Raw genomic sequence first — 474,042 nt, 5'->3', positions numbered from 1 at the left:
AATGTTAGGTCAGGTTTTTGCTTTAAAATTGCAATATGCTCGAAAGGATTAGGGTCCAGGTAGAATTATGCTTTTTAATATTTCAAAGGTGGAAAGATAGGTTAGGATTTTGCTTTGAAATTGCAATATGCTGGAAGGGATTAGAGGTTTTTCAAATAGTTATGTTGATTGATGTTTTAAATGTAAAAGGGAAGGTTAAGGGTTCGGTTTTTGTTTTGAAATGACAATATGCTGACTTAGTTATAGTGTTTTTTAACATCAGTTAAATAACAACTGTTATATTTTTCAAAAGTACTCTTTCTTTTATGAAATAAAATGATAATATATTGACTATTATATTGAATTTAATGATAAATCATCATTGGATAATAATATCTTCATCAAATAGAATGACGATTGGCTCCAGTTACAGTGCTCGGTAACCATCATCACAAAGAACGATACTGTAGCCTGGTGATGATTACAAGCTGCTTGGCAATATTAATTTCACTGATCCTTGCTTCTCCCAAATATTCACAACATTCATTAAACACTTCAATCAATTATTGACATATAATGTCCGGCTAGACAAATAGCAAAATAACAAATAAAGTGAGCTGGAACGGTATGGCTTGTACACTCTTGATTCTGTCTGCTTTCTTTCCCGATTGAGAAGAAAAAACCTAGGCTGATGACAGTTTTCGACAATCCACCACCAGGAGGCAGCACCGCATGGAACAGCGCTACATGGACGCGCTCAAGCGGGAAGAATGGCCACAACATTCCCCCCCCCACCTGAAAAGATATTTTCCAGCTAGGGCAAAGACAAAAATGATGATTATATAATACAAAAATGCAATCATGCAACCACAACCAAGAACACAAAAAAAACCAAGATTCATGACTACTCCCTCCACTATTAAGTGGGTAGTGGGAAAAGTTTAGGGACTGGTCATTTAAGACACCCATTCTTCAAACGCACCAGAGCCACTCTCACTTGGCCGTCCATCCCTGGAAAAACTTGTTCCATGATACCTAGTGGCCACTGCAGTGGAGGGAGGTTCGGCTGATCCACAATTACAACAGTGCCTAATTCAAGTGGAGTAGACGATTCCCACCATTTTCCTCGTTCCTGAAGCTCATGAAGATATTCTACTCGCCACCTGCGCCAAAAGGATTGCACTAGTTGATTCACCAGCTGAAAGCGAGTAAGACAATTGACAGGAGAATCAACAACATCTTCCATTGGAAAAGCTTTCAATGGGGTAAGTTTGAGAAAATGTGCTGGTGTTAATGCAAGTGGTTCACTGGGATCTTCACTCATAGAGCACAGTGGTCTCGAGTTCAGTACAGCTTCGACCTGAACTAAAACGGTATTCATCTCTTCGTACGTTAACAATTGAGTACCAATCACACAAAATAGATGTGATTTTGTTGCCTTTATGTTCGCTTCCCAGATGCCACCAAAATGCTCCTGGCGGAATAAATTTCCAGTTGATTCTATAATCAGACAAATCACCTATAAGACTGGTTTGGAACGTAGAAGAGTTAACAAATTTCGAAAGCTGAACTAATTGCTTGTGAGCGCCAACAAAATTGGTTCCACAATCTGAGTAGATTACTCTACAAGGCCCACGTCGAGACAGAAAACGTTGAAAAGCAGCCAAGAATGCTGGAGTAGACAAATAAGAGACGAGTTCAATATGTACTGCTTTTGTAGACATGCATACAAACAGACATATATAGGCCTTCAAAATGACGGGATTACGTTGTTTAGCCATAGTAACTCGTATTGGTCCAGTGTAGTCAACTCCACAATGCTCAAAAGGTTTCAATTGTGTTACTCTACTAGCTGGTAAATTACCCATTTTAGGGGGTGAAATCTTTGGTTTACACCGTAAAACATTTATTACAAAGATAAACACATTTACGAACAACAAGACGACCAGACAGAATCCAAAACTTTTGCCTGATTAAGGATAACAGCAGATGGGGCCCAGCGTGACAATTCTTCACATGAAAATTATTCACCAATAACGTGACAAAATTGTCCTTTTTCGGCAAGATGATAGGATGACAATTATCAAAACCAAGATTAGCTGTTGACAATCGACTGCTGACTCAAATCACTTCATTCTCTAGGAATGGAGACAAACGCTGCATACGAACTGAACAACACTTTCCTGTTTTCAATTGAGACAATTCATTAGTAAAATGGATTTTCTGTACTAGTCTACATAGATACATTTCAGCTACATTCAAATCAGACTCACCCTGTTTAGATAATACACAAACAAATTTCAAAATCACAATTACTACATGTAACAAACGATGGTAGCTTGAACAGCATTGAATCAATGAATATATCACATTATCACAAGTCGCATCTGTGTGAAGGGTTGTGAGAACATTAGTTTTAGCTTCCAGTGGATTTTCAACTTCGACAAGGTCCACTTTCACTGGCCAACTATTTTCCTCTTTTTCCAACCAAGTAGGGCCGTTCCACCACAATTTATGACTCACAAGCTCGGCTGGTGTTAAACCACGTGACAAACAATCTGACGGATTCTCTGAGTCACTAACGTGCTTCCACTGTTGCACGTTACAATCTTGAATTTTCGATACACGATTTGAAACAAAAGTGGTCCAGCGTGACAGTGGGGCCTGAATCCAATAGAGAGCCACCGTTGAGTCTGATAAGGCTATCACACGAGACACACGACACCTTTCACTAATGATGTTATAGGTAGCCACAGCCACAGAGCCAACAAACCACTCTCTGTCTCAGACAGCACCGTATCGCGCATGCGTTAGCAACGGGTTTTTCCCGTTCCATTCAGTCAGTTCTTTGAATTAACGTTCTTTGTGATGATGGTTACCGAGCACTGTAACTGGAGCCAATCGTCATTCTATTTGATGAAGATATTATTATCCAATGATGATTTATCATTAAATTCAATATAATAATCAATATATTATCATTTTATTTCATAAAAGAAAGAGTACTTTTGAAAAATATAACAGTTGTTATTTAACTGATGTTAAAAAACACTATAACTAAGTCAGCATATTGTCATTTCAAAACAAAAACCGAACCCTTAACCTTCCCTTTTACATTTAAAACATCAATCAACATAACTATTTGAAAAACCTCTAATCCCTTCCAGCATATTGCAATTTCAAAGCAAAATCCTAACCTATCTTTCCACCTTTGAAATATTAAAAAGCATAATTCTACCTGGACCCTAATCCTTTCGAGCATATTGCAATTTTAAAAAAAAAACCTGACCTAACATTATTGAATATAATCCAAAAAAACCTAACCACTAACCCCTAACCCCTTCACATTTAATAATTTAGATTTCAAAGCAAAATCCTTACCCCCTAACCTAACCTTTCACATTTGAAACATCTAAAAACATAACTCTAACTGCACCCTAGCCCCTTCTAGCATATTGCAATTTCAAAGCAAAAACCTAACCTACCCTAATAACACATTATTAAATATAACCTAAATTAAACCTAACCTCTAACCCTTTCACATTTAATACTTTAGATTTATTTGTCATCTTTAGAACAAAGCATTAACATGTGGTTCAATTCATGAACATGTTCACAAACATGTGGTTAATTTCATGAACATGTTCACAAACATGTGGTTCAAAGCAAAATCCTAACCCCCTAACCTATCCTTTTACCTTTGAAACATCAAAAAACATAACTCTACCCAGACCCTAGCCCCTTCTAGCATAATATTGTAATTTTAAAGCCATGTAACCCATGTAACAAGCATTACAATCATCACATTTAAGTTTGTACACCCCGCTTTTATCCCAAATATCAATTTGTATGTTTTATCATATTTGATATTTATCATTTAATTGATATTTGGGATAAAAGCGGGGTGTACAAACTTAAATGTGATGATTGTAATGCTTGTTACGTGGGTCAGACAGGTAGAAGTTTCAAAAGTAGAATTAAAGAAAACATCAGAGATTGGAATAAACAAAATGGGGAATCTAACTTTGCAGAACATTATTGATAACAAATAATCACAAGTTCACAGTTAAGGAGAATGTTGAGTTTCTGCATGTTAATAACAAAGGCAGATCTTTGAATATTCTAGAGGCTTTAGAAATAACAAGAGTAATTAAGGAAAATCCCCAGTATAGTTTAAATGACCAGATTCATTTCAACCAGTACAACACTACGAATTTAGTTTTATTATAAACATGTAAGCATACATTAGTCAATAGTTTTTCCATTTACATATTTGTTTTATTATCTTTCACATTTGTTTTCTTGGTTCTTATTTTGTACTAAACAGTAAATTTTATTATCATGGCGATTCTGTTGCTTAAGCCGCCATTTTGTCACACCGTTGAGGGGGAGGAGACTGTCTAGCTAGGCCAATGGCAGGCGTTCATGCCCTCGACCAATAGCAGTACTCGCCTACTAGTATAAATTCTGCTGCTCTTGTATTGAGTTTTAGTTTATCAGAGATTGACAATGGTGTAACCGAAACCGGTCTTTCTAATTATCAATAAATCTGTGGTTTTTTGACAATTTCTTAGTCTTTTTCATTCAATATGGATAATTACCACAATATCAACTTCTCAACTACACAAAAATTGTAGTTATTGTTTTATAGCTTTGTACTTGAATGAGTCTGCTTTTCACTCGACTGATTGGAAGTAAAGAAACATAATGGTGGTGTACGATTTGCAATGGTGCTGCTATCCTTGTCTATCATTCAACAAATGTTAAAGAGTTAGGGGTTAGGTTTTATTTAGGATATATTTGATAATGTTTTATTAGGATAGGTTAGGTTTTTGCTTTAAAATTACAATATTATGCTAGAAGGGGCTAGGGTCTAGGTAGAGTTATGTTTTTTGATGTTTCAAAGGTAAAAGGATAGGTTAGGGGTTAGGATTTTGCTTTGAACCACATGTTTGTGAACATGTTCATGAAATGAACCACATGTTTGTGAACATGTTCATGAATTGAACCACATGTTAATCTAGCTTTAATCAGGCTTTAGAAATAACAAGAGTAATTAAGGAAAATCCCTCTGACGAAACTCTGACGAAAATCTTTGAGTGCTATTAATGCTAGGATTTACCAAGTCAGTCAAATAAAATCTGATATAATGTTCAAAACATGCACTGGCTGACACTGGACTGGGGTAAATCACCCATATAGGTGATTTTGTTTTGTGGTTGGATTTGAACCCGGGCCTCTGAATCATAAAGCCAGCATCTAGTCCAATCGACTATGGCCACTCCATATCACAGTCTTTAGATGAAAACGGTAGGGGTCATGAAATGTGTGCGTAGTGGCCAGCCAGCTAGATTGCGTCATCGCCACCAATCAAGGTTTTTAACACCTATTGTTGAAATTTATGAAACTTATTTATTAAAAACAGATGATTATATATCATAAAATGACGTCAGCTACACCGGAAATTTAGCACAAACATGCGCGTGACACCTACCGTCTTCTTCTATATACCGTGCTCCATATCATGTTTGAAATTGAACATACTTCTGTGCAACTGGGCATACATGTGTTATTCAATCACGAACATATAGGTGTAGTTTTTACTGTAATCTTGACTTACCTTATTTCAAAATAATTGAACATTTTTCGATTCTGCATGGTACAGTATACATTTAAAACATTGTAATATGAAATAAAAAAACACCACAATTATTGCAGATTCACAATAAAAAGTATTTGGCTACTATGAATTGATTCATTGAAGATGTCATTCCCATCATAAGTAGTCAAATTTGATTTGAAAGCTCTACAAAAAAAAGGTTTTACAGAATAAATGAGTGAATCAGCTCCCCTATAAAGGAAACAAAATGTTGACACAGTTGTTGAATTGAGCACATCAAATATAATGGATTGGTGTGCTACAAACAATTTGTGTCTTAACCTCCTGAAAACCTGTGACCTACAGTTTAGCTTTAACCCTAGGTTTACTGGCACATCTTCTCTCAAATTCCTGGGTATCATGCTTGACTCGAATTTAAATTGGAAAAAGCACATTGATTATACAGCTGGTAAACTAAGTAAGGGTTTGTTTGTCCTACGTAGATTAACTCACATAGTTAATCATGAAGTTTTAATGAGTGTCTTTTATGCTCTCATCCATAGCCATTTAGCCTATGGGATTCAGCTCTGGGGAAATTGTTCGGCATCTATTAAACTTTTCAGACTCCAGAAGGCCATTCGAATAATTTGTCAGGCCTTTGTCTCCCTAGCAACATGTAGGCCGCTTTTTCGTAAACTAGGCATCTTGACTCTCCCATCTTTATATGTTTCTACTTGTCTGATGTACATGAAAAAAAAACCTCAATGAATATAGTCGAAATGGTGACATACATAATTATCATACCAGAGGAAGGTTAAATCTCAGAATTGATTCTCACCAATATGCGAGTACCCATAGGAATTGGAGAAACATGTCCATTAAGCTATTCAATGAGCTTGCCCCTGAAGTAAGACTGTTGAGTACCTCACTATTCAAGTCACACATAAAAGGCTTACTTACAGAAAGATGTCTTTATTCTGTTGGAGAATTTTTTGAATAGCTTCAGTGTTCATCTGTTTAACTGTAACAGCCTTGTTGTGACTTGTGTTGGATCCCGTTTTAATACCTGCTATTTATCAATTGCTGTTGTTTATTACTATTTGCCAATTTAGATGTAAAATTTTTTTTACAAAAATACTACTTTGACTATATTATTATTATTTTAAAAACATTTTGACTGTTTTAATTTTATTGTATATTGACGTTTGTTACAACACTTTGTGTTTTATGACAATAAAGGATTATTGATTGATATTGATTGATTGATTGATATAAAACATGTGAGGCTATTCAAAATTCATTACAAATTAATAATTAATCAAACAAGGCTTGGCCGAGCCATAATGTTGATACATTTGAATTATACTTCTATAGCTTGGCCTTGGTTTAGGCATACTTATTGCAAAGACAGACATGCAAATGTCAAAGGCTCCACTTGAAACAAAGCCTTCACTTCTCAGTCGATTACTGTTTATTCATCCCATAATATGATTATTATTCGTTTTCTATAATGCTATAGCTAGATACTGAAGCTCTCTGTAATATCAGAATAAATCCATGCCCAATGAATAACCTGATTCTCTGAATAGATTATTGGTAAAATGATGTAAAAAATGATTGATAAACAGAGAATGGAAATTTGCTAGGAATAATATGACTATGGATGATATAGTATGAATACTGTGACACTGAACTTACGACTTGTTAATGGGATAAATATAATTGTAATAATAGTAGATAAGTTTTGCAATACAATATTTATTCAATTACATGAATATATTTCTGTATATTTAACAACAAATAACAATTGTTATGGACATTCAATTTTTGTCCGACTATTCTTGATAAAAGTATTTTATTTTTTACACACACACACACACACACACACACACACACACACACACACCACACACACACACAACACACACACACACACACCACACACACACACACACACACACACACACATACACACACACACACACACAACACACACACACACACACACACACACACACACACACACACACACACACACACACACACACCACACACACACACACACCACACACACACCACACACACACCACACACACACACACACACACACACACACACACACACACACACACACACACACCACACACACACACACACACACACACACATATATATATATATATGACATAGCTCAGGTGGATGGCAGGTGTGTTGTCTGTTATGCGGATGATACCACCTCCTTCAATGCTGGTCGCGAGATGGGAAGGCTGAGGCCAGCTATGGTCGATATGGACTGATTCTCTGCCGATCGCTTCCTTCTCAATGAAGACAAAACACAGTCTATTGTGTTCAGTCTCAGAAATGGGAATGAGAACAATTTTGCCCCCGTCAAACTGTTAGGGTTTACCCTTGACAGGAAGCTTTCATGGGGCGAGCACATTGAGACAGTCTGCGCCAGGTTGAGCAGAGTGGTTTTCCTGAGTGGTCTCCAGAAGAGAGCACTGAGGATTATTTTGGGCTGGTAGATTAGCCCACTGTTGCCCGCTCTTTATCAAAGAGAGGATCCTCACTGTCTTCTCCCTCTATGTTCTTCATACACTTTGCAGAGCACATGCAAACGTGGGGTTGCTCGTAGCCCGTCAGAGCTTCCACCCGTATGAGACTAGAGGTAGACTGAGGCTGGATTTACCCTACACCTAGTGCCGCAGTGCAGGATGGTTTCTTACAGCTTGGCGTTGTTGTCATTCGAGATGGGTGTCTGGCTTGGAAGTGTTTTGGCCGCATTGCAGGATGACTGTTAACGGTTGCCGAAAGATCAACAGCTGGATCTTTTTTGTTATTTTTCGTGATAGAGAAATTCTGATTGCAGATTCGTTCTCAGCGACCCCAAGTTTAGCCTAAAGGCTCAGAATGTCAACAATGTTTTTAAATAATTAAAAATCATCATGAAAAGTCATTAATATGGTAGTACACCACGTTTCTGGGAACTTTTTACTGGTGACTGGAGTTATTATTGACACAAAAATCAAAATAATCGTGAGAAAGAAAACTGCTGATGAACGCGAATAAGACCGCCACTACATTGTTCTATTGTCTCGGCTGCTTGGCTGAGCCTGGCTGGAGGGATCAAATAACCGACTGGTTTGATCTTTCGTCTGTCCGCTAGGCAGAACTACGCCAACCATTGCTGGGTGGAAGATGTTACTGCGGCCGCACGCATTCCCATCAACACTGCTATTATTTGCTGTCTCAGCGCCTAGTCCGATTCAGCCAAGCAACCAGCCTGCACTGCGGAGCTAGGTTACCAGAGGCTGAGCAGAACTCGGACTGGTCTGGCCCATAAGTCTATTAGCCTCTATAAGGCCAGTTTCACATGGCAGAGACCTCGCTCCTGGAATATCATATTACAGAAGATCATATTTCATATTTTGCAGCTCTCCTGCACTTTCACATGGGGATCTTACAAATAAGCCAACAGATCTAACAACTACGCCGACGTTTGCTCAAAGTATGACTCATCACTTTTTCTCAAAGTCTAACTTCCTTAAAAATATAGATAGACGATTTATGATTTCGGATTTGGATTCAGCGACCCCAAATTCTTTAAAGCGTAAGTCCCATTTTCAAAAATACCCGAAAACAAGGGAGTTATAGCTGTTTTTAATATAGCTTTCCATTATCATATGATTATATAGTACATACTAAGATAATAATACTCCTGCCTCACAAAGGGACAGGCAAAGGTTTTAAGAAGTTTTTGAACACCTGAGAAGTTTATACATAAACATTTTTAATTTTTAAAAGTTCTAGTTTTCCAAAAAAATATTGAACTATGAAAAGATGAATCCAAATATGAAATCATAAATCATCTCCACTCATCACCCAATAAAATAGGAGGAAAAGGAATGTTGTACAGTAAAATTCACTGAATTTCAATTGTCATTCAACAATCCAATTTATCAGGTTCAAATCGTTGAATATCACTTTAAATTCCCAGCAATTATTGACTATTTCTTTTTACAATCAGAAAAATCTATTATGAACATACAGTATAAACATTGTGCTGATCTGAATTGATCTATGGTAGTAATAGGCATTGAAAGAATAGAAAATGTCGTGGCATTCCAAGTAGTGATGTCTGTGTATTAGAACTGCTGAGTTGATAATGCATACTGAAAAAAAGTCATGAATAGCTCAGACCAGCCTGGCCTGTGATGAACCTGTATAAACAATTCATAGAATTCTTAGAATTCATAGGAACGGTAAAAAATCAATTTTACGAAAATCGATGTACATGTAACTGGATTTAGAAGATCAATACGATAATGTTCTCTATCATAATTTAATCATAGAAATGTTTAAGTGAAAACGTTGGGCGAAAACCTTCTGCCATGAGGAGACAAATAAATTTATGAAAAGCTTGATAGCTTGAATAGTGATCTGATATTTGTTACACGTTTTTATTCTAAGACATAATATGTCTTAGACTAATTTTTAATGTTTCTTCAATCGGCAGGAAAACTTTGGTTTTTCAAAGTTATCTTACTCCCTTATTTTGGGGTATTTTCAGAAATCAAAATAAATAACCTACCAAATTTCCTACACGAATACAGTGTAAGTTGTATTATAATAGCTACAGTACTTACGTACTGTATAGTACAGTACCTGTTCGTTTTTACCGTATAATTATATGATAATAGAAAGCTTTATTAAAAACAGCCATAACTTCCTTGTTTTCAGATATTTTCGAAAACGGGACTTACACTTTAAAGAATTTGGGGTCGCTGAATCCAAATCCGAAATCAGAAATCTTCTATCTATATTTTTAAAGAAGTTAGACTTTGAGAAAAAAGTGATGAGTCATACTTTGAGCAAACGGCGGCGTAGTTGTTAGATCTTGCCTCTGCTTGCCTCGAGGGGAAAAGACGTGACAAACCGAGGTTCCTGGATAGGAGTCACCATGTGAAAGACACGATTTGACTCAATGTACTTCGACAAAAAAACGTGAACACTGTTCAGTGTTCAAGTTGCACGTCTCCTATCGTGTGAAAGTAGCCTAACAGGCTGCCTCTGTTGGCCATGGATCTGCCTGCTATGCGGTTTCGAGGGGCTCTGAAGAGCCTGCTGACGGATCACCCTCTGTACTCACTACGTGAGTTTTTATGTTGGAGAGCAGTGTGGTGAGTGTCTATTTTCTTATTTGATTTCTGCCTTAGGGCAGTTGTTTTTCTTTTACTTTTATGACGTGTCCCAGTGGGCTTCACCTTAGTGATCCCTTTTATGGACCTAATTAATTAAATACTAAAAAAATACAGAATACTATTCTTCAGCGCTCCAAGGTGGTCTTATTTCATAATATATCACATGTTCAAAACTTTAAAAAATTTAGAATTAAATGATTCGAATTTTTTTTGAAAGTCCTACATTTCAAGTTTCAGATTTTTTATCTCTTTAACCGTGCATCCTCGCTCAAAAGTGTAAAGAACTTCTATTTCTCAGCGTCCTCCACCGATCCTATTGCATATATATCATCATACTCTAAATCCAATTTGTATCTGTGTTTGTGTGTGAGTAGTGATGTTAGTGAGTGTAGCGAGTTCTACTGTTCTCCGAACTACTAGTTAATTGTATGCAATTAATAACTCAAAGTAACATTCTCTCGACCTGTTTCTGCTTCCAATTCGGGCTGAACAGCTGCCAGTAAGTCTTGAAGGAAATTGGCTTTTGCTGATAGTACTTGTTTACAACAGATGATAAGCATTTTCGATATACCAACCCGAATAGCAAAATCCAAAGACTTTAAAGATGTCTCTTTAAGGTCTTTGGCAGAATCAGCCATTAGCCGTTTTCACACCGATAGGTATCTCACCGACACGACAGGACAGAATTTACTCTGATGGACAGTATTAGAGGACGCAGTGGTTTTGCTATAACTGCGCGAGGTCTACTGTTCACAGAGCTACTAGTAGACGTGGATTGTAAAGACGCCTGCACACAGTGACAATAGTTATCAGCGTATTGTTATATGAGTGCTACTTGGATACTGTCCAATATATGTTGCTGTACTAAAGTATTTATCTGCAAATAAATAAGTTATCAATGAGGTTTGGATGAAAAACTCAAACACTTTTAATTAATAAATAGATTTATTTTTTATTCACACTGAAAAAGTGTTCCAAGAAGGCATATTGTTTACACATTATAAAGAGTTAGTAGGAAAAAAGTTTGTTTTCCACAAACAATAAATAACATGAATTCTTTATTATTAATCTATACACTCAAAAGTAAAACACACTGATGGTTAATGGCAATTATTTTATTTTTTATATTATTTATTAATTTCTTCTCATTGAACTCGTTCCACTCATCTTGTTACCTTCTTTGATAAGCTTAACTAAGCAACTAAAAAAATAACACAACACTATGATATACCTAATGTATTGACTTTTTATTAATTTATATAATATAGAACTAACAAAATGAGCCTAATCATTGAATACTGTTGCCAAATACATAAACCATCCAATGCTCCTCTGTTTCGGGGTACAGTATAATAACAACAATAAAATATTAAATAAATTCTCACGAAGGTTAATATCCTCAACAATAGCATCAAACAATTCATAACAAACTGCTAATAATATAATTATTATTATTATCTTCAATAGAATATTGCAAACAAAGAGAATCAATAAATGTTACAATAACATATATATATTATTATCCTTACACTAACAATCGCTATATAGTAATATTACAATCAGAATACCTTACTTTTAACTTTAGTTAAAACAAAGCAAATTAACTACAATAGAAATATCAATCGTAAACAAAATACTAAATTAAAATCTTATTTTATTAATTATAAATTTCAACATGCAACGTCCAGCGTATGCTTCATTCATATTAATAATATAATAACTTTTTCATTATCATTAAAACTTTACCTACAACTGTTACCTTTAGGTTTGATTTTTGATTAATAATATTGAAAGATTCAAACGTCAAGGGAACTAGAAAGGGAAAAGAACAATTATAATAATACACATTCAGGTTTGTTCAGTGATCAAAACATTGCGAAATGGGACATACCAGTCAGTTTTGTTGAGTTTTTTATTTTAATTATTGTATTTTTTAGTTAAAGTTGAGGCTTTTCATCACCGACACTTATAAAAATCATATTGAAATAAAACATTGTATCCTTCTATTATTAGGAAATATATCCATTAATGAACATTCTCTTTGATAACAGTGTCGAATAATAATATTATTGTATCGAATTTTCAACAAAAATAACATACCGTATTTATGAGGTCACATAATTTTTATTATTGGTCTCCAATATTATTTCATTCTCTTTCATATTTTTGTTGTTTTCATATTTTCTTTGTCATTCCGTGTTATACCTACGATTTTCTTCTTTGTTCAATCTCCTTAACAATTAAAAGTAGTTTTTTCTAATTCTCTTAAATTTGATATTCAATTTAGAATAGCAACAGATCTTGATGAACTTCGCTGCTACTTTTAATTATATATTTTTTGGATCCACTCATTTCTGTACCTACTTTAATCCTCATCTACTTGTTTCCTTCTCCTTAATATTTTCGCTTTTATGTTTTTGAATTTCTACACAACAGTTGATATCAATACAAATTTATTTCATCTCTGAATGTAACTAGAAATAAATCAACATTAATCTATATATTACTTCATACCGAAATAAGTGATGTAATTGTAAGGCGGTGGTGGTATTCATATAAATACAATAATTATTATTACACTATTATTATTATAAAAAATACAAAAAAATGTCCTGCATTTTTTTAGCCTTTGGTAACATTGCGATATGTCCAGCATGCCGCTTTAAAGTCATTAAACTCTCTACATTTAAATAAATTAAAATTATAACTATCACTGCATGCCTATCGGATATGTGACAATATTTACATGAATATCTGTAATGATAGATCGTACTTTTACATATAGGCCTACACTCGTCTCACCTTCCCATTACCCACGAGCAAGCCTGCATAAAGCTTATGTATTATGGGCATCATCTTCCACCTAATAAAAGGTATTTTAATTCCATTCACAAAAAAGGAAAGATTTTTTAAAACTCATGACACCTATTGAGATCGTAATATTTATTTATTTACAATGCAAATAATACTAATGTAATAACATTGTCAGATAAAATAATAAGGTAGTCCTCGTGCTATTTTCTTCCAAATTTATAGGTGACGAAGTCCAAGATGAGGTCAGAATTTCAATATTATTTAGTTTAGATATTGGCTCAACTTGCACGCGGTTTGCGGCTAGCTTTAAGCCAGTGGCTTATTGACAAAACTTAAATTTACTACGGTACTTGAATTATATTTCAAGATAGAGTATTGAATAAGGAGACGGCATGTTTTCAAATAAAGGAAGAGACGCTGTAGAACCAGTTTTAAATTGAAATAGTTTGGTATACAAAGAAACATAATACAATTCAATACTACGAGGAAATTAGATCCGTAAGTTAATTCAATGTGTCAATAAATGGATAAATAAATAAACGAAGTCATACAATTTCCTCTTATATACCTCATAAAGTAGGTACTGTATATAGCTTGCCTCATATTTATCATTTCTATAATGTATTATCACAGACTTTCATGTAATTTATGGTCACATATTCCTGCAAATTACAAAACTGTATTTCGGTATGAAAGAAATAATAGATATCTAACTGGAGTCTCATTTATCAAAATAAATAACACTGAACAAAACCTTCAACATTCATTAACACTACGTTTAAAGATTAAATAGGATCGAGAAGTTTGTTTCTGCAATAATTGTTGGTAAGTGAAACCGCAATTCATTCACCAAGAACATCATTGTCTATGGTTTTGTCAGTCAGTCTCAGTACTTAGATGTACAGCACGGGGTTAGTAGGATTGTTGATATTGTTTTTCTACAGTAGGACTCTCACTAAAGTATTACAATCGTGGTTTGCTGTTCATTGAGATTTTTTATGGCGACGGAAATATTTATTTCATCAAGGACAAAGTGCAAGATAGCCAACACATTGAATAGGAAGATAGAAGATAGTAAAATGAGGATATTTTAATTTCATTCCTCTGTTGGACATTAATTTTCAAATTTGAATACTCCAGAATAATTATATGTGTCAAGCGGGCTTCAAGTTAAATTATTACTTATTACATTTCAATTAGCAAAGGTTAGAAAGATGGGAAAGTTATTCTGAATTCCAACAAAATATAAACAAAAATATGCACAATAGGTACTGATTGAATGGTCAGGAGCTTTTAATAGATGCTAACTTAAACGCTAATTAGGGTTTTGGAGTTGATCTCCAAATTGGAGATATATTGGAGTTTGATCTTCGATTAACTGCAATATTACATAAACACTGTAATATTTCTCATCATAATTTGAAAAAACCAAGTGACATCAATAATTATCACTGTATTATTATTTTTACGTTATGAGAATTCCTCCAACCAGTGATCGTAGATTAAAACTCATCTCAACTAGAAGTTAATTGTGATAGATTTCAGTTTAATTAGTGAACAGTTGACACGGTAGTAGGCTACGATTGGGAGATACAAAGAGACTACAAATTTCAGCGTTGAAGTGTGAACGGGTTTAGATTTTGAAAAAATTGTTAATCCCAACATGTACATTCAATCACAAGCATTACTTGAGTGCGAAGAAGAGTCTGTATGACTTGTTTTTCATTGGATCTGCCAATTTCTTTACGATGCTAGAGAAAAAAAAGATTTCTAGCGATAGTTTTATGAATTTCAAGCTTCAAATTGACTTTAATATTTTCTGTACGAAATATTTTTTATTGAAATTTATTCTCAAGTATGTCCTTTCCTTGATTTTTCCATTAACATCCATCCTCGAATTTAACATTCTTGCATCATTTACCATAAAATAGTGTTGAATAATAACATTATCAGAGCATTTTTCTATTGAAGAATCACACAATATTATTATTATGAGAGTACCGGCTTATGGTTTTGAATTTTTTTTTATTATAGACTTGTTAATCCTCTCTTAGTTTTCTATTTACGAACACTTGGATATTTCACACAACTTCCCTTATTGGCCCATAATGTCATACTTTAAAATAATTATGATAATATATGATTTTTATATTATTTGTGACAGTTTTTTTCAAATCCTTCTAATGACACAAACATGCGTCAGTTTTTTTCAGTTTCCTTACATATCCCACACATAACTCTTCATTATTTTCTATTCAAACTGATGGCACAAATAAATTTGCAATACTATCTTAGCTTAAACCAATATAAATTCCTAGTACCTCTTCCATCCAACATGCAAACATAAAACAATCTGAACATTTCTTTCTCTCCCACCCTCACAACACAACATCAAAAACACATTACATAGACTTTCGAAAACAGAAAGACTTTACAACACTTTAGACACAGGACATTAAATTGCCTTCTATTTTACGGTACAGTATATCTATGGTTTTATCCAGAAACATTCTTTTGTTTCTTACTAACATGTTTTATCACTATCTACAAAACCGCTACACATCGAGTGGATAATAATAGACTGTCAACTACAAGAAGTATAAAACATAAATAAAAATCTAGTTTATAAGTTAATTCTATCCTGTAGCCACACAAAGCAGTAAACAAACTCTATTCATTATTATTTTCACTTTTGTAATAACATTGACTTTTCTAAGGTGGGACCTTCTCGCAAGGGAATCCTCACCAATAAAAGCCACATTAATTTACTTTTTACTGACTTTTCCAAAAATATACGTTTCAGGGATTCAAATGAAATAAAAATGACGTTTTAATGAAATACTGTACATTTTTCACAAGATCTCAAGAAAAGAAGTTGATATTCTCAATGAATATTCTGTAATACTTGGTTTATTTGGAATAAATTCAAATGAACTTAATCCAGATTGTATTAAATTGTTGACATGTTTTGGAATAGTAAGTTAAGATAGACAGATTGATAATTGTTAAATTCTAAACAGACTCTCTGAAGAGAACGACATAATTCTCAATATTATCAACAACAATTCTGTTCTAATAATTACATAAATTTGTAAACTAGATCTTTTGTAGCTTTCAACATGGCGTAATTTGTAGATAGAACTACCCATAGGGGTCTTACCATCAATGGAGGGTATGTACTGATTTTTAACAAAAAAAAAAATCAACAGAATTTAGCAAAGTAGGTACAGTATTCCACAACATGATTCAACTGAAAAACATATTGAATATCGCACATTTTGAAAGTACAGTCCGGTACTTACCTCAAGATATGAAACATCATATTATATGCGAATATGATGTACGTTGGAGTAATTTAAATTGATATCATCGAATTGATTTCAATAATAGAGAGGTTTGAAGTTGAATTTTTCAAAAACTTTTTCAAATTCTTTCAAAAATAATAAATGGAGAAGTCTTAGAGTAACATGTTTAGTTTATTGAAGGTGAACCCAGCAAAAAGTAACACAGATTTCAATATTTCATCCACATTGGATGATTAGTTGGATTAATCAGAATGGAAAATTATTATAGTTTTTGATAGGCTTTTTATGAGCTTGCTCGGTGAAATTATTCAAGAAGAGTTAACATCAAAACTCATTAAAATATTGGATTATGTATGCCAATAACTGTAGTTAAAACAAATGTATTTCCATGGTAGACTATTATATCAATTTGAGAAACCCTGGTTCTTTGGTAAAATGATGCTTTAAAGAGGGTGTAATAGTAGAGACTCACAATAACTTACTTGGAAGGAGAAGATATACAACTACTTTCTTCAGTCACAGTTATAGCAAATCATCAACGTGTCTCAAAAAAAGTTCAAAACTTTTTTACAAAACCAAACCTTAATGGTCAGACTTTTCGAAATTCGCTCACAAATAAGGTATACAATAGTAAATAGTAGTTTCAGACTGTATAGTAATTACACATATTGTAGGGACACACGCTTTAGGTCTGACACTAAAAAGATACAACTCACCATTCTAAATATAGTTCGGGCGTACATATTGAGAAAAAATACATAGCTCTTTGGTTGATGTTCTATACATACAGTATTGTATTATGTAGTAGTTATACAAGTGTAAATATTTATATATTTATAAGAAGCTCACTAGTGAGAAAATTATGGGCTATGGAAATTAACTCTACTACCTTATCAACATACTTAGCGCTGGAAATTTCCTGAAACTTCCTAATTCATTATATTAATACGGGAACAAATCATATACAGAGTGTTCCAAAACCAAGTACACAATTTCGATAATAATTCAAATGAATTTATAAAAAAACGGACCTGTAATCAGTGTTGTTTTAGAGGGAAACACATCAAGATTTCGTCAGTTTCAAAAAATGAAATAAGATGATATTTTTTAAAGAGTTTACCTTACCGTACTAATTGTTGATGAAGGTGAACATACTTTCAACAGACAACCATACAGAAGTCATAATATATACAACCGTTTGCACAATCGTCAATCAAGAATAATCTCGGATCAATTACTGTTTTTGGAGATCAAACCCTGATTAAGTTTGCAAGACTGGTCGTTAATCGAGAGGAATAATATTTAAGCTATACATTGATATAAGAGAGTACGGTAATTATCTGTTAAATGTTTTAAACAATAGAAAATAGTTGAGATACACAGTGTTAGTATGGGTTTTAGATATTTTGCACAAGAAACTTGGATATGGTTGACGAAAAGGGGGCTCATTCCTTTAATATACTAAGAAAAAGGTGGGGCTATTCAAAGAGCTGAGTACATATTTTTCATTATTGCTGTTTACGCTATCCAACCGCTGGATTATACAAATATCACCTAACCTAGTTTTAAATTAATAATATCGAATTGTAAGCAGGCTATATTTGATGATGAAACTTCAAATGCAAAGCGAAATGCTGTTATGATAGTTTTAAACATGACTTGGCTCACATGATTTGATTATTAATGCGGGTACCAGTAAGAATATTTAATTAGGAATGATTATTTGAAAGGAATAAGAAAGTAAAGATGGATGGATTTTAATGTGAAAATGAATATTCGTATAAAAATTGAATTCTCACAGTATTATCAAGAATTGGAAAACTGTCGAGTGTTTTAATAAGTAAATTTTAAAATTTCTATTAGAATTTATTTTCCACATCAAGTAAACAATACATTGAATTCTGATAATGATTATTATAATATTTCCATCTCAAGCCTGAACTGAAGTTCCTAAACTTCAGACAACATAAGATAGCCAATAGGTCATTAGTTGTTATACGGGAAGCATGTTAAAAGCTACCAACTTGTAGCTGCTGAACTGTTGCTACATTATACAATAATATTATAATGTTGCTATATTATATTATACTCGCAAAAGAAGTTCAAATTAATTTATGTGAGGTGAAAGCCCTCAAGCATAAATTATTTTAAGGAGTAGATTGACAAGAATCCAAAAAGATCACTGAGATATGGCACAAGCTTTATGATTCTTAACTTTCTGATAATTCATAATCATTGTACAAATTAAATTATTTAAGCTATTATTAATATTATGATGGTGTTCTTCCAATTTACAAAACTTGGGAAATGATTATTATTTACCAAGCTTAAAATATTAAAAAAAGAGAGTATATATAAGTTAGTATCCTTATATGAGAATATCAAGTTTAAAGACACACATATATTTTACGAATTAATTTGGACGATCATAAATATAATGATATAATATGATAACCGACTATTATTTTTAAAATTCACATCACACATTATTTATAACATTACAACTTTAATAGATGGATGAGTGGTGTGGAGGGATCGAAAAGGAAATTTAAATTTTGTTTAATATATTATATATTTATCACAGACTCTAATTGAAGTTTACTACATTGGAGGAAGAAATTTAACTTCTGTATGGTTGAAATTTTTTGGGACATCTTCCTTTAAAAAATGGATTTTAAGTAGGTAGCATAATTGGAAAATCTCAAGTATTTCATGATTATTATAAAATTGGTAACTCTTTTTTTGGAGTCAAAACTAGAGATTCATTAATAATGGATATTTATTTGCTCAGCCAATTGTGATTTGAATTGAGTTCTCCAAAAATATAATAATAAGATTTATTATTTTGTACTTGATAGGAGACATGCTACTCTCTTCCAATAAAAAGTATTCATCTCTTGAATTAATCTTCATTCTCATTTCCCCACAACACATTCTGGCAAAAATTACCTTTTTGAATTTTTTCCCAGTTTATATGCAATCGCTTTTAATTCCATAGTAGAAAGGGTAATATTTTATACAAAGCGAATTTTGATCAACCACATATTAAAACCATTTTTGCTGGCTAATAAATTCTATCTTTAATTATTTCACTTCAGACTTTGCGCTAAGTATGTTAACTTGTCTTCTAAAATTGACTCTAAAGAAATCTCGTCAAATTTGGATATGATGAAGATTTACAAGAATGAAAAAACATCAACTATTTGGAAACATCATTTCCAAAAAAGTTATGTCAAAATAAAGTTAAAACCCAATGTTATCTCTCAAAAACATTTTTTCTCTCAATTGACATCACTAGAGTAATTGAACCCACATCAAGCAGAGTTATATCGACATTGAAAATTTAGAATCTAGAAAAACATAACTACCATAATATCTAGTACAATTTAAAGCGTTTAAAATAGAATTAGACACATTCATGCTGCACCGGGTTTTAAATATAACTATGAACAAAACAGAAACTTTCAAAATTTGAAACAAAGTCGAAAAAAGAATATTTCCAGTGAAGCTCCCTAAGCTAACAAAAACGTCTTCATTAAAACTCAAGAGTTACGGTATTTTATAAGGATTCGGTTTTCCAAAAATCCTTGACTATTTTTACCACAAATTTGTGATGTACTACCGGTAATTAGTGTAATGGGATTCATAGGCCCGGTTGCACAAAGGCCGGTTGAATTTTAACCGTGATTAATTCCACGAGAACCAATCAGAGAAGACCTTTTTGATAAGACGACTTCTCTGATTGATTCTCGTGGAATTAATCACGATTACAATTTAACCGGCTTTTGTGCAACCGGCACATAATTGTAGAATATTTATGATGAATTTTTAGGGCTAAAAGAGAACCAAAGGGTATCAAGCTATTCATTAAAAATAGTATTGTGGTAATTCACAATTAACATTTCGGTATAACATTGAAACTGGAAAATCTTTGAGTGCACAATATACCGGTAGTCATCCGAAGACGAACAGTTATAATTTGTAACTTTTTACATTATAAAAATAACGGTTACTATCCGTTACTTTCCAAGTACGGCATTCTCTAAAAAAATCCTAGGGTTCCAGATGGTGCACTTGAATGTATTGAACATTATTATCATGGTTATAATATCATGTCCCAATGTAGGTATTGGGATCCATGATTCTATGATATTATTGATACTGTGGAACCCCTTTTTAACGAAAGAAATAATCAATATCATCAGACATACCAAATGGAAAAAAAATATGAAGCAATCTCAATACTTTACAATATCTACTTTACAATTAATAAAAACATGAATTAACCTTTTATTTAAACATTTCAAACTTTAAAACAGGTTTGAAATGTTTTTAATAAAAGGGTACTTTATGTTTTATATTGTTTTTATTAATTTAATAAAGTAGCCCGTCCAAATGAAGTGATTTTACTTCACAATGTATCAGACCTGTTCCAGCCAGGTCCAAAAATATCACTACATTAATTACTTCTCCACATTAAATGAAACATCTCATTTATAATCCTGTCTTGCTTCTAGTTTCTGATATTCACCATTTTGAAACTATAATTGTTAAAATCACATTACGATACATTTACTGACTTTACACTCCGATTGTAGTTGGCAAGCCTGTTGTTCCTTCCTAATCATATTTATATGTTACTTCCTAAATCATATTTATATGATTTGTGATTGTATCTACGAATACATGAATAAATAAATGTCGATTAATAGTGGAGAAATTAATGCAAGTTTTACAAAATTGAGAAACTTGAGTTTATTTCATTGTTCAAAATAAATTTAAGTTTTAATTTAATATATTTTTTTCTAGAAAATAAAGAAACATTATTAGTAGATTTTATTTTCTTAATGAGAGTTCCACAACATTATTAATTTCTACAAGGAGTAACATTTTTTACAGAAATAAAAATGTGTTTTACATCAGAATTGATATTCCATTAACCATGGGACTTCACTGGAAACAACCTCGTAATTGAACCAATATTACAGCATCTCTACTACAATTATAATACCCCAGTTATAGAAAACATTTCAAATACATACACATGTATATTGCGAGAGAACAGAACAAATTTTTACAGTCTAACTACACATGTTATTATTTATTATCTATCATACAAGGTTTGGTTTTACTTACGGGGGGACAGTAGGGGGGATATTATTTTTCGACATTTTTACGATTTTCTGATATAATATTGTATTATTTAGATTACCCCCATAATCGATTAGTCTAAATGTTTGTTTTATTCTAGATTACTTTTTTGTGAACGTCGATAGGGTTCTCCTTACCTTTCTTGTTGTTTTTCTAGAATATTCATTCATTTAGTACTAGAATATTCTAGAATGATCTTCTTCTATGATATTGTCGTCTTCCCGGGTTTTTGCGGCTTCTTCTTGTTGATTTAGCAGTCTTGTGGTAGTTTGGTGAGGGTGAGAGAGGGGTGGTGGGCAGTTATTTATGAACTGGTCCCCCTCCCCACCAGAACCAAACCTTTTTGCGTAGTTTTCTGCAGATTTCCACAAGTCTCCGTCACATTCCTCCCGCTCCCGATTCCCCCTCTTCTCCTTCCGCCTCCTCCTCTTCCTCATCGTCCTCATCCTCCTCTCCTTCTCCCTCCTCGACGGTTACCTGAAAGTACAGCTACTATTTGAATCGCTTTCTAATTTCAATGTATATACGAGAGTATATGAGAATAATGTATATGAGTTTTCAACTTATGAATGAATGTAATACAACAATAAAGAATAAAGAATACATAACTCCACCATAGCTCATCGTTCCACATTTTGTTTTCTCGCGCCCCGATCCAGAACTGTGTCAATACAATTTTATAATAAATAGAATTTAAGGAATTTTCAAGTGCTTCTATGGGCACCTATATACAGAGTGAGTCATATGTATGGGAATCCTTCAATAAGTTGGCGACTGTTGTAGATATAATACTGTAACTTTCAGGATAAGTTATTGGTCGAATACACCACCTTTTGACGTACAACTGAATTTTAACCCCTCATAAGTGGATGACTTAGGGGTTGTAACTCGAATATTTCGAATGTAAATACCCATTACAATGGTGGTACATCATTGATGTGGTAGATGTGGTACATCATTTTAAAGGCCTTTTCATAACAAGAAAGATGGTATCAATAAAACAGTTCTATGATGCTTGTATCCAAACTTTTCCCTCTATAAACTCCCGTTGACTAGACTATCTGGTTCTTTCATAAGGCACCTGTGAAAGTGCTTCAATAAGTGCTTCGAAAGTGCTTCAACAATTGTTGTAAAGGATTGTACTATTTATTTTGAATTCTCATTGTAAATGGCAATTATTTAGTGATGTATAATATTATGTTCAATTAGTAAGTTACTAGTCCACTGAATTGTTTCCACTGGTTGATTGCTAATACTATAATTATAATTTGAATACTCAAAAATTCATTGATAATGATTTTAACAAAACTATAATTTCTATCAAATAATTTTCTGAATCGTTAAGATTTTTTTTTCATTTTTTTCTCAATAGAATTTTATTTTGTAATAATTGTAACACTTTTTAATATTGTATCTGTCTGTATTTTCTTTTAAAGAATTTTTATACATTTTTCTCAATCGAATGCATTTGTGATAAAGAAAAATATGGGATTATCTGTTGTTTCCATACGTAAAAAATAAACAATCAGAATGTTTATAATGAGATTAATGATTATAATGGTTCAGAGTGACAATAACTATAATCAGAATGTTTCTTTAGTGAGGTCCATGTTATAATGGCAGTATTTGATTAACATTGGTGTTGCTAACCATCATTCAATAGAGATAGCGCAGATAGCGATGTCCTCTTCTAGCTCTGCAACATTGCCAGATCGTTTTCCAACAATGCAGAAAAATACTAAATTAACAGCATATTTTATCTCAATAATGAAAATTTATTATTTAAATTATTGAAAAATATATTATTTTCTTGATGAATAAAAAATATGATTGGGTAGTTGAGAAGTTGATATTGTGGTAATTATTAATATTGAATAAAAAGATTAAGGAATTGTCAAAAACCAAATATTTTATTGAAAGTTGGTAAGACCGGTTTCGGTTGTTACACTATTGCCAATCACTGATAAACTGAGTTTATTAAATCTTATAGATAGATAGAAAAACTAGTTTATCAGAGATTGACAATGATGTAACAACCGAAACCGGTCTTACTAACTTTCAATAAAATTTGTTGATTTTGACAATTTCTTAGTCTTTTTATATAAAATATAATAGATTATTTTAAACAAGAATTAACAGCTAATATCACATCAGATATACCCTCAGTCTTAGAGATATACCCTTAGGGAGTATCAACTATATTATCCTCTATAGAAGGCAAAGAACGCTGTTCTCTTATCTTTCTCCACTGCCATTATAATGTGGATCTCTCTATAGTCACTTTTAGCCAAATACAGCCGAAACTACAGTGACTAAAATGAGTAGTAGATACAAGGTTTTGAATGTTAAAGGTATATTTCTGTTTACTTTGATTTTAGAAAATCACCTCAGCAAAAAATATTTAGTTATGAAAGTAAATCGTTGTGATTTAAGGAATGAGAGGTATGTTGTAACATTCACTTGGAATAATTTAGCCAGAAACACCTTAATCTACATTGTATACCAAAAACGTTCAATGATTTTATCCGATAATTGTGCTGAGTTTGTTAATATGCGCCTGTTGAAAAGAAATTTAAAGATTTGGTTGAATAATTACACTTTAGATGTAACATAATGTAATTCATTATCAATGTATTGTATTTGTAATTCGATCTGTTCTATTTTTTGTATGTAAGTTCAGGTTGACTATATATTATAAAACTTTTGAGAGCTGAGCCAACAATCAATTAATTAATAGCATTATTATTTTTACTGTTAAGTAAGTTCTGTAAGTAAATTTAACAGCATAATAAACTGATAAGTAAATTTAACTGTTAAGTAAAAATAAAGTTCACTGATATTTATGTATATTTATATTAGAATTTACATGATTTGTATATGGTACCTTGTCAAGCAGCCTCTTTGAGGTTCGCTTAAGGTAGCTTATTTATTCAATAAACGTTTTTATATTCTATTCAATTCTAGTAGGCTAACATAGTAGACATCTTCATCTTCATCTGCCAGGAAGGCTGACAGTGTAAAGTGAATGTGACTGTACCTGGAAGCGTATGTCCTCAGAGCGGCCGGGTTCCTCGTCGTCATCCGCGTTCAGAGTTCCCGCGTTCGACGTGTCGTCGCCGTGGCCGCCATCTTGACTTCCGCCTTTCGACGCCTCGTTAGACGGTGGGCTCGGCGGGATCATACCTGCAATTCAATTCCATGAATAACTATGTTCAAGTGACTTTTGTCTATGCATTCAATGTTTGTTAATGACAATATTATCAAAATTCGACTTGATTTGAAATTAATAATAATTGGAGAATAAATTATATTACAGCATAGAGAAACAATAGCGTAAGTAGATATCCCATGGTATGGGGAATTTATGTCGCAACTTTTACTGTTATCTCAAGCCGATTACTGCCGATTATTGTCAATTTTTACTGTTTTGTTGGGGAGATAGTGTATGAACGGCTCAATTTGAGAGACTACCAGCGTCACACAGCTGCATAGGAAAGAACTATGTGAACTATCGGCTTGGGATAACAGTAAAAGTTGCGACATAAACGCCCTATACCATGGGATATCTACTTATGCTATCGTTTATCTATGATTACAGTGAGAAGAGTATGGAAATATATTAGTAAAATATGAATCAAATTATATTGGCCCAGTTTCTAGTACATTTATTAAATCTAATGAATCATTAAACCCAACGTTAGTAGACAGTAAGGGGGTTAAACGACGATGTATTTGAAGCTACAGTGAATAAACTCAGTCTGGTTACTCTATTAGTTTCTTACTACACGTGACGTCCCGCTAGCATTCCCCCACCACTTTGAATCATAGACATGCGAGTGTTCAACCTTTTGTCTACTAACGTTTCATGAAACCCACATTGAGTCTATGGATCTAATGACCATTAGATATAAGAAGTGTCCTATAAACCGGGAATGAAGATCTATCGAAAAATATGAAACTGGATCGTGCCTGCCAATTGAAATTCATTGATTTATTAATAGATAAATAAAAAATGAATCAAATGAAAATCTATATAATTGTATAATTAAAATGATAAAATAAAAAAAAAAATTGAATAAATAATATTACAGTGAGAAGAATATGAAAATATATTGGTAAAATATGAATTAAATAATATTGTCCCGGTTTCTTTCTAGAACATTTATTGAATCTAATGGATCATTAAACCTACATTGAATCTATGGATCTAATGACCATTAGACATAATAAGTGTCCTTCAAACCGGGCCTTGAAGATCTATCTATAAATATGAAACTGAATCATGTCTGCCAATTGAAATCCATCAAAATTGATCAATCAAATCAAAATCTATATTTGATTTAAAAAATAACTGTAAAAAGATACAGTTCAAACTTTTATCATTAATTCCTTATAAATAACATCACATCAGTGCTTTCCATTCAATCAATGTTGACAGACTGAAGTGAATCTCAAATATGGTAGCCTACATTAAATTATCAATGAATGAAAGAAATGAATAATGAAAAAATTAATAAACATTCCAGAACCACTAATAACAATAATAGAATCACAACCTTCAATAAAATTTTAGCTTCACTAACGAAAATTAAAAAAAGGGAGCATAAAAATCTATACATGGTTTTATTCAAGCTTTCAAACACTGCTACTATAAGAATAGTTAAAACAAACATACTCGTAGTTCTATTTAGATTCTACACTAATAACTATTGTATCTTTAGTCAATTAAACACGCTTATGCGAGCTTTCAAACACAGCACCTAGAATAGTCAGTACAACCGTAGTTCTATTCAGCTTCTATACTTGAAGCTTCAGTAACTTAAAGAATATATATTTCATTAGGAAGCTTTGATCAGGATATATAGATAATCGATGTATAGAAAATTGACATTTGAAAGTGCTGCAGAGCTATAGTGAGGTCCACGTTATAATGACAGTATTTGTTCAACTTTGGTTTTGCTATCCTTGTCTATCATTCGACAAAGCCGGTGGTAATATCCTTTTCTAGGTCCACAACGATGCCAATTATGTTTTTGACAGTGTCATTATAAAGTGGACCTCACTATAGGAGAGGATAGCTGTGCCTAAAGACAGAAAAGGATAGCATACCAATGTTTGTCAGGTAATTTTATTTCTGTTTGGCTGAATCCTTCTTACAGCATTTCTTCTGTCTAAGGGTTTTCATTTTTTATAAATTTTATCTATTTACCGGCTTCGCAAGTTAGTTAATTATTTCTTTATCCTTTTATTGTTATAATTGTTAATTTTACTATCATTGACATTGTTGGTTCATGTCGGTCTGAATATCGCTTTCATTATTATAATTGAATACATTTTTTTTCTGACATTATAAAATGTTACTATATCCAGAGATAAATTGTCAAGGGACAATATTTGAACATTATATTAACTCTATGCTACAGCCGACCTTTTTCTCGTGACTCAAGCTATTATCACTCAATGGTAACCAAACTATTTTTGTAATTTCCAATGTTAGTTTTGAATAATATTATTACATGTCAGAAAGGTTTTTCAATGTTCGCGTTTCAATGAAATGTCCTGTTAATCAATAATTTATTTTTAAAATGTATGAATTCTGGGCTACTTCCTTTCATTTATAAAATATAATTATAGTACCCTTTGAAATAAATAAAATAGATTAAGAATACAAATTATAACAACTAGTTTCAATGTTCACACCATCGTCAGGTTATAAAAATAAATTTCAAATAAACGTTTACTCAAAAGTTCAAGTAAACGTTTATTTGAAATTTATTTTTATAATCAGACGATGGTGTGAATACTGAAACTAGTTGTTATAATTTGTATTCTTAGTGTCAGTCAGTGTCATAGTGATTAATTCCACGAGAACCAATCAGAGAGAAGCTGTCTTTTCAAAAACGCCTTCTCTGCTTGGTTCTTGTAGGATTAATTACGGTTAAAATTTAACCGGCTGTTGTGCGACCGGGCCTTATAATCTGTTATTATTTTATTAATTTCAAAGGGTACTAGGCTTATAATTCTATTTTATAATTATTAATAATTGATTTATGTATTTGATTAAGATAGCAACTCCTATTTGTATGAGTACTTGCTCAATAACAAAAAATAAAACTAATTGATTTGAATAAAGCAGTCAAATCAGCGATTGCTAACTCCTATGCACTAAAGGCAAAAACACAGAATCGCAACAATAAATCTAGGTTTGAGTAGTTGGTAGTAGGTTAGGTATTGGAAGACACAACTCACTTAACTCACCTTGGTACCAATCCCTGTTCTCCTCCAGGGTGTCGAGGATATCCTGCGCGTCCGGATGCACCAGATCCGCCCACGTCTCCCACAGAGGGTGCACGATGTAGTCTATGAACCCGACCTGCAACCAAACAGCCAAACAAGTTGATCATTTATCCGACATTTTATAAGGTATAAAATTTGTTGTAATTTTAATTTTTATAAAATTTTATAAAGTTGAAATCAACTATCACCTTCTCAAATTACTATCGTTATTAGCGTATGGCTTTTAATGGTGGGGAGACCCAAGGATAGTGCCACCTCGCCGTATATTATAGTCCAAAGTTCCCTAATGGGAAAACGGACACTGATGTTATAGTGAGCACACTACTTTAAATTTACACTTTTCACTTCAAAATAAAGCTATTTTTGATGTTAAAAAGTCCAAACATATATACAAAACCGAAATAAAGCACAAAACCACTAAGTCAAATTTATAAAATATTAAATTTAGAGCCGACAATTTATATCACGTTACAATATTCAATTGTGTCATGTCAATTATTAGCTGGTATTGGATTTTCGGTGGATACATTCTTTAGTGAGGTTCGTATTATAATGGCAGTGGAGAAAATTGGAGAACATTCTCCATTGATATAGAGAATAAGATTAAGAAGAGCGAAGTCCGCTATGATGCCACTGCGCTAGTGTAGCTACCAGAAATTTCGGGCAAGAAGTCGGGTATTTGTATTTGCTGTGTAGAAAAAGAGCCTTTTTCAAATGATAATATTTTTTTATTGAAGCAATGAAAAATATTCAAAGTATGGTAGTTTCATGCAGTGCTTATGGATGTACGAATCTGCATGCACCAGATAAAAATATTTCTTTTCATACATAAGTATTTTTATATTTTCATCGGTCATGTTTCATGCAGGCTAAGCCTAGTGCCAAATGATCGTTTCAAGGAATATTGTGCTTAGGTTGATTCATTATCATTTGCCAAGTAATAAAATATAAGTTTCGGTAATATTATAATAAATATTTTATTTCCATAGATCCAATATAGGTATCCATATTCAATTCCATTAATTTGTCTTCTATTGTATATTTTGTGAACTATGAAAATATTGTATGCTAAATTTGTATTATAAAAAATATTATTTGCTAAAATTGTCTATAAATTCTTCATCATTGCTATTGTTTTATTTTTCCCATTCTCATAATATGTAATTATTTATTATCTTATATTAAATATAGGAGTATAGAGTATAGTTAGTACCTATAGGTACTTAAGTTGCAAAACGAATGGAAACAGTTTCACGAAATATTGTGATAACAGTTGATTATTATTATTTGCCATCTAATAAAATATACGGTAATATTAGCATCCTATAATAAATGTTTTATTTTCCATATCCTAAATACATGGTAATAGGAAAATATTGTAAAAATGAGATTCATTTGCTAATAGAATGGATCAAAATCTGTAGTGAGGTAGGTTCACTAAATTAGATGTTTGGTCGAGTTAAAAATAATGTTCAATGAACAAATCATTGTATCATATGGTAATGGAAATGACGAAAAGTTGAAAAAAAATTATATTGAAATCCATCAAGTATGTCGAAAGATATAACGCAATGAAAGTCGATGTTTTCCCATATAAGTCTGTCTGGGCGCCTGACTTCTTGCCCGATATTCAATGGCGACGAGAAATGAAGGAGGCATCATGCTTCCAAACGCTTGAAGGTATAGCTTAGTCATCTAACTATATATATCAATGACATTCTCTGCCTTGCCACTGCCTTCTATACATAGAGGATAGCTGATACCGGTATATCTCATGTAATATCAACTGTTCATTATTGTTTAAAATCATCAATTATATTTCATTTGTTAAGAAAATATATTTTTCAATGACTGAATAATACATTTTCATAATTGAGATTAAATATTTTGCCAAGTGATTGCATTTCAACATAATTAAACAATGTTCTGGCAGCGTTTCAGAGCTAGAAACGGTATCTGAACGAAAAGGATAGCAACACTAAATAATGCCATTAAAATGTGGACCTCACTATAGTTCTATACCTTGTAGTTTTATGCAGATCAATGTAGAATTTTCCTATTTCTTTAGGTATTTTCCTATCACAGAAGAAGGAAACACCTCTTTGTAGCTTTTTACCTCATTGTTCCACGCCGATCAACGAAAAATGATTCAATTTTATGAGCTTTTTTGTCGAATGATAGACAAGGTTAGCTACACCAATGTTAATCAAATACTGCCATCAAAAAGTGGACCTCACAATATAGTTCTCTATTTTGTGCTTCTATGCAGATAAATAACTTATCTTTCAATTTTTTGAGGTCATTTTCTAGCGCAGAAGAAAGAAATACCTTTTTGTAGACCTCCACCACAGAATACGATACAAAATGGAAAGTTGGCTACTATCCTGTCGCAAAAATCCGCCATCTTGAAAGAAAGTTCAGCATTGTAATAGTATAGATGGGAGGTTCGGATCACTTTACTGATCCGGGTCAATCGGTCTCGTTCACTGCCGCGAGCCAATGAAAAGAACAGGATTGCGGTAATTTTGATTTCTAACAAGATGGCGCAGTCACGTGACGTGGTCTTGGTGCACTCAAGTATTGGCGACATGTAAAAAGCATTGGTTGGATAGGCGTTTGATTGATACTTTCCATTTTGTATGTATTCTGTGCATCCACCTCGTGTTTCTATGAAGATCAATGAAAAATTATCCACTTTTTGTAGTTATATTCCTCGTGGTTTTATGCAGATCAATGAAACATCTTTCAATTTTATGAGGTTTTTCTCCATCACAGAAGAAGGAAACCACATTTTTGTAGTTTTCTCCCTCGTGTTTCAATGGAAAATGGTGGTTTGAATTAGTTGAGGTTACCTGTGACTTTTCGATGGTAGCCGTGTGCCGGTCGCACATGGGCGATATCTCCAGATTGCCCTCTCTCTCCTTGTCTCCCTGCTGGAAGAACTCCTCCATGAGCAGAGCGACCCAGCGGCGGTAGAGAGGCAGTGGCTTTGTCGGGTTGCTCAGGTCGGCACAATGCACCAGGTTTTCCAGCACCTAAACACAAAAACATAATAATGATGAATTATGTGTTCACAGAAGAAGAAGATAAAGAAGAAGAAGGTGAGGGTGAGGAAGAGGACGAGGACGAGAATGAGCAAGCGGAAGAAGAAGAATGGAAGGAAGAGGTAGAGGAAGAGGAATAGTAAGAAGATGAGGATGAGGAAGAGAAAGATGAAGAGGAAGAGGATGAGGATGTGGAAGAGAAGAGGGAGAGGAAGAAGGAGAAGAAGAGGATGAGGAACAGGAAGAAGAAGAGGAAGGGGAAGAGGAAGAGGAAGAGGAATAAGAAAAGGAAGGGGAAGAGAAAGAGGAAGAGGAAGAGAAAGAGGATGTGGAAGAGGATGAGGAATAGGAAGAAGGAGAGAAAGAGGAATAAGAAGAGGAAGGGGAAGAAAAAGAGGAAGGATATGTGGGAAAGGCCGAGAATGAGGAATAGGAGGAAGAAGAAGAAGAGGAAGAGGAAGAGGGAGATGAAGAGGATGTGGAAGAGGAAGAGGATGTGGAAGAGGAAGAGGATGAGGAAGAGGAATAAAAAAGGAAGAGAAAGAGGGTGATGAAGAGGATGTGGAAGAGGAAGAAGGGTTAGAAGAAGAGGAAGAGGATGATATGAAGAAGTAGAGAAGGAAGAAGAGGAAGATCGAGAAGAAAAAGAGGAAGAGGAAAAGGGTGAGGAGGAAGAAGAAGAGGAAGAGAAGGAAGAAGAGGCAGAGGAAACGGAAGAAGGAGAAGAAGAAGAAGAAGAAGAAAAGGAGGGAGAGGATTAAGAAGAAGAGAAAGAGGTCGTGGAAGAGGAAGAAGTTTTCTAAATTCTAATCAAAACTATGGAATGCTTGATAGTGATAGAAATGCTTCTATTTGAAATAACTTAGATAGTTTGAATAGTATTTATAGCTCACCTGTATCCTATCAGTGTAGTTGTCTAATAATAAAACTCCGGATCCCGCTACTTTTTTCGTTTCTACCATAGTCTTCAAATCCGCTAAAAGACTCATGTGTTTTGACATGTCTGTCGATAATACCTGAAACAAACAAATCAACAACATATTTTAAATACCGTACTGTAATATAATCATCGAATATATTTAGTAAACAATGATATTAGTAATACAATATATTATCATGAAATACGTATAAATTTGTATACAGGAGAAGAAAACAGAGTTCAATTGTATAAAAAATTGAATAAAATTGATAGTAAATAAAGTAGACAGTAATTTTACTAATCTAGTAATCTTGCGTTGCACGTCAGTCAATTAAATTCAACCACCGTAAAATAACGTCATCTCATAGTCATTATCAATGGTTATCCTGTCATTGCTTCCGTTAGATGACATAATTTTACGAAGGGCAAGTAAAGTAGATAATGTGGAACCGTGCATTAGGTGATAAACTTAGGTATAGAGAATGCATTCGTCAACTGAAAACATTTTCGATTAAGCTTTTGATAACAAATATTTTTCACAACATAATCTTCATGGAAGCTCTATGAGAATACTGGTTCAATAAGAGAAAAGAAGTGCGTGTAATATAGGTTATATATAACAATTGTGCGAGCTATTGACGGTTAAAATGTATAGGTATATCATTCTGTATAATGCTATGTGGGACATCTCCGTTAGGAGCTTCTCATCGACAAAAAGCCATTGGAATATTTTTATCATATCAAAACAGATGATAGACTCAAGGTAGTTTGAATACCCCAAACTCCTGGTAGATTTCCTAATATCTGTATTCTAAATATTTTGGATAGAATTAATATTTTCCTAGCAAAATAAAAATCAATAGAAAATAAAATATTCCAAGAATAATTTTATATACCAATATATCAATCTCTTTTTTCATAGAGTTACTACGATAGGAATTGTAGGAATGATTAGTTAGTATTAATCTATACTTTAATAAAGGAAAGAAATGGCTTATACACGTATGGGATGGGTAAATTATGTTTGACGCATCATCACGTCTAAACTACTGGACTGAAATTTTGCATATAGATTCTTAATCAACCGAGGATGTTTATAGACCTATTTTCAATTCTTCAAGTTACAATAAGTTACAATATAGACCCTTGCGGAGCAAGGGTTACCTGCTTGTAAATAATAATCACTAATATTAATAATAGCTAATAATTATTAGTATAGTGGGATTATTACAGGCCACAGTAGTACCCGTTATTTCCGGAGATACAACCGGTTATCAAACAATAAAAACAATAAAGGATACTCAAGGATGGTATATAGCTATACATCATTCTTGAAGGGTACTAGCAGATAAAACCAATACTGTATACTGAACTTCTATATTGGATTGTTCACTCTATAGTACTAGTAATTCTGCAAAAAACTGTTGAGTATGCTTGTAGAAATAAATTTAATTCATGGCATAAATATAATCATACTATACTTCTGTTCAACCTACTATAAAATAGATTAATATAAAAACATACAAATTGTGATTCGAATCTACAAAAAATTAACAATAATAATTGAAAAAAGTTTACCATATCGATGACCATCTTCCTAAGCGTTTGTCTCTGTTTCTTAGTCATATTTAGGAATATATCGCAGCCTTCATTTTGTAATAATTTGAAAGCAACTGCTAGATGGTGATTCTCCAATACTGACTCGTCATTGTACATAAGCGCTAATTCTGAACCTGCAAAAGAAAAATAGAATATTAAACATTATGAAGTCGCAGTTTAAAACTGAATTTCCAAATATCAGTATCAATGACAGTGACTGGCACAGTGGAATTATAATTCCCATTGGACTATTCTCATTTGGACTAGCCGAGCAAGTATCAATAGATTGTTAGAGGCTATTAGAGACTCTCTAAGACTATTAGCAGAGATCACAGAAACAATTCTTTATTTAATATTAATTAATAATATTATATTATAATATTTCTTTACTTTATGCAATTAGGGACTTGAAGTCTCTTATATACTTTAGAACTTTTGGGAATAATATTGACTCGGTAAGAGACACGTTCACTGATCCTTATTTATTCTGAACTTGAATCTAATCTTTTTTCTACCAAGAAGCGAACCGATTCATTCAGTAAGTTGAATAATTTTTCAATTTTTGTAACATGATCATTATAATTTGATGTGTGACATATTACAAGTTGATAGTCAATTATTGGAAAACCAATTTATATTGATACCACAGAAAAATATAAATTACTAAAAATGTTTGAAGAGACTAACAATTTTAGGAAAAGAATAACTCTAAAAATTCTTGGAGAATTATGCGTGAGTGATGACAAGAATGATGTATGATGGATTGATTAGTTGATAAAGGATTGAAAAAAGGAATTTAAGACAAACCACATTTTCTAAGTAACAAACATTCCTAATATTAACATAAAATTAATATAATAGTAACATAAAAATATTAAATATCATAATATGTGATAATAACCTAATATTTACTAACTATAATATACAGAGTGTCCCATCAAGGTTGTAACAGCCGTTGACCATAGATTCTTCACAACATTTCTGACAAAAAATGTTCAGTAAACTTATTTCCTATCGACCTTAGTTTTCGAGATATATCGATTTTTCGATATTTTCAGAATATGCCTACATTCGGTCATTAAATACTCAATAACTCGAAAACTACTGGTCAAATTTCAATGTCAAGGGTATTGTTGGAAAGAGAAAAACATTTCAAACAAGATTGATGTAATTTTATTTGCTGCTAGATATTTTGTAGTTTTTTATTAGGGCTTAAGCTTGAAAAAAGGCTATTTTTCAAATTCAAAGTCAAATTTCAAACCGTTTTTCTCGATTATAGTAGTTTCAATATCTCAAAAACTTCTCCATTTCATAAGCTTTCGAATGAATATAAATTCGAAAAGGTAAGCTCCTTGATAAAGTGTTCAAAACTGTTAATATCTGGAATGAACACCTTCAAAATGAGGAAATTCACAATGTATGTATGTAATTATTGTATGCTGGCTTTGTGATTCAGAGGCCCGGGTTCAAATCCCGGCCCGGGCAAGATATTTATCTCGGGCCACTCCCGTGTTTCGGATGGACACGTTAAGCCGTCGGTCCCGGCTGCCTAAAAAGTAGTCGTTAGGTCATGTCAGAGGCCCTGAAATTGATCAGTTGCGACCTGAAAACTCTGACACTAGACCTGAGCCAGCCAGGTCACTCGATATTATTATTATTATTATTATTATTATTATTATTGTAAACTATCTACTATTTTCTGTAATTGATGTAGTAGTTTTAGTTTTTTTTTAAATAAACATTCATTTATTTATATTTATTATTGGAAAACTAACATTTTCAGAGTATTTTAGAATAGTGCTTAGTGATGAGGTGAAAAAGGGTGTAAGATAGCTCAAAACTCTCTGGGAACTTTTCATCGTACATTGCTTCAATTTTGGGGACTTCTCCAAATACTGGATTGACTTTCAAATTCTCAAACACTGAAGTAGATTACGCTTTTTCAAAATGCTATGTTCAGTAATTTTATTGCAAACAAATTCCCGAACAAAGCTTCACAGCTTCAGACTGCTATCACTGCACTGGTCATGGGTTCGATCCACTAAATTTCCGGCATTTTAGTTTCATTCACATCTCACAAGTCATTCTGTACTTATGATGACATCATCAGTTTAACTTGTTAGACATTCATTCAAAACATTTCCCTCATCCAAAACCACACAAGTCAAAGACATCATCAGTTGAACTTGTCTAACTTGTTACACATCCATTCAAAACGTTTCCCTCATTCAAAAGTTTTTCCATAAAACGATAAAAGTTTATGAATGAGATCAATGCTCCAAGTGCCATACATGACGTTAGAACATGACATTAAGCTCTAAAACTTTTGCTGGAATTGAGCTTCCACTAATGAATGAATGTTCTCTCAGACAGTAAAAGCAAAACCAAATGGCCATTGGTGTCAAGTAGGTAATTGGCATAGTTTCATTAAACTTTTGCTCTCTCAATCACCCACACATTATCGCTCTCACTCACTGACTCCTTCACTCTCTCTCTCTCTGTTACACATTCTCTCTCACACACTCACCCTCTCTCTCTCTCTCTCACACACTCTCTATCTCTCTCTCACACACATACTCTCTATCTCTTACACAAACTCACTCTCTGTTACACATTCTCTCTCTCTCTCACACACACTCACTCTCTGTTACACATTCTCTCTCACACACACACACTCACTCACTCTCACTCACTCTGCTACACATCCTTTCTGTCTCTCACACACTCACACTCTCTGTTTCTCACACACTCACACTCTTACTCTCACTCACTCTGTTATACATTCTCTCTGTCTCACACACACACCCTCTCTCTCTCTCTCTGTTACACATTCTCTCTCACACACACACTCACTCACTCTCTCTCTGTTACACATCTCTCTGTCTCTCACACACTGACTCTTTAATGTAAGACGAATTAAATAAATATCAAATATCTCTCCGTCTCTCTCTGTCAGACACTCTCTCTCTCACCCATACTCTCTCTCTCTCTCTCTCACCCATAATCTCTATCTCTCACACACACTCACTCTCTCTCTGTTACACATTCTCTCTCACACACACACTCACTCACTCTCTCTCTGTTACACATCTCTCTGTCTCTCACACACTGACTCTTTAATGTAAGACGAATTAAATAAATATCAAATATCTCTCCGTCTCTCTCTGTCAGACACTCTCTCTCTCACCCATACTCTCTCTCTCTCTCACACACACTCTCTCTCTCACCCATACTCTCTCTCTCTCTCTCTCTCTCTCTCTCACCCATAATCTCTATCTCTCACACACACTCACTCTCTCTCTGTTACACATTCTCTCTCACTCTCTCTCATACACATACACTCTATCTCTCTCACCCATAATCTCTATCTCTCACACACACTCTCTCTCTCTGTTACACATTCTCTCTCACTCTCTCTCATACACATACATTCTATCTCTCTCACACAATAATTTTTCTCACACACTCTCTCTGTCTCTCTCTCATACACATACTCTCTATCTCTCTCACACAATATTTTTTTCTCACACACACTCTCTCTGTCTCTCTTCAGCTGCGGTCCCGCTGTCACTCACTCTCATTTCCAGACTCATTCTTCTCTCTCACTCTTTACTCTCTCAGTTGCGGTATAATATTGCATTAATTGGATTCAGTACAGCGAGTGAAGCTAGTTAAAAGTTGACGAACTCTGGTGAGTAGCTGAATGGATGATCATTCAGCTCTACAAGCCTTAGCTGAGTAGTTGAGCTGTAGCTAGCTGAAGCCAGCTTAGCTGAAGTGTTGGGTTCCGTTTAGAATATTATTCCAGCCGCCTCTTTAGCTGCCCTTTACACATCAACTCCCTTAGTGACTTATGATGAAGATACTCTTGAGAGGAGAGAGAGAGAGAATGAGAAAGAAAGTGATGGAGGAAGATAGCGTGAGAGAGATTTAGATTAGATGGAAGTTAGATGTAGAATCATGTGAGTTACAAGAGAGTTAGAGTGTGACAGGGGGAGAGAAAGATGAGAAAGAGAGAGAGAGAGTGAGACAGAGAGAGAGTGTGTGTGTCAGAGAAGACACCATCATGTTGATGAGAGTTTCATGAGTCCCTGGAGGGGTTGAAGAGCCAACTTTGCATGCAAAATTTGCATGATTGTTTAGCTGGGTGTGTAATTGGTTACTTAGTATTCAAGTGATGCAAGAGATTGCTTGACATTTTGGAAAGACTATGGATTTGAATCAGGACATCATTGAAAAAATCATGCATTGACAATTGAATCATAATAAAAACTGTGTTACCGAAGATAAAACTCACAAGTCGTGTTGAATAAAGTTCGTTTTATTATGTTGAGTGAATAGTAATATGTTTCTGGTTGAACTGAGGGGTGAAATCCACTTTATGAAGATCTCAGTTGATCAAGAACCATCCCGGGTAGACAACTTCGATTCGTCAAATTTTCAAATGCTTCAAAATAAGCATCTGATGAACTGGGATCTATACTACCTGAGACCCTATCGAATTGCGTTTTATTGAGCCTGTATTTATTTGTGATGAATCATCATGTGGTTTATGCATGGTGGATTTACAGTTACTGTAAAGAGCATAACGTAACCTTATACAGTTACTGTAGTTGGGTTGAGGCGAATAATTCATTTTTCTACAACAGCGCGTAAAAAAAGAATTTACATACTCAATTCTCCTTGTAAAATAGCTTATTTCTGAGGAGAATCTACTTTTTTGCTAGCTAACCATCTGCGCATGCGCAGTAGATTTTCTTTACACTCACTAATCATTCGCGCATGCGCAGAAGAGTTTCTTTACGCTCGCTAATCAGCTGATGATAAGCAGCTCGCCGAAAGTAGGTCAGATCTTAACCTAAAAAGTCGGTAATTCGACCGGTTCTGCACTCTGCAGCAATGATGGATATCAGTGAAGACGAATTATTATTAACTCCGCCAGATATAAGTAATTTAACAGGTTTGGGCAGTTGTAGAAAAAATTTTGTATGTAATTCGTGCATAATGCTTCGTTATCGCTCTTGCACTTAGTGTCGCATGATAACTGTTTTGCATGAGCGATAAAGTCGCGCATTATGATCTTAATACATAAATAGCTATTTTCGATTATTTTAATTATTGATATAGTATTTCAATTATTGTACTCTATACACTTTGTTCAATACTGTGTTGAATTGTTCCAAGTTTTGTATGATTATGTTGTGCTCTGTGCTGAGTTGACAAGCTTTGTAGGCTATTTTTTGGATAAGTAAGTTGAGATGTGAAAAATTATTAGTGTAGTGTATGTATTGAATGATTAACTTGGGTTGATATGGTACTATCTTAGAGAAAAATAGCGAAAGTAGTTATCCCATGGTACAAGGACGTTCATGTCGCAACTTTTACTGTTATCTCAAGCCGATTATTGTCGATTTCTACTGTTTGGACCGGGTAAGAGTGTATGAACTGCACAATATGAGACTACCAGCGTCATAAAGCTTCACGGGAAATAACTACGTGGACTATAGGCTTGAGATAACAGTAGAAGTTGCGACATAAACGCCCTATACCATGGGATATCTACTTATGCTATTGTTTCTCTATGGTTGAGGCGAATAATTCATTTTTCGATTATTTTAATTATTGATATAGTATTTCAATTATTATATTCTATACACTTTGTTCAATATTGTGTTGAATTGTTTCAAGTTTTGTATAATTATTTTGTGCTCTGTGCTGAGTTGACAAGATTTGTAGGCTATTTTTTGGATAAGTGAGTTTAGATGTGTAGTAAATTATTAGTGTAGTGCATTGTATTGAATGATTAACTGGGGTTGATATGGTACTAGCTTGGAGAAAAATAGCGTTAGTAGATATCCCATGATACAAGGACGTTTATGTCGCAACTTTTACTGTTAACTCAAGCCGATTACTGTCGATTATTGTCGATTTTTACTGTTTGGACCGGGTTAGAGTGTATGAACTGCACAATATGAGACTACCAGCGTCATAAAGCTTCACGGGAAAGAACTACGTGGACCATGGGCTTGAGTTGAAAGTAAAAGTTGCGACATAAACGCCCTATACCATGGGATATCTACTTACGCTATTGTTTCTCTATGGTACTAAAGTGCAAGATAAATTACTTTTAACACGGCTCTTTCTCGAAGACAGAGAGGTCCGATGCTCTATCCTCCACTAATCACTCCCACTACCTAGCAGCATTCTCCTTCTTTTGTGTCTGAGTGAGAGAGCTTTGAAACGCGACGCGGCAACACTCCCCTCCATCTATTGCTGGCAATGTTCCAAGTAGTGTACTGGTCAGCAGGTATATTGGTTTGTGTATGTTACAGAGATGTTTTCGTTATAAGAACATGAAGCAAAATGACACGGCGGCGCATCCAATTGTGCGCAGGATGTCCGTCTGTGTCTACGCTACAAACTGTGGAGGGAGAAATGGGTTTCTCCTCTTCATGTTAAAAGTAGTTTATCTCGCACTTCAGTTAGTATATTTATCTTGCATGTCATACATATCTATTATGGTACTGATAGCTTCAGTAGAGGAATTATTAAAAATAATTAGGTGAATTCGATGAATTTTGAGAATTTGATGACTTACTTGAGTTGATAAGGTACTGGTTGGTGAGGCCAGGATGATCTACATCGTGGACTGTGGCTGCAAACAAGGCTGCCGTGATTTCCAATGGAGTGAACACAGACTGTAAACACATAAAAATCCAACTTATAATTTTTTCTATCTCTTTTCCACTTTTCAAACTTGAACTGTTGGTCAGATATCTCTGACATATCTAATTCAAATTCTTTTCACTTCTTCTAATCTATAACCATAGAGTAAAGATTCCGTTTAACGATACCTAAATTACTTGTCTCTGTTTATAACTCTGAAAAATTATTGTAGGACAAATGAGAGAGTAAAATATTATGTGTTCTGTACTAGTTGAATAGATTTCAAATGAAATTAGCTTGCTTGAGATTGACAGAATTCACTTCGACGGCTTCAAACTAAATGAAGTGGTTTGTTCATTTGCATTTTTCATAATTTTTAGTCACTCCCATTATCCTTGAAGTGAGTATGTTGATGTCTTGACGACATCTCTGATATTTCCAGCAGCTCGCAATCACTCTTTCAAAAATTTTATGTAGTCATTCCTTCAGGACTCTTGAATGTTCCTAATATTTAATTATCATAAAAAGATACTTGTACCCCTTTTATACTTTTTTACAGTAACACTAGTTACGAGCACTCATGCCGGGAAGGGTACTATCAATTTCTATAATTGGACAATCTAATTTCCTAATATTATTACAAGCTCTGTTTGATAATAATAAGTTCCTAATATTATTAATCAAGAGCTCTGTTTGAAAATAAATAATAGGAAAACTAAAGCACGCTGCATATAGGACAATAGTACCAGAGTTCACCAAACAGGTAATATACCTTTGGACTTTATTGTTTCTGAATGATAATAAAATTATTTTGTAAATTTTCCATACAATGTAAAATTATGGGACAGTAAAGAAGTTTAAAAAAAATCAAAATCGAATCAGATTGAATAATTTATAGTGGCAGAGATCAAAATATAATATAGATTATTATTTTCTCTATGATATTAGCCTCCACTAGTTACCACAGGAACGCGGAATTGGAAATGTCATCTACATTTTTGAGTTCCGGACATTTCTGATTCCGAGTTCCCGCGGTAGCTATTGGAAGCTACTATTGTCCCTATGTGCAGCCTGCTTTACGAATGCAACGTATTATTTGTTAATATACATATTATTTATCAGTTTATTGGAATACAACTGACTTCGAGGGCCGGAGAGTTGAGTAAGACGTTGGTGGACTGAGTGACGTCAGCCGCATGCGTGCTGTTGTGGAACGGATTGTCTTTGACGTAATGATCCTCCAGAGTCATCATGAACGAGATGAACGTCTTCGCCGGAATCATAAACGCTTTCAGCAGTTCACGATTCTGAAACAAACACAACAATCAATAAGCAATATAGAAAAATACTACAAAATTACTAATAATTGATTAAGAAAAATGAGAGCGATATGACAAGAGGATCGGCAATACATTTATACGAAACAAAGATACTCAATCATCTTAGAGATAATCATCATCGAACTACTCTTTTCTAGCTAGAGGGGCTTGGAGTTTGGGTATCAGTCTTAATAATGCTTAATAACAATAGAGATTGTAGACAGTTTCAAATATCTAGGTGAAATCATAACCTACAATCTCAATGAGAATCGAACGTGGGACAGTAGACTGAATAACTTGAGAAGAGCACAGTATGCCACAAAGAACACTTACAACAAGAAATCACTATCAATAGCCACAAAATTGAAGCATTACAAGACAGTCACTCAACCGGTAATAACTTACGCAAGTGAAACCATCTTTAAAACTACCAATACCATCGCAATAGACAAATTACTAAAACTCGAAAGAAGAATCATCAGAACCTGTATTAACAAGAACTACCAAGTAGATGGACACTGGAGATTAGCTTCCAACGAAACTGTTTACAAAGAAATTGAACCTGTCACAAGTACAATAAAAAAAAAGCGAATATCTTTCTTCGGTCACCTGATTAGAGCTTCGGAGGACAGACTAAGCAGAAGAATTATTGAAAAGTTGTGGAAAAGTAAAACAAATATAAAATGGATTGACGAACTCAAGGAGGATATGAGAGAGTTGAATATAACATTCGAAGATTTGAAGAACAAGTCGGACAACATCAGAATCCTGAAGGACAAACAGACCAGACTGCAGATCAAAGTCAGACACAGAATGGGAAGAGTGATTTCGGACGAGGAAAGGAAATTAATTTCTGAACGAATGAAGAAATATTGGGCTGAGAGAGGACGGAGTAAAGGTGGAAGATACTGACTACAGTGGTCCAATGAAGGCCATAAAATTATAATAATAATAATAATAATAATAATAATAATAATGCTTTGCCCTGAGTACATTAAAATTTGAGGATTTAAAAAACTTGAAAGTGAATTGAAAAAGAGCTAATTAAATAATTATTATTTAACGAAAATCCCAAATAAATGCTGCAAATCACCCCGAAGACCTCTGCTACTGCAGACATTGACAACAGGGTTAACAGCTAGATGGAAATTCGATGAGAACTACTATCCAAAAATTATTTGCCAGCCCGGGAATCGAACCCGGTACCTCCCAATTGCTAGTAAGGAATGCTTACCCTTACACCAAACTGACAATCTCTGGATAGCAGCGCTCATTTTATACGAAGCCATAGCGGCCAACCAGTTTACAGATGGAATTAAATAGAGTATGCATTTATTCAAATGCTAATTAATATATAATTATTATTTAACGAGAATCCCAAATAAATGCTGCAAAATCACCCCGAAGACGTCTGCTACTGCAGACATTGACAACAGGGTTAACAGCTAGATGGAAGTTTTGTATTATTACAGAAACATTATATATTGACATTTTTCAAGTTTTTGCATAATAATTGAACATCTTGTAAAACCATACTCCCTTAAAATTTCTCGATGAAATCAAGTTTGCTATTTACCTAGTAGGTTATAGGTAACTAGTACTACACATCAGATATGTTCTATGCAATGCTGCATAACATGCTCATTTAATCAAAAGGAAATGTTAACAAATTTGATTGATATTGAAATATTAAATACTGCATTGAAAAGGTCTCACCTGGAAAGCTATATACGCTACACATGTTAGAGGGCGATTGCTGGTTAGCTCTGCTATCCTGAATATGTCGATGCCCCACCGGTCGATTTCCGTTATCAACTGAAACGTGAAATAATCGATTTTTAATTTCGATACTGAAGAACATTATACAAATATTGTGGATTAATATTATTACATAATCATTGTTATATAAAGTACAAATACAATCATATGCATATCAGTATGTGTATAATAAATCACAATATGAATAATATCACTTATACATAATTACATCATTATCATAATAAATTGCTCTTTTAATGCTTTTCCATCGAGGCTTCATCGAATCTAACACAGAATTCAACATAGCACGTGGAGCATTGAATTCAACCAAGTATCTATGCGTATTTCTCTTGCATTCATTACACTATTGACATCAGCCCTGATACCAGATCTTGGTATATTTATTTATTTATTCGTGGACAGAATCACAAATCATAAAAATATGATTAGGAAGGAACAACAGGCTTGGCCCAAATCTATTCCATTCCCAAATTTTGATAAATTAATAAAATGTTCAAAAAATAGGTTATGTTTCTACTGTAAAACGTTCAAGTTCAATTTTTGTCCAAAAATATATATAAGCTAAACATTTAAGCTATCACTCTGACATAGGTGGGACAACGGTCGTGTCCCACTGGTGTCCATGGGACACCATGTTATGGTCCAATCATGGTTAGCACAGACACCACTGGTGGTGTCTCAATTGTAATGGGCCTTTTAACCTCTTACGTGGCATGCGTTTTTCGGCTGGAATGAGTAATTTTGAATCATTGATTGATAGAAGGTCTATGCAGAGGTAGGCTACTCCTTAAACATAGATGGACATGAAAGATATACTGCAGTTTTGGGAGTATTTTTATATATTTGATAGTATTCTTCTTGCATTATTTTTAGATGTTATAATATTATATAACATCTAATTGTGTATGTTTTGAGAAATAAATTTGAATTTGAGAATGTTCACCGGTGTGTCACTGGTGTTGTCTTTGGACAAGGAAGCATGAAGTGGTTTTCTTATGCCGCATCTTGGCCCAATGAAGGCCAACGTCGGCCAGCATCAATGTGTGGATGGGTTGCTTGCCAACGCTGGAGATCATCTAGCACTGGCCAAATTGCAGACAAGGCCAGACAGGGTCAGCTTACTGGGCCAGCGACTGGGCCAAGTGTGAACTAGGCATTAGACGTTTTTGCACTGGCGACGGACGAGTTAGCAGGGCAGAAAGATTTCTGATTGGTAGATTATCAGCTGATTCTCGAACGCCAACCCAATCAGTTGATTCTCAGCCAATCGGAGATCTTCCTGCCCTGCCGACTCATCCGTCGTCAATGCAAGAACTCCTGAATTCCTGAAACGCTTCATGTGGCTTGACACTTAGACGCCACCAGTGAGACACCGGTGAACATTCTATCAATGAGTCATTAACCTACTTTAGCCGAAAAATACATGCAATACAACATACGGTACTAAGGCTCATATGTGGCTTGGTCCTGAATATATTACGGACTTTGGTATGTTGTGTTGCATCGGTTGAATGAGTTATTGACTGATTAAATGAATGTGGGTTGATGACTTACCTTGCCAAGTTCATCCTCATGTAGAGTTTCGACTCCGTACTTGGGCAGTTTTTCTCCGGTGAAGCTGTTGGTGTGGGTGAGAGGCCGCTTGACCCCCGATATGTGGACATGGGAGTAGGCCTGCCCACCCTCTCTTTCTTCTTGACGGCGCCGGTCCGGCCGGGCAGACCTTCAGGAAGACCTTCATCCGTTCGCAAACTGGGCAGGTCGAGTTCTTGCTGTTTATCTGCGGAAAAAGGACAGACATTGTCGAAAATTACACTCAAAAATGTCCAAGTTCTATAGTGAGATCAGCACTTCAAACTGTATGGGTACGAACAAAACGGTTTGGTCGATATGTAGCTTCCAGTGAATGTCGCGCTCGCGATCAACCCTCATTTACACACTGTAAAGCATTGTACACATTGTAAAAGCATTTCATTGTAAACCCAGACACATTGTAAAGCATGGGAGTGGTCTGTACGGTTGGGATTCGATTTCCGTTCACCACGATGACATCCAAATGGTTTTATCATTGCCAGCTGAATAGTGGCATTAATTATTGAAACTAAAATCTACAACGCGACCCACTCGTTCTGTTCGCACTTTTTGGCCCGCCCCAAAGTAGACCCACGTTAATCCACGAAAAGCAACCAACGCCGTGTTTTGTAAACCATTGTGTCACCTGGTCATATGGGACATATATATGAATCATATATTTATCTCATATTGATCAGGATTTTAGAGTTTTAAATTGTAAACGTTTAATGAACAGTCAGTGGTTTTGTCCTTGAACAATTTTTGTCATCGACAGAAAGATTGTTTATTTCATTTGTTGTCAAAATTAACGTAGCTTCTCTTTTGTTTTTAATAGCAAACGTGCCGCTTGTGCGACGGATAAAAATATGTACTTGAGATGGCTTTCATGTTTGGCATTGACTGAGTTTATATTTAATACCCAAAACATTTTACTTTTGGTGTGTGTCAGGGTGTGTGAGCTCGTTCGAGAGGACTGTGAGTAACGTCCGGCTGTTCTGGTGAAGGGGATAGATTTTGCTCTTGTTTTATAATACAGTTTTCCTGTCGCAGTTCGGGCAGTTTAAAGAGAATTGTATTATTGAATAGGACGGGATCTGAACCCACTTAATTAGATCAGTTATTTTGATTTTTAATTAATAATTAACGCCGCGAAATACCAGTGGATGCCAAAGTGGGAAGCTACTTCAAAAAGGTAGGTGACTACTGAGTCATTGTTCTTAAATTTTTCATAACCACAAACATTGAATCCTCATTAGCAGCAAAGCGAGTAGCCCCTGAAATATTCATCTGATTATTATTATTTCGTAATTTCTAATTTTGTAATAAATAATTTATTGTTTTGTTTTAAATATCAAAAACCTGTACGATCTTTTCTTGTGTTTTTTTTTTCATTTTCCCACCCTTACATATTTGGTGAAGGCAAATATATCGTGCTTACAATTGCTACAGAGTTTTTCATGATCAATCAGCTGTAATGTATCAGCTGTTCATTGCATGTATTACACTGATGTCTGGAGAAGCTTAGCAATGGTTTACAAAACATCCCACGGCGTGGGTTGCTTTTCGTAGATTAGCGTGGGTCTACTTTGCGGCGAGCTCGTTTACACAGTCAAAGCTCAAACTAATCAGCTGATAGCTAAAACTAAAAATGAATCACATTTGTAACGGACAAGACTTATTCTAAACTGTCACTGTGCAAACGACACTTGAAATCATAGAATCATTGAAGCCATGAAATCATTCCATACATTTTATTGTGAATTTCTTTCAAGTTTACTGAACCTAGTAGGCATTCATTTTAGGCCAGGTTATCCTACTTAAAGCGAACGCACACAGCGGCAGACAAACGTATGCAGATAGGTGAAGAAAAAACCAAACGTCTGCAGACGTGACCAGATATAAATGTTGACTGGCGGACGTTTTCTGCAACATTTAAACACCTGGGGAGGGATTTTTCCTTAGTCTCTCTGCATACATCCGTCTGTAGCTCTTAATTATTTGCTCTTATTATTTGCGTTATTTAGCTCTTTATTATTTTTAGCTCTTATTATTTGCGTTTGCCTTTCGAGGGATAGAATAATTTCGTAATTTTCATTGTAAGTTTCTTTCACGTTCACTCGCTTCATGAACCTTGTTATGCAACATTACCAGTTCCCTCAAATCAGCACATCCTAACTGACGATGCCTGTAAACACACATCCTTTCACAGCTCCCACACATTTCGAGTTCCACTATACAACGCACATTAATTATTTACAAGTCCTCCAAGTTTACAGTACCCAGACACCAAAGTCAACCGAGCTTAAACGCACATCAGTCTACAAATTCCTAGCGGTTGATCACTGCTCAAATATATTCGATCGACGTCTGTGAAACTGTACATCTTAGTACACTGATCACACATTCCTGTACAGATATCACTTCACACTGTCAGCATTGGTTAAATGGGTAGCATTGATGCTATTTATCAGGAATGCTGTCAATTTGACATGAATTTCTAAGTGATAGATCCACTTTAAACTGACAGCTTTGGTTAAAAGGGAAGGATTGATGCTCTTTATTAGGAATTCTGACAGCTTGAAGTGAATCTGAGAATGTAATATTCACTTTAAACTGTCAGCTCTGGTTGAATGTGAAGCATTGAAGTTATTTATTAGGAATTCTGACAGTATGTAGTGAATCTGTAATAGTTATTTGTGCAACTAGTGCGCAAAGTGACAGTTTGCTGCACCGAAAGAAACGTTTACGCCCGAGCCGTAGGCGAGGGCGGAATGGTTTCTTGAGTGCAGCAGAGGTACTTTGCGCACGTATTTCACATTAAGTTTTTCCTACAGTTACCATTGAATATGAAAAGTGGGTAATTATGGGTAAAATTGCCTGAAATGCATCAAATGTTTTTCTGTGTAATTTTATTATTGATAAAAGCCTTAATATTTATTGTCAAATTGAATAAAAATGTTGTCCTTGGTTATAATATATAATAGTAATAATTAGCGCGTTGTGCTTCGTTGCACCTCTGCTCACTATAGCAGCCACAGCAGTCACTGTTACCAACTTCATTTTGATTTTGCTGCACTGTTGCTCCATATAACCTACTAAGTATTTTGCGTTGTCATGTTGCAAATCTGGAGTGCAGAAAAATTTTTCCCGCACTAGAGCGGAAAAGTGATTCTTTGCGTTCTGTAACCAGTGCAGCAATGGCCACTTTTCAACGTAACTGTAGGAAAATGTAATTTTCACTTTAACTGTCAGCTCTGGTTGAATGTGGAGCATTGAAGTTATTTATTAGGAATTCTGACAGTATGTAGTGAATCTGTAAATGTAATTTTCACTTTAACTGTCAGTATTGATTGAATGGGGAACATTGAAGTTTTGGTTATAAGCAAAGCTGACAGTTTCTAGTGAATCTACCTTTAACCCAATTTAACATGAGCCCTATCCTTGCAGTGCAACTGATCCAAGTTGAGGCATCCCTTTAATACAAGTCGGCTCTTTGATGTGACTACTGTGTAGTGAGTATCAAACGGTTCTGATAATAACAGTAATTCCAGCTCCATCCAGCCTTCAGTTAGTTCTCTGGCATCTGGTTTCTCACATTCTCACTATACTAACTCGATTTCACTCGATTCTCTCTATCACCTTATTCTGAGATCATTCTCTTCTTCCATCTCCAATTCTCTTCTTCGTCTTCCTATCTCTGTATTTGAAAATTTGATTTAAACCATGACAACGGATTGCTAGAATTTTTTTTCCTACAGTTACGTTGAAAAGTGGCCATTGCTGCACTGATTACAGAACGCAAAGAATCACTTTTCCGCTCTAGTGCGGGAAAAATTTTTTCTGCACTCCAGATTTGCAACGCAAAATAGTTAGTAGGTTATATGGAGCACCAGTGCAGCAAAATCAAAATTAAGTTGGTAACTGTGACTGGTGCACTTTATAATAATATTAAGGACACCGAGTTCGAGGACAGCCACCACATCAGTGACAGCCGCCCCGCCATTCATTTACTACTACATTATTCTATTTTATTCATTAATAATAAAATTACACAGAAAAACATTTGATGCATTTCAGGGAATTTTTATTCATTCATTCATTTATTCATTCATTTCATTGACAATTACAAATCATTTTACTCACTTTTCATATTCAATGGTAACTGTAGGAAAAATTAAATGTGAAATACGTGCGCAAAGTTCCTCTGCTGCACTCAAGAAACCATTCCTCCCTCGTCATTCCGGCTCGGGCGCAAACGTTTCTTTCGGTCACTTTGCGCACTAGTTGCACAAATAACTATTCTGGTACTGTACTAAATTTTTTCCATGAATTGACTTCCAAGGATATGAGTGTAATATTTGTTTGGTGTGTTTTTTGACTTCCATATTAAGCTCTTAAATTCAAAATTTGGGATGAATGTGGTGTTTTGTTTCAATGTGGAAATTGGTGAAGAATTGGAAAGTCGCACATAACCTTTATTTGGACAATTTATTTTATGAAATTGGGATAAAAAGAAGTTTTGGACTGTAGTCTGCTTCTTTGTCATCAAGTTGATTGTGAATGATGAATAAGTAAGTAAGTATTTTCATATATTATAATTTTTCTCAAGTTCCTGCCAGCCTGATGGCATTTTCTGTCTCCTCAACTACTCCCTCGATTCTCTCATCATAAGTGTCTCATTTTCTCATTCTTTGAATTTCACCTATTCCTCTTTTTATATCATTCTATCTTCCATAACATTTATTCTTTTTGTCTTGTATACATATCTTGCTTCTTTTGTCAAAATTTCCTGAATTTTTGTTTGTTAACGTCTCTGATCTGTCCTCCCTTTGAACTCTTTCTCTGAATAGCTCAACAATTACTCTAATATGATCTTCATTATCGAAATTACTCTAAGTAATTAATATGATGATTTTATTCTGTATCTACTAAGTATGAATATTGTAACCAAAGAGTATAGCATATATTCATCCTCCATGCTGCTACTTCCTCCTCTTTCTCCTCCTGCTACTCCTCCTCCTCCTCCTCCTCCTTCGCCTCATCCTCGTCTTCCTCCTCTTCAGAAAATCAAATCAATCTTCCTTCTCCTTCGCCTTCAACTCCTACTTCTCTCTTACTTCTTTCCTTCTATATCCATCTTCACCATCTCTTCATCACCTCTTTCTTTATTTCCCCTCCACTCCTCTACTTTTTACTTAAGCCAGGGAATAAGCATACATAGTTTCTTTCCTCTGTGCTTAAGCTTTTTCTTTTTTACAACCTCCTCCCCCACGATCTTCCTCCTTCTCCTCCTCTTTCTCCTTCTCCACCAGCACCTCATCCACCTCATCATCATCTCATTCTTTGCCTCCCTTTTCCTCTTCAATCTTTCTTATAACCTCTCTCTTCTTCTCCCATTATCTTCCTTTTTCTCCTCTTCCTCCGCCTCCTCCTCTTTCTCCTTCCCAACCTGCACCTCCACCACCTCTTCTTCACCTCTTTTCTTTTCCTCCCCTTCCCTCCTTTATTTATCTCATAACCTCTCTCTTCTTCACATCATTCTTCTTCACCACCTTTTCCTCCTCCTTCTCACCGCACCAAAACAATTTCGCTTAGAACAGAAGCGATGGTCGTTTAATAGAGAAGCGATCTGTGCTTTGATGTGTAGCTTCATTTCTCTTACACCCTTTATAACTCAGCTACCTCAACACTAAACTCAGATTCACTTAAAACTGTCAGCATTCCTCGCATCTAACACTTTAACGCTTCCCATTCAAACAACGCTGACAACATCACATTCGCTTTTCACTCACTAAATTCGTCTCAAACTGTCAGAGCCTGTTATGAGTCTAACAACAATACATCCCATTCATGTATTGCTGACAGTTCAAAGTAAAACTCGCTGTCATCAAACGTGGATTGAACGAGAATTCACTCCTCTTCACCCTCTTCTTCCTCCTCCTGCTTCTTATCCTTCCCCTTATCCACCTCCTCCTCCTCCTCATCCACCTCCTTCTTCTCTTCTTCTTTCTTCTCATTCTTCATCACTTCCTCCTTCTCTCCCACTTCCACCTTATAACTTTCCTCCTCATCTTATTTCTTCTCATCATCATCCTCTTTTTCTCCCTCCAGATCCTCCTCCTTCAACTCCTTTACTTCTTCTTCTACTTCTTCTTATTTTCCTCCTTCTTCTTCTTCTTCTTTCCCTCCTCACCCTTCTCCTTCAACTCCACTACTTCTTCTCCTCCTCCTCCTCCTCCTCCTCCTCCTTTTCTTTCTCCTTATCCTCCTCCTCCTTATACTCCACCTCCTCCTACTCTTTCATCCTACTCCCCCATGATCTTCCTCCTCCTTCTTTTCCTTCTCTTCCTCCTCCTCCTTCACTTCCAGCTCCTCTTCCTCCTCCCTTTCTTCGACCTTTACCACCTCTTCATCACCTCTTTCTTTTCCTCCCTTTCACTCCTTTATCTTTCTCATAACCTCTCTCCTCTTCCTCCTCCTTCAAACTCCTCTATTACTTCTTCTACATCTTCTTCTACTCCTTATCCTCCTCCTCCTCCACCCCCTCCTTCATCCTCTTCTCCTTCTTCTCAATCCTCTTCTCTTCCTCCTCCTCCTTCTCCTTCTTCTTCTTTTTCTTCTTCATCTTCTTCTTCTTCAACTACTCTATGTCTTCTTCTACTTCTCATCCTCTTCCTCCTCCTTCCCCTCCCCATCCTTCCTCCTCCTCTCCTCCCACTACCTCCGTAAACAGAGGAGGTTCACGGAGGTAGTGCTCCTCCTCCTTCTTCTCATTCCTCTTCTTTTCCTCCTTCTTCTTCTCCTTCAACTCCCAGTAGCATGTCCCATGGATAACATCAAATTGCTCCACATTCATCAAAAAGTGACAGTGTGAAGTGAATCTAGCTGACATCAAACGTGGATTGGGGCGCAGCTGCTCATCCAATAAATGCCGTTCATTGGAGCGTGTCTCAATTAACCTGGCACTATGCTAAATCCACTCACACATCACATATACTTCGATAAAACCAATGTACCTAGAATACATTATACAGAGTGGGTGAAAAGTCCGAGAACGGCTCAATATACTTAATACTTAATAAGATAATACTTATGTATACTAATATAGATAATACTTAATACTTCATCACATAATTTTTATCATCCTCAGTTTAAAATTTCACTGTAATCACCTATCATATTTCATTCTTCTCCCATATATATATTTCTTTTTTATTTTATTTCATTTTGTTCAGTTTTTTTTTCTTTTTCCTCATAATACTGGATTTCAATATCTTATACCAAAACGTTAGAGGTCTGCGTTCCAAGTTCCAAGCTTTTTCCGGAAGGTTTTAGAGTGTGATGCTGATGCAATTGTTCTCACTGAAACATGGTTGTACGATGGAATTCATAATGAGGAATTGTTCGATGAGCGGTACACTGTCTTCCGCAGGGATAGGTCTGGTGATCAGGGGTTGAGGGGTGGTGGAGTACTTGTTGCTGTTCGCAGTTCTCTTAAGGCGTATTATTATCAGAATTTTCATCACCGGTTTTTGAATCTATCTGGATTAAGATTTTATTAAATAATAAAGATCCGTACTACATCAATGCTGTTTATTTTAAACCATCGACTCCCTATGAGACTTATCTTAGATATTTTGAATCGATCGAATCATTCAATGAAATTTCAAATAGCAATGTAATAGTCATTGGTGACTGGAATATTCCCGAAATAGGTGGCTCTAACTTTGACTTCAGTAGAGGGTCTCGTCTGGCAGCTGCATTGGGACTTTTCATGGGGGTGATGGGCTTAGAGTCTTATAATGGAATTGTCAATTGTAATAATCGGACTTTGGATTTGGTTCTTAGCTCGTTCCATGTTAATGTTTCAAGATGCGATGACTGTTTGGTTCCCGAGGATAACCATCATCCTACGCTTTCCATTTCTTTTCCATTGCTTCACATGAGGGCAGATCACGGAGATGAATCAAATGACAAACTTCAATATGTTTTCAAGAGAGCTGATTTTCTTCGCTTGTATGAATCTCTGAGAGACGCTGATTGGACCGCTGTCTATTCATGTTCAGAAGTCAATGAGGCAACTGAAGTTTTCTATAACATAGTTTACTCATGTTTTGACCTGTGTGTTCCTAGAAGAGCCGCTGGTGATCGGATTGGCAGGTACCCTCGGTGGTATACTAGGGATATAATTCAAGACATCAAACGAAAGGAGAAATGTGCCCGAAAGAGGAGAGTCTCTGCTTATCACGACGAGGAATTTAGAAGATTGAGATCTGCTTTGAAACTTAAAATTTCTCAAGCTTATCAGGCTTATATGAATTCAGTTCAGACAAGTATTGGTGGTGACATGAGGAATTTCTGGTCTTATATAATAATAATCGAAAGGGTAAGCGGTCAGAGAATTTTATGAGATGGAATAATACTTTTGTCGCAGGTACTGAGATTCCAGAGGCGTTTGCAGATTATTTCTCATCTGTTTTCAACAGAAGCGACAATCATGCTGGAGTTTTTGATGACACAATTGGTCACTCCCCTTCCACTTGAATTCTGTCTCAAGGGCTGATATAGTTAATTCTATACGGAGCTTGAAAGGTAATGGATCTGTTGGTCCAGACTTGGTTCCACCGTATGTCATCAGGGGCTGCTCCGATTTGTTTATTGAACCGCTTGAGTTCATTTTCAATCTAGCACTGAAAACATCCACGTTTCCTGATATGTGGAAGCAAGCCAAAGTAATTCCCATTTTTAAAGCTGGGAGCAGACAATCTGTTGAAAACTACCGTCCATATCCATTATTAATTGTTTTGCAAAGATTTTCGAAAAATGTATTTATAAAAAAATATTCAATCATATAGAACCGTGGATTGCTGATTGCCAGCATGGATTTTTGCCAGGCAGGTCTACAGTGACTAATTTATTGCATTTCGGAGTGAGGTATCAGCTTGTCTTGATGCAGGTACTCGTGTTGACACTGTGTATACAGATTTATCAAAAGCTTTTGATACTTTAAACCATACAATTTTGGTCCGGAAATTGTCATCCTTTGGGTTTTCACTGTCAAGTGCTAGATTTATTCTTTCCTATCTGTCTGATCGGAATCAATTTGTTTCTGTTGGTGGTCTTCATTCCAGATCTTTCAGTAGCCCATCAGGCGTTCCACAGGGTTCAAATTTGGGGCCTTTGCTCTTCATAATTTTCATAAACGATTTGCCGGCTGTCATAAAGCATTCGTCTTGTCTGCTGTATGCAGATGATGTGAAGATCTTCAGGGTGATTAGGTCTGAAACTGATTGTCAGCTGCTTCAAAGTGATGTGGATAGTTTTTTTGATTGGTGCTTGAGAAATCAGCTCAGAGTTAATATTGGTAAATGTGCTACGCTGTCTTTCACAAGACAAAGAGATCCGCAAATTCCCATCTATAGCATCAATAACCAAATAATTAAGAGAGTGGACCATTTTAAAGACCTTGGTGTAATTTTTGATCCTGAGCTCAATTTCAATCATCATGTGAGAAGTTTATGTTCCAGAGCATGTCAACAGATTGGATTCATTCGGAGAACCTGCTCTCAATTTGATAATCACAATATTCTTATTCTATTATATAAGACACTTATCAGAAGTTTATTAAACTACTGCTCTGAAGTATGGCATCCATATCTCGCCTCTCATGAGCTGGAATTAGAAAGAATTCAAAGTAAATTTCTAAGGTTTGTATATTTCAAGCGTTTTAAAATGTTCTGTCCTTTCAATTTTCCCACAGCTAACCTAAGAGCCATATTCGATATTCAATCCCTGGAAGCATCTAGGAGCTGTAAATTGCTTTTGTTCCTATATAATATATTGAACAACCGTGTCCAATCAACCTACCTCCTTTCATTGCTGAATATATATGTGTCTTCAGTTTCACGGCGTTCCGGCTTCAGATTTCTTCCTCCCCAATGCAATTCCAATAGTCACTTCAATTCTCCAATCAACCGCATGATGAATCTTATAATTACCATAGTTTTCACCTAGACCTTTTTCATATGAATCCCAGTCAGTTCAAGAAGGCATGTAAGCGGCTCCACCCAATGTGACACCTTTTTTCCCACGCTAGACCTCATCAACTTACATAGAGTACCATATTTAGTAGATGACTTCCTTTCATTCTTAGCTCTGTTATCATTTATCTCATTATTGGAATGTTATTTGTATTTTCTTGATTCTCCTCTCATTATTTTCTCATATTGTAAATGGTTTCTAGTACAGTATAATAATAGTATAGTATCTAGTATTTAGTATATTAAGTTTTCAGTATATTTAGATTCTCATCACATTTTTTTTTCTCTTCACAAATATGAAATAGTTTTTTCCTTATGTCTTTCTCTCTATTTTTAAGTTTTTTTGTAAAGTGCTTATTGTAATTTTTTTGATTGGGGAGCAATTTTTGGGTTTTCCCGTGTGCTCCCATATTGTTGTAAATAAATATCTCATACACAAAGGTAATTTGACGGTGGGTGTGATTGGGGATCCTACTCAAATTGAAATAATACTACTTTTTCTATGACTTTGAAAATCTGGTCCGCAATCTTGGATCCGCCATTTTGAATGCAACTTTATTTTTTTTAAATAGGAACGTGGTCATGCGATACATGATTTCGATACAGAATCATAAGAAAAAATGAATGGCGAAAACCGCACATCGATATCTCAAACCGTTCAGAAGATATTCACATTATTAATCAATACCACTCATGTATCAATTCATTTCTGATTTGCATGGTACTGCATGGTTTGCAGGAGTGAGAGATTGGATTAGATTTCTTTATTTATGTATGATACAATATTTACTGGCTTATACACTTTTTACATAAAATGACGGTAATGCTTATTCAAGAAATTTTACACGGTATAGAGAATAAAGATTGATTCAATCAATGAGAATAAAGATTGAATGCAATTAGAATAACGATGATATTATATTGTGATGTAACTTCATAGATCGGCGGTGTTTCAACAAATAATTTTCGATTCTCTAAGAAGGATATAAAATAATATTAATAATATATAATAATAAATAATATATAAATAATAAAATAATATACGACCGGGAGAGAGAGAGAGGAGAGAGAGAGAGAGAGAGAGAGAATTAAAATCTGATGGGGTTGAAAATCCGGAAAAGGATGGTTGTATGTGTAAGATAGATTTAAAGCGAAGGGAGTGAGTGAATGTCTGGGGGAACAGAATGTCTGGAGCTGGTTCAAAACTTGTAGAATGGTTACAGGAAAAAGTTCAGACCGAAATTGTGAGTCGAGTAAAGTATTAATGGGTTTGTCCGAGTCAATCGCGGAGCAATAAAAAAAGTTACAATAATTGAATTTTGTTCCGTTGTATTCCGCTGATTTAGAGGAAGTTGTGTACGGTACTTACTTTTCGCGTGAGGTTTTGCAAAGGGGAAACTGTTTGAACGTGTTTTGGTTTGGGGGTTGTAGAGTAGACGATTTTTTTCACAAGTTGAATGGAGCTTTTTGAAAAAGATGTTGTGGAATGAGTGGATTTCTATCAAGGATATTTTAATTGTATCAAATCGGTCGTCCAAATTAATACTAATATCATAAATGGAAGAAGCGTGAAATGACTATCTATTCTCAATGCATTTGATTCAACCTATTCCTTTCAAGTTTCTCTTGCTTCCAGTTGTATCTGATAAATAATGACTAACTTACTTATGCATTATTACAATTTTCCTGAAGCCGGAACATCCCAAAGTTAGTAGACATCCGTCTACTAACGTTAGGAAAATCCTAATTATAGTGCTATTTATATTAAACTATCAGTATTGCACTATCAGTATTGCACTATCAGTATTGCACTATCAGTATTGCACTATCAGTATTGCTGCTAAATAGCGTAGTTGCTTATTACAGAATTAAAATAATTGAATAGAAAAAATAATTCCTGCTTGAAAAATTATTGCTTTCCATTCAACAAAATCTGGCACTTTGAAGTGAATCCCAATATGTATTTTCTTTCCATACCTTCTTTTTTCAATATCTCATCTCTTAATCTTCTTCCTATATCTTATTTTTTTTCTATCTTCTATAGCCCTGCACAAACACATCGATTTCTGTTCATACGATATTTTGCCGTCCTTATGAATTCTATCAGATTGATAGGAACTTGACAAACATCATCTGTTTGAAATCATCTGTTCTATCCAATATAATTTATAAGGACGAAAGAATATCGTGCGAACAAATTCGATGTGTGTGTAGCTAGAAGGTAGTCTAACTCTTCAGAACTACTACTACTATTCAATCTTGGATAGTAGTTCTCATCGAATTTCCATCTAGCTGTTAACCCTGTTGTCAATGTCTGCAGTAGCAGAGGTCTTCGGGGTGATTTGCAGCATTTATTTAGGATTTTTTTTATTTAATAATTAGCATTTGAATAAATGCATTCTCTATTTAATTCCATCTGAATCTCAATATGTTCAAAGCTCAGTTGAGTTCTATGATGTATCTGACTTTAATATTAGAACTCAGTCTATTATAATTTAGTATACTAGAAATCAGCAGCCACATTATTTTCTTGCATTATTTAATACTATAGTGAGGTCCACGATATAATGGCAGTATTTGATTAGCAATGGTATGGATATCCGTGTCTATCATTCAACAAAACGGATAGCGCTATCTCTTTCTCGCTTTTCTCTGTTGCCAGATCGTCTTTCAACAATGTAGAATTAATAATCAATTGACAAAATATTTCATTTTAATTATGAAATTATTGAAAAATATTATTTCCCACTTGGTAAAATATAATTGATAATTTTAAACGAGAATGAACAGTTAATATTACATCTATAAACCTGTATCTGCTACTGTCAATAGAAGGCATTGACAACATGGAGGTTCGGCAACGTTTTCCTCCTATCTTTCTCCACTGCCATTATTACGTGAACCTCAATATAGTAGCCTGCTCTAAATTCTGTTAAAAAGAGAAGATAAACTCAATGTCACCACGAAAATGATACGAAGTTAATTTGCAGTTGTCTGGTATGATATGATACATAAATTCCATAGTAAGATTCTATTCATCCTGCCAGCTTTATTTCACTCTCTCTCTCTCTCTCTCCGCTTTAAATCCATCTTACAAATACACTCATCCTTTTTCGTATCGAAATTTCATTTTCTCTATCGCTATATCTCTCTCTTTCCTATTCTATTCTATATCTTTCTTATTCTCTTATTCACACTTACCGAGGAAGGTTGAACAGATGTATTCAGAAATCTGGTTGCCCGATTTGCTAGACTCAGAAAAGTGGCTCAGCTCCTTGTTCAGCATACGTTTGAACTGTGAACACAAAATATTAAGAACACATTAGAATTATGATAATTGTTGGTCTTATTCATTCAATTATGCAAAATTACGCCCAAAGAAAAGGAAAACTGGCCATGATATTAATAAATATCATACCAGAATATAGATGGAAATTAATAAGAAATTGAATTTATTAAAATGGAAATTTATGAGAAATTGCATATAACTATTATTTAACGAAAATCCTAAATAAATGCTACACAAATCACCCCGAATACTTCTGCTACTGCAGACATTGACAACAGGGTTAACAGCTAGATGGAAATTCGATGAGAACTACTATCCAAAGATTAGTTGCCAGCCCGGGAATCGAACCCGGTACCTCCCAATTGCTAGTCAGGAATGCTTACCCTTACACCAAACTGACAATCTCTGGATAGCAGCGCTCATTTTATACGAAGCCATAGCGGCCAACCAGTTATAGATGGAATTAAATAGAGAAAATTTATTCAATTAGAGGATTTAAATTTATGTAAATGCTAATTAATGGATAATTATTATTAAACGAAGATTCAAATTGAATGCTGTAAATCACACTGAAGGCTACTGAAAATATTGATAACAGGGTTAAAAGCATGGTGGAAATGAAATAAATTTACAGCATTCAATTTGAATTTTTGTTGAATAATATATATACCATACCATTATATTATCACCAAGCATCAAACATATCAATCTATATCGATATCTATAATATAATAAAGGAGAAGCATTGTCTTATACACGTACGGGAGAGGAAATTCACGAATGACGCATCACCACGTCTGAACTACTAGACTGATAAACTTGAAATTTTGCATACAGATGTTTGATTTACCAGGGATGGTTATAGACCTATTTCGAAGTCTTCAAGATTTCACTAGGTCAAGTTTTCCGTTTTTCAAGTTTTTAAGTGAACCCTTGTGGAGTTCGGGTTACCTGCTAGTCTATATATAATATAGGAAAGAATCGGCTCATACACAAACGGGATAGGAAATTCACGAATGATGCATCATCACGTCATGAACTACTGATCATCTTGAAATTTTGCTTAAAGATTCTGAATCTACTGAGGATGGACATAGGCTTATTCCATTGCTATTGGTCAATCAATTCAATTTTATAATTAGAACGAATTTATTCAATTTGTGATATAATGTTCACATAACTATGAAAGCCCAAACAGGTGACTCCGTAGCTTTGTTGGTAGCGAGCGCGGTTCTTGAATCGGGTTCGAGTCCTGCCAGGGATGATTATTTCAAATTCTTCAAGATTTCAGTAGGTCAAGTTTTTAGTTTGTCAAGTTTTTAAGTAGACCCTTGCGGAGAACGGGTTACCTGCTAGTCTATATAATATATAATATAGGGAAGAATCGGCTTATACGTTATGTACGGAATAGGAGATTCTTCACATCTGAACTGTTGGACTGATCAACTAGAAATTTTGCATAAAGATTTTGAATCTACTGAGGATGGACATAGGTTCATTTTCATTGCTATTAATCAATTAATTCAACGTAACTATAAATGCCCAACCATACAGGGTTATCTCCAAGTGACTCCGTAGCTTAGTTGGTGGCGAGCGCGGTTCATGAATTTAAGTTTACGGGTTCGAGACCTTTCAAACTCAATGTTTTTGCTGGAAATTTCCAACTCTTATAAAGATTATTCACGTAATTCTGAACAATATAATCGACAATAATAAATTATCCTCCGTATCATGGGCATACAGAGATTGCATTTCACAACACCAAATTTTCCCCGGTGCAAAGCACGGGTTACCTGCTAGATTTATATGAATACTTATTTCATGATATTGGGAAAAATTCAAGTATATATTCCATTCCATCTTCCAAGTTCAAGATATTTCAACAAAATTTTTCTTGGTTATTTTGCAGACATTCTGTGTCATCATTAAACTTTCAACAAATGAAGTATATATGGGAATAAAACTCACATTCCACTACCTCTCTCCCTCCATCTTTCTCTTACCCTCTTTCTCTTCCACACACACATGCACTATAGAACAAACATTGGCCAATACGCAATATTGCGTAAATATTGACAGAAGAGCTTCATTGTAGTGTGTAGGCCACCGTATATGCTTTTCAGCTTCGGTACTGTACTGACATTCACTTTAAACTGGCAGCGTTTCTCATAAATGCGTTCAATGCTACCCATTCAACTAATGCTGACAGTAACATCTAAAAATCTCACTGTAGTTTCATCTCATGAGATTCGCTTCAAACTGTCAGAATTTCTCATGAATGCGTTCAATGCTACCCATTCAACTAATGCTGACAGTTAGATGTTGAATCTCATGAGAGTGGGCGATTGATATGGCTCTTTATGACGTCATTACTGAACTTGAATCATTCTCACGCTCTCACTCTCTCTCTCTCTCTCTCTCTCTCTCTCTCTCTCTCTCTCTCTCTCTCTCTAGATATTACTTTTCAATCATTAGATATGTGTATGATTTTGTAATAACAGTAAAGTGAACACCTAAATGTAATTAGAATGAATTAATATTTTCGCCACACTGCACAAAAAGCAGCTATTTTCCAGTCCCTACGTAGATCTGAAAGACCTTGTTTGCAGACGACGTCAGAAAAGGGTTTCTTTTCCGGTCTAGGCCAGAAAGTTGTCTCTTTCCAGCCGCTCATGGAAGTAGTTAATAAGTCATCCGCTAGATCGGGCGAGTGTCCACTTTCATCATCAGCTGAAGTCGCCATGATTTCAGTTCCAGTTTCGAATCAAACTAATTCGCTTCGCAACCAGTTTTATTCAATTATTTATTGTTGATTAGTGCATTCCGAATTTTCAAAAATGCTTGAAGATGACTGTGGTATTCCAAGTGAAATTTTAAAAGAATCTGAAATCCTGACTGCAAATCTTCTGCCACTAAAATCAAGAGATAGGTACGATAGCTTAACGAGTATTCTTTATTTTGTAGTCTTTATTTATTTTGTCAGCAATACCTGTAGTGTGGCGAAGAATATCGTTCGCACCACGGGCAAAAATGTTTTTCAGCTCTCAATCTATTCGAAAACCGATTTCGAGCTGGAAAAATCTCATTTTCTGCTCTAGGTGCGAAATATACTATTTCAATAAGGCTAGTTATACACACACATCGATTTTTATTCGTACGATATTTTGCCGTACTTATAAAGTCTATTAGATTAAACAGATGATGTTTTCTAAGTTCCGTTCAATTTGATAGAATTCATAAGGACGGCAAAATCTATTGCGAACAAAAATCGATGTGTGCGTATAGCTAGTAGGTATTAGTATCTCAGAAACTATGAGAGATATGGAAAAAATGTAAGGAAAAAGCTTGTTCGTAATTTTGTGAGCTTCAATTTTTTACAGAACACAAATGTTCATAAGATGCATAGTTTCCGAGATATATGCGAAAAATGAAAAAAAAGGTACTTTCAAACCACCCCCACCCCTTTAGCACAGGGGATGGGGGTGAGGACTTTTGATTTTTCAATCCTTTTACTATTCTTAAAAAAGCTGTGGAGTTGAAAATTGTGTTCCAAACTTTTCCCTCTATAATCTTTCGTTGACTGGACTAAATAGAATGTAATAATTCTTTACAAGTATTGATTTGAAATTTATATTCTGCATGACAGCAAAAGAACACCATTAGCTCTTAGGGAAGAGTTTACACATTGGCAGAATGAAAACGTGTGAACACTCCCATAAGAATCAATGGTTTTCTTAATCTGCCCAACCGGGCAGAATTTCACCAGAAAGCAGAGCTGTAAACTTTCAAATGCCAGACAATTGTAGTCTTGAAGGAAGGAGTACCTAAAGAAATATCTCAACTAGATAGTATCTTAGATCAGATGAGCAGCGCTATACACTTCCAAATACTAAAAAATTTTAGTTTTGAAGTAAGGAGCACCATAGTATTTTAACTTAGATATTCTAGATGATCTGGTGAGAGACGAAAATCAGAACCAAAGCTAATAAATTATTTTTGAAGAAAATTGGAACAGGGATGGAATCTAATGAGAAATATGTGTTGATTCTACTTTCAATAGATAAGTTGAGAATTGAAAAAATATCTACGTTGCCGAATTGTGCTACATTACTATCATCTCATTTGGAGGAGTAAGAGAACGAGAAGAAGAAAAAGAAAAAGAAAAAGAAGAAGACGAAGAAGAAGAAGAAGGAGAAGAAGAAGGAGGAGAAGGAGGAGGAGAAAGATGAAGATGAGATGAAGTTGGATTGATTGATTGATTGATTGAGTACTCTATTTATGTAGATTACAACATATACTGGCTTGTCCTTGACCTCTTGAGAAAATATTTATCTCAGATTTATACAAACTCACATAGAGCTGCTCTTACAGCCTTGGGCAAATACACGAGGGACATCACAGGAGGCAGAGCAAGCAGAAAGGGAAAAGTAGACGTAGGAGTGACGTAGGTGGAGCGTTCAAGAGAAAGACGAATGGGAGGAAAAAGGAAAAACATTAGATGAGAAAAGGTAAGAATAGGAGGGAGAAATAGGTTGAAAAAAGACAGAGCAAGAAGAGGAAGAGAAGGAATAGCAGGAAAAGTGGAGAAAGAGAAGGCAGAGCAAGATAAAGAAAAGTAGAAGAAGAGTAGACAAATTGATTGATTGATTGATTGAGTACTTTATTTATGTAGATTACAATATATACTGGATATACACTTATATATAGTAGCTTACAATACAGCAAAATTATAGATGAATTTACATAATATAGACTAAGAAAATAATTATTGAACTGTATATGATATGAAAAAGCAGTTTGTAATATAATAACTCTAGATAATAATCATATTGTTATGCATCTACATAAATTGGCGGAGCTTTGGACATATCAATGTCCATTCTTCGGAAAGAATAAATCAGGGAGAATGAGAGGAAGGTAAGAGAGGAAAAAAGGAAACGAGAGAATAGAAGTCCAAGGAATAGAAAGTGATGGAATCGAAAAGAAGAGGACGAAGAAAACAAAGAGGTGGAAAAACAGAGGTTGTAAGAGAAGGACGAAGAGTTGGAAGTGAAAAAGGAGGAGCAGACGGAGAAGAGGAAAGAGAATTCGGAAAGAAGGAGGAAGGTTTGTGATGGAGCAGGAGGTGGTGAAGAATTAAATTGAATAGGGAAAATAAAATTGGAAGGTGGTGGAAGGAAAATTATAGAAGGTGTGGGAGTAAAAAGAGAGGAGAAGAGAAGTGTGGAGAAGGTAGGGAGATAAGTGGTAGAGAGTTGCAGAAGGAAGAATGATAGAGAAAAACCAAAGGGGAGTAAGGAATGAATTAGATTAGGAAAAAAAGTAGAAAACTAAAGGGAGAGGAAAAGTTTGAAAAAAATAACAAGGAGTAAACTCATAATCAGAGGAATCATAGAAAATGAAAGACTGAGATGGGAAAAACATGGAAATGATAGGAATTTCAATTTCAAAATCAATTCATTCATTTCAAAATACAATCTCAATAAAAACAGTATACATAATATGGAAATGAAATATATTATATTTCAATTTATCTAGCTTTCAGCTATTTGAAGGAGTTCTGAAACTTGAATGAATCCTGGAAGGTGAGCTGGAAAAGGAACACTCTACAACGTGAGAGAAGGATTGTACGCGTAGGAGAGGATAAGGAAACGAAAGAGGAGGAAAAAGAGAAAATCGAAAATATGAAGATCAAAGATGACAGGGAGATGATCAAGGAATGAAAAGAGACACACAATAAGAAGGAGAAGAACAACAGTAGACGAAGCAAAATGTTTAGAAAGAGTTTCTCTCGTCCAAGTCTTCAGTACCATAGAGAAATAATAGCATGAGTAGATATCCCATGGTATAGGGCGCAACTTTTACTGTTATCTCAAGCCGATAGTCCACGTAGTTCTTTCCCGTGAAGCTTTATGACGCTGGTAGTCTCTCATATTGTGCCGTTCATACACTCTCACCCCAACAAAACAGTAAAAACCGACAGTAATCGATAATAATCGGCTTGAGATAACAGTAAAAGTTGCGACATAAACGCCCTATACCATGGGATATCTACTTATGTTATTGTTCATCTATGACAGTACTCTACAACATCAAAGTAGAATGTAACACATAGGAGAAGATAAGGAAACAAAATAACTGTCATATTGCTGAATTATTTGTAGCACAAAAACTGATAATTAAAACTATATTAAACAAACCCAGGCTCTATCCAACGGATATGGTTTTTAGTGATTTTGAGGTCATGACTATACGTCAATTATACATAAAAACCGTAATTGAGTACTTAATAAAATATAGATCCGATTTTCCTCTCACAATAAACTCTACTCTTAATTATTATAATCTAAGGGCCACTGCTAACAAATATGTAACCTATAACACTAATATTGAATGTATAAGGAGGCAATTATTTACATAGGTACTAAAATAATAACCTCATTCCGAATCACTTTCTCATGGACAATAAGGTCAGCGGAAAAATTAAACTGGATATAAAAAACTGGACATACAGTAATTTCTTCTTCCATTTAGATATATGACTCGAGATTTCTGCTCCAGCATTTTTTATTTTTCTTTTTCATTAGTTTTTTCATTTTTCAGTGGACTCGCTTACCTTTATTTTGAGTACCTATTCCTCTGTTTTCTTCCTTCCCCCCATTTCTCCCTTCCTTTTTTCCTCATTACTTCTCTTCTCTTCTTTGCCTGCCTATTACATGGGAAACCATAGTTGGCTAGGTATCTTCCTCTCTTTTTTCTCTTCTCCAACACACCCAAACACTAAGCCCATGGTTTTTTTATATTTGTAACATTTTATTGTGTTTTATTTGTTTCGTAAATCTTTGTAATTTTGTTTTGTCTTGTTTTGTGTGTTTTTAATAAATTGAATTGAATAAAAAGAGGAGAATAAAGAAAAAAAGCAAAAATATAAAGATCAAAGATGACAGGGAGGTGATGAACAAGATGAAGGAGAAGAACAACAATAGACGAAGCAAAATTTTAAGAAAGAGTTACTCCCGTCCAAAGCTACAACTCTACAACATAAAAGTAGGATATAGACTACCAGGTAGGTAAGTAAATAAAAGAGGAGAATAAAGAGAAAATCACAAATATAAATATAAAAAATGACAGGGAGATGAAGAAGTAGTGAAAAGAGAGACACAACAGGAAGGAGAAGAACAACAGGAGACGAAGCAAAATGTTAAGAAAGAGTAAGTTATTCCCGTCCAAGTGGCATAGAATTCAACACTTTGCAGGTAGGCTCAGTTCAGCATCTAAGGTTTCATCATAAAGCGCCTCTTTACTTCGAGTCCTGTTGAAAGTTTCCTTCAGTGTAATTCACTTCATAATTGTCAGCATTGGTTGAATGGTTAGCCCTGATGTCCTTTATAATGTATACTGACAGTATAGAAAGTGAGGCACGTGGCTCGTGGCCTAAACACTGAAACTAATACTGTAGATTATTTGTAGTGGGATTCACTCGAAACTGGCAGGTTGGCAGCATTGGTTGGATGGGAGGTATTGATGTAGCTTATGGGAAATGCTGACAGTTTACAGTGAATTGAACTATAAGTACATACAACTTGCCACTTCAACTAGCTGTGTGATCAACAGTACTTGCTTCATAAACAAACTCTCTGACCCCGTTTCAATGGTCGGCTACTCTTGAAACCTTAATTCAATAGTGGGAGATTGCATTGAAAACTGCTGTGTTGAATCAATATAGGTATCTTTCAAGATGTATTCATTTATTCCTCATTTCAACAAATATCACTTGTCATCAATGATAATGTCAAAAAAGGTAAGAAAGAGAGGTGAAAAGATTAACCTTCCGGTAGTCGCGCCCTGCTCAATCACACGAGCAGTCACGTGTTGTATTTTGTACAACATCCAACTTTCCAAGTAGTGTTATGTACTCTGTTTACTGTCAAAACATATTAATTAATTGTATAATTTATTACTTTTTCCATCTTCTTGGGATATTTTACGCCTATGAACATTTGGATGATTACCATTTCATAGCCCAATAAGGTACATCAAGCAAAGCCATCAATTCTGTGTTATTGGTTCGTTTACAGTCACCGTATACAGTCTTTCCCTATCTTATGCACAGTCCACAGTGCGACTTATGCACTGTCGCGACTAAATGGCACCTAAAGACTGAACCACTGCTCGGTTGATATTGAAATTCAGTGAAATGCATAGATGACTCATTCACTGACACCACCCCATTCAATAGTTTTGTGCAGCAAAAAAACTGACTATGTTGTACTTTTTGCAACAGCGTGACTGCCGGAAGGTTAACCTTGAGCTACATTTCTCTACCGAATTTTCATAGAATATCAAAGTCTGATACAAGTTTATATTTTCACTTTCATGAACAAGTATAACATTATTCATACATAGGAGAATGTTGTATTTAGTTAGATGTATGAAATAACAAATCAAATTTGGATATTTCAGTCAATCAACATCCAATATAATAACATCTAGAAATTTCTATCATAATTTTTTACGAGTTGAATGAAGGTGTTTTAACGTTCAGCTGCTAACCTCTTCAAGATTTTTATATATGCATGAATTTAGGATGAATTAGCAATGTAAATTCTTCTCGCAAAACAAATATAGGCGATGATATCCCAGCAATTAACTCTTATCCATGAGGTGGAATCATATTTATATTTATGCTACTTCACTTCTAGACTTTGGGTGAACTTGAGTATCAAATCAAAACTGTCCTTAATCAGACAATTGTTCAAAATTTCCTCTCAACTATCAGAACAAATCAAAAACCGCAGATTTTTGAGCAATCTCGAACAATTATCTGTCAAAAGCATGACAATAAGAATCCCTCAACATTCTCAGAAAAGCTTGGCAAACTCAGTTCTTCCTATTTTTGCATGTATTTCTATTAGAAAAAAACCAATTTTTCGTTCTATAATTGCATTTACTGTATTTTCAAATCCGATCTGAAAGCATTTCCAATAGGTCCAACTTAAAATTCCGACAGATTTGGAAGACTTTTGTTCAGTATCTATAGATTCTAAGAATATGATATTACAGATTCTTTGGGCTGTTGAGTGAGTAAATCAATGTTTGAAAGCCATTTCGCTTTCATAAACATATAAATCTGAGATATAAAGGTGCGTACAGATATACGCGCCGCGAACATGAGCAATTCACTTTTAATCAGCTGACTATATCTGTATTTTTACAGAAATGGTATAAGATATAGATACAAAAAGCTTGGCATCAGCTGATTAAAAGTAAATTGCTCATGTTCGCGGCGCGTAAATCTGTACGCACCTTTAGGTAGAAAGCTTTGAATGCCAATCAATCATACATTACAATCAATCTCCCAACCGCCCTAATAACTGTCAATAAGTCATGTAATCCAAGTTCTTAGAACAGTACTAATCCTCACCGCACACAAGATGAAGCTGTAAATAATTAAGTTGCAAAGTTTCCAGCAGATAAACTTGACAAGTCGCTCCAATAAAAGCTCAACTTGTCGCTGCCAACTTATCTGTGTGATGATGAACTTACCTCGTGTAAGTTGGCAACTTAAACTAAGTTAGAAGAGTCATTGTTGCTTCGCCTTCTAACTGATAAAACTCACAGCGGATTATAACGAGATTCACTTTCAACTGACAGAATTAGTTTAATCGGGAAGATGAATGTTATTTATGAGAAATTCTGACAGTTTAAAGTAGATGCCATATCCGTAAGTTTCACTTTCAACTGACAGCATTAGTTTAACCTAAATAATTGATGTTACTTATGAGGAATACTGACAGAATAAGGTGAATTTCACAATACTGAGATTCACTATTAACTGGCAGCGTTAGTTGAATAGAAACCTTGGTTTTACTTATGAGGAATTATGACAGTTTGGAGTGGATGACATCTGAGGAGATTCACTTGAAACTGGCAGAATTAATTGAATAGAAAACATAGATGTTATTTATAATGAATACTGTCTGCTTGAAGTGAATATCACTAGAGAAGAACATCGTCTAACACAACTTGATACTTTTTGAATATTCATTAATTTTGAATAGTACCCAGAGTTAATTAAATGAAATTTGCATCTTTTGTGGGCGTCTTCGTTAGAGAGAATTATGGTAGTTTGGTTGTCGCCAAAGAATAATGGAGATTCTTATAAGAATACTTCGTAGCTGCCATAGTTTCATGAAAGTTAGCCACAGCTTAATTGATGCAAGCACTTAAAACTTGAGTCTACTATGAAGTATTTCTAATAAGTATTTTAAAAAAATCTGGTGTATTTTGAAAAACACTCACACAACTTTCCATGCACTTATGAAAATTTCCATTATACTCGTAGGTGCATTACGCAAAAACCGCCTCGTGTGTCTCCAGCGTAAGAACCAGCTGACAAGATCAACTCTGTTATCTCTTCCAGTGAATGATTTAATAGAATTAACAGTTGCCTCTCTAATCAAGTTTGCATTTGAATAATCACATTTTCTCAAATCTCGAGCTTATATTCAATTTTGGGTGAAAATATTACTGGAAAGTTTCCTATCTGAACGAATTTTTGTTCTATGAAATCGTGTGACATTTCTAAGGCTAGGGCCACACAAGCGCACATAGTGCGTCCGTTGCAACTTGACGTCCGTTGTAGAAATACATAGTAGTGAATTGGTGACAACAAACGAGGTACGTGCGTACCAAGTAACGAAAGTCGTAACGGACGGTGATTTTTGAACTGCGCAGAAATGCTACAACGCACGTCGAGACATGCAAAAGTTATTGCTTCGTCTGGTTCAATTGCGTAAAGCCAACTGACTTTGACGCACCACACTCAACGCTCGTGTGGTGTCATTGGCGACGGCCGCAAAAAGTAAGTTGCAACGGACGCACTATGTGCGCTCGTTTGGCCCTAGCCAAACGGAGTGTTTCTAAAATATACCGACAAACTTCTTGAGTGGTTTTCTGATGAATTGGAATGAACAAAATGTTCCAGTTTATATGGGTCCTAAAATTCTTTTTACCTGGATTATAATGCTGGCGAAAGATTGCAAATTTTTCGCCAGCTTTTGAACTCATTAATTTGTGGCAGCCTCATGAGGGATCAGGATACTTGAATGATTGACACTTATGTGAAATTAGCTTATAAATCAAATGAAAGAATTAGAAGTATGCAACTACAATGGTTATCGAGATAATGGGAATTGAGACTGTTCTGCGATTTTATCTTCATCGCATTTGATTTTTCCATTTGTTTTTGAATTCCATCTATGCTTTTAGTGAGCTGAATTCTACAGTTTTCCGCCGTGAAAGTCGTATAGAATATTGATGGGATTTAGAATAATTTTCACAAATTTGAACTGTAATTTTTATTCAAAAAATACAGTATTATCACTTTTCTATAATTTGTTATAATTTATACAAATCATCATTGAAATCTACGGAACTCATGGTTTAATTTCAAATCGGTTCGGAAAGCCCGTTAGATGAGCATTTCCTTCCTGAGGAATTCTTGGAGCAGAATTTTAATGTTTGAATGAAGAAGGGAAAATGAGTATGACGTCATCTTTATCCTTTGAAGGGTTCGCATTAAATGAACGGCCTCTGCACTAAGCTCCACTGCAAACATACTTAACACGCCTTTCCCACCATTTTCCAGCTTTTATTCCTCTAATTCCTTTCTCCTCATCCTCCTTCACCTCTTCCTCTTTCTTCCACTCCTCCTCTTCATCAACCACCTCCTCCTCCTCCTACACCTCTTTATCCTTCTTATTTTTCACCTTTTTTTCTTCTCCACTTCTATCTACTTTTTCAATTTTTCCTTATTTTCGCTTTCCCTGATGCAGTACTCCCACTCCTAATCTCCAGCTCTTGATTTCTTTTTATTTTTCTCCTCCTCCTTCTTCTTCTCCTCTTCTTTTTCTTTTTCTTCTTCTTCATCTTCTTCATCATCATCATCATCATCATCATCATCATCATCTTCTTCTTCCTCTTCTTCTTCTACTTCTCCTTCTTCAAATCTCCCTCTTCTCACACCAAACCTCTTCAAGTTATTCCTGTCACTCTCTCATCTCTCAATGATACCTCTCACTCTTCCTGTTCCTATACTCCCTTAATAACACTCATTTAAAATTTACCTGCTATGAGTATCTCAATTTTCTTTAATAGTTGTGAGGAAATTTAGTAAATTGAAGATACTTTTCAGAAGAGGGGCAATATTTTCTTCAATAAATGTGAAGAAATTTAGTGAATTGAAGATAGTATTCAGGCCAGGGGTGATATTTTCTAGCATGAGAAACTAATTCTACTGTTCCATGTGAATATATCACTCATCCATATTAGAATTGTTGATGATATTACTTAATAAATTGTTCATCCTATTCGAGCCATTATGATTTGTGATTTACGAGTAAACGAGTAGATGACTCAATGGATGAATTAATGGACAATGATATATAAATCATAAATAAATTAATAGCTGAATGGAATGAATTCTTGAATGAATGATCAAAGATACACCTGAATGACTTTTCTCGGCGCTTTTCATATCTCGGCGGAGTTTTCATAGAAATAGAATAATTGGAGGAGTATGGAAAACACTCTATTGCCAATACCTACTAATATTATGATAAATTATTGATTTCAAAATATTGAATAACTTGAATCAATGAATAAATTTATTAATTCGTAAATAAATGAATGGGAAAATACATGAATGACTTAGCTCGGCGCACTGACTTTTCATAGAAATAGAGTAATAATTGGAGAAGTATGGAGAGCAGTCTATTGCCAATACCTACTGATATCATGATTTAGTATTTATGAATTTTAATGAAATGAACTCTATTTTCCAAAAAAACATTACAATTGAGACATCACATTAAAATTGATCATTAATATCAATTAAAATCAATATTTATCATTGATCAAATTATCAATTAAATCAATGATTTAATGTATCAAATCAAATCATTTATTGTTGAAAAACATTGGAAATGTTACAACAACGTCAAGATATTAATGGAAAATATTAACACAAAAACATATAACACGCCAATCAAAAGTCAACTGCGAAAATCTTATCCACCGTATGTACAGACATTTGCCGATTAACAAGTCCCTCAAATACGTCCTGTAAGATGCGATATTCGTCACTCTCACGGACTCAGGTAGGCAGTTGAATAATTTTATGGGCATTTGTTGCCAGCTCTGTTTAGATAAATTGTAACAGCAGTGCTGACTCTAACTATGTATTTGTTTCGAGTGTTGTGACCATGGAAGTCAGATTTTATTCCAAAATCTGGAATGTTTCTCCTAATGTAAAGCAAGCATTCAAATACATATAAAGATGGCAATGCTAAGACACCCCTTTCTATGAATAAATTCCTACATGGTGTGCGAGGGGGCTTTCTACATAAAATTCTCAATGATTTTTTTTCTGTAACCTGAAAAGAATGATTGCAGGAGAGTAATTTCCCCATAAACGAATACCACACACAAAATGACTGTGTATGTATGAAAAATAAACATTCATTAGTACAGGCAAACCCACAATTCCATTAAGACTTCGCTGAAGGAATATACCTTCATTTACTTCTTTGGCAATGTATCAATTTCCAATGAAAATTAAGAAATGAAATTATAAGGGCTAGACCTGTTTTTTCTAATCACAAATAATTCTATAATAATGTGTCTTTATCATAGATTTAATAAACGAATAATGAAATATTGTTAATGCTATTGATATTTGTTGAAATTTCTATTCTACTGTGATTATTTTGAGAACAAAATAGATGTGTTTAAAAGTGATGAAGAATCATAACCTCTTTTGGACTAATATTAAATCAAAATTTGGGAATGGAATAGAAAGGGCAATAAGCCTCTTCTTTCATTTCCAGTCATTTTATGAATAAATAATGATTTCCAATCATTGTTTAATAAATAATTGAACTACAGTGGTGGGAAATAATATATGAGGGAGTAAATTAAATGGATAGGTTGCGATCAATAACATTGACTTATATGTCACCAATGACTAATAAATAATGACGCACAGTATATGTGACAGTAAATAATATAGGACAGTTTATGACAGTACATGACATTTACTACGACTATTGTGTGTGAGAAGCCTCTAATAATGTACTACCATGGTACATAATACAATTTACAGAACTATAGTATAGTACATTGTGTATGTGGGATATGTAGGGATATGTAGGGATATGTAGGGACATGTAGGGACATTTGTGTGAGGAATATGTAGGGAACAGCAACGGTATCCATCAATTTACCTACACGTCAGGATCGTTAATCACTTGGGCTTAGCTGTTAAGCACCGGGACTTATCCTTTGACACCTGATGGCAAATCATGTACAGAGCTGGCTAAATTCCACCGGTGAACTTGAACTTCGTTAAGTTGTCTATGAAGTTTGGTTGGAGCTTGTTCTGCAGAGAAATTGTATAGATGACATAGCTCGCTAAAATAATAATTGATATAGCTCCCTGAATTCCACTAGTGAACTAGAACTTCGACAATTTCTCATTTTGTGAGTTGGGTTGTAACTAGTTTTGCACAGTGATTGTATTGATGACTGTGTCGTCGACATTTTTAAATTTTGGAAAAAATTGTTTTTTTGGATTTTGGAAATTTATAAAATAATTGGCTACATTAAACACAGAAAATTTCCACACATAAAAAACTAAACAAGTAGAGGACACATTAAAATAATTTTTTGTAACTAACTATTGTATGTAATATTGTAATTTATCTAATATTTTGTGTAATTGATGTTGTAGTTTTAGTTTTTTTGGGAAATAAACATTTATTTATTTATTAAGCCAGTTTAAACGTACATCAATTTTCGGAAGTTCGATTTTTGCCGTCATCAGATGTTTGACATCTTCTGTTTAATCTAATATAATTTATATGGACGGGAAAAATTGGTCGTCCAAAAATTGATCTGTGAGTAACTAGCCTTACAACTACTTATATGTCGGCTATATACGGGTCTACTGAAAAAAGAGAGCTTAACAGATTTTGTCTATTTTCATGCGTTTTGTATGTAATTGTGATACATTCTGTGATTCATTTAAAGTATAAAATCAACCTTTAAAATTCAAAATTTTAAATCATCATTCCTGGATCGAAAATCAAGTAACGAAGCAGTGTGTGATTACATATATAACCTTATCTTTTGGACAACATTAACATTTTATCAAAATTTTTGGAGAGAAATAGTACAGGCTCAGCCTAGTTTTTCCTCCAATGACATAATTGTATTGTGATTATAGTATTTTATACAATAAATAAATTATAAATTATAAAATCATAAATTAAGAACTATTTTTTAAAGGTTGCGTTTGTCTATTATAGACTTATTTCACATATTTCTCTTCGAAATTCAATTTTCTACAAGTTCTGTTGAAAAATTTGTTGGGTTTATTGTAAACATAGTAAATCTGCTTCAAACCTTGAAGGAACTTGTTTTCCGGACCAAGTTTCGCGTATTTCGTCACATATCTCAAAAATTACTGTAGCTACAGGTCTGGAAATGGTTTCATTTTGTTTTTCAGTTCATTTTACATAAAGTAAGCTTAATTAACAACCAACAAATACCAGTAGTAGGGCTTCGTTTCAGCAGGGGAACTGAAATTCAGACAAAATCTTCCACTCTGTATAACTTGGTAACCAAGCATTTTCGGACCTATGTTAATTGGAACGTTTTTTCTTCTTTCGATGTAAGGAATCACGCCCTGACTTATAGGCACCTTTTTTCAGAACACTCTGTATAGTGTGAGTTAGGTTGGAACTAATATTGTACAGAAATCGGTAGTTGGAATGAAGCTTAGTAAAATCAAAAATGAGTTCACTAGGATGTTGTTTGTGATATCTGATTGGAAACGATTTTAGTACCGTTGAATTAAAATGATAAAGTTGGAAATAAACTCACCTGCCAACAGGAATTTAAACTAAATTGGTACAGGAGTTATTGGTAGTAAGATAAAATCTTAGTGAAACTAAACACAAACTTGATATGTAGTCGTAAATAACATTATTTTGTAAACCAACTTCAACAAATTACTTCAACTCCATCTCACAAATGACTAGATGATATTACTGATCATTAAATCAATAGTAATGTGGTGAGGCTAGAAAAAAACATGTGATGTCTGAACGCTCTCTGATAGAGTGAATTGATTTCAACAGTTTTATTAATAGTTACCAAGGAAATTTTTTTTTCACTACCGGTTTTCCCATATTTTGCCCCTTTTTACTACCTCGTGACTGGACTATATAGATGAAATGAATAAATTTCCAATAGTTGCATTAATTAAGGGAATATCTTTCTTCTACTGAGGATGATGCCCACATAAACCCTATACTTGTGCATGATTAATAGGAGGCATAATGATAAAGAGATTGGTTCTATTTGTATGTGATTGCGCTATAACACCATATCGATCTAAAACTTTTTGATACTTCGAAATTGGTGAGAAACTAGACAAAAAGGAGGTGGATTTCAACAGAGAACGATTTTAAAACATTTCAAGTTTGTTGTAATTGTAGAGATTCAATTATTAATTTTACTCTATTAGAACAACAATAACACTAACAAAGGTTCTTATAAGAATCTTGAGTGTACTAATTAGAGATTCTCTGTTGTATTACGTCAATTTCTATTTATGGTAGAACAACTGTTGTAACTTATCTTGGATTAAATTGAAATTCCAGATACTTTCAGGAGTTAAAAAATATTAATAAATGAGAGCCACCCATACCTACCCAATTTTAAAAACCTTACCAACAATTTGACACGAACATTGGACAATAAAAGACATTCAAAAACCCAATGTCAGGGAAAAATAGCAACCATCATTTTCCCTAAGACACGATCACCTCTCCTCTAAAAGCCATAAAAGTTTAATGACAGCAGAGTTCCTGGCTTTTAATGGTGACGGTCATAAAGTCCCATGTTCTTGGCTCACCTCCAGAAGTCCACAGTAGGAAATGGGCAAAGCCGTGTTTTTATGTTATTACTGGCAAACAAATATTTGTTATCAGTGAGGTATATTGCCATGTTAACAGTTGTATTATGAAAGTGTGGTATGTTTTAAGTAGAAGATGTGAAAGAGTTTATTGAATATCTATTGAATCACATTTTGACACTGTCTTGATAACGGGCAGAATCTATCGAATTTAGTCGGGTTCAGAATAATATAAAAGAATAATCCGATATATTTTTTGTAATTGATTCTATTGTGTAATTGAATGTGATTATGAGAAGAAGGTGTAAGCTAGAGAAGGAACACTAGAGAAGAGTAAAGGAACCTGAAGATCAGGAGGGGAAACAGAAAGAGAAAAAACAAGATAAAAAGAAAAATAGATAAGGAAAAAAAATAAAAGTTGAGAAGATTATAAATAGAAGTTGAAGATGAAAAAAAAGAAGAAACAAAGTTAATTATATGGAATATGGAACTCTCCACAAATTAGAAGTAGAGTAGGCCTATAGAGGAAATGTAGGTATAGATATAGTAGTTTTTTGATTTTGTATTAAAACTTTTCGAATAAGTGCACTATTTCTTGAGTTTTTAATTTATTGTGATACATACTGTGATTCATTTAGAGTATAAAATCAACCTTAAAAGTTCAAAATTTCCAAATCATTATTCCTGGATTGAAAATCAAGAGACGACAACAAGTCGATGTTGTCAAGTGACAACATGAACATTTTATCAAAATTTTTGGAGAGAAATAGTACAGGCTCAGCCTAGTTTTTCCTCCAATGTCATAATTTTATTATGACTATGGTGTTTTATACAATAAATAAATAAAATAAAATAAGATAACAGAGAATGAAGAACAGAGAGATAAGTGAAGGAACCCAAATCTCAGGAGAAGCATAGAAAAAGATAAAAAATAAGGGAGAGAAAGCAGAGTTAGAGGAAATGTTGAAATGAAAGAGCTAAAGACAGTGGAAGGGTGGTGAATAATAGAGATATAGAACTCTTTAAGATTGAGTGAGAAAGAATAGAAGAAAAGGCAATATAAAGGAGATGAAATTAAATTTAAAGCAGAGAAGAAATGGAAATGGCAATGGAGATGGAACTAAATGTTGAGTGTATAATGAGAAAGTTGGAGTTCACAGTATTCAGAGACAAAAATTCTTGATGAATTATGAAGATAAAAGACATCTCTGACGTCACAATTCTGTGGATTTCGTACTTCAAAAAAGAGGAAAGATTCAATTGAAAGTTGGGGAAAGCACTTCTCAAGTTCCCAGTTGACATCAAGTTTTCAGCTGATTCAATTTGACTTGCAAGAGACAATGGTGGGTTTTGGGGCAAGTCAAGATAGGACGACAAAGTGATCACAAGTCAAAAGAACTGCAAAGGAATCGAAGGTATGCTAACAATCAACCACTGTTAGTGTGGATATAAACTACTTATCAATTTGTCAGAATAAAGTAAGTTTATCAGTATTTAAATATTTTTGAAATAGAGCAGAGTTTTTCATTTATTTCATTCATATACGAAGAATATTTATTAGCTATACACACACATCGATTTTTGTTCGTACGATATTTTGCCATCCTTATGAATTCTAGCAGATTGAACGGAGCTTGACAAACATCATATGTTTAACGCAATAGAATTTATAAGGACGGAAAAATATCGTTCGATGTGTGTAGCTAGCCTAACAGTATTCAGTTTGATTGTAGTTATAAAATAAGTTTTTAAAGGACATGGTGTAAGTGCTTTTATTAGATTTAACGTTGATTAACTGCTGATTGAAAGCCATCTTCATCTTCATCTATATGTGAATATATAGTTAGTTTATCAGCAAGTGGTTAAACAATACTGAATCAAAGTATTCAGAATGTCCTCAAATGCCAGGTTAGGAGTGCTTTAACTGGATTTTTAACTGAGATTTAAAATATTCAACTACTAGCAGGTAACCCGTGCTCCGCTAGGGTTTATTTTGAAACTTTACAAACTGAAAACTTGGCATAATGAAATATTGAAAATAAGCCTATAACCATCCTCGGTTAATAAAGAATCTTTATGCAAACATATTAATTCTGAAAAATCTAGAAGAAAAACTGAAATATGGGCTGCGAGGTGCACGAGATTGATATTGTTAGAATCTATGTGCAAAATTTGGAGATCTAAATCATCCGGTATGCAATCCACAAGTTGACATGTATTGATGCGAACAAACGATCAAACACAACCCTTCTCTCTCTTATTATATAGATTGTTTGATTGAAGGTTGTTTTCAGTTTCTCTGTATTCAGCTGATTATGTCATCTTCATGTTCATGCTAATCTCTATCTCTATATGAATATTGTGAATGTTTATCAGCAGTTGGTCTAACAATCCCAAATATAACAGTATATTTAGATTTATCGTGGTTATAAAATAGATTTTCGAATACCAGGTTGCACGTACTTTTATCATATTTTATCAAAGTGATTTAACTGCTGATTAAAAATCGTCTTCAGCATCTCTAATTGGCTTTGTAAAGCTGCGTACAGACTTAAACTGAATGTGCTATCAGTATGGAAAAATCCGGCTACACTAGAATCATTCTATGGGAGAGAGAGGTTTTTCTAACTTGTTTGAACAAAATTTGTTATCAGTAGATGTGAATGTGTGTACAGATTTATGCGCCTCGGAAACGGGCATTTCACTTTCCATCAGCTGATTATATCTGTATTTGTACAGAAACAGTAAAGGTAGCATCAGCTGATGAAAAATTACATTTTTCGACGTGTTCGCGACGCTCAAGTCTGTACGCAGCTAAAGATGACGCTTTTCTTCAAATTAATCATGTTCAAACTTGATAGACATGCGAGCAAACGGGAGAATATAGAATATTTACGTTTCAACCAAAACGTAAAAGTGGACATGAATAAATTAACGCTTATGAATGGACATGAATCAGACTAAATTCAAAAAGTGGAACCAGTACGCAAATGAACAAACCAACTCTTACCAAAATTCTACTCCAAGTTGAATTTAACAAGACGATTGTGCAATTCAAATAAATTTCCAACTTGAAACAATAAACCATTCGTTTTCTACAAGGAACAGTAATACTGTTCACCATAAATCTTAGTATACTGACGTCACTACTGTCTTGAATCAATACAAAAGACACAATTCACAGGTAGAGATTTGTTCACAGCGCTCGGAAATGAATGCTGGAAATGATGTTGATAGAGGGTGTTTCACCTCAAGCTGTCAGCATCTTTTGAAACTAAGGGTTGGTAAGGTGTACTGACAGTGTCAAGTGAGTCTAAGCATTGATGGAACATGGAAGATGCTATGAAAACAGACGTACAACAATTTATTAGCAACGATATTGATGTTGAACGGAGACAGTACGAAGATGGGAAGGAGAAGGGAGATGGAGAAATGACTAAAAAAGGAAGTGTATCCAGTTTTTTGATTCTCTCCCAATTTTTACGACAGAAGAGTATCAACAATAAAAAATACAACGGTATTGATTCGATGGCGGAGTATATCCTGTTTTTCTATTTCTGGAAGAATTTTATTGACAATCTTTATTGCCAGATTGATACGTCAATCGGAGTTTTTGCTCCGCTTAGAGATTCAGGGAATATTGTAGCTGGAGGGAAGGAGAGATAATACTCTTAGAGAAAAGAGATATGCTCGAGCTTGGAAACGTTTCTCTTCTCAAATGATTTGTTGTTATTCTCTTACTATTATTTACTATGGTACAGTGGTAATATTATCACTACTAATATTATTACTGTAGTAGTATTATTCACTCGAATCATGCTAATGTTATTACGCCTTTTTGTGTATATTTTGAGGTTTTCTGTGTTCTTTGTAACTTTTTGTTCTTTGAGCTTTGTTATCTGTAATCTTATGGACCTTTGTTCTAAAGCTGCGTTTACACCAAAGTTTTTAACAAAATGTTGATAAATTAATCCTTATAGATTCTATTAGATTGAACATAACTTATCATACACAAATGATGAACATATATTTGTCAAGTTCCATTCAATCTAATATAATCTATAAGGATTAAGTTATTAACATTCTGTTAATAACTTTGGTGTAGACGCAGCTTTAGAGTAAAAACTCTGTTCTTGGCATATAATATAACTCTGTTAAGTTGTCCATTTGTTACCACTTACATAAAATTCATAATAGACAATCACAGTATTCTTTCAAACTACAGAACTCATTATTTTTTCATTATTTCTCCCATACAGGATAGAGTTCAAATTACAAAACATATTAATTGGATTATTTTTTTCCCATACATGGTAGAATTCTGTCTTTAATTTCATTATTAATTTGTTTTTAGGATGTTCATGGATGAATAATATTATTGTTTCACTGTTCATGATAACAATTATTTTCTCAAAAAATTCGTGTAAAGAATCCGAAATAATTAGATGAAACACAATAATACTGCACGAGAATTTAATTCCCTGGAATTCAGTCTAATAAATCAGATTTTGTGCTCTCATTCACAGAATGAAGTAATTGTGGATTTATGTTAATATAATCTGATAACAATATTATCTTGAAATAAGCTCTAAAAACTTTCTTCCATACAATTATGGTACTGTAACTAGATTCTAATGGTGCATACAGACGTATGCGACACAAGCTGCCGTGTTTCGCTTTTAAGGCTGTGCAAAGGATAAAAATAAACTCTCTACTGGTGATATTTTTCAAAGTTTTTCGATTTGTATACTCTCAAGCTATCAAAATGAAAAAGTTTTCTCAGGAAAACTTTTTTTTTCCGATCATTACTTTTTTAGATATGAGCGCCTAAAGTTTAAATTTTTGGGACAACATTTCAAGTTCGGTAAGAGATAAATCCATGAAATTTAGAGGATAGATTCTTCATGGTATTGTTGATCTAGTGAAACAGAACTTTTCTGAAAATATCAATTTTTGAGAAAATTACTCAATTTACCAAAACTTACCGAAAATAACTCTACTAAAAGTTTTTTCTGGTAATTTTTAGTAAATTGAATAACTTTATCAAAAATTGATATTTTCAGAAAAGTTTTGTTCTACTATATCAACAATACCATGAAGAATCTATCCTCTGAACCTCATGGATTCATCTCTTACTGAACTTGAAATGTTCTGTCCAAAAAATGTGAACTTTAGGCGCTCATATCTCAAAAAGTAATGATCAGAAAAATAATCTTTTCCTAAGAAAACTTTTCCATTTTGATAGCTTGATAGTATACAAATCGAATAACTTTGAATTTAATTTTAAATATCACTAGTAGAAAGTTTTTTTTAGCCTTTGCACAGCCTTAATCAGTTGATTATCTGTATCTTTACCGTATCTTTACTATTCCATCATACCGTATCTTTCCTTCACGTCTATTTCATCATACAATACATATTTACATACTTACATATTTCTCCTCTCTCATATTACATCTCTTCTCTTAGTATTTTCATCAGCAGATGAAAAGTTAAATGCGCGTGTTTGTGGCGCATAAGTCTGTACACACATTCACACATACAGATAACAAATTTTGTTCAATCAAGTTAGAAAACCTCTCTCCCATAGAATGATGCTAGTATAGCCAGATTCTCCCATACTGATAACACATTTAGTTCAAAAAAGAAAACCAGGCACTCTTTCTAAAGATTCAATCCAACCGACGCTTAATTTAGGTGCGGTTAAACCTCCATCAAGCAGCTTTTCAACTTTTCATCTCATTACGTTAATTTGCAGCTCATGTGGCATACTCAGAAAAGGACCATTCTGACTTTTAATCCTTGAGAGTGGTTAGGCACAGAGGGAGAGAGAGAAAAAAATGAAGAGTGCGAGAAAGATGGAGTCAGAGAGAGTGAAAGAGAGAGAGAGAGAGATAGAGAGAGAGAGAGAGAGAGAGAGAGAGAGAGAGAGAGAGAGAGAGAGAGAGAGAGAGTGAGTGAGAGAGGGGAACCCCTGGAGAACTCCAGGTACTTACGCTACTCCAGTCAGAATCAGTTCTGTAGGACGGGGTGTGGGGAGGGGTGTTTCCTGGAGGGGAAAGAATTTCTGGAATGAGGGAGGAAGGAGGGAACCTCAAAGAAAACACTCTCACACAAACGCATATTGTATCGTTTGTAGAGAGCCGAGAGAGCTGTTACGTTCTTCCGGGTAAGAGCTTGCGCAGTCCGGGGGATATTTGATCAATACATTGAGAGAGCATTCGACGCCCTCCCCCCCAACCCTCAATGGTGCAATCCACCATTTTCCTCACCCCTGACCAACATTTTGGGGGGAAGGGGTGAGTAAAGCATACCGTTTTGAAAGCGTCTCCCTCCACTTCTTCACACCATTCAGAACGGAGGTTTAAGTGAGGAGGTACCTCAGGGTTGGCCTCTCACCCCCAACAAAAAGCTGATACAACTTTTCTCTCATCAATGTGTCTCTCTGTCTCTGTCCTGTCGCGTCGACCGTGTATGCATTTGTCCACCTTTCCACACTCTCTGTCTCAATCTTCATTTCTCATCGTAGCACTCTTCTTCTCCTCCTCTTCCTCTTTTTATCTATTCTCTCTTTTCAACCTTGCTCTTGTTCATTTTCTTATTGCTGTTGTTCTTCTTTTTCGTGTTGTTATTGTTGTTGTTGTTGCTCTTCATCTTAGATGACTTAGATGAAGATTTTATTTTCATTTATATAATATTCATTCATTGTATAAAATACTATAATCATGATACAATTATGACTTTGGAGGAAAAACTAGGCTGAGCCTGTACTATTTCTCTCCAAAACTTTTGACAAAATGTTAATGTTGTCCAAAAGATAAGGTTATGTAATCACACACTGCTTCGTCACTTGATTTTCGGTCCAGGAATGATGATTTGAAATTTTGAATTTCGAAGGTTGATTTTATACTCTAAATGAATCACAGAATGTATCACAATGAATTAAAAGCTTTAGAAATATTGCACTTATTAAGAAATTTTTAATACAAAATCAAAAACCTATCTTGTTGTTGTTGTTCTCCTTCTTGTTCTTGTTCTTGTTCTTCTTCTTCTTCTTTTTTCCTCCTTTTTATCTCCTTCTTTTTGTTCTCCTTCTTTTCCTTCCTCTTTCTCTCTTCTTGCAACCTCTTTACCATTCTTTTTATTCATGATTTTATCATGTTCGTCCTGCGTTCCTTTCTCTCTATTGTCTTCTGTTATACAGTATTTCCTCCTGCATATTTTCCATATAATATTTTCTCCTTCGTCCTGAATCTTATTCTCTCTCTACCTCCTGATAACTTACTTGATCTTACTGATAAGTTTCCACCTCTCATATGTCTCTCATTTTTCCTATTTACGTTTTTCTATATTTAATCTTATATACAAATATTTCATTTTTTCCACATTCGTTTCTTCTCACTAATATCTTTTAGTTGTATTCATTCATGCCTGTATTCTGCTTCCTTTAGAATCCTTTTTCTTCTTCTATTTCTTGTTACAATTGCTTAAAATATATACCCTCCCATTTCTCCACATAAACTTATCTATTTTTCTCTCTATTTAATGATATCATCTCCACTTCATTACAATCAATTCTATAACTTCATTGTTTCAACCATTGTTCCACATTTTAAAATTTTGGTCCAGTATCTCTGTTGTCTGCTTATTTATGCAATTTATCCAGTATAATTTAGTCATTTTTATATTCAGTTTCAAACATTTCCCCACATTTAAATCTTCTCGCTTATTATTCTGTCCCTTCCTAATTTCATCCTCCTCCATATTTCTCTACTTTCTTACCACTTCCTTCTTTCTTCTCCAGCCTTCCACAGATATGCAACACTATCTTCTTCTCGTCTTCAACTCCATTCTTACATCATGATCATGTACTCCTCCATTCTCACACGCCTCTGTATTCCTCATCCATCCCATTTCCTCTCTCATACTCACCCCCACTCTTTTCCTTACTCAACAATTTCATTTCCTCAACTTTCTCTCTTGAATTCTCCATCCATCACTGTCTGTCTTCACTTTATCCTCATCTTCTTTCCCTCTCCGTTTCCCAGAAGACCAGCCCATCAAAAGCTCATTTCTACTCCGGTTCTCTTTTCATTTTCTTCGCCATTCATCCATCAACCCCCCACCTTCCTTCCACTTATTTCCCTCTACTTTTCTCCCTTTTTTCCCCCACGTTGTTTCAAACGTGGTCCTGGAACTGACCCATCTTTTACTCGTCCTCTCGAGGTAGTAAAACAGCCTCAATATCGCCACACTCAAGCTAGGTAGGAGACTTACAGCCGACGCTCCACCTTATCCTTTTCATTTTTCTTCTCCTCCTCCTTCTTTTCCTTTTTTCTCTTCATCTTATATATTTATTTATTCGTTGATATAATTACCAATCATATGAATATGATCGGGATAGAACAACAGGCATAGCCCAAAACTATTCTGTTCCCAAATTTTGATAAATAATGAAATGTCCGAAAAAATAGGTTACGTTCTTACTGAGGAAATTTAAAGTTCAAAGTTATCTTCTTCTTCTTTGTCTTCATAATCATCTTCTTCTTCTTTGTCTTCATAATCTTCTTCTTCTTCTTCTTCTTCCACTTCTTCTTCCACTTCTTCTTCTTCTTCTTCTTCTTCTTCTTCTACCCTTCTCCCTCCACTTCTTCTCCTCCTTCACTCACTCCTACTCAAATTGCTACTCCTCCATATAATCCGTTGTTCATCAACCACTTTCTCTCTCCATCTAATTCTTCTCTTCCTTTCACTCATTCTCCTCTCCACCAGCTTCTCCCACTCCTACTCCTTCCACACTTCTCCACATCCTTCATCATCGAGCTTTCCTTCTTAATCTTTTTTGCATCCCTTCCCTCCAAACTCCCTCTGTCCATTTTTCTTCTTCCCCTTCAAATTCATCGTACACTCCTCTTTGTGCCACTCACTTATTTATATGCCTTCTCCTAGATCTATCATAATTATTCGCCTGATTCATTTCCTCTGAATACTACATATTTTCTTGTATTTTCCCCGTTTCTCTCTTCTCCAGGTATCTTTGTAGTTTTTTATTTGCGTTCACTCATTCATCCCTTCTCATTGCCACCTTGAAACCAATTGGAAGACCTCCCTTTCCTTTCAACTACTTTAGTTCAGGACTACTCGTATGTTTAATTAAAAATTGAAAAATCATAGTAACTAGTAGTTCTGTGAACAGTAGACCTCGCACAGTTATGAACCACAGTCTCCTCTGATACTGTCCATCAGAGTAAATTCTGTCCTGTCATGTCGTGTCGCCGAGATATCGGCGTATAAGCGACTAATTATTGTTGATTGGGTTGTTGTATCGACAATGCTAATAATTTGATGTAAACAGCTATATGCTACTATCATCAAAAGCTTACCGAGTTGAAAGCAGAGAAAAGTCGTGAGAAAATAATATGCTACTTCAAGCTCTGCATGCAATTAATATTCGACACAACATAATTATGTTTTATCACCAAGTTACATTGAGATATTGAATTGCATGCAATTTATAAACCACTCGACAGCTGATTTATGATGAATAATTCTATAGTCTAATTTTTACTCTAGTATTAACGTATTAAGAAGGCTCCTTTTCTTTTCATATTATCCTTGAAATGCAACATTTTCGAAAACCTTGTATATACGTCGACGCGCAATTTAAAAAGGAACCTACCTGTCAAATTCCATGAAAATCTATTGCTGCGTTTCGCTGTAAATGCGCAACATATAAACATAAAGAGAAATGCGAAACCGTCGACTTGACTCGACACTCACTTTGCTCGGTCATTTGAAAATGGTTTTTAAGTAGAAACACATCGTGAATACTAGAAAATATATGTTAAAGTATTCTTTGATTCTTCAATTTACATTCTAATAACCTGCCCTACTCTAAACTTCTATGCATCGGAAGAAGTACTTCTTATTATCTCAGTTTTCCATTACATCTCCTTTTTCTTCTTTCTCTTCAATTCCTCCTCACCTGTCACTCCATCTCCTTCTTCTCGTTTCTCTCTAATTCCTTCTCATCATCTTCTCCAAATATGTTTGTCACTGTAAGAAGAAGAAGCTCCCACAATTTTTTTGTCACTTCATTTCCGAGACCTATATCAACTACAGCTCTCTCACTAAGTCTCTCTCTCTTCACTCACTCACTGCCTCACCCTCCACCTCACTCACTCTTTCTCTCTCTCTTTGTCTCTCTATTTCATCCCCTCTCTCAGTCACGCGATCGTGTGAATGGTATGTGTAGTATGTTTGTCAGTATGGCTTAACCCACTGAAAAGAATGAGCACCTTTCTAGATGACCAACATACATGCGATAGTCCAGCTAACAAATTGCTAGAAGACATAGTGAGATTCACTTTTAACTGTCAGCATAATGTTAAATGGGAGGCACTTATGTTATTCTCATTGGGAGTGCTGACATCGAGGAGGGAATCTCACTGCAGTAAAACGGACAGTGAAAATGAGAGTAGGAGACGAAATTCATAGGAGACAAAGTTTCTTGAATTATTTGAACTGTTATTTGTATGTCTGTTATTCTTGCTTATCATATGTCACTCAAGTTTCAATTACCTAGAATTTATATAATTAAATTACATGATAGTTGTTAATTTGATTTATCACACACGATAATTATCATTACAATTACATAAGAGTACAATGTCCGAGATTTCCTACAGTTCAACTCAATAGAAGGTTAAAGACTAGAATTAAGTATAAGTCTGTTACATTTTAACTTGAAAATGACCTATGGTCGAAACGAGTCGTAATAATATATTTTAAAGTTTTTTAATAAAAGGGTACTAAAAGTTTTTATATTGTTTTATTTAATAGAAGGTGTTTTTCTATGGGAGTTCAGAATGTGTTATCGTTCCTTCTTGGTTTCTAGCTGTTCTCTTTTTCCCTGTTTATTCCAGCCAAATGATAGTTTTCATCAGGAAGGAACCCCGAAAAAATGTTCTCGACGCTTCTTTATATATTTTGGGGCGCTGAGTTTGAATAAGAAATTTGCACGCCAGAGAGCGGTATCACCTCTAAAAATTCGAAAAACTTTCAAATTTTGGGACAAAATCTAAAAACATATCAGTTGTGAATAATATCACTTCACTTATATGGGCTACTTTCGTTAAAATTGATAGAAACAATATAAAAACTTGTAGTACCCTCTATTGAAAACTTCAAAATATTGTTGTCAATTATTATATCTGCAGTCGCAGAAGTCTTGTGGTCAGTTGTAGCATATATTCAGATTTTTGTCCAATAATTGACCGGGCGAAGTGAGGTCTAAGATTCAAGTCGACGGTTTGGCATTTCTCTTAATGTTTAAATGTTTGAATGTGTAAATGTTGCGCATTTACGAATGCGGTAATAGATTTTCATGAAATTTGAAAGGTATGTTCCTTTTTAAATTGCGCGTGGACGTATATACAAGGTTTTTGGAAATTTTCCATTTCAAGGATAATACAATGAACGCCAATATTACCGTGAAAATCAGACTTTAGAATTATTCATAGTAGATCAGCTGTCTAGTGGACTATAATACTACCCGTTCAAAAACATCGAACATCTTGAAAATGTATCTTTCCATCAACGTTGCAGCCAGACCTGATAACAGTGCTCACTCTCACATTCCGGAACGACACGTCACGGTACGATAGGACAGAAAGCTCTATGTTTATTTAGGATTTCTTCTAAACATTTTTAATTGATAAATATTTATTAATTTTTGAGAAAACATAACAACAGGTTAATGTAACTTACTGACCGCGAGGTCTACTGTTCACAGAACTACTAGTAATAATTATTTTGTGAATTGTTTTTGTAACATATGGTGTTAGAATACATCCCTTTGATGTCTCATACACTTAGATGTCTCATACATCCACCATACATCCCTTTGATGTCACTTAGGACCAGACCATTTTAAGCGGTTTTTAGGAGTTGATCCAAGCAACAACCCAATCAACCAATCGGAGAGCTTCCTGCTCTGCCTACTCTAAAACGCCGTCTGAACACGCCTGAAAAACGCTTAATATGGTTTGGCCCTTATTCTGTACCATATTTGAGAATTCAACTAAAACTTTCAATAGTACAAATCAGCAAACAAAAGCAATACAAGATGAGTTCAAACAATCTAAATTCCAGCAAACAGATTAATCTTCAACCCAATATTTGAACACAGTACACTTTGAAACAATTATGACGATCCAATACAAATTTGATTACAATAATCTCGAATCAACATACAAACTAATCCAACATCAATAACATCACATAGGATACATTTACATTCACTTCAACTGAGAAACCTCAATCTGATAATCATATCAATATTCAACATAGTGTGTGTGTACATACAAATCATACTTCAATATCAATTCACATGCATTTAGCACTAATACCTAATCTCACATGATAAGTTAACTCACATGATTTACTGATTTGAAACTACATATATATCGTGATTAATCAAGCTGTCAGCATTGGCTAAATGGGAAGCGTTCATGTTATATATTAGGAATGCTGTCAATGTTGAGTGAATTTCATTGTAGGTAACTAGATAGAGATGGATTTTCACAAAGTGACAATCGACCGGAATATATCGATATATGTGTGGTGTATCGATACACCGAGTATGTCGACTGAAATTCAATCAGAGACACACGCAATGTTGCACATCAAGTGCATCAGGAGTGGCGGCATATCGAATAATCAGTGGCTTTGTTGTCCACGGAATCCATTGATCTAGTCTGCGGTCTCTCTTCTCAAATATATTCTCTCACTTGGCGTTTCTCTCTGTTTCCCTTTTCCCTTCAAATTTCTCGTTTATCTCTCTACTTCATTCCCTCATTTTGGAGTTTCTCTCGGCTTCTGTATCCGGTTTTATCCCTTATCACTTCAAATCAATCCTCCTCCTCGCAAATTCATTCTCTAATTTTGAAGTTTCTCTCTGCTTTTGTTTCCGATTTCCCTTTTTCCTTCAAATCTCACTTCTATCTCTCAAATTCATTATTTCATTTTGGAGTCTCTCTCAGCTTTCTTCTCCGATTTTATCCCTTATATCTTGAAATACCTCTTCCTTCTCTCAAGTTCATTGTCTTTTTTGGAGTTTCTCTCTGCTTATGTCTCTCATTTTATCCCTTTTCCCTTCAAATCTCGCATTTTTCTCTCAAATTCATTCTCCTATTTTTGAGTTTCTCTCTGATTCTGTGTCCGATTCTATCCCTTTTCTTTTTAAATCTCTCTTTCTTCTCTCAAGTTGATTCTCTCAATTTGAAGTTTCTCTCTGCTTTTGCCTCTGATTCTATCCCTTTTCCCCCCAAATCTCTCTTTCTTCTATCAAATTCATTCTCTCACTTTGGAGTTTCTCTCTGCTTCTGTCTCTGATTTAATCGCCTGTTCCTTCAAATCTATCTTCATTCTCTCACTTTGGTTTTTCTCTCTGCTTCCGTCTCTAATTTTATCATTTTCATTCGAAATCTATCTTTCTTCTCTCAAGTTGATTCTCTCAACTTGGATTTTCTCTCTGCTTTTGTTTCCGATTTCAAATTGATTTTCTAATTTTAGGGTTTCCATCTGCTTTTGACTCTAATTCCTTTTATCTCCAAATCACTCGTTTTTTCTCTTAAATTCATTCTCTCTGCTTTCGTCTCTGATTTTAATCCTTTCTCCTTTCAAATCACTCTTTTTTCTCTCAAATTCATTTTCTCATTTTGGCATTTTTCTCTGCTTCTGTCTTCAATTTAATCGCCTGTTCCTTCAAATCTATCCGTATTCTATCACTTTGGTGTTTTCCTCTGCTTCCGTCTCCAATTTTATCATTTTCGTTCGAAATCTCTCTTTCTTCTCTCAAGTTGATTCTCTCAATTTGGAGTTTCTCTCTGCTTTTGTATCTGAATCTATCCCATTCCCCTCAAATCTATCTTCTCTCAAATTAATTTTCTATTTTGGAGTTTCCCTCTGCTTCTGTATCCGATTTTATCCCTTTTCCTTTAAATTACTCTTAATCCTCTCGAATTTATTTTCTCATTCTGGAGGTTCTCTGCTTTTGTTTCCGATTTGATCCCTTCTCATTTCAGATCTCTCTTTCTTATTTCATATTATTTCACTCATTTTGGAGTTTCCTTCTGCTTCTGATTCTGATTCATTCCCTTCTCCCTTCAAACCTCTTGTTTTTCTCTCGAATTCATTCTCTCATTTTTGAGTTTCTCTCTACTTCTGGGAATTATCTCACCCTCTTTCCTTCTCTGTCCCTGTCGTGTGTTGATGAGATGGATATTATTTCACATCCTTCTTAAAGAATCGACAATTTGTTGAAACACCGCCGATTTATGTAGTTACATCACAATATTATATTAACGTTATTCAAATTGCATCCAATCTCTATTCTTATGTATTACTTTTCCATACTTTGTAAATTTCGTTGGATGATTAGCAATATTGTTAATAATTTATTATTCAATGTAAATAAGAGTATAAGCCAGTATATATTTTAACATACTTTAATAAATAATTCTGTTATGTAATATGTGTCACTTCATATGCGACTGTCGGCCTCAGTAATTACTTTTTAGCGCTAGTTTTTCAATAATTGTTCTTATATTACCATCTTAAAAGGGTCTAATACCTCGAGATGCAAATTTACTCAACTGGCATTTCATTTTATTTTGTAATAATATTTTTCATTGTTGTCAAATTTGTGTTTCTTTTATTGAGTATTTCTAAGATTTAGTAATATTCTATTTCTGCCAATAAAACATTTCATTTCATTAAATAACTCTAATCTAATCTCTCTTTTCTCCCTCTCTCTAACACCTTCTCCCATTCTGTATCTCTTTCTTTCTCTTCATCTTTCTCATTTTCTCCTTCTCTCACTCTCTCTTCCACACAAAACCCAAACTCCAGCTCTGATAGGTCAGCTATTTCGGTTTCGAATGCAACCCAGCTCTATTATTCCATTTACACCACCAGCTCCACCTCCACAATTTGTAAAGCGTCAAATCAGTCGCACAATATAATACACACGATATAATACTTGTTCTGTATTGTGTCTGTATTGAATTGTACATCTATAATAAATATGATAAAGGAAAGAACTGGCTTATACTTGTACGGGATAGAAAAGAACATTCAAAACTAAACAAAAATGGATAGGAGATAGGAAAATACAGTACTGTAATTTAATAGAATTTGATTTAGAATTTAACTGCAATATACTCGACATAACTTTGAAATCAACAATAAAGAATTGCGTCCATCAATCAGGTATGATAAAGAAAACAGGTTTAAGCACAGCACCAATCAGCCGTGGTATGATAGGGAATGTAGAGAGTTGAAGAGGAAGCTGAGAAAAACATACAGAGAGCTGAAAAGGAGCAACTTCAACGAAACTATATTGAATAATTTCATTTCAGAGAAGAAAAAGTACAAAGAATTCGTTCGACAGAAGAAGGCAGCTTATCAGAATGAATGGAGAGATAGATTATCTAACGTTAGGTCGAGTAAGGAGTTTTGGTTATCTGTGAAACATTTCAACATAAGGAAACCAAAGTGTGAAAATATAGAGACAGAGATATGGGTCAATCACTTCCGTGAAAAATATAAATTAGAAGGAGAATTTGTGGAATTTTATTTTTCAGACGCAAGACATCCTTTTTTGGACGTAGATTTCAGTAGAGACGAGATTATTGCAGTAATTAAGAATCTTAAAAAAGTAATAAAGCACCGGGCGAGGATGGTATTCTAAATGAATTCTATAAGGCTTCACCAGACAACGGGATAGAGTATTTGACGACGCATCATCACGACTGAACTACTCTCAACTGATTAACTTCAAATTTCGGATATAGATTCTCAATTTACCGAGGATGATTATAGGCCTTTTTGAAATTCATCAAGATTTCAGAAATCCCTGCTTTCAGTTTGTCAAGTATTCAATTAGAAACCTTGCGGGGCGTGGGTTACCCGCTATAGTGAGGTCCACGCTATAATGGCAGTATACGATTGACAATACTGTAGCTGTCCTTTTCTATCATACAACAAAATAGATAGCGCTATCTCTCTCTCGCTTTGCAATGTTGTCAGTTTGCTAGAATATTTTATTTTTACTTTTGACAGTGACTGTATAAAAGTAGACAAACAATTTTCAGCCGCCAATTTTTTCTTCATTCTGTCAAAATACTTGAGTACACAAGTCGTATAATTTATTTAAATGTATTTTTGAAACAATGAAATAATTTTCAGACATTACCGTATGAGAAACACAAATTAAAATACCTGAAATGACATTTCAAAAGTTGATAACTAACCATCCTAGACTCCATCCATGCTTCAGTAGGGTACACGTATAGGTTAGACCTACTCGTACTGGTATAAATAATATTGAAAGGCTATTTCAGAATTATTTACATTAAAATTACTTTTTTGGATAGGATTTCTCTTTTTCTATTATCTTTGAAAGGAATTGGAGTAGAATACCTACCAAATAACTTATTTCTGTTGTTTTGAAGTTCAAATTGTTGTATCACAGCTTTTTAAATTAGCCGCCATTTCAGATTAGTATAAAAATGAGAATCTGATCTCAGTAATGAAAGCGAATTTTTGAATCAAATTATGAAAAAAAATATATTTTCTTGATTAATTTGACATTAAATTGATTATTTTATCGAGGAAATTGTAATTATTATTAGATCAATTTAATGGGATGAATTGAGTAACAGCTGTGTACACTCAGTGGCAAAATGGAGGGACTTGGCAACGTTTTTCTCCTATCTTTCTTCACTGCCATTATAACGTGGACTCACTATAACAGAAATAAGGGAAGGTCTGATTTATGAGATAAGAAAGATCTGATAAGTAATGAGTTCTCTCTGCTGCTAGTATCCAATAAATATAGGACGTTTCCCATTACTATTTTCAAGCCTGAGCCTATTTTTAACACTATAAAAACATTTTGATTACACTATTGAAGAGCTTTTTTCATTTTTATTGTATTTCATTTAACGCAATTTCAATTGCATTCGAGCTCAATACGAAATTATGCAAACTAATCAGAATAACCATAGGGGAAAGATAGCATAAGAAGATGTCCCATCATATAAGTATTTTATTTTTCTAATTTCAAGCAGATCTCTTGTTAATTCAAGCTGATTATCATCGACTACTGCCTATTATTACTGTTTTGTTGGGGTGAGAGTGAAAGAACGGCACATTATTAGAGACTAGTGTCACATAGGTTCACGAAAAACAACTACCTAAGTATATCATCGGCTTGAGTTAATAGTGGAATTTGCAACATAATCGCCCTATACCATGGAATATCTTCTTATGCTATCTTTTCTCTATGATAATACTCATTTTTGATCTGTGTTCTCTATTCCCAATAACGATAACAATGAGAACTAATTCGAATATCACTTTCATCTTTGTTATTTATGATTGGTCGGACTAAACAATGTGATTTTCATTTTCAAAAAAATCTGACTTTTATTATTTGTGAGAAAAAATCTGTAACAATTTCAGCTGAATGAATTGCGATTGTCTGAAAAGTCATCCGATTCTTTTGTGGGTGGAAAGTATTGACTGGGAGAACAAAGCCACCACCTCATTCCAGTGGGCTTCGAATTGAAACCCCGGAAGCTGAGTGGATTTTCCATTAATACCCCGTAGAGATTTGGATTTGTTTAAAAGGTTCTCCGCTAAGTCAAAAAAGCTCTTCATCATTTCCTATTCTCTCGCTTCTACTGGTTTATCATTTTTCCTGGCCCTAATCTACCTCTAATCTACTTTCTACTGTTCTATTCTTCTCCTCTTTAGTTACCCTCTCACTTTTCCTCCTCCTAAACCTTCTCCTCCTTCCTACTTCTCATTATTTTTCTTCCTCTCTAGCTACCTCTTATCTTCTTTTTACTGTTTCACTCTTCTTCTTCTTCTTCTTCTTCTTCTTCTTCTTCTTCTTCTTCTTCTTCTTCTTCTTTGTCTTCCTTCTACTTTTCTCCATCTATTAACCTTATACTCCTTCTTCTTTCTCATTTTTGTCTTGCTCTTAAGCTTCCTCTTATCTCCTTTTACTGTTTTACCCTAATCCTTATCCTAGTCTTTCTCTCACTTTACGCCTTCTGAACCTTCATAAGTTTATTCTTTTTCCTCTTTCCTCTCCTTTCCCTATCATCAATCTCAATTTCTGATTCACTTCCTCTTCTTCTCTCTATTGTTCTTGTTGTTGTTCTATCCTTCTTCTTCTTCTCATTATTCTTCTCCTTATTTTTCTTCTTCTTTTTCTTATTGTTCTTCTTCTTCTTCTTCTTTTTCTTATTAATCTTCCCTTTTTCTTCTCCTTGGTCTTGTTCTCCTTGTACTTCTTCATCTTGTTATACTTTTCCTTCTTCTGTTGCCTGTACGTGTAAACGTGTTCTCGTCTTCTCGTGTTTCTCTTCTACATCTTTTTTTTTGCTATTGTTCTTCTTTTCCTCCTCTCTCTTGCTCTTCTCCTACAACCTTCACCTATCCTTCTTGAAACCCTCTTCCTGTCTATTTCTTCACTTCTACACAATCCTTCCCTCCTGTTCTGTTGTATGAAGATATTTATTGAAGTTGTCAGACATTTTTTATTTGACTTTGCAGGTTCTGAAATATTACAATACATGAAAATCCACTGTAGGCAGTTCTCTCTATTATCACATTCTCTTATAAGGACACTACCAGAATTAAACCTTAAGCATTAATCTTTTCGCCACACTGCACAGAAAGCAGCTGTTCTCCAGTCCCTACGTAGATCTGAAAGACATTGTTTGCAGACGACTCTCGTCTGACGCCAGAACAGGTTTCTTTCCGGCCTAGGCCGGAAAGAGTACCCTTTCCAGCCGCTAACATGGAACTAAGAAAGGTGATCAAAAAACAGCTGATCAAAAAAACTTTTCATTATTTGTGTTCATTATTCAATAATTAAAACTTTAATAAAATATCATCTTATTGTCATTTGAATGAATAAAACTCAACCTCCCACATAATTGAACATCATCTTTTAGGTTATTTAGACAAATCAGAGTAAAAAATAAAATACTTGAACAATTTCCTGATATTCAGATTACCTCAGATTTGCTAGAGCCATCACCTTCCACTTCTGCTTTCGGAAGTGCTTAGTAAACAACTATTCTCATATATATATTGTTTATTTTTGTGTGTGGCGAAAAATAGCGTTCGCACCACGGGCAAAAATGTTTTTCCGGCTCTCAATCTTTTCTAGTCCTCGGCCTACGGCCTCGGACTTGAAAACCGATTTCGAGCTGGAAAAATCTCATTTTCTGCTCTAGGTGCGAAATATACTATTCTCTCCATGAAGAACGGCAGGATAAATGTACGCACAGTTATATGAGCCAATCAAGCTAAGCTGACCTTGTGTGGCACTGTCTATCCCTGAGTTGAGATCCCAGCCAAGTTTGGCAGTTTCGTGCATAACTATTGAAGTATCATAGCTATTTTCTTTTCTTCTTTCTCACGCTTGCTTTTGTTTTTGACAATAACTGGCAGAGCCGCTTTTCATCATTCATCTCTCTCTTTTCATTTTCAACATAGATTAATGTTCATTGTCATAACCTCATTCTTCATATTCTCTTGAAAAAAAAAAACTTCAGTTTTACACTACAATATTCTACTAGACATAAGGTAGCACTGTCTCCATCATTCACTTTCATTTTTTATTCAAATATTAATAACTTTTGTAAAAATTCCGACTGTAAGCTCTTTTGTTAGAATATTTACATTTCATGGTTTAAGTTAATTTATTTTTAATTGATTGCATCAAATAAATTATACAAATGGACTTTGATGGCAACTCCCAAAATAGAATTTTTCTCGGGAGTGTCTTCTCAATAGAATAATTATTTCTTGTAGTAATGTTGTGTTTGTAATGAATGCTTATTGAGAAATAAAATTATTATTATTATTATTATTATTATTATTATTTCTGAGGCGATGTTCTGCTACCATACAATCGATTAACCTTCTATCAATATTCAAATATGTACAAACAATCGAAAATTCCCCAACTTGATTGACAGTCTGTTTGCCAAAAGAGTTCAAATATTGGTAGAGTACCATGCTATAGACCTTAATATCCTCTTGATATATCATGAACTGCTATTATGTTATCATTACCATGTTAAACAGCATTTAACTGATATCGTGCTTTAATATCAAGTCATTATCTTCATTATTATCATCATCAATATTATATTATTAAATGTTATCATGGAAATTCTACACTCGTACTAATCTTCCAATCGTCTTCTAGACTCGTGTTGGACTTCAGATTCTTGGACCTTAGAACGAATTATACTTTGTATTCTATTGTACATCAAAACGGATAAAATTTCCAAATCCTTAGTCCGTTACAAGGATTGTTGGATAATGAGTCAAATAATAGCAAGATAAAGTTAAAGTGAAAAGCAATGGATTGTATAATTTGGCTACGATACGTAAAAAATTGCGAAAAGTATGTTCCAACAAAAAATATTTGGATTAATGATATCCGAACTTTGCTAATCCCTTTTTACTTTGGAAATGCTCAATCGCACAAATAAAATACTTATTACAACTTCTGCCCAGACGTTTTAAGTAGGAAAAGATACTTAAAATAAATAAATAAAAATAAAGTTCCCGTTTCAACTTATATTACTCATTACTCACGACATGTTTTGGCTTCAAATCCATTTTCAAATACACAATTTCACAGGTTTCCTCACAATTATACTGTAATCATATACTTTGATGCACTCATATCATGTGGGCAGTGAAGATAGGCAATATATATGCAGCACAATGCTTTTTTGTTTTTTCTACTATATAATTTATGGTAAATTATCCATCTATTCTTGAGGGCACAATGAACGATCAACGCTAATCTACAATTACATGAAATTATTGTATTAAAATTTGCTTCATTCCGGGTTTGAACCATCAGCTGATTTATTCCCGTTTAAACCAAAATGGTGCATACGGGAATAGACCATCTGATGGTTCAAACCAGGAATTTTATTCATATTTTTTTTTATCTAATTTATTTATTTATATTTTTACAAAGAAACACTGAATGAAACAAATTTTAATACAATAACTTCATGTAATCGTAGATTAGCGTTGATCGTTCATTGTGCCCTCAAGAATAGATGGATTATTTACTATAAATGATATACTAGAAAAAACAACAGAGCATAAGACTTAAATAGACCTAAATATTACCAAATAGACCAAATATTATCGAAAAATAGTGCCTTATAACATCAGATAACTTCTTTTAACGTCAGATTCTCAGTGTCTACAATGTGTTCAATAATATAGTAGTGTGGTCTGTTGTTATAGGCAGATACCATATTGTACAATAACATTGAATGTCTAGGAACAGCTTAGTTGATAATATTTCTTACACACTCTGTAAAATTACCTATATACCGTATGTAAAAATAGTTTATTTCCCCAATCTTGCAACATTGAATCTGATAGGTACAAGAATAACAAAACCTTCATTGTAACAAATCAAATTCACTGTCAAAAAGATATTAAAGCCGAACCAACTCTTTCCAGTTGATAATATTGTTTTCTAGTATAATAGTATAATAGAATCTAACCTCAAACCTCCTAGTTACAGCGTTTATCACGGAACATGGTGGATAAACGGAATCATTTTATGCTTCTAGAATTCAATAAAGTATTCTGCAATAATATACTATCATTTTATTTGGATGAATAAAATACAGATAAGATATATATTATAAACTATTCAAATAATTCGATTTTCAGAGTAGGATAGAACTTCTAACCTAAACTTCCGTTGACATTCAGATTGGCCAAATTTCAAGTATGCTAAAACAGCTGATCAAAAACTTTTCATTATTTGTGTTTATCATTCAATAATCAAAACATTTATAATAATATCGTCTTATTGTCATTTGAAAGAATAAAAAGTATAAACTCAACCTCTTACATAATCTTTTAGAATCAGAATAAAAAATAAAAATACTTGGACAATTTCTTGATATTCAGATTACCTCAGATTTGCTAGAGCTATGACCTTCCACTTTTGCTTTCAGAAGTGCTTATAATAGACAATTATTCTCATATATATATATTGTTTATTTTTCTGTGTGGCGAAAAATAACATTCTCACCATGGGCAAAAATGTTTTTCCGGCTCTCAATCTTTTCTAGTCCTCGGCCTACAGCCTCGGACTTGAAAACCGATTTCGAGCCAGAAAAGTCTCATTTTCGGCCCTAGGTGCAAAATATACTATTACACACTCCGTAAAATTACCTATACCGTATGTAAAAATAGTTTATTTCCCCAATCTTGCAACATTGAATCTGATAGGTAGAAAAGTAACAAAACCTTCATTTAAACAAATCAAATTCACTGTCAAAAGGATGTTGAAGCTAAACCAACCAACTCTCTTTTCACTGCAGGGAAGCTTCATTGAATAGAATTACAGTGGTTGGGGTTGATACCACAACACACGCTATAAGCTAGTCGTTATTGATTCTAGGCATCCATAGTATATAATGTATATACATGTGTGTAAAGACCTATATACATGTATTGGATATATACATGTCATACATATACATATGTGTTGGATATATAAGTGTTAGATGGTAGCGACTCCATAGGGATTTGCATACGGGGTGAACTGCTTTGGTTTACTATATACTGAGATTCAATTTAAATGGTCAGTAGTGATTGCATGGGAAGCATATATGAAGGAAAGCTGACAGTTTAGGGTGAACCTTACTGTAGACCCAATTCATAGTAGACCAGCCCTTAAGCCTCTTAAGCTCGCCCTTTGCCAATGCTAGGCCCAATGTACCCTGTTTTGATTTAGGGCATGGAATCAGATGGAAGGAAGATTTAGTTGTAATGTAAATTGAATAGGAGGAGTTGAAAGTGGAAGAAAGATGCAGGATAAGGAATTGGGGGTTTTTTGTATAATATATTCTGAAAAACCAATTTAATTTCATTCAAATGTTTTCTAGATCTTATAATTTTTACCTATTTCTCCATGCATCTTCTCTATTTCCATTTTGGAACTCAATTTACACTTAATTGGGATTTTTTAACTTCTCCCTAGAGCTAGATTCCCACACAACAGTGACAGAGAACAGTGCAAATATAATTTCCATATGTTCTAATTAGCTTATTTTCATTCAGTCGGACCAAGAGAATATGAATAACCCAAACCCTATTATACTTATCCAGCTATATACTGGTTGCACATATTGTAAATTGTAGGTTGTAAATTGTAATCATGATTAATTCCACGAGAACCAATCAGAGAAGCTGTCTTTCCAAAAATCGCGTTCTCTGATTGGTTCCCGTGAAATTAATCATGATTAAAGCTTAACGGAGTCTTTTTAAGGCTGTGCAAAGGCTAAAAATAAGCTTTGTACTCGTGATATTTTTCAAAGTTTTTCGATTCGTATATCATCAAGCTATCAAAATGAAAAAAGTTTCTCATCATTACTTTTTGAGATATGAGCGCCTGAAGTTTGAATTTTTGGGACAGAACATTTCAAATTCGGTAGGATATAAATCCATGAGATTTAGAGGATGGGTTCTTCATGGTATTGTTGATCCAGTAAAACAAAAATTTTCTCAAAATATCAATTTTTGAAAAAGTTATTCAATTTACCAAAAATAAATCAACTAAAAGTTATTTTTGGTTATTTTCGGTTTCGGTTTCGATCGATGCCACTAATCAGCTGTAGATGATGAAATCATTTTAATGTCATTGTGCTAAACCGAAATCAAGACATAACCGTATTGTGGTGACCCATGCTTTGCAATGTGTTTGTGTTAAATGGATGTCGATCGTGAGCACAACCTACATTGAAAGTTTAGCATCGACCTGACCGTTCTGTACGTATCCTTACTCTGAAATGGTGAAGAGTAGATGCAAAAGTTTGTAAAAGTCATCATCATCATCTTCTTACAAGGATTAGGCTCTATTGGCCTGTACCGGCATCCATTTCTTCTTGGTCTTCCTATGCCTCGCTTTCCTTCGGGTTTGTATTTCCATGCTAATATTGGGAGACTATTGGATGGCATTCTGAATAAATGAGTGGACCAATTTTCTCGATATTTCTTCAGAATATCCAATAGCGGTTCTACATTCAATTCAGCTCTTATGTTGACATTTTTTATCCAGTCTACTACAACATTTGACCGCTCGTAAAAATCTCATTTAAGCAGCTTGTATACGAGATTCAGTTTGTCTGTTCGCTACCGTATGCTATTAACGGTATTACCATTGTTCTGTAAAACTTCAGCTGGTATCTTGTCTCGTTCGCCTTCCTATAGCTCGTCTTAAGTGCCACAGACCGCACTGAATCTCGCCACTTTTTCACCAACATCTTCTTCCTTATCGAATGAAATACGGCATCCCAAGTAGCTGAAGTCTCTCACTTGATTTAATGCTTGATTGTCTATCACGATTTTCGATCTGACTGGCCACTTTCCTCTGAATGCCATTATCTTGGATTTTTGAGGTGAGATTTTCATGCTGAAGTCCGACCCAACTTCGTTTAGCTTGAAAAAAGGTTGTGAAAGTAGAGAGACAAAGAAAAAGAATGAGAAGAGAGGAATAATAAAAAAGAAGGAAGGAGAGAATGAGTGGTAGCAGTGGAGGGAGTTGGAAACTAGGAAAGAAATGAGAGTTATGTTGTGGCTTGAAGAAGGGTGGGAGTAGAAAAAAAATACGTGTAAGAAGTGGAGAAGCGAGTCGGAGATAGAAAAACTTGTGGGGAGAGAGCGAGAAGAATGAAAAGTTTCTACCTGTCAATCACTACTTGTTTAGACCTATATCAAGTATCACGAATAGGCACTGTTTGAAGAGAATTTTTGATAAAAATATTATGCCGTGGAGAAAAAGTTTGATACATCGTTTCATTGGATTGATGGGTCAAAGTTTCCATAATATCTATCAATCATGCGTTCAACTTACTCAAAATGTTCATGTTTTTCTTCATTTGTTGACAAGTTCTAAATTCAATTACATGTAAACTTTTACATCGATCCTTCCATGTTGAAGAACTTATGAAGAATTCTTCATTTCAAAATCCAGGAGCCTTATCATTATAACGATTTTGTAGCCTTGTCAAATAGACAATGCAGATTGTACACGATTCATGAAAGAATAATCGTATCCAATCGAACAAAATAAAGTCGTGAATGCTTATATTGGTAGAATTCAAAAAAGAAGGACTGGGAGGGATATGAGGAGCATGCATTTGAATCCGTGGTATATTTTTAGAGAAATTAATCCATCTTAAATCGTAGAGTTTCAACAGATCAGAGAGTTATGCATACTAAAGATGACGATGATTTGAAATTGGAGTTTCTTCAAATTCTTGAATCCGCGGTAAATTTTTAGAGAAATTAATCCATCTTAAATCGTAGAGTTTCAACAAATCAGAGAGTGATGCTTACTAAAGATCACGATGATCTGAGATGAAAGTTTCTCCTAATTCTTGAATCCGTGGTATATTTTTAAAGAAATTGAACCATCTAAAATCGTAGAGTTTTCCAAATCAGAAAGTTATGCCTAATACAGAATGATTAAGATGTTCCGCGATTAGAATTGTTTTTGGCGACCCAGATTGAAGATTGTAAGAAGGTGAAATCCTTGATTCGAAAAGAAATGAGAGTTGAAAAATTGAAGGTAATTTTCAAATTCCTACCTTGAGCGACGCCATGTCAGAGACGGACCGATGTGTCTGGATGGTTTCCAGTTGATCCAAGCACCAGTCTAGCTCCTCCATTGTTTCAATTGACAGTTTCATGTAAGCTTCGTCTGCAACAAGAACATTTAGAACATTTTAATCAAACTGTGAACTAATCATTTCAAAGTAACTAAGATAAATTATCCGGCTGACGGTCTTAGACCAAGCCGTATAGTGTATGCAATATTTTAAGTAATACCTCTTGAAAAATATAGTTTTTTTCAAAAAAGCACTAGAAAAAAACATAAGATAAATTAACAATCAAAAGCGATGTATACAATAAACATTCTGTACTCCCTGGATGCACACCGAGGGAACGAGCTTCATACAGTCACAGTAAAGATAATACAAGAGAAAAATGCTTGTATATATTATTCATATAATTGTAGTAATAATACTTGTATAATGGCAATCAGACAAACTTATGTTCTCCTGATCAAAAACTACACATTTCGAAGAAATTAAAAAAATATAGTGTTGTATATGTGGACATTTGAGACTCATGAGCTTTATATGTGTTGTGTATCTGCCATACGCTAAATAAATAATAAATACTTGTATAATTTACTCTCTGATATAGCCTACCAGTAGTAAAGTTAAGAAATGTATTGGATTTACTCCAGTTCCGGATTGATAGATGAAGAAGATGTGGTTTTCCAGAGAGAGAATAGTGCACTGGGTTAATCAAAAGACTAGATTCGAGTGTGGAAAAGGAACATAAATCGGAATCTAGGATCTGAGTTCTATTGAATGCGGTTCACTAAAACGCAGTTGGCTGAAATTCGAAGTCATTTTGAAGCTATTAACATATTCTTGCTACATTATATACTCTGATTCTTATAACTAAAAAAAAGCTATAAAAATTAGATCTTAGGTACAGGAACCTCCAGAAAGTGATTTTGGAGCTATCGACACAAACATTCCATCTACATTCTATACTAGATTTTTCGAATTCAAAATTAGTGTTAACACATATTCATAAGGATGATGTGGAACGCGATCTAAGGACGCTTGGAGTTCGTAACTGGAGGCGGCAGGCCGAGGATCAAGACAGATGGAGAGGCTACGTGAGGGAGGCCAAGGGTTGTGAAGCCCTGTAGAGCTGAGATTTAGTAACATATTTATAAGATAGATCCCCTATCTGGATATTCCAAATCGGAAGTTATAAAATTTGGAATACAACCACAGGAGTCTCCATGGAGTGATTTTGGAGCTATCAACAAATATACATCCAATCTACATTTCTGATACAACTAGACAAGAAATAACCTCTGGAATCAGTAGACTCGCTTCGCTCGCTAACCTCATCCTATCTTGAATCAAAACATCAACTTCAATCCTTCCTCTTCACGTCTGGAGAGGAAAGCATCTATTGTCCAGGGAGAGACTTCAAGGCATTTGAGCAGAGAGCGTAAACCGCTTGACACGAGGAAGACATAATTCGAAGAGAAACGTGGTTGTGTTTTAGAGGAGAATAATGGTTAAGAGAAAGTCAGTTGGGAAGGGAGTATTCCAATTTAGTTAGGAGTATTCCAGTTTAATTCAGAGGGTGAGTTAGAGGTGAATGGTTAAGAGAAATTCAGTTGATTTAGGGGTATTGCAGTTGTGTTAGGAGTATTTCAGTTGACTTCTGAGGGTGAGTTAGAGGTGAATAGTTGAGGAAAACTCAGTTGATTATTCCAGTTGAGTTAGTAGTTTTTCATTTGAATTCTGAGGTGAAAAGATAGAGGTGAATAGTTGAGAAAAAACAGTTGATTATTCCAGTTGAGTTGGTAGTTTTTCATTTGAATTCTGAGGGTGATTTAGAGGTGAATAGTTGAGAGAAATTCAGTTGAGTTGGGAGTATATTAGTCAAGTTAAGAGAATTTCAGTTCAACTCGGAGGGTGAGTTAGAGGTATATAATTGAGAGAAATTCAGTTGGGTTGAGAGTATTCTAGTTGATTTAGGAGTATTCCAGTTGAATTCTGAGGATGAGTTAGAGGTGAATACTGAATAGTTGAAGAAAATTCAGTTAATTTAGGGGTATTGCAGTTGTGTAAGGAGTATTTCAGTTGACTTCTGAGGGTGAGTTAGAGGTGAATAGTTGAGAGAAATTCAGTTGGGTTGAGAGTATTCTAGTTGAGTTTAGAGAATTCCAGTTGAATTTTGAGGGTGAGTCAGAGGTGAATAGTTGAGAGAAATTCAGTTGAGTTGGGAGTATATTAGTTGAGTTAAGAGAATTTCAGTTCAATTCGGAGGGTGAGTTAGAGGTGAATGATTGAGAGATATTCATTTGAGTTAGGGGTATTCTAGTTGGGTTAGGAGTATTTCAGTTGAATTCTGAGGATGCGTTAGAGGTGAATAGTTGAAGAAAATTCATTTGAGTTAGGGGTATTCTAGTTGTGTTAGGAGTATTTCAGTTGACTTCTGAGGGTGAGTTAGAGTTGAATAATTCAGAGAAATTCAGTTGGGTTGGGAGTATTCTAGTTGAGTTAGGAGTATTTCAGTTGAATCCTGAGGGTGAGTTAGAGGTGAATAGTTGAGGAAAATTCAGTTAATTAAGGGGGTATTGCAGTTGTGTTAGGAGTTTTTCAGTTGGAAGCAAAAGCTGTTTGAATGGAGTGATTACAATTGGAGCAATAAATCGAAATGAGACGAGAGGCAAGGTCGGTGAATAGGTGATGGGGGGATGTTCAATGGGGTTAACCGCCCCCACCTCCAAACTGTTATATTTTAATGATTATCTTTATTTGTAAAAATATTTCTTGTACTTGGGAATAGATTCATTACTCATTTGTGACAATTCTGAGGGTGAGTTAGAGGTGAATAGTTGAGAGAAATTCAGTTAAGTTAGTGGTATTTCAGTGGGAATCCTGAGTATTCAACTTGAGTTGATTTCGAATGAACAGCCTCACTTAGGAGACATGTTAAGGTCCTTCAGAAGAGCGGCCTAACTAAAATGAGATTCACTTTGCAATGTCAGCATTCCTCATAAAATAACAGCTTCACTTCCTATTCAGCCAATGCTACGAGGTTGACGTGAACCTGCCCATAGAACCAGCTTGTACCAAATCGTATTACTGCGTCAAAACAGCTCAGCTAATGCGTTTTCAGTAGTGGCCCTTGGTGCGGCATCAAAGCTTTAAGAAATGTTGAGGCTTTTATGTCGTTCGAATAGACGTAGGTCAACTACAAGGATTGTATATAGGTCCTTTATACTATTGGATATATACTTGAATCTGGAGTAAATAGAACAATTGAAGAAGGATGTGAGATGTACCAACTACAGTGACCTCACGAGGGTGACAGAGAGGCATGGAGTGTTGCTGCCAACCAGCCCAACGGCTATTGTTAACCAAAGAAGAATATACTATTAATAAAAAATGAAGTGCTCTTTTATTTAAAACATTTTAAAACTTTCATTAAAACTGTACTTCATGTTCTTATATTGTTTTTATTAATTTTAATGAAGTAGTTAATACAAATGAAGTGATTTTAAGAAGATACTATTATATATCTACCTTTATACCTATTATATAAATAATAGATCATCTTGGATCATCAATTATGAGATTCCCTGTCAGTATTCCTTCAGAATAATATTGATGCTTCTTATTTAACCAACTGGTGACAGTTTGAAGTGATTCACTGTAGAAAACTGTCTGTTATTCCTAGGATCCTAGGTTAGGTGCTTTGGGCGCTCTCTGTTGAGAAGGCGGTCATTTTGTATATTTTTTTAGTAAGAATTTGATTTCTGGTGGGGATTTGATACCAAAAAGTAAAAGATAATTTTTACGAATAAAAATATCATTCCTGTATTCTTAACTGCTGCTCATTAGGGTACTTGTCAGAAAAATCTGAGTTCTATATAGCACACCTTTTCTAATGATCGAACGCAACTTACTTCACTCCAATTTTATACCTCGAATTTCATTCCAAAAAGTTATTTGGGTTTCTATTCTACATAATATTCAATTGATGTGTGAGAAAAATTAACACTACACTATGTATTACCACCATATCCTGAATTATATATTTCAAACATCAACGATTCCCAAAACTGGAACTCTCTTGAAACTACTCATCTCAACTCAAACTTTTAAGGAAGAATCGATCAAGCAGTTTATGAAATGTTTACATGCCACTGCCAAAATCTATTCTTGTACTGAACGTATACAATGGATCTATAGTGTGAGCTAAGTTTAGATTTAGCCAATCGATCTATGATAGAAGCTAAATTTAGATTATTGGAATTTGTGGGTTGGAATGGACCAAAAAAAAAAAAAAACGGTTTTCAAAAGAATTCTAGCAATATAAATCTGTCAAATCAACCAATTTGATAGGTATATTAAAAAATTATCTCTTGAGGAATGCAGCTAGGATTTCCATTGTAATTCATTATTCGTTATTCTTCTAATAATATAAGATTGTTATTTTTCAACCTCCCATCACATATATGGCATCATATTGGAGGTTGAAAAACCAATAACCCTCGTAATTCCTATAACATAAGGTATATTGCAATTTGCTTTTAGTCATGAACATGAATGATAAATAATCTGATAAGCACAGTTTGAAGATCATTCGTACAATTAGAACAAAAATAACTTTACTTTTAGAATGGAACTCGTAAAATTGAACTCACCTCCAGGTGTCAAGTTCCTAGGTTGCGGAGTACCGCTCCCCGCAGCACCGGAAGATCTTCTTGATCTAAAAAAAAAAAAACATTTTGAAATTATTCTTGAAATAATTTTCACGAAATAAAACTTTATTCAAAATGAGAAATCATTAGTTTCAGTTGATACAATAACACAATAATACAACTAGATTCAAATTCTAGTACTAAATACGTCATTTCAAACCAGAAACGGATACAATGTAAAATAAGTTCAGACTTGGGATTTCATTAGATCGAATATAGATAGCTTTTCTAGTTTGCGTGAAATCAAAAGTTTTCTTAAGCAAGTTCATCTTACTGAATATAATAATATTCAATATGACAACGTTGCAGTATCTGATAGTGTTTATTGAATACTCTCGTTGATTGAATAGTGTTCATTGGATAATCTCGTTCACAAATATGGGATAAAATTAGAAACTCGTATTTTCACACAATCTAGTAATGTAGACTACTAGCGTAGTCGAGTAATTATTACTATAACAAGGACTAAAATAGTAGATATACTATATTTGATAGTCTGAAGACCAAATTTCAATTTATTTTGTTCAGAGTATAGTAGTATATGTATAGTAATATATCTATAGTGTGATTAACTTTTAAATTAGGGCTACTTTCAAAATGATCAAGGAATGAAAATGGAAAATCTAACCTCAAAATTGTTTCAGCAATCAAATTTTTAATTTAAATATGTGTAACGCTAGTTTGCCTCCATGGTGCACATTGGGTAACGCTAAATGGACTAGCAAATAATGGCGGTCAGACAAACTTATGTTCTCCTGACCGAAAACTACACAACATCTCAAAGAATTTGGATATAATTATACAGTGTATATCTAGGCTTTCGAGATTCATGAGCTATATATGTGTTGTATATCTGTCATACGCTAAATAAATAGAAAATCTTAATAATTTAAAAAAAATGTAAATAGGGTACTCGAATTTTCATTTTTATTTCTTCACTACAGTGAGATTCATTTCAAACTGTAAACATAGGGAGCATTGAATAGGGATTTTTTTTATAACTGACATACTGACAGTTTGAAGATTAAACTCAATTCAACTAATTAAAGTTTGATACAATTTAACTGTTTATAATGAATGGGTTACTAGTATTATTAATAATTGCGTTTATTATTTATTAGTATTATTTTAATAGTGTATTCAAAAAATACAACTGTTTTATATGAAATAATGATCTAAATAACACACTTTTTTTATGTATTTGAACACGACATGCTGTCGATTATTAAGTAAATATTAAAAACTTTTACTTACTGACTGGAGTACTTTCAATCGTCTGGCGATCATTTTCAACAGTGTAGACCGGAAATGTTTTGATGGTTAGGAAGATTTGTGGTGTTTATTATGTGATCAAAAAGTTTGTTGGATTTGAAATTTAGCTGTTCATTTAGTATGTTGTTACTGTCTAGGATGGTGGCTTTATAAATTTCAAACTGTTCTGTTGTATTTAATTCATGTCCATTTCTTTTTACTTTCAATATTGTAGGGTTGGTATCTATGTTTGTGTAGGTGTGCCCGGTTTCATTTAATCAGCTTTTGCAACACATTTAAATGAAACCGAGCACACCTACACAAACATAGATACCAACCTTACAATATTGAAAGTAAAAAGAAATGGACATGAATTAAATACAACAGAACAGTTTGAAATTTATAAAGCCACCATCCTAGACAGTAACAACATACTAAATGAACAGCTAAATTTCAAATCCAACAAACTTTTTGATCACATAATAAACACCACAAATCTTCCTAACCATCAAAACATTTCCGGTCTACACTGTTGAAAATGATCGCCAGACGATTGAAAGTACTCCAGTCAGTAAGTAAAAGTTTTTAATATTTACTTAATAATCGACTGCATGTCGTGTTCCAATACATAAAAAAAGTATGTTTATACAAAGCAGCTCGGAATGGATCAAGAAATCATCACATCTAAATAACCTTTCATTCTCGAATTGCATTATTTTTCCTCAATTGTAATCCAAAAAATTAATTTCATTCCTTCATTCAGAATACGAATTACAAGGTTGTACTTCTGAATTCGGAATTCCTTCATTGAGAATCACTCAGTTGGGTTCCACCACAACTCCATAACCAATATAATTAAACAAACGAACTGTTCCAAATTGAAGCAGGAGGCAACCAAATTTAAACGGCTTACAATAATAATATCATATTGAGGAAGCCATACATAATAATGAAATTCCTCGCTGCCTTTGAGAGAGAAGCTGGCTGTAATTGCTTTTATAAATCTCTCCCCTTCCATCGTCGGCTTCACTTTGAAATGACAGCATTCCTTGCAGATAAACACTGTTGCTATCCATTCAACGAATAGTGACAGTTTGTTCTTCTATCATGCCATAGTGAGCTTGGCTTTGATATGTCAGAATTCCTTGTAAATAAATAACAATGTTATCCGTTCAATTAATACTGACAGTTTAAAATGAACTTTACAGTACGTATTTCATGAAGATTACGACAAGCAGAGTCTCTTCACTTTGAGATAGCTTTGTTTTGAACGCTACTCTGTGTTGCTTCAGTTGCAAGACAGAAAGAGAAGAAGAAGAAGAAGAAGAAGAAGAAGAAGAAGGAGAAGAAGAAGAAGGAGAAAAATAAGAAGAAGAAGAAGAAGAAGAAGAAGAAGAAGAAGAAGAAGAAGAAGAAGAAGAAGAGAAGAAGAAGAAGAAGAAGAATTAGAAGAAGAAGAAGAAGAAGAAAAGAAGAAGAAGAAAGAAGAAGAAGAAGAAGAAGAAGAAGAAGAAGACGAAGAAGAAGAAGAAGAAGAAGAAGAAGAAGAAGAAGAAGAAGAAGAAGAAGAAGAAGAAGAAGAAGAAGAAGAAGAAGAAGAAGAAGAAGAAGAAGAAGAAGAAGAAGAAGAAGAAGAAGAAGAAGGAGGAGAAGAAGAAGAAGAAGAAGAAGGGGAAGATTATTGTGGTGGAGGGAGAGAGAGTGAGGAATAGGAATAGATGGAGAGAAGTTAGTGAGAGATGGAGAATAGAGGGAAAGAGAGAAGTAGAAAGAGAACAATAGGAGGATAGTCGATAAGGAGGAAGAGGAGGAGTAAGATAAGGAGAGGGTGGTGGAGAAGGAGGTGGAGGAGAGCGACGAGGAGGAGGATGAAGAGAGTGGGGAATATGAATGGATGGAGAGAGGGGAATGAGAGAATGAGATGAATAGGAATACGATTGAGCAAGAGGAGATAGCATATTGAGAAGTGGTGGTGAAATGGGAGAAAAAGAATGAAGAGAGAAAGAAGGAGAAAAAAATAATAAATCGGGGGAAAAAAGGAAGACGATTGGTAAGAAGGAGGGACTGTAGTATTGGAATACAAGAAGAGAGGGTAATCAGGAAAAGAGAATATAGGGGTTGATAAAAAAAGCGATGAGAAATATATCATATCGTTTTATATTTTTTCATCGCTTTTTTATCAACCCCTATATTCTCTTTTCCTGATTCTCTTCTTTCCTCTTCTTCTATTCTTATAAGGAAATATAAGAAATATTGAGAGAAGGATCGAAGGAGAAGAGGGAATGAGAGAGAAGAAAAAGGGTGGAATTGAAAGAGAGGAAAAAGATGGAGAGTCGAGGGAGTTGATCGGGTGATGTTTTTGGAAAATGTAAGGAGAGGAAACAAGAAGCGAGTGTGGAAAAAATAGAAAGGAAATGGAATAAAAAGAAAAGAAAGAGATAGGCCAAGACAGATAGAACATGAAGAAGAAAGAGGAGAAGAAGAAGGAGGAGAAGAAGAAGAAGAAGAAGAAGAAGAAGAAGAAGAAGAAGAAGGAGGAGAAGAAGAAGAAGAAGAAGGAAGAAGGAAGAAAGGGGAAGTAGGAGGAGAAGAAAAAGGAGAAGAAGAAGAAGAAGAAGAAGAAGAAGAAGAAGAAGATGAAGAAGAAGAGGAAGAAGAAGGAGAAGGAAGAAAGGGGGAGAAGGAGGAGAAGAAGAAAGAAAGGGGAAGTAGGAGGAGAAGAAAGAGAATGAGGAGGTTAGGTTGTACATATACATTTATGAAGAGATTCATTTTATAAATAAGATGAACTTACATTAGGTTACTATGAAAACTTTGAAAGTAAGATAAGATATACAGTTATGAAGAGATATACTACAAATTTCAATTCATTCATAACTAATGAAGGTAGAGATAAATTCATTCGGATTAAGATATCAATAAATCTTGGTTATAAATTGGAATGAATCTTCATTAAAAGAGCAAGTTATTACTCAACTTTTGAGTGAGGTAGAGCGGAGCTTTTTGTTTAATTGGAGCAAGCATTTTGAATGACTAAGACGCAAATCTCATCAGATACCTGCAACTTTTCAAGGAATGTTTCTGGAAGAAGAGTAAGTGAAAAAAACAAAGTAGAAGAAGAAGAAGAAGAAGAAGAAGAAGAAGAAGAAGGAAGAGAATGAGTGGGAATATATAGAGAAGGAGAGAAGGGAAGAGTAGGAGAAGGTGGTGGTGGTGGTGGAGAAGTTGGATAAAGAGGATAAATAGGAGTTTACAAGGAAGAAGAGGAATCTAAACAACGTGAAGAGGTGGAAAGCAGAATGTATAATATAGCAAGAAAGGTTGTAAGTACGAAGAGATATAGCTAACAAGATGAACAATAATAAATTGAAGATACTGAACTAATTAAGGCAGCCTTTAAAGAGATGCACCCTTTTTTCTTATCAGCTTTGAAGGGCTTGGCTCAGGAAAAAACAAGAGAGGCGATATGAACGAAAAAAAGCATCAGCAGCAGAAGAGGAAACAAAAAGAGGAGAAGAGGGAGAAGGAGGAGAAGATGAAGAAGGAGAAGAAAGTGGAGGGGAAGTAAAGTGGAAGACCGTTTTCCTAAATGATAAAGTGAGCAAGTAAATGTGAAAAAGTTGGAGGAACACTAAGTAAGAACAGTAATTAGAATGGAATACAGTACTTTACTTCTCCAACCCAAAAGGATCTTACATTGATTGTAGTCTGAAGCTTACTGGAGTATACTTCTATCTTCTCCCTTTCTCTCTCCGATCTGTCCTTATCAATCTCTCCTTTCTCCTCATTCTCCTTCCTCCTCTTTTGTTGTTCCTTCTCCTGCTCCCACTCCTCCTCGTGCTCCTTCCACTTCTTACTCCTCCTCCTCCTCTTTTTCTTTTTCTTCTTCTTCTTCTCCTTTGATTCCTCCACTCACTCTTCTTCAAAAACATTCCTTGAAAAGTTGCAGGTATCTGATGGGATTTGCGTCTCACTCATTCAAAATGTTTGCTCCAATTAAACAGAAAGCTTTACCTCACTCAAAAGTTGAGTAATAACTTGCTCTTTTAATGAAGATTCATTCCAATTTATAACCAAGATTTATTGATATCTTAATCTGAATGAATTTATCTCTACCTTCATTTGTTATGAATGAATTAAAATTTGTATATCTTATCTTACTTTCAAAGTGTACATAGTAACCTAATGTAAGTTCATCTTATTTATAAAATGAATCTCTTTATTTATTTATTTTTATTAATATTATTATAATATTTTCGATTTGCAACGGTCACTAGCGGGCTAAGTTTATTCTTTTGCTGGTGATGCCATATATAATACGTAAATTATATATACATAAAGAGATATTTATGATTTTGTATTATTATTTTCTTATTTTTAAGTTAACACTTGTTTTTTGTTTAAATTTATTGTTCATCATATTCGATTTGCTCTTTATTGGTGATTGTTTTTTTAAATGGCGAAATAAATGATTTTATTTGATTTGATAATCCAGATTTATTGATATCTTGATCTCAATGAATTTATTTCTTCCTTCACCTGTTTTGAATGAATTGAAATTTGTCGTATATCTCTCTTCATAACTGTATATATCAACTTATTTCCAGAGTGAACATAGTAACCTATTGTAAATAAAAATATAAATCTTAGTACCATTTTAAATTATTTTGTTACAACATGAAAATGGCATTAGCGTCCGAAACATGTTGTGACAAAATAATTTAAAAGTGTACTGCGATTTATATTTTTATTTATATTAAAAGTAGCCCTAAAGAAAAAAGACAATAATCTAATGTGAGTCTATCTTATTTATACTTAATCTCTCCATAACTGTCTATGTACAACCGAGACAACATTCTGAATTCTCACAATATCGCATTTTGAAATTGAATCCAGCAATGAGTTATTGATGAGGGTAATCGTGTATTGCCTTCTCAGAAGAGATTCATTCAATTTTATTATATTTCCTAATTTATGAATCACTTGATGTCAATAGATTGAGAATCCAGTTTCTATTTCATCTATCTACTAATTTATGAATATCTTGACCTGAATGAATTGAATCCAGATTCTATCTTATATATTTCATTTCATTTCATATTTCTTAATTTATGAATATCTTGATCTAGATTGAAAATCAAGGATATCTCTTTGAGTACGTATAATCAATGCGAAATATGTATTATTACAATTCAGTGTGAACTCTTGAAATTAAGTTGATTTGAACTATGATCAGTCTATTCAATTGTATTGTATTTTATTCATTCTCGCCAATAATACTCAATTACTCGAGTACTTGAGTACTAAAAACTATGTCCGCCAATTAACGTTGAAACATGTTCAAATACCACACGTTATCAAAGAATTCTAATATCCAAGATTCAATTATAAAAATCAAGGTTACTCGATCTTAGTTACTTGGTCTTAGTTTACTTGATTTCAGTTAACTGTGGAGTGTATCACAGTCTGATGGACGAAGGAAAATATGAGGTATGTAGGCTCCAAATTCAATATTCTGTGGTTTATTCATTATTATTATTTTGTGGTAATTTGATGAATAAATTCTTCCATTAATTTTAAGTGATCTAGAGAAAATTTGATATTTTTCACTTACTTAGGCGTTGGCACATTGGTGAGACTGAGAAAATTGTTTCTGACGCTTCTAAGACTGGCCAAGATCTGAGCAAACGGAGTAACAATGAGGTCCTCTCCATGACTGCAAAACAAAAACCAAAATTATTAGATTTCTCATTAAAATACTCATAGAAAATCACAAAATTTATAATAAAAATCGGAGAATTACTCACGATCATAATGTACTTCATCTCAAGCTGCCAGTATAATTTAATTTAATCTAATTTACCAGTATAAATATTAGTAGTGTCCATTTGCTACTAAGGGAACGCGGAATTGGAAAAGTTCGGACCTCAGATGGATTTGACGTTTTCAATTTCGTTTTCCCATAGCAGCTAGTGAACGCTACTCATGTACATTCAGCTGCGTACTTTAGCCTAAACTCACCAGTACTTTTATCTGTGGAATATTAGTTAAAATTGACATGCATCTTACAAGCATACAATCAATTTGTTTCATACGATGGAATATGATGAATTATTTACTTTGTTTTTTGACAATTGAAAATTTCTATGATTGTTCGATAAAAACGTATTAAAAACAATATAAAACTTGTAGTACCCTTCTATTAAAACATTTTAAAAACTTGAAATAGTATATTTCGCACCTTAAAAAGGCCGAAAATGAGACTTTTCCGGCTCGAAATCGGTTTTCAAGTCCACCCTTCAAGGTTCGGCCTCCATATGACGCACGAAAACCAGCTCATTACATCCAAGTAGGGCGAAAACATTTTAACCTAGTTTCGACCTACTTTGGCCATTTTCAAGTTAAAATTTAACATTAATTAAAGTCAAAATTAGTTGTTTAAGTGTTTTATGGCCGGTTTCCGAGCTCGGGATTTAGCGAAGTCCTAGACTTTGAGCAGCTGGAGTAAGAAAATTGTTTTTCCGAAACGGGGCGTAGCCGCAGTCATTGTCATAGTCACGTTTGAATTAAATTTAGAGAAACTAGAAAATTGAACACAAAATAAAATAAAGAGAAAATAGTGTAAAGTTTCAGCTATTTTGAATTATTTAGGAATGTCTAATTTCGTCAAGGAAAAACGTTTCCAATTATAGAAATGAGAATATAAAAACTACGACTACTGTTATAAAAGCTGCGACTACGCCCCGTTTTGGAAAGACAAATTTCTGACTCCAGATGTTTAAAGTCTAGGACTTAGCTAAATCCCGAGCTCGGAAACCGGCCCTTAAAGTTTTTAAAATGTTTTAATAAAAGGGTACTACAAGTTTTGTATTGTTTTTATAATTTTGAATAAATTAGCCTATATAAGTGAAGTGATTTTATAAAAACCTATTCTACAGTTGATCCCTAAGGCCCCAAGCCACACGAGGCGTAAGCTCTCCGATTGGCTGATTTATCGGTACGGCAACCCAATCAGCCAATCAGAGAGCTTCCTGTCCTGATGTGCCGTGCCGACTCGACTGAAAAAGCAACTACTGTGCTCAGCGCCTTACATAAACCTTCAAAATGTGTTTTTCATATGAGTATTATGCCTGGTTTCTATGACACTTATCAAATTGAATTGATCATTTCTATATCAAATCTATGAGTTTTTTGGTTCATTAGATTTCATAAGTTTACTAGAAACCAGGCCTTGATGATTCGGCTGTATTTTGAGACGTTATCGTATTTTCTATTGAACAGACCTCAGAACATTTTGATCTTGTCAAGAATTTGCTATGTTTGCAGCATATAACATCTGAAAGCATCTATACAATACAATATTTATCATTGATATCATAATATCAAAGTTATTTAACAAATACAATGTTCAATTCAATTCAATTTTTTTTCCTTCTGAATACAATTCAAAGCAGTTACATAGAATCTTGAGCAATAAAGTTTATACAATTCAAGAAACGATATAATATACTTACTAAAAACAAACAACAAAATATTGAACTATATACTAAACAATAAAACTCTTGAGCTATCACAATTTTATTCTTGTATAAAATTCTTGTATCAGATAGGAAAGAGCTTACATAGGCAACAAAGGCCTCGAGTTATCATATCAATATGCGTTATATCTATAATTATAAAGAGAGATCTCAATTTTTATTAGAGATCTAAACTACATTAAAATAATTTTCAATGATGAATCTATAATCCCCATGCATTTAAGAAGGGATAAAAAAAGAAGAGAACTAAATTATGAATAACTTTAAATTTATAAATAAAAGATGATGAAAACCAAGGAATAGCGAACATTTCAATGTTCTATTTAATTTCATTTTTCCAATTTTGGAAAACATTTTTCTATTGTATGAAAATACGATAGAACTTTAAGAAATCCATTGACTCAAAGAAATTTATGACTAAACTGGAAACCGATAGAACTAACAAACAACCACAACTCATTTCACCTTTTAATTGACTTCCCTCACAAGCCAAGGTCAATAATATCTGAGGAGGAGCAGCTCTACTGAGGAGGAGTGATGAGGAGTAACCCCACGTAAAGGTCAGAGACGCCCTCAAATCATCCTCCTCTTTCTTTTCCGCCTTATCCTCCTCCTCAGCCTCCTCCTCCTCCTTCTGATCCTCATCCTACTCCTTCTCCTCCACTTCTCCGCTGCAGCCTCCTCCTTCTTCAACCCAACTTTCTCTTCCTCTTCCTACACATCCTACTCCTTCTCCTTCTGCTCCTTCTTCTTCTCCTCCTCCTCCTCCTCCTCCTCCTCCTCCTCCTCCTCCTCCTCGGTGGAACCGAGGTGAAATGAAATAAGCAGCGCCTTTCAAACGTTGAAAGGAAAACTGAAAGTTTCTGAATTATTGAACGACTGAATCAGGCCACTAGGAAATAGACCAATGTATTCTCAGAACTCCTTTCAGTTTTCCTTTCAGTTTGCTTGTCCTGCTTTTAGCCTGCCTCGCTTTTCACCTGTCCTGTTTCTAGCCGTTAGGAGAATTCTGTTGGCTGTCTTAAATATTTCAAAACTCATTTTGAGAATTTGCTGTTGAATTTTGGACTGTGCAAGAAAGGGTTTCTTAACGATGGAGATTACAAAAATTCTGTGGTCCTGTATTTTCTTAGATGAAAATTATCATATTCTTGATTCTTAATATTTGGCCACCATGTTTCAATATTTATTACATTTTTTATATGAATTCACAAATTGTTCGAATTTTTCCTCACTGGAAAAAGCCTAAATATTTCCACAATTATTTACACATTATTCGAAAATTTATTCAACGCCTTTACTTATTATACAGCGGTCTTCTATTATATTTCCTATACCTAATAAATTCCTCTCTCATCGTTTTGGGCTCAAACCTGTGTACTTATGGAAAATGTGTTATGTTGAATGTTGAATGAATGAATAAATAACTATCTCTTGATTTCCATCTACATGCTATACATTCACAGCATGATTTTTCACAAACGAAATTGTTTATATATTAAAGATAAATACAAATCTCAGTACCCTTTTTGAAATAGTTCATCACAACATGTTTCGGACATTTATGCCATTTTCAAATGATATGAAGTGAATAAATAAATACTACTGGAAGATTCTTATTTTGATCATATGTTAGTGTATTCATATGTTTTTATGAACTTGGACTGTAAATTTGGGTTTAAATTCTCATGATTCTATCAAAAATACAAGTAGCCCTATACAGAAAAGAGAGAAATTGTTCATACATCATTCGATTGAAAATATTTAACAACCGTCAACACTTATCAAAACAGCGTTTTTAATTTTTTCAGATATCCCAATCATTCAGTGACTAATCAACCACCTCTTCTCCTCAATTGTTTTTTGCTTCAAAACATTTATCTCTTCACAAAACATTTCCCGAATGAAAAATCCACAACCGTCACTTCTATCAACCATCAACCAAACAAGAATCCAGAACAGCGGTTATCATGCTTTCCGGACCTCTTTCATCAAACGGTGATTACACCATCCCTTCCAATCCCTTTCTATTCCTGCACATTATTCCCTACATGCGTCAAATCCTCACAAATTATTCACAATTTCAGGGATCAATTCGTCCATTCAACAGAGATTTAGGTCAAGGACACCTTTTGAAAACGTTTCCAGTTATCAATTAAAACTGTCAGCTTTGTTTGTGAATCGGTATTGATGTGTTATAGATAACACACAGTTATTAGTATTGATGTGTTATAGATAACACACAGATATTAGTATTGATGTGTTTTAGATAGAAATTCAAACTTCCAGCATCAGTTGAATGTATAGCATTGATGGATGTTATCTCTATAAGAAATCCACGTAAAACTGTCAGCTTTGATTGGAAGTAGCATTGATTGGTCGAGTTGTTAGCGTTGATGCTATATCTATAAGTAATCCACGTGGAACTTTCAGTATTGGATGAATGGTTAGCATTGATGCAATTCATAAGCACTACTGACATTTTAAAGTGAATCTGTAAGTATTATATTCACTTCAAAGTGTCAGCATTGATTGAATGTTTAGCATTGATGTTATTTTATAAGGAATACTGACATTTTAAAGTGAATCTGTAAGTGAGATATTCACTTCAAACTGTCAGCATTTATTGAATGGGGACCATTGATGCTATTTTATAAGTGGAACCGACAGTTTGAAGTGATTCTAGCTACAGTACTGTATGGAAGGACTAAAACCGCCGTTGATCCGTGTTTTCCCTCAACTCTTAATTAACAATTAATAACGGGTTCGTTTGTAGATTAGTGGCAGGTAGCAATTTGGTGACCGTTTCAAAAGGGCTTCAGTTTCACAAAATTGTGTGATTGGAAACTGGGAAAACGCTGTGGGGTTGGAGTTTTATTGCTGTAAAAGTGTCTTTTTGTGAGTGATATTTGTATGCCTGTTATTGTATACTCTGACCATTTTCATGCTTACGAAAATTAAAGGAAGCTCTTCAGTTCAAAATAGAATCAAAATTCTATTATTAAAAACTTCAAGTTTCTACATAAAATTCTAAATTAACCCTACAGAGACACACTTACTTTATGCTAACACAGTAGACACACTAAGGTGTTGAACACCCCAATTTAATTTTGCATTTTTCTTTGAAAAATATTAAAAAACAAGTACTTAGACAATACTTCATCATTTCTTAATAATTTTTGTTCCAAGTGCATACAGAAATCAAAAGTAAAGCACTGCTTATCAATATTTATACTAGTTTTAGAAGTAAGTATGTTCCGCCCAAGTGTTGGAGCTCCTAATCCGGTTTGAACGAATTGCTTGATCATTGCCAATGACAACTTCATCAAAAACTCACGTCTCTTCATTTTATTGTATTGAATCTCAAGTTGTAGAGAATCATAACATTTATTCCAATCTGATCCATCATCCCATACCACATTCGTAGTGACAATACAAGTAAATCTTTGTAATAAAAGTGTTTGATAAAACTCCTACGTAAAAGACACTTTGGGGTGTTAGACACCCCAAACGAAGAACAAGATGAGCTGGTGACCTTGTAGAATGCTATTACTGACTGGAAGTGGTGGATAGTAGTTGACAATACTACAAACCTAATTTAGACTGGGCATAAATTCCCATCTGTTTGATATTGTCAACTGCAGAACAGAGAAAAAAATCACTGGGGTGTGAAACACCCCAGTGTGTCTCTTTAGGTTTAATTGAGAAAACTACTGTATACTGTATAACAGGTGCAAAAGCTCTTTGTATTCTTATTGTATAATGATCTTGTATTGTTGTATTTGTGAAGGAGATACAAGCACAGCTCATTGTATTTTTATTGTATTACTGTAATCTTGTATTATTGTATTTGTGAAGGATACTCTTAATCTTAAGGGACAACCTTATGTCCCTATAAATAAATAGCAATTATCAATCTCTGGTAAATACTCAGTTCTCTCAGTACAATTTTGTGTAACAAAATTCTCTTGTAAGAGATTTTACATTCTCAATTTTACTGGATAGAAACTCTACTAATCGATTCTAGCTCAAATAAGTTAAAACAGCCCAACAATACATGTGTTGTACAAATGATAAGGATCCGATTTTCAATTTTGTTCTCTCAGATCACTTTAAGGCAAGCACACCAGTTAGTGAAGACAAGAGTAGTCACATTTAGTCACAATACTTCACATAGCTGCTTATAGAGAGATGTCTAATTGCAATGACTAATCAGTGTGAGTTGCAACAATGTGAAGAATTGTGACTAAACGTGTCTGATCATGTTTTGTCTTGTATTGACTAACTGGTGTGCGCCTAGCATTATATTTTGGGGTATTGTATTCTGAAGTTCTCTATTCACCCTTTTGAACAAAATATCAGAAATGACGTTTCTTTGAAATTTCTTCAATAAAACCAATGCATTTTTTACTTTCCTTGCCCTACTACCATAGGTAAGGAAAGTATTGCTTTCCAAAAAAATTAAGGTACCCCAATTTCAAGTTTTCTATACGTTTCAAGGTCCCCTGAGTCCAAAAACATGATTTTTGGGTGTTGGTCTGTGTGTGTGTATGAGTGTATGTGTGTTTGTCTGTAAACACGATAACTCTATTCCTAATTAACCGATTGACTTGAAATTTTAAACTTAAGGTCCTTATACCGTGAGGACCCGAAAATAAGAAATTCAATAAATTTTAATTCAAGATGGCGGAAAAAATGGCGGATAATTACTAAAGAACCATGTTTTTCACGGTTTTCTAGAAAACGGCTTTAACGATTTTCTTCAAATTTATACCATGGGTAGCTATTTATAAGCCCTATTAACTGACATGAGTCTCATTTCTTGGAAAATTGCAGGAGCTCCGTAATATTCTTGAGAAAAATGGCGGATAGTTACTAAAATACCATGTTTTTCTCAAAAATGACTTGACCGATTTATTTCAAATTCATACCCTGTATAGTTATTCATCAGCTCTATCAACTGGCACGAGTTTATTTCCTGGGAAACTAATGGGGTCCACCCCATCCTTGAGAAATGAACTTTGTAAACTGACATGAGTCTTTTGTCCTTCTCGTGGTAGGTAGAGCAGTTTATGAGAAGAACACATAGTCGAGATATTTCATCTGTAGAACAGCTGTTTTGACGACTTTCAAGAAATCATCGAATTTCACAATTCACACAAAGGAAAAAGTACTCTCAAAACAATTATATTTAAACTTATACAGTAGTCTGATCGTAGTTTCAAATATGTTGCCGCCAATTGTCATTATGTTATTCCCCTAGATTATTCTCGTTTAAGAATGAGGATTACAGTTCAATGAGCAAGGAAAGTTGTGTGAGTGTACCACACCAGATTTTTAGAAAATTGTATCGCTTAATTCAATCGATGTTAGTAACAAAGAGGCTACTTTATGTGGTAACAACTTTATTACGTTGTATTATAGTCTATTGATATATGATAATATTCCATCTTTCAATCATATCCAATTAACCAATAAATTGATCGATAATGAATTTATGCTTCATCAACTCCAATCAACCAATCAATTATTCGATAATCAATTATGCTTGATTATAGCTGGTCAATCTCGAAATACTGTTTCAAATCAATCAAAAACTTTTTCCTCAATCAATTTCACAACGTACTGACGTTGTATTACATTCTCATATTTTTCGATCCGGAAATTTCGAGTTGATGAAGTTTCTATTTAGAATAACATATTGCATTCATGCTATAATAGTAATTAATTTCGATTTTCTTTGAATATTTATAAGTTCTTATTCAATGAATCCAAACACTAATTTAGTAATTATGATCAACCGATCACCAACCAGTTACGAACAGTACAGAAACACTGTTCATTACATCATTTTCCAAAAAAGTGTGAAAATAGAGTTTTATATGTCTAGAGTTTCCTCTTTTTCCTCTCAGTTGAAGAGCAGGTTCGGAAAATGGGATTTTCCTCACAGTTTTCTTTTTCCAAACATCCAGAGCTTAATGTTGCCTCTAATAGCACACTGCAAATGACACCGGTGGTTCACACCCTTCACCTCTTCTCCTTCATTTTCTCTTTGTTTTTCTTCCATTTCCCCCTGTTCTCCCTCTCATCTGCGCCACAGCGATTGAGATAAACGATGAAAACCGCTCCACAGCGGTAACAGCAGATTGTCTTAATCGGGGAACACATGAAATTAGATCCATGTCCAATAGAGACAATGCTTCTTTTTCTTCTTCTTCTTCTTCTTCTTCTTCTCCTTCTTCTTCTTCTTTTCCTCATGCTTATTGCTTCCTTCCAAATTACGTAAGGTTATAGTTGAGAAGAAATGTGTAGAACCGTTGTGCCTCATCATTATTAATATTATAAATTTTCTTTTCAGGGTGGCAGGAGGAACATTTGAATCCACTCATTCCCATATTAGATAATGTAAGATAGTAAGATAGAGTGTTAGATAATGTAACATTGAAAAAGGAGCTGAAAATCTCTTGAAGAAAATCGAGTATTAAGTACCTAAATTATTGATTTCGTTACAAGGAAACTAGAGAAGATTTAAACAAAGAAACATTGTTATTCTAAACGATGAGTTTAATAAGGAGATTGATTGGCCAGAAACCTTATTTATTTATTTATTCGTGGACAGAATCACAAAATCATATAAATATTATTAGGAAGGAACAACAGACTTGGCCCAAATCTATTCCATTCCCAAATTTTGATAAATTAATAAAATGTTCAAAAAATAGGTTATGTTTCTACTTTCAATTTTCAACGTTCAAGTTCATTATTATTTAATAACAACGTTACTCCGATATTACATAATAAAAAAAGAGACCCTTCCTAACGTTGATATAGTTATATTAGAAATGGTATCTGGATCCAATGAGCGGTTTTGTTACGACGTTTACTGAATGTTCGCTTCTGATTGGCTTTAATAATAAAATGGCGGTTGTCCAACCAATTGCCCAATCAGAGTGCTTCTTGAAAATGCTCGTATCTGATTGGTTTAGATAGTAATATGGCAGTCGTCCGGCACATAAGCCAACCAGAGTTCTTCTTGAAACTTATAGCTTCAACTATCATTTCAGAATTCATCTATACTATTTATCAATTCGAATTTGTCAGAAATCATCAAGTTAAGAGTTCCGCTGATAAGTCAATCTAATTGAAATCTTATTGACTACTGTTTCACTTCTGTTGTCTAGTTGGTTTTTTCTTATCTTCGTAGCTAATCTCGGTTAGGTGTTATACCATTTCTTGAATTATTTATTGAATCTCGTCTATTAATAACTATTTGTAAACTCATACATTTGTATTACTGTATCAACTGTTTTGCAGTATTACTGTATTGTATTCATCAAAACTGATTATTTAGTTAAGAATCTTATTACAATTTTGGAAAAGACAAATAATTTCAATAGTATATTTAAGTAAGCTTCAACAGCATTTCGGTATCGATTAGAAAAAATGGGGAAAAAACTCCCAACCCGCTCACTTGAAATCAAAGTGCCCTCCCGTTGAGTTCAATTTTGAATAGCATAGTAAACATTGAGGGATTCTCATATAGTGAATTCTATAGGACTTTGTTCTATTCTGTGAGTCTCAAATTATCTCACTATCTTTTTTTTTACATTCATTCCTCTCTTTATCTACTTCCATAATATAATTCTGATATCTTTCATTCATTCCTCTCTCTCTCTATCTACTTTTATACTTTAATTCTGATTTCTTACATTTATTCCTCTCTCTCTATTTTCATACTTTAATTCTGATTTTTTATATTCATTGCTCTCTCTCTATCTATTTTCATACTTCAATTCTGATTTCTGACATTCATTCCACTCCATACTTTCATTCTCATTTCTTATCCCTTTTCACTTCTTGTCTATCTTTGCCGAAGATTGGTTGGAGATCAAACTGAAAGCAGGCTCTCCTATATATTTTTTCTCTTTCTCTCCCTCTCAACGGGCAGAGTTGTTTGGCAGAGAGGACCTAGAGTCCTAACTCCGCCCTTAAGGCAATTATTCAATTCAACACATTAAAGATTGATTGGAGATCAATCTCAAAGTAGATTATCCAGTTTTTCTCTCTTTCTCTTTCACTATTTTTTCATATTCTTTCTCACTCTTTCTTTTTGTCACAGATTGATTGAAAGATTCTTGATAAGATCCTCATTGTCATTCAGTTCATTGAAGTGAAGTTGAAATTTATTTATTTAATTAATTATTTATTTATGTATTTATTGTCAGCATTCGTCATAAACAACATTAATGCTTCCCATTCAATGAATCATGACAGTTTAATATGAATCTAACTATTAAAGGATCTCTACTATATAGGACTATATGAATCTTTACTATATAGGACCGGTAGCTGTCAGGGGGGGTGAAGTGGGGTTATATTGGTGAGAAACTAACAATCTCATTATTTCAGGGGGGAGAGGGTTAGTGGGGGTGGAAACTCCCTGAAGTATGTCAATAAAGTTTGACCTTTGCTATGAAGAGATTCTTTCCAAACTGTCAGAAATTGTAATAGATAACAGCAAAGCTTACCATTCGACCAACGCTGGAAGTTTGGAGTGAATCTCGCTTCAAAGGAAGCTACCGTCAAGAATAATTAATTATTTGCACTAACTTTATCTAGCCATCTTTCTTACTCTATGTCTATCATAATTCATTAGTTTTTCAGTTTTTATCTCTTTCTTATACTCCGTCGTTTTCCTCACCTTCTTCCTTTAGCTAATAATTTTCTGTTTCTTTCTACTACCCTACTTTTCTCAAGTTTCATTCCCCTACCTAACTTTCTCCTAGCAGTCTCTCCCTTACTCTTCCTTCTATGTCTATCTACTACCCTACTTTTACTTGAAATTCCTTTCCATCTAATAACAAGTATTCCACTTGTTCAAACTCTTCTAAATATTTCTATTACCCTATTTTATCTTACTTTAAATTTTTCATCTAGTCTTAGCCTCAGACATTAGTGGTCATTAAGTTTGTAATGTAAACATTTTCTGTTGTTTTTCTAGTCCTCGTCTTGTTCACCCCCTTCTATGTATTTCTCTCACCCTACTTTCTCTTGCTTTCCCTTCCTCCACCTAACAGTCTATCTCTTGCTAATCCTCTTCTTTGTCTTACTATGGGTACGTACAGACCTATACGCCACAAACACGCGCATTTCTTTTTCCATCATCGGATGCTATCCTTTATTATATCTGTATCTTACTGTTTCTCTTCAAATACGAGATAAATAGCATAGCATCAGCTGATGAAAAGTGAATTACGCGTGTTCGTGGCGCATAAGTCTTTTCGCACTTTATTGCCTACCAAACTTTCCTCCTAACCTATCCATCATACTCTCATTGAATAAAAATATTAAGAAATTGTCAAGAAAGCCATAGGTCTGTGTTTTTTGACAATTTCTTAGTATTTTTATAAAATATGAATAATTACCACAATATCAACTTTTCAACTACACAATAAGTGATCATACTCTCACTCATCCTCCCTAATTTATTCCTTACCCTGATATTTCTCTGGGTTATTATTGCAGTAATATTCACTCTGAATTGGTATAATTGATTGAATGAGAAGCATCAGTGTCATAAATCAGGAATACCAAAAGTTTGTAGTGAACTTCACTATGGCACTCGATATTTTTCAGTTTTAATTTGTTCCTCATCACTCGAAAATGCTTCTGATGTAGTATAATTAAACGTTTCATTTTCACCATAATCTTGCTTCTGATAATTCTTTATTTTTTATTGATTTAATGCTATATTTCTTTTTTATTATTAAACGAAAATCCAAATTAAATGCTGTAATTCACCCCGAAGATATCTGTTACTGCAAATATTGACAACAGGGTAAACAGCTAGATGGAATCTCGATGAGCGCTACTATTCAAAAATAATAATTTTCATCTATATTTCTTTGTTTTGATCCTTTGTTGACTGAACGAAGTGAGGTGTAAGATTCAAGTTAACGGTTTGGCATTTCTCTTAATGTATAAATGTTTGAATGTTTGAATGTTTAAATGTTTAAATGTTCGAATGTCTATAAATGTTTATATGTTGCGCATTTACGGCGAAACGCGGTAAAATTTGACAGGTATATTCCTTTTTTAATTGCGCGTCGACGTATATACAAGGGTTTTGGAAATTTTGCATTTCAAGGATAATATAAAAGGAAAAGGGAGCCTCCTTCATACGCCAATATTAGAGTAAAAATCAGACTATAGAATTATTCATCATAAATCAGCTGACAAGTGACTACACAGATGTGTGGAGAAGCCAGTCTATTGCTGTATTTCCATAGGGTCTATAGTTTCAATCAGGTTCTTGTGGATGAGAATACTGCGTGAGGTCTACTGTTCACAGTACTACTAGTTACATGAAACGCTATCCCCCAATTTACTACATCATATATTTTTTATCAATTAATTCTCTCAATTTTTCTTATTGAAATCACAATGATTTATTCTCCTAAATTTCATCCTCTCTTCAAACAAGCTTCTTCATGCTCTTCAAAAAATCTTTATTTTCATCATTGTTCCCAACATTCTTCCTCATTTCATTCACACACCCACACTCTCTCATTCTCTATCATACTCGCTCACTTTTCTTCTTTTCTGTGTCTCTCTCCCTCCACTCTCTCTTCTCTCACTTTCTCCAACATCCTCTTCTATTTTCCTTATCTCTCACCTTACAACTCTTTTCCTCCCATAGTGAGATTCACTTGAAAAATGTCAATATTGGTTGGATGGGCAGGTTCAGTTTTATTCATGAGGAAAACTGACAGTTGAAAATGAAAGTGTCTATAGCTGAGAACATCCTCCATTGTTCTTCGAGCCGTGATAAACTCAGACAATACCTTTAGAAACTAATAAAATCCTCTTTCTCATAACGCAGCTGTAGTAAATGAATTAAGATGGAGATTTTACTGCGGAATAATGCAATTCAAGGTGATAACTCTGAAGACTTTCTGATTCAAGCTACAAAATTTACTTTTGTAGCTAGGATCTGAAAGACCTCTACGAATTTAAGCTACGGGTGCTGCTTTTCTCTTGTAAGTAAGTTTATATAGCCTCTTTGTTGTTTTGTGAAATGATGACAAAGTGGTATTCCTCCTTGGAAAGCATAGTCTCTCAATGTTTTATATTAAGCTAAAGGGTTTCCAAATATCTTAGAAACAAAGTTCAGGGGATTTAATCTGAATTATAAAGTTTCACCCCTAAAACTTACTCCAGTATATCAAATTATAGTTTCTAGTTGGGATAAATTGGAAGAATACCTCAGCTTATGGTAGTGAGGTTGTTGTATAATTTGGCTAATTTATTTTCAACTCGCTATCAACTATCAACTAGTGTAAAATTGAATTCCAAGTGAGTGTGTCTCATCCATCTAGATTGAAAATGTTCACTTTCTTCATTTTTGGACAGACAATTAGACACAAATTTTTGGTGGTGGAATAGTTGTCTTTTTAAAATGATGATATTTTAGAGAAGTCTGTTCTCTCAGTCATAACTATATGATTTAGAATTGAATTAATGGAAAAATATGATGAATAAAAAGTAGAATCCCAATAAATCCTTTCCAATGAAAAAGTAAAAAGTGAACAACGGACATTTTTCATCTTTTCAGTAATTTAAGTGAAACTCAATTTTCAGAGGTCATGGAGGAGTAGTATTTTAATGCGGTATATAGTAATGTAATTGCCACTCTGAATTGAAATCCTAGAAGAATATTCTATAAATAGTTCTATTAGTGTATGTTCATCTATGAGATCATCCAATTTTCCAATGGGCTTTGGGTTTTTCCAGGTTCACAAGATAGAGTATTAAAATATCAATCACAAAGGAAAAAATGGGAATAAATTCTGAAGTATAAAATATTTAAACCGTTTTGAATTATTATTGATGACACTACAGTCTAAGACTAGTGTTTTCGAATAAGTACACTAAATAGACTTTGATGTCGTCGAAAAAAGTTCGAAGTACTTGCAGTTTGTCATGGAATGTGAAATAGATGAGTAAAATTGAAACATCAATAATTCAAAGAGGTAAAATAGGAGTAAATTATTATAAAGAAGGAGAATGTTTCATTGGAGAATGAGAGCATTCCTCCTTGAAGAAATACTGAGGAAGGAGTGAGTGAGGAAGGGAATATTGAAAAGAAATAGGCTTTGAGAGAGAGGAAAAATAGAACTTGATAGAGTGGGATCAAAAACTTATCGAAATCGATAATTCTGACGGTTCTTTCGACATAGCATGATAGGGCATATTTTTGATAGAGTGCGTGAGCAACCTATCGTTCAATCTACACGTTTTTTACACTTCAAGTTTTCTTCTTATATGCTCTATATTCTTCTTCTTCATTCTACTTACTAGATCTTCACAAACTTTCCCCTTCTCAATTACTGTCACACTATTCTGCTAGTAATTTCTCCCTTTCCTTCTTCCCCTATGTTGTTACCTTCTTTCTTACTCAACACTTTTCTTGACACTCTCATTTCGTCTTCTTCACATTCTCTTCGCCTCTACTTCACACTCTCTTCTCCTTTTCTTCGCACTCTCTCTTCCTCTTCTTCACACTCTCTTCTCCTCTTTTTTACACTCTCTTCTTCTCTTCGTCACACTATCTTCTCCTCTTCTTCACACTCTCTTCTCCTCTTCTTCACATTCTCTTTTCCTCTTCTCCACACTCTCTTCTCCTCTTCTCCACACTCTCTTGTCCTCTCCTTCACACTCTCATATTTCTCTTTTACCTTCAAATCATCTTTTACTCTAATAGTTCTCCATCCTCTACCTTCCATTTAATTTAAACTTTTCTCTTTTCATTTCTATCCTTCCAAACAATGAGCTCCCATTCTTCCCAGTACTGCCAAAATTTTCCCTTAAAAGAAGAATTTATACAATATGAGAAGTGGGCCATCTTGATAGGAGAATAGGGGCCTAGTTCAGATCTGTATGACTAGATTCACTTAATACTGTCAGCATTCCTAAAAAATAACATAATCGCTTCCCATTAAAACAATACTGACAGCTTGAATGAAGAGAATATCACTGCAGTTCTCTTTTTTCTTTAGGGCTACTTTTGAATATAAATAAAAATATAATTCTGAGTATATACCAATCACTATAAATCAGATTTTCCAATCACTTGGAATAATGGCATAATGTAGCTGAAACAATGCGTGACAAAATAATTTTAAAAAGATACTCACTTTTATATTTTTATTTACACTGTAGTTCTATATTATATTGTTCTCTAGGTCCATGATTTACGAGTATTTCTGCTCCCATATTCAGCTTATTTCCTAAATTACTACTCCCATAATATTTTCTATAAACAGGCACAATGTAATATTTTCCACAACAATGTGATATCTGGATCTCATGAAGTGAGCAAAAACTCCAACATGAGATTCGACTGGATCCATGGTTTGGTAAAGTTTTCTGTCATAATAATTGCAACAACTAATATTATGCATATGCACTCATAGGCCAATGCAAAAATTAAAAACATTCGAACAGTCAATAACTTGTTTGGCCTATGTAGCCGGGAGAAATTGCTATGTCCGGCCTGCTTAAACTGATCTTCAAATTGAGAATTCAAAATCCACTCATAATGTAATAAAACTTCCATTTCAAGGTTGGAATACATTTGTAATCTTGCCTTTGAAATTTCTTCATGAGAAATTCACTTCCAAAAAAACTTTTTGTTCTTAAACATTTAGAACTATTTGATAAGAACTTATAAAACATAAAATTTGTCCAAAAAATGAGATAAATATTAAATTTTGTTATACAACTAGGAACAATAATAATCAACAACTAATAATGGATGAAATAAGATAATAAGTTCTATTTTTCCGGCTCTAAATTTTGTAAAATTACGTGGAAATGTTTAAATTATCAGTGATTTGAGTGTAATATTTTTGTATCCTATCCAGTTTCTTAACCTTCAAAATTCAAAATTTTTAGTTTTAGTTGTATTTGAGTGGAAAAGAACTAAATTTCAGAAAAGTGGAATCATAACCTCATTTCAGACTTTTAAATTATTATCTAAATTTGGGAGAGAAATAATACAAGGACTATCCTTAGTTTTTCTCTCCATTCAGTGCTTCTTGTAAAAATTTGAATAATGATAAAAATTATAATAATAATAAATAATAAAAATTATGTTATTATTTGAATTGATTTCGGTCACTGGTATTGACCGAAAATACAATATTATAATTGTACAATGGAAGAATAAATTAGGGAACCAAAAACGATTTACATACTTGGTAAGTAACACTTTCAAATTACTGGATTTGACAGAAACTCAATTTGAATTCCATTGAAATCAAATTAGAAAACCTAGAAACGGGGTTCACTCTGGGAAATTATCAAACCAAACCTGTATGACAAAATCATTTGGGTATAAAGTATTCAATACCTTGTCAATCATCACGTACTTTTGAGTATTCAAAACAATGAAAATTGTCCATTGTGCTCTGTTTGATTCACTGGTGGTATTGATGGCAAAACCAATGAGTCATGCATTTGGAAAATTCAACACAAAACCTTGACATTTCCACAAAAAAGAATCAGAAACGGTCATTCACTTAGTGAGATTGACATTCATGATTTATGAGGTCAATATAAACAATTACATGACCTGTAGCGATTGTGAGTGTTTGCTGATTGATAGAACAATTGATGACAAATGTGTGGAATGCGGATTCGATGTTATCAATAAAATTCCTTACTTACTAAGGAATCTCCCATCTAGATTCTGTCTATAACAAGACAGACTTACAAATGACATGTGTTGGAGTACTATTAGAGTATCATCAATGTATCAAAATATTATTGTTGTAAGAAGAGATATCAATAGGGCAATAGGAAAATACCAATTTGAATAAAAAGTAAATTAAGTGAAGGTTACTAAAATTTAATTAATACAGTAACAGTAAAGCCGATGATACATAATTGAACTCAAAGTGGAAAACTGAAAGGGAGATTAGAATACGGTACCAAAAAAAGGAAGTTGATACAAATGCGAAATAGTGAGAGAACAAATTTATTACCTACATGGCATAGCACAATAGGACACTCGAGCCCAATTTGGAGTTGCTAATAAGAAATTAATAAAGACTCTAATGAGAAGAGTTAAAACTTAATATAAGTATAAATAAAAATATAAATTTGAGTACCCTTTTTTAAATTATTTATCACTTGATAATGACATTATATAGCCGAAACATGTCGTGACTGAATAATTTTAAATAAGGTACTCAGGTCTACATTTTTTATATTTAAAAGTAGCCCTAAAGGGAAAAAGACAACTTGATATAATATATATTTTGATTGAGCTACTTGGAATGTTTAATTACAGAGAATCACAAGCATGGGTTAAAAAATACAATAAGTGTAGCCTAGTTGTGATTTCCTTCAATTTTAATTTGAAATTGATTTCCCAAAAACCTATTTAAAAATGTATTTCAAATTTCACCTCTCCCCCACGATACTTCTGTCAGGTCGGGAACTTAAAAAGGCACTAGAAATAACGTTCTATGGAAGTACAATATGGAATATGGAAGTACATGGATAAGCAATATGGAAGTACATAGTACCGTACCATAGCCACCTCTAATACAAGGCCCCGGCCTACGATATTGCAACGTCGCAGCGTAGGCCTAGAATCTAATACATGATTGGTGAAAAAGATCAGCTGGTATTTTTTTAAATCTTTTTCACCAATCTTTTTCATGTATTAGATTCTACGATATTGCAACGTCGCAGTGTAGGCCTAGAATCTAATACATGAAAAAGATTGGTGAAAAAGATTTAAAAAATACCAGCTGATCTTTTTCACCAATCATGTATTAGATTCTAGGCCTACACTGCGACGTTGCAATATCGTAGGCCGGGGTCTCATATTAGAGGTGGCTATGACCGTACTCATATCTGATTTATGAAACATAGGTAAATGTACGGACAAAAATGTCATATTCTTGAAAATAGACGATGGAAATTTTCTCACAGTTAGTCATGGAGTTTACAAACTCGGTTATTTCAATGAATATGAAGTAATCAATAATTTTTTTTACGATGCAATCCATCAAATAAAGAATCAAAACAAACAAACTCAACAATTACGAAGTTTTGGTGAAAAGTAATGACGATAACCAAAAAGGTTATGTACTGTTTTCAAAAGGAACTCGATGAACGCCAAAAAATCAACAAACACTAGTTGTTATAGAGGGGTAAAACTGATGCGGTATTTTTTTATTTTATGGGGGTATCAACAAATTCCAGGAGAAGAGGAAAAACAATTTATGACGAACAAAACCAATGTCATGATGAGGGAACTCAAAAACCCACGCAATTCAACGATCTTACCAGCTACGATTGTTCTGTTTACTTCACCTTGTTTGTCTTTCCAATAAGCTATAAAAGAAGAAGAAAGAAATAAGAGAATAATCATAAATGATAAAGAGAAAATATTCCGTAAATTATAGTAAGCAATACTAACTTATGCTATGTTTCAATGATACTAAGAAAGTAATGTAGAGAGAATTTTCAAATCTTGAACGTGTCATGCATGAACGTGACAATGAATATCACAGACTGTTTACGTAACAGTCTGTAATGATTCAATGAATCCCAACAATGAATCTCATATGATTGCAAAGAACGCTCCAGTGAGTGAATATTTCAAATTTTTCACTATCATTTTAGTCTACAAGTAGTCATTGTAGTGTTGAAACTTGATATTCACTGCATATGTGAACAATAATGGTGCTACAGCCGATCCAATTTTTTTTCTTTGATAGATACGTTGTTCAGAAATTTCCAAGTCTATTCATTCAATATCAGCAACAGTATCAGCAGTCATCATTCTCCCTCAGAATGATGTACAATTCCAACGTAAAGAATCATCTTTTTTCGAGAAATTCTTATAATTTTCATAAAAACGTTTTCAATTATTCAAACTGAATATTGGATGTTGGGCCACTATTTTATAAATCCATTCATGTCTCTTTACTTACAAATTATTTCATTTGTATTTATATCGTAACCATACATTTTGCTACGAGTTATAATGTTTCTTTTTTCAATTATTACTACCAAACAAAATTCATTTTATTCTGCCTCTTTTATTATTCCAAATTATTTTCCTCCAACTACTATATCACGGCATTAATTTCAGCCTGTCCCTTAAATCACGTTTCCCAAACCCCAATGAGTATTTCCAATCAAAACCAAATTCAACATTAATTTTATTCTTCTCCCTACATTTATCACACTCTTCATAAATTGAGAATCACCTTAACTTGCCAGAATCGGTTGAATGGTTAGTATTGATATTATTCACGAGAAATGCTGACTGTTTGGATTGTATCTTATTAATCACATTATTAATCACATCCACTATTTTCAATCAAATCAAATCAGTATCTGCTTAGGACACTCAATTCTACTTTTCATTAACCTCTTTTTCAAATCTCTAGTGAGTTTTTTACTTTCAACTTTCAGCACGGTTTGAATGGGACGCATTGATGCAATCCAATAGGAGACGCTGACTGTTTTAAGAGAACTTACAATGGAAGAAGCTGATTTATAAAGCGTGTATAACTGTCAGCATTGATAGAATGTAAAACATCAATGTTATTCGATAAGGAATGCTGACAGATTTTAAAGTGAATTCAACTCAAATTCAGTGCTATCAATGGAATTGAAACGAGAGGAAAAAAGATACAACTGCAACCAAAATGAGCATTTCTAGTGAATGGCAGCTGGTTCACAAATACGGGCCGTAATTAAGTCGAATTAATTGGGGTCGAAGCCATCAGAATTATCAATTATAGCTGCCAAACCATCCATTGGAATTAATTGGCTAGTGCTACAGCTTGCATAATTATTATTACTGAGCAAGAATGTCGAGATACTCGAATTCGTCGCTACTGAAGATATGCGCCTCTAAAACTTCTCTAAAACTTTGCTTGACATCTGTACTAACACTATAAACTTCTTTTTTCCCGCCTCTCATGATCTCTATTCGTTGGTGTTCTTTAATTGTTTCAGCACTGGATTTTTCCTAGAACAGCACAATCCTTGATAATTGATACAATATCTTCATTAATTTTATTCATATTTGATTCAATTCCTCATTAATAGAAGATCCTCCTCTAATCATATCCTTGTACGATAAAATAAGTTTGGAACCGCATCGAAAATATCATTGTAATTTATGCTGAAACAAATGAGTAATAAGTGACTCTCATACAATATTCTTCACTCATATCACTGAGTGAAGATTTTCATTCATCAGATTCTTATCATTGATTCAGATTTTACAAGTCTGACTGAATCGCCCTGTTATGGATTTGAAGAATCATATTTTTATCTAATATTCGCTAAGGTCAAAACATATAGTGAAGTTAGGTAGAGTGTAGCACTCTCTTATCTTACTGTAATTCTACTTATCCTTATACTATTACTCTCACATAGCCTATGTGTATTGATGTTCCAATCAAAAAAAGAACAAGGTGTCATAAGGTTTGTCCTCAAACAATGATCCAATTTAGATTTTCATATTGAACTATGTTATATCATATTTCATAATCATTGTACTATAGTATCAAAGACTCATCAAAGCAAAATACTCATCATGCAAAATTCTGAAAACATTGAACATCACCATTATTCATTGCAAGCCATGCACAACTAAATAATTTGAAGCAAACATTTTACACATTAATCATGATCACACTTGTGAGACAAAGCAACAGAGAAATAAGCAAGATTGACAGTAATTCAACAATCACTGAATTGCATTGATTAAGATTTCACAAGTCTGAATAGCAGAAAATTTAGCTGAGAGATTTTGAATATTGTATGGAGTCAAATGTGGCAGAACATAGTGAAGCAGCAAAGGTAGCGTAGAAAGTTGAAGAAAAAAGCAGAGATTATTAAACATTATTTAAATATTCTCAGCAACCTTCTCTGATACACTCTACTTATAATACTCGTATGGCTTTTATTGGTGGGGAGTTCCTCATGGAAGTTCCACCTCGCCTGAATTCATTTAAGCCATCAATGGGCCAAGAAGTACTCTACTTATGTTTGACGCTGTTTCACTATGTTTCAACTTTTTCTCTTCTACATTCTTTCCTACCTTATCTGATTCACTTTATTATGTTTTGACTCTATTTCAGTGAAGCAAGCAATCATAATCTACAACATGCACTACATACATGATATATAAAATGAACCAACGTTTCTCGCCTGTGACGGTCCTCCCAAAACTTATCCCAGAACGAGGATCGGTGCTTGATCCTCAACACACTGGTGCTCAGGGTACGAGGTAGGGGCATCTGTACTGAGGGCATGCCCTCCTGGGCCCCGCCCTCAGACATGGCCGACACCAGGGAGGCGGAGGGGGCCAGCCCCAGCTGGTAGCGGCCGCCCTTGATGTGACCTTGGAGTTGACCTTGGGAGGAGGCATCGTCACCTTCAGAGGAAGATGAGGAGTCGCCAAGTCTTATGAGTGGACCTCTCACTGGGGGAGGCTGAGAGGAGCCTCCCGCCCCGAAGGAGGAGGACGAGGAAGCCGTTGTGGGCGGGGCTTACAGGCGAGAGGGCGGAGTCAGAAAGTGGGAGGAGTCAGAAAAAGGGAGGAGTTAGAGGAGAGGGATCCAGCTACACTAGCGCCAGCAACCGAACAGCCAATGATACACCATTTTTGCATTGAAGGCAAACTTTACAGCACTTGATTTCCATTTTTCCACTATTTATATTCCCTTTTCACACCACTATAGCAGAGACAGTTCTTGCAATGAACAACAATACTTTCAAAGATGAATGATATCAACTGGTGGTTTGAATAATATCAATAATTATCACAGCACATACACTTTGATTTGAACTTTTTTGTAGCAGTTGATCACTTGACTTGACTAATATTTAACACTTGATGATAATAATAATAATAATTAACACCGAATAACTGGGGCTAAATGCATGTGATTGATGGTGAATTAATAGATTTGCTATTATGTTTCTAGTCAACAGGATCAAAAATACTACTCTATATTACTCTAGTTCTTCGTTACTACTTATTCTAACTTGTATCACTTGATTCTATCAATATTTAAATGGGTTATTTGAAAATGCTAAAACGAGAGACCTCTTCAGTTGATAATTTGAATAAACTCTTCGAATACATCATACACTGCAACGTTTGGGGTGGAGACATATAATGCAATAGAAGTTGTGTTATGTGTGGGGGGGATGAAGTGAGTATAATGATGGTTTTAAAAGTAATATATAACATAATTAAGTCTGTTCGGTACACCTTTTCATTTTTATTTAAATTGAATAATCTTTTCCAAAATCATTGTTGAGATCATTATAAGAGTGAGAAAAAGTGGCAACTGGAATTTTTAAGTGGTCTAATAAGCGAAGTATGGGTTGTTGAAGTGCTAAACTCCGTTTTCTTTCCAGATCATAAACGGTTTCGAATTTTCCATTGGAGTTCTTTTTAATGGATTCAGTATATCATTGGCTTTGTTATAATATGCGTTTTTTACAAAAAAATGTTACTTTTCTATTTATGAACGATATGGGGAATAAAATGTTTTAGTTTGGGAAGATACATTTTTTGAATTTTCAAAAGAAGTTCTAATAATATAGTCGAAACTGTTTATGATCTGGAAAGTTAGCACTTCAACAACCCATAACTCGCTTATTAGACCACTTAAAAATTTCAGTTGCCACTTTTTCTCACTCTTATAATGATGTTAATGATTATATTGAAAAAGATTATCCAATTTAAACAATAAAAAAAGAGTATCAAACAGCCTTAACAGTATCTTTTCTCTATGAGAGAACCTAGCAACCTACATTCCAGTTAACTAAACTTTTAATGATTTTGAATCGACAAATTCTAGTACAGTTATGTGCCATAAATCATAGCTGATGACGAAAGCAGAGTGACAGTGAACAGTTATCAGTCAGGTGCATCTGACTGAAGATAAGATCGCTCAAAATTCGGTGCCAGAATGAGAATAGGAGTGGGCACTCGTGTAAAAATAGCCACAACTCCACTATTTTCAAAGCAAAGCTGCTGTTCCATCCGACTGTGGCTTCTCGCTTGGGCCTACAATAAAATTCTCAAAGTCTCAGAAAAGTTTACAAATCTCAATACTTCTGTATATCTTCTCTAAGATAATAATCTTACTGCTTTGGATACTCTCTTGACGAAATCAACAAGATGGTACCTCCCGGGCTGGCAACTAATTTTTGGATAGTAGTTCTCATCGAATTTCCATCTAGCTGTTAACCCTGTTGTCAATGTCTGCAGTAGCAGAGGTCTTCGGGGTGATTTGCAGCATTAATTTTAGGATTTTCGTTAAATAATAATTATATAGTAATTAGCATTTGAATAAATGCATTCTCTATTTAATTCCATCTTTATTTATTGATTGATTCTTTATTGATTCATACAATAAGTACATCATCAAAATGATAGAGAGAGAAAAATAAGGTAGGTAACCTTGTGCCAAAAGGCCCTAAGGTCCTAAGGTACCAAAGGTCCCTTGATCCTAAGGTACCAAATTTGAATAAGGTACACATAGTCCAAAATAGATTAAGTCTTGCAGTTGTTCACTTCACAAAATTTTCAGTCCGTAATTATTTTCACAAAGTAGATTTTCAAATTTAGGTGCTTCAATACCAAACATAAGTTTAAGTATATGTTTTTGGTGTCTCCTGGTATCTAGGACACTCACTTGATTTAATAAATACCTACTATAATTCTCAAAGTGTCAGAAAGTTTACAAATCCTTATACTTTTTGAATCTTCTCAAACATAATTTCACTGCTTTGGATACTCTTTTGACGAACTGAACAAGAGCAAAGTAAGTTTGCTTCTTTAAGTTTAATTAATATTATGATGTTTTAGGCCAGGTTTATAGGACACATATTTAATCGAGTGAACTTTAATGGCTTCTTTATAATAAACAATAGTTTGACTCAGATGTAATGCGATTCAAAGACCATATATGAATCATGAAATATATTGATAAGCTGGATTGAAATCTGCGATATTCTTGTAACGAACAGTGGAGAATTGCACTCGATTCATATTCAATTTAAGGACTCATGAGTGTGAATCATGGAGTATATTAAAAAACGTATATAAGAAAAAGTGGAGAATTCTAGTCTAGAACCATAAGTGAATTATGAAATATATTGATAACATGAATTTATGAAAAGTATATTTTTAAGAAAATCAAGTATAAATAATGAATAGAACAGGTATAAAGGTAGAAGAAAGTTAGAATAAAGGAATAAAGGTATATACAGGTAACAGGTAAAGGTAACAGGTAGAAGTATGAATAGAACAGGTATAAAATCTGCACAACTCTTCTAACAGAAAATGTAGAATGAAGAGTTTCATTCATTTCAAGGATACATGCATGGATCATGAAGTATTTACAAGGAAATATTCATCAAATTAGCGACATTCAAGTAACAAAAAGTGAAGAATTCCATAGAATTCAAATTGAATTCAAGGACCCATACATGAAACAAGGAATATTTTGATGAAAATACAAATCCTTAAGTACTCTTCATGTAGTAGCCCTATCAAGGTATAGTAGATGAAAAGATACTTAAATCACTTTACTTATATGGGCTACTTTTTTAAAATAAATAAAAACAAAAAAACTTGTTACTGCAAGTTTAATATTGTTTTTATTAATTTTTATTCAAGATAATACTGAATATTGATAAGGAGAATTGAAATCTTTGACATTCTTCTAACAAAATGTGAAGAATTCCCTTCAATCTAAGTATTTCAAGTAAACACCTTCCAATATTCAGATAAGGAATGCTAGCTGATTCAATTTCCTGATTACAGTCATAAATTTAACAGTGGCCACTATTGGCTCACATCATAATAATCGAATGAATGAATCGACGACGATATTAAGTGAATTGATGCATGAATTATTCATCATTATTCACTAGACCCGGCCGCTGATGAATTTCGTATTCAACGTGGGTAATGTATGATAATGAATTTGTCCGCCTCTGGCAAACGCGAAAGAAGTATTGATGAGATTCACTACAAAATGTCAGCATTAGTTAAATACGAAGTATATATTTAAATACTAAGAAATTTACTGTCAGTAAGATTTACTATATACAGTAGATTCAGTATAGTGAAATTCACCGGTTTTGTCAGCATTATTTGAATGGGGAGCGCTGATGTAACACTAATAAGGAATGCTGACAGATGATTGTGAATCTCGCTGTACAACTAACATTGATGATGGGTAAAGGTTGTGGCGGAACTCATTTTTTACGGTTACCGAAAATTTGGGCCCCAAATTTGAATTTCAAATTTTGGAAAGGTCGACCTGGTTTGGTTGGTTGGATGAGAGAACAAGAGAAGATGAGACTAAAGAGAGAGGGTGTGAGAGAGGAAGAGAGAGAAAGAGAGAGCAGCATCCTGACTTCAGAGCATGATAATGGAGCAAATTGATCAAATACTGTAGTAGACTATATGAGATGAATAAATTACTACACTATATTTGTAACTGTGACTTCCTCTTCTTATTTACTGACTACTACTTTCTTTTTTTTCTACTTTTTAGCTTGTTCTCTTCCTCTTATTTTTTCATTTCACTTTACTTCTCATTCTGGTACGTAGTGTGCTATTCTCCTTATCTACTTGTTACAACAACGTTTCCCCCTACTTCTATTTCATTTTTTTCTAATTTCTTACCGCTCTCTCTATCTTTCACATTTCCTCCTCCTTTTCCATCTTCTAACATACAATTTTTTTTCATTCCCTCCTTATTCTTCTTCTTCTTTTTCTTTATTCTCTTCTTTTCCTTCATCCTCATTTTTCTCTTCTTCTTCTTCTTCTTCTTCGTCTCCTACTTCTTTCTCGTCTCCTTCTTCATCATCGTGTTTTTCTCCTCCCCCTTTTCTATCTTCTGACAAGAATTTTCTCCATCCCCTTCTTATTCTTCTTCTTCTTCTTCTCCTTTTTCTTTATCTCTTTTTCTTCTTCTTCTTCTTCTTTTTCTTTATTCTCTTTTCTCCTTCATCTTCATCTTTCTCTTCATTCTCTTCTTCTTCTTCTTCTTCTTCTTCTTTCTAGTCTTCTCCTTCGACCTCGGTTTTTTCTTTTTGTTCTTTCTTCTTCTTCATTCTCGTTTTTTCTTCTCCCCACCTCCTCTTTTCACATTTTACACTTTTCCCTCACCTCATCTGTAACCCTCCAAACTCTTGATAAAATATTGCATTCATATTTATTTGTGAAAACATGATCCCAAATAAAGTAGAGTAAATATAAACTTGGAGCAAGAAAGTAAGGGGAAAACAATAGACAATTAAGACTTATTTAGTGTCAACTATTTTGAATCTTGATTAAGCAACAACAATATATTTCTTACAGTAAGAACATATATCTCCAAAGAGTATGAATAAATTCATAATTCGTATTATATTTATGATTTATTTAGCGTATGACAGATACACAACACATATAAAGCTCATAAGTCTCAAATTTCTACATATACACTACCTACATATATATATATATATATATTCAAATTCATTGAGATGTTGTCTAGTTTTCGGTCAGGAGACCATAAGTTTGTCTGACCGCCATCATTTGCTAGTCCATTTAGCGTTACCCAATGTGCACCATGGAGGCGAACTAGCGTTACACATAATTGAGTAAAAAGTCTGATAGCTGTAACAATAAATTTGTCTCTTTTCTGTTCAGGTCTACTTGTAATAAAAATTGAGATGCAAATCTTATTACCCCTTTTTTGAATCATTTTATCACTTAGTGATAAAATAATTAAAAAAAGGGTACTGAGATTTGTATTTCAATTTTCTGTAACAATTTATATTTTTAATCTATTATTTCTTTAATTTCATAAAAGGGTGCTATAAATCTATTTTATAGATCTCCAAAGAGTATTTCTTCAGATGAACTAAAAAAAAAGTTTCTAAGAAGACAAAAGTAAGCATAAGATATTGTGAACTCTCAGTTAGAGAGAAACATATTATTCACACTGTGATTTTCAATACTCATGGCATCATCGTCAGTGACAGGTATCTTCTACACGACTTGTCATCTCACAATGACTTGTAATATCATAACAGAAGTCACAAACACGGCCGCTTTAGTGCCAAAACAAGCAGTGTCCTCTCCTTGTTCTTTCCTTTCAGTCGTTCGTCCTCCAATAGGTCACCAACAACATTTTGTTGTGACGTCAGAAGCCGATTTAAGTTGGTCAATATCAGTACGACACACGCGGTATTTGGGCTTAGGCGGGTCGTTGACTTTCGCCAATTATGACCTTCAAAGGCCAACTTCCCACAATAGCAACGCAATATTGTTGCTCCGTAATTGAGATTCATAATATTTGACTTCAGCCATAGAGTAAAACAATTTTATCGATAAGTTTCTCTGCTCTAGCTTTGTCTAATGGATAATATTTGACAAAAATTTCGTTCAATTGTCTTCCCCCTCATATTTTTCTAGTTCATCTAGAGAGATACTGATCAAAAATACTTCATGAAAGCCATTTTATCAAATAAAAATGCAGTGTTGCTCTCTAAACGAGATATTCGAATTTCCATCTAGCTGTTTACCCTATTGTCAATATTTGCAGTAGCGGAGGTCTTCTGGGTGATTTACAGCATTTAATTTGGATTTTCGTTTAATGATAATTATTTAATAATTATATATTTATAATATTTGACACTGAGTTTGGTCTTCTTGTTCATCTCTTCCAGTTCTGGAGGAATACTCTTTAAAGATATTATGTTCCTACAGTAAAAAAAAAAACTAAATAAGACGATAATCTATAACTGTCTATAATCAGGTTTTATCAGTCTATTATCATCTATGAGTTGATCAGTCTATAACTAGGGTTTCATATCAGTATAAGTTCATCTAATCAGTTAATAAGTTGAGTCTAAGCAGTTAAGAAATGGAACAAAAGTTGAGATTGGTTATAATATGATTAAAGATATTATGTTCATATAGTAAAAATAGATTTAAATAAGACGTTAATGTATAATAAGTTTTTATCAGTCTGTTATCATCTATAAGCTGTCTATAATTACGAGTTTATATCAGTAATAAGTTCAGCTAATTGGTTTATAAGTTAATTCTAATCAGTTAAGAAATGGAAAAAATGAGATTGATTACGATATGATTAAAGATATTATGTTCATTTATAGTAAAAAAAATTTAAATAAGACGTTAATGTATCTTCTTCTTCTGCTAGTGCCTATTCGTTCCGAATATTGGCGATCAGCCTGACTATGGATATCTTATTTACAGCATCCTGAAAAGTTTTGTAATGTATAACGGTTTATAATCGGTTTTTATTAGTCTATACTCTATTATCATCTATAAATTAGTCTATAACTACGAGTTTATATCAGTAGTTCATCTAATCAGTTTATAATCAGTTCATAATATGAACTGATTAGATAGATATGAACTGATTATCCGAACTGATTCATAGTACTTCATATTATGAACTACTGAGTTCATAATCAGCAGTAGTTCATCTAATCAGTTTATAAGTTGGGTCTAATCAATTAAGAAATGGAACAAAAGTAGAGATTGCGAAACGTCGAATTTCGAAAGTAGAAACACTGAAGAGGAAAGGACAGTCTCTTATTTTGGCACTATGAGTGACCGAGTTTCGTTAATTTTAGTGCCTTCTGTTACCAAATTACAAGTCACTGTGAGTTATCAAATCTTATAACTTGGAGGACGTCCATCATAAAATGGAACATGACATAATTGTATTAACACCAAAATACAATTGAATCAATCTCATTGCGCAATTCTACCAAACTAAATTTCTAACCTTTCGCACTGATTATGGACATGTGTGCCATACTGTGGGCTAAATTATAGAGAAAAGGTAGCATAAGAGGATATTACATGGTATAGGTCGTTCATGTTTCAATCTTTGGTGTCAACTCAAACCGATAGTCCTAGTAGTTCGTTTTGGTGAAGCTGGTAGGTAGCACAGGTAAAATAAGTAATATTATTGCCCAGAATATATCCAGAAATAAGTTGACGAAAAGAGAAACTTAATGAATGTTATGAAATAAAATGAATTAGAGGAATGAATCGAGAAACTGGAACAAGAGAAAGATATGGAATATTGAAGGAATTTACTATAATATCGTGACATAGGTCTGGATTTTAAATAGCTGATTCGATTATCAGTTATTAGTATTTATCAGTTAATATCTGTATCTTTTATACATATATTAGATAAAATACAAATAAAGATTAAATATCTTTATCTATTAACACAGATATTATCTATTATTCAAAGTGCGGTGATATTAAGTGCAAAATTTGACTATAATTTGGTATTTTAATCATTCTAAATTCAAAATTTCTAGCTAATATATATTCTTGGACAGAACTCTGAACTTTAAATTTCCTCAGTAAGAACATAACCTATTTTTCGGACATTTCATTATTTATCAAAATTTGGGAACAGAATAGTTTTGGGCTATGCCTGTTGTTCTATCCCGATCATATTCATATGATTTTGTAATTATTTCAACGAATAGATAAATAAAATAGTAGTAATAATAAATAGTAGTAAATATAATAGTAATAATAATAGGTCCTCTAATTACTAACTAAAAAATTCTACTAATTACTACCAGAGACAAGAATAATATAGGATAAAATAAGGATAACTTAATTATCCTTCATCTATGTTACTACTAAAAAATAATTATCGATTCCTCTTTGCTGGTAATCTCTCATACTGTGCTGTTCTCACACTCTCACTCGGCCTGAACATTAATATAGTCTAATAGACAGTAGTCGACAGTAATCGTGTTAAGTTAACAAACAATCAGCTTGAAATTTGGAAAATACACAACCTAAACCATGGGATATCTTCTAATGCTATCTTTTCTTTATGACTATAAGCGCTCCAAATTACAGTTACTATATAAAGTAACTGTGCTCGGAATGAGTGTGAGGTTATGAATGAAATATAAAGGATATGAAGGATGTGAATGATATGAATGGCAAGAAAAAGTAAGAAAGTAAGGGAAGGCGTCATCAATGAATTGATTGAAGATTTGTTAGTTTTTTAAAAGTGTAAATTGTTATTTTGATAAGTGATAGTAGCTTAACCTACATTTTGATTTGGACTGTAGTATGACTTTGAGAAGGGACAGTTTTGGGTAGTAATAATAATAATATCGAGTGACCTGGCTGGCTCAGGTCTGGTGTCAGAGTTTTTAGGTCGCAACTGATCAATTTCAGGGCCTCTGACATAACCTAACGACTGCTTTTTAAGCAGCCGGGACCGATGTCTTAACGTGTCCATCCGAAACACGGATATTTTGGGTATAAGCTCATTTTGTTGTGTCTTCTCACATAAGTGTAATAATTGTCCTTGTCTGAATAAGTAGATAAAGAAACAATTGAAAATTGGGATGCATATGGAGAAAAAAGGATGAGAAAAGAGGTTGAAGGATGTGATCGAATAAATGCAGTAAAAATTGCAACAAAGATAAGATATGGAGGAGAGAAAAGAATTTTCTTAAATAACTCATTATTATTCGTTACAAGTGGTAATTGAGTGGAATATTTCTAAACAATTTATTAATCCAAACCATCTAAATTCAAAATTTATAGTTTTCATGATTATTTTGGACTAAAATTTCATAAAAATTGTACACGAGAAATTTTAACCTTATCTTGGACAATGTCACTTATAAATTTGGAAGAAAAATACCACAAGGACTACCTTATTATCTACCAATGTTATTACATTAGTGTAATTTGCATTGTAAATAAATAAATACATAGTGAATATGCAATAGAGAATACTGTTAACAGTAGAACAAGTCCTTATCTAGTTCACTCAACTCCTCTGCATTTTGTACCCGGCTCAGATTTCTTATCAGCTAAGAAAATTTGAAATCTCTTGCGCAGATTGTAGACATGCATTGTGTCACATAGAATGCAAAACATCCTATTGATGCAGCAAATAACTCACTGTGAGATACACTTAATACGGTCAGTATTGGTTGAATTAGAAGCATTGATGTTATATCTATACGAAATGCTGACAGAATGTAGTGAATCTTACTATAGCCACTTATGACGTCAGAGCAGTTTATGGGTCTTTATGAAGAATGATGCACGCCTACTATTTCTTAAAGCGACGTGACTAGCAGCTGAATAGAATTTCAGATCGGATATCTGTCTAGCTCTTATTTATTTTCCTTGGTACTCATTTTTCTATTTGTTTTGCTCATTTTTGAGATTGTGATTTCATCTAACATTCATGATATTCGGGAGGATTTCATCATTATTTGTTGTTGGGGGAAAATATTTTAAAATTATGAGAATATTATCATTTCGTGACTAAAAACCTCATATCTTCTTAGTATAATATTCCAGTGGAACTCGTGGAATCAAGGTTTCAAAATAGTCCAAGAAGGTAGAACAATTCATGAACTGGAATTACTTTTCAAAACGTGGGTGAGAAGTTTCATTGTTACATACATTACGGATATCTCTCTTGCTTTTATTACTTTCTTTGTTACTAATTTTTCCATCTGTTTTGACTACTTTTCTATTTGTTTTCACCACTTTTTCCATTTATTTTGACTCATTTTTCCACTTGTTTTGCCTATTTTTGAGGTTAAGATTAACATCCATGATATTCGAGAGAATGTCACATCGTATTTTTAGGAAAAAATATTGAAAAAAAATTATTAAAAAATTAATAGTGAGGAATACTTAGATAAGAAACAGAATAGGGGAACTGGACACTAAAGTAGAGCAGATTAAAAAGAAGCTTCTTGTATACACAGAGGATGAGAGATGAGATGTGGCCCAAGTGGATACTGCATTGGGATACAACTAATAATAACAATATCGAGTGACCTGGCTGTCTCAGGTCGGTGTCAGAGTTTTCAGGTCGCAACTGATCAATTTCAGGGCCTCTGACATGACCTAACGACTGCTTTTGGGATCCAACTGGAAAAAGAGAGGTGGATCGCTCGAACTATGGAACAAACAGGCGTTCAATATATCGATGAATAGGAATCTGGTCCAGGGCGACTCGAATAATCGGAATAAATGGCAGATAGGATGCCAGAAACAGCTGGAGCTGTAGAATAAACTCGCTTATAAACTTATGTTAAATAATTATGAGGCCCATAATTTACATTACGAAGAACCTTAAATACTTATAGTATATAAGAGCCTCATAGTATAATATCCTATAGTGAGGTCCACGTTATAATGGCAGTGGAGAAAGATAGGAGAAAAACGTTGCTGATCCTTTGATTTGTCAATGCCTACTATAAACGGTAGCTGCTACAGGTTAATTGATTTAATAGTAACGGTTCATTCTCGTTTAAAATAATCAATTATATTTTATTAAGCAAGGAATTATATATCTCTTTCCTGTATAGGGCTACTTGTAATAAAAATAGGAAGAAAAATAAAAATATCAGTACCCTTTTTGAATTATTTAATCACTATCTATTAAATAATTAAGAGTGATTGAATAATTCAAAAAGGGTACTAAGAAATTATATCTTTCAGTAATTTCATAATGAATTTTCATAACTAAGATGAAATATTTAGTTAATTGATTATTAACTCTACAATGTTGGAAGACGAACAAAGCGAAGCGAGAAAGAGATAGCGCTATCCCCTTTGTAGGATGTTGGACAAGAATGGCAATACCAATGCTAATCAAACACTTCCATTATAACGTGGACCTCAATATAGAATAAACTTGCTCATGTATTTATGATGCCCATAATTTTCATTACGAGGAACCTCTTATCTCTCTAGTATAATATCCTGGAGGAGCTGAAAACCAAGATTTTAAAATAGTCCAAAAAGGTAGAGCAATTTATAAACTTGAATTACTTCCCAGTAAAGAACCGAGTAAGAAGTTTCATTGCACTGTACATTATAGACCGCAATATCAACTCTTTATTCCATTAAACTTCGAGCATTTCTGTTCCTTATATAAAAACATCAATTCCATTCCCACTGAGCCATAGCTGGAAGTTCGAGGTTGATGTCACTACAGAAAGTAATCAAAGCACGAGGAACGGTAAGAAATATTTTCAAAATTTTTCACCTCCGATCGCAAAGTCATCAAAGGAAACTTCTAACATTGATCGAAGATTGAACGTCCAAAGAAAAAGGTCAGAATCTTTCATTTTAATTCCAGAAGGTCACAGGTCGTATAAATGAATCAGAGACGCAATAGAGAGTTTTACTGGAAAATACATTACTTCGAGAATTTGTAGGGAATGTAAATCAGGCTGGTAGCCAACTTAATTCGATTTTCTTTCCAAATTATAAACAGAGAATTCTGGGAAAACCTTTCTAAAATCTCAAACTCCAAATTCTCAGGACAACATGTTTTTCCGAGGAATCTCATTTTCAAACTTCAAGTACTCAATCAACGAAAAGAGTATAAATATTAATACATTTCTCTCTGAGTTTTCAGTTGAATATGAGGACATGTTTTCTGCTCAAACATGTATAAAACACTCGGTTTAAGAGGATTTTGGAATGAAACTTTAATTTTAATAAGGCTTACGAATCCTAAAGATGATTCTGTTGTTCTAAGTATCAGATTCTATGGAGGGTTCTTCACAGTGATAAAAGGAGTGAAAGCTCCATCATTTTCCTGTAGAAAATTATCATCTGAGGCACCTTTCAAAGAAGAATACTGTATGATGAACGAAGGCTATGCAATAAGATCCAACTCAATGAAAACTTGATACAACTTAATATGATGAAGAGCTTGGAGATTTCTCTCTTGGAAAAAAATTCTGGAAGTATGTGAAAGGAGATAGAGCACCTAAAATATTAACTAGCAGGTGACCCATGCTCCGCACGGGTCTGTTCATAGAACAAATATTGAAAGGCATTGAAACAATCAATGTTACCTCTTCATTCAGAAATGTCGCTTACTAAAATTGATTAAAAAATACTACTATAATGTTTGATTCAGTACATAAAATTGTTATTTTATGTACATTGGATTCCTTGTGTTATGACGAAGAGATAAAGAATAAGAATGAACGAAAAAGAGAGAAAGAGGGAGAGAGCACACTGGTGAATTATTGCAATGTGATTGACAACATATATGATTGATGTTCCATTTACTTTCAGGGCCATTTATATTCAGGCTGACATTTACTCATATCGACAATCACCTCCATCTTGATCTATCTTATAGGTCTTCCTATTCTTACCTGTCACTACATCTCCTCTTCTCCATCTTCTTCTCTTCCTTCCCGTCTTCTTTCTCCTCGAACTCCTGCTTCTCCACCTCCTCCTCATCTCTCTCCTCCTCCATCTCCTCCTCCTCCTCCACCTCCACCTCCTCCTCCTCCTCCTCCTCCACCACCTCCTCCTCCTCCTCCTAATCCTCCACCTCCTCCTCCTCCTCCTCCTCCTCCTCCTCCTCCTCCTCCTCCTCATTCTTCTTCCTACTCCTCCTCCTCCTCCTCCTCATGTTTTTGGTAGAGAGTTAGTGGGAAGGATATTTTGAATATTCTTTCCAAAGAATGGACATTGATAAGTCCAAAGCTCCGCCAATTTGTGTTGATGCATAACAATATTATCTATAGCTATTACCAAATGCTTTTTTCATATCATTGCTTTTTTCAATAATTATTTTCTCAGTCTATATTATGTAAATTCATCTGTATTTTTTCTGTATTGTAAGCTATTGTATATAAGTGTAAAAGCCAGTATATATTGTAATCTACATAAATAAAGTACTCAATCAATCAATCAATCTTTCTCTCTCTCTCTCTATCTATTTTCATACTTCAATAAAATTCTAATTTCTGACATTCATTCCGCTCGCAATCTGTCTCCATACTTTCATTCTCATTTCTTATCCCTCTTCACTTCTTGTCTATCTTTGCCAAAGATTGGTTGGAGATCAAACTGAAAGCAGGCTCTCCTATATATTTTTTCTCTTTCTCTCTTTCTCTCTCTTTTTCTATTTATGTAGATTACAATATATACTTATTGTAATCTACATAAATAAAGTACTCAATCAATCAATCCTCCTCATCCTCCTCATATTCATATTGTTTATTTAAATTATTCCATCATAATATTTCCTTGTGTACTGAATCGTCAATAAAAATGTTTTCCGAGAACCTTCGAATCGGTCACTGATATTCAGCTCAAATTTGAAACACCTATTTAAACACTTCCCACACTCACCCTCATCTGATATTGTTCTTGTCAAAGTTTCATCTGAGATTTCAGTGAAGAATATTTCCAAGTGAAGCAAAAATGTTCTCTTGTGAGTTCTGTCCCTGATCAACCATTAAAAATTGGGTATTAAAAGTTTAATGTGAAGCTTGAAGAACTTATAGCTCACGCCAAGTTCTAGAAATCGTCCAATGGGAATTATAGGCTATTCAAAATTCATCCGTTTTAATCTCCGACTCAGAGAATGTTGCTAGAATTCACATTCGTTATATCAACATACGTTGTTGATACGTTGTATCTAATCCAGTATTGATCAGAATCTTTATTCTTTATTGATTCATACAATAAGTACATAATCAAAATGATAGGGAGAGAAAAAATAAGGTAAACCTTGTGCTATTCCTCTCCCAAATAAGGTTACACATAGTCTGAAATGGGTTGCCTAGTAGTTGTTCACAAAATTATTTTGTGAAATGTATTGAAGTAAAAAAATTGGAGAACAGCTTATTCATGTATTGTATTCACAATATTATATGGTTGAACTATCAATCAAGTTGGAGTCAGTAAACTATATAAAATATTATAATAGTGGAAGGAATAGATTTTCAAGTCTTGCAGATTCCTACTGTACCAAAGCAAGATGTTGAAAAACTTTTAGAAAAAATGGCTAACAGAAAAATTATAATAAACTATTGCAAGGATCCAAGGATTTCTATTTACCGTGATCCAAACTAAGTCCATAAGCCTAAGTTTGATTATGAGCCAAATTTTAAGTACAAAATGAAAGAACTCTGGCTCAGTTTTCATTGCAATCAACGCCACTTGAGGATACTATTCAAAATAAGTATTAATTTGTTCAAATGAGAAAACTGTTGGTGGTACTAGTACTTGTGAGTCCCATTGATAAACTTAATAATTAAACCTAGTGATTAATCAAGTTTCATGAAACCATTCTCAACATTTTCTCGCAAGCGCAACAGCGCTTATCGTAAACAAATCGTTTATCACACCAAATGAATGAATGACTGCATATTTTTGTTTGAAGGACAAAATAGTGTTAAAATGAGTCGCAGTTTGGAATGGATCATGATGCCATAATTCATTAAATTCATAATCCATTGGATTTATTCATTAAATTATCTATGCCTATTAAGCAATAATTCAATGCATAAAACTTCTTTGTTATATTTTTATTGAATTTTATAGTATTGAAATTTGTATTATAATTGTTTTTTTTTTTGTGTAGTTGAGAAGTTGATATTGTGGTAATTATTCATATCAAATAAAAATACTTAGAAATTTTCAAAAGCCACAGATTTAAAAAATTTCTTAGTATTTTTATTTAATAGTAATTGTTTTTGATGAATAAACTTTGATTTGATTTTGACTTTGACCATAATCTTGATTCTTCCCCTAAAGTAGCCTACTGCAGATTGCATTTACGCATTGAAGCAACATTTTCTTCTATAGCTTGAGGATTCACAGTTACTGAAATTGTCAACTACAATATTATAACAAATGAGAGTAGGGGAAAGTAGAGATTCTCAACTAACTCATCAACTAAACTCACCGTTAATTATTTGCTTTTTGAAAAATTAGTTGAAATTTGTTAACTTTGTTCTAACAAAGGAGAGGGAGAGTTGAGAAAAGTGTAGCGAATGTTAGGAGCTCTAACGAGCAAATTCTTCCAAAGAGATGTTCAAAGATGGGATAAAAGAAGACTATCAGTAAAGTGAAGCTGGAGCCAAGAAGATGCGAGACGCATATTTCGAAAGTTTGTCTTCAACAAGACCGGTCTAATCATCTCTTTTTGTTACCCATCTTTCTCACTTTCACTGGTTCTCTTTCATCTTTGTTGTCAGGTAGCTGTTACGTCGATATCATTCTTGCTCTCACAATGATTAGTTTAATACTTCTTCTTTTTTATTTAGTTCTTTTTTACTTTTTTTCAGTTCTTTTTACTTTTTTCTCAGTTCTTTTCAAATTTTTCTCAGTTCTTCTTACTTTTCTCTCAGTTCTTCTTGTAGTTCCTTGTGATCTTTCTAGTTATCGTTCTTGCTCTCATTTCGATTCTCTTCATCTTCTCTCTCAGTTTTCATTATATTTTTTTATCATGTTTAATCCACTCCTTGTTCACCTTTTCTTATCTCTGTCTTCTTCAAATTATTAATTCATTTATCTACATTTAATATGCATTCATTTATCTACATTTCATAATACACAAATCAAATACATGATTTAAAAAAGGACCAACAGACCTAGTCCAAAACTTTTCCCTTTCCGAGTTTTGATTGAAGTAGGTCTGAAACTCTATTCTCTAAGTCCTTTGACATTTCTAATGAGAGTAATTTGAAGAGTCCAGAAGTTGAATAATATTAACATGTTGACTCACTATACATTCACTATAATTCTTTTTCTTGGTCATTACTACATCTTCTTATCAAGTACATATAATTGACCGAGCGAAGTGAGGTTCAAGATTCAACTCGACGGTTTTGCATTTCTCTTCATGTTTATATGTTTTTTGTTTCTATTTATGTTTATATGTTCCGCATTTACAGCGAAACGCAGCAATAGATTTTCATTAAATTTGACAGGTATGTTCCTTTTTGAATTTCGCGTCGACGTATACATACGGTTTTTTGAAATTTTGCATTTTAAGGATAATAAAAAAGGAAAAGGAGTCCTCTTTGAACGCCAATATTAATGTAAAAATCAGACTTTAGAATTATTCATCATAAATCAGCTGTCTAGTGGACTATAATACTACCCGTTCAAAAACATCGAACATCTTGAAAATGTATCTTTCCATCAACGTTGTAGGCAGTTGCAGTCAGATCTGAATACACACTCACATTCCGGGACGACACGTTACGGTACGATAGGACAGAAAGCTCTATGTTTATTTAGGATTTTTTCTAGACATTTCAAATTGATAAAATTATTTATTAATTTTTGAGAAAACATAACAACAGGTCAATGTAACTTACTGAGCGCGACGTCTACTGTTCACAGAGCCACTAGTTACTGAGCATGTATTAGCATTACTAACGAGAAATCATTCAATTTTTCTATTTTATCGATAAGCATTAAAAATACTTAATACAGTAGGCCTACCTACGAATATGCTTTCAGAAGAATAAATTTCTTTCATAAATGAATAATTGATATCACGATTTTAAATTAAAATACTAGCTCTCGAGTACGAAATTTTAAATAATTTTGACAGTGATATTCTTGTTTAAACTTCTTGAAAGTTTAAGAAGTGATATTCTACTTAAACTGGTATTCTTGTTCAAACTACTTGAAAATTCACTTGAACTTTTTGACGTAATCCTTAAATTTTGCTATTAAATTTTCATCATTTTGTCAAATTAAGTAGATGATCAATGTTTTCAATCAAAGATCTCATCTTAACATCTTTGAAACAAACTATCTTTTTTTATCTGAAAACCTCTAAAATTAAAACATGATTATTAAATACTTGGAATCATTCTACACGTCACAAGACTAATTAAAGACGCCCACGTTGTTTCATCAGAAGAAAATATTCAGCAAGTACTTCAAAATCCTCGACAGAGCACTTCTTTGATACTGAAATGGAAATGGTCCAGATCATTTTCAAATCTGTTAATCTCTAGAGATTATTCTTGTACCGTACTCAAATATTAGGCAATGCGGGTTATGATGTTCTGAATTTTCTCATCATTAATCTTATTAGAGAAGCTTTCTGAATAGTATTATACAAACTGTATCCGATGATTTTAATTCACATGTTCTATTATGTATTCTGAAAAATATAATCTTTGCCATGTTAAAAGTAGCCTGATAAATCATTCCCAATCATTATCGCAGACTTATTCATTCTTTATTAATCTATTACGTAACACCAGAGACAACTGATACAATGTGTAATTAATTAAATAATTGAACAGTATCTTTACTGTTTGGTAACACTTACGGAAAAGAACAACAGTCTCAGGCCCAAAACTGTTCATTTCTTAATTTATACTACAACAAAGTTAATTATTATTATTAATAATATATAAGCGTATGGTGTCGCGGTGGTTGGGGCAACAAAAGTCAAGAGTAAAAATAGAGCCTACCAATTTGGATTTGTCATTACATAAAATATTAATTAATATACATGAAACTAACAACGAACAGTTTTTTCGGATTAACATCAAATGCCGTTCAACTCCCTCAGCCAGAGCACAGCCTCCTCATCCGCCAGGTGCAATCTAGGCAACCCTCCAGGAAAATGATACAATAATGATATGGAAAGTTAATTATTAATTATCATATGATTTTCATAGATGTGAAAGTAGTTGGGAGAGAAGCAATACACTTAACTTCAAGCTGTTTTTCTCCCTCATAATAGGCCTAATAAATGTTATAATTAGAATAGTGTTATCCTATCATCTACAAACTATAACTTCTAACTAAACGGCTCACAGAACAAAGGAAAAAGAATGGAATGAATCTAGAAGAGAATTTTCGAAAGCTCATTGTCACCGACGCTGAAATATTGGCGAAAAAGAGCTCGTAAATAACCAGCCGACAAAATCTCAGAAAGAAAATCGGGATTGAAAAATCTAAGTAAAAAAATCTGGAATGAAAAAGCAGAAAGAAAATCTCGACCGGAACTTTCAACAGTGTGAAAAATCATGAGATTCACTGCAGCATTAGTTGAATGGAAAGTGTTGGTATGATTTACAAGGAATACTGACAGATTAAAGTGAGTCTCATTGTGGAGTTCGGAGTCTATTGAGCCGGCTCAAGCATTGTTATCACCCAATTCGGAAAATAGAGCTCGGAAAACTGTTATATTGAGGAATAGAATGTCAAGTGCTCGAGATCTGAAGTCTATGGGGAATGAATTCTTTTCAATCGAGTCCCATTCTTGGAAATATGATTGCATTTTCTCCAAGGGAAAACTTTTGTTACGAGAAGCATTGTTTGGGATGGATACTATACCAAATTTCTTGTGCAGTTTTTTATAAGGAGAATTGTAATTTATTAGAATTATATATCAATATGTCAATGCAAACCTACAGAGTTTATTCGGTTTTCTCTTTTAATAGAAATCGTGAACAAAAAAGGATTGTTTGAGGTTACGACTATTTTGTGAATGGAGATTTTAGTATATATGATATCCACTCTATAAAAAATGATAATATTGTGTGTTTTATATTGCTCATTCACATAGCTTTATTTGGAACATTATAGGAAGGGCTCTGGAGTAATATAGAGGTCCACGGCAGTGTGTAATTTGCAATGGTATTGCTATCTTTGTCTATCGTTCAACAAAGCAGATGGCGCTATCTCTCTCACGCATTGCGATGTTGCCACATCGTTTAACAACAATGTAGAAATTCAACTAATTGACAAAATATTCAATATCAATCATGAAAATTTACAATCACATCTTTAAAAAATATATTTTCTTGACAAATAAAATATGATTAACCATTTTTAACAATAATGAACAGTTAAATTGATCACATATACCAGTATCAGCTGTTTGGGTGGCAAGGCTGAGATCTGGCAACCCTTTTCTCCTATCCTCCCACACTGCCATTATAACATGGACACCACTTTACAAAAAAATCACCTTTAGCGCTCCAGGTGGAAGATTTGTCAACTTCCACAAAATTCCTGATTCGGAATTTGTAAACTAGGTTATGTTTATAGAATGCATGTAGTATCTTCAGCACAAGCAGGTAATGTTTTCTATTTCTCAATTACTCTTCTTTAGATTATTATGACATAAATAGTGTACGTTACTTGGACTTGAATGTCTTTTGCAGTGCTCGAATGAAATTCTAGTCTCGGCTGACGCCTGTGTGGTTTTGTATATGAGTTTTGTATTGATTATTTTTATCATTTATGCTTATAATACATCCATTACTAAGTGTTAAGTCAATCAGCTTTTCCGATTTTATTTCTTGAGCTGCGTTTACACCAAAATTTATTAACAATATGTTAATAACTTAATCTTCATAGATTCTATCAGATTGAACATAACTTATCAATTTATCATACACATGATGAACATATGTGTTTGTCAAGTTTCGTTCAATCTAATAGAATCCATAAGGATTGAGTTATTAAAATTTTGTTAATAGCTTTGGTGTAAACGCAGCTTTAGACATCTTCTACAGAAGCTACAAATATTATATATGATTCAAAAAGTCTGTATAATTTACAGTACCTACAATACAATTCTGAGTTTTCAATAGAAAAATTAATCTTGAAAATAATTGAAAGATCAACAACTCATTTCCTGAATTTTTTCACTCGAATTCGTACTTCACTTGTTCAAGAATAATATTGGGACTGATGATAAATTCAATGTTATCATTGCTACTGGGAATAGGTCATAAATTACAACTGAAATGTCATCTGATTGATAATGATGAAATTGTGAGAATTACTACAATAATTCATCTGTCAAGCATTCACTGAAGAGCATCAATTTCCGGAGTTTTTATCGCAAAACTAATGAATCTGCTATCAAATTTCTTTTTTCCAACACATCTTGAAAACTGTTTTATTTTAAAGTGGAATTTGAAAGTATATAGAGAAGTGTATGGACTGAATGTAGATTGAGTCTGGATCTACGTGCCGTAGAAAAATACTGACTATTAGAGAAGTTGAAAAAACTGACAATAAAAATCGGCTACTGAATCCTTAGGACTAAAATACTTAAAAATGGGATACCAAATACTTTTTCTATATGTCTTACACCTCTTCGTTCTCTTCTATAGTACTGGACATGCACTTCATTATTCCAATTGACAAAAATAAATTCCAATCAAGAGAAGGCAGGCCTCTTGTAAACAGGAAGGTATCACTTAAGCGGGAGTTCACATATTCTTATCTCTCTTCCATCCTCTCTCGTTTATGTCGCAAGTTTTACTGTTATCCCAAGCCGATAGTACACATAGTTCTTTCCTATGCAGCTGTGTGACGCTGGTAGTCTCTCAAATTGTGCTGTTCATACACTATCACCCCAACATAACAGTAAAAATTTACAATAATCGACAGTAATCGGCTTGAGATAACAGTAAAAGTTGCGACATGAATTCCTTATACCATGGGATATCTACTTACGCCATTGTTTCTCTATGCTAGAAATCTATCTCTCACTTCATCTTCTCAATCATTCCCTCTCCATCACTCTTTCTCTCACTCACTCTCTCTACAACTATTGTAACATACATAAATAAAGAACTTTAATCTAATCTAATCACTCTCACTCTCTCTTACTCATACACCCTCTCTTACGCTCTCTTCTACGTACCCTTTCCACTTTCTCGTCCTTCATCTTCTCTCTACTTCTCCGCATTCGTATTTTTCGCTCTCTCAAATCCTCTCTCCTTCCCACCTCATCAATCCCCACTCTCTCCATCTACTCCTCTCTTCACCACCCATTTCACGAAACTGCTACTCCGAAATTAATTGATTGAACTACTTGAGTCGATCCATTCTTTAGTTGATGTATTGAATGCATTCCGGGTCTACCAATTAAAACCCTCTCCTTTCAATAAGGGAACAGTAGGTCCACTATACTATGCAGTATCCACTCCATTCATTGCCAGTATTCCTCATAAATGACTTCAACGATTCTCATTCAACAGATGCTGACAATTTGAAGTGGATAGCTCACTGTAGCTGTGGACTACCATCATTAATTCAAGAACTGAGTATTGGTTAGTTGAATAAAGAACCAGTGCACTTTGAATGTTGTGAACGAAACTCTATTCATTAAACTAGTTCTTTCTTCCCAAAACTCATTGATCTATTCATTGAACTAGTTCTTTCTTTCTAAAAGATACATTGATCGATAGTATTGAAACCTTGAGATGAAGCAAACTAGAATTTTTTAACCTGGGGATATAAGTGAGTATTTGATGTGTTGAAATTATAGCCCAACTAATGACTTTATTAGTTTTTTTCAAACGAGATTTCAGCAGATTAGTATTATTGAATCTGCTGAAACTGAAAATATAACAAGAAACCATTCGGTTGAGGTGAACTAATCTGAGTTTTAGCTCCTAGGTATTATCATAGAGGAACGATAGCGTAAGTAGATTATTCCATGGTATAGGGCGTTTATGTCGCAACTTTTACTGTTATCCCAAGCCGATAGTGTTCACGTAGTTCTTTCCCATGCAGCTGTGTGACGCTGGTAGTCTCTCAAATTGTGCCGTTCCCACAACTTCACCCCAACAAAACAGTAAAAATTGACAATAATCGACAGTAATCGGCTTGAGATAACAGTAAAAGTTGCGACATAATTCCCTATACCATGGGATATCTACTTAAGCTATTGTTTCTCTATGGTATTATCTAGTTCCATTCCCTAGGTATTATCTATTTTCAGATTTTAGTATCTTAAGATCTTCTAGTCTCGGGGATTATTCCTTGATCGAGTTCCACAGTTTAGGCTAGATCGGATTCAATTCATTGTATTGAGTGTTCAAATTTTGGAATATTATAAAAATTGGCAGTTTATTTGAAATGTTCGAATTGTCAGTTGCTACGGATAGCACTATATGGTTTGAAATTCAATCCAATTTTTGAAATAATAAAGTGAAGTAGGTCTACTATACAGCACCAGAACAATAACTGAAAGTTAGAGGATCTTGACTATTTTATAAACCAAGGATGAAATAATAGTGAGTAGGTTTTTGAATTTATATTAAAAATTTAAAATAAGTGCAATATTTCTAAAGTTTTTAATTTATTTTGATACATTCTGTGATTTATTTAGAGTAAAAAATCAACCTTCAAAATTCAAAATTTTAAATCATCATTTCTGGACCGAAAATCAAGTGACGAAGCAGTGTGTGATTACATATATAACCTTATCTTTTGGACAACATTAACATTTTATCAAAATTTTTGGAGAGAAATAGCACAGGCTCAGCCTAGTTTTTCCTCCAATGTCATAATTGTATTATGATTATAATATTTTATACAATAAATGAAATTAAACAAAATGAAGACGTTCGAATACAAAATTTATGGCGTTCACTAATGTAACTAATTAACCTTTTTTATTATTATTTTTTGAGCAATCCAATATCCTCTGTATGTAATAATTATTATATAAAATATGATTCTGATTGCATCAAAATTAGTGTTTCCTTTCTCTCTATCAAACTTATAATATGCAACTCTGGTTTGCGCACAGGCATTTTTTACCCATGCAGACCATTTTCTAAAGATTTATTTGGCTTAGTTTATTCATGAGGTTGTTTTTATTCTTTGTTGTTGTTTTATATTGAAAATGAGTACATAAGATTATTACTTAGTGAAGTGCATTTTTTAAAAAATAAATATCTTTTGTCTGTCTGTCAACTACAACCATATCATTCACGATTTCAATTGAAGTAATTCTAGAAGATTTGGATCATGTTATGATTTTATAACTCATTTTTCTGTTATTCATCTATACTAGCCGAGAAGAGCGATAAGAATTATTCATTTATATCATAGGGCACATTGTGCTTAGAAGCCATGTGGAAAGCCCTAAATATTTCCCTGAAAAGCCACCAATCATGAACAACCTTCGGAAATCTGCTTACAGAAGTTCAGTGAAATACAGAAATACTGTTGCCTCAATTGAAACGCATTTGATAAGATGAAAACCAGTGACTGCTATAATCATATCAACTACAAACACCAGACTCAATCGAGACTGTGATGCTTTGAGAATATTACGATTTCAACAAAAATCTATTGAAATTTATAGGAATTCGAAAAAAAATCATTAGGTTTTCCAATATTACAAGGCGACACTTGTGAAGGGATTAAAAACAGTGACATTACACTCTCAAAACAGCTCCAAAGAGAGTCTTTATAAACAAAACACACTGACAGTAAACAAACTATCAGTATGTGTGATAAGATAAAACCACACATGTGCACTATATCTATATGGGTCACCGCTGCAGTGTATAGATGTATCCTCCACAAGATTAACAATAAATTAAATATAAAAAACACCTTATCACATATATACACAACACACAACCTCTTCAGCTTCTGTGAGATTAATTTTTTTTTACTTTCCAACACACGACACGCACGAATTGATAACACCGGGGAATTTTTGGGGGCGTAGAGAGAAATTTTGACGTATTTTAGGTTAGTTGTTAGGGCACGTGTTCACTCTGCGACCAGCGCGGAGAAACTGGCAGCCTGGCCAACACAAACCCATAGTAAAATTCGGCGCTGCCAACACAACCGCCGGAAATATCCTTAGAAGTACGAAAGTTCCCTTGCTTTTGGAAAATGAGGGACACGGTTTCCCGTGGTTTCGCGCTTTTGGGAAAGTGAGTGGAAGGGGTGGGAAAGAATAATTGAATCATTTGAGACAGAAAAGTTTGATGAACAGTGGAAAATTAAAATTTACTACGAATTATTTCTGTACTGTTGAACTGTTAAAGTCTGGATTCGGGTGAGAAATAGTAAAGGGGTTGGCCCTTTCTCCAATTCTCAATATTATTTCAATGATTTGGGTCTTCTGTACAAATAGATGAGTGAATATTTCAATTCAACAATTACTTGAAAAATTAATGTAAGAAAGACGCAATAGAGCAAGAGCAAGCTCGGGTGGCTCAAAAATAGAACACCATTATTTTTGTTCCAATGGCAGTGTTCACACATGAGTATGAATAAGTAAGTGTGAAAAGCCTCATAAGATTCAATAGTATTCTCGCCCAGAATGTAAAGAATATGTAAGAAAATACAATAAGATGGTCAGAAAGATTGGATGAAATAAAGATGAAAGTAGAAAAAATCAAATTGTTATGTAAAGTGGTTGAGTGACGAGTAACAGAAAATAGCAGATGACAAATGGTAGAAAAATCAATAATTATTGTGGAAGTGAAGAATAGTTAGGAAATGGTAAGTGTCAGGTTGAAAAGGAATATCCAAGGGATAATAGGAAGAATATGAATGGATGAATGGCAGAATATGGAGATAGAGAAAGATGGGGATAGAGGTGTTAGAACGAGGTAAGGAGAAGAGTGAGATCGATAGTAGAACAGAGACACATAGAAGTTTCAGAGTATGACTAAAATGAAGATTATCTATTCATAAAAAAAAGATTCATCAAGGACATTATAATAAGGAGTGATTGATTGATTATTTGCCTTTATTGGGGCGGAGTTATGACTCCTGGTCCTCTCTGCCACAATCAGGGAAGGATACTTCGAATATTCTTTCCGAAGAATGGACATTGATATGTCCAAAGCTCCGCCAATTTATGTAGATGCACAACTATTTTATCTATAGTTATTACAAATTGCTTTTTTTCATATGATATACAGCTCAATAATTATTTTCTTAGTTCATATTTTGTAGATTCATCTATAATTTTGCTATATTGTAAGCTATTGTATATAAGTGTATAAGCCAGTATATATTGTAATCTACACAAATAAAGTACTCAATCAATCAATCAACCACACAACTTTACAAAATAAAAAAATTACATAAGAATACAAAAATAATAGATTACATATTATGTAATAAGATCACATAAGATTAAAAGAAACTAAATCTAGTGAGTGAGAGAAAGGAAAAGAGAGTCTGTTAATTGAATTACATTGGATTATTGCCTTCATTGAGGGCGGAGTTAGGACAGTAGGTCCTCTCTGTCACAATGTGAGATAGAGATTGATTGATAAATAGGGAGTGAGTGAAAATAGAGTGAGAAAGTGAGAGAATGTGAGAGGAACAGAGAAAAAGGGGATGAGTGAGTGAGAGGAAGATTGATTGATTTAGTACTTTATTTATGTAGATTACAATATATACTGGCTTATACACTTATATACAATAGCTTACAATACAGCAAAGTTATAGATGAATTTACATAATATAGACTAAGAAAATAACTATTGAACTGTATATGATATGAAAAAGCAATTTGTAATATAATAACTATAGATAATAATCATATTGTTATGCATCTACATAAATTGGCGGAGCTTTGGACATATCAATGTCCATTCTTTGGGAAGAATATTAAAAATATCCTCCCCACTAACTCTCTACCAAAACGTTAATTTCGTTATTTAAACTAAGGATTTATTTATTAATGGAAATATTGTAAAAGTTTTAATCAATATGAATATTGAAGAGAAAAAACAAAAAATTGATAAAGTAAAATAATTATATAGGTAGATAAGATCAAATAATTGATTAATAAAATGAAGTAGGCTGAAAGTAGATCAGGGTTATCAAATTTCAGTAATATACAGCAGTATGTAGTGGATAATTGAAAAAACATGAGTTTATATAATATATATATATATAATATATATATATATATATATATATATATATATTATATATATATATATATATATATATATATATATATATATATATATACATTTCGTTTTATAACATGGTTTAAAGGTTTATATTGGTGGAATGGGTGAGGGATGGTTGTCATGTGATCGTTCTAGGGCCGGACAGTTTCAGTCATTTGTTCCAAAATATGTTTTTTTAAAGTCAGGTTGAAGCTCGCTCGGCTCTCGATAGACCTGATAGAAACAGGAAGTGTATTCCATGCACGACAGGCACTGACTAAGAAGGATTTTGTGAAAATAGTAGTTCGATGATTGGGTATCCTTAAAGTACTTTCTCCGGTTCTAGTATGTGAAGCATCTATCCTCCTACCTTCAGAGACAAATTTGAAATCATCTTTAAAATAGTTCGGATTACCGTATTTCAAGATATCTCTAACAAGCTTGACTATTCGAAAAAGCCTCTGATCGGGAAGCTTCAATGTTGAACTAGCAATGTGGGCTGGGGTGATATGATCATGGCGTTGGAGAGAGTAGACGAAACGTAGACAATAATTTTGGCAACGCTGTAGTTTATCATTCAGAGTGACTTGCATATCATTAAGAACAGAATTACAATACATTAAATGTGGGAAGATGAGAGATTGAACCAATAATAATTTAATGTTTCTAGGGAGGATATCGTGCATTTTCTGCAATGCATGCATGGCTGAGAATACCTTTTTACAAGTTTTGTTCACTTGTTCTGACCAGTCAAGAGTATTATTCATAATAATGCCTAAATTTTTAACTGAGCTACAGTAAGGAATGTCATTACCGTCTACACTAATTTTGTGAATCGATTCAAGGTCAATATTGTTTATAAGACGAGAATATCCAATTATAATGGGTTGTGTTTTGATGGGATTAAGCTTAAGGCCATTTTTCTTTGTCCATTCCACTATCGAATTCATATCCTGATTCTCTGAAGAGAGAGAGAAAGAGACAGAAATAGAGTGTCTGAAATAGAGAGAGAGAGAGAGAGAGAATAGAATAGAATCGCTGCCTTTTTTTTAACTAGGAGGGCGTCGAGAGATAGATATTTGATATTTATACGATTCGTCTTACATTGCCAGGTCAGACAAGACCAATATGGTAAACACTTATAAAATTAAACAAAAAAATCTGGTGTGGTACACTCACACAACTTTCCTTGCTCATTAAACTGGGAGCCTCATTCTTAAACGACAATAATTTAGAGAAATAACATGATGACGATTGGCGGCAACATAATTATTTGAAACTACGATCAGACTACTGTATATGTGTGTATATAATTGTTTTCAGAGTACTTTTTCCTTTGTGTAAATTGTGAAATCCGATGATTTTTTAAAAATCGTCAAAACAGCTGTTCTACAGATGAAATATCTCGACTATGTGTTATTTTTATAGACTGCTCTACCTACCTACCACATGCACGAGAAGGAGGTTACAAAGTCCATTTCTGAAGGATGGGGTGAACCCCCCATTAGTTTCCCAGAAAGGAGACTCATGCCAGTTGATGGAGCTGATAAATAACAATACAGAGTATGAATTTTAAATAAATCAGTCGAGTAATTTTTGAGAAAATCGTGAAAAACATGGTTTTTCGGTAATTATTCGCCATTTTTCTCGAGAATATTACGCAGCTCCTGCAATTTTCCTAGAAATGAGGCTCATGTCAGTTGATAGGGCTTATAAATAGCTATCCATGGTATAAATTTGAAGAAAATCGTTAGAGCCGTTTTCGAGAAAACCGTGAAAACATGGTTTTTTAGTGATTATCCGCCATTTTTCTCAATAATATTACGGAGCTCCTGGAATTTTTCCAGAAATGAGACTCATGTCAGTTGATAGGGCTTATAAATAGCTATCCATGGTATAAATTTGAAGAAAATCGTTGGAACCGTTTTCGAGAGAACCGTGAAAAACATGTTTTTTTAGAGATTATCCGTCATTTTTCTCAATAATATTACGGAGCTCCTGAAATTTTCCCAGAAATGAGACTCATGTCAGTTGATAGGGCTTATAAATAGCTATCCATGGTATGAATTTGAAGAAAATCGTTAGAGCCATTTTCGAGAAAAACGTGAAAAACATGGTTTTTTAGTAATTATCCGCCATTTTTTCCGCCATCTTGAATTGAATTTTATTGAATTTCTTATTGTCGGGTCCTCATGGTATAAGGACCTTAAGTTTAAAATTTCAAGTCAATCGGTTAATTAGGAATGGAGTTATCGTGTTCACAGACATACACACACACACATACACACACACAGACCAATACCCAAAAATAATGTTTTTGGGCTCAGGGGACCTTGAAACGTATAGAAAACTTGATATTGGGGTAACTTAATTTTTTTTTCCTTACCTATGGTAATAGGGCAAGGAAAGTAAAAATAGCACTTCTAAATTAAAATACAATTAATAGTTAAAAATATTAGTGGAAATTAATACAATTGATAAAAATAATCTAGGCTAATTTATTGGATGGGCAGAATTTACAGGGAGGTGGAAATTTGTAAAGTACAAGTGGGAGGATATAAAGACTTGGTGAGCGGTAAGGATGTAGAATAATATGGAGGATTATGGATATAAAGGAGCCCGGATTTTCGGTGGGGTTCTAGAGAGAGTGAGTGAAAGGAAGAGAGAGAGTGAGTGAGAGAAAGAGAGAGAGTGAGTGAGTGAGAGAAAGAGAGTGAGTGAGTGAGTGAGAGAAAGAGAGAGAGAGTGAGTGAGTGAGAGAAAGAGAGAGATAAATAGAGGAGGAGTAAGAGAGTGAGAGAAGAAGGAGTGAGAGAAGATAGAGTGAGAACGTAGCAGAGAGAGAAGGAGACCATCAATCACTGGCCCAATTTCTAATTAATCTTGCCAAAAATTTATCCAGGGTGGGATTACTTTAACAATACTGCATTTTGATGTAGCTCAAGTCATCAATATAATGGAGACAGGAGATAGACAGCTCTAAAACATGGGTTTAACAAATTGACTTGAGGCTAAGCTAGCTGGCGATTAAACAGTGATATTGCTAAATGTCACTATTTCAAAACAATACAGTGAATTGATGAGTTTTCCCAATTTTTCATTTGATAGACGCTTTTGCTGGTGGAAAACTCTGATGGAAAGATCAGACAATTTTTTAAAATGTGACCAAGAATGATGAAATCCTTTTTACTCTTTGTTATCACATGAAAACCGTTATGAAGAATTATTGATGAGAAAAAAGTGAATTAACCCTTGTTTTTTTTCAAATACTACAAAAAATACATTTTTGCTGAATTATTCATCAAACTATTATTGCTCTACTTGAAATCTTCTTCTTCTTCTTAGGGTGCCTTTCCGTTTCTAACGTTGGCGATCTCTTTGTTAGAGATCTAATACATTCTACTATACTTTAATATATTACTTTAATCAGTGATTCTGAAACTGTAGTATGGGTCTCTCAAGGATGACGGAAAATGGTATGAATCGTAGTTTAGGTTTATTTTGGCGAATTTGACGTTGCTGTTTATGGTGCTGTTTATGTTTCTAGATTCGGTAGTTACAATAAGTACCCGCCAACTTCACACTAATCGATATGAATAGGACATCAAAGATAAATATGTAGATGATGGATAAAAGACGAAAGTGAACATGAAGAAGGAGATGGAAAAATTGAATTGAATAATTGCCTTTATAAGGGCGGAGTTAGGATGGAGAAGGAGAGATAATAAGACGATGGAAATAAAGGTAGGGATGGAGAAAAATATGAGAAATCCCTTTCGAGGAATTTTAGAAGAAGAATCACATATATATATATCCTAATTTCTTGAATTGCAGCTGAATATGTCCCGAAATGAAGTGCTCTCATTTAATCTTCAATGGTTTAATAATTTGGTGAAGTTTATGGTTTTTAAAAAGAAGTGAATGTTGCTTTCTTAAAAAAGGGTACTATTTCAATTTTATTTCTACTACCAGAAGAGTGGAAGTAGGTAGCCCTTGTTATTAAGAACTAAGGTGAACAGTGCTACGCTAAAGTCCAATTGAAAATTTGACAAACTGGAAAGTTGATCTAGACACTGAAATCTTGAAGTATCATACCATTAGTTAAGACGTGATGAAGCGTTATTCGTAAATTTCCTTTTTCGTACATGGTATAAGCCAATTCTTTCCTTCAATATATTATAGATTACATCTCCACAGTGTATCACAATACAACTCATATCATGATTCTACAGAGCATTCAAAGTTTTGAAACATCTGGGAGCTAGTTGAAGTTGTGTGGCTTATTTTGAGCTTGATATGTTGCCAATAGTCTGAAGTCTGGAGAGCCAGTGCAACTTGGTTGACTACATTCGAAACACACAAATCAATATGACAGACGAAATTGACTTTGCTGTTCCAAGTATATGCAAGGGAATTGCGACAATGTGATAGCAAACCGCTGTCTCGAATATGTGTATGAAGACAGTTTCAAGGGAAATATACAGCAATACATTTTATATATATAGTAAATAGTGCACAGAGCATACAATTTTTGTGATGAAAGGTGATGATAATCATTACAATGGAGAGAGTCTCACCATAGAGAAACAATAACATAAGTAGATATCCCATGGTATAGGGCGTTTATGTCGCAACTTTTACTGTTATCTCAAGCCGATAGTCCACGTAGTTCTTCCCCATGAAGCTGTGTGACAGTGGTGGTCTCTCATATTGTATCGTTCATACACTCTCACCCGAACAAAACAGTGAGATTGGACAATAATCGGCTTGAGTTAACAGTGAAAGTTGCGATATAAACGCTCTTATACCATGAAATATCTACTTATGCTAAGATATCTTCTCTATGGTCTCAGTAATGTGGGCTTAGCTTGCTGAGCTTAAATCTGTTCGTAAATGCACTCTTCCATGAAAATACAGTGATGATAGATAACATGCTTGGATAGTCAGAGGTTTACTGACTGTTAGTAGTTAATTGGAAGTTTAGTTGTGATTTATTTAGTCTGAAGGTCACAATATTTAATTGGAAGTTTAAAAATCAGAATAAAAATGAATGAAGAATCCTACTCCAATATAACAGTGAAGGAAAATATTTGAATCTTGCAACAATAAGTCTGAAAGCCATCGGCCAATAGAGAACAAGACACGTTGCTACCACACAGTTATACTGAGATCACTGTACTTAAATTTACTCTCAACTTCCCCCACTCACTCATGATTGAGTGGCAAAGTGAGAAATACTTAACTTAGAATTCTGCCAATAGGTAGCAGCACTTTTTGGGTCACTAATTCACTCTCGACTCTCTCCTGATTGGATAACAGTTCTAACTCGAAATTCTGCCACTAGATGGCGGCAAATGCTGGTTAGTATTTTAAACCCCGCCTGCTATCTCCTGATTGGTGTAAACGCGGTTTGTATTGTAATGAATGTAGTTCTAGAACCTGCCAATAGGTTGCAGTATTTGGAGCAGTATGAATGAGTAAATTTAGTAGAATAATGAATGAATTAATTGATAATTAATTCTTAATTCATAAGTTTTCCATCGAACATTTGCTATGTATTTAGTTGAGAGTATGGAGATTGAGTCTGCATGAAAGAACGGAACAGACTTAATATTCTTCTCCAAATAATTTTCAAAAATTCAGTATCTATTTTTGGAAAAATTGATAAATTCATTTAGGAATTCAGTTTTCTTCTATGATGATTCGAAGAAATTCTTGAAAAAACTGAACAGTGATACCTCAAAATTAGAGAAAGGAGTTCTAAAATTCGTGCTGCAATGAAACTATAGATCTTACTCACTATGAAGTTATTCATTCACTAGCATGACTAGTTCTACCATTAATATTATGTTTTGGGCATCATTTGTTGAAGAAATGAAAACTCTGTTCATGAAGAATGATCCTCATTCTCTCTCTCTCTTAAAAAAAACTTAACAGTGAAAGCTCAAAACTAGAGACCAGAGTTAGAAATTTTGATCTAGAACAAAACTAACAAAAATCACACTCACTGTAAAAAAATCCACTACGAATTACATCCGTAGTATTTCAAACTCCGCCTACTCTCTGTTGATTGGTAGACAGTTTGTATTGTGATGAATGTAGTTCTAGAACCTGCCAATAGGTTGTAGCATTTGAACCAATAGGACACAAGTGCCATGAATGATTAAATTTAAGAATAATGAATTAATTATTGATTGATAATTAATTCTCAAATTCTTAATTCATAAGTTCTTTAACGAACTTATGTGCTTTGTATTTAGTTGGGGATATGGAGATTGAGATTGACTTCAGTACCTATTGTTGGAAAAATTTATAAATTTATTTGAGAATTTAGTTTTTTTCTATGATGATTCAAAGAGTTTTCAAAACAACTGAACAGTGATAACTCAAAATTAGAGAAAGGAGTTCTAAAATCCGTGCTGCAATGAAACTATACATCTCACTTCATCGATCTTACTCACTATGAAGTAATTCATTAACTAGCATGACTAGTTCTACCATTGATATTATGTTTTGGGTATCATTTGTTGAAGAAATGAAAACTCTGTTCATGAATAATGATCCTAATTCTCTCTCTCGAAAAAAAAACTTAACAATGAAAGCTCAAAACTAGATATCAGAGTTAGAAATTTTGATCTAGAACAAAACTAACAAAAATCACACTCACTGTAGAAAAATCCACTACGAATTACATCCGTAGTATTTCAAACTCCGCCTATTCTCTGTTGATTGGTAGACAGTTTGTATTGTGATGAATGTAGTTCTAGAACCTGCCAATAGGTTGTAGCATTTGAACCAATAGGACACAAGTGCCATGAATGATTAAATTTAAGAATAATGAATGAATTGATTGATAATTAATTCTTAATTCATAAGTACTTTAACGAACTTATGTGCTTTGTATTTAGTTGGGGATATGGAGATTGAGACTGCATGAAAGAACGGAAACACTTGATATTCTTCTACAAATAATTTTCAAAACTTCAGTACCTATTGTTGGAAAAATTTATAAATTTATTTGAGAATTCAGTTTTTTTCTATGATGATTCAAAGAGTTTTCAAAACAACTAAACAGTGATACCTCAAAATTAGAGAAAGGAGTTCTAAAATTCGTGCAGCAATGAAACTATAGATCTCACTTTATAGATTTTATATTACTCACTATGAAGAAATTCATCCACTAGCATGACTAGTTCTACAACTGATATTATTTTTTGGGAATCATTTGTTGAAGAAATGAAAAATCTGTTCATGAAGAATGATGATCCTAATTCTCTCTTTCTCTCAAAAAAAAACTTGACAGTGAAAGCTCAAAACTAGAGGCCAAAGTTAGAAATTTTGATCTAGAACAAAACTAACAAAAATCACACTCACTGTAAAAAATCCACTACGAATTACATCCGTAGTATTTCAAACTCCGCCTACTCTCTGTTGATTGGTAGACAGTTTGTATTGTGATGAATGTAGTTCTCACTTTTTGTGTAGTTGAGAAGTTGATATTGTGGTAATTATTCATATTGAATGAAAAAGACTAAGAAATTGTCAAAAAACCACTGATTGACAAGCAAAACCAAATCAGTGGTTTTTTGACAATTTCTTAGTATTTTTCATTCAGAATGTAGTTCTAGAACCTGCCAATAGGTTGCAGTTTTTGGAGCAATATGACACAAGTGCCGTGAATGAGTAAATTGAGTAGAATAATGAATAAACTGATTGATAATTAATTCTTATTTCATAAGTTTTTACGAATCCATTACGAATCAACTCAAATCTTCCCATCCAACCAATCCTGGCACTTCTCAGTGTCTCTCTCTCTTAGCCAACTAGCACAACAAACACGTGATATGTAGTTTAATGCAACGAAGACAGAACGAGTGTCAGAAATCAGAAAGCTGTCTAGCTGTGAGATTAACTGGGTCAGCATTGATTCGAATGGGAAACATTGAAGCTACAAACGAGAAATACTGACAGATTAAAGTGGATCTCGCTCCAGAAATCAGAGCACTTGGTGTGTCAGCATTAGTTGAATGAGAAGCATTGGTGTTATTGTATAAGAAATGGTGACAGTTTTGAAGTGAATTTGAGAATGCCTCAGTTGTGAGCCGAGGTGTCTCACGCAGAAGTGCTCTATTACAGTAGCCTCACCCCAACTTGTCAGCTTTCCTGATAAATAACATAAATATCCTTGCTATTTAACTAATGCTGACTGTTTTAGGGTGAATCCAGTTCTACTCAGCTTACAGCATTCAAATTGAGGCAGAGGTACGTGTTCGTTTAGTGGGAAATGTTGAATTTCATCAGATCTCGAGACGGCCACGGCTGAGATTTGCTACCGGGCGAGGTCTTGAATAGGAATCAGGATTGAGGAGGTGAATGAGGCGAAGAGGAGAATGAGGCGAAAAGGAGAATGACGGGATAGTGAGGGAGAGGATGTCTATAGAAAGAAGAGGTCAAGAGAAAGAGGAGGAAATGGAGAAGGTGTGTTTAAGAGAGAGAGACAGAGGAAGTGAGAAATGACAGGGTAGTGAGGGAGGGGGTGTCCAAACAAAGAGAAGGTGGAGAGAAGGAGGAGGAAATAAAGGAGGTGTGTTAAGAGAGAGAGACAGAGGAAGTGAGAAATGACAGGGTAGTGAGGGAGGGGGTGTCCAAACAAAGAGAAGGTCAAGAGAAGGAGGAGGAAATTGATTGATTGAGTACTTTATTTATGTAGATTACAATATATACTGGCTTATACACTTATATACAATAGCTTACAATACAGCAAAATTATAGATGAATTCACATAATATAGACTAAGAAAATAATTATTGAACTGTATATGATATGAAAAAGTAATTTGTAATATAATAACTATAGATAATTATATTGTTATGCATCTACATAAATTGGCGGAGCTTTGGACATATCAATGTCCATTCTTCGGAAAGAATATTAAAAATTTCCTTCCCACTAACTCTCTACCAAATGAAGGAGAGGTGGTTAAGAGAGAGAGGAACAGAGAAGTGACAGGGTAGTGGGATATCTGAAGAAAGAGAAGGTCAAGAGAAAGAGGGGTAAATGAAGGACATGTGGTTAAGAGAAAGAGGAAGAGAGAAGTAGCAGCGTAGTGGGACAGAGAATGTCCAAAGAAAGAGAAGGTCATGAGAAAGAGGAGGAAATGAAGGAGAGGGGTTGAGAGAAATGGGGAGTGATAAGGTGAATATGATATATATATATATATAGAGGAGATGAAAGAATCAGGTGGTAGTAAGGGAGAGGATGTCCAAAAAAAGAGGAGGTAAATAAAAAGAAAATGAAATGAAGAAGAGGTGGTTTAGAAGAATATGAGAGAAAAGGTGAATACGATAAATATGGAGAAGGTGGGAGAATGACGGGGTAGTGAAAGAGAGGATGTCCAAAGAAAGAGAGCGGAGATCAAAAAAAGAGGAGGGAATGAAGGAAAAGTGGTTTAGAGGAATAGAGAAAGTAAAGTTGAATAAGATAAATATGGGGAAGGTGTGAGAATGACGGGGTAGTGAGGGGGAGAATGTCTGAAGAAAGAGGAGGTCAAGAGAAAGAGGAGGAAATGGAGGAAAGGTGGTTGAGAGAGAGAGAAGGTGGGAGAAGGTAAATACGATAAATATAGAGGAGATGGGAGAATCAGGTACTAGAGAGGGAGAGGATGCCCGAAGAAAGAGGAGGTCAAGAGAAAGAGGAGAGAATGAAGGAGATGGGTTGAGAGAAATAGGAAGAGAGAAGATAAATATTGAGGAGATGGGAGAATCAGGTGGTAGTGAGGGAAAGGATGTCCAAAGAGAGAGGAGGTCAAATATAAAGAGAAAAAAATGGAGAAGTTGTGGTAGAGAGGTAGAGAAAATAATAATACGATAAATGAAGAGTGAGTGAGATAAAGAGTAAGGTATTGAGAAAAATTGAGCAGAATCTGTAATAGCAAGCAGGTTTGAGGGGATGTGAGAATTTATTTATTCATTCATTTATTAGGTTAGCACAAACAATACAACGATTGGAAAAGAAAAAAAAACAGGCTGTTGCCCAAAACCTCTTCAATTTCCTAATTTAGTTTTAAATTGTCCAAATATTACACATAGGTTATGAGGGGGAAGTAAAGAGGAGGTGGTTAAGGAAAAGAGAAAGAGAGAAGATAAGTACGATAGAGATTGGAGAAGAGAGTGAGAGAGAATAAATAATATACAGGTTAGGAGAGACTACCTGTAGAATATTGACAGAAATAATTGAGGTAAAATGGATAAGACAGAGTTGGTTGAGGGAGGTATTCAAAGAAATAGATAGACTGCCTCTATTTTAACCTGGACGGCGAAGTTAAGGTGCAGCCGGCCCTCTCCCTCACATGAAGAGTGATAGAGGAATGTGGAGAGTGTTAGGTTGAAGCAAGTAGAGAGAGTAATATTGGTGGGAGAAGCAAGAGAGAATTGAATTGAATTAAATTGAATAATAAATGTATTTATTTTAAACCTAAGAGGTATTTTCTTACTTCCTTACACTTGACCCTTCAATACAATAATTAGAATACTGAGTTACAAAGAGAGAGAGAGAGAGAGAGTGAGATCGCGAGAGAGAGGAAGAGAGAGAGATAGAGAGAGAGGCGATTGATTAATTGACTAGCTGCCTTTATTGAAAACCTAGGAAGGCGAAGTTAGGGTGCAGCCGGCCCTCTCTTACACTTAGCCCTCCAATGAAATTATTGCAAATAAAAATAGAACACTATAAAACAAAGATTATAAGATCAAGGAAGCAAAAAATCAACAAAATGTAAAAATTATAAAATAAAAAATAGCGAATGAAAGGAAGAAAAATGATTCAAATTTCTTTGGAATTTAAGCCAGTGAGAAGAAAGAGAAGTGAGAGAGAGAAGAGAGAGAGAGAAGAGAGAGAGAGAAGAGAGAGAGAGGTTTGGAAAGGAGAATGAATGAATGAATCACAGAATAAATCGATTTATATTACAGATATGAGTAAAGCCTAAGAGCTATTTCTCACTCATATACACATAACAAGATACTAGTTCACATAGAGAGTGAGAAGGTAAACGAATGATTGAAAGATAATTCGGGAGAGAAAACTACAGTTATTAGTAGCAGCTAGAAGGAGATATCGAAATCGTATTTCCCTCGAAAACCCAAGGAATTGTCGGCAGAAACTCGACAGAAACGGACGCCATCTTGTTTTTCAATAGATCCAATTTGTTCGAATCAGTTGACATAAGCTCAATTTTCGTCGAATTTCTCCGGGGACGCGCACCGCACAAATTTCGCACCTTTTGCAAACACGACACTACTACGACGACAACAATTTATTTCCGCTCTAACGAATTTTCGGTCGCATTATTGGCTGCTTTCAAAATTCACCGAACAGAGTTTCACTTTCAACAGTCAGCATTAGTTAAATGACAAGCATTAATATGATCATTATGAGTGAAGCTGACAGTTGAATTTGAATCTCACCAAGAAGTTTTCAGAGAGATTCACTGACAACTGTCAGTAAGGGTTAAAAGAGAAGCGTTAATGCTATTCAATTAGGGATGCTGACTGTTTGAAGTGTATTTCACAATAGAGTTTTCCGGGTAAGGTATGAGGCGTTATGGCGAAGTGAAATGTGAATTGGAAATATATGCTTCAGACACCTCAGGATTAAAGAGTTGTAGAGTGAAAGGAAGTGAGAGAGATTGAGTGTGAGTGTGTAAGAGAGAAAGTGTCAGAGAGAGAGAGAGAGAGAGATCGATCTTTGATTGATTGATTTATTTATCACACGCCAGGTCTTGAAAAACCTATTGAATTCATACAATTACAATTATACATTGCGAATTTACAAATTAATAATAAATTTAAAAAATTATTCTAAATATAGAAAAGGAAGAGAGAGAATAAAAAGAGAGAGAGAGTGAGGAAGAGAAAGAGAGAGAATAATATCTATTCAGTCACCAAAGCGCAAAGAGAGAGAAAACGAAAGGGATAGATAGATTGGGAGAGAGAGTGAGTGTGTGTGTGTGTGTGATTGATTGATTGATTGAGTACTTTATTTATGTAGATTACAATATATACTGGCTTATACATTTATATACAATAGCTTACAATACAGCAAAATTATAGATGAATTTACATAATATAGACTAAGAAAATAATTATTGAACTGTATAATTATAATATGAAAAAGCAATTTTTGTAATATAATAACGGTAGATAATTAAATTGTTATGCATATACAAAAATTGGCAGAGATTTGGACATATCAATGTCCATTCTTCGGAAAGAATATTGAAAATATCCTCCCCACTAACTCTCTACCAAACCAGAGAGAGAGATTGATTTTTGATTGATTGCTTTATTTATCACATGCCAGGTCTTGAAAACCCTATTGCATTTATACAATCACAATTATTTCATACATTGCGAATTTACAAAATAATAATAAATTAAAAATATTATTCTAAATATAGGAAAAAAGAGAGAGTGAGTAAAAAGCGCATAGAGAAATGAAGAGAAAGGGTGGATGGTGAAGAGAAAGAGGGAGTGAAAGAGAGATCTGCACCAGTCAACAAATCCTATTGAGAGTAACCGTGAGAATATTCAATGCTATCTGAATTTCAGTCTCAGAATTTTCAATATGTTTTCATCAAACATTGGAAATAACGTGTATGGGTGAAGAAGAAGGGAGGATGTGTTTTGTGAGAGAAATATCAAAATAAAGAGAGAGGGGGTGATCGTGAGAGATGAACCAAGAGAGAGAAGGTGTGATTCAATTTATGGTATCGACCCAGCTTAAGTCTCGGTGAGTGTTTAATATTATTTGAATAGCAGTATCAGAACATTTAATAGAATGCGAATCCCAATATCGAATATTTTGAAGGTGTGAGAGAATAATACGTTTTAAACATCCAACCACACGAAAATCCTTGTATTTTGGTAGAGTGCTCAATATTATTTGAATAAACGTTTCCCCAAGTAGATACCACACATAAAGGTTTAGATACTTTAGTTTGGATACATATTTGTAGATACCACACAAAGAGCGGTCAACGGTCTGATCTGTCGTATACTGAGGATATATTATACGAGTATTTTTGACAAATATATTAGTAAACAGATTATTTGAACGTTTATCTTTAAAACCAGAAGTTGATGTGAAACATCGAAACTATAATTGTTTTTATTTACGTTTTTAATCTGTTATTTTATATAGAAAACTTTTCGAAGAAAGGGTACTATGGTGTTATTCTACAAATACACGAGTAGATATCCATGATTTACATACATTATTTTCTTTACTTTCTTTTGCTGATGATGAAGCCCACATCAGCTCGGCTTCTGCGTGGGTAACGGATGTGATGATAATGAGAGGTCATAACCTACAGCTTTAGGTGGGTTCAGAACCACCGGGGAGCGATTGTAAACTTATAAATGGTATTCTAGAGGAGTTCGGTTCTAAGAAGATGTATTCTGTGATGATATCTAAATCTTTCTAAGACCGCTATAGTGAGGTCCACGTTATAATGGCAGTGGAGAAAGATGGGAGAGCAACGTTGCCGATCCTCTGTCTATCTTGTCAAACATAATTAAGATGAAGTATTTTTTAAATCATTTATCATTCCACATTGTTAAAGACCATCTGGCAACAGAGCAAAGAGAGAAAGGGATAGCGCTATCCACTTTGTTGAATGATAGACAAGGATAGCAATACCATTGCTAACCAAACACTGCCATTATAACGTGGACCTCACTGTAGAAATCGGAACGTCCGGCAGATAGTTCTCCACTACTTACTTCATCTGGGCTAATTGAGAATATTGAGAGAATGGATTGTCCCAACTTATCAATTAAGTCTTATTCATGTCTTAACATTCAGGGATATCTGCCGTAATTAAGCTCAAATTTTTCAATTTTGTTTCAATTTCTGGATTTAAATCAGATTTTGAATGTCAAAATTTGAATAATTTGACATTGCGAAAATACCATTAAATCTTAGTATTTGAATGCAGTGTAATACAGTGAACAACAATCAATGTGATGAACATCACTGGATAAAAAATTAGAACAAAATATAATCCAAGAAACGTTAAACTATCATTGTAGATGAAGATTTTTTTATACAAGGGCTAGTATTATATAACTCAGCTGAAGGAAATTTATTTCCTTATTCCTCACAAGCTTTTTGCTTGTGCGTGGGTAATGGGGAGTGAGAGGGTGAGGTTTTGAGATGATGGAACGTCCATGCCTAATCGATGGGATTCGGCGGGATTCGAACCCGCGACAAGGTAGCACTAGCAGACTAAAGCCTTGTCAACTCGGCTATCTGGCCGGCCAAATTGTTGAGTTTTCATATTGAATGAGTTTGTTAAAAATTTGAAAGTGATGAAGTTATTCAAACAGTTCAGTATCTATCTCATGCTCACTAGAATCACAAAATATACTATTTCTACTATTCGAATGCAGAGCAAGCATCACATTTACATAGAAAACTAGCTAACAAGTAGTGAGAGGTGAACATGACATCTAGTTACTACGAGAGACAAGAACATGGAATTTCTACTAACTACAAAAAAAATCAACGCAAACAAACAAAACGAACATAGACACACAACATTGAAACATTGTTTGAATGTTGAAATGCTACATACGGCCTCTCTATTATTGGTGCTTCTGCCTCCTTTAGCCTGCAAAATTACAAACATTTTCAGTAAAATTCCAACTTTCACCGCAGAAAACCGATTCACAAGTTTTGAAAGAATGTTTTCAAAATTGAGTGTTTTTGTGATAGGGCTTCAACAATTTTTTAAATTACTTATTTTTCTACAAAAAATACTCACCACTACTAACTAGAAGGTGAGTCTGGTGTTAGTTTCTAGAATTTGTAAAGACGTGTTAAACATGTATTAATTCTAGTATATTGTGCCACTAGAGTAACTAATTTCATACTTTTAATTTTACACGTATTACACGTATAATTTTACAACCAATTTTACACGTATTAATTCTATTATATTGTGCCACTAGAATAACTAATTCATAAGGACAGGTACCTACTACAATCCATTCAAAATTACTTTTGACTTGGAGTGACATTCGCAGCAGAGAAAGGTAGGGAAACAGCGGCGGCGATGTTGCCGTTCTAAACCGGCCAGCGTTCTCTAATTTCTAGTAAGTGTTCAAGTGCTCATGATACACTTACGAAGTTTCCTCTCTGAAAGTAGACTAGTCAACTGAGTCTAATCGACAAATTGGCAACTGCGCTTCTACTTATGACTATCCATCACTGTATAATTGGCTGATCTACCTCCATTTCTTTGCTCCGCATATTCCTCCAAGTCAAAATTATTGATTTTATATTTTTCCGTTGGTACTACTCTTGAATAGAAATAGAAAACTAAAAACTAATTACCCTTTTTTGAATTGTACTAATTGTATAATTTTTTTAAACAATTTAAAGAAAAAGGGTACTTGGGTTTTAATTTTTTATTTCAAAGGTGATTTGTATGGAATAAATTTGAATGACTGGGCTCTCAACTCAGTTCACAGGAAGGGGTATAAGCTTGTCAGACTTGTCTGTGCTTAAATGTATTTTGTCGTCCTTTATGGTAAAAATACGAGTAAACTAATTCAAGGCTATTCTATTACAATAGTAAGACTGTACAATTATTTGAATACGATTCTAGATATATTCGCTGATAATTTGCGCAATTTTAGTGAAAAATGTTATCAAGCTCTTAAATTATAAATGCTTAATCAATTTTGCAGACCAGAAAAATTCAAATTTCAAATTCTTCTTCTGAAAATAGGCTTGCTACCTATTCTCTTTTTTCGATTAGTCTATTTTTTTATTACTCCTCCAGTCTTTTTTCTATTTTCTATTGTGTCTTGTGTTATTTTCTATTTTTAATGTTTCTTCCAAACTATTTTTATTGCTATTTTTCGTTTTTTCTTTCTTACTAATTTAGTTTCAGTTTGTGTAAACAATTGATTTTCAATGAGGCTTCTTTTGGCATGTAAGCCTTCATATGTTGTTGTAATTTTTATATTGATGTAAATGAATAAATAAATAAGTTTTTTAATAAATAAATAATTCTATAAAAATTGTGGTGAACGTGCTCGGCCATACTCCAAAGATTTGATAATCTCCACAGAAAACGGCAAGCTATTTTCAGCAAGTTATTTGATGTATTCATTTAAAAATGTTATTGATTTCAATGACTCTGTCCTGGTTTCGAGAACACTTATCTAGTTAAATGGACCTTTAAACCTATAGACTCTATATAGATTCAATGGCCCATCAGATTTAATGAGTGTCCTTGAAACCGGGCCCCATCTTGTGAAGTACATTGTCATGACCAAGGTATTTCAATCTGGAGTTTTTGCATTATCACAATGATTATTATAGGGCTCACCAGGACTCAAAAAACATTCATCTATACAGCGATAAAATTATATAATGTTTTACCTCCTTCAATCAGGAACCTAGAGATTAAAAATAATAAAAATAAATGAAAAGCAATTTTGTCAGAAAATTGTATTTATACAATAGATGTATTTTTCGAAATAAATCTTGAAGTGGAATAGCCTTATAACTTGATTGTTATAATGAGATCAGAGAAAACCTATGTATAGCAGTACACAGAATAGTTATTTGTGCATCTAGTGAGCAAAGTGACAGTTTGCTGCACCGAAAGAAAAGTTCACACACGAGCCGTAGGCGAGGGCAGAATGGTTTCTTGAGTTCAGCAGAGGAACTTTGCGCACATATTTCACATTAAATTTTTCCTTCAGTTACCATTGAATATGAAATGTGGTTGATTATGGGTAAAATGATGGCTGAAATCCATCAAATGTTTGTCTGTATGATTTTGTTATTAATAACAGCTTTAATTTATTTTAAACTTGATAATCCAATTGAAAATTAATAATCGATAATTTATTCAAATTAATTCAATTAATTTGAAAATTTGAATAATTTTGAGTGAATCTTAATTACTAAATAATTTTTCAACCTATCAATTTATGAATGAAAAATTTTTATTTGAAATAATGAATAATTAATAATATTCAAAATGTATAATTTGATGAGTTCTCATTTTTATTTATTTGAAAATCGGAAAAAATATAGATAGAACAAATTCGCATTCAAAATACAAACCAACAATGTCAACAGCTGATTGGAATGGCTGCAAGATAATACGCAAAGTATTAAGAGTACGCAAAGTTATACTTTGCGCACTAGAGCGGAAAAGTCATTCTTTGCGTTCTGTAATCAGTGCAGGAATGGTCACTTTTCAAGGTAACTGTAGGGAAAATTGATTTTCATGTTGTTTTCGAAGACTGATTGATTCTAAAAGTATCAATTACTCAGTGAAACACAAATCGTATCCATCGTGGAGTTATGAATTTCAAACAGAATTGGGTGGTGGGATTCAGAACTGAAATCCTCACAAAATTCTGACCAAACCCCATTTCAAAGGCTCCCTTTCAATCAGCAGATGGCTGCTAATCAATTAACCAACTTAATTTCGACCTACACAGAGATTCACTTCAAATTTTCAGCATTCCACATGAGGAAACATCAATGCGCCCCCTTCAAATAATGCTGACAGGTTTAAGTGGAGTGAGATCCACTTCATACTGTCAGTATTCCTCATAAACAAACATCAATGGTTGCCATTCAATCAATTCTGACAGTTTTAAGTGAAGTGAGATCAATTCCAAACTTTCAGCATTCCAAGTGAAACAATATCAACGCTTCTCATTAAATAGATGCCGACAGTTTGAAGTGGGCATTTCACCGTAGCTACTGTTGTTGCAGACGAATTATATCCAGCTATTGTCCACTTGTCAAGAACAGCTGTTGGAAACAATACAGAAGAGTAAACAACCCTACAAAACATGGTGGCTCATTTATCAATTAAACTTTTTCCCCTTATCAGATACAGACAAGCGGCTGTCATTGTCAGATGGTATCATCAGTATAATAATTGAGTCTCATCTTTCCTTCCACAAATCTCAGTGAGAATATGGGAGAGAGATCTCTATGATCTCCACTAAGAGTATATAGATCTCTAGATAGAGTATAGAGTTCTATTATATCTCATATTGGAGATATCCAGAGGTCTCTAAATAGAGTATAGAGTTCTATTATATCTCATATTGGAGATATCCAGAGATCTCTAAATAGAGTACAGAGTTCTATTATATCTCATATTGGAGATATCCAGAGATCTCTAAATATAGACTATAGAGTTCTATTATATCTGATATTGGAGATATCCAGAGATCTCTAAATATAGAGTATAGAGTTCTATTATATCTCATATTGGAGATATCCTGAGATCTCTAAATAGAGTTTGGTGTTCTATCATAGAGAAACGATAGCATATGTAGATATCCCATGGTATAGGGCGTTTATGTCGCAAGTTTTACTGTTATCCCAAGCCGATAGTTCACGTAGTTCTTTCCTATGCAGCTGTGTGACGCTGGTAGTCTCTCAAATTGTGCCGTTCTTACACTATCACAACAACAAAACAGTAAAAATTGACAATAATCGACAGTAAAAGCTGCGACATAAATTCCCTATATCATGGGATATCTACTTACGCTATTGTTTCTCTATGGTTCTATTATTTTATCTCATATTGGAGATATCCAGAGATCTCTAAATATAGACTATAGAGTTCTATTATATCTCATATTGGAGATATCCAGAGATCTCTAAATATAGACTATAGAGTTCTATTATATCTCATATTGGAGATATCCAGAGATCTCTAAATATAGACTATAGAGTTTTATTATATCTCATATTGGAGATATCTAGACCTCTTGTATACAGTACTATTTCTAGGCTTTTAAACCTTTTCTAGGCTTGATATATCATTGGAATAGAATAGATTCATTCCGTATTTATGGTCGGGTACTGGGTGATATTTTCACAACCTCTCATTGTAGATATTCGTTAAAGATCTTGAAATTCACCTACGCTGATAAAAGCTTAGAGCCATTATCAGAATACATAAGATATCAATTTAATGATCAATTTCCATTTTATTGCCAAACTTGATTCAGAATGATAACTTTAAATCTTTTCCCCTACAACAATATGATAGAATGCTCAATTTTGTTGGCCTGTCAGTTTTTAATTAAAATCCTATTTATCAACAGAAGAAACTTATTTTTAAGTATTTTAATAGATTTTGTAATACATTTGATTGATGAATAAATGGAGAAAAATATGAAATAATTATATAATACATAAATCTTGCTGGGGTAACCCAGTTACCCCACTTGGTATTTCGTGTATGTGAAAAACGTTGGTAGTGGAAGGGATAAATGCTTTCGACTGTATAAGTTAGGATAAATACAATAAATTTCTCTCATTTTTCAAACAGTATTCAACAATATGATTTTCTCGAAAAACACAACAGGTAGTTTTGATAACCTTGAGTATTTTCCAGGAAAACAGTCAAGAACAAATAAATTGAAAAAAAAGAAAACGATACGCATGTCATTATTCACGTTGTTCTCAGAACTACGGGTTAGAAAACCACCAAAACCAAGACATAATATCACTAAAATTTCAACATCTCAATTTCTGTATTAAATTCCTTGACATTTTCCATTCCGTGTGTCAACAACTCATGTTCAAGATGCGAATTACGTGATTTGCAGTTGAACATTCGACTCGTAATGTTTGAAAACAATTTCAGGAAAGTTGAAAAACACAGGATTTTCCATCCGGAAGATGCGTAGTTTTACAAACACGTGCTTCACAAAAGAGATCCTTGTTTTATTCTTTGTGCGCGTGTGTAACTAACTCAAAAAAGTTTATTTCAACTCCGCTTCGCCTCTCTTTTTTTACCTGTTTCATCACTGTCTCTTGCTTTCAACATCATTATCTATTCTCCTATTTGTCACACACTATCAGATTCTTCATTCTCCAAATTCTATAATCTGGTTTAATATCAGTATCTTCGACACTTTTGGACAATAGCCTGTTCTTTCTTTTCCGACTTTTGTATTGTTTGCTCTATCCAATAAATAAAAATAAATACTCTTTCTCTGTTAAGCTACTTCATATTTCATCTTTTCTGAATCCGAAGAATTTCTCCACTTGTAAAAATGTCATTTATGGTCTTAATTACACATAAACTATACATAAACTGATTGACTGAATGATATTTTAAATTGAGGTTTAAATCAGTTTTGGGAGAATGCATGTTGTTTTTAGCTGAATTCTATGAATAATGAATGAATGTATTTGAATTTGAATGTGTTTCTAAATAAATAAATTATGTCTTTCTAACCGACAGGTTGTTAAATCAAAATTCATAATGAGATTCATTCCAAACTCTCAGCGTTTGAAGATAATTATAATGAATGCTGATAAATGAACCCCATAATGCTGATTAATGTGAGCCTCATAGGATATTTTTCTACTCTTAATCCTGAACTTCAATATTCTCGTCAGATTGGAATACTTTCTCAATAACTATGATTTTTTGCAGCTTTAGATAATTTGTATAGATGATAGACTCAATAAAAGATTACATGGGCCTACTCAACCCTATAGTTTATTTTAGCAACCTATTGAGGATTTATAAATTATAAAAAAAATCATTATTCTATTTTGAAAAATCTTTGACTACAGGTGATGGAGTGCCTTCATTCTGGCCTCTATTCATTTCCATGTTTTCGTTATATATTCATGATCTAGATTAGATCCTATGATATACGGTTCAAGTAACTTCATCGTTGAATAGACTTAGAACGTTGTCAAAAATCCACTTTAATTGAATAAAAATTAATATTTTACAGGAGCTTTCGTGATGATGATGATGTGTGAGCACACACGAAAGCATGCTCCTGTAAAATATTAATTTTTATTCAATTAAAGTGGATTTTTGACAATGTTCTAAGTCTATTCAATTATGGAAAAGTTCCACAACATCAACATTCACACTACAAACTTAATTAACTTCATCGTTATTGTGCGAGATAGACCTAGGCTCAACTCACACTTACGCGACTCAGGTCGAGAAGAGACTCGACTCTTCTCATTATTGGGGAATGTGATTTCCCATTATTGTGTAAAAACAACAGATCATAAAGGGGTTACCTTACAAAACTTCGTAATCCAATTATTCTCTAAAAAGCCATGAGCCCTATCCAATAACTAAAGTACTCAAGTGAGAAATTAATCTCATTAATTCAGATTGAGTAATGTTGAAAATTGTTTCGAACCAGAAGCGTTAGTTCTTGAAGAAGTAGGGGATGAAATGTGAGAGTTTTCTTCTAGGTATTAACAATGTTGTTTCAAAGCCAAAGTAAATTGGCAGGATCTAATTTTGAAATCGGTGTGTGGAAAGTGTATTTTGATTCAGTTAATCTACTAAATACTACTATTCAGTTCAATTCACTAAACAAGGAAAAAGCGGTTTTCCAAATCTCAATTAATAAATCAAGCTTTAATTTCATTTATATTAGTAGAGTATTATTCTTACTTGCAGAAACTCTCTATAAATAAATATTGTGATAGTTGGTAGTCGAAATAATCAATGTTCTTTTCAAGTTGAAAAAACCTCAAAGATTACAGAGAGCAGAAGAATATTACCTATGGACTGACGCAAAAGATTAAAGCCTACAGCTGGGTTTACACCAAAGTTATTAGCGAAATGTTAATAACTTAATCCATTTAGATTCTATTAGATTGAACGGAACGTGACAAACACATAAATATTCATCATGCGTATGATAAGATATGTTCAATCCAATATAATCTATAAGGATTTAATTATTAACATTTTGTTATTAACTTTGGTGTAAACGCAGCTTAAAGCTTTTCATTTCAGTTTAGATCAGTGCATATAAGATAATGAGTGAAATTTAAATGTAATCACAAATATTGTAAGAAAAAGCTAAGCTGTTACTAAGGTCCAGTTAAATAAAAAACAAACTTTCACAAAACATATCAGCTTTAACTACGTATTGTGAAAACAAAAAATTAATTATTATTCAAAGTAGCCTAAATGAAAAATGTTGTGCTGTTGAAATTAAATGAAGATAAGTCCAGCTACAATATTAAATTTACCATATAACGTTTCCATTACTATAAAAAGTAAGGAGACGGCTGAAAATTTTCAACACGCAAGAAATTCTCATTGTGGGTTGGAGAAAACCCTTGAATATCACACTAAACATCTATTGATTAGAAGGACCACTTGTGTTATGCACCAAATCACTGTTACCGGGCAAAATGGAGCTTCACGACATCTAGCGGCAGAAACACGAACTAGCGTTGAAGTTTCTAGCTTTTGCCGCTAGAGCACAGGCAAGTACAGCTTGTTGATCATTTTGAACATGGAGAATGATGTTCAGGACTATTTTCTGGACTTACAGGACTTTTTAAAGGAATAATTTGACATATATCATATGATTATATGCAATAATAATTTTTGTCCTATTTAAGATTCATCAACTCTGATTAGACTAATTGTCATAGAGAGAAAAGGATCATAAACGGCAAAAATTATTCGCAAATAAAAAGGAGAGAGAGATTTTCCTGAGGCATCCTACAATCAGAATATTCAGGACTGTTTCATCTTCACTAAGTGCCCACGAAATCCCTTGAGTAACCCTACTGTGAAGAATATATAAGTCGAAAAATGCTACGCCTACACAAAAAATAGTCAATGTTTTGTCCATATACGCAATTGGAAGACTATGCTATAAGAAAAGTGAAGAACCAATATATAGTTGCTCTTATGATTCTGTCGAATATAATAAATCATTTTTGCAACATAATACCATAGAATAAGAATAGATCTTATTCTTCTTCACTTCAAGGATTAGGTCTATTGATAATATTAGGTCTGTTGTTAATATTTTGTATAAATTTCGAGTGAATGAAAAATTTTATTTGATTTGATTATTAACCTCTGTTCCGGTATCCATCTTTTCCTCGGCCTTCCTACATCTCTTTTCCCAGTTGGTTCATATAATATTGGACTTCAAAACGAATTATTTTTCCTGAAGGTATCATAAATAAGAATAGTTAAACTCTTAATTTTTAAGAGACTCTCCAACCTCCATCCATGATCGTGGATACTTTTTGGGGGATGAACACATTTAAATAATACCAAAGGTCTTCTTGCAATACCCTCATTTTTTTGAGGATATACTCGTTTAAACAATCGTACAAAGCCTTTTCATGGAACTTTTGTGATCATCAATATCATAGAATAAGCATAGGCTACCAGGAAACTCACAACGGTTTAGTAGCATGAGCCCATACTTATTTAAATATTTCAAAAGTTAGCCTAATAAACCATGTTACAAGTTACCACATTAGTCCCCAGATGTACAAAAACAACAATATTACAGAGTACATTATTTTTATTATTTCAATACTGAGGTCCACGTTATAATGGCAGTGTTTGATTAGTAATGGTATTGCTTTTCTTGTCTATCATCCAACAAAGCGGATAGCGCTATCTCTTTCTCGCTTTGCTCTGTTGCCAGGTCGTCTTTCAACAATGTAGAATTAATAATTAGTTAACAAAATATTTCATATTAATTATGGAAATTCATCATGAAATTATTGAAAAATATAATTTATTGCTTAATAAAATATAATTGATTAAATTTTAAATGAGAATGAACAGTAGAAATTCCATCAATAAACCTGTATCAGCTACCGTCTATAGAAGGCATTGACAAGACAGAGGATGGACAACGTTGCTCTCCTATCATTCTCCACTGCCATTATAACGTGGACCTCACTATAGGTATAGTATAGTAAGATAGGAGGAAATGGTTGCCAGATCTCAGCCTTGCCACGCAAACAGCTGAATCTGGTATATCTGATAAATTCAACTGTTCATTATTGTTGAAAATAGTTAATCATATTTTATTTGTCAAGAAAATATATTTTTTGAAGATGTAATAATAAATTTTCACGATTGAGATGAAATATTTAGTCAATTAGTTGAATTTCTACATTGTTGATAAACGATGTGGCAACATCGCAATGCGTGAAAGAGATAGCGCCATCTGCTTTGTTGAACGATAGACAAGGTTAGCAACACTATTGCAATTCACACACTGCCATTATAACGTGGACCTCACTGCCATTATAACGTGGACCTTAATATAGTTGGGTATTTATCAGACGTTCGTCCTCACCCAGTAATTTAGTCCCAGGATGCACACATAACGATAAACCACACACAAATAGCTACGATTTCTAGTTAGTAATCAAATTCTGGGACTGACCTTTCGCTGGCGATCGACGAATTGCGGGACATGGACTTGGGGGACATCTCGAAGTCTGAATCGGAGCGGTAGAGGAAGGACTCCCTGCGCTGTGGCAGGTTCTGGAGGACGAGCCCCGCCGAGGGGGACGCCCCCCCGCCTCCATCCAGGGGCGACCGGCCCGGGCTTGCTCCGTTCTCCACATCGAAACTGAAAAACACCAAAAAACACACTCATTATTATTGTATAATAAGCTTAAAATTATCAAACTGAAGATGACATCATAGGTGTTGAAGCATGTTTGTAACTTTTTAATAAATACGTGATATTTTAAGACAATCATTCTAGTGTTTTATTCTGGACTAGCAGGTAGCCTGTGCTACGCAAGGATCTATTTTAAAACTTGACAAACTGAAATCTTGAAGAATCGAAAATGGGTCTATAACCATCCAAGGTTAATTAAGAATCTATAATATTATTATGTAAAATTTTAGGTTAATCAGTCCAGTAGCTCAGACGTGATGATGCGTCAACCTCCTATCCTGTACGTGTATAAGCCAGTTATCTCACTAGATCGTACAGTTAGATCACTATATCTCACAGTATCTGAAGTCAAAACTAATTATTATTCTTTTGAATCACAAATTCATTATTGATTTCATCAATATTATTAATTCAAATCCTCACAAAACCTACGCAGCACTACAAAGAATTAGAACTTGTAAAAACTAAGGATTTCTCTACACCTAACTGCGCTACGCTGAAATACGTCCTGTCTCCCAATTTTAAATCCAAGGTACGTATCTGTCCAGTTCACATCAGCGTAGCGTAGCTTTCAATATTGGAAGATGAGACGGCTTCGTCTTCTGAAAATGTATTTTAGCGTAGTGAAGTTAGATGTAATAAGTATGAGGCCTTAAATAGGTGTCTGTATATAAGACCTAAGTAAGCAAAAACTCGCTAATTATCGGTGTGTTAGTTTTGGCTGATTGATTGAAAGATTCATTGGTTCAAGGTTTCAGTGATTGAATACAATGTGACTCCAATTTTAGAACAAGAGTTCACTACTTACATCATTTAAGAAATCTATTTCATAAGAGATCATTATTTTTTGATCTCCTCCATCCTTCACCACTTCATCCTTTGTTCCTTCCTGCTTCTGTTCTTACCATCAACGTCTTTTCTACCTCTTTTATTGTTGCCCATCATCTTATTGTTCTAATTCGTTCATTTGCTATTCTTCCTCATCCTATTTTTCTTCTCTTATCGTAACTTCCATCATCCATCCCATTTCCTTAATCCTTTGACACCCTTCTTTATAAAACGCTAGAAAATTGTGTCCCTCCCCATTCATAACCACGACCTTCCTATTCCACCTTTATAATTTTCCTCCCAACATTGTAACTTTATTTTTAAAAATACCTTTCTTCAATTCTCTTTGTGTTACTCTATAGTCTTCCTCTTCCTCCCTATCCCTGACCTTGAATGATTCTCTTTTACTATTATTTTGCTTTCATAATTCATCTTTGCAGCTCTCTTTTTCTAATTCTTTTTTAAAATTATGCACGACTTCCGTCATTTACTCTCCCCCACAACCCCTCCCGTACACGAAAATCCACTATTGTTGCACATACAAACAAATAACTCCATCAGTCTCTCAAAGCATCTAGAGCATGGGTGAGACTCACTCAAAATTGTCAGCATTTGTCGAATGGGAGGCATTCGTTTTAAGTCTAGTGAATGCTGACTGCCAGCCTTGGTAACTGACTGTATTATGTGAGGAAACTGTCAGTCAGCAATGATTAAATGGGAAGAATTGGTGCTATTTCTCGAGGAATGCTGACAATTTAAAGTGAATCTCACCATAATATAGCTCTGTTTCAAAGAGCTGCTGCTCTCTTATAGAAATAAATGGGGGAATGATTGATAGTGGCTGTGCTGTCTCTCTCTCACTCTATATCCGAAAGTTTTGTTCTATCTAATGAAGATGGATTAGTAGCTGATGAATGCGTGCGCATGTTGTTATAAACATTACTCTGCTCTATGGTGGAATTCATTTGGAACCGACAGCATTCCACTAAATTTTATTCTCAATGCTTCCTATTTAACTTATACTGATAGTATGGAGTGAATCTCAAGTTAAAGTTGTTGCTGAAATCGACTTAAACCTTTTTTTAATGGATTTAGAGCAGGGAACTGACTGTAGGTTAGAAAAGTTAACATTGGAAGAGAGTTTGGAGACTTTGGAGGATAAGGAAATTGAGACAGAAAGAAGGAGAAAGAGAAAGGAAGAGAGAGAGAGTTGAATAAGTCAGGAAAAGTGAATTCAGTGAATTCTAATAAAAAATTTGATTGTGCCTAGAGTCAGCCGCAGTAGCCAATATCAAAAGAGAAAAATAGTCAAAATAAGTCATACATTACTAGGATCATGTTTCATTAATGAAAACCATTTCCACTTCAGTAGCATGCCTACCAGCTTCAGAATAATAAAAATACCATTGTTCTGAGCAAATTTCTCAAGTGTTTGAGGTAATGTTTAGAAGGCGATTCTTCAAGATTTCTGCCGATTCCTCATTTTTAATTTTTCCAAGAAAACGCGAGCCAAATTATTATTTATTATATAATTTTATTATAAAATTATATAATAATTATATATAGGAGTGGCCGTAGCCGAGTGGATCAGATGCTGGCTTTGTGATTCAGAGGCCTGGGTTCAAATCCCGGCCCGGGCAAGATATTTATCTCGGGCCACTCCCGTGTTTCGGATGGACACGTTAAGCCGTCGGTCCCGGCTGCCTAAAAAGTAGTCGTTAGGTCATGTCAGAGGACCTGAAATTGATCAGTTGCGACCTGAAAACTCTGACACCAGACCTGAGCCAGCCAGGTCACTCGATATTATTATTATTATTAAACTGAAGGCGCTGAATCCAAGCTAAGTTAAGTTATTAAGCTATTAAATTAGAATATTCTTCTATCTCCAATTTACACGATTTAGGTTTTTGATGAGAGAACTTTATCGAAAACGTCTGCTCGGATGCCTGGAGAAAATCACTTCCAGAGCAATTCGAAAACATTTGTATGCCAGCAGAGTTTTCTTGGAAACCTCGGCTGGCAGATACGCAGAGGTTGGTGTGAACACCTGCATTGCTTAAGCCGGCGACAGATCTTTTTCCATTCATCCATCCACAGACTCTGCAGAGCTACCGAGTTTGGTGTGAACATTACAGTGGGAGTCGGAAGAAGTACTCCAATTAAAATACTGATCATGCTTCGCAAGGGGGTGAAGATAAATTCCTTGACCGAGCGAAGTGAGGTCTAAGATTCAAGGCGACGGTTTGGCATTTCTCTTAATGTTTGAATGTTTTAATGTATATGTTCATATGTTTAATGTTTATATGTTGCGCATTTACGGCGAAACGCGGTAATAGATTTTCATGAAATTTGACAGGTATGTTCCTTTTTTAATTGCGCGTCGACTTATATACAAGGTTTTTGGAACTTTTGCATTTCAAGGATAATATAAAAGGAAAAGGGAGCCTCCTTCATACGCCAATATTAGAGTAAAAATCAGACTATAGTATTTATTCATCATAAATCAGCTGACAAGTGATTACACAGATGTGTGGAGAAGCCAATCTATTGCTGTATTTCCATAAGGTATATAATTTCAATCAGGTACTATTGTGGATGAGAATACTGCGTGAGGTCTACTGTTCACAGAACTACTAGTCATTATTATTCGTATTCAAAATACACTAGTAACAAACCGCTCCCAAAACGCAGCAACTGTTACGTACATGTCGGGATAGTGACTCCAGAAGTAGGACACCTCAGCACCGGCGGAGACCGGTGTACATGTGCCGGAATTGCTGGTACTAGTTGATGAAGTCCTCCTCCTGATCACAACTGACATGGCTCCCGAGTCCCTCCTCACAAATCGCGATCTCCGCTTTTCGGGCGCCATATTTGATTTTGTTGTCATCGAATTATATCACACAGAATGTTCCCACTTTCTCAACCATACGGTGCACTGATTTTTCAATTAGCCTACCAATCTATATTGAGAATATTGTTGATATTAACAATGCCAATTATTGTCAACTATTGAAAAAGCACAAAACAAGACAAAACAAAATAACAAAGAATTACAAAACAAATAAATGTTACCAATATTGAAAACCATGGGCTTTGTGGTTGGGTGTGTTGGAGAAAAGAAATAATTGCTCTTATCTGAACTGCTATGCATTTTAATTCATAGTTGATACAATCGGGATCAAATCATAGTTGAAAGTCACGAGAACCAATGAGAGAAACGACGACGTCTACAATCAGCAGTTGATCACGGTTAAATTTAATAGACCTACATGCAACCGGGCATAATATTGTATGTAAATGTTGTGATTGTAGATTCTTATCTAGCAAAACCTGTTCAATTTGATGTACTTGAAATCTCCTAATCAGATTTCTCTGCTACAGCTTTAAGTAGAGCATAGTAGAGTTCCTCAAGATTATTTTTTTCTGTCAAAACTCTTAATTTAATTCTCAAAAATAAGTGAAGTTCAACAAATCTTTTGAAAATGTTACTGTCTATAAAATTTGGGAGAAGACCATTTTTGGGATAAGCCTGTTACTCTCTCCCATTCATCACTATAATTATGATTTGTAATTGTATTAAAAGATGAATAAATAATACTAAATAATATTAAATTATTCAATAGTTGCAATCCTCCTCTAAGGTCTTATTGTTTCAATATTCTGAGGTGACTGAGAGGTGACTCCCAGAGCTACATAAAAATTAACGCCCATTTGAAATATTTCTAATCAATTATGATAAACTTAAAAGCCATTTACAAACACATCGATTTTTGGACATACAGTACTATTTTTTCTGTCCTTATGATTTCAATCAGATTAAACAGACTTTGACAAACATCATCTCTTTAATCTTATAGAATTTATAAGGACGAAAAATTAATACGTCCAAAAAACGATGAGTGTGTAGCTAGCTTATTGCTATGTGTTTTCTATTATAGGTAAGAGTAAGTCATTCCCCTCCGAGAATTCCAAATAATCGCCAAGAATCGTTCACATTCAATCAACATGAAAGATAATGAAGCATAATAATTGCTTTATTACATAACATAGAGATAAAAAAGCATGATTGATTCACATGATGTTATCAATTCAATTCCGTATCACTATACAATCTTTACTTCCAATAACAAAGATTGGAGATCATAATAGTCGAACAAACACTTCAAACACCAATTTAGTCCATAAAGCTAAAAGCATACTTAAAGGCCAATCTCCTGAATTGGATATCGACTATTAGAAACGTTTTCAGGTCTCGCGAAGATTAAAGGCTGAAAGTTGAGAAAGGGAGGAAATGGAGTGGAATCAGAGGGGAGGAGATGAATTGGTGTGAATTAAATCAAAGAAAAGAAAAACTAACAGAGGTGCATCAGGAAATGATTATGTAGAGAGGAGAGGAAAGAAAAACAATTCAGGGGAATTGAAAAGAGACAATGAAGGAGAAAAGTGACGAAAAAAGCAGGAAACAGGATAGGAGAAAAATGGAGAAAAATGGACGGTAATAGATTGAGGTTAAGAAACAACGGGAGAAAATTGGAAATCAATGTTTGAGAGGTAGAAAATCTTTGAATGAATAAAGAAGGGAATTGAACAGCCATGTGAAAATATAGATGATCGGAATGAGAAAGAAAGATAAAGAAGAATATAAAGGTAGAAACAAAAGAATTGGTAGAGATCTAAAAGAATTGGTAGAGATCTAATGGGAAGTGATATAATAGGAAGCCAGAAAGGATTTTCTATTGGAGATCTACAATATCAGAAGGATTTCCTATTCGAAGAGAGAAGTCGAGTGGGATTTGGAAGAAGAAATTAGAAGATTTGGAAGAACATTTTGGTATTTGGAGGTGGATTATGGAAAGAGAGCTGTACAAACATGAAGTATTATTCTCTCCATTACTTATATATATTACTTGACATATTGATCTACTTATTACTCCACTCATTAATTTTTCATTATTTCAACTGCAATGTGTCATACATGGCAACAGATTTAATTCAATTTTATTGAAATATTATTTTTTGAGTTGGAAATCTGGTCGCGGATTTAATTATTGAATGTAATTGATAAAACGAGAAGATCTCCAATGTGCAAAGATGAAACGTGTGTTTTATCACGTTTCCTGAAGGCAATATTATGATTTTTAGCTCTTGCTATACAAACAAGAGTGAGTCGACTTTTGGTCTGTGAATCAAGGCTGCATGTTTTTTCACATAAATAGATTTTGAATTTTTCTTTCGAGGCTCGTATTCTTCAAACCGTTTGTGAAGTATAGTTGTTAAGGCATTGCTTACCTAAAGGTTTCTGTCTTTAGAATTAAATTATAGGCTGTCACAGTTCGGGCAGTTTAAACCTGCATAATTGTGTTTTCGAGATTTGAATCTTTTAGGGTAAGCTGGTGCTTTGATTCAATCAGCTGGCAGAAGTTTTTTTATATATATTTATTTATTTAAAAGTCGGGAGTGGTTTTAACCGGACCTTTGAGGATCAGGCCAAGGGACAATTTCAAAGGTAAAAATAAGATAATAGTTAATTGTACTTTTTTTTCAGACCCATAATTTATTTGAATAATAATTTATTATTATCAAAAACCTGAACGACCTTCCTTTCTTTCTTCTTTTCCCATCCTTTACAAATGGCAAAGAGGTAAGACGATCGATAGCATAAAATGTAGAAGGAACCAGAGTAATAAAATTGGAATTTGTAAAAGATAAAGGGAGAAAAACAGAAAGACTGAAAAAATTAATGAAGAAGCAGATAATACGAAATTGATAGTAAGAAACTAAGGATGATAATGAAGTCAAAGACAGGAGGAAATATTTTTAGAAAATGAGAAAGAAAGAAAATATAATAGGTAGAAAAAGAGGAAGAAGATGAAGTGTCTTATGAAAAATGATAGAAAACAGAGAACCTAGAGAAGAGATGAGGAAATTGGAAGAACAAAGAAAGAAGAAGGAATAAGTAGCTTAAGTATATGGGAAATCAAAAAAGACAGAAAGAAATGAAGAAGATAATCAGAGAGATGGGATGGTTGCAGGAGCGGAAGGACATGAAGAAGGAAACACGAAAAAGTAGCAAAAGAAAAACAGGAGAGAAGCTTAGAAAGAAGATAATACTTTGCGAATAAGATAAGATAATATATTTATTGACAATTGTTACTAGGCTGTTGCCTATGGTAACATTTAAAAAATTGACATTATAAAATTAAATAAAACTTAAGAAATAAATAATTATTCTCAGTTCCGCGAATAGAGTGATGAAGAAAGGGCAAAAATAAATTATGTAGATAATTTAAGGAAGAAGATTGAGGAAGTAGCAAAGGTAGGAAGATGAAAAAGAAAACTCAAACGTAATATGAAAAAGAGAGGTAAAGCTGTGAAGAGCTCGAGTACAGCTTGAGAATGGATGAAGAAACTGTGAGAAAGGAATAAAGAGATTATCGGAGGTAAATTTTGGTAGAAGACGAAATAAATAGAAGAGTATTACGAAGTGAAATAGAAGGGAGCCAGGAGAGCAGCTGAGAAAGGAGATAGAACTTGAAAATAGATAAAGAAACTGTAAAAAGAGAATGGGTAGTGCAGTCTTTGAAAAGTCTAAATCCTATTAACGAATCCATCTAGGCTAAGGTTTTAATTTCGATAAAAGCTTCGATAATGCCCGCAATCGCTATTCAAAGAAAGTCTGAGCGAAAAAATACGTCACGTTGGGTTTTCACACAAGAAGTTCACAGAAGAACTGCATACAAAAGACTTTGAGTAATGTGATGGGAAGCACAGTGTGAGAATCGAATTTGAGAAAAACTGGCGAATGATTTGAATGATCAATGGAGGTTTTGGTGACGTGGTATGGGGGAGGAGGAGGATTAGACAAGGAGAAAAGAGGGTAGTAATTCGGAGATGAGGAGAGAAATTTGGGCCAAGAAATTAAATTAATTAGGTTCGAATTGGATGGGATACAATGATTAATTGGTTGTTTTTGGGAAATTTTTTTCAGATTCATGTCCACTTCACGAGTTGAAATCTCCTTCTTCTTAGAAGAATAATCGAATGGCACGATCAAGTTCAATAAAACAGATTTGAGATTATCAACTTATTTGAAATTAACACTTTACACAGAGATGTTGTGGAATATCTCCATATCAAGGTGGAATAAACAGTTGTCGATTCCACAAAATTTATTTGAGTCCAAAATAGTTTCCAAGATGCCAAGTGCATCGAAACTAGTTTGGACTCAAATAAATTTTGAGGAATTGACAACATCTTTTTATTTCACCTCAATTTATTTAGTTTGTTGTGATATTTGCTGAGAGATGAGAAGAATTTGAATCAATTTGTAGAATTCTAATTGCGGTTTCTTGTATCTCATTATATTATACGTTTTTCTTAGTGAAAAACAGGAGTGTCTCATTATCCCAATAGGTTATCCTATTATCTCAATGGAATGTTAAGTGTTCCATCATAGGCTAGCTACGTTTGAAAACGTTTGAATAATATGAATAAAAATAAATAACTATAATTTGACGAAAATCCAAAGTCAAATACTCTAAACCACACCGAAGACTTCTGCTACCGCAAATATTGGCCACAGGGTTAACAGCTAGATGAAAATTCAATGAGAGCTACTATCCAAAAATTATCTTGCAGTAGCAGAAGTCTTCGGGGTCGTTTACAGAATTTAACTTTTGATTTTCCTCGAATAATAATAATTATTTATCGACTAGAATTTGAATAAATGCAATTTATCATCAATTTCCACCTGGAAAATGAATAATATCAATCAAGCCTATGAAAATAAGAAACTGTGTTTACGAATTATTGTAATAGTTAAAGTAAATTGGCATGGTTTTTGTTGGTGAGGAGTCCCTTGCGGGAAGGTCCCACCGCCTGAATATATAATTTAAGCTGTCAATGGGCCTTACAACTGTCATACTTCAGCCGGGACCGACAGTTTAACGTGCCCATCCAATAACACGGGAGTGATCTGGTTAAAAAACTTTTGGTTATGAGAGGGATTAAACCCGGGATCTTTATGCTGCTAAGCAAGCACTCTATCCACTAGACCACGGATCACTCCATCATTGTAATAAATTCAATCAATTATTAGAACTTTTAAAAATAAATCCAAGAGGAATATTGTGCGAATGTCTGACATTTCTCTCTCATTCTCTTATATTGTATTTGTTCTTCTTATGCAATGAATAACTATTGTTCAATTCTGGAGGATTGGAAACGACCAGAAGAAATAAGCAATCAACAATAATATTATCAACTAATTGAAGTATATTATACTGTACAATTACTTTTTAGTCAATTTTATTGTTTCATAATTTCAAGAAGTTTTCGTGTTGTTTTTGGATGCGAAATGTGTTTTCGATGTGAAAAGGATAGTATATCCGTTCTATTGATTGTATCACAAATACTCTTTTAATACATCCCCATGACATTTTCATGACAAAAAAAAAAAAAAACAATTAGATTGATCCTATGCTATATCATATTGTTACGCAATAGTTCAGATGATGAATGTAGTTAGTACAAGACATGAGTCTCCCAGTAGTTCTTAAGAAATTCCTACACAAAAATCTAAAAAAAGAATCCGAGTAAACAGTTTTTCATTTAGCGGAAGCAACACTCTAGCAATCACTGAGCTGCAGCGAATAAATGAAAATGTCTTTGTAGAGCTCACAACGGAATCTGAATGGATATTCTGTTTGCCAAATATATATAGAGGAGTGAGGAAAGTATACATGAAATAATATGGAGAGAAAATCAAGTGAGAGGGTGTGAGGCTGGTGATAGAGATGAGGTGAGAGAGAGATAGAGAGAGAGAGAGAGAGAGAGAGAGAGAGAGAGAGAGAGAGAGAGAGAGAGAGAGAGAGAGAGAGAGAGAGAGAGAGAGAGAGAGAGAGAGAGAGAGAGAGAGAGAGAGAGAGAGAGAGAGAGGGGGAGAGAGAGAGAGAGAGCCTGAGAGAGAGTGAGAGAGAGATGACGAGAAAGAGGTAGAAGAGTTTCAACGAATAGGACAGCAATAAAATTATTCTTGAATTATACAGTCTGTTCACATAATCATCCCACGCTTGGATTTTGTACTGTATTCCAAAAAATGGAACAAATACAAACTGATTTTTCAACTTGAACTATTCCCCTCTGGAGCTCAGAAACTCTGGGGAAACTATGAAAATTCAATGGAAGCATCCGGAGGATTTCCACGTGTTTTTCAAATAATTTTCATCTCTTGTTCCATGGGAAATAGTAGGTACCGTGTATAATATTTTGATGTTGATAAATTCATTTTTATAATGTTGGATTTTTATTTTCATCATGATGGATTCCTGATAATATATACCATCATGAGTTGGAGCAATTCCCTATTCTAAAGTAATATCAGATCTGTTTCCTTGTATCAAATACGTTCTTCATAAAAAATGAATCAAGAGTGAAGAATCAATTAACGAACCCATCAATCAGATACGGATTGATTGGATCATCAATGTGGTCTGATCATTCCATCAATTCATTATGCTCATTATCCAGATTTGATAATGAACAGCAAATTAATCGTTTGAATGGGGGAAATCGCACTCAGAGATAAAAACACGATATTACGAATATCATCGATAAAACTTCTAGACTAAACCGATACAGTATTAAAAATCTCTGTTTTTTTAGAGAGGTTCACCTGGAACTGAAATACTGAGGCCCGGTTGCACAAAAGCCGGTTAAATTTTAATCGTGGATAATTTCACGAAAACCAATCAGAGAAGGCATTTTTAAAAGACGGCTTTTCTGATTGGTTCTTGTAGAATTAACCAAGATTAAAACTTAGCCTGCTTTTATGCAAACGGCCCGTACAAATTGATTTATTATTGTATAAAAGCAGGCTAAGTTTTAATCTTGGTTAATTCCACAAGAATCAATCAGAGAAGACGTCTTTTAAAAATGTCTTCTCTGATTGGTTTTCGTGATATTATCCACGATTAAAATTTAACCGGCTTTTGTGCAACCGGGCCTCAGTATTCTAGTTCCAGGTGAATCTCTCTATCTCTAATAAACTGAGATTTTTAATACTGTATCGGTTTACGATTTGTAAACGGGCCGAACAGTTTAAAATGAATCTCTAAATCCAACTTCAGAATATAACTGTCAGCACTCGTCATATATAACATCAATGCTCCTAATTCAAACAATACTGACAGTGAGAAATGAATCTCTAAATCCAACCTCAGAATATAATAGCTGTCAGCACTCGTCATAATAAAACATCAATGCTCCTAATTCAAATAATACTGACAGTTTAAAATGAATCTCACTAAACACTTCCCTGTCCTTCACACTTCATCAACTAGGTCATACTGTGACCAACCTGTCCGAAAAGAGATGAAAATAGAAGTATGGGGAGAGAAAAGAAAGAGAGCAGCATGTAATTGAGAGAATTATTGTAATTACAGTTGTTACACTACAATTTTGGAGCACCTTGAACTGAACGGAAACTGTAAGGTGTTATTTGGTCCATCGGAACATAGTAATTCAAAACGAATTGATTGCTCGAGGTTACCATGCCATTGAAACCTTTAAGTATTGTCTGTTTACTTTATACACTTTTTTCAATATTCTTTACTCCATACATCTTCCTTAATTTAAAACGTGAATTTAGTTTAAAACTTTCAAAATGAATGAAGAGTGAACTAAAATTCAATAATGATGATAAATTAGTATTATTTTCGAAATAATACTACTTTAAGTTTTATTCTTTACAGATAATAATTTCTATTAATAACATTCTTTTGGAGCAATATTAAGGAAATCATTGGATATTTAATAAATTTACGAGCATGGTTTGACTCTAGAAAATCACAATTCGAAATAATACTCCAAGTTCGATTCTTTACAGATAATTATAATCAATAACATTCTTTTGGAGCAATATTCAGGAAATCATTGCATATTTAAAAAATTCCGAGCATTTACTGTTTAGACTTTAGAGAAATCACAATCAGATAGTAGAGAGTCTTTTAAAACTACTCTTTCGAAGAATTAATTGGAAAGAAAAATCATCTTGAAAGGTTTTGAACATTTTCTATCATTACGTTGAGAGAATTTCAAGAAATATCTAGCTTATATTATGAAAACGTGCATATTGGAGAAAATATTCTTCAATCAAATCTATTTATTATCTCAGAATGTTTGAAAACAAACTGAATCTAACTCGTTATAAAGAATAATAACATTTCATGAAATTTATAAACGATTCTATTTTACTTCATAGAAGACAATGTCCATTGAACATGTGAATCAACTCTTTCTGAAAAACAATTCAAGGATATTTTCAATGATTTTAGTTTCTTGAATAAAGGGACGTTTAAACCTCAATTTGAGTCCTAATAATTCAACGAATTTTCAACTTTTTTAGTTTCTCAAATAAAGGGACGTTGAAAACTCAAACTGATTCCTAATAATTCAACAAATTTTTCAACTTTACTACTTTCTCAAATAAAGGGACGTTTAAAACTCAATATGAGTCCTAATAATTCACGTTTTGAGTTTTTCAAATAAAGGGACGTTAAAAACTTAATATGAGTCTTAAAAATTCAACGTTTTCAGTTTCTCAAATGAAGGAACGTTAGAAACTCAATCTGAGTCCTAATAATATTCAACGTTTTGAGTTTCTCAAATAAAGGGACGTTAAAAACTTAATCCGAGTCCTCATAGAGAATAATTTCAGTAATTTCATGAATTACTCTATAATCATGTATTGGACATTGAGCACCCTTCAATATTTGCTAAATCATTGTCGGAAAAATAATCCACCTATTGTTAATACTCATAATAAATGCATACTGTTACAAATGGAGTACCCCAAAAATCTCAATAATTTATTATCTGATCCAATGCCAATTGAAAGAATAATCCTCTTTTAATAATAATCAGACAATTGGTGAACTGGTTGCGGGATCCACACAGTGGGATACATAGTGCGATCATAGTGAAAACATAGAAATATAGAAATATAGAAACATGGAAACATAGAAACATAGAAACATAGTGGGGCCCACTTCAAACAACTGTCATCACCTGTTGAATGGGAAGCATTGTTTTCATATAGAATGAATGCTGACAGTTTAAAATGAATGGATAACAACAGACAACGCAAAACCAGTAATTTTGTCGATTAAATTATAGACCTGCTCCAATTCAATCTACTGACATTGAAATAAATCGGACACGATAATAATTTACATTGCCAATATTCAAATCAGATACCGGCATCGCTGTCCATTGAACTGAGTGGGTCGACGCTTTGATTATAGATGATTGAAATGAATCATAAACTCATGAATTATGCAGTTTAATACGATTATTACGGCTGGTTACGTAAGAGCGTTGAAAGTATCCATTATCGCTGATGTTGTTAATTTGGTTAATCATATTAACGATCTGAAAATGTTTTATCAATCGGTATGGTATTTTTGGGTTCTGAATTTTTTCATCAATCGAGAATGTTTGAAATAGAGATTTAGGATCTTGAAATATTAATTAATTGCTTGTGTTTCAAAGAATATGGAATTCGGTGTGATTCATCGTATATCGCATATTTCGTGGACCATCTATTGACAATCAACATCTATGAACGCATTAAATTCTTCTTTGAAACACTGATTTAAACTATCAATTTTATCTTTAATTCAACACTTCACTGATAAATTAATATTACTACCAATTGATTGAGAAGAATATGTTTTCGGAATAATAAAGGCTGCATGACTAAGCACATAGTAAGTCCATATTGAAATGTAATAAAAATATTGATTGTCAGATAAATTTCATGATTCACCAAATAAAGTCAAGTATGACATGAGATACATTGACTTTTTGCCGGTACGAAGTTCGCTGGGCCAGCTAAGAGTTTTATATTTATTCCATATAATATATTTTCCTAGAATAAATAGAGCTTTTGTTTTGTGAACTAGCACTTAGAAGATGAACGTATCATGAGTAAGAATGATTTCTGCTCAAGTGCTATAAAATAAATAATAAAATAAAATACTTACTTGAGAAATACAGAATTAACTTTTGAAACTAAAATGAGATTCTCTTTGAATGATGTTCATTTGTATGAGGAATACTTACAGCTAAAAGTTTAGTTTACGTCTTTTATCCTGCACAACTTCACTGTGAACATTGTTATACTTATATTTCAATAGTATACTTACAATCAACTGTATTTCATTCTATTTTTTTTTATTCTTGTTATATTTTACTTTCTAGTTATCAAAGTTAATATATTTCTTAATTAAGCTCACGAACGGACTCATGTCTTGTGAGCTTTACATTCTCTTGTACTTTGATTTTTTGTCTTTATACATTGAACATGTCAATTTGATTATTTTTGTAATATTGTACAAGGAATGAATAAATTTGAATTTGAAAGTAGATTGCAATTTGCAATAAATGGAATGTTAGCCAATTAATTGTTATAAGTAAATTATGAGCAATATGATTATCAAGAGCCAATAATACTGAGGTTGATGGGGATTTAACTCCAATTTGAATATGTTTCATATAAGTGATCGAGTATTGTTGCCTAGAAATTTTAGGTTTGAAGATACTGTAATATATCTGAATGTTAATATAAATATAATAAACAAGTTTGAAACTAATATCAACAAAAACTCTATGATGAATTTTTATCGGTCTGAATATTGAAGAAACAGGTTCCGAAACAATATTGGAGGAACAGGAAGAAACAGCTAAGATTCCATGATCACTTGACATTCAAGAACATCAAGAAATCGACTCAAGGAAACAGGGGATAGATCAGCATATGATATCACGGAAATATCCGTGGGAGAAATTTGAAGAATGGGGGTGCTATAGTTTTGTGTCATAGCGAAGATTTAGGACCCCAGAAAGGTTCCCTTTAATAACAGGGCGATCAATTTGTGCTTGACTTTCAATTTCCGATATTCACAGGACCGAAACCGTTCTTCAGGTACCGTGTTTTCCGCTATTCTATGCGAATTTATATTGGTCTCCATAGATTTAAGAGGTATCTGGAATATTGAATTCACCTTATTCATATTATATAATATCTCTCTCCTGAACTGTGTGCTATGGTGAGCAGTCATAGGTAGAAATATGTACTTATAGAACTGAATAATAGAAACAATATATAAACCTTGTAGTGACCTTTTATTATTAAAAAAATTATAATATTTCTACATAATTTAGGTCATTTTCAAGTTAGGGTCGAAACTAGTCGTTGTTGAAATATTATAAGTTTTTAATAATAAAGGGTACTACAAGGTTTTTGTATATTGTTTTCATTAATTTGTACAAAAGTAGCCCATGAAAGTGAAGTGTTTTCTTTAAAGAACTGATTATGATTATTTTGAATACAATTTTCAAAAGATGAATAATTGTTGTTCACTTGACTGAGAAGTAGGAGAATTAAATTAATATTCGAATAGAAGAGAGAATCAGAGGGAATAAACTGTAAAACTGTACGAAAGAACTGAATGAGGAAACTGTACGGACGAACTGGTAGAAAACAACAAAAATTGATTGACTAGAGACACTAAAAAGAGTGAGGGAACAATAAGCAAGAGAAACTGATAGAAAGGAAGAGATGCTGAGCCTGAGATACTGGAAGGAGAAAAGTGAAAGAGCAAGAGAGATTGAAGGAGAGGAAAATTATGAAATGAAAACTGAAGTAGGTAATGGAGCATTGAAAATAGTTCAAAATATGACAATAGTAGTAGAAAATGGATGATAGACTAATTTAAAAGAAAAAATAGTTTCAGAAGGAGAAGGAGAATGTGGAAAGGAGAGATGGAAGTTAAAGAGTGAATAGGAATGGATGAAAGGTGGAGAGAGGAGGCTGTAAACAAATCAATGAGGGAATCTGTGCTTAGATGAAATTGAGAAATAAACTAAGAATCGAAGTAAAACTACAGTTTTTGATGTAATTCAAACAACTGAGGATTCAATCTAAAGCCAAGATTGACTCTTGATTATCGAATATAAAGATTACAATAATGATAAAACGCGAGAAGGAGAAGAAGATAAGAGACAAGGAGAAGGAATAAGAGAAGAATACAGTAGAAACGTATCGCGACATAACGTGCTTGACACGTTTGCCTAGAAATTGAAAAGATAACGGACTTTCAAAATGTAATAAAACTGAAGTTTTGAATCGTAAACAAGCAGCCAATAAATCTTTCCTACCAGTGGATTTGTAAACCCTTGATTAAAAAGTGAAAATTACAAAATTATACCACTAGGGATCATTATGAAATCCACAAATTTTACTGTTCTTAGTTCCCTTACCATTTTCTTTGAAAAGATACCTACTCATTCTCAGTAGTACTTGAATGATAATCCGCCATATATGTCAACAAGCTACAAACTTGAAATTATATTATGAGTAAGTTAATCTTTTCATTCAGATAATGTTCAAGTGTTTTCTAAATCGAGCGATTCTTGCTAATTTTATACGATTGAATCTTGAATTTGAAGTTGAACTATCATAGAAGATGACGCACATCTCAAACTCTCAAAGTGAATTCCCTAAATTAGAGTGGAGAGGATAACAGTATTTTTCAAGTTAGACCAGCCTTATAGAAATGCATTTAGTAATTTATGGATTCTTGACAAATAATACATTTCAATATTAATTTCAAAGTGGACTTAGCCCAAGATAGTAAGTAGTAGGTTCTCCAATGTATTCAGACTGTATTGTTTGATGTGATCAATAATGTAACAGAGTAAAAACTAATGAATTGAGGCCCGGTTGCGCAAAAGCCGGTTAAATTTTAATCCTGATTAATTCCACAAGAACCAATTAGAGAAGACAATTTTTAAAAGACGGCTTCTCTGATTGGTTTTCGTGGAATGTTTCAGGATTAAAATTTAACCGGCTTTTGTGCAACCGGCACTAAGACTGTCAAAAACTGTGTACTAAATTTATCCCGCAGTTCTATTTACCGGCTATATAGCACAGTAATGAACAATATCTCTTCACTGAGCATTATTATATATGGTTGATTCATCATTCATCGTATATAGACTGACTGACCTATATAGCTTTTGAACGCCCCCCATTCCATATAAGGAGGTAGTTCTGGTTTCCCAACATTCTCGTTCAATAAGCTTTCGTTGTCGTCTTGCCTTAAACCTGTGCTAATCTTTCTCACTTGAAACATTGAAAATAGACTACAGACCATACTATGAGTTCGATATTGGGAGTGGACATTTTGGTTCATCGTCAATAAGTGTTTGAAGAACACTAATTAGAGAAACCATTCACTTGTCATTGATTTCAGTGACTTGAAAAATCTTAATATTGAAGTGAAATTTGGGTCTAGAAAAATACTAAATATAGATAGTTCCCACTCACCGTTGATTTAAATAGCTTGATTTATTTATACAGTTAGAGCAGGTTTCATTGAAGGAGTTCATAAAATTTCAGAAATGAGTTTGATTTCCTATCTATGAGGTGTATTTTATAAAGCTCAATCAACAGGAATCATTTTCAGAAAATACAGAGAATATATTAATTTTTAAAGTTTTGTTTTTTATATTTTGTCGTAAATTCTATGCAATTCTCACTTACATTATTCGACACATGATAGCCCAATATTGATGCTATCCTTATAGATTCTTTAGAGTCTAGTAGCTTTTAGTTAAATCTTCAGTAATAATTTTCGAAATTCAATTAGAAGAGTTAAAAATACACTTGTGAGAGAGCTCTTTGAAGAATGGAATTCAATAAATCGAAATTATAAAATAATAATAGTAATAATGAAACTAGTTAAAATAATCTATTCTCTATAATTCTGGAATTTGCAATATGTGAACTCCCTCTACCCACTATTTTTCGAAGTGTTCACATTAAATGTATTCTGCTAAAATGATACATGTATGAATAAAAAAGTATTGGAGTGTTTTTTTTTTGGAAAAATCTGATTGAGCTTCCTCTGAAGCTCCTGAAAGCCCTGATTAAACAGAACAGTTAAATTTCACAATAAATCGCAATGGAATTAGTAAGTACGGATCCATTAATTCAAGGAAAACTTTGGAGAAAGCTTATTTTGAAATTCCAGTTTAAGCATAATCCTCCCACTAGACGTTTCTCAGCAATGATAATAGGAAAGTTTCATGACTCCTTTCAGAGTTATTAATATTATCTTATTAGAATCTCGACTTGAAAAAACAATATATTAATGCCTGATACCATAGCCACCTCTAATACCTCTGTATTAGAGGTGGCTATGCTGATAATGTAGGCCTATGTAACCGTGTGACTTCAATGAACTTCATATAGGGATGAGTTATTGCCAACAGCTCTGTATCTGAACGATGGCCAATTATATGATATATATGATATTCTTCAAATCATCCTTACACCTTAATAAGTACTGAAATTTATCGATAAAGATTGGCATAATCCTCAATATTATAAATCAATAAGTACTGAAATTTATCGATAAAGATCGGCATGATCTTCCTTCCATATATATCTCAAATGAGGGTTAAGTGTAGGAGAGGGCCGACTGCGCCCTAACTTCGCCCTCCCAGGTATAAAATAAAGGCAGCCATTCTGTTCTATTCAAATAGTGAGAATTGAAAAACTTCCCTTTGCAAATTGCTTAAAAATTCCTGAGAAAATCTATCACTCACAACATCCAAAAACATTAGGCAAGCCTTGACTAAATGGAATTTCAAAACGACAAAAATAAACAACAACTAGTCTAGTTTAACAGAGGTGACAATAATTGGCACTTTCTATTGGGATTTTACACTTCACTACACTAGAACACTAACACAAATAAACTAACAGATGACTGACACTAACACAGATGAATTTCCACCAACACAGAGACGATTTCACACAAAAACTATGAAACAACGATCAGAACCATGCCTCGCGTAAAAATAACAGTTTTTCAACGAAAAGCTCTTGCCCCATCTTATCACTAACCGAGTTAACAGACGACTAAATACAACTTCAGTCCAAACTACGCGCTACTCTCAAAATGACAGTGTTGCCAGCTGGTGAAAAAACAAACAGAAATTCCCTTTCACCGTCCAAGAAAAAACGTGACACATCAATCTCAGCTGAGTGAGTAGCGTGGTAATTTTTTCTGAAATTTTTTAGCGCGAATTTCTAATTTCCGGTAGAGTGACGTTGAACCGGATATGAGAAAACGGCGGGAAAATTAGAATATAATCTTTTAATAAGCCTTACCGAGTTTTCATCGCCTGTTCACCTTATTTGGATAACTATTATTGGATAATTATTACTCTTAACAAGATAAGAAGAGATTACATGCTACTCGTATTTTACGTTGCATCTCATGTCAGATTCTTCTTTACATAAGTAAAAAACTACTTTACATAAGTAATTTGATGTCCATTTCTATAATCTTGAATATTGTATTTCACTGATGTTAACATACTTTGTCTTTATATCTGCTACCTATGTTATTTAACATAGATAATTTTATCCCAATTCTCAAGAAATTATTATTACTTGAACAGTTTTGATGGTCCTTGAAATAATATTCCGAATCATAAAAATGTTATATAAAATATTCACGCCCCTATGTCCCTCCACAACAGAGAACCAATTTCTTCATGCAAAATTTCCTTGTGCTAGATACAGAGTGGCCCAAAAACCTCGTATTTTCGACTCATTTTCCAGTTTTCAGCTATTTCTGCCAAATCTCGTAATCGGACAGAAAAATTTGCTCCTGCATTTTTTTTAGATTATAAAATCATGAATGAGATGAGAGCATTTGGAACTCTCCATCTCCAATGGGTACTGAGTTACGGTTTTTCAAAAATGAGTGAAATTTGAAAGAAAAAATCAATTTTGATGAATTTTAGTTTTTGATCAACAATATCATTCTATTGTTACCATCTAGATGTATAATTCAAAATCCCTCCAGGCGTATTTTTGTGCTCTACAATCTGAGATCAGGTAGAGTGCTCTATCCAATATAGATTTCCAGGTACACCTGACAACAATGCTCCTTGTATTGTGAATGATACCTAATTTTCAGTTTCAAACATCATCACCAACTTCATTGTCCTCACATTGATATTTCGCACAATGACATTATGAGTTCATGACATTATGTTCTATGAGAATCGCCCGTTAGATGCAGTATTCCTTCATTTCAGTATTTCCTAGTGGAGAGGCGCACTCAAGGACACCTCAAGGATCAAAATTTCAAACACTTATAACTTTTGACACAATGCTGAGATTTCATCGTACTACAATTCATTCTTGTCGGCTCGTCAAGGCGGTCCAAAACAATGCATCAAGAGTCAAATTCGGTCGGAAAATGGAAAATTCATTGTTGAGTGTACTTAAGCCCATATTCCAATACACAAGAAATGGCCAATTTCTATATTCAAAGCTGCATGTCTTGTGAAATACTTCTGATGAAATTTCCAAATCTGGTGAGGATGCGAAAATTGTCCCCTTCTACCCACTCCAATAAATAATACTTTCGATTCCAATACAATTCGAAAGTTACGGAGGATTTAAAAAATGGCGATTTCAGTTTTTACATTTTTTTCGTGATTTTACTGTTGATTAATAGTATTTTTCATACTTTGTAACATTCGTTGAATAATCAGCTATATTGTAAACTAATGTTAATTAGTGTATAAGCCAGTATGGAGGCTATTGTCACATACATGAATAAAGAACTCCAGTCTAATCGGATCCTTCTTTCTCCATCTCTTTCTCTGTCCTCCTCCTCCTTAACATTTAATCTCTCTTTTCATCTCTCTCATTCCCTCTTCCACTTCCTCCTTTCACTGAAATTAATAGTGTCGCAGCGACGAAGAAATAAATACACTCGAGGCGTTCAATAAGAGGCATTCCGAAAGTAATAAAGACTCAGCTATTGCTTTGTACCGAGCGTTGCCAAAGAAAACGCCTTTATCTGAAAAACTCCCAGGAATTATAGTGAGATTCACTCAAAATTGCCAGCATTCCTCACATATACCGTCAATGCTTCCCACTCAAACCAAAGCTGTAGCAGTCTTTGGTGAGTTTTACTTTAGCTATAATTTATTTTCGTCCTAGAAATAAGAAAACCTTATAAAGAATCTATGAAAGCTGGAGTCTAACCATCCAAGGTAAAAAGACATAAAACACACAGATTTCACTGACTTATAATTATAAGAAAATGAAAATCCAGAGACCTTTTTAAAAGGAAAAGGAAAGGGAATCTGGAGAAAAGAATCTAAGGCTTTCCTTCAGAATGAAATCTAAGAGGGAAGGGGTGGTTTTGAAACTTCTAAATTTATAGGAAGATTTATCAGAGTATTAGTTGATTTAACCGTGGACACATTGTTATCATTATCTCTCAGATATTTATTTATTTATACATTGATAGATACAAAATTCTCAACTATGAATGATTATTGGAAAAATTGAAAAAATTCCATTCCATTCTGGACTGGTTTCAATCGATTGGTGAATGGAACTGTAATAATATTAGACCATCTTATTCCATACTAAACTAGTAGAATTCAGTACAAACAATCAGAATTGATTGAATAAGAAGCAATGACGTCATTCAAAATGAATGCTGATAGTTAAAATAAACCCCACTGAAATCGAATTAAATTCTACATGAATAAATTGGTATCATTCGACCACCTCATTTCATCTAAAACTAGTAGATCTTCTTCTACATTAACTAGTTAAATTATAGTTTACTCATTGTTCACTGGTGTAATTGGATTGTGAATACTTGTTGAGAAGTTTTTGACTGAAATTCAACTGCTCTATTCAATTCTCAACTAGTTTTATTCCATTGGGGTACAGTGCAATTAATTCAATTCTAGACTAGTTTTACCCCATCGGGATACAATACAATTAACTATAGTGAGACCCACGTTATAATGGCAATGGAGGAAGAAAGGAGAAAAACGTTGTCGATCCTCTGTCTTGTCAATGCATTCTATAGACGGTAGCTGATACAGGTTCATTGATGTGAAATTAACTGTTCATTCTCGTTAAAAAATGATCAATTATGTTCTATTACACAAGAAATTATATTTTTCCAATGATTTCATAATGAATTTTAATAATTAAGATGAAATATTTTGTTAATTAATAATTATCAATTATACATTTTGAAATAGAAACACACATATGTTGTCAAATCCTACACAGTTTTTTTTTGGTATAGGACAATGGATTCGTGACCACACAGGTAGTGAAATATTATGAAACATTAAATTTTATACTATACTATGTCACTATTATCAATACCTGTGTGGTCACGAAACCTGGTTCTGTACCAAATGAAACAGTGTAGAATTTGACAATATTATGTGTGTTTCTATTGCATTTACAGCTGTGCTAATACTGAAGTTGTGTTTCTTTTCTGGCTCAAAATTTTACAAAATTACTCAAAAATTTCCAATTTATAGAGATTTCAGTGAAATATTTTTGTTATTAATCAGTTTTTAAATATCAAAATTTTTAGTTCAGTCATTAGTTTTGAAGTGGAAATTGGACTTTTTGAAGTGAAAGTGAAATTTTAACCTTTGTAAAAATTTGGGAGAAGACAGTTTTGGGTTATGCCTGTTGTCTTCTCCCAATCATATTACATTTATTATAATTATGATTTGTAATTGTCAATGAAATGAATAAATAAATAAATAAATTTTGGAACGGTTCTACAACATTGACAGTGACTCAGTCCAATTATACATTAGAAGACGTTGAATAAATTACGTTAATACATTAAATTAAATGAAGTTACAAGACAATTTCGCAAAAGAGCAAAGGGAGAAAAAGATAGCGCTATCCGCTTTGTCGAATGATAGACAAGGATAGCAATACTATTGCTAATCAAACACTGCCATTATAACGTAGACCTCACTTTAGTACTGAATCCAGTAATTCCAAATATCGGTCTGATTCACTAATAGATGATGGAGAAGTAGTGCATGAATTTAGTCTGTTATTACCAGAGAGTATAGAATGTAATTCTATTTATCTATTTCCTGTATAGGGCTACTTGTAATATAAATATAAAGAAAATAAAAATCTCAGTACCCTTTTTTTAAATATTTTATCACTAACATGTTTCGGTCATTTATGCCATTTTCAAGTGATATGAATTAAATAAATACTACTGGAAGATTCTTATTTTGATCATATGTTAGTGTATTCTAGAATCTTCCATTAGTATCTATTTATTCAATTCATATCACTTGAAAATGGCATAAATGTCTGAAACATGTTGTGATAAAATATTTCAAAAAAAGGGTACTGAGATTTTTATTTTCTTTATATTTATAATGTAATTCTATCCTCACTGGTATAGAGTGTATTCTATCCTGAGAGTATAGAAGAGAGTTAGAGTATAGAATTAGTATAGATAGAGTATAAATATAATTAGTATATAAGAGTATATATTAGATATTATACAAGATTAGTATATACAAGATTAGTATATAAGAGTATATATAGAATTATTATAGTATAGTATTCTATAGTGAGAGTATAGAATGTAATTATATCCTCACTGGTTATTACATTCAGTGATGCTTATAATAAACTTATAATTTTCAGCATTAGTTTATAATAATTACCATTCTGTCAGCCTTCATCTCAGTCTTGTGATATTCAATATAGTGCATGAATTTAGTCTGTTATTACATTCAGTAATCCTTATAATAAACCTTATAATCTTCACCATTAGTTTATAATAATCACCATTCTGTTAGCCTTCATCTCAGACTATACTAGTGAAATTCAATCTGAAACGATGTTCAAAATTCTATTATTCTGTAATAATAATTGAGACGTGTAATGAAACTAACTACTCCAATAATATATCCTATAATGGGATTCACCATAATGGGAAGCATTTGAAAGGAATGTCATTCAAAGCATAAATAAAGCATTAATAGTATCTTGAGTCACAAGGATGGGAAATGCCGTTTTGCAAGAATGATGTTTCTAGTCGAGGCGTTAGCCGAGACCTGGAATTTCATTCGAGCACTGCAAAAGACATTCACGTCCAAGTAACTTACACTATTTTTTGTCATAATAATCTAGAAAAGAATAATTGAGAAACAGAAAACATTACCTGCTTGTGCTGACATTACTACATGCATTCTATAAACATAACGTTTCGAATCGGGAATTTCTTGATTGTAGTTGAAAAAAATTCCACCTGGAGCGCTAAAAAGCGGCTTTAGGAACAGTTTTGCTGTACCAAATTCGGAACTAGGAAACATACTCGATTGTAAAGAAAACATATGATTTTATTACAGTATAGTATGCTATAATGAGAATCATATGTTTTTTGTTCTATAATCAGCTGTTTACCGGCTTGATTTCATGGATGTAAAACAGCTGAAATTGAATGACTATGACAAAAAAGCATAAACATAAAGCTTAATAGGAAGCATTGATATTATTTCAATAGAATCCTGACAATTTAAAGTGAATCTATAGTCTGCTCCAGAGAAAATTTAAAGGAAATTGAAATTAAAATTAAATTAAATAGTATAAAAATTGTATACTATGAGCATACTATGATTATACTCGAGCTGAAACTTTTTTTCTATCCTCAGTTTTAAAATTTTTCATTATAATAAACTTTGCTATTATTCTTTTGAATGTCATTATTATTCATAGTTTGTAATTTGTTTTCATTATTCCTGTGTTTTGCTCTGTCTGATCTAGTTTTACCCCTCCTTTCAGACGGACAAATCATCCATGCAGAGAGAATATTAATGTAATTCACAACACTGTTATATCTTGTAAATATATAATTTTTTATCAATAAACTAATTTGAATTTGAAATACTTAGATTGTTTGTTGAGAATTCAATTTATTTTATTCAATGTCTGTACAGTAGGATTAACGATGAACTATCATAATTAGTTAAATGTGAAGCGTGGACGTTGTTCTATAGGGATTGATGTCACTTTGAACTGAATCTCACTATACTATCATTAAGTACACAACCTTTATTACATCCTTGTTTAATTACACTTCTCATTAAACTCTAGTGTCATTAGCACTACCCTGTTACCACAGAAGAAAAAAACACAACACGTTCTCTACTCCGTGCTATATTACATACTAGACCATCAGCTACAGTGAGGTCCACGTTATAATGGCAGTATTTGATTAACACTGGTGTTGCTATCCTTGTCTATCATTCAACAAAGCAGGTAGCACCATGCTTTTCTAACTCCGAAACGTTAACAAATCTGTATTTGACAATTTAGAAATGTAATTAATTAAGGTAGAGAATCGGCAACGCCGTTCTACTGCCATTATAACGTGGATTTCACTATATATTGTAATTACAGGTGACCATAATAATGATAATAATTAAACGGGACTACCGATCAATAGATAGTTAGTTTCAGCTAATCCTGTCAGCACTACATTTGTATAACACCCAGTGCTACACACTCAAACCATACTGACAGAATCTCACTACCATGATATATTATTATTACCGGTATCCTTTTAGAGAGATTCAATTCTTAAGGCTGTGCAAAAGCTGAAGATAAACTTTCTACTGGTGATATTTTTCAAAATTTTTTGAGTTGTATATCATCAAGCTATCAAAATGAAAAAGTTTTCTCAGGAAAACATTTTTCCTACAGTTACCTTGGACAGTGGCCATTCCTGCACTGATTACAGAACGCAAAGGATCACTTTTCCGCTCTAGTGCGGGATAAATTTTTTCTGCACTCCAGATTTGCAACATGTCAACGCAAAATAGTTAGTAGGCTATATGGAGCACCAGTGCAGCAGAATCAAAATGAAGTTGGTAACAGTGACTGTGTTGGTATAGTGTTGTGGTGCACGTTATAATAATGAAGACTGGGACAGCTACCACATTCAGCACACAGCCGCCCCTTCATTCAAACACTACTACATTATTATTCAATTTGACAATAAATTAAGGTTTTTATTAATAATAAAATCACACGGAAAAACATTTGATGGATTTCAGGCAATTTTACCCATAATTACTCACTTTTCATATTTAATGTTAACTGTAGGAAACATTTTATGTGAAATACGTGCGCAAAGTTCCTCTGCTGCACTCAAGAAACCTTCCGCCCTCACCTACGGCGTAAACGTTTCTTTTGGTGCAGCAAACTGTCACTTTGTGCACTAGTTGCACAAATAACTATTTCCGATCATTACTTCTTGAGATATGAACACCTGAAGTTTAAATTTTTGGGACAGAAGAATTCAAATTCGATAACACATATATCGATGAGATTTGAAGGATAAATTCTTCATAGTATTGTTGATTGATATTTTCTGAAAATATCAATTTTTGAAAAAGTTATTCAATCTACTAAAAATGACCAAAAATAATTCAACTAAATGTTATTTTTAGCCTTTGCACAGCGTTAAAACTTGTCATTATTACTTATAACATCTATGCTTCTCATTCAACCTATGGTGACAGCTTATAATGAATCTCACAATGACGATAAGAATTATTATTTATTAGTACTTATTTATACGATCAGACTTATTTATTTAATTAATTATTTAACAGAGACAAACACATAATCATGAAATGATTGGAAATGGAAAGACAGGCGTATAGCCCTTACTGTTCCATTCCCAAATTTTGATTGAAAATGAGTTCAAAAGAGCTTATGATTTGTCAGCACTTTTAAACACAAATATTTTTGGTCCCAGAATAATTAAAAAAATTTGAATTCAGAACGATAAAATGGAAAATTAATGCGAACATTTCACTCTAGTAGACCTAAGCCCAGAGAAGCCTAAGTAAACCAACCAGAGAAGCCATCTTTCCAAAAACGCCTTCTCTGATTGGTTTTCATGAAATTAATCACGTTCAAAATTTAACCGTCGGTTGTGCAACCGGGCCCTAATGTATTAAAACTTAGAAAATATGATGGAGAGATACTTTAAGCCAACAGCGTTCCTTGGGAATAACGTCAATGCTTTCCATTCAAATATTGCTGACATTTTTAAGTGAACCTCAAACTAACTACAATTGTATGAAAAGAGACTACTATTACTGTATGAGTAACCATATCTAAATTTGGGAGAGAAATAGCACAAGGTTAACTTATTTTTCCTCTCCGTATAATTTGGTTTATTCACTTATTGTATTAGTCAACTAGCTGGCCCGGTGAACTTCGTACCGCCAAATAATTAATGCATCTTATGACAAACTTTAGCTGGATGCACCTAAGGAGGCACAATGCGGCATTTTCCATCCAAGTGTTTCTTGCTTATTGGTTTTGAATAGCAGATGCTATTATTAATATTATCAATTTTAATGGATTTCATTTATAAAGATAATTTTCCAACTGCAAAATAAATAATTTACTAAAAATCAATTAATTCTAACCACCGAAGACATCACAATTATTCGAAACAAAGCAATGTCTTTAGCGCATGTAAGTCTTCAACCTGAGGCCGCACTGCTGGATGGTTACACACAGAATAGACATTTTGTTTTTAATCGAGGCATTTGGAATAAAATACAAATATGGGGCGGTTATAGAGCAACATACAATCTTGTCTACTATCTACCGACGGCTGTTGGATGACGCAATGATTATAATAGCTGTTTTTTATTTTGTGTGTGGCCAGCTCAAAAATCTTCTCCCATAAGGATTATATGTGAACTTTGAAGGACCGTAGGAAAAAGTCCTAGAGTCAGATCATAAATCTGATAGGCCATAAACCTGGTCCTGAACATAACGAATACAACTAAAGAAATTCATCAAATTCGGTGCACACATTAAAAAGTTATTGAACGTCAAAATTTGAAGCTCGATTTTTATTTATATAGATAGATAGAGAGTAGAGAGACTCTTTGAACTGTTAGAATTCTCTGCATTATAACGTAAATGCAGCCTTTCTCAATCCGATGTTGTGAGTTCACAGTGGATTTCACTAATAACATTGTGGTTGGATAGATTTAATTAGTGTAATCGCTGGTAAAAACGAACGGTGGACTGTTATAATATAGTTGGCAATATTGGCGGCGCGCTGCTAGTTTGACGGTGCTGCCTCATTTACATTTTATTGGAAAATCTCCTGCCGGGGCCGCGAAATATGAGGAAAAGCCAGTTTTCCACGCCAGTGGCTCTGTGATTGGCCGGGGGAAATTGACAGGTGGGGAACGAGAGAATGATGATGAGGGGAGGGGAGAAGTACGTTAAAGCATGGAAGGATACATCTGGGAAGGAAGAGGAGAAGGAGAAAGAAGAAAGAAATAAAGATGAGAAATTATGAGGGATAGAAGAATAAAAGAAGGGGAAGTTGAGAAGAGAAATTATATGAGAAAAGGGGAAAGGAGTCAAAGTAAAGATGAAAAGTTATAAGCAAAAGAAGGAGAAAAAAGACAAAGTGAGAGAAGAAAATTATGAGAGATGAAAAAGAGGAAAATCATGGAAAACTCATGAGGGAGATTGAAGAAAAGTGTTTGTGACAAATCATTTTGATGATGTACCTATTGTATGAATTGATAATTAATTAATGAAAAAATATATTCAAGAGAAAGTATAGATTGAAAAAGAGACAGTAGAATAGGTTTCAGGTCGAAGAAGAGGTGTATAGAGAAGCAAAGAGATGAATAGATAGAATCAAGCAAAGAAGGAATATATAGCATAATCAAGCAAAGAGAGAAAAGAATGATGACAATGACGATCCTTAAGCAAGGAGAGACATAAGAAGGGACGAAGACAGAGAGTAGAGGAAAGACAGAGTGAGTAGAGGTGAAGGAGGAACAGATGCAGTGAATAAAAATGCATTTAATGAAGTAAATAGAATGTTGAAAATAAAATTAATGATGATGAAGAAAAGGGTGAAAGATTATGGGACGTCGAACGGAGACAAAAATATTTAGGATGCATCGAGAATCTGAAAAAAGGGGATGAGGAGGAAGATGAGGAAGAGACAACGAATATGAATAAGAGGGAACGTGAGAAGATCATGAAAGGAACAAAGATAGATAAGAGGAGAAAAAGATTGGAAAGTTATCAGAGATGACGATGGAGAAAGTAGAGGGTGGAGGCGGAAAGAATGTTGAGAGAGTGAGAGAATAGGGAGGAGAAGAAATCTGTGCGAAGTAATTGGTAGTTAACGTTTTAGTGGTCCTCTAGGAATATTGAAATAATCTGGAAGGCTCATATTGAAATTTGTAATAAGCTTTCCCGTAAATTATTATGGTTGGTTTTGCTTTAATGAAGAAGTATTCTATAAAATTTGCAAAATTTTATCACAAACCAGTAATAAACTGAATCCCGTCAAATTACCTCGTACGTCAATCCCGTTCTTCAATTTAGATGAAACCTCACTATTAATCACCAGAAGATATGATTGATATAATGAAAATTGAATATGGAAGATAATATGATCAGGTCTTCGCCTCAATTACCCACGCACATGCCTAGATTCGCATGGCATCACTATCATAGCGAATATTATTTTGAATACTATTTCCTATTTCCAATATTGCAGGAATCAGAAGCCAATCTGCAAAGAGCAATATACCAACTTCATCTCCTGAGCTCAGAATATAATATGAAGATTTCCTTGCACAAAACAAAAGTGATGGCGTTTCTGGGGAAGTCTCCAACACATAGTAAAATAGTTCTCAACAACAGAATACTGGAACAGGTATCACATTTAAAATATTTGGGATGTGATATTACATACGAGGAAGATCACGACTTGAATGCAAAAATTAACAGATTCCAGTACATATGCGGAACTATTAACAGAACTCTCAAAAATAAAGCCCGAAAAGAGACGAATCTCAAATTTTTTAAAGTAATGGCCGTCCCTACACTTTTGTATGGCTCTGAAACCTGGATACCGAAGAAAAGGGAGTGGAGCGGGTTATAGGCGGCCGAAATGAGTTTTTTAAGGTCAGTGAAGGGATGCACCAGAAAGGACAGGCTTTATAATATCGATATCCGTAGAGAGCTCAATGTGATCTCCATACCTCAACAAGTTGACGAGAATCGACAACAGTGGAGAGAACACGTTGAGAGAATGGGAAATGGAAGAATTCCGAAAGCTGTCATTGCTTACAAGCCACAAGGGAAGAGAAGTATTGGTAGACCAAGAAAAAGATGGGAGAATGTTTGAAGGCGGAACAGGTATTAATGCCTACCCCTGTAAGAAGACGATAATATTCCTATAGGTTTTTTTTTGGTATTTTATAGATCCTAAAATTGAATTTTTCTAGAACTAATCGGATTTGGTTGTGTAGATGAGATTTTCGAAACATTTTATTACAAATGCCACTCTCAAAACCTTTTCCAATATGATCAAGTCAAATCCATGATGAAATATAATATTATGATGAATTCGAGGTTGCACTTGAAAGCTGATACTAATAACAATATGAATTATGGTCAAACTGATCAATAGTATGAAGATTATGATGTAGGTGTCAAAAGTGATATAATGGATTATTAAAATTTAATATTAAATATTGTCACCCAAAGCTGTATAAATGAACAATTTATTACATCCCATCCTATCAACTTCGATAATATTATAAACTCTATATCATATCATAGAAGTGCAAGGCGAAATTTGTTCCAAGCTGATGGACTCATATCAATGAGTTCATCAATGGATGAAGTAAAATTGATGATATTGATAAATTATTTGATGATACGGAGTTCGTTAAAAAGTTAATCTATAGACTACTGTAATATAATAAAGGAAAGAGCTGGCTTACGGGATAGGAAAATTATGTTTGACGCATCATCACGTTTGAACTACTCAACTGATTAACTTGAGATTTTTCATAATATAGATTCTTGATTAACCGAGCATGGTTATAGGCCTATTTCCAATTATCCAAGATTTCATTATGTCAAGTTTTCAGTTTGCCAAGTTTTGAAGAACACCCTTGTGGAGCACGGGTTACCTGTTAGTCAATTATATCAATACGTCATGTGAAATGATGGTTATAGGCCTATTTTCAATTCTCCAAGATTTCATTATGTCTAGTTTTCAATTTGTCAAGTTTTGAAATAGACCCTTGCGGAGCACAGGTTACCTGCTAGTCAATAATATTAATACCTCATGTGAAATTGATATTGATCAATTATTGCTTCATCCTTGCACTTTAAATTCAATTGTGAATAATTACCATTTAAGGCCCACTGCAAATAGATCACTTATCACACCAATATTAAATGTTTAAGGAAACAGATGATATATAAAGGCACCAAAATAATAAACCTTATTCCGGACCACTTCCGCATAGGCTCAAAGATTAGTGGAAAAACTAAACTAGAAATAAAAACCTGGACATACAGTAACTTTTTCTTCCATATCGACGTATTATGAATCTCGAGATTTCTGTTCAAACTACTGTTTGCAAGGCCATTTCTTTTAGATACATATTTATTGAAAGTAGACTCGTTTACAAATTTTGCACATTTTTTTATCTTTTTTCCTACTATCTTCTCCAATATTTCCCTCTTTCTTCTTCTCTTCACCACTTCTTTCCTTACTTTTATACCCTCTACCTGCGTATTTCATGGAAACCATAGTTGGCTAGGTGTTTTTCCTCCTTTCTTTCTTTTCAGCACACCCCGCCATGAAGCCTGTTTTTGTATTTAATTGGAAGTTTATTTTTTATTGTGATTTTTTTGTGTTTTGATTTCTTCTATGTATATTGTATTGTGCTGATTAGAATAAAAATTGATTGATTGCTGCATGGAAGTACAAATGGCTCAAAAATATTTTTTTACTTGAGCAATACTTCCTTGGATATCAATGATCCGTATTATCAATTTGCCTGCTTGGTAGGTGCATTGAATCAATTGATAAGAGACGAATAGCATAGAATTGGGAATTAGCATTTAAAATAGATCCGGTTTTGCGAATTGAAACCTATTGAAACGCGTGGCAGGTTGCACATAGAAACGTTGAAATCCGTTTTCAATGGAAAATAGACCAAGAATTGAAATGCGACTGATCCTCTTATACAGTGAAGGGTGAAAATCCTTCAAAGGACGCTAAACTACAATGGATAGTAATCGGTTTGAATAGAGGAATTAGAAGGACAGGAAATATGAGGAATGAAAGGAAACGAAGAAATGAGGTGTATAAGAGTAGGATAAGTGAAAGAGGAGATTAATCTGAAGATTTCACACAAAGATATCGTTGGATGTTTTCAATCGTATGATTTCTTCCTAGCCGAATTTTCTTGATACTTTGTTTGGTGAATTGGATTTGTAAGGTATTGAAAACTTTATCACTTAATTTTCAGGTATTCAAGAGATTCAGGGAATCTAAGTAGAGGGAAAGAGGATGTTGTAAAGATCTGAGAAAGATACTTTTCAATGAAAATGTCATTCATCTATTAAGGCTGTGCAAAGACTAAAAATAAACTTTATACTCGTGATATTTTTCGAAGTTTTTCGATTTGTATATCATCAAGCTATCAAAATGAAAAAGTTTTCACAGGAAAACATTTTTTTTCGATCATTACTTTTTGAGATATGAGCGACTGAAGTTTGAATTTTTGGGACAGAAAATTTCAAATTTGGTAAGAGATATATCCATGATATTTAGAGGATGGATTTTCCATAGTATTGTCGATCTAGTAGAACAAACATTTTCCGAAAATATCAATTTTTAATATAGTTATTCAATTTACTAAAAATAACCAAAAATAACTTTTAGTTGAGTTATTTTTGGTAAATTGAATAACTTTTCCAAAAATTGATATTTTCAGAAAAGTTTTGTTTTATTAGATCAACAATACCATGAAGAATCCATCCTCTGAATCTCATGGTTTATATTGTACCGAATTTGAAATGTTCTGTTCCAAAAATTCAAACTTCAGTCACTCATGTCTCAAAAAGTAATGATCGGAAAAAAATGTTTTCCTGAGAAAACATTTTATTTTGATAGCTTGATGATATATAAATCGAAAAACTTGGGAAAATATCACTAGTGGAAAGTTTATTATTAGCCTTTGCACAGCCTTAACTTATTGATCTATAACCAACTATCAACTCAGAAGTTGTGAATATCGTTAATTTGTCTCTCAATTCTTGTCAAGAAACTGTTGTGCATGATATGCAAAATTTAATTGAGATTGTCTTTTTTTCATTAGGGCTACTTCTAATATAAATAAAAATATAAATCGGAGTACCCGTTTTAAATTATAACGTCATGACATGTCTCAGGCTACTAACGCCATTTTAAAGTCTATTTTTTTTAATAAGATCGTTTGTATGTTAAGGTTTGATATACGAGTAATTGAGAATACTAGTTTGAAAATAATAATTAAATTCAATCACTTTTATATTTAAAATCGTTTTCAATACGATTATTGAAACTTGTTGACGACTACACTTAATTAACGGTTACTCCATCATACATCCAATTTTCCTTCTTCTACTCATGCATATGGTTAGTAAGACCAGGCGCAAACCAGTTAGTCAAGACAGTGCAAGACATGATCAGTCACAATACTTCACATAGTTGCTTATGACGCAACTCACACTGATTAGTCACTGCAATTAGACATGTCTTCATAAGCAACTATGTGAAGTATTGTGACTAAACGTGTCTGAACATGTCTTGTCTTATCTTGACTAACTGGTGTGCGCCTAGATTTAGATTTCAAATATTGAGTGATTAAAATTTCAACTCTCTTGGAAGGATATCAATACAATTTAACCAAATCTACTAACAGAGATCATGATTTTTGATCTGTGATTCAGTGATTTCCATTCCTTACATAGTGTAAAAATGGTATATTACGGTTAATTCAATCCAATCTTCCAGAGATTGGATTCTGTGACAAGAAAGTTGGTGAATATAGAATTGAAAAGTACTGGATTACATCGCAAATGTTGGTGAAGGAGAATGTGGAGAGAAGAATGAGGTGGGGAAGGAGGAGTGAAAGAAGAAACAGAAGAAAGAGAAGAATGAGGAGGAGTCAGAGGAGGAGGAGGAAGAAACGCAGCAAGATAAAAAACCCGCTTCAAATTTTCATGTCAGATAAAACTGCTGCGGAGATTTCGGCATCTTCCGGAAATTAGACGGAAAGAATAGATTTTCGATCAACGACGCATTTTCCGAAAAGAAAATTGCCTGGGAAATTGGCCATGGTCGCCCTCCCACTTTCCAAAGTTTAATTTCCCCCCAAGAATAAGAATCGCTACTCTTCAAAGAACACATCATCTACTACTGATGTCATATTTCCTTTTTTCTAAAATAATATGTTTTGTTATCAAAAGAAGTGAGGATAAAAGTAGAAGCAGTTTTGGGCAAATGCCTGTTGTTTTTACCTGGATTGTATTTGCAAATAAATAAAATAAAAAGGAGTATGTAGCGGGCAGAAGAATATTATAATGCTGTAACTATATCACAATGATGGAATTTGATAGAGGAGATAATTGTTCAATGAAAAATTCTGGAAAGTTTAACAGTAATATCCTCTATTCCTTTATCAATTTTTTTTTATTATAGGTAGAATATGAATATTTACGAACTGCTCTTATAGATTCAGTATCCAGCATGAATTATCACGAAAAAATGGAAGAGTTTCTAGTGATTATCAGAAGTTTCTTAAACTTTAGTAAAATATGAATATTTTTCGATTATCGCGCATTGAGGGTAGATTAAAATTATTGTGCCTCTATAAAAATTAAACTTACTTTGCGTGTCCAAACAAGCAATCATTAGATAATAAGGTCCCATGTGGAAAAAATAATAAAAAAAATATACATAAACATTGGATCAAACATTATCATTAAATTACATGTTTCCAAAAATTTGCAACCGATTGGGCTTTGTCATTTGCTTTAAAGAGATCCTTCTTACTACATTGTACATAAAAGAAATATCACTAAATAGAATTATCATTTCAGAGAATGATAATTCCTCTACATAATCTTACATTATCATTTCCAGTTAATCAAGGTCATTGGAAAGTTGAAGGAAAAAAATAAGAGGGAGATGATGACGAGGAGAAGGAGATGAAGGTGGAGGGTTCGGAGAAGGAGGACGTGATGAGAAGAGGGAGAAAGGGGAGGAGTAATAGAAAGAGGAAGAAAAAGGAGGAGGAGCTGGAGGAAATTTGTGAGGAAGAAACAAGCTTCAAGGAATAGAAAGAGTTGGAAATTGTATTAGTAACAGAAAATGAAATAGAATTTCGTGTGAAAAGTGAAGGGAATAGTGAACAAGCAAAAATACTAGAAATATTGAAAATTTTAAACAAGGAGAGCTCAGAATAAGGGAAGGAAGGACGGAGAAAATTGCATGCATAATGATGTTTATCATGGTACTGTGAGATTCATTCCATTTATCAGCATTTGTTGGATGTGAAGAATTGATTTAATTTGTGCTGACAGATTAAACTGAATCCCACTACAGTTGCATGAGACCGTCCCTAGTGCCTCAATTTGCATCCTTCCTCAAATTATCCTGCGTCAGCAAATATTTGCATTTATAACCCAAATTTAAGCTCTCTCAATTTCCCGCCTGACCCTATTTTTCTAGCATTAGCTTTCTCTCACAGTGTATTTATCATAAACACCCAACCATTTTTACAGGAATACATTATCTACGGTACAAAAATTCATGATAAGCGAACTTACATTTTCTATTCTGATGGAGTCTATTCTATTGGCATGAAGTTGATACTTGTTTCTGAACTGTATTGTCTCGAAGTTGTTCACCTATTTCCTATATAACTTCAAACTCAGAACAAGGAGAACACACCGGGAAGAACAATTAAATTATTTATTTAATTTCTTTCCTATTCATTTAAATTACAAATGACACTAATGGTAGATTGCAAAACATTGGTAGATAAAATAATAAGGTAGTCCTTGTGCTATTTTTCTTCCAAATTCATAGGTGACAAAGTCCAAGATAAGGTTAGAATTTCACGTGTACAATTTCTATAATGTTTAAGTCCAAAATAAACATGAAACTATAAATTTAGGATTTAGATGTCTTGAATTATTGAATTGATTAAAAATATTCCACTCAATTACCATTTGTAACGAATAATATTGAGTTATTTAAGAAAATTTGGAGCCATTATAGTTATAAACAAATATTATTATTATTAGTTTTTGAACTATTTTGTCTCAAAATTATTTATCTATTTGACAAATAAATTCAAACTCAGGAAAAGGAGAAAACTCCTGGAAGAACATTTGAATCGCTAATTGCAGAAAGGCAACATGTCCAGCTTTCATAATTTTACAGGAGAGACAAAAAACTTATCTAAACTTGAACCTAAACCTGTAGTAAACAATATTTTCAAAACGTCGTCATTACAATGCTTTCAGTTGGACATGTATCCTTCCTACAGTAAACGATGTATCTTACATTAAATAGTTGATTTTTTGAAAAAAAAAAAATTTGTAAAAGTTGGACATGTTTCCTTTTTGCAATTAGCGATTCATTTGGATTATTATTAAGGACTAGCAGGAAATCCGTAGTCCGCAAGGATAATTTTAAAACCTGACAAAATGTAAACTTGACGTTATAAAATTTTTAAGGATTGAAAATAGGCCTGTAACAATCCTCGGTTAATTAAGGCTGTGCAAAGGCTAAAAATAAACTTTCTAATCGTGATATTTTTCTCAGTTTTTCGTTTTGTATCAAGCCATGTATTAGCCATCAAGCTATCAAAGTGAAAAAGTTTTCCCATGAAAACATTTTTTTCCGATCATTACTTTTTGAGATATGAGTGTCTGAAGTTTGAATTTTTGGGACAGAACATTTCAAATTCGGTGAGATATGAATCCATGAGATTCAGAGGATAAATTCTTCATGGTATTGTTGATCTAGTGGAACAAAAATTTTCTGAAAATATCAATTTTGGAAAAAGTTATTCAAATTACAAAAAATATCTCAGCTAAAAGTTATTTTTAGTAAATCGAATAACTATCTTAAGAATTGATATTTTTAGGAAACATTTGTTCTACTAGATCAAAAATACCATGAAGAATATCCTCTAAATCTCATGGATTTATCTCCTAACGAATTTGAAATGTTCTGTCCCAAAAATTTAATCTTTAGGCGCTCATATCTCAAAAAGTAATGATCGAAAAAAAATGTTTTCCTGTAAAAACTTTTTCATTTTGATAGCTTAATGATATACAAATCGAAGAACTTTGAAAAATAACACGAGTAAAAAGTTTATTTTAGGCTTTGCACAGCCTTAAGAATCTATATGCAAAATTTCAAGTTAATCAGTCCAGTAGTTCAGTCGTGATGATGCGTCAAACATTTTCCTATCCCGTACGTTTCTAAGCCTGTATGTTCCTTCATCTATATCTATATTCTATATAATTATATAAAAGCTAAATGGCACTCACTCACTCACTCGCAGAACTAAAAATCTACCGGACCAAAAACGTTCAAATTTGGTAGGTATGTTCAGTTGGCCCTTTAGAGGCGCACTAAGAAATCTTTTGGCAATATTTTAACTCTGAGGGTGGTTTTCAAGGGTTTAAAGTTCGTCTTTTAATTTATTGAAAAAATCTCTTAATTATAATTGAAAAAAGCCTTAACATATGTTAATATAGAACTATAATCTAGAGAGAGTACCTCTTCGAAACAGTTGTTGTTAACTGGTAACTAAATTAATAATTTTGTCAGGTTGGCATTAAGTTGAGCTGACTTTGTTAGGTTGTCACTAAGTTGAAGATTTAAATGCATTTATCGCGGAAAAATTGATTGGGCACTGCTACTTCAATCAGAGCTATTCCTGATATTATATAATATTACTAGCCGTCAGGCTCGCTTCGCTCGCCATATCCGTTCAGCCAGACGTTTAGTCTGGACCCCCGACTGGATCGTCCTAACATATGATAAAAATGCTCAAATGAAAAATGCAGGCGAGCGAAGCGAGCCTGCTGATCTCATTCTTGGACGATCCAGTCGGGGGTCCAGGCTAGACGGATATGGCGAGCGAAGCGATCCTGACGGCTAGTTATAGTATAGATTCATCATTCCAGCAGGATCTAATTCTGCGTAAAGTAATCGATATCCCCAATATTTTTCCCCGAGAAAAACATTTCCTGTGAGATTTTTGATTGGGCATCTGCATCCAATTTACGATATTTCCGCAGCAGAAAATATTGAGAACAGAAAGGATAAATCGGGTTTCCCATTAAAATGTCCGTTCCAATCATTTCAGGGCAATTCAAACAAGAGCTGTCATTCCTGTTTCTGAAAACTACCTTGAATATATTCTGGAATAAAATGAGTTTGACCATAGTGCAAGTCACTTCATACTGTCATCATTTTCCATAGATGAAATCGATGCTTCCCATTCATACAATGCTGACAGTCAGGAGTGAATCTCACTATAGAATCTGGACTGAAGTGTGTGGTCTGAAAAAAACGACTTTTCCAAACTGAAAAATAATGTCTGAGGAGAAAAAACCGAATGAAGTTTTGGTAAATTTGATCGGGGAACTGGAGATGATGTGATTGTTTCGTACAATATCCAGCTTCAAGCACAGATATTCTATTTGAAAAGAGATTTTTCTACAAATTTTGGAGAATTCTTCAATAATTGAAATTCAGATGATTGGAAAATTGTTAACTTGTCAATATCATGAGGTCTTCTATATATTAATTATTGAAATGTGTCACAAAGATAGATTATTGGAATAGATTATGAATAATGATTATGATATTGAATTATATTATGAGCAATTATTATTGTAATAGATTGAGGGGAATTGAATGAGATTCTTAGTCTTGTCTTTATTATAGGAACTGTAGTCCTGAATTGGAATAAAATTAATGCGATTATGAGAAAAAACTGTGGTAGGTATTTCAGACTTTTACAGTACTAGTATGTTACTAGTCCGGTTTATAAGTTCCAACGCATATGTCATAAATCATAGCAACTTAAAACTCAAAACACAAGTTATTAATTACTACTTTTAGATTATAACTCACCACCTCCCTCAACTTATCTCTCACAATGGTTTAGGATCTCACCTGAAAATAAAAGAGAAAACTTCGTCAATAATTTTGTTCAATTCATTTTGATACAAACACGACTTTTAATGAAAATTTACAAAAAACTTCATTTAATTCTTCAAAGCAAATAAAAATCATTCGATGATGTTGACGGAGCAACAAGAATCATTTCTGAATAACTTAACTCACTCAACTAACTCACGATCCTCAACTAAATCTCAATTATTAACTCTCAGGCTGGGCACACACCAGTTAGTCAATACAAGACAAGACATGTTCAGTCACAATACATCACATAGTTGCTTATGAAGCAGCACACACCGATTAGTCATTGTAATTATACAAGTCTTCATAAGAAACAATGTGAAGTATTGTGACTAAACGTGTCTGATCATGTCTTGTCTTGTCTTGACTAACTGGTGTGCGCCTAGCCTTAGGTAACACCTATTAACTCACACCTTACACTAATTGAAATGCGAAGCTTAACAGATGTTTAAAACGATCAATTTTAACAAATAATTGATGAATATTTGGAAATGGATTCAGAATTTAGATTTTTCACAATTGGGTTTTAAACTCCACACTCTTCCCACCTCTGTTTATACGTTTTTAACCTCTACAATCAACATAATAAATGAGAACGATTCCGAAAAAAAGAGATTAATGCCATGTCCCATCACCTAATCGGAACAATTTACCCCTAATACAACAACATCAATCCCCCATAAAAACCCACAGCCCCTACATTAACAAACACTAACACCTATTCTACAAACATGTTCAATTATTCCGCATACAATAACTCTCTCCACACATGTATGCATTGTTCATAGTAAACGTGTTGAATACATTTATACACACATGCTTTGAACACCGGTCTCTAATAGCTACAATGGAGGTAAGTAGCTTAGGCAGCCTATACTCAACTAAAACATTACATACAATCATAGTAGATATATCTATATATAACACAGCCGAGTTGCATTAGATAGATGGGAGATATATCTATCTATAACACAACCAAACTGAATGCATATATGGGAAATAATATATCTATTTATAAGAAAACCGAGTTCCATTAGATACATGGGATATAACTATATCTATCTATAACAAAACCGAGAGACAGATGAATGGAAAATAATATATCTATTTATAAGACAACCGAATTGCGTATATACATGGAAGATATATCTATTCATTACACAAACAAATTTCAATGTTACTTTACATACTCAACAGTAGATGGGAGGTATATATATATATATATATGTGTGTTACAATGGTATGTTATGTATACAGAGCAACAGAGTTTTCAAGTGTTTTGATTCGTGGAGCTTATTGCAAGCTGTAGTGAGATTATCTTCAAACTGACAGAATTGGTTGAATGCTTGAATGGAGAGCATTGTTGTTATAATGCTGACAGTATAAGTGGATTTCACTATATGGAAGCTTATCATTAATGTGCTGATGATGCTGAACAGGTGTGTTTGGGTTTTGAGCGGGAAGGGACAATGTTGTCCAAAAGTTGAATTAAGGGGGAAATCTATTTATCCTTTTATTTATTTATTCAATCATACACTAAACGCTATTTATTAAAATGATTAGGGGAGGACCAACAGGCAGCCCAAAACTGTTCCTTCCCCGAATTTCGATTCATACACTAGTAAAAAAGTTGATTATGTTTCATTCACTTTTGAATTTGACAAAAGTGGGTCCAATTTTTAGTACAAATCATGAACACTGAATAGATTGGAAATATATTCACAAATTATATGAATGAGGCTATTCATTCATTTAATTTATTAAATCATTCAGAATTACACAACTTTCAGAAAAGTACCACAGGCTTATAAGCCCAAAACGGTTCCAATTATAATTTATATAACAATCCAAATGTAGCTAGGTTATGTGGCACTCAACCAGCATATCATTAATTAATGTGCTGTTGATGCAGAATGATTGAGAATGGTGGAGCCCAAAACTGTACCATTTCCAAATTTTGATATGGAGAGTTTTCAAAAGTTATGCTTTTTTACTAGAATGAATTTGAGTCAAATTTTGAGTACAGAATAATATTCTATACAATAGATATACAATCTAGAAACTTTGAATTAAGATAGATTGAAAACTGAGAAGCTATATACATTATGAAACATGCTGAATACATATTCATATTGTGGGTCTTTCCTCTAATTTAGCAACACTAATGTGTTTGTGAGTTCTTAAATATTTGTGGGTGAGGAAAAGAGAAACCATAGAAAACATGGACCATTGAAAAGAGAACAATATTTTGATTTCTTCTTTGTATGGTTAGATCCATCGATATTGCTCCTGATTTTATGATCTCATGAAGCTCGATCATCTCTCTCAAAGATAAGCTGAAATAAAATTGATTAATATGGAATATTGAAAGAATAGTGCAATATTTATTAATAAATATTTACTAATATTTATTTTATAATAGTGAATATTTTTTTAAATAAGTGCAATATTCTAAAGTTTTCAATTTATTGTGATACATTCTGTGATTCATTTAGAGTATAAAATCAACCTTTAAAATTTAAAATTTTAAATGATCTTTCCTGGACCGAAAATCAAGTGACGAAGCAGTGTGTGATTACATAACCTTATCTTTTGGACAACATTAACATTTTATCAAAATTTTTGGAGAGAAATAGTACAGGCTCAGCTAGTTTTCCTCCAATGTCATAATTATATTATGATTATAGTATTTCATACATAAATGAATAAATGAATAAATGAATAGTAGCTACTATCTCTGATGTAACGGATTGTATAGCCTATCCTTGAATGAGAATTTCGACGCCCGAGTCCCATTCATAGCGTCTGCCTATCCTGTTATTCTAAACAATGGTTGCTGGTCTACTTTTCTCATGATCGATCATTGGACGACACCCTTTGGATCTACCCTCACACTTAAAGACTTAATAGTCACCGCGCTCATAATATCCTTCATTCAGAAAAATTCCAACATAAACTGTATGATAATATATTATTATATCAAAGGAAACCTAAAATTTTATGGTAAAAAATAATATTCTCTATAATATCATATAATCAATAACACATGATTGAATGACCCAGTGAGACCCACCTCAGCACTGGTCGAATAATATTACAGCATTTAGGAATAATGTTGATGATGATATGAGATTCAGATCTTATAATAGATCACTTTTGAAAATAATGAGAGCTGCTCTTTATAAATGTTCAAGAATTAGCTATCACTTTCCCATTACTACTAAAAGAATGATCTACTACTCAATGGTGCAGAGCACTCTCTTCTACGGAATCACCATCCATTATTAGCACCCAAATATATAAAACAGCCACTGCATAGGGCCGTAGAGAGATTAATAAAAACACTTTTTAATGGTGTTGAACGTCACTTGTTCGGAATTATGTCGGTGGAAGCTTTAGCCAGGTTCACAGATTTGTCACGAAACTACTATAAGAACGAATATAGAGAAATGAACGAAATAGAATATACATTGAGACATAGGAATTATAGAACCCAGAGATATAATAATGCCTATGGTAAAAGAGCTCCAGAATTCAGAATACCATTTCTGTTGAATTCATTGCCATTAGAGCTGACAATGTTACAGAGTAGGAATGAGATTCAAACAAAACTCAAAGTGCACTTCATAAGGATAAATCATTTTGATTAGTTTCAGGAAATTAGTTGAGTTTTGTTTTTTGTGTTTATTCCAGTTTATGAATTTTTTATTGACTATCTATTATATTTTTTGAGTTTAAAATAATTTTAAATGATAATTTAAATAAATAATTTTTAAATTTTTAATTTTTAATAATTAATAATTTTTGGTTTAATAAATATTTATGTTCAGAGTGAGTAACATTAGGTAATATCCCAGAGTGATTATCTTGTTAATTGTCGCTTACCAAGTAAAGTCTTTTTTTATAAGTCTTATTTCGTTTAGTTAAGTCGGTTTAGGTTATGTTCATACTCTAGACAAATTGAAACTCGCATTTCTGACAAATAGTCACCGCTCCATAATATCGTGCATTCAAATAACGATTCCTACATAATATATTATTCTTTTCTCGTTAGGGCTACTCTTGAATAGAAATAGAAAAAAAATGTAAGTATCACTCTTTTTTAAAAATAATTATTTACGACATGTATCGGCCATGATGCCATTATCAAGTAATCGGAAAAATAAATAAAAATAGCATTGAATAAATAATTTCCATGTTATTATATTGCTATAACTATCAGACAAGACTCCCAATTCCATAGTCCCGAATTCATATTTACTATATTATTATCAATCTATTATGCTTATGCTCATTCACTTTTTCAATATGCGATTGAGGTATGGGGTGGAACTTACGACACCCACTTCAATAAAATTTTTACTTCACAAAAACATTTGATTAGAGCAGCCTTAAGTAAACCAAGACTATACCCTAGTAGACAATTATTTGTTGACCTTGATGTACCGACACTTAGACAAACGTATGTTGTTAGAACTATCTTGTACCTTAATAAAAATGTTCAACATCTTGAGTCCAGAAGAACGCCTTACCTTACCCGTCCAGCAACTACAAATGCATTTAATGCCAATCTAATAAAACTATCTGTATGTAGACACCAGTTCACATACTACTATAATCTACTTCCTAATAAAATTCCTTTCAAATTCATCAGTAATAAAATCACAAAAACTCTTTTAAACGAAATAAATCACTGGACTAAACAGCACATTTACTTCTCATTACCTAAAGTATAAATTCTAATAACCAAATATATATGTATAACAACCACAATTATGTTAAATCACAGAATATTCATCAATTGTACTCTGTCTTAAAACCGAAATTCTTATTATATTTTTTATTCTTTATTTTTGTCTCCACGAATGTAATAGTTAATTTTCAGCTTTTGAACTCGCAGCATGCGCTCAGGTTTTCCTTGCCGGCTGTGCCAACAAGTAATATTTATTTTGTTCTATTGTAAAAAACTTAAATTATTCGAATTGTATTGTATAATTTAAATTATAGTAAGTTTTATAATGTAATTTTGTTTTTGGCAAATAAATTATTATATTATATATTATTATGCAACATACAACACATAATTTGGACAGTATAGTATAAATTGGAAATGGGACAGTTTTGGGCATGAACCTCTTGTGCCTATCCTCATGTTAAGTATTTGTACGCAATGTGATAAATAAATAACTCAATGATTCATAGTGAAACCAACCTCAGCACTAATTAAACTAGAAGCATTGATATCATTCATGAAGAATTATGACAGTGCAAAGTAATACCATAGAGAAACGATAGCATAGGTAGATATCCCATGGTATAGGGCGTTTATGTCGCAACTTTTACTGTTATCCCAAGCCGATAGTTCACTTAGTTCTTTCCCATGCAGCTGTGTGACGCTGGTAGTCTCTCAAATTGTGCTGTTCTCACACTCTCACCCCAACAAAACAGAAAAAATTTACAATAATCGACAGTAATCGGCTTGAGATAACAGTAAAAGTTGGGACATAAATTTCCTATACCATTGGATATCTACTTACGCTATTGTTTCTCTATGGTAATACTCACAGTAGCTACATCATACCAAATTTCCCTCAATATTTCTCGTATCACACTTCTGATACTTCCTTCATAAATTACAGACGCCTCCAAATTTCATAGTCACCAGTTCATAATATTCTCTACTCTACAAGGAATATATCACCTTCCAATTTAATGGCCTACACTGAGACGATTCACTTCAACCTTTCAGAACTGGTTGAACTTGTGTACATGGATGTTACTCATAAGGAATTCTGACATTCCATAGCAATACTCACTGTATCTACCTTACACTTGACTTCCTTCCAATATTTTACATATCGCTTCCAAATTTCTCTCCACTTCAGTAACCTCTGTAGACAACATATTCTACAGAACCACTTCATTACTGTGAATGCTAGCTTTGTTTCAATTTTGTACCTAAGTCAAGTCAGTTTCCCAGCAGCCAAATTCCTTGAGGCAGCAATCTATCACATGTGTGCGAGTATGTGTGAGCCATCCATCATAGTAGACAATACACCCTACGCTTTTACTCATGTCAAGTAAATTCGAACAGTAAATCATGGACGCAGAATGTAAAGAGGCTCTCGTTGCTCGTACAAGCTAGCTCTCAAAAGAGAACGGCTTGGGCGAGAATGAGATGATGAAAGATAAAGATGAAGAGAGAATGAGAGGAACAGGAAGAGGATGGGGAAGAAAGAGAGAGAGAGAGAGAGAAAGAGAGAGTGACAGAGAGAATGAATGGAACAGAAAGAGGATGAGAGAGAAAGAGTGGGAATGGAGGAGAAAGAGTGACAGAGAGAATGAATGGAACTGAAAGAGGATGAGAGAGAGAGGGAAAGAGGGAGAAAGAGTGACAGAGAGAATGAAAGGAACAGGAAGAGGATGGGGAAGAAAGAGAGAGAGAGAGAGAAAGAGAGAGTGACAGAGAGAATGAATGGAACAGAAAGAGGATGAGAGAGAAAGAGTGGGAATGGAGGAGAAAGAGTGACAGAGAGAATGAATGGAACTGAAAGAGGATGAGAGAGAGAGGGAAAGAGGGAGAAAGAGTGACAGAGAGAATGAAAGGAACAGGAAGAGGATGAGAGGATGAGAGAAGAAGAGGGAGTGAGAGAGTGACCGACAGAATGAAGAAAGTAGATGGTGTCTTTGCAACTTTGAAAACTCGCGCCGAAAAGCCAGCGAAGCGAGCGGAATAATTGAATTTGTGTCTCAGTTGAGTTGCAGTGAGAGAAGTTTCACTACAAACTGTCAGCATTGATTGAGTGTGAAGCATTGATGTTATTCATAAGGAGCACTGACAGCTTGATGTGTGATTTAGTATTGTTAGATTCATTTCATACAGTCAGCATTGGTTGTATGTGGAACATTGATTTTTATTATGAGGGATGATGACAGTTTCAAGTGAATATCACTCACTATTTCTCCCTTCTCAAACAGCGTTTGTTTTGAGGCGTGACAAGTGATGGTTGAAGGAGAGGAGAGAGGGGAATGGGTAGTAGAGTAGAGAGAGAGAGAGAGAGAGAGAGAGAGAGAATTGAAGAGAGGTTTAATGTTATGATAGTTGGTGAATACATAGTAGCCGAATGGAGAGATCTGGAGTCGTATAAATATTGTTAGCTTTGGTGAAAGAAGTTAGGAACTGTGGTAGAAATGAATAGGGAGGAAGAGAGAGAAAGAGAGAGAGAGAAGTGAAAATAGGGATTCAAGAGAGAAAGAGTGAGAGTGATCATGAGGAGGTTTGAGATAAGGGGCGGTGTCCGAGTTGTGAGATCAGAGGCGGAGTAATATAATTATTGCAGATTTGGTTAAATAGGCAAAGTTAGCTGTATTTTCTTAAACTAGGTTACATATTTTGTTGAAAGACCGCTCAATAGACTCTTGCCAGACGGCCTGAAGGCCATTGCTGTAGAAACTTTATCAAGTGATTAATAGTTATTCGTATATCTAAAGTGAAAAGTACTGTTTTTTCTCCCTGAGGGGAAAGTTTGAAGACCGAGGCGAAGCCGAGGGCAACAATTTTCCTGAGGGAGAAAAAACATTTTTGAATCGTGATATACACAACATTTTTCGTCCACCTACATTTTTATAAAAAACTGCAAATAAAATAATTCTTAAAAACGTACGTGACCAAACAATGTGTTACAACATAATCTAAAAAGTAAATAGAAACAGCTGGCTTGTAATCACAGTCATATGCCAACAGCGCTATCTGAAGCAAAAGTTGTAACAACAATGGCCGCCACAACTACAGATCCAAAAAAGTGGTTTTTCTGGATAGAAGTGGATAGAAATCAATCTGAATTAACAATAATTATTATTGACAATATAATGTCCAGCTTCACCAAGCTCGGTTGAGACATTTGAACAAGATGAAGCCGGTATCTCTTTCAACCTGGAAAGTGACAAATAAATCAATTGATCTTTCTTTCTATATGCTTCATCTCTCTCTATCCCGTTCGTCAGTTAATGAGGAGGATATGATTTTATATCCTTTTCAAAGAGCCCACAATATTATTTGTTGAAAAATCGCCAATACTCATTTAATATATAATAACGTCATCACAATATTAGGTTATCGTTATTCAAATCGCATTCAATCTTCATTTTGATTATAGTATCTTACGTCACATGCACGGAAGGGGCCTTTTGCAGGCGAGAATGATGTTTCTAGTCGAGGCGTTAGCCGAGACTAGAGTTTTATTTGAGCACTGCAAAAGACATTCACGTCCAAGTAACGTGCACTATTTTTTGTCATAATAATCTAAAGAAGAATAATTGAGAAATAGAAAACATCACCTGCTTGTGCTGAAGTTACCACATGCATTCTATAAACATAATCTAGTTCACAAATTCCGAATCAAAAATTTTGTGGAAGTTGTAAATTTTCCACCTGGAGTGGTGAAGGTGGTTTTTTTGTAGCAGTTCTGCTGTTCCTATTTTTGAACTAGGAAACATACTCGACTGTAAAGAAAACATATGGGTTCATTACAGTAGAGTATGCTGTAATGAGAATCATATGTTTATTTGTTCTGCAAACAGCTGTTTACCGGCTTGATTTCATGCATGGAAAACAGCTGAGATTGAATAACTATGGCAAAAATAGTTTTTTACTTTCCTTGCCCTATTACCATAGGTAAGGAAAGTATTGCTTTCCGAAAAAATTAAGGTACCTCAATTTCTAAATTTCAATACGTTTCAAGGTTCCCTGAGTCCAAAAAAGTGGTTTTTGGGTATTGGTCTGTATGTGTGTGTATGTGTGTGTATGTGTGTGTGTGTGTGTGTGTGTGTGTGTGTGTGTGTGTGTGTGTGTGTGTGTGTGTGTGTGTGTGTGTGTCGGTTGCACAAGAGCCAATTAAATTTTAATCGTGATTAATTCTTACGAGAACCAATCAGAGAATGCTTTTTTGAAGAGAGGGCTTCTCGGAATGGTTCTTCTGGAATTAATCACGGTTAGAATTGAATTGGGCTTTTGTGCAACCGGACCTCAATCTCTGCTTTGAGAATCCAGACATGAAGGAGGCATTTGACATTGTCATGATGTGTCCCCAGCTTAGCCACCCTTTAACACTGGTTGCATACCCACTAAACTGTCCAGTGCTCCCCAACAGTAAACTAGAATATTGGACAGATAGAGAGACAGAGACAGAGACAGAGACAGAGACATAGAGATAGAGATATATAGAGACAGAGACAGAGAAGACTGGAATTTTGTCATAGAGAAACTTGCTTTAGTCTATCCATGGTCTAGGCCAGGGGTCTCCAACCTTTTTTTATCCAAGGGCCACATTGTTAATTCTTGGGAGGCTTAGAGGGCCAATAACAAGGATGTACGTGGAATTTGACTTGTGGGGACACACACGACGGGGGATTTGGGAGGTGTAAAATTATTATATTTTCATTAAAATAATATGAGGAGTTTCAAGTAGGTTTAATAAAAACACAGGAAGAAACAAACCAATTAATTCATTTCATTTCAATACAAAGTCCAATCTATTGAGTGTAAAAAGATCATAAGAAAACTTGAAAATGCATGAATTTAGCAAGTTAAACAAAATGATAATAACTCTTTTATAGTAATAAGACAACTTGACAATACACGAATTCACAGGAAGTTAACAAGCTAAAAGAGAATATTACTCTTATTTTTAGTGAGAAGATTGCATTTCTTTTCCACTTGAAATGTCCGCCCATTTAAGATCAAACTTTGTGGTTCCGATCATTAAAATTGCTTTAAAATGTTCATCTGACAAGGAAGATATGTTTTTTATGTTTTTAGAGTATTTTTCTGGGAGAGACATGTACAGTCCGTACAAACCTTTTGCTAATATCTCGCAATGGTTGATCGCTGCTTGTTTACCGCTAATTTTACACTTATTAAGAAATGGAGTGGCTAGTAAGAGAAGAGTACTGAACTCACAGTTGTTGTCAAAAATGTGTATAAAGATATATTTTTTAGAAATCTGTAGCAATAACTCTCGGCGGGCCGGACAAAATCTATCCACGGGCCGGATGTGGCCCGCGGGCCGTAGGTTGGAGAGCCCTGGTCTAGGCCATCTAGAATACCGATAATCTGCATCCTCACACCTTATTGTGACTTCACATGAGCTTCCCAGTTTTGTTTTGAACCTTGAATCATTCTCAGGTTTTGTTGACTTATGAGACTTCCTCAATTCTCATTACTATTATTATAAGCTTGTACGGTCTATTATCTTTCAAACATTATTCATTTTCATCAAACTTAATTAATGATTTTCCACTACCCCATCCACAACTCCACTCGGTTGATAGATGATTGAATTATTTGTCTGGTTTGACTACTCTGAATTCCTGGATATATACTCGAAATACGTACTGTATAATGATTATTATAAATTAGTATATTGGAACTTTAAGCAAAGAATTATTGACCGAACAAAGTGAGGTTGAGAGATTCAAGTCGACGGTTTGGCATTTCTCTTAATGTTTAAATGTTTGAAAGTTTAAATGTTTATATGTTCATATATTTATATGTTGCGCATTTACGGCGGAACGCGTTAAGAGATTTTCATGAAATTTGACAGGTAATTTCTTTTTTTAATTGCGCGTCAACGTATATACAAGGTTTTTAGAAATTTTGCATTTCAAGGATAATATAAAAGGAAAGAGGAGCCTCCTTCATACGCCAATATTTGAGTATAAATCAGACTATTCATCATAAATCAGCTGACAAGTGATTACCTAGATGTGTGGAGGAGCCAGTCTATTACTGTATTTGTATAAGGTCTATAGTTTCAATCAAAGACATTAAAGAGGTATGCATCTTTAAGCTGCGTTTACACCAAAGTTATTAACAAAATGGTTAGAACTTAATCCTTATAGATTCTATTAGATTGAACGGAAGTTGACAAACACATATGTTCATCATGTGTATGATAAGTTAAGTTCAATCTAATATAATCTAAGAGGATTTTGTTATTAACATTCTTTAAATAAATTTGGTCTAATCGCAGCTTTAAGGTCTTTGGTTTCAATATTTTGTTTTGCAGTCATGGTATTATTATGCCTGCCCATCAGTATCAATATTCTCACATTCGAAAAAACTAATTTGAAAGGTGAATAAAAATAAACAAATGAACTAAATAATGCTGGATAAATTATAATTTCTTTGATTCAAAAAAATAAATTTTCATCAGATAGAAAAATCATCACGGAACTGAATGAATTATATCATATGAAATACAAATTCAAACGTGAACTGAGTTTGTTAACATTTAAAACAGTTGACATCTGGTACTTGTGGATGAGAACACTGCGTGAGATCTACTGTTCACAGAACTACTAGTGTATTCACTGGTACATAGTTCACATTGTTCACAACCAATTATAATTGAGGGGTAAGAGCAGCAAGCTAGTTCCTTGGGTTGTATGAACGAATGATGTATGTCAAATCATTGATCGGGATTCAGGCAGTTGGAGAGTGGTTTTAAAACATCGATCTCCAACAACCCAGTTCCTCTCTAGACGTTGAAAGCTGTCGGCTGAGTTGAGAGTTGAGAGGGCAGTCAGCCTCTATGATGAGACAGAGAGAGAGAGAGTGAGTGAGGAAAGATCAGAGTGCTATCGGCCTCTATGATGGAACAGAGTGAGTTCGAGAGCGAGAAAGAGAGGGTAAGAGTGTGTGAGAGTGTGTGAGAGAGTGAGAGAGCGAGTGAGAGAGCAGATCAGAGGGATGATAGGGCTATCGGCCTCTATGACGAGACAGAGAGGGTGCAGATCAGTGGACCGGTCAACTGTGAACAATTTATCGCCTGTATGACGACATCCTCTCAGGTGAGGACGTCTCTTCGACGCTGGAGCATGCTTCACTAAACTTGTGTGGGGGAAGGTGTGTGTCGGTCTCTACACTTGGACCATGATTATAGCCATATATCTGTATACATGGTAAAAATTGTACACCATAATATCGGCATCAATACTACTGAGCTAAATAACAGCCAGGCTTGGTTTTCAGGCTAAATAACAGCCATGCTTGGTTTTCAGTCACTACAGGGTGGCGTAGGAAAGTGAGCAATTTTGAAATGGTGTCATTTACATCGAAAAACTTCATAAAACTAGCTGAGTACCAATGGAATCGCATGTATTTCTTATGCTATTTATGCTTCTACAATCAAACATTTTTTTTTTTTTGATTGCAGATGATGCCCACATGAGCTTTCTGTTTGTGCGTGGGTAATGAGAAGCGCAAGGGTATGGAGATGTTCAAACGTCCATGTCCATTCGATGGTAATCGTCGGGATTCGAACCCGTGACCAGGTAGCACTAGCAGACTGAAGGGTGCAACGCCTTAGTCAACTCGGCTTATATACAAAAGTAACTCTTTACTTTGCAAGATGATATAGGAAAGCTGTACTCACATTTGGTGTTCACAGCCTGTTATGGGTGGTGGTGCAAGGTGCGGTAAATGTTGAAATAATTTATTTATTTACATGAATAGGCCCAAGTCATAAAACTAGTAAACTATTATTGAAATGACATGTATTCAACAAGTCATTTGATATGATGCTACAATTAAAATGTCTAAAATTTCCTGTTTCGTTTACAAGATGATAGGAACAATGTTGTCTCATTCGTCGTTTGCAACATGTTGTACTGTCTGTTGTGCAAACTCTGGAATGACTTGCAAATCTTGGGAAATGACAGTGGATGTGTTCCAATTACAATCAATGGATCAATTTTAGTATTGAAGTAGACTAATGGATCTCTATTGATTATAGAGTAGATTTTCAATTCAATTATGCAGAGTTGAATGATTGACCGAGCGAAGTGAGGTCTAAGATTAAAGTCGACGGTTTGGCATTTCTCTTAATGTTTAAATGTTTGAATGTTTAAATGTTTATATGTTTTTATGTTGCGCATTTACGGCGGAATTTGACAGGTATGTTCCTTTTTCAATTGCGCGTCGACGTATATGCAAGGTTTTTGGAAATTTTGCATTTCAAGGATAATATAAAAGGAAAAAGGAGCCTCCTTCATAAGCCAATATTACCGTAAAAATCAAACTATAGAATTATTCATCATAAATCAGCTGTCTAGTGGACTATAATACTACCCATTCAAAAACATCGAACATCTTGAAAATTGTATCTTTCCATCAACGTTGTGGACAGTTGCAGCCAGACCTGATAACAGCGCTCACACTCACATTCCGGGACGACACGTCACGGTACCATATAGGACAGAAAGCTCTAGGTTTATTTAGGATTTTTTCTAGACATTTTTAATTGATACATTTTTTAATAATTTTTGAGAAACCATAACAACAGGTCAATGTAACTCACTGAGCGCGAGGTCTACTGTTCACAGAACTACTAGTTGAGGTTATGATCTATATTGAAGTAGATATACTGATAACATTCACATGACAGAAGTCATTATCAACGTGTGAACTTACTTATCTATAATTTTTTATTCTTTATTGATTCATAAATAAGTACATCATTAAAATGATAAGGAAAGAAAATATAAGGTAACTTTGTGCTATTCCTCTCCCAAATTTAGATAAGGCTACACATAGTCCGAAATAGGTTGAGTCTTGTAGTTTTTCACTTAACAAAATTCACAGTCCTTAACTATTTTCCTGTTGTTTGAAGAAGTAAGTAAATTTCATACCAAATCGAGTGAGCTTCCATGATCACCTTCAAGTTAATGTCTTTTTTATCTACCCTGAATTTCAATGCGAGCAGTATGATTACATCAACATCATGATAGCACATCAGAAAATTCCTGTCACATACTAAAAATATGCTTCGATCCCATATCTTATCAGCACACCGAACCGATGCGGAAAATATTCAAGAAAATCATGATCTTGCAGAAAATCTTCCTTCATCGAATGTAGGATGCAGACATCATGAATGATTCATGAGAAACAAACGTGTCAAAGTATATAAATGTCAATATTTAAGCCAGGGTCTACACTGGGGTTTCATAGACGTCATTTATGATAATTTTTGCAAAATTTATGCTGGAGTGGAGTGTTATGCTGTGTTGAAGTTGATACCAATAATACATCAGGTGACTTTATGAAGACTTGGGTACTCTTGGTCAAGTGGGTTATTCCTATATGAAAAAGGTCCACATCTAGACCTCGTTAAAGTTTTTTCTTCAGTACATTTTAAGAATAATTTTCCTTGCCTTATATCTCATTCTATTTCTCTACCCAATACGTGAGCTATGATATTATTGATATATTCTGATGTTAGTGATATATTGATTTCTGTGATGTTTACTATTATATACTCAGTAATATTACTGTTTATTGCAGTACAGTCTACAAAGTATCTATGAAATAATATTCCAAGACTATGATCATAATATTATTCTCCATTGTCAACATTCAACCTCCTTCTGTTATCAACAGGAAAACCATATATAATATCACATTCCAACATGTAACTTATTTCTTTACAGCCTTATCCAATATGCATGTCTCTGAAGTTTTATTGATTCATTTTCCAAATAAAAAACCATCAATTCATGAACAATAGATATTCCCAACTCCACAAGATTAATTTTCACAATTTTACAATTATTTTCTCTCTCCTTTTTCTCACGGAAACTTACATTTTCTATCTTCAAGATTTCTCAACATCTTCACTTCCATGTTTCCGTTCTTCTAGTCCTAGATCACCTTTTCATCATTTCTTTATTTCTTTCTTTCTTCTTCTTCTTCTTCTTTTTCTATTTCTTCTTCATCTTCTTGTTCTTCTCCTCCTCCTCCTCCTTTTTCTTCTTCTTCTTCTTCTTCTTCTTGTTCTTTTTGATCTTCTTGTTCTTCTTGTTGTTGTTGTTCTTCTTCTTTTTCTTCTTGTTCTTCTTCTTCTTCTTCTTCTTCTTCTTCTTCTTCTTCTTCTTCTTCTGCTTCTTCTCTACATTTCCTTTCCATCCTCTCTTTCAACTCCATCCCTACCGTTACCTTGTTTCAGCACATCCTTCAAGCTTAGGCACACTCTTGTTCCCCGGAGGGAGAAAACCATTAACCTAATGATAGTCCCAAATCTCAGCCATCATCTCTCCTGTGTAGTTCTGTAGTGAGATTCATTTCAAACAGACAGCATTCCTTACAAAAAACATCAATGTATCCCATCCAACCAATGCTGACACACTGGTGTCTCCTTAGTCAGCCTCCTCCTCCTCCTCTTCCTCCTCCTCCTCCTTCTCCTCCTCCTCCTTCTCCTCCTCCTCCTCCTCCTTCTCCTCCTCCTACCACTCCTCCTCCTCCTCCTCCTCCTCTTCCTCCTCCTCATACTCTTACTCCTCCTCCTTTACCGATTCCTCCACCTCCTACTTAACGATAGATGACTCCCCACAAAGATTCAATTTATACTGCCATCAGCATTCCTAATAAACACCAATGCTTGTCATTCAACTGACGCTGACATATTTAAGTAGATCCAACTCTAACGACTACAGAGAGATTCAGTTATTACTGTCAGCATACCTTATGCAATGCGCCAATGCTTCACATTCAAGTAATGCAGACACCTTAAAGTGAATCTAACTCTAACTACTACAGGGAGATTCAGTTTAAACTGTCAGCCCTCCTTATGCACTGCGTCAATGCTTCTCATTCACCTCATTGTGACAGTTTGAAGTGAATGTGACTGTAATCGTTTTGTCATCTTTGGGCCGTGTCAATTTGAGGTTATGTGGTTTTGCGACGTGCGCTTTGATGGCAATTGGAGTTGGCGCCAACAGTTTCGGCAACCACTGATCGAAGTTGGTGATTTGGGGTGGGTTGTTCCAATATTCCAAGTGGAGGTTCCAACTTTGATTTCACAGAAAATTGAGTTCCACTTGAGATATCATGTGTTAGGGGCTTCATGATTCTTGTAAATTTCTGTAATAGATATTTGGGGTTTGCGATATAATGATGTGTAGTTTTCAAAGAGTGAGAAACGTAAAGGAAGATTGCTTCATTTGAGCAATGGTTATGGATCGTTTTGAAAATGAAAAACTATGACTTTAAAATCAAGCAATGATTTAACGATGATTTAAAAATGATTCAACGATGATTTAACGATGAAGATTGATAAAACGATGAATATAAAATCAAGCAACGATTAAAGGAATATATTGGAGGGTCCTTTCTAGAACACTATGGAACATTCATCACATAGCTTTGATAGTACTTTAGATTTGATAACAATGTTCTAGAGAAGATACCGAGAAATTCTTCTGTTGAAAATTATTAAGAATGGTACAATGATATAAACTTCAGATAATGTATGCTTGAATATTGATCTCTTATCACTATCTTCATAAAATGTGAAAAGTTGTAGAAGTTTAACTATTGTACAAATGATAGGTGTGAAACTTGTTTGTCCACATCAAATCTAATTTCAAAAAGGGCTAATATTCCAAGAAGGGCTAATTCCAAAAAGATCTTCACTTCTTAGAACAAAAAAAAAACGAATTGCTGCTCTTCATCTACTATAAAACGTGGATCAAAATCATTGGCACTAACCTCTATCAAAATGATGAATGTCAAGATCCAAATCATTAATTTGATAATGTGATTGTGGAATGTAATAAATAAATAAATAGAATTGACTCATATATTGGAACAAGGAGTTTATTGACATGCATGATTGGAGCAGAATAGAATAATAATTGAAAAATGATGTAGGCCTATATTCGATATTACTTGAGTTCTTTGAACTTTGAAGAATCTCCAACCCAGAATTATTATTCAGAACTTTTTTCTTTGCAGAGGGTGATTCCCACATGAGCTCTAGCTTGTGCGTGAGTTGTGGAAGTGATTATGAGAGATGAATGTACCTGCAGATCCAGGTGGGCTCCGAACCACCGGGAAACGATTTGGCACTTGGGCTCATTTTTCCATCTTGGTTTAAACGGAGGTAGATCAGCTGTTGGTTTAAGCTAGGAATGGAGCTGATTATAATAAATGCGATCATACATTCATGTAATTGTAAATCCTATACTATTGAACAAGCAATTTCTGTTTATATGTTTAGATGTTTATATGTCTGTATGTGACCGGATCTCTAAAACGGCTCTAACGATTCTCACGAAATTTGGAACAAAGTAGGTTAATTATATGGAAATTCGATTACACTAGATCTCAACCCTGGAATAACTCGCGGAAGGACATTAAAAGGATAAATACGTCCTTGGAAAAACAGCTGGAAATTTTTTCGTCTGTCGAGAAGAGTAATAATGCAAGAAAAACTTTTTTGGTTTATTTTTTTTAGAAAACATGTTTACTTCAGATAGTCCAAAATAGTAACTAGATGCTGTTAGTGTAGAAAAGTACATAGTATATAAACAAATATTGTAGCAAACATAGTAGGCTATATCGTTCTAAATCGAATTCATAGTACAACTTTTTGTAATTGATGATGTGTTTGTTTTTTGAAGTGTGAATGAATTGTTCTTTTGATCAGTGATAGTAGCTTAACCTAGATTTTGATTTGGACTGTAGTATAGATTTGAAAAGGGACAAGAGTTTTGGGCATAAGCCTGTTGTGCCTCCTCATATAATTGTAAAAATAGTTGTACGACTGAAAAATTAATAAATAAATATAAACCACCGTATCAATTAAATCTTTCTTTACAAATTTTCTATGCTTTTACACTCCAGAGCGAAACTCGGTCCCCCGATATTTAGCGTTAAACTTAGATGGTGCATATTATGGTCATAAGGGTAATTTTCTTAAAAAAAGCTAAACTAAAATGGTTGTTTAAACGATCACGTGATTCAATTAAGACACATATATTTATTCATACGAGATACAAATTACACTGATGTGATAGCATTCGGAAAATAAAATAAAAGGTAGTCCTTGTCCTCCAAATTTATAGGTGTTGACACAGTCTAAGATAAGGTTAGAATATATATTGATACCAATGAGCTCAATAGTTGAACCAGCTTTGGATAAAACAACCCTTGGTTGAATAGTCAAAAGTCTCAGGATGGATGAAACTCAAAAATGATTCATCCATTGAAAAACCTTTACCTATTTCTTTCCTAGTTTTATCTACTCGTACATTACATCACACAAACTACACCCCTTATCATCAGTACATCATTCAACATGACTCTATAACTCCATAATTGTTCGTAACCTGTGAGGGACGTCATATTGATTCCCTTTCAGACTTGACAGCAGCATTCAAATTTAATCTCTTTTCAGCACAAGCCTTTGTCAGGCGGCGGCGCATCATCAGAGAGCAGGAACACCTCAATGGCTTCCCTCCTATTATTCCAGAGTCCATTATTTTTGGGGTCGAATTGGAATAGCCAATCACAGCGTCTGAATGGGACTACCTGTTCTATTGGTTTAGAATTGTCCTGATTGGAATTCTCTATTCTGAACAATGGGGAGAGTTGGATATTTTTGAGCATGACACTGTGTTGTGATAAATTTATATTTTACAAAATTTTCTCGACTACTTGTGAATCTTATGACAGCTCCATTAGGAATCACTATTTACTATTCTGTACAATGAGATGGATTGGTAACGTTAGTATACTACTACTGGAATTGATTCCCAATCATCTTTTTAATAAAATGAATTCGAATATGATTCTCAAATAACTATTCCTGGACAGAAAAATTAATGACCCATATGAATAAAACCAGAGCAAATGCTCATGAGCAAGAGCATAGAGCATAAGGTTTTGCTCATGAGCAAAAGGTAGGAGCAAAAGCATTTGCTCATTTTTATATGAATAATCTTTACCATACTCTTACCTTATGCTCCTAAACTCTGAAGCAAATGCTCACGCATTTTAAAGATTTTTCATCAGCTGATTCGCTTTTATATCAGTTTTATCATGGTTGAATCTAAAAAGAGTTTTATAGTTCTCAACTATTGGTTGTGATCGTATCTGGTATAGTTTTATTCTTCCTCATACAAACTAGTTGAGCAATTTTACTATGAGCAAAAGGTGATAAGCTGCTTAGACTAGACTCACCTTTTTTGAAGCATTTGCTTCAAAAGTTGAGCAAATGCTCAAACTATTTTTTTGATGAGCATAAGCAAAAGGTTAGGCTCACTTTTATTCATAGAAAATGAAGCAAATGCTCCATATTTTAGAAGTATAAGCAAATGCTCAACTTTATTCAATGTGGCGAAGCATAATATGTAATTTCATAGCCTAATTATTAGACATTGGACAACATAAATTTTCATCAACATTTTGGATAAAAATGTTATCGGCTCAGCCTAGTTTTTCCTTTAGGGTCATCATCGAAAATCCGGGTTTCTCCATATCCATAATCCTCCATATTTTACATCCTTACCCCTCACCAAGCCTTAATATCCTCCCACTTGTACTTTACATAGTTTCCATTTCCCTGTGAATTCTGCCCATCCAATCAATTAGCCTACATTGGTTTCATAATTTTTATGAATTTTCACTAATATTTTTCACTATGTATCGTATTTAAATTTAGAAGTGTTATTTTTTGTTTTGTTTGATTTTATAAGTGTTTGCCATAGATTTTGTTGGACCTGGCAATGTAAGATGAATTGAATATCAAATATCATATCATCATAATATATCATGATTATAGTGTAAAAAAAAGTTGGAGATTCTTGCGTATAGCTGTCTTGTGGAAAAAATACATCTTTGTGTTTCCCTTGAAAACTAGTGAGACTGTCATCAGGTTCTCAACGCTATAATCTATGTATCACCAACAATTAGATTAATTCTATTACTCATAGGGAGTGGAATACCCTTTCATCATCTTCGTTCCTTTGCTTTCAGTATTATTTTCGGTTCTAGTATTCCAGTTGGTTTTGTTGATTTGTTTGTTTCTCAAATTTCGTCTTATTCTCTAAATTTATTGTTTATTGAAAACTAGTTATTAATGTCGGTTTGATAATAATTAGAAACATTGTATTCGTCTATAGTGTGGTCCACCTTATAATGGCAGTGGATAAAGATAGAAGAATAACGATGCCGATTCTCTGCATTAATTAATTATATTTTTACACTGAGAAAAACATTATTGTCATCGTCGTGGACCTAGAAAAGGATAGCAAAACCAAAAAATCAAATACTGTCATTATAACGTGAACCTCACTATAGTACAAAAATTCACAATACGTTTGAAGGTACAATACGGGATTGATTCAGAAGTTTGCATCTAATATACAATATTTAGGCCCGCCGCAAAGTAGACTCACGCTAGTCCACGAAAAGCAACCCACGCCGTGGGATGTTTTGTGAACCATTGCTATAGAATTATTCATAATCAATCAGCTGACAAGTGAATTATTCATTGCATGCATTACACAGATGTCTGGAGAAACCTAGCAATGGTTTATAAAACATCCCACGGGCTGCTTTTCGTGGATTAGCGTGGATCTACTTTGCGGCGGGCATAAATGTGGTACATCATAGAGTGAAGAAAAATATATTATTAGCATTATTTTCTTCTGTGAATAATACAATTATTTCTTCTTCAATTGAATATTCTATTCCTTCGATAGAACTTCTTATGAACTAAAAAAGATTATTTCTTTCATCTCTGGTTACACTCTAGATAATCACATACAATTCACATTGGCACTAAAAATGCATTGTAAGAGTCTTGCAAACTCAGAATACTAAACCTATTCCACACACTGATATGCAAGCACTGACTATATTTTCAGCTGCATCAGAACCTCATTCATCCATAACATTTCAGGATTCAAAATAAAATTCCAGCACCCGACTTGGCCTAGATAATGAGATCATCTTTTGCTCCCCTAACGAGTTGCATTGAAAATCAGGTCCATTTCTACAGATTGATTCATATTGAACTGTCATCGTCATCCTTATAAAAAACGCTGATATTTCTCATTCAACCAATGCTGACAGGGAATCTCACTGCAGTTGAGAGATTTTCTATAGTTTGTTTCATTTTAAATTGTCAGTGATCCTCATAAACAAAACAAATGCTTCCCATTTCACTAATGCTGACAGTGAGGGAGATTTACTATAGTTGGAAGAAGATTTTCAAGGTTCAGTTGGAAAATGCCTTATGAATTAACATTAATTCCTTTCAATGATTTCCTTTCGAGTCCGATTGAATAGACTGAGTCCATAATAGAAGAGTAATGATGCCTCCTTTCCAATTTCTCAAGTTTAACGACTGCTCTTGTGAGTTCATTGAGAGAGAGGGTTAAGGAGTGAGAGGAAGTGGATGGAAAATTTATGAAACAGGAAAGGATTGAAAAATAGGGAGGAGAGATTGAAAGTGGAGGGTGAATGAAAAAGGAGAGGGAATGAGTGGAGGTAGATCAATAGGAAGGAGTGATGGTGGAAGAAAGACAGAGAAAGAATTAGAGTGTGAGCGAATTGAAGAGAAGGACAGCGAAAGAGAGAGAGAGAGTGAGTGAGGGAGAGAATGATGAAAATTGCTAAAAAGAGAGCAAGTGAAGTTGTAAGAAGGTGGTGGAAGATAAAAATGAAGAAAGAAAGTGCAAGTGTTGAGGATGTATTTTGAGCTGAGAAATTTGTTGAATGGATAAAGATGATCATGAATAGTATTCAGTTGATGGGCATTCTTGAGGGGATAATTTTCTCTGACCTACATTCAGATCCTTTAAAGAGTTCATTCAAATTCTTTCCAGTGTTTGATAAAATGAGATCAGTTTGATAATTGTGAGTAAATTGTTGGAGTTTTGGAAGAGTTAAATTAAATTTGTAGTCTGAATTTATTCTTTTGTATGAACATCTCCATTCATTGTATTCAATAGCTGGATTGGAAGAGCCGTGTTCAATCCATCAATTCATCCGTTGTAATCATGAATAGTATATAATTATCTATTATGATTGAGAGAGTACATCAGGCTTTGCTCAAAACATTACTCCTCAGAACTTTTATAAAAAAAGGAACAAAACCCAAAAGATAGGCCATGTCTCACAAACTTACAATACTCCTTCCAGAAATCAATATCATAGCTATAGAGTTTGAATTGAGCATTAACCGTACTCGAATTTCAGTTTGAATGTAGACACTTGATGAGAATTCTAATATCAAACTTGATGAATACAGCAGACTGAAAAGTTGAGTGATTTCGAAGGAAAAAAGTTGAAAAATGGAGATTGGAATTGTGTTTGTATCAAATGACTGAATTGAAATGAGAGAGTATAGAATGTAATACATTCTATCCTCACTGATTGAAATAGTTGAGAATGCTTTTTGAATTGAATATTGTTGTTGAGATGCTGAACGTAACCCTAATTTTCACAATTTATAGGAGTAAATGTAAAAACAGAATAATAATTTTGTGCTATAGTTCCCCAAACGAAAATGGGTCTCTCAAGGCCACTGCAATGTTGCCACTGGTGACCATATCAGAAAGTTGTTGTTTACATGAAATTCAGAAAGAAGTTCATCCATTATATCATTATTTGTATTGTTTCATTCGAAAATGAATGCGATTGGATCCGGGAACAAAATGTTGGTTAATTTTAATTGCTTGTTTACTCTCTTAATCCTCTATTCTTTACTATTTCAAATATATAATAATATTAATGTTTGTAATCATATCCAAGATGAACATCACATTAATGAACATGATATTATGAACCACATGGATGAGAGGAAACTAATTCTATATGGTTTTCAAGTGAGAAATATAGCGAGAGTAACCAAGTAAAACAACAAGTATCTAGGCTAGATTCCCAGCTACATAGAAACATCATCTAGCACTCTCTTGACTCATCATAAATTAAATTAGGCATGACAGGAGTCCTAGAGAATAAATGCATGGTATTGCATCCACTCACTCTCCTTCCAAATGCACAACTTTTCACTCAACCTCTGTTAGTTAGATGTCAATTATCAACCTTACACCAAAGTTACATCAAATTCACGCATTCAAATTATTAATAACATGTTAAACAGTTCAGCTCACTATATCTTATCATAATAAGAATACTATACAACTGGAGAAGTTCCTTTGTTAGTTGGATGTCAATTAGAACCTTACACCAAAACTACATTCACAAAATTTGAATAATTGATGACTATGGTACCATGTAAAATAGTCTAGCTCATTATATTCCATCGTAGGAATATTATACAACCAGAGAGGTTACTCCAAGAGCAATAAAATGTAGTTTATATAATGTGAGGTACTAGGGAAAACTCTTTGAACAACATTAGGTGCAAAGTAGCTTGATAGTTCCATCCTAATTCTCTTAATAAACATAAGTTTGTAGGTATTATAATAATCACAGCTACTCAGTTCATACATTAGGGCTTTTGTGCATTTTCAGGGTAGCATGATTCACAACAGTATATACGAAGAAACATGTTCAATAGAATGTATATCGAACTGTAAGGCTGAAGAAATTGTTTTTGGTATCTTTATTTTATTGGAATTTCTGATTCTGTTACCATTATTTTGGAACATGTACCATTTAAGAAACATGTTCATTAGCATGTATATTGCAAGATAAAGTTTAAGAAATTGTTTCTGGTCTGTTTATTTTATTACAATTTCTTATTCTGTTACCAATATTTTGATTACAAATCAATCACTCGTTCAATTTGAATTCATCTCATTAATTCGTTTAGAGTATTGCATTATTAATCACGATTAAAGTTTCAAGTTCAATAGAAATACTTGATGATATCACAAATATAACAAATCACATATCACAAATATTTATCATATTAATTTGAAAACAAGATTCTGTATTAGTTGCAACAACATTGTGAATCTCTGTTGAACTTAAACTGAAATACCGAGCAGCAGAATAGAATAGCAATGATCAAGCACTGTGATAGGTAGATTAATGACCAATCGTGAACATCTGTCATAGGCCTAAACAAGCCACTCCCACAATGAACGACTCATTGAGATGCCACAGCAATGGCAATTCATAACCAGACATATTGATTCGAGTCAGTAAATAAGAGAAAACTAGAATGTAGCAAGAAATCAAATTACGTAGATATCAAGTGGAAAATTAAAGAATTGTCGAGATGAACCAAAGAAAGTAACAATATTACTTTATTTATCTGATCTCAGTGATTGGATATGCTGATACCTGATAACCCATCGGTTACCAATTTCTCTGATCCTAAATATTCCAGGAATGGATTGAATGGAATCTTTTTGAAGAAGTGTTGACAGAGAAAAACACCTGAGAAAGGGGAGCTCATTTATTCTAATGGCTTTCATCAACAGAGAGATACTTTTGGATATTCCGCCTTTTCGTATTACCCAATGTCATTTCCTATCAACACTCAAGTTTATAGGTTATGTATTGGGTTCCTCATGTTCTCTCACTAAAAGTTTGCACTTTGACTTACTGAGTTTTTATTTTTTCAAGTTATATACTAATCAAGGAAACTATTTCTAAACACAAATTCACATTTAGAAAATAAATTGTAATTTATGAAAACCTCTTATGGTTTTAAATGAAAAAGACTGAGAAAATTTAAAAAAACCACAGATTTATTGATACCTAGAAAGACCAATCAGAGATTGACAATGGTGTAGTAACCGAAACCGGTCTCACTAAGTATTAATAAATCTGTGGTTTTTTGACAATTTCTTATTCTTTTTCATTTAATATGAATAATCATCACAATATCAACTTCTCAACTACACTCCTATGATTTCATGTTATTTTTCACATTCAAATACCTAGTATGTAGTTTTAGTTTATCAGAGATTAACAATGGTGTAATACCCGAAACCGGTCCTTCTAAGTATCAATAAAACAGTGGTTTTTGGATAATTTTTCAGTCTTTTTCATTTAACATGAATAATTACCACAATATCAACTTCTCAACTACACTCTTATGATTTCATGTTGTTTTTCACATTCAAATTGTGGCCATGAATAAAATTTTGATCGCAGCTTATAAATTATTAATACTGCTATCAATTTTCTTTAATTGAATGTTATTAATATTATCAATTAAAGGGGAGCTCAATCGAATGTAACCTTGATATTACCTAGAGAGACAATCTAGAGAGGTATTTATTGAGATAGAGGCAGTTGTGGGAGGTAGAGAGAGTGAGAGAGAACTAAGTGTGGTGAACTGTAGGGAGGCAAAGAACAATGAAACTACAGCAAAATATCACAAATAAACAGCAGAGAACTTCAAGATTGTTAGATAAAGCGAGAACACTGCGCCAGATTTACTTCCACGATACTTTACTTTTAATGAGTTTATCGCGTTTCAAACGCACCACGTCAATCACAAAGGAAATGTCTTGCTGTTTTAGAAAGAAATTCCGACGCATTTCGGTATCTTTCGCTACGTTATCTTCACCTTTCTTCAGGGTGTGGAACCGCATAGAGTAAGAGAGTACCAATTTTTCGTTTGATGAGATAATTCCGCCTCCAATAACGTAGAATAATTCCATCCCTATTCATTTTTTTTTATTATTCAATCCAAATTCTTAATCGAATCCAGGAACAAGGGACATATTTTCTCTCTCTCTATCTCGCATTTTTCCAACCGTCAGTGCAATGGTCATAAACTTTCAACTCAATGAATTGTTAATGGGGAATCTAACTGTGCAGAACACTTCATAACAAATAATCACAAGTTCACAGTTGAGGAGAATATTGAGTTTCTGCATGTTAATAACAAAGGCAGTTCTCTGAATATTATAGAGTCTTTAGAAATAACAATAGTAATTAAGGATAATTCCCAATATAGTTTAAATGAACAGATTACTTTCAACCAATACAACACTACAAATTTAGTTTTATCACAACATTAAAAGCATACATTAGTCAATAGTTTTTCTATTTACATATTTGTTTTATTATATTTCACTTTTTTTCTTGCTTCTTAATTTGTACTGAAAGTAAATTTCAGTACAATGGCAATACAATTTTATCATGGCGAGCCTGTTGCTTAAGCCGCCATTTTGGGACACCGTTAAGTGGGAGGAGACTGTCTAGCTGGGCCAATGGCAGGCGTTCATGTCCTTGACCAATAGCAGTACTCGCTCAAGGATAGTGTATAGCAATACACTATTTCACACTTTCATTAACTATATACTATTCTTGGTACTCGCCTACTAGTATATACTCTGCTGCTCTTGTATTCAGTTTAAGTTTATCAGAGATTGACAATGGTGTAACAACCGAAATCGGTCTTTCCTAGTATCAATAAATCTGTGGGTTTTGACAATTTCGTAGTATTTTTATTTAATTTAATCATGAAATTGTCTTCATTCATACCAGTTCTTATCAAATTGAATGGAATACTTCTTGCTTTGAAAAAACGATGTTTTTGCTTCAAAATCTTTGACCCCGGATCACGTAAAATACAGTTTGTTTCACTTAACTTTGAAATTAATCCTTTTCAATAGAATCCTCTCTTCTACAAAAATGAAGCTGCTCCACATTATAATATAGTTATATTATGTTATAATCAATGTAACATAATATGATTATTATATTAAGTTATATTAAATATAACCATATCATGGAAATAATACTGATGAATTCCAACTTACTACGCTGCAAAGAGAAGTCTTCTTCAAGCAACGAATGAAACTCACCTGAAATCAAAAGAAAAACATTTTAATTAGTTTACCAAATTCTATGATAATGAATACAAGGAATGAATACATACAATGAATGAATGCAATGAATACATACTATGATAATGAATTAATTCTACAAATTAATAAAAAAATATTGAAACTTGAAGTACCCTCGACTATTTAAAATATTACAACCTTTTTTTTTTTTAAATAATGGGAAGAAGTGAGAGATCTTGCATTTGAAGGGTTGAAGTCTGTTAAGTCATGGTTAGATATGCACAAGCTTACTTTGAATCATAAAAAGAGTTCATTTATTGCTTTTTCCCCAAATGCTGGATCCAGATAAATAAATTTAAGACCAATAAATTTAAGTTTCAAAATTCATAATTTGTCATGTCGTTTGCCTGCGCTGGCCCCTTGCCGGTGCCCTGTACTTGAGGAGGTGGATCATGCCAGGTATTTAGGTGTTATAATTGATTCCTATCTAAGGTGGAACTACCATATTGATGAAAAATGTAAAAAATTGAAGCATCTAATTTTCAGATTCTATAAGATTAATTTGTTAAATGACATAGATATAGCTAAATTGATCTATGTGGCATATGCACAGTCTGTCTTGCAGTATGGGATACTGGCCTGGGTGGGGGGGGAGCGGCCAGCTGTCATATGAACAAAATTTTTGTGGTGCAGAAACACATAATAAGAGCATCCATGGGTAAACCTAGACGCTATCCAAGTAATGAACTTTTTAGAGTATTGGGAGTGCTCACTGTTAAAGAATTGTATTTTTAAAATTTGATTCAATATATAATTAAATGTAATTTGAGGCTCAACATGAGAGACACACCATACAACCTAAGACCAATGACCATAAACCAGGTTAGGATGGATCTAAATGTATGCAGGCAACAATTCAAATACAAAATTGATAAAGTTATGCTCCTGATTCCAGCGAGGATCGTAGAAATCAGCTGCAAAAAATATTATTCTAAAGAAATAGGTCACTGGTTAAGGGAAAATGGTGATATACTGGAATCTTTTTGATGATCTTAAAAAATAGTTGTTCACCCCAAAACAGAAATAATCATACAAAAAACCGTAATAATTGAAATAGTAATGAAAAAATAACAAATCGAAATAGTAATAAATCTAACTGAATTAATGGTAATAATAAAACATAAAAACTAATAGTAATAATCAAAACAGAAAAAATCACACAAAATAAAACATAAAAATAATAGCAATAAAAGTTGCTGTATCGGGAGAAATTTTTCAATAGGTTTCTTTTGTTATTCATGTTTAGTAATATGTCAATTATGAGTAATTTTTAGTAATATTGTATTTTTTGTTTTTGTTCTTAGGATAGAATTATAATTAAATTTCTTTTTAGTTTTATGAAATAGCACAACTCGCATCCGCGCTCAGATTCTTTCTTTGCGGATGCTAATCCTTCCATAAAATTGTAATTTATATTATGTTTGTTAACTGTTTTTGAATGGAAATAAATTTGAAAAAAAATTAAAATAAATAAAAATAAAGGGTACTTCAAGTTCCAATATTATTTTATTAATAAGGAATCTAAAATACATCGTGATTCATATTCAAAATTATTTATGATTCTTGTTTCCATAATAAAAATCTTACAATGAATTCTCGATTCTTTATAATAGAACCTTTGCATTAGAAGACGAATGAGACGCCCTCTTCTATAGAAATAAAGTATATGATAAAGAAATAATATGAATGAATTCGATCTCATCAAATTGCTATGGGTTGGCTATTCTACAAAACTACTAGCTCTGAAGCTGTGTTTTTTGTGAAACGTCTTATATTAATTTTATACTCATATTAAAAATAGAAATAGAATGAATTGGCTCTCCTGGGTGTTTTCAGTTGAAAAAAGTTTATACATCAATCAATCAATCAGATAATCACTTACACTTGTACAGATTTCCATGATAGCTTATTTATTGATGAAAACCTTCAGTTATTTTACGCTTCTGGCTGTTTCGTGACTCTTCAAGTGGAGAAACAAAGTTCGCATTTCACTTATTCTTCTTCTTCTTCTTCTTCTTCTTCTTCTTCTTCTTCTTCTTCTTCTTCTTCTTCTTCTTCTTCTTCTTCTGCTTTCTTTTTATTTTTCTTCTTCTTCCTTCTTCTTCTTCTTCTTCTTCTTTTTCTTTTTCTTCTTCTCATCCTTATTCTCCCTCTTCTTCCTCTTTTTCTTCTTCTCATCCTCCTTCCTGTTTTTCCTCCTCTTCCTCTTCTTTTAATCGATTCCTAAGTTCGTGATAATAGCAGGTATTCTGCAATTCATATTATGCAGAAGAACAGTGTGCGAGATCTCTCCTATTGATCTAGACACAAATTCTACACCACTAATAAACAGTTCAGTATAGAAAGATTCACATCAAGAATTCTATTAGCATTCCTCATATTGCTATATTATGGTATCTATGCTTCCCAATCAACAATATTATTGGTACATAGTTTTTTGGTAGGCTAATAACATAGTTCGTAGCTTTCCAGTAATTGCATTCGACCTGTAACTAGGTTGTATCATAGAGAAAAAAAATAGCATAAGAAGATATCCCATGGTATAGGGCGTTTATGTTCCGAATTTCACTGTTAACTCAAGCCTATAGTCCACGTATTGATTTTGTGGAGTTATGTGACGCTGATAGTCTCTCATATTGTAATCGTTCGACACACTCACACGGCCAAACTAGTAGCCTAATAACAGTAGTAATAATAGTAGTCAACATTAATACTACCTCAGTGAACCATAGTGCATTCTGGTGACGAGATCACAGGTAGGAATGCCACCACCTCCTACACCAATAAAAACACCAACTCACATCTATATCAGATAGTGTTTTTATTGGTGTAGGAGGTGGTGAGTGGCCCTACCTGTGCTGACGTCACCAGATTGCACTATGGCTTTGTTTACGAAGGTAGTACATTAATCGGCTTGAGATTTGGAGCATAAACGATCTATACCATGGGATATCTTCTTATGCTATCATTTCTCAATTGCTGTTTACAGTATAGTTTAAACGTTTGTATATAATTTGTCAAGCTGACAAAAACTCAGTTTTGATATTAAGTTTGCAAGCATTATTATATTCTAGTCATATATATTTTCAGTTGCATGATAATAACATTTTATCAAAAACTTGTTTTTATGAGTTTTTTTATCAAAATTAGGAAGAAAGACAGTTTTGGGTCTATCCTGTTGTTTCTCTCCCAATCATTGATCTGATATTGAGATTGTGGAATGTATTGAATAAATAAATGAATGAATTAATTTATAAATTAGATCATAACACATTGAAATTTCTGTGCTCATGTATGATTTATTGAACTCTATAATGAGTAATAACTACATTAAGAAACGAAAAGAATGGAGAGTAAAGTTCAAAATTGATTTTACTTCAATAATAATTATTACGAATGAGCAAAAAAATAGCAAAGGTAGTTTGAACATACACAATGAAATAACACTAGAAAATAGTGCTACAGTTCTATATGCCAATATACTGTGATTGTATTATAATAAGATAATGGCAAACATAATTAAGGTATGGTAATAATTGTGGGGAGTCCCGTAGAATGTTGCACTCAGCCGACATAACCCCAATCATCCATTGTGATTGTAATAATGCTACATAGTGTAGTTCATATAGATTTGTTTTGAATATAGATTTTCAGTCTAGTGTTTTATCAGTTCTGAGAGACGATAAAACTTCTCCAAAGCTTGCGTGACCAACTATCATTTCGCAGTTCAAATATAGAAATAACTGTTCAAATATTGATCAACTTACGGTGCATCCTTACATTATTTTCTGCATTATTCATTTATCTGATCTTTGAGTTTGCTCATGAATCATCACCATCGACATAATCATCATCATCATCATTTTCGATAATAATTATCTTTATTGATTGATGCAATAAGTAGTACATCATCAAAATGATAGGGAGAGGGGTAATAAGTTAATCTTGTGCTATTCCTCTCCCTAATAATTGTATTGATTATTGTAATCTTATATATGACTATGAGTAACCCTATCTGAATTTGGGAGCGGAATAGCACAAAGTTAACTTATTTTTCCTCTCCCTATAATTTTGATGATGTACTCATTGTGTCAATCAATAAAGAATAAAGAATATTGATTTGGAAAGTTGGAAAGTGGACTTCAGTTGATTGATCGATCGTTGAAGTTTTTGGAGTTGAATTCACTTTAATCTGTCAGAATTCCTTAAAGATAACATCAATGATGCTAGTTCAACCAATGCTGAAAGAGAACTTCAACGTGGAAAGGAGATGATAGCACCATCAATATCAATTTTGTTGTTGGGAGAAACTATACCACTTTCCTCTGTATTGTTCTGCCCTTAGTCTGGATTCCGCCATTTTTTTCCTGCTTTTCAGGTTTTCTCTTTCTCATCCACTCTTAGTTTTCTTTATTTTTTTTTACATCATTCTTTATCCTTGTTCATCCTTAGAGCATGTTACATCTAGAGACTACTCTATGTAGTTTCCCTCTTCACCGTCTTTATCTCATTAAAACCTCATCTCCTTCTTTTCTCACTCATTCTCACATCCCATCACTCTATTTCTTCCACTTCTATCTGAATCCAAACTGTCAATTATTGTAATTGAGGGAATTGTATTAAATCATGAAACTGCATAGTAAATAAGTGTATATATTAGTTATTTAATGTGAAGATTCTATATGAAATTGTATTCGTCTTCTGGTCGTGTAGTATTTTGCTCTTGTACATGTACATAATAAAATAAATAAAACAAAATAAATCTTATAGCACCTATTTTTTAAAAAAACGTTAAAATAGTTGAACAACTAGTTCCGGTTTACACCACCTTCAGGTTGTTAGTTAATAGTTGTTCAACTATTTTAAAGTTTTTTAAAAATAAAGGGTGCTATAAGATTAATTTCGTTTTATTAATTTAAAAGTAGCCCCTGTCAATAAGTGTTTAATGTACATAATATTATATAATTACTTTTCAATTGAACTCACTATACTGGCGCTTAAAAGTGTTACTTTTGTCAGAAGAGCCAGAATTCTATTATTAGGTACTTTGCTTAATATTATCACATGGTCTTGTTAATTCTATTGTACTGTATACTTCTAAAATTTTGTACTTTTGTTAACTTTATTATTGTTATTATTTTGTGATTTTAGAAATGACTGTGAAATTATTTGGCAAATGAATTCAAATTTCAATTTCCTACCTCTAAGTTATTTCTCACTTAGCTACTGCTCCTTTTCCATTCTATTTTTCGTCTCCAGTTTGTCTCTTTTTTGTATATTTCCAGTTTCTTCCTGTCTCTCTCCCTCTTCGGCTGGGCGTTGATGGGAAAGATAATATTTTTTAACCTTTCCAGAGAGTTGACGATTATTTTTTGAAACACCATCGATTCATGTAGTTACTTTACAATATTATATTACCGAAATTCAATCTACATTATAAATAATAATTTTTGATACTTCTTAAAATTCTTTGGATAATATTGGCTTTAATGTAAATTAATGTAAATGAGTGTATAAGCCAGAATATATTGTAACTTACATGAATCCATTCAAGAACTCTTTCGAATCTCATCTCTCCTATTCTATCCTCCAATCTTTCTCTCATTTTAGAGTGGTAGAACCCCGCCGGAAATTTGGGTTCCTCTATATCCATAATCCTCTATATTCTACATCCTTACCCCCACCAAGCTCTAATATCCTCTCACTTGTAGGCTACCTTTCATATTTTCCACTTCCCTGTAAATTTTGCAGATTTAATTCATTCATATCACAAACCATTTTTATTTCCAGCATGCATTTTCACAAATATGTTATTATGTCCTATTATTGTAATTGATTTTTTCATAGAAGTGTTATTATTTTGTTTATTATCACCAGCGTTTCTTGTCAGACCTGGCAATGTGATAGGTATTAAATAAATATCAAATATCTCTCTCTCTCCAGTGCTTTTCAGAGAGTTGACGATTTTTTGGTAAAACACCACCAATACATGAAGTTACATTACAATATTATATTATGCCGACTGTGAACTCTATGGTATGATCCACTTTTATCTGTCAGCACTGATTCAATGGGGGAGAATCGCGTTATTCATATACAATGCTGACAGTATTTAGTGGATCTAACTATAGTATGTTTTCAAATCCCCTTCCACCAATTTCCAATCAAAGTGAAGCTTCAAAAACTGAAGGACTTTTGAAATAAATGTTTGATAAGCTGATGTCAGTCTACTCATGACAGCCCTCTCCCATTTATTTCTATGAATGGATAATTGCGAGAAAAAAATGTGATATTGTGTATTGCAAACAATATTTATGTTCTGATTATTTTCGAACTCAAATCAAATATTTCTTATTGAAATTAACAAACATGTATCGACCACGTCAATGTAACATAGAAGCTGAAACACTACACATTAAAATTTGTGTACATGATATTTTAAAATAGAAAATTAGAAAAGTCGTACACAGAGAGAATAGAATATAACTATTCTAGAATAGAATAGAATAGAATATACTATTCTATTCTCTCTGGTCGTACAGGTCTTCTAACTCAAATCTAAAAGTTTACATCTGTATTCTCAGAGAACTCCTCAATACTATAGAAAGGATTTTCAACTAGTCAAACATGATGGATTAGTGTGGAATAACGGATAACACGATAAATGCATAAGTTAGGAATAAACAAGTTTTCAACATTCTTGAAAGGATGAGATTTTCAACCTGAAAACCTAGGAGCTAGTACCCTCGATACTAACTACAAATTCAGAGCCCTGGTTGATGTTCCAAGTTTACAATGGAACCTCGAGATTTGTAACTCCAATCACTCATTACAACTCTGAAACCCCTGTTATCTTAATCAAAAAGACATTGCGATTTGAAACGTCGATATTAAAATTTGTTATAATCACAAAAACTGACACCATGATCTAGATTTGAAACAACAAATACCTTCATTTTATGGATTCTTTATTTATTCATACAATAAAAACATCATGTAAATGATAGTCCGGAATAGGTTAAGTCTTGTAGTTGTCATACTTCATGCTTTCCAAGGAATTCATCGCAAGGAAAATGGGTCACCCAAAAAGCCTTTGCAAACGAAAAAGGCCTCTCGACATTTTCTGTTGACAACTGAGTAGGCCGTTGACTAAACATGAAAATCGTTTTAAAATGGCTGTTTATTCTCGAAAAATTAGACAGATATTAATGGACAATGCTTGAAGGGATTTGTTGGGACAATGATCCAGATCAATTTTCTTCTGGCTCAGCTCCAGAAAAGGAAGGTTTATAGACAATAGATTCTTTCGCTGTTCCCCAATTTCTCGCAGACGTATTTAACTCTCCCTTTCTCAACCCTTTCTCTCCCTATTTCTCTCACACTCTCTCCCTCACTCTCTCTTTCTCTCTCTCACTCTCTCTTACTCTATCCTTCTCTTCCTTCCTGTTTTAATCCTTTCCGAATTTCACTTCTCATCAGCATCAAAGCCTCATTACGTTGCTCAGCTTAATCTCACACCTAAGACCCTTCCATAACTCACAAAGCTCAGGGTCCAAGACCCCACCATTTTCTACTATCCTTCTCTCTCTCATATCTAGTTCATATCACTCAATCCTATTTAGTTCATTATTTACTTCAACCTTTTCTCTCTCATCCAATTCATATTCGCTTCTCATAATCGTTGAGTTTTAATTTGAGAGTTCACATTCTCAACATTTTTTTCTATCCTTCAGTCAATTCTCATTTTATACATCTCTGTATTTTATCTGAATCTCTCTGTATTGGGGTTGTGTGTCAGAGAGGACCTATAGTCCTAACTCCACCCTTAATAAAGGCAATTATTCAATTCCCTTTCTCTGTCTCTCCCTCTCTAAATTTAATGTCCTTGAATTGCATCTTTTTTCTCATAATTTATAGTTCAATAATTATTATTTCAGTTCACATTATGTAATTACTGACTCCCAATCATAGAGAAACAATAGCATATTAGGTATAGGGCGTTTATGTCGCAACTTTTACTGTTATCCCAAGCCGATAGTTCACGTAGTTCTTTCCCATGCAGCTGTGTGACGCTGGTAGTCTCTCAAATTGTGCCGTTCATACACTCTCACACCAACAAAACAGTAAAAATTGACAATAATCGACAGTAATCGGCTTGAGATAACAGTAAAAGTTGCGACATAAATTCCCTATACCATGGGATATCTACTTACACTATTTTTTTCTCTATGGTTATATGTATATTCTTGGCTCGATATTTTCGGAAAGCCAATTTTCTGACTCCAGCTGTTTAAAGTCTAGAACTTAGCTAAATCCCGAGCATGGAGAGTTTGTGAGAGAATGAATGAGACCAGAAACAAACCTCGTTGGTCAAAGAAAAGTATTTGTAGTGAGATACTCTCCACACTGTCAGCAAAATAAATGACACCAATGCTGGAACCAAGAATGTTTCGTGATACACAAGAATACAGAATAGAGTCTCATCCAGAATTTTCCTATTGTTTGAATTCTAATAATTTGATTCTATGGGAGGAGAAGTTGTAGTATTTCTCCATAATTGATAGAATACGACGATGATGTCGTCAAAATAATATTTATATATTTATAATATTTGAACAAATATAGTGATATATACAACATCAACGTCAATTCAATGATTGAATTCTCTTGAATTTTCCTAACTTGAAGATTCAGAAGAAATTGCAATGATCGTGTGTGTATATTGTTAAAGATTACAATACAATCATTCCATTAGAAACACTTTCATAAAACATTTCACATTTTTCTCAAACCTCACCCGTGTTTCGGATAGACACGTTATCCCGTCCGTTCCGGCTGCCTAAACAGCAGTTGTTAGGTCATGTCAGAGACCCTGAAATTGATCAGTTACGACCTGAAAACTCTGACACTATAGTGAGGTCCACGTTATAATGACAGTATTTGTTCAACTTTGGAATTGCTATCCTTGTCTATCATTCGACAAAGCCGGTGGTACTACCCTTTTTTAGGTCCACAACGATGTCAATTATGTTTTTGACAGTGTAGAATATAATTAACTAATGCAGAGAATCGGCATCGCTATTCTCCTATCTTTATCCACTGTCATTAAAACGTGGACCTCACTATAGACCTTAGCCAACCAGGTCACTCGATATTATCATTATTATTATCAACCTCACCCAATACAACTTGATCTACTTCTTCATTCATAAATAGAGGCACACATTCCAAACACAATGAGAACTATTGGCTGAGCTCAGAACTGTATCCCTTCCGAATTTTAATAAATTATAGAGTTCCCAGAGAATAGGGTCATTAAATGTAAATTATTTGAAGACTATAATCTTTTACAGTTACGAAACTCAATAAATATAAAGAATAATTCACTAGATACTAATCATGAGCTACAAAATTTGAGAGCTATTCTGCTCAGCTCGGGAACAACTACTGAAACTCTTCAGCCCCCCGTAGAGAGGTGAAAAGCAAATGTACCTGCGATATTAAAACGATCCTGCTCTCCCTATAGTGGGGCACAACTTGAAATGCCACCATTCCTTGTAAATAACACACCTTCGCTTCTCATTCAACTTATCCTGACACTTTTAAGTGAATTCCAGACGTTGAAGAGACTAGTAGACTGTCAGCATTCCTTATGAAATAACATTGGTGCTTACCATTCAAGCAATGCTGACAGTTTAAAGTGAATCTTACTATAGTGAGGCAAACTGACAGCGTTCCTCATAAAATGACATTAATGCTTCTCATATGACTAGTTCTGACAGTTTGCAGTGAATATCATTACAGCCCCAATCCCGATTTAGACCCAGCCTAACCACAAACGAGTGATATTATCATTTCTGCCCCACTCTGCTCACACCTACTGGGTTATGGATTTCTATAACGGTTCTTGGATGAGTTCCAACTTGAACGTACCCCCTCCCACCACAATGTTCACCCTGGATTTTCCCTCCATCCCTCCCCACCCACTTCTGTCTGCATTCCCTTTTCCTGCTGCCTGGTTTTCCCAGTAACCTATTTTCCCTATTCCATTCATTTTTCGCATTCCAACTTTTTCTGGTTCACCTGCTCTGTTTCTCACATCTCACATACTCTGCGTCATGCTTTGGTATTATTAAAATTTATGGCTGTGGATAAATAAATTGGTCGAACAAGTAGGGCTATTTTCTAGACTCAAATCCAGTTGTAGGCTGATTTGGTATAGGTTCTATTATTTTAATTTATGGATGTGATTGAATAATTAGTCAAACGTTGGTCTATTTTCTTGATTCAAATCCAGGTATAGGATCAAAACTAGGTCTACGAATAGGTTAAATTGGGTTTTTATTTCAATAATTCACTAACTTTAGTCAGTTTTATAATATAAAAAGCTGCAAAAATAATTTGGATATGCATGCAAAATATGGGAATTACATAAATCATATTATATGATAATATCGGGGCACGGAGCTTCGCTCGTTATTTTTATTCATTGATAAACAGAACACAATTCTCTAAAATGATCGTGTTCATATTTCACAGCTGGCTATACTTCATCTTATGAATTTCGGGGATGCGATATTTTATTTTTCACATACTCGCTCACTCACTTTTTTACTATCCACAGCTGTTTCAGCCAGGGATGAATTATCATTTTAATGTGGTTCAGCGAGTTTTCCCAAGGATGAGACCTAGTGCAATCGAATCTTTATATCATAAACCTGCTATGTTCCAAATTTCGTGAAAATCGTTAGAGCCGTTTTCGAGATCCGTTAAACATAAATAACCAGATATAAAAATAGCCAGATATAAAAATAGACATATAAAAATAATCAGATTTAAAAATAACCAGTTATATAGATACAAAACTTGCTCGTCTTAATATAATAGGATATATGATTCAAGTAACTGGACTTACTCCAGGGGTTCTCCATGATTATCAATTGATAATCTAAAAATGTTATTGGAGAAGCCAAGGAACCATAGAAATCACGTCAGATTGGTTGAGAACGTTATCATCTCAGAATAAATATTAAGTTTCTCTCACTATCATCTCTATGAATTCGTGATTCATGATTGGGGCCCATCTACGTTTAATGCTAATCTACGATTACATAGTTACATTTAATTTAACGTGTCTCATTTCTAGTTCAGATCTACAGTTGATCTATCTCCGCTCAAACCAAGAACGTGCTGAGTCAATAAAGATCAACTATACTGTATAACCAAGTTGATCGTATCAAATCGTGTTCGTTTTGACATGCAGAATTGAGCAATGGATACTAAATACAAAATGAAAAATGTTTTGTTATAAGGGAATCTTGATAAAGTTTCTCTATAATTTGAAACCCAGTCATTGTTTCACACTCTCAACTACTTCCTAGCAAGAAAGTAACTATTTCAATATTCTGTTCCGGAGACTGATATTTTACTGTAGATAGCTGATGGGGGGGGATGAAAGTTCATAACACAATCTCATGCATTGCATCAAAAAGGATAAGAATAGAATGATTCTATTATTTGATAACCTGGCGAAGTTTAGAGAGTAATGTAAACTCTTACTCTCAATTAACCATAACGAATGGGAAGAGAATCTTGAAAGAATAAGTATAATCATATTAATATTATTCTATAAATATCACTATTTTCTATGATTGTAGCTGGAATGTATATGGCTGTGAGGTTGGCAGACTATATGGATTGCGCTCTCAGTTGGAATTGAAGGTTAGGCCAAGAATTGTGCATGTAATTATTATGAATGGACTAAATAAAGTAACTTATTTTGGTATTGGTGTATTATTTAATACAACCAGACTTCAAAGTACCCAATGCTAGACAATATACTCATCTCAACAGTTTTAACAATCCCTACAAATAAATGAATTGAAGTTATAAATCGACTGAATAAAGTTACTCATGTATTGGTGTTCTAATCATTATCGAAAGACAACAGTTTCTGATGCTGCAAAATATTCTTATCTTATCAAATAAACTCATTGGATATTATCTCGAAGTTCATTCCAAGTATTAAAAGTCTAGAAATCATATTTACCTCTTCGCTCTCCTATTGGCCGGTGGCAGTCTTATCCTATAATGGCGTACATGAGTCTTACTCGATGATCTCCTCCTTATCACAGGTAGCACATCATCCTTCTCCTCCATACTAATGCTGGGCACCGCCCTAAGACTCGACGCACCCGAGGAATCACCTGATTGGCTGTTGCTCGACCAACGGAAATCAGACAGCAGAATGGCGCACTCTGATTGGCCGGCGCTTGTTTCCGTCGACCTATCAGCGTCCGCGTTTTCTTCCTCTTCGCCAATCATTGGTGATTAATCATATTACTCCACTATATGATAGACACTATGGGAACGTATTGATGTTTGTACCATTTCCGAGTTTGTATGGTTTCTTTATTTACGTTTTCTGGATAGTTTTTCCACTAGTAAAGAGTCATCAATCATATTACTGTATTTCCCTGATTACTAAACACTATGGAGAATAATATTGATAGTTTATCATTTTCGAGTTTGTATGATTCGCTAATTTAGGTTTGCTGAGTAGTTTTCCTGCCAATCATGAGCCACCACAGATTATCATCACAATATTAGTTCAAAAATTGTCATAAACTGGAAAAAACTACTTTTTGTAGCCCTATTATTTCTTAGTTTCACTTTTCTTGAATAGTCTTAACTTTGGGTAGGAAATTGCCAAGATCATTGTAATATAGTTTCATTGTTCAGATTATTTTTTGGATAATTATTCACCAAGTATCAAACTCTTTACTTATTAAGCAGTAAAAGAATACAACATAGAAACAAACTAAAAGATACGAGGCTGTCTTGATTACAATACACGTTCATCGTTCACCTTAATCAAATTTTTTGTACACTACTCCACTACTGTTATTAAGATGCGCACTTGAGAAGAAATGATTTTTATAATATAGTTTCATACTTTATGTTGTTTCTTTATTAAGATTTGTTTGTTAGTTCTCATTATAAATGGTATCTATATGATAGAAATAGCCTGTATAGTAATAATCTTGATAGTATTGAATAATTTCATTGTTTATTTGTTCAGGTTTCTTGAAATGTTTGGAATTTTGTTGTTATGTAAAGTTTCATTGTTCACTCCATATTGCAATGCTATACTAAATCAGAAATAAGATCACTTCACAGATAACTCACTAGTTAGAGAATAGTTTGAATATGGTGAGGATTCATAGTTCACTTTGTTCAGTTTTTTTTTCAAAATAATGTTTTAGTTTGGAAGAATCATGCTGTATAAATGTATAGTTCGAAACAAGGTCCTTTACCAGTGTGAGTTGAAAATATCGTATTTCAACAAAGAATTTGAAATTGTTCAATACAAGGTCCTTTACCTGTGTAAGTTAAAAATATCGTATTTCAACAAAGAATTTAAAATTAGCTCCAACACTCAAATAAGTGGAAATTACATATGAGCGATAAAAAGTTTTTTTCTATTTCCAAAAGTTGATAAAATTTTTAAACATTCTAAATACAAACTCTAGAAAAAGGATAAGCAACATGGTGGATGATGCTTAGCGAAAGACTAACTAACTAACGATGATGAAAGCGACAGAGTTTTCTTCTAAATTGATTATGCAGTCAAGAAAGAAAATGTCAAAATCGTAAATTCATGCATGATGAAGCACTAAACTGAGAGACATCTTTCGCATCCACTGTTAAACTGTACTCAATATCATGAAACAGACGTCATTCCACGTTCAATGAGAGAGGGAGAAAACAAGCTCACTCTAGCTTTCTCAAATGTCATCTCATTGCTCATTAATATTCCATCCACTTTTAACTTAGCAGATTCTTCACCAATTGGAGAAAAATTATATGAAAGAAATGTAAGAAAATGAGAAAGAAAACAGGAAATGTAAATAGTGGGAGAGAAGTAGGGGTATGAGGATAGAAAGAGGCAGAAGGATAAAAAGTGGTAGGGAAATGGGTGATGAAGAGGGAGGAGTTGTGAAGAGGGGGTGGGAAAGGCCGAGAGGGTGATGAAGGAGTGGAGTGGGAAAGCTGTGGAGGATGCAAATGCAAGGAAAATGAAGAGTAGGATGAGGAGGAGGATGAGGTGGAGGAGGAGAAAGGGGAGGAGGAAGAGGAGGAGGAGGAGGAGGAGGAGGAGGAGGAGGAGGAGGAGGAGGAGGACGTAGAGGAGCAGGACGTGTAGGTGTAGAAGGATGAGAAGGAGAAGGAAGAAGAGGAAGAAGAGTTGAAAGCGGGAGGAGAAGAAGAAGAAGAAGAGGAAGAAGAATAAGAGGAAGAAGAAGAAGTAGCAGAAGAAAGAGTTTATGGTGAGTAATTGGGTTGGTTCCACTGTGTACACTCGAACCATTAAATTCAACAGCATAAATACACAAGTTTGTTTAAATGAATGGCCAAAGTTTGAAACTTGTTTTTAACTCGTCAATTAGAGGTTTACCCAGATTTTGAAACTCTGTAGAGAATCACATGAACCCAAACGGAACAGAGGGTTGTTCAGCTTGTATTGAAGTCTGTGGGTGTTTCATGAGACTCTCAACATCATCATATTTTTGAATTCAAGTCGAGGTCCTATTGAATTATATCGAAAATTATGAATTGCATGTCACCTTTTCCAACCAAATTAAATAATCAAATTCGATCTAAAAGATATGTCAATGGACATATCCATTCATCAATTGAATTCTTTTGAGTTAGAATCCAGTTTCAAAGTTGATCTGAAATAGATATAAATTTTAACATAGAAACTTATTCATCTAATCATTATTGTATCTGGGTTATAATGCAGTTGAAAATAAATAAGGGATGGAATAGAATAAATTCTTGATGCGCGTGAACACTAACGTCAGGTGATTAATTTTCATAACGGCAAGGAAAGTTGTGTGAGTGTGCCACACCAAATTTTTGTTTTTATTTCAACCTGATATCGTGATTATCTGTTTCAAAATTTTTCAAGTTAAAATCATATGGTCAATTCATTCCTGTTAGTTCACAGGAACATTTTTTTCTCAATGAATAGTTTTCTGAAAAATATGAAAGATATAAATTAAAACTCAGGGAGAATTTTTATCATTTTCATTTTTCCACGAATATTACATGATTTCAACAATGGAGAGAAGAGATGGAGTTTATATACCAAGTGTCAAAACAAGGAACAAATTTGCAATTTAAAAAAATAATCTCTCTGAGCATCCAAAATTAACATAATCAAAAAGAAAATATTCAAATAATTCACAATTTTTAATTCAATTTAAAATTTTGTTGTTCAAGAAATAACATCTTACAATTTAACACCAGTTGTTATATTTAAATATAACAGCATGAACTGTGAAAATCCAAACACAGCTGTGTTTGAGAAGAAAATAACTAATTAGAACCGTACGAATTGAAACCTGACATGTATGAAAGCCTCATTCGTTTTCGGTAACGAACCGAACCGAACCGAAAACGAACCGAACCGAACCGAAAACGAACCGAACCGAACCAAAAACGAACCGAACCGAATAAAACCGAAGGCGTGTGAAGCTAGCCTTATAGTGAACAGGAGCTAATATTTTTCGATTAATGGTTGAAAGTTTATTCTGACCGTTATAAGTAATATGTACCAGCAAAAATATTTATTCATTTATACAATATGATAATTAGCACTGATGAGTTTGGTTCTAGACCAAAATAAAAAAATAGCACTGTGCATTTTATTCATGCACATGATGTAAAAATGAGTAAATTCGAGTATTAGTACTTTAATATACTAGTTACTAGGTATAATCATAGATAAACAATAGAGTAAGTAGATATCCCATGGTATAGGGCGTTTATTTCGCAACTTTTACTGTTATCTCAAGTGGATTTTTGTCAATTTTTACTGTTTTGTTGGAGTGAGAGTGTATGAACGACAAAGTATAAGAGACTACCAGCGTCACGGGAAAGAACTACGTGAACTATCAGCTTGAGATAACAGTAAAAGCTGGGACATAAACGCCCCATACCATTGGATATCTACTTATGCTATTGTTTCTCTATGGTATAATATAGTTGCAGTACTAGTTATAATTATCGAGAAATCTGAAAAAAATAACTTGAATTGAAATAAGGACATGAAAAAGCATGATTTGATAAAGATAAGTACAAAAAGATTAATTACATAGAATTTCTAGTGTCCTTACTCTATTTTATTTCAGACACGACTAGTTTGGGCTGAACTTGCCATTATCAAAACTTTCTATGCGGAAGAAAGATTAATTAGGGAAAGAATAATAATTATTAGATGACGAATTAATAAGCTGGAAGATTAACAAAGCAGATCCTGAATTGAATGGCAGTCCGGGATAATGAAAGGAGAAAAAGAAGGAGAGATTAAATCTTCGAGGCGAACACGATTAATGAGAAGATGAACAGAGAGAATAGATAATTAAATAAGCTCGAGACTCATTGTAGTCCTGATTAAGAAAAGATTTCTGAAGATCTCTTATTGTTGGTACGAGGCTTTGCACGGATCACATCCTATCTCCAAGGCATTGGATTAAATTCTGACCGGTGCCGGAGAAATCAAATTATTTGGACGCGAGAAGAAAGAAGAAAGATGTTAAGTAGGAAGGAAAGAGATGAAGTGGGAGAGGAAAAGGAGATGTTAGAGAGAGAGAGTAAGAGAGGGGGTGAGAGAGCGAGAGAGAAAGAGCGAGAGAGTGAAAGAGATAGATTGATTGATTGATTGAGTACTTTATTTATATAGATTACAATATATACTGGCTTATACACTCAAGTAATAGCTTACAATACAGCAAAGTTTTAGAGAGAGAGAGAGAGAGAGAGAGAGAGAGAGAGAAGAATAGAATGACTGCCTTTATTTTATACCTAGAGAGTGAGAGAGCAAGCTATGAATAAGAAGTAAAAGAAAGGAATGTGTGAAGTTAGAGATGAAGAAGGTGATGAAGAAGAAGAAGAAGAAGAAGAAGAAGAAGAAGAAGAAGAAGAAGAAGAAGAAGAAGAAGAAGTGAACGGAAAAGAAGGGTATTTTTCTGAGTTTGAGAAGTAATTAGCTGAATAGATGTTCTCTGAGAGATGAACTTCTCAGAATTGAATAAAAAACTACAAATTCAATCCACTGACAACCTTTTTATGTAGATTCAGTTTGCTCGTTGGAAATACACGAGTTAGAACTTCAATACACTTGATTGGTTGGTAAAAAGCTAAAAAAAGTAGAATACATTATTAACTTATGTTAAACAATGGGGAATTATCTGAATCCATTAAATGAAATATCATATAACAACACTGTATGGCTAATAAAATCTGGTGTGGGCACTCACACAACTTTCCTTGCCGTTATGAAAATTGATCAACTGACGCTAGTGTTCCCGCGCATCTCAAGTCTACTTTTCTAAGATATAAGCCAGCTGGTGACTGGACTATAGCGCTGCAGACACACGAAGTCTGCTATCTCTTCGTAGTGAATCTATATTAAAAGCGAAATGGCACTCACTCACTGACTGACTGATTGACTGACTGACTGACTGACTCACTCACTCACTCACTCACTCGCAGAACTAAAAATCTACCAGACCAAAAACGTTCAAATTTGGTAGGTATGTTCAGTTGGCCCTTTAGAGGCGCACTAAGAAATCTTTTGGCGATATTTTTACTCTAAGGGTGGTTTTTAAGGGTTTAAAGTTCTTTTAGCATGTATATTCTTCTTATTCCAATATCTTAAAATTATAATATTGAAATGTCCATACCATATGTTGATATGGAACTATAATCTAGAGAGAGTACCTCTTCGAAACAGTTGTTCTGGTAACTAAATTAATAATTTTGTCAGGTTGGCATTAAGTTGAGTTGACTTTGTAAGGTTAGCACCAAGTTGAAGATTGAAATGCATTTATTGCGGAAAAATTGATTGGGCACTGCTACTTTAATCAGAGCTATTCCTAGGAATATAATATTACTAGCCGTCAAGCTCGCTTCGCTCGCCATATCCGTTTAGCCAGACGTTTAGTCTGGAACCCCGATTGGATCGTCCTAACATATGATAAAAATGCTCAAATGAAAAATGCAGGCGAGCGAAGCGAGCCTGCTGATCTCATTCTTGGATGATCCAGTCGGGGGTCCAGGGGGCGGAGCCCCCTGGCTAGACGGATATGACTAGCCAAACGCTTAGTCTGTACCCCCGACTGGATCGTCCTAACATATGATAAAAATGCCCAAATTAAAAATGCAGGCGAGCGAAGCGAGCCTGATGGCTAGTGATTTAATAGAATCAACAGTTGCCAACTACAGTTTGCAATTGAATAATCTTATTTCCTCGAATTTCGAGCTTATTCTCAATTTTAGGTGAAAATGTTACAAAACATTAATTGTAGAGATTTTTATGCTCAATCTTTTCCACTTAAAAATTTTTGTGTTCAAATTGTATCTGAAGCCTGATGATTGGGAATCTAAAATCAAACGTATAGAAATTTAGAAATTGGGGTACCTTGATTTTTTTTTACCTATGGTAATAGGGCAAGGAAATTGAAAATATTGATTTCCTCGTAACCATAGGTTACTTTCATCACTTCCCCGATCATCTTCTGAGATAACCTGCGATATACTCTTGAGAATTCTCCAGTCTTGAATCACTCTGAAAATGAATTATTGGAAAAGTTTAATTAAGAAATCCTAATTCCTCAGTGGCAAAAGAGAAAAAGTGACATCTAAGAAACCGTTATCTCTCGAGACTAGAAAATTAATTGGAATTTTTTCTAAGCTCGTGTAATTAAGAAATGCATAATGTCGTTATGTACACGAGGATTAACTTCCAAGTACAGGACACGGAAAAGTTATAATGCCGTACTTAATACCACAGTAAAGCTGAATCTTTAATATACTGTAATTAATTTCAAGGATCAATGAGGAAAAGTCATAAATACTCAACCAGAGATTTTCTTCAAGAATCTAGACAAGGAGTTATTCTAAATTAATCGTATAAATCGTCTAGTTAATTTTTTAATGGTTAAATCTAATTAATGGGTAAATTAATCTACATCTTTTCCAACTGTATTTGAGAGAGTATCAATTCTAATTGAGAATAGTCATTTGTATTTGAGAAAACATCAGATGTAAATGACAATAGTCAATTGTATTTGAGAAGTCATCACTTTAATTGAGAATAGTTAATTTTATATGAGATAGTATCATTTAAATTTGAGAACATACGATTTCAAATCGAGAAGATGTCAGTTGTAATTGGGAAATGATTTTAAATTTATCTTAGCTGTGAGTCTCAACTTATATTTATGTATGATGATCAGCTAGCTACATTAAATATAAATATACTTTGGTGTACAGGATGAGGAGTAGCAATTTTTTATTCTAAATATGTCTACTTCCAGTACTTGAATTTTCCATAAATTTATTCATATAAAATAATATTATGATTATGTATTTAATATTCCAATAAAAAGTTTTTGTAAGAAAAGAAGATTTTCAAGCCCCAAAATCCATTGAAGAATTGCGAATTGATCAAGAGATTCAATTGATTGATGATAATGTTCAATTGCGCCGTAGACATAGAGAATTTGATCTTCATCAAGTGCAATATTTCACAAAATGTTCGGAGAAAAGTCGCGTTGCCAACACATAGCTACATAGAAATTATACACATCCGTCATTCGTGAACAGTACAGCGGAAATACTTTCACCATTGAAAATATTTATTTGCCTGTGGTAGTAATTGAAATACTGTGTATATAGTACAGTATCCTTTCCTTCTCAAATCAAACCTGTACTGTAGGCTACAGAAGAGTCTCTTCATATCAATTAGAAAATTTTATCATTTTCAATTGATATCTTCTCATTTACATTTGACGATTTCTCAAATACAATTCACTACTCTCAATTACATGTGATGACTTCTCAAATACAATTGACTATTCTCATTTACATATGACATTCTCTCAATTACAAGTGACTATTCTCAAATACAATTCATACTTTCTCAAATTAACTTGATACTTTCTCGAATACAATTGGAAAAGGTGTAGAATACGTTTATTGATCGTATAAGTCGTCCAGTTAATTTTTTAATGGTTCAGAAGTTGACATTAATAATTATTTGATACCGGGGAGCTCAGTCGAACAAGATTCCATATAATCATGACTGGAACGACTGGATGACTTCAATTCTCAAGTACAGAAACATTGAAACAGTTCCGATAAAAAAAATCATGCTCATATTAGATTGAAAAGAGTGTAGAGTTTCAAGTTTCCATTAGATGTTTAAGTGGTCTATTGATTCAATTTAGATTGCGAAGATATTGATTGATATTGTAATTGATAATATTCAATTGAGTGGAATATTTCTAATCAATTTATTAATTCAAGCCATCAAAATTTAAAATTTATAGTTTTCTTGTTTATTTTGGAATAAAATTATATAAAAAATTGTCACGTGAAATTCCAACCTTATCTTGGACTCTGTCATCACCTATGAATTTGGAAGAAAAATAGCACAAGCTGATAAGGTATTAAATTCAGTAACATTACATATTATTTTTCATACATTTTCAATAATATAACAATATTCAAGGTTTACAAAATGATACCTCACTATATAATATATGTGTCGAGGTTATCATCAAATTAATACAAATTTATGCTACAACAGATAATACAAAAATTCCAAAAGATCTAAAACGGTATCTATTACCCTAAGCATCACCTAGCACAATGATACTAAACCGAGGTACTATTTTCTACCTATAAATTACATTATTAAAAAAGAATACTACTTGAATCTAAATCCTACTTACTATTAGTTCCTCACTACTTTGTATCCCAATACTGAATAACCAATGTCTAATTTTTCTTTTGAAGCTATTGAAATTTTCGTCTCCTTTGATTTCCAATGGTATTCTATTAGATATTGTAGGCCCTAAATATCCTAGTTATCTTTGCCCAAATGCTGTATTCATTCTTCGTACTTCTTGGTTGTAACGTTCTCTTATCCTAGTATTATGGCTATGATTTATGATATGGTTCCTATTTTGATGTTTTTCCATATACCCTAATAACAACAATATATACATTTGCCTAACGCTGAGTACTCTATTTTCTATAAATAATTCTACAGTTGGAAACCAGATTTCCCTGTTTCCCATTATTTTCAAAATGCTCTTGATCCTCTTCTTTTGTCTGTAATGATGTGTATTGCTCTCCATATGTTTTTGTAGAATTTCTAGGAACTTTTCGTAACCTAGGACCTTATTATTTTATCTACCGATGTTATTATATTAGTGTTATTTGCACTGTAAATAAATAGATTAGAAATGAAAAAAAACAATGTTTGGGATTTTTTTGGTAATTTGATGAATATTGAAATTTATGCACTGTCAGGGAATGTAATGAAATGGAATGTAATGGGGTTCCATAATGAAGAATTCCATTGTTGACCTATAAACTATCTTTCCTATAAAATGAGATACCACTCGGTGTGATTAAGACTGTTTTCATCTAATAATATTGACCTGGAATAACTTGAAAAACTGATATATTTTTGAAAATGAACTACCTTTTTGCTAATTTTCAGCCTCAATCAAAAACCAAACTTAATCGATCACTACTGCAATAATTGATAGAGCAACGTTCTGTGAAAAACCTTCAGAAGTACAACATTTAATCTCAATAAAGACATCAAAAAACCAAGCACGGAAAAAAACACAAAAATCTAATTGACCACGGAAAAGAGGCATATTACATGGAATTCTCCTCGAAGTATCTTTCAATGCTTTTGGAGGGTTTTAGGAACTGACCACCGATGATTGAAGAGGATAGAGAAATCTGTAATCAAGTTACCAGGAACCCTTCATCCTTTTCAAGAGGAACGACAGCACAATAAACAGAATTTTCAAATTTTTTGTAGTGAGAGGCTTAAAACCTTGTTAGTCCTATCAGGTTTTTCACAAATAGGGTTCACTTCATAAACGTGGGCTACAGCTTTTTCATCTAACTCAAACATCAAGCCATTCTTTGTGATATAAAAAATCTGGTGTGGTGTACTCACACAACTTTTCTTGCCGTTATGAAAATTGATCAACTGACGCTAGTGTTCCCGTGCATCTCAAGTCCACTTTTCTAAGATCTGAGCCAGCTGGTGACAGGACTATAACGCTGGAGACACACGAGGTCTGCTATCTCTTCAGAGCGGAAAAAATGGCGAATAATAGCTAAAAAACCATGTTTTTCACGGTTTTCTCGAAAACGGCTTAAAAAAAATGTGTACCATGGATAGCTAGAATCAACAGTTGCCAACAGTTTGCAATTGAATGATCTTATTTTCTCTAATTTCGAGCTTATTTTCAATTTTAGGTGAAAATGTTACTCAACATTAGTTGTAGAGATTTCCATGCTCAATCTTTTCCAATAGAAATTTTTTGTTTATATTGTATCTGAAACCTGATAATTGAAAATCTAAAATCAAACTTTGCATAGATGGTGCAGTGCTCCTGAAATTTTTACAGATATTGGACTTGTGGCAGTTGATAGAGCTTTCCAATTACCATTGTAGATATATATTTGATCAAAATCGTTGGAGCCGTTTTCGAGAAAATCCTGAAAAACCCTATTTTTGACAACATTTTCGCAATTTTAGCCGCTATCTTGAATTGCATTTCATCGAAATTGTTCGTGTCGGATCCTTATAGTGTAAGGACCTTAAGTTCCAAATTTCAAGTCATTCCGTTAATTGGGAGATGAGATATCGTGTACACAGACGCACATACACTCATACACACACACACACACACACACACACACACACATACAGATTAATACCCAAAACCCACGTTTTTGGACTCAGGGGACCTTGAAACGTATAGAAATGTAGAAATTGGGGTACCTTAATTTTTTTCGGAAAGCAATATTTTCCTTACCTATGGTAATAGGGCAAGGAAAGTAAAAATATCTCTACTATTCTCATGTGGACTTGTAAAGGCTCAGGGTTTTCCAAGAATATCCATAGAGAAATATCTGAGGGACCTTTAGAGATTTCTCAATAATTATATGCCTATATCCTAGCGATATATCATCTATGTTACGTATAGCTTCTACATCAATCTTATAAAGGCTAAGGACATAATATTGGAGACTTTAGTGAGGTCCACATTATAATGGCAGTGTACGATTGACAATACTGTCGCTGTCCTTTTCTATCATACAACAGAGCAGATAGCACTATCTCTCTCTCGCTCTGCAATGTTGTCTATTTGCCAGAATATTCTATACTCACTTTTGAGAGTGACTGTACAAAACTGACCAAACAATTCTCAGCCGCCATTTTTTTCTTCATTCTATCAAAATACTGAGTACACAAGTCGTATGATTGATTTGAAATGTATTTTTGAAACAATGAAATAATTTTTGAACATTACCGTATGAGAAACACAAATTAAAATATCTGAAGTGATATTTTAAAAGTTGATAACTAACCATCCTGGACTCCATCCATGCCTCAGTTAGCCTACCCGTATGGGTTAGACCTACTCGTACCGGTATAAATAATATTGAAATATTATTTCAGAATATTAATCCATTGAAATTACTTATTTTTGAATAGGATTTCTGTTCTCAGTTAGCCTACCCGTAAAGGTTAGACCTACTCGTACCGGTATAAATAATATTGAAATATGTTATTTCTGAATTAATCCATTGAAATTACTTATTTTTGAATAGGATTTCTGTTTTTCTATCATTTTTAAAAGAATTGGGATAAAATAACTACTAAATAGCTTAATCTCTGTTGTTTTAAAATTCAGATTGTTGTATCACAGCTTTTTAAATTAGCCGCCATTCCAGGTTTGTACAAAAATAAAAATTTGATCTCAGGTATGAAAGCAAATTTTTGAATCAAATTATGAAAAGATAAAATTTTTTGATTAATTTTACATTAAATTGATCATTTTATCAAGGAAATGATAATTATTATTATATTAAAAATTTAATGGGATGAATTGAGTAACAGTTGTGTACAGTCAGTGGAAAAATGGAGAGACTTGGCAACGTTTTTCTTCTATCTTCCTTCACTGTCATTATAACGTGGACCTCACTACAGCAGGTAACCCGTACTCTGTAAGGGTCTAATTGAAAACTAGAAAATTTGACCAACTGGAATCTTGAAGAATTTAAAATAGGCCTATAACCAACCTCAGTGAATTGAGAATCTATGTGCAAAATTTCAAGTTAAGTAGTTGAGACGTGATGATGCGTCATTCGTGAATTTCTTTAAAATTCCCTTTAGGAAACTATTCCCTATATTATATTTATTATATAGAATATAAATAGGTGAATGTCTGAGGGATGTGGTTGAATTTCATTCATCATCTTAATTGATTATTGATTCATACAATAAGAACATCATCAAAATCATCATATACCAATCTATAAGTGCTGTTATTCATGATATCCATATCCTACCTATATTAAACCCTGTATTATTTCATCTGAACTTGTGAAAGCTCAAAAATTTTGGATGTTGGATACTGGATAGATTTTCGAGGATATTGAAAGACTACTACGTAATTGAAAAAAAAGTTCGTAAGTTAGAAATATTTTTTTGGGAATATATTGAGAGCCTACCTTATTGGAAAAAGCGAACAGCTACTAGATTTTGTTTGGGCTTGATAGGAAGTTTTTCACGGACAAAAAACGAGCAACCTGATTAATTTTTCAGATGTGGCCACTCACTTTTTCATGAGAAAAATAATAATTGTATTAGCAGCCTTGAGAGTCTTTTCCGACCGACGTAAAACTGAATTTTCATGGATCGAAAACTGTCAAAGAGGCATGATTCCATTGGTTATAGTGGGATTCATAGTAAACTGTCAGCATTGATTGGATTGTTAGAGTTGGGGTTTTCTATGAGAAATGCTGACAGTGGGAAATGTGGATCTTCAGTAGTATAACGTCTCTGGCTATCTTTTTACAGTTTGAAATCTGTCACCATATTGATATTATTTTTAGAACACTATTTTCAATAAATTTTCTTGGAAATTTGATTGCAAATGAAGATTAAATCACTCCAATTTTTGGAGAGTGAGAAAAAGCTATGAACAAACCTCCTGTAGTACACTTTATATTTCGTTCCAATCCATGAGTTGATGTGAAATGGTTACACTAAAAATATTGTGCGCCGAACAAAGAACAATGATTTTATTCTTTTTGAAATTGAAGTCCTTCAACAATATTACCATGTCAATAATAATGTCCTGTTATGGATATTGAGAATGCACATTTGCAGACAAGAGAACTATAATAATAATATCGTTTGACCTGGCTGACTCAGGTCTGGTGTCAGAGTTTTCAGGTCGCAACTGATCAATTTTAGGGCCTCTGACATGACCTAACGACTGCTTTTTAGGCAGCCGGGACCGACGGCTTAACGTTTCCATCCGAAACACGGAAGTGGCCCGAGAAAAATATCTTGCCCGGGCTGGGATTCGAACCCGGGTCTTTGGATTAATTACAAAGCCAGCATCTAATCCCCTCGACTACGGCCACTCCACTGTCAGGGAATAGGACTGTCCACTGTCACTCCACAAGAGAACTGAATACCTGAGATGTGTTTCTCATTTCTGAATTATCATGCTAATATTGGACAATTTGAGACAGAATTACGAAATAATTGAAGAAGTTTTGGGCAATGATAAAAATGGGCGAAAATAAATCTTTACAAATAGAAATAGTTATATTTCAATGAGAGGTGAATGAAATTAGGATTATTTGGCCATAAAATGGAAGAGAAATGTTCTCTGAAACTCAAATTTGACAGAAAGAGCAATAGGGAAGCCAAATCGATTCAATTGGAGAGATTCAGGATAGAAAGTATCTGAATATACTATATAATTAGGGAAATATCATGTAACAGTAACATTCATGAGGTACTCCAAAGATAATTCTTTAGTTTTTCCTCTCTTTTGTATATCATGTTTGTAGATATGAGATATGTTGGAAAGCTTTCAATGGTCTTTGTTTGTGAGTAGGGTTTTCTATCGAATAATGGATGGAAATAAATTATGATTGACGATGTTTTCAAAACTGATGAAGTAACGATGTTTTGGGTTCATCAGAATCAATTGAATAATCAATAACAAGTCATCATTTATTATAAAATCAATAGAAAAACTGAGTCTCATGACGAAATACTGGCACAGTTATTCAAAAAGAATTTCAACTCAAAGAAAACGAGCAAATCAATCAGGAAAAAGCTGGTAATAATAGGGCAGACTTTCAATGGAAACAAAAGATAATGGAAAACACCAATAATCAACGAGAAAAAGCATTCAAATAATAACTTATTTCAAATAACTACCCTAACAAAAAATTATCTCTCGACATTGCAATAACCTTTACAGACTATGATTACAGGGAAGCTCAGCTAAGTACAATGAATAACCAACGAAGTTCATCAATAATTCATTCTGAAATGAATGACTTAACATCACAGTGAATAGAGGATAAGCACCTTAAGAAACATTTTCAAGACAAGAACTGCGTTGCATGTATTCGGTTGGTTACCATGGATATTAAACTGAGAATCAATATCACCCCCTCTTTCCTTGCCATAATAAATGCACATTATCCTACATAATGGCCGGTTCCTGGATAATATGAGGTAGATTGTAAAGAGGGTGTGTAATATGTTAAGAAGGTGTCCAAACTTCTATAGGAATCGATTTTCGGATCAAATCAACGATTAAACCTTTGAAACTTCTAGCTTATTCTGCTACAGTGGTACCTCGATATTATAGTACATCTAAAGGGATCGTTCACAAAATATACTATCACGAGGTCGGTACTAACAAAATATACTATCACGATGTCTGTACTAAATAGTGATATACTATATTAAGGATGAAATCTATTTGGACGTTTTTAGGGGTTACAGAATCCACTATAACGGGGTATACTATATCGAGATTATCTGTTTGTTTAATAAGGGCTACTCTTGAATAGAAATAAAAATTCAAGCACCCTTGGTTTTCAATTATTTGTTCACGCTATTTTTTGCAATAAAGTCATTATAAGGTAATTGAATAGAATAGAATAGATTTATTATTTTGATGTATTTTAATAGAATTTTTATTATAACGTTTTTTTAAAATGTATGAATTCAGGACTACTCTCTTGTATTTATAAAATATAATCATAAAAATGACCCTTTGAAATTAATTAAATAATAGATAATTTATTGGTAATTTAATAAATTATTTATTATTTAATTTTTTCAATTAAAACAAATTAATAATAATTTGTATTCTTATTTTATTAATCTTAAAGGGTATTATAATTCTATTCTATTAATTTATCATGATTAAGACTGAATATTTTAGTAGTTCATCATATTATTTCGACATAGGTAGTCTACAAACTATTTGGCTACGGTGTGAAGTTAGAGAATGATGAAGCTATTCGCCTTGTCTAACGACAGATAAGGATAGCAACTCAATGTCAATCAGGTGCTGACTCTATAACATGAATCTCCCTATATATTTGTCCAGGAATCATCCAGATAGTAGAGTAGGTAGCCTATCAATGACAATATTCTAGAAACTCAACGTAGAGTAATTGATTTTCCCAGATAACATTCCCGATGGAATATATAATAATTATAAGCATAGAAGTAGGATATATTCAACATGGATTTGACAAATAAGATTAACTAATGATCAATTTCAGAACGAAGTTTTACAAAACAACTTTGAAAAATAATATTCAGAACTAATTTTCATCTCCGAACAATATGCTTCACCAATGAAAAAAAGTGGAAACGAAAATTAATTCTGTACATCAAATCTGGATAATAAATCTCGTTATTCCACATACTTTACGATGACCGTCATAAAATGAATGCTGTATGTAGTAGCCTCTCCCACCAAGTACTCCATTAAAATATCCCAAAACGTCACAGTATATGACCAAAGGGCCATACAGTCTACAATTTATAATTGGCAATAAAATCCACACCATTATTGATAATATAGTTGCCGGTGGAAAATTAGAATGGCAGGTGTCACTATTGGAAAATGAATGTCGAATGGGGTGAGAAGGAAATGGTGGGTATTAAGATGAGGGAGTGAAAGAGGGAGAGGAGAGTTCAGAGAACTATGATGAAGAGTAGAGGGAGAGGATGAAGAGAACGGAAATGAGAAAGATGGGAACAGGATGAGGTTTTTGCAGACGAGTGAGAGAGAATAAAGGGATGATGAGAGGATAGGAGAAACTTAGGGGAAGATGGAGGAGTGAGGAGAGGAGAAGATGAAGAGATTTGTGATTGGAAAAGTAGAAGAAGATGAGGGAAACAAAGGTGAGAAAAAAGAGAAGATGGAATACCAAAGATGAGAAAGAAGATGGAGAGATGAGATGAAGAGATAAAGATGAGGATGAAGATGGAGGATACAATAGTGCAAAAGAGAAGAAGGAAAAAGCGAAGGTGAGAACGAAGATGAAGAGATTGAATATGGGAAAGAGAAGAATGAAGGAACAGAGATACATTTTTTATAATATAATTCATATAAGGACGATACTCGAATTGTGAATATAACTGAGAAGAGAGGAAAGTGAAGAGAAACGGAAAGAAGATGAAGGAGGATAGGGATAGAATCAGGACACTTCTTATAATAGAGTTGCATTGTTTTCATGAGCAGATGCAGTATGCAACAAAGATAGAAAGGTAGAAAGGATGGAGAGAGAAAAATAGAAAAAACGGGAATTGTTGGATGGAGGCTGTAAATAGGAGGAAAAGTGATAGAGAGGAATATAATTGATGAATGGATATTTGCCTTCATTAAGGTCGGGGAAGAGAAGAAAAGATGGAAAACTAAGGAAGAAGAATAACATATTTTGGGAAGATATAAAAAGGTGGTAATTTTGGAAACAGAAGGAGATAGAAATAGGATGAAAGGGATAAAAAAGCATTAATAGGAATAAAATAGGAAATATGAAGATATAAATGAATGAAAAATTGCCTTGATCAAGGACGGAGGATAGAAAAAATGATAATAAACTGAGGAAGAGGAATAACATATTTTGGGAAGATATAAAAAGGTGATAATTTTGGAAACAGAAGGAGATAGAAATAGGATGAAAGGGATGAAAAAGCATTAAAAGGAATAAAATATGAAATATAAAGATGAATTGATAGGAAGATATAAATGGATGAAAAATTGCCTTTATTAAGGACGGAGGAGAGAAACAATGATAAACTGAGGAAGAAGTGTAACATATTCCACAGAGATGTAAAGAGGATGTATTTTGGAAACTGAAGGAGATAGAAAAAAGACTGACGGAGTTTAAAATCATTAGTTGGTGGGAGGATGGAGACGACTGGAGAAAGAGAAGGAGCAAGTGTGAGAAAATGAGGAATGAATGGAGAGTAGAAGAAAACAAAGAGAGAATGAACTAATAAGAGAGTGAATCATATTCCAACTAACGATGGAACAGTAATTTCAAGATTAATATCAGCATTTACTGCCCATTACTTTACATGGTCCAGATTTCAGCATTTCATGTGGGGAGTCCACTAAAAATATTAATGCTCAATGACATATGGAAACTGAATTCATTATTATTCATCTTGACTGAATTCATTATTATTCATTTCGACTGAATTCATTATTATTCATTTTGACTGAATTCAATATTATCCATTTTGTTTCATATGGAAAATTCAATAAAAATATTAATGCTGGATAACGTATGAGAACTGAATCATATCGTGCAATGGCATAGTAAATGGCATAGTAGGCTTATAGTTACATTTTTTGATGTATGCGTTTGTTTGTTTATTGTTTATTGCAACAAAAATATAATCCTACAATCAGTGAAATCGCTGAAATTGATTTGCAACTCTATCTATAATTCAGATGTGTGTGTCATATGGTTCTAGTTAATATGATCAATCAATAATAAGGAATTTTGAGGGAGAAACGAGTTGACTGGAAGGATAGAAGACTGATTGCAAATCTGTACATGTCCCAGGAAGTGAAAATAAAAATAGGAGATGAAATGTCACAAGGAAGTAGAATTGGGAGAAGAGTGAGACAGGGTTGCAGCTTTTCCCCAACATTATTCAACTGCTACCTGGAGGAAATGATTGGAAAGAGTTTGTCAGGTAAAAGGGGGGGGTGAAAATTGGAGGGAGAAGGATAGAATGTATCAAGTTTGCAGATGACATGGCTGTGCTGGCTGAAAATGAGCGCCCAATGAATGATATGTTAAAACATATCAATCACTGTTGTGAAGAGTATGGGATGAGAGTGAATGTGAAGAAAACAAAAAGTATGGTCAGCAAGACTCCAAAGAAAGCAACAATCAACATAGGATTGCATCACATTGAACAGGTGTCATCATTCAGGTACCTTGGGTGTATGATTAAAGAGGATATGCGATGTGATTTAGAAGTAAAAGTGAGAATTGCAAGAGCAAAGGAGGCATTCAGCAATATAAGAAGATTGGTGAGTAGCAAAATGCAAATAGAACTGCGGAAGAAGATGGCCAAGTGTTCTGTGTGGAGCGTGGCTCTCTATGGAGCGGAAACCTGGACTCTCAGAATACAGGAAGAGAAGAGATTGGAGGCCTTTGAAATGTGGGTGTGGAGGAGGATGGAGAGGATCAGCTGGATGGATAAAGTGAGGAATGAGGAGGTACTGCGTAGAGTAGGAGAGGAAAGGAATATTATGGCAGTGATAAGGAGACGAAAGCGGAACTGGCTGGGACACTTGCTGAGGCATGGCGGACTACTTGTGGAGACAATGGAAGGGACTGTGCAAGGAGGGAGGGTGCTGGGACGAAAAAGAGTGAAGTTAGTGGATGATATCAGGGACGAGGGAAAGTACTCCAAGATGAAGAGAATTACACAGGACAGAGAGGAATGGAGAAGGAGGAATGATGTTTAGACCTGCCCTAGGGCAGAACACCAGTTATAATAATAATAATGAATAAATATAAGGACTGCACCAAAAGAATTGAAAACTAATCGATACTAACAAATATAAGGACTCCTTTAAAAGAGACGAAAATTAATCAATGATAAGGAATATAAGGATTGCTTGGAAAAAATTTAAAATCAATCAATAATAAGGGATATAAGGAATATAATGACTGCTTCAAAAGAACCGAAATTAATTTGAATCAAGCTAGTGATACATCTATCAGCATCATAGTTATAGATCCGGAGATAAGATAGACTGGAAATAAGATCCGGAAAGTAATAGAACGGATTATAGGTCTGAGTACATAAATGGCTCTAGTTTAGTTCTCTAATGATTTTATTCTCAATTTTGACTGAATTCTTTACTTTACATACGTTGATTGTTACGAGTATGTTTCTCAAATTTCCTCATATCAAATCAATTTTCAGGCTTGATAACGAGAAAAAAACCTTATTTTTGAATCTTCAGCAGAAAAAAGGCAATAACGATGATTCTAACGAGGTATAACTAGAACGAGTATAGAATACATACAGTGATAAAACCACTATATACTGGTATAGCTCTCTGGGTATTTCAACTGACAGTCAGAATCAAGAAACGAACACCATAATTGATTTAAAAATCGGTTTCAGATTTCAAAAATGCCCTCACGGCATTTTCAGTCTGTAATAAAAGAATATCAAATCCCTCTATGAAAAATCGAAAAGTAAAAAAGTTAAAACCGTTGCAGGTATTGAAATCTATACCTCTCTTTCGGATGATGAATGGTTTCCTGTGCAGTTGCAAAAAAGAATCACATGACATGGAAAAACCTTTATGTCATTTTTAATGGGTTTGTCGATGACAGATCAATGAAAAAGTTCCAAGTCATCCAGCATTGGGTTTTACCATACAGAAAATGACAATTCATCCATTTTAAATATATGGTACTCGTGTGTCGTTTGAGAGAGGGTTCAATTGATTTCATTTTGGGTGAATCAATATGAGTGTTTATGAATTTTTTTTTGGTTCAAACTTCAATTATAATTTTATTAATATTGAATTTTTAACACAATATCTAGGTTTTCCAGGTGTATTTGATGCTACATTGAGTTCGCTTCAAACTGTCAGAATTCCCAACGAATTAATTTAAATTTCCTATTCACTCAATGCTGACCGTTCAAAGTGGATATCACTATGAAAGTGGCCTTTAATAAAATAATAATTTTTTTTTCATAATATCATATAATCTGAATATTTGGTCTTTGTCATTCAGTGAATTGATTGGAGTAATTCATTGTCCAGCTTACTTAATTAAAATGTTCCAGACTATAATTTTATCTATATATATAAAAGCGAAATGGCACTCACTCACTGACTGACTGACTCACTCACTCACTCGCAGAACTAAAAATCTACCGGACCAAAAACGTTCAAATTTGGTAGGTATGTTCAGTTGGCCCTTTAGAGGCGCACTAAAAAATCTTTTGGCAATATTTTAACTCTAAGGGTGGTTTTTAAGGGTTTAAAGTTCGTCTTTTAGCATGCATATTCTTCTTATTCCAATCTCTTAATTATAATTGAAAAATGTCCATACCATATGTTAATATAGAACTATAATCTAGAGAGAGTAGCTCTTCGAAACAGTTGTTAACTGGTAGCTAAATTAATAATTTTGTCGGGTTGGCACTAAGTTGAGTTGATTGGGCACTGCTACTTCAATCAGAGCTATCCCTGGGAGTATTATATTACTAGTCGTCCGGCTCGCTTCGCTCGCCATATCCGTTTAGCCAGACGTTTAGTCTGGACCCCCGACTGGATCGTCCTAACATATGATAAAAATGCTCAAATGAAAAATGCTCAAATGAAAAATGCAGGCGAGCGAAGCGAGCCTGACGGCTAGTAATAGTATACTATTTCAAGACAGTTTTAGATAATCCATAATGTAGTGGGATGTCAAGTGATTTGTAATGTTTTGGACTTTGAATAATTTCTATGATAATAGTGTATTCCAGTAAACATACATAGTATTCCAGATTTGCAAACATATTATTATCTGAATATTGGTTTGTTATGTTGTGATTTATTGTATTAATGTATAGAAATTCAATATTTAAACAAATATTGAGATCATTATCTGAAAAATGAATTTAATTCTCAATAAATACATCACGTTTTTATAAAAGAAGTTGATCTATTCAACCCATAGATCCTTTCCCAATTGTCCCACTGTCCATCATGATTTCACAAGTAACGCAAGAGGTTTTCTTATACATCACTGAAAATTATTTTTTGCCAAAGAGTGATAAAGCTTCATAATATCTCATAGTCAATCGATCTATTGGTCAATAATACAAGACATTAAATATATCTCATGAAATCTAATAAAAGTGGAATAACAACTACCACCAGAAATTTCGAAAAATGATTCAAATAAACGCATCACATGATCTACGAACACCATCAGGAAAATGCGGGAAATTGAATTTCCCACTACAAGTATCTGGAAAACCCTATCCACACATGGACCACTTTTCCGCCAGTTCAGAAAAGTGTTGGCCTCTCTACGAAAGCACTCAATTCACATTTCGCTTAGCTTGGAAAACTCTTCGGAAAATTCTCGGGAAATTCTCACCTGCGTCAATAGCTATTGACTTTTCCTGACTCAGTGTTCACATCATTTAGACAGTTTTTAGATTTGTTGAAAGTAAGTTAGTAGATTTCTTCTAAGCTCCGATAATAATCGTGCAGAAAATTGTTCGAGTGATGGAGTGAACAAAATTCAAGTTAAGAGTAAAGTTGACTACAACTTCTCAAATTATTTTAATGGTTCTCTAAAACAAAATTTTTTGAGGAAGTTCCAAGTCTCGAGGAAACTCTAGATTAATTACACCAGAAAATATCCATGGAAAGAAGGGATGTAATTGAGTTTATTTTGTGAAGTTTTAAACAGGGCAGAATGATGCTTGCAGCACAATCATTACAACAGCGTAAAGTAAAAATTCAAGAATTCTGGAGGAAATCAATTCAAGGCAGGTCGATAACAAAAAAAAAATGATATTGAGAATTGACTTCCATGTAAACAGATTCTCTTAAAACTTTGTGGTTCCTCATCAAAGATAATGAGGAACCAATACCAGTCTATCCAAGGGAAGCAACTAATTTTACAAGTCTGGGATTGAGAAGTCTGAAGTGCCCAACATACTTTTTCAAAAACTACTGAACAAGTAATAATCAGAAATTGGTGCATCCTCCTAACTATACCATGGCATTGTGTAGTATATTCTCGGCGACTTTCCACTCCTTCTTCTCATCCTCCTCCTCCTACTCCTCCTCTTTCTCCTCCTTCTCCTCCTTCTCCTCCCACTTCTTCTCCTACTCCTCCTCCTCCTCCTCCTCCTCTTACTCCTCCACCTCCTACTTTTTCACCTCCTCCTCCTCATACTCCTCCTTTTTCTTCTTCACCTCCTCCTTCTTCTCCTCCTCCTCCTTCTTTTCCTCCTCTTTCTCCTCCACCTCCTTCTTTTCCACCTCCTCTTCATCATACTCCTCCTTTTTCTACTCCACCTCCTCCTTTTTCTCCTCCTCCTCATCCTCCTCCTTCTCCTTTTTCTCCTCCTTCTACTTCTTCTCTTCCTTCTCCTTTATATCTTCCTTCTCCTTTCTATCCTCCTTCTCCTTGTTATTTTCTCTCTCCTCCTCCATTTGTTCATCTCCTTCTTCTTCTCCTCCTCCTTCCTCTTCTTCTTCTTCTTCTTCTTCTCTTTCTCCTTCTCCTTCTCCTTCTTCTTCTTCTTCTCTTTCTCCTTCTCCTTCTTCTTCTTCTTCTTCTTCTTCTTCTTCTTCTTCTTCTTCTTCTTCTTCTTCTTCTTCTTCTTCTTCTTCTTCTTCTTCTTCTCCTTCTTCTTCTCCTTCTTCTTTTTCATTTTCTTTTTCTTCTTCTTTCTTTTTCTTCTTCTTTTTCTTCTTCTTTTTCTTCTTCTTCTTCTTCTTCTCATCCACCTCCTTCGCCTTCTCCTTCTCCTTCTTCTCCTCCTGTCCCTCCTCCTCCTCATCCACCTCCTCCTCCTCATCTTACACCTCCTTTTCTTCCTCCTCATCCCCGTCCTCCTCTTCCTTCTCCTCTATGGCAGCTATTCAGGAATGAACAAGGAGTTGAACAGTTGAACAGCAACTAATATATGAACTGGCGAGAATATTGGAGAAGTTGTGTAAACAGAAGTTCGAGGCAAAAGAAGACGGCTACAAACTTTTTCGATATTACAGCTGCAAAACAGGAACTTTTCTGGTTCCGGAGCGCAAAGACCAATCCACTGTTTTTCGGGAGTTCATCCGGTGACACAGAGTCAAACAGGATACATTTTTTCGTGTTGAAGAAAGAGGAGAAACTTATCTTGGCAAAGGAACAAAGACAATGATAATAGGAAAAGAGAATATTCACCATTGTAAGATGAAGCGCATAGAATATAAAGGAACTCATGTGATTTAAGAGAAATGATAAGGCAGAGAATTGAATGAATAGATGGAATTTATAAAATTATCAGATGAAACGCATAAAATACAGCAGAAGTGGTGTAAAAAAAATGAATGAAGCTGAGAATTCAATGAATATAGAGAAATAAGGTGGAAAAAAGGGGAAAAAATTATGACAGTGAAAAAGAAATTGTGGAGAGAAGAGATGTGGGTCAAACTGGTAGAAGTTTCAAAAGTAGAATTAAAGAACACATCAGAGATTGGAATAAACAAAATGGGGAATCTAACTTTGCAGAACATTTGATAACAAATAATCACAAGTTCACAGTTAAGGAGAATGTTGATTTTCTGCATGTTAATAACAAAGGCAGATCCTTGAATATTATAAGACCAATAGCAGTGCTCGCCTACCAGTATAAATTATTCTGCTGCTCTTGTATTTAATTTTAGTTTATCAGAGATTGACAATGGCGTAATAACCGGAACCGGTCTTTCTATGTATGAATGAATCTGTGGTTTTTGAGAATTTCTTAGTCTTTTTCATTCAATATGAATAATTACAACAATATCTACTTCTCAACTACACAAAAAAGAAAAATTACGAAGTATACAAAAGTTAAGGTACTACTGAAATGTTTTCACATGAAACGGTGAAATTTGCACCTTAAGAACTCCATTCTCACAGAGGGTATCTCAGAGAGACAAAGAAAAAGAGATATAGAGAGAGAGTGAGTGAGAGAGAGAGAGAGAAACGGGAAGGAAGAGAGGAAGGAGCTCAACAAGAGATTGAGAGAATGCGATCTTAACAAAACAGCGAATAGGGAGAAATAGAAGGGGAGAAAAATATTATGATAGACTAGAATTTAAGCAGATATAAGATAATTGAAATTATTGAATTTTAATTCAATTCGAAATTTAGAGAGAAGAGAAAGAGAGAGAGAGAGAGAGAAACTGGAAAGAAGAGAGGAAGGAGCTTAACAAGCAATGGAGAGGATGCGATAATACCAAAACAGCGAATGGGAAGAAATAAAAGGGGAGAAAATATATTATGAAAGACTAGAATTTAAGCAGATATAAGATAATTGAAATTATTGTCTTTCAACACAATCAACAAGATAAAGATTACGTTCAAGAAAACAAAATTATAACTAAGAAGTGGTTGTGACAATATTATCAAAATTGGAATAATTTAGAATCGGAGAATGTGAGTGTGAATGAAAATTTAGCGGGAAAAGAGTCAATGAAAAAAGGAAAGAATTAAGGAGAAATAGTGACATAAAGTTCAGGTGATATAGTAATGAAATTTTAATAACAAAGGAAAATGATATGAAAGATGTTGAAATTCAATAAGGAGTACTGTTTCAATAAAAATTATGACAAAAACATGTTGAACAACTTGGAAGGAAAAAAATCCAAGATTTTCTATCAAGGAAGGTAGGTAGATCAGATCAAGCATAGAGGTAATAATGTGAGGAGTTCCAGAAAAAGAAGTTGTAGAAGAGAAAATAAAAAAGAATAAGCCAAGGTGCAGATAAAAAGTATTGGAAATTGGAAAAAGAGAGCAGAAAAAAGAGAGAGAACGCAAACTAGAGTTGTTGACTAGAAGAAAACAAGAAACTTGGCATGCTGTTATCGCGATATTACTTTTTATTGTTCCCAGGGAATATTGACATCAATATTCACTCTTTTTTGTTCACTCTCAAAAGAAATCACTTTTATGAAGAGTTCTGGGAGAAGAATAAGAAACAATAGGAAAACAATCTTTTCTCGGAGAGAAAAGTAGAGGAAATGGCAGCACATAGAGATGGATAGATAAACTGAAAGGAAAGGCAAGATAATATATTTATAACTCGTAAGAATAGAACTAGAATAAAACACAAGAAAAAGGATTACAAAAGATGAAGTGAATAGAGATGGATGGTTAGAGATTGATAAGAAACGGAGACAAAATCCAAGATTGGAAGGAAACCAATATACAGAGAGAGATTGTGAGAATCAATTGGTGAATTGAAAATACTTGAGAAATAATAACTAGTTTATAAAACTACCAAATTTAATTATTAATAAAATCAATTCTGAAACTTGATCAAAGAAACATAATTGATCGGTTGATTGATAAAATTAGTATTTACCAGATTAGAAAAGAATGGAAGAGAGATGTAAAATGAAAAGGGAAAAAAGATAATTATGGAGTTTAATATACTCAATGAAACGAATGGAGAACAAAATAGCGATTGAGAAAGATTATGGAAGACGTATTAGTAGGGGACAAATAGTTAGAATATTATATTGATCAAATTAGGAATAAGATAGGAAAGTAGAATATTCAAGATTGTGCCTTGTTAAACGAGAATTATAGAAAAGAATTAGGATGAGGAAAGATAACAGTGAGAGAGGAGATTAGAGGAAGAATGAGAAGTGAAATCAGAAATGAGGTTGCAGAGATAAAATTTCAGAGCATAGAAATTGTTGGAAAGAAAGGATGGAAAAGAGAATGAGGTTAGAAGAATGAATAAAGATAAAAGAAGAGATGAGAAAGTGTAGAAGATGGAAAGAAAAGCTATGTTCTATTGATCATGACAACGGACAACGAATTAGAGCGAGAAGACGAAGTAGTTGATTGGGATGAAGGAGAAGGAAGAAAAGAGAAGGAATAGTTCAGGAGATAGGAAAAGAAGATATGCTCAATCCATCACTGAAGAGACGGAAAATGATGGAAAAGGAGAAACCAGGTGATAAAGAGGAAAAAGGAGGATGTGAAACTGTAGGATGAGATAAGAAGACAGGATATGATAACATATTGAGAAAAGTTGTAAAAGGTAGGAAGAGAAGCTCACAAGAAAGACAAATGAGAGAGAAACAGATTTGATGAAGAGATCAAAGAGGTAGAAGAATGAGAAGAGATAATAAATCATACTATATATTCTACATCCTGATAGGAATAATGTATAAATAAAAGAAAATAATATGTAGAAGATGAACCTAGAAGGAAAGCTGTATTGATAGGAGAGAAAAAGAAATATGGAAAAGGTGAACTAAACTCTAATTGAAGGAAATATTGAGGAAATAAAGAGTGAGAAGAGAATAAACATACAAAGTAGAACTTAATTTGAGGAAAACGTGAAGAAAATTAGAAAGAAAACAAAAATAGACCAACAACACTGAAAAGAGCTGTTGGTATACAATGAATGATGATAGAAAAAGAATAAGAGAGGGACATTAACTTCTTCTTAACTCTTTCAACAACAGCAATATTTCAGCTGAGAAAACAATCGTTTGACATGGGACTACACCAAATAAGTTCTAGATAAAGACGCCTAATTACAGTTGAAAAGAACTGTAAATTTTACATTTCAAAGACTCTACGACTTGTCTAACTTTGATTTCACCTTGAAAACTTACTTCTAGAACGATTCTGCTACTTGCTTTCCACTTGGCTACCAAATCACGCTCTTCAAGAATGAAAAAGTTTATTTTTGCAAAAGCTATGCTCAAAATAATGAGGACAGTAATTCTAATATTTTGAAGAGAGCATTTGAAAAGAATGAAAACTTTTGAAACTGACTAGATGGTCTCCAACAGAAGCCGAATGACCTTTGAATGCTCAAATAATACATAATTTATGGTGGATATTGGAATATTATTTATATATGAGCGTAGCTATAGTGAGGTCCACGTTATAATGACAGTATTTGATCAATTTTGGTTTTGCTATCCTTGTCTATCATTCGACAAAGCCGGTGGTACTATCCTTTTCTAGGTCCACAACGGTGCCAATTATGTTTTTGACAGTGTAGAAATATGATTAATTAATGCAGAGAATCTATCTTTATCCACTGTCATTATAACGTGGATCTCACTATAGTTGCTACTTCCGACTAGAATCTGGAGTCCGTTTCTGAGTTGGTTTTTGATTTTGTCCGGGAAAGTATGTTTGTATGTTCGACGATAACTTGTCATGTTTACATCAATCCACTTCATTTTTTCAACATTGGTGTATTGTTTGAACCACAATAATAATACAGATCAAGTTTGTTGGCCAACGAATTGACTCACTCCTTCGTCCTCTCCTTGAATATAACAGGATTACATTAAAACTGCATGAGGAAAAATTGTCGTAATTCATCATTACAAATTAGGTGTCAGCTGAATTATCAATCGCTTATAGTCAAGGAATCTAGGATACAATCATTCCATTTCAGATTATTCTACATCGTCCTTAGTCCTATATTCATTGCTTGGAATGACTCAGGTAATTGATAAATCTATGAAATTTCAAATTTATCTCTCTTCACTCTCCACTGCTTTCAATGGAACAACTAACAGAACTTCAGCTGCATTTTAAGCGACTTCTCCAACCCGAGAGCTCTATAGTTGACCGAACGTAGTGAGGTCTATGTTTCAACTAGATTTGCTTTTGTCTGTCTGTATGTAACGCGATTACGGCCAAACGCGTTGATAGAATTCGATGAGATTTGGCAGGAATATTCCTTTTTCAACTGCGCGTCGATGTATACACAAAGTTTTTTGAAATTTTGCATTTTAAAGTAAATATGGAAAGAAAAGGAATTCCTCCATACTTTGATATCACTATCATCTACTTTGAAGATAGGATCAATCAGACTATAGAATTATTCATAATCAATCAGCTGACAAGTGGATTATTCATTGCATGTATTAAGGTGCGTACAGATATACGCGCCGCAAACATGAGCAATTCACTTTTAATCAGCTGACTATATCATCTGTATTTTTACAGAAACGGTAAGATACAGATATAAAAAGCTTGGCATCAGCTAATTAAAAGTGAATTGCTCATGTTCGCGGCGCGTATATCTGTACGCACCTTCACACAGATCATTGTCTGGCCGTGTCCATTTCTATATAAAAGGTAGGGTTTCAATATTTTTTATGATGCGTGCCCATCAATATTCTCACATTTGAAAAACAAGTTTAATTGGTGATTGTAAATAAATGATTACACGAACTGAATAATGCCGAAGAAATTATAATATTCTTGATTGAAAACAAAATTTTAAATAGTTGAGAATTATTTCATCAGATTGAAAGATTATCACGAAACTGGATAAATCATCATATGGGATACAAATTCAAACGTAAACTGAGTTTATTAACGAAAGTGAGTTTCTGATCTTGGAGAAAACAAATAACAGTTTTTAAGAATAAGTTATGATTCAACTGTGAATTAATGTGATTCAACTGAATCAACTAAAACAGGTGACATCAGATACTTATGGATGAAAAAACTGCGTGAGGTCTACTGTTCACAGAACTACTAGTATAAGTTATGTTCAGTAATTGGGATGCTTATTCCACCCGTTCATATATACCTGGTTATCCTTAAAATAATACAGATTCCAGTAGAAAGATGAATTTTACTTTCAAAATAATAGTAAACGTTCCTCTACAATATTGAATATATTCTCTAATAGGTAATTTTCTGAGTAGTAAAAATACTAAAAATCCTTTCGAACAGTAAAAATGATCGACAAAAATTAATAGTATTCTAATGTTTGCTAGTTTGATAATGAACTATGATCACAATAGTAGATTAAAGTGACCGGATAATTGATGACAACATGCTCACTGTTCCTGAAAATATGAAACAACCAATAAATCCCTTTCCCTCTATCCCTATCTATCCCTAACACAGAACATCCATTCCCTGCGATTGCATACAGTTGCCAGTACATGCGAGTTTAGTGGCTTCGACCTATCCCTACTGTCTATTCCCTATCATTAATCTCAATTGCAGTGCTAGCTAGCAATTCGCCAGAAGACAGCCTGTGATTTACATATAAATCACCTCATAACCCACCAAACTACAATGCAACTTCACCATTTGTATCGATTGCCTATTGTGTAGTTGAGAAGTTGATATTGTGGTAATTATTCATATTGAATAGATGAAATAAATTTATTCATACATTGATAGATACAATATCATTCTCAACTATGAATGATTGGGAGAGGAACAACAGGCTTTAAGCCCAAAACTGGTACTTTCCAAATTTAGATATAAATTGTCCAAAAATAGGTTATGTTTACACTTCTTGATTTTTGTCCAATTTTGAGACTAAATTGTCGAAAAACACATAGGCTATATTATTGAAAGTTGTCTTTCTAACTTTCAATGAAATCTGTGCATCAGATATTGTCAATGGTAACAACCAAAACCAGTCTTTCTAACTTTCAATAAAATCGATGGTTTTTAACAATTTCTTAGTCTTTTGATTCAATATGTATCGATTGCAATAGATTCTATTGAGAACTAGCAGCTAACCCGTGCTCCGCAAGGGTCTAATTAAAAACTTGACATACTGAAAACTGTACCTACTGGAATATTGAAGAATTTTAAATAGGCCTATAACCATCCTCTGTGAAATGAGAATCTAAATGCGAAATTTCAAGTTAATCAGTTGAGTAGTTGAGACGTGATGATGCGTCATTCGTGATCTTCCTATCCAGTACGTGTATAAACTAGTTCTTTCCTTTATTATATTAGCCTATAGATGAGCTATATTAAAAATGAGCTCAATTTAAAATTGAGTTTTAACCTTCTTTAACCTCAAAACTGTTCCAGCAATCAGATTTTCAACTTAAATATGAGTAACGCTAGTTCGCCTCCATGGTGCACATTGGGTAACACTAAGTGCCGATTGCACAGTCACAGTTTAAACTAAATTTCATTTTAAACTGGATTGAATCCGTGTCAATCGTGTCTCGTTTGTTATAATGTGTTCCATTTTGAGTTTAAGCCACCAGCTGATTTAATTTCGTTTAAGTTTTGACTGTGCAATCGTCCCTAAATGGACTAGCAAATAATGGCGGTCAGACTAACTTATGTTCTCCTTTTTGGAAATATACAGTGTATATCTAAACATTTGAGACTCATGAGCTATATATTTGTTGTGTATCTGCCATACGCTTAATAATAATAATATAGATGAGCCATGATAGACTTATTGGATTTGTGTGTGGACACATCTTAATGTGTCCTGTAATATTATATTCTCAGAAATCTGAACAGTTCTCATCGAATATTTTTGATCCCCTATCAGACATTGAAGAGACTTATGATGAAACATTCATTCCAATGTGTGCCGAAGCACAGTCACTCATATTTTTAAACATATTATTTGTCCAACTTCCATCAATGATTTGATTTCCAATAAAACATTGGAAAGATATGTGATGAATAATTCTCTCAATGTGTTCTATGACATTCATTTATAATATGGTCATGAATTACATTTTTTTTGTTACGGCCACTCTTAAATAGAAAGAAATAAAATTCCAAGCACCTTTTTTTCAAAATTGTTCACTTACGACAAAGTAGATTGTTTATGACAAATTGTTTTTTCTTCTAAATTGCCGAAATATATTGGAACAGTTTCAAAAAAGGGTACTTGAGCTGTTTTTACACCAAAGTTATTAACAAAATGTTAATTTCTCGGTCCTTATAGATTCTATTAGATTGAACATAACTTATCATACATTTGATGATCATAAGTGTTTGTCAAGCTCCGTTCAATGTAATAGAATATATAAGGACGGAAAAATAAACATTCTGTTTGTAACTTTGGTGTAAACGCAGCTTTAGATTTGTATTTCTTTCTATGGTCATAAATGATACAACATCTATCTATCAAACATTTGATTCCCAATTGTACGTTAACCAGATAGAAAATAATGTCCAATGTATTCATAGCACAGTCTTCTATTTGTCATAGATATTTGATAAACTTTTATCAGATATTTGATTCCCTATTAGTCTCAATATAGAAGTAGTAGTACTGCACTACTAAAAATATGTGTTCTACATTGAAGATAATATTGTGTTGTACTATTACAGAAGTACCTAGAAAATAGTTGTAGTTGAGTATGTTCAACACTACAGTTTGAAAATACAAGGACTGAAGTAACTACATGACTGATTATTAATACAATAGAACTAATTTTCGATCAACAAAAATAATGAAGAACCTAATCACAGCAGCCACAAAGTAATCAAGTATTTTAGCAAGTTGAGATCAATTGAATCCAATTGTAAAGTTGAAACAGGTGTGATTCAAACAACAAAAAGAGAATTCCTATAGTTTTCGTTGCTGGGGAAAATCACATCTGTCCTGAATATTGCATTGAACCCGTCAATGTTTACATAAACAATATTTGTTCATAAAGTTTATAGCCTATCAGTTGATTTTCTCCTAAAATGAACTATCGGTTCCGACTGACGTGTGAAGCCGTGTCCACACTGAACAAATGTTCGACAAACATGTTTGTTGGAATAGTTTGGGCAAATTTTATTATGTTTGACAAACAATGTTTGCCCGTCGCCAGTGTGGACGCGTCACCAGACAAAATATTTGTGAGGAGAACAGGTTTTATGTTTCACAGCTGTCAACACTGAAAATGTTTGAAAAAACAGTAATTTTTTTTGACAAATAATGATTGTCCAAACTTTTAAAATGTTTGTCCCTGAGCTCCTCAACAAACATGTTTGCCGAACATGTATGTCGTACATATTTGTTCAGTGTAGACATGGCTTAAGAGTCGTAAATCTTTGATAGGTGGACATATTGATCCGATGTAAACCAAATGAACGAGTACCGGTATAATGTAAACTAGAAATTACAAATTCAAAGACTGCAAAGTGAACTCATGAATCTCCAAATGATAATCTACTTTTCACAAAACACAATCAAATGTTGTATCAAGTCTATTCTAATCTTGATACTAGAAATACAAATACTGCAGAGAATTTGTTTTTAAAACTTTTCAACTATTTTTAGAATCAACTACAATCTAAAACTCAATTTTTGAAACTATTCTCAAACTAAACAAGATTTACCGCTCAATTTCCCAAATCTCAATTAGAATTCACTACACAAACTAATCTCTAAACAAACTTTTGAACATAATAATGCTTCAAATTCACAGTTTGAGGATCCAATATTGGAACCCTATTGTTCTAAGTGATTAGTTATTTTGAAAATTCAAAAATAATCTTTGAAACATCACCAATATAACCGGTACACAACACGTGATCAACTTTTTCAAACTTCACGAATCTCCCCGGAGTTTCTCGTCGAAGAGTCAAAAAGCGACTGAAGCCTGAAGAGAAACCGACCTCTGCGCGTTACGAGGAAAACTCGCCACTGCGCATGCGCGGGAATTTCCCGAACAAAGCCACTGTCAGACTGGATGACAGGCTTTATCATCGGTTGGTTAGCACACTACAAACTGATAATGGAAGAGAACTGTATGCCAAGTGATAAATAATTTATCTGCAGCCACCAATGCTGCCTGCAGATATCAAGTTTGATAATATAACGCCGTCAATATGTCTGTCTCTGTCTGTAGTTGGGTATCGGCAATGTATTTGTTTTATGTATCTGTCTATAGTTGGGTGCCGTCAATATGATGTGTATCCCTGTCTATTGTTGGTGATATAACGTCGTCAATATGTCTATCCCTGTCTATAATTTGGTGAAGCCATTATACTTATATCTGTCTATAGTTTGGTGTTGATATGTCTGTCTCTATCTTTAGTTTAGCTCCGTCAATATTTCTGTATTACTTATATCTGTCTATAGTTTGGTGTCAATATGCCTGTCTCTATCTTTAGTTTGACTCCATCAATATTTCTGTCTCTGTCTGTAGCTGGATGACAGCTTACAAAAGGTAGGATGACAATGTTTGGGAAGTTTCGGTGGCTTGTGAACGGATGATATTATTTGGCGATATTTTGATTGCGAGCATGATTTTCGAAAGTCAATAATTATTGTGAGATAATGATCTCCATTTATTTAAAAATATACTCATATCGTAAAAGTTTAAACACACTACTTTGCTATTATAATATATTCTTTAGCTGGGGTTCATGTCGAAATAAACTCTAGGCTTGGGCGTGGGAAATGAGAGGAATGATGATGTGATGAGTAGATTTAACTCTAAAGTTCACGGAGATTGTTTACTAAGAAATTTAAAGCAATTGAATTCAAACAACGTCAGCTTCCTCTCTTTAGAAGCCTAAGAATGTAAGCTTATGGTAGAGATTCGAAGTGGAATTCATTCACCAAGGTAATACAGTACAAAAGAGAATAAGAAATATATAAAATACAAAGCATATTAGTAATTCCCCCCGGCCCGGGCAAGATATTTATGTCGGGCCACTCCCGTGTTTCGGATGGATACGTTAAGTTGTCGGTCCCGGCTGCATAAAAAGCAGTCGTTAGGTCATGTCAGAGGCCCTGAAATTGATCAGATTTCAGACCTGAAAACTCTGACACCAGACCTGAGCAAGCCAGGTCACTCGATATTATTATTACTATAATTATTATAGTAATTCCCCATTAGTGATCTTTCAGAAACATCAAGAACATAGTAAAATTCAATAACAGAATTGAAATTACACATTCCTTCTCTTTCATAGATTGTGAGATCTACGGGAGATTTGAGTAGTCTATAAAGCTGCGTTTACACCAAAGTTGATAACAAAATGTTTATTTTTCCGTCCTTATAGATTCTATTAGATTAAACGGAGCTTGACAAACACATACGCACATAATGTGTATGGTAAGTTATGTTCAATCTAATAGAATCTATAAAGATGGAAAAATAGAAATTTTGTTATCAACTTTGGTGTAAACAAAGCTTAACGTACGACCTGTTATATACAATCTATACTAGAAAAATAATAATTGAACCTGAATATTCCAGGCTTACTTTACTCTTCAGATATGGAGGAATTTATATCAATAAAAACGAATGAAAAATAATTTGAGAAATTCTATTGAAAAAATTGAACCTCAATTCCAAACAACAGTAAAATTCAATGAAACCTCATTTACATTGCTTCATTATCAAGCATTGTTCAAGCTGTTATTTGAACTAATTTTCCACTGGAATCAATTGAATTGAGCAGGAATCCATTACATGTTTTCAATGTAAAATAAACAAAAAGTTCAATAGCATTGCTTAGTTTTGAATTATTCTCATATTATACGAGATGTGAATTTATTCGGGATAATTTGCTGGATGCATGGACTATTTTTGAGTGGCCTCTTCTCGATTGGATTTCAATTGCTGGCATAGAAAAGGAAAAACGCAAGAAACCCACAATCATTTATATAATATTGATCTGACTCTATGATCCTCCATGTTGAGAAAATCCGTTGAATATCCATCCAATTTCACGCAATAATAATCTCACTACAGTGAAATCCAGCTCATTCTGTCAGCATTCCTCATAAACGACATCAAAGCCTCCCATTCAACTAATGCTGACAGTTTAAAGTGAATCCCACTCCACCCCAACAGAACTCTACCACTCTGATAAAACTCGAGGGACGTCTAGAAAATTCCCTCATGCATGAAACAATAGGGAAAACACTATTTTCCTACTGGAAAATTTCCTCGTCAAAAAAATTCTAACCGAGAAATTTTCCTTGCAATATTATAGCTAGCTTATCGGTTATAAATTATTTTATAACACTGTTATGAAATGAGGTTTCCACAGAATCTATTTTCAATGCAGAGCCTCTCATCTATATGTATGGATAACAAGGTGAACTCTGTTTAGCTGAAGATAAAATGATACATAGCACAAGGTTACCTTATATTTTCTCCCCATCATTTTTATGATGTACTTATTGCATGAATCAATAAAGTATGAATCGATAAAGAATAATATATTAATAATTGCAGGAAGGTGGGAAGGTACGAAGATAGGAAGTCCCCACCTATATTATTTCAATAATTGAGTAATATTTCAATGATTTCAGGAAGGTAGGAAGGCAGAATAAAAGAACGTTTTTCATATTTTAAAACCAACATCAGATTAGTGAAAAAAACTAGCTTCGTTCCTTAATTATCGCCACTACCTCTACCATAAAATCAACGCGTTCTGAAAATTGCTTTCAGATGATAATCTTGATGAAACAATGTTGTTAATAACTCCATTAATAGAATACCACAATCGTCATAATCCTTCACAAATTATCACATTTTGGTTCCACCAAACAAACAATTACTGCCGGTTGCACAAGAGTCGGTTAAATTTTAATATGATTAATTCCACAAGAACCAATCAGAGAAGCCGTTTTCTCAAAAACGCCTTCTTTGATTGGTTCTTGTGAACTTAATATCGATTAAAATTTAACCGGCTGTTGTGCAACCGGGCCTTATTATTGTATTCTATAATGCTCACTTGAGTATGACAAAAAAACAAAGGAGTCAAACTAATCTAGAAGTTCAAAGTAATGTTCAACTTGGAGAAGATCAACTTTTAATCTGAAAGTTCAACTCATGTATATTTCAATTAATGTTGCTCTTAGTATAGTTAATGATATTAAAGTGGATATACTTGCGATTATTGAACAATTATATTCCGATTGATCCATTGAATCATCAATAAGAGACATGTCAAGTGGGACTTGGGAATGGAAAAAGGATAGAATTTACTGCTTTGTAATATGACATACAAGGATGGCAAACCAATGTTGATCGGTTGCTGACTTTTTAAAATGGATCTCACATCACTGAATGTGACCATGTAAATTTATTGATCTTTTTATTTATTAATCCATAAATTCATTTGATAGGAAATAAGAGAAAAAATAACATCTTTTCAACCTAAAAAAATAACTGCAGACAGAAATATCTCAATGGAGGATGCCCACATCAATAGCATATTCTAGTTGAATATAGCAACACCATACACGAAATAAACAGACCTCTCAGAACATGTAACAAACTTAATATGTTATTCATTCATTCAATTTCTTAGGATATCCCAGGATGATACTTCAGCTTCTCTGCTAAAACCCTCAGGACTATACCAATCCATAAATGTCAGCATAATCTATAATATGTTCTACCTTCATTTATTGAAGACGTGACGTAATACTGTGAATGCATTCTCCAGATGGAATTGAATGAAACATTGTATTTGTTTAAAAAAAATCGTCATATCGCATCGCATTTGGTTATATCAAATACTAGCCGTCAGGCTCGCTTCGCTCGCCTTATCCGTCTAGCCAGGGGCTCCGCCCCCTGATCTTCCAAAAATGAGATCAGCGGGCTCGCTTGCATTTTTCATTTGAGCATGCTTCATTCTATCAGAAAGTCACAGTACTTCCTTGCTCGATTCAATCACCGATTAATTTTAATTATTTAGTGCGGGGTGGAAAACTTCGTTAGGATATTATGAGAATTATTGTACTTCAGTGTAGCCTTTAAAATTGTCCCACCTCAGCTAGACCTGTGTACTGAATTTTTGAATATATTTCCTTCTAACACATTATTACACCCTCGCTGAGCTTCTGTAGTAAATTTGGACAATTTCTGTTCGTTTGTTCTCGATAAAGCTGAGAAAACGCTGGAAAAACGCAGATTTTGGGCGTATCTTTGGAGATTTTTCCAAATCCGTTCTTTGTGCGCCTCTAAAGGGCCAACTGAACATACCCACCAGATTTGAACGTTTTTGGTCCGGTAGATTTTTAGTTCTGCGAGTGAGTGAGTGAGTTAGTCAGTCAGTCAGTGAGTGAGTGCCATTTCGCTTTTATATATATATATATATATATATATATATAGATTGTGTAATGATTGTGTACTATCTAATATTGTAAATACACTCCTGGAAAAAAATGCGCTACTCACTTATTCAAATTGGGAACTAAATTATTGATTAATGATCAATTTGATTATTTCTTGAGAAATTGTAGAAATCAAGAAAAATGAAAAATGAGTAGAACAACATAAGAGAAAAAAGTTGAGTGAAGAAATCTTGAAGCTCCAAGTTCAAATAAATTTTACCCTTATTTGTAGGCTAATACTCTTCACATCTTGTGATAAAGTAAAAATATTATTGAATTTATCAGTAGTAATACTCATCCATTAGAGATTAGAGAATCTTCGCCTCTGGTTGCGAATCTATACTGTACGAACAATAAATTTTACCTTAATTAAATGACGGTTTAATACCACGAGAATCAATGCGAAAAACAGATGATCTTTTCATCATCAGTTAATCACGGTTAAACTCAATAGACGTTCGTGCAACCGAGAGTAAGATCAGAAAATAGTACATATCGCAGGTTTCAAACTATCTTTACTGACAAGGAATAGGCTTACATAGATCTATGAAAAATATTGAATATTAAGCTTAATATTTGAATAGTTAAATATGAATCGTAGTGATTCTTCAGAAAGGAATAATAAGTGTAAACATAACCTATTTTTGTATCTAAATTTGGGAAGGAACAGTTTTGGGCTTTGAGCCTGTTGTTCCCTCCACAATCATTCATAGTTGAAAATGATTATTGTATCTATCAATGTATAGATAAATAAATAAATAATATCATATTCAAAATTATTTCTATGAACCTCATCTGTGTTTGTCTCATATTTATTGAACGATGTAAAATAGAAAACATGAGATATATCCAATAGAATCCCTTTTTCAACAGGTGACATTCACTTCAAACCGTCAGCAACCCCTATCAATAGAATCAGTGCTCCCCATTGAACCAATGCTGTCACTTTGTAGTGAATATCACTATATTATTTCTTCCGTGACAAACCCCAATGACACAATTCAAAGTAAAGGCGCAAAATTGAAGTTATTGCACAACGTCTTGTTTCGAATTCAATCGATGGAATGAGAAAGGGTGACTGTTCATCCATATTTGATGTCAGAGTTCGGTTATTACATAAAATATAGAATGACAAGACATGCAAAGTCTTCGAGAACGAGACATTGCTTCAACAGATATTTATTTTGTATGGTATCTCTGTTTCATATTGATTCTACCATAGAGAAACGATAGCTCAAGTAGATATCCCATGGTATAGAGGGCGTTTATGTTGCAACGTTTACTGTTACCCCAAGCCGATAGTTCACGTAGTTCTTTCCCATGCAGGTGTGTGACGCTGGAAGTCTCTCAAATTGTGCCGTTCATACACTCTCACCCCAACAAAACAGTAAAAATTGACAATAACCGACTGTAATCGACTTGGGATAACATTAAAAGTTGCGACATAAATTCCCTATACCATGGGATATCTACTTACGCTATTGTTTCTCTATGATTCTACGTACAAGTGAAGTAGAAATAGTGGGAGAGTTATTTATTGTATGAGCTATAGTGGTTTGAACATAGCTTACAGATTTTTGTTGTGATTATTGCCACTTGAAAATGACATGAAATCCGTACTTGAAACATGATTTAGTTTTAAAAGAAAAACAGAGATTTATTGAATTCAATAAATTTAAATCAATTACTTTAATTCAATCAATTTATATTTATTCAATTCAAAAACGATCAAGTAGTCTTGGATAAAAAAATGAATAGATGGATCATCTACTTTCCTCTCAAAATAGAATACAGAAGAATAGCATGAAACACTCATGAGATTTATAGATAGAGATAGAGTTGATACTGGTCTACTGGTTCGTGTACTTCTTAATTTTTATTTAGTCTCCAATATTTGATGTGGAAACTTACCACTAATGTTTTAAAACATTAGTCCACGTCCACGGTTGTGGACTGAACAACCATAGTCAAATTTAGTTTCTCTAGTGTCAGAATTGGATGAATTGAAAATATAAATGTTATTAACGAGAAATACTGTCAGTTCGCAGTGATGATCGCTATGCTATAAAAGAAAAAGCTAATGACGTGTTCAGCCGTAGTCCATAGATATTTCGAATTCAAAACATTTTGAAGAGAAAAAATGAATGAAAATAAATGAATCTCTAATAATGTAGCTTTCCACTTCCAAATCACCATTATACAAGACTTGACCTATTTCGGACAATGTGTGACCTTATCTGAATTTGGGAGAGAAATAGCACAAGCTTACCTTATTTAATTTTTCTCTCCCTAATATTTTTATGATGTACTTATTGTATGAACAATAAAGAATAAAGAATAATAAACTATGCTTGAATCAAATTCCCACTTTTAAAAACTGCCAGGGATGAACAACTCGATTATTTTCATTATCAGGGACTGAACTATAAAAGAAAAAGTCCATGGATATCCGAATTTAGAAAATTTTGGAACAAGAAATGCATAGAAATAAATTACTCTCTTATTATGTAGCTTTCTACTCTCCAATCACCATTGGTGATATGGTTGAGATTTTCACTTAACTGGTTGAAGTTTCAGATTTCAACTTAGAAAACGTCTCAGGTTTTGAAACTATCATACTATTATCAGGGGAATCCCGGGTTCTATTGGATCTGATATAATGGTAGAAGGGTAGAACCATGGAATTTTTCATAAATCAACAAAATTTCGCAGCACTGAATACTACCAGAGAGTATTGATAGTTTAGTTATTTTATGTTACCACCTATTAAAAATCTTATCAACTCCGTAACAGACACGATGGTTAGTGTCCCTACTCTAAATTAACCACAAAAAAGCCTCACATTGAGGGTGGACGGGAATCAAGTTTAATAATCGACATTGACAGACATAAAAGGGTGAGGGAGGCTCTGAAAAAATTATTCCCACAAGAGGCGTCTCTTATAATATATTCAAATACCCTTTGACAAGCAGGAGGCATGAAGGTTTTCAACGATGTGCTTCTATCATGTCACATCGATCTAGAATAAAATATTCTAGAAGCCTGTGACGTCACTATGCAATAAGAAGGGAAATGAAGGTGATTTTAAACGGAAAGAAGTAAATTAATGAATCAATTATATTAATTAGAGAAACTCAATAATAGTAATATTGTGATTGATAATAGTAAATTGATCGATTAGATTTGAGAAAACACATTGGTTCTTCGAGAGGAATATTCTAATGCATTTCTATTGAATCAAATCTAATAGTGAAGTTGTGTTTTTTCTGGCTCAAAAATTTGCAAAATCACTCAAACACGTCTAATTAGTAATTCGAGTGTAATATTTTTGTTTTGATTAGTTTTCAAAGATCAAAATTTGGCAGTTTTAGTTTATTCATTAGTTTTGAAGTGAAAATTGGACTGAAGTGAGAAGTGAAATATTATAATAACATCATTCTTTTTCGTAACTTTCATTCATCAAAATTTGGGAGAAATTCAGTTTTGGGCTTTGCCTGTTAACTTCTCCCAATCACATTATATTGCGTTAATGATTGTGATTTGTGATTGTCACTAGAAGAAATAAATAACTAAATAAATATTGAGTATTCTTTAAAGTAAAATGTAGCCTATATTTTGGAAATGCTACTGTTTATAAAATTTGGGAAGAGAGCAATAATTTTGGTCTGAGCCTGTTGCTCTTACCCAATCATAGCTAGAATACAGAATCTGACACCAAAGAGAAACCACACAATGTATGTATACTCATTCTTGGTCTATCAAAAACTGAAAAAATCGTATTCAGTTCCCCTTAAATCAAAAATGTTATCCATGAACAGCCCTTGTGAAAAGGGCCACACCTCCACACATTCAACCCTGATGTACATGTCAGCATAAATTTACCAAGAAGACGCTGAATAACTTGAAGGGTGGGCTCGTAATTTTATTGACAACATTACATTCTTATCTTGAAGAACTGTCGAAAGAACCGTGAAAAAAACCTAAAAAGGAAAATCGTAGTAGTAAGGTGAAGAATCTTTATTATTGAGAGTGTGTACACACAGAGAGTGGTCAGGCGTTCCTAGTTCTGCGTCATTTCTATTGACAAAATGGTGGCGGTCAAATAATACGAGTGTTCTAGTTGGATTTCTCAATAATTGAGGAAAACTTGAGGAGAAAGAGATACTATTAGACAGAGAGCTAGTGTCTGTAGCTTTAGTATCGATTCAATTATACCATGAGCGTCTCTCCCTTGATTGATTGATGCATACAATAAATACAGGATGATTCAAAAAGTGCTTTACAACTTTGAAAATTCATATAAATCTTATTAAACAAGGTACAGAGCTGGTTTTGGTGTTATTTAAAGGAAAACACTTCAAGTTTTTTTACCTTAAACTAAATAAAATATGTTCTATGTGACTTCCGTTGGTTATCCTGCAGACATCCAATCGATAGTCGATTTCTTCCCAGACTCGCACTAGCATTTCAGGTGTAACTTGCTCAACAGCAGCGCAAAACTTTGCTCTAATTGATAAATTGATAAATTATTTATTAATTTTTGAGAAAACATAACAACAGGTCAATGTAACTTACTGAGCGCGAGGTCTACTGTTCACAGAACTACTAGTGATAATTTTTATTAATTTTGAAACAGTACAATAGCTGATCCTAAGTTCAGGTAGAGTGGCTGGCAAAGGAGGTAAGTACACCATATCTCTTATGAAACCCCACAAGAAAAAATCCAGCGGTGTTAGGTCTGGGGAGCGATTAGCGCATTACGACCAATCCACTGATATGAATCAATCAATCAATCAATCATTTATTTCTTTCCAAAACATACATGAAAATGTACATGAAAAAGTCAAAAATTAACTTAAAGCTGAAGAGAAATTAGTGACTGTATAAAATTCATTTTTTTACAGTAAACTCGTCTATACTGTAGCATGCTAAATCCATCAAATATGCTCTCAGCAATTCCTTAAATTTTGATCTATCAGGTTCATGTCTCATGCAACCTGGGAGACAACCAATAAATTTTATTCCCATGTACGTTGGACTTTGTTTATATTTTTCCTTATTGTGTTTCTTTATTGTAAAATTATTTTTATTTCTTGTGTTGTAATTATGTATATCTAATTGCCGTGGGAATCTAGATTCGTTAGTTTTTATATATAATATTGTCCTATAAATGTACAGGCTGTACACCGTCATGAACTTCAGCTTACTGAAGGATGGCTTGCATGATCGCTCTCTATCAAGATTTAGAATTATTCTTATTGCTTCTTTTTGTAATAGGAGTATTTTATTTAAGTTTGAGATGCTTGTTCCTCCATATATTTCAACTCCATATGAAATGTGGGAGTGGATCATTGCAAAGTACACTGCTTTTCGTTTCATTGCAACGTTTCTAAGTTCGAAATTTTTGCTGGTCGTCTCAGCAAGAAAATTCCTGAGCTTAATTTTTTACATATTTTTTGAATGTGAAGGACCAACTAAGTGTGTTTTCAAGATATAGACCTAAAATTTTGATTTCTTCCTTATTATTTACGGAATAAGTTGTTTTACCTCTGAATTTCTACAAGTAAAATGGAGGAACTTTGTTTTGTTATCATTAAGTAGCAGATGTCTATGATTTAGGTACTTTTTAGTTAATGATATAGAATTGTTACATTTAATTTCTGTTGTGTTCCAGTCCTTATCAGCAATGCACATAGCTGACCGTCAGCGGTCATTAAGAGAATCCCGGACGACAGTCGGTAAGTGTCGTGGTGCGCCATCTTGCATAAAGAAAACTTTGCATTCTCGGTTATCTTCATCGATCTGTGGTATCAAAATTTTTTGCAACATATCAAGGTACACTATGCCGTTAGTGCGAGTTGCCGTACTATGCTAGTGCGAGTCTGGAAAGACATCGATGGGATGTTCGCAGGATAACCAACGGAAGTCACATAGAACATCTTTAGTTTAAGGTAAAACTTTAAACTTGAAGTGTTTTCTTCAATACAACACCAAAACCATCTGTGTACATTGTTTAATAAGATTTATATGAATTTTCAAAGTTGTAAAGTACTTTTTGAATCACCCGGTACATCATCAAAATGATAGGAAGAGAAAAAATAAGGTAAACCTTGTTAAATTTGAATTAAAGATTTCAGAATTATTTCAGCTTCCATGTCATTCAAATAAATTTTTCAAAACCACGTAATTCGGCACGATTTTCTGCTAAATGTGACTTCAGTCCCTCAAAGACTTGTTTCAGTGTAAGAATTATACTTATGATAACTATCTCTTTTCTGTATAGGGCTACTTTTATAGAAATAGAAAGTAAAAGATAAATCTTGGTACCCTTTTTGAAAATATTTTATTTAGTGATTAAGGTTTATTTAGGGTACTAAGATTTTTATTTTTCTTTCTATTTTTATGATAACTACTACATGATCAAAACTGCATGATATTATAATGATAGCAATGTTATGATTGTTAAGTTCAGGCATCATGTAAATTGAAAAAATGCCTTTGTCTCTTTTTCTAGCACCTTGTCTTAGGTTGTGAACTATTTAACCTGAGAGTTTAATTTTTGTAATGAGTATTCCAACGCGTTAGTTCAACCTTTATATTGATAGAATCAATATTAAATCTATCAATGAATTTCAATGGGAAATCAATCAATTCCATTGATTCAAGAGAATCACTGATCCCAGTTAAGATCATGAGAATTCTAATTTTTGTAATGAATATTCTAACGCGTTAGTTCAACTTTTATATTGATAGAATCAATATTAAATCCATCAATGAACTTCAATGGAAAATCAATCAATTTCATTGATTCATGAGAATCACTGATCCCAGTTAAGATCATGAGAATTCTAATTTTTGTAATGAATATTCCAACGCGTTAGTTCAACCTTTATGTTGATAGAATCAATATTAAATTCATCAATAAATTTCAATGAGAAATCAATCAATTTCATTGATTCTCATGAATCAATCCCAGTTAAGTGCATCATCCTATATACATAAAATTATCAGTACAAGTTTCCTAAAGAATAATGTTGTCAACACAATATTGATAAGTACTGGAAATATAAATACTCGTGTATCTAATTATATTTATTGCAATCTAGACTTCACTTCAGTCTTCACATGGTAGCTTTACTCTACAGTAAAGCTACATTACTTGTTTCAGATGGACACGTTAAGCCGAAGGTCTCGGCTGCCTGAAAAAACAGTCTTGAGGCCGTCTGAAATTGATCAGGTGCGACCTGGAAACTCCAGACCTGATCCAGCCAGGTCACTCGATATTATAATCCACTTTACAGTTCAGCCAAGATTTATTACAAGTATTACATAAATAAGAAGAAGTATTACATTAATAAAATGGGGTACAGAAATAAAAATACAAAACAGGAGTTTCAATCTGTACCATTTTTTCCACGAATTTTCCTCTGAAAATCAACATTCCTCCTATTTCCACTTCTCTATTTTTCCAAGTTTAGGATAAAAGCCGAGTAAAGTGCTGTTTATTCTTTAATGGAGCCTAAAAGCAATGCATTTTTCTTCTCATCACCTTTCCTCTTCAACCTATCTTCTCATTCTCTTCTCTCTTTATCCTTTTTTTTTGCATCTTTCCTTTCATATATCATATATTCCTCACCATATACGTTTTGTTAACTCATGTGAAACCTTCCTACTTCTCTATTGGTCTATAGATGACCTCAGAGTTCTTCTTCTTCTTCTTCTTCTTCTTCTTCTCTTCTTCTTCTTCTTCTTCTTCTTCTTCTTCTTCTTCTTCTTCTTCTTCTTCTTCTTCTTCTTCTTCTCTTCTTCTTCTTCTTCTTCTTCCTTCTTCTTTCTTCTTCTTCTTCTTCTTCTTCTTCTCCTCTTATTTTTATTCCTATGAGGACGAGAATGTTGCAAGAGTTCTCCCTCTTCCTCCTCTTTTCCATTCTTCCTACTTCTTTTTTCCCTCTTTACTCCTCTTTTTTCCTCTTTCTTCCTCCATTTTCGGTTTTTCAACCTTCTCAACCCTTCTCTTCCTCTATTAGGACGAAAATGACCTAAAAATAAACGGAATTCTGTAATAAAGTCAGCGGAGGACTGTCATCTGGTATGTTAATTGCAATTTCCAGCAAGCGTCTTCAAAGCAAAAAGTAATTTTAATGAGAATTTTCCATTTTCGCAAGAATTCTCAAGGCTGTCTCACTAGGATTACCTGGGGGATTCTCAGCCTTGAATAAAGTGCTGACTCGCATGTAAGTAAATATCGGATTTTCTTTGAAGAAGATGAAAAATTATTAGATTGTCTGACAAAATATCAAGGGAGTTCATTTTGGACCGATGAAAAATAGCTGATTAGATTATTATTTTGATAATAATCAGTGGAAAAGACAGAAGCAGAATTAAGGAAATATTTTCTTCAGATTATCAAGACAGTATTTCTGCAACGCATTCTCAGGTTCCCGGTCCTTTGTTAGAGAGTTAGTGGGAAGGATATTTTTAATATTCTTTCCGAAGAATGGACATTGATATGTCCAAAGCCTATTTATGTAGATGCATAACAATATATTTATTATCTATAGTTATTATATTACAAATTGCTTTCTCATATCATATACTGTTCAATAATTATTTTCTTAGTCTATATTATGTAAATTCATCTATAATTTTGCTGTATTGTAAGCTATTGTATATAAGTGTATAAGCCAGTATATACTGTAATCTAAAGTACTCAATCAATCAATCAATCAATCAATCCTGAACTTGACATGTTGCATGCCACTTGAGCCTTGCTCAAAAATGTGTGGCTTCACGCAACTGAATTGTAATAAATAAATAAATAAATAATAAATAAAGTATTAAGCAACACAGCTGAAGATGTGGCGCGTTACGTCATAAGCTGAGTACAGACTTTTGCGTTGCGAACACGCACATTTTGCTTTACATCAGCTGAATATAACTGTATTTGTGCAGAAACGGTGAGATACAAATATAATAAGCGTAGCATCAGCTGATGAAAAGTGAAATGCTCGTGTTCGTGGCGCGTAAGGCTGTAACATTTTTAAAATTATAGAGTGTGATTCACTAGAATCGTAATACATTTACAGGTGGCTGAATAATAAAAAAATGATGTAATATTGCTTAGCTCTGTCTGAATAAGCACATATAGAAACTTGTTCTGTTTTGTATATATTTGAAACATTGACCATTAGTTGACAATACATATACATTTAATTCTCTTGACAATAAATATTCTCATGCAAGGGAAGCTTCCCTGTACGCATGGAGGAGTTGCTGCACACCCTAGAAACATGACAATTTCTAGATGACTCCCATTTTTATAAAAAATATATTGTAGACAAGGCGTGCTTAGCTTGCTAAGCTCATATCTATCCATAAAACCATACAGACGTCCTATATGAGGGAACATTATTCAATTCAATTCATAATTTGAGAGTAAGAATATTGAGAGAGTTTTTAACGCATATCGAAATTGATTTGAAGTTATTGGATCAAAACAATCCTTTTGAACCACCATATATTTTTGTGTAGATGTGGATGATATTTGTCGATGTATTTGTTCAATGAATCATAGAAGAATCATATGAATGATTGAGGAAGCTACAGCAGGCTAAGCCTGGAACTGTCCTTCATCTAATTTTTGATAGAAATAGTCAAAAACTATAGGAGTGGCCGTAGTCGAGTGGATCAGATGCTGGCTTTATGATTCAGAGGGCCGGGTTCAAATCCCGGCCCGGGCAATATATTTATCTCGGGCCACTCCCGTGTTTCGGATGGACACGTTGAGCCGTCGGTCCCGGCTGCCTAAGAAGCAGTCGTTAGGTCATGTCAGAGGCCCTGAAATTGATCAGGTGCGACCTGAAAACTCTGACACCAGACCTGAGCCAGCCAGGTCACTCGATATTATTATTATTACTAGGTTATGGTCCGAAACTTAATCAATATTGAGATTATCCGTATTGGATAGAATGAATTGGAGTTGTCACCACATATTTATTAAAATATCGAGAATTCCGGTTTAAATCATCACATCATTATCAATCACTGGTGAACAGCAATATTTATAATTATTGTGATTGATTGATTGAGAACTTTATTTATGTAGATTACAATATATACTGGCTTTTACACTCAAATTCAATACATAATTGTGATGAGATATCACAATAAGGTATCTAATGGCAAACAGAAACAATAGCGTAAGTAGATACCCCATGGTATAGGGCGTTTATGTCGCAACTTCTACTATTAACTCAAGCCGATTATTGTCGATTACTGTCGATTATTGACGATCTTTACTGTTTTGGCCGGGTGAGAGTGTATGAACGGCACAATATGAGAGACTACCAGCCTTAAGGCCATTCCACACAGCACGTGGCGTGCGTGGCTGGACGCACGCCACGCCGGCCACGCTAGCCACATGCCAATTCACACCGCCACGACTGTTGCGATGCTATACCGGCCACGTTTCCCGTCAGTATGCAGGAAGATGTCAACTCCGACGGTCCCGTGGTGGATTTTCTTGTGGCTTACCTTGGTTTGATGACTCCAGCAGCAGCAGTAGTAGTGATAATGAGCTGGTTTTATTGTATTCGGTGACAGCACGGGACCAGTGGGTACATCCAATCAATAAAAAAAGGAAGACCTATGGCGAATTCCATCATTTAATGCGCGACCTTGCGGCTGACAATGATAGTATACGTTCTATACGATAGTATACGTCAAGTATACGTTCTGCGCATGCTCGGACCAAAACGTGGCCGGACACGTTTGAAAAGATCGCTCAGAGAGCGAACGGTAGCCACGCGTGGCTAGTATAGCAAGCGTTGCCGCGTGGCCGTGGCTGCTATGTGAATTGCTTCATTTGATTAGCTGGGAAGCGATGTTTTGAAAAGTAGCTAGCGTGCGTCCAGCCACGCACGACACGTGCTGTGTGGAATGGCCTTCTCACATACACAGCTTCACGGGAAAGAACTACGTGGACTATCGGCTTGAGTTAACAATGAAAGTTTCGACAAAAACGCCCTATACCATGGGATATCTACTTACGCAATTGTTTCTCTATGCTAATAGTGACAAACAATGGAATGAAACTTATCAGACACTCTACTTTTGGTTCAAGATGACATGATAATAATATGTAAAAATGTTTCAATGTCACTTACATGAACGAAACTCCTGGGAAAATCTTGGGGATTCATAATATGGTACTGACCTGAAAAGAGCAAGAAAATAATATATGAGCAAAACACAGTATAATCATTGATATTCAACAAATAAGGAATTTACACACATATCATACAAGAAAAATATTCATGTAAAATAAGATAAAGCAAATCAAATCATGTCATTCCTTTTTCATGAGTAACGATTTGAATACATTTCCTGATAGAGCTTCAAGCGGATTCACACGAAGTCACTCTTCTTACACATAAAGTGTTACGTAGTTTAGTTTTTGTCATAGTCATTCAATTTCAGCAGTTTCACATCCATGGAATCAAGCCGGTAAACAGCAGATTGTAGAACAAATAAACATATGATTCTCATTACAGCATACTATACTGTAATAAAATCATATGTTTTCTTCACAGTCGAGTATGTTTCCTAGTTCCGAAATAGGAACAGCCAAACTGGTACAAAAACCGCCTTTTAGCTTTCCAGGAGGAAGTTTTGTCAACTACAATCAAGAAATTCTTGATTCGAAACTTGTAAACTAGGTTATGTTTATAGAATGCATGTAGTAATGTCAGCACAAACAGGTAATGTTTTCTGTTTCTTAATTATTATTTTTTAGATTATGATCACAAGAAATAGTGTGAGTTACTTGGACGTGAATGTCTTTTGCAGTGCTAGAATGAAACTCTAGTCTTCGCTAGCGCCTCGTCTGGAAACATCATTCTCGCCTGCAAAAGGTCCCTTCCCGTCCATGTGACATAAGATACTATTAACATAATACGAGAATGGTCATTATAAAAGGGTCACCAGACCTGTTCAGGATGAATTCTATGCAACCTCAGTAAAGTATCAGTACTCACTAGAAAGTAAAGAGTAGAGAAAAGTGCGTACTATATAAAAATCTGATTGTGATATGATTGAGTATTATTTTTCAATAGTTGGGTAAAATAATAGCTGAGTTGGTATTTTCTTTTTTGTAGCAACACTGACTCAATTTTCTCAGCTCTCTGTTCTCTCTCTCTCGTTTTTCCAATTCAATTATTGATTCTGGTGATATTGATTGCTGGATTTGATGACGCAGCAACAAATGATCGAGACGAGACTCAATCAAGCTGGCAGACTTCAGATGTGCCACAGGGGGATAATAATTTCTGCCAACGGAACGCTATAAGCACCAAATGATATTAGAAAAGGAGAAGTGGCGAGAAAATAGACAAAGATCTAAGAAGAGGAGGAAGTAGAGGAGTTGAATAAGAATAAAGGATCGAGGAAAGAGATATGAGAAGAAAAGGGATTAAAAGAGATTAAGGCCCGGTTGCACAACAGCCAGTTAAATTTCAACCGTGGTAAATTCATGAGAACCAATCAGATAAGCCTCCTTATCAAAAATACCTTGACTGATTGGTTTTCATGAATTTAACCACGGTTAAAGTTTAACTGGGTGTTGTGCAACCGGGCCTTAATCTCGTTTAATCCCTCCTTTTCCCATAAAAACAATCAGTCAGGGTATTTTTGATAAGGCGGTTTATCTGTTTAGTTCTTGTGGAATTGATCACGGTTTAAATATAACCGGATTTTGTGCAACCAGCACTTTGAGACTTAAATATTGAGAGATCGAAAAATAGAAAGGAAGACGGGGAGAGAAAGACAAAATCTTCAAAAGAAAAGAGGATGAAGAGGAGTGAGAGAAGAAAGAAAGGAGAGAGAAGCCTAAAGTAGGAGAAGATGATGAGTGAAGGGGAAAGATGAGAATGATAAAAGACAGAAGAAGAAAGTTGAGAGAGGAAAGAGAAAGACGAGGACGAGGAGAAAGAGGAGCACAGAGAGAGAGAGAGATTGAGAAAGGAAAATACAGGGAAAGAAGAGAGAGAATAAGTAAATAGGATAGTAGATAGACGAGAGGTTGAGAGAGTAAAGTGAGAGGAGATTATAGGTGAAAAAGGAATATAAGAGTAAAGAGAGAGAGAGAGAGTGAGAGAGTGAGAGGAGGTGAAGATGAGAGTAAGGAGAGAGAAGGAAGAAGAAGATGAGAAGAATGGAAAAGATAGGAAGACGAAGGAGAACGAGCTTTCATTGAGAGAGATTGATTATATGCCTTTATTAGGGCGGAGTTAGGACTCCTGGTTCTCTCTGCCAGAGAGAGAGAGAGAGAGAGAGAGAGTGCGAGAGCGAAACAGAGAGTGGAGAATGGACAATACAATGTCAAAACTTTCCTCATCTGGATTTATCCCTTATCTGGGATTCTGGAAGAAATCAAAGGGAACAGGATACTAATGAAAATGTGGGAGGAAATTGATCAAGTTGAGAAAATCGAAGAAGAAGAAGAAGAAGAAGATAAATTATGAGAATGGCAAGACATAGAGAAATAGAAATAGAAAAAATGATGCGATCTAGAAATTATTGTGAAAACTTGGTAGCAATTTTCCAAATGTGTGAGAAGTTGAAACTAGATTTGAAAGAGACAGATGAAGTTGAATAGAAGTAATTAGGATTACATACAATAGTAAAAGAAGGGGGAATGAGGAATAGAAAAGAAAGAAATAAGAGGAAGAACTGAAGAGAATCCTTCAAGTTAAATTGAGACTCAGTCCAAATTTCAGAATTTCTGAGTTTATAAGAAACGCTTGAATAAAATTTGTTGTAGGTTATGTCATAGGATAAAACAATCTTTTAATCTATTATATCTTTTTAATCTATAAGTTGAAGTTTACAATCTATAGGTGAAGTTTCTCTTTCATCTAGTTATGCTGGAAGTGATAGGTAAGGGCTAGACCATAGTAATAATAATAATAATATCGAGTGACCTGGCTGGCTCAGGTCTAGTGTCAGGTCTAGTGTAGGTCTAGTTTTCAGGTCGCAACTGATCAATTTCAGGGCGTCTGACATGACATAACGACTGCTTTTTAGGCAGCGGGGACCGACGGCTTAACGTGTCCATCCGAAACACGGGAGTGGCCCGAGATCAATATATTTAGCCCGGGCCGGGATTGAAACCCGGGCCTCTGAATCATAAAGAGAGTATCTGATCCATTCAGACCTTTCTATAAAGCTTGTTTTAAAATAGCGTTTTTAGAGTCGGTAGGACAGGAAGCTCTTCAATAGGCTGATCGAGAATGGCTGTCCATACAAGTTGATTAAGAAATTAATGAGAAATTGATGGTAAGAGAGAAAAAAAGAAAAGCAAAGAAAGGACAGATGAATAAAAGAAAGCAATAAGTCACAGAAAGTGAAAGATTATTACCGTACGAAATACAGAAAAATGACACAGGAGATAGAGAAAAATAAACAAGAAAAAATAAAACTGGAAATAAATATGTCGAGATACACTTAAATCTGTCAGTATTTTTAGATAGTAGCATTGATGCTCTCCATTCAACTACATCTGACAGTTTTTGATGAATCCCACTTTAGGAGCAAGGCACCTCTTTCCAAAGGGACTACAGACGTCACAGATCAAACTCTTCACGATTATTTCTTTGGGATTCTTACCCTCTCTTTCTTCCACCCGTTCTCCCACATCCCTCTTACACTCTCACACCCTCTCTTTCTCACTATTCTCACCCTTCATAAGCCACTATTTCTCTCTTCAAGGATCACTCTCTCTTCATTCTCTTTTAAAACCACTATTCTCTCTCTAGAAGGGTTAATCTTTTTTCTCTCCCTTTTACGGCCAGTATTTTTCTCTCCAATACTTATCACGTTCTCTCCATCAACTCTCGACCAATGATTCTGGAAATAGAAGTCGACGTCTGCCGTTGGGACGAATGACCATCAAACTTCCAAGATCCCATCATTCGCCAGTCTGTCATCGTAAAATAGGATTGTATTTCGTATGGAAGAAGGAGAAGAAGAAGGAGAAGAAGGAGAAGAAGAAGGAGGAAGGGAAAGAAGGAGAAGAAGGAGAAAAAGGAGAAGAAGGAGATGAAGGAGAAGAAGGAGAAAAAGAAGGAGGAGAAAAAGGAGATAAAGGAGAAGAAGGGAAAGAGGGAGAAGACGGAGATGAGTGAGAAGATGGAAGAAAGAAGAAGAAGAAGAAGAAGAAGAAGAAGAAGAAGGAGAAGGAGGAGAAGAAGGAGAAGAAGGAGAATAAGGAGAAGAGGTAGAATAAGGAGAAGAAGGAGAAAAAGGAGAAGAAGAAGAAGAAGGAGAAGATGGAGAAGAACGAGAAGAACGAGAAGAAGGAAAAGAAGTAGAAGGAGAAGGAGGAGAAGGAGGAGAAGAAGGAGAAGAAGGAGAATAAGGAAGAAGTAGATGAAGAAAAAAGAAGAAGGAGAAGAAGAAGAAGGGGAAGAGGGAGAGAATGGAGAAGAAGGAAGAGAAGGAGAAGGAAGAGAAGAAGGAGAAGAAGAAGAAGAAGAAGAAGAAGGAGAAGAAGAAGAAGAAGAAGATGATGACGATGATTATGATGATGAAGATGGAAAAGAATTGGACGGAAGATCAGTATGAAATTAGGTAAAGTAGGAATAAAAGGGAATGAATTGGGAGGAGGAGAATGAGGAGTGAGAGCAGAATAAGAAGGAAGAGAAGTAGAAGGAGGAGAAGCATATATGGGTAGTAGGAGGGCAAATAAATGACAAAAGAAGGAGGTAAAGCAGAGGTGGAAAAGAAGAGGTGGAGAAGAGGAACGTCGAAGAATAATTAGAGGAAGTTGGAGAGAACCACTAAGGACGAATTAGTAGTTCCTCCATCTTTGCAATAGAGAAATGAAATTGAAAGTTCATGAATATGGAATTAAGAGAAGAAAACTAAGAAGTAGACAAGAAAAAGAAGAATACCAGAAAAAGCGAGTAATATACACAATGAATATGGAGCCAAGATGAGAAAACCAAGAAGAAGGCCAAAAAGATTAGACCAGAGAAAGTGAAAAAGACATAAAAATGATCAATATAGAGTCAAAAAAGTAGAACCAAGAAATAGACAAGGAGAAGAAGATCAGAGAAAGTGAGAAAGACACAAAAGTAATAAATATAGAGTCAAGAAAAGAAACAAGAAGTAGACAATAAGAAGAAAACCAGAAAAAGTGAGAGAGATACAAAAGTAATGAATATGGAGCCAAAAGAAGAAAATCAAGAATTAGACAGAATAGAGAAAGACCAGAAAAAAGTGAGAATGATGCAAAAAAATCTGGTGTGGCGCACTCACACAACTTTCCTTGCCGTTATGAAAATTGATCACCTGACGCTAGTGTTCACGCGCATCTCAAGTCTACTTATAAACAAAGATCTGAGCTAGCTGGTGACAGGACAATAACGCTGGAGACCTACGAGGTCTGCTATCTCTTCATAGTGAATGATTCAATAGAATTAACACTTGCCAACAGTTTGCAATTGAATGATCACATTTTCTCGAATTTCGAGCTTATTTTCAATTTTAGGTGAAAATGTTACTGAACATTAATTGTAGAGATTTTCATGCTCAATCTTTTCCACTTGAAATTTTCTTTTCAAATTGTATCTGAAGCCTGATAATTGGGAATCTAAAATCAAACTTTGCATTGATGAGGTGGAGCTCCTGACAAATATTTCCTTACAGATATGAGACTTTTGGCAGTTGATAGAGCTTATCAATGACTATTCTAGGTATAAATTTGATCAAAATCATTGGAGCCGTTTTCGAGAAAATCGCGAAAACCCCTGTTTTTGACAACATTTTCTCCATTTTAGCCGCCATCGTGAATTGCATTTGATCGAAATTGTTCGTGTCGGATCCTTATATTGTGAGGACCTTAAGTTCCAAATTCCAAGTCATTCCGTTACTTGGGAGATGAGATATTATGTACACACATACACACACAGACACACACACACACACACACACACACACACACACACACACACACACACACACACACTCACATACTGACCAATACCCAAAAACCACTTTTTTGGACTCAGGGGAGTCCTTGAAACGTATAGGAATTTAGAAATTGGGGTACCTTAATTTTTTTCGGAAAGCAATACTTTCCTTACCTATGGTAATAGGGCAAGGAAAGTAATTAATGAATATAGATAAATTGATGAGTCAAGATAAGAAAGCCAAGAATTAGACCAGAGAAAGTGAGAAAGATACAAAAAGTATTGAATATGAAGTCAAGAGAAGTAAAAAAAGAAGTCAGAAGAGATGAAGACCAGACAGAAGAGATGAGAAAGATACTAAAGTAAGATTATTTCTTGCACTGACTCAGAATCCCCATGGACTCATTCTTTGTTGGACTTTCTGTTGCTACCCCTAAGCTCTCATTATACTTTTGACATTTCACCTCCAACTTTCCCAACTTTTTATTTCCAACCAGGGAACTTGGCAGACAATAGGTTTCCATGACAATAATACATCCAACTTTCACGGGATGTGAAGTTTCAGCTTGATAGTTCTGGTATCAAGACAGACAGACTAGTAAGAATTGATGATGGTTTCTGTGGAAACCCAAAAACTTTCAAATGATTGGAGCTAGTCTCTAAAACCAACAATATTCCCTGGAGATTATTGCTTCCAATATAAGATTTTCTCTGCAGCTCGATAAACTTGGGAATAATATTCTCAACACGAGAAAAAATCTTTCCTGGAAGAAGAATATTGAAAAAATAGAAATCGAAATCAGTTTCTCTTACTTTCTTGTTCTTTCCATCTCATTTGAATGCTAATATTATTCAATTGATTTCTAGATTATCTAGTGATGCGGTCTGAGAAATCATGCCTTAAGTCGGCAGAGCAAAAATGTCAGTAGACCACAAAATAGCTTTACAGGTTGGAAATCATGATTTTGAGATTGTCATGCCATCTGTTGAATTAGTTTATCAACTAAATGCTAGTGGCAGTCACAGTGTTACCAACATTCTCTTTTAATACTAAAAACCACGTTCAAAATCATATGACACTCTGGTGAAATCATACCTCAAGTCAGTAATGTTAAATCCCCATAGCGACTTGAGGCATGTTTTTTTTTGTGCTTGCTGTTCAAGAGTATAGGTTAGAAAAGTGTCCAAGTACCTAAGTTAGATGAATTTTGCTCTTTTATTCTTATTATTATTAGACTTGATTGAGTTAGGTTGTAATAATACCTTTAGTTTATGTACATTGAAAACATTTTCATTAATTGGAACACTGACTACTATAATTTATGAGTACAAAAAGTAAACTCCACCATCGAATTAAGTGCAATTTTTATTTTCAAGTTCACTTTTACACACAAAGCATGCAGAATTTTCATCAAAAAAATTTTTAGTTACTATAATCTTATTCTACATGACTTACTGAACATTTTGATTACCAATTTCTTACACTTATCTCGATTTATCTCTTTCCTGTATAGGGCTACTTGTAATATAGATATAAAGAAAATAAAAATCTCCGTACCCTTTTTTTTAAATATTTTATCACAACATGTTTCGGTCATTTATGCCATTTTCAAGTGATATGAATTAAATAAATAAATACTACTGGAAGATTCTTATTTTGATCATATGTTGATTCAACATATTTTTTTTAAATATTTAAAAAAAAGGGTACTGAGATTTTTATTTCCTTTATACTTATCTTCGAGTATGTGTGAAAGCTATGAATTTTTCAATACTAAAAAGTTTACGGCCAATTTTTCGCATATTGCAAATTTAAACAATGGATTTTTAAAAATTCATATAAAATTCATTTTCAACGTTAGAAGGATGAATCAAGTGTTGAATTGTTCAGAATTTTGTGCTCTATCAAGATAAAATAGAAAACAAAAAACTGAAAATCCGACTTAAGGCATGGTTTCTCAAGCTGCATCACCGTACAGTGTAGCCTATTAATTGAAGGTAATGTTCATTGCTCATAATTTTATCATATCTTTTCATTGCTGAGAAAGAAAGTTACCAATAAATTCAATAATTCTTTCGAATAGATCTATCTTATTCAATATGCAAAATTCAATTTGATACAAATTTGTACGTTTTGATAGTATTGATTGCACGAAAAATCTCAATTTTCTTGCACGAGGAATAAACATAACTTATCTACCAATAGCATATACATAAATTCGTATCAAAACCTTCTAACATAGAAACCTTCTGAATAGTAGCCTATATTAGAAGCTATAATATTGTATGAACTACAATATTGAAAGTAACCCTCAACTCTTTCCTTATTGAAAAAGAGTGTATCTCACATTCAATGTGCATTGTGATCAAAACAATATCAGATTTATGTGGCCTAATAGATAACTGAAATTAGTGTCATGGAACAGTGATTATACAGGATGAAAATGAATGACAAATTCTTCAAATAGTCAGTCTTTCAACTGATGATGCAATAGAAGACAGAAAGTGAGAGAGAGAAATATAAAGAGTAAGAGTGAGAGGAAGAGGAAGAGGAAGAGGAAGAGGAAGAGGATGAGGAAGAGGGAGTGGAAGAGAAAGAGGAATTGGAAGAGGCCGAGGGAGTGGAAGAGAAAGAGGAAGGGGAAGAGGGAGTGGAAAAGAAAGAGGAAGAGGAAGAATTGAATTGAATCGCCTTTATTTGAATCCAAGTAGGGCGAATTTAAGTTGAGACTCTCTTTTGAAGAGAGAGATTGATTGATTGATTGATTGATTAATTGAGTACTTTATTTATGTAGATTACAATATATACTGGCTTATACACTTAAATACAATAGCTTACAATACAGCAAAATCATAGACGAATTTACATAATATAGACTAAGAGAATAATTATTGGACTGCATATGATATGAGAAAGCAATTTGTAATATAATAACTATAGATAATTATATTGTTATGCATCTACATAAATTGGTGGAGTTTTGGACATATCAATGTCCATTCTTCGGAAAGAATATTAAAAATATCCTCCCCACTAACTCTCTACCAATCTCTCTACTAACTCTTTACCAGAGAGAGAGAGAGAGAGAGAGAGAGAGAGAGAGAGAGAGAGAAAGAAAGAAAAAGAGACAGATAGATTTTATATTTATCTGATTACATATCGTAGTAAAAGTGTGGATGACGAACTCTACGAATGATCATTCTCACAACAACCAGATACAGCCAAAGAGAGAAAGAGAGAGAGTGTGAGTGTGTGAGAGAGGTAGAGAGAGAGAGAGAGTGAGAGAGAATTGAAGTGTCATCCTGTAGATGGTAGCCCATTATTGCCGATCAATTTCCAATTATAGAGCATTCAGCCAGCGGAGATGGACACAGTGTGATGGACCAATCGGCGTGCTCCATTTCGGCTATTAGCATTCAGCTCGCTTCCTATTGGTCGAGCTATTAGGTTACGACATGTCTAAGCTAGTAATGCACTTCCAGTTCATTTGGGAGCTGGTGATAGAATTGACGGCCGTTGAATTTGAATCGGTTCTTGGGTTGTGCAGATGTGACTGGACGGGATTCTAGTTCTGCATTCGATAAGTGAATTGCACCAATGCAATTTTGTGCAGGAAGTCTTTCAGATCCTATGGAATACTGATGAGTGAATATAAATATTGATGTCTTCAGGCCTGAATTAAAAAAAAAAAAACAATATGTATTGAGGCCTTAATTTTCGAATATTGGAAAGTAATAGTTTCGAATTGTAGGCTACCTTTGAAAATGTTTCATATTGTAAGTGAATTGCACCATTGCAATTTTATGCAGGAAGTCTTTCAGATCTCATGAAGTGCTAATACTAATTGATGTCTTCAGGCCTTGATTTTGAGAGACGTAATAGTTTTGAAATGTACTCTAACTTTGAATTTTACAGATTATAAGTGGACCAGCCGTCAGGCTCGCATCGCTTGCCATATCCGTCTAGCCAGGTGGTTCCACCCCCTGGACCCCCGACTTAATCGTCCAAAAATGTGATCAGCGGGCTCGCTTCGCTCGCCTGAATTTTTCATTTAAGCATGTTTCATTCCATCAGAAAGTCAAAGTACTGAGAAAACGCAGAAAAACTGAGAAAAACGTTGGATAAACGCTGATTTTGGGCGTATCTTTGATGAAATATTAAAGTCACCTCATCACAAAATGTTAAGATCCTAGCTAAGCCTCTGTACCATATTTGAACATTTTCTGTCTATTACTTGATGAAAGGACTGAGAAAACGCAAAAAACCGCTAATTTTGGGCGTATCTTTGGCGTAATTTCAAAATCCTTCTAACACAACATTATTACACCCTAGCTTAGCTTCTGTACTGAATTTGAACATTTTCTCTTCATTTGTTCTCGATAAAGCTGAAAAAACACTAAAAAACGCTAGAAAAACGCAGATTTTGGGCGTCTCTTTGGAATTTTTTTCAAATCCGTTCTCAGTGCGCCTCTAAATGGCCAACTGAACATACCTACCAAATTTGAACGTTCTTAGTCCGGTAGATTTTTAGTTTTGCGAGTGAGTGAGTGCCATTTCGCTTTTATATAAATTGGACCACTTAAAATTGCCCAGGGAGTCTTTCAGGTCCTTGCAACAGATGATACTCATTCATTTAGACCTCAACTTTGAGTAAAGAAAGTAGTTTCGAATGATTCTTCCAACATGTATTATTGTAGGAGTGAAATGGACCGATCAATTTTTGTCCCGGAAGTCTTTCGGATCCTAGGGCCAGCTGATCTTCTTCTTTCCAGGGCTAGGCGTACACACCTGTTCCGGTTTCAAAGGATATAACTTGTACACCTACCATCTTTTTAGAGGTCTATCAATATCTCTTCTACTATAAGGTCTAAATTCCATTACAGCTTTAGGATTCTATTATCTGGCATCCGTTCAACATGATTCTTCCATCTCTTTTCTGTATAGGGCTACTTTTATAAAAATAGAAAGAAAAATAAAAATCTTAGTACCCTTTTTGAAATATTTAATCACTAAAAAATATTTCAAAAAGGATACTGAGATTTTTATTTTTCTTTCTATGATTCTTCCAGTTTAATCTGTTCATTTCAAGCTGTACAGCCAATAATAATATGCCCACCTCATTTCTGATCTTATTATTACGGAATCTGTGCAATTTTGTGCAACGCACACTTTTCAAAATTCGAAGAAAACGCATCTCTGCTGATTGAATGTTAATGTTTCTATCTTTGCCTCCCAAGTTTCCGCTCCTTATAATAAATTGGTACCGCCATCAATTTTTATAGAGACAGTTGATACTGATTCATCTATACTGATGTGAAAGTCTTGAGATTCACCACACCTGTTAAGCCGCGTTTACACTGAACAAATGTTGAACAAACATGTTTGTTGGAAAAGTTTGGGCAAATTTTATTAAGCTTGACTAATCAATGTTTGCCCGTGGCCAGTGTGAACGCGTAACCAAACAAAATATTTGTAAGTGGGAAGAACAGGTTTCATGTTTTACAGCTATCAACATTGAAAATGTTTGGAGAAGAAGTAATTTCTTGTTTGACAAACAATGATTGTCAAAACGTTTTAAAATGTTTGTCTCTGAGCTCCTCAACAAACATGTTTGCCGATCATGTATGTCGAACATTTGTTCAGTGTGGACACGGCTTTAGAGCATTTAATCGGATGGAGAGCAATGATTTTTTTCCAACATGAAATGATGATTTACATAAAAATCTGGTGTGGTGCACTCACACAACTTTCCTTGCCGTTATGAAAATTGAACAACTGACGCTAGTGTTCCCGTGCATCTCAAGTCTACTTTTCTAAGATCTGAGCCAGCTGGTGACAGGACAATAGCGCTGCAGACACTCGAAGTCTGCTATCTCATTATAGTGAATGATTTAATAGAATCAACAGTTGTCAACAGTTTGCAATTGAATAATCTTATTTTCTCGAATTTCGAGCTTATTTTCAATTTTAGGTGAAAATGCTACTGAACATTGATTGTAGAGATTTTTATGCTCAATCTTTTTCATGTAAAATTTTCTGTTTAAATTGTATCTGAAGCCTGACAATTGAGAATCTAAAATCAAACTTTGCATAGATGGTGCAGTGCTCCTGAAATTTTTACAGATATGAGACTTGTGGCAGTTGATAGAACTTATCAATGACTTTTCTAGGTATGAATTTTATCAAAATCGTTGGAGCCGTTTTCGAGAAAATCACGAAAAACTCTGCTTTTGACAACATTTACGCCATTTTATCCGCCATCTTGAATTGCATTCGATCGAAAATGTTCGTGTCGTATCCTTATAGTGTAAGGACCTTAATTTCCAAATTTCAAGTCATTCCGTTAATTGGGAGATGAGATATCGTGTACACAGACGCACATACACACACACACACACACACACACACACACACACACACACACACACACACCACACCACACACACACACACACACACACACACACACACACACACACACACATATATATATATATATATATATATATATATATATATATAGACCAATACCCAAAAACCACTTTTTTGGACTCAGGGGACCTTGAAACGTATAGAAGTTTAGAAATTGGGGTACCTTAATTTTTTTCGGAAAGCAATACTTTCCTTACCTATGGTAATAGGGCAAGGAAAGTAAAAATTTGAAATGAAAGTACCCTTTCTTCCCACTAAAATAATTATGAAATGATTGTAAATAGGGAATCTCAGTAGAGATGGCCGTGGCAAAAATCAAGGTCTGTAGACCTTCGACGAAATTGGAGCACTGCGCGACACCTATTGGAGTCCCAGTGAACTACTCGCATCCTACTCAATCAATATCAGCTACCCTTGCTGCTTACAAACAGCTGAGCAACTATACTGAGATCCACTTTAAACTGTCAGTATCCCTCATACAAAACACTATCGCTTCCCACTCAACTACCTCTGACAGTCCAAAGTGAATCCCACAACAGCTGCTACAGTCAGTTTCACTTTAGATTGTCAGTTTTTCTCATAAAAAACATTCACGTTTTTCATTCAAACCAATTGTGACAGTATAAAGTGAATTCAACTACAGCCAATTCTCTTTAATGTGTCAGCATTTCTTATACGAAATATCAATGCTAAACATTTAACCAACGCTGTCTGTTTGAGATGAATGTCAATGTCACTACTGCCATATAGTTGATGGTGTCTTTCTGCTTGAAATAAACGCAGCCCATTATAGCACAGATGACTGCCCCCTGTACCCCCTGCCATCTGTATTCCCCTGTACCCCCCAAGCTGCTCCCCTCATTTTCTCACCCTCTTTCTCTCTCCCCTGACTGCCCCCTGGAATCCCCTGTACCCCCAAAGGTTCTCCCCTCATTTTATCTCCCTCTTTCTCCCATGACTGTCCCCTGCACCGCTGCCCACTGTATTACCCACCAAGTTTCTCCCCCTTTTTCTCCCATGACTGCCCCCTGTACCCCCTACCATCTGTATTCCCCTGTACCCCACAACTTTCTCCCTCTAGTTTCTCTCCCTCTTTCTCCAATGACTGCTCCCTGTGCCCCCTAAAAGTTTCTGCCCCTATTTTTTCTCCCCCTGAGCAGGAATGTTAGGGGGAGGGGGATTGCTAAGAGACATCTCGTCTAATTCCTTCTGGCTGGAAAGCTGCTCAGTAGAATGAGAGTAAACTCTCCTGGAGTGCCCCCTCTCGCAACTCTCTCAACTCTCTATAAACTCTCTATCATCTCTCTAAACACTCTCTCATCTCTCTTAACTCTCTCTCATCTCTCTAAACTTTCTCTTATCTCTCAAACTCTCTCTCATCCCAATCCTCAACTCTTACAGCTAATCTCTTTCTGTCTTCCTTCACTCTCAACCCTCTCTTAGTTTCTCTCACTCTCTTTAAATCATCCTTATCTCTTTCCCTCCCCAACACTAAGTGTGATTTTTTTCTGTAAATCATTTACACTTTTTATCCCCACAGTGTGTTCAAATATTTCTAACTGAAATTCTCTTTCTCTCTCCTTCACGGTCTTTAGAATATCATTCTATTTTGTACCTCACTCTCTCTTTTCCTTCTCGCATACTTTTCATACTCTTTTGATCTATCTTACCTTCTCACACTTTGACAACCCCTTCAATATCTTTTCCCTCACACATCCAATATTATTCCTCTTATTTGAATTTTCTCTTGCAATTATTTTAGAATAAAACAATATTCTATTTTAATCCCACTTCTCTCTTTTTCTTATCTTTAGCTTTGTTGATTTTTCTGACATTATCAATCTGATAAGCGTTTCTACCAAACCATAAAATATTTGAATCACCTAAAATGTATTAATTCAAGGCTACTTTATTGTATTTATAAAATAGGATTTTAGTACCCTTTGAAATTAAAATAATGATAGAATAATTCTTATTCTATTATTTTCTTAATATCAAAGGGTTCTAAAATTATATTTTAGATCGTCTAATATATCATAATATTGTCGTACCACAATTTAACTTGATTCATGGTTCAATTGGTTTGATAGTTGGGCTGCGCCTATTCCTTTTCCAATCACTTTTGGAATCACATGATTTCTACGATAATTTTCTCACTTGAATCAATGAATCAACGAATGAATAAACTGATCTCTCTCTTCACTCATCCTATACTTCCGTTATAGGAATATAATAGTATTCCTTCTCACTTACCCAGTTTCTCCATTTTTCTCACCGTATTCTCATTTCTTTCCACTCTGGTTTCCTCTCTTAAGCAAGTTTAAGGCTAGGTGCACACCAGTTAGACAAGACAAGACTAGTCACGATTAGTCACAATACTTCACATAGTTGCGTATGAAGCAACACACACCGATTAGTCATTGCAATTAGACAAGTCTTTATAAGCAACTATGTGAAGTACAAAGTACTATGTGACTAAACGTGTCTTGTCTTTTCTTGACTAACTGTTGTGTGCCTAGCCTTAGTCATTGCAATTAGACAAGTCTTTATAAGCAACTATGTGAAGTATTGTGACTAAACGTGTCTTGTCTTTTCTTGACTAACTGTTGTGTGCCTAGCCTTAGTCATTGCAATTAGACAAGCCTTTATAAGCAACTATGTGAAGTATTGTGACTAAACGTGTCTTGTCTTTTCTTGACTAACTGTTGTGTGCCTAGCCTAACTCTCATACCCCATCAACATTATGAAACTGAAGACTCTTTCAAAAAGCTATCTGATCAATTTGGAGGGAATTCTAAAAACACTAATTTAATGAAAAATAATGTAATCTCAATGGAGTAACTTCATATCAGCTTCAATGAGTTGATTTTTCAAAAACGTTGGAGGTGTTTTTATTATAGAATAAAAGTATCTTACTATAATAGCTTCAATTTTTCCCTACCAATTGTACATACATAATGAAAATATGATCATTGTATTGTTTGTTGTATCTAGATAAACAAATATTATCATAATGTGTCTTTCATTAGAAAGAGACAACTTGATGGCAGTGAAGTGAAACTGAGTATAATAATATTCTACTGTACAAACTGCAAAGCATGCATACACTTACTATAATATATTCTAAAACAAGATAAAACCGTTCTGGGCTCAAGATTGTGGAAGTTATGTAATTTTATATGATTGAATAAATGAATATTCTTCATAGGGAAATCATTGGCCTCCATCAATCTCAAAAATCTTTTGATGTGTCGAATGCGATTTGAACTGTTCAAAACCTATTTTCTCCAATTTCCTTGAGGAAACCCTATTTCCTTGTGCAATCATATAATTATGTATGTATATGATTTTAGAAGGAAACTTCATTCCCAAGTCGTTGTGAACCAAGGAAAATTATTGAAAAATTCTCAAAATATATTGGACCTTATTTTTGTAAGTTACTCTGCCTATTTTCAGTTTTCAAGGAGAGTTTCGTGATATATATCTTTGATTATATATTATAACTATTGAATGATCCAATAATGGTAGTAAAGCAGCATAATAACTATATATTATGATGAATAATACATACAATAAGGAGGATAGTATATAATGAGTTCTACGTTGTAAAGACGGTGGAAATGATTGGACGGCATAGTTGCCACGTTAATTTTTTCACCGCCCTCTACATAAAATTCAACATCAAAAGTATTTTATTCTTCAAGATAACATAATTATTTCTTCCATTTCTTGAATAATACATTATCATAATTGAGTTTTGATATTTTGGTAGTTCATCATATTAGTTCTGAATAGTCCACAAATCCACAAAAATGTTGACAATGGTGTACCAGAACATTCTTCAACTCCAGTAAATTCTTCAACTTCTCAAGTTGAAGAATTTTATAGCTACCTGCTTTGTCCAATGATAGACCAGGTTAGCAAACCAGGTTAATCAGGCGCTGACTTTATAACTTGGATCTTACTATACGAAAAGCCTACTTTTTGTGGTGAAATATGGAAATATTTATCCATGATAAAACACTAGGATACTGTCTAAATATATCACGTATAATTTATTAAATATTAATACATAATATTGTCAAAATATCTCACGAATAATCTATTAAAAAGTTACAAACATGCTTCAACACCTATGGTGTCATCTTCAGTGTGACCTGAAGTAACTTTCCAACTTTTGTAACTTTTTGATAACTTAATGATATATTTAGGCCATATTCTAGTGTTTTATTATACCACGTGTATATATAATATCATTATAATCTCTATAAAATTGATAGAATTTTAAAAGCCAAATCCTCACCGATTATTGTTGTCATTCTTGGATGATCGTATGGTGAAACTACACAACGTACATGAGTTCTGGCTTCGCTTTCGCTTATTGCTCCGCACACACCACTCCTGGCCCATACCTTCTGATGTTCAGCAAAACTCTCTGATAGATTCTGCTGATCACCTCCAACACTTTCTGATAGATTTCGCCTCATTTGGTCCCTCAACAAACAGTCACTCACTCAATCACTACTCTGCGCATGCGCGAAAAATACATTAATTTATTGTAAGAGAGTTTTCTTTGGTTTTTGTGGAACATGAACAACGGATTTACTTCCAGCTGGGAAACGGTGGGAGACTACAAGAGCACTTGAAGAGTTAATGGAGTTTGATATGGTGAGATTCACTTGAAACTGTCAACGTTGATTCAATGGGGAGCATTGAGGTTATCCTACAAGGAATGTTGACAGTTTGAAATGTATCTCTATGTATTAAGTGTGTGGTGAATGGTGTTGTGATTTTTAATAGTGATGGGAAAATATATTTGAGAATGGTGTCAATAAAATGATTGAATGATAGGACTTTTGTGGAAAACTTTATGGGCCGGTTTCCGTGCTCGGGATTTAGCCAAGTCCTAGACTTTAAACAGCTGGAGTCAGAAAATTGGCTTTCCAAAATGGGGCGTAGTCGCAGCTTTTATAATAGTAGTCGTAGTTTTTAAATTCTCATTTCTATAAATTGGAAACGTTTCTCCTTGACGAAATTAGACATTCCTAAATAATTCAGAATAGCTGAAACTTTACACTATTTTATCTTTATTTTATTTTGTGTTCAATTTTCTAGTTTTTCGAAATTCAATTCAAACGTGACTCTGACAATGACTGCGACTTCGCCCCGTTTTAGAAAACCAATTTTCTGACTCCAGTTGTTTAATGTCTAGGTCTTAGCTAAATCCCGAGCTCGGAAACCAGCCCCTATATTCATGAAGTGAATTACTCAAACATAATGATCTAAATAGTCTTTTTTGTGAACTGAGAGGTGATTTATGGTGTGATTCATAATAGTGTTTCTAGGAAAAAGTTCTATTCCTGATTCAATATGATTAATGTTTTGAAATTCACACACTATTGTGGTGAATATATAGTTAAGTTCTTCTGAGTTCAGGCTCATGCGAAATTTCACTGGTATTTCCTCGAGTTTTTACATTGCAAATCAATAAAAGAAGTTTAGTGTTCTTGTCAACAATTTTGTGTTGGGAAAATAAATAATATCTACGTGATCTGAATGTTGGAAATAGAGGTTTGAGAGTGATGGAATAGAAATTATCAGATATTGATTAAAATTGTTATTCTAGTGAAAGATCAATGAATCACAGATTAAGACATAATAATGGAAAACTAGAGGTTTTGGGTAATGGAAGAAGACCGATTCAATTGTATTGTAGAATCTAATAAACTTATTGATAAGACCATCTTTCAAGATTGAGAAGTATGAAATATGCTCTAATATACATGGAATGGGAATAATGAGAACGTGAGGTTGATGTAAGGATCTAGAAGAGAGAACGATGTTATATGAAAATTATGAGAATCTCATAGTAGGAATCAGAATAGATGGAGAGTATCCAGATAGTGTACATGAAAATGTTAGAAAAATAGTTCGTTTGTGAATAAAAATTAGAAATCTGACAACCCTTTTTAATGATAAAAAATAACTTTCCATAGAATTGAATATTTAATAATACTGTATTTCTAACATTTAAGAGTAGATTTGAGAGAATTTATACAATTCACTTATTAAGGAATGGCCCTGAAGGAAAAAGACTGCTCATTTGTCTATCGAACAGAAATTCAAGGAAATAAATGATTATTTTGAAACAACCATACATGAATGTTGTGTCATAAATCCTAGTTTAATGAGGTTGGGAAGTTTTTATCAAACTGTGTCCATAGTTTAATACTTTTTGTGTAGTTGAGAAGTTGATATTGTGGTAATTATTCATATTGGATGAAAAAGACTAAGAAATTGTCCAAAAATCACAGATTTATTGATACTTAGAAAGACCGGTTTCGGTTATTACACCATTGTCAACCTCTGATGAAACTCTGTTTATCAAAAACTCTGCTGATGAAACTCTGTTTATCAGAGATTGACAATGGTGTAATAACCGAATCCGGTCTTTCTAAGTATCAATAAATCTGTGGTTTTTGACAATTTCTTAGACTTTTTCATTCAACAATGTTTAATAACATTTCACAATCGATATTATTGTAACCTGCACATAAATTGTTATTTTTGGTGCGTTTGAAGTAGAAATCTCTGATAGGTTGGCGGCATATTGTGACCTAACCTCAACTTGAACAATATTATTATATTTATCCAGTGCAATGAGTCATTATACAGTGAGAAATAGCTTTACAAAGTATTCCAATTCGTTCTCAAACTGAATTACTTGTATTCGAAAAAGCTTTAAATGATTTATTTAATTATTGATGAGTCCGGAATATGGAAATACCAGATAATCTATATCTTCATCTGAAAATACCACAGGGTTCTAATTAATGACAAGGGAATGATACTTTTCTAAGAAAGAAGATTACTTTTGTACTCTCCAATCAATACAGGGACAATTTGTCATTGTTATTATCGAAAAATAGTGATGATTCTATTATTCATTTCAGATACTAACCAATACTTTCATTCATCACTTACATTTGGTTTCGTTCACAGTTAGGATTTGCTACTCATTATTATGGGAGAGATGTGAAAATGCCTGTAAGAGAAGAGAGATGTGGGGTGCCAGTGAGAGAAGAGAACAGAACTACGGAATTGAATGGGATTTTAGATAGAAGTCGAAAGTTTATAGTATAGTATTATGCAGGAACAGATAATAAAATGCTTGACAGGATAATATTAATAATGGAGATTCATTTATTTTCATCTTCATATTTACAAGCACATTAGCATTGGAATGATTGGGATTAGGAGAACAGTTGAACCCTCAACTGTCCCTGTTCAAAATTATGATGGAAATAGTTGAAAATGATGATAGAAAAATTCAGACCATGATTGAGGTTCCTGGACAAAAGAGGTTGGTTGCTCTTATGAGAAGTAGCTTGACTATCTATGCTTCCATGATTTGACACCTCTTTGAATACCTTTATTTGTGCTCAAGAAAGAAGTGCAGAGGAAATGAAAGAGAATGGAAGAAGACGAAGTACGAGAAGAAGAAGGAAGTAAAGAAAAAATTACACTGGAGTGAAATGAACTAGTCAATTCAATATCAACTCAAACTCAAAGTCACGTGTGTGAGTAATTCATAAAATAAATAAAAATGAGCTACACAAAATGAATTCTCATGATAACTTACTTATCCCTACACAAGGAAGAAATAGGTAGAAAAATATAATGTGAATCTCTTCATTGATAACAACAAACCTAACCTAACAACTCTCCAGTACTCACTACGTAAAGCTCACTTCCTCATGAATCAAAACAATCATCACCCATCAATGAACGCTCAGAGAGGTACAGTCAGCGATATTTTACATTCGGGCCCCTCACGTTAATAGAAAACTCACGAAAAGTACACTCACGTTCCGCTAAAAATGGACCTTGCGCGCCAAAACTACGCGATCAATCTTGGCCCTGAAACTTGAATGGGATGAGGTTGTTCACAACACGACCCTGATCTCTCCTCTGAGAACACCCAAAACCACGTGACAACAACGTTTGTGTCAATCATAAAACCACAAGAATCCACCCACGTTTTAGTCAATTTTTTCGGATCTCGGTTAATCAATTGAGGTTTTTTAAAGTGCGGTTAGTTGGCTACACACTATGAGGAAATGTGCTTTCCAGCCGACACTAGCGCTCCTAGCGGGGGTGGCCGGTACTAGCCAGGGCTGCTGCCATCTTGCCGGGAAGTTCACATCCTGCGAAATCGGGGGATGAGTTCAGTGGGACACGGTGAGATGAATTAGTGCGAGTCGATCAACTCATTCCAGGTCCTGATCAATGCTCAATGAGTTGATGAGCTCAGCGAATTTCACATCTTTCACAACATTCTGAGAATTTCTTCGAATTTAAAATGTATCAAGCTACGTTGATGTTAATTTACACCCAATAACACTTTATCATCAACATTGTATTCCTAGCTACATTTGGACTGTTGTAAAAATTAGAATTGGAACCGTTTTGGGCGTAAGCCTGTAGAACTTTTCTGTAAGTTGTGTAATTCTGAATGATTGAATTAATAAATGAATCATCGATCGTTATCATTTTTGAAATATCCAGGTGTCGCAGGCTGAAATATACCTGGGATACAGACTGTGAAATTCTTGGGGAGGACCCAAAAATGTTTTTGGATATCCAGGGTCATTGGTATTGTGACATTGGAGCCCTCTAGAAAGTACTGCACTATAAAAATAGTCATAATTCGAATGTGGGAGAGGATTACAAATTTAATTTGACTGGGGGGTACTGAACAACCTAATTAGGCTGACATGATTATCATTATGTAAATTGTATTTTCATTTTCATTGGAGATCTTTAATGTAGTTAGAACTTGAGTGAGAGCTGAGAAGGCTTTGATAATAATTTATATAGCTTGAACTCCCCAAAGGAATCTCAATTCATACATGTTAATTGGAATCCATAACTATATCTTCTATGTTTGGTTTTGAAGCATCTAAATTTAAAAATCTACTTTGTGAAAATAATTAAGAACTGGAAATTTGTATGTGAAATGAATTAAAATTTTCTTTGATACTTGTATGTATTGATGTGTATGTAGTTTCTATTCATGTATTATTTAATGAATGAATCTGAATTTGAAAATCTACTTTGGAAAAATATTTAATTAAGGACTAAAATGAAGTGAAGTGAACAACTACAAGACTTATTTCGGACGATGAGTAACCTTATCTAAATTTGGGAGAGGAATAGCACAAGATTACCTTATTTTTCTCTCCCTATTATTTAGGTGATGTATTTATTGTTTGAATCAATAACCCTAATTTCGACTCCATTCCATTCTGTCATTATTGAGAGAAGGATGCGCTTTCTCACCTACTTGAAATTAGAATCAACGGTATTCGAAGAAGGCGTGATTTTCCTATTGATTTCCACCAGCATTAAGGGTGATGTAGAAACATTGACTGGAGGTTGATGGTGGCTGACGTAGAGGGGATCTCAACTTAAATATATCGACTTCAAAAATCATAAAAATTATTGTTCAAAAACAATAAAAATTCGAAAGATAAAACATAGAACAAGTAGTGTCATGTTGAAGACTCGTAACTTAAACATACCGACTTCAAAAATGATACTAATTGACCGAACGAAGTGAGGTCTAAGATACAAGTCGACGGTTTGGCATTTCTCTTAATGTTTATATGTTGCGCATTTACGGCGAAACGCGGTGTTTTCATGAAATTTGACAGGTATGTTCCTTTTTAAATTGCGCGTCGACGTATATACAAGGTTTTTGAAAATTTTGCATTTCAAGGATAATATAAAAGGAAAAAGGAGCCTCCTTCATACGCCTATAGTATAGTATAGAGTAATAATAATAATAATATCGTGTAACCTGGCTGGCTCAGGTCTGGTGTAAAAAGCAGGTCTGGTGTATATTAGAGTAAAAATCAGACTTTAGAATTATTCATCATAAATCAGCTGACAAGTGATTATACAGATGTGTGGAGAAGCCAGTCTATTACTGTATTTGTATAAGGTCTATAGATTCAATCAAAGACATTACAGAGGTATGCATCTTTAAGCTGGGTTCACACCAAAGTAATTAACAAAATGGTTATAACTTAATCCTTAAAGATTCTATTAGATTGAACGGAAGTTGACAAACACATACGTTCATCATGTGTATGATAAGTTATGTTCAATCTAATATAATCTATAAGGATTGAGTTATTAACATTTTGTTAATAACTTTGGTCTAATCGCAGCTCTAAGGTCTTTGGTTTCAATATTTTGTTTTGCAGTCATGGTATTATTATGCGTGCCCATCAGTATCAATATTCTCACATTCGAAAAAACTAATTTAATAGGTGGATAAAAATGAACAGATGAACTAAATAATGCTGGAGAAATTATAATATTTTTGATTCTAAAAAATTAATTTTCATCTTATAGAAAGATCATCACGGAACTGGATGAATTATATCATATTGAATACAAATTCAAACGTGAACTGTGTTTGTTAAGATTTAAAACAGTTGACATCTGGTACTTGTGGATGAGAATACTGCGTGAGGTCTACTGTTCACAGAACTACTAGTGAATTATTGTTCAAAAAATATATAAATTCAAAAGATAAAACCTAGAAAAAGTGCTTCGCATTCAATCAGTGCTAACAGATTTGAGAGACTGGTAGAAAGATACTTGTCAACTGTCAGTATCTGTCATGAACAACAACAATGCTTCACATCAAATCAATGGTGACAGTTTTTGAAGAGATGGTCCGGGAAACTGCTTTGAAAAGCAAGCACCCTAGTTCTGGGGATGTCATTGAATATTGGGAGTGAGACAGCCAAGTGCCGGATTTCTCACCACCCGGGAGAACTTTCTCCTTCTCGTCCTCCTTCGCCACCTCTTCCTACTCCTTTCCCTCCCACTCATCCTCCTCCACCACCTCCTCTTCCTCTTCTTCAACCTCCTCCACCGCCACAACATCCTCCTCTTCCTTCTCTTCGTCATCCTCCTCCACCACCTCTTCCTCCTCTACCACCTACTCCTCCTCATCCTCAAAGCCACCCCCAGCTCATGCAGGTGCCTGCGCGTCCACAGAACTGTGTTAAGAGGTTGAGAGGCGGGCCAACCTTTTGTTTTGAAGGTTTATCGGCTCTGGCCGGGATTTTCACATCTAGCCATACTGGCTGGCTGCTCTCTCTCATTCACACCATCTCTCTCAATCACACTCTTTCTCTCTCCCTGAATCACTCACACACTCTTTCTGTAGGATTAGGCCCGGTCGCACAACAGCCGGTTAAATTTTAACCGTGATTAATTTCAAGAGAACCAATCAGAGAAGGCGTTTTTGTAGAGACGCCTTCTCTGATTGGTTCTCTGATTGTTTGCACAACAGCCGGTTAAATTTTAACCTTGATTAATTTCAAGAGAACCAATCAGATAAGGCGTCTCTTCAAAAACGCCTTCTCTGATTGGTTCTCGTGGAACTAATCACGGTTAAAATTTAACCGGCTGTTGTGCAAACGGCACTTTGTCTCCTAGGCTGGCTGCTCCATTCACTCTCTCCCTTCATCTCTCTCTCTCTCTCCTCTCTTGGATCAGTCCACTTCAATGAGAATCACTTTGTGATGGCAGTATTTTTTATAAATAACATCAATATTCCCCATTCAACCAAAGCTGACAGTTTGAAGTTGGTCTCACTTCATCTCTCCTAAAGGCTTTGTAGTCTTAACGTCAAAGGCTGACACATGTGTCAGATTTTCATATTCTCTCAAACTTCATCTTTTATGTTGATTGTTTTCGTTCAACTGTATTTTTTTGTTCGTCTGTATTATTTAGATCCAGTTTCTAGGACTCAGATATAATGAACCATTAGATCAATATACAATTTGAAGATTTGAAAAATGTGCCTTGAAAACCAGGCCTTCCAATAATGAATAAGGATCACTCTTTACGACTTGGTCTGTAATTTGATATCAGCTCATTTGATATAGCCTTTACTATCAAATATATTGAATGATGGATATAGAGCTATAAACAGTGGAATAGTTGCATTCAATCGTGTGTCGATACCAATCAAAAATGCTCCAAAATATTGGCTACTAACTACATCCATAGACTATAAAATTATGAAGTGACTATTGAGTATGAGAGGAGAATTCTCTTCTAGGAGAGCATAGTTTTTAAAAAATAAGAAATCTATTATCTGGATCAGATAATAGTGATGAGAAAATCTACTATCATAATTTATCAACTCCCATTTTCACTTTCCTTAGGTAAGGAAAATATTGCATTGCGAAAAAAATTAAGGTACCCCAATTTCTAGATTACTATACGTTTCAAGGTCCCCTGAGTCAAAAAAGTGGTTTTTGGGTGCGTGTGTGTGTGTGTGTGTGTGTGTGTGTGTGTGTGTGTGTTGTGTGTGTGTGTGTGTGTGTCTGTGTACACGATATCTCATCTCCCAATTAACGGAATGACTTGAAATTTGGAACGTAAGGTCCTTACAATATAAGGATCCGACACGAACAATTTCGATCAAATGCAATTCAAGATGGCGGCTAAAATGGAGAAAATGTCAAAAACAGGGTTTTTCGCGATTTTCTCGAAAACGTCTCCAACGATTTTGGAAAAATCGTATAAATATATAAAATATATCAAATTTATACCTAGAATAGTCATTGATAAGCTCTATCAACTGCAACAAGTCCCATATCTGTAAAAATTTCAGGAGCTCCGCCCCATCTGTGCAAAGTTTGATTTTAGATTCCCAATCATCAGGCTTCAGATACAATTTGAACAAAAAAAATTAAGTGGAAAAGATTGAGCAGGGAAATCTCTATGATTAATTTCCAGTGACATTTCCAGCTAAAACTGGAAATAAGCTCGAGATTCGAGAAAATGTGTTTATGCAATAATGCAAACTGTTGGCAACTGTTGATTCTCATAAATGATTCACTATGAAGAGATAGCACACCTCGTGTGTCTCCACCGTTATTGCCCTGTCACCAGCTGGCTCAAATCTTTGAATAGTAGACTTTAGATGCGCGGGAACACTAGCGTCAGGTGATCAATTTTCATAACGGCAAGGAAAGTTGTGTGAGTGCGCCACACCAGATTTTTTATCTATGATCTGCGACAGATTTGATTTGATGTTATTCTATTGGAAATATGCTGACAAATTAAAATAAATCCGACTTTATAAAGTTCTATTCTTTCTGCAATCACCTCATCCCACTTCTCTTCCAACAGAAATTCTATCAAAAAATAACAGCTGACCAATGGAAACCGCCAACTTTCCTTGACGTGTCATAACCTAATTCCATCTTATGCCAACTTTTCTACGACTTTGAAACTCATTCACAGCATCGTACACTGAATTTTCTCAATTTTCCTCACGTTGAAAATTGTTTTTCTTGCCGAGAAAACTTGCACGGTGGAGTTTTCTCATTCATTGATGAATTTTCCACCTAGTGAGAGTCACTTAACACTGTCAGCATCTTTTAGATGGGGAGCATTGTTGTTATTGATAAGGCATGCTGAAAGTTTGACGTGAATCTCCATTATAGTGAGATGCACTACAAACTGACAGCATTTGTTGTATGGTTAGCATAGATGTTATTTTCAAGGGATGATGACAGTTTAAAGTGAATATCATCATGAAAGTTTCTTCAAATGCCCTATTCACATTACAGTTTAGAAAAGGCCTTTCATAAGCGATAGTATAGCAGGCTGAAAGGTAACTCTGAAATTGGTTTTCAACATAGTTGAATGTACTTTACGTCTGTTAGAAAATCTTTTTATAGCTGATCATCACACCTGGGTTCTCCTATAGCTGTAGACTATGGACGAAAAGAAAACAATAGCTTGAATGGGGTTTACAGTACTTTGTACCTGTATCACTCTTCAAAACTTATAAAAAATAATCATAGAACTCACACAGAAAATAGTGGGAAGAAATTGCCACCTTGATTTAGGTATTTAAGAAGAAGAAGAAGAAGAGAAGAAGAAGAAGAGGAAGAAGAAGAAGAAGAAGAAGAAGAAGAAGAAGGAGAAGAAGAAGGAGAAGAAGAAGAAGAAGAAGAAGAAGAAGAAGGAGAAGAAGAAGGAGAAGAAGAAGAAGAAGAATTTAAGTGAAAAATTAGGTTTTCATATTGAAAACTGCATAATTTAAGTGAAAGTAGCTTCTATACAGGGTTCCTACAAAGAAGTATAGCTCACATATTATCTTACTGTGGCTATCAAATCATCTTGTGTTTGTTTTATTATGTTATCAATCAGAGTTGGTAGTTAAAATTGTAATCTTCAATATGATATTATATGTTTTAGATAGCTAGGCTATCCATAGAGAGATTTATTCAAACTTTGAACTGGTATTCCTCAAAGGTGAATCTTGAAGCTAATCTTTTGGAGAATCTTGTTTTGTCATGTGTATGAGCAGAGTTAGTTTAAAATGGGCAGCAATTCAGTATTTGATTCAATTTATGGCTAATTCCGTTAAAGAAGACTGTCAATTTTGTAGGACAGTGTTTCAAGTGCTTTGATTAGGTCATCAAAACTTCTGGAATTATTGTAGAAATTTTCTTTTTTGAGGTTCAGAATAGATATTGGAAACCAACAAATGAATCGCCTAATGCCAAGAATATCAAAGTTAGGGCCAATCGTTCTTGTAAAGTTATTGCTTCCCTCATGATGGTATCATTTGTTTGGATAACTAGTTGGATTAGATTCAGTATATTAACAAAATAATGTTTTGACATCCCAATAAAGTTTGAATTGACAATCTCATATCTTATGTCATGTAGCAATTCATTTCCTTACTTCAACTTACAATCGTTCAATCCACCAACATCGTTTGTTAAGTTTTATTTTACAAGTCATTGAAATAAATTATACAGCTGCATTTTGTAATAATTATCTTCAAAGATGGAATGACGCCATTGTTGTCATGATGTGGAAAATTTACATCTACCATGTCTTCGTGTCGTCTTCAAATCAGATAGCTTTTTGAATGCCGAGGCATACGGAACGCGTCCACAAGGACGTACAGTGAATGCCGAGGCATGTGTACATACGATTGTTCGCGCGAATCTGTACGGACGTGTGTACAAGGCTTTAGGTTAAGATCTGACTTTTTGGCGAGCTGCTTACAATCAGCTGATTAGGGAGCGTAAAGAAACTCTTCTGCGCATGCGCGAATGATTTGGGAGCATAAAGTAAATCTACTGCGCATGCGCGGATGGTTAGCGAGCGAAAAAGTAGATTCTCCTCAGAAATAAGCTGTTTTACGAGGAGAATTGAGTGTGTAAATTCTTTCTCTACGCGCAGTTGTAGAAAAAATGATTTAAACTTCAATTCAAAGATAATAATAGAGAATTTCCACTCTCGAAATATCATATTCTACTTTAAAACATGGTATTTTTCCATGTATATTAAAAGTTATCGAGGAGTGTTCAAAAATTTGTCTCAGGAAGGACATAAAATTGAATCCGAATAGTGGTGAAGGATTGAAACAGCTCAACCAATACAAATTCGCACAGTATCAAAGAGTATCCTCTCTTCAACCATTCCAAAACTGGGCTGCGCACGCATTTTGTGGACAGGAATACTCCGATCGAACCCCTATCATATAGGTACACTAGGGTTTCTGCATGGGATAAATTTATCTCATAATATCATCCCACCCACGTTTATGGCTACACTTCAAAGATGGATTATATAGGTCATAAAACACTCAGCTGGACCAAACACACCATGCGACAACATTATGTTAACAGATTATGGTTTTGAAGGGATTATGGTGACATTATTATAATTTTTAGTGTCGATAAAATAAGTAGTTGAAAATTGTTACAGCTAATCATAGTCTGAGTAGTGTAAGCTACTATTACTACATGGTTACGCGACGTACAGCCGCGTTTGTATCAGATTTTTCAACAAATTTCGCCAATTTCTTTAATAGCACATCAACATTTTGTTGTCAACTTGTTGGAATCATGTTAACTATGGTAAGGTATGTTTGAACTCGTGGCTAGAGCTCAAGATACTTTTTTTAGCCACGGCAATAATTTAACAAAAAAAATATATATTCATTTTATTGTAACACTGTCACATATTGGTGAGTGAATTTGATTTGATTTTCTTTGTTTTCAACAAAAATAGTCACTTTATGAACACTGAGAAAGTTGCTAAATGTTCCCCCTCTAAAAGTCCACGCCGATCACGCTCTCTGGGAAAAAAATTGACAACTCCTGTTGCTCTACATTTGAGAACAGCAACTTGTTTTCTACCAAGAAATCGACAAATTTTTTGTAGAAAAATTTTTTGAAGACTATTTTGTTGACAACTTTGGTGTAAACGCAATTTGATAGAAAACTGTAGTGAGAATCAATTTGAAATTTGAAAATTCCTCATAAACAATACCGCTTCCACTCGACCAATGACAAAAGTTGGAAGTGAATGTCACTTTTTGAGGGAATTCCCTTCTGGGACAGTTCAGTTTGTTTCAGATGAAAATTTCACGTTTAATTTGAATGAAATAATAACAGTAACATTCACTATCATGATGCTACCTTTGGATAATTGGTCATGGAAATAGATACGATAATAGAAAAATTTAAATTCAACTACTCACAAAAACACACAATTTGTCAGCTTTGAACATACCTGGAACAGAAGAAAAAAATCAAATTATTTTTAAATAATGACTATTAATTATTCAATAATAGTGCCAAATTGTTGGCTCTGATTGAAGCATGGAGCTTTTGTAATATTACTATGAACACATTGATATTACCATGTGATATTATCATAATTCAGCACATTCTTGCAATTATAATAATATGAAAGTCGTATTCTATACTGATGTAGTACATCAGTTAGTGTAGTACATCAATTAGTACAGAAAAAATAACACGCCTGGGATTCTTAAATTGTTATAGATTATTGGTTACATCAAGAACTGTTCAACTCACATTTATTTATTGATGAATTAATATATTAATTTGAAGATTTTACGACTTAATTAAACATCCTACCATTCACAGACTCTTCGACATGAAACTATCCAAAGTTTAATGGATATGATTGAAATTGATGATGTTCTTGAGATAATAACTTGAAACAATATTATTGAAGGCAATGTAACCTGCTGAATATATTTTATTTTATTTTTTTATTACCATGCAGAAAAACATAATTGACAAATCGAGAGCTAAATCAAGAATAATTATTCTATCCGAGGGACTCACACAATACAACAGAATGATTGTCACTTATAGCAACAATTCAAGGGATGCCGCATTATCTAGCGGTGGGGTTTGTAACTACGGAGAGCTCGCCGAGTTGAAGAAGCTCTCCAACCACCCGCTAGGTGACAGCACTAGCCTGAATTTTCACAACCCCTTCATGAATCACCCTCAGAAGTGGAAAATTGAAGATTTTGTGCATTTCCCAGTGGAAATTTAAATTTATTTTTTACATTGTTTACCATATAGCAGAAAAAAATGAGCATGAGTAAAGAGCATTCCTACACTTAACCACCCACTTAGAATATTAAAGAACTATAATTCCAGGTAATATTAGATTTGTTCAAAACAAGATTCTATTGAACCAGAAAAATTTGTAAGACTGTGAAGTTCTGGAATGAGAAATTGTGGAATAGACAAATTATATATAGTCCATTCACTATATACATTGGTGCATGCAATTTATATTGTAGTTCTGATTCTCTATATATTATTTTGGTACATGAGCGAAGTACAGAACCAATTTCTTCATACAAAATTTCCTTGTGCTAGATACAGAATGGCCCAAAAACCTCCTATTCTCGGCTATTCCCGCCAAATCTTGTGAACGGACAGATTTGCTATAACCTTTCTTTCAGACTATACAATTCTGAATAGAATGAGATCATTTCGAACTCTCTATCTCCAATGAGTACTAAGTTATGATTTTTTTAAAATGAGTGAAATTTGAAGAAGAAATCTATTTTGATGAATTTTAGTTTTTGATCAACAATATCTTCCGATTGTTACCATTCAGATGTATAATTCAAAATCCCTCTGGGCTTATTTTTGTGCTCTACAATCTGAGATCAGATAAAGCGCTCTATTACATATAGATTACAAGGTACATCTGACAACAATGCTCCTTGTATTGTGAAAAAAACCTAATTTTCAGCTTCAAGCATCATCACCAACTACATTGTTCGCACAATGAAATAAGTTCATTAGATTATGTTCTATGAGAATTACCCGTTAGATGCACTTAATTTCAGTATTTCCTAGTGAAGAGGCGCGCTTAAGGACATCTCAAGGATCAACATTTCAAACACTTATAACTTTTGACACAACGCTCAGATTTCATCGTACTACACGTCATTCTTCTCGGCTCGTCAAGGCGGTTCAAAATCATGTATCATGAGTCAAATTCGGTCGAAAAATGGAAAATTTATTGCTGAGTGTACTCAAGCGCATTTTCCAATACACAAAAAATTGCCAATTTCTATATTCGAAGCTGCATGTCTTGTGAAATACCACTGATAAAATTCCCAAATCTAGTGAGGATGTGAGAATTGTTCCCCTCTACCCACTTCAATAAATAATACTTTCGATTCCAATACAATTCAAAGCTACAGAAGATTTTAAAAATCAAGAAATCGAGTTTAGCAAGTCGACAAAAGAACAGAGAGCAATAATTATAACCAAGTTTCCAATTGGATTCTGGTTGAAGAGGACAATTTTCCATAGTCAGCAAATTTTTAATTGGGGTTTTCAACTTTTTCAATGATAATTGATTATTATAATAATTTTCATGAAGTTTTCATTTAAAAATGTAAATGAGATGAATCAGAGAGAGAAGAATGATGACAACATGATCATCAAAGCAAGAACCACTTTCCACAATATCTCTCACCAGACGACAACCTCGTAAACAAACACTAGCAACTCATCACTCCCCAGACATACCTCACATTATTTGACGTCCTCAATAATTAATCAACAAATGGCCAAGTTTCATAAGTGTGTTGACAAAGGTACACACTACATCCACCACCATCCATACTGGAATTCACTTGAAACTGACACCATTGGTTAGATGAGAAACATCGGTGCTGTTCCTAAGGAACGGTGACAACCTAGATCAAATCTCACTATAGAGAGACTCACTTAAATATGTCAGTATTAGTTGAATGGAAATCTTTGGTGTTATTTATATGGGATACTGACAGTTTAAATAGAATTTCACCAAATAGGACTCCAACACCATCTATAGTAGAATTCACTTCAATCTGGCACCATTGGTTAGTAGGAACGCATTGGTGCTGTTCCTAAGGAACGGTGACAGCCTAGATCAAATCTCACTATAGAGAGACTCACTTAAATATGTCAGCATTAGTTGAATGGTCCTCCAATTCCTGGGAGGACGTGCGCCTTAGCGCAGAAAATGGTCTCAGAGTAGCACAATCATGGCTCGATGAACATCTGCCTACTTCAAATGCTTCTAAAAGCGTATTCATGACTTTCTCACCCAATGCCCAAACACAACCTCATGAAATAGAAAGTATTAAAATACACCAAGTAAACTGCAATTGTCAACAATCAACAAATCACTGCTTTTGTCCTGAAATTCGAAAAAATGACCGAGTAAAATACCTGGGAATACTGTTGGATCCATATCTGAGATGGAATATTCATATAAACAGCATGTGTTTAAAAATAAAATCTCTAATATATAAATTTCATCAAATTAGAGAACTGAATAACTTGAAAATAGCTCGATTAATCTACTTCTCTTATGCACAAGCTGTCTTACAATATGGAATAAGAGCTTGGGGTGGAGCCTTGAACACACATTTTGAAAAACTTTTCATAATTCAAAAATATATTATTAAAACAATTCTAGGCAAACCCAGACTTTATCCTACAAGCGATCTTTTCAATGAATTCAAAGTACTAACTGTTCGACAGCTGTACATAAAAAATTTGATAATATATATTTAGAAGAATAAAAATAAATTTCTTCTTCGTGAAAGAAACTTGAATTTAAATTTATGTCCTATAAGAGAAACATTCCATCAAGACAGGATGGATTTGAATGTATGTAGAAGACAATTCACTTACTTATCACAGAGGATGATAAATCTTGTTCCTACTCATTTTGTTGCCAATACAAGCCGGAGCAAAAAACTAAATTGCGAGATTGAGGAATGGATAAGATCAAATAAAACTGAAGAAAAAATCTTCTAAGCACCAACTGTTTCTTGTTTTTATGTTTTTTTCTATCATAGAATAATAATAATTATTGTGTTTTACTAACTTTTATCTAATTTAATCTACAAAATTATATTTGTGTGTAAGTTCCACTAATCTTTGTCCTTATTTTGGTTTAATTTCTTAGTTTATATTGAATAAATATATTACTGCAACTTAGGTCCACGCACAGGTTTTACCTTGTAGGCTACTCCTTAAACATACATGGACATAAAAAAAATATACTGCAGTTTTGGGATCATTTCATATATTTAATAGTATTTTTCTTGTATTATTTTTAGATGTTATAATACTAGATTATTATAATTGTGTATGTTTTATGAGAAATAAATTTGAATTTGAAAAATGGGAAGAATTGGTGCTCTTCATGAGAGAAGCGGACAGATTGAATAGAATTTCATCACAGCAAGACTCACTTAATAGTGTCAGTATCAGTTGAATGTGAAGAATAATTAGTGCTATTCATAAGGGAAGCTGAAAGTTTAAATAGAGTTTCACTGTATGGTGATTGATGTGTGCTTCTATGATGTGTTCCACGTACATCTGTCAGCATTAGTTATATGGGGAACGATGGTGTAGTTCATAAGCTGAACGCTGACAGTTTAGACTGTGTTTGCTGCTATTTGAGTCGTTGCGTTGGTAGGTGGAGATCAAACTTCCATCGTAAGATTCACTTTAATCTGTCAGTATTACTCATAAACAACATGATTGCTTCTCATTTAATCAATGCTGACAGTTTGAAACGAACCTCACTTTACCTATCTACCCATCTGCTACTTACAATTTACAGTGGAATTCACTTGAAACTGTCAGAATCCCTTATAAACGAAATTAAGGCTTCCCATTCTATCAATTCTGACAGATTCTCATCACAGGAGCACAGCCACTTTTACTATTATAGTGGAATTCACTTGAAATTGTCAGAAATCCTCATAAACAACTTCAAGGCTTCTCATTCATCCAATGCTGACAGTTTCTCACAGCCTTCACCTTAGTGAGATTCATTTGAAACTGTCAGAATTCCTCATAAACAACTTCAAGGCATCCTATTCTATCAATGCTGACAGATTCTTATGACAGAAGCACCATTTCTAAAGTGGAATTCACTTGAAACTGACAGAAATCCTCATAAACAACTTCAAGGCGTCCTATTCAATCAATGCTGACTTTTTCTCACAGCCTTTACCTTGGTGAGATTCCCTTTAAACTGTCAGAATTCCAGATGTATAACTTCAAGGCTTCCAACTCAACTAATGCTGACAGGGAGCAATGTTGTTTGCCAATGCAATTGGCATCCCTAGCTTCTAGACTCAATTTCGCCTCTAGACATGCTTTGACATGACATGGTGTAAATTTCACTCATATGTCATAGGAGGTGTTCTCTTAATTCTCTTAATATGGTAGTATACGATATACGACTTGTACGAAATGCGAGTAGTACGGTTACTGTGTGTGAGTCATGCTGCTTGGCATGTTGAACTTACTTGATACTATTACATTACCAAGATTTACGTTGTAAAGTTAGTGGAATGATGGGACGCATAGTTGCCAAACTCCACTTTCAATAATATAGCCTACAGAATCAAGTGTGCCAGGTATACCTGATCTGGTATACATTGTTAATTCTTGTTGATGTTCAATAATTATATGGATGGGAATTGCATTTGTTCAAATGTTCGAAATTAATCAATAATTTACTGATTGGGATTTTTGTTTATACATAAATATCAATAAATTATATCCGGAATATATTAAATTAACTAGCCGTCAGGCTCGCTTCACTCGCCATATCCGTCTAGCCAGGGGTTCCGCCACCTGAACCCCGGCTGGATCGTCCAAAAATGAGATCAGCAGTGCATTTTTCATTTGAGCATTTTTATCATATTATGATACATTGTTAATTCTTGTTGATATTCAATAATTATATGGAAATAAATTGGGAATATTATGATAAAAATGCTCAAATGAAAAATGCACTGCTGATCTCATTTTTGGACGATCCAGCCGGGGGTCCAGAGGGCGGAGCCCCCTGGCTAGACGGATTATGTTAGGACGATCCGTTCGGCGGTCCAGACTAAACGTCTGGCTAAAAGGAAAGTGCGAGCGAAGCGAGCCTGACTGCTAGTAATATTATATTCCCTGGAATAGCTCTGATTGAAGTAGCAGTGCCCAATCAATTTTTCCGCGATAAATGCATTTTAATATTCAACTTGGTGCCAACCAAACAAAGTCAACTCAACTTAATGCCAACCTGACGAAATTATTAATTTAGTTACCAGTTAACAACTGTTTCAAAGATGTACTCTCTCTAGATTATAGTTCTATATTAACATATGATATGGACATTTTTCAATTTTAATTAAGAGAATAAGAAGAATATACATGCTAAAAAACGAACTTCAAACCCTTAAAAACCACCCTTAGATTTAAAATATTGCCAAAAGATTTCTTAGTGCGCTTCTAAAGGGCCAACTGAACATACCTACCAAATTTGAACGTTTTTGGTCTGGTAGATTTTTAGTTCTGCGAGTGAGTGAGTGAGTCAGTCAGAAAATAGGTCATCTTTCCATGATTTAATATAATTATTATTATGAATATGGTCATTAACTATGATGAAATATTTTGGGAATTCATTACAGATTTTCCACATAGTCTACAAGCGATTTGAGAACGGGGCAGGGATGGAGAAGGATAGATATCTATTTTCTCCGATCACAGACAGTGGAAGCAAACCAATATCAATTAGGTGCTGACTTTAATACGTGAATCTTTCCATAGAATTGTCAGTTAACGGCTTATTTATTTGATAGAGCAAACAATACAATGATCGGAAAACAAGAAACAGGCTATTGCCCAAAACTTCTTCTATTTTCTGATTTTGTCACAAACCTTCCAACACTTTAATTTTAATTAAAGTGGTGTCCACTTTAATTTCAACACCAAATCTTCGATCTGAAACTATAAATCAGACTAGGCAAAACAAAGAACTTCAAATTTAGATTGATTGATAATAAAACTTCCGTAAAAACATGAAACAAACTTTAAATATTTACAAAATATAAATTTTGAGCTTGAAATTATCACTTTCACCATAGCTACAACAGCCTTATGTGTGCATAATCAGCAAAAAAGGTTACTCCCCAAAGCTTTTTCTTCTCATCAAAGAAGAAAGGTTTCTCCCCAGCTGGAGGACTTTATTTTGCTTCCTACTCAGTCCACGAATATCCATATTAAATTATGATTTTTACCACAATAGAATTCAAAATATACAAAACGATGATTCAGCATTGTCACCCGGATTGTTCTACACACTGAGATTCATTGTCAGCATTTCCCCAAAACAACACAAATGCTCCCCATTCAACAAATACTGTCAGTTGAAGTGAATCTCACACAATTTATTTCGGTCTCGTCTCCACCGCTCCTATTCGGGCTCCCGCCTTTTTTCTCCCGCTCAAACACTGTTGCCAATCTACAAAACCAGTCGCTCCTCCTCATTGTAGCTCTTGCATACACAATTTGCGCCATTCCAGTTGGCAGCATTGTATTGCGTCTCCACCATGCTGGAATGGAATGGTCACACATGACAGAACTTCCATCAATATTCCTGTGAATGGAGAAGCGCTAATTCCAGTTATCACAATGTAACCTGGCTGTGAGTGCTTCAGAAACCCCATGGATGCTTTAGAAATTTGAAGCTGCATTGTTTCTATGATTTTGCTAGGTTTTTCATCTAGTGTAACGTTCTATATAGTGGGATTTATCTAGAATTCTTAGCATCAGGTTGAATAGGAATATTATGATTGGTGTTATCTAATGGGGGAACTTGTGGACAGTTTGGAGTGAATCTCTATGGACACTATTCATCTGGTAAAACCACTACCTCCGTAAACAAAGCCGCAGTGCATTCATGTGACGTCAGCACAGGTAGGGCTACACCAACAAAAACACTAGCTGATATAGATCAGCTGAAATCAACGAATTTTGATTGGTGTAGGAGCCCTACCTGTGCTGACGTCACATGAATGCACTATGGCTTTGTTTACGGAGGTAGTGGTAAAACCCAGTTGAATGCAGTTCTATAGTGAGATTGATTTATAAAGCCAGTTGAAATGATAGGAAGGCTTAGTTTGCATTTCCTTTCCGACCTCCTTCTATATAGAAAAAGCTATGAATCAAGTCATCTCGGTAAAAATCTGATCTGATATAAAAACTGTCAATTCTTGAGGATAATGATCAATTTATCTCAATTATATTAATATATTCATGACAAGAATAATATTCCCATTATTAAATATCAAACTTCCATACTTGAGATTGCATAGACTGGTATTTTGACACACCCTAAAAATTGAATGATGCGGAGTTGGAAAAGGATAGAACTATCTGCTTTGTCTAATGGCAGACAAGGATAGCCAACCAATTTCAATAATTCATTATTGATTCAGAATATGAGTCCCAATTTTAAAATTTTAATAACTGTTTCACATTTTTGCAGGAACTGTTATAAATGTTAGAAAATGTTCCTTATGAATACAGTACTTCAAGGAGACTGTAGCTGTATTGAATGTGGATGCATTTTTATAATGAGACAAAGAGGTCGTCCTGATTGAGAATATCGAGGCTGTAGATGATGATAATAATTTTGGAGTAAGTTCAATTCTAGTAACTGTTTCACATTTTTGCAAGAACTGTTATAAATGTTAAAAAATGCCTTTTATGAATACAGTACTTCAAGGAGACTGTTACTGTATTGAATGTCAATGCATTTTTATAATGAGACCAAGAAGTCGTCCTGATTGAGAATATCGAGGCTGTAGATGATGATAATGAATACTGGTAATGATTTTGGAGTGGGTTTCTTGTCAAGAACAGAAATGTGCGAGAGAGAAAAAGATGATTGATTGATAAGTTTTTCATTTTGTTCTGACCTGTTCGCAACAAATGTTGCTGATATAATTCGAATGATTGATCGATGTCTTCACCTAATCTACTATAGAGTTCCTCATACTTTGATTGATTGGGATTGAAAAGAGATATTGCAACCGCATAATATTGTTCTTACATTTCAACTGTGTTTGAGATGTTGTGCTATTGATAAAATAATGTGATGAGCTTTTAATACTTTGCCATAGACTGTCAATCTGTATAAATGGCTATTAATACCATAGACCATCAAGATACACCACCTCCTTTCATCATTATTTCTCAAGAAACTATGAAATTTCGGATTGTAGATTTTCGTGACCTATGACTTCTCTACTAATAAGTATGAACTATTTATTTATTCATTCATTATTCTTTTCTTACAATGAAGCACAGATTGGAAGAGGAAATCTAAGAATACCTTGTACTATTTCTCTCCAAAATTTAGGAAACATTAAAAGTCCAAATGAGGTTATGTCATCTAGATTTCCACAGAACTATCAATTGGAACTGAGAACGTAGATTTCTATGAATGTATAATTTCCTCGATTGTTCAAGAAAATATTTGGATATACGAAAACTATACCGTTGACTACCATACCACAGAATAGAGTACAGAATGGAAACTTGTAATCAAACGTCTATCTAACCAATGCTTTTTACATGACGCCAATACTAAACACGTCTCGTGACCTTGGGAAGTTCCAATCCTGGTCCTCTGATTGGCTCGTGGCAGTGAACGAGATCAATTGATCCGGATCATTAAAGTGATCCGAACCTACCATCAATACTATTACAATGCGGCGCTTCCTAACAAGATGGCGGATTTTAGCGTCAGGGTACTAGCCAAGTTTCCATACTGTATGTATACTGTGACCATACATCACGTTTCAATACAAGATTACTGAGTGAGAATGATAAGAAACTTCAGGTACCTAAACAGCTACATTCACTACTTCAGGTACATTTCAATAGAATGTATATCGTGAGTAAGTTCTAGTTTTATTCATATTTTTCAATTTCATAATTTATACTGGGACAGATAAGAGACAAGAAAAAAAACAAATATGGTTTTCGAGCGAAATTCTTAGAAAATCTGAATCACACTACATACAAGAAAATAGGATAACGGTAAGTAGCTTGAAGACATAGCAAGAAAATACACATGGAAATGGATTATGATACACTGACATGAGATAAGAACGGATTGTATTGTTGAAATGAGAATAATAGAAGGTGAAGAATGATAGGGAAAGAAAATCGCATTCTCTAAAAACGCCTAAAAATATGAGATAACACAAAATGGCTTACAAACACTTACATGAGGAAGAGTATATCACATCAGACACAATATTGGATAGTGAGAAATGAGATGTGGGAAAGACAAGGAGGATAATATATAAGGATAAGTTCGAAGAATGAGGTGGGAATAAGCAACAAATACGGAAGGAGAAGAAAAAAAAGAAGACTTATGCTATAGCATGAGAGAAGTAGAGAATATTAAATTATTTTAAAATAGTTAATAATGATTCAGTAATAGTAGTTGTGGAAAAGATAAGTAGGCTATGAAGTTGTAGAGGATGAAAACATAGTGAAGCGTCGAAGTTAGAAGTTAGCAAGCAGAAAAGGTTGCTGAGAGTTTTGAAAAGTAATGCATGTATTCAAATGCATGTCTCCGCTTCACTCTACCTTCTACCCTACCTTGGAAGCTACATGTGTGACATATTTAAATACATGCATTACTCAAATCTATTTATCCTGCTACAATCTATCTTTGCCACACTATGTGACGTATAGTCTTCTTGGGGGAATTCCACGCCATCTGTATACTAACATTGATGTAATAATATATCATTTTCTATTCAATGTATTGTATTGATGATTGAATTTATGTAATTCCACATACTGTTGGGATGAAATGTGGGAGAAGTAAATTGATTTGATTTGATGTAGTGATATATTTTTGAATGCATTCATTACTTAACAACACTCTCAACTCCCGTCTTTCTTCACCGCTCCATAAATGTTTAATGTTGAAGGCAATAATTTTTATCTCATTTTTCTACACATTCATCCCCATCAATCAATCATATAAATGAATAACATAAACACTCCATCATAGAATAAATGAATAGCCGCCGTCAAAAAAGGCGTAATTTACAAAATGCAAATTTTTCAGGAACAAGAAAAAACGTTACAACCTTCCTGCACGATCGAGTTTGGAGGTTGAATTTTGGAACCGAAATCGAAACAGGCATGACACTCACTATTTTTTCTAGAATTTTCAATAATAAAAAAGTATTATTAACGTATTTTGGTAATGATTAAGATACCTTGAACAATTATTGAGAAAACTTGAAACTCTTGAACAATTCAAAAGAATACGAACCAATACAAGAAAAAGGCGAGAATATAAAGGCTTATGCTTTTTTCAGGCCTAGTTCAGAAACTAATAAAATACAGAAATAACAACGAATAGACAAACTGATAATTAATAAAACGTACATATAGGGTTATAATGCTCAACATAAATAAGTATCGTCGGGTTTTCATCCTTTTTTTGAGTTCAAGAGGCGATTATAATACAAAGTTACTTCAAAACACTCACATGAGCAAAATAAGAGAAGTGAGGGTGAAAAGAGACAGAGAGAGGAAAAAATAAAATAAGAGATCTATAGTGAGGTAAAATACGGACATCGTGAGAAGTTTGATAAGCTACATTAAAGTGGGTTCTAGAATACCTGTCAGCATTGGTTAAACGAGGAGCATAGATGTTATTTCAAAGGAATGATGCCAGTCCTTTGTGAATATGACTGTAGGGTCTTTGAAGTAAGCCGGCAAATTCGCCCAGCATTTTCGATCATTTGTGGTACATTTTACAGCATATACGAGGTAAATAGCTGCTGTATAATAAGGTATATGGTGCTATAATGTATATAGTACATAAAACGCTAACGGTAACTCCGAAATTTCCAGCGTAAACGTGACTGAAATATTTGGGAGCTACGCTTTCAAAATTCTGTATCGTTCTCGGTTGGGTCTTGCTTCTTTCAAAAGCCAGAATTTCTTTCTAATTTTTTTTCCTCAGTTTGTACTCGATTTTTTCTCCAAGGGTTTTCCTTTTTCATATTTCACTCTCTTTTCTTCCCCTCTAGCATCTAAACCCTTATCCACCAACTTCTGACACCTTCCTAGTACCCACATTATAATTATTGATCATTGTATTTTTCCCAAATTTCTTCTACTTCTCTAATATTTCCCTTTTCATCGAACCTTACTGTTTCAACTGTTTTTCCCGGCTTTCTCTCTCTCTATTTTCCCTCTTCGTAAGTTAGAGCATTCCAATAATTGAATGATTATTATAGAAATAGTATATAAATAATGACTCTTTGGCAAACACTACAGAACTTCTAGAGATCATCATTCTTCACAGATATTTCTCAAATTACGTACTTGTTCCATAGACTGGTTGAACAATACTAAAAAGATGCGGTCTTTTCAAGAGTAGGCTATCAACCTTCAATACAATAAACCTCATTTACAAAGCTCGATCAATCCCTACCTTTCTCCAAAAACTGATGTAACGATGAAAAATAGATCAACTACATTCCGAGAGAGATCATATTAGAAATAAAATAGAAGTCATAATTAAGTTATGGTTATCTTGGAAAATGATTCAACAGAAGGATACCAATTTGATAATAACAGGGGAAGGAAGATTCAAGAAAGGAAGTCAGTTTGATAATCATTCAGGTCAAATCCCTCCAGATAACCACAAATCAACTAATAAAAACATAGAAACAATCGTGTTTAAAGTGGCCTATGAATTTCCTAAAAAATTATTATTGAATAAAGAGCAAGCTCTCTAGCCACTGTTGTTTAACCCGTTCATTCCCTACTAGAATACAGAGAATTCAATTATTCGACAAATCACCTATCAAATGGGAGTATTCCCAATATATGATGTAATGTGATGAAAATAAATAAAAAAAACAGGAACGTCTAGGATTATTACGTGAGAAATTTCGAAGAATCAACTAAAAAAATGATTTCAATCCAAGGAATCCTCAAGAGAATACCGACATTGAATTCATAACTTTAAACTTTAAAAACTTGGGTTGAAAATCTTAAAGAAAGTTTCAACTCAATCGACTCATCCAGAAACTAATAACTATTACATTAGTAATATATTAGTGAATTTATTGTGAATATATACAGTGAATATATTGAATCATCAAAATCTCAAACAAAAGTTGAAGCCAATCAATTTCTCCAAAAAATTGTAATTATTTCGTTGGAGACCTCAGATTTCCCATTGGAAATCCAATTCCGATCGTAAGGAAATCCAACGATCATAAGGAAATTCTTTCCAATTGGAAGCATAAGATTTCCGAACTAAAGTTGAACCTGATCATTTATCAAGAGCTAGGCTATTAACATAGCGTTGAAAACTCAGAAGCATCAACCCACCAAACAGTTGAAGCTCATCAATCCCTCTGGTCTGAAAGCCTCAACCTCAACAGTGCATTGAAAAATGAACCAACTTAAGCCTGCCGAAAGGATAACTCGAAGCTGATTCGAAAATAAGCGCTTTCTTATCTGCTCTCCCTATTGTTGTCAGATGGCCCTAATTCGCATGCGACGCTTTTTGCCTGCGTTCTGGGACTCACACCGGCAGACCGGCTCCGGTGGTGACATCTCACCATCCGTCACTGTCTTCTTCCCTTTTGTGACGTCATAGTAGCCGGCCACAAAGCTCTACATTAAATAGTTCCTGGGGAAACATCGTGGAGAGATTCTCTTGAAACTGTCATCTCTCCTAATAGATATAAAATTCATGCCTCCGTTTAACCAATACTGACAGAGGAAGTTTACTGGGGAATCATTGAGATTCTCTTCAAACTGTCAGGATCCCTTGTAGACAACATTCATGTTTCCTATTCAACCAATGCTGTCAGGGTGAGCTTAGGCAGTCTCCAGCATCAATCATCACGGAATATCTTAATCACATAACTTTCTGTTGGAAAGTACCTGCCATTGTTAGAGCAACAAAGAAACAGGCTATATTCTATTTTCAAAGTGTGTTAACTCACTATCTGTTTGAGTGGATCATCTTGTTTACTCGAAGGAAAATCATCATCATATTTTTCTTCATTATTATAGCGAGTTTCATTTACAACTGAAGCCGTCTCTCGCATCCCACATGCCATCTCACTCTATCCATCCAATCTCCCTCTGCCGAATTCCTCTCGCGCATGTGACTCTTCACTCACTTCATCCAAATTTCAGGTGGTCTTCCCCTCTTCCTTCTTCCTGGTGGATTCCAATAATTCATTATCCTCCTTTCTTCATCATTATCATTATTATTACCATCAACATCATAATGAACACCAACAAGAACTTCTTCATTTTCCAAAAAAATGATTTGTTTGAGATGAAAGTGTCAGTTTCTTCCCAATCGCAGTTACTAACATGATAAAGTTTTGATATGGTTCCGAGCTCTGATGTCCACGTTCTTTTCATGAACAATAAGATGGTGCGATCGAAAATACAAGCGTTCTACAACTTGTTTGGAATTGAATTGAAGAAGAACAATATATGATCTATGTATATATTAAGTCATATAGACTTAATTTATATATATAAATTTTATATATATATATAAGCGAAATGGCAGTCACTGACTGACTGACTGACTGACTGACTCATTCACTCACACACTCACTCGCAGAACAAAAAAACTACCGGACCAAAACCGTTCAAATTTGGTAGGTATGTTCAGTTGGCCCTTTAGAGGCGCATTAAGAACGGATTTGGAAAACCTTCCAAAGATACGCCCAAAATCTGCGTTTTTATTTTTTTGGTCTCTCAGCTTTATCGAGGACAAATGAACAGAAAATGTTCAAATTTACTACAGAAGCTCAGCTAGGGTGTAATGTTGTGTTAGAAGGAATTTGAAATAACGTCAAAGATACGCCAAAAATTAGCGTTTTTTTGCGTTTTCTCAGTTCTTTCGTCAAGTAATAGTCAGAAAAAGTTCAAATTTGGTACAGAGGTTTAGCTAGGGTCTAAAAATTTTGTCATGAAGTGATATTAATATTTCATCAAAGATACGCTCAAAATCAGCGTTTCTCCAACGTTTTTCTCAGATTTTTGCGTTTTCTCAGTACTTTGACTTTCTGATTGAATGAAGCATGCTCAAACGAAGAATGCAGGCGAGCGAAGCGAGCCCGCTGATCTCATTTTTGAACGAACCAGTCGGGGTTCCGCCCCCTGACGGATATGGCGAGCGAAGCGAGCCTGACTGCTAGTATGATATATTATCAGACAGAGATCCAGTAACTGTATCAATATAATATGCATCAGTATTAATTTGATAATAATTATGATAAGTGTCTCTCTTTCTTGTATTAATCCAATGATAGTTGACTTTCAAATTGATGGTAGTTGCAATTTATGATCAGTTTCCATTAATTATTCAGGTTCCGAGAACGCAAAACTCGCAACGCTTGACCCACTCTCTGTGTGCACACACGCCCTTATAACGTGTGTGACAAAGAGAGATATACGACTGTGCAAAATACCAGAGAAAGAAGATGATAAGTGAAATCGTGTATTAGATGATATTATGATATGATTTCTGATACAAGCATACAAACCTTGTGTGCGGTGACAAAATTGCAGAAAAAAGGAGAAGGTATTAGATACGGATAAATGAAACTGGAACATACAAAGCGGAATAAAAAACGAGTAGACTATACTCTTATTGAGTTAGCCATGTTTCACCTGGGAGGAAGCTCTCGCAGTTTGTTTACTCGCTTTTACTGGAGGGTTATTATTTATTCCTTTTGACAAGTGTTTTTCGCTTTGCATCGAGTTTATCCACTTTACGGTAAGTTCCTAGAATTTCCCTGATTCTTGGCAATTGGAATAGATGTGAACATCAACCTATTCCAGAGTTAATCTACTTGAACGTTCCAAAGGATTGTTAGCACATAGAATAACTTATTTTATACAATTCGAAGCTAAAATTGATAAATCATCGATACTGTTATGTAATATGTGTCACTTCATATGCGACTGTCAGCCTCAGTAACTACATTTTAGCGCTAGTTTTGTAATCAATTTTATATCACCATCTCAAACAGGTTTAGTACCTCGAGATGCAAATACTCAATAATTGGCATTGCATTTTATTTTGTAATAGTATTTTCTCTTGTTATAAAATTTGTATTGCTCTTATCATATATTTCTAAGATGTTGTAATTTTATATTTCTGTCAATAAATCATTTCCATTCTCAATTGTGGAGTCCGTCTCACAAGCAGATCATGCGATAAATTCAAATTTAAATTTATTTTGTCAATCAATCAATTACAATCACAAAGGAATAGTAGGCTATATACAATTTTTTATTGATGGAAAATGTAATAAAATAGTTCATATTACATGAAATTAGTTCATTAAGAGCGTATGAATAGCAATATATGAATGCTTATACTATAATAATACTTATACAATAATACTTATACTATAAATGATTTGATAAATTTTACTGAGCGCAAAAAAATACACAATTTTCGTCCGCGCTCAGGAGTTGAGATAAGTGTTTATGCAGAGATAATTTTTATCGCATTAAATTGAGAACTTGAAATTATAATGATTTAGTAATAGTATTGTAGGAATAGCACCTTACGATCTGTTCCAAAATACGTATAATTAGGCATCCTTGGAGATAATTAATTTTGAAAATACTGTAAAATTGACATTGTGTATTTATATTTCATAATATGGGGAGTTGAATTGTTGGATGTAGTGTAATAAAAATATTCTTATTCTTATTCTTATTCTTATTTCTAATCATGGGCTAATACTCAAAAAATTTCCAATTAATGGTGATTTGAGTGTGATATTTTTGTTTTTTATTCTGTTTTCACCGTCAAACTTTAAAAATCTTAGTTTTCGTTGTTTTTAAGTGCAAATGGACTAAATTTTAGTGAAGTGAAATCATAACCCTATTTTGGACTTTTAAAATGTTATCTAAATTTGGGAGAGAAATAGTACAAGGAGTGTCCTTAGTTTTTCTCTCCCAATCAGTGCTTCTTTGTAAAAAATATAAATAAATAAGAAAATAAAAAAATTATATAGATACTGTTTCACATTGATGAATAAATTTTGAAAAGTTTATGAGAAATCATATAATTTATATTAAAGAACATTTAATTTCTTCTTTTCCTTCTGGTTCCTTCTCTTTTCGGAGGTTGGTTATCATCAATACGATTCTTACTTTACTAATTGCAGCCCGGGAGAGTTATTTTGAGCTGCAGCCATACTGATCTCTTGAATTACATAGCCAGGACAATCTTCTACGTCCCACACGTCTCTTTCCCCTGATTTTGCCCTGCATGATAAGCCTTAACAGTTCATACTCCTCACCTCTACCCTCAATCACTAGTTCATACATCCAATCTACCAGCTCATTATTGGTTTGAAAATGGAAAATGAACTGAACCAAATCAATAAACTTGAAAGGAGAAATTCCTATCAATCTATAATAAATTATCAAATCAATCCGTGCAGTGGACAACAAAGTAACACATCAAATCCATAGATACGTGAGATCTCTCTTTCAAGAGTTTTGAAGGAACATCACAAATGAATGTAATTTGTGAAGTTGTTAAGCTGAAATATTCCGACGGTTAACTTGAAAAATTCTCTCTGAGCGATGAAAGCCGTACGTGACTTGTTTTAAAAGATTAAATCATTTCCATAGTACCGAGTTAGTGAGGAAAATAGAGTTTTCCAGTGATGAAGAGGTTCCCTTTTTATAAAACGCGTTTGGTGCCTTCAAAAGGCACTCGTTTCATCTAAATTGTCTCCTGATCTTTCGTCATGTCTCTTATTTTTTCCTTCATGTGTGACAATAATTTATTCTTGTGTTCCTTCTCACATTGAAAGTAAATATTCTTTTTTCATATGTTTTGTCTGAGAAGACAAAGAGAGAAGCTCATGAAAGGATATTATTGATGACATAGAAGGAAAATAGAGAATAGAAAGGATAAGAATCGGTTAGGAAAATTGTTACTTGGAGAATTTCTAGTCATTTATTTTTATCGAATTAAATGAATGAACAGAAAGAGGAAAAGTGAGAACTAGGAGGTGGATGGGATACCATGGTTAACATGAGGAATATGAGTTGGAAGCTTATAAGGTAAATTTAGAACAGAATGAACGTGAAGAATATGAGTGTAGAAGAAACTAGATGAAGAAATTCTATGACATTTTTGTAGTTGAGAATGTAATTATGAATATCAACCAAATTTAGCAGGAGGGAGTTGCAGAATGTATAACGTTTTTATACTGATCAAAATAATTGAATAATTGGTATAAATTATTTTTTATCTGAAGAAATAGGGGTCAGCCTCTTTATGGAGTGATCCGTGGTCTAGTGGATAGAGTGCTTGCGTAGCAGCATAGAGATCCCGGGTTCAAACCCTCTCAATACCAAACGTTTTTTAACCAGATCACTCCCGTGTTATCGGATGGGCACGTTCAGCTGTCAGTCCCGGCTGAAATATGAAAGCCGTAAGGCCCATTGAGGGCTCAAATTATATATATTTAGGCGGTGGGACCTTCCCGCAAGGGACTCCCCACCAACAAAAGCCATACGAATTTACTTTATTTTATGGAGAGAAAGAGACAATTGGGAAAAGAGAATATAAAAGAGGGAATAATTTTTCAACTGGAGAAGTAGGGGTCAGTCCTTTATGGAGAGGAAGAGACAATAGGGAAGAGAGGATAGAAAAAAAGAAACGCAAATCACAATTGAGAGGGGAAACAGTTCTCAAATACGAGAGTAGAGGGAAATCAGTGAGGAAGAGGGGAGGAAGGGTAGCACAAGAGAAGAAACGGGAAAAAGTAGTACAGGAGAGAATAGTTCAGGGTTTGAAGAAGGAAGAAGATGGGAAAAACGAGGAGAGGAGAAGCAGGAAAATGATAGACTGTATAATGGAAAAAATATATACCAATATAAGAAAACAAGTTGTTTGAGGATAGCAAAGAAAATTTGAAAATGATTTTGATATTCGGGGAGTAACATCATGTGGAAGAAAGAGAGATGAGGAAGGAGTAAGAAAACTGAGGAAGAAATACGAAAAATGAGTGAAATAAAAGTAAAAAAGGAAGAATAAGTGAATATGAGGAATGAATCGTGAGTAAGATTGAAAACTTGGGAAGAAGAGTGAAAGAAATATGAATTAAAAAGAGACTTGTCCTTGAGAGGGGAAAATAGTGAGAAAGATTGAAGAATAGGAAAGAAGAGTGAGAGAAATGAGAATTGAAGAGAGACTTGGCAAGGATGAGTGAAATCCACGTACAAAGAGAATGAAAAAGCAAGTATGGAAATTTGTGTACGTATTCCACTCACTGGCCCAATTTCTATTTTCTTAGGTCCACAATTCTTCCTCCCTCTATTTTCTCAAATGATGCCAAGCATGGAAAATTCCTTCGGGATATTTTTGTTGCAAATGGCGGACCTTCAAGTGTTTCAATCCCACGAGAAATTCTCCGTCACTCCCTCTCCCTTCTCATATATCTTTTTCTTCCTCTATCTCATGAGATTGTCTCTCAGTATTCAGCTTGACTCACACATTTACATACAAAGATTGTATGTGGCCCACATTTTTCTGCAAGAAACTCAGCAAATAGAGGGTTGTTGAAAATTATTTTCATTATTAGAAATTCTGAGGAAAAAATGAAAATAAGTTGCAGAGTTGCAGTAACTGGATTCCATGGTCTCGAATCAGCTGAGAATGTGATATAATATCATATCAGCTGATTGTAGCTATCTGTTAATCCAGAATTTTATCAGCTGATTCAAGCTATTGTACTTCGTACCGGTCTCTTGCAATCGGGCCTAGATCCGTTGATCCAGAATTTATCCCACTAGTAGTTCTGTGAACAGTAGACCTCACTCAGTAATCTCATCCACAAGTACCTGATTGAAACTATAAACCTTACAGTAATAGACTACAGCAATAGACTGGCTTCTCCACACATCTGTGTAATCACTTGTCAGCTGATTTATGATGAATAATTCTAAAGTCTAATTTCTACTCTAATATTGGCGTATGAAGGAGGCTCCTTTTTCCTTTTATATTATCCTCAAAATTCAAAATTTCCAAAAACCTTGTATATACGTCGACGCGCAATCAAAAAAGGAACATACCTGTCAAATTTCATGAAAATCTATCACCGCGTTCCGCCGTAAAAGCGCAACATATAAACATTTAAACATTCAAACATTAAGAGAAATGCACAACCGTCGACTTGATTCTTAGACCTCACTTCGTTCGGTCAATTATATTAAGTGAGCAATTTCTGTACTGTATTAATTAATTTATTTATGTATGTGTCACGGATCTCGAAAACGACTCCAACGATTTTGATGAAATTTGCAATATAGTAGGCTCTTTATTCGATTGCACAGGGTCTCATTCCTGGGAACACTCGCTGAAGGACATGGAAAGGAGAAATATATCCTTCCAGGAACAGCTGATACAACAAGGCAATTTCCATCTTCTGTTGTACCACTGATAAAAGTGTGATGTGATTATTCCAGCTGTATGGCCCGGCAAATACAATCTGTTTTAATCAGCTGATCACGTGTAAAACGTGACAATATTCTCAGCTAAATGGGAGAAGAAAGAGAAAAAGGAGAAGAAGGAGAAAAAACAGAAAAGAAGAAGGAGAAGGAGAAAAAGGAGAAGGAGAAAAAGGAGAAGGAGAAGAAGGAGAAGGAGAAAAAGGAGAAGAAGGAGGAGAAGGAGAAGAAGAAAAAGAAGAAAAGAAAAAGAGAAAGAGGAGGACGAAGGAGAAAAGGATGTGGAAGAAGAAGAAAAGGAAGAAGAAGAAGAGAAGGAGAAGAAGAAATCCCATTACAATCATCTTCATCAACTATTGTATTCCTCTATCTATTCTCTATCCATTCGAAATGGCGAAAATGAATGTAATGAGGGAATAGGACAAAACTGAACACAAGAAATCCTATTCCCACATAACATTCAACTTCATCATCTATTCCTTCATTCCTTATCCATTCGCAATTTCGAAAATGAATATAATGAGGGAATAGGACAAAACTGAACATTAGAACTTCTATTCCCTCTTTACATTCATCTTTATCATCTATTCCTCAATTCGCAATTGCGAGAATGAATGTAATGAGGGAATAGGACAAAAGTGATCATTAGAACTTCTATTACTTCATTAGGACTACTATTTCCCTCATTAGGAAATAGGACAAAACTGAACATTAGAGCTTCTATTCCCTCATTACATTAATTTTTATTGTCTATTTCTTAATTCTCTTTGCTCAGTGGGAATATTTAAATAATAAATCTTGGGGATATTATTCTCGTTGTACTGGCTGCATTGACTCTGATACTAATATGGGAATCCGTCTCAAAGTTTGATAACAGATAATTGAGTCAGCCCCATGAGCCAATCATTTTCAGGTTATCGTTAAAGCACAGGTTACCACTCGAATATCTATTTATTTATTTATTTGCCAAAAACAAAATACAAAAAAGCTTTACAAAAATAAATATAAGTTTAAGCTACTGCACTTAAACCAAGATACATACATTTATTTAATAAGATATAATAACGAAATGATATCTTTTATATTATAAATAATAGTTATAAAATGAAGATTCAATTTATGTTCACATGCATAAGTACAGTAGGTGAGGCAAAAACACCGGCAAAAGGAAGATTCCTTGTGCGCCAGTGTGAGTCGTAAATAACCACACATCTGATATTTATTTATTTATTTATTTATTTATTCGTTGATATAGTTACAAATCATATGAATATGATCGGGATAGAACAACAGGCATAGCCCAAAACTATTCTGTTCCCAAATTTTGATAAAATTTATAATAATGAAATGTCCGAAAAAATAGGTTATGTTCTCACTAAGGAAATTTAAAGTTCAAAGTTCTATCCAAGAATATATATTAGCTAGAAATTTTGAATTTAGAATGATTAAAATACCAAATTATAGTCAAATTTTGCACTTAATATCACCGCACTTTGAATAAATTAAGTTATTTCAGAAAATTTTGAAGCCAAAAATATACACACAGCTTTCAACTAGGCACAGCTGTTACAATATCCATGAAACAACACGAATACGAGATGATTACTGAGTAGGTTACCTAACTCGCAATGTCTATCTGTAACTATATAAATCTATAGCTGGTAGCTGTAGTGGTAACCCTATCAATAACTTTCGTGAGTAGAATTGGTTGGATTTTCGGATTTCATTGTTATAAATTTGGGTAAAAATTAAAAATTACTCTCCATATCAAAGGTACAATACACATTAACTTCCTGTTCCATTAATGAGCCTCTAGATACCGGAAATATTTGTTGGAACTGCAAAATTCACAAGAGCGTAGACATAGTGGTCCGTTCCACTTGAAATTCGCGAAGCGACTGATCAAACAAAGGCAGAGGTGACCGTCAAAATTTGACAAGTTATGACAGGCGACGTGTTAACGTGCTGGCCGGTAGACGCTCCATGGCTGCCGGGTGTCGGTTACCGGTTGTCATGGTAACGGCGTTTGGCGGTACATTTGAAAATTTCAAAATTACTCCTGACTGAGTTTCTAGACCTGTGGATATTGTTGAGCATTGTTTATTTATTTATTCGTGGACAGAATCACAAATCATATAAATATGATTAGGAAGGAACAACAGGCTTGGCCCAAATCTATTCCATTCCCAAATTTTGATAAATTGATAAAATGTCCAAAAAATAGGTTATGTTTCTACTGTAAAACGTTCAAGTTCAATTTTCGTCCAAAAATATATATATATATATATAAGCTAAAAATTTTCAATTTAGAGAAATTAAAACACCAAACTATATTCAAATATAACACTTAATTATCACTTCATATTGAATTAATCAAGCTATTTTATAAAATTTTGAACGCAAAAATACACACAACTTCCCTCACTAAGCACAGCTGTAAATTTGTTGAATGATGATTTGAATACGGGAGGAAAAGAAAAAGTGATAAGAGGAAAAAGAAGTAACAATGAAGCCAGCTGATGATATTAAATGGGCTGCACAGCTGTTTGATTATCAACTCTCGCCAAGCCGTAACGCATACGCAGTAGCCTAATTTGCCATTTCTTTGTAAGATTGATTTGAAATTATTCATAACCTAAATATCTCAACAATGCGAAATTCAAATAATAATATAAGATTAAATCGAATAAATTAATCATCTTTAGTAGGCTATTATCATATTTATAAATAAAAATTTTATAATATTATTTTCTATCAAATTTATCAAAATAATTCAATAGATTATTCGAAAAGAAATAGTGTTTATTGTATTGGTATCCAACTACCTACTCCTACATTCTCTCACCTCCACCCTCCAAACTTCAGGAGTCATCATTCCAGATTCAATAATATTGAATTATATTACATAATATATAATTATTACATAATATATATAACATAATATAAAAACATAATACATATTATGTTTTCTTGACAGTTGTTATTGGACAGTACATACTGGTAATCCTCAAGCAAATATTAAATTTCGAAGGATAATTTCATTATTATTTCCATTAAATTTTCCATTCCTATTCCTATTAACTCCCGAGCGGAGCTCGGTCCCCCGATATTATTGACTAAAGTCATTTGGTCGATTGATTAATAGAAAAAATAGATTACAAGAACTAGAATCTAATGACTATTATGGTCGAAATTGAAAGATTTTATTCAATCTCACTGATTTAATTTCATTTTGGTTGGGATTTTTATTGAACATAATGTAAAGGTCCAATTCCTGCGCAATGACTCCAGCCCTGTAGTGTTAAACGACTGTAGTGTGTATATTATCCAATGATAGTACATAGACTATGCACTCACTATACACTTTCTTGTATATTATTGACGGGTATATTCGTCATGATTATACAGACTGCAATAATATGTAAATATATAGACTACAATAATATATGAATAGATATATACTGTAATGATATGCAGTAATTGACTGCAGCTGTTAATACAGCGCGGCTATAGCCGCGAGGCTAGAGTTGTCGCTTAGGAATATTGGACCTCTAGTTTAATCATGGGAAAAGCATACGGGATTGTTACATTCTATGATTCAATTCAATTAGCTGGTGAGTTGAACACGAAATTTAACAAAATAAAATGAATGAAAGCATAGGTTTATTAAATCTAGGAGCTGTTCAAATTACCTATAAACTTGAGTTCATTTTAATTATTCTGTACAGTTCATTAGTTAATTTATTATTGAAGTTCAACCAAATCTATAAGCTTCGAATTGAGAGGCAATCAGACTACATCATTTGAGTAGATTAACTTATATAGCTATGCAAACTCATTACTAATTTACCGAGCGAAGTGAGGTATAATATTTAAGTCGACGGCTTTGCATTTCTCTTTATGTTTATATTTTTGTACATATACATTTACGGCCAAACGCGGCAATAGATTTTCATGAAATTTGACAGGCATGTTCCTGTTTGAATTTCGCATCGACGTATATATAAGGTTTTTTGACATTTTGAATTCTAAGGATAATACAAAAGGGAAAGGAGTCTCCTTTTAACGCCAATATTACCGTAAAAATCAAACTATGTTCGAATTATTCATCATAAATCAGCTGTCAAATGGATCTATTGCATGCAATAACGCATGAAATTAATGTCCCAATGTAAGTTGGTAGAAAATCAGCTGTCGTGTACACTATTAAATTGCGAGCAATGAGGCATGCAATATTGATACTCGAAGTAGCTTATTATTTACTCCCGACTTTTCTCTGCTTTCATCTCGGTAAGGCTAGGCACATACCAGTTAGTCAAGACAAGACAAGACATGATCAGACACGTTTAGTCACAATACTGAGTTGCTTATGACGCAACTCACACTGATAAGTCATTGCAATTAGACATGTCTTCATAAGCAACTATGTGAAGTATTGTGACTAAACGTGTCGGCTTTGTCTTGACCTGTCATGTCTTAACCAACTAGTGTGCGCCTAGCCTAAGCTTTTAATGATAGGATAGTATTGATTACAACAAATTATTAGAATATTCTAATGCTAATAACTATGATTAATATTAATGATTATTTTCCATACAAACAGCCATTAGTTGTTTAATGTTTACACATCGATATCTCGCCGACACAAGTCAGGACAGGATATAATAAATTCACTCTGATTGAGGCTATGGTTTTTAACTGCGCGAGGTCTACTGTTCATAGAACTACTAGTATTATTCTCTATGATAATTATCCATACAAATTTATTTTTATGATGTTTTTAAGGATCTAATAATTGAAAGAAGTTTGTTGTTTTTTTAATGAAGTAAGAAGTGTTTTACAAAAAACGGTTCTATTTTCATCTAATTTTCAGCAATGTTTTCATCTAATTTTCAGTAGCCCATGTTATTTATAATGATAATTATCAATACACAGTATAATAATCACTCATAATTTGGAAAGCACGGAATCATAGTAAAGTAGAATAATATGAAAAATGATACATAGAAATGCTACATAGAATATTTTTGTATGAAAAGTGGAATCGCAGAATAATATGTCTGTATAGAATGATGGAATCCGAAAATCTCTAATAGGATTCAAATCGAGCAAGCCTTATTTCAAATTCTGAAAGAAAGTTGCTCTCATGTTCTCTAAAGGAATTCATTTTTCATTCCTCACTCCAGACTCTATAATAAGGCGTCATGTTACTGGAAAAGCATTCCGAAATCTTCGGATTTCTCCTCACATGCTCCACATATTTGATTCCTCTTCATTCTTGCCTTGAATGTGCTCAACAACGTATTTCTCACATGATAACTGAATACCAAAGTCAAGAATCTCCTTCAGTAACGAAATTGATGGGATTCTTCGGTGTTGCAATCAAAATATTTAAATTGATCTAAATTTAAATTTTTTTTAGGTACAATTGACACTGATGCAATAACGTTGGTAGATGAAATATTAAGGCAATCCTTGTGCTACTTTTTTCTAAATTTAGATGATGACATAGTCCAAGATAAGATCGGTTTTTTATTAGGCCTACATATCCATTTAATAATCCAATATTGTTAAAGCGAAACAAGAAGTTTATGAGCCTATAGCTCCACTTTTAATCATCATCATCTTCACTTCAGGGATTAGGTTTATTAATGAACCTGTTCCGGTACCCATCTCTTTCTTGGTCTCCCTACATCTCTTTTTCCTGTAGGTCTATTGTTTTGGACTACAACGGGAATTCTTCCAGGTGGCATTCTATCCAAATGACTGCACCAGTTGCGTCTATTTTGAATAATTCTTTCATGTAGATGAGCAACCAATAAACCCTGTCTTATATCAGTGTTTCTTATTCTATCAACTCTAAGTGCAGCCAAATACACTCCTTAGAAACCTCATTTCTGCAGCTTGAATTCGACTGTTCATTCTACGTGTGTGAATCCAATTCTCACTTCCATATAGGAGAGTCGGAACTGCAATGGTATTATAGAACTTTATTCTGGTTTCTTGTCTTGATTTTTTTTTGAGGTTTCTATGTATAGTGCCACATATTTTCTGAAACTTTGAAATTTTATTGTATACATCAATATCTGTATCATATGTTACATCATTACCAAGATAGTTGAAATTTTTCACTTTTTCTATTAATTTTTCACTTGTCCACTTTTAATAAGATGAATAATTATCGATTGTAAGAAGTTTTGTGCATATGAATTTAGCCTACTTCAAACTATTCCTATAAGTTATAGGAATGTATATACCTACATCATAATATTATTAGAAATTATATCTATTGTTAAGGCGAAATGTTGTTGATTGATGAATAGATGGATAAGATACTAAGAAATGTAATTCCCTTGTAGATTGGAAGTCAATTGTGAAAAAATCTGATCAATGGACCTCTACTTTTCAAATTATTTTCATTCCATTTTATCCTTCCGTTTCAAGTGGTTCAAAAGATGGAATTGATTTTCTTCACAAATTAATGTAACCAATATCGGGGCACCGAGCTACGCTTGTTATTCATTTATTGATAAACAGAATACAATTCTTCAAAAATTGACTAACAGGCACAGCCCAAAACTGTTTCTTCCCCGAATTTCGATTTATACACTATAAATGGTCCAAAAAGTAGGTTATGTTCCATACACTTGGATTCAGGTCCAATTATCAGTCCAAATATTTATGAACAGAAAAGTTCTAATTCAGATTGTTTACAAAGCAAATTGAATAACAATATAACACTCACTAATCACTAGTTTCAAGTCTTGAAACTGTCAAATGATGATTAATCTCTTTTCTGTATAGGGCTACTTGTGATAAAAATAGAAAGAGAAATTAAAATCTCAGTATCCTTTTTGAATTATTTAATCACAACATGTTTCGGACATTGATGCAATTTTCAAGTGATGAGAATAATGGTTAACTTTGAATATGTCAACAAATCAGATTATTTTGGTCGAGTCTATTGAAATTTCTAGATTTCTCGCGACATACGGTAAGCTAATTGATTACACAGCTGATCTCCCACACAGGCACACGCATTTTCTGTTATCGACAGACGATGAAATAATCATCTGTTTTTCCAAGGATGAATAATTATTATCCTTTTCATGTCCTTCAGCGAGTTTTCCCAGGGATGAGACTTCGTGCAATCGAATTTTTATATCATAAACCTACTATGTTCCAAATTTCGTGAAAATCGTTCGAGCCGTTTTCGAGATTCGTTGAACATAAATAACCATATAAATAATCAATAACCAGATATAAAAATAACCATCAGATATAAAAATAACCAGATATAAATATAAATACAGAAATTGCTCGCCTCATATAATAGGATTGCAAGTCATTTTGGATAGAGAAACAGTATACACGGATTCATATAATGGAACACTAATTTTGAGTTTGATCCATCTACGAAGTTGAATCCTAGAAATAAAAATAGGAGTTATCCTATTCTTCACCCTCTTTTCACATCTTCCTCTCTCTTCTGTGAAGTTTCATCGTCCTATCACTACAATGGAATAAAAACTGATTTCTCTCTCCCGAGAGAAATCCTTAAAATTCTCCATCGAACTATTCACTCACTCGCTAGCTCTCCTTTCCTCTCACACTGTCTCTTTCTTACATATTCTCTCACTCTTTCGCCCTCTCTCTGTCTTCATTCTCTTATCACTTTATATCACCCTCACTCTCTCTCTCTGTCTTTAATGGATGATTACCTGTTCCCCTCTACTATCTTTTCACCTATCTGTTTTCCCCTCTCCCTCTGTCTTGCCCGTTCTCCCTCACCATCACACCCTCTTTCTCCATATTTTATTATCCTCAGATCATCCTCTCTCACTCACCACATCCTGTAACTCACAATTGTATCCATATTTTCATGTTCGACGTAAAATACAATACAAATACGATCTATTATATCAGTGCCCGTAAACCCGTCCTCCAATCGTATCTGTATATTCATCCATGTATCTGCTATCAAATAATCCTATCACAGAATTTACACGCTTATCAGTCGTTCTGCCGTTCTAATAGCATGCAAACAGATGGGAGCGTTCACACGGGTCTTGGACCGACTCACAGCTCAATGCGGAGAGCTGTGACGTTTTTCAATGATCTCACAAATCTCTGAGTTCCAAGCTTCTTTACAACGGTGGGCACACAATTATAGGGGTCTCATTGTATTATTTCGAGATCTCACGAGTCTTCAAGACCCAGAATCTTTGGAACGGTTGAAGCACAATTTATTAGGCTATTATCAGAGGTTTTCATTATTTCACTCACAGAATGTTGGGATTGAGATTGAGTGTCGCAGAATAAAATTGTTTAGAGATCGTTGAGATATCACGATTGAAATTGTGAAATAAAATAGGAACTATTCTTCTAACAATTCAAATATTCTAAGTATTTGAATTCTTCACGAATTAAGAACACAATATGAGATATAATTTCTACATAGATAGCTTGAAAATGTGGTCTGCGTGGTCACGAAGTCATGGTCCTGTACCAAAAAAACTGTAGAATTTGATGATATGAGTGTTTTTATTTCATTACATAGATAGTTTTATCATCGAGGAAAGATAGCATAAGCAGATATCCCATGGTATAGGTAGTTCTTGTTTCAAATTTCAAGCCGATTTCTCGTTAACTCAAGCCAATTACTGTCGACTACTGTCTATCATTACTGTTCTAGCCGGGCTAGAGTGCAACAACTGTACAGTATCAGACACTAACAGCAACACAAAGCTTCACTGAAGAGAAATACTATAGTGAAGTAAACGTTGTTATAATGGCAATGTTTGATTAGCAATGGTATTGCCATCCTCGTCTTTCATTCAACAAAGCGCATAGCGCTATCTCTTTCTCGTTTTGCTCTGTTGCCAGATCGTCTTTTAACAATGTAGAATTACTAATTAATAAACAAAATATTTCATCTCAATTATGTTAATTCATTATGAAATTATTAAAAAATATAATGTATTTCCTAATAAAATACAATTGATTATTTTAAACGAGAATGAACAGTTAATATTACATTAATAAACCTATATCTGCTACCGTCTATAGAAGGCATTGACAAGACAGAGGTTCAGCGACGTTCTTCTTCCATCTCTATCCACTGCTATTATAACGTGTACCTCACTACAGGACTATCGGTTTGAGTTAACATTGAAAATTTGAATATGAACATACCATGGGATATTTTCTTGTTGACCGAGCGAAGTGAGGTCTAAGATTCAAGTCGACGGTTTGTCATTTCTCTTAATGTTTAAATGTTTAAAAATGTTTGAAAGTTTAAATGTTTGAATGTTTATATGTTGCGCATTTTCGGCGAAAATCGGTAATAGATTTTCATGAAATTTGACAGGTATGTTTCTTTTTTAATTGCGTATAAAAGGTATAAAAGGATATAAAGGTATAAAATTGCGTATAAAAAACTGTATAAAAGGAAGAAGGAGCCTCCTTCATACGCCAATATTAGAGTAAAAATCAGACTAGGATTATTCATTATAAATCAGCTAACAAGTGATTACACAGATGTGTGGAGAAGCCAGTCTATTGCTGTATTTTCATAAGGTCTATAGTTTCAATCAGGTACTTGTGGATGAGAATACTGCGTGAGGTCTACTGTTCACAGAAATACTAGTTGTATTTTTTTCTATGTTTTCATCCATACAGAACTCAAGTATGAAGTTCAAATTCAAGTTTTGTGTTGAGAGAACTCATTTTGATTGGAGGAAACAAATATTGTGCTCCCATTTCTATATGAGAGAGAAATAGAGAGGACATCATTCTACATTGTTTTATTTTCAAATTTTATCCTATTCTGATGACAAATAGGTGAATCATGTCAATAGAAGTCATATCAAATGACGATTCATGAAGTTCAGATTCAATATGAGATCGTCGAGTTTATTAGACCTGTGTAGCCATCCTAACAGAGTATCAACCATCGATCTCGGTCTACAAGCCAACCACCAACCTGTATTATCAGTTTGGAACTCTGGCGGGAAGTTTGAAATGAGCCACATCTAAGTCCCGAAGCTGCTTATTGGACTTCTTGGGACTTGTCAGGCTTTGATCGGTATATGAGCTGCTCTAATGCTTCAACCACCATCAGTTAATGCTGGAAAGTGGGACACTAAGAGACAACAACTTCTCCAGTGAAACACTAAGAGACATCGATTTCAACTATGAGTTGAACAGAGATAGTTGAAGGAGACATCAGCTTCACCTATGAATTGGAGAGAGATGGTTGAAAGAGAAATCAACTTCACCTATGAGTTGGAAAGAGGTGATTGAAAGAGACTTCAACTCCACCTATGAGTTGGAGAGAGACGGTTGAAAGAGACATCAGTTTCACCTATGAGTTGGAGAAAGGTGATTGAAAGAGATATCAGCTTAACCAATGAGTTGGAGAGAGATGGTTGAAAGAGACTCTTCAGCTTTACCTATGAGTTGGAGAGAGATGATTAAAAGAGACATCAGTTTCACCTATGAATTGGAGAGAGATGGTTGAAAGAGAAATCAACTTCAACTATGAGTTAGAGAGAGATGGTTGAAAGAGACTTCAACTTCACCATCCTTCATCAATTAACACTGAAGAATCGGAAGAAGGAGAAAAAAACTAAATTGGAGAAAACGACTATTAAACAAGCCAGTAAATGCTGGCATCTAGTGGAGGAATTGAGAACTAGTAATGGTTGACCAATGAAAGAGCGAGAAGGCGGAGCTCAGAGGTGTGGCTAATCCCCACCTCGACTGTGATTGGTTCTTTTTCTTCAGTTAATTTCAAACCCGATCTTCCCAATTCTATCTCACCTGCACCGCTCCTTGTCTTGCTCTCACTTGAATCTTGTATAATCGTATTAAAAATTGCATTCAATTTTCATTTAGATCACCAACTAGTTTCCAGTTCTTATATTTTGAAATTCGTTAGAGAGTTAGTTGTTATATTATCAGTTATTATGAACTAGTGCTACTAGTGTATGATAAATAGGAATACAAATAAAAATCTCAGTACCCTCTTTTGAATTATTTTATCACAACATGTTTCAACATTGATGTTATTTTCAAATGATATGAAGTAAATAACTAAATACTGCTGAAAGATTCCTATTTTAAAAGAGACAATATTGTGTAAATGATATTATATAGTGATAGTCAACAATAGAGTAACTAAACGAATAAATAGAGTACAGTTAATTTTCCGACTCTTTTAAAATCAGAATTTCAAAGAGAAATGCAATCTCATCCAACTATAACTTTGATGTTATGTAGGAATTCACTAACAACGTTGAAGGAATCTATAAGGAATTCCATAGAATTCCAAATGAATTTTGTGGAATTCAACCCTCTGATTCCCACGGCATTCACAACATGGTGTCCCAATTAGCATTTTGTGGAGTGAATCTGACCTTTAACGAGGATTTTACTGGCACAAAAATTCTCTCCACTCGAAACTCACTCAACCTGTCTGGAAATTGAAGCTTTCCTAGAAATCATTCAACTTCAACACTAAACAGTCCTCATTCTGTTAACTACTTTTCATGAGTTGTAGTAGAACTATACATTCCAACCATACTCAACTACATCTGAAACTGTCAGCATTATGAAAATGAGAAGTATTAGTTATATCTGGGAAAGGGTACTGACTGATCAAAGTGAATCTAACTACAGCAACCACCGCCAAAGGAGCAGTGTTACATCAAATTTAATTTGAATCTCCCGCCATGCGTCTAGTAACCGCCTCTTGTGAGCAATTAAATTTGACCCGCCTTGACCGAAGTGCGCTCTAGCGTTCAACGGCTGAACTATACGCTTGGTTGCCACATTTGCAAACTACCCCTCATTTTATCCTACAATATACTTCCCCTCTCCTTCTATCCCTTCCTACAATTATTCGTCCCCTCTCATTCTAATCCTTCCTACAATTATTTATCCCCTCTCCTTCTAACCCATCCTACAATTTATCCTCTCTCGCTCTAATCCTTTTTTGCGCCGACTAAAGTAGAACCTACTTCAGCATTTCTCAACAATATTCTTCCTATTCAACCAATACTGCCAGTATGAAGTGGGATGGGTTGTTGTCAAGTTTCAATAATTTCATGCCCTAATAGGCAGAAGTAATGGGAGAAGATGCGACAGCTTGGTTATTGTCATGTCAGCTTCTGAACTTCTCAACCTTTATTATAATTGCTTTCGTGCTGGGGACAGATATGCAGATTTAATTTTCAATAAATTGGATGTCCAAAGGTCGAGACTGTAGGATTGAAAGGAGGATTGGTTGAATTTTCATTGGTTGGAGGTGATAAGTATTGAAAGATCACTTGATTTCCTACAATAAATTGATCATTAGGTATTGAAAGATGAGTTGATTTCCAGAGAAGTTATAAGTGATTTCTGTTAAAAGTTTCCATTTCCAATCGATGTGATAGATCTCTAGGATAAATAGCAGTATTAGTTGAATTTTCACTGGTTGGAGGTGATAACTATTGAAATATCACTCGATTTTCTACGGTAAATTGATCATTAGGTAACTTGAGATGAGTTGATTATCGAAGTTATGAGTAATTTCTGTTGAAAATTTTCATTTTCAATCGATTAATAGGAGAATTAGTTGAATTTTTATTGGTTGGAGGTGATGAGAATTGAAAGATCACTTGATTTACTACAGTAAATTCATCATTAGGTATTAAAAGATGAGTTGATTTTCAGAGAAGTTATAATTGATTTATGTTGAAAGTTTTAATTTTCAACAAATGAGATCTTCAGGAGAAGAAGTTATAGGTCAAAGAGAAAGGTTAGTTTGATCACTTGATTTTCTGGGATGAGTTTATCATTTGGATTCGAGAGGTGAGTAGTATGTTTTTTTCTCAACTATAAGCGATTTCTGTTGGAAGTTTTGATACCCAATAACCCAATGAATAGGATGTCTGGAGGGCGAAGTTATGGAGTGAGAAGGAGGATTACATGAAACAATTCTTGCTTGTTAGAAGGAGATGAATATTGAAAGATCACTCGATTTCCTGCGATGAAATTTTTATTAGGAATTGAGAGATGTGTCGATTTTAGAAGTAGTGATAAGTAATTTCTGTTGGGTGTGATGAAGATACTGGAAGAATTGATAGAGACTCACATAAATGTTGTCAAATTCTACTGACTGCTTGAGAATGTGACCTGTGCGGTCACGAAACCATGGTCCTGTACCAAATAAAACTGTATAGAATTTGACAATATATGTGTTTATATTTAATTATGTAACAATTCTACAATATTGACAGTGACTCAGTCGAATTTCTATACTGGAAGATATTTCCACCAGCTAAGGAGACAAGCATTGGAGACTATTAGATGGTCCTCGCTTTTGAATACGGCGAGGAAGTGGTCTATACTACTTCATTGAACGTTATAAGCTAATTTTGTTGGGAATTGCTTGCTCCATTTTAAGTTGCCCCCTTCAAGTATTGCTAGATTTTTCAACTTTAAAATTGGAGTGTTCTTCTTTCCAATAACTAGTTGAATATTCGAGATTGGGAGATTAGGGGTGAAAGATTGAGCATCAAGAAAAAAGTGTGAAGGTTGACAGGTTGAGAGATGACTGATAATAAATAATTGTTTAAAATGGTGAAAGAAGTTCAGAAGGTAGCATAAATGGTCATTGTTGAGAAGTTCAATATTATCCATTCAGGGGGAATTATACTTAAATGAAGAAATCCAATGGATTGATAAATCAGAGAGTAGGATGGTAAGTGATTCTTCTCCTAGAATTTTGAGGTGATCATAGGTGCTAGTAATATTGTAATGTTAGTGATGAATTTGATTCACTCCTTGAAAAGGAATCAGGAGTGTACTAATAATTAAAATATTATTCTATACTGACATCCTTTGTAAATTGGGAATAGAGTTTTAAACATTAGTGTTTTGGAATTTGAATCGAAATAAATTCATAACAAATAAGATCATTCACATGATTTTGGAATTTGATGTCCTCCATGGATAATACAATTCGAATTCAATTTTTTTTTCTTCAGGGCTAAAATAATTTAAAAGGGTACTGAGATTTATATTTTTATTCATCTAATTCGAATATTCATTTTTTGGTATAAATATAATATGGCATACTTTGGTCACTGATAATGACATGATTGGCCAAAACAGGTCGTATCTTGAAGACCATAATAAAGGTATATGTTCTGGTAATTCTATGAAATTGAATATTTAGATGAATATAACAGGAACAATATCGGATTCCATATCAAACATTCCATTCCGTGACAGTCACAAATATCATACGTGAAACCAAACCCCACTTGCAAAACAGCGTATCAATCACACCACAAAAATCGAAGTTCCTACACGAGAATAAAACCGCAGTTAACCAGCGTTCTATGGCAACGTTGGTGGCGTATTACCACACTAATTATCCGTGACTGATAACAAAGAAACGGAGGTCTCCCGCCGTGATTTACTACCGGTGATCGATGATGTTGGGGGGGGGGGCGATTTGTGGGGTATCGATCCCCCCTTAATTGTCCCGAGGCGGCTCCCCTACACCCCCACAACACAGAAGGGGAAGGGTTTACAGTACCTCAACTAATCACATCAGAGGGGGGTAAGGGTACCACCTTCTCCTAAACACCCAGTTCAACACATTCCTCATCAGTTTACCCCCTGGGACCCCCTCAGGTCTTCCCCCCCCCCGAAATCGCCCCCCACCAGGACCCCTGCAGGGAAGAAGGGGAGATACCTGGCAAAGCTACAAATTAATCGCCGTATAGTTCAAGGGAAAGGTTCCCTAATTTAAAGCGAGGCAAAAGTAGACCCCTATCTATTTCACGCTCCTTGCCTATCAACATTTTAAATTGGGCCCACTCAATCATTGTCGACTTCTTCCTGTTGTTTTTCCTTGGTTTTCCTTGGTTTTTCTCGTCCTTCCTTGCTTTTCTCAGTTTCTCCGTTCTTTGTTCTCTTATCCAGTTGAAGACTATTTTCGTGTGAGAGTTATCAGTCATGAATAGTTTCGTTTCCCAACATAGTTTGGCCATTATTCAGGACTATAAAGCACCTCAGTTTGAACGGAGATGGATCAGCTGTTCAATACCAAAATTTGACCCTTGTATACATGAATCTGAACAGTAGAATACGATGAATATCTTGACTGGAAACATCAGAGTAGCCCGATAAAATTTCATTCACCAAACCGTGATTTGAAATGCAAAATAATCGAAAAATCTTTCTGCAGAAAAATAAACCGTGTATACAACATTTTTGAAAAACGTCAATAACTATAAGTCTTAGAACTTTCAATCAGAATCCAGTGCCAAGAATATGTTGAAAAGAGGAAGAGATTTCCAATGAGATTCTTTTTGTTTCTTTGTGTGACGTTTTTGAACTTTCCATGAGCGCTTGAAGTTGGAAAAGTACATTTATCGAGTTTGAAGTCAAATTTCAAATATATATTTCCAACGCTAGCAAAAAGTTGAAAAACGTCAAACGAGGAGAAAAATATAGGAACCCTATTGAGCATTCCTCCTTCTTTCCAACCATATCCTTAAAATTCGATTTCGACTTACATCGTTCATTCTCAAGTATTGAATGAAAACTGATCCATAATCTTCCATCTCCTTCTCAATATTCATAAATGATAAGAAGATTTAACATTGATTTGATCTGATTGAGTTAATACTTGTATGAAGGGTTAAGATATTAATATGAAGAGTTAAATGTAAGCATGCACGAGATACCTAAAGCTGCGTACACATATTCGCGCTTCCAACCCGCACCGAGCACGCTCCTCCCTCGTACCGCCCTCGTACCAAAATCGAACCACAGTCGCACCGCCCACGCACCCATCATGAACGTTACGGAAGATGTTAGATCTTCTCGCGTTCCCCGGTCGAATCACTCTTGCTCCCCGGTCGATCATCAATCGCTCTGCTGGAGTGACGTTCGGTTGCGGAGCAGAGCGAAAGTCTGTACGCACCTTTATACACAATTATTGACAACATCATCACGTCTGAACTACGAAACTGATACACTTGAGATTCTGCACAAACATTCAGAAACTACCAAGGATGGTTATTTATGACTATTTCTATTATTGATATCGAATTGGAATAATTGAATATTATTTATTGGATGAGGAAGACTAAAAAATTGTCAAAAAAACACAGATTTATTGATACTCAGAAAGACCGGTTTCGGTTATTACACCATTGTCTATCTCTGATAAACTAAAACTAAATACAAGAGCAGCAGAATTTATACTACTAGGCGAGTACTGCTATTGGTCAAGGGCATGAACGCCTGCCATTGGCCCAGCTAGACAGTCTCCTCCCACTCAATGGTGTGACAAAATGGCGGCTTAAGCAACAGAATCGCCATGATAACAAAATTTACTTTCAGTACAAAATAAGAACCAAGAAAACAAGTGTGAAAGATAATAAAACAAATATTCAAATGGAAAAACTATTGACTAATGTATGCTTACATGTTTATGATAAAACTAAATTTGCAGTGTTGTACTGGTTGAAATGAATCTGGTCATTATTTCGTATTGTTTCGTATTGGTTGAATGAATATTATTTCGTACTTTGAGGTTTGCGTACGCGTCGACGGAAGAGCGAAAAATTCCTCTCTGGAGCAATTCAGGATGAGAAATATCCTGATTGGAAAATTGGACTTGATTTCATTTTTAGAAAATTATCATTAGACCAATTTTCAACTCATACAGGATAACCAAGAGATGAATCCTTAGTGGATTCAATGCAGTGGCTCACTGAAATAATCAAGCAACTTTCAAAAAAATCTTCATCTAAGAGTTGGACCAACAGGAAGATTAAGAACCTGCAAGTTGGAAACACCTTCAGAGCCATTTTCTAATACGAAAGTTTTTGCCGCTTCAAGGATTCATCTGAACAACCAACGTTTGTTTGAACTGAACTAATCTCAACTGAGCCGCATACTTCTTCTCTTTAAGTTCCTTTAGATCTCCAACTCTCAAAATCTCCCGGCATTTTCTTGTTCATCACACTGAACTAGGTCTCAAATGGGAAACATGGATGAAGGTAGAAGAGAAGGTGATGCAAGGAGTGAGAGAGTGTAAATCATGTGAGACTTACTGAACTAGGTTTTAAATGGGAAATGTAAATGAAGGTGGAAGAGAAAGTGGAAGAGAAGGTGATGCAGGAAGTGAGAGAGTGTAAATCATGTGAGAGGAATAAATATTCTGAAGATGAGAAAAGGGATAAAGAGTGGCGAAAGGTGGTGGAGATACGATCCTTGTTTTTAGAAAAGATTTTTATTCTGCAGATGGAGAACAGTGAGTAAAAAGAGAAGAAGTGATAAAGATATACTACCAGAAGGGACATAAGGTATACAAGCAGAAGGGCGAGAGGGATTAATGGCAGAAAGAAAAAGAGGAAGGAAGATAGAGGAAGAGAAGAAGGGTGGAAGAGACTGGGATTGGAAGAAGAGAAAGATAGAGAAAAAAAAGTTCAAGGTAGAAGAGAAGAAAATTTGTATAAAAGAGAGATAGTGACAAAAGAAAGAGAAGATTGGGCTGGAGAAGACTTGAAGCGAAAAGAGAAAAATAATGAAAAAGTGGATAAAGGAAAAAGGAGAAAGATAGACGGTTTAATGAAGGAGGGAGCGGAAGAAGTAGAAAGGAAGAAATAGAATATAAAATGAAAGAGAGGAGAAGAAAACACAGAAGAAAAAAGTTAGAAGAATGGAAGAGAGAGCAGCCTGAGGGAAAAGAGAGAGCGAGAGACAAGAGGAAAGGGATACGAGAAGAGACAGTAGAGTAGAAGAAGTTGAAGAAAACGAGATGAAGAGAAAAGAGTAAAATACGAGAAGAGAGAGGAGAATGAGAAAGAAGATACATACAAGATGGGTGAGAGAAGTGATATGGAGTGAGAAAAAGAGTTGAAAGTGAGGGACGGAAGTGAGAAGGTTGAGAGAAAGAGAGAGACTAAGGGGGGATAGAGAGAAAGTGAGAAAGAGAGAAAAAGAGAAAGATGAGAAAAGTTAGAGATGAGAGTAGGGCGTGACTGAAGGAGAAATGTTGAAAAGGAGTGAATGGGAGAGGAGATTAAAATGAGAAAGACAACCATATTACAGAGGAGGTGAGGAATGTAGAAGAATCTGGAAGAAGAGGAATCTTTATTGTTTTCTTGAGAGTAATCCACTAGTACTGGAGTTTTCCGGGTGAGATACGTTCCCAAAATAAGGAAAGATCTTACTTTGAGAGATCCGGCTGATATCCCGACAGAATACGCTATTGCTTTTGATAAACTTCCTTCACAATGATAACCTGTCTCAAAATCTTGTATATACCTGAGATCCTGAGAAATATCAACTGTTAATTGTTATTGTTTTGTATACTTATTGGAGTTTTCTGAGCAATAATTACCAATATAGTTTCCTTGACCTTTTTGGTTTACTGTACCATTCTCATTGTACTGACCTATTATTTCTCTATTCATTCTCTATTCATAAATTGATACATGCAATATCATTCTCAACTATAAATAATTGGAAAAGGAACAACAGGCTCAATTTTTTTCTTTACTCTCCTTTCATGAGTCAATATTATCCTATTTTATAAGTTAATATCTATTATTATATCTATTCCTCGGTATTTCATTTATCGTTCTCCCACAGTAGAGACTCAAGGACTATTACCATCGATTTCTCATACCATACTCATATCGTATCATATCATCCAAAGATAGTGATTTATTTATAAAACAAAATAAATCTTATAGCAACCTTTATTTTTAAAAAAACTTTCAAATAGTTGATAGTGACTATCAACTGTTGATATTTACTACAATAGTAAATAGAAACAACTAGTTTCAGTGATATATTACACCATCTTCAGATTATAAAATAAAATAAAATTTTAAAATTTTTCTAAAAATAAATAGTGCTATAAGATTTATTTTGTTCTATAAATTTAAAAGTAGCTCATGTTAATAAGTGTTCTATGATTTATTTATTCAACTTCCAACGGTAAAACACCAATTTTACATAGAAATAACATAAAAAAACAGATACCAGCAAAAATATTTAAATAATATACAAAATTGGAAAAATGCAAAAAATAATACAGATAAATAATATACAATAATAGAAAAATCATCTATGTGGATAATTCGAATGACAAAAATGAGAATACAAAATAAATCATAGTTAACTTACGATATTATATGGAAGTGGAAAGGCGCATGGAAGTTTGCCACAAGGGGTTAAACAAGAAAGGGAACACCAAAATCTCACATGCAGGGCTCTCCTCATAGTTGAGGATTTGATAAAAACAATACAAAAATCTTCCAAGCACCCTCTATTTTTTAAAAAAGTTTAAAATAAAAGTAAGATTATATTTTAAAGTTTCTCAAAAAATAAAGGGTGCTTCATGATTATATTTTTTATTGTTTTTATTAATAAAAAAGTAGCCCATGTGAATGAAGTGTTTTTGAGGATTTGAGTAACTTATAGCCCCGCACACTCACATCGAGTTTTCTTCGTACGGTATTTTGCCGTCCTTATAAATTCTATCACATGAAACTGATGATGTTTATCAAGTTCCATGTAATCTGATAAAATTCATAAGGACAGAAAATTATCATACGAACAAAAATCGATGTGTGCGTGCGGGGGTTTTGTTTTCTAGTTTCAAAGTTTCCCAATTCATCATTCAATGATCTCAGGAATCGATTCTCTACATTTGTGCATCAAATCAACCAATCTTATCTTGTCCATCATGAACACAACATGTCCAACCAGACCAACTGTTCCAGTTAACAGGATATGCAATGCAATACTGCAGCATACCCATCAGCAGCAGCTATTGTAGTCAATGTGGAATCGAATCAATTTGTGCCAGTACTCCTCAATTACTACTACTGAGTTGATAATGAGCGTCATTCACATTCCGACCACAAGGTCTTGGGTTCCCCATCCCCTATCACTCTATTCGGTCTAACTTCTCTATCTATCCTCTCATTTCTATTACTCCTCTTACAATTCTCACACCATCTCTCATATCTAGCTCCTCAATTCTTGCTTTGTACTGTATTCCTACATACCTTACATTATCATATCTTCCTTATATCACATCCACTCTGACTGTGCTTACTCATTCACGCCTTTCAATCATATTACTCCATTTCTATTCCTTTAACTTCATCTCCATAACAATATTATATATTTTATCTATAGTTAATCAAATTGTTGTTTTTCATATCTTATACAGTTCAATAATTATTTTCTTAATTTATATTTTGTAATAATTCATCTATAATTTTGCTGTTTTGTAAGCTATTGTATATAAGTGTATAAGCCAGTGTATACTGTATATTGTAATCTACATAAATAAAGTACTCAATCAATCAATCAATCAATCACCCGTATCCTGATTCTCAATTCTTGCTTTATAATTCTACATATCTGGATTTATTATAACATCAACTTCCCCGGATATCACTAGATCTAACTCTTTTCACTTTACTCTTGCTCATTTCCTACAGCTCTTTCTCTTCTCACCTCTCTCTTACTTCTCTCTCACTCCTCTCTTACGTCTCTCTTACTTCTCTCTAACTCCTCTTTCACTACCCTTTTACTCCACTTTCACTCCTCTCTTACTCTTCTCTTACTTCTCTCTCATTCTTCATTCACCCCTCTCTTACTTCTCTCTCACCCCCGTTACTTCATCATCCGTATCCTGCTCCTCCCATCTTGCTTCAAACTTCCACTTTCCCCTTATCACCCCTCCTTCACCTTTCACTTCATACTGTGCTTACATTCTTCTTCTTCGTCTTTCTGACCTCTCGTGTCCCACACATTCTGATCCTTATTCCATCCCTTTCCATTCCAGATTTCCATTTCCATCTCTTCAGGAGATTGAAATTACTGGTCCGAGCCTATGTTGAGTCTATTTAGTCTCAGATTGGTTCTTAAAAATCGCAGTCTCTTCATTCTTCTCATAAATCTGCCTTGCCTTCTTTTTCAAAAGCATGTTTTTTATACTCAGTCTTCATACTTATTTCCTCCTCAAATTACAAATTACAAAAGTACAAATTAAAAAGTATCTTGGAAATTATACTGACCACGTATACAGTTGTGTGATCAGATAATCAAAGTATAATTAACAAGGTAAAAACATTATGAAATTAAATAATAAATAATAATAGAATAAAAAACTAGTATGAAAAAAATAAAAATAAAAGCTGTGAGTCTAGTCTAGGTGATTAAGATTGCTAAAGCAATACTGAAACTACTGCCTGTAGCGCATGAGATATAAACAAATAAACAAATAAATAAAAAATTAACAAATAAAATATAACATTTATTAACAAATAAATTGAAACAGCCCAGAAAACCAAAAACTGGAATAGATACTCTTGCTTCTGGAATACTTGTATTTCTCGTCTCTATCACCTCATGCCTCATTCACCACTCTTCTCTTTCCCAGACATCCTTTTCTTACATCCATCCAATCACGAAGAAATCGAAGGAGACATGATATTCACTCTTATTTTACCATCTTTCAATGTTCCTATCCTCTCCACCTCATCTCTCAATTCATTGCCTTCCCACCCATCCTTTTCTCACTTCATTCTCAATTCATCCCTCTCTCCTAACTCTTCATACCTCTATTCTTCTCCCACCTTCTCCTCACCTCCCGCTCTATACAATCATCCTCTTTCCTTATTACTTCTATTCTCCTCCAAATCCATTCTCGTCCTCACCTCTTTCTTCTTACTATCATCCCTACCTCTCTAATGATTGATTATCTCCCCTCTTAATCATTCCTTCTCTCCATTCCTTCCTATATTTATCATCCCCTCTCTCTCCTTCCTTTTTGCTCCCTTTCTTCATAATAATTATCATTCATATCCTCCATGTCTATTCTTATCATTACTTCTCCCTTCTTCCAACATTAATCACTATTTCCCTCCTTATTCCCTTTAATATTCAGGAATCCAAGTAGCTTTCCCTTCCCAGCCATCAACAGATATCAGCTTCATGAGACTAATATCAAGTATGTCAAATGCATGTAGCCTCAAGCGTAACATGATTGATATAGGCTCAGCAACCATTTCAAAGGAGGATATATTGTTGTAATCAACCTGTCCCAAGCATGAGAGAACCCAAGCTGATTCCGAACCTAAATTGACGTTCAAAAGTCATTGGAATAGGAGATCCAATCTCTGGGATATTAATTTGAAATGTATTTCTGGGACTGAATACTAGAACTTTTTTGGTGAAATGTATTTCTGGGACTGAATACTGGAACTTTTTTGGTGAAATGTATTTCTGGGACTGAATATTGGAACTTTTTTGCTTGAAATGTATTTCTGGGACTGAATACTAGAACTTTTTTGGTGAAATGTATTTCTGGGACTGAATACTGGAACTTTTTTGGTGAAATGTATTTCTGGGACTGAATATTGGAACTTTTTTGCTTGAAATGTATTTCTGGGACTGAATACTAGAACTTTTTTGGTGAAATGTAATTCTGGGACTGAATACTGGAACTTTTTTGGTGAAATGTATTTCTGGGACTGAATATTGGAACTTTTTTGCTTGAAATGTATTGAAATGAGGGCGGAGTTCGGACTCTTGGTCCTCTCTGCCACACAACCCTTGATTCTGGAAAGGTAAAGTTGGGGCGCGGTTGAATCCTTTATGAACTTAGACTAGAATCTTAACTTCAACTAAACTCAAACCATTTGATTCAGTAACCAGACCTTTTTTTGGAAAGGTGTCATTGAATGAATAATTATACAAAAGTGAAAAATATATTGAGTGATAAACTAGAATAGTGTTACTCACGTTAGGATAAACAGATTTTTGGATCAAGAGGAGCAGATGGAACTCACCTGGAAGAGACAAATAAAATAGATATAAGTATGACAGATAGTCTTATCGAATACGATTGAAAATAGCATAGAAATCTTCAATTGAATTCACAAATCAAGAGAATATCACTAACCAGATGATGATTGTGGAACTTATTTCGGTTCAGCTTTCGATTCTTATATCAATGAGTCATTGATTAGGCCAAAACATAACATCACTGGAGAGAAAAAACAGGGCCCAATCTATAATTTCCTCACATTTCAAAATTTGATGTAGTTCATTCAATTGCGAAAAGGAGTGTTATGTTCATCACCAACATTTTTGTCTCAGAAAACTTGTATCAACATATTCAATCATATTTTAGAAATGAAACATACTACTGACTAAAAACATCATAATATGAGGACAACATTTGTAATTTTCGCTACGATAATTTTCACAAATTCATACAATATTTTTATTGATTCATACAATAATTATATTATATTTTTTTACAATGAAGTACAGATTGAGAGAGAAAAACTAAGAATACCTTGTACTATTTCTCTCCCAAATTTAGGAAACATTGAAAAGTTATTCATTAGTAATCCATTATTGGAATAGAAGATACATTCAATTTTTTTCACAACTTGAAGGAAACTAAGTATTCGGAGAGTAATTTTATATACAGTTGGAACTCTTCATGAAACCATTACCATGAATTCTCAAAAATATCAGAAATTACATTTATTTTCCATAACTATGCCATCAAGACCACAAAAGATACTTTTTGTCCCTATATTGGAAGTTAACCTGTGAAGGAATTTAATATTCATAGGAATTTGGGTGACCTGTCACATAACACATTCATATTTCTAGAGAAAGTGGGATGACAAAAGAATATGAGAGAGTGAGAAAGTATGAATATGTGAGAGAGTGAGATAGAATAGAGATGTGAGGAAGTGCAACATTCGACAAACTGGAAGTCAACATGTAAGAGAAAAAATGAACAAGAAACAAAGAGAAGGAGCGAAAGGTGCAAGGTATCTCGAGAACGAGATAGAAGAGTCCACTTTGTACTGGCAAGAGAGAGAGAGGGTGAGTGTGTGTGAGAGTGATTATTCGATTAGATTCCTGAATTTACGGGGATAACAATGTATCATGTTGAATCAGATTCTAGTTTTAAATAATTAACAATATTTATAGTAAACTACAGAACTATAAACTGTTCCCCAGACACGAAAGAAGAAGAAGAAGAAGAAGAAGAAGAAGAAGAAGAAGAAGAAGAAGAAGAAGAGAAGAAGAAGAAGAAGAAGAAGGAGAAGAACAAGAAGAAGAAAACTATAAACAAACAGGAGGAGAAAGGGAAAGGAATAAAGAGAGTGCAAGATAGCCAAGTCTAGGGAGCAAGGTATTCAAATGAGAAGGGATTCAGAGAGAGGGTGTGAGAGATGGTAGAAGTTCGAGTTAGGGAGAGAGCAAGAGTAGAAGTCACGAGTTATCATAGATTCTTAGTTAGATTCCGGTTTCAAATAATTAACAACTAATAGTAAACTATAAACAAACATGTGGAGAACGGAAGAGAAATTGAGAGAAAGCAAGGGAGCAAAGTATTCAAGTGAGAAGAGACTGAGAGCAAGAGAAAGAGAGTGAGAGAAAGTGTGAGTTAGGGAGTGAGCAAGAGTAGAAGTCACATGTTACCATGGCTGTATTTTGATTAATGGTATGCATTGTTAGGTACATGTGTTGTACACACTAAATCAACACTGACTTCTACTTGTCAGCAGCGACCACAAGCCTCTACTGAAATTCACTTAGATATGTCAGCATTATTCAAGCAAGAAACATTCATACTATTCACAAGGTTTTCTGACACATTGAAGTACATCTCACCACACTGGGATTCTCTTTACATTGTCAGTATAGTCTGAACGGGTAGCATTGATGTTGTTAACGAGGTATACTGACAGTTCATAGTGCATCCACCTTGGTGAAAACCCCTTAGATTTGGCAGTATTGTTTGAATGGGAAGCATTGATGTTGTTAACGAGGTATACTGACAGTTTATAGTGCTTTTTACCGTAGTGAGATTAGTGAGAATCTCTTAAAATTGTCAGTATTGTTTGAATGGGTGGCATTGATGTTGTTAACGAGGCATACTGACAGTTTAAAATATACCTTACCATGACGAGATTCTCTTCAATTTGTCAGTATTGTTCGAATGAGAAGCTTTCATGTGGTTTACGAGTTATACTGACAGTTCAAAGTGCATCACACCTCAGTGAGAGTCTCTTTGAATTGTCAGTATTGTTTGAATATGGAGAGCATTAATGTTGTCTACAAGGTATGCTGACAGTTTGAAGTGAGCCTTGTTGGAGCATTTCATCACGCTTTCATGTGTCAGCCTGTGTAACCCACCAAAGGGTGGAATTCATTCTCGTGGCTCAACGCCGCTGGTATTATAATAGTGCCGAAATTTGCCAGCTAAGCATAATAGTTGCATGTGTTCATGTTTGTGGAACTGCTCTAATTAGTGTATGTTATCCTAGGATGTATCCAGAATGTTCAGAATATACAGAATTCTACTGAAATTTGAATAATTATATTTCATAATATATAATTGGAGGGTTGGAGGATATATCCGTAATATCCAGTAGTTTCCTTGGAAATAGTATTTCATCTATATAATATATAAAAGCGAAATGACACTCACTCACTAACTGACTCACTCACTCGCAGAACTAAAAATCTACCGGACCAAAAACGTTCAAATTTGGTAGGTATGTTCAGTTGGCCCTTTAGAGGCGCACTAAGAAATCTTTTGGCAATATTTTAACTCTAAGGGTGGTTTTCAAGGGTTTAAAGTTTGTCTTTTAGCATGTATATTCTTCTTATTCTCTTAAGTATAATTGAAAAATGTCCATCCCATATGTCAATATAGAACTATAATCTAGAGAGAGTACCTTTTGGAAACAGTTGTTAACTGGTAACTAAATTGATAATAATTTTGTCAGGTTGGCATTAGGTTGAGTTGATTTTGTTAGGTTGGCACCAAGTTGAAGATTGAAATGCATTTATGGCGGAAAAATTGATTGGGCACTGCTAATTCAAACAGATCTATTCCTGGGAATATTATATTACTAGCCGTCAGGCTCGCTTCGCTCGCCATATCCGTTTAGCCAGACGTTTAGTCTGGACCCCCGACTGGATCGTCCTAACATAATATGATAAAAATGCTCAAATGAAAAATACAGGCGAGCGAAGCGAGCCTGCTGATCTCATTCTTGGACGATCCAGTCGGAAGTCCAGGGGGCGGAGCCCCCTGGCTGGACGGATATGGCGAGCGAAGCGGGCCTGACGGCTAGTAATATATAATTGAAGGGTCGGAAAACTGATAAGAGTCAATTTGGGTGGGAACTGAGGTTTTCAAAGTTCATAATCCAAGTTTATTATAATTAAACAAACAGTTCCCGATTTTCTTGGGACTATTTTCAAAGGGTTTTTCTGGCGTCTGTGACTCATTCGATTTCTTAAAATATCAGATAATTCAGCAACTATTATTCCCCTCTCTTCCACCTATAATTCTAACTTCCCTTTTCAATTCCATTCCCTTTAATTCCCCTTTTCTCAATTTCTTTTTCTCTTTCTACTCGACCCTTTCCAGAAATCTCTCATTCCTAACAACTATTATGATTTTCTATTCTAATAATAACACTCAAATTATATTATGATCAGGTACTTTATTTACTACTTCTTTATCATATACTATTGAACGAGCAACTTCTGTTCATATGTTTATATGTTTAGATGTTTAGATGTTTATATGTTTGGATGTTCATGTTTGTATTTCACCGGATCTCGAAAATGGCTTCAACGATTCTCACGAAATTCAGAACATAGTAGGTTTATAGTATAAAGATTCGATTTCACTAGGTCTCATCTCTGGGAAATCTCGCTGGAGGACATTGAAAGGGTAATTATCATTCATCCTTTGGAAAAACACCTGATAATAATTATTTTGTCGTCTGTTGATGATGGAGCGAGTGAGCGAGCGAGTTCATGTGTGTGGGACTGTGTCAAAATTATGACTCAGCTGTTGAAATTTTGTAATCATTCAATCAGGTACTTGGTGCCGGTTGCAAAAAAGCCGGGTTATTTTCAATCCTGATTAATTGCAGTGGATCCATCTTTTTGAAATGGTCTTCTCTGATTTGGTTCACGTGAAATAATCAGGATTAAAATTTAACCGGCTTTTGTGCAACTGGGCCTTTTTGAGGGAAATTACCAAAATACCATCGCCCTCCTGTGAATGTGGGGAAAAACAAACAATTGACCATATAGTGAAAGAGTGTGCAATCACAGCCTTCAGAAGAGGAACAGAAGAAGATTTCTTGATGGCAACTCCAGAGTCAATAGCTTACTTAAACGGACTGGATATTTGACAAGGGATTATTCCAATGATGATCCTGAAAATGGAATGGATACTGATTGATACGTCTTGAAAGCCATACGCTAAATAATAATAATGAGGGAAATTTTCGCATTCCTCTGGGGATTAATCTCAATTTACTGTGATTAGATAGAACATTTCTGTATGAATGTTATAAATGTTACTATAAGCTGTTATTATATGCTCTTGCTCACAGCTCTGTGCTTGAGATGACGTCAGATGTCATGAGCACGGAGTTGGTTTTTACTAAACCTTTTTCTGTTAAGTTCTGCTCTAGAGAGGAGTGGAAGTCTGAGGAAGGGCCCTATCCCAAAAGAGGCAGCCTTGTCTGATACACAGACGATTCTCTCATTGAAGGGAAATCTGGCTACGGGGTGTACAGTGATTCACCTAGAACACAAGACTATGCAAGGTTGGGACAACACTGCACCATCTCTCTGGCAGAGATTTGGGGCATCATGGCTTGTGCCAACATAGGCGCTACTGCAATAAGCATATAGTAATCCTGTCAGACTGCCAGGCAGCCCTCAAGGCTCTTGACTCCAATGAAATCAAGTCCAAATTGGTGTGCGAGTGCCACAAAACGCTCAGCAGGCTTGCTACATGCAACTCTGTGCATCTTGGTTGGGTACCTGGCCATGTAGGCATAGAAGGTAATGAGCGTGCAGATGAGCTTGCTAAGCGGGGTTCTAGTATGTCATTCCTTGGTCCAGAGCCGGGCTGTGGCATAAGTAAAACAACTGCCTTCCACACGATAAATAAATGGTCCAGGGACTTACACCACCAGCAATAGCAGGGTCACCCTGGTCAAGCACTTGGCAAAAGACTGCTGGCAGACGCAAGCCCTCGCTTCACCAGGTGGCTGGTGAGTCTGGGCAGAGGTCAGGTGAAGCAGGTGAATGCCCTGGTAACTGGTTATGGCCACTTCAGGAAATATCTCCTCACAATTGGACTCAGAAATGAAAGCCAGATGTGTAGGCTTTGTAATCAGTCTGAAGAGACTGCTAAGCATATCATACTGGATTGCGAAAGTCTTGGAGCTAGAAGAAGGGCTCTGTGTGGCTGCAAGCAACCAGGTGAGGAATGGAATGTTGGTATGGGGAAGAAACTCCTGGATCTCGTGAAGAACACGGGAGTTGGTTTTCCTAACTAACATACTTTTGGGACACACAATAAGCTTCGTTTGACGTGTGGGGTTCTTTGAACCTTTGGATCTTTGAATCCGTCCCTTCAAAACATAAACATAAACATACTATAATTTCTTCTTTCGTGATAATTTTTTTATGCTTTTGTACTCCAGAGCGAAGCTCGGTCCTCGATATTCTTCAAATAGAATTGCACAAAGCACCACGTATAAGAGCATCAACAAGTACAGAAGTGATTTATCGACTCTAAATACGATCGATATCTCAAAACTCCAACTCCCCACTTTATACAGTATCGATCTATCGATATATATTACATTCGACATAATAGTAACGATATATTAATGTTCCATGTGAAGTATATTGGTAACCGAGAATATAGATGATGGTTCAGGGATAGATTATATTATTATACCATAGAGAATGGATAATTTGAGAAGATATCCCATTGTATCGGGCGTTTATGTTCCAAATTTCACTGTTAACTCAAACCGATAGTCCTAGTAACTCTTTTTCATGTAGCTATTTGACGCTGGTAGTCTCTTATACCATAGAGAAACAATAGTATAAGTAGATATCCCATGGTATAGGGCGTTTATGTCGCGACTTTTACTGTCATCTCAAGCTGATAGTCCACGTAATACTTTAAGCTTTTTGACGCTGGTAGTCTCTCATATTGTGCCGTTCATACACTCTTACCTGGTCAAAACAGTAAAAATCGACAATAATCGACAGTAATCGGCTTGAGATAACAGTAAAAGTTGCAACATAAACGCCCTATACCATGGGATATCTACTTACGCTATTGTTTCTCTATGCTTATAGCCTATTGTGTCGTTACTTACACTACAGTAATCGACTTGAGTTAAGAAAAAAATGGGCTTGAAATTGGAACATACTCGACCTATACCATGGGATATCTTCTTATGTTATCTTTCCTACATGATTATACCTATTCCCTAGCCTTGTATTACAATAACGTTCCTCTATTCCAACTTCCTACCCCATACAGTATCGATATACTACATTCGATATAATAGTATCGATATATCAATGCATACATATATCGATACATTACAACTCTATTCCTCTATTCCAACCCCACTATTCCATTCTGTGTCGACATAAATCAATCTGAAATTCCAACCCAGCCAGCTATTACACGTCCTACCACTACATCAAAAGCAATTGACCCCCACTCAGAGCATGCTGTCATTAGTTGGCAGGCCAGACCATAAATCCAGTTCACTCCGTTTCGTGCTGGATTTAACAGACATTTACAGGTGTCGGATGCAGCCGGCAGAGCTACAGTACTGCGTTGGCTGATGATGGAAGGGTTGATTTCCATTGGGTTGGAAAAGGAGGAAAGGATTGATTTCCATTGGGTTGGAGAAGGATGGAAGATTTGATTTCCATTTGGTTAGAAAAGGAGAGTAGGCTTCATTACCATTGGGGTTAAGAAAGAGGGAAGAGGAATTTACATTGGTTGGAAAAGGAGAGAAGTGTTGATTTTCATTGTAGTGGAGGAAGCGGAAGGGGGATTTCCATAGTATGAGGTGGATTTTCAGAGTGAGTACGGGGGTTCTCTCAAATTATGTGATGGTTTGTAAGAATGAGGGATGATTTTTGTAAATTCTGTTGTTCTTTTTGAAAATAAGGCCTGGTTTCCTAGCTCGGGATTTAGCTAAGTTCTAGACTTTAAACAGCTGGAGTCAGAAAATTGGCTTCCCGAAACGGGGCGTAGCACTACCTCCTTGTTTACGGAGGTAATGGGCGTAGTCGAAGCTTTTATGATAATCTTTATTTTCTCATTTCTATAATTGGAAATGTTTTTCCTTGACGAAATGAAACATTCCTGAATAATTCAAAATAGCTGAAACTTCATACTATCTTCTCTTTATTTAATTTTGTGTTCAATAATCTAGTTTTTCGAAATTCAATTTAGACGTGGACTGCGACTACGCCCCGTTTCGGAAAGCCAATTTTCTGACTCCAGCGCTGTTTAAAGTCTAGAACTTAGCTAAATCCCGAGCTCGGAAATCGGCCCTTATTTCCAGAAATAACCACAGAAGTCATCCCTATTTCTTATAAATTATCACATCATTTGAGAAAACCCTCTTACTCCGTGAAAATCCACCATATACCATGCAAATCCCAATTTTTTCTTTCTCTACTTCAATGAAAATCAACACTTCTCTCCTTTCCCAACCAATGTGAATTCCTGTTTCCTCTTTCTTCACCCCCATGTATTAATTGGAGAGATGGAAGAACTATTTTTTTCGAATAAGGTTGTGATTATTGAGTATAAAGGTTGATTAGGGGTAAATGATTATCATTGGTCATTTCTGAAAATAAGGATTGATCAGACAAATAGGAGAATTAATTTTATAGAATAAGATGTAGTTAATTGGGGAATGTGTTTGTAAATAATAGTTGGAACCCAGGGAGAGATTGCCTGAAGCCCGGTTGCACAAGAGCCGGTTGAATTTGAACCGTAATTGATTTCACGAGAACCAATCAGAGAAGGCGGCTTTTTGATAAGGCTACTTCTCTGATTGGTTCTCGTGGAATTGATCACGGTTAAAATTTAACCGACTTTTTCGCAACCGGCACTTACAATGATGAAGTGTGTTTGAAAGAAAAGAGTTTTCAATGAATAATAGGTAAGGATTGGTTCCATCATGGAAAAAATCTTTGTATGGAAAATACAAGAGATACGAAAAAAGTGAAGGTCACTGATATATGTATTTGAGTAATATGTGTATAAGGAGCAGTAAGACATGGTTCAGAAATGTATGCAAAAGCAGTTTTTATATTTCCACTTTCCTTGCCCTATAACCATAGGTAAGGAAAGTATTGCTTTCCGAAAAAAATTAAGGTTCCCCAATTTCTAAATTTCTATACGTTTCAAGGTCCCCTGAGTCCAAAAAAGTTGTTTTTGGGTATTGGTCTGTATATGTGTGGGTGTGTATGAGTGTATGTGTGTCTGTGTACACGATATCTCATCTCCTAATTAACGAAATGACTTCAAATTTGGAATTTAAGGTCCTTACACTATAAGGATCCTACACGAATAATTTCGACCAAATGCAATTCGAGATGGCGGCTAAAATGGTGAAAATGTTGTCAAAAACTGGGCTTTTCGCGATTTTCTCGAAAACGGCTCCAACGATTTTGATTAAATTTATACCTGAAATAGTCATTAATAAGCTCCATCAACTGCTGCGAGTACTATATCTGTAAAAATTTTAGGAGCTCCGCCCCATCTATGCAAAGTTTGATTTTAGATTTCCAATTATCAGGCTTCAGATACAATTTGAACAACAAAATTCGAGTAGAGAAGATTGAGCATGAAAATCTCTACAATTAATGTACAGTAACATTTTCACCTAAAATTGAAAATAAGTTTGAAATTCGAGTGAATGTGATTATCCAATTGCAAACTGTTGGCAACTGTTGATTCTATTAAATTATTCACTATGAAGAGATAGCAGACCTCGTGTGTCTCCAGCGTTATTGTCTTGTCACCAACTGGCTCAGATCTTTGTTTATAAGTACACTTGAGATGCGCGGGAACACTAGCGTCAGGTGATCAATTTTCATAATGGCAAGGAAAGTTGTGTGAGTGCGCCACACCAGATTTTTCATATCAACTAATATGTTGAGTAGTAGGATAGATTCAACAAGTGGTATTAATTAAGAGATGAATGTAGATTTAATAAAAAGAAGAAGAATATTAAGGAATGAAGAAATGTATGAGAAATAGAAAGGAGAGTAATTTTCATGGTATCATGAGAAGTATGACATATAACTTTGAGAAATGGATAGATTGGGAAGAAGGTGATTCCATGAAATGACAAATGGTAGGGAAAAATGTACAAGGGACATCAAGATAGGGAGTAGACAACTGATAACAAAATGGATGAAGATTATCATTGAAGAAGGTGATTACCATGAAATGAGGAGTTGTTAAACAAGAGAGAAAGTAGATGTGTCCAACAGTAAAGAAGGTAAATGTCTCCAATAGACAATAGGAGGGAGAAAATAGATGTCTTCAACAGACAATAGGTTGCCAGGTATAGATGGGGGATTCCCGTGGTGTCAGGGTTGGAGGGGCGGTATGGAAGTGATTTCCAAGAGTGGAAGGGGTACCTAAGAGGGGGTACCCCCTCAATCGATTGCCAGCGTGTGACGTCACACCCCCACCACTTTTAAACCCTTTAACCGATGTTGGCCCAGTCACCTCAAACCCCTATTTGCCCCCAGTTGTATACCTACGTATACATATACATAATATGCTATGTACCATATATATACCATCCATCTTCTGCCGTTTATTCAACCCCCCGTTCATATGATGTTGTCCTTTTCTCATTTCCATCTATATTGGCACGAATATGATGTTACATTTTTATTTTCGCTAGGTACATCATCATCATCATCAACATCAACACTCTCTCATTATCTGACAGCAATTCGTTCTTCTGAACACAATCTCTCTCATACTATATCTATGAACCTCTACTTTTTTTTTCTATCATATTATATTAAGCGAGCATTTTCTGTATATCTGTTTATATTTTCATATCTGGTTATTTATGTTCAACGGATCTCGAAAACGGCTCTAACGATTTCCACGAAATTTGGAACGTAGTAGGTTTATGATATAAAGATTCGATTGCACTAGGTGTTATCCCTGGGAAAACTCGCTGAAGGACATGAAAAGGATAACAATTTTTTTGTGTGTAGTTTGAGAAGTTGATATTGTGGTGATCATTCATATTGAATGGAAAAGACTAAGAAATTGTCAAAAATAACAGATTTATTGATACTTAGAAAGACCGGTTTTGGTTATTACACCATTTTCAATCTCTGATAAACTGAGTCCAGTTTATCAGAGATTGACAATAATAACCGAAACTGGTCTTTCTAAGTATCAACAAATCTGTGGTATTTGACAATTTCTTAGTCTTTTTCATTCAATAACAATTATTCATCCTTGGAAAAACAGATGATAGTTTCGTTGTCTGTCGAAACAGAAGATGCGTGTGTGAGGGAGAGAGACAGTATTATTTCCAGCTGTGTAATCAATCAGCGAGAAATATTATCGAGAAATTTTAATCGACTTGATCAAAATAATCTGATTTGTTGACATGACATGATAATCATTCTAAACTATAGTATATCATAATAATTTCCAAAGTTATTCATTATTTAACAATTTTAAGTGATTAATGAGTGCTATTTTGTTATTCAATTTGGTTTGTAGATAATCTAAATTAGAACTTTTTTGTTTTTAAATGTGTGGACAAAAAATAAATTGAACTTGAATTCAAGTGTATGTAACATAACCTACTTTCTGGACTATATTTATAGTGTGTAAATCCAAATTCGGAGAAGAAACCGTTTTGGGCTGTGCCTGTTAGTCCTTTCCCAATCATTTTAAAGAATTGTGTTCTGTTTATAAATAAATAACGAGCGAAGCACGGTGCCCAGATATTAACTATTATGATAGAAACATCGAAAGACTGAGGAAGCAGTGGACAACGGAACAGGCTTTACAAGCTTAATCCATAATGGATGATAATGATGATTATAATAGTATAACAAATAAAAAACTAATTTATGGAGATTCTTTTACCTCGTATTAGTGTATTTCGTGTCTGCGGCTTTCACTTATGATATTCAGTCTTCTCCAGCTAATAGCTATCACTGTTGTTAACTCTCTCCATTTTTGAATCTCTTTCCCTCTCTTACTCTCTCTCTCCCCTAGGTAAAAAATAAAGGCAGCGATCCCATTCTATTCTATTATATTCTCTATCTCTCTCAATTACCACCTCCCTTGACCCGAGCACATGTCTCACACATTCATAAGAAAGAGCAATTCTCTCTTTCACTCGCTATCCCTCACCCCCCCCCCCTCGCTCTTTTTCCTCCATGTCTCTTTCACTCTCTTTGGTAGAGAGTTAGTGGGAAGGATAATTGTAATATTCTTTCCGAAGAATGGACATTGATATGTCCATTGCTCCGCCAATTTATGTAGATAACAATATAATTATCTATAGTTACTATATTACAAATTGCTTTTTCATATCATATACAGTTCAATAATTTATTTTCTTAGTCTATATTATGTAAATTCATCTATAATTTTGCTGTATTGTAAGCTACTGTATATAAGAGTATAAGCCAGTATATATTGTAATCTACATAAAATATAGATTACATATTTAATCTTTATGTGAAGGATTATTTATTGATGGGAAGGATATTATTTTGTATCCTTCTTATAGAATCGACAATTATTTGTTGAAACACCGCCGATTCATTAAGTTTCATTACAATTCTATATTCTCGTTATACTAATTGCATTTAATCTTTATTCTCAATCATTTCTTCGATCAATTTCTTATACTTTGTAAAATTCGTTGAATAATTAGCATTACCGTCATCTAATGTAAATAAGTGAATAAGCCAGTAAATATTGTAACATACATAAATAAATAAATATAATCTAATCCATAGAACATCCTCTTCTCGTTTCTCACTATTCCTCTCCAATAGACTACCTCCAATTCGCTTCGAAATAGAACATAGATCCGACAGAAATCAGAATCAGACAGAAATCGTCCATCCATCTCTACCACCATTCAGTTTCACCTCTCATAAATTACCGGCGATAATAGTCCCTGTCAAGCTGAATGGTCAGTCATAATGGCTCAAACAGCAACCAATTCCATACAGAGATTCACTTTAAACTGTCAGCATCTGCTATAAATAACGATGATGCTTTCCATTGAATCAATGGTGACGTGAAACAGTTTGATGTGAATCTGGCTATAGTGGATGTGCAACATTGTTCAGAGTTGGTTTCACAAATAGAAAGAAACTTCGGAATGGACCTTTTTAATTTTATTCCTCTTGAAAATTGAAATTTCAATAGTTTGCCACTGTTTCTTCATCATTCTACAGATGAAAATTTCTAAGTTATTGCATTTAAACAAATGCTAATGAATGATTAATAATTATGAAACGAAAATCCAAATTAAATGCTGCAAATCTCCCCGAAAAAATGCTGTGAATCTATTTTTAATAGTAGCGCTCATCGAATCTCCATCTAGCTGTTTACCCTGTTGTCAATATTTGCAGTAGCAGAAGTCTTCGGGGTGATTTACAGCATTGAATTTGGATTATCGTTTGATAATTAATTATTTTTCCGTCATTATTCCACGGATTAATTGTTATCACTCGTACATTTACGTATTACCATAGAGAAACAATAGCATAAGAAGATATCCCATGGTATAGGGCGTTTATGTCGCAACTTTTACTGTTATCTCAAGCCGATAGTCCACGTAGTTCTTTCCCATAAAGCTATAAGACGCTGGCAGTCTCTCATACTGTGCAGTTCAAACAATCTCACCCGGCCAAAACAGTAAAAGACTACAATAATCGACAGTAATCGGCTTGAGATAACAGTAAAAATTGCGACATAAACTCCCTATACCATGCGATATCTACTTACGCTATTGTTTCTCTACGGTATTACTTATTAATTGTTATCACTCATTGATCATTATCATTCAGCGACTAGCGATATTACTAGATCTTCAATATGGAAAATATTATTTTTCTATATTGTTTTATTGTTTTTATATTTTTTATATATCATTTATTTAATAGGGCTACTAGGAATTATTGAAATGGAATGATAATCATCAATAAATAGAGGATCGAAGCATATGAAGGGTATAATATATGTATTTTATTTCTAAAACTAAGGCGGGATGCACACCGGAGAAACGCGTTTCGTGAAAAAAGTTTCAGGAAACGTGAAACGAAAGTTGCTCGCAATCGACTGATAAGATTAAGCAGGGAACGTTTCTTTTTTACGCATGCGCGAGTGAAACGGATTGCATGAAACAAGTTTCATGAAAGAGGGCTTCACAAAATGCGTTTCTCCGGTGTGCATCCCGCCTTACACTATGAACAGAGATTTACTGATCGTTTACTGATTACTGATAGAACGGAACTGTCAATATCGTTTCTATTTCACCTTAATTGTATTTCTAATTCTACAACGTTCAACTGTGTACTGTGTAATAGTATGCTGTATTGAATGAATTTATTTGTACCTAATTGTATCTATCTATCTATCTACTTGATGATCTCATTTCATCTCAATACATTTTCCTAACTACGTATTAGACATTACTACTCATCGCTTATCATTCTTTACTGACCTCTGATTACTTTATATTAATCTCTGATCATAGTTCAAAATGCCATGTGAATCCAAAATTTATAGTTTCCATATTTTTTTGGACTAAAATCTGTATAGAAATTGTACACGTGAAATTACAACCTCATCTTGGACTGTGTCAACACCTATAAATTTAGAAGAAAAATAGCACACGGACTACCTTGATATTTTATCTAACACTGTTATTACATCAGTGTCATTTGTATTGTAGATAAAAATAAAAAGTGATAAATTCCTCACTGTTTTCTGATTATTTGTTTCTCATAAATGATATTATCGGTTCAATAAATATTAAGAAAGGGTTGAATATGATGTATTTAGACCAGTCAGGGAACTACACATATTTAATAACAGTCCACAGTTGTATTTTAAAAAACTGAAGAGTTTTCAAATTCGTAATGAGTCCCATTACAAAATCCAGTAACGAATTTAAACATCTCATTAATAGTTCATTCAGTTTCAATAGTAATTGATTGTTCATAGAGTAAATTGTGTTGCAGTTTGCAGTTGTGCTCCAGAATTCCAATTATAGCGTGAAAATTGGAGGAAACTAATTTCAATAATTTAACTCAATACCCCCTACGGGGTATTGGAACTTAAATTACTATTGCATTGCATTCAGAACCATGCCAATCACACAGCTCAGTTGGTTGATTTGGTGGAATAAATTATATTGAAAATAGAAGCAGAGATGATAGAAATTATCCTTAGAAATATTCCCTTACTTCGTGATAGAAGTGACGTCTATTGAATGCTATTGTAATTCCAATCCTGTTAAATCTCAGAACATATTATCATAGAGAAACAATAGCGTAAGTAGATATCCCATTGTATAGGATGTTTATGTCGCTACTTCTACTGTTATCTCAAGCCGATAGTTCACATAGTTCTTTCCTATGCAGCTGTGTGACGCTGGTAGTCTCTCAAATTGTGCTGTTTATACTCTATCACCCCAACAAAACAGTAAAAATCGACAATAATCGACAGTAATCGGCTTGAGATAACAGTAAAAGTTGCAACGTAAACGCCCTATATCATGGGATATCTACTTACGCTATTGTTTCTCTATGATATAAGTTGGTTGTTCACTTTTCCAGTTCGATAACTATTTTTTTTTCAGTTTTACTTTTTTACATGTATAGGTTTTCTCTGATCAGAGTATGACAAAAGAGTGATACCAGTAGTGTAGCCAGGATTTTGAAATGAGGAGGTTGTCCAAAAATTTTGAACCTCCTATAGACTTCATCAAGTGTGTGATCTTGGATTTTTGGGCCCCTTTGTCGGGCTCAGGGGAAGGTTGTAACTGAAACTCCATGCCACCCCTACTGAGTGACACAAGTATTCAGTAATAAATATATATAAATGAATAGATGGATAGAATTAATAAATAGTATGGCTAGTTTCAGGATCTTATTACTTATATATATTATTACCGATCTGTAGATTCATTCAACATTGAAGTGTTTTCAATTCAATTGTAAATTCATACATGTTCATTTAAAAACAATAAAATAGCTCAACTTGGCATACGACCTACCGGTCATGTCATAAAATATATATTTTTGTAATCATCAAATTATTATTCATTGTCATGTTATATTTTTCTTGTATCAATAAATATATTTTTTATTCTATTCATAGGATCTGGGCATCTTAAGGCTGTTGAATGACGATAGAAAGTTCTGGAAATGTAATTCGAATAGATAATTGGCAATAGAGTTGTTCCTCTACTATATTCTGTGCTACTTTCACGATAAACCTCTTTTGAGAGGAAATTATTGTAATATAATCAAAAAAATGAGCCAAGCTGTTCATGACACGGAATCAAATTAATCCGGAAAATATTCTCTCATGATCAAGTTTTCTTTGTTGTCATTAATTTCTGCCAATGAACATATCTGCTCTGTCTCTCTCTCTCTCTCATCATTGGATTAGAACTCTAATCTAATAAAATCTCTCAATTCCTTGGTGAATACAACACTCTCATTCTTTCCTCTAACAATCCCCACGCCATCTTTCTCTCCTTATTCTTCACATGAAACAATGAAAAGCTTCTCTTTCAATAATTCAACTTGCTTTGTAGTTATCAATGTCACACATTGCATCTGTCACATTATTCCTCACCAACATTTCTGATTATCCTTCTACGTTTCTCTCTTTATTCATTCCTTTCTTCCTCTTCCCCTCATCCAATACAATGACTTCTTTCTCCACTGATTCTTCGTTCAATTGAAGCGAGTGAAGAGTGCTTCTGGCATATCTCTTCCTCTAATTCGCTTAAGACAAAATTTGTCAAACGTACCAAAATCTGTATTCTTCAAATTCCTTGCGCCATTCTGTGTACTGTTTCTTGGCACAAACAATGGAATCTAGCAATCTGGCTCGCTCTCTTAAGAGCCAGTAATTGCATCTCTCATTTCTCCTCACCAAATTTTCGGCATGATTGTCTTCTCTCAAAGCATTCTCCCCTTTCCTTTACCACCTTCCTTCATCTCTTTCAACTAATGTCTGCATTCATTTCTGTTCTCCTCCTCCGTTCAATAGGAAAGTGATACATAGTGCTCTCTAAGGTATTACATACATTACTATTACTCATGTCATTCTTCACTCACTTTGATGTCTTATCCCTTCTCTCTCTCACACACTCTCTCTCTCTCTCTCTCTCTTTTGGTAGAGAGTTAGTGGGAAGAATACTTCGAATATCCTTTCCAAAGAATGGAAATTGATATGTCCAAAGCTCCGCCAATTTATGTAGATGCATACATAACAATATTATCTATTTTATCTATTGTTATTACAAATTGTTTTTTTTTTCATATTATATACAGCTCAATAATTATTTTCTAAATTTATATTTTGTAAATTCATCCATAATTTTGCTGTATTGTAAGCTATTGTATAAAAGTGTATAAGCCAGTATATATTGTAATCTACATAAATAAAGTACTCAATCAATCAATCAATCTCTCTAATGAGAATTAATCTCTCCCTCCTGGCTTTCACAGGTTAAAGTAGAGGCAGCAGTTCTATTCAAACCTATTCTCCCTCTCTATTTTCTTTAAATCCTTCACATTCTTACTCTCTCTTACTCTCCTGTATCTCCGACAACCAGAAGTGTTATACAAAGTGTTTTCGACTCATCATTCAGAGCAGAACAGGTGCCTCATCTTAACTAGCTGTCAGTTAGAGAATTCCTGGGCGAAACGCTTGCAACTGTCAGTATCTATTTTAGTTATAATGCAACTGCTTCTCAGCTTTGGAACATTTCCATGAGATGACTTCAGTTTTGAGACTTACTACAAATTTTCAGCTGCGGTAGAATATGGAAGATTTATGTTATTCATTTGGAATATTGTCTGTTTCAAGTGAATAATATCTTTACAAAACATAAATTCATTCCTATTAAGAATCAACGAAAATATTATATGTATGTAGAAGATTATAATAGTAGTATACTCATTGAGTACTATAAGAGTAGAACCCGAGAATCTTTTTTATCTAAGAAAAACCTATGTAATGATTAGGAGTGAACAGACTCAGCCTGGGAATGTATTTATCTATTCATTCAATCATTCAAATAGATTTTTCTGTTTTGTATACTTGATGTAAAATATTTTTGACAAAATCAATTAACACTAGCCATTTTTCAGTGGTGACTTCATAAATTGCCTCAATATTTTCTCTTCAACATTATTTGATTTTTCAATTTCCTTGTTGTTTAGCTTTCTTCTTTCGTATGTATTTCTCCATGCATAGCCAAGCTATTTCAATAGGATTGAATTACCAGACTATCATTCAATGTTCAATCCTATTGAAATAGCTTGACATGGAGAAATACATATGAAGGAAGAAAGCTATCAACAAGGAAATTGAAAAATCGAATAATGTTGAAGAGAAAATACTTGAGGCAATCTATAAAGTCACCACCGAAAAATGATTGACATCAATTGATTTTGTCAAAAATATTTTATTCAATCACATCGTGATATAACACACTTTCCAGAAAAGTACCACAGGCTTAAGCCCGAAACGTTTCCAATTCTAATCTATAGGACAGTCCAAATGTCGGTTATGTGTAACATATATAACACATATTTGGAAAAATCAATTCAATTCGACTAAATTTATTTATTTCAACAAAAAAAAATCATATACATATCCAATAATAGTTGAACAAGAACAAATCAAGAATAGTTATTTGTGCAACTAGTGCGCAAAGTGACAGTTTTCTGCACCGAAAGAAACGTTCGGAATGGTTTCTTGAGTGCAGCAAACGAACCTTGCGCACGTATTTCACATTACATTTTTCCTACAGTTACCATTGAATATGAAAAGTGGGTAATTATGGGTAAAATTCCCTGAAATCCATCAAATGTTTTTCTGTGTAATTTTATCATTAATAAAAACCTCAATTTATTCAAAATTGAATAATAATAATTGAATTATAATGATTAGTAATTCAATTGAAAATTTATGTGACTGCTTGAAGGGGGTTTATGTTATGTAAGCATTGAAATGACTATAATCAAGGCACATAATGGCAAGGCAACGCTGTTCTCCACTGCCATTATAACGTGGGCCTCACTATGAATGCACTTACCAACTTAATTTTGATTTCGCTCCACTGGTGCTCCATATAACCTTCTAACTATTTTGCGTTGTCATGCTGCAAATCTGGAGTATGCAAAGTACTCACTTTGCGCACTAGTGCGGAAAAGTGATTCTTTGCGGCCTGCAATCAGTGCACAAATGGTCACTTTTCAAGGTATCTGTAGGAAAAATATATTTCCCCACTTGAACTATTTAACACACTAACGTGTGTGGGGAAAAATGTGTACCTGAATGTATTTTTCCCAAGGTTTGACTGAATAATGTGATATGAATATTGAAATGTAATATTATTATTGACGATTTTCATTGTTTACTTTTGAAAACATCATGAATGACAATAAATTTCTATTAGACCATTGTTAGATCAGTAAATATAACCTAGTATTCTCATTCTTGATGGATGAATTGTCAATAAATTCGAATTTCAATTTGTAGAGATTAAAGGCCTTCAGAGGATGGGTAAATTGTGAAAATTCATCACTATCTGCCATTTAACTGATATTCCAGAAAATACAACAAAAAATGGTACTGGAACCAACTGAAATAAAATAAAATCAGTTGCAAGATTCTCAGAAACGAAACAAAAATCAATTCATAAGAACCTGAATGAAAGACTGTCATAAACGTGTAGATGAAGATGTAGGTATCATATAGAAGAAGACGGTTGGCGTCACGCGCATGTTTGTGCTAAATTTCCGGTGTAGCTGACGTCATTTTATATCCAATCATCTGTTCTCAACAAATAAGTTTCATAGATTGCCAATAGGTATTGAAAACCTCGGTTGATGGCGATGACATAATCTAGTTAGCTGGCCACTGCGCACACATTTAGTGACCCCTACCGTTTTCATCTAAATACCGTGGGTATCATCATAGAGAAACAATAGCGTAAGTAGATATCCCATGGTATAGGGCGTTTATGTCGCAACTTTTAATGTTATCTCGAACCGATTACTGTCGATTTTTACTGTTTTGACCAGGTAAGAGTGTATAAACGGCACAATATGAGAGACTACCAGCGTCATAAAGCTTCACAGGAAAGAGCTACGTGGACTATCAGCTAGAGATAACAGTAAAAGTTGCGACATAAACGCCATATACCATGGGATATCTACTCATGCTATTGTCTCTCTATGGTATTATATGGTTGATCTGCATAGTTTTATCCAGGTATCATCATAAATTCTATAACGATCCAAAAATGTGAACACTTACCATGAGCAACTCGCTCAACATACAATAATTCATCTTCTTCACTCAAAACAATTAATATTGTATAGGATAGATTGTGGACAGGAGGTCACTGAATTATTCAACCACATAATTCCAACATTAGTTGTAGAATAATTTAGCACAAGTATGATATGCAATACTAGATAGACTGTGAGCACAATATCTTGAATTATTGAATTGTTCTGTTAGCATGGTAGCGTTCTGTCGTATTGTCACACATGAATCAATAATCATGTGTTAACAGGGTCATGAAAGTTTCAATAGCATCACATCTGCACTCTATATTCAGTCAGTTCTGACATTTTAAGTAGAGCTGATACTATTTATAAGTGTATAACAATAAAATGTTGATATAAATCAGATTTACTCTCACATCTCCACAATATATTTTGAATAAGAATTTGAATTTTAGAGGTACCTCAATAGTATAGATGTTCTCCAGCAATTCCAAAGAGAATTCTATTTATATTCTAAATCTAGCGATGTTGTATTGATTTTCTCATTTTATCATAATTTAGAACGGTCATCACGGATTATATTATGGCAATGATAGATTCTTTCTTATTCATAGACTCAAAATAGATTCTTTCCAAAATTCACAGAATGTTTTATACGCTCCACAAATACTTCTTATCTTCAGTGACGAAGTTCTCCCTAAATCAACAGTAAATGAACAGTGCAATCCCGTGATTATTGAATAACTTCATAAGAAAATCTTACATAAATTATAAATTTCATGAAATTCAATCAATCAAAGTTGAAACATTGGTATTCCAGTCTCTGTTAGTCACAATTCCCAATTTGAATCTTGATAATCATGATTCTTGATTCTGATAATCAATGGAAGCCCGTTCACAAAAATAATCTTCTAGAATGAATGTAAGACTTTTTAGTTCCTCATTACACCTGCACATTCTGTAAAAATATTTCCGCATATTCCAGTACTGAGGGACAAATTATTAAAATTCAATTCTCCAGTTGTGTTCTGTGAGTTAAACTCCCAATAAACCCGCAATTATAGTTTCAACCTTCTCGAAACCTCCGTTAACGATCGGTTAAACTCACGATGAAACCTGCGTTAACGGTTAACGATCGGTAAATCCTAGACATGGCTCCCTCAACAACAATCCTGTAACGATTTTACAGCCTGTTGTTAGTTTACGAGCAGTGAACAGGTCCGGCAGGAATAGGGAGACCCCTGGGGGTGTAAATCCAGTCCCCCTTCCTGTAAACCGTCGGAGGGAGGCACTAGAAAGGGAACCTGTGACGTAGAACCCCCTCGACAAGGGGAATTGCAGTAGCAACAGGTTAAAGCATGCCGGAGCCGAGTTTAGCCGAGGTTCAACGAATTTTGCCGAACGTACTCGTGACCTCGAGTAAGGTTGTCATCGGTGGTTTTACTATGTTGACCTCCATGCTGTGACATTTCCATTTGACATATCTCCTCTCTTTTTTTGCCGTGAACGTCCATATTTTCATTTCTCACTCCTCCTTGATTAAACCCTTGGGGTCTAAACGTTCTTTCGCTATCCCTGTCTCATTTTCTCATATCCTTCCTCTCTATCACTCCTTAACTCTTAATACATTTCTATTTCTACTGTCTCTCTTCTCATGTATTCACCTTCTTTCTCCCTCTAGTATCCCATACATTTTTGATCGGGTGTTAATAGAGAGGATATCTTGGGATACCCTTTTCCTGAGCATTTCTGTTCAAAATCTTCTAATTCATGTAGATTATCCACACAAACACAATCACATGTTGCATTTTTTTCAACTACATATCTTCCAGTAATTCTAAAGTTCATACTTTACGAAATTTATAGAATAATTAGCGATATTGTGAGTTAGGAGGCCTTTTTCATAATCCACTTCATTTATCTGCCTTGCTAACTCTCTGTTATTTATTACTTTCTCACAGTTTCCAGTTTTTCCTTTCCTTTTCCATCTTCCCATCCTCACTTCACAATACTCTGTATCTGTCGTATCAATCTACTCTGGGTCTTCCTATATCCTCTTTAATTCTTCCCACTATGGCTGTTCTCCATGTTTTGTGAACGTCATAAATAATTAATCATTCTCGGCTTTATTTCAGTTTATTCTTCCATATTCCTCTCCAGATCCATGTTCTCCTCTCAGGCTTCCTCGTTTTTTTCATTATCTCTTATTATTTCTCATCTTCTATTCTCTCTCTCTAACGTCCTCTCAGACCTGTCTCCCTCTTTCACCTACTCTTTCATCTCTTCTATCCTATCTTATCATAAGTTAATATTGTGGTAATTATTCATATTGAATAAAAAAAAAATCAATCTATTTCTTAGTATTTTTTTTTATTTAATACTATCTTATTATTTCACATGTTTTTCCATTTCTCTCCATCTTCCTCTTCTTTCCCACTCCTTCTCTCTCTAACCATTGAATTCTCTCTCTCTCTTCCATCCTCCCTTTTTTTATACTTCCCATTCCTCTCCAACCTACTCGTTTTCTCATCATCTCTCATCATTCCTCATCACATCTTCTCTCTCTCCAACGTCCTCTCTGTGCTGTCACTCCCCTCGACCTTCTCTTTCCTCTTTCATCCATCCTCTGTCATAATCCCACATGTTCTGGCATCCTATCTCATTTCTTTCTCTTTCTCAATCCTTCTCTCTAATTTTTTATCCTATCTTCTTCATCTCTTACGTCCTTTTTATATTTTGACTCCCCTTCACTCTTCTCTCCTTTCCCTCTTCTCCAACCTCTCCAACCATTCCAATGTTTTCCCATCACTTCCCAAGGTTTTCTCCTTTCTCACTCTTCCTCTCTCTCACCACAAAATTCTAGCCTCCTCGTCTTTTTCATCATATCCGATCATTCTCCCTTTTATTTTTTTCCTCTCTTACATACATTTTCTCACCTTCACCTTCTATTCCCATCTCTTCCCTCCAACCTCCCCCTCGACTCCCATGTTTTCCCATTCCTTACCAACTCCCTCTCCCTTCTCACTCTCTCTTCCTCTAACCACAAAATTCAGGCTCTCTCGTTTTTGCCTGTACCTCGAATATTCACCAGTTCAATTAACCGAACAGCCATCTTGTTGTGCTACGGAGCGACTGCTTGAATAAATTCACTCGGAAAATTGGCTTTTCATATCGAGGTTCCATCTTCATTTCCCATATATTTGCACCGTTCTAGAAAATCATCAAGTTCTCGCTCCAAATTCTCATTATTTGTTATAGTATTCTCATTCAGTTTTCGAATGTGGAAATTAGAATATTGATTGTAATACATATTGAAACTGATTATGCTTGAAAACATAAAGATGACTTGTTTCTTATTCAAATTGAAAATGATTTATTTGCAATAAAATAATAAACCTTTCAGCAGTGAAAACAACATATATTTTGGACATGTTATTCAGTATCAAAATTTGGAAATAGAATAGTTTTGGGCAATGCCTGTTATTCTTTCCCAATCATATTTATATGATTATATCCACGAATGAATTAATAAATGAATGAAAGTAATAGAATTGCGAATGAAAAATGAATATAACTAATTAAACAATAGCACTACCGGCAAAAAACAACTTGTGCGTCGACTGTGAGTTCAAACAACAAACATTAGAATTACTAAAGAGAGAGGATTTCCAAAATATTGTATTAAACAGTAATACAAAATTGATTTTGGAGAAACTCCGTTATTTGTTCTGAAATACTTGAAATACTGTTTTAACCAAGATGCCCCATGGTGGACGAGAAACATAAAAATTGCTCATAGAAACAGGAGAAATCAATACTAAGCTTATTAGCCTAAGTCCAGTAATTAACAGATACCAAAGTGTTCGAAAGGGAGAAAAAGGAGAAGGACTACGACAAAAATAAGAAGGAAATGGAGAAGAAGAGGAAGAAGAAAAAGAAGGAGAAGAAATCAGAGAATACTGTTAACTATTATTGCATCACGTTGATGGAGGATTTTGAATTTTAATCATAGTAATGTAACTGATTCTCTGAAAAAGGAAAAAACTGAAAAAGGAGAGGAAGAAGAAGGTGGAGAAGAAGAAGAAGAAGAATAATTAAGAATGAAGAGTGAAAATTATTGAAAGTCCGACAACAGAATAATGGCACAGGAACAACTAAGTTCAGTTCTAGAGGATATACACGTGTGAAACTGTATTCTTGTCTTAACCACAGAGTATAAAGGTGCAGATAGAGAAGAGGATGCATAATGTTTGAAACAACAATATCCAAAAGACATGTTTGTAGTCAAATGTTGATAACACGACTGAAATCCTTCTCAACCTAATGACGTAGTTCTTCTCAAGGCAGTCAAAGTTGACATGATCACATAATAACAAGCACAGTCACGATCTATTTTGTTAGCGTCTCGGAGTACATCCCTTTTCGTCAGTGTAAAGACATTTTCACAAAACAACGACACAATTTGTGTTTCTTCAACACTAGGGAAATCTTATGTTTACATTAACTTGAAGCAACAAATCTCTGCCTTTCTGAACTGAAAACATCAAAATTCTGTTTTGTACATAAGAGTTCTGTACATTGGTGTGTACAAAACAGTGTTGCACAGTGGAACAGATACACTGTGAAATATTAATGGAAGATCTGAAAACTTCAAGTAAGAACTCAAAATGAATCTCTAAATAAACACAAACACACCAGCTCACAAACTGTGATAGTTTCTTTGAAGCATTTGCAATTTCATTCTTTTTTATGTAGTTTAAAGCTAGGTTTACACAATGTAGCAGATCTACATGTAGTACAGCTATATAGCTCCGCTACAAGTTCAAAAAGTGACATTGGAGATCTGCTATATAGCCCGGCTATATAACAATTTTAAGCAACAAACAAATATTCCTATTGAGTGAAAAGACTAAGAAATTGTCAAAAAACCACTGATTTATTGATAATTAGAAAGACCGGTTTCGGTTATTTCCCTTTTAATCAGAGATTGACAATGGTGTAATAACCGAAACCGGTCTTTCTAATTTTATCAATAAATTAGTGGTTTTTTGACAATTTCTCAGTCTTTTTCATTCAATATGAATAATTACCACAATATCAACTTCTCAACTTCACAAAAAATATTCCTATTTGTGAGTATGATAGTTATCTAAATCGGACTCAATAGGATTTTTGATTCAGAACTCAGACGGCGATTCATGAGTAAAAATCAAATAGAATTCAGATGAAAATTGATTGTAGGTGATCTTTTTTACATTATTACTTGAAGACACTCGACAAAACCTTCTTTAGAAATTCAGTATGAATTAAAAGAAAGACAGTTTTGTTTCTGAACCTTTTGTTCATTCACTAGATTATAGTGCGTGTACATGGAGATAGAAATTCAAATCTCAATACCCTTTTTGAATTATTTTATCACAACATGTTTCGGACATTATTGCCATTTTCAAGTTAATGCCTTGAAAATGGCATTAATGTACGAAACATGATTTGATAAAATAATTTGTAATTCATTTATTTATTTAGCGACACAAATCTTTATGTTATCTAACATAAGTCAAACATATAAACAATGAAGTCATCTTAGTCACAAGTTTGAAAAAAGGTGGAACACAAATTAAAAAAAAAAAATTTTTAAGTTATAAACATATATCTAGTCGATTTAAATATGCCACTGCATCTGGTGTAGCTACCAGGAAGTCATACAGCCTGCCCTCATAAGCTGTTCTTGTGCACTCTTCTACAATGTGTCTTATGGTTTGCACAGCGCCACACTCACAAAAAGGTGTTGGAGCCTTTCCCCACTTGTGCAACGCATAGGCACATCTTCCATGCTGAGTTCGGATCCTGTTAAGAGCCGACCATAATTTGAAATTATTCAGGGTGAATAATTATTTAGGGTACTGAGATTTGTATTTATATTTCCATTCACAAGCACCATAGTTTAGTGAATGAACAACAGGTTCAGAAACAAAACTGTCTTTCTTCTAATTCATACTGAATTTCAAAAGAAGGTTTTATCGAGTGTCTTGATGTAAAAGAGATCACTAACAATCAATAGAAACTCATGAATCGCCATCTGAGTTCTGAATTAAAAATCCTATTGAGCCTGTTCATCTATTGAATCTATTTATATTACTAGTAGTAAAACAGAAATGAGACAAAAAATGCTTTTTGATGGTATTACAATTGGAATAAATGAAGTAAAAGTTGAATGTATCATGATTAATGTATTAAAACAACAGTGCTGAACAGTTTTGAGAATGAACCTGTTGACCCTGACCTTGAACCATATAGTTTTCTTTTCCTATAGTAATAACTTGATTATTGAGTATCCTAATAGAGCTACTTGGATGTTCAATTATGTAAAACCACTAATGCCTTTTTGCAAACTACATTGTATATGTTATGAAATAATATAATAAATTTAATTATGGAATTAGTGATTTTCCCTAACTTTTCAAATAAATTATTGTCCATGATGGAATAATAGGAATAACTTAATCATATTTCAATCAAATTATCTCACTTCATGACCCTCTGACTCTAATCAACGGTTAATGAATGTTCATCAAATTCAATTGATACATGCTTCAGTGAAATTCTCTTTAAATTACTCATCATTGATTGAATGGGGAAACATTGATGTTATATTATTATAACGTATGCTGACAGTTTTAATTGAATCTCACTACACAAATTATGTTGGTTAGGTATTAAAAGTCACTACCAATTAACCAATTAATTAATTAATGAGGAATTGCGTAGTGGCAGCGATCTCCCTAGAGGGGAACTGTGGAATCGAATCATAGTAATATGTGAGACAGAAAACCTGAGAGGGTTTGTGATAAGTGAGACAGAAAATGTGAGTTTATTTGTGACAAGTGAGACAGAAAATGAGAGATGATTTGTGATAAGTGAGACAAAAAATGTGAGATGATTTGTGATAAGTGAGACAAAAAATGTGTGATGAGTGAGACAGAAAACGTGAGATGATTTGTGATAAGTGAGACAGAGAATGTGAGATGATGTGATATGTGACACGGAGGATTCATTGATTGTTCTCCGAATTTGTGTGACGAACCCAAAGTTTTGTTTGTTATGCTTGATAGGCTAATTAATTCTTAGTTTGCCATTGCGATGATATGAAAGTGGAGATTTCTCAGAATCTGTTAGTTTCAATTCTTTAATGTGTGGGACGAGCATTTCAATTCCATATTCTTAAGTGAATTGGAAGAGCGTTAGGAGTTCTTGGTATCGAATGATGATGGATGATAGAGTCGAACTAGATAGGACGATAAATAATGAAATAATAATTATAGGACGATAAAATCAAAAAGGTGGGCTACATTGATCCACATTAAGGCACAAATTATATCTGTCATTGAAGATCAAAGATCAGAAAACTCATTATCGAGAAAAAAAATCATCAAAAATTATGAAAGCGGCGAAAAACAGGATTCAAGGCATGAAGGATGAGAGAGAAAGAAAACCTCTAACTCAATGACAAAATGGAGGTTGAAGGGTAGAAAAAACAGTTGAGAGACACAGAGAACTCCTCGCCATCGAAAAATTATAATCCCAAAAAATAATGTGAGAGAATAAAGTTCAGAAACAAATGCAGGATGGGTCAAAGTGAAAGATCTGAAAGAAAAATTCAAACTGAGCATGAAAACTGAAAGGTGGAATGAACCCTATTCAGAGAAAAATTCTTCGAAAATATAATGTGTGATAGAAAAAAGGAGGATTTATCAGAGATGAAATAGAGAAAGAAAAATTCAAACTGAACATGAAAACTGAAAGGTGGAATGAACGATTATTGACTAACAGAAAACTCCCTATTCAGAGAAAAATTCTTCGAAAATATAATGTGTGCTAGAAAAAAGGAGGATTTATCAGAGATGAAATAGAGAAAGAGAAGTCAAACTGGTTAAGAGAAAGAACGCTGGAAAGTCTGACAAACAATCGAGTGACAGAAAACTTGCTATCGAAAAGGAAACACACCCAATAACATGAATACCAGAAATTACAGAAGCGAAAGCAAGAGAAAACGACGGGATAAGGAAACCAAGGCTGAAAAGCAGAGAAAACGATTGAGTGACTCTCTATCCATCAAGAAGCACCAACAAAAATATGAATACTGGAAAATAGGAATAGAGGCAGGAAGAGAGTCAGGAATGAGGAAAAAAGTCGAACTGAATAAGGAAATAGAAGTTTTGATGTATTGAAGAACAAACTAAGAGGTGTAAAAAATTGAGTGACAGAAAACTTGCTATCGGAAGAAGAAAAAATCACCCAAGATTATAAATACGAGAAAATACAGGTACAGTAGTAGAACTCCAATTATCCGGATTAATGGGGATCGGGACCCATTCGGATAATCGGAGTTTTTTTTTAAATTGCCATTGGAGAGAAAAAAGCTACGTTTCGATACTGCACTATTTTTTACTGATTGAAATGAAAGAAATATCATTTTAAATATGAGTAAAATGTACTTTTGTACAAGGGAAGGACAATAGTGAGCGAACGCGCAAACACTGGCATCACGGGGGGGAAGAATAATAGCACACTTAGACTTTTTTTGGACAAATTCTTTTCTGAAAGTGATTCGGATAATCGGTGATTTGGATAGTCGGAGTTCGGATAATTATTGGAGTTCTACTGTACAAATTTAGATGTGTGAGAAAGAAATAAAAAAATTGGAAAGTCATACTGTTAGAAAATGGAAGGTGAGACAAGTAAAACGAATTTAATGGCGAAAAACTCGCTATCGGGTAAGAAAATTCACTCAAGATCATAAATGCGTGATCATACAAAAATTAGATAAAGAAACGGAAAATGAGAGGAGAATGGGAAAAATGAGAAGCCAAACTGGATGAAAGAATAAAAGCAAAGAGATAGAACTAAAGATTCTTTATTTATTGATTCATCAAAATGATAGGGAGAGAAAAAACTAGGTAACCTTGTGCTATTCCTCTCCCAAATTTAAATGTGTTACACATAGTCCGAAATAGGTCAAGTCTTTTAGTTGAAAGATTCAAATGAAGAAAATTTGCAGCGAAACGAATTCAGGGGTCAAAATAATATGAAAAGGATTAGATTAGATTAGATTTCTTCATTTATGTATGTTACAATATTTACTGGCTCATACACTAATTTACTTTAAATGACGATGATGCTAGTTATTCAGCGAATTTCACAAAGTATAAATAATAAATCAATGAGAATAAATATAGAAATGCAATTAGAATAACGATAATATAATAATGTGATGGAACTCCATAAATCGGCCGTGTTTCAACAAATAATTGTCGATTCTTTTAGAAGGATATAAAATTCCCTTCTCATTAACAAGTATAGGAGAAGAGACACAATAAGTACAATAAGAGAAAAAGAGATGAAGATCTTATTAAACTGGATAGAAGAATAAAAGCAGATGGAGGAAGATAGAGATAAAAATATGTCAAACTGGGAGGGTATGGAAGCAGAAAGGTATAGAACGAAATATTGGAAGGGACAAGAGATGAAACTCGAGTAATGAACCAGGGAGGCGTAAAATACAATCCTGAATGCAATTGGCACCCGATCCGTGGTTCCATGTAAACTGCAGGATATTCATGTACAAATATACACACTTTATATACATCTTCATATTATGTATACTTGTACACAGCAGTATGTGAATGAACATTGTACATAAAGCTGTCCCAAACTGAATTGGGATATTCTGTCTCTTGTAATTACCTTTCTATACGGAATGGATGAAGCTATAGTGGGATTCACTCCAAACTGTCAGCTTTCCTTACAAACAACATCAATGCTTCTCATTTGAACAATACTGACAGTTTTTGAGAGTTTGTAGTGGATCTCGGTTCATTTCAAATTGACATCATGTCCTATGGACAACTTCAATGATTCTCATTTGAACAATGCTGACAGTTTTTGAGAGTTTGTAGTGGATCTCGGTTCATTTGAAACTGACATCATGTCTTATGGATAACTTCAATGCTTCTGATTTGAACAATGCTGACAGTTTTTGAGAGTTTGAGTGGACCTCGATTCACTAGAAACTGACAGTATTCCTTATGGATAACTTCAATGTTGCCATTCGATTAATGCTGATAGTTTGAAGTGGATCTCACAATACTGGAGAATTGTATTGCTAGTCTTCATCTCCTGCTTATTTTCACTGCATTTTCCATTCGAGAGATGTTCTGGCCAACGAGCTATTGATCGGGATGGAATAGGAGAGAGAGAGAGATTGGAGGTGTGAGAATAGACAGAGAGAGATAGGTAGTGAGAAGAGAGAAAAGATAAATAGAAGAAAGAGAGAGGACAAAGGAGAGGACAGGGTTAGGAGGGAAAGAGAGAAGTGAGGGAAGACAAAAAGAGAGAGAGTGTGATGTCGGAGGAGATGACAGGGTCGAGAGAAAATAGACAGAGAGAGATAGATAGTGAGAAGAGAGAAAAGATGAATAGAAGAGAGAGAGAAGACAAAGGAGAGGACAGGGTTAGGAGGAAAAGAGAGAAGTGAGAGAAGACAAAAAGAGAGAGAGTGTGATGTCGAAGGACAAGACAGGGTCGAGAGAAAATGAGAGGAGGAAGAGAAGAGAAAAAGAGAGAGAGAGAGTGAAGAGAGAGAACAGGACAGGGTTGGGAGAAAAAGAGAGAAGTGAGAGATGGGAGAGAAGAGAAAAGAGATTGATTGATTACTTTATTCATGTAGATTACAACATTATATATACTGGTTTATACACTTACATACAATAGCTTACAATACAGCAGAATTATAGATGAATTTACAAAATATAAATTAAGAAAATAATTATTGAGCTATATATGATATGAAAAAATCAATTTGTAATAAATATAGATAAAATAGATGATATTGTTATGCATCTACATAAATTGGCGGAGCTTTGGACATATCAATGTCCATTCTTCGGAAAGAATATTGGAAGTATCCCTCCCACTAACTCTCTACCAAACCAAGAAGTGAGAGATGTGAGAGAAGAGAAAAAGAGAGAGAGGGAGAAATAAATAAAAGAGGAGAGAACAGAGAGAAAAGAAAGGAGAGAGATAACAATATGAAAAGAAAATAAATTTTTATCCAAAGATGAGCATGAAGGAGAGTTGAGAGTTTGTAGTAATAAAGGAGAAGGAGTGATAGAGAATATTACGAGAGAAGAAAGGAAAGTTTTGTTGAGGGAGAAAGTTGTAGAGAAACTGGGAGAAGTGTTGGGCGGAATTGGGAGAGCTAGGAGATGAGAGAAAAAGGAGAACTGTATTGGAATCTAAGGAATGGAGCAGAGTAGAAGAAGTAATAGAAGAACAACAAGAAAAGGAGGAGGAGGAGGAAGGAGGAGAATAACAGGATGGAGAAGGAGAAGTAGGAGAAGAAGAAGAAGAAGGACAAGAAAAAAAAGAAGAACAAAGAGATGAGAAAAACGCAATAAGTGATCTTCCAGATATAAAATATTTGAAAAAATCTAAGTCAGCTACAAAGAATCGACGTGTAGAGAAAATGAAAGAGTTTGGATACAGGTGAGAGGGGAGAGAGAGCGTTGGATAGAGAGAGAAAAGTAAAATGAGAGACTAAAACAGCAGGAAAGTGTAGGAAGAAAGAATTTTCCATTCATGCGCGTTCAAAAGAGCTGGCGAGGAAAAATAATGTAGATTTCCCTTTCACCTTTTCGCATTTTATGAAAAGCGGAAAATTGCAGACCTCACTGGTTGGAAAAACAAGTTGGAGGCGATCAGAGAATCTAGTCAGTATTGGTTGCATGGGAAGTATAGATGTTATTCATAAGAAAATGCTGACAGTTTTAAAAGAATTTCATCATGTTGATGTGTATTTTCCACCATAGGCTTTATTAATTTAATATTCGTAGACCTATTTTTAACACGGAAACATAAAATATAATATTATTCCAGTCCTAACATCGATATTTCAACGATAAAAATACACTGGTAATGTCAGACAGTTCTAGAATAAATATTTCTCTGGCGAAGCTATGGTTGTCATAAACGCATTCCAGAATATACTACTGTCATAAAATGGGTCATATGATATTCAGGGAAGCTTCCTTTAAAGCGACCAATAGAATAACAGCTTTCAAATCGATTATGTCTGCTATTAAATTCAGACCAATGCAAATCTATAACTGAACACGTCAGTAAACTGTAATGCTCCGCTAAATGTGAATACATTACTTCAGTGGGATTCACTCTAAAGTGTCACTATACTTCATGAATGAAACTAATGCTTCCCATTGAATAGAATTTCTGACAGTTTGAGGTAAATCTCACGATAATAGTAGCCCATTATTTGCTCGATTGTCGAGATTCCGTAATGTCATTTGATCGATGTCTATTGACTGTGTCATTATTATTTTATTTTTTTAGTCATTATTCTTGACGTCATTGAGATGGGTTGCTCGGTCATTAACTGTGTCATTGGGATAGGTTCAATAAAGGTTGGTATACATTATTATGGATTATTGGTAGCCCATACATTCAAGGTTCACGATTTCTGTCTCTTTCAAGCTCTTTATCATATTGCAACCTTCCCCATAAGAATAAAGCTGGATTCACACATATCAGTATCAGTGAACGTGAACAGCACAGTGGACATATAATTTCAATGAGTTCTGGAAATCCAGTTTCAATATTAACTTCCCATTATAAATAGAAGTAGAAATCTCAGTACCTTTGAAAATTGTTTAGTCACAACAACCGTTTAAAATCATTTTAAAAGGGTAATTAGATTTTCAATTTCATTTATATTCAAGATTAGCCCTGGAGTAAAAAAATAACTTCCCAGTCTATGTCCGCAATTATTCACTCTCAGAACTATGAATACTCAATTATCAAACATTATATTTGAAGATATCATTGCCTTATTATAAAATAGTAAGGGAGATCGGAGATTGAATGAATATCCAAACAATAGGAAATGTGCAGAGAAAAATAAGGAAGGAGGGAAGAGGATAGAGGAAACACGAAATAGAAGAGAGGAATGTGGAAAGAGAAGATAGAAAAGAAAAAACAGAATGGAGAAAAGAGAAAACAGGTGAGAGAAAAAAGAGAAGAGAAAAGAGAAAATAAAAGGGAGAAAAGAGAAGATAGGAAAGAAAGAAGAGAAAGCAGAGAACAAAAAAGAGAAAAGAGAAAGGGGAAAAGAGAAAAAATGAAAGAGTAAGTAGGAGAGGAAAAATAGAAACTTGAAAACAGAAAAGAGATTGAGATAATGATAAGATAAATCTTCAAACAAAGGGAATTTGAGGCTCTAGCTGCTGATATTCCTAATAAGCTTCCTTCTTAAAGGAATTTCCATGGTTTTCCAATATGAACTTCTGGTGGGAAAAGTTTGAACGATGTCATGGATTCTCGAGGAACGTATAGTTCCATACTGATAGTATTGACAATTTAATCATACGGTACATTGGTCTGGATAAATAAGATTTTATCTCAAACAGAATCGTAAAGTCAACAATGGATCATTCGTTTGAATGGTTTGCTTCCTTCAACACCTGATCCCTATCTGTAAAGAACAGTTTTGTATCACGTGATGGAATGAGAGAGCTGCTCTATTTCTGTGTCTCAACACACTCACTCTCTCTCTTTCCTCCTCCCTTTCTTCACTTCCTCTCATTCTCTCTTCATCACTTTTTTCACTCACTCACCTTCTCTCCAATACACACTCTTTCTCTCTCTGTCTGTTTTTCTCTCTCACACTCTCTCGCTCACTCTCTCTCTCTCTCTCACTCTATCTCTCTATCTCACTCTCTCTCTATCTCTCTCTCTTTTGGTAGAGAGTTAGTGGGGAGGATATTTTTAATATTCTTTCCGAAGAATGGACATTGATATGTCCAAAGCTCCGCCAATTTATCTAGATGCATAACAATATAATTATCTATAGTTATTTTATTACAAATTACTTTTTCATATCATATACAGTTCAATAATTATTTTCCTAGTCTATATTATGTAAATTCTTAAATTTTGCTGTATTGTGAGCTATTGTATATAAGTGTATAAGCCAGTATATATTGTAATCTACATAAATAAAGTACTCAATCAATCAATCAATCAATCTCTCTCTCTATCTATCTATCTTTCATGGTGTACTGCTCTATTCGCTCTCTCGAATTCCTTATCTATCTCCTGGAAAATAGCCATTGTTCACAAGAATCATTACACTTCCTGTCTCCAGGAATCTAGGTTATTATCACTAGGATCTTTCCATAGACTTGGAAGATAATTTCCTAGAAGTTTTTATTTATGTTCGTGGATTCCAAATTAATGCTTATATACTATTATTTCTGAGACTCCTGAACTATCATAATCTTTCTGAAAATAGTTTCCTGAAAGAAGTGTGGGATAGTTCTAAATTATCGAATAAAATAATAGAGATACTACATATTCAAGAATCTATTTTATTATGAACATAATAAGATTCACAAAGTCAGAATCCACAGTAATCTGTATACTATTCACCATTGATATTTATATGGAATAGTTCCTCCATGGTGAATTGAATAAATTAAATGGATATATACTACAAAACTTCTTCACGAAAAGATTGCTCATAATTGAGATAGTAGGAAAATCAAAAGCGTGAGTGAGAGGCATCCTAATCGGAAGAATGGGTAAGAACATTGGCGAGTCCTTTGAAAGAGGGAAACTTGAGACAAAAAATGGAAGTGAAAGGTTGAAAGGGAAATTGAACATGTATGAGATAGAAGACAAGAGAGAAAATAATGTAAAAGAGTTGAGAGTGTACAGTTCAAGAGAGAGAAAGTATGATAGAGTTATTGTAAAGGGGGAGAGGAAGAGATCAGATAAGTTTAGGTGAGATTAGAGTATTTTGTTCCTGCAGAATACAATAGTCTTTGAAATACTGGTTCAGATACGACTTTATAATAATTGACCGAGCGAAGTGAGGTTTAAGATTCAAGTCGACGATTTTGCGTTTCTCTTTATGTTCATATGTTTTTTTGTTTTTATGTTCTGCATTTACAGCGAAACGCAGCAATAGATTTTTATGGAATTTTACAGGTATGTTCCTTTTTTAATTTCGCGTCGTCGTATACATACGATTTTTGGAATTTTGCATTTTAGGATAAAAGAAAAGGAAAAGGTGTCTCCTTTGAACACCAATATTATCGTAAAAATCAGACTTTAGAATCATTCATCATAAATCAGCTGTCCAGTGGACTATAATACTACCCGTTCAAAAACATTGAACATCTTAAAAATGTATCTTTCTATCGACGTCAGTAGACAGTTGACTATAATCATAGCCACCTCTAATACAAGGCCCCGGCCTACGATATTGCAACGTCGCAGTGTAGGCCTAGAATCTAATACATGATTGGTGAAAAAGATTTAAAAAAATACCAGCTGATCTTTTTCACCAATCATGTATTAGATTGTAGGCCTACGTTGCGACGTTGCAATATCGTAGGCCGAGGCCTTGTATTAGAGGTGGCTATGCTATAATACTACCCGTTCAAAAACATCGAACATCTTGAAAGTGTATCTTTCCATGAACGTTGTAGACAGTTGCAGTTAGACCTGATAACAGCGCTCACACTAACATTCCGGGACGACACGTCACGATACGATAAGACAGAAAGCTCTATGTTTATTTGGGATTCTTTCTAGACATTCAAAATTGATAAATCATTAATTTATTGTCGAGAAAACATAACAACAGGTCAATGTAACTTACTGAGCGGGAGGTCTACTGTTCACAGAACCACTAGTAGTTCACCTCCGTGTGTGTTATAGCGTTATAAGTTATAAATCTGCAGTATAAATCGCCTCAAGTGTTTTATTAGTGTAGAAACCCGCAACAATAACATTTCTTTTGAATGTATTTACAGTCTACTGTTCACAGAACTACTAGTTATTGTGAATGCAGCTCACCATTTGAAAAAACTCAATCGAGTTCATACCAGACAGTTTTCCAGTTAAGATACTCCATGACTGTGTTGTACTAACGTATAATCCTTAAAAAATGAATATTCTTCTCTTCAAAACTCAACCGTGAGTAGAATGTAGACAGAGACAAGAAGGAAGAACATAGAAAATAATAAATGATGAAGGAAAACAACCAAGTAATTCAATTTTAAAAATCTATATATATATATAAGCAAAATGGCACTCACTCACTGACTGACTCACTCACTCACTCACTCACTCACTCGCATGACTAAAAATCTACTGGACCAAAAACGTTCTAATTTGGTAGGTATGTTCAGTTGGCCCTTTGGAGGCGCACTAAGAAATCTTTTGGCAATATTTTAACTCTAAGGGTTTAAAGTTCGTCTCTTAGCATGTATATTCTTCTTCTCCTCCCAATTTCTTAATTATAATTGAAATTTTCATATTATATGTTACTATAGAACTATAATCTAGATAGAGTACCTCTTCGAAACAGTAGGTTGTTAACTGGCAACTAAATTAATAGTTTTGTCAGGTTGGCATTAAGTTGAGTTGACTTTGTTAGGTTGACACCAAGTTTATCATTTATCGCGGAAAAATTGGTTGGGCACTGCTACATCAATCCTGGGAATATTATATTACTAGCCGTCAGGTTCTCTTCGCTCGCCATATCCGTTTAGCCAGACATTTAGTCTGGACCCCCGACTGGATTGTCCCAACATATGATAAAAATGCTCAAATGAAAAATGCAGGCGAGCGAAGCGAGCCTGCTGACCTCATTCATGGACGATCCAGTCGGGGGTCCAGGGGGCGGAGCCCCCTGGCTAGACGGATATGGCGAGCGAAGCGAGCCTGACGGCTAGTGTACAATATAAGCACAAGGAGGGTGAGAGAATACGAGTTGGAAATAACTAAAAGAAAGAGACAAATGAGAGTGAGAAAGTAAAAAGGAAAAACAGAAGAGAAGGAGACAGGATGGAAGGAAAACGAGAAATGAGAGAACAGTTAACGCCCTAGTAAACAGTTCAAAAAGTGCATATTTCAAGCAGTAGATCCACACAGACAAACTCCCATTCCCAGTCTACTAGTTTTTGCAGTGAGCGCTTCATTTTTCTCCGAGAGTTAGAAATACGATTAAAGAGAAATGAGACGTGCGGAAGTGGAGATAAGAGAGAGAAAGGGCTGAGAAATGTGCGAAGGAATTATGGAGGAAGTGCGATGTGAGGTGGGGTGTTCGAACATCCCCTGGGAGAGCTCACAATGAATCGTTGAAACCCGGGTTTATTGTGAAGAATGTGCCGTTTTGGGGAGAGCTATGTTCCCGGTCTTTTGAGACTCTCCAGCATCTGGGACTTCCTGTGTTCCATTAGACTGTAATTGTTATGTCTGACATAGAGAATTTCTATAATCACAAATGAAAGATTTGTAATAGCCTCTCTATCTTCTGGCGAATTCGTTTGAATTGAAAAGCTTTAGAAATAAGTATCCTTACTCGGTGTGAAATCAACTGGATATGAATTTGAAATCACTCAGCGGTCAGGCAGGGTTTTGCCCTTGCTGGGTGGTGCCATGTAATTTTAATTTATTTGTAAACTAGCATAATATTATAATCTATAATATTTCTTTTGTGAGTTATTTATTTTGTATTTTGTTAAGTTTTTTATTTTGTATTTTGTTTTTATGGGCAATAAAGATGTTAAAAAAAAATCCGATTTCTTGGCTCTTCTGAGACTATCCAACATCTGTGAATCCCTGCTTCCCATTGAACTGTAATTCTTATGTCTGACATAATAGAGAACTTCTATCATCACGCGAATAGAAGATTATTTTGTAATGGCCTTCATATTTGCTGGCGAAAGAAACAAGTTGTGTCTTTAGCTGGAAATGATTTTGGAATTCGATTCTTTAGTTTTCTTGAGACTATCCTGTGTATCTGTGACTCCCTGTGTTTCATTGAAGTGTAATCCTTATATCAGGCATGGAGAGTTTCTATTATGACGGATAGAAGATATATGTAATAGCCTATCTATTTGCTGGCAAATTATTCTCAATATGCAAAGTTTAGAAATCAGTCGTGTCTTTAGTTGGATATGATTTCGGAATCCAGTTTCTCAGATGTTATAAGACTATCCAGAATCCATAATTATTCTCTGTATATCAACAAACTGTGATAATTATTGATAATTTAGAATAGGCTCTCTATATGTTGGCGAAGTAATTGGGATTGGGGAACTTTGAATTTCCTTATTATTGGGTGTGTAATTAACTTGATATGAATGAATTTCGATACATCAAATCTAGACACCTAGATTTATGATGCCGTAACTCTGAAACTTTGGAATAAACATGTGTGAGAAGTATGGAAAAAGCTTCATGGGAAATTTTCCATGAAGATCATCGAAAGACAAATGTGTGAACAGGAATATGAAGCTGAATAGAGTGGAATGATAAAAATTGAAAGAATGAGAAAAATAAAACTCAATAGGAATGATGCTATGGAGATCATGGAACGACAGAATGTATGAAGAACATTTTGTTCTCGAAAATATGACGTTGAATGAGGTGAAATAAGCATGAGACATAAATTGACGGATGGTGCAAAATGTGCAGAAATTGATGTCAGATGCTCAAAGAGACAGATGAGACATGAGATAGAGAGAGATGAGACATAATATAGAGAGAGATGAACATAGAGATAGATGAGATGTATTCTCTGCATAGACAACGATATTCAATTTGGACAGAAAGGGTATTCAATTCCGTCTGTTATTGGCATGTAGCAACGGCTTGTGTGACATTTGAAGGGAGCATGTGAAACGCTTGTGATTGAGATGAGGAAAGAGATGAGAGAGGAGTGGGAGGAGGAAGAGGAGGAGGTGGAGGAGGTAGTGGAAGGTTGAATGAGGAATGAGGAGTTGTTGGAGATGATGATGGAGGATGAGGATGCGAAGTAGGAGAGGAGGAGGAGGAGGAAATGAAGAAGAAGCATAAGGAGTTGTTGGTGGTAGTGGTTTAGAAGGGGGAGGAGGTGGAGGATTAGGAGAAGGAGGAGGAGTAAGAGTCAAATAGATGAAAGAGGTAATTTGAGATGAAAGAAATATCAAGGTGAGAAGGATTTATCGAATTATAAGTCAACAAACAGGGCTGATTTCATCTCTTCCTGTTTCGCGAAATGTGAAATCAACTTCTTTGAAATTCACCAATCATCCCATTTTAACAGTCAAGATAGAAGGTTATTGAATAAAAAACAAAGAATTATCATTGTTGTATAAGGGAAGGTCATTATTATCCAAAATAATAAGTTTATGGGATCTCTTTTCTGTATAGGGCTACTTTCATAGAAATAGAAAAAAATAAAATAAAAATCTCAGTACCCTTTTTGAAATATTTAATCACAACATGTTTCGGACATTAATGCCATTTTCAAGTGATATGAAGTAAAAAAAAAAAACATTTTTTTCGGTATTAATGTCCGAAACCTGTTGTGATTAAATATTTCAAAGAGGGTACTAAGATTTTTCTTTTTCTTTCTATTTCTAAGTTTATGGTAATACATTTAAGTAATATTCATTATCATGCCTTTCTCGAAACACATAATTTTCATCACTTTATCAATTCTGCTGTTTGGGAAAAAACACATTTTCCATCGATACTTGCATGAGAGAGCACTAAAATATGGGAAAAGAGAACTACATTTCTAATTATTCAACAATCGTTCAGGTTCAAGAATTAAGTTCAAAGTTAATCAATAGTCATTTACAAAGTCATGGACTGATCCAAAAGGAGTCGTTCAAAAACGAATGTTTTGAAACCTCTCCTCTACTACAAAGCTGATAAAGAGAATTCGTTGTATTTTCAAGATATTCATCTACAAAGGCAAACGGAAATGTTTCAAAACCAACTTTGCATACTATTTACTTATTTGTATCCTGAACTAGAATTGTACCCATAACAAAAAACTGTTGAAATATGCAAAGATCATTCACAAATCTGAATAGTTGAACAACGAACTTGGAACCTCATCCCTTTCTGTAACCGGAAAACCCTTTCCCCTACTACGTACACGATCCTGAAACGGAAATCACAAAAAAATGCAATACCCATCTACAAAATCGTTTGTAAACGAACTTTAAATCTCATCCTCTCTTTTCTCCTGGAAACCTCACCTAATTTTTCAACATCAATCTGCAAGTCTCTACGGAATCGTTTCGAAATGCTTGTAGCAAATAAATCACGAAAACTAGCGTTGGTACCTATGGTTGAACTCCCAAAAACGTTCCACACATTCTAGAGCTCCTCAATAATGAACATTTACCAAACATTCCCAGCTAAACATTACAGGCACAGTCTGCCTGACTTATTAATCATTTCAAGCGTTCCCTGTTCCATTCCCCATTCCCTTTCCCACATTCTATTCATTCCTTCTATTCCCCTACTTGTTCTTCTCCTCTATTTTCTTTCTATTCTTCCTTGTTCTTTTCCCCTAACCACCTCCTTGTTCTCCTCGCATATTCTCCTATTCCCTTTCTTCATCTCTCCACCTATTCCCCTATTCCCTTGTTCACTCTCTCTACTTTCTTCCTTCTTCTCTCCTCCTATTTCCTTTTTCTCTCCTTCTATCCATCTTTCCCTGTTCTTTCCCTCCAGTGACCTCCTTGTTCTCCTCGCATATTCTCTTATTCCCTCCCTTCATATCTCCACCTATTCACTACCTTGTTCTCTTCCCCCTATTCCCTTTATTGTTTCGTTTCACTATTTCCCTGTTCACCTCCTTGTTCTCCTCGCATATTCTCCTATTCCCTTTCTTCATTTCTCCATCTATTCCCTCTCTTGTTATCTTCCACTATTCCTCATTCATTTCTCTCTCGCACACCCGAATTTCCTATCCTGGTCCTTTGAGGTTTGTCAGCGCAGCAATTGGTTGCGAGCGAAACAGAATACCATAATTGGATTCACCAAAAACTGACAGAATCGTTTGTATGAAGAACATTACTGTGCTTTGCAAGGAATGCTGACAATATTACGTGAACTAAACCATATACCTGAGACCACACACAGTGGCTCAAACTGTCAGCATTGGTTGTATTGGAAGTATTGTAGTTTTTTACGAGACATGATGACAGGTTCAAGTGAATCACACCATAAACTCGAAACCACACATGGTGATTTCAACTGTCAGCATTGCTTGAATGGGAAGCAGTGTTGTAGATTACAAGAGAGGCTGACAGTTGAACTGAGTTCAACCATAGAGTGGTACCACACACGGCTTTGATTTCAAAGCAAAGTTGTGCAGACCGACCATTGAAGGAGTTAGTTAGGTGCATAGAAGTTTGTAAACTAGCTTGGTTCGAAAGGTATTCGCATTGAAATGTGAACATTGTATTTAAGTTCAACAAACTGATTTTATGGTTACATTAAAATAATATTGTACCTGTGTTTTTGGTAATACTGTGCCGTTATTTGAATTATTTTTTTCCATTTATTAATTTTTTGACATTGTTATTCTTGAAATGTTTCCACAGTAGCTGACATTGATTGTAACAGTACTTTGACATTGCTCTGATGTTATTGTTACATTAAAATAATATTGTACCTATGTTTTTGGTAATACTGTGTATTTATTTGAATTATTATCTTCCATTTATTAATTCTTTGACACTGTTATTCTTGAAATATTTCTACAGTAGCTGACATTGATTGTATCAGTACTTTGGCATTGCTCTGATGTTATTGTTACATTAAAATAATATTGTACCTGTGTTTTTGGTAATACTGTTCATTTATTTGAATTATTTTTCCATTTATTATTTTTGAAATAATATTTTTGAAATGTTTCTACAGTAGCTGACATTGATTGTATCAGTACTTTGACATTGCTCTGATGTTATTGTTACATTAAAATAATATTGTACCTATGTTTTTGGTATAACTGTGCATTTATTTGAATTATTATCTTCCATTTATTGATTCTTTGACACTGTTATTCTTGAAATGTTTCTACAGTAGCTGACATTGATTGTATCAGTACTTTGACATTGCTCTGATGTTATTGTTACATTAAAATAATATTGTACCTGTGTTTTTGGTAATACTGTTCATTTATTTGAATTATTTTCTTCCATTTATTAATTTTTTGACATTGTTATTCTTGAAATGTTTCTACAGTAGCTGACATTGATTGTATCAGTACTTTGACATTGATCTTATGTTATTGTTACATTAAAATAATATTGTACCTGTGTTTTTGGTAATACTGTTCATTTATTTGAATTATTTTCTTCCATTTATTAATTTTTTGATACTGTTATTTTTGAAATGTTTCTACAGTAGCTGACATTGATTGTATCAGTACTTTGACATTGCTCTGATGTTATTGTTACATTAAAATAATATTGTACCTGTGTTTTTGGTAATACTGTTCATTTATTTGAATTATTTTCTTCCATTTATTAATTTTTTGACATTGTTATTCTTGAAATGTTTCTACAGTAGCTGACATTGATTGTATCAGTACTTTGACATTGATCTTATGTTATTGTTACATTAAAATAATATTGTACCTGTGTTTTTGGTAATACTGTTCATTTATTTGATTCATTTTCTTCCATTTATTAATTTTTTGACACTGCTATTTTAAAAAATACTATTTTTTGAAATGTTTCCACAGTAGCTGGTTTTGATATTACATTGATATTGATTGTATCTACTGTATCTGAACACTGAACACAGTAGTAAATTCACTAGATTAGCATAGATTGCCGAATACATGATATGCTCAGTGAGTATGGAATATAAATTACATTCTATACTCACTGGATATGCCGGTTTCCAAGTAATCTAGTAGTCGTGTATTGTTACATGTTTCTAAGTGACTTCTCGAAGTACGGAAAAAAGAAACAATATTTCAAAAAAATATAGTTAATGAGAAACTATAGTTCATTACTGAATGATTTAATGAAACTAAAGTAAATTCTGCATTTGCAGCTATCACACAAAATACGATTCAAATTCAAGTGAATACAGCAGATGAAAATATGCTGCTGCTACACAAGATCGTGTATCCATAAATCATGTATTCACTAGACCACGGATCACTCCGATTGTACAGATAGATCTTTAGAATTCATTAGATTGCATTGTATTACATTGAAATACATTCTACACAGTCCTTGGTTGCGATGTTTTTTATATATGTATTTCTGAATCTCTGAAGCTTTAAACTCCTGTTCAAAATAGTCGAAATCAACAGGAAATTCATAGATGTATTTCTGAATCTCTGAAGTTCTGAACTCCTGTTCAAAATCAACAGGAAAACTACAATCCCACCCCTATAAATCCGCTGTATTATCACATTGAACGCTGTTCCAACATTACCTGACCAAGCACAGAATTTTGTAGATAAGAGATGACAGGATTCATGCTTCATCAACAGTATATTGAGGCCACATTTTGAATTGCAAATCCATATCGACATCAGCTAACCAGGACCTTTCATATTGTTATTTATCTTGCCGTTGCTAAGCTCACCCGACAGTATTAATTACCAGTCCCACCACAATTTTCATGAACCAGAATTTCCCTCTACGATCAAATAGAATTTCCTACTATTTATCAATCGGAATTCCCCAGTTGTTTATCAACCATTTAACAATGTCTCTTACACTTTTTCACCCTTCAGCTCTACCTTTACCTTCTCCTTTTTTCGATTATTTCTTCCGCCAGTCAGGTAACCTGTTATTTGCCGCAATTTTATCATCCAACTATCATGTTTCTCTTTCTAATTTCATCATTCAAACGACATTTCTCTTCCATAATTTATTTCATGCCACTTTTTTCTTTCCGACATTTAGAAAGCAACTACTCCGTTTCCTAAAGTTTAATCATCCAATCCCATGTTTCTTTTTTCATATTCACCTAAATTTCCTTTATTTCTCTTTATCTCCTCTTTTTCCCGCCAGTCAGGCTTCCTGTTCTCCCCTGCTATTTTATAATATTCACAATTCTTTCTTTCTTCCTCATTACATCAGTCGAACACTTCATTCCTGTTCAAATTAGCATCCAGTTCTGTTATCAGTAGTTCTATGTCACCTTTTTCCTCTCGAAATTGCAAAGTTTCAACAGTTTGATGATTTCATCCATCCCGTATTTTTTCTTTTCATTTTCTCTCTGTTTTCTCAATCCCTCATTTTTCGCTTTTTCATTTCACTTACCCTCTTACTTTCTTACACTCCACCTGCTTTCAAATGAGAAACCATAGATTCTTTCATTTTCACCGATTTTCCCTTTCTTTCTCTTTATTTCCTCTTCCATCCGCCAGTCAGGCATCCTGTTCTCTCCTCCTATTCTACAATTTAACATTTTTTTCGCTTTCTCATCTCATGATGAGTCAATCGTCATTCCTCTTCAATTTTATCATCCAGTCCTGTTATCAGTAATAATTCTATGTCAACTTTTTCTCCTCGACATTATGAAACAACAACTTTCTTTCTACAGTTTAATAATTTCATCCTGTATTTTTCTTTTCATTGTCTCTCTTTTTTTGCAATCCCTCATTTTTTGCTTTATCACTCCACTTTACTCCTAACTTTTTCATACTCTACCTGTTTTCACATGAGAAGACATAGATTGTTGGTTTGGTTTCCTTCTTCCATTCTCTCTTTAGCGGACCACACTATAAAGCATGTTGTGTTTGTATAATATCTCATGATGCCATTGATTTCTTAGTATCTCATGATACTTATGAATTCCATTTCCTGATTAAATTAAAATTTCAATTAACATTTGACTATTCATTAAATCCATCAATGGATTGTAGCTACCCCCACCACTTCATCAGACACTTCTCATCACCATTTTCCACTATACATCCATTTATCAGGCAAATTTATAAATTAATTTATTCAGGCAATCTTTTTGTGTAACCTCATCCAAGTTTGGGAGATGAATAGCACAAGGATATCCTCTGGCTCTCCCTTTCATTTTGATGATGTTTGTATTGTATGAATGGATAAACCCTATCCTGTGCTTATTTTCATATTATCAGTCATCCGCTTTACTTTTTCGGCAAATTAATCTTTAAAACCAGCTTTTCTTGTTCACTCATCAGTCTCTCTTCTCATTCCCTTCAATAATCAACCTTTATAATTTCGCCCTTGTTTTTCCAGTACTTTATCAGTTCGATCCCTCCTCTACTACCACATCATAGAATAAAAAAAGGAAAAAATTATTTTATTCTGTTTCATCCCATTCTATCTATAATTCTATCTATAATACATACATGATAGAATAATGAAAGGAAAAAAATATTTTATTCTGTTTCATCCCATCCTATCTACAACCTTCTCCACAATCAATTCCCCCACTACCGCTCTCTCTCTCTCTCTCTCTCCCCAACTACCATCCATCCTCTATACATCCATTGATAAAATTTGAAAATCCCGCGGTTTATCAGACATTCAAATCTTCCCGCCATCCTGCATCCATTAGCCGACCAATAGCGTTCATCGATCCGGAAATACTCGATTCTTATTGGCTGATAGACAATGGCCGCATTAGTGTTGGCAACCCATTTGCCAGAAATCCGTTCTTATCGGTCATCCTATTAATCGACGTTCTGCATGCATGGTCAGGCGCCTGTTCATTAAACGACGGTTCGATAAACGTCGGTTGATCCCTGTATTACGTCACGTATGGTGACGAACTTGTCCTAATCCTGATAACAATATTGGTTTAATGAATGGGTTGCGGAAAAATTGCTTCAATTTTGTTATGTGGTGTAATATCTGAAATATTCACAACTAGATAATTATCATAATACTGTATTCGTAGAAGTGATATCTGAAATTCATAACTACATAATTTATCATAATACCGTATCCGTAGAAGTATTTTTAAACGTTTTTTTTTGAAAATTCATTGGGAACAAGGATATTGCCACGAGCTATGCTGTGGAAACAGTGCCATGAACATTGTTATTGATTCTTTATTCTTTATTGATTTTATACATAAGTAGCCAACATCATTAAAATGATAGGGAGAGAAAAAATAAGGTAACCTTGTGCTACTCCTTTTTCAAATTTAGATAAGGTTACACATAGTCCAAAATAGGTTAAGTCATGTTGTTGTTCACTCCACAACATTTTCAGTCTTCAATTATTTTCACAAAATAGATTTTCAAATTTGGATGCTTCAAAACTAAACATAGAAGAAATATTTCATATTGTTATCACTAAAATAGGCCGGTCCCGGCTGCCTGAAAAGCAGTCAGTAGGTCATGTCAGAGGCCCTGAAATTGATCAGTTGCGACCTGAAAACTCTGACACCAGACCTGAGCCAGTCAGGTCACTCGATATTATTATTTTTTTCATCACTAAAATAAGAAATATTCACTTATTAAAGAAATAATTTTTTTTGAAGGACCAAAAAAAAACCGCGTTGTGAAAGGATCTGAAATATTTAGGTTATTATATGGAATCATTATATTTTTTTTATTCTAATTACAAGCTGAATGTGAGTCGGAACAGGCAATAGCCCAATCCCTGTTTGAAAGAAGAAGAAGAAGAAGATATGGAATACTGGTCGAGCCTGTTTAAAAATAGAGGATATGCGTTTTTACCAAAGTTATTTTAACCGGAATCTACTGTACGATTTAAACATTTAGAGCTGCGTTTACACCAAAGTTATTAACAAAATGTTAATAACTCAATCCTCATAAATTCTATTGATTCTATTCTATAGATTCTACATGATGAACATATGTGTTTGTCAAGTTCCGTTCAATCTAATAGAATCTATAAGGATTAAGTTATTAACATAATGTTAATAACTTTGGTGTAAACGTGTATCGTTAATTTCTTGAAAAACAAAAAAATTGTAATTCCTCTCTATATGAAGGTGGATAACGTAAACGAAATATCACTTTTTCCACTGGAGATATAATGTCATGAACATCGAAACAGAAGATTAGTTCCAAAATAAACTCGAGTTATGACTGTGGGTGGAGAAGTAAAATCAATTCTATTTATTATATTTATTTCTACATTGATAGATACAATATAATTCTCAACTATGAATGATTGGGAGAGGAACAACAGGCTTAAAGCACAAAACTGTTCCCTTCCAAAATTGAAATCACTCTTTGTGAGAATCTCTATTCTTCCCTCAAGAGCTATTCTGGAAAAAGGGTGGGATAACAGAAGAAAATTGTAGGTAGAAAAAAAGATTTGAAAGGTGAGGATGAGAGAAAAGAAAGATGATGAAGAAGAAGGAGGAAGAGTTTGAGAAGGAAGCATGAATGGAATAGGTAGAGGCGTGAAAGAAGAAGAAGAAGAAGAAGAAGAAGAAGAAGAAGAAGAAGAAGAAGAAGAAGAAGAAGAAGAAGAAGGTAGTGGTGTGGGTGTAGGATGATGAGAAAGAGTAAGGAGGAGACGGGGGATGATGTGGTGGGAAGGAGAGGTGGAGAGGAAATTTAATTAACAATAATGGCTATTCCCATCTGGGAAAAGAAGGATTCTCTCAGTCCCCTGCTAACTATCAGATGGCAAAGACAAGCTACACCGAGATTATTCGTTTGTTGATGTTTGCATAAATTTTCTCTCATTTTCCCCTTTTTTGCCTGATATTTCCATGTCAACCTTGTTTTCCAGCTTTGGAATGACAACTATAGTGAAATAAAATCTGTCAGTATTCCTTATGAGTAACATCAATGCTTCATATTCAACTGATTCTGACAGTTTCAAATGAAGCTCATCATAGACCAAACATAAAGTTATTGAAGTATGGATGATATCTTTGCTCTAGTTCTCTCTATATTCCACCAATGAATATTGTTATGAAATAAAGAAATAAAAACACACATATATCGTCAAATTTTACAGTTTTATTTGATACAGGACTATGGATTCGTGACCATGTTATTATCTTGACCAGGACTATTGTTATCTTCACTATTGACAAGTTTGTAAACTCGTTAAACTAATGCTGACAATTTCTATCGAATTGAACTACTGTATTATAGACCTCACATAGATTGAATTACGACTGATATCTTTGCTCTAGTTTTCTCCATTTTATACCAATGACTACTGTTATCTTTACTAGCGTTGAGTTATAGCAGAGACAACTGATACTTACGTTATCTTTTCCCCATGGTTATTCTATTATCCATGAGGAGAATTTCGAATATCGGGAAGCAACTTCATGAAACTGTAATGTATATTAATATGGATTGAATGAAAAAGACTAAGAAATTGTCAAAAAACCACTGATTTATTGATCACTGATCTCTTTGCTTACAAAAGGAATTGCATATATGCTACAAATGAATTACATTATGTTACTAAATGGATTACATATTATGTACAGTGAATTGTAGATTAATAATTACATGAATCATCTCTTTTTCTTTTGAGTTTTTAAATTATTATGAATTCATTCTAGTTTTTCTGCACTCTTAGTACTTCTTCTTTTCGGATTGAAATTTTTTTTTCTAGTTTTTCATACATTCCTTATGTTTCTTTTTTCTTTATTATATTTTTTTCTATTTTCGACTGAATCTCAAGCCACTAATTATAGCCGACTGATTACTCGTTACCATCGCTCAAACTACTTAGTTTTGCTGGTAACGCCAATGATAATATTATTATCGATTTTTAAATGGAAAATATTTTAATTTTAAGTTTTTGTAATGTATTGTTTATGAAAATTTTTATATTTTTCACATTTGTAAAGTTTGTTTAATGATTTTGGCAATAAATATTCCTTTCTTTCTTTCTTTCATTGATAATTAGAAAGACCGGTTTCGGTTATTACACCATTGTCAATCTCTGATAAACTTTTATACTCTGATAAGCAGTTTATCAGAGATTGACAATGGTGTAATAACCGAAACCGGTCTTTCTAATTATCAATAAATCAGTAGTTTTTTGACAATTTCTTAGTCTTTTTCATTCAATATGACTGATTTCATTCAGTCTCTGGCTCACACAATCATATTTATGAATTAGTACAAAATTGTCATCATACAAAATACACGATTAGTACTGTTTCCAATGCCTGGTGACATAACTGTAACATACTCCATTTGAAAAGGTAACTTTTCCATCGTTAATAATAATCGTTCTTCATGAATTCAGTACATCCCCATTATTATCGTAAATGATTTAGTAGCATTTTCTATTACATCCCTGAGAAGTATTACGTTTTCCCCATTAATTCATCACTTCACTTATTCGAATGAGTCAATTTCTATAAAAATCTCATTTCCCAACATCACGAACTACACAGTATCTGCTCTATTTTAACTCCATTAATTTGAGTACGGTAGTCTCCTTCCATAGTTTTTATTGATAGATTAGTGACTTTTACAATAATTATTAATCAAAAGTATAGTTCATGTAAGATTAGTGAGATCAAAGTTTTTAGATGGTCTATTAACGTTGTAGTGAGACTACCTTCACACCGTCAGCATTCCTTATAAATAACAACAATATGCCACCAATCAAATTGTTACTGATAATTCGAATTGAATCTCACTATACAATCTTCATTATTCACCCTGGAATTGAAAAAAGTGACAAAAATAAGGAAAAAGCTCCATTGACCTACTTACATAATAGATCGAATGAAGATTAGGATTAACTCAACCTAATCCTAGTCTAATTTACTATGGGAGACAGCGGTGATTAACTTGAAGACAAAGGGTGATTGCTTTAATCAGCAGTTTAAGTTTTCTCGGATGGATTAAGAAGACAATGAAGGATAATCTCTTGAATCGACAAGGACTGTAAATCTTTTCAAATGGATTAAGGAGACAATGTTGTTCCACAATAAACTACAGTCCTCAGTCCCCACTATGGATGAGCTTAGATACCAACAAGAACGCTTATAAATGAGATTGCTTCTTTCAGTTTAGTTTCATAGGATGTGTTCACCTATCACAATTTTCCAGTGATAACTGAATAGAATAATAGAAGATAGAGCTAAAACAATATAGAGGAGCAACATATAAAGGGGATAAAAAGGATAGATGAAGAAATAGTTTTCCTATTTTAATCGGATTTTTATTCTATTTTTATTTTTCCATTTCAATTTGATTTTATAGACTTCAAGGATGTGAATAGCATGAAATCATAGACGAAATAGGAAAAAAAATTCTCTTATACAATCAAAAATAGTATCAATTTCTATGATTTCAACAGAGTCTTTTCAACAGAGACTTAGAAAGAGGGGGTGTGTAATTGGGGAAAGAAAGTACAATTCTTCTTCAAAAATGTAGTTCCATTCTACGAGGAAAATTATCGTAAATATTCAATTCTTTCTACAATATTGTTTCTCTGTTACACTCAACAAGTATATAGATATTTTTCCAGGGATTCCAAATTTCATAATTTTATTATCATACTGTCTTGAAAATGATGTTTTGGGATACACTGCAAGCTAATCATTCCATTCTTCACATCGAATTCCCTTCTGTTTTCAAACTACTAAACACACTACTGGAAACGTGATGAGTGAATCTCGCAAGAATGATCGTAGGCTGAATTTATTCCCACTCATGTTATTCTTCAAGAGAGAAATGAAATCATCCATTCATTTCGATCTGAAATTCAGGAGAATTGAAGAATTATGGTTCATTGTGCAAGTCGAGAATGTAAAACGCAGAACACAATATGAATATTCAGGAGGGGAAGTTGTTTGAAATGTAATTAGAGATGTCATTGTTTCAACACAGATGTATATTATAAGTTTGAAGCGTGTTTCCCTCAAAATACAGCGCGGTAGAGTTTTGGAATATCAAATCAAACAAAGTTACAAACAATGATGAGGTTACTCCACACACACACACACACACACACACACACAAACTTCTATTAGAATGTTTGCATATCGCACATATATTATTCACTGTCATTCTTTGTTTCTTACTCTCTCAATAGTTGTGTCTATTGTTTGCTTTATCCAATAAATAAATATTCTCTAATTCCCATTCTCTATTCTTTATAGATTCTTTCACCATCATTCAAGGGAGAGTAGAAAGAAAAATAAAAATCTCAGTATCCTTTTTGAATTATTTAATTACAACATGTTTCAACATTGATGCCATTTTCAAGTGGAATGAAGTAAATAAAAGAAACAGCTTGAGTTCTGCATATAAATTATTGTGAATGACTTATAATATTACAGAACACAGAAGAGAGCTATGACATACATATAGATAGTTTCTCTATGCTTTTATTTTCTGAAGCACTTCACATATTATATTGTATCTTATTTCTCAAGAATCTATCAGATAATCATAGAACAAAAGTGGAACTTATTTCGCATTTGATCGAAACCGAATTGGCAATCAAATATCAATTTTTCATCCGAGATACTGTTAAAGGCAACAAGGATTTTAGCTGATAAAATGAAATTCTAAACAAAGGGTTCTTCATTTTTCCACTCCTGGGTTTCATTACATGATTTTTGATTCCTCAGGTTTGTTTCTCTCCTATCAGAATAAAATAAATGAATATGAAATGGAGTGTAGTTTTTTTTTTGTATCCACTCAAATTTTATTCCTGAAGAACACATTCCAATACCATGTAGATTCATACTTCCTCTTCTTTCCATTGAACTCAACTCTAAACCTATCCAATATAAAGTTCAACCAGACAAGCTTACGTAACAGGATTTCAAGCTGATAATGAAACATAGGCAATGAAACTATGCAACAACTAAGTTGAGCGCTAATCTAGGTTCACAAGGAGATATGGTCGCACTTATTACAATATGCTCCATACCTTGTTTAATCCACAGCTCATCAATCTTGGTTTGAGACTATACCTCCATTTAATCGTAGATTAGCGTTGAACGTACTCGTACATTCACTGGTGCATATGACCCTAAAATACTTTATATACATCTTTATAATAAAGGGAAGAATTGGCTTAGAAAGAAAAATGAGAATCAAGAATCTTAGCACCCTTTTTGAAATTTTTGAAAAGAGATAAAGAATTGGCTTATACAAGTAAGAGATGAGAAATTCACGAATGACGCATCATCACGTCTGAACTACTCAACTGATTAACTTGAAATTTTGTAGATTCCTAATTCACCAAGAATGGTTATATGCCTATTTCCAATTCTTCAAGATTTCATTTGGTCAAGTTTTCAATTAGACCCTTGCAGAGCATGGGTTACCAGATAGTAATCAATAATCCTATTGAAATACATCTTTAATATAACAATAAAGGAAAGAATTGACTTATACACGTACGGGATAGGAAATTCACGAATGACGCATCATTATGTCTGAACTACTCAGCTGATTAACTTGGAATTTTGCATATAGATTTTTTCACCGAGAATGGTTTTAGGCCTATTTTAAATTCTTCAAGATTTCAGTAGGTAAGTTTTCAGTTTGACAAGTTTTTAATTAGACCTTTTCGGAGCACGGGCTACTTGCAATAATTTCATTATTTATTGGTTCTATAAACTATCCTTTCACAATAAAATCCAAAGTTGAAGCAAACTTCTATTATCTTTGCAATAACCTCGTCTCTAAACCCCATCGATAACTTGACTAAGATATTTCGAAGCAAGCAACCACGACTCGATGTAACAAGGCTTGTAGCTGATTATGAAACTTGGAATATGGGTTTTGTTGAAGGAATAATCGGCAGGGAAGTTGGTTAATCCCCACTCAACGTTAGGCCCTGGAAAGGTGTCAAGGATTACGAGACATCCCTTAACTTGGCAGCTGTAGAAGGGATGAAGGGATTTGCCCTCTTTAGTTGTAAGGAATTAGGGCATGACTCCCACACCCTACCACCTAGGTAAGAGGTATTAACTTCCTTTGTCTAATTCAACAATGAAGTCTGTCAAAGTTGACGTTTAATATTTTTACATTCGATATTGATTAACTATGCATATCATTGTCGTCGTCTTCATTTTACGTTCAGGCAAAAATTTAGCGGTTCCAACTTTCAGAATTTTACTCCTATCACTTTCTGGGTTTGATGATACTTTTTTCCTTTTTTGTGTGCATTTCATGATTGCTCTGGGAATCCTTTCAATGTCCATCCTGAGAAGTAAATGAATGAATGGAGTATCACCTATAAATGAAGGAGTGAACAGTAACTCACCTTAAACTCTCCTATCGTGGGCCTTCCAATGGAACCGATTTTTTCCGAACTAGCATCGGCCGAAAACTAACGAACTCGTTCAAACGTTCCCCCAACAATGAAAGCTAGAGATGCTCGTCAATTGCAACAGGTTCATACGTCCGTGCACGACGGCTCCGGCCGATCAAGTTTTTGATCCTAATTGAATAGGATTTTCGGGCTCTATCCGGCCGAAGTTAAGCTGAGACAACATCATTCTAACCTCAAAATTGTTTCACAGTTTTGTCTGTTTTTTGAAGTTGTTCTGTTTTATAAAGTTTCAACTATGGACAATGGAAAGTTGATAAGTTTGGTTCAAGAGGAGCATGTTCCATTGTTGTGGGATATGCGAGACAAAAGATATCATCGTCGTGATGTTCAAAGGAATATGTAGACAAAGATTACTAAACAAATAGGTTCTGAAGGTAATGTTATTGTAATGAATAACTAATTTATTCAATTTTCAAAATCTCAATATAATCATTGTTTATTGAAAATTTTGTTGGCTATGATAGTAGTTAATTCAATATTCAATAGTTCAGACAACTACTGAACTAGACTGACGTAAACGGTTCCAATGGACGACCATATTCGGCCGAATTAACGGCCGGCAGATTCGACCGACCCAACAAGCGAGGGGATTGGTTGAATACGGTTCCAGTTGATGGTTACCTTACCTTATAGCTTTCTTTGTAGGGGGATCGTTCGGACGAGTTCGGTAGTTTTCGGCCAATGCTAGTTCGGACGAAATCGGTTCCAGTGAACGGCCCACCTAGATATTCTGAATCCAGTCGAATAAATTATCCAAAGATATTTTGCAATATGAGGTCTAAGATGAAACTAAAGCCATGTCCACACTAAACAAATGTTTGACATACATGTTCGGCAAACATGTTTGTTGAGGGGCTCTGGGACAAACATTTTTAAAAGTTTGGACCAAAGACCTTGAAGATGCATAGACTCACAAGCAGCGCTAGTGTCGTACTTGGAATTGAAATCCGCCATTGAGGGGGCAACCCATAAGATTATTACATACCAATGCCACCAATGCCTTTGTGATCTATAGTATTACAAATAAATAATATATAATATCTCGTGCTAAAATACCCCAGTGGCGGCCTTCAATTTCAAGTAAGAGCTATCATTGGGAAGGCATAGGCATTGTGGGTCTATATCTCTTTAAGGTCTTTGGTTTGGACAATCATTGTTTGTCAAACAAAAAATTACCGGTTCTCCATACATTTTCAGTGTCTGCTGTAAAACATAAAAACCTGTTCTCCCCACTTAATGTATAATGTATTATAATTTATGTATTAAGAGCGTAATGCGCGACTTCATCGCTCGCGCAAAACAGTTATCACACGACGCGAAGAGGAGCGTGATAATTTTGCAAGAGCGATAAAGAAGCATTACGCGCGAATTACATACAACATTTTTTCTACAACTGCCAAAACCTGTTAAATTACTTATATCGGCGGAGTTACAATTACCGACTTTTTAGGTTAAGATCTGACTTTTTGGCGAGCTGCTCACCTTCAGCTGATTAGTGAGCATAAAGAAACTCTTCTGCGCATGCGCGAATGATGAGCGAGCGTGAAGAAAGTCTACTGCGCATGCGCGGATGGTTGGCGAGCGAAAAAGTAGATTCTTCTCAGAAATAAGCTGTTTTACGAGGAGAATTGAGTATGTAAATTCTTTTTTCTACAACTGCGCGTGAAAGTCGGTGATTGTAACTCCGCCGATATAAGTAATTTAACAGGTTTGGGCAGTTGTAGAGAAATTTTTGTATGTAATTCGCGCGTAATGCTTCTTTATCGGTCTTGGAAAATTATCACGCTTCGCTTCGCGTCGCGTGATAACTGTTCAGCGCGAGCGATAAAGTCGCGCATCACGCTCTTAATACATAAATAGCTATTTTTACGCGCAGTTGTAGAAAAAATATTTTATTGGTGACGCGTCCACACTGGACACAGGCAAACATAATCAACACGGGCATAATAATTAAAATTGCCCAAACTCTTTCATCAAACATGTTGGTTGAACATTTGTTGAGTGTGGACACGACTTAATAATCTTATTGTTATTGAAGGAATGCAAATTTCTCGACTGAAAAAATCACGTGCCAGTTGGAAAGGCTTGAATAAAATGAGTAATTAGGGTATATTGAGAGAAGATAAGCATGAATGACGAAGCATGTAGAATACTTCATGTGTTTCCAGAATAGAATGACTAATGATGAAGAATAATTGAGAACGTTGTAGGACGAGGACTGAATCTGAAATAACATAGAAGATGAGAGAGTAGATTGAAGCATTAATGGAAGAAGAGTGTCCAGTCGAGGACGTGCTTGAAGTAGTGATGTGACGAATAGAAAGGTTGGGAAGTCGGAGGGTGAACTCTGTGCAAAGAAGAAGAAAAAAAGAAAGGAGTATATGAAGAAGAAGGAGAATAGGGAGAAGACAAAGGAGGAAATAAGAGGAGAAAAGAGGAGAGAAAGAAAAAGAAGAGGAAGAGAAATAAAAAGAGGGAGAAGTATAAAAAGAAAAAGAAGAAGACGACGAAGAATAAGTAGAAACAATGAAGGAGAAAAGAATGAAGGATTAAATAACCAAGGCTTTTATATTGGGTTTTCCATAAGAGCCGTGATAACCCCATAAAATCGTGGAATTATTATACTCAAGCAAACTAATTTTGACACCCATTTTTGGAATTTTATTAAATTATCTCCTATTATCTCCATTATTATATTCAAGTGTCCCCACACAGGGTAGCCTATAGGGAAAACATATTGAAAATTAGGGAACAATATTGAATTTTCTTCTATTTGGGATGTATAAGATTGATTGTTCACTTATTTCTCGAATAAAAGACTTTTTTAATGACGAAAAAATTTTTATTTTTGAAAATTCAACTAAGTCACTGTGGATGTTTTAGAACCGTTCCATAATGAAATAAAAACACAACATATGTCGTTAAATTCTACAATTATTTGAAAATGTGACCTGTATTGAGAGAAATGAAAAGAGGAATAAGTATTAAAAGAAAAAGAAGAAGACGAAGAAGAAGAAATAATGAAGGAGATATTCGTATATTTTTTCGTATTATTATAGAGAGTTTCGTGTGGTCATGAAACCATGGTCCTGTACCAAATAGAACTATAGAATTTGACAATAAATGTGTGTTTATACGAAAACATTTTTCTTTTGACAATTGAATCCAAAATAACTTGAGCATTATCAAATTCTGCATGATAAATTTCAGTGGTAAGATTTATAAGTCAAGTTTATGGTTCAAATTAAAAAAAAATTGTAACGTGCTCTAAATTTAAAAAATTAGATTAAATTTTTCATTTTCTAATTTTCTAAATTTTGCTTAATGGTTATGTGTTTTGTTTCGGTTTTGTATATATGTTTAGACTCTTTAACATCAAAATGAACTTTAATCCGGAATGAAAAGTGTAGATTTAAAGTATTATGCTCACTATAACCTTAGTGTCCGGTTTCCCATTAGGGAACTTCGGACTATATACGGCGAGGTGGAACTACCCTTGGATCTCCCCACCATTCAAAGCCAGACGCTAATAATAATATGGTTTGAATAACCAAGTTAGATGCCTCAATACTCTGAGACTCGTATATAAAGTCGAATTCATCCCAAATATATCAATGAACTCTATTATTAAGTAATCAAATATTATTCATTGGAAAAATACTCAGAAAAGAGTGAGGAAATGAGGGAGGTGAAGAGGAGATAAACACCAGAGAGACAATGATAGTGCAATATTTAGAAAGATACAGTAGATACAAGATACAAGATACAAGAGATAAGGAATTGAGAGGAAGAGAGATATATAACGGAAAAGTAAGAGAGGGTAGAGTTTGAACTATGTGAGGAATTTTCATCCTCAAAGCCCAGCTGAGGAGTTGAAATAATGGAAGTGGGAAATAGGGCATATAAGATAAAGCCGCCGGAACATATACGCTTGAGAAGAGAACAGGTCTCTTCCTCGAATGAAATAATTTTCCTCTCCTCCTCCTCCTCTCCTCTTCTTCACCTCTTCTTTTCCTCTACTCCTCATTCTACTTCTCTCATCTTCACCTTCTAATCATTATATTTCTCTCTTTTTACGTTTTTCCTCATATATACTACCTACTTTACAATACTAGTACTACCAATTCCTTATCTATTCTATTCCTACAAATTCTGTTTATTCTCTCCCAATCTTCATCAGTTTTACCCTTATACCTTTCTCCGCAACCCCTGATTTCATCCTTTTCTTTCTTCTTCATTTCACAGCTTCTCATCCTCCTCCATTTCTTTGTTTCTTGCGCCTGTTTCTTGTGGATCAGTCATCGTCATCCAGAAAACAGGTCTGCGTACCAATACCCTATGACATAGTGCTATTAAACACAATCACCATCAGATTATTGTAACTGTTGCTTTTGTAATATCTAGTATAATATTATTAATTTACCATATTATCTATTAAAAAAAATCCTTATAAACGTGAATTTTTACAAAAATCTGAATCATTCCTCGGAATCTTCCAAACGTATTGGCAAGCCGAAAAACTAGTCTTCACACACAGACCTCAGGTCCATGTGAAGATCATTCCTGTATTAAAGCACTGTCGATTCACGACTCTTCCCTGATGAGTTATGAATCTCAATCATGATTAGAATACTAATGATGAAGATTTTTTGAGGACCACTTTCTATTTGATTTAATTTTAATTATTTTGTTTGTGTTTTTTATTGTACAAAAATATTATCCTCATGTATGAGTTCTTGTTAGTGTATGTAGAACCTACAGCAGATTGTAAATCATATTGTTTTGTTTTTTTTTTGAGAAATAAAGAACTTTTTTAAATTGCATTTTTTCTCCTATATTCTTCCCTGATTCTCTTCTGTTAATGTCTCTAGTTCTGATGATATCTAATTAAAAGTTATCTATTCTGATCTTGAATGTCTGATTCTTATTTACTATTACAATTCTCATTCTCTACTCCTGTCTTCTCCTGAACCAATCACTTGAAGTTCCATTCATATAGTAATTTCTAAATCTAATTTCACCAATTCTTCCTCCTTTAATTCATCTCCTACACAATCAACGAAGTTTCATTCGAATCTTGATGTTTAGAGTGAATAATTGTCAGTGATTCTCCCTCTATCCATTATCTTTTTCTTTTCCATAGTCTCTTTATACTCCTCTCTACATTCTCCATTTCTATCCTTATTTTTCTCTCTTCTCTTTCCCAAAATTCCCCATTTTATACTTTCAACTCCATGCTACAAACCCATTTCAATCTTCTTCCTTCCTCTCCCACCACATGAACATATTTTTCTTCCTCCTCCAATCATTGTTCCTGCTTTTCCATGTCTCTCTTGATCCTCATGTCCTTCTCCAAGCAAATTCTTCTTGAGTTCATCTCCACTGTTTCGTATCCACTTATTCACTCAAAATTTCCTTCATCTTTCAGCCTTTACTCATCTTGAGGGTTGAGTGTAAGAGAGGGCCGACTGCGCCCTAACTTCGCCGCCCTAGGTGAAAATAAAGGCAGTCATTCAATTCAATTCATCTTTTGTATCTCTTGGTATAACTCCCAAATCTTCATCTCCCCTATCCATCCCATAAGATATTCTTTTCATTCCCATCCATCTTCTATTCTATACGTTACTTTGCTTGTCAAACGTCTTTCCACTCTTCAGTTATCTATTTCCTACATCATTTTTCTCCTTTTCTATTCATTTTTTTAAATAAGGAATAGAGAAAGAGAAGAGTTGGGGAAGAAGGAAAAGAAGAAGATAGAAAAAGGGATGGAAGGAGATGTGATGAAAAAGAAGATGATTTTCTCCTGTTAAGGGAATCTTCATCTTTATCTTCATCACATTCCCTTCAATCCTTTTTCCTTCTCCTTTTCCCTCTTCTCTTCCTCTAGAAAAAGGAATGGAAGGGATGTGAAGAGGATGTGATGAATAAGAAGATATTTTCTCCTGTTGAGAGAATCTTCATCTTTATCTTCGTCACATTTCCTTCCATCCTTTTTCTATCTTCTCTTTCTACCTCTTCTCTTCCTCCTGAAAAAAGAATGGAAGGGATGTGAAGAAGATGTGATAAAGAAGAAGATGTTTTTCTCCTGTTGAGAGAATCTTCATCTTCTTCTTCATCACATTCCCTTCCATCCCTTTTTCATATTTTTCCTCACCCCTCCTCTCTCCTTCAATTCCTCATTTTCCCTTTCCTTATCATATCTTGCACTTGATCCTTCATACAGCCAGGGAAGAACATTACTGCCTCGCAGAATAAGAGGCTGTTCTTTTCTTGTTTGCGAGAAATGAGGATTTTCACAACCCGGAAAATTGGAAATGTCAGGGAAAACCAGGTGGTCGCTGGGCGAATTTCAACAATTCCTGCGGTGAGATGATTTTCACTCGATCCTGTAACTAATCCTTGTGGAGATTGCTCGAACACGCTCCTTATGTATCCGAAGAGGAAATTTATTACAATACTTGGGCGTCGAATTAGTGATAATGGAGATTTATTATTCCATAATATTGTGATACTGTAATACTCCACTCACAACATTGTTTTCATTAAAACAGAAAGCCAAAAGAATTCTTGAAATTGAATGTGATATTGGAACGTTCAACCTCTGATATAATATTGAGAGTTTCCATTGCGATTCTGAAACTCACTCACGATATTTTTTATTAAAACACCGAAACCATAAGCATGAAAAGAATTTATAAAATTAAATTGCTGTATAATATTGATAGGTGAGATTCCATCGAGATTTTAAACTTCACTCACGTTTGAATTGTTTATCAAAAACATTAAAGCCATGAGATAATAAAACTCATTACATTGAATGATAATTATTGAAAGTTGAGATTTCATAAAGCACTATTGTATATAAGACAATGTGAGGGATGAATTGGATATCAATGAGAATCTATTCGCTTCTTCTATTGATTATTGTGATTTTTCACTTGGTTTTTCATGAGAAATCTTGAAGGATGATAGGTTTGATGCATATACTGCAAATTTTTATAAGAATTCTAAGCTAATATAAAAGAAAATAGGACGAGCCTCAATGAATAATTGATGTTAGTGATAATTATCACATTACTATATTTTGGTTCTGCAAAATTATTTCTTCATTTTGTGAATATTCCCTATAATAATGTGAAATATTTCTTTTATGTTTGGTTTTGAAGCAACTAAATTTAAAAATCTACTTTGTGAAAACAATGAAAATTTTGTGAAGTGAACAACTACAACACTTCTTAACCTATTATGAGACTATGTGTAACCTTATCTTAATTTTGGTGAGGAAAAGCACAATGTTATTTTATTTTTTCTATCCCTATCATTTTAATAATGTACTTATTGCATGAATCAATAGAGAATAAAGAATATTCAAACACTATATTACTTTATTATTATATCTCATAGCCATACATTATACATCATACAGGAATGAACTTGTTACTGAATATTATACGCCTGATTCGATCTAAAGAATATAAAACAAGATAAGCCTGGGAAAGATACTGCTTTGTCAATTCCTAGGCTATGTCTCTAGGCAATTCTTAGATTATAATTTCTACAGAATTTCAGAATTCAGACATAAATTATAAATTGAATAAAGAAAGAATAATTTTACTCGTGCATGATATCTACCACTAAAGATTCTCAACTATCTATCAAATGTTAGGAAAAATCTATTTTGTTAAATAAATAAAAAATGAAACTTTAAAAAAAAGGATGACTCATTGGGACATATGAATAAAGTTGAGCATTTGCTAATACTTCTAAAATATGGAGCATTCTCTATGAATAAACGTGAGCAAAACCTTTGGCTCATGCTCATAAAAAAAATAGTTTGAGCATTTGCTCAAGAGTAAAAGCTTTTGCTAAAAATTGTATGAATAAACTAGAGCATTTGCTCAACTTTTGAAGCAAATGCTTCAAAAAAGGTTAGTCCAGTCTAGAGCAGCTTATCACCTTTTGCTCATAGTAAAATGGCTCAACTAATCCGTATGAGGAAGAGGAAACTATACCAGATACGATCACAACCAATAGTTGAGAACTATAAAACTCTTATTAGATTCAACCATGATATATATCACCATTATCCCTACAAAATAATAAATACAAAAGATAGCTAGCTACCTGTCATAAAGATAGCCATCACAAAATAGGAAATAGGCATTTAAGAAGATGAGAGTGTGGACGATTATAAGAAGGCTATTGATATTATAAGACTATGCTGAAGATTATTATAGAGATGACATTTTTTCACGCTATTATTTCAAAATTCTAAACTCAACTAACCTAAAACTCTATTCATAAATTGAAAACAGAGCAGACGACGCAAACACAAGCGGTGCACCCTACTTGCATATTTAGCGCTTCCGTGAGCTATAAAAACAAACTAAAGCTACAAAAGCGAATCAGCTGATGAAAAATCTCTAAAATACGTGAGCATTTGCTCTGGAGTTCATGAGCATAAGGTAAGAGTATAAGGTAAAGCTTATTCATATAAAAATGAGCAAATGCTTTTGCTCATGAGCTAAACCTTATGCTCCATGCTCTTGCTCATGAGCATTTGCTCTGGTTTTATTCATATGGGCCATTGTGAATGAATCCTCTCCTTCTTATTATCTTTCACATCATTCTTCTTAAGTCATTCATGAAGACACCCAAATAACCTTGATGAACCTCAAATTATAAACGATGCACGGATACTGGAGTTTTCAAAATAATGAGTATAAAATCTCCATCAACCTCCACTTTTGTTTCCACTGAGAGAAATATGGCTCTATTTTTGAATGACAAAAGTTTTCCTCCTCCGAAGTCTGTTCGTTGAATGCGAAGAATACGCACTCATATTTTGTGAAGCTTTCCTTGGGCTTGAGAGGAGTAAAAATAAAAACTTTCACTGTTTTTCTCTCCTCTCCATTCATATCTTTTTCACAACTTTTCCTTGATGGAATGCGGACTCCACTGGGAATACATTCAGACATATTTCTGCATGCTTATTCTATTGAATTTTCAATTGAGTTCATCTCATCTTGATTCAATGTATCATCAAGTACTTGAAGCTCATAGTTTTTTGTAAGAATTAGATAAGCGATGAAGTATGGTACTATGGACAGTATATTCTAATTTCATCATAACACAAATCTATAGAGCGTAGTTATAATGAGCTCCATAAGAGCATAATGATAGAGCAGTCTTGTGCTAACATACTAATTGTCAACCCATATAATTTCAAGGTTATCTTCGAAAAGATTCATGCATGAGACTCAATGGAAACTTCATAATAAATTCTGTGACTGAAATTCCATAGTATTTATATTATAAGATTCCTTGTTATAAGACAGAATTCTGAACAGAATGATATTATAGGGAAAAGTACTCACCACTGCTCGATATAGGTTGTCTACTAGACGTAATGGATCACTCACCTAAAATAAAACAGAAACATATTCAACATGAGAAATGGAAGGAATAAGTTCTTTATTCGAAAAAATATAAGATGAGATTTCACAGAAATGGTGAAGTTTCATCCGTATGTGAATGTGAGATTCATAAAAGTAATACGATATGTTTGAATATTATAGATCAAGGAATAACGAACTAAGAGTTCATAGAGTAGAACTAGGAGTTTTAATAGTGAAAGAGTAAATGGAGTACTCTAGCTGATGAAAAAATTGTAAGATCAATTCCTTGGATCATTCCAGGATAATTCTTTATTGAATGAGTTGTAGTTGGAGTACATTATCATTTTGAATAGAAAATATCAAAGATTATATCACGTATCATAATAATGAAAGACAAGAGTTCATTGAAAAAGTTCTCGAAAATAATAGATTCTGTGGTATTAATAATTTATCACCGTATGAAGAAGTTCAGTAGGCCTGCTGTGAAGAGTAGCTGTTCAATTAGCTGTTATATGGATAACTGGTAGGATGAAAGTGTGCATAAATTTTGTCAAGGAAAACCAAATTTCCCTTCAATTCTTTTATCAACAAATTGGACATCAAAATCGTCCTGGAAGCTCACTTGCAGTTGGACATTACATTTGAAGGTACATCAGCTAATGGTAGATTTTATTACTTCTAGGAACCGGAAATGACTATATAATATAAGTTGAAATGAAATATATATTATACTATATCATGATATAATGATCAAATCTTATGAGTTGAATGGAAGCTCACTTGAACAGGAACATTCCATATGAAATTACATTAGGAAATGGTGAATTTGATCAGTTTCAGGAGCCGAAAATGATTATATCATATAAGTTGAAATTAAATGAAAATTATGAAGTACCTTTTTTACTTTCCTTGCCCTATTATCATAGGTAAGGAAAGTATTGTTTCCAAAAAAATAAAGGTACCCCAATTTTCAAATTTCTATACGTTTCAAAAAAGTCCAAAGAGTCCAAAAAAGTGTTTTTTATATCTTATCAATTCACACATGATCCGAAGCTTGTAAAACTGAAACATGTGAATTGATGAAAATATGAAACAGTCTACTCGCGGATTTCATTCAATTTAAACTGATATAATTCTTAATTGATATACTCATTCTCGGTTTCTAGGACACTCATTGAATCGTCTGTTAGCTTTATGTATCATGTTTCGGATCAGAGTCATTTTCAAGTACAAATGAAATGTTCGATGAGTGATCAAAGTGAATGGATGATAATATTATTTATTGAGAGATCATCAACATAATCGTCATAAATTAGGCTTTTCAAGCCTGTTCCGGTGTCCATTTCTTCCTCGGTCTACCAATACTTCTTCTGCCTATTGGCTTGTGGAGTAGGGCATGATGTAGATAATTAAGATAGTTCAAAACAAATTGAGATATATTCCGATTCATGCTTGTGTTTATTTGCATGCATCCTCACCTGCCAAGCCCATCCTCCGGTTCGGGCAGAATGATCCGGGGCAACACAGTGGCTACCTTCCGCCTTGTGCGCAGCGTCTGCGTGGAGAAGTGCCAGCGATCCAGGGTGGCCGCAGACGGAGTCACCGGCAGCCCAGGGAACGGCTTAGTCGGGCTGTGTGGCGACAGAATCGTCAACCTTCGATCCCCGCCGATCCCCGGCAAACCTTGCGGAAACAACGCCAGGTGTGTTGGTGCCTTGGTAGCCGGCCGGTAGCGGGGTCCCAGCAACCTCAGTTCACGCTCGAAACTCTCCAGAGATTTCGCCGGTTCCTGTTTTGTTGATGAACTGGCATTGTTGCCGGTTTGCGAAGACGCGATCCATCCTAACCTCAGTTGTTGCCCGGCGTTTGACCTCACATTATCATGAGATCTACTCAACCCCTCCCCACCGCCACAACCTTGAACCTCCAGTAAATTATTCCCCTGATCAACCATGCTCTCCTGGAAGGACAACGACCGTTCCCCCAGGATCTCATGACTCACATTCAAACTTGAAGACCTCTCCCCAATTATCTCATGACTCCTAGAGAGTGGCCCCTCACGTCGCACCCCCAACAGATCCGTACTCCTCGAATAGATATTCGCTGAAGATGAGGAGGAACTAGAGGTCAACGACCCTTCAATAGACGTCGTGCTATACGTGTTGTTCTTACTACTATCTGAAGATTCCTGGCTGCGTGAGAGCTGGGAAGTTGTAGAGGATTCCTGTACAGATAGTGATCTATTTTCCTCGGAAATTATCCTTCTAGGACCAATCCTTTGAGGTAGGGACATGATCCTGTTCTGCCTTGATGCCCCGAAAATTGGATGATGATTTCCTTCATCTGGTGGGGGTTTCTTCATCAGAAACGAAGCAGAAGATGTGGATACTGTGGATGTTGTTTCCTCTTGATGTACAACCTGGGACTTTGTAGATACTACAACCCCAACTTCTTGATTCTGTTTCTCCTCCTTGACACACTCCAACTGTTTAAACTGTCTGTCATCAGTCATACTCTGTGTCAACGATTTAGCTCGATCACTGGTTCTGCTTTCCTGATAGGTTTTGCGATGATCTGTGGATGAAGACGTTGACGCTCTCACTGTTATTCTCTCCTCTGACAGGGAACCTAGCGATGATTGACGGCTGACCGTTGTTGAAGAAGACTTTCCAAACTCTTTCAGTCGCTCATCAATCACTTCAATGACTGACGCCACTGATTCCTCGTCGATACTGGTTGAGCTCCATTCACTCCTGCCCTCCATGATTTCATCCTCCGGCTCGGTAACCAAGGGCTCTCTTGAATTGCTCATTATGCAATTATCCAATTGTCCAATCAATCGATATTCACTCAATCACTTCTGCATTCAATTAGAATTGTTCTCTTGCTTCTCATACGTTGTTACTGATCAATTGTCACTTATTTGATAAAAATTAAGTTCAGTATTCAAAGACATCAATGTTCAGTCAATCAATTCTAGATTTTAATAAAAATTGCTGTCCTGCTCCTTCTAAGGAGTTACTATTATTACTCATTTGACAAAAATTAAGTTCAGTAATCAAAGAAATCACTGAACAATAATTATTTGAGAAAATACTGTTCAGTTGTTGTGCACTTCTGTATTCAGTTAGAAATACTCTTCTGCTTCTTCAGAGAAGTTACTAATCAATAAGTGTCTCCCATTTGACAGAAATTGAGTTCAGTAATCAAAGAAATCAATGCTCGATACTCAATGAACAGTTATTTGAAAAAATACTGTTCAGTTGTTGTGCACTTCTGTATTCAATTATAAATGTTCTCTTGATCCTTCTAATACTGATCAATTGTGACTCATTTGACAAAAATAATTTTCAGTAATTAAAGACATCAATGATCGATATTCAATGATCAGATATTTGAAAAATACAGTTCAGTTGTTGTGATAGGAAAACGATGCTATTCAGTAGTTTGTGAATATTATGTTCAAATTCTTGTGATAGAAACAATAATGTTCACTCATTTGAAAGAATAATTGTGTTCGCTTTTATCATACTAACAATGATATTCAGTAATTTGTGAAATCGATGCTCTAATATTTTTGTTCTGGAAGCATAAACACCAAATCGATGTTCTTATATTTTTATCTTGGAAATATAGATCCTAGTAGTTTGGATAGCAAGTGTTCAGTTTCTATTACAGAAACTTTTCTGTAAATTACTTAAAGGAATTTTCACACCAAAATCTTCAAAATATCACATACACTGTCGTCTTCTAGAAGCATTCAAAATTCTTCAACTGATCTCCACTTTTAAAATATGACAGGAGCCTTGAGTATTATTTTAATGCAACTTCGAAATTAATCATCAATTTTTCTGTTGGAATAATTCTATGGAATACAAAATACAAGTTTTTTTTGGAAGAACTTTGGAACTATAACATCTTGGAGATAAGCAGCTTCTAAGTCAAGGTGGCTTGTAAAACACTATTCATTATTGAAGAATAGTTGAACACTAGTTTTCTATTCTTGCTTAAAGATAGACTCAACGATGATCACAATAGTCTCAAAACCAGATCAGTTGGTCGTCTTTTAACTTTTACAACCCAAAACTTCACTTAAATAATCTTGAACAAGAATACGTGACGGTTGAAACCTCCTATCAAGTCTCTCGGAGTTTCAAGTTGTTAAGTTTCGAAATAAAGTTCTCAAGTAAGTCACCATCAAGCTTAGCTGACATTTCAACAGATAAAGTTTTTGCGAGGTTACAAAGCTTGATGAATAACTGTCAAGTGGGACAGAGAAACTACACAGTTCGGTTGCAATTGGTGTATAATGTAACAAATTAAAAGTCAGTATCTTAACAACATGTTGAGAAGTTCTACCCAGAATTGAACTTGATGTATAATGAAACAGTAACTGTTTACTGCGAATTATTAGAGATATTACCAGCTCTGAAGAGAAATTCGCTGATAATCAAGGAATTTGAACAAATAATTAATTATTCAAACCATCACAAGCCAGTCGTATAGATTACTTCACGGTCAGTTTTATTTTATGAGTTTTATAGATGCATTTTATGATTTTCATTGATGTATTTCATGATTTTTATTGATGTTTTTCATACACAATAACGTCGATGCTATTGATAATATACGGATGTCTCTTGTATTGTTTTCAGGAATGAACAAAGTACACAGACATTTCAAATGGATGTAATAGATGTGTCAACGAGTAAGGAACGTACCAAGAAATAAACGTTGAATATGACTGAACTCTTATATTTTGTTTCTGTATAAAACCCTGAAAACTGGAGAATAATGGAAAATATGCCTCCAAGTCAGAACAATACAAATATTGTAATTAAGCTTTCTTACCGCTCAGATTTTGAATTTAAAAAACTTGGATGAACTCATTTACTTTGAATGAGAAATGAGTAAGATCTTCACAGCAGAAAATTATTCAAGATTATAACCCCTCTCACTCTTTTCCTTCTCCTCAGTTCATGACTCAAGAAAAGAGCGTACTAATTTCTTTTGAGAGAGAGTGTTCTGAGGCTAGAGTGAATAATGCATTTTTTCAAGTGAAAACGGATGGAAATTTTCCACCATCCACTCACTGTGGTCTCCTTTCCATTCAATTTTCCCCGGGATTTTCTCGAGGTGACGATTTTCCAGGAGTTTTTCGGAGGGGTGATATTGATGAACCTATTTAGAGCACTGTTTTCCTCCTTCTGTACACATTAACGAATCCTTGGTAACTCGTGTAACATTTTTATACTGGTAAAAGCTCGTTAGTTATTTTATTCTCGAAAATCTTCCATTTATACTAACAATATTATCATTTGTAGTATTAATAAACTGAGTCCATATTTGAAGATCGTAGATGAAAAAATCACATTCAAAACATCAATATTGTTAATGAGTTCAGTACTTATCAATCAATGTATAATTGAGTTCTCGATGTTTTGCAATATAATTAATAAATGTAAATTGGGAATGAAATAATATCAGAGAAGATACGGTAAAGTGTGATCATCATCAAAGTTCTCAGACATAAGTTTGTTTATTTTATTCTCTATTTTGAACTGATCTGACAAATTACACTTTTCGAAGTCACTGAGTCAACAAAGAAAATCATTGTTCATGAACTTTCATGGGAAATGTTTCTTTGTTAAATAAATAATAAAGTTTATCAAGCACTAAACATCTCGGAAAGTCACTTTCACCATAATAGAACTGAATGTCTTTTTGTTGCCATCCGATCAGAAACCTGAACAGAAGAACTCAATTATTTCACGAGGAAGAAATAAGGAAGATCGGCATTGTCATAAGAATACCTCTCAATCACATATAATATTGATTTCTGAGTTCATTTTCCATGATATCGAAATTCCTAGGATATGAATTTCCATACCATGGAAAATGAATTATTGAATGTAGATAAAATTATTGAATGCACTTGTGAATTAAATGCAGTCTATCAATATGTGACTGAGGGGAATTCTTATGATATACGTCTTGAAAATACTGTATTGAGTTGGGGAACAGTCTGGAAGTCCTGTTTGAAAGTAACTGCTGGATAAAGGATAGCAAATATACCTTCAGAGATATTGTAGAGTTTATCGATGACAAATGATTGTTCCTAATGTCATCATTCATTCAGTCATGAACTTATAATGGGTTTATTCAATCCACCTCTATAAATTGAAACGGAAAAATCTCGATTCACTTGTTTGTTATCTTAGTGGGCTAGTCGCAACATCACAATTTCACTGAAAAACTATAAGTCAATTCCCACAAAACTCTATAATACGAAACCCATCTTAGAATTCCTTTAATAATTATCAAGCTTCCAAGTATAAATAATCTACTACCAAGGAAAAATAATTCTACATGTGTCATTGGTGATGAATTCATAACCATTTGGGGACTCTCAACTTTTAATACAATCTTAGTAATTTAGGACGTAGAAGGATTGTCAATTGACCAGTCTTAAGCTAGATTGTCCACAATATCATAGACATAGACATGGACATAGGAGATTGACATGGGACTCAAAATTGGACAATAATCATGAAGGGTAAACATAACCTATTTTTGGACAATTTCTATCTAAATTTGAGGAAGGAACAGTTCTGGGCTTTAAGCCTGTTGTTCCTTCCCCAATCATTCTATCATTCTCAACTATGAATGATTGGGAAAGGAACAACAGGCTTGAAGCCCACAACTGTTCCTTCCTCAAATTTAGATAGAAAATGTCCAAAATTAGGTTATGTTTACCCTTCATGATTTTTGTCCAATTTTGAGTCCTATGTCAATCTCCTATGTCCATGTCTAAGTCTATGATATTGTGGACAATCTAGCTTAAGACTGGTCAATTGACAATCCTTCTACGTCCTAAATTACTAAGATTGTATTAAAAGTTGAGAGTCCCCAAATGGTTATGAATTCATCACCAATGACACATGAAGAAATATTTTCTTCCTCTGTAGATTATTTATACTTTGAAAGCTTGATAATTATTAAAGGGAATTCTAAGATGGGTTTCGTATTATAGAGTTCTGTGGGAATTGACTTATAGTTTTTCAGTGAAATTGTGATGTTGCGACTAGCCCACTAAGATAACAAACAAGTGAATCGAGATTTTTCCGTTTCAATTTATAGAGGTGGATTGAATAAACCCATTATAAGTTCATGACTGAATGAATGATGACATTAGGAACAATCATTTGTCATCGATAAACTCTACAATATCTCTGAAGGTATATTTGCTATCCTATATCCAGCAGTTACTTTCAAACAGGACTTCCAGACTGTTCCCCAACTCAATACAGTATTTTCAAGACGTATATCATAAGAATTCCCCTCAGTCACATATTGATAGACTGCATTTAATTCACAAGTGCATTCAATAATTTTATCTACATTCAATAATTCATTTTCCATGGTATGGAAATTCATATCCTAGGAATTTCGATATCATGGAAAATGAACTCAGAAATCAATATTATATGTGATTGAGTGGTATTCTTATGACAATGCCGATCTTCCTCATTTCTTCCTCGTGAAATAATTGAATTCTTTTGTTCAGGTTTCTGATCGGATAGCAACAAAAGACATTCAGTTCTATTATGGTGAAAGTGACTTTCCGAGATGTTTAGTGCTTAATAAACTTTTTTATTTATTTAACAAAGAAACATTTTCCATGAATTTTCATTAACAATGATTCTCTTTGTGGACTCAAAAGTGTAACTTTTCAGATCAGTTCAAAATAGAGAATAAAATAAACAAACATATGTCTGAGAACTTTGGTCAAAGTTCTCAGACATATGTTTGTTTATTTTATTCTCTATTTTGAACTGATCTGAAAAGTTACACTTTTTGAGTCCACAAGAGAATCATTGTTAATGAAAATTCATGGAAAATGTTTCTTTGTTAAATAAATAAAAAGTTTATTAAGCACTAAACATCTCGGAAAGTCACTTTCACCATAATAGAACTGAATGTCTTTTTGTTGCTATCCGATCAGAAACCTGAACAAAAGAATTCAATTATTTCACGAGGAAGAAATGAGGAAGATCGGCATTGTCATAAGAATACCCCTCAATCACATATAATATTGATTTCTGAGTTAATTTCCATGATATCGAAATTCCCTGGACATGAATTTCCATACCATGGAAAATGAATTATTGAATGTAGATAAAATTATTGAATGCACTTGTGAATTAAATTCAGGCTATCGATCCAAACTTTTGCATGACAGGCGATGCATCGCAACTTTTGCCGACTATAAACTTTATAATTAATGGTGGGTCACTATCACGCTCTTTTCTTATCTCCTCTCTCACTCTATTTCCATACTCTATTCAGAATATTTCTCTCACCTTTGCTTATCTTCATAGATAAAAATCACATAAACAGGTGTTCCCTCTTCTTCCACACCTCTCTTTTTTTACATCTCTTATTCATTCTCTTCTTTTTCTCTGTTCCACTTATGAATCTTGTTCTCCTCATTGTCATTATTCTTCCTTTCCTTCTGTGTTATTTTTCCTCTTTTCTCTGTCCTCTTCTCTCCCTCCTTCTTTCTCTTCTTCTTCTTCTCTTCTTCTTCTTCTCTTCTTCTTCCATTCTTCTTCTCCATCATCTTTTCTTTCTCTACTCCTTTCTCTTTACATCTCTTCACATCCTCCACCATTCCTTCTCTTCATCTTCACCAATCTTATTCCTTTGTTTTCTTATTCTACTTCTTATTGCTTTCCTTCTTCTTCCTCTTCTTCCTCTTATTTCCCTTCTTCCTTCTCCTTTTTCTCATTGCTTTTCTCCTTCTTTTTCTTCTCCTTCTTCTCCTTCTTTTTCTTCTTCTTCTTCTTCTTTTTCCTCATCCTCTTCCTCTTCCTCTTCCTCTTCCTCTTCCTCTTCCTCTCCCTCTTCCTTTCCCTCTTCCTCTCCATCTTCCTCTTCCTCTTTCACTACCTCTTCTTCTTCCTCCTACCTCTTCTTCTTCTTCATCTTCTCCTGTCTTCTTCTTCTTCTTCTACTATTTCTTCCTCTTCTCCTACTTCTTCTTCTTCGTCTTCTTCTTCTTCTTCGTCTTCTCCTGTCTTCTTCTTCTTCTACTATTTCTTCTTCTTCTCCTACTTCTTCTTCTTCCGTCTTCTTCTTCTCCTGCTCCTTCTTCTCCCACTTGTTCTTCTCCTTCCGTCTTTCTCTTATTCTTCCGTCTTCTTCTTCTTCTTCGTCTTCTCCTACTTCTTCTTCGTCTTTCTCTCTCATCTTCCTTCCTCTTTCTCCTCCTCCCATTTATCTCGTTCTCCACCTTACTCAAAGTCTTCTATAACATCCAACTTTCAGAAATAATCATCAAATATAAACAGGTACACCGTCTCACACCATCTCACTCCCTCTCCACTGCCACCCCTCATTCATCTCTCTCTCGTGCTCCAACAACTTTCCTAGTGAAATGATCATCAGATAAACAGGTGAACGCGCTCAAAGTCTGTTAATTGATTCAGCTTTCCAAACTGGCACAACAGAAATGATTCAATTTCCTTTCGCCTGCTTGTTATAGTATTACTTCGTGCTTGAATAACGTCCATAAACTTGGACTGATTATAATGATATTCACTTCAAACTGTTTGCATTGCATCTACCTTGAATGGGGAGCATTGCTGATATTTATGAGATGTCAGTTATTTTCTATATAACTGGGGTTCAATTAAAATTCATTTATCAAAAAAGAATTTCTCACAAAATGATTCTGTGACAATAATAAAAAGTGTAATAAAATAATAGTGTAACAATAATACTCCCTGCGTGGATGATTCGTTCGTTTGCAGGGATGAGTCAAACTAAATCATACAGTAAAAATACACTGATTTGAATTGAGAGAGTTATGATACTTAGACATAGTTTTGAATTCGAAGTGAAATATGGAAAAAATTGTATGATTGCAGTATAAACATAATAATAATAATAATTTCGGCTCAACGGCGCTTAAGGGTTTCACTCGGCAGTCATAACTTTATTATTTTAATATTGTGTGGGGGAAAAAGTTAACAACATAATAATATGTGAAATAATATGATGGCATTATCAAAGGAAATATTCATCTATGAGGTGAATTTAGCAGTTTGATAAATTGTTACAAGCCAAAACTAGTCTCTTCAAATAATTTGAATAAATCAGTGAAAAAATTAAGTGGTTCTATAAATATGAATGAATAAATAAGTTTTCATTCAATTTACTTCAAACTATAAGCATCCAATTCACAACCTCTCAAAACAGCCAATGTACAGTCCAATTTTGGAGTCTAAGGTTACAAGAATAATTGTTATGGACATTATTTATCAGGTTTCAAACAGTATAGTATAGGCATAGTCACCTCTAATACAAGGCCCCGGCCTACGATATTGCAACGTCGCAGTGTAGGCCTTGAATCTAATACATGATCAGCTGGTATTTTTAAACATCTTATTCACCAATCATGTATTCGATTCTAGGCCTACACTGCGACGTTGCAATATCGTAGACCGGGGCCTTGTTTTAGAGGTGGCTATGGTATGGGTCACGGTGAAAATCGATGTCACTACACAGCTGTACAGTAATAGATACATTTCAAGGCATTTTATTTATTTATTTAATCATTCAGAATTACACAACTCACAGAATAGTACCACAGGCTCATAAGCCCAAAATGGTTCCAATTCTAATTTATACAACAGTCCAAAAATTTAGCTAGGTTATGTGTCACTTAACATTAATCAATTACACACTCAATTTACAAATGATATAAATGAAGTGCCGACTAGACAGCCGAGTTGAATAAGGCGTAGCACACTTCAGTCTGCTAGTGCTACCTGGTCGCGGGTTCGAATCCCGCCGAATCCCATCGAATAGGCATGGACGTTTGATCATATCATAATTTACCCTCGCACTTCCCATTACCCACGCACACGCAAAATCCAGAGGCTCATGTGGGCATCATCACCAATAAAAAAAGTGAATATGGAAGGTAGACGGTGAGCTAGAATCTACTTATCGACATATCTTTCTGTTCATACCCTAAAACTATAGTGAGGTCCACGTTATAATGGCAGTGAGAATAGCGATGATGATTCTCTGCATTATTTAATTATATTCCTACACTGTCAAAAACATAATTGGCATCGTTGTGGACCTATAAAAGGATAGTACCACCAGCTTTGTCGAATGATAGACAAGGATAGCAATTCCAAAGTTGAACAAAAAATACTGTCATTATAACGTGGACCTCACCATAGCTGATATAACTTCGTTGAAGCAGTAATGTTGGGAACAGCTTCAAATACCATCATAATTATTATGATGAGTGTTGAGCGAAATAAATACATTACTGTTTGTCTTATGAACTAGTAGATCTGCAAACAGTAGGTCTCGCTCATGAATACAACTTCTCAAATCAATGAGAAGGGCCATTAAGAAAGTACAGTATTTTGTAAAGATTTAGCCATGTCATCTATTATTTTTCTGTTGAAAGTCCTAAAGAGATTTCCAGGGACACCAAGCTTATAAATTTTTCTCAAGGAGGTATCTTGACATCGTCCCCATATTCACAATATTTACAATGTTAACATATATTACAAATTTTCTTATAATTAATTATAATAAATTGGTCGAATGGATGAAAATATTTTTTCGCCACACTGCACAGAAAGCAGCTGTTTTCCAGTTCCTACGTAGATCTGAAAGACCTTGTTTGCAGACGACTCTCGTCTGATGTAAGAAACAGGTTTCTTTTCTGGTCTAGGCCAGGAAGTGTTCTCTTTTCAGCCGCTTGGAAGTCCGTAGTTAATAAGTCATCCGCTAGATCAGGCAAGTGTCCACTTCCTTCATCAAAGTCGCCATGATTTCAGTTCGAGTTTCGAATCAAACTAATTCAGCATTCGCTTCGCAATCATTTTTATTCAATTATTTATTGTTGATTAGCGCATTCCAAATTTTCAAAAATGCTTGAAGATGACGACGCCCGTGATATTATAAGTAAAATTTTAAAAGAATCTGAAATCCTGACTGCAAATCTTCTACCACTAAAATCAAAAGATAGGTACGATAACAAGTATTCTTTATTTTGTATTCTTCATTTATTTTGTCAGCAATACCTGTAGTGTGGCGAAAAATATCGTTTGCACCACGGGCAAAAATGTTTTTCCGGCTCTCGATCTTTTCTAGTCCTCGGCCTACGGCCTCGGACTTGAAAACCGATTTCGAGCCAGAAAAATCTCATTTTCTGCTCTAGGTGCGAAATATACTATATGATATACTGAAAAACGAACAGTTTAAATTTTAAGGATAATCTTAGATAAGAGCGTTCAAGACCAATTAATAATCTATAGAGCTCCAAAATCTCTACAATCATTAATAAAACAAAGTCAGAAACTCAGCGTCAGTTTGTTTGGGAAGCAATGCACCGTGACTTTCGCGAGATCAAATTTGGAGCACTTAGTAACCCCTGGAGAGAGATTTCAAGGCACGCTAGGTCTGCTACCAAGAACACTTAAACTCTGATTGTTGGAGTGAGAGAGTTTGAGGAGGAGAGGGAGAAAGGAGATGATAAGGTAATGGAGGAGTTGTAGAGGAAAGGATGAGGAGGTGGATAAGGAGGTGGTGGAGAAAGAGGAGGAGGTAGAAGAAAAGAAGGATAGAGAGGGGGTGGATTTGAAAGTGAAAGAAAAATAGGTGGTGGTGATGGTGAAGGTGAAAGAGGGGGTCGAAAGGGTGAGGGGGGAAAAGTGGGAGAATGATGATGATGAGAAGGGAGAGGAGGTAGAAGAATCAGCCACCGTGAATAAAGTCGAGAAATAGACGTGGAAACAATAAAAGGCTGAAATCTCATCTGATCCTGGGTTGGAATGAACGGGAGGTGCAAGTTATTGGAGTGGAAAAGAGAAATGAGCGTAGAAGAGGTAGAAGAAAAAGAGTGAAGTGAGTTAGGATTTGTGGAGGGGAGGTTTCGGAGAAGAAGAATGAGAAAGAAGTGAAGGTTTGTCGGGAATGAGGGGTTGAAGTGCAATAAAGAAAATTTGAAGGATAAAGTTCACCCAAATTACATCTGATGATGAATGAGATGAGAATTAAAATGAAAGTCGTCTACAAATTGAATTTCCAAAATTCAACCACACTGGAATGAGATTATAGATGAAATATTAAGAATTCAGTCCTTCGATCATTCAACTATCCATAATAAATATTGTGTAAATGTAACATTACCTTATTTTGAAAAAATATTTAAAATACTTAAAAAACGAGGAATAGTTGCGAACTTGGCCTGATTCTCTATTCATTGTATGAATTATTCATTGTTCTTGTATGAATGAATGACCTATCCTATTATATTAAGCGACAAATTTCTGTAATTTATTTATCTGGTTATTTTTATATCTGGTTATTTTTATAACTGGCTATTTTGATATCTGGTTATTTATGTTTAACGGATCTTGAAAACAGCTCTAACGATTTTCACGAAATTTGGAACATAGTAGGTTTATGATATAAATAGATTCGATTGCTCTAGGTCTCATCCTTGGGAAAACTCGCTGAACGACATCAAAAGGATAAATCATCCTTGGCTGAAACAGCTATGGATAGTGAAAGAGTGAGTTTATGAAAAATCAAAATATCGCATACCCGAAATTCATAAGATGACGTATAGCCAGCTGTGAAATATAAACACGATCACTTTTAAGAATTTATTGTGTTCTGTTTATCAATAAATAAAAATAACGAGCGAAGCTCGTTGCCCTGATATTTCTACTAATTTATCAAACTCTGAATCCTCATTTTCCAGAATTTATATGTGAGAAGAATGAATGATTGACTTTCAATGTCACTAAGATTCTCCATTATTGTCGTATCATTGACGCTGTGTGAGAATGATCAATGGTTGATTTTCAATGACACTAGACATTTCCAACAAATCGTGGAAGTCACTATCAATGTCCATTATTGTCGTTTTATTGACATTGTCTCATGCCTTTGATTTGAATGCTTCGTCTACTGTGGGCCTGTCCCGTATTAGCCAATGACAGAGCTAAAACTTGAAAAGTCAACTAACGATCATTTTCAAGGCTCAATGTTCACACTTTGTATTTCGCTGCACGTTATTTTCAAGCTTCTATTCCACTTGTCATTATCAAGATGTAACAACCAAAACTAATTTCTTGAGTTTTTTCAATAAAAAAAGAATATTGAATGACCTGACTGGCTGAATTAATAATTCTAATTCGTTTTTACCCAATATGGATATCATTTACTACAGCATCACAATAATATAAAAATAATTATCATTTAACGAAAATCCTAAATAAATGTTGTAAATCACGCCCACTATAGAAGTCTTATTACTATAGAAGTCTTCGGGGTGATTTACAGCATTTATTTAGGATTTTCCTTGAATAATAATTATGTATTAATTAGCATTTGAATAAATGCATTCTGTATTTAATTCCACCTGTAACTGGTTGGCCGCTATGGCTTCGTTTAAAATGAGCGCTGCTATCCAGAGATTGTCAGTTTGGTGTAAGGGTAAGCATTCCTGACTGGCAATTGGGAGGTACCGGGTTCGATTCCCGGGCTGGCAACTAATTTTTGGATAGTAATTCTCATCGAATTTCCATCTAGCTGTTAACCCTGTTGTCAATGTCTGCAGTAGTAGAATAATTGACATCTATTATAGTTTATCATTCCACATCATTAGATATTATTTATATCTCCTGGTTGAACGTCAGTCTATTTAACTCCAGCATGATTGGGTGCAACGAGGTCCAATGAGAGAGCAGCTTACATCTTTAATCATGGTTTAATCCAATAGAAAAACGAGTACATGCAAGCGGGATAATAATAGAGGCAAAATGAAGTAATCTATTGATCCTTTGACTGGAATCTCGAAATCAAAGGGAACTAGAACCAAGTATCTAGAAAAAAATAATCTTGGCAAGCAAGTTTTGTTGGAAATGGATGGAATTAAATAGAGAATGCATTTATTCAAATGCTAATTGATAAATAATTATTATTCAACGAAAATCCCAAATAAATGCTGTAGATCACCCCGAAGACTTCTGTTACTGCAGACATTGACAACAGGGTTAACAGCTGGATGGAAATTCGATGAGAACTACTATCCAAAAATTAGTTGCCAGTTGCGCTCATTTTATAAGTCTTCGGGGTGATTTACAGCATTTATTTAGGATTTTCGTTAAATAATAATTATGATTATATCAATTAGCATTTGAATAAATGCATTCTCTATTTAATTCAATCCGATAATATAAAAAGTTATTGCAAATCAACTCGAATGAGTTATTTCTCAAACTTTAAACAACTGAATAATTATTATTCATGCTATCGTACTTCCTCCATAAGGCTAAAGAGAAATGAACTAATTATTATGCACTACAGTTTATTATTGTTTGTTGTGTTCTGATAATCTTCAAGCTCTATCTAAATATAAAATAAGTTATAATGCATCAACTCAAATTAATTCACTTGTTTCTATCTTTTTCACACATCAATTTTTACATGATCGCTAGACGGTCAAAAGTACTGCAGTCAGTAAGTAAACGGATTTGATTATTTACTCAAATATTCGACTGCATGTCGTGTGACATATATAAAAAAGTGTATTAATACATTGAAAAAAGTGTATTAATACATCAACACATCGCAGCTCGGAATGGATCGAGAAACCATCATCTCAAATTAGTTATTTCTCAAACTAACTTTGAACAACTTAATAATTTATGCTATCCAACTTTCTTAATAAGCCTTAAGAGAAATGAACAACTAATTACTATGCACTATAGTTTATTATTGTTTGTTGTGTTCTGATAATCTTTAAACTCTGAACCGTACTGGGTTTACTCTCGGCCAGAAACTAAACAGCCAGTTTTGCATTGCAAATAGCTGCAGCTAAGGCTACTCGGCACTCTGTGGTGGGTGGTGATGGAACTACAGGAGATTCACTACAATCTGTCAGCATAGGTTGAATGGGAAGCATTGAAGTTTTCTCATAAGAGATGCTGTCAGTTTGAAAAGAATCTCACTATATGGGAATGGGATTTGGTTGGAAGATGAACGGAACACAGTTTAAGGTTAGCTATACCGAGAATCCATTTTGAGTGCTAACTGCTTCAATAATCAGTTAATTGACTTGCATAATTGATTATGATTAAGTCAAATTCGTTAGTCAAGTCGGTCATATAAGTCAGTCATATTAGTCTAACAAAATATCTCTCATGAATTTCGATACTAGAAACGATACTGTGTAAAACTACTTTCAAAATACCCACTATAAGAATTTCATCTCATCATGATCATCCGAATCATTTCGAATTACAATTGAAATTCATCCTCTCAAACACTACTAAGAAATCATATCCCTATCTCATTTGAATCAACTATACGATACTTCAGACGGGCTCTCGTGTTTCTACGCAAGACTTTCAAGTGTAATTCCATTATTTGTTCCCAAAATGAATAATCGATGATGATATCTCGATCAATGATTAAGTTGAATAGATTTCCATACTTCAATTTCAAATGCCTTGGTATCTGATCACCTCGCATTAACAACAATCAACAATCACCTTGTTTACAATCATTCCACCTTCTGAACGATCATTTTAACTGTGATTGATAACCGTTCTAACGATCTTTCAACCACGATTAAATAATATATCAGCAAGCAACAGAACAGTGGCTGCAACAAGTAAGTTAAATGAACTGTGCTAGTGAAAAGACGAGTAATTAATTCTCATTATGTAGACGTGCCACTTAATTTTCGACGGAGTTTGCAGGGTGGGAGAGATAAGATTATCAGAGAATCACGGTGCTAATAATGAGGGAGTCATAATAATTAAGACTTAGCTGTTGTTTGAAGTTATGGGAGAAGGCGAATGGCATGGGAATGAATGATTCTCTATGAAGAGAAGATGGAGAAGAAGAAAAATAAAGAAGAATAAAAGAAAGAGAAAATAAGAGAAAGAAGATAAAGAAGAAGAAGAAGAAGAAGAAGAAGAAGAAGAAAAAGAAGAAGAAGAAGAAGAAGAAGAAGAAGAAGAAGAAGAAGAAGAAGAAGAAGAGAAGAAAGAAGAAGAAGAAGAAGAAGAAGAAGAAAAAGAAGAAGAAGAAGAAGAAGAAGAAGAAGAAGAAGAAGAAGAAGAAGAAGAAGAAGAAGAAGAAGAAGAAGAAGAAGAAGAAGAAGAAGAAAAAGAAGAAGGAGAAGAAGAAGAATAACAAGACGAAGCAGGAGAAGAAGAAGAGTGAGGAGGGGGGGAGGAGAAGGGGAGAAAAACGTGGAAAAGAACAAGTAGAACAAGATGATGATGACGATGATGAAGGAAAAATAGAAGTAGAGAATGGAGAAGAAAAAAGAAAATAAAAGAAGGAAGATGGAGGATGCAGGAGAATGTGAAAGAAGAGAAAAAATGGTGAAAAATTGATTTCCTTCCTTTATTCAAATCCTAGGAGGGTGAAGTTAGGTCACAGCCTAACTTCAATATTTATCTTACACTTAACCCTCAAATCCCTTAAGTTGAGGAGTGAGGAAGAAGAATATGCAGTAGAGAAGAATAATAGTGGAGGGCTCATAGGAAGAGAAAAATAATGGAATAAAACATTAATATGTGAAGCCGTAGAGAATGAAGTTAAAAGAGGTAGTTAAAGGATGGGAAGAAAGTGGAATTCATGTATGGAGGGGCAGAATGAAATTCTTGGTTCTTGAATATGAGGGTATAATATGTGGAGTAGAATATTATTATTCTTCAATGATTCATACAATAAGTACATCATTGAAATTATGGGGAGACAAAAAATAAGGTAACCTTGTGCTATTTTTAAATTGTAATTTGCTATGTTTTTGTGAAAAGGAATAAATAGATTTTATTCCTTTTCATTTATTTCTCTCCCAAATTTGGATAAGGTTACACATAGTCCGGAATAGGTTAAATCTTGTTGTTGTTCACTTCACATAATTTTCAATCCATAATTATTATTTCTACAAAGTAGATTTTTGATTTTAGATGTTTCAAAACTGAACATGAAAGAAATATTTCACAGTATTATCACTGAAATAGGAGATAAACACATAGGCCTATTAAATAAAAAACTTTGGAGGACCAAATAAACAAACTCAATTCCAAAAGCACAGCTGAATATAATTTAAACCTAAAGAGAATGTGGAATAGGATGAAAAAAAATAGAATGTGGAAAGAGTAGAGTGATTGAAGTCAAAATGATGTGTGAATTGAGTTATCATTTACATAACCTCTAGACCGTGTATTCCAAATTAAGGTTTAAAGCAGTTTTGGGCGAATGCCTGTTGTTTTTACCTGCATTGTATCTATTGTCTATGAATAAATGAAATGAAATGAAGTAGGGGAGAATGAAGGAAATGCAGAAGACTTGAAGATAGTGGCAGAATAGAGTAGTTTAACATTAGTGGGAGACAGTGATAAAAACTCTAGGTCTTCCAAAATGAGGGAACTTGGAGTGGAGGAGAGAGGTAAGAGATTAAGCCAGAGAAGATGAAAACTGAAATACTAGAATAACATTGGAATATGAGGTCACTTTAAAAGAGGAAGAATGTAGTTAAAATAAGATAAAGTGAGTAAACGAATAAAGAAAAAATGTCTGAACATTGAAAAAGGCAATGAAAATTGTAATTAGACCAGAACAGTCGAGAATAAAAGCGAGAGTAATTAAGTGACGAGTTGTGAACCATTAAATAAAAGCGAGTTAGCCGAAGAAAAGCTCCATAAAATGGTACTATATTGACTCATTATGGTGGAAAGTGTTTATGGCCTAGTTAAATACTCCTATAAAATCTCACATCACGATTCCAGTCATTTCTCAGCACTTATGTTTGCATTTTATAGAGCTTACACAAATACTTGGTTTTATTGGAACTAGGTTTCTTCAGGGTTTGAAGGAAACACAGAAGATTGACAATAATAAAAATGAATTTTCATCACTTGAATGTTATGATACTTCACAAAAGAATGAAAGATATTTTTCCATGTGGGAAATCTTCTCTTTGTGGTCACTTGTAGCACGGAGTAAAGAAACATTTTTGCTTCAATTCTCTTCATTTTTGGTATAGTATTGAAGGGGTCGGCCACACATAACGATTGACGATCTAATACCCCTTCTTAGATTTTAATAACTAAGTTCTTAGTTTTAGATCGAAATCTAAGATAGAAATATAAAAACCTATATACTGAGGCCCAGAGATAGTGAGTGATTCTACCACAAGTAGCCTACTTCAGAGCTAACACCAATGAAATGAATGTTGATTACAGTATTTATTCTCTAAATTTTACCTTCTTCAACTTCAAAATTGTTCCAGTTTATGTTTTTATATCTCAAATTGTTTAACGCTAGTTCCCCTCCAAATGGTGCACATTGGTTAACGCTAAATGGACTATAGTGAGGTCCACGTTATAATGGCAGTGGATAAGAATAGGAGAAGAACGTTGCCGAACCTCTGTCTTGTCAATGCCTCCTATAGACGGTAGCTAGATACTCCTATAAAATCTCACATCATGATTTTAGTCGTTTCTCAGAACTTATGTTTGCATTCTATAGAGCCTACACAAATACTCGTTCTCGTTCTAAATAATCAATTATATTAAAAAAGAAATTATATTTTTCAATAATTTCATAATGAATTCACATAATTGAGATGAAATATTTTGTTGATTAATTATCAATTCTTAATCGTTGAAAAAAGATCTGGCAACATAGCAAAGCGAGAAAGAGATAGCGCTATCCGCTTTGTTGGATGATAGACAAGGATAGCAATACCATTGCTAATCAATCACTGCCATTATAACGTGGACCTCACTGTAGGATCGCAGATCGTAGATTGCTCTCAGTGTTAGTAGGGTCGAAAGATTTACAGAATTATTTCAGCAGAAGTTGATCATAGTCAGTGTCGGTTATAGAAGTTACATTGATTGAAATTAAGTTGGATCTCCGATAAAATAAACGAATGATCATTCATCAACATTGATTGAGAATGTTATCTCCCTCTTGATGAATTAGATCTTTACTCATACTCCAAGATATTATGATGGATTTCAAGATTATTATTATGATAAGTTAACTAATGTAAGATCCAATCCAGGCTCTTAACAATTTATCTTATTCAATACATGTACTCTTATCCGATTTATTTCATGTATAGGTTATTGTAAAATATCCTAAACACATTGGTTGGATGTGGATCATTGATGGGAAACGCTTGGAATAAAACGAACTAGAGAAAGAGAATGATGATACTCTACGAACTTAATACTAATTAAGTTCTTAATACTTATTAAAAACCTTATAAATAGTGCTCTGTAGCTCAATGAGTAAGTCATGTTGATAGGAGATTGACGACTGCATAATTTCGCTCAATATTTCAACTCTGAATCACCGCATTCTTCCTTTAAAATCCCCGATTTGGCAACCCAGATTTGAATATCATCCCACTTCCCTGATTGAGCTGACTCGTCTAGTTTGCTCACATAGGAACAGAGACCTATATTTAGTTCGCGAAAATTTCTGGCAGAAGAAAGACATCACAGCCGTCAAAATAAAGCGCTTCACACTCCGTCTGCTAAATTGAAACCAATAACACAGAAATAGCAACCGTTTCTTCAGTGGAGAACTGTGATGCGAGTTCTTAACTGACAAGAAGAACCTTAATTCAATTATCATGTAGCACAATTCCGCTACTTAACAGCCAAACCACTGATTTCCCAGTTTTTTTTAAACTCTCTCAAAAAAACTTATTATTCGCAGTGATTCACACCATGTATACATTCTTTATTCATGCTCCATTACATTATTTATATTCATTCATCCATCCATTTGTAGAGAATTACGTTTTGAAATGATTTTGGAAGAGAAAAACCAGGTTAACTCTTTGATATTCCCCTCAAGACTTCATATTAATAAAAGTTCGAAATGAGGTTCAGTCACCTCGGTTATTAGTAATGAAGGTTGCATTGAATAATTCTTTGAGTATTTAATTGAACTCAATTGATTGAACGATGGGAAGCTGTCTACAAATCAAATGATTTGAGCTAGAGATGAAGAAATTCTTTCACATTATTGATCATGAAATTGATCAGTTGCGACCTGAAAACTTTGACACAAGACCTGAGCCAGCCATCCACTCGATATTATTATTCTATTATTCACATTATTAGTGAGAAAATGAAGCATTTTATATAATATTACTACCGACCATCTGACACACTTCTATGCACACGAAACTCATTCATCAAGAATTTGATTCCTCTACTCAGACGAATAGTCTTGTAGGGTTAATCCAGTAAAACATGCTTTATTACAATGTAATCTGTATTTTGTATGAGATAAAGAATATTTGAATTTGAAAAAATATCATAAATATGACCACAAAGAAGATGCTGCATCCTTTGCCATAATCCCAGTCTTATACCCGCTCCTCCGAATCAAATCAACAGTACCTCTTATCCCATACACTTTTCATCACTCCATACATTCATTTTCTGTATGGGCAATCACAAGATCAAAACAGGCAGAATCATTGATCAATCGTTAATAATTTCTCTCCCGAATTCAGATAAAATGACATTAAGAATATTATGTGAGATGGAAGAATGTCACTTTCTGTATGAGAAATCATTAGAATGATTACAAGATCAAAACAGGTTGAATCATTGATCAATCGTTGATAATTCTTCTCCCGAATTCAGATGAAATGACATTAAGAATATTATGTGAGATGGAAGAATGTCACTTTCTGTATGAGAAATCATTAGAATGATTACAAGATCAAAACAGGTTGAATCATTGATCAATCGTTGATAATTCTTCTCCCGAATTCAGATAAAATCACATTATAATATTATATTATGTGAGATGGAAAGAGATTTCCTGAGATAACAAGAGATGATATTGCCTAAATAAATAAAACCAAACCTGATTCTCACATCAACGTCAATACAATTTCCCTCTAAAAAACTGTTTAAACTGAGATTTATAATTAAGAAGATAAGATATTCTTAAGATTACAGGAGAGCATCAACAACAAACAGAATTCCATCAGAGTACTCTCACTGTATGAATGTTTAATGCTAACCAAATCATAATATCGACACGGATACATCAAACACGACCTTTCCCACTTTATTTGATCTAAGCACTCTGCAATTCCACTTCGCTTCCCTGTCCTGTGGGAGTTTACTCTAGAATTCCTCTGACAAATCCGCCAAGCGTGTATAATCTATTTCCTTTCTCTGTCCTTCTAATGATTCCTCAATCTCCTTTTTTCCTTCCTTCTTTTCTCCTTTATTCTTTCTTCCTATGTGCACTTCCAATCTCTACCTTCAAGCCTTTTCTACAAATCAGGAATTCTAAAACTTTTCAATTGTATTTTTGCCAAATTTCACAAGATTAGATTACGATCTTCATGTCGTGATGATTACGATGGACATTATACGATCTATATGTTTAGTCATGATTACGATCTAATCATGTCAATAAACGTTCATGAACGTTAATAAATGACAAACATTGACTTGCTTTCCCTATTTTCAATCTCTCTTCAATTTTATCTTCCCGAGCATTTCAATATCTTCTTCCTCAGCTATTTTACTCTATAGTAAGGTCCACGTTATAATGACAGTGAAGAAAGATAGGAGAACAACGTTGCCGATCCTCAGTTCTGACAATGCCTTCTATAGACGTTAGCTGATACTGTTTAATGATAATAATATTAACTGTTCATTCTCATTTAGAATAATCAATTATTGTCCGAGCGAAGTGAGGTCTAAGATTCAAGTCGACGGTTTGGCATTTCTCTTAATGTTTAAATGTTTAGATGTTTGAATGTTTGAATGTTTATATGTTTATATGTTTTTATGTTGCGCATTTACGGCGAAACGCGGTAATAGATTTTCATGAAATTTGACAGGTATGTTCCTTTTTAAATTGCACGTCGACGTATATACAAGGTTTTTGGAAATTTTGCATTTCAAGGATAATAATAGGAGGAAGGAGCCTTCTTCATACGACAATAATACCGAAAAAATCAGACTATAGAATTATTCATCATAAATCAGCTGTCTAGTGGACTATAATACTACCCGTTCAAAAACATCGAACATCTTGAAAATGTATCTTTCCATTAACGTTAGTAGACAGTTGACTATAATACTACCCGTTCAAAAACATCGAACATCTTGAAAATTGTATCTTTCCATCAACGTTGTAGACAGTTGCAGCCAGACCTGATAACAGCGCTCACACTCACATTCCGGGACGACACGTCACGGTACGATATAGGACAGAAAGCTCTATGTTTATTCAGGATTTTTTCTAGACATTTTAAATTGATAAATTATTTATAATTTTTGAGAAAACATAACAACAGGTCAATGTAACTTACTGAGCGCGAGGTCTACTATTCACAGAACTACTAGTCAATTATATTTTATCAAGCAATAAATGATATTTTTCAATAATTTCATAATGAATTCCAATAATTAAGATGAAATATTTTTCTAATTGATTATTAATTCTACATTGTTGAAAGAAGGCAACAAAGCAAAGCGAATGAGAGAGATAGCGCTATCCGCTTTGTTGAATGATAGACAAGGATAGCAATACAATTGCTAATCAAACACTGCCATTATAACGTGGACCTCACTATAGTGAGGTCTTAAACTTCTAAGTGAATCTTAAACTTCCCATCTAAGAATATTAACAGTTTCCTAATTCGACTGATGTTTTTTGACAAATCTTCAAGCGTAGATAATCCACAGAAAATACATATTTCTTGATTGGCCGTTTTCACACTCACAGATTGTCGACGGACATTTACTGCCACGACACCACAAAACTACTCCGATTGGTTGAGAATCAGCTGTTTGTTAGATCTAGCCAATCGAAGTACATTCTGGGTGTTGTAACGATAAAGGGCCATATGGATAAAGTTGAGCATTTGCTTATACTTCTAAAATATGGAGCATTTGCTTCATTTTCTATTGATAAACGTGAACAAAAGCTTTTGCTCATGTACATCAAAAAAATAGTTTGAGCATTTGCTCAAAAGTAAAAGCTTTTGCTCAAAATTGTATGAATAAACTAGAGCATCTGCTCAACTTTTGAAGCAAATGCTTCGAAAAAGGTGAGTCTAGCTAATCACCTTTTGCTCATAGTAAATAGCTTAACTAATTCGTATGAGGAAGAGGAAACTATACCAGATACGATCACAACCAATAGTTGAGAACTATAAAACTCTTTTTAGATTCAACCATGATATATATCACCATTATCACTACAAAAGAATAAATACAAAAGATAGCTACCTGTTATAAAGATAGCCATCACGAAATAGGAAATAGGCATTTAAGAAGATGAGAGTGTAGACGATTATGAAATGGCTATTGCTATTATAAGAATATGCTGAAGATAATTATTGAGATGAAATTTTTTCACGCTATTATTTCAAAATTCTAAACTCAACTAACCTAAAACTCTATTCATAAATAGAAAACAGAGCAGACGACGCAAACACAAACGGTGCACCCTACTTGCATATTTAGCGCTTCCGTGAGCTATAAAAACAAAGTAAGGCTACAAAAACGAATCAGCTGATGAAAAATCTTAAAAATACGTGAGCATTTGCTCCAGAGTTCAGGAGCATAAGGTAAGAGTATAAGGTGAAGCTTATTCAAAGTGAGCAAATGATTTTTCTTCTACCTTTTGCTCATGAGCAAAAACCTTATGCTCCATGCTCTTGCTCATGAGCATTTGCTCTGGTTTTATTCATATGGGCCAAAGTGTTAGTCAACAATCTTGTTAGTCTTACAATACCATTCTCTTAAAACGAACAACAATTGACAAATTATAAAAAATCTTCGAATATTCCTCAACTGACCATACTCGATCACTAGCCCTGAGTTTACCCCTCAACACCTCTCATCACAAACAACTTCCTCATTTATTCCTCTCCCCTAACTCCCCTCCCTCCTACTCAGCCCTCGACAGACTGCACCGTCGTCAAAGTAAAAACGTATCCGACACAAATTAACTACGATCCGTCGATCAAAGACATCCGATGTCGATTTTTTCAACTGGCACTGCGCATGCGCTGAGAGGTCTTTGAGAGCATCCCGGAAGAGTCCATGTGTTGCAACATGTGTGTGAACATCTGTAGTGGGGTCACTTCAAATTGTCAGTATTCCTTATGAATGAAACCAACGTTTCCTATATAACGAGTGGTTACAATCAACAATGGTGACAGAGAATCTCAAAATGATGTCATGATTGAAGGTTTCAAAAGGAAAGCGAATTGAAGATCAATGTGACAGAGCTGGTGACTGAGTGCCGGTTGCACAACAGCCGGTTAAATTTTAACCGTGATTGATTCCACAAGAACCAATCACGGTTAAAATTCAACCGGCTGTTGTGCAACCGGGTCTCTGTGGAGTTGTGATGTTGTAATAAATGATATTCATATTGGGTGAAAAAGACTTGGTAATTTTGTAAGCCACACTTACCTGAGTCAGACAGATTGTCAGATCCCGAGTTTAATAATATAATGATTGAGTAGAACAGGAATTCAAATCATATACAGTATTGTTCAATAAACTATGAATTCACCTGAAAACTAGGAATTCATTAATAGAATATTCATTCTATTACGATAGGGTTGACCTCTAGTAGCTCATGAATCAGTCATGAAATGTACCTAGACTACATTTCCAAGCTAATTTCATTTCACATCGTTAGTTTCCATGATAAAATAATGAAGTTCGTTACTATTCTTGAATAGTGCATTTTAACAGTATTGATTATTGACAAATTATTTATTACGAATAATATGGTGCATCATATTATGACTATCTCGACCCGTGGAAGGAGGAAGAAGAAGAAGAAGAAGAAGAAGAAGAAGAAGAAGAAGAAGAAGAAAAAGAAGAAGAAGAAGAAGAAGAAGAAGAAAAAGAAGAAGAAGAAGAAGAAGAAGAAGAAGAAGAAGAAGAACAAGAAGAAGAGGAAGAAGAGGAAGAAGACTATCTTCGGCGATAAATTTACCTATTTATTCTTCATTCACAATCAACTTAAGGACAAAGAAACAGACTACAGTCCAAAACTTCTTTTCATCCCAATTTCATAAAATAAATTGTCCAAATAAAGGTTATGTGCGACTTAATTCTTCACCAATTTCCACATCGAAACAATTCAAAAGCTTAATATGGAAGTTCAAAAACACACCAAACAGAACATAACACACATATCCTTGGAAGTCAATGCATGGAGAAGATTTAGTACAGTTTCAGAAAAAAATATGAAACTAATTCTAGCAATCCGTTGACATGATTCAAAACAAATTTGATATTTCATTTTGTTCGATCAACAAAAAGAAAGAGCGTGAGAGAAGATTATGTTCTAATTAATTCTCATGAGAATTAATTTCACACACAAAAGCATGCTCCTGTATAATATTAATTCTAATTTGATAAAAGAGGATTTTTGACAACATTTTAAGTCTATTCAATTCTCATGAGATCTGAGATTACCCAATTCCTAATGATGATGAACAAAAAACGGTTACAGTGAATCATGGAGGAGGCATCGCTGGATAACATTTACTTTATTTTATTTATTTATGAACTTTACAAAGTAGCACTGATTGGGAGAGAAAAACTAAGGATACTCCTTGTCCTATTTCCCTCCCAAATTCAGATTACAATTTGAAAGTCCAAGATAGGGTTATGATTTCACTTTTCTAAAATTTTGTCCATTTTCATTCATACACAACGAAAACTAAGAATTTTGAATTTTTACGGTTATTAAATAAGTAGATAAGTATGATTGTATATCATACTACATTGCATGAGTAGCCTCTGATAATATAATCGTGAAGCACTTATGCATCCATCACTCCTATAACATCCACATTTCCACTCATAAAGGTCTCATAATTGTCTCATAGAGGTCTCATAATTGTCTCATAAAGGCCGCTCATCACAAAGGGCCCATAGAGGCAGCACTCTATAATCTCCTATACTGAACCTCCCTCTCATTTCCCTATAAGAGACTGTAATGTCAATGAAGGCTGAGATCCCGTCTCTCTACACAAAAATTTCCATCCATTTTCTTCAGCAAATTAGCAAATTACTAACCTTACTCTTCAAATTTCGCTTGCAGAGAGCACAAAATGACAGGGAACTAAACGGTAATACAATATCGCTCATGTTTCAATATTCATTAGGACCCCTGTCTCCGGAGCAAAAGCTTTTTATTTCCAACCATTATTCTACTCTCTCACTCTTTTAGACTCTCTCACACTCTGTCACACCATCACTCTATCTTACTCTCTCACACTCTCTCACATTATCTCACACTCTCTTACACTCTCTCACTTTCTCACAAACTCTTCCACTCTCTCACACTCTCACACCCTTACTCACTCCTTCTCTTCACTCTCCCACTCTCTGGCACTCACCAAGTCTCTCTCACACTATCTCACACACTCTCACACCCTGACTCTCACACTGTCTCTCTCTTACTCTCTTTCCCTCTCTAACACACTCTCTCCCTCTTTTAAAGTCTCCAACACTCTCTCACTCTCTCTCACACTCTCTTAAAGTCTCTCACACTCTCTCACACTCTCTCACTCTCTTTTACAGTCTCTCACTCACTCTCTTTCACTCTTTTATACTATCTTACACCCTCTCACTTTATCTCGCTCATGTTTCAATATTCATTAGGACCCCTGTCTGCAGAGCAAAACCTTCTTATTTACTCTCTCTCTTATTTATTCTACTCTCTCACTCTCTCTTACAGTCTCTCACACTCTCTGTCACTCTTTTAGACTCTCTAACACTCTTTCACTCTCTCTCATTCTTTTACACTCACTCACACTCTCTCACGTTCTCTTACACTCTATCACACTCTTGCACACTCTCTTAAAGTCTCTCACACTCTCTTGCAGTCTCTCACACTCTCTTACACTCTTTCACATTCTCTCACACTCTCTTACAATCTCTTACACTCTCACTCACTCTCTCACACTCTCTTACACTCTTTCACATTCTCTCACACTCTCTTACAATCTCTCACACTCTCTCTCATCCTCTCTCATTCTGTCACACCCTCCTCTCTCTCACTGTCTGTCTCTCTTTTTCTCTCTCACTCACTCTCTCTTATATGAATAGTGAACTTGAGACTCTTACGGACTGGACTTTGAAACATGGACTTAGAATTAATGAAACGAAATCCAAGGCAATAATTATTGGCTACACTAAACTCATGACTCGCCGAGGTTTCAACTTTGATAATGGACCATACATCAAAATAAACGACATAAATTTGAATTACAGTGACTTTGTTACAAATCTGGGACTGACAATAGACAAAACACTCGACTGGACGAAACAAATCAACACCACCTGTAATAAGGTATTTGCAGGTATCCACTCGCTTAAGAAAATTAGTGACTTCATTCCACTTCATGTGAAAGTGATGCTGGTTAAGTCATTAATTTTCCCATACTTCTCTTACGGTGACATTGTGATCAGTGACATGACTGTGGCCTTGTCTGAGCGACTGCAGAGGGCTCAGAACTATTGCATCCGGTTCATCTTCAATCTAAGAAGAGATGATCATATCACCCCATTTTTCCAGCAACTACATGTGCCAAAACTCAAGAAAATGAGGGAGTATCACATTCTGATGCTGCTTCATGACCTTTTGCATGTAAATCCCCAGGTTATTTGGCACATAAATTTGTTTTTATTGGAGATCATAGTGTGAGAGGTACCAGGCAGGGCTCCCAACTATTGGTTATTCCAAACCATAGAACATCTATGTATAATAAATCATTCCATGTATCAGCTTGTCGGATCTGGAATCTGTTGCCTCCAACTGTGAAGAGTATTGGCGATCGAGCTCTGTTTGGCGCGGCAGTATTGAATTGGCTGGGATCTGGTGGCGCAGATTAGGCTTGGGTCGGGTTCAGCTTTATTTTTATTGTCTATTTACATTGTATCAATCTACATGAATTTAACTCATTTCCACCTTTTATGCAACTACAGATACAAAAATATTTCATCTTAATATATTGTTTTGATAATTATTATACTTTGTAAAATATTTATTTCTAGGGTTGTTTTGTGTGCATGTGTGAGTGAATGGCAACTTGATTGGATCTTCATTTCTGATAGGTTTTCCTATAGATTTATCTAGTGGAATTTGAAATATTGTTTCCAATTGTATAAATAAATAAAGTTTAAAATTCTCTTTTATTATTTATGTTATTGTATTTTGATTAAT

At 34.2% G+C, this 474,042-nt stretch overlaps 1 protein-coding gene across 1 annotated transcript; it reads right to left on the bottom strand.

Annotated features, from left to right (window-relative positions):
* Positions 1 to 11,707: 11,707 nt before the first annotated feature.
* On the bottom strand, positions 11,708 to 447,661 carry LOC111044032 (cAMP-specific 3',5'-cyclic phosphodiesterase). The gene is given in 19 exon segments (XM_039439964.1): positions 11,708 to 22,526; positions 25,087 to 25,232; positions 28,308 to 28,422; positions 31,199 to 31,381; positions 32,284 to 32,406; positions 33,888 to 34,042; positions 40,507 to 40,606; positions 41,717 to 41,881; positions 43,610 to 43,708; positions 45,227 to 45,330; positions 45,333 to 45,452; positions 58,486 to 58,579; positions 101,288 to 101,400; positions 105,955 to 106,019; positions 112,877 to 112,978; positions 131,190 to 131,210; positions 175,039 to 175,074; positions 184,673 to 184,861; positions 446,193 to 447,661. Coding segments are annotated over 19 exon segments (3,363 nt in total). The 5' UTR covers positions 447,527 to 447,661; the 3' UTR covers positions 11,708 to 22,427.
* Between the last annotated feature and the right edge of the window lie 26,381 nt (positions 447,662 to 474,042).

Source organism: Nilaparvata lugens, chromosome 13 (assembly GCF_014356525.2).
Source record: "Nilaparvata lugens isolate BPH chromosome 13, ASM1435652v1, whole genome shotgun sequence".
NCBI lineage: Eukaryota > Metazoa > Arthropoda > Insecta > Hemiptera > Delphacidae > Nilaparvata > Nilaparvata lugens.
Note: the sequence above shows the minus strand (reverse complement) of the source record. Positions and strands in the feature narration are given on the sequence as shown.